This window comes from Sus scrofa, chromosome 9 (assembly GCF_000003025.6).
Source record: "Sus scrofa isolate TJ Tabasco breed Duroc chromosome 9, Sscrofa11.1, whole genome shotgun sequence".
NCBI lineage: Eukaryota > Metazoa > Chordata > Mammalia > Artiodactyla > Suidae > Sus > Sus scrofa.
Window position 1 is genome coordinate 115,514,230 of NC_010451.4, and position 573,367 is coordinate 116,087,596.

Here is a 573,367-nt window from a genome sequence, read left to right on the forward strand (position 1 = left end):
CTAGTGACAAATTGTCTCAGTTTGTTTATCTGAAAACATCTTAATTTCTCCATTTTTGAAGGTCAGTTTTGCTAGATATAGAACTTCTGGTTGAAAGTCTCTTTCTTTCAGTACTTTGAATATGTCATCTCACTCTCTTCTGGCTTCCATTGTTTCTGATGAGGATCCTGTGTATGTGATGAGTCACCTCCCTTGCTGCTTTCAAGATTCTTTGTCTTTGGCTTTCTACAGTTTCATTATGATGTGTCTTTGCATCGATCACTTAGAGTTTATCTCACAGTTTACTGAGCTTCTAGGATGTGTAGATGAATGCTTTTCATCAAATTTGGGGAGTTTGGAGCCATTATTTCTTCAAATATTCTTTCTGCCCCTTTATCTCTTCTCTTCGTCTGAGATAATTCATTTTACAGATGTTCATATGACTGTATCCGCAGGTCTCTGAGGTGCTATTCGTTTTTATTCTCCTTCTTCCTCTTCTCCTCCTCCTTCTTCTTCTTCTTCTTCTGTTCCTAGGACTAGATAATTTCAATTCGCCTATCTTCAAGTAGACTGATTCTTTCTTCTGCAAACTCAAATTGGTTTTTAGCACCTCTGGTACATTTTTCTTATTTTAGTAATTATGCTTCTCAACTCCAGAATGTTTAATGAATTTTTTAAAAAGCATTTCCTTCTTTTTATCAATATTCTCTAATGGGTATCATTGCCATGCTTTCCCTGAATTCTTTTGTTATTTTAACATATTTATAATAGTTGGTCTAAAGTCTTTGGCTACAAATTCACCATCCTCTCAGGAACATTTTCCTTGGCTTCTTTTTTCCTGTGTATATGTCATATTTTTATTTTTTCTTTGGTACTTTAGATAGTATGTTGCATATTATAACAACTATGGTATCAGGTCACCTCCCCTCCAAAATTTCTTATTGTTGTTGGTATTCTGCAATATGTGGCCAGTGAGTTTTCTACTCGGCTTTTGTAAGAGTTCCTATTTTTATTTATTTTTATTTTTTATCTTTTTGTATTTTTAGGGCCACACCAACAGTATATGGAGGTTACCAGGCTAGGGGTGTAGCTGCCAACCTACACCATAGCCACAGCAATGTGGGATCCAAGCCATTTCTGCAACCTATACCACAGCTCACAGCAATGCTGGATCCTTAACCCACTGAGCAAGGCCAGGGATCGAACCTGTGTCCTCATGGATACTAGTCAGGTTCATTTCCATTGAGCCATGACCAGGACAAAATCTTAAAGAAAGAGTTTTTAGATGCTAGTCAGGTTCGTTAACAGCTCAGCTATGACAGGAACTCCTTATTTTTATTTGTTTCTAGGAGTAATCCTTGAGTCAGTATTATTTAGTGGACAGCTAATGATCTACCAGATTTCCTTAAATGCTTTGTCTACATGTCTTTTACCCTTTGCCAAAGGGATCAAAGGCATGCCTTTGTACTTTAGGCAATTTACAAAGCAGTCTTAGCTTTAATTTCCTGCTTGTGCAGACCTTCATTGTCACCCCACAAGGACTGGAATGGCCTTCCCCTTTCCCAAGACAAGTCCTGCACACACACAGTGCCTTCTAGATCCCCAGAATATCTCAGAGCTTTTTGAAGTTCCCTAGTTGTAGTTACCTAGCTCCAGGACTTCCTTTAAAATATTTGGTCATACTCTTTTTTGCCTCAGCTAAAATCTCAGTCTTGTGATACCTATGATGTTGCCAGCAGATTAATTTTATTTTGGGTGGTATCCTATGAATAGAGCTTTTAGTTGTTGTTGAGCTATCTCTGAGTCAAAACAAAGAGCTACAACACGCTGGAAATGAAGTTTTCCAGGTAGCTGCAAATACAGACAAAATATCTAATGTACGATATAGATGGGACGTACAATCAAGTACCAGAAGTGCTCAGGCCTCTCTATTGGCAAGACTGCTGGCTTTTCATGAATTATCAGACTACCAGGCTGAAGTGGAAAGGGGAATGGGAATATCCCATATTAAAGTGACATAGATAACACTATCTTACAGAGGTTTAGTTTATCTTGTGTAGAAATTTTTCAGTTTGTTCTATGGTTTTGGTTAATTTCTAAAGTTCTAAAATGATTTATTTTAGTTGTTTCACCAGTATTTTCTGTTTTTGTGAGAAAAGAGTTTCACTGACTGTTTCACTCTGCCATTCCAGAACCCTTCTCTATTTTAAGTGTTACTTTTTTTAATCATGGCTGTACCATTTTAATTAGAATGATATGTGGTGGTTTAAACCAGTGTTCCTTTGTCCTATATCAAGAGCCAGACCTAGCCAACTGAGAGCTTGGTGTTTCTTCTCAAATTATCGTTTATCCCACAATATGGAAATATGTCTTCTTCTAGTAAGAAGAACGAGAATATTATTCAAGAGACGTGTATGCTAGAAGAAATAAATCAGTTGCCCTGTAGATCGTAGGAAAGAAAAGAGAATTGATTAAGTACTATGGAGAGATCTTTTATTTCTTCATTTTCCCTACTCAGGATGAACCCCAACAAAAGGGACCCCGTGGAAAGATCCATGTGCCTGAAGATCTTGGGGGAGGATGCCCAGAAAATTTTCTTTCCTTTTTCCCCAAGGCTTGTGCATGGTACTCAAACATGTGACCAGATGTTGAGGTGTTGATAGGAGCATTATACTGGCTAAGATTTAGGGTCTGAATGAAGTGGTTAACACATTTAAAATGTCATGTAAATGCCCTAAACTGTGAAATTATAGTCACATTTGCCTGCATGTCCTCCAAAAGATCAAACAAAACCAGCTATACCTGAAAGTTCACCCGTTCAGGGAGTGTACCTGAGTGGCTACCCCATGACAGGGTCCAGAAGAGAGCAATAAGGTTCTAGAGAATGAGTTCCAATCATTCGTCTTCCCTGTTGCCATGAGGTGATCCTTGAAAAGCAAGGGAGGGAGGCTAGAGTGGAGATGGGGAGAGGAACGCTGAAAACTGTTTATCTAAATAAGACTGAGTCACTGCTCAAACTAGAGTGTGATGCAAGAGATAGGAAATTGAAAGTCTCTGCCATTCCCTTCCAAGGGAAAGTGAGATTGTAAAGAAGATCATAAATATGGGTTGTATGTAACTGAAAATGTATAATTGAATCACTTTGCTGTTTAGCAGAAATTAACACAACATTGTAAATCAACTACACTTCAATAACTTTTTTTAAAAAAAATCAGACATGTAATAGAAAATAAAGAAGCTAATTTTTTGTGTGTGTGCACCTAAGTATAGTGCAAGTTCACTTGTGATCCAATTGCATTGTCTCACTTTTACCCAGTCAGACAGAAGTATGGGGCTCTCCCTTATAGTTGAACATGGGTTCAGCTGTTCTCAGAGGTGCTCTCCTCTCCTTTCTCTTTTCCTCTCTGGTACACCCCACAGAAGTGCTAGGGCTATGGTCAACCTGACAGGAGGAAACTTCTGTGCTTTTTCTCACCACTAGGAATCTCCATGCAACGTCAACCAACCATGTTTTCATTACAATAGAGGACTCTGATGCCTTTGTTTCCTCTGACTTGAATGCCCTCTACCTTTTCCCTTTCTCCATATGACTGACTACCTGTCCTGAATAAATCAGCTTGAATATCTGTCTCCTATTCCCCATTCTGAGTCAAAGACCAGTTCTCTGGCTCCCACTTTGTACTTTTTATTCACTCAAATTACTGAGCAGCTACCATAGGTCTAGTACTATATAAAACCCAACCCTTAAAGTTGAAGAGCTTATAATTCTATGGGGAAGATAAATACACTGAAATACCATGTGAGTATTTTAAGAAAAAAAAAGTGTGGGAGCAGAATAGACAAAAGCCTAACTTCCCTGAGAAATCAAGGTAGATTTCATAGTGAAGAATATGTTTTATTTGAATCTCAAAGAATGAGTCAAATTCTGCAAAAGCATAGGTGACATTGTTGGGAGGATGGTAGGTGAACAGCATAGGAAAAGCCGGGAAAGATAATTCAGCTTTACATGTTTAACATTTATTATTCCATCCAAGGGTTCAAAGGACAGATATAGGTTGACTAAAAGTATTAATTATATTTACTGTGTGGAATCTGAGGGATACTTAAATTATAACCTTATTCCTAGACCTGAGATTTCAGCGTCAACTTAATTTCTAAGTGAAACTACAGACTTAATTGTTACATTTAGATTGACAATCGTTTTCATTCACACATACCTCATAAAGTAGGAAAGGATTTTTAGTGTCATCTCTTCCAATTTGCTGACAATGTGGAATCCTTCCTGGAGTATCCATGTCAGGAGTTTATCCCATAGTCTGGCCCATATTCTGGCCATGTCTCCTCTTGAGTTAAATGCTAAAGAGAGAGTTCCTGTCGTGGCGCAGCGGAAACAAATCTGACTAGGAACCATGAGGTTGTAGTTTTGACCCCTGGCCTCGCTCAGTGGGTTAAGGATCTGGCGTTGACATGTGCTGTGGTGTAGGTCACAGACGCGGCTCGGATCTGGTGTTGCTGTGGCTGTGGCGTAGGCGGGCAGCTGTAGCTCTGATTATACCCTTAGCCTGGGAACCTCTATATGCCACAGGTGTGGCCCTAAAAAGACAAAAGACAAAAAAAAAAAAAAGCTAAAGAGGACATGTACTGCTTGTTACTAAATGTTCTCTCTACTTAAAACCTTAATCTCTACAAAGATGATGTCAGAAGCATAATCTGGATTTCCTAATACCTGCTCTGGCTTGAGGAAATGAATCACAGGAAAGAGAAAAATTATGATTTTCAGTGTGTGAAACTCTTGAATATTTATGTGCACTACACCAGAATAACGACTTGCACTCTCTTTATATAGACTATACTTGGTTCTTCCTCTTTCTCAGGTTGAGTAAATCTCTGCCTCTTGCATGGCTTTGATATGTCTGTCATTCAATTCATCAATAAATATTCACTGAGTATCTATAATGACACCTTAACTGTAAATACAAAACATAGATGATAGCAATAAAGAGTATAGACATCAGAAAGTCTATTTGAACAGATAAAGATGCCTATAGTGAGGGAAAAATATATAAACAATACAAAAGACTACCATAAATGTAACTTTATAAAATATAATACTTTATTTGAGATGCTATGGGTGACTAAAGGACAAATGAATGCTAAAGAAAATAGGTGCTTTAAGATCAGAAATAAAGGAAGTTATCAGAGGCCTATATGAGGTCCGAAGAAATAGCACAGAGGTGAGGTGGGGCTTAGGGATTGTGGCTTGAACTGAGAACAGGTGAATAGGGGGGAGAGAAATAGAACATGATTAGGAAATGGCATGGGGAGGGCTTTCAGGAAGTCAGCAATGTTCTGGTTTTTTAAGTCAAGTGGTAATTATATTTATGTTCATGTGTTTTATGAAGTTTTCTGTATGTGTTAAATTCTACAATAAAATTGTTTAGAGAAGAGACTGATGGATAGAAAAAGCTCTATTTATTAAGAATAAAGTGCTTCTGGAGTTCCCGTCGTGGCGCATTGGTTAACGAATCCGACTAGGAACCATGAGGTTGCGGGTTCGATCCCTGCCCTTGCTCAGTGGGTTAACGATCCAGCGTTGCCATGAGCTGTGGTGTAGGTCGCAGACGTGGCTCAGATCCCGCGTTGCTGTGGCTCTGGCATAGGCCGGTGGCTACAGCTCCGATTAGACCCCTAGCCTGGGAACCTCCATATGCCGCGGGAGCAGCCCAAGAAATAGCAAAAAAAGACAAAAAAAAAAAAAAAAAAAAAAGAATAAAGTGCTCCTAAAGCCTCCACTATGACACTGGGAAGTCAGGGTTGAGTAAGACATAGTCATGGCCCTCAGGAAGCTCCCATTCTGTACACAGGAAGGAAAGGTGGTAACTGGAGGTGAGTTCGGAAGAGTAGACGGGAACAAGATGGGAACAAGGTGAGTTCAGAAAAGTAGACGGGAAAGCACTTCAGATGTCTCCAGTAAGTAACCGAGAACAACAAAACGATTTTATCTGCAGATTTACATAATGAGATTTTCATTATAGAAAGCTAACTCTGGTCATGATACACAATATGGACTGGGGAAAGGAGATAAAACTCAGGGCCACTATCTCTGATAAAGTCATATTGTTTTAACTTTCTCAGATACATCTTTTCCTCCCCTAACAGTTCTGAACTTCTGAACAGTTGTGTCATAACCTTATAGTTGCCAGAATAATATATACAGTCCTTGTGAGTAAACATGATAAATACAATTTAGATGCTTTAATTCTTTCTGTTAGAGTGGAAAGAAGAAAATAGAACTATTAGTTGAATAAATGAATGGACAAATGAATTATCTTAATATCTTGAGCTTTCTAAAACCTACTGAGTTGTGTCCAATTTTATCAACATCATCTGGTTAGCTCCTAAATTTTCATTTTCTCCTGATTGCATTTATCCCATCTCCATCTCCTTAAATCCCCTTTACCATACCAGGAAAATTTAAAAGAACTACTCATTGCAAATAAGCCCCCAATTGAAATATATATACATATATCATTTTAAAATTTATATTTGTATTAGCATATTTAAATATACACTTATATTTAAATATTTTGCAAATATAAATATATTAATATAAATTTAATATATATAAATATATTAATATGTGATATATGAATATGAACTTTAATATACTTATATATTAACATATATTTGTGTTGGTAAATATATTTAAATATAACATAAGTTTAAAGGGGGCCATAGCTCTAAGAATAATATATACAATCCTTGTGGGCATTTGTGAGTGCTTGTTTGTAAGACTGCAAGATTTTATTGAAGGGTGACTGCCCAGAACCCAGATTTTAGAAACTATTGAGGGGAAAGAATGAGAAGAAGGGCCAAGGACCAGCAGTCACGTTATTGGTGTTAGCAGTTCCTCAAACTTGCATCATGTCTGTAGAATAATATGAGCTATTTTTAGAATTGTGTTTCCTATGTTTTGACAAGAACCCTTCCCTTTTTTATCAAGGTTTTTTTTTTTTGTTTTTTTTAGGTCAATGCTTCTGAGTGGAAAATGCCCTAGAGCAGTAAGAGGAGGAAGTAAGCTCCAGAAAACTTCAGTGATGAGAACAGAAGTTCCAGTTTTTACAGGAATCTTGTTCGGTTGTGTGCATGTGTGTGCATGCGTTTTTGAGGCTGAAGTGGAAAAAAGAGAGGGTGGAGTGCAGAGGACTTTATCCTCCTCTGCTAATTCTCAATACAGTCATTTAGGGGAAAATTTCTGGAAGGACCTCAGAAAACATGGAAGGTCAGACACAAGCTGAGGCCCAATTTGAAAAGCCACATAAGACCTCTTTGCCTTAAACCAGCAAGAAAGTAAAGGTCAGCTAATGGTTAGGTTTGAAAAGCTCTATCCAGTCAACTATACTCCAATAAAATTTTAAAAATAGAAATTAATTAATAAAAAGCAAAACTAACAATGACAACCAAAAAGTAAGTCTCTATCCACCTTAGACCCTGGACTTTATGATGGAAATCACTAGGCCTTTATCTGGAAAGAAGTACCCTAAGAAAACTGTATTTTAATTTAGGGTGAGTATATGTTCTCTGATTCAGCCTCAGATTTTACACTTGACCAGCAGATGATAACAGGAAACAGAGCTGAAAAGCTTGACCAGTTCAGACCACCAACTGAGGCAGCAGCCATCAGCTATTGGGGAAATATGTCCTTCTAGATCTCAGGGCTGGAGTTCTCTGAGACTTATCTTTGAGCACGAAATTATAGTTCATTTATTACTGATGGGAATTCAAAATGGTACAACCACTTTGGAAGATAGTTTGGCAATTTCTTCCAAAATTAAACATACTCTTGTCATATAACCTAGCAGTGGCCCGCCCTGGTGTTTACTTGTCAGAACTGAAAACATCTATCCACATAAAAACCTACACATACATATTTGTACCAGCTATCTTCATGACCGCAAAAATTTGGAAGCAAACAAGATGTCTTTCAGGAGAATGGATAAACTGTGGTACATTTAGACAATGGACTATTATTTAGTACTAACAAGAAAAGAGCTATCAAGCCATGAAAAGACACTGAGGAAACTTAAGCTGCACACTGTATGATCCCACCCGTGTAACATTTTGGAACAGTCAAAACTATAGAAACAGTAAACAGATCAGCGGTTGCCAGGGGCTAGTGAGGAGGGAGGGATAAACAGGTTGAGCACACAGCATTTTAGGGCAGTGAAACTACTCTGTATATTTCAGACATGACAACGAAGGATACATAAAATACACAACCCCAAGAGCAAACTCTAATATATATTATGATTTGGGGGATGATTATGATGTATCAATGTAAGTTCATCAACTATAACAAATGTATCATTCTGGTAGAGGGAAGGCTATGCATATACAGGGGTAGGGAGAATATAGGAGTATATAGAAATCTCCTTCCAATTATGCTACTAAGCTAAAACTGTTCTAAAACTATTTTTTTAAAAATCTAGACAAAACGGAAAACAAATAACAAAAAAACAACAAATTTTGATCATCCATGCCAGACAGAAGATTGAATTATCTTTCTATTCTCTCTCTAGAGTATTACCAATAATACCAGCGAGAGATGATAGAACAGGGATACCATCAATGTGATGGTACTAGGAGGTGAGGTCCTGGGAGATGATTCCTCACATGAATGGGATTAATGCCCTAACAAACGAAACCTCAGAAGGCTCCCTCACCCCTTCTGCCAGTGAGGACTCAGTGAGAAGACACCTGTCTGTGAACCAGAAGTCCACACCAGACACTGAATCTGCCAGTGTCTCAGTCTTGAACTTCCCAGCCTTCCAGAACTATGAGAAATAAATTTCTGTTGTTTATAAGCCACCAGTCTAATATGGTTTTCTGTTATAGGAGTCTGAACAGACTAAGGCAGAAATCCGGGGGCGGGGAGGGGGGGATAAAATAAAATCGAAACACAGTTTCTCACCCCCTCCTACAAGTTTCTGTATAATAATTAATAGTTTTTGAGTGGTCACTGTGTTCCATATACTAGTGTACCTGCTTTATATAGATTATCTCATGCAATCCTCTTTATCCCCATTTCAGAGACAGGGAAGAAAGAGGGTAAAAAACATGCTGGAAGACACACAGATAGTATTGATGGAGTCAGGATTTGAACCTAGGTGTCCGGTTCTTTAAAATACACTCTTAAGCACTGGGCCTCACTGTCTTCCTGGATGGAAAGAAAAAGCTGTACCATAGTCCCATTTACTAGTCCTGCAATCCTTGGTATTTAATCTCCATCCTCATTTGTAAAATAGAGGAAAAAATATATCTCTCTCCTAGGGTTCTCTTCTAAGAACTGGAGGAAATAAGATGTGAAAAATGCCTAGAGCAATGATAGCATAGTTAAGTATTCAGTAAGTGTTGGTTCCTCCCTTCCCTCTTTCCTTCTGTTGGGCTGCATCCTGCAGGCCTTGTAGACCTACACCTGCCCAGCTTTAAGGCTGAAGATAAAGCCCAGAGTCAGCAACAGAGACATCAGTGCTCAATGGATGGAGGAGCTTACCTGTCTGAAGCAAGGTCCTGGAGTGACGCCTCACTGTGTGTGGTGGATGGTGGGTGGAACATGGCAGCCGTCTTCACTCCTGGGGTAATTGCTGCTTAGAGGGAGAATTGATGTCAGCTTGGCTCATTGGTTACTAGGGAAACTAGCAGAGGGGCACGCCCCTCACCTGCCCCTGTGATAAGAATTATCACTAGCTGTGGCCTGGGACAGGTACGGAGGAAGCTCAGTCAGGTGAGGAGGGTGTTGTGAAACAGGCACTGGTCAAGCAGAGCACGTACAGAGAACAAGAGACCTGCCATCCTGAGTGGCCGGATCCTACAGTGTCCTTCCTGTTTTTGACCACTTGGCTATTTTCTTTGACTGCTCTCTTTTGGCTACTTGAATGTGCAATTCACTGAAATAATACTAATTTCCTTTTTGGCATGTTTACTAACCAAACATGTTCCTCTACCTGTCTTACCTTGTTTCTACGGTGATCACATGGATGCTGATTTTGTTTGCTTTTGTAATAAGCCACCGCAAGTTGGTTTTTTTTTTTTTTTTTTTTTTTTTTCAGAGGCAGGAAGACCGGATGTCATTTACAAATTAAGTAAATGAAAGTAGAGGCCCTGGGGGGCATCGTAATTCTGTCATCACTCCTGGAAATGATCTTGCAAAGTGTGCGTCCTTTTCGCAGAAGTCAGCAGTTCTGTTTTGACACAGAAGGACAGAGTAACCCCCTGAGGAAGTCTGTTCTTTAATTCCTGCATACAGTTTCAGTCCTGGCATGTATTTAGTCTGGGCTGCCTTCTACGTTCTGTAACTGTGAACCTCTTGAGAACTGCAGCTTCTTGATTTTTTCCAGGTGTATCACAAATAAGCTGTGTGAAATAAAGGTGCCAGCACAGATTTGGAGGATCAATTTCCTTTCCTGAGAAGAAGCTATTTTATCCTTTGCTTAAGGTGGTCAAAAGACCCTGCCATAGAGGAGGGTCTACTTAAAGTCTACTTAAAATCTACTTAAAATCAGAGAAGCACTAACACGGATTTCATACCCTGCAGCTACGTCTCCATTCAGTGGGTGGATTCAAGAAAGCAAAAGTCTGAGTTGCTTGCTCCTCCTACTGGGCAAGGACACCGGTTTTTTCCCTAAGGGAAGACTGTTCCACCCACGAGAGATTCCTCCTGGGCTGGTCCAAGCTATTTGCATCACAGCTGCACCCTCCCAGTCCCAGTTGCATCACTGAAGCAGAAGCCCTGGAGGGATCATATCTCTGCCAGTTTCTGAAAGTTGTTCATTACTTTAAAAAATGAAACCAAACATCTACTTCCTCTGCTTAGCACATTCCTGAGGAGCTGCAGCTACTTGCTGGATCAGCCTGGCAGAGGCAGAAGCTTTCGGCTCAGAAACAAGCCAGGCCTCCTCCTTCACGCTTCAGAGTCCCGTCCCACCCTCAAACCTTTGTTGACCTGCCTTTTTCCTCCCAGCTGCCAGATTCATCGTGGTTTTGTGGAGTCTGCCTCTCCAATACCCTAATAAGGGCTGGTTCCTGCTTTTGGAGAGACTAAAGGGCCTGGAGTAGACCCCTGGGGTTCGGTGCCAAGGTATTTCCAACACCCTGAGGACTTAGAATAATGATTCTTCTAGAAATCATGCAGCATATGCCAGTGGAACTCTGACTTGTGCCTAATTAAAGGAGGCTTCGCCGGTACCAATATTCCACCCCTTTCCCTTTTTTAAGCTCCTTGTTTTATATAAAGCCTGAGAAGGATTTTTTTTTTTTTTTTTAGTAAAGAAAGGCTAGAAAGGACAGCCTAGCATGTTCTCCTTAATCTTCAGCAACCTGTAGGTTGAGGGGGATTCCTGTTTGCAGCCCTCGGTATGAACCTCCTACTTTACTGATCCAGTGCCCCAGCTCCTCTCCTCTGCCTTTGCCCACTTCTCTCTTGGGTTTGGTTTTGTGGAACCAGTGGCCCCCTCTCATCTGCGGTCTGTGGATCCACATATAGATTTTCTGCCTGGGTTTGCTGGCCTCGTACAGACTCCCAGTCATGGCTCCCACCCTGAGGTGGGGAGGCTTGAGCCCAGTTCTTATGAATGAAAAGGAACGAGTCATCCCAGGGCACGCCTCACTGTACTTTTTCTCAACCAGCTTCCCAGGTACTGACTTGTGCTAACAATAAAAGGGAAATTTCATGGGTGTAAGTTTCCACACTTCAAACAACACGCACTTGCTCAATCCTGAAGCCTAAAAGAGATGCAGGTAATCAATGAATTCTAACTTAATTCCTTAGATTCTTTTATACATTCCAAACATTGCTAGCCTAGATGTGTACTTAAGGGGCAGTTTGTAGAGAGAAAAATAAGTATTTGACAACATGTGTGTTTTTCCATTGAATGCTCCAGCAGATTATCTTTTTCAAATTAAAGCTATCAGGTATTTTCATAAAGCTCAGGATCTTATCTTGAAGAATTAGCCTCAAAATGTTTTCTCACAAATAAATAAAAGAACATTTTTAAAAAAATATTCTTTGGCACTTTTTCTTTCAGCTTTTTTTTTTCTTTTTGCGTCAAAGGCAAAGCTGGGGGGTGGGTAGAGACAAAGCTAGAAATAACTAGATGTCTCCAGTCTTTCAGTTATATGCTACTTCAAGCTAGAAAGAGTGCTCCAGACAGCATTTTTTTTTTTAAATGGCACCCTCACTGGAGATCAGAAATTCATGTCCTTTTCCCTGTGAAGGAGTTATCCAGGTCAACAATGTAATAAAATCCAACTGGAACTGGGGGGGGGTCAATGCTACCAAGACTCTCCATCTCTTTCACATTTCTCTGCATATGGACCTCATCCTCTCTCACTGCTGAGTGTTTTTCTCCACACTTTTTCTCCCTCCCTCTCTCTTTCTCCCTCTCTTTCTCTTTCCCCCAACTCTCTCTCTCTCTTCTCAAACCCAAAAGTCCTTGGGCAGAGAATTCATTGATTCATCTTGGGAGACCCACGGCATGGTCCACTCTGACTAGACCCTTGGAACAATGAAATATGTTCACTTTGGTCATGAACAACCAAAGTGTTTTGAATGCCTGGAGTGGGGAAGCAACCAGTAGGTAAGATCATGGAGGGTTTTCTATAACAGATTTGGGGTTTACTTTGTAGGTAGTGAAGGAGTCACTGAAGGATTTTAAACTGGGTAGTGGCAGAACAGGAGTATATTTTAATGATCGAGCACACTAACATGGCAGAGACAGCTTGGCGGGAATTGAGTCAGTGCAGCCACACATCAGTGAACTACAACGTCTCTCTTCTAAGCATTTGTGCCTCATGCAAAATTCAGGCTGAGAGTAGCCTTGACCTGGGCCCCAGCATTAGCATGTAGCCAAATCAGCTGCCAGGATGCCTTGTCCCTTTAAGTGGTTGGATAGAATCTAGCAGAACACATGATCCCTTTAGGGGGAAAATATGGGTAGGTTCTGCTCCCAAGGAGGCTTTTGTCACCATGCCCTCTCTGCCCCTGCTGGCTGTGAGAGAATACATGTGAGGAGTTCAGGTAGTAGGGAGTAGCCTTCACTTCTTTTCCTGGTATCATTATGACCCTCAAATGAGGGGAAAAATTATTTTTAATTGCATGTTTGTGAACTGATGCAGGAGTGTCCCTACTTAAGTAGAGGGGAGGAGAAAGTATTTCTCAGCCCTCTTTGGGTCCCATACTGAGCCTGAAAAATAAACTGACAAAGACAGATTAACAGGAGAAAAGCATACAGATTTCTTTACTATAAGTTTTCATGTCTCTGAAGCCTTTATAAGGAAATGAAAACCTGAAGGAATAGTTACGCCTGAGTGTTTCTATACTGAGCTTGATGAAGAGTGGAAAGTCATGGGAAAACATGATAGGACAAAGGGATATGAGCAAAAGGTAGTAAACTGAGAAATTTAGCAAATCATGCTCCTTTGGGTTCCTCGCAGTGTCCTTCCATCCCGGGAAATAAGAATCCCTTTCCCTTTTAGGTGCAGGGAGAGGGTTCCTTCAGGGGAGAAGGGGAGTTTAGAGTCCTTCCTGCTTCTTCCAGTTCTTCCAGTTCTCAAATTCCTCCAGTTTCCAATACTGGATATGCCAAGGTACTGTATTTTGCAATAAGTAACATGTTCTGAACTCCATCAAGTAACCTCTATTGGAAACTGTTTTACACCTACTTCTTCCCTAACATGGCCTCTTGAGGAATGAAATTTTGTTATTTATATTGTCTAATAGCTGCAGGTCAGTTTGTTCATTGCTTCCTGCTCAGAAATATTACATGTTATTTCTAATTAAGAGTTCATGCCTAGCAACTCTAGGGAAAGGGCTCTGAGTCATCCATGCCACTGCAGAACCACAACGCTGACGGTGGTAGAAGCTGCCAAACATAAACCTGCTTCTCTCTCCTGTCACTAAGAACTGATATTCTATCATCAGCTTGCTACTTTCCTCTTTAATGAGAAATATGCTTTGACAGATGCCATAAATCAATTTGTCTAAGAAATCTGGCTTTAAGAGAAGACTGTTCAAAGGCATCCTTGCTGGCCCTGCCATTTATCTACAGCCAGCAAGTGTGGAGCAGCTCCAGGCCTCTTAAAAACTGTAAGACAGGCACATAACCTTACAGTCCCTCAGCTCCTGGCTTTTCTTTAATAAATTCCCTTTGATGAAGGTAGGGGTGAAGGGGAATAAAGCATGTGATAAAGATTTTATCTCAGGTCAATTTTTATTACTTTTGTTATTCAATAGTGTCCAAATTAAAGGTTGAAAACAACCTAATATTTTGAGTAATATTACTCTTCCTCCAAGAAGTAATTTACCCTTTTTTTGCTGGGGGGTGGGGGGGGAGTGACTCAATGGAGAGAAAGTAATGATGAATCTTCGAAGGCCAAAAACCAAGAGAAAGTGGTAACCCAGAGAAGTCAGGCAACATTTGAGTGCACACTGGCTGAAAATTTTCCAGAACCGATAAAAGATATCTACTTTCAGATTCAGGAAGCTCCAAACAAGGTCAATGAAAGGAACTACATCTAGATACATTGTGCTAAATATGATCATCAGCATTTGGCATTGGTTTCCAAACCCCTTCTGTGGTTTGGTTGTGTTTGGATTGATTGTTAATCTGAAGAACTATAGACTACATTTCCCAGGCTCTTGTTAGCTGAGGTCTTAGATGTGACTTAGCTTCTGCCTGTGCTCTCCTGTGAAACTTGGAGGGAAGAAGAGAGGTGAAGCTATCTTCCTGGGGCAGTTCTGTCTGGTGAGTATGGTTCTGAGACATGAGTGTTTCAAGGCAGTGGCAGCAACTGTGGCTCTACAAGCATTTGAGGCATTTGAGCTGATGGACACAGCGTCCTTCTGTTGGTCACTCACCTCGTGGAGCTTCCTGACTTCTACCTGAAGCTACAACACTGAGTCCTGGTCCCAGGAGTAAGGACAGTTCTTGCCTCCCACCTTGTTAGATAGTGTTCAATTCTTCCCTGTGTTGTTTCACTCTACCCACTAGACAGTACAGGTCTCCCATGATCTAGACAATCAACTACCAGAGAAGAAATGGAAAAGATACAGAAAAATCATCACTCCCAGATGTGCTGGGTTCACTCCAAGAAGCTGTTGCCACTCCTTCTCTGTCTCTGTCTCAGGTAGAGCGCCTCATTCCAGGCGCCTGCCTTAGAAGGGTCCCTAGTCTGCAAAAAGACCAGAAGCTCTGCTTCAGCTACCACCATCTGATTACTTGTGTCATCTCCCCTGCAGTACTGAGGTTCTGATACCATCCATTCAAAGGTTTCCTCTCTCTTGGTTCAGGAAACCTTCGCTAACAGTCTCTTCTATGATGTCGGTTTTTTCTGCTTTTCATTTTAATTTTTTTCTTCCTTAATAAATTCTGTAGTCTTTTAAATGTAATTATAGTACTTGAATTTGTTGGTTCTGCTTTTTTGGTAGTGGTGGTGGTCTGCTTTAATATTTTTTTTTTTTTTGCTTAACAATTTTTTTCAACTTTTGTGTTATTTCATTTCTGCTAATTTTCTTAGCACCTTTAAAGTATTTTTTTCTCTTACATAATCAGGTTAAATGCTGTGTTTGTTTACTTTCTCTTTTTTTTTTTTTTTTTTTTTGCTTTGAACCAAAGTTTATGGCATATCATTAATAGAAATTAGTGGAAATGGCTGCAAAAATAAAGTTAACGTGAATCATCTGAGCTTATCTGATCTGTTGAATCCAACACTACCTTCATCTTAAATCTCCTCACTAATAAATATAGTATATTGATAATAATTCTTTTATACTACCACTTAGCCGGTTAGTAAAAGCATGGTATTCCTGAGAAGGTAATCTCATTTAATGGGGTGGGCACAAGAGCTACAGAGTGGCATACGATTTCCATTCAGTTCTGCCAATATTCCCTAGCATCCATCTATGTCTTCTTTCCTCATAGACATGACCTTATTTTTGTTACTATCTCCAAAAGAGCTCATTCTAATGAAAAGGCCAAACTCCCCTGACCTTAAAAGAAAATGAAGCCCAGGCTCTATCCCCTCCTCCCCCCTCTGGGGTATAAGAATAGCATAAACCCACAGTGTAATAGTGTATTGCTTCACTGAGGGGGTGTGGTTGGAGGGGAGACACCATGGAGAGGAACGAATCAATTAAAATAATACAAGTTTAGGAAGCAGTGTTAAAATAGCAACACACCAAATGGATAACCACAATCATTAGAGGACTTGGCTCATGGAAGGAAAACTTTAACTGCTGTTGCAAAAACATCTGTATGAAGTAGAAATTGGTTCTGATAACATTAGTAGAGAGTATGTTCTAGAAAGTGGCGGCAAGGTGGATGTAAAATCCTGGCAGCAATTTTATAGAACAGTCCCAGATGGCTAGGCTGAGGCCAACACCTAATGAGGACGAAAGCCTTGCCTGTGGGGAATTTTGGATGAAACCTGGAGAAATACGACACTGTGAGTAAACCAAATTGAATTGTTTTCACAAGTGTTGTAAAGTTTCATACAGTAAAAGGTTTTTTCTACATGCACTTCAATTTCACAGCAGGAGTGGCATAGGATACCCAAACACAGAAGAGAGCATTCATGTAAGCTATCTAACTCCTTGATATAATAATGGATACAATTCAAAATGATTACACTATCATTACATCTAGGACTTTCTGCAACTATAAGGTGGTGGTTATGGAAAGCATGGCCCCTGGTATCAGTATCTAAAAAGCAGCCACCACCTTCTTCTATGTGTATTCTCTTTTTGCATTTTTTTCTTCCTTTTCTTAATCAACTTTGCAGTTGTTGCTGCTTCTTAGCAAAACCGGTAAAAACAAAATTGTAATCACTGAACGTAGCACTCTGGCAATCAAGACGTTTAAAACCTTCAATCTTCTGGGGTGAAGAAAGCACAGTGCAACATTTAGAACTCTGATTTACAAACAGGGTGGTCGCAAATTTTCCTGGCTTGAAGACTTCCACAACTTTCCTGATCAGGTCATCATAGGAGGTCTGACTTGTTTGTTTCAAAGCTAACATAAGAAAATTCTGGTTCTGGAGTGATGTGAATAGTGCAATAAGTTCCATCCGATTTCATTCCATTCATCGAATACCCACAAGGATTGAACAGTGTGGCATCAATGACAGAACCTGGTATCAGGTCACAAATTCCACTCTCACGAGTGACATCCTTTGCAGTATCACCATCTTTCATGTAGAACTGGTCCATAACTGCTGGGTCAAGCTCACTCATCAGAATTTCCAAGGTTTGATCTGGCTGATTGATTACTTGACTCTCTGGGAGATCCAAAGTATACAAGTACCAACAGTCAGAATTTATACGTCCCATACAATATGCTGCTCCATTTGGGAAAATTGCATTAAGAAACTCTATTTCTTCCTGGAAATTCTGGTGTGGGTACCCTTGGTGAGAAGGCTCTGTGAAATTCTTACGAGAATAAAAGAAGCTTTGAATTGAGTCAAACCCACTGTAATCCCTAGCAAGTTTCAACAGGGGAACCAGTGCTTTCATCAAGAGGGTGGTACCACACGTCTTCAAAATGAAACGTCTCTTGGAGACAAACATGCTACTCGCACTGAATACATAAGCTTCCTGCTTGTCAGTTTTTGTCACACTTATGATTGAACATTGCACATCCTTCATAAGTAGGTCCCATTTGGATCTTGGGGTGGCGCGAAGATCCTTGATTTGCGTCGGGCTGCTGCCTGGAGAACCAAACCTCCAGCAACTTCTCGGTCCCTTTGAAAAAAAATGTGCAACTTCCATCACCGTGAGACTAGCGAACAACCAACAACCACAGAAAATCAACTACATTAAATCTCTTCTCCCGCCGCTGCCGCCGCTGCTGCGGATTGTTCCAGCTGTTACTAAAGTTCAGGTTCCTTTTTTTGCTATAATTTTATATTAACTTTTTTTTTTTTTAAAAAAAAAAGGGCTAATAAAATTTTCCCAGCTTTTGTGTGTGTGTGTGTGTGTGTGTGTGAGCGAAAGTTGAACGTGAGTCTGTTGGAAATAGAGGCAGGTACAGCTCAGTCTCTTGTAGTCCCCTGTTTCCCGGTTAGAGAGAGTAGAGCGAGTGCCAGCTAATGTCGCTGGCCATACTGTGGGAGCCACACTCTCAATTTTTTCATCAGTGAAAGCATTGAAGACTGTGACTTGATATCTGAGTATTTCTATGACTCCACCCCCAAGGTTTTCTGTATTATGAAGAGTTCCAATTTTTGTTATTTACTCCAAGGCATGTTATTAACTAATTGGCTTATGTCTATTCTAATGTTTATGATGGAGAGTTTTAAATATTTTCCATATGGTTTTCTTATTATTTGAATTCTTACATCAATAAAATTAATAACAATAAAGTATTGCTGATAACCATTTCTTATCTTTTTACACTGTGACCAGAGAATATAACCTGGAGAATTTTTTTCTGTTGTTAATTTATTCAAATGCAAGGAAAATAATTCTACTCATTAAGAAATTCCTGATGTTTGTCTATTATTTTCCCTGAGAGAATTTTAAAGAAGCAAAAGTCTTGTTGGTATTCACTGATGTTCTCAATGAATGCTCTCAAATCTATGTAGATACCTAAAGCTGACAAAGTATGCAGACATCTGAAGCCATGAGCCTCCTAGATGTCACTTAGAGTATAAAATCTAAAACTTCTCTGCAGAAAATGGAAGGGAAACTCCCCCTTCAATAAGCCAAATTCCCAGCATAATCTTCTCTTTCAACTTCAAAGTTTCCCCTATTTTCCTGTCACATACATCCATTTTCCACTGAGTTCATTTGGCACACTTTCTTTATGTCATTACTCTTTTCTCAAGTATCTATTGCTTTGAATAAATCATCCCAGCAGAGTGATTTACATCACAATTTCTCCCTGGCATGTGCCATTTTGCAATTTCTTGTTTGCAGTTATAAATCTGCTACACAGGGAGGAGGAGCCTGTTTTATTTCTGCACCCCCATGGCCTAACTCATTACCCACAGCTCATATGTTTGCTGAGTTTATTTTATTTTTAAAGAATTTTGTCTTTACCGAAGTGCACAGCTGCCCTTTGTTTCTATAACAAGATGTCAGAAAGAGATGCCTGCCCCTTCATCACACTCACAGGAGAGGTGTGGGCTTCCATGGGCCTACTGAATGAGCTTAACATGGAACCACTATAGGTCATAGTGGTTTGCTGTCTAATGTCTATCCAGAGAATCTCAACTCAAAATATGAGCTAACTGCTCCTGTGGCAAGGATAGGGAAAGCACTGTTACATTGAGATTAGCCAACACCACTAGAATTTGTCAGGGCAAGGGGTGTTGACGGGAACCAGATGTGAGAGCTCATCCTGCATGCTTATCTTACACAGCCTCCTAGAGAGGCAGCAGAACCCCAGCAGCGAAAATCTGGTGGTGAAAATAGATTATCAGAAAATACAGGCAGCACAGGTAACTGTCTAGATTAAGGAAGTCTCTGCTCAGAATAAGGGAGCGGAAGTCTGAGAGAGACTTGATCTTAGCTACCAAAGTGCTTCATGAAAGACTCTGCTTTAAACATTTGCCATATTTAAATGGATTCTACTTGGTCAATTCAGTTGATGATTTTTCTTCTTTTTTTTTTTTTTCTTAGGGCTGCACTGGCAGCATATGGAGGTTCCCAGGCTAGGAGTCATATGGAAGTTTCTAGCTACACCACAGCCATAGCAATGCCAGATCCAAGCCACATCTGCTCATGGCAACACTAGATCCTTAAGCCACTGATCTGGGCCAGGGATCAAACCCATTTACTCATGGATGCTAGTGGATGTTAACCACTGGATGTTAACCTCATGGATGTTAACCACTGAGCAATGACAGGAACTCAAAGTTGATGCTTTTTCAATCCCCTTTTCACTCCCAGACCAGCAAGCTGGGGAAGAATGAGAAGACAGGGAGATGGAGAAGCAGCCAACCATGTAACCATGTTCCCCTTTCCCGCTAGAAACTGCCAGGCTGATCCAGGAATAGAAGGATATAGGCCATTAAATCACATTTTGATATATATTTAGTATCTTTTCCTGGATATACTAATTACTGACTTTAGACTGTGTTTGTTACTTAAAGTGACCATACCTCCCAAACAGAAAAGCCTTGGAATCTACCAGAGTTTTCACTGGAGAATAGGAAAAGGTTACCTCCTCTGAATAAATATTAGAGGGATGGAGGGAGACAATGAACTTGTACTCTACTTATATCCTGAGTTATACATGGTCACTCTACTGCTTAGACTTGATGTGATCCACTCAATCACCAGTGAAGGATGAAGTACAGTTCTAAAGCTAAGACCCACAAAGGCAACAGAGTGTCAGCTCTGTCTCTTAGCTTCAAAGAGAAACTTTAGTGACTATTTTAAGCAGAAAGGTAATTTATTATGGGATATTAGATAGCTCAAGGGGCTGGAGAAATAACTCTACAGTTGTTTCCAAAAACCCCTGCCTAAACATCACCTCAGAATAGCTCTTCCACCACCAGTCTCAGAATCAAGCCACTGCCGCCTGAACCGAGGCTTTCCCCTCACACTATTTACTCCAAAGTTGTATGTCTGATTACATGCAACACCATTCCATTCAACAAAGGTAGGAATCACAACGGGAGAGAAATCAAAGTACAGAGTCTATTTAAAAGACTTTGGACAGCCACAAATGAAAGATGTCCTTATTACGGTTTATTCTTTTTTCCATCTTGTTTATTGCACTGTGGAATAATTCTTGACTTTTTTCCAAGTCCAGAGAGATGTTTAAGTTTCAGAACTCTTTTTGGCAATAGAAGCTTTGTGCCTGTTTAATATCCACAAAAATTGCAAGTTGCAGGTCAAGCTTCCTAGTATTATTATTTTTTTCTGCTACTCAATCATAAATCTTAACATTCTGCTTTAGCTTACCACATTCATGAAGACTTCTCAGGGAGCTCCAGTTCACAGTACTTCTCTTGTCAATATAATAGCCATCCATGTCTGTCCCATTCATCTGCACTGGTAGCATCTTTCACGATGCTGTTGTTTACCTGTTGTCTTGTTTGTAAAAGCAACTGGAAGAGAGTGAAGAGAACTCCATTAGGGGTTATTTGCCACAGACATTCATACATACACCGCTCATGCTTGATACATGTTAAACGTTAGCAAATATTTCTATAATCATCACATTTAGAAGTTAGACCACCACTAGGTAGTAAGCTTCTGAAAAATAATCCAAAGTCATGTGATCAAAATTTTGTCACTACCTCAGCTTGCACCCATCCCCTACTTCATGGCTTGTCAGGAATCTGCCCACAGAATGTACCCGACTCAGTGTTTCCTTGCCACTCCCCAAGTCTCAGTGTCTCTGCTCACTCCAGTGTCAATTCCAGAAGCACCGCTGGATTCCAAGGTCCTTTTCACGATTCTCTGAAGAAAGTGTCTGTAGTACCAGGGTGTGAGGAATGAGGACATGACATAAGTAAGCTTGTGACGTAGGTTGTAGGTCAGTGGCTGCCAAAGTGTTTCGAATGCATACTCACAAACAACTACCTCTGGATCAGCATCAAATGTCCTACGCCCCTCTGAGAACTAGCCCCCCCCCAACCCTGAGAACCAGTCCCTTCTTCCTCATATGAGTTTCTTCGAACACTGTGTTTTCTAACCAGGGGGAATAGTTCTATTTGTTAGGTTTGTGCCTCTTTTTCACATTGTGTGCTTTCCTTAAGTTTTTGTTCAGCTTTGTATTGAGGGGCTTGGTTTGGAGCCTGCCTTTTCTGGTTACCCTCACCCACCTCTGGTCCACATGGGAGAGGAGAAGGGCATGTGGTTAGACCTTAGCCTTACCACCCTGCCTCCAGCGCAGACATACTACCTCCACTGCCTGCTTGGCACAACAGCCTAATTACTTCAAATAAGGTGACTCAATTCATCACCCTGATGAAGGCTCCAGGCTACCCTCCCAATTCTTTTATCTGCAGACTCTAGGCTAGGATGTCTCTCGACCACTCCTACCTCCACTGTTATTTTCCCCTGCTTATGATTTAATTTGAAAGATTGATTACTTTGTAGATTGGCTCTAGTGTGATTTTTATTCCTCCAACATTCTCAAAATTTTGCATCCATTGATGTAGTAAACACCTAGGTCTCTCTGGCTAGTGTTTAATACAAATCAATAGTCCCCTAATCCTAGGTTCTCATAACACTTTATAATTACAAAACTCTTTTGATTATCTCTAATTATCACAATACCATTGCCATGAAATGTTACAAATGATAGAGCAATTCAGAGAGGTTTAGTGCTTTATGCAGTCACATAGCCAAAAATGAAGAAGGGATTTATGCACTTTATGCCATTCAAGTAGGTTATAGGATGCTTAGCATCCCTGCACAGGGTCAAAAGCCCCCTCCATATCCTCAGTCCCCACTGGAACCACTATCCTACCTATAGTACTTAAAGTCCAACTCAATTAATCCCTCAACTATGCTGATAAAAACTCCTAATTTAAGATTTTTCGCTAAGTTTCAGGTACTTCCAATAATTAACATCCTTAATATTTTAGTTACAAAGAGCTCATCTTTACCTTACTAATGTCAATCAATTTTACCATCTGCCTGAAACACTGTGTTAACAAGAATCATGAGGCTAGGTCAGCAGAAGAGAATGTCAAAATCCTTTAGTAATGTCTGCTGTCCAGGAAAGGGGATGGTAACAGCCTCTGAGACATCTAAACTTCTAATTCCCTTACTCACTCTGCCTCCATCTATCTTCACATCACCTCCCTTGTCTGTTAGCCAAGTTTCCATTAGTGGATGTGAGACACAAGAGTATTAGTTATTTCTGGTTTTGTTGTTGTTGTTTTTTTAAAAGTAAAGCCTCTTTTTCAACTTGGCATTTCAAGAGTATCTACCTATTTGTTCCACAATATTTAAAAGCTTTGACTTTGCTGCAGTTCCAAAATGAATCCATATACACCCTGAATTTTATTTGCATTTCAGTCTATTTTAACTTTGACTAAGGAGGGAGGAGTAGGTGACCACTGATTAAAAAAAAAAAAAAGTCAATATGTGTACCTTAAGTAAACTTTAAACAAACACAAAGTTGGTACATAAGTCTCAGAAATGCACCGTCTCTGGTCCTCAGTCCCAAACCTGTTTTTTAGAATTTCCAAATTCCATCTGAGTTCTTTAAAAGGCAAAAGTACTCCTTTATTCAGTGACAGAACACAAAGGTAGAGAAATAAAGAACTGACTTTTCAGACTCAATTACTTTATTTAGTCAGTCTTTGAGGGTGAACATTTCATTTCTGGGCAAATCATAAGAATTATTGGAAACCCCAGGGGAGTCCTCTGTTCTAAGTAACAATTTGTGTTAATTATTTTAGACACAAAATTATTCAAGAAAATCATCATCAGTGTAATACATTCTTGTCAACAAATATTTTCAGCCAGGTTTCCAACTCTTGCTACACACAGACCCCCCCCCAAGGCAAGCTAACATTTGGAAAATTATTCTCTCTTCATCAGGGGAAGACAGACATGAAAGTGTGAGTAACAAAAACTGGGGAAAAAAAAGTCACACTTACTCAAAGAGTTTATGGTATCCAGTGTAGCATTTGGCACATAGTAACATTCTTCTCTAAACCCATTACTTAACCTCAAAAGAGCCAGACTGATTCCTTGGGTTTTGTTTGGTTTGAATTAGAGATGATATTTCCTCTGAAGAAATTTTCATTCTTTTCTTTTTTTTTTTTTTTTTTTTTTTTTTTTGTCTTTTTTAGGGCCAAACCCATGGCACATGGAGGTTACCAGGCTAGGGGTCAAATCAGAGCTATAGATGCTGGCCTACACCACAGCCACAGTAAAGCTGGATCCAGGCCAGTCTGCAACCTACACTACAGCTCACGGCAATGCCAGATCCTAATCTACTAAGTAAGGCCAGGGATCCAAACCCACATCCTCGTGGATACTAGGTGGGTTCGTTAACTGCTGAGCCATGATGAGAACTCTGAAATTTTCATTCTTAATTGAATTTTCCTCTAAGACATGCTGTGTGGGGAGGAAGAAGGAGGAGGAACAATGAGGAGTGCATATTGATAAAGGCAAGTCTTGGACAAAAGTAGGAATCTGCTATCTTCTCTTGCTTCTGTGGTACTAGATGCTGTATCTTATAATATCAGGGGAACTAAAAGGACCACCCACCTCCTTCATAGGAGCTACATTCTGACCTCTCCTTATAGGCAAAATAGCCCTCTTAGAATAAGCTTGTTCAGGTAAGTCCATAACTTTAACTTTGGTATAAATTCATTCATTTGCTCATTAATTACCACACATTTACTCACTGGCTTTAATGTGCCAGGCTTGCTACTAGATATTAGAGATAAAATTATGGACATGACACAGCTCTTGTACTCACTGACTGTAAGACCTAGTAAAGGAAGCAGACAAGCACGTAAATCAATTAAATTGATACTAGACAAGATAGAAAACACAGGATTTAATGGAAATAGATAGGAAGGATCATTGTCTAGCCTTAGAGAATAAAAAGGAATCTTTCCAAGTGTAAGTAATAATTAAGACTAGAAAGAATCTCTCAGGCAGAGAGATTAGAGAAACAAGCCTAAGGAACTGAAAGTAATTTATTCTGTTGGATGTATAGGTCTTTGAGGGTTGAGGGCAAAAGTGGGTAGAAGATGAGGCTGAAGAGATAGACACAAGACCTTAAGCCATGGATATCATTTAGAAATAACGTGTGGACATGAGAAATGGCAGTCACCAAAACAACAGTTTTAAATAAGATAGTGGGTTATTTTTCTCTCATGTAAAAACAAATCCACACATAGGCAGTCCAAACTATCTCCATGATGGAAGAACCATCAACGATTCCAGCTCATTCTTGCTTTCATTTCTGGCATCTTTAGGGCAGGGCTTCTCTCCATAAGACCATTGTAAGGTCTCAAGATGACCACTTCAGCTTGAGCTACTATTTCTTTCAGTCAAGGGGGCAGAAGGAAAGAAGAAAAAAAAAAAAAAAAAACAGGTTACAGTCCCCCTGAGTTAGTTCCCTTTTGGTGGAACTTTTCTAGATGCCACACTTGATATTCTGGCTTATATCTCACTGGCCAGAATTTTGTCATACACCCATTCCTATCTGTAAAGAGTGCTTAGAAATGTAGTTTCTTAGCTGAGCCAAATTTCTCTCCCTAACAAAATCAAGGTTCTGTTAGTAAGGGAGGAGAAAATGATATTAAAAGCAACTAGTAGTCTTTAATGGGTAATCTGAGGGCAATGGAGATTTGTTCAACAGTTTCAAGCCAAGAAGTGACAAGGTCAAATTTATATTTCCAAAAGGACCTCTTGTATTCAGGGTAGAGACAGGATTGAATGAGACTTGAATTGTGGCAAGGGGACCTGTTATGAGGATACTGAATAAAACCAGGTAATAAGTGATGGTGGCCAAAAAAAATCATAATTTGATAACAGAAGGTGAGACCAGAAGGAAATCAGGAGCTAAAGGAGTAAAGACGAGAATCTTTTGGCATAAAAGACAAATCTCACCCACTTATCACTGCATATGCTGTGGTTCATTCCCCCTCCAGCCCCATTTTCTGAGCAAAGCAAGACAACATTATATTTAACTCAGCTCTGGATTTCACTCTACAACTGAGATAATTAGATTTTTTAAATGTTGTAAATCTATTTTGCTGCATATGCACATTCATTGATATAATTTTATATAAATTCATAGATAGGATGTCACAACTCCTATTTGTTTGAAGAAGAAATATTTGGTGCACACAAAATATGTACGTTGTAGAACATAATAATAAAACACTCATTACCCATCATCCAATTTAAGAATCAGAATGTTAGCAATACTTCCTCATGTTTAAAAGCCATCACCTACATAGAATCAAAATATCCACACTTGCTTTTAGGTTATCTCTGACCTTGCTCCTTATGTACACATAGACGAGGAAAGATGACAGCAATATGAGACCTCAATGGCCTCATATTTTCCCCAGCATCATAACTTACCCTAAAACCATAACGATAATAGCTAATATATTAGTATTAGTACTTATGACATACCAGGCACTCTTCTAAATGTTTTACATACATGAAATAACTTAATCCACTCAATGATTCTGTGAAATAAATATTATCCTCACTCCTATTTTAGAGATGGACACACTGAGGTATGGAGTTGTCTAGTGTTTTGCCCAAGGTCACATGACTAATGAATGGTAAAACCAAGATTCAAATACTTCATCTGGCTTGGTGTCTGTTCCTGTCCACTAGATTACACCACGGCCTGTAAACTCAAGACGATGATGGTGCTGTTGGTAGTGCTGGTGGTACATTTTTCCTTTAAGTATGGCTGGTCCTCTAGCAGAATGTTAGACTCATGAGTTCTAGAGATTATACTGATAGATTTATCCATTTAATAGATTTCAAACTTCTTGACAGTAAGAATTAGGATGAAAAATTACAGATCTAAGGCCCAGGGTTGTGAGATGTATGGCTAACTTTATTCTAAAACTCAAGGGTCTTACCTTTAGTAAAATTCTCCTTCTAATACACCAGACCAGCTAGGTTTCAAAGGACATCTTAAATACTGACTTACAAATAAAGCATAGATAATGAATTAAACCATCCAAGTCAATGGCAAAGTTTTCATTTCTCTCTTTGATCACTACTGTAAGGAATCTAGATACTTTTATGTGTATAAAAACTCTAGGAGTTCCCGTCGTGGCGCAGTGGTTAACGAATCCGACTAGGAACCATGAGGTTGCGGGTTCGGTCCCTGCCCTTGCTCGGTGGGTTAAGGATCCGGCGTTGCCGTGAGCTGTGGTGTAGGTTGCAGACGCGGCTCGGATCCCGCGTTGCTGTGGCTCTGGCGTAGGCTGGTGGCTACAGCTCCGATTCAACCCCTAGCCTGGGAACCTCCATATGCCGCGGGAGCGGCCCAAGAAATAGCAACAACAACAAAAAGACAAAAAAAAAAAAAAAAAAAAACTCTAGTGACTTACTTCACTTAGTATGAGGTTCCTCTGTCTCAGCTGTAAATCAACTATAATAAAAAAATTAAAAAAAAAAACAAAGAAAAACTTCAGTGAGTCTTTTTAAATCACTTTTAAGTAGAGATGTGGAATCCCTGATCAATGTAGAGACTCAGATCTCTTTGGGATAGCAATGAATAGGGTTATATCAGGCATCTAAAACAATGCCTAGCAGAGTAAGCTCCATGAAAATTAGTTATCATCATAACTATTATTCTATGATTTTAAAGTAGGAAAAGTTCCTTGGAAAGTATTTGATTTGAAGATCCCACTGCTGTTCATAAGCAAGGCTTTATTTTAATTGTATTAAATGTTTAGACTTCTTAAGAATAATGTTTGAAGTTGTGCCACCTTGGTTGACTTAATCTATATAATGACATTAGAAAGTATAAAAAAGCAAGTGTCACCCAATTATGGAAGAGAATGTAAAGCTTACATTGACCACTCACATTTTTGTTACAAATATAAACATGATTATTCCCCACCAACATGTACTAACTTCAGCACAGTTGGGAACAAGACTAACACAATTTTACAAGTTTTAAGCTATATCTAAAGATACAGCAGGTATGAAAAATGATAAAGGTAGATTTATTATCTGATTCCTTTATGCTCTAAAATTTTAATCATGGCTCTAGGTTGTCCTGTATATAGTCAATTTCTTATTCTCTCCAAGTGTTTTAGTTGAGCAATCCTAGTTACTGTAAAAAAAAAAAAAAAAAAAAAAAATCCCAGACTCTCAATGACTTAAAACAGTGGAATGTTCTTGTGTATGTGGGCCAAAAAGTGTGTCTGATTGGTGACAGAATTCCCTTAGGAGAGGGAAAAGACATCAGTTACAGACCCAGGCTTAAGAAGGCTTCAAAGTTGCCAGGGAAATCAATATTCACTCAGTATAGAGGAGAAGAACACAGATGATTGCAAATGGGATGGGTTACATTCCATTGGTTAGAACTCAGTTACCTGGCCACTTCTACCTGCAAGAGAAGATGGGCATAGGAGAGAGAAAAGGAAAGAGTTTTGTCAATTAGCTAGTAGTCTCTGCTACTGTAAACCTCAGTTTTCTCATCTATAAAGTGATAGGTCTGCGCCTTTATTAAATTTTCTTAAACCCATAGAATTTTCAATACAAAACAAAAAGCAACAGGCCTACCACTTCATATAGATCATAGTCTTCACCATTTGGTAATATTGCAAAATATTCCGTTTATCTTATTCATCTTTCTTGCAAACCCACAAAGTTTTATCTTCTTCTACTTCTTGTAGAGGCTCTTGAGTCTTTGGTTTCTGTTAAATAAGATGCTACAGGGCAAGGGCCATGGTTTCTACAGGTAGTGACTACAGATTATTAAATTTCCTGAAAATGTCATGAACTGTATTTAATGCTTCATTTCATTCTCACAACAATCCAGTAAGAAAGGTTTTATTATCCCAATTTATACAACAGAGAAGGGTAGGCAATGAGTAGGGGACCTACAATTAAGGAATTAACCAAAGTACAAAGCTAAGTGATAGTAAAATCCCAACTTGAACTCAAGCCTCTATTGATTCCAAATCTTTAGTTTATACCAATTATATCATTCTTCTTCCTTTCTATCTCTCTTAGATTCTCTAGAACACCTGCAGTGTCAGGCGCCCAGTAACATAAATTGAACAAATACTTGTTAAAATCAATTGAATTGAAATAATAATAAACCTCTATTGTAAACCTCAAGTTTAATAAGCCTCCATTGTAAATCTACCTACTTGAAGGACATTTATATCATTCCTTTCGTGATTTTTTTGTCTTCTTCATGCCTGCCTTATTTTTTGCTTTTCCTTCATTGTATTCCCTCATTCCCTTCATGATGCTCTCAAGAGCCATCTCAGACCACCGAAGAAGGAAGATTATAACATGTATTATGCTGCCTTCCACTTAGCCACTTGAGAATTTCTGGCAAAAATCTTATGAAGAGCATGACTTATTATAATTTAAGAGAGCTTCCTGCCTTATTTAACTTTATGGGAAAACATTAATTCAATGGAATGTGACCCAACTAGACCCAACTGTCTGCTTGTCTAGACTTAGCTTGAGACATTATTTTTTCCTCTAGTCTCCTTAGCTAGATATGTATTCCTCTTCCAGCAAGACTCCTATTGCATGCTAAATGAGCTATGTCTTCAATTGACACTATATTAACAGGGAAGTCAGCCAAGCCAGAAGTCATGCTTTTTTCCTAGTCTAAGAGCAGCGGGAGGAAGCCTCCTCTTAAAAATATCTTCTGCTTGTAAGCATGTAGGTAGGCTACAGTCTCAGAATAAATGCTACAGTTACCTTATATTCTATATAAAGTTACCTGTTCTGCATACAAAGAAGTCATAGGTAGGAATTAGTAATGGTGTGATTGCTTTTTTGTGGGTAGTTAATTATGGTTTAGAGGCTTGTCTAACAAATTATATCCTGAAATATCTACCTTCAGAAACAGTAAAATTGTGGGTCCTTACGGAGTTATTTCCATACCACCAATCTAAACAAACAACAAATCATAAGGAGCAGGACCTAAGCTTACAGAAGGAAAAATTCACTCCTTAGTGAACAGACATTATTAATAAAGACACTCCATCCTTCAGATATTACATCACATTGGGAAGAATTACGGACCCAGTGTGAGAATCTTATTAACAATATCAATGTTTCATCTCTGTACCTGCTAAGTTTCTTCAAAATAAATCATTTATTTATTCACACAAAAATTATTCTCTGGCCAAATTAATATACTTAGCACTGTGCCAAGTATAAAAACTCATCATTATGGTGCTTGAGAAAAAACTTGTTCTAATCACCACAAAAAATTTTTTAATGTGACATAAAAGGATTAAGTAATGTATAATTGGAATTCAAAGAAAGGAAAAGATTTATTCTTCCTAGTGGAATTAAAGGATTTATAGAGCAGTTTTCTTTTAGCTAAGCCTTAAATGATGATTGTGCATTTATTTTATTCCACATTATACACAAGTTTTCAGAATAGCAATAATAATACAACTATCATCAAAACAATTAGTAAGAAGTTTTTAAAACACATTTTTATTATATCCTCCCCAATTTCCCCTATTCACTTTAAAGTTATGTTTTTAGAGGATGTAGCCATTATATACTATAATATCTTCCTTTTAAGTCTTATTTTTATGAAGTTTCATGATCACCACAAGTCCTTAGGTTAATGTCTATCTAGTTACTATAGCTCATTTTCTTTCTCTCTTTTTATGGCTGCACCCATAGCATATGGAAATTCCTGAGCCAGGGATCGAATCCAAGCCCCAGCTATCACCTAATCCACAGCTGCAACATCACTGGATCCTTCAACCCACTGAGCTGAGTGGGGGATTGAACCCACACCTTCACAGTGACCTAAGCCACTGCAGTCAGATTCTTAACCCACTGCACCCCAAAAGGAACTCCTTGTATAGCTCATTTTCTAATAGATTCTTCAGGAAGGGTTCATGGGAACAATATTTCCTGAGTTCTTAAAAGTTGAAAGCAATTTATCTATGCCTATTATACTTGAATGTTATTTTTGCCAGATATAAAATGTTTAGCTTATATTTTCTTTCCTTGATTATTTAAAATGTTTTCTGTTTTCCTCTAGCTGTTTTTGTTTGTAAGTATTTGAGGTAGGCTCCTTAATGCCTCCCCCTACTCAAAGATATTCATGTTCTAATATTTGGAACTTGTGTATGTTACCTTATATGGCACAAGGGACATTGCCAATGCTATTAAGAGTCTTGAGATAAGAAGTTTACCCTAATCATCCAGATGTAATCTCAATCATTCTTATGAGAGGGAGGCAGGAGCAGATTTGGCTACAGAAAAGAAAGCAATGTTAACTCTCTCACAAATAAGAAACCAAGTTTACTTACCGTCCTGGGATGATGTTCATTCCTCTTCCAGGTGAGTCACACTCCCTCTTTGATATTCTGTAACTTAAAATATAAGATGTAAAGTTAACTACTATAAACACATGTTATAGTAGATGGGAGTGGAATGGGAAAGTGGAAGGAACACAGTGATTAATATATGCATAAATATAGTCATTTCAAAATAAGGAAAAATACTTGTAACTATCATAGTTCTAATTTTAGTCACATGATCATAGATGGTATTTTTAACCTTCCTTTTTCCACTATCCACCCCCACCTCACTGGCCCCTGCCAACGTTTTTCTTCAAACTGGCTTCTTCATATTTTCAGATCTTGAGTTAAATGTCATATTCTCCAACAAGGTCTCTTCCCAATTTAAGATAAATAACTCAACTATTTTTTTCTCTCACAGCACTCTCATTTTTTCCCTTTTTTTTTGGTTTTTTTTTTTTGTTTTTTTTGCTTGTTGTTTCTTATTTCTCCATGACTCTCAAAACAACAGTATTTTTAATGAATGAACAAATGAATTCTTCTCTACTCACATCCTAAAAATCCCGTTAAGTTTTCTGCTCCTGGTATATTTTAGATCCATTCCTTTCTTTATAGTCATTGACACCAGTTTCTTACCTGATATTCTGATACCTGATATCTAGCTTTTCCTCACTCCAGTTAGTATTACACACTGTACCCAATACTTCGTATAAAGAAACAATTCCATATTTGTCTTTATATTTTGAATAGCTAGCAAAGTAGGCACACAGCAACACAACAGTAGGAATTCAATAATAAATAATTATCTGTGGGTGAATGATAAAATGTCAACAATTATATAAGGAATGTTGCACAAGAATTCTGCCAACTCTACCCCTGGTCCATTTATGGATTCAGTACTCTAAAAATGAAAATTCATAGACAAAATTATTTTGAACTTTCAAATATCTGCTCTTTCAAAAATGCTATTTGACCTCAATAAAATGATAATTTTTTATTATTTGCCTAAAAGAAGTGTGTTTGTGTCAATTTTCAAGATTTTAATATGTATGATTGTGATTAAGTACATAGAAATAGTACTAATGAATAATGTACAAGTAATATGGTACACTTTACCAATGTTTTCATTGGTTGAATACTATTCTGCGCATCTGGGTTATGCATGTGTGTTAGGGGAGGGCTGGACAATAGACATAATAGCAGCAAGTATTTGGGGTTTGAGAGTAAAAGAATATCAAGTATAACAGCCCATTTTCATTTCCCATGAGGAAAAAAATTATTACTATGTACCAAGTACAATGCCTGGCATATAGTAGGAGTAGAACATATGTATATTTATTGCTTATTACTTGATTTATAACAGTGGATGAGATTTTGATAAATTGAAAGTTTTGTGTTGCCTTAGGGAATGGTATAGGATTATAGGCTGTTAACTCTTAAAACTGATTATAAGAGGAGGATATAGAGTGTCATTATCTTAAAAATCACTAAGATGATATATGTCCTTACTAATAAATAGTACATCCTAAATAAAAATAAAGAGCTAGACTGAGATGACCTTTAGAAATTACTTCTTGCTTCTGTTTCTACAGTATAAGTTACATTATTTTATTACTGTTCTTCTTTTTACCTCAAATCTCAAAAACCAAAGAAGACTGGAGGAAAATGAAAGGCCTTTTATATCTATCAGTAATAAAGAGAATTATGTGAAAGTAAAATTGTTTTCTCATTCTTGGCATGCCTCTAGGAAATCCAAATGCTAAAAATCTGTTTCAGCTCCTAGCATTCTTCTGTTCCCACTCACAGTCTGACCACAGAAAGAGGAACAAAGCCAACCAGTTCCATTAACAAAATGCTGGTCAAGGCCCATGTTTAGCCACAACCCATGTACAGTGGCTCCAGATTTCTCAAAGGCTGTGGTAGAACGGAAGAATACTCTGGATGCTCAATGTTAACATCCTGCCTGCTTCTGGATTGAACACTACCCTAGTTGTCCCCAGGGCACCAGTCAGAACTAAAGGACCTTTTATCCCATGCCCTCAAGATTGGAATGAACCATCTTTTTGGAATGTCCAGCTTTTTGTTAGAGGGAAGTGCTGATGGTAAAGCCATAACAGGCTTCATGTGTCAGCTCTCCTAATATCTACATTTAAATTTTAATAATATCCTTTCGTGTCTTGATCTCAGGGATTATGGATTGAACGAGTCGCTATAACAGCTACCATGACCAGTTACTGAGGATGCTACTGGAGAAGGTTCAGGCTACCCACATGCTGTGTAAGGGAGGCTACTGCAGGGAAAAGAAAATGTAGATGATAGACAGGAAGATAGGAAGACAGACAGACAGACAGACAGACAGATGGATGTGTAATTCCAAAGCACTGCCAAAAACTTAATTTTAGAAACAGAATAAATTTAAATTATAAATAAATATGCACAGTGACTGAAATCTTCAGGGATTATTTTTTAACGTTGATAGCATCTCAGGCTGTGATTTGAAAATACTGCATTTTAAGAAGTATTTTAAAAACTACTCACTCTGGCCTTTATTAAACATACATTCTGAATTTAATTAGAATCTCTGTATATCTTTTGCCAAAAGAATGGAAAACCTAGCTTTTTACCACAATTTTTTTCATTTTTTCTTTTGGTAGAAGCCATTCAAATCTTTTGTTCGACAGAAAATAAGGTATTCACATGTATTGGGTCAAAATGAAAAGTGATACTGACAAGAACTTCGTCTCTGTTCCCAAATCATAAATTCTCTTTATTCAAAAACCTTGAATGTCTCCCTTTGGAGGACATGATCCAAAATTCTTATGTATGTCTTTAATGCCTCTAACATTTTATCCTCAAACTACACACTAATCCTTATGTCCAACTGTGGCCAAACACAAACTTCCATTCTGGAAAACAGAATGTGATCAAAGAAAGGAGTGAAAGAATGAATGTCATAACCACAGTGGAATCTCCTTGCCCCAGAAAACACCATGGGAATTCCTACCTCCAGGCCTTTGCCCACACTGTTCTTCTCCTGCTATGTTCTCCTTTCCTCTTGTCCAATTTCATTTCTGAAAGGCTCTTCCACTTGCTTCAGCGATCTTTCCATCCCTAAGCCAGATAAATTCTGATACTCATTTGGCACACACTTCAGGCTCGTGAAGTGACTTTTGTAAGTTATTATTGGAAATATTGAGACCAAATATGTTCTAGGCAATAAAATAACAGGTACCCTTATGCTCATAATAATCCATAAGGTATATATAAATATCCCCTCTCTAGAGAGAGGAAAAGTAAGATTTAGAGAGGTTTAATAAAGAGAAAAGAAAAAACTTGCCAAGGTCACCCAGCTAGTAGTGAAGAGCAGAATCAGGCTTTAAAACTAGGCTCCAAATATCATGAGCTTTCTTAGGGAGTTCCCATCATGGCTCAGTGGTAAGGAACGTGACTAAGATCCATGAGGATGTAGGTTCAATCCCTGGCCTCACTCAGTGTTAAGGATCTGGCATTGCCGTGAGCTGTGGTGTAGGTCGCAGATGTGGCTCGGATCCGGCATTGCTGTGGCTGTGGTGTAGGTCGGTGTCTATAGCTCCAATTGGACCCCTAGCCTGGGAACCTCTATGTGACACACCTGTAGCCCTAAAAACCAATAAATAAGTAAATAAACAAACAAACAAATAAATCATGAGCTTTCCACCATGGCACTCTGATTCATTTTGTCTATTCATTTTATTCATTTATTGAACTAGAGTGTATCATTTTCTTGATTCAGTGATAACACACTGAGGCCTGTAGGGCTGGTAAGAGGTTACCAAGATAGTCTAAGAGAGAGTTAATGTGAAGCCATAGTCCAAAGTCTCATGGGTGGGGACAGGGAAAAGGAGGAAAACAGGATGACACTGGGGCTTCTGCCTTCAGCAATGAATATGATACCTTTAACTAACATCATGAATCAGGAGGAGGGGTGGGTTTGGTGAGGAAGAGGACACTCTTTCATAAGCATCCTGAGTAGAATGCCCATTTCTTCCACATGGAGCTGCCTAGAGGCAGGGTAGCAGTGATCAAAAGCATGGTGTTTGGTGTCAACTATCCCTGGCCTTGAATCTGAGCTCCACCACTTATAAGCTGCATAGCTTTGGGCAAATTACTTTACCTCAGAGTTTCAGTTTCTCATATATAAAAACAGGAGAAACAATACCTATCACCAAGAGTTCCTACAAAGATAGAATTAAACAATTCATTCAAAATGGCCAGTATGATGCCTAGTATATAAGTACTCAATAGATGGCATTTATTACTAATTTACGCGGATGATTATATTAAGTGTGACTGTGGAGTAGAAGACATTGGATCAGCAGAATGATTTTGGATATCATTGGTCTATGAGCAGTAGTGGAAGGTATGAGGATCAATGAAATTGGCAAGTGTTTGGAGCACAGATCACAACTCTAATGCCCCATGGCCAGGCAGCAAGTGAGTGAAGTGAGTCGGTATAAGCACATTTGCACATTGTATGAAATGAGGGGACCTCTGGAAAAATGGAGAGTCTTTTTAAAAAGGAAAGCTGTAATCCTGCTTGAGATGATTGCTGTCATGTCAAAACTGGGCCCAGCATCACCAGATCTCCTATTTTGTTTTGTCAAAAGAAGCCGGAAATTTCCCCATGCTTAAGTGTTGGCAACTAAATTCAAACTTACAAGCAAAGTGAACACATACATAGGCCAGATTGTGGCTTGCTGGCTGCCAGAATGTGACCTCTGGGGTAGAAAAAGAGGAGGGCTGAGGATGGAGCTCTAGAGAGAGTGCATAAACGTTAAAGAGAGGGGCAGAGAAAGAGGAGAGGTAAAGGAGATCAAGACAGGCAAAAATCAGAGAGGGAAAGAGTAGACCAAAGAAGCCAGGGAAGAGAAGCTTTCAGGGAGGAGAGAGTTAACACCATCTCAGGGGGCACAGGGATCACTGTGGCCAGACTGTGTACACAATCTCATTAAGAGTTGGGAACTCTTCTTAAGACTTCAGATTTAATTACTGCCAAGGAGAGGGGGCGTAATACTCAAGGAGATCATCCCAGAGTTCTAAACAAGAAGTTCTAAGAGAAAGAAAAAGAGAGTGCATAGTAGAATTCTATTGAGCCATGAAGTCTCTTAAACCATGAAGAGGAGCCTTGGAGATGTCCAGTGAATGTCTTTTCAGAAGCAAAGATGGACTTTGGCAGCTCAATCATCTCTTGGACTTAATTCTGATGACTGAAATTGGAGGCAGCTAGGAAAACCGGAAAGTGTGCCCCGTCCTCCCCTCATCGGGGAATTAGCTGGTCAGGGCATGGAAAGAAGAGAAGGACAAATAAAAACTCCAACACTCTAAACAGTAGTGAATTCTGAGATATTTTATTTGTTTCCTTGTAAATATCAATATTATTATTAGCTATATTATTAATATTAATATTAATACTCTCTGAGAGCCAGGAGAGCACTAAATACAAAACCATTGTTTAAAACAGGGGACCTGCCCGGTATACTTAAGAACAAATAATGATTTAGACCAAAATTGGAATCTCTTAAGCCATTCACTAAACAGGAAGTCACCAAGTAGCAAATGGCACCTGCTCTCAAAGGAATCACCAAAAAAGGCTGAGGGAAAATGTTTGCTTGCCTGAGGAAAAAAAAATCCTATACAGTAAAAGATTGTAAATCTTGACTCATAGCAACCAGTACCTGTACATTCATAGTTAGCATTATGAGCGTAAGATTCTAAAATGATCATTCAACAAGAGAGGGAGAAAAGCGGGATCCAAAAATGGGAAATTAGTTGTCCAAGATCCCTTGGCTAGTTAGTGACTGAGTCAAAATTAGAATTCTAATCTCATGATTTTTCATTTCCACAAAACTCCACTGCTTTCAGAGAAAGGTAACTATCCTTTTGAAGGAATGGCTTAAAATGGACACACATATTTTGATGAGTGCAAGGTGAAGAGTGAGTCCAGTGCATAGCAGAAATGTCCCTGTGTGGCTGAAGGAAGCCAGCATGGAAAGAGCAAACCACGTGTACCCAAAGGGAGTGGGCACCTGGGAGGAGGGGCCATGACACACACCGAAGACAACCAACCCACAAAACGATTAAGCTTCGGCCTAGAACATGTATGTCCAGAAGAAGAATAGTCAAAAATTTCACACTTTAAAAAGTAAGCATAAGTTTTCTTACATATTATCTATAGTCATAAACATTTGCTTATTAGATACCACTAATTGGGTAACTTTGACTTTGCAGAACATAGCCAATAACAAAGAAGTACATACAGCCATGTGTATGGGCAGACATACACACACTTAAATCCTTTGAGTAATCAAGACAGGTATCACTGAACATCTTGTTCAAAACAACTCATGTAAAGCACTGAGTCCAATGCTTGGTCCACAGCAGGCCCTCCATAGTCATGAACCTATGATGATGCATATAAACACATGAGTGCCTGGGCAGCCACTGAGAGTTTGATTACTCTTACTTGATGCAGTTTCTTTAATTTAGCATTTTGTTCAGTTTGTGTCTGTAACAGATTAAGACAGAGTGGTGGAAATCTAGTTGGAGATAGGCACTTAATTGAAGATGGAAAATTGTGTCAAACAGACAAGAAAAAAATCCAAATGTAATCGAGGCCATTTAGTGTGGGGCCAAACTGCCTTCAACCTTTCTGGACATCCTGAAGATAATACTGTATTGCACCACAGTACAACTGCTGCGATGACCCAGAATCATCCTGAAATAGTCTATGATAGGTACACACTCTATTTAAAATTGCAGGGAAACATCTGCTACCATTAAAAAGCTTACATCAAAATTTTAAATCTGCAAAAGTTTTGACACAGAAAACTTACAAATCATCTAGAAATTTGACTTAAGAAAAACCACGTTTGTCCACAATGCCAGATATGTTAAGAGGGACATTTAAACTAAACATAAGGTGATCTTATTCCCTTGAAAGCCTTGGTACTGGCTGATTATTTGTCTTTCTAATCTCAGTTATCAGTGTGAGATCATATATTACGGTGTTTCTACACAGTGATAATTATTTTTCATAAGATGTAATAGCATCTCAGTGTCTTCCCACATAAGGCTGCAGTTGACAATATAATCACTCCATTTTTTTTTTTTTTTTTTTTAATTAGCAAGGTGGCATATGAGTTCAAGGTGTTGAGGGCAGCATGTATCTCGGTATGGAGAATAGGCATGTGTTACTTTGCCTCTCGGTGGCAAAGAATGTGATTTCCTCCCCAAACTATTTAAATTCCCAGACTTTTACCCTGAGAGGTTCAGTTTCACTGTTATCCTGTGTGGTAATGAAAATTCTCACAACAAATTATCTCACTCTCCCAGTTTAGAAAAATCTCTCCCAGTTTCCCTTAAATCCCTTACTAGATTTTTCACAGCATCACATCCTCAGGATGGTTCTTTGAAGGGAAATTTCTATCAAGAACATTTGGAGGCTGGGAAAGCAAAGTGGAAGGAAAACATCCAGAGCACAGAGTATCCCTTAACCGGCTCTCTTCATCAAGTCCTGACAGCGGTTCACAAGTTATTCTTCCTTCTGAACTCCACCACATGAGACGGGAATTTAGGCCATATGCAAACTGCAACTAGTTTTATCTTGGAGAGGCACTTTTGGCCGCCAAAAGTCAGTCCACGCCACCTTTGGCAGATTCATAACTTCCCTCCTTGGTCCTCTTCATTTTGACAACGCCAGTGTCAAAGATCCAGCAAATGGTAGTCAGGTGTCTTTTTCAATAAAGTTTACTATGATAATTTCCTGACCAACAGAAGCAACACGTCTTGAGGAAAAGGCACCTATTTTCTCATTCTCAATGGAGGTGCCCAACAGGCTCGAGGCAATCTTGAGAGATGAGGGATAGGTGATTTAGAAGGTATGAGGATAAATACATAAACTTAATTGGTATGTAAAGTAAGTTTTAAATATCCCTGAGTCAGGGAGGGAGTAATCTGCTTCTGGTCACATCCCATGTGGCCATATGTGAGAGGTGAGCTGGGATGACTCCTCCACTCCCAAGGAAGAACCAGTGTCCTGTCCACCCACAGTTTGGAGTTCATGCTGACGCTGGCCTAGGGGCTGCTATCAAGTCCTCAGTAGACACAGAATCCACCAGGATTTTGATGAATGAGAATCAATTCCCCACCATTCACCTGAATGTCTTCACAGGAGGCACTATGAGTGGTCACGTTCAGGAAGACCTTGTCCTTGAAAGCCAGATCGGCTACTGTGACAGAGTCCACAGACTTGACCTTGTTCAGGGAGAAGAGAGGTTTCCGACCCTTCCGGTACTGAAGCATGAGGCTGAGCTCCTGAGAAAAGTAACCCTTCAGGGAGATGAGATAAAACCCATCACAGTTGATGATGATTGAGTTGTTCTGCACTTTCATGGTTCCATCCTTGCTTGAGGGTGTGATGATGAAACCATTATCATTTTCACACTCTAAGGAAGGAAGGACGAAAGAAAATAAATATTCCTTAGCTCAGCATTAGACAATAACCTTCTAACACATCTAGAAACATACAAAGAGAAAGTGGTAGGGAGATATTCTGAAAAGCATGAAAGGAAGAAAGTACTGTGTTTCTACACTAGGGTTGGAATCTGCTTTCTCTGTGCAATGGAAGAAGAGGTAAAGCTAATTCTAGTACTCAAGAGATTTTCAGATGGGGCTGGGGTTCAACAGCTGAGAAATTATGGCAACTTACAGTTGTTTTAACACACCTGTGGCAGGAAATAGAGCTTCCATGTTCCCCTAATTTTTCAAAACCATGAAGGGCTGGCAACTTCAGTGTTTCCTTCCTCGCCCAATGGATAGATTAGGGAAAAGGGTAGTAGAAGTGTCCCTGCCCAGGGACTCTACATGCCCTCCACACAGAGCAATTGCTGTTAACTCTTCTCTATCCTCTCTCCACCTGACTATGATATGCAAATTTTTCACATGCTCTGGGCACTGGACTTACCAACAGCATGTACTATCAGCCCTGGTCAAAAGTCACTTAAGCTTAGTAATGTTGCAATGCATAGAATGTCCATGGGCTCAGGTTCTACTCAGTAGGATGTAGGTGGAAGGGTTTAGAACACAGACCTACTTCTCCCTTCTACCTTTTCATTGATAGTTTTTCCTGGAATGTGCCTTGGAAGAGTGGCTGCCACAGGAGAAAAAAAAGGAAGAATGGGAGGATGAAGAGTGATGGCTTTGGTAGCTTTGTGTATGGCCATTTCACGTGTAAATCAAAAAAACCCCTAGATTTCTGTTATTTCCATGGCAGCCTCAAAATTATCCTGGATGGTCAAGCAACCATATCCCAAACTCCCTACTTGGCCCATGTCCCTTGGTGATGGGAATGAACAGTTCCCACTGCTGGGCACAAGTCAGTAATTCTTGCTTTGTATCAAGTCCATAAGACTTTGAATTGAAAATGAGGATCACTTATAGAAGGCAAGATGTACTTCCCTTCAGCTCAGGAAAACTTAACAAATGAATATCCATACAGAAACTACTATATGAGTATTAATCATGCCCAGGTATTGATCATGGACCCAATTAGTACTCTCCTGGTAATTAAATTATCACCTTGCCTTTAAGACAAAGACTGACATCCCCCAACTCTTATTAGGGTAAAATCTCGTCTTATAATAGAATGACTGGGAAACGATAAGTCTTACAGCCATACTTTTTAAGAAGTTTAATTTTTCTTACCTAAAAAAATGAGAATAATCCCTACTTAAAGGGTTTCTAGGAAGATTAAGGGAGGAATATAAAGGAGCACATACAGTGACAAGCACATAATTACTCCCCTTTTCTTCTTTATGCACCTTCTTTGTCCCTAATGAAAATAATATGCAAGCTCCAACAATTCTAGGATTTAATGTTACCCTGAGGAAAGACAGAAGTCTTATGTTTTGAGGGAAATTAAGAGGCTGGAGATAAGATTCTTTTAAAAATATGAATCAAACTTTCATCAATACTCACTGGTAAATTGTACTTTGATACTCTGAATTGGAGGGTACTGAGATGGCACCTAAAGGAGGAAAAAGGATACATTTTTAGGGGAAAAAATAAACAAGTTGAAATGATGAGTCATATCCTATGAAGCAGAAATACAGTAGCCTGTAAAAGGAACAGCTTAGCAAGATTAGACCCAGCCTTCCTTCCTGCCCACCGCTCCCGCCCCCTTGCTTTTCTGTAACATCTCTTAAGACAAGTTAGGAGTCTTCTGCTCTTTCATGCAAGTAAGATCTGTCCTCATTTGCCAAATTCCTCCTTGGTATACTGTTTTGGCTCACTGAGCCCCAATTTCCCATTCTGGATAACAGCACTTAATAGTCATCTTGTCAAGAAACTCATTCAGTCACAGAGATCCTTCATGGATAAAGCTAGGACCAATTAATTTGAAATGGTCACAGACTCCCAGAATGCACTGAGAGTAAAATCTGGGAGCTTCCTGGCTACTGGGTCTTTTCCTATGAAACAGAAGTAACAGTGTCCTACTTTCAGGGCATAAAGGCAATAAAAACTATTCTAATCCTTCAGAGATCAATAGATTTGAGTGTAGCTTTTTTTTACTGTTGGGTCTTTTCCTACTTTTTAACTACGTAAAAAACCTTAAACCAATGAGTATTCAAAAGCAAGAAAGAGGCAAAACAATGAAGAAAGGAAGTTAAGAAATAAAATGTCTGGAAATTTTGTGGTTAAAAAAACAAAGAAGTTTGATAAGCAATGAGATCCTGCTGTGTAGCACTGGGAACTATATCTAGTCACTTATGAGGGAGCATGATAATGTGAGAAAAAAGAATGAAAACATGTATGTGTAACTGGGTCACCTTGCTATACAATAGAAAATTGACAGAACACTGTAAACCAGCTATAATGGAAAAAATAAAAAAACACTATAAAAATCACTTAAAAATAATAATAAATAATAAAAATTGAAGTATTAAAAAAAAGAAGTTCAATATGGAGCAAAGCCTAAAATAGCCTAAGTGAAAAAAGCAAAAGCAAAGGGCATAAAGTATATTACCACTTGTGTTAAAAAAAATAGTAATAATGTCTGTGCAGGCATTGAATTTATCTGAAAGAATATATGTTGCCTTTGGAAAAAGGAACTGGAAGTCTGGGGTCAGGGGTAGCAGGGACCCTTACTTTCCATGGTCTACTATTTTGTATTTTTAAAATTTTGTATTACATACTGAAAAAGGAAACAGAAAAACAAAAACAAAAACCTACCACCTATTGTGCCTGCCAAGAACACCCGCTCCTCCCACCAGGTTATTTTTGGCAAGATGTCCAGATCAAAGGTGTGGGGAAGGATTTGTTTTCATACTCGGGGGGCGGGAATCCCTGCTTCCCACTTTCCTGGCACACTTGCAGCAGCAAACGGATTCCACTGGGGCCTGCCCACACAGATGAAGAATCCCCTACTTCCCTTTAAGTAAAATCATAAGCCTCAAAGCAACTGAAACCAACAGGCAGTGCAGGAAGAAGGGATAGCCTTTCTGAGCCCTGCCAGCGGCCAGGCCCAGGAATGATATTAGTCAGTGGTGAGCACATGGAGAGGTGCTGACTTGGGAAGACTTGACAGTCTTTGGCTGTCTCTCCTGTGACCTTTTGTGAGGGTGGATTCCTGTTCTTTGTGCTTACAGCAACGTTCTGGAAGAAGGCCTCTCAAAAGGCATATTACCCAATCATCATAATCCCCTGGGTAAATGAATGCCCCTCAGGTTGGTCCCAGCCTGAAAGGCCACCTTACTAAAATCAGAAACAGTCTTTTCACACAAAGAGCATAGGGCTCAGCAATGAAGGAACCTGGTTCCAATGGCAATCAGGCAAGTACAGTGTCACCTTAGGCCAGTTTCATAATTTCCCTAGGTGTCAGTTTTCTCAACTTTAAAAATTATTCAAAGATCACAGGCATCCCTTCAGCACTGTCCACGATTTAAATTTTTAAAGTTGCAACTCTAAGTCAATTCTAATAAAGAGAAAAACAGGAAACCTCCTCATCCCAAATTTACTTCAAGCTCTCTGACCTAAAACCCCTCATGATTTGGGTATTTGAGTGATTTTGCAAAATCTCCAAAAGGTTCCTGCAAATCAAAGAAATTTCCCAATGTTCTAAAGTACTCTGATGAAGTAGGGGCGGTAGTGACCAAGAGGACATTGTAAGACCAAGATGCTGAGAGGCGGCAAGGAATACACACAACTCCCCTCTCAGGTTAGAAGCACTGCAACTCCAGGCTCAGGCTTCCTTCCTTCTCCTGAATATTATCCAGTATTAGAAATTGGCCTCTTCCTCAGAAGTTTTTCACTAGCATCAGCACGACCAAGTCTAGGCAATGTTGTGAAATAAGGTCGTTCTTCTTCTTGCTCCATGTCCCTCCACAAGTTTCCCCTGCATCCCCCATACTTGATTACCTCATGCTGACCACCCCACTGCCCAGAAACACCCCCACAGTACCCAATTCAAGGCCTTCCATGGCCTGGTGCCAACCTCCTTGTCAAGCATTATTATTATACTTATCCTTTCTGTGTCTTATGCTCCAGCCAGTCATTTCCTCTAAACTCTTTGCCCTTGAATAGAGCCTGGGAGGATAAAAGAGAGCGCATAGGCTTGGGAGTCAGATTCAATTCAAATTGTGACCTCTCTAGCTTTGTGAATTTGAAAACATTATATACCATTTCTGAGCTTTAGCTTTCATATCTGTGAAAGTAAGCCATAATAACATTCCAGGAGATGACTGTAAAGCTTAAATAAGTTAACATATGTGAAAGCACTGAGCAGTTTGTTTGGCACATGGTAAGCATTCAAAAAATATTTTCTTCTTTGGTTCTCTCCACCAAGAATGTCCCCCAATCTCTGTTTACCCATCAAAAATATCACTACTTACAAGGCCTAAATCAAATCCCTGATTTTTGGTTTCCCATAGCAAGTACTTAAAAACCACTCTATTCAAACAGATGTTTATGATGGTTTTAATATTGCCAAAACTTGACGAGCAAAAGCATCCAAGATGTTTTCAGTTGAATGGATAAATAAAGTGTGATACATCCAGACAATGGAATATCATTCAATGCTAAAAAGAAACGAGCTTTTAAACCATGGAAAAACATGGAAGCACTTCAAATGCATATTATGAAATGAAAGAAGCCAATCTAAAAAGACTACATACTGTATGATTCCAATGACGGACATTATGAAAATGGCAAAACTATAGAGACAGTTTAAGACCAGTGGTTGCCAGGGGTGAGGAAAGAGGTAGAGATAAACAAGTGAAGTGCAGAAGATTTTTAGAATAATGAAACTCTAACGGTGGGAATCTCATTGTTCATTTGTTAAAATCCACAAAATGTACAATACCAAGAGTGAACCCTAATGTAAACAGTTTTTTAAATCACTCTACTAACTTTCACTCTACCATCATTGGATATATGTCACATCTTCTCTACAAGACTACTCAGATGTGTGCTCTTGGGAAAATAGCATTATCTTGCTAATTTTTAGTTTCTTCATCTGTAAAATGGAAGTAGTAAAATCTGTGTCTCAGAGGGTTGTTGTGAAGATTGAATGAGATAATGCATGTGAATTTTTAGCGCTTGACCTGGAACTTTGTAAGGGGTTAATAAATGTCAGCTATTATTCTTGGATACCCATAGGAGACCAAATACATGCCATGTTCTTAATTTAGTCTGTATAACACTATTTCAGCTTTATATATGACATACATGACTACAGAAATGAGGAACTACAAAATAAAAATGAATACCAACAAAATCCCTAGAATATCAGCTCTCTGGCTCTTCTGCAGCCCAGAGAAACAATACAAAAGGATCTTGGCTTCATAAGAAAGTTACCAGAAAACATTCAGGAAACACTTCCTTTACCCACATGTACAAACATGGTCTTTTCTATATCAAGAAAATAAAAATCCTCATATCTAGTCTAGATACTAAAAGAAAATTGAATGTATCAAAGGTTCCAAAGGGCTTCCACGTAAAGACAAGCAATAGAATAAGGCTTCTTCAATCTAGAAAGTCTGAAGAGCCTGTACCATCCTCAAAGTGGGATAGAAACTCCTGTAACTCTGCATACCAGAATCAAAGTACAGCCCTGAGTCATGAATGAGATGGCCTCAGAAGCATGAGCATAAAAGAATTCATCATGACATATGAAGAAATTGAGGCCTACATAAGGGCAGATTCAACTCCTGCCCTCCACTCTGGACAATTTTCATTACACCAAAAACAAAAAACAAAAAAAAATTTCTCCCCATTCAAATTTGAAATTAAGAGAAACTTCCATGTGGATTTTATTAATATTCCATTCTTGTGCCTGCTTTGGTGCCAAGTGAGAGGAAAGAAGTTGCCACACACAGCAGATTGGCAGGGTGGTGATCTCACAATGACCTTAACATGAAAGTGCACAGGGAGAGCCCAGAATTTAGGCTTCCCTCCCGGTTTGAGGGCTGTCATAAATAGAGCCAAGAAAAGAGGAAGAGCAGAGTACTTGATATGGGCAGTTAATATGGCTCTTTGACCAACTGTCTGAATAATGCGAGCGTCACATCTAAAAGCAGCTGGTGATGCCACAAAAGGTCCACTCGCCCAGTGTCCTCAAACTCCAAAGTGCATTAGAATCACCTGGGAAACTTGTAAAATTGTGCAGATGGCCAGCTTATTCATAAAGATTCTTATTCAAAAGATCTAGGTGGACTTAGTAGCCTGCATTTTTATAAACATCCAAGGTTCAGGATTTGATTATTACTACATTAAACTGAGAACTCCTAAAAGCCTAAATCCAGAAAGAAGTATCTTCAACCGTGCCCTTGGCCTGTTCCAAAGCTGATGCTCAAGGACTGTCTGTGCTACAGTAAGTATTATTCAGTAATGGACTGAAGTTATATGATTGTCATATTATTTGGTGATTTGCAACAGCTTCAATAATTATTGAATGCTATGTGGCAGACATTACATTCAACTCTAAGAACACAAAGGGACAGAACACACGATCCTTATTTTTTGACAAACGTGTATGCCAACTGAGGAAATAATTCTTCTACCTAAAACCTTTGGTAAATGTCAAAAGGCAATGTACATCATAAGGTTCCAGAGAACAGAATAATTATTGTAGGCTTTGGCAGCCCAAAGAGGAGACTTCAGCTTAGGCATTGAAAGAGGATCCAGATAATCCAAAGGCATTTTAAGGAAGGAAGGTCTAGAAATGAGTCCATTCTTGGTATATTCAAAAAATAAAAATAACGACTTATTGAGAACTTATAACATGCCAAGCACTGCATTACTCTTTCTCAAATTAATTACCTTTTTTGCTATTAAAAACAATGCTACTAAGTACAAAAATTAATTACCCGTATTTTATGGACAGGAAAACTAAATCTGTTAAGAACTTGCTCAGGAATAAACAGGTATTAATTTGAGTTTGATTGAATCCCAAGTTCATGATAACATCCATTCTCTTTACCCTGCCCTATCTTAAGAGTAAAAATCCCCCATGAAAGAATTTGTCTGAGAATCCAAGATTAATCTGATTATTTTAATGGTCAATACATAATAAGAGTGAAACATTAGACTAGATGGTTGACAAAATAATCAGCTATATCTCAAAATAGCTAGACATTCTCCAGGAAAGAGCTCCTTAGCCAACCCTACAAGGTTATTTGTGGAGTACAGGTTGGCAAAGCCATTAAATGAGCTTTGATTAGATGCAACTGTCCTGATAAGGGGCAGCAGAGCAAGTACAAATAAGTAGCAAGCAGGTAATGCAAAGAAGAGTCAGAATTATGTCTTTTCCTGGCTTCCCTCAGGACCTGGAGCACTGATCTGAAAACACAGATGGAAAATGTCTGATATCTAGCATTTATCCAGCAGCCTGTACCATGTCCTCCAAAAGGTGATGCTTGCTTCAAGAGGTTATCTTTGGAATGTGTGAGTTTCTAATTCCGACTCACTGGGATGTGGCATGAAGCTCCCAATCTGATACTCATGTGGCATTTATCCTGGAGGGGGATGTATCTGTGGCAGGAGCGAGTGATACTCATCAAATATGAAAACAGGAAGTGGGCTCTGCATTCACTATGCGGGCCTTGCCCTTCCTCACTTGGTATTAGTCAAGATCCTAGGTGGGAGTGAGATGGGATGTGAGTCAGTGGAGGATGGTGGGGAAACAGATCTGTGATGGGGACTCCCCGGTTCACCACGCAACCTCCACTGGTATGTGAACCACTCCTCCCCCAATCTCGTGCTTCATGTCACTCAGAGGAGACCTGAATGATCATGAAAGCACATCCTCATAAGCTCTCAGGAGTATCTCAAGGAGCCTCTGAAGAAGATGATGGAATTTCCATATTAACCCATTACAATGGGCTGGGAAGGTCAACTCTTATCTGGTGGATTTAGTGTGTATTCAATGGAAACTCCCTTACAAAAGGAAGGGCCTGGAGAAGTTTAGAGAAAAGAAGAGGAAGAATGGGTAAAAACTAATTCTTTGACCAAAGAGTCTTTCTTTTTCAGAAAACTTTAATCCAAAAGTTACATTTTTTAGGGATGAAGATGTGTGATTTTGAAACACTTGTTGAGTAGAGTCTATTGAGATTTAATGAACACAAAGAAAAGCAATTTTAACTGTCATTCAAGTCCTTCTCTTTCTCCATCTCCACCCTTCACCATGGCTTTCAGCACCTTCTTGCTGTAATATCTTTCAGCTTTTACTCTCCTCTCTACTGCACAACCCATGTGATATCCTAATATAGTCTCCTCTCTCTAACCAAGTTGACTTAGTAATGGCTAGTCTCTATTTACTGACCCTCTTCTATTTCAGAGAACAAGAATTGTGGTTTCACTGTTTCAAATGCTTACCAATTACCAGATTCTTAAGAGGAATATCAAGTATTCACAACCAAATGAACCAAAAGCATCCATGTGACATGAATGCACTTTCATAATTTTGTGACTGACCTACTGCAACCAAGTTTTTATAGTCTCAAGGGGAAGATTTTCTAATATGTGGGTTTCCCTTTCCACATTAACTGGGAAAGTCCTTAAAGTACACTGACAGAGAGGTCTGCCAAAACATTTCTGGAACTCCCTTCTTGTCAGACAAAGATAAACACTGCATGATATCACTTATATGTGGAATCTAAAAAAATAAACTAGTGAATACAACAAAAAAGAAACAGACTCACAGATAATAGAGAACAAACTAGTGGTTACCAGTGGGGAGAGGGAAGGGGGATTAAAAGGTATAAACTACTATGCATAAAATAAACTATAAGCATATATTGTACAATACAGGGAACAGAGCCAATATTTCATTTATTTTTTTAAGACTTTTTATTTTTATTTTTTTGTCTTTTCTAGGGCTACACCCATTGCATATTGAGGTTCCCAGGCTAGGGGTCCTACCAGCCACAGCAACACAGGACCCAAGCCGAGTCTGTAACCTACACTACAGCTCATGGCAACGCTGGATCCTTAACCCACTGAGCAAGGCCTGGGATCGAACCTGCAACCTCCTGGTTCCTAGTTGGATTCGATAACCACTGAGCCACGATGGGAACTCCAAGCCAATATTTTAAAATAATTATAAATGGAATATAATCTTTAAAAATTATGGATTATGGGGTTCCTGCTGTGGTTCAGCAGTAACAAACCCAATTAGTATCCATGAGGACATGGGTTTGATCCCTGGCCTTCCTCAGTGGGTTAAGGATGTGGCATTGCCATGAGCCATGGTGTAGGTCACAGATACAGCATGAATTCCATGTTGCTATGGCTGTGGTGTACACTGGCAGCTACAGCTCTGAACCCTAGCCTGGGAACTTCCATATGCCGTGGGTGTGGCCCTAAAAAATGTAAAAAAAAAAAAAATAATGAATCGCTATGGTGTACACCTGAAACTTATATAATATTGTACATCAACTATACCTCAATTTTAAAAACTTAATTTAATTTAAAAAATAACTCCCTTCCTCACCTTGGTGATTCGGTAATTCACGACCAAAATATCCTGGTCTTTAAACAACTAGAAGGTTCAGTTTACAGGTACCCACTGCCTTATCATAAATCTTACAATTCCTTAAATTTTTGTTGAGCGGCTTAGTCTATGCCCTCACTTTGGCTACAGGCTGCATAATCACATAATATCCAACACTGACTCTATCCAACACGATACATTGCTCAAGGTTTTTTATATTACCCCATTCATCCTTGAGTACAAAGGAGGTAGCAGAATTACTACAATCAATATCTTTCTGTTTGAAATCACTCATTTTCCATTTTATTTGCTATATAAAAAGGAACATACAATTGCCTTGGGAAGGCAACCTAGTAAAATGGACAAGGAATTAGGCTGAGAATAGGAATGCCTAGATCAGAACAAGTCCTTTCCCTTCCTCAGTCTCTAATTTCCTCAATTTTATGTCCAATCTCAATGAAGACAGTGGAATACATGGTGTGAAATAAGGAGTGTCCAAGGAATGTTCTATACCAGAGATTAGGGAAATACCAAGTTATTGGGGGATAAGAAGATCTTTTGAACAGAAAATCTTTTCAACACAATAAACTCACCAGTGGAACAAAACCAAGTGGCTTTCTCCCCAAGTGGCTCCCTCTTAGGGTGAATGCACTATCTTCTGTGTTGGTTATGCAATGAAGTTTTTGGTCTTGTTTTCATAAGGCTAAATAATCCTCAACCTATATTCTAGCATGAACTAAGATTGGTTACTAGTAAAAATCATCACAAATAGCAGTGGGAGGATGATGTTGATGGTAACAATAATGAAAATGACATTTTAAACTAGTGAATTAATAGAAGAGAAACGAAAGCACTTAATGCAAAAATTAAAGTATGCTCACTTTATAATCTCAATCAAGAAACTGGGTGTTGAAGCTGGGTAGACAGCTCTCTGGAAAACATCCTACTGAAGAGTGGTACCCTACTTAGATATCCAGTACTTATTACACACTATGTTACTACCTGACCATCTTTCTCCACTAGGTACAAACTCCGAGAGGGGAAGGAAGATCAGGTCTTGCTCACCACTGTGTTTCTTCAATGTCTGACAGGTAGCATATTCTCCATAGATTTTGTTAAATAAGTAAATTAATAAATGATTTACAGTGAAGTGAATAGTGTCCCACAAAATTCACATCCACCTGGAACCTCAGTATGTGACTTGATTTGGAAATGGGATCTTTGCAGATTTAATTAGTTAACATGAGGTTAACTAGATTAGGATGAGTCCTTGGTCCAATATGACTTGGTGTTCTTAAAAGAAGAGGAAAAGACACAGATAAACACAGGGAAGATGGTCATGTGAACCTGGAGGCAGAACTTGGGATGATGCAACTACAACCCTGGGAACTCTAAGGATTGCTGGGAGCCAAAAAGAAGAGATAGAAAAAGGGAAGGAAGGATACTTGCCTAGAGCCTTCAGAGGGAGCATAGTCCAGATGACACTTAGATTTTAAATGTCTGTTCTCCAGAACTGTGAAGGATTGAATTTCTTTTCTTTTAAGGTACCCAATTTGTGGTAATTTGTTGTAGCAGCTCTAGGAAACTAATACATGGTTGAAAAGGTATTTGTATATAGTGTGAAACCACACTTACATACACTCTTCGAATCAGTCTGATAGAACTAGAAAAGCCCAAGAAGATTATATAGTCTAATCTTATTGTTTAAAAAAAAAAAAATCCAGCCCAGAGAGAATAAATGACAAAGTTAGTGCCCAAACTCAGGTCTCTTTTCTCTTCTATGAATGTATCATCCATAGCAATGATCTGCTTTATCACAATAACCCATGAGGTATTATGCTATTATGTGCTTGTTAAAGTTTCATTGACAGTATTATCTACATTTTTAGAAGAAGATTTAGATCCCTTTAAAAAAAGAATCTTTCTTCTCTTTATTTCAGGTTATAAATCTTTCCCCTAATTTTTCTTCCAAAGAAAATTAATGTTAAAAAAAAAAAAAGGAAACAAATTTTAAAATAGCCAGCCAGAATTCTTACAGCTTAGAACCTTGGAGTCTTGGCCCCATGTAATGGAAAGAGACAGGACTAGGATTTAAACCTTCTCCTAATTTCTAACCCTGACCTTTCTATATTGACCTAGACAATCCTTTGTGCCTCAAATTTCCTAATTGTAAAGCTGCACGCAAATATCTATCTTCCTCTAAGGTCATGGTGAAGAAGTGAGGACAAAAGTAGGGGAAAGATCGCAAAATCAGAGCTGGTTATAAGTAGCACCAGAAATGATGCCCCCCAAACTCCTCCCCAAAAGAGCTTTGAGTTCCCAGTCTTCACTGTACCACAGACAGGGCCAGATTAAGACTTTTGTGGACCCTGGAAGCTAAAAACATTAAGCACCCAAAACACGGGTAATTCAAAATATATTCTGCATTAGTGAGCAGTAAAATGCATTTTACAACCTATTTTACAATCCAACGAGGTTTTTCTATTTTCCTTTGATGAGTACTTTGATGCTTATTTATAATTTTTTGCCTTTTTTCTTTTTATGGTCGCACCTGCAACATACGGAAATTCACGGTCTAGGGGTCAAATCAGAGCTGTAGCTGAGGCCTATACCACAGCCATACCAGATCTGAGCCACATCTGTGACCTACACAATAGCTTATGACAACGTCAGATCCTTAACCCACTGAGCAAGGCCAGGGATCAAACCCACATCCTCACAGACACTATGTTGGGTTCTTAACCCACTGAGCCACAGTAGGGACTCCTTTTTCCCTAATATTATCGTTTTCATCATGATCTTTGCTTGACTGTCTCACTTGTTCTCTAAGTTCAAGCTTTGGGGACCTACAGGGCAGCCCAGCCTGAAGGTACATCGCGCACTCTCACTGGACCCGCAGCTCTCCACCCATATAACACCTTGGGAGTTAAGGTTTCTATCCATAAGCTCTTATACAATTAGTATTAGAAAAATTAAAGTTTGGGTCTACTAGTCCATGTTTCTGTCAGAGTGTGTTGTTACAACAGTATTTTCAATCTTATCAAAGCTAGACACATTTATACAAATTAATAATATTCCAAAATTGCATTTCAGAATGAAAGGAAAAATTGCTGAAAAGAAAAAAAAAAAAACATAATTATGCCAGTCATAGCTCCAATATTTCTAGTATTGTGACCCAGGCTACCCTTCCAAGTGTAACTTTCTGCTCTATTTGGCAACCAAGTCATTGGAGAATTGAATGAAATACATTAAAGTAGAGGAAATGGAACCAGCCAGGGCCATGTAGTCTAAGTGTGTCATTTTAGATCTCTGAACCATTTTCAGATACTAACCTATCAACACTAATTTTTTTTTTTTTATGGCCACTCTGCTCCCATGGCATTTGGAAGTTCCCAGGCCAGGGATCAAAGCCAAACCATAGCTGCGACCTACACCACAGCTGCTGCAACAATGTCAGATCCTTAACCCACTGTGCCTCAGTGGGAACTCTCAACCTAACACGACTTTATACCTTCATAAATTCTCCCCTTCATTCTTCCTTTGTTCACTAATACAGTCATGAGCTCTTAATTAGAAACCTATATTCAAAAATGCCATAATTACTCCAAGGAGTTTTTTTAGTCTTAAAAAGAACAGTAGGGAAGTAAAAGTCCATGAAATTAAGGATAACCTTACCTATGACATGATTTCTGAGATTTGAGTTATGGGAGTGTGTGTGTGTGTATACACATCTGTGTATGTGCTATAGGGCAAATATTTTGTGGTGGTATGCTTATTGAAGCATGTTCATGAATAATAATAATCTCAACATTTACAGAGCTCTATAACGCATTTGCTCCTCACAAAAGCCAAATTCCAATATTGGAAATGATTAAACTGACACTCAAAAAATTTCAAGGAACTTACCAGAGTCAAGAAGATAGAACATTGGACTGAACCAGAATCTTCTAGTTTCTGGTCCAGTGTACTCTCTTCTATAATATCTCATTGACTCTCCAAAAAGTCTGAGAAGATATGTTATATTTGTGTATAAGGAAGTATTTTAATTCTTTCACTTGAGAAGATATAGATATCCCAAGTACGGGTGGCTACAAACAAAATGCATGAGTCACCATAGGGTATTGGGGAATCCATTGTCATTCTAATATTATCATATATTTTATCTGTGGCTGTGAGGAATAACCTTTCTACTTTGTTACTCAGTTGTATATTTTCACTCCCTAAATACTAGTTAATAACACTGCACATGGCTCCTACAACCTAAATAACTCCAGAAAATTAATATTCCATGAATAGAGAAGCCCTGAAGTGGGTGGGAAGCTGTAAGTTCTCTGAGAGTAAAGGGCACAGAAGCAAATTCCATTGAAAGAAGAAGAAATGCAGGGTGGTTAGCCCCTAGGCAAGGCTGGGTCTGCTAAGGGTTAGTAGCTAGGAGTTGTGGTCAGAAAACAGAAATAAAGAAGTTATATTCCTAGGTCTATACCAAGAACCTTTATGCTTGCCTCCCGTCATTCCTCTGAGTATATATATTTGTTCCTCTGTATGTGTATATATGTGACATTTTCCAACATGATTCCTGTCTAAGCTATTCTGTCCTATTGTGAATACTTGATTCAGAATCTTTACCTAAATTTTTTAGACAATATCAGCAGCGTGTAAATAGTGAACAATATTATATTAGGCCCTCCTGATATTGTTCATCCTCTTACACATGGATGAGCACTTGGCTTCCTGAGAAAATTTTCTACTCTTAACTCCTCAGGGAAAAAAGAGTAGTTCTCTTAAAAAAAAAAAAAAAAAGAGAGAGAGAGATATCTAATAACTGTTAGTTTTACTGTAGTGCCCCCTAGTGCTATGTGAGATTAGATTCACTTTCTGTGTTTGCCAATACATAGACCACATAAGAGAAGTGAAATTTGGATAAGTGACAATTTGGGGAATTTTTCCTGTATTTTCTTTTGTATAGAATGGAATGAAGTGTGTTCCCTTAATATTCACAAGACCCTTTGTGTTCTTCTCCCCCTAGATTTTCAGCTTAATTTCCTGCTACTTTCCCCAATGAACCCTCAACCTCAACTCTTCTGAACAACTTGTCTTTTTTTTTTTTTTTAACATAGAAAGCCTTCTGCCCCATAGCCAACCACCACCATCCCTCTTGTCTATTTAAAGAATTCCAACTCCTTCTTCTAATATCAGCTGAAGCATTATCTGCTCCTCCAGCATTTATCTTCCCTGAGTTTCTGCTTTCTTATCTGTAAAAGGACTATGTCTAATGTCTGCTCAAAAATCCAACAATTCTATTATATGTTATTAATACTTCCTTTAAGAGCCTCAAAACATTTGGTAACAAATGAGTTCAATATTTCAGGTGCTTCTTTTTGATTTCCATAGAATTGCTTAGAGAATGCAAATTCAACTGCATTGAAAATTATTTATTTCCATGTCTGTCATAAAAAAAATTCTTAAAAAAAAACTTGTTAAATTACATGGGTTCACATTTAAGGTACACTAGTCTGAGACAAGATTTTTAAGTAAAAATGTCTTTTTCTTCCTAAAGGATACCAAAAGCTCAAATTGTAACCTGAAACTTCATTAATAAACTGTAAATTCTAATTCTGGACATCACTGACAGAGGACTGCTCAATTCATCTTCCATATACTTCCACTTCAGTCTTTCCCAGGAGTAAAAGTGATAAGAATGTAAACCTTTAATTGTAGGTGGGGTTTTCTCAAGAAAACAGCAAAAGCACATCTATAAAGTGCTCTGATAAAGATGATACAAATCTTAGAAGAGCCTGCTTCAACAGCTCAGACACATGGATATAATTTACAAAAGCTTCTCATCTTATAGGTTGGTTTTTTTCCTGCCATTGCTCCCATCTGAAGCTACAGCAAAGACTAGAAGCCTGATACTTTAAATGGCAGCCCCAATGAACATCCAAATAGCACATATTGTTTTTTGTGACAGAAACAACTCAATTTTATAACTTTTATCATGGATATTTTTCTACAGAATCAACCTCTTCCCCATTTCTAAATAAGCTATTCTGCTAACCCAGAATAAGCTATTTAGATATGTACATGGTATATAAATAAATACAAATTACAAATATATGTGCAAATTTGATTTCTCCCAGTCCCTTCTTCAGAACCAGGATATCCATAAGCTTAGACACAAAATCTGTTTACTTATATTTTGTGTTTCTCAGATCTTCATACCCATTTTATGAATATATATAAATTACATACTTACAAAATATTGAGCTGGGAGACACATTTCTGATCATTTGATTCAACTGCCTCACATTTCAGATGAGAAAAATCAAGGTCCAAAGAGGGAAGTGAATTATATAAGGAAGGAGTGGGTAAGGTTGTATTTTTTTCTGACACCTCAAAAATGAAAACTTCTGCTTTTCACAGAGTAAATAAAACTTAACCAAGTGGTGAGGAAACAAAGGTTACTAAATAAACTTGACTGAAGGGAAGGCTGCCTGCCAAATGGAGCTTAACAGCTATACATGTATTTTTTACAGACCCATTCATGCAGGCAACTATTTAATGAAGTTAAAAAGTAAATCTAAGAAAGAAGGAAAAATCATGATCATTCTCTAAGTATTTTTCTCCTACAATAAAAGAGATTCAATTTAACTGGGTAAATGAGCATTTCAGCTCTAGTTCACCCCCTGTACAAACAGATCACTGTAATATGTCTTATAAAAGTAGAGGTTTGACTGGCATCACCACCTACCCCATCCTTCAATCAGAATCCCAATCTTATCTATGAATTTGAAAGGCTACCAGTCTATGACCTTTATTCAACAGTTACTTTATACATTTCTCTATTTCTCTCCCTCTCTCTCTCACACACACACACACACACAGTGCCACCACCATCACTGATCAAGTTCTGGGGAGAACACACATGACCTATCTATGCTATATCTTCCCCTTAACAAAGTCTATGAAATTAAATTTAAGGAAACATCAGGCTGTCCTGGGTCCTATTAAGAAATTATGTTTCCTAAAACAGCATAGCTATAAATAAGAAGAAAAATAAAGTTAATGTCAAGTGAAGAATTTCAAATATCTGTATCCAGAATATATGAGAGCCTGTTTGTTGGGCAAACACAGCTCTAACGGACCTCTTCTACCTTTGCTTCCATTTCTGTACTAGGACCAGAGAAGACTAATTCTCTCCCAAAGATAAGCTCACCATGAATTCTAGTGTCCTGGAAACCAGCACTCAGCCTCCCTTCCAGTCTCTGGCATAGAACTGCTGAGTGACTTGCTAGAACGGATCCCTCTTCTCTGCGTCCCCTGGGTATTGACGGTCTGGGGCAGCCCCGCCACCAGCTGGCTACGCGTCTATGTCTGTTTTACCTTTTGCTCTCTCCTGCTCACAGCCCTAGTGCAATTAATTGTTGAGTCTTGACTCGGGCCATCTGCTCTGTCTTTTTATCATCCCACAGTGTAAGGAAATATGTAACACTGTGGTTGTTTGAAAAAGTACTCTCAGGGCTCCCGGACCTGGTGAACAAATACAGCTGTTCTATTTTGGGTTACTGCGTTTTCTTCTCGGAAGAGCCTAATTCCGGTCTATGTCTTGGGCATCCTGCCATGGACACTTTGCTCCTCCCCCACACCCTCTCCCCAGATCACCTACTCCATTTTTACCCAAAGGGTTGGTTCTGCACAGAGAAGGAAACGTGTGGCGTGATGAGGAGAGGATGGGTGTGTTGTGGTACCCGCTGATCTACAGACTTGAGCATGACATCGGCTACTCTTCTGGAATTGGGGACAGGAGTACTCTGCCGTACAGTGGTTATAACCATACTCTCACTAGCCTTTATGCACTGAAAACCTGTTTCCTGTAGGCAAAGATAAGCCCAGGCATTGACTAGGACTCTGTTCATCTTATTCTGATCTAACTTGAGGTCCCCAGTCTCTGACCTAGCCATCAGAAATAGAAGTTCCTACTGTCTGACCTTTACCAGGGAGAGACTTTTCTAACCCAGAGGAACCACAGGGGAAACAAGAATTATCAGACTAACCCCAACAAGGGAACATGGAGAGACTGACTATTCATTTATTTTCTTTGCAGTGGAATCTCCCACAGTCAAGAACATCCTTAAAGAGTTAATAATATTTGTAGATATGAGCAAGTAAATAAGAAAAATAATGTAAAAGAGACCAGGATAAAAAGAGGGGAATAGAAAGAATACCTTTATTTATGTGATGAAAGTACTAAAAAGATGATTACCTCCTACATAATGTATTGGACAAAGTGATGTCTATAAGTTGTGAATGGTAGAGAAAGACTGTGAGGAACAGTATTGGATTAAGTTGCCGAGGTAAACGGTTGGCCAATGTGCACATACAGATGTGAAAACACATATCTCTGCCCTTAAAATATACAGGTTAGCTACTTAAAAGAAATTAACAGTGAATACCTTCAGCATTGTTCAAAAAGCATATCTCCTCGAGTATCTATGGGGTTTATGAATATGATGGGAGAGCGGAAATGGTCTCTCTCTTATTTCCTTTTTAAATAAATTCCATGGTCAGATGCTCACTAGCAGAACAGGTAAACCAAGTAGGTATATCAGTGACTCAGAGCTTCAAAGTGACAGCTCATAAAGGAATACCAGAATTCTTATATTGCAAAGAAAAAAAAAAAAAAATCTTCAGAAGCAGTGCCCCTGCCACTGTGCCTCACCACTGCCATTGATGAAAAAAAGGAAGGAAAAGAGAGACAGGAGGGTGTTTGACCACACTTTACAATTGCTGAGGAGAAAAGGAGAAAAAGTGAACAATTCTGGAGTCAGATTATTTCCAAGTGACCATAAGCTGCCATCGGCATGACCTGGAGGAAAGGACATGCCAGTGGTGCATCTTACCTGAGCATAGAGGTGCAGGCAGATGTAGGTGAGACACAGGAGCAACCCCAGACCCTGAATTACGGAGGCCACCAACAATAGCTTGTTCCTCAAGAGTCTTCGTCCTGGTGCGTTTCCCACATTTTCATCTAGGGGTTGGACCCCTTCCATCTTCACAATCTGGATGCAAGGAAGATAAAAACTGTGACACACAGGAATCTGACAGAGGGAAGAATGATCTCTTTCCAGCAAAGAAGGAGATAAAGCCAAAAGAAGGCGTATCAATTAGAAAATACACAGAGCTCCCAGGACCAGAGATAAGAGGCAATTGAAAGAGCAGAGCGGACTCTCTCAGTTTTAATGCTGCAGCTTTTGCAGGCAGGCGGGGGAACTTCTTTGTGACTAATCTGAATTTCCCCTTTACTTTCTTTCTTTTTTTTCTCTGGGCTAACAGGGAGTTGTTTTTGTGGCATTCCAGTTCTGATTTGAGTGACTGTGAAATGACAGTCATAAAAGTGTGCTATTTTCTTAATTTCTCATTGCACCAGTAACCAAATTGTGGGTCACTTGATAAAGATAAAAATCATCATCCGTTGATGTAGGAACTCATCTATCCCTTCCCCAAGACGTCTTAATCTTAGAAGAGATTTAAGGGAAATGCTAGGCTTAAGTTCTTGTCCACACCCTATTGGGTAACTATAAGCATTGAACTTATTCTTCAGATTTGAGGGGAAAAAAAAAAAAAACGCACATACAGACCATTCTTGAAATGAAAAAAAAGAAAAAAAAAAGAAAAAGAGGAGTTCCCGTCGTGGCGCAGTGGTTAACGAATCCGACTAGGAACCATGAGGTTGCAGGTTCCGTCCCTGCCCTTGCTGGGTGGGTTAACGATCCGGCGTTGCCGTGAGCTGTGGTGTAGGTTGCAGACGCGGCTCGGATCCCGCGTTGCTGTGGCTCTGGCGTAGGCTGGTGGCTACAGCTCCGATTCGACCCCTAGCCTGGGAACCTCCATATGCCGCGGGAGCGGCCCAAGAAATAGCAACAACAACAACAAAAGACAAAAGACAAAAAAAAAAAAAAAAAAAAAAAAAAAGGAAAGAAAAAGAAAGGATGAAAATAGGACAATAGATCAGGCAGAAATAAAGGAGTAATATCTTCTAGTTTTGGACCATTGCATCGTAGTAAATAAATAAACTAGCATATACTGAGCATCTACTATGTGTCAGGCACTGTGCTTTCAACCTTACAATCTTATTTTCTCATTTAATTCTTTGAAACAAATTTAGTGAACACTTACATGATTAATTTTAAGCAGAGCAGGAAAGAAGCAGAAGAGTATCCTGACTTTTTCTCCTTCCCTCTCCTTTACATCTTCTCCATACATAATTTTTGCATGAATGAACAAATTAATAGTTTCAGATAAGCTTTGAGGTTGTTCCTTTGTTTTAGGTTAGGAGTAGACTCAGAATTTGGAAAGTAAGAATATTCTACCAAGAGAATCTACTTGCCCTTAATAAATGAAATAAATGATAAAATGAAATTAATCATAAAATTATTGATAATGTCAAGTTCAAATTAAATATTTACTGAGTACACAGTAAGCTCAGTACTTTATTGAATAGCATAGGCATGCTGCAGAGAGGCTTTTAAGACAGAACAACTCTTCTGTGGGCAAGCAAGTATGTCTCTCTGAGCTCCCTATCAGCCACTCAACAAATACTTAAGAAAAGGAAGGAAAACCATTTTGATATCAACAATATGAGCTGTTATATGCACCTTAATTTTATAGAAAATTGATATAAGGTATATTCAAAGGAGAAACAGCCTGTGGCAAATGGAAGGTATGTTTATTATTAGTGTTAACCAATTAATATATGAAATGATAGCCTCATTATGATCATTATATCTTGCATTTACAAAACATATCGGTCTTAGAAGTTCAAGTTTTTGTGTGAAATATAAGGTGACTGGGACACTACACCATATACTCCAAGCCAAAATTAAAAGTCAAGTTCCATGTAGTTTTAAATAGTTATTCCTACGAGAAAAGTATCGGTAACATACAGGGTGCAGAGGAAAAAAAAAAAAAAAAACTGAGGAAGTTCCCGTCGTGGCGCAGTGGTTAATGAATCCGACTAGGAACCATGAGGTTGCGGGTTGGATCCCTGCCCTTGCTCAGTGGGTTAAGGATGCAGCGTTGCCGTGAGCTGTGGCGTAGGTTGCAGATGCAGCTCAGATCCCGCGTTGCTGTGGCTCTGGCATAGGCCGGTGTCTACAGCTCTGATTCAACCCCTAGCCTGGGAACCTCCATATGCTACGGGAGCGGCTCAAGAAATGGCAAAAAGAAAAAAAAAAAAAACTGCAAGAAAAATCGGTGTGTAGAGCCTCATTCTTGAGTAATAATTAATAGTCATACATAAATATTGAAAGTAGTAACTACTTACTCATTTGTTTTCAAAAACTGACTAAAAGACCCACAGCAAAAAAATAATAATACTAAAATACTATTGGAAACTGTAGAGACCAGCTGAAAAAAGAAATGGTGAAAACTACTATTGCTCAAAATCATAGAAAAAATTTAAATGAAAAAAAATAAACACTTATAGAGCTCATCCTTGTGCCCTGAGCATTATCTCTTCTCACTGTTAACAGTATGGCTTTTATGAAGAAAAATTGACAATTGCTAGTTTTCTTTATAGACAAGACAATGAGAACTCTACAACAGAATGAATTTCCATTTTGGTGATATCAACTATACCAACACTTGGGCCTGCACATCTGAGACAGGCCTCTGATCTCCCCCGCCTCCATCTCCTATTGCCCTATTTTGCCTACTTGTAATTTTTTATTTAAGTTTGAACAGTGTTTTACATTTAATTGTTTCTTTTTTATATTGAACACTTTCTCACAGCTTCTTCACATTCTTTGTGGGAAGAGGGGGAATACATAGGGAAAACTAAATATCAATTGTGCTGGAAGTTATGAGCAAGACCTTTTGATAAGACTATGAGAGCATTTCAAAGTTCATCGAGTTGGTCTAGTGTTTGGAACAAATGAAACCATCAGAGACATCAATGTTGTTTAATCTTGAGCAGATGGACAGAGTCCTCCATCACCAAAGCTCACGTGTTTTTAAAGAGGTCAAGTATGTCACCTGAATCTATGTGTAATTTTGTTAAGACAACTCACAAAGATCATATACACAGATACACCAGAGCAAATCAGACTTGGAAGCCTCAGACTTCATTCTAAACAATTATCTTCCCATTGACCTTTAACTTCCAAATGAATAGCTACTTCAAAAGACTATAGAAAAGTATGGGAGGCGGGGGGAAGGCTATAACACGTGACAGAATACCTCATGTTTAGAAAGCAGCAAAAAAAAATAATAATATTTTTTTTTTTTTTTTTTGGTGGGAGAGATGGTATTTGTCTTTTTTTGTAGTTTTGTTTGCAGGGAAGTTTTTTTTTAAGGTTTTTTTTTTTTTTTTTAAAGTTGACCTACAATGTTGTGCCAACTTCTGTTGTACAGCAAAGTGATCCATTCATACATTCTTTTTCTCATGCTATTTTTTTAATGATTTTTATTTTTTCCATTATAGCTGGTTTACAGTGTTCTGTCAGTTTTCTACTGCACAGCAAGGTGACCCAGTCACACATACATGTATACATTTTTTTTTCTCACATTATCATGCTCCATCACAAGTGACCAGACACAGTTCCCTGTGCTTATACAGCTCATGTTATTTTTCATCATGTTTTATCCCCAGAGATTATATATAGTTCCCTGTGCTATACAGTAGGAGCTCATTGCTTATCCATTCTAAATGTAATAGTTTGCATCTACCAACCCCAAACTTTCAGTCCATCTTACTTCCTCTCAAAGACCCTCCCCCTTTGCGAGGGTCTGGGTTATAAAATTTACACTTTTCATTTGTTTCTACATCACTGGTTAATTTAATAAGCAAGAGCCAGGTGCTGAGGGAAAGAAATGAACAAAAAGGAGGTCCCAAAGAGGAAGGGAGAACAATCACAGCCAGCAAAGTATTGCAAGGTGGCTGTGCAGGAGGGAAGGGTGAACAGGGGTAAGTTAAGAACTTTGAACTTTACCTTGAAGGCACTGGGAAAACATAGAAAGCAAACGTGATATGATTACATTTGAGAAAAAAAAAATCACTCTGAGTGAAACAGAAATGTCAGGGTGGAATCAAGATGATCAGCTGGGAAAACTTTTCAGGGTACTCTGTGCCAGCTGAAGAGATGAGTAAGGTCTAAAACCCCACTCATGCACTCAGCTCTTCAAGCCCTCCAGCCTAGAGCAGGAGGTTTCACTTTACCCAAAGGAGAACTTGTATCTTCACACAAGGGTGTGTCCTGCTTCCTAAGTCCTTAAAAAGAGGCTGCATCCACCCAGATAAATGTACTTTTTTCTAATTCATAAACTCAGAGAGGGCACCTAGTTCTAATTCACACACAGACAGTGGTATGACATCACTAATTATCAGAGAAATGCAAATCAAAACTACAATAAGGTACCACTTCACACCCATAAGAATGGCAATCATTAGTAAGTCTACAAATAACAAATGCTGGAGAGGGTGTGGGGTAAAGGGAACCCTCCTACACTCTTGGTGGGAACGTGAACTGGTACAATCACTATGGAAAACAGTATGAAAGTACCTTAGAAAACTAAATACAGAACTACCATATGATCCAGCAATTCCACTCCTGGGCATACATCCAGACCATACTTTCATTCAAAAAGACACATGTACCCCTATGTTCACTGAAGCACTATTCACAAAAGCCAAGACATGGAAACAACCTAAATGTCCATCAACAGATGAATGGATTAAGAGGATGTGGTACATATATACAATGGACTACTTCTCAGCCATAAAAAAGAAAAAATAATGCCATTTGCAGCAACATGGATGGAACTAGAGATTCTAATATGAAGTGAAGTAAGTCAGAAAGAGAAAGACAAATACCATATGATATCATTTATATCTGGAATATAATATATGGCACAAATGAACCTATCTACAGAAAAGAAACAAACTCATGGACATAGAGAACAGACTTGTGGTTGCCCAGGTGAGGGAAAGGGATGGACTGGGAGTTTGGGGTTGATACAAACTATAGCATTTTGAGTGGATAGGCAATGAGATCCTGCTGCATAGCACAGGGAACTATATCTAATCACTTGTGATGAAACATGATGGAGGATAACATGACAGGATGTATATATATGTATGACTGGGTCGCTTTATGGCAGAAATTGAAAGAACACTGTAAATCAACTAAAATTTTAAAGAATTTTAAAAAAGACAGTGGTATGAGCTGGGGTGGTCCTCAAGCATGTAATTACTTAAGTGAAAAATAATAAAGCAGAGAGGATAAAGAAAGATATTCACAATGGATATTCATTCACCAATCATTTTGAGGGCCTACTTTGGGCCAACCTTCAGGTGTATAAAGTGTCATAACTAAGCTCTGCCCTGGGACATGTGACAAAGATAGGAGGTGACAGGAAAAAAAAATGCATTTCAAATATGAAACACCAGAATTGCCATTTGTCTTCTCAATCTTCTCTTGATCCCAGTGTTCCCATTCTTGTTAATGTTTTCAGAACTCCAAAATCTCAAAATCCCAGAATCAGGTTTGACTTTTCATTACCCCAATCAGTCAGACTTGAAGGGCTATCCCAGCAATACAGTTCACACTTTACTCCACTTTTCTATTTTGACTGCTTCTGCTCTGGTTCTTACTACTCCTCACTTGAACCCTTCAATTAAAGTTACAGCTCTTCTCCCTACTTCCATTCTCTTTGATCCCTAATCAATTCTGCTTTGGTAGGATCTTTAAACCCAGTGGTGACCAAGTTCTTACCAAGGAGTATCCATCTCATAGAAGATAAGGTTGAAATTCCCATGACAATCAAGTCACTCTAATGGAACCCTAAGTTTCCTTTCCAAATTTATCTTCCTCTATTTCCTAATTATTTCTGATATTCAGTTTGCCTTTAAAAATCCTTAGCCACCATCTCTGGTGATCAAAATCCTATACCCTACATAGTTTCCATGAAGGGCTAGCTGGCTTATGAAGTGAGCTGGCACTTTTCCAAAAGCAGCTAAACAAAAAACCTGAAGGTATACTGTCCAGAGAATTCTGAGTAGAGGATTTGTTGGATCAGTAGTTCACAAAACCTAGTTAATCATCAGAATCACTAGGAGAGCTTTTGGGGTATTTTTTAATTTTTTTATTACTCAATTAATTTATTACATGTATAGCTGTACAATGATCAGCTTTTGAAAGATTCAGAGTCCTAATCCCTTTACTCTAGAAATTCTGATTCAATAAGGAATAGTACCTTGTGAATCTGTATTTCTAGAAGCTTCAATTAAGATCCAGAATTGTGAATCTCTCCAAAGGACCATGTAAAATCTGTTTTACTGTTATATTTCTGTGACATGAAGCCTTGCCTGGGCCTCCCAGAAGGATGCAGTTGTTTCCGCCCCTGTGCTGACACTTTTCATGCTCTGCCTTGTGTTACAACTATTTAAATCTGTTTCCATCTCCCTCATGATGCTGCCTGATCCTAAGGTCACGAGTCCTGTATCGAACTCATGCACAAGGTCAGAACAGTCTTTTTACAATGATTTGCCAAATTAAACTGAATTTACTTCAGTAGATATGAAGTATGCTATTTTCAGGACCAACAAAGAATGAAAGTCTAAACAAAACTGAAAATAGCACCATTAAATACAGAAGTCTCCTGATAGTTGGACTTTGATCTTTTATGTGAAAGATAGCAAACCTGAAATGTATGCTTTTCATTGAAACCGGATGTACACCATTAGTACAAATGCAAATGTGAACTCGTATAACGATATTCCACTCGCGTTTCAGACTCATTAGCCCCTCACTTGTCAACTCCTTTTCTTCCAGTGCTGATTTTCCCTTTCATTCTTCATGTTTGCTACTTTTCTTTATCTTGAATTGACCACCAGAAGTTATTTTAGGGTATGATGATAGATTCTAAAACTGAGTGGCCCAAAACAGCTGCAGAATTTTTTCTCTTTATGGAAATATGCCCATAAAGTACTACAGACACCTTTATGGAAAGCAAATACATAGATTTTTGGCATTCACAAAGTTATATTTTAAATCATGTATTTAAAATATGTTGCAATGCCAAGAATATATAAAAAGTTGTAAGTATGAACTTTCAATTAATAATAGAACATAGATTTTTTTAAAAAATCAATTTATTGGAATATAATTACAGATAATAAACTGCATCTACTTAAACTGAACAATTAATGACAGTGTATACACTCATGAAATCGTCACCACACACAGAACATTCATTCCCCCAAAATAATTTTCTTTAAATTGTCATCACTCCAAAAGCAAATCTAACCTGAGTATATAAGAGATTCCCTCCTCTTTCCAAAAACACAGTTAATTGGGTATAAATTGGAATTGTCTGTAATCCCAGTAATTTTCAACTGGGGATGATTCTGCCCCCCAGGAGACATTTGGCGATATCTGGAGATTTGGTTGCCTGGATTTGGAGTGGGTGTTATTAATATCTAGTGGGTATAGGCCAGGAATGTTGCTAAACATCCCACAAGGCACAGGACAGCCCCTGCTACAACAGAGGATTATTGGCTTAAAATGTCAGCAATGCTGAGGTTGAGAAACCCTGGTATAAATGTCTATGTCCATAACTGCCCTTGAATGAGGCAATACAATATTCACTTTCTGGGTCTCCTATTTGATTATTGTCCTACCTGAAATACCTCTCCACTGCCCAACAACAAACCTATGAAGAGGCTACTATGTTTCTCCCCATTTTATAACTGAAAGAAACCGAGGCTTAGAGAGATGAACTAACTTGGCCAAAGTCACACGGTTACAATGTGGCAGAGCTGGGATCTGAATCCAAGGTCTCTAACTCTGGGGCTGTTCTTAAATTCCATGGGATACTATTGATTTTAACAATCCTCATATTTATTTAAATAAAAATATATCCTCTATGCCTGGCCTGGGACAAAGCAAACAGTTGATACATCTAAGCAGATATAAACATGCCAAACGTACACAGCCACTAATACAATAAGAGAAAATAACTTTTTTAGCAATTAGATATATTTTTCCAAATTACTGGTGAATGGGAACATATGTTATGTTCTTGTATGTCTTTGAACCAGGCTTGAAAGCTTCTTTCAACCTTCCTGGGAACATTGCACATGGTCATTACTAACCACATCTTTAACATGAGGAACCAGAATCTCAGAGTAAATTAACCACAACAGTGTTGGGATTCAAACCAAGATCATCTGGGTTTGTCTGTTCATTTAACTGCACCAAACTCTCAGTAGCTGATTATAGACTGAATGTTTGTGTCCCTCTAAAATTCATATGTTGAAGTGCTAACCCCAATTTGATGGTATTTGGAGGTGGGGCCTTTGAGAGGGAACTAGGTTATGAGGGCAGGGTCCTAATCAGATAGCATAATTGCTCTTATAAGAAGAGGCACCAGAAAGTTTGTGTTTTCTGTCTACCTGCCATTTAGGGATGCAGTGAGAAGGGAGCCATCTGCAAGCCAGCAGGAGAATCCTCACCAGAATGCGACCATGCTGGCTCTTGATCATGGTCCTCTAGCCTCCAAACTATGAAAAATACGAATTTTATTGTTTAAATACACAGTCTATGGTATTTTGTTATAGCAGCCTGAGCAGATTGAGACAGCTGAAAATTATAAAAACTGTACCAAGAGTATTATTTCTTAAACTCGCTCTCTTGTTTCTACCCTCAAACATAACCACTCTGAGATAATGAGTTTTACCCTGTTATCTTCAATGTCCTTCTAAGGAACTCTTTCTGAGTCCCCTTCCCCATACTGTAGCTAGAGTAAAATAGTCTATACAACAAGCAATGTGTCTAGAACAAGAAGGCCCTAAACAGTTATTTTGCTGTTTTTTTGGTTTGTTTTTTTTTTTTAAACCTGTAAGTGCTTTCCAGTGCTTTATTCTTTCACTGACATGTTACATTAACCATCTCTTAAAGCTTTTGGCAGGCCTAATCAACAGTCTATCTCTTTTTGAAGGTAGTATTCCCTTACGTTCCCTACCCTCAATACCACTGTATAGGGTTTGTTCACTCATTTCTCCCTCCCTAAGCTGTACTGATAAATCCTTAGAATATATCCTTTTGGCAAAAAAATCTCACACACACACACACACACACACACACACACACACACACACCCTACAGCTTTATGCAAACTGGCTTAGGGAATTTCTCTAGACCTCTCCTTCCTACTTTTTTCTGTGTTCCTTGGTGCTTTCTACAGTTCCTACCATTTTCCTTCCTGTATTAGCTCAAACATTTTAACTTATCTTGGTTAAACTTGGAAGCTAGATCTTAACCTCCTGTTTTGTCACTGACCCTGAGTCCCAAAGCATGCCCTGCTAGAAACTGCTCAAAGCTCTAGGTCTCCCAAATCCCCCTGTCCCTATAGAGGGTTCTTCACCATACTACCTTTCCTCTGCTCTAGATGGATTAGGCTCTTCTTTAAGCATATATCATAGTCTGCCCTGTTTCAGAGTTCTGCATGTATGTTCCTGTCTTCCCATGAAGAAGAGAGTCTGAGCTTCATTTATTCCATATGCTCCTGTTGCCCCAGCACCAGACCTTGGCTGTGCTCAAGACAAGAACTGAATTAGAGTGAACTGAGGCTACAATTTTATTCTAGTTCTTCAAAGTTTTGTATCCATCTTTTCTTTTAATCTTCTAGTTCCATAGTTCCCTGCCCTTCTTTGATTCCACTTTGCTTTCATTCCTGACACTTTGGGCAAAAGTCAGAAGATCTGTATGCAAATAAAACTCTGCTACTTTCCATTGGACAAATTATTTAACCTCATAGCTTTCATTCGGTCAACTACTATACATGACACATACTAGGAACATTTTATATAAATAGATAAAATTATACATGTGTATATATTTGTGTGTGTGTGTGTATATATATATATATATATATATATAGAGAGAGAGAGAGAGAGAGAGAGAGAAACAGTGCCTAATATATGGTAGCATTCAATAATTGTTAGTTGTCATTATTAGTCTCATTATTACAACTTGAAAATGGCGGTGGTAAGAGTATTTACACCACAGAAATTGGTAAATACTAAAAACTTGGATTTTATTTGAGAGCTGATTTACCAGCACAGCACTAGGCTATTATGGCACACTGAAATGATAACATATTTTATCTATTGGGTTAAATAAAACATCATTAAAAAAACTTGTTTCTTTTTACTTTTTTAATACAACTATTAGAGAATTTCAGATTACATTGTGATATTCTTATTGGATAGTGCTGAGATAGATAGACCCTAAACCCATATGGTAGGATGACCTCATCGCACCCCACAGTGTGGTTCCAGGCATCCCAGGGAGAGCTCAGATGCTCCACAAATTGTTCTGGGTTGATGCCTGTCACTTTGTCAGCAGTTTTTCTCTTTGAACCATTGCTATTCCTGAATCTTCAAGCCCCTTGCATGGTCTTTTTTAAATTGAAGTACAGTTAATTTACAAGGCTGTGATCATTTCTGCTGTACAACAAAATAATCCCAGTCATACATATACACATATCCATTCTCTCTGATTCTTTTCCCACATAGCATGGTCTTACCACCTTGACATTTCAGACTGATCTCTCTACATCTTTGTTCCTATTTGCTGTGGGTTAGGTCCTCTCCCCAGCTATTAGAAATATCTATTCACAGCACCCAAAAGTCCAATATCTCTATTTCAAGGGTCCCTACCCACTTCATCACAGAAGCCAAGTGACAAGGGAAGAGCCTGCCTAATCCCCACCAGTGGCTCCTGATACAGAAGCCCCCTCTTCTTTTACATGCTCTCTCCAGTTACTAAGACCTCATTTTCTATTCCTGGCTGAGAGAGAGAAGGAGAAAACTCTATGCAGGACAAAATTCCCCTAACATACAAAAAACTACCTTTGATGTTTCCTAGCTTCCCCCACTTCTAACCTTTACATTAAAGCTCCTTCATAATGTGTAAAATGTGAGATTCTGTTATTATAAGGTTTGTAAAAAATAACTTTTTTGTAGGTCTTTTAGTGACTGCTTAGACAAAATGGAGAAAGGTTTCTTTCCTTTCTTTTTTTTTTTTTTTTTTTTTGGCTTGTATAGGAGGTTGATTATTACTAACACCGACATAAGCAGTTAAGACCCAGGAGTCCAGATAAGGTGTGAAGTGGCTTGACTACTAGGGTCATAGCAATTGAGCGTGTGACAAATGACCAGATGTGGGATATGGGTTGGAAGTAGAGCAGTAAGACTTAACTGGATTAGATGTGGAGATGAAGGAAATCATAGACTCAAAGGTGACTTCTCGGTGATTTGGCTAATCAGCTGCGTAATCATGCTGTTAGCTCAGCCTGAGAGGAAGACTGCGGAAGAAGAGATGAGGGAGGCAGTTTCTAAGCCAAGAGCTCTGTTTTGGACAGCTCCCCATTTAAGCATCACAAAGGTGCTTAAAATGACTCCAAGAGTCATTTTATTTTCCCCATTTCACAGATGAGGAAACCAAAGCACAGGGAGGTTATGTAACTTGGCCAAGATCACCTGGCTAACTCACTCCATGTGATATTTTCCTTTACAGAGCAGTAAAGAGATTAAGATTTCTGTATTCAAATCCCAGGACCACCTTTAATTGCTCTAAGCCTTGACTTGTTCTCTTGAAAATAGACAGTTTTCTGCTCAGGATCTATGTGAGGGTTAATTTTTTCTCTTTTTTTTAAGATTTTATTTTTTCCATTATAGTTGATGTATAATGGTGAGGGTTAATTAAGTGCAACAAAATAGGTAATGTGCATCATATAATGTATAAGAAATGTTGACTAAATTTTAGCTAATATTGTATCTGGTCACCTCCAAAGCTAGGAATATTGTAGTAGTATGATCCCAGACTTAATCCAAATAAAAGAATCCATGTAGGAGGTATACTTTCTCCATCCAATTGTCCTTCAGTTCTGATTCTAGTTTTATCTCTTATTATGAAGACTACATACCAAAATGACAACTTGGTTGCCTATCATGGATATACTCTGACATTTAAAAATCAGAGGAGTGGGGGTAGGGCAGAGATGTACTAAGTGAAACCTGAAATAAAGCCTGACTAAGTAAAGGAAACATCAGAGACAAAAGAGAAGATACAAAAACTACACTGAAAGGGTCTGAAATGACCAAAGAGAAAAAGTCCCAACCTTAATCAGGGAAAGTTAGTTGCATCAGTGAAGAAGAAAAAAAAAAAAAAAACCACACACACGATACAATCAGGCAGTAGAGATCTTGATACTGGAAAACCAAAGGTGAGGAGTATTCAAGAGCATTTCCCCCATGCAGACCTCACAGGAAGAACTGGTTCAAAATTAGCAAGATTGAGATGTTTTAGCTTAAACGCTTGGAAAGTTCCTTCCCTGAACAACATCCTCTTCTAACATCCCAAAGGACACCCTAACATCAGAATGCCTTTGGTAATATCATCCCCTCTCCCTCACACGGTCAAAAAAACAGCAGTGAAAACCTAGTGACAACTGAAGGCAGGTATAGGAGACGGGAGTGGCTCACTAAACAGCCACCAAAATGGTGCTTTTTCAATAACTTTGAAAAGTAAAATGAAGATGTGATCATTATGACTGGTATGAAAAGCAATCAGAGGAAGCATGGCAAGGGTAAGACCACAGAGAGATAAATGTAATGCCTAACATGTCATGCCTCTTTTCAGGAGTGAAGGGTCCACCCCACCCCTAATTCAGTCCTATCCCAGGCAAACATCTTCCAGGTTGGATCCGGGCTACACCTCCAGGGTGGGGTCTCTGGCGTCTGCTCTGGGGAGAGTTGTCTGGAGAAAGGCTACCTGAGTCTGAATCCCAGCTTGCGTCAAGCTTTTCAGTCATAATGGAAGAATTATTGGAGTAATTGGGCAAGTTACTTAACCTTTTAAAGCTTTTGTTTTTCTCATTGATAGATGTGGGAAAGAGTATAGTGTTTTATCTAGTGTCCAACTCTGCAGGGTGGCTGTGAGATGTCAGTGAGATAATGTATGTAAAGTACCTGGCATGTAGCTTTTAATAAGCATTTACATTATTATATCATCATCTGGAGCTTCATTCTGGATTGAACCAGGATTTCTCACTAGGAATGAGCATTTTAAAAAAAAAAAAACTGTCAAGAACTTATTCCTTTTCATTCTACTTCTATGGCTTGCCACTCTAGAAAAGAATATTTATTGATGTCTCACTAAGTGTCCCCCCCAAAAAAAATGGCTAAAAAACTTAGCAGGAAACCATTACTTAAAGTTCTAAGAATAAAAAGCAGGAAGGTTAGATGAAGGTGGTTTTCAGAAGTCCGCCAAAAGAGATGAATCGGTGACGAGATCTAGAAAAGACCACCTTGCACATGACTGTGAAGGTTAGAATCATTTCTCATTGTGATTTCCTCTTGTACATTATTTTTATCCTTCTTTCTTTTCCAAACATATCATAGAAACCCAAGCAACTAGAAAAGCTGTGTGGCTGGAAGCAAACAAAAAGGGAGGGGAGAAACTGTGTGTCTGTATCTTGTTTCAAGAAGAGCTTCAGGAGGAGAGAAAACCCATGGGAAAGAATATGCGGTGGCCAAAAGCGAAGAGATGCCCAGTTAATCCTGGGGACCCCCAGACAATGAAGACACAAATGAGGGGGTTGCCTAGGGGATGCCTGCCAACTCTGAGCAGCAACTCTAGAGGGATATGCCCCAGCCCAAAGCCCCCAGGTGATTTCCTCCTCAGAAAAGGCAGCCTGGGATGATGGCTAGAATGCTATGCTAGAGGGCAGAGAACTGAAGGAAGTACTAGGGCAATGCATTGTCAAACCAGAACACTTTGTGAATGAAAAGGAAGACTACTCAAAATAATGTTGGGTCAACAGCTATACTAAGACTGCCCGGGCAAGCCAAGACATGACCACCCTAGCCAAAGTCTATTGCCCTACTCTTTCAACAACCACATAACTAGAAGACAAGAAGCTGAACGGTGGGAAACAAAAGGAAAAAAAGAGTAGATAAGTGATGGGGAAGGAAAAAGCACTGCTGGTGTGCCATGCCCTTGTGATGCACTTTATACTCATGATCACATGTAATCCCTGGGGCTAACAGGGGAGTGATGTTGCTAGAATGTGAACTCAGAACCATCTGAAGTTAAAACACTTCATCCTTTTTGTCCCATCCAACCACCCTTGTCCCAGCACTCATCACCCCATTGGTAGGCCATAATGATGACAACTACTCTTACTGAGTACTTTGAAAACTCTACTGGATAGTTTATGGTGGCTCTTTACAATCACCAAAACCCTGCAAGGCAGTAAGGAAACTGAGGTTGAGAGAGGTTAAGGGTCACACCCAGCAGTAAGGAGTGGAGCTAAAACTCAAACTCAGGTTTGTCTGGCTGTAGAGCCAGTACTCCCACTCACAGGCTACAGAGAAAAGTAGTAGGATTAGACTGAGTGTGGGCCAGTGGACCTGCAGGGCTGTGCAGTATGAGCAGATGGAGGGAGAGCACAGCCACAAAAGCAAACTTTCCCACCCAAAACCTTGGTCCCCGGCAGGTCTGTCCTGCCTGCCACCTAGACCCCTGTGCACATGGTCTTTGTCACCCTTTTGCAATTAATTGAACACACTGTTCCCCCATCTTATAACCATCCCTCCTCTCTGCCATCTACAAACTAGCCATCTTCATGGTTACACTTTATTTCCGCCGCAGTGTTTTATTAGTACCATTCTGTTTCCTGCCAGTCCCGACTGTTATTTTTCTTTGCAGAAAGACTCTAAACAACTTTCAGAACTATGATTCTTAGCCCCTTTGTTATCCCACAGTGACTAGAAGTTACAGTCATATGGTAAGAGGTGGGTTAAACCCTCCTGCATTAGGTTGAGTGTTTATAGCACTCTTCCTCCCCTGACCCCAACACTGAAAGAGGAATTCCCCAGGAGAAACACAAGCCACTTTTTCTCACACATCTCTAAGTCTCTTCTGACTTTTACATAGCACCAACTCTCCATTTTTATACACCATGGTGGAATGAAAAATTAAGAATAGAAAATCATAAACGGCCAAATGGTACTTGGCCATTAATTTTCTTCCTTCTCACTTTGAGCCAGTCTTTTATTTTGATTTTGATTTATTTATTTATTTTTTAGGGCCACACCTGCAGCATATTGAAGTTCCCAGGCTAGGGGTCAAATCAAATCTGCAGCTGCAGGCCTACCCAACAGTCACAGCACCAGATCCTAGCCATGTCTGTGACCTACACCACAACTCACAGCAACACTAGATCCTTAACCCACTGAGCAAGGCCAGGGATCAAACCCATATCTTCATGGGTAATAGTCAGGTTCATTACCATTGAGCCACAATGGAAACTCTCTGAGCCAATCTTTTAAATTGACTTCTCTAATACATGCACATGCTTGGCCTTGCACTTGGGCCAGAATTTTTTGCAGTGCACCAAAATTCACTAAATGATAGGTTCCATAAGAAAAGGGACTGAAGCGTTTTTTAAGTGCCTGGGCATGTGTAGGGGTTTTACATATTTTTTGAATAAATGAGTCCCAGATGGATGATGGCTGTCCCAGCAAAGGTTAGGTTAGACAGAGCCCCAATAATTTCTGTGTGCTATATGAGTCCCTAGAACTTAGGTACAATCTGAGTAAAAAGAGGAACCATGAATTGAAATTAAGTTGCCACGCTTGGGCCAAAATAAATGAAGGTTAAAAATAGAATAATAGAAATTAGGGTTGGTTACAATTCTTGAACACAGAGATTATGCATGAGGAAACACACCAACTATAGACGCAAAGGAGAAATAAGAATTTTCTAGTCATTTTACTAGAAAATGAAAGAACAAAACAAAGACTGGTAAGCACCTGGTAATCTAGTAAACCCTCAAAATGTTTACTCTGACTTAAAAAATGTGAGTAATAATAACAGGTATGATCTTTCTTAAATAATGAATCAGTATTGACTTGGATGGGCATAATTCATCCTATTTATAGGTACATCACCTTTTGCATCATGTTTTTACAGAGCATATGATGACAGAGTCAATTCTGCACAAATATTCCTGGGGCAGATTATTAGTTGCCCCCCTTTTATTCCTAGGCTTTTGGAGACTACATTTCCCAGCTTCACTAGCAGTTGTGATCATGTGAGTTGGTTTTCTCCAAAAGAATGTGAGAAGTGATAAATATACATTCTATATAACTTGCTTAAAAGGAAATTGTTTGCTTTAGGCTTACTCTCTGTCCTCCTCTTAACTGAAACACAGACACACCACATGATTTAGCTTTGTTATACAAAGGAGCATCACTCCATAGAAGAAAGAGTAACAAGGTGAAAAGAGCCTGGATCCCTGATCGACCTCTCAGAGCTAAACTGTTATATGAGAGAGACACGACTTCCATCTTTAAGTCACTGTATCTTGGGGTTCCGCTCCCCACATCTTAGCTTTTTCTATAATTAGTACAATTTGAAAGAGATTTATCTATTTTCTCAAGGGCTCTCTTAATCCTTGTATATCAAAATCACTCTTTGAATCATCTAATCATCTTATCATCATTACTGATTCTCTATTCTTCAGTTGTCAATTGATCTGAATCTGCCAGAGCCTCCTTTTTCTTTTTTTTCACTTTCTCATTTTTAAATAACATTCATATTTTCCAAGAATAGAATATACTGCATTTGAACACACTGAAATAATCAAAATGAATATAAACACAACTTGAAGAAATAACAAAAATAAGAACAAACTTTTAGACAATATGAAAAATTGATACATATAATTCATTAAGATTTATTAAATTTGGGGCTTGCAAACATTACACATCTTGATACTTGATTCTTGACTAACATGTTCAGCTGTCATATATAGAAAGAGCGATTATTTTTTAAATTTAATTAAATAGTGCCCAGAGGCAGTCTACAGAAAATCAACAAAGCCGAAGCTGGCTGTTCAGGGGAAAAAGAGCCTAACAAAATATAGATATATGGCAAAATGGATCAAAAGAAAACATACATAATATAATGAATTAAAAAAGGGACATAACCACAGATAAAGAAGAGACTAAAAATGTAATGAGAGAATATTACAGATTCCCATATGTCAGAGCCCCCGTTTTCAAAATCCTTGTGCTTCTCCAATGTACTTTCGAAGACTTCTTAGTATCATGACTCTCTTACAAGATTTCCAGTTTTACTCTCACTCAGTTCACTTTGCATTCAAATGTACACAAACATGGACTTAGAAAAAATGAGGAAGGATATTTACATGTGGACTAATTTCACTATTAGCCAACTCATTAGTGAATATTTTATGTTGTTCAAAATTTTGCTTCTCCTTATGACTTAACTGCAGGGCCTTAGATAATGCTGCTTATGTGCCAAATCATCACATCTGAAAAGAATTTCAAAAGGTATTTAGGAAAGGGAGAGACTGTTGTGTTTATTACTTTAATGGTTAATGCAGATTTTTTAACATGCAAATTTAACTTTGAATTTCATAAATATTCTTACCCTCTTCTCAAACACTATATGTATCTTATAATGTTTCAACCCTAATTACCATCACTCTCTGAATTTAAATGCTCTGGCTGTCCAGTATTTTGGTTCTATCTTGTTTTGATGTGTCCAACCAGTTAGACATTATTACTGTTATTGTATTATACAATGTTTCTCTTTATTTAACCACATATTTAATCACATATTTGCTCATTATTTCTTTTGCAACTCAGATTTTCCATTCAAGTTCAAACCCCAGAAGACTGTCCTGTGGCTGTAAATTCTTAATGGGAGATTATTTTTTCCCTCCACTCAAAATATGGTCAAACCAAACAAGTTTCCTTGTCCCATTCTACATGACAGATTCATTTTGAGCTTAACCTAAACTGAGGCCAGAGCTCTTTGGTGTCCCACCTTGGTATGTGGATCTCTTATGGGATTCCCCACCTTAGGCCAATCTCTTGCCTGCTGAATCCATCAAAATAAAACCTCAAGGTCACCAAAGTTTGCCAGATTAACCTCAAATAAAATTTGCTTTGATATTCATTTGCCCTCAAGTTTCCCACTTTTGCTTAGTTTTTAACCTCCGAGGATGTCTTCCTTTCTTGCTCAGAGATGTATTTTTAAAACATTCTTTACATTCTATCCATTTATTTTGGTTGTTTTCTCAACCAGAAAATAATTCAGGACACTCACCTTCTTGCTGTTGAAGTGGGAGTCTGCAATTCTTCATTTGAAACAATAAACATTTCCCTAAATAAAGTCTCTTCCACAGTGTAATGGCAGTAATAATAGTAATAAGAGCTAATATGGACTGAGCATGACTATTAGCTGGGCACCATTAAATGTGTTGTACTTTATTAAGTCATCTAATCCTCACAGTATCTCTACAAGATTAAACCCAGATAATCTGACTCCAAAACCCATGTTATTAACAATTACACATCCTATATCTAACAGCACAGATGATAATTTCATACACGTAGGAGGAAAATAAGCAAATCTGTCCTAATTAACGCAGCCAGTGAAAATTCCAGACATGCCCAGAGTTGTGTGCCTGGGACTAGGAATAAGTCATACAAAACGTCTTGATATTCTCTGTGTTTGAGATGGGGTTATAGGTACAACATAAAACTAGAATGGTAATAGGGTTTCATCAAATATGCCAAATCCTTTATGCAGAGTGACAGTGTGGGACCTAGCCTTGAGAAGTCTAAGGATGTCTCTAAGCTCAATGAGAAAGAGGGTTTTGACTAATCATCAATGTCTGCCATAGACCAAGATGAGGAAGTTCCATCTCTGAGTTATTCTTGACCTAAGATGTGGACCAGGACAAAATCTAGTCCTTTGGTCAATCTTCTTGTCACCTACCCTGGCTAACTGAGCCACCCTTCCTCAGACTCCCAAGTTCTGCCTTCTCTCCTTTTCCTTCTTAGCAGCAAGTGAAAAACCTCATACAGATAGGTCTAAAGTCATTCTCTCTCCACAGTTCCATTCTCTGCACTATATTTTATCTAACTTTATTAAATGCAACTTTGCAAAGAAACTGATCCATGTCTTTGGGGCTGAGAAGAAATTAGGATGAAAAGAATAAAAAGTGAGCACAGAAAATCCTGTTCTAAGTGAATGTATGTGTTCCAGGGGAAGGTGGAGGGAAGAGAAGAGACAACTGCCTTGAGTTTTCTGAGCTTTCTAAATCCAGAAATACGAAAAAAACACTTTCAGTGGTGATAAATGTAAGTTCTAGAGTCATTCTGCTGGACTTGGAATCTTCGCTTTACAAAAAGCTGTTTGACTTTGAGAAAGTTACTTAATACCTCTAAGCCTCAGTTCCATTCTCTGTAAAATGAGGATAATAATTATACCTATATCATAGAAATTCTCAAACTTTTTAAATCTCAGAACTCTTTATACTTCTAAAAATTATTTAGCATTCTGAAGAGCTTTTTTTTTTTTTTTAGAGCTGCACCTGCCCCATGTTGAAGTTCCCAGGCTAGAGGTTGAATCAGAGCTGCAGCCTATGCCACAGCCTCAGCAATGCTAGATCTGAGCAGAGTCTGCAACCTACACCAAAGCTCATGGCATTGCCCAACCCTTAACCCACTGAGCCAGGCCAGGAATCAAACCTGCATCTTTATGGATACTAGCTGGGTTTGTTACCACTGAGCCACAATGGGAACTCCCTGAAGAGTTCTTCTTTACGTGTCTTAATCTATTGATATTTACCACCACAAAAAAACCTAAAGAATTTTTAAATATTTATTTTTTATTCTTTTAGAAATTAACCCTATTACATAAACAAATTTTTATGAAAAATCTGTACCTTCAAAAATTAGTGAGAACAACTTTACACACTTTTAATAATATTTTAAATATCTGGCTTAATGGAAAGCAACTGGATTCATATATCTGTTGCATTCCATTTGTTATGACATGCTGCTTTGGTTGATGTATATGAAAAAAACTCTAACCGAATATTACACACCAAAACTCAACAAGCAGTAATTTCTCCATGGTTAGTGGCCATGTAGGACCAAAATCCCATCAATGGAAAAAAAAAAAAAAATGGAGTTCCCATTGTGGCTCAGTGGTTAACAAATCCGACTAGGGACCACGAGGTTTTGGGTTCAATCCCTGGCCTTGTTCAGTAGGTTAAGGATCTGGCATTGCCATGAGCTGTGGTGTAGGTCACAGATACAGCTCAGATCTGGCCACTGTGTTGTTGCTGTGGCTCTGGCATAGGCCGGCAGCTACAGCTCCAATTAGACACCTAGCCTGGGAACCTCCATATGCCACAGGTGTGGCCCTAGAAAAGACAAGAAAAAAAAAAAAATCCCATCAATGAACTTATTATACTGTTACTTGAAGCCCACTGGAATATCTTACATTTTGAAAAGACCTTTTTTGCATCATTATTTATAGATCATTTTAAAACATTTGTTCAATGAGTTACACAGATCTTTCCAACATTGTCTTATGCAATGTCAAATAAATAAACAAATCACATTCATTAATATCACAACTAAGATCACCAAAAAGTCTTTTAAGTAAGTATTAGAAAGTTGTTAAGAAGATCCTGTGTGGCTCAGCTGGTTCAGGACCCAATGCTGTCTCTGTGAGGATGCAGGTTCGATCCCTGGCCCCCCTCAGTGGGTTAAGGATCTGGCATTGCCACAAGCTGCAACACAGGTCACAGATGAGGCTCAGATCAGATGTTGATGTGGCTGTGGCATAGGCCACAGCTCTGATTTGACCCCTAGGCTGGGAACTTTCATATGTCACAGGTGCAGCCATAAAAAAGGAAAAGAAAAAGGAAGAAAAGGGAGGGAGGGAAGGAAGGGAAAAAGAAAAGAAGGAAGGAAAGGAGAAAGGAAGGGAGGACAGAAAGCTGATGTCAATGTCAAGGTGACAGATGCAAGCTTTCCAAAGTTAATTTTCACTTGAAAGTCTAATTTTATCATTGGCAAAAAATATCTCCCGTTGTTTTCTTAAAACAATGGGCTCACTTCTTCCTTGTTTAAGAAAATGTATGCCAAATACTCAAGGCTGAAAAATCAGAAAGACAAACTCTTTGTCAGTATTTTTTTACAGTAAAAATTGTGTTCCATAAAAAAAAAACAACAACAGTGAATTTAGCCCCCAATTCAGTCACACGAAGGCTTTCCCTTGAGATAAACATCATATTTCAGTGTGAAGCACAAATACTTTATGCACATGTCCCATTTCACCACCTAGAATAGTAAAAAGATATACACTAAGAGTAAAAATTTAATGAAATTAATTTTGCCGCTTCACAAGGACATCTGGAGTAAAACTGGCATTTCTGTGTATTGTGGGTACGTGAATACAGTGTGGTGTCAATAACTTAATTTACACTAAAGATTCAGCAACTGTATCTGTCATCAGGGCAAATGTCAACCCAGTAACAAAGGTAAGCATGTCTTTGTATTGTCATAAGAACAGTTCTGACCTCACAGACTCTTAGGCTTACTTATGTAGTTTTCCAAGAGATTGAGACCCTTGCTTATTTATGCAATTTGTCCAAGTTCACTTAGGCCAATAAAAGAAAAGAAAGGACAGGGAAAGGCAGTGAGATAATTATGGAGATGGGGAGGAACAGTTGCATGAGGAAGGGGATGTGAAGAAAGAGAAAGAAGGACAGGGAGGAAAGGGAGGGAGAGAAGGAGCTAGATGTGAGGGAGAAGGGAAAACTAAAGGAATGAGGAAGGGCTGTGAGAGGGAAATTAATGACTCAACTTGCTCTTGGTTACATTTTGCTTGTTCAAAATGTAACCTGAGGGCTTCCCGTCGTGGTGGCGCAGTGGTTAACGAATCCGACTAGGAACCATGAGGTTGCAGGTTCAATCCCTGGCCTTGCTCAGTGGGTTAAGGATCTGGCGTTGCCGTGAGCTGTGGTGTAGCTTGCAGAAGCGGCTCGGATCTCAAGTTGCTATGGCTCTGGCGTAGGCCGGCGGCTACAGCTCCAATTTGACCCCTAGCCTGGGAACCTCCATATGCCATGGGAAACGGCCCTAGAAAAGGCAAAAAAAGGGCAAAAAAAAAAAAAAAAGTAACCTGAACCAGCAAAGCCCATTAGAAAAAAAAAATTAAGCTCATTCTTAGGAACTAGGTTTTAAAAATATCTACTCTGATTCCACCCAGAATAAGCTGCATGGAAAATGTGATTGTCTAATACACATTTTATTTTTAATCTTTCTGTATAGCTGATTTAGCATAAAGCATGTCTAACTATTTTAAACTTGTAAACCTTTTAATACAGAACAAATCAAATTTCAGAGAAAATTATCCATGTCCAAAAAATTGAAAATGAGATTTTAAATCACACTTTTTAAAATTATTGAGCTTATTTTCTGCCACATTCACATCCTATTTATAGCTTTACCTCATCTTTTCACAACATTTAGTGATTGATGTTGGCACTTTCAGAGTACAAGTCTTTGACTTTTATATTAAGTTTGATTTTAAAGTGTTTCCAGCATTCTGTTCTGTTATTTCCATCTTGCATATGTTTCCCTTATTTTTATCAGCCTTCTTTATTACCTGTTTTCCACAACATAATTTTAGGCCTATAAAGAACATTTTGAAGAGGTCACATAATTTAGTAAGAGAAAAAAATATGTTTCCAAATCTTCATTTTTATTAAGGTGCTATTATGACAAAGGCTAAGACATGTTTATAACTAAAGAGTTAGAAAGCTGGAATCAGCCAAGAATCTGAAACCACATGATTAACATTTTCCAACTGTACAGCCTCTAAATTCTGAAACTAGTTTAAACCAATTCGTGTTTAGAGGCAACTGACGTGTAGGAGGCAAGAGCACAAACCAAGTCTCAAGTATCTATGTTCCAGCCCCAGCTCTGCTACTAATTACCTGAAAAGTGACCTCACCTCCCTCTATCAATCTCATCTTAATCATAATAGAAGGAAATCTGAAAACCAAAGACCACAAAGTTTTCTCCCAGCAGCCATGTCTTAAAACTTTCTTGGCAATTTTCATTGAGTTATTTTTCTCCCTGCTGCCAGATTACCCAATGAAAGCATTGAGATTTTTGCTTTGCTTTGTTTTTTTAATGATTTTGGCCTTTTGTTATCATCAGATACCAGCTTAATTATCTTTCAGTGATAGAGAGTTTCAAGCATCCATTAGATAAACATTGTAAAGGAACTGTCTATCATCAGGGAAAGAAAAGATAGTCCTAAATGCATTTGATGTGACAGGTACTGTACTAGGTGTTCTGTAGCATGTCATTTAATCTTTACTGCAATAAAGTAAAGTAGGATTTACTTACCCACGACTAATAGAAAAAAAGAAACTTAGGCTAAGTTGCTCTAAGTCACCAATTCACTCATTTGTTCATTTAATTAGGATTTAGTGAGTGTGTCCTCCATGGCAGATAATACTCTAGTAGAAGAACAGACAATAAAAGAGTGCCCAAACAAAATAACCAGTAAGACAAACAGTGTATTAAATATTGTAAGAACTAGGAAGAAACCTAAACAGGGTAGGAAGCTAGGGAATGAACAGATATGAAAGGGAAATCAGGAAAAGATTTGGAGAGAAGAAACAGCAAATATTACAACTTTAAGAGAGAAACATGGCCACTAAGCAGTGGAGCTAGAACTTAAAATCAGATCTGTCTGAGACGCAAAGTCCATGTCTTTCTTTTTTTCTTTTTAGGGGCACACCATATGGAAGTTCTCAGGCTAAGGGCTGAATCGGAGCTATAGCTGCTGGCCTATGCCCAGCCATAACAACAGCATATCTGAGTCACATCTGCAACCTACACCACAGCTAATGGCAATGCTGGATGCTTAACTCACTGAGCAAGGCCAAGAATCAAACCCGCATTCTCATGGATATGAGTCAGGTTCATAACCTGCTGAGCCCTGGCAGGAACTCCCGTGACTTTTTTCTATCATGTCAAAAAACAAAAGTGCATTTAATGGATTTCTTTGGAATAGGCTATGAGGATAAACTCTCAAAATACATTAAGAAAAAAAAATCCGTACAGAATGGCCATCATGAAGATGGGATTAAGGTGGCGGAAGAGAAGGGCTGGAGCTCAACTTCTCTCCTAAAAACAACAAAATTCACAACTAAAGGCTGAGTAATCTTCAACCAAATGGACCGGAAACCTTCAAAAAGATATCCTACTCCAGAAGACAAAGAGAAGGCCACATCAAGAGGTAGGAGTGGTGATTACATGATGTAAGCAACCCCATACCTCCTGGGTGGGAAGCCCCACAGACTGGAAAGTAACTGGTTCACAGAGACTCACCTACAGGAGTGAGAGTTCTGAGCCCCACATCAAACTCCCACGTGTGGGGATCTGGCACTGGGAGAAAGAGCCCCTGGAGCATCTGGCATTGAAGGCCAGTGGGGCTTGTGCGCAGCAGCTTCACAGGACTGGGTGAAATGGAGACCCCATTCTTAAAAGGCACACACAGACTTTCACATGCACTGCATCCCAGGGCAAAGCAAAGTCTCCATAGTAATCTGGGTCAAACCTGACTGCAGTTCTTGGAGAACATCCTGAGAAAACAGGGGTGAATGTGGCTTGTTGAAAGGGAAGGTCATTGGAAGCAAAGCTCTCAGGAATATTCAGCAGCATGCCATTCTCTGGAGGTGGCCATTTTTGGAAAATCTGGCCCCACCCATCAGGGCTGAGAAGCCCCAGGCCAAACAACAATCCAGGTGGGATCGCAGCCCTGCCCCTCAATAAACAGGCTGCCTAAAGACCCCCCCAGGCACACAGCTGCCGCTAATCCCATCCAGAGACAAAGTTCCACCCACCAGAGGGATTAGAATCAGCTCCACTGGGCAGGCATAAGTCCCTCCCATCAGGAAGCCTACAGCAAGCCCCTGTACCAACTTCAGCCACAAGGGGGGCAGACAGTACCAACTTCAGACGCAAGGGGGCAGACACCAAAAGTAAGAGAGGGTACAACTCTACCATCTGTAAAAAGGTCACCACACCAAAAACCTATAAAAATGAAAAGACAGAGAACTATAACTCAGATGAGGGAGAAAGAAAAAACCCCAGAAAATCAGCTAAGTGATCAGGAGATCCTCAGCCTCCAGGAAAAAGACTTTAGACTGTTGATGCTGAAGATGATGCAAGACTTTGGAAATAGACTGGAGGCAAAGATGGATAACTTACAGGAAACACTGAGCAAAGAGATACAAAATATAAAACTTAAACAAGAAGAGATGCAAAATACAATAACTGAAATAAAAAATTCACTAGAAGCAGCTAACAGCAGAATACAGGAGGCAGAAGAATGAATAAGTAAGGTGGAGGACAGACAGTTCTCAGAGAACTCTGGAACAATGTTAAATGCAACAACATCCATATTATAGGGGTGCCAGAAGGAGAAGAGAGGGAGAAGGGGACAGAAAAAGATATTCCAAGAGATAATAGCTGAAAACTTCCCTAACATGGGAAAGGAACCGCTCACTCAAATCCAGGAAGCCCAACGAGTACCATACAAAATAAACCCAAGGAGGAATACACCAAGACACATATTAATCAAACTGACCAAAATTAAAGACAAAGAGAAAATCTTGAAAGCAGCTAGGGAAAAGAAACAAATAACATACAAGGGAACCCCGATGAGGGTATCAGCAGATTTTTAAGCAGAGAAACTGCAGGCCAGAAGGGAGTGGCATGATATTCTTAACAGGATGAAAGGAAAAAAACCTCCAACCAAGATTACTTTACCCAGCAAGGCTCTCATTCAGATTTGAAGGAGAAATAAAAAGCTTCACAGATAAGCAAAAGCTAGGAGAATTCAGCAGCACTAAATCAGCTTGATAACAAATACTAAAAGAACTTCTCTAGGCAGAAAAGAAAAGGCCGCAACAGGAAACAAAAATACTACAAATGACAAGGCCCACCAGTAAAGGTATATATACAGTAAAGGTAAGAAATCATCCACACACAATTATGCCACCAAAATCAGAAATCCTGAGAAGAGGTGGGTACAAATGCAGGACACTGGAGATGCACTTGCAAATAAGAGACCAACAACTTAAAACAATCTCATATAAATATAGACTCATATCAAAACTTCAGAATAACTGCAAACCAAAAATCTACAATTGATACATAAACAAGTAAGAAAAATCAACTCAAATATAACACTAAAGATAGTCATCAAACCACAAGAGCATAGAACAAGAGAAGAAGGGAAGAAAAAAGAGCAACAAAAACAAATCCAAAGCAATTAATAAAATGGCAATAAGAACATACATATCAATAATTACCTTAAATGTTAATGGACTAAACGCCCCAACCAAAAGACACGGACTGGCTGAATGGATACAAAAACAAGATCCATATATATGCTGTCTTCAAGAGACCCACTTCACTTCCAGGGACACATACAAATGGAAAGTGAGAGGATGGAAGAAAATATTCCATGCAAACAGGAATCAAAAGAAAGCTGGAGTAGCAATACTCATATGAGACAAAATAGATTTTAAAATGAAGAATATTTTAAGGGACAAGGAAGGTCAGTACCTAATGATCAAAGGATCAATCCAAGAAGAAGATATAACAGTTTTAAACATCTACGCACCCAACGTAGGTTTACCACAATATATAAGGCAACTGCTAACAACCTTAAAAGGACAAATCAACAATAACACAATCAAAGTGGGGGATTTTAACACCCCACTTACAGCAATGAACAGATCATCCAGACAGAAAATCAATAAGGAAACACAGGCCCTGAATGAAGCATTAGACCAAATGGACTTAATAGATATTTATAGGACATTTCATCCAAAAGCAAAAGAATACACATTCTTCTCAAGTGCACATGGAACTTTCTCTAAGATTGATCACATCCTGGGCTACAAATCCAGAATGGCCATCAAAAGGTCTACAGACAATAAGTGCTGGAGAGGGTGTGGAGGAACCCCATTACACTGTTGGTGGGATTGTAAATTGGTGCAACCACTGTGGAAAACAGTATAGAGATGGCTCAGAAAACTAAAAATAGAACTACCATTTGATCCAGCAATCCCATTCCTGGGCAACTATCCAGAGAAATCCATGACTTGAAAAGACACATGCACTCCAACGTTCACTGCAGCACTCTTTGCAATATCCAAGACATGGAAACAACCTAAATGTCCATAGACAGAGGAGTGGATCAAGAAGATGTGGTATACATACACAATGGAATATTACTTATCCATTAAAAGGAATGAAATACCGGCATTTTTAGCAACATGGATGGACCTAGAAATTATCATACTAAGTGAAGTCAGTCAGACAATGAGACACCAACATCAAATGCTCTCACTAACATGTGGAATCTGAAAAAAGGGCACAATGAACTTCTTTGCAGAACAGATACTGACTCAGACTTTGAAAAACTTATGGTTTCCAAAGGAGACAGGTTGGGGGGGTGGGGAGATGTTCTGGGGGTTTGGGATGGAAATGCTATAAAATTGGGTTGTGATGATCATTGTACAACTATAAATGTAATAAATTCATTGAGTAATATAAAAATAAAATTAATAAAGAGAAAAAGAGAAAAAAATTGTAGTCCATCTTTACCAAAAACAGCAATTTAGAAAAAGGTGGCTTTAAGGGCTTTTCCAGAGTGGGCTGTAGAGAAAGCCTATAGAAGCACCTTTTATTGGAAGGAATCTCAAAGTATAATTCACATAAACTGTAGGTGTGTGATAGTGTGCTCCAGCCCTGTGGCTTTTGAGACTCATAATTTAGTGGCAAAATCTATCTTTTCCAGAAAGTATACTTTTGAAAAGAACTCAGAATGAATGTATTAGTGGGGGTAAGGTATTACAGAACAGAGCTGTCAGAAGGCCTCTGTATCCTTACTTGTTTTTAAACTTATACTTTTAGAATCAGAGAATCACATTCCAGGTTTAGAAAGAACTTTTTCCTATGACATATTCTATTGGAATTCAGCCAACATCCATCCATCACCATCCTACGCTTCACAAAGGGCCATTCAGACTCACATCATTTGTTCGATAATTTCAGAATTAATTTGTTAAATGCTAATGCATATTATAGACTTAACAGTGGGAAATCTGTGAGGTTGCTATCCAGCTCCCTGATGCAGAGGCTTAACAATGATCACCCTCCTCCCTGTTAAGTCACCCGTCCTGAATCTGTACAGTTGTCCCCATTCCATGTCCATTCCCATCAGGGCCTAGCACAGAACTGTCTATGTTGATCCTCCATCTGCAACCCTTTCACTCAGTTTACCTTGTTCTATAATGTTATCTTCCTTCCTAGAAATGTATGATTTGTCTCTACACCCTCTTTTCCCGACCATCCTCACAATCCCCTTTGCTCAAGAGCAACTTACACTCCCCAGGAACTTGTATCTCATCTATTTCCCCTGATTAGGGAGGCTTGTAGATTTTCACATAGGAACTAGAATCTCACATGACCCTTAAAGAAGAGCCTGGATTAGGAGGAAAAGGGAAAATAAGATGGTTAACTTCAGGCGTCCTCTAATATAGTGGAGTCTATAGCCAGGGAGCAAGAGGAACAGAACAAGCCCCTTTAAGGAAACAGGATTTATGTAAAATGCAGAATGGCTTGTTGGAACCTGTAATTTTCTGCTGAGGAGCCGTTTATGCTCAGACTAGAAACTAATTACAATCAGTCAATCACCTGATAAATATTCATCCCCTCAGTTCCTATTTACATTTGTGTCACCTTTGGATATTCCTACCAAGAGTCTCCCAGTTTCAGCTTCAACACTCAATGGTTAGGACTCATCACTTTTCTAGAGAATCAATGCCATCTGTGGATTGCTCTGTAAGAAATACCTTCCTTGCAGTACCTTCAAACCCAGCTACTGGCCCTTAGTTCTTTCATATTTCTACATGGAGTGCCTAGAAATTCCCAGCCACAAGTGTATCCTGTAGCTGTCTCTGTGCACCAACAGATATTTCCAAAAAAAGAGCACACTATAGGCTGTGGTGGTCAAACAGGCTGAAGAGCTGGAAAGACAGACATTAATAAGCATCTTCAAACAAAGAAAGTATCTGTTGATTTTTATGACCATGACTAGATTATGTATAATATAATTCTGTGACTATAGGAGCATAAAATTGTGGCAGATAGAGGAATTCAGAGCACTCAGGTACCAATTAAAATTCTGCCGTGAATTAGCACATGACCTACGACAGAGCAGATCTTCTCTGAGGACCTCTTTTTCACATCTGAAAAAGCAGGGAGGAGAGCTGGAGGAGGAGAAGGGTACCACATGTTACCCAATGCCCCACAGGGGTATAGAACAAAGTAATGGGCTTTGGCATCAATCAGAGGCAAACTTCAATTCTGTCACTTTGTGTGTGATACTATGTGTCACTGACCATACTTTAAACTTCCCCAAGACTGATATTTATCTCTAAGATGAGAACCATGATGCTTGCCTCACTAGACTAAAGTATAATTAAATGATGTCTCCAGTGGTGTTCAAGAAATATAACTTCTCCTTCCTTCCTTCTTTCAGGTGATCCTGCAACCCAACATGCTTGATCTGCTCAGGAGCCAAGCCTGCCCTCATGTGTCCCAGAAAAGAACTCCTCTGACTGACTGAAAGATCTAACTGCTGACACTCAATATTAACAGCACTAACCAAAAAGGAAGGAAGGAAGGAAGGAGGGATAATAAGGAGCCAGGATGGGAGGGTAGTTAAGAGAAACTCCCTTAGATTTGATTTTTTGTCCTCTCACTCTTTCTAAGTGACAAAGACCCAAGCAAGTCCAGGGCACATGAAACTTGGTTCTACTCTCCTTCTCCCAACTAGAATAATTTCTCTTCTATGCCCAGCCTTGCAATAGACACAATCATATGATATTTATGAAAAGCTTTCAGCATTTTGTCATAGTTTCCCCTGATTTCACCCCTACAAAGATCCTGCTGGGTACACAGAGCAGGTCCTATTATTCACCATCTAAGGAAAATGTCTGTGACCTACCAAAAGTCATTCAATCAGCTTTCAACCCAGCTCTAAGAAATGTGTATGTTTCTCACCTTCCACTCTAAGTTCCTTTCTGCTAAACCAGGATGTCTTCCTATTTGTCCTCATGAGAAGGAGCCCAAAGTGGCTACAAGAGAATTGCCTCAGCAGTTGAAAACCCAAGCCCCCAAAGTACAGTTTTTATAATCAGGCCCCCACATTATGCCCCTTTTTGCCCTCTTAATTTCTTTGGAATCAGGTGTACAGAATTGAGTTAATCCTAACTCCCATTTTGTGGTACACATCATCTCAGTTAGGATAAGGCCCCTCATTTGTTGTATCTTACTTTATTATTTTTATCTTCATGTCACATCCACAATTCCATTTCCCTCCCCGCTCCAATGACAAACATTCAATCCAATGGACTTTTCACACATTAACTTTGAGACGTGTGTTTTTAAAACATATGGCAGGCAAAACACTCTCTGACATCAACCTCATGAATATTTTCTCAGGTCAGTCTCCCAAGGCAACAGAAATAAGAGCAAAAATAAACCAATGTGACCTAATCAAACTAACAAGCTTTTGCACAGCAAAGGAAACCAAAAAGACAACTTACAGAATGGGAGAAAAATAGTTTCAAATGATGCAACCAACAAGGGCTTAATCTCTAGAATATACAAGCAACTTATACAACCTCAACAGCAAAAAAGCCAATCACCCAATGGAAAAATGGGCAAAAGACCTGAATAGACTGTTCTCCAAGGAAGATATACAGACAGCCAACAAGCACATGAAAAAATGCTTAACATCCCTGATTATAAGAGAAATGCAAATCAAAACTACCATGAGGTACCACCTCACACCAGTCAGAATGGCCATCATTCATAAGTCCACAAATAACATGTGCTGTAGGGGGTGTGGAGAAAAGGGAACCCTCCTGCACTGTTGGTGGGAATGTAAACTGCTACAGCCAATGGATTTCCAATGAATTCCTGCTGTGTAGCATTGATAACTATGTCTAGAAACTTATATAGCAACAGAACAAAGGGAGGAAAAAAAAATGTATACATGTAAGTGTAACTTGGTCCCCATGCTGTACAGCAGAAAAAATAAATAAAAATAAAATAAATAAAATAAAACATATGGCATGTTTCATGTTTAGGTTTTAATCGCCATAAAAGGAATTGTCTATAAGTGTCATCCTATTTTTGAGTTGTTTTTTGAGACCTATCAATGTTGCTAAATAGAAATTTAAATTACAATTTTTGTCTGATAAGGAGAATCTGATCTTTTCATCAAACTTTATTTAGCCATTGTCTTGGAAAACAAGTCATTTAGTTTGTTTCCAATTCTTTGCTGCCAAAAACACCACTTGATTGAACAACCTTATAAACATCTCCTTGAGGACTTCTCTGGAATCTATTCCCAAGAGCAGAAGTGCAAGTCATGCTTAATTTGTCTACCAATTGTGTCAGACCACGCTTTGAAAGAGCTACGCCAAGTTTACACTGTCCCCAGGAGTGCATGAGAAACCCAGTTTCCCCACATCTCCATCAACACTTGATATTATCTTTCTAATTTTGTCAAATGATGAGTGTAATGTCATATTCTTACTTTAATTTGCATTTCCTTGATCACTGGTGAGATTTCGCACCTCTCCAAATATTTATTGGCCATCAAGATTTTCCTGGTTGCCTATTGCCTAGACACATATTTGCCTATTTTTTCTATTCAATTTCTTGTCTTTTTCTTGTTGATCTGTAGGAGCTCCTTTTGCATTCTAGACATCAATCTCTTCTCAGCTCAAATCTTGCTATCACAACAAAAAGCTTTGTTGGGAAAGTGAGGTGGAATGGGGCTTCATCTTGCCAAGAACCAATGCCTCTTCTTCCAGTGTCTACTAATTAGTGTCTGAAAGATCAGCTTTAGACAGGACAGAAGAAACACAGATATTGCTGTTAACAATGAATTTTATAGGGAACAGAGAAAGAATAGAATTATTCTGGCTAGTATTACTGTCCCCATTTTGTTTTGATTAATGAGGACAGTAATTCTAGAGTAGGCCAGAGGAGAAATTATCCTGAAGTTAACCAAAATCAATGGCCTGTGAGAATGTTACTTTACAAAATGGCAAGAGGAATTTTTCAGCTGTGATTAAATTAGGGACCTTGAAAGACGATCATGGATTATTCTGGTGGGCCCAATTTAATCACGTGAGTTCTTAAAAGCAGAGGACCCTTCCAGAGGGAGATGTATCCATGGAAAAATAATCAGAGAGAGATGCAATGCTGCCTGCTTTGAAGATGGAGGATGAAGTCCACAAGCCAATGACTTCTAGAAGCTGGAGAAGTCAAGAACACGGATTCTTTCCTAGAGTCTCTAGAAGGACTACAGTTCTGCAGACACTTTGATCTTAGCCTAGTGAGACTCATGGCAGCAGAATTCTAATCTACAGAACTGTAAAATAATAAATTCGGGTTGTTTCATGCCACTGTGTTTGTGATAAGTTGTTATAGCAGCAACAGAAAACTAATATGCATCTCTAATTTTGGCAAGTCTGAAAATAATAGGCATCTAGCTATCCTCAAAACAGAACATGAAAAGTCAAAGATAAAAATCTTTCCATTTCCTTATGACTTCCCCTTTTCTATCACCGCCATTGCCTGCCCTCTCCCACTACATTCTCACACCTCACTAATCAACTCACAGTGGTGGCATCTTCATCTCTTCCAGTCCCCTCTTTTATGCCTCTGCTTTTAGGTCTGTCCCCTTCTACTCCACAACAATTTTAATCATCTCTCCTCCTTAGAGAAGATTGTGCAAAATTTGTCTTAATAAGTCATTGGGAGGAGTCTTTCAGAACCGGGAGCAGCCACTTGTAATTTCAAAATGATGTCAGTACACTAATGTCTTCCCCAGCCTTGTCAAAGCTGTTCCTTCTTCTCCTGATCATATAAATGTTCTTCATATATAAGGAATAAATATTAAACATTAAATCATAAAGCTCAAACTATAAAAATGATGCATTTAGCAGAATAAAACTGTCATTCCAGTAGTTTCAATAGTAGAATTAAAATAAAGACATTTCAAATGAAGTGGATTATTTGTTACGCCTTAGAACTGAGTTCCCACCTCTTTTGTGACACAGTAGAAAGAAGGGAAAGTATCAGCTCGACATTGTAACAGTTCATAAATCCAGCAAATCCCATTGAAGCAGGAGCTTTGAATCAGAGATGACTATGAAATTACAAGCCCTAGAACTAGTAAAAATCTTGAGGGGCACAAGGAACTTTCCAAAATGCCCAAGTGACACCTGGATATGTGTCCACAGTATGTTCATTACTTTGTACTACATAACACCACATAATATGAATATCTTTTTGCACAGGTGCCTATGTCATTGTGTGTGTCTGTGCATATGCCTATAATTAACACATGCTCACAGAATGTTTTACTTCTTAGTTCTATTCTTCTGTAATTAGGACTTCTCTTGCCTATGCTATTTTGGAAGGGCATCTAATATAATAATTCTGACATGATCCTAACTGTATATGCATGATAACGATGGGTTATAGTGGATTAGTAGTAAATTCCAAAGAGCCCTCAGTTCCTCCAGAGAAGGGGAGGAATAAACAAGTGGACAGAACTTAGAGGGTCCCACCCCAAATTCAATAAAAACAACTTTGCTTTGGAGTTCCCATTGTGGCTCAGTGGGTTAAGAACCTGACTAGTATCCACAAGGATGCAGGTTTGATCCCTGGCCCAGCTCAGTGGGTTAAGGATCCAACATTGCCAAAAGCTACAGCATAGGCCATGGATGTGGATCGGATCTGGCATTGCTGTGGTATAGGCCAGAGGCTATGGCTGTGATTCAACCCCTAGCCTGGGAACTTCTATGTTCCATGGATACAGCCCTAAAATGACAAAAAAAAAAAAAGTTGTTCTATTTGGTTTTGGCATGATATTTCATTTAGAAAACAAAAATAAAACAAATACCAGCTTTCTTTTAAAAAAGTTTTCGGAGTTCCTGTCATGGCACAGTGGTTAACAAATCTGAATAGGAACCATGAGGTTGCAGGCTCGATCCCTGGCCTTGCTCAGTGGGTTGAGGATCGAGCGTTGCTGTGAGCTGTGGTGTAGATTGCAGACGTGGCTTGGATCCTGCGTTGCTGTGGCTCTGGCGTAGGTTCAACAGTGGCTGCAGCTCCGACTGGACCCTTAGCCTGGAAACCTCCATATGCCACGGGAGCGGCCCTAGAAAAGGCAAAAAGACAAAAAAAATAAATAAATAAAAAATAAAAAAATAAAAAAGTTTTAAAGCCACTGGACTAAGGGATCAGTAAGGCTCTTATCCATGGTATTTAGATATAAATTTTTTTTGATGATTACTCTATTTCTTTATTATTTATACTTTTCATAATTTCCATTTCTCATAGGGACAATATTTGCTTTTGGAGATATTATTATGAGTTCCCTGCTTTCTTCATCATTTAGATGTTCAATGTATTACCAAAAAATGACAAATTCTTTTTTTTTTTTTTTGGCTGCCCCCACACATGGAAGTTCCTGGGCCAGGGATCAAATCCAAGCCACAGCTGCGGCAACGCTGGATCCTTAACCCACTGTGCTGGGACGAAGATCAAACCTGCACCTCAGCTTCAACAACACCAGATCCTTAACTCGCTGTGCCACAGCATGAACTCCAAAACGACGAATTTTTAAGAACTGCTTAGGAAAAGCTGAACATAAATTTGCTGACTATATCTAGCAATAATGTTGACAACAAGTAGTTTATTACACTTATGAACACACATGTTGAAGTATTAGTTGCAAAAATCTTTTTTTTTTCCTCTTAGAAACTAATCGCCACTTACAACAAAAGTGTGTGCTAATAATAATAATAATACAACTTTGCAACATCCATTCCCTCCTCCTCCGCCACCCTCCAAAACACATGCCACCACAACTATCATTGTTAGTCTCTCTGGGTCTTTGGTCTGGCAAGCACCTCTACCTTTTCAAGCATTCCCAAGTCTAAGAACCTGGTAAACTTGGCAGGGGCTCCCTCTTCCTAAATGTGACAAATCTTCATTTCTATACCCTTTTTCCTATTTGTCTAGTGCCTCCTTCTAATCTTCTTTTCCCAGGGAACCCAATGCCTTAAATGTTATCTTCTTTTATCCCCTACCAAATCTGGTCTCAGAAAAAGATAAACTCCCTCAAAGTTTACACTGGCAACGAGGTCAAAAGTCCCCTCCCTCCTAGGGGGTGCCCTTTCAACGGGGGCTTCTGACCAATTAGTAAGTACCATCTATACGGGCTGTCTCTGGAGGTAGGGAGTTCTGTGCCACAGGTGCTGAATAAGCTTTGACAGGAAAATTAAACAGTTAAAGTACAGGATGGCAAGTTCTACCAGATATTGTCTTAGGTTTCTTACGGAATCCTACCTGTCATTCAATGGTTCCATGATAAAGCAGAACAGAGGGTATGTTTTACAGGAGGAGAGAGGGAAAGGATACAGCTGAGATGACTTTTAATGAGAATTATTTACAGATTAGTAGAAAAAAATTCAAATTCTAGGGGTAGCTATACATACCAAGATTTTCGGTTGAGAGCATTGGGCAGAAGGGAGAGAAATCTTAACCTCAGCCACCTGCAACAGGGACTACTGAATTCATCTTTTCTCCATTTACAGTTTCACCTAGAAAGAAAACAAGATTACAGATACTTCTGACACAGTTTGGGATTTTTAAATTTTTGTCTTTTAAAGCCAATAAGAAAAGCAAAGGCTAGTAGAGATGAAAATGCTGTATACATGTTTTCAGTGACCTGAGACAGTACAAGATTATACAATACCTGTCTCTATTTAAGTTTTGTATTAAATTAATTACTTACCTCCATTTTGCCTCTACTATGTGCCAAGCCCTATTTATACATTTACGAACAACAGGATATGGTCTCTGATATCTCTGAGTTTACACTCTAGCAAACTTGAAAGATAATTAAACAAAAATATATTAATGAGGTGATTGTGTTCTGTTAGAGAAGTCTGAGACACTTGTAGCAAGCATCATATCTTCCTTCATGCAGAAGGATAGAAAGTTTCTCAGAGAAAATGATAATTAAGCTGATGTCAGAAGTCTAAGTAGGAATTGAGGGGAGAGTGTTTCAGATAGAGAATAGCATATAAACGGCCCAGATGGGAGAGAATGCATGGTCCTTTCAAGAAGCAAAAATACATTCAGAAGTATAAGTGGTCAGAGACAGACAGGAGAGGTAGATAGGGGCCAGTCATGGCGTGTCCTCTAAATCACAGTATGAAATTTAAAGCCTATACTGATAGCAATAGAAAGCTGTTAGAGGGTACTTAATAAGAATGTGAAGGAGTTCCCGTCGTGGTGCAGTGGTTAACGAATCCGACTAGGAACCATGAGGTTGTGGGTTCGGTCCCTGCCCTTGCTCAGTGGGTAACGATCTGGCGTTGCCGTGAGCTGTGGCGTAGGTTGCAGACGCGGCTCGGATCCCGAGTTGCTGTGGCTCTGGCATAGGCTGGCAGCTACAGTTCCAATTAGACCCCTAGCCTGGGAACCTCCATATGCCATGGGAGCGGTCCAAGAAATGGCAAAAAAAAAGAATGTGAAGTAACAATTAAAGTTTCAGAAGAATCACTTTCATGAGAGAGTCGCAAATAAGGAGAGAAAAGAAGAAGGGTAAATAAAGTGGGTTGGGAAAAGAATGGATAATCTTTTAGGAATCAAAGTTGACAAGACTTGATTAATTAGTTGTGGTGAGGGTAGGGAGGAAACCAGAATGGAGGATGGGTTTCTGGCTTGGATAACCGTGTGTGTGACAGGGCAACCTCAGAGGGGCCAGGTGCATGTTTACAGGCACCGGAGGATAGAAGTTATTTGGACATATCAAAACTGAGATTTTAAAGCAGCAGCCGGACTTGTGAGTGTTGAAAAGCTGATCTAGGTATCGAGAAAAGGTCTTTGTTAGTATCTGAGAACCTCCCTCACATTACCAAAATGCAAGGTTGAGGAAAAATCCAAAAATGAAATTGTCCATTTAATTTCTCCAAAATAGCCTGCCACGGGGGAACCATCCTTGGATGGATTATATGTCCTGTTCCTTGTGATGTCACTTTTGCAACAAGGCCACATCCTGCACACCAAGGATGGGAGAACACAAGAAAAGGGCAAAGCTCAATGGGGTGTAAAGTCAGTGAGAGGACTTGGGCAGAGCTCGTGTGACTGCTGGGAAGTAGCCTGAGTCTACCCACTCATTGCACAATATACACCCTTCCCCAAGTCAAAGTTTGTGCACCTGGACACCAAAGCTTCTTGCCCTTAGCAATAACACCAACACTTAGGGCTAAATCTTTTTAAGCTTCAGTTAAATAGAGATAATAGTACCTGCTTCACGTATTTTATGAAGAGTAAGAGATAATGCATAATAAGCACTAAATACACTGCTTGACATACAGTAAGCACTCAATAAATATTGGTGGTGGTGGCAGCTGTGGTGGTGGTCATATCGATCATTAGAGCCATCTAATTTTCAAGAATTTTTCTTAAAAAAAATACAGTCAGAGTATACTTAATTGCATTCTGAACATTTAGAAGTTGATCATCAATACAGATGATAAGTCATTCCATATCTAACTCTTCTATGTAAATGGCATCTAGTGGCTAATTTGCATGATTGGTATTTTCTATCTGTTTTATGAAAATTTTAATTTTGACCATTTTAGCACATTAACAAGATGTGGATAAATTTTTTGATTTTGATCATCTTGAAAGAAATTTTCAACATCAGGGAGAATATGCCCATTTAAAAAAATTAACGTTTTACACTGTAAGTTAATATGAAGACAGAGGTTAAAAGATAGAAATTTTTGTCTTATTTATACAAAACTTCCAGTCATAAGGTCTTATTCACTCCAGTTTCTTCATACAGGTCTCAATAAATATTTTTTTAAGGATGGAAAGGAGAGAAATAGAGTGAGATCTTAGGTGGCTACGATCAGATGTCTATGGAGAAACTAAACTCACTACGGATCCCATCAAAAAGAATTATTTCAGGAATTTCCATCATGGCTCAGCAGAAACAAATATGACTAGCATCCATGAGGTCTTGGGTTCAATCCCCAGCCTCACTCAGTGGGTCAAGGATCCATAGTTGCCATTGCCATGAGCTGTGGTGTAGGTTACAGATGCAGCTTGGATGTGATGTTGCTATGGCTGTGGTGTAGGTCAGCAGCTACAGCTCCAATTCGACCCCTAGCCTGGGAACCTCCATATGCCACAGGTGCAGCCCTAAAAAGACAAAAAAAAAAAATTATTTCATAACATAACTAGGAAGACTAAAATTAGCAGAGTGATCTAACAAAGGTTTTCAAAGTGTGATCCCTATATTAGCACATTTACATCACCAGGAAACTTTATAGATATGCAAATTCTAAGGCTCCACCTAAGATTCACTGAATCAGAAACTCTGGGGTGGAGCTGAGCGATCCACTTTAGCAAGTTCTCCAGGTGATTCTGACGTACATTCAGGTTTGGAAACACTAAGGAGCGAGGCACAATATGGATCTATAGACTTTATAGAGCTGCTGGGCATTTAAAACAGCAAATACTAGGCAGATATATAGATCTTGGTCAAATTCAAGTGACTCTGCTCTCAGAATTTTACATTTACCTGGAATATTTCAAAACCATTTAAAACTGCACATTTCATAGAGGCATCTGGTTAAATGCCTGTATTGCTATGAACTTCCCTCTGAGAACTGCTTTTGCAGCATCCCATAGATTTTGAGTGGATGTATCTTCTTTATCATTTGTCTCGAAGTATTTTTTAATTTCCTTCTTGATTTCCTCATTGACCCATCGGTTTTTTAGTAGCATGTTGTTTAGTCTCCATGAAGTAGGTTTTTTTCTCATTTCTTTTCCTGTGGTTGATTTCTAGTTTCATGCCACTACGGTCAGAGAAGAGACTTGAAATAATTTTTATACTCTTAAATTTGTTGAGGTTAGCTTTGTGCCCCAATATGTGATCAATTCTTGAGAATGTTCCATGTGCACTTGAGAAGAATGTATATTCTGGTTTTTTTGGATGTAATGTCCTAAAAATGTCAATTAAGTCTAACTTTTCTGTTGTTTCCTTTAGGATCTCTGTTGCTTTATTGATTTTCTATCTAGAGGATCTGTCCATTGATGTGAGTGGGGTGTTAAAGTCTCCTACTATGATTGTATTCCCATCAATTTCTCCTTTTATGTCTATTAGTATTTGTTGTAGATATCTAGGTGCTCCTATATTAGAGGTATATATATTGACGATTGTAATATCCTCTTCTTGAATGGATCCTTTTATCATTAAATAGTGTCCTTCTTTGTCTTTCTTTATGGTCTTTGTTTTAAAATCTGTTTTGTCTGATATGAGTATTGCCACTCCTGCTTTCCTGTCTTGTCCCTTGGCATGAAATATCTTTTCCCATCCCCTCACTTTCAATCTATATGTGTACTTTGCCCTAAGGTGAGTTTCTTGTAGACAGCAGATTGTAGGTTTTTGCTTTTTTATCCAATCTGCCATTCTTTGTCTTTTGATTGGAGCATTCAGTCCATTGACATTTAAGGTGATTATTGATAGAAGTTTATTCACTGCCTTTTTAAACCTTGTTTTCCAATTGACTCTATGTTTCTCTTTTTTTTTTTTTTTTGGTTGGATGGTTTCCATTTATTTTATGCTTGAGTACTTTTCTTTTCAGTTTTTGTGAGTGTAATGTTTGGTTTTGATTTGTGGTTGCCCTGTTTTTTAAGTATGTTAACCCTTCCTACATCTGCTTACTTTAGCCTGATAATCACATAGGCTCAAACACATCATTAAAATAAAAAAGGAATCCATTTTTTCCTACTTCCCTTGCCCACACTGTACGATTTTGATGTCTTTTTTTTTTTTTTTTAATTAACATCTCCATGTTTGAATCTGTATGCTGGCTTATTTAAGTGACTGCTTTCCAATTGTGGCTTCCTCCATCCTAGTTCTTCCTTTTTTTTTTTTTTTTTTTTTTTTTAACTTAAAGAAGCCCTTCAGTATTTCTTTTAGAATGGGTTTAGTATTGCTGTACTCTTTCAGCTTTTGTTTGTTGAAGAAATTCTTTATTTCCCCTTCTATTTTAAATGACATTCTTGCTGGATAGAGTACTCTAGGTTGCAGATTTTTTTTCCTTTTAGCACTTTAAATATATCTTTCCATTCCCTTCTGACCTGTAGTATTTCTGTAGAGAAATCGGCTGATAGCCTTATTGAGGTTCCCTTATAAGTAACACTTTGCTTTTCTCTTGCTGCCTTTAGAATAATCTCTTTAACTTTTACCATTTTTATTATAATATGTCTTGGTGTGGGCCTGTTTGGGTTCAACTTGTTTGGGGCCCTCTGTGCTTCCTGTATCTTGATATGACTATCCTTTAGATTTGGAAAGTTTTCAGCCATAATTTCTTCAAATTTCTTCAAACGGTATTTTCAATACCGTTTTCTTTTTCTTCTCCTTCTGGAATTCCTATTATGTGTAGATTGGTCTGCTTTATATTGTCCCATAGGTCTCTTATATTGCTTTCATGTTTTTTCATTTGGTTTTCTGTCTTCAGTCCTGTCTGGGTGATTTCTATTATTCTATCTTCCATGTCACTAATTCGTTCCTCTGCATTATTCATTCTGGTCTTTATTGACTTTAGCTTGGTTTGTACCTCTGCAAATGAGTTTTCTAGTTTTTCTTCGCTCCTCCTTATATTTTCTAGTTCCTTTGTGAGGGAATCTGCATTACTGTTCATATCCTCTCTTAATTCCTTCAGTATTTACACTATCTCCCTTTTGAACTCAAAGTCTGTCAGACTGCAGAGGTCTGTTTCATTGTTGATTGCTTTAGGTGAATTCTCCTGTTGCTTTAACAGGGTATGGTTTCTGAGCTTCTTCATTGTGCATATGTTTTTCTTTTTCCATGAATTTGGGGAAGCCAAACTGTAGTTTGGCATAGTCCAGGGTGGGCCAGTGGGGGCAGCTCCACATGGGTGGGGCGTCAGCGCCAGTCTTGCGAGGTGGGGCTGGAGGATGCAACTCCATGAGGATGGGGCGTGGGCACCAGAAGCGTGAAGTGAGGCCAGCAGGGGCTTGGGTGGGGGGTGGGTTGCGCCTGGAATGCTCTGCTCTCTGCAATCCTATGGGCAAGCATGCACACTGGGACACAAGGAGTTTTCTATGGCGGCCTTCCCCTCCTCCTCTCCCCTTCCCAACAATGGCACCTCATCTCTCCAAGTGGGTCCAGACCTTCTCTGGGGTTCCCTCTGCCATGGCTTTCCACTTTCCAGCCCTTAGTGTACCGCTCCCCCGACCAGCAGCACACCGCTCCCTAGGCCCTCAGGTTGAATCCACACCATCAACCCCAGCCCACTCCCTGGGACTGACCTCCAGAGCCTAAGTCTCAGCACCCAGCCCCCACCCAAGCATCTCAGTCTGTGGTGTCTGTGCCAGTAGTTCAGATGGTCTGTGCATCTCTCACTCTGCTTTTTGGTTCTCAGACCCGCTGGTGCACTTTCCTTGGTTTCTTGGAGTTCCCTCTGACTCGGCTGATCTTTCCATTGGTTAGGTGGCTTCCCAGGGTGTGGGTTCCCTTTCTCCTTCACAGCCCCCTCACAGGAGTGCTACTCCTGTCCTAATTCCTTTTCTCTCTCTCTTTTTCTATTGTTCTACCCAGTTATGTCAAGAGTTTCTTGCCCTTTTTGGAGGTTTAAGTTCTTCTGCCAGCATTCAGTTGATGTTCTGTGTAAATCGTTTTACATGTAGATGTGTTTTTTTGATGTGTTTGTTGGAGAGGGTGAGCACATCCTCTCACTCCTCCACCATCTTGCTGCCACCTCCTGGGCTTTCTTTTTAATTTGTTAGTTACTTTAATGCTCCTCAAAGATGTGAACAGACTTTGGGAGGATGACTGATGTCAGAACATATAATTATACAAGAAAGCAAAAGTCAGTTTATAATTTGACCTAATTTATGGGAATATTATTGCCAGCCTCTAGAGGGAGCTCCAGGTTCCTTCTCCCTACCTCCTTCCAGCCCCCACGGTGAAACACTGTTTAGGTTTAAGTTCAGGATTTTACTGGCTATTTGATATTGGATGGTCCCACATGGCCAGGGTAACAATTGATATAATCCTCTTTTGGATTCCCTTCTTCTTTGGAAACTGAAGTGTAAGATCTGCACTTGAGTTTTTGTTTGGGAGACAGTAGTTTATACTGAGCTAAATAGGTACATATCAGCAGAGCAAAAAAAGAATCCTTCAAGGGGTCCATTGAAACTTCTTGCATTAGGCTTAGGAGCTAAGATTTGCCTCATCTTACTGCACCTTCATTATCTGTCAGCCTTTAACGCTCCTCTCACCTTCCCTACCTTACCCTCAGCCAAAGAAACTCATAATGAGGGGAGAGTTGGTATATTTAGGTCATGATTCAGATAGTATCCTATCAAAATATCATTTTAATAACACCATTATTTATATTCAGGTGTTGTTAAAGAGATAAAAGCTGAGAAGAGAGGGTACTCCTTGCAATTCAGTCTTGAAAAAGTAAAGGAAATTAAGTCAAAAATACCAAGCCTGGAGTTTCCATTGTGGCTCAGTAGTAACGCACCTGACTAGTATCCATGAGGACTCAGGTTCGATCCCTGGCCTCACTCTGTGGGTTAAGGATCCAGTGTTGCTGTGAGCTGTGGTTAGGTTGCAGATGTGGCCTGGATCCTGCATAGCTGTCTGTGACTGTGGCATAGGCCAGCAGCTGAAGCTCTGATTCGACCCCTAGCCTGGGAACTTCTCTATGTTGCAGATGTGGCCCTAAAAAACAAACAAACAAACAAATACCAAGGCTGAACTTCTTAGTTTAAATAATAGAAAGATAGCAATGCCTGATTTTGTCTCAATTGTTTATCAATGCATCTATGAATACTGAAACAAGCACACAAATAGAAAAATACTCACACAGAATGTGCAATAAAATATTTACCAGATTCTGGGCCAAATTACCACAATTGACCTAGTCTCCTATAACAAAGTACACTAGACAGAGAAGTATAAACAAAAGAAATTTGCTCTGGAGGCTGAGGCGTTCAAGGTGCTAGCCAAGTGCATTCCTGGTGAGAGCCCTCTTTCTAGCTTGCTTACAGTGTCCTTCTCACTGTGAGAGAGAATACTGTGTGTTTCTTCCTATTAAGGGCACTGATTCCATCATGAGAGTCCCACTCACATTACCCCATCTAAACCTAGGGCCCCAAAAGGCCCCATTTCAAAATATCATATTAGGGGTTAGGGTTTCAACATACAAATTTGGAGGGGGGAAACAACCCATAGCAATCGGAAAAGAGAGAGGGTCAAGTTGAGACACTTTCATAGCCTGTCTATATTCTGACCTTGAAAACAAGAGTAAATTTGGATAGAATGAAGACAGGATGAAGCTTCCACCCAACTCTTACTCTATCACTTTTCCTTAGAAGGATGACTTGCAACAACCAAAACACAGATATTTCCCTTACCTTTAGGGGAAGACCCTTTGATGTGGATGGCCAGACCATTCTTCCTGCTATATTTTTAGCCACATTCTTACCTCTAAAGAACACTCAAGTGTTTAAACATATCTCCTACTCTTGTATCCATAGCCCTTCAAAGAAGATTCTGATATGTTTCAAATATAAAGAGACTCTAAAGACAATATGGGTTACATGGAAGCTTTTGGCCGATGAGGCAGAGATTAAAGTCATCTTTTTGAATGCCTGTTCTACTTTAGATCACTTCTCCACTTTGAACTCACTGCCCATGTGGCCTGTGTGATTAGATGAGGCAAGATCTTCCTCTCCCCTAGGAGAAGACACCATCTATCCCTTTAGACACCTGAGAATTTCTTTATCATCCATAGGTATTAACTCAGTCTAATTGCTTTAAATAACATCTAGGCACTAATGGCTTCACTTCAATTTCAGCATGAGTCACTTCACAAAATACCAAACACTGTATGGTTGGGATTTGAATGTTTGGATGTTAATCCAGTCCCTCTTGATTGACTCTCATTTCCAGTGTAATTGTGGCTTTAGACATACATCAGATCTATAGATAGTAATATATTTAAATAATACCTTATTGATATGCTTAGCCAGAACTAAATGGGGGTGGGGTAGTGCTGCAATGACTTCAACATCAACTACCTGGAGCTGGACCAAACTGTGAAGAGCACAGTCCTTCACAAGGCTGCCCTCATTTCAGATGCCAGCTCTAAGTGCAGAGGTCTCTAGGCCACCTTCACTTCTGACCAACTGTCTATAAATTTGGAGATTTCCACTACCCCCCAAGGTTTGATAATTCACTGGAACGATGCACAGAATTCAGAAAACTATTATGTTTATGATTAAAGCATAATTAAGGCAAAAGGATACAAACCAGCCAAAGAGGGGAGATGCATAGGGCAAGGTTTGGGGAGGTTCTATGAAATAAAATTCAAATTTTATGGTGAGATAAAAATTTAAACATAAAAATGTCTCTGTCTCTTTGGGCTTTTCTCTCTCCTCTACTGCACTTTGTGCACCTACATTAGGTATTAACTAAACCTTCTCTATCAGCAGAAATACCTGTTCAAATCTAAAGAGCAGCATTTTCCTAGCATCAACAAGACAACTCCTTAGAAGATAACATTCCTTCGTGATCTGTAAGGGGCCACAATGATGCTTAAATATGGATTATGTAAACTGTCAACAATACATCTTTAATGCACAGCCCTCTGTTTCAAAAAAGTTATATAACTGTGCCTTGACTTCTAATAGGCAGAATGATTCGCAAAGCTTTCTGAGATGCTGTTATCGAGTTATAATCCTCAATTTGGCTTGAATAAAATTTTCCTTTTCTTTCATAGATCGAATAATTAATTTTTTGTCGACATGGACGGTGTAGTCTGTAGGATATGAGAGATCCCCACCCACCAGAAGACACCTAGAGTCTACCCAGAACAAGTACTCAGTAGTAGTGTGGGTCCATTGATCCCCCCAGCTTCTACGTACTCCTCAGGTGTTCTGGTATCCAGATCTCATTGTTAGAGTGATGATCCTGAAAATTTTATTTGAGCTGTTTGGCTTCAGACTTGGAGTCTTAAGGGGCACCAGTGTATTTCTTAGACAGGACCTAGGGAGTCCAGGCAAGAGGCCGAAAACATAGGTGTCCAGGATTTTTTTGTTAAACGTGGCTTAAATTTTTAAAAGTGAGTTGATCTATGGTCTGAAGAAAATATCTGCTACTTGAAATGAGGGACTAAATTATTCAGCTCTGAAGAATAAAGGAGACCCATTACACCCGTAAAGTAAATACTGCTTCTCTGGGCAGCACCACAGAGGCTGATGACCTAGGGCTACAAACACCCATGATAGTCTTAGAGGGAGAAATAAAATATCACCTGCCAGATCACTAAACAAAAGATGTCACAGTCATCAGCAATTGCACACCAGTGAGCCCTGAGGGAACTCAGGAAGGAAACAAAGAATACCTGCCAGACAGCAGCCATCAGACTGCAGTCACTCCTAAAGTTAAGCCCTCAGTTTGTGAAAACACAGGATACAGGACCCAGAGAGCTGAGGTGCATTTCAATGGAACGATTTCAGTGAGACCAAACCCCTGCAGCCTACGTTCCCACACACAAAAAAGTGCTGAATTCCTTGAGGTATCTGTTTCTGTTACCAGCAGTAATCTTTTGTTCCTACTACCTGCCCATTGCTGCAAAACTCAATCTGAATGCAGGCCTCATCCCACCCCCCACCCAATTACCTGAGACAATTCTCATACTTCCACTAATCAAATAAGCCTGCCTTGATCTGATGGCTTTTTTGAGCAATTTATGACCTTAAGTGATCTCCCAAAGTCACTCCCAAAGTCTCTAGATTTCCCTCTCAATCTATGATCCTCTACTGGGACTTCTGTAATTACCTGTGCCTCTTCCATCCCTATCAGAACCACTTTAGGCTACAGGCAAGCCTCTCCAAATCAGAGGCTGAACCAAGGACCATACTGAAAGAATTTCTTAAACCGAGGGAGGATCCTCAAAAGTATTTTTAAATGGATTGCCAAAATGAGAGGCTACTGGTTTGACTAAACTGACCACAGCTGATATTCAAAGCATAACAGGAGTTTTTCGGAGGTGGACTTCTCCCCTAAGCTAGATGTGGGAAAGTAAAACATCCCAACATAGGTGACTGGGTGTATCAGTCATTTGCTAACATTGAAGGGGCCACCCAATTCTCTGAGAACTTTAAAGCAACTGTCCTTGTTTTATAAATCTAGTCTTTACAGGACCAGACGTATACGTAGCTCCAGAAATAATCCAAAACCCACCAATCCTTTTACCCAGGCCCCAAACCTCCCCTATTTATCTTTTCATTTATTTATTTATCTATTATCTTTTGCCTTTTTAGGGCCGCACCTGCAGCATATGGAGGTTCCTAGGCTAGGGGTCAAATCGAATCTGTAGCCGCCAGCCTACACCACATCAACACGGGATCCAAGCCATGTCTACGACCTACACCACAGCTCAAAGAAACACCAGATCCTTAACCCACTTAGTGAGGCCAGAGATCAAACCTGCGTCCTCATGGTTGCTAGTTGGCTTTGTTAACCACTGAGCCACAACGGGAACTCCGTCTTTTTTTTTTTTAAATGAAGAACATTTATTGAGCTTTTGCTGTGCTTTGACAATTATAAGGGCTTTATGTATTTTTTAAAAAATTTATTATAGTTGATTTACAATGTTCTGTCAATGTCTAGACTTGTATGTACTGAGAAAAAAAATTCTAGGGGAATCTTAAGGAAACAAAGTCATTCTAGCAGGAACTTGCATTTTTCTTCCTAAGCCTTTTGAGATGCAAATGTTCCACCTGTTCTTCTCCAGGAGCCCTTAATCTCTGCCATCTTTTTAAAATGCAAATATCAGGTAGGTAATTTGGAACCTGACTTGCCAAGGAGAACTAGAAATCTTCTCCATAAATATTAGTAAAAAAGATTTAGCTATCTAGCAAGGTGACCTGAATTTGTTCCACCTGCCAAAAACCCAACTGGAATTCAGCCTCTTTTGTAACTAATGGGTTTTATATTGTTGCACCTGATTTCTGGGTGAAATTTTGGAATCAGAACTATGAGGTTTCAGTGTCTGTGTGTTTGTGTGTATCTATATATGTGTGTTGCAGATGTACGGTAGTGCCCAAATTAATTTGTAAAAGAGCTCTACTTAATTGGCTTAAAGTAATTTAAGTGCTTATATAAATACTCAGAAATACAAAAGAAACTGGACAGAATGAATTTCCAGTTCACATGATCTGGGAAATATCCAATATTGATTAATATCTGGTATTAACAATAGCTTAAGCTTGTTGGCTTAATTAATACAAAATATCTTTAGAGTTATCAACATTATAATATTTTCACTATATCTAGATCTGCTAGAGATAAGGACTTCCTTTTTCCAGTTACAAAGTTTGTCAACAAGAAAAATTATAATATGATGAAACTTTTAATAAATAAAATGGAGGCAAATGACATAAGAGCATTTAGGTAAACTCTTTAGAGATAATTATGTTTTGGGAATGTCTACTTTAAGGGTAGTATCTCCAGATTTTGGTAACTTGAAACTAAGCTAAGCTAAATTACAAGAATTCATTAATTGTCCACATCGTTTCAAACAGGGTAAAGTACTGGAACAGTTATTGCTGGGAAGATATAAGTCTACCTACCTTTGTCTTATGAGAGGGAAGCTAAAAATGTTTGGGTTTATGAAACACACATCTTGTCCCACACTGAGTGAAGAAACTCTGGTCTGAGAAAATGTATGTTCTATAAGTTGTAGAATATGGACTTATGTGCCAATCAGGGAACACTGGTATGGCAAATACATAATAATTACTCACTTCTTGGTTTCACTAGAAAATAATATTTTATGGCTAAGAATTATAAGTAACTAAAGCTACTAAAATAATAAAAGAAACATTTTAGTATATAAGGAAAATGGGAGGCACATTTTCAGGGCAAGAGGGTATAAAGAATGGAAATGTATTTTGTTAAAGGAAAAAAGGTAGTTTTGTCCTAGACTTTGTTGTTTCTGAATGGAAAAGAACATGAAGGACAGATTAATATTGATACAGAAATCTGTGGAAAGTCTGTGGAGAAACACAGAGAGTTTTGCACATGTTCAGGATTGGCTAGGATAAGACTGAATTTAATTAAGAAAATGAATTTTGAAGGTAAAGTAGTAAAAAACCTTAACTTAGTTCTCTACAGAGGACAAAGTTTTCTTAAAATATTGATCTGCTTTTAGTAATAGATTGTGTGAGTTTCTTGGCATTTAAGTGATTTATTAGAATCTTTGAGATCTTCTACTATTACTTTGGTTAAATGAATGGATATTGTTTCATAGCAACCTATGATCCTATTTATCAGATGTTTAAAACTTTTTGATATGTTTGACAAACATTCTTTTTTTTTCCTTTTTATAGCCACACCCATGTCATATGTAAATTCCCAGGCTAGGGGTCAAATTGGAGCTGCAGTTGGGGCCTGTGCCACAGTGACACCAATCAAAGCAGTATCTATGATCTAGGCCACAGCTTGAAGCAACAACAGATCCTTAACCCATTAAGTCAGGCCAGGGATCGAACCCATGTACTCAGAGGAACAACTTCAGGTCCTTAACCTGCTGAGCCACAATAGGAACTCTGACCAACTTTGCAAACATCAAATTGTAAATGAAGTTCCATTGACCTCTATCTAACTTTGAGGTTTTCCAAAGGATCCCCAGAATACCTCAAAATATTTTTTTCCAATCTCAAAGAAAAACATTAAGCTAATTAGGCTTATGTGGCTTGTAGAATTACATGAGAAGCACTGTCAAATGCATCATGACAAAATTTCTAAGTTGTATCACATAGATAAGTATTTTTTTATTTCTGTGGAAAAAATGATATTTTCAAAAAATTTAAGGAGAAGAATGGTGTTCTTTTACATTATAGCTAACTTATTATTATCATTATTACTTTTTTAATACTTATTTCCCCAATACAATTTTTTTTTCTACTGTACAGCATGGTGACCCAGTTACCTATATATGTACACATTCTCTTTTCGTACATTATCATGCTCCATCATAAGTGACTAGACATAGTTCCCAGTGCTACATAGCAGTATCTCATTGTGAATCCATTCCAAAGGCAATAGGTTGTATCTATTAATCCCAAGCTCCCTAACCAACCCACTTTCTCCACCTCACCCTTGGCAACCCCAAGTCTATTCTACAAGTCCTAGATTTTCTTTTCTGTGGATATGTTCATTTGTACCATAGATTAGATTCCAGATATAAGTGATATCATATGGTATTTGTCTTTCTCTTCCTGACTTACTTCACTCAGTATGGGAGACTCTAGTTCCACCCATGTTGCTGCAAATGGCATTATTTTGTCATTTTTATGGCTGAGGAGTATTCCATTGTGTATACATACAACATTTTCCTAATCCAATCGTCTTTCAATGGACATTTGGGTTGTTTCCATGTCTTGGTTATTGTGCATAATGCTGCAGTGACCATGCTGGTGCATGTGTCATTTTTAAGGAAAGTTTTGTCCAGATATATGCCCAAGAGTGGGATTGCTGGGTCATATGTCAGTTCTATGTATAATTTTCTAAGGTACCTCCATACTGATCTCCATAGTGGTTGTACCAGCTTACAACCCCACCAACAGTGCAGGAGGGTACCCTTTTCTCCACACCTGTTCCAACACTTGTTATTTGTGGACTTATGAATGATGGCCATTCTGACTGGTGTGAGGTGGTATCTCATGGTAGTTTTGATTTGCATTTCTCTAATAATCAGAGATGTTGAACATTTTTTCATGTGCTTGTTAGCCATCTGTATACTTTCCATGGAGAACTGTCTATTCAAGTATTTTGCCCATTTTTCCATTGCGTTGCTGGCTTTTTTGCTGTTAAATTGTATCAGTTGTTTGCATATTTTAGAGATTAAGCCCTTGTCAGTTGCATCATTTGAAATGATTTTCTCCCATTCTGTAAGTTGTCTTTCTCTTTTCTTTTTGGCTTCCTTTGCTGTGCAAAAGCTTGTCAGATTGAGTAGGTCCCATTGGTTTATTTTTGCCTTTATTTCTGTTGCTCTGGGAGACTGATCTGAGAAAACATTTGTAAGGTTAATGTCAGAGAATGTTTTGCCTATATTCTCTTCCAGGAGTTTGATGGTGTCTTGTCTTACATTTAAGTCTTTCAGCCATTTTGAGTTTATTATGGTGCATGGTGTGAGGGTGTGTTCTGGCTTCACTGATTTGCACGTAGCTGCCCAGGTTTCCAAGCAATGCTTGCTGAAAAGACTGTCTTTTTCCCATTTTATGTTCTTGCCTCCTTTGTCAAAGATTAATTGACCATAGGTGTCTGGGTTTATTTCTGTGTTCTCTATTCTGTTCCATTGTTCTATATGTCTGTTTTGGTACTAGTACCACACTGTCTTGATGACTGTGGCTCTGTAATATTGCCTGAAGTCTAGGAGAGTGATACCTCCTATTTGGTTTTTGTTCCTCAGAATTGCTTTGGCAATTCTGGGTCTTTTGTGGTTCCATATACATTTTTGGATTGTTTGTTCTAGTTCTGTGAAAAATGCCATGGGTAATTTGATAGAGATTGCACTGCATTGAATCCATAGATTGCTTTGGGCAATACAGCCATTTTTTACAATACTAATTTTTCCAACCCAGGAGCATGGAATACCTTCCCATTTCTATATGTCTTCTTTAATTTCCTTGATTAATGTTTTATAGTTCTTGGCATATAAGTGCTTTACCTCCTTAGGTGCATTCCCAGGTATTTGATTTTTTGGGGTGCAATTTTAAAGGGTATTGTATTTCTGCATTCCTTTTCTAATATTTCATTGTTAGTATACAGAAATGTGACTGATTTCTGAATGTTAATCTTGTATCCTGCTACTTTGCTGAATGTGTTGATCAGTTCAAGTAGTTTTGGGATTGAGTCCTTAGGGTTTTCTATATATAGCATCATGTCATCTGCATGCAGTGACAGTTTTAACTTTTTTCTTCCTATCTGGATGCCTTTTATTTCTTTTGTTTGTCTGATGGCTGAGGCTTGGACTTCCAACACTATGTTGAATAACAGTGGTGAGAGTGGGCATCCTTGTCTTGTTCCAGATTTTAGTGGGAAGGCTTTCAGCTTTTCTCCATTGAGTATTATATTTGCTGTGGGTCTGTCATAAATGGCTTTGATTATGTTAAGGTATGTTCCCTCTATCCTGCTTTGGTAAGAGTTTTGATCATGAATGGATGTTGGACTTCGTCAAATGCTATCTCTGCATCTATTGAGATGATCATGTGGTTTTTGATTTCTCTTTTGTTAACGTGGTGTATGACATTGATTTGTGTATGTTGAAACATCCTTGTGAACCTGGGATGAATCCCACTTGGTCGTGGTATATGATCTTTTTTATATGTTGTTGGATTCAGTTGGCTAAAATTCTATTGAGAATTTTTGCGTTGATATTCATCAAAGCTATTGGCCTATAGTTTTCTTTTTTGGTAGTGTCTTTGTCTGGTTTTGGAATTAGGGTGATGGTGGCATCATAGAATGTCTTTGGGAGTGTTCCTTCTTCAACATTTTGAAAAAGTTTAAGGAGGATGGGTATAAGTTCCTCTTTGTATGTTTGGTAGAATTCACTTGTGAAGCCTTCTGCTCCTGGACTTTTATTTGTAGGGAGTGTTTTTACAACACAGTCAATTTCATTTCTAGTGATTGGTCTGTTCAGCTGATCTATTTCTTCTTGATTCAGTTTTGGCAGGCTGTAAGTCTCTAGGAAGTTGACCATTTCTTCTAGGTTGTCAAATTTGTTAGAATACAATTGTTGATAGTATTCTCTCATGGTGTTTTGTATTTCTGTAGTATCTGTTGTGACTTCTTTTTCATTTCTGATTTTGTTCATTTGGGTTTTTTCTCTCCTCTCCTTGGTGAGTCTAGCCAGAGGTTTGTCAATTTTGTTTACCTTTCAAAGAATCAGCTCTTGGTTTTATTGATTTTTCCCATTGTTTTTTGACTCTCTATTTTATTGATTTCTCCTTTGATCTTTATGATTTCCTTCCTTCTGCTGACTTTAGGTTTCGCTTGTTCTTCTTTTCCTAATTTATTTAGGTCATGCGTTAAGTTGTCAATTTGAGATTTTTCTTCTTTTTTGAGGAAGGCCTGTATTGCTATGAACTTCCCTCTGAGAACTGCTTTTGCGGCATCCCATAGATTTTGAGTGGATGTATCTTCTTTATCATTTGCCTCGAGGTATTTTTTAATTTCCTTCTTGATTTCCTCATTGACCCATCGGTTTTTTAGTAGCATGTTGTTTAGTCTCCATGAAGTAGGTTTTTTCACATTTTTTTTCCTGTGGTTGATTTCTAGTTTCATGACATTGTGGTCTAAATATTATTAATATAGCTATTCTAGAAATTGCATGGAACTTCTAAAATTCTGGTATGTTCTGGTAAATTATATCAGTCATTATTTTAGTAATTATCTTCAATTTTATGTCACAGCAGTAAACAAGTTTCTTTGTGAACTGCACTGTAATCCTGTTTTTAACTTTTTAAGTCTTTTGCCATTTACAGAAAATTATTGTTTTACTCTGATGTTTTTGCAAAAAAAAAATGCTTTGTCTTTAAGAAGATTTACAGAAAGGACTTTTTGACAATATAGGTTTCTGATAATTTTCAGAAATTAATGAACTGGGTGAGAAATTAAAGAATTCTAATGGAAAACCCAATGGCTTCATAATACTGTTAACAGAAGATTAAGATCAAGGATTATTCACATACGACTAAGTATACTTGTAGGTATGGCTACACTTTTAAGGTTTTGTCTGAAATGTTACTGGTTTTTCATCTGTGTTTTTCAGATATAAGGAAACATTTAAAATATACATATATGTATATACCCATATACATATATATATAATATATGTAGAATGTATATAAAAATAGAATTGAAACATTTATATTTTCTCTCTACCTGATCCCTCCAGAACTGGAAACTCAAGTAAACAGCAGCTTTCTCTGGTATATAATAAAGACCACCTCCTAGCAGGTCCAGAAGTCTCAAGGTATTTGGGAGACCTCAAGAAGAGAGGAATTTGTTCAATTCTATCAACCAAGACTATAGATATCATAGGTGAAATCTATGACATGCCTTCAGTGTGGCTTTCCTGGCCTTTGAGATTTTTTTTAAGTTCTATCTGAAATCCTTATGAAAAATTCTAGTACAACCAATTTAAAGAGTTTGTGTGCTCAATTAACCAGATATTTTGCAAAAAAAAACTAGTCTTAATTTGATTATATTTGGTAGAAATGAGAGTAATTTTACAGAGGAAAAGATTATGTTTCAGTGGATATTAAATTCTAGTTTTATTGATTGAGGTCTATATTTACTAAGACTTACTTCCCAGATAGCTCCTTGTAAACTTTAGCTATTAAGAGGACAATGAAGTTTGTTTCTGAAGCTTATTACATAAATCTATCTTTGGATGAAGACTGAATCCACCATGAACTGCAAGCAGAGATTATGCATGCTGGAGAAAATATCAGATAAAGGATTCTTTACAGTCATAACGGAAGGGACCATATAAGACCACTTCTAAATTAACTGCAATTCCTGTTTTTAACACTCGACTTCAACTAAGATTTAACAATACTAGACCAGGATGAGAAGAAGACATCTGAAGTAGACAACTGCCCCAAGATGCTAGACCAGACCTATATGCTGATTACTTTGAAAATTGCTCACATTTTTGCTTATGAACCAAATGCATTTTGGGGGCTCAATCATATGCAAGGTTCAAAATTCAATCCAGTTACTAGGTTTGTAGCCAATTACCTAAGTCCAGAACTCCCATGTTGCCATGGTGGACTTCTCTTCAAGGCTCTAATTAGATGGCCCTTAGAAATTTTTTTAATTAAATGAATTTTATCATATATATGTTACAACCATCATCACGACCTAATTTGAGAACATTTCCATCCCAATCCCCCAGTCCATCCTTTGTCCCAAACCTGTCCCCTTTGATAACCCTAAGTTTTTCAAAGTTTGTGAGTCTGTTTCTATTCTGAAAATAAGTTCATTTATATCCTTTTTTTTAGATTCAACATATGATAGCATATGATGTTTGTCTCACTGTCTAACTTCATTTAGTATGATAATTTCTAGGTCAATCCATGTTGCTACAAATGGCATTACTTCATTCTTTTTTATAGCTGAGTAATATTCCATTGCATATATGTACCACATCTTCTTGATCCACTCTTCTGTCAATGGACATTTAGGTTGCTCCATATCTTGGCTATTGCATATAGTGCTGCAAGGAACAATGGGGTGCATCTCTTTTCAAGTCATGGATTTCTCTGGATAGAAGCCCAGGAGTGGGATTTTTTGATCATATGGTAATTTTATTTTTAGTTTTACAAGAATACTCCATACTGTTCTCCATCATTGTTGCACAAATTTACATCCCTACCGACAGTGTAGGAGGGTTTTTTCTCCACACCCTTTCCAGCATTTACTCTTTGTAGACCTTTTTCTGATGGCCATTCTCACTGTTGAAAAGTGATGCCTCATTGTAGCTTTAATTTGCATTACTCTAATAAACAGCTAAGTTGAGCATCTTTTCGTGTGATTTCGGTCATTTATATGTCTTCTTTGGAGATATGTCTAATTAGGTCTTCTGTCCATTTTCTGATTGGGTTGTTTGTTTCTTGATATTGAGCTGCAGGAGGCGTTTGTATATTTTGGGGATTAATCCCTTATCAGTCACTTCATTTGCAAATATTTTCTCCCATTCTGTGGAAATGTCTTTCTGTTTTGTTTATGGTTTCCTTTGTTTTCCAACAGCTTTTAAGTGTAATAAGGTCCCATTTGTTTTTTTTTTTATTTTTATTGCTAGAGGAGGTGGATCAAGAAAGATTTTGCTGTGGTTTATGTCTAAGAGTATTCTGCCTACGTTTTCCTTTAAGAGTTTTATAGTATATCTTATTATGTTTAGGTCTGTAAAATTCATTTTGGGTTTATTGTTGTGCATGGTGTTAGAAAGTGTTCTAATTGCCTTCTCTTAGATGTAGCCATGGAGTTTTTCCAGCACCATTTATTGAAGAGGCTATTGTTTCTATGTCATATGTTCTTGTTTCCTTTATCATAAATTAGACCATACATGCATGGGTTTATCACTGGGCTTTCTGTGCTGTTCCACTGATCTATATCTCTTGTTTTTGTCCCAGTACCATATTGTTTTGATGACTGTAGCTTTGTTGTACAGTCTGAAGTCAAAGAGTTCTGTTTTTCAAGATAGCTTTGGCTAATCGGGATCTCTTGTGTTTCCATACTCATTTTAAATTTTTTTGTTCTATTTCTGCGAAAAATGCCATTGGTAGTTTGATAGAGATTGCACTGAACCTATAGATTGCTTTGGGTAGTGTAGTCATTTTGACATGTTGATTCCTCCAATCAAAGAGCATGGTTTATCTTTCCATATGATTGTGTCATCTTTAATTTCCTTCATCGGTGTCTTAAAGTTTTCAGAGTACAGGTATTTTGTGTCTTTAGGTAGGTTTATTCCTAGGTATTTTATTCTCTTTGATTAGATGGTAAATGGAATTGTTTCCTTAACTTCTCTTTCTGATACATTGTTGGTGTATAGGAAGGAATGCAAGAGAATTCTGTGTATTAAGCTTGTATCCTACACCTTTACCAAATTCATTGATGAGTTTTAGTAGTTTCCTAGTAGTATTTTTAAGACTTTCTATGTATAGTATCATGTCATGTGCAAACGATGACAGTTTTACTTCTTTTCCAGTTTGGATTACTTTTTTTTTCTTCTCTGATTGTCATGGCTAGGACTTCCAAAACTATGTTAAATAAAAGTGGTGAGAATGGATATCCTTCTTGGGTTCCTGATCTTAGTGAGAAAGCTTTCAGCTTTTCACCACTGAGAAGGATGTTAGCTGTAGGCTTGTCATATATGGCCTTCATTAAGTTGAGGTAGGTTCCCTCTATGTCCACCTTCTGGAGAATTTTTATCATAAGGGGGTGTTGAATTTTGTAAAAAGTTTTTTCTGTATCTATTGAGATGATCATACAATTTTTATTCTTCAGTTCATTGATGTGGTATATCACACTGACTGATTTAAAGACACTGAAGAATCCTTGCATCCCTGGGGTAAATCCCACTTGATCATGGTGTATGATACTTTTAATATGTTGCTGGATTTTGTTTGCTAATATTTTGTTGAGGATTTTTTGCATCTATGTTCATCAATGATACTCACCTGCAATTTTCTTTTTTTGTAGTGTCTTTGACTGGTTTTGGTGTAAGGGTGATAGTGGACTCATAGAATGAGCTTGGGAAGGTTCTCTCCTCTGCAATTTTTTGGAAGAGTATCACAAGGATAAGTGTTAACTTTTCTCTAAATGTTTGATAGAATTTGCCTGTGAAGACATATAGTCTTGCACTTGTGTGTGTGTTTTGTTTTGTTTTTTTGAAGTTTTCCAATCACAGTTTCAGTTTCAGAACTTATGATTGGTTTATTCACATTTTCTACTCCTTCAATCCTGGAGGATTATTACTGTTCTAAGAATTTGTCCATTTCTCTAGGTTCTCCATTTTATTGGCATATAGTTGCTTACAGTACTAACAATCCTTTTTATTTCTGTGCCATCAGTTGTAATTTCTCCTTTTTCATTTCTTTTTTTTTTTTCTTTTTCTTTTTAGAGCCACACCAGCAACATATGGAAGTTCACGGGATAAGGGCTGAATTGGAGCTGCAGCTGCCAGACTAGGCCACAGCCACAACAACACTGGATCTGAGCCACATCTGTGACCTACACAGCAGCTTGTGGCAATGCCCAATCCACAATTCACCAAGAAAGGCCAGGGATGAAACCTGCATCCTCATGGGCACTATGTCGAGTTCTTAACCTGTTAAGCTACAGCAAGAACTCCTCATTTCTAATTTTACTGGTTTCAGCCTTTAGTCTGGCTAAAGGTTTATCGATTTTGTTGATCTTTTTAAAGAACCAGCTTTCTGTTTCATTGAATTTTCCTGTTGTTTTCTTTGTCTCTATCTCATTTATTTCTGCTCTGATCTTTATGATTTCTTTCCTTTTACTGACTTTGGGTTTTGTTTGTTCCTCTTTCTCTAATTGCTTTGGTTGTAAGGTTAGGTTGTTTTTGGGGATTTTTCTTGTTTCCTGAGGTGAGATTGTATTGTTATAAACTTCCCTCTGAGAACTGCTTTTACTGCTTCCCATAGGTTTTGGACCATTGTCTCTTCATTGTTATTTATATCTAGGTGTTTTTTGATTTCCTCTTTGATTTCTTCAGTAATCCAATGGTTGTTTAGTAGCATATTATTTACCCTCCATGTGCTTCCTTTTTTTCATTGTTTTTTTCCCTGTGGTTGATTTCTAGTCTCATGGCATTGTGGTCAGAAAAAATGCTTGATATGAATTCACTTTTCTCAAATTTACTGAGGCTTGCTTTTGTGGCCCAAGATGGATCTATCCTAGAGAATATGCACTTGAGAAGAAGGTGTATTATTCTGCTTTCAGATGAAATGTTCCATTTAAAGCCTGTGTTTCTTTATCGATTTTCTGTCTGGATGATCTGGGGGGTTTTTAAGTCCCCCGCTATTATTATGTTATTGCTGATTTCTCCTTTTATGGCTGTTAGCAGGTGCCTTATCTACTGAGGTGCTCCTATGTTGGGTGCATATGTATTTACAATTGTTATATCTTCTTGGATTGACCCCTTGATTGTTAGGTAGTATCTTCCTTTTTCTGGTAACATTCTTTATTTTTAAGTTTATTTTGTCTGAGTAGTGCTACTCCAGCTTTCTTCTTATTTCCATTTTGATGGAATATCTTCTTCTGTCCCCCCCACTTTTAGTCTGTATGTGTCACAAGGTATCAAGTGGCTCTCTAGTATACAGAATATACATGGCTCTTATTTTTGCATATATTCAGCCTGTCTCTGTCTTTTGGTTGGAGCATTCAATCCATTTACATTCAAGGTAATTAGCTACATGTATGTACTTATTGCTATTTTCTTAATTGTTTTAGATTTATTATAGTTGGATGGGCTTTTTTTCTTCCCTTCCTCTTTTGCTCTCTTCTGATTTTTTTTAAGGCCACACTTGCAGCATATGGAAGTTCCCAGGCTAGGGGTCAAATCAGAGCTGCAGCTGTCAGCCTACGTCACAGCCACAGCAGCACCAGATCCAAGCCCCATCTCTGACCTAGGCCACAGCTCATGGCAACACCTGATCCTTAAGACACTGAGCAAAGCTGGGAATCAAACCTACATCTTCACAGAGACTATGTTGGATTCTTAACCTACTGAGGCACAATGGGAACTCCATTCTCTCATGAGTTGATTACTATATTTATTGTTGTATATGAATTGCTTTTTTTTTTTTAAATGAGTGTGCCAGTGGTAGTTTTTTGGCTTGTTGTTCCCATGAGGTTTAGATGTAGGATTCTATATATACACAAAATTGCTTTTAAATTGCTAGTCTTTTAATTTCAAGTGCTTTTTCAATATTCTGCATTTATCCTTTCCTCTTCTCACAATGGCTGGTTTTGATATCATATTTGTTTGTGGATGACTTCCTAATTTTTTATTTTATGTTTGCCTTTACTGGTGAGCTTTCCCATTTAAAATTTTCTTGTTTCTAGTTGTAGCCTTTCTTTACTTTTCAACCTAGAGAAGTTCCTCTAGCACTTGTTGAAAAGCTGGTTTGCTGGTGCTGAATTCTTTTAGCTTTTGTTTGTCTGTAAAGCTTTTGATTTCTCCATTGAATCTGAATGAGAGCCTTGCTGGGTAGAGCATTCGTGGTTGAAGGTTTTTTCCTTTCATCACTTTAAATGTACCTTGCCACTCCCTTTTGGCCTGTAGAGTTTCTGCTGAGAAACCAGCTGAAAACCTTATGACTGCTCCTTTACATGCTATTTGTTGCTTTTCCCATGTGACTTTTAATAATTTTTTCTTTGTATTTAGCTTTTTTCTTTTCTTTCTTTTTTTTTTTTAGGGCCGTACCCACAGCATATGGTAGTTCCCAGGCTAGAGTTCAAATCGGAGCTGTAGCTGCTGGCCTACCCCAGAGCCATAGCAATGTGGGATCCAAGCAATGTCTGTGACCTATACCACAGCTCACAGCAACACTGGATCCTTAACCCACTGAGTGAGGCCAGGGATCAAACCTGCATCCTCATGGATGCTAGTTGGGTTCACTAACCACTGACCCATGACGGGAACTCCAGTATTTAGCTTTTTTCCATTTGATTAATGTTTCTTGATGTATTTTTCCTTGAGTTTATCCTGTATCATACTCTCTGTGCTTCCTCTACTTGACTGTTTACTTTCTCATAATAGGGAAGTTTTTGGCTATAATCTCTTCAAATATTTTCTCAGGCCCTTTACTGTCTCTTCTCCTCCTAGGGTCCCTATGATGCAAATGTTTCCCCAGAGATCTATCAGACTGTCCTCATTTCTTTATTATTTTTCTTTACTTTTTTCCTGTGGCAGTAATTACTACTCTGTCTTCTACTTCACTAATTCATTTCTCTGCCTCAGTTATTCTGCTGTTGATTCCTTCTAGTGTATTTTTCATTTCAGATGTAGTATTATTTGTTTGCTTTTCTTTAAATTTTCCATTTCTTTATTAAACATATCTTGTAACTTCTTGATCTGTGCATCCATTCTTTTCCCAAGATCTTGGATTATCTTTACTATCATCACTTTGAACTCTTTTTCAGGTAGGTTGCCTATTTCCTCTTCATTTAGTAGTTTTTGTGGGTTTTTATCTTGTTCCTTGTCTGAAGTGTATTTCTCTTTCATTTCATCTAATTGTCTCTACTTGTGGTTTTCTTTCTGCAGGATGCATGGTTTTAGTTCTTCTTGTTTCTGTTTTCTGCCCTCTAGTGGGTAATGCTGACCCAGGGGCTTATGTAGGCTTCCTGGCTGGAGGGCTGGTGCCTTACCACTGGTGGTGGAGCTGGGTCTTGCCCCTCTGGTGGTTGGGAATGTGTCAAGGGGTGTGTTTAAAGGTGGATATTAGCTCAGTATGACTTTAGGCAGCCTGTCACTTCTTTTCTTTGCATTTACTGGCCTTTATACACTTGACAGGAGGTGCACTTGATATGGTGGTGACCCAAGCCTGTGATGGATATTGAGTGCGACTTCCTGTTTGGTCTGTGATTGTCACTGACCTGTAAGGGGCAGGGTCTGCTTTCTAGTTGTTGGAGTGGGAGCCCTCAGATCTGTTTCTGATCTGTGCTGCTGATCTGCAATGCAAGGAAGGTGGTTTTGCAGCTCTCCCACTTGGGGAGGAGCCTCTGAGTATTACTCTGCTGGAGTTGTTCATCTGTGTGCTCTGTTCTGTCACATTTTCCTCCTTGTGTGGGCTCACAGAGTACACTGTTACTGGCACTGCTCTTAGCCCCACCTTAACCATGGTACTGAGTAAGTCTGTAATTGGCCCTGGTGTCTCTCAGATGTTGTTTTCATTAGGTTATTAGTGCAAATCCACTGAGGTCAGGACTCACAATTGTAGTATTCATGCTGAAGGGCCCACTGTTGAATTTATGCAGGCAGTTCAGACTCTGGCCTGGCCCAACCTCTAAGTGCACATGCCCACAAAGCCCACAGCTGCTCAAGCCAGATCTGTCTCAGGTATGGGAGCACTCATTGTCCTTTCAGATGTTTCACCTGCGCTGAATTTATAAGGCCAGCAACAGAGGAGTAAATCCACAATTCACGCAATTGGGAGGAGAGATTTCAGCTCTTCCCCCTTAATAGCAGAGCTGTTTTTAGTATGTTTACGTCTCTTTGCTCAGAGTGTGCTGGCCATTATCCCTTGGTAGTAGGTGTGCATATGTGGCAGCTGGTGCCTGATCTTAAAGTTCTCCATAGTGGTAGCAGTTCTTTCACTCACCTAGAGCTGTGCTGAGACTAGGGATATAATCCATAGGGGAAGTGGCATTGGCTTATGTGACCCCTCCCTAGAACCTAACATGGGCCAGAGGTTGACATCTGGTCACAGGCCCTTTGGCGGCAGCTGTGGGCCATATGCACTCCCAAGGAAGCAAAGGCAGAGGTCAGCGCCTGGTTGCAGAACCCTCAATGGCAGTAGTGGGCCATACAAGCTCCCAGTGATTAAGAGGCAGTGGTAACTGATATAACTTCTAATTGGCAGAACAATTCTTAGAGCTTTCTGAGATGCTGTTCTTAAGTTATAGTCTCAATTTGGCTTGAAGAAAATTTTCCAATCCTTTCTTAGACCAAGTGATTAATTTTTTCATTAACAGGTCCAAACTCAAACTTTCCACTTTTCTCTCCCCATGGAGTTAAGATGCATTACCCTCATCCCACGCCATGTAAGATAATACTACAGAACATTGCCAACTATGGAAGCACACCCAAGCTTTGACGTCCAGCATTTATCAGAATTTTACCACAAGGCATCATTGTTGGAATCATCAGTTGAACTTAATTTTCATCCCCTCCCTCTCCCTTTGGAAGTCTGGCTAGTATTACTGTGGCTCAAATTCCCAAGCTCTTAGCACATGGTTGGTCTTTAGCACAAACTACGTAGGAGCCTACTGTGAGTCAGCCTATTAAAACTATTAGAGGCGACCATGCATAACAAAGACATTCTCCTGTAATCCAGGAAATTACAAGGCTATTTGCCAGGAACCAGGGACAAAGGCCAGCCATTGGCCATGGTTCTTCTTATACACCTAACATTTGGGGTAGATATAAAAGGCTTTTGACTCAGTGTCACAATACATTAACCCACCAATTAGTATTAGTATTAAAAAAAAAAATCTTAACCTAAATGTCCATCGGCAGAGTAGTGGATAAAGAAGATGTGGTACATATTCACAATGGAATATTACTCAGCCATTGTAAGGAAATAAACAACCGTTTTTGCAGCAACAAAGATGGACCTAGAAGTTATCATGCTAAGTGAAGTCAGTCAGACAGCGAGACACCAACATCATATGCTATCATTTACATGTGGAATCTAAAAAAAGGGATACAATGAACTTCTTTGCAGATCATATACTGACTCACAGACTTTGAAAAACTTATGGTTTCCAAATGAGACAGGTTGGGCGTGGGGGGATGTGCTGGGGGTTTGGTATGGAAATGCTATAATTTGGTTGTGCTGATCATTATACAACTATAAATGTAATAAAATTCACTGAGTAATAAAAAAAATCTTACAACAATGCCAGTGTTATACCCTAAGTGTGGTAGATATAACCAGAAGAAAGAAAGGGTGAAAGGTACTAGCACATTACTGAGTCCCACTCAATAGCTAGCATTTAGGCCAATCCATCATCCTATCATATAACCAAAATGTCTCTTTAGACAAAGGCATTCATGTCTGCAGGCTTCCATTCAATCCCATCAGGTTCAAAGAACAGAAGTTGCAGCAGTATGTCATCATCCTTTCAGGTATCTGGTTTAACGGAGCTAAAAAAACAGTATAATCTTTTACTCTGAGCTTCTTTTTTTTTTTTTTTTTTTTTTTTTTTGCTGCATTCCCAGCATGTGGAAGTTACCAGGCCAGGGATCAAATATGAGCTGTAGCTGCAAACCTACACCACAGCTCCAGCAACACAGGATCCCTAACTCATTGTGCCAGGCCAGGGATTGAACCTGCACCACCACAGAGATAACTCCAGATCCTTAATCTGCTATGCCATGGCAGGAATTCCTGAGCTTGTTGCTGAGAGTTAATATAATATATTGGAATTTTCTCATTGTGTAACCCATTTACTTTTCTTATCCCTTAAGCTATTATTCCTCCTCCTCTCAATTTAACACAAAATTTTCTATCTTAAAAAGAGTACTAAGTTCAGCTACTAGGCTGGTGGAGATTCCTATAGCAATACTAGTTTAGTAAGCACCACCCAACCTCAGTCTACTTCCATTCATATAGGATAAGATTACATAAGAACTAATGGGCTGTTTCTACCATTAAGCAAAATAGTTGCATTAACTGTCAATGCCAATTTTGCTAAATGGGTTGAAGGCACTCCACTGAGCCCTTAGGAATTCTGACCTAAAGGTTTAAAGATATAGTTACAGTTTCTTGCTTAGGAATCGTACCTGTTTCCAACACTTGCAGTTGTCACCCTCATCCTAAGACCACTACACCAATAGAAAATAATAAAGCAAGATAATGTGGAGAAGAAAGAAAAATTTGTAGTCACTGTCAGACTAGACCTTTCCCCACTTCCTCTTCCCAAGATATACCGGAAAAATAGAGGAGTATATCTAGTGGGAACCCTCCCATAAACACTGAGTATAAATGCACGTTTGTGAAGATATGTAAGCCATCTCTCCATGCCTATATCCTCCAATTTTAGACAAGCAATTCTTCAACTACCCATTCCAATTCTCTTTCAAAATAGAAGAGGCTTTCTTTCTGCTCATGGTTAAATATTACAAACTATAAAATATGCTCCTTAGTCTAAAGAAATGACTCAATGGTTGAAACTGGTGCAATATCTTCTGTCTTCGGGCTTCAATAAAGTTTTCTGGGGCTCAAAGGAGTCACAAAAAGAAGAGACAGAGTGATGTTTTTCTTGTCATGGATACCTGCTTATCTGCCTATTCCCACAAGGTTTTCACATCAGCAAGAAAGAACACTAGATTCTCTTGCACTGCCTAGATGCTGACATAACCAACAGTCAGACTGATTAGTTAGCATGGCCAGCATTTGGTAAACTGGCATAAGGTGGTGTTTGGTGTATGCTCAGCCTGTTGAAAAAGAGAGGGTAAGTAGGAGCAATGTACAGGTTAAAAAGAGCCCATTGTGAAAACTTAGGGAAAGCATAGTAAATAGGAATAAGCATTCTAGTCAGCCATTTAATGGATGATTAATAAATGCAGAAAAAGCATTCACTAATAAGATACAGTCTGGGGGGGGTCTACTGGTGGTGACTGTTCATCTGTTTGCTTGTGTTTTTTAATGTGTGTATAGGAAATCTTAAAAGCAGAAAGGGAGTAATAGGTGAAAGTGAGGTTTCTTAATCTGTGATCTCGGGAAAAGCTGTCTACTTCATCTTGTCAGTTGTTTTTTGGACCTGGGACTTGGCCCTGGAAACCCTCAGTTTAAGTCACCCATGATGGCAGTCTCCCAACTGTCTTGAGAGCAATAATCTGGGTCTATTTTGGTGTGGCTTACATGGATCCAGAAGGAACTTTTATTTTGATGGCAGTGTATATGGCCAGCAGTACCTTAGAAGGTCTTTCCTAACAAGGTGACACAGTGAATGTTTTCTTCTAAAGATCTTGATATACATTTGGTCTCCTAGTTGAAAGGAATATCAAACCCTGTCAGTTGGAGAAGATCATGCCTCTCTTACCTGTTGGCAATATACTTCAAGTGTACTAGCTGGTTCTTGTATATAGCTAGTCATAACATCAAATTGTTCACTTAAGACTCCATGATGTTTACTTAATCCAGGAATGAAAAGTCTGAAGATGCCAGTAGGTGTCCAAAAACTATTTCAAAAGGGCTCAAGCCACACCTATTTGGAGTATTCCAGATCATAATTAAGGGCCAAGGGGAAAGCTTCTGGCTACTAAAATCCATTTTCTTGACAAGTCTTCCACGAAATCCTCATGGCTAGATTTTTACATTCTATAGCCCTGATCATTAAAGATGTTATGGTGTATGAAATTTTAATGAATACACCAAAGTTTCTGCAAGCAAGTAGTTTATCTCTGAGTTCCCTGGTCTGATTCAATCCATAAAAGAATGCCAAAAGGAGAATAACCTCAGTTATTCATTTCTTTACCACTTGTGGCATCAACACACCTAGCCAGCATTCAGTCCATCCACTAAACATGCAGACAAAATCCAAACAGTGAGAATAGCCTCAAACTGGTGGCAAATCTATAAAATGCATTTGGGGTGCCACAAGTAAAAGTAAAAGCTTTGGAGAACTTCCTGAGCTGCACTGATTTGTCTCAGAAATTTGGTAAGATTTACAAGTAGTGCACTTAGAAATAATTTGGACAGAAATTTTGTGGCTGTCAGGACAAAACCAATTTTCTTTCAGTTCCTTAATTATTCCCCCTATCTACACATATGTCCCATTTGATGGGATTTAAGTGAGAGCTAAAAGGCTAAAAAGGAAAGTCCATTTGGCCAGATGTATAATCCATATGGTAACTGTTTGGCACTCTTTTGTATATCCATGTCTTTTTTAGACTGTGAAGCATTTCTCAGATAATTAATAATTATCAGCCAGGGATAAAGGCAGGCTTAAAAGTTAGGTGGAAAAAAAAGACAAAGGGGGTCCATTTTGAGCTGCATATTTAGCAGCTCTGTCAGCCCCATTATTTTCTAACGATACAGCATCTGTCTCCTTAGCATGGACTGAACAATAAACCACAGCAATTTTAGAAATGAAATAAGTAGCTTATAATAGGGAAGAAATTAGATGCCCATTAGAAATAGGAGTACCTGCAGAAGTTTAGAATCCACGGAATTTCCAAATTGTGCCAACAGGTCAGAAGAGTTCAGAAGCATATTTGGAGTTTATGTGAACATGGACAGTTTTCTCTTCTGCTAATGTGCAAGTACTATTAAGAGTTAGGAGTTTAACAACTTGGGCTGGTTTTTATACTAAACAAAGAATAAACTTCAAGGGTTTCATGAGAGGAAACTATGGCATAACCAATTATTGTATTTCCCAGAAATTTCACCTACAGAAGCCTTCACAAAATACAAGTCTTGGTTATATAAAATAATGTCTGAGAGATACTCTTAAAGATTAGAGATCATCTCTATGGGTTTCAAGGCAATCACATAGCAACAGAGTGGCAGGGAGTTATATCATGGGGGTGGTAATAAAGTAGCTGGATTCAAAGTGTCACAATGATTTAAGATGACAGAAAGATTAAAAGAGCCTTCCCATAAGTGGTCTATCACTGTGTATAGAGTTGCTGTGTCCTATGGACTTGTTATACAGCAGGCAGAGCACCAAGATCATAGAGATTAACGAGGATCCTAATGTAAGAGTACTGGCTTTATCAATAAAGATAGCTATTGCAGGCCCTACATGTAAGCATGGATGCCACACCTGATGCCACAGGATACAGTGTCATGCTGTGAATGTATCTGAGAGGCAAAAGACTGTCCCAGAATGCTTGCGACAATCCCATTATTTTCACAGCATTATAGTTAAAAAGATTTGTCAAAATTAGGTAAGCCAAGAGCCAGGGATGTGTATAAAGCTAACTTTAAGGCTTCAAAGGAGGTGAATGCCTCTGAAAGCCTCTGAAATAAGCTCTGAGATAATAACTGGGGGAAGGGGATGCAGAGATTTAATAAGGTATAAAATTAGGAATTCACTGGCAGCAGTAGCTAGCTGCTCCTAATATTTTACATATTGTTTTTTTCACTTAGGGGAGAGTAGTGGACCAAACTGACACAAGACATTTGGTGGTGAGCTTTCAAAAGCCTTGAAATATCTCAAGAAATTTAGCACATTTCTTCGTATGATAAGATGCAAGCATCCAACCCTATTGACTATGTTCTAGGAGGTAAAAGTCATTTGCACTCAGTGAAATTAGATTTGGAGGCTTTCTGGCCTCATTTAGTTAGTCCTTTTAGGATGATGAAAGAGTTTGTAAGACTTTCCTCCTTATTAGTTTGATTACAAAGCAAAAGGTCATAACATATTGAATAACCTTGGAGCCTTGGGTAAATGCTACAGAATCGAAGTCTGCCTTAAAGATCTGGGAAAAATATTGAGGAAGACTCACAGTATCCCTGAGGTCTGTGAGTTCAAATGAATTGTCTCACTTTCAAGAGAAATGCAAAAAGAAATTGTGAGTCAGGGTGCAATGGGATTAAGACAAAGGCTGAACAGAGGTCAATCACTAAATCAGACTGTGTCAGCAGGAACTGAGTAAGAATAACAGGAAGTTGAGGAATTACAAAAGAGTTTAGGCTCTTAGTTCTTGTACAAATCAATACAGTCAAAATTGCCTTCTTCTTACCAGTAAGACTGGGATGTTACAAGGTGAGGAAGTTAAGATTAGAATACCCTGCTTCAAAAGGGGCTCAGAGGAGAAGGATCAAGACAGTGGAGGAGTAAGACGTGGTGCTCAACTTCTCCCACAAGCACATCAAAAAAAAAAAAAAAAAACCTGCAGAACGATTCACACAGAACATCTACTGAATGCTGGCAGAAGACCTTAAACTTTTCTAAAGGGCAAGAAACCCTCCAAATAACTGAGTAGAACAAAAGAAAAAAAGGGAGAAAGAGAAAAGGAATCAGGATGGAAATAGCACTCCTGAGAGGAACTGTAAAAGAGGAAAGGAATCCGCACCCTGGGAAGCCACTTAACTGATGGGGAGATCAGCTGAGATGGAGAGACCTCAAAATCATGGAGAAAAGTGCAGCAGCTGGACTGAGTAGGGCAAAGCAGAGTGAGACCCACTCAGACCATCAATTAAATAAGCCAGAATACAGATCTAAAAGGAAAGAAAAAAAATTGTATAAGCAATGATAAACACAAGGAATAGAAAAAGGATGAATGTGTAGATGTTAAAAAAGGACTTAAAAATCATAAACTATGGAGAAGGAAAGTAAGAAAATCTAGATACTTTTTTTGAGAATATGTTTGAGCCTATATGACTATCAGGCAAGCAGATATAAGAAGGGGTTAACATACTTGAAAAACAGGCCAACCACATATCAAAACCAAACAGTACATTCACAAAAACTAAAAATAAGAGGACATGAGCATAAAATAAAAGGAAATCATCCAACCAAAACCAGAAAGGAACAAAGGAGAAACAGAATCAACTGGAAAACAAGGTTTAAAATGGAAATAAATACATATTTATCAATAATTACCTTAAATATCAATGGACTGAATTATCTGGTTAAAAGACATACAGTGGCAGACTGGATAATAAAACAAGACACCACAATATGCTGCCAATAAGAGACTCACCTTAGGGCAAAGGACACATATAAATTGAAAGTGAGGGGATTAAAAAAGATATTTGATGCAATTGGAAAAGAGAGGAAAGCAGGAGTTACAATACTCATATCAGACAAAATAGACTTTAAAGTGAAGGCCATAGAGAAAGACAAAGATGGGCACTATCTAACGATAAAAGGATCCAATAAAGAAGAGGATATTACGCTCGTCAATATATATGCCCCTAATTTAGGAGCACCCAAATACATACAAAAAATACTGACAGACATAAAAGGAGAAATTGATGGGAATATAATAATAGTAGGAGAATTTAACACCCCATTTATATCAATGGACAGATCCTCTAGACAGAAAATCAGTAAGCAATAGAGATCCCAAATGACACAATAGGAAAGTTGGATTTAATTCACATTTTCAGGACATTACATCCAAAAAAAATCAGAATATACATTCTTTTCAAGTGCACATGGAACATTCTCAAGGACTGACCACATATTGGGGCACAAAACTAACCTCAACCAAATTAAGAGTATAGAAATTATTTCAAGCATATTCTCTGACCACAATGGCATGAAACTAGACATCAACCACAGAGAAAGAAAGGAGAAAAAACTGACTACATGGAGAATGAACGACATGCTACTAAGAAACCAATGGGACAATGAGGAAATCAAAAGGGAAATTTAAAAATACCTCAAAGCAATGATAATGAAAACACAATCATTCAAAATCTATGAGATGCTTCAAAAGCATCCCTTTGCTTAGAGGGATTTTCACAGTGATACAGGCCTTCCTCAGGAAAGAAGAAAAATCTCAAATTGACAACTTAGTCCACTACCTAAAAGAATTAGAAAAAGAAGAACAAACAAAACCTAAAGTCAGCAGAAGGAAGGAAATCAAAAAGATCAGAGGAAATCAATCAAATAGAGATTCAAAAAACAATAGGAAAAATCAATAAAACCAAGAGTTCTTTCTTCGAAAGAGTAACCAAAATTGAAAAACCTCTGGCCAGATCACCCAAAAGAGGAGAGAAAGAACTCAAATAAACAAAATAAGAAATGAAAAAGGAGAAATCTCAATGCATACTGCAGAAATGCAAAAAACCATGAGAGAATACTGTGAACAATTATGTGCCAACAAATTTGACAATCTAGAAGAAATGGACAACTTCCCAGAGACTTAGAGCCCACCAAAACTGAATCAAGAATAAATAGATCAACTGAAAAGACAGAACACTAGAAATGAAATTGAATATGTCATAAAAACACTCCCTACAAATAAAAGTCCAGGACCAGATAACTTCACAGGCAAATTCTACCAAACATACAAAGAAGAACTTATACCCATCATCCTTAAACTTTTCTAAAAGGTTGAAGAAGAAACACTCCCAAAGACAGTCTATGAAGCCACCATCACCCTAATAACAAAACCAGACAAAGATACTACCAAAAAAGAAAATTATAGCCCAATATCTTTGATGAATATAGACACAAGATTCTCAACTAAATTTTAGCCCAATATCTTCGATGAATATAGACACAAAATTCTCAACTAAATTTTAGCCAACCAAATCCAACAACATATAAAAAAGATCATACACCACAACCAAGTGGGATTCATCCCAGGTTCACAAGAATGGTTCAACATACACAAATCAATCAAGGCGGAGTTCTCGTCATGGCTCAGTGGTTAAGGAACCCAACTAACATCCATGATGACATGGGTTTGATCCCTGGCTTCACTCAAAATTAAGGATCTGGCATTGCTGTGAGCTGTGGTTTAGGTCACAGGTGCAGCTCAGATCCTGTGTTGCTGTGGCTGTGGTGTAGGGCCAGAGGCTACAGCTCCAATTTGTCCCCTAGCCATGGAACATCCATACGCTGCAAGACCCCCCCCCCAAAAAAAAAAAAATTCAATGTCATATACCACATTAACAAAAGAAAAATCAAAAACCACATGATCATCTCAATGGATGCAGAAAACGCATTTGACAAAATTCAACATCCATTCATGATAAAAACTCTTAACAAAGTGAGTATAGAGGGAACATACTTTAACATAATAAAAGCCATTTATGACAAACCCACAGCAAACATAATATTCAACAGAAAAGCTGAAAGCCTTCCCACTAAAATCTGGAACAAGGTAAGGATGCCCACTCTCACCAAGTTCATTCAACATGGCATTGGAAGTCCTAGCCACAGCAGTCAGACAAAAAAAAGAAATAAAAGATATTCATACTGGAAGACAAGAGGTAAAATTGTCACTGTATGTAGATGACATATAATATATATAGAAAACCCTAAGAACTCCACACAAAAACTACTTAAACTGATCAATGAATTCAGCAAAGTAGCAGGATACAAGATTAACATTCAGAAATCAGTTGCATTTCTGTATACTAACAAGGAAATATTCGAAAAGGAGTATAAAAATAATAGTATTTATTTATTTATTTAGTCTTTTTAGAGCTGCATCTGCAGCATTTGGTGGTTCCCAGGCTAGGGGTTGAATCAGAGCTGTAGCCACTGGCCTATGCCACAGCCACACCAATGTCAGATCCAAGCCAGGTCTGCAACTTATACCACTGCTCACAGCATGCCGAATCCCTAATCCACTGAGTGAGGCAAAGGTATGAAACTGTGTCCTCATGAATACTAGTCAGATACATTTCCACTGAGCCACAACAGGAATTTCTACAATACCTTTAAAATCACACCCCAAAAAAATTAATACCTAGGAATAAACCTGTTTAATGAGGCAAAAGACATACATGTTGAAAACTATAAAACATGACTCAAGGAATTTAAAGAGGATTCAAAGAAATAGAAAGATATCCCATGCTCCTGGCTTGGAAGAATTAATATTGTTAAAATGGCCATACTACCCAAGGCAATCGGTAGATTCAATGCAATCCCTATTAAATTACTCATGACATTTTTCACAGAACTAGAACTAACAATCCAAAAATTTATATGGAACCATAAAAGACCCTGAATTGCAGAAGCAATGCTGAGGGAAAAAAACTAAGTAGGAGGCATAACTCTTCCAGACTTCAGACAATATTACAAAGCTAAAGTAATCAAGACAGTGTGGTACTGGTACCAAAACACACATACAGACCAATGGAATGGAACAGAGAACCCAGAAATAAACCCAGACACCCATGGTCATTTAATCTTCAACAAAGGAGGCAAGAATATAAAATAGGATAAAGACTGTCTCCTTCAGCAAGGGGTTCTGGGAAAACTGGACAGCTGCATATAAGTCAATGAAACTGGAACACACCCCTCACACCATGCACAAAAATAAACTCAAAACGGCTTAAAGACTTAAACATAGACAAGACATCAGAAAACTCCTAGAAGAGAAAATAGGCAAAACCTTCTCTGGCATCAACCATACAAATGTTTTCTTAGGCCAGTCTCCCAAGGCAACAGAAATAAAAACAAAATTGAACCAATGGGACCTAATCAAACTTACAAACTTTTACACAGCAAAGGAAACCATTTAAAAAAAAGGACAACCTACAGACTGGGAGAAAATAGTTTTAAAGGATGCAATTGACAAGGGCTTAATCTCTAAAATATGCAAATAACTTACACGACTCAAGAACAATAAAAACCAACAACCCAATCAAAAAATGGGCAAAATGAATAGATATTTCTCCAATGAAGATATACAGATGGCCAATAGGCACATGAAAAAATGTTCAACAGCAGTGGTTATTAGAGAAATGCAAATCAAAACTACAATGAGGTACCACCTCACACCCGTCTGAATGGCCATCATTAATAAGCCAATAAGAGGTTGTGAAGAAAAGGATACCCTTCTTCAGTTGATGGGAATGTAAACTGGTACAACCACTATGGAAAACAGTACGGAAGCACCTCAGAAAGGTAAATATAGAACCACCATATGACCCAGCAATCCCACTCCTGGGCATATATCTTGGCAAAACTTTCACTGAAAAAGATACATGCATGTGTATGTTCATTGCAGCACTACTCACAATAGCCAAGTCACAGAAACAGCCTAAATGTCCATCAACAGATGAATGAATGAAGAAGGTGTTACATATACACCATGGAATACTACTCAGCCGTAAAAAAGAACAAAATATGCCATTTCCAGCAACATGGATGGAACTAAAAACTCTCATATTAAGTGAAGTCAGTCAGAAAGACAAATACCATATGATATCACTTCTATCTAGAATTTAATATATGGCGCAAATGAACCCATCTACAGAAAAGAAATAAACTCATGGATATGGAGAACAGACTGGTGGTTGCCAGGGAGGAGGGAGTGGGATGGACTGGGACTTTGGGGTTAGTAGATGCAAACTACTGCATTTGGAGTGGATAAGCAATGAGATCCTGCTTCATAGCACAAGGAACTATATATAGTCACTCGTGATGGAACATGATGGAGGATGATGTGAGAAAAAGAATCTATCTATCTATCTATCTATCTATCTATCTATATATGACTGGGTCACTTTGTTGTACAGTAGAAATTGACAGAACATTGTAAATCAACTATAACAGAAAAAATAAAAATCTTAAAAAAGAAGGGACTCTCTTATAGATTCAATCCCTGAAAAGAGAACACTGGGCTACTATGTAAATGGTCTGTTCCTTTCCCAAGTAATGTGCATAGGTCCTGCACTCAGTAACAATCATTAACTTCATGTAATTAAATCAGTAACTTCATTTCCATGTGTAGCCCTGAGACAAACCGGGATATCTTTTAAGAACTCATCCTCTTCAGGAGACTTTAAATCAGAATGAGTTTCTAGTAAGGTAAGTATATTTAGGGTTTGGTGTAAGGGCAGGGAAATTCTTAAAATGACTTTCTCATAACAATTTACAATGGCATTAAATTTACATAAAGATCTGCTGGTTGACAGCTGGAATCTAGAAAGGCATGATGAGTGTTAAGAACCCTAGAGATATTTGGGTAGGCTAAGATACAGGCAATGAAACAGGCTGCCCAGAGACTCTGACAGCTCAAACAGAATCAGAGGTGACAGGTAAAGCTAAATCCTCTGAGCTGACAATAGAGAAAGTTGCCCCAGTGTCAATTACAATACCCAGTTCCTGGTTGGCTATGAGGTGGAAATGAGGATGGGCTGACCCCATCAGCTGAGGGGAAACTGTCTCTCGGGAGGAGCAAAACAAACCCTCTAGGTGTTGGGGGTTAGGAGTATTATTTCTTAAACTTTCTCTTCTCTAAAGTGCCAGGCAATTCCTCTTTCAATGTCCTAAGTTTCTATAACACTTTCAATTGTCTGAAGGCACACAAGGAGGGCTCTGTGTGAGCTTTAAATTATTCTAAGTCATGTTTTTGCTGTTGTAAAAATTCAAAGATGCAGAGCAAGAACTGTTGTTTTTAATTCCTTTTTCCTTCTGCTCTCCTGTGAATTGTTTACACAGAATTGTGTAGATGCAAACTACTGCATTTGGAGTAGTCTCCATTATTATGCTTAACAGTTGTCCTGACCAACCAACCATTCTATTTTTGAACTTGGACTTTTTGTTTAATATCAGGAAGATATTTTCCTTCTAAAGCAGAAATTTGGACGTTACTATGCTCTGGAGCTTCCAGGTTTAATGCACTGTCGACTGAAAAAATGCATAATTTAGAAGCTGAAAGTTATGTTTTATTCAACAGACTTTCTGAGGACTTCAACTCAGGAGACAGGACCCTCAGATCACTCTGAGGGATGACTCCAAAGAGACAAGGAGGGAGCTGGGATAGAAAGGAGTTTTTGCAACAAAATACCAGGTAGTTACTATTACTATTTATTAAAGAAAACCAAATATCTCAAGTTAAGGAATTTAGTGCTTTTCTGTATATGAGAAGATGCAAGAGTCAGGGCTTACTGAAACCATTCCTTTGATATGCACCTCAGCTATCTGGTGTCAATATCCTATGTTTTCTCACCCTGAATCTACTGAGGGTGCACCATCAGATGGGATGGTGACTGCTTCAGCAGCAGGCATTATTTCCATCCTCAGTTCCCTCAGGGGTCACTGTCCATACAGGGCAGTAGGCAACATCCTTTGCCTACTGATATGGCCATATGTTTCATTCACAACAGTGTGCCCTTGAAAAGCTTGTATAAAACATTCAAGAAGATTTTTGGATGCCATCCTTCCTTCTGAGTGCATAATTCAATCTTTGACCAATTAAATCTCGGAAGAAATAACTCTAAAATCACTCCTATTTAACCTTGAATATCACCTTCAGAAGAGCAAACCCTTGGTCATTTGCAGGAGATTGTGCGAGAGGGTGTGGTCACATATTTCCTTCGTGAGAAGGACTTTCTCCAGGGGGTTGTCTAGCATGTCCGATAGCTACATATAGTCATGAGCTGGAAGAATGTCTCTTTGTGGAGAAAAGAAATGTTGCCTGCCATTTCAGTAAACAAACACTGTTGCAGCCATAGTCAAGACCCATTGGGATTCACTAAAGAATTCTGGTTAAAACTCATCTAAAACTAGGAGCCCAGGTTTTCAAACCACTGTCAATTAATGCAGCTATTAGTTTCTGAAAGTAAAATAAAGGAGTAGGTAGAGATATTAGGATGGAGAAATCCCTTAATGATTTCAATTTACATTGCCTACAGGATCAAGCTGAATGAAAAGAATTAGCTCATAAATTACTTAGCCCTCCCAGAGTGTTTTTTCCAAAATAGAAGAAACTCTAGACTCAAGCAATGTAAAACTCAAGACTAAGCAATGTAAACAAAAACCAGATGAATCAATTCCAGATTATCATGAGAAGTTCAAGATAACTCTCAAATAATAATCTGGCAAGGCACCTGAATCACTCTTTAACCATCAAAATGATCCTTTGCTTTACTGCACCTTTTCGGAAAGCATAGAGGAAGAGTTGGCTACCCTATTTAAAGACACAATTTAGGTTGAGCCCTATAACGCCAACCAACTTTCCAAAACCATTAAAAGGAAGGAGAGAAATACATCTACAAAAGCTATGAACCCTCAATTTAGCCAACTAAGTAATCAAGGTTGGTCAATGGTTAACAAACCCCGTTCTATCCACCACTGATAAAGGAACCTAGCACTGTTCCTTTTTTACACTTTTACTATAAAAACTAGGTCATCAGAGAAGCGAGTGTAGAAAAATGAAAAAAAACTTTGAGGGCAAATTCTCTCAGGATTTCAGAGAATACTGACCTAAACAAGAATAGAGTTGCTCTAAGGAAACATGGGGAATCTTTCCTTTCTTAACATCCTGGGAGAAGTGGAAATAAAAATACTGGGAAAAACAATTAAAGCTTTAATAGATGCAGGGGCCACCTTTTCAGTTCCAAACTACCAAAAGTAAAGGCTCCCTCTTTTGGAGTAATACTTCAATGCAAATGATAGGAGTTTCCAAAGTACCTGTTAAGCTTCTTAAATCATTACACCTTTAGAATTTTACTTATAAGAACTTTAAGGAAGACTTTCCTTTTTCCAAGTAGAAAGTACCCTTATTTAACCTAATAGGTAGAGATTTATTAGAAACTTATGAAGCCCATATTTCTTGTATTCCTAAGGGGGAAATGTTTTTAGACTGGAAGGATCAAACAGATTTCCTTCATCATATTTTGTGATGTATGATGAAGGTGATGCAGAACAAGTAAAACTGCTAGGCTTAATACATGAATTATGGGAACTTGATCCAAATGACATAGGGAAAGCACATTCTGTATCACCCATTAAAATCACCAGAAGCCGCAACAACCCCCTTCCCAATATTTGTCAATACCAATTGAGGCAAAAAGCCATAGAAGGAAAAGAACACTTGATATAAGCTTACATGAAGAAAGGGCTTATTGTGCCTTGTACCAGCCCTTATAACACTACCATTGTGCAAGTTAAAAAACCTAATGGTGAAATAGGAGTGATTAAGAAGGTGGAGGAGTAGGATGTGGAGCTAACCTCCCCCCCCCAAATACATTAAAAATACATCTACAAGTGGAATGATTCTTACAGATATCTACTGAATGCCAGCAGAAGACCTCAGACTTCTAAAATGGCAAGAAAACCCCCATTAAACCAGGTAAGACAAAAGGAAAAAGAGAGAGAAAGGAATTGGGATGAGGCTTGTGCCAGGGAGGGAGCTGTTAAAGAAGAAAGGTTCCTGCACCCTGGGAAGTCTCCTCATAGGCAGGGAGATCAGCCTGTATAGAGGGGGAGCTTCAGAACATAGGAGGACAGCAAGTAGCCACTTTGCAGAAGGCAAAACAGAGAGTGGCAAAGAAAGTCAGCACCACTGCCCTGAGCTCCCCGGCCTGAGACACTTGCCCACCAATGAGGGTGGTGGCTGGGTGCTGAAGCTGAGGCTTGAGGTCAGACCAGGAAGAGAATAGGAGGTGGGAGTACAAAGACAGCCTGAAGAGGCTAGACTTGGGCAACTGAGAGTGTGCTCAAAGGAAGCCTGGGCCCACCAGAGAGGCAAGGCAACACTTTTGGGGAGGCATGTGAGGAGAGGCAACACTTTGGGGGAGGCATGTGAGGAGAGGGGCAGGACCACCATAAGAGTTCTTTCCCTATGATTAGGGAACAGGACACTCTCAGGCAACAGGACACTGTCTACAGGAGCTCTGGAGGTGGGTGCAAGCCACTGCCACCACTGTGGACTCCAGAGGCAGACATGGGCTACTGCCGCCTATGAGACCCATGAGGAGGCACCTGGCACTGCTCTCACTGTCCCAGTACTATGTAAAAACCACTACAACTGTAGATCCTATATCAAGGGGATAAGAGCCAGCACACAGCAAGGAAAAATACAGCAAACATCGAAACTAAAAGCAGTCCCTTGATCCCAGACAAGATAGGGGTGTAGAAGATATACTGTGTTCTTAGACTGGAAGAATCAATATCATCTAAATGACTATACTACCCAAGGCAATCTACAGATTCAACACAATCCCTATCAAACTAACAATGGCATTCTTCACAGAACTAGAACAAAAAGTTTTTAATATTTATATGGAAACTCAAAAGATCCCAGATAACCAAAGTAATATTGAAAAAGAAGAACAGAGCTGGAGGCATCATGCTGTCTATCTTCAGACTGTATTACAAAGCTATAGTAATCAAAATAGTATGGCACTGGCACAAAAAAAACAGACACACAGAAGAATGGAACAAGATGGAAAGCCCAGAAATAAACCCATGTTCCTATGGTCAATTAATCTACGACAAAGGAGGCAAGAACATACAATGGAGAAAAGATGGCCTCTTCAATGAGTGGTGCTGGGAAAACTGGACAGCTACTTGTGAAAGAAAGAAATCTGAACATTCTCTAACACCATATACAAAAATAAACTCAAAATGGATTAAATACCTAAATATAAGGGAGAAAACCTTTGCAAACAAAGTGACCAACAAGATTAATCTCCAAAATATACAAACTCACTCAACTATATATCAAAAAACAAACAACCCAATCAAGAAAATGGGCAGAATATCTAAACACACATTTCTCCAAATAAGACAGACAGATGGCCAAAAAGCACATGAAATGATGCTCAACATGGCTAATTTTTAAAGAAATTAAAACTACAATGAGGTTATCACCTCACACTAGTCAGAATGGCCATCATCAAAAAGTCTGTAAACAATAAATACTGAAGATGGTGGAAATAAAAGGGACACTACACTGTTGGTGGGAATTTAAATGTACAACCACTATGGAGGTTCCTTACAAAACCAAAAATTGAACTACTATATGATCCAACATTCCCACTCCTAGAAATACATCCAGAGGAAATCTTAATTTGAAAAGATGCATGCACTGCAATGTTCATTGCAGCACTATTTATAATAGCCAAGACATGGAAGCAACCTAAATGTCCATCAACAGATGAATGGAAAAAGAAGATGTGGTACATATATACAATGGAATACTGTATTCAGCTATAAAAAAAGAATGAAATAATGTTATTTGCAGCACCATGGATGGACCTAGAGATTACCATACTAAGTGAAGAAAATCAGACAAATATCATATACCACTTATATGTGGAATCTGATTCAAAAACTATACAAGTGAACTTATTTACAAAACAGAAACAGACTCAAAGACTTTGAAAACAAATATATGGTTACCAAAGGGGAAATGTGCTATTGAGGGAGGGATAGATTGAGGGTTTGGGATTGACATATACATATTACCAAATATAGACTAGATAATCAACAGGGACCTACTCCATAGCACAGGGAACTCTAATAAAAATTCTGTAATAATCTACATGGGAAAAATAACAATCATATGTGTGTATATATATAAGTGGATTACTTTGCCATACATCTGAAACTAAAACAACATTGCAAATACGCCTTACTCCAATGTAAAACAAAAATTAAAAAAGAAAAACTAATGGCAAGGGTTGGAGGTTTGTACAAGATGTGAGATCAATCTGTGGTATTCCTCACCATTCTATAGTGTCAACCCCCCATAAATTACTGTCCTATATTCCTAAAAACAGTGACTTGTTTTTTGTGATAAGTCTCTGCAGAGCTTTCTTTAGTACCCCTGTACATCCTGATGATTGGTATCTTTTTGCCATCACTTGGAATGAACAGCAATATATGTGGACTGTAACGCCACAAGGATATACTTAAAATCCCACTTACTTTCTCAGATGTCGAAGGTGGACTTAGATGATCTAAGTTTTTCCTCATAAGTCAGTTTTGATATACTATATAAATGATTTGCTGTCATATTCGAATTCTTCAGTAAACAGCAAGACACCCTTTACTTACTTCAGAAGCTATCTTAAAAGGAACATAAAGTGTCCAAGGAGAAATTAAAATTTTGCAAAGTTAATGTGAGATGATATTTAAATGATATTTAAAGAAAGGCTTTTAACTTATTTAGAGTAAAAGACATTTTGACTTTCCCCGCCCCTGAGACAAAAGAGCACTCAAGGGGATTCTTAGACCTTGTAGGTTACTGCAGGAATTGGACTCCAGATTTTTCTAATTGGTCCAAGAACTATATAATTTGCTTAAACAAGACCAACCTGAACCTCTTTATTGGGAAAGAGAACATTTTGAAGCCACATACATCCTAAAGAAATTCCTGGCAAAGGCTCCATCCAGCCTCAGGACATCCAAATTATGATTTACCCTCTTTTTTCTTTGTATATGAAAACAAGGGTGTCACTACACTAGGAGTATTAACCTAGCAACCTGGCAGCTACCACTGACCAATAGGTTGTTACTGGCAACAACCAGATTTGGTCCTAAGGGCCTTCTCCCTTATCTCTGAGCTGTCAGAGCAATAGCTGTGCTGTGTCGGGCCACAGAAGAGATAGTCATGGATCACCCTCTCACTGCCTTTATTCCCCACTCTGAGGAAGCTTTACGGAACTTTCATACAAACATTACTCAGCAAACTATTTAATTTCTCATGAGTCTGACTTGCTCTCACCAAACATAACTTTCCACACAGGTATAACAAATTTAATCCAGTCACCTTGCTCCCAGAAGAATCAGACATCAATAATGGAAAACATAATTGTATTGTTTTAACTGACAATCTTTTATTCCTATTATTCCTACAATTGATCTTCAAGAAATACCTATGGAGATTCCTGATTTTATATTATTCACTGAAGGTTCATATCTGCGAGAACCTCGTGGAAAGTACCAGGTTTATCATGCCATTGTTTCTCCAGGGTCTGTCTTTGAAAATGCTCCCTTGCCTAATGTAAAAGGCTGAAATAATAGCACTACCAAGTGCCTGCCAGTTTGCAAAAGGAAAATCTGCTAATATTTACACGCTATGCTTTTAGGGTGACATATGATTGTGGCATGCTTTGGAAATAGAGTATTTCAACATCCTTAGTACAGACTATCAAAAATGGAAAACAAGTAGCAGAACTATTAGATACAAATCTGCTTCCAAATACACTTGCTATTATTAAAGCATGGGGTCATTCAAAGTCTGACAATGCAGAAGTAAGAGGAAACTCTTTCAGATCAGGCTGCCAAAACAGTGGTTTTACAAAACAATTAACCACTGCCTTTCCCTTTGAGACTTCTAGTAACCTTACTGATATATTGTTAAAGATTCAGGGAACACTACCAGAAAAAGAAAAGGACATCTGGGCACAGAGGGAGGAATTCTCAACTCCAAGAGCATTCCTGGTGGGAATACAGATTCTGCAGCCCCCATGATCCAAAGGTCACTCCTCAAAATACTCTAAGAAAGTAAAGATCTTTGTGGCACAGGCAGTGTGGTATTATCTCTGGTATCCCACAAAAATGTGAGACACTTCCAGCCACAAACCCACTAACTTATGGCACCAGGAAGGTTGTACTGGAATGGACTTCTCCAGCACTAATAAGCAACGAAGACTAAGATGACAAAGGACCCTTATGGACTAAGTCCTCTAATGACGAACTCCCCTGAGACATTGTATAGCCGGACAAAGAGAGTGCTGTTTATGACTTCATGTCTCAGAACCCCAGTCTATTCAGCTGGCCAACAGATGCACCCCAGTAAATTCCAGGTATCAAATACCCAAAAGGATTTTCTCATTGGCTGAAACACCAAGCTCTTTGGAACACATAAAAAGAAAGAAGGAAAAACCTCATCTACACTTTTCTTTCTTATATATACATTAACAGCTTTAGGTAAGTTTTGGATTTCTTAGAGCCACACTAACACCTAAGAGGGATGACCTGAAGGGTTTGAGAGTATATGATGTTTTACAGAGGACCACACTGCACAGAAACTTTCTTGAGCTTGGCAGGTGACCTAGTGTCCATCCAACTGATTCCTTGACCAAATTATCCTTTCATGGGTTCCTTCTTGAGGTGACAAATACCTAATGGCTGTCAAATACATGATCCATGCCCACCAGGGATCTGGCTGTGGCTTCCAAGAAATCCCCTAGCATAGCTTTTACCTCATGTCCCTATTAATCCCCAGCAAAGTTTAAGCAGACACAAGTCTGGTGAGATCCACAAACTCACCAGACTCCAGGGCAGGTCCAGGCTTATAGGGCCTAAGCCTGTGTCTAACCCCACAGAATTTACTTCTTATGACAAATGACCCAGTAGACAGAGACAAAGAAAGACACTGGTTATCTCTGAGAAGAAAAGGATCAACAATCCAGAGTGCTCTACCAATTTTCCAAAGAGTAGGAGTCAAGGAACTAGCTGCACAAATATATTCACCTGCTAATTCAAATTTAGAGTGAAGGAAAAAAAAAAAAAGATTCTCATAACTTTCACTCCATCAGATCCTACAGACTGAAATTCTGGGAGGTTGACATGGTAAGAAATTTTACATTCTGCCACCCTTTGCCAGACGTCCCAGGATCTCTTCATCTTCAGGAGCCTTCAGGAGGAAGCAGCTTTTCATCCAGATTTTGTCAGCCTGTGAATTATCTTGATGACTCCATCAATTGGAGTTCTTAGTTCATTTGGCTGGCAATTAAAATGACATAAGGCATACTAATAGGAGAAAATCCAATTTATTACATACATATAGGTAATCCAAAAAAGCATGAAGATTTCCAAAGACAGAAAGGCAAGATGAAGTACATATACTATTCTGGAGCAAGGAGGTGGCAAGTGCCTGGGACTTCAAAGGGAAGTAAGGTGATTCACAGCAAGATAAAAAGAGTTAAAGTTTGGTAAAAAAATGTTTGCTGGCCAAGGAAGACAAAGGGACATAGTCAGGACTTGGATGAAACAGGCCTTGCTAGGTTCCTCCCTGTATACCATACCTAGTTCATATTTTGTTATCCATGGTGATAGTGATAGCTCATTCCTGGGATAGGCCACCTATCTTCAGTTCTTTTAGGCAGTAAAGGACAAGAAGCATTTGGACCTTTACTTATTTTCAGCATGAAATGATCCACATGCCAACAGGTACATCTTGAGGCAGCCTGCCCTGAACCCCATCATCTGGAGTTCAGGGCAGCTGAATGATGCCATATTATAATTCAGTGTAGACCATAGCATTCACTTGTGGCCAAAGCCAGGTCAGCCTTGGTGAGTGGAAGTTTATGTTAGTGAGTTAGGCATAACCTCCAATCCTGCACCAAGGCCACATTGTTCATGAGCTAACCAGGCAATTACAGGGGTGGCTGGGGAAAGCGGCTATTATTCACAGATGGGGCATCCTATCCACTTGATTATTAAAATCTTCCTTTGCTGAAGTCATCTTTTGATGAGCATTCACATGGACACAAATATCTTCATATCTTTTGCTTATTCAGACACATCTATCCACATACCTTTCTCCAAATTTCCTTGTCTTTAATTTTGTTCATCCCAAGTCCTTGACCATTCAGCCAAACCTCTGGTCACAGTCCATGAATCAGTATATAATTGCACATCTGGCCACTTCTCCTTCAGGTAAAGTGAACAACCAGATACACTACTCAAAGTTCTACTCACTGGAAGGATTTCTCTTCACCATTGTCTTTTCAGGATGTCCCAGAAAGAAGTCATACTGCTACAACTGTCCACTTTCAGATGCTTCCTGTATGTCATACAGAACCACCTGAAAACCAAGCCTAAGTCTTTTTTTCCTTTGTCAACTGACCACAGGAAACTCATGAGGCAATGCATGCAGGATGGGAGAGAGAAACCAATGTAGCTGGAGCGGGAACCATGGACACTGGGGCCACTTTCTCATCTAACGTGTGCCTTCAGGGCCTGTGCAGGCCCAATCACATGTATACCATTTCTACTCAATGCAGTGCTGCTGTCCATACCCTACTTCTGGGCTTAATGGATCAGATTCATGGTGGATAGCTCAGGTCATACAGTAACTTGATGGTCTATGCTTAAATGTTTAGTCTCTACTAAAGAGCAGTAGTAGACCAGAGCTACTTCTCAAAAGAAGAGTAGGTATCCTTATGGATGTTATCAGAAAATGGCACAGCTTTTCTCCAAAATCCCAAGGAACTAAAGAAGTAGCTGTGGTTTACCTGTAGGAGCCTGCTAAAGGCTCCAAACAGGATCCCTGTCTGCCACTTGACACTTTAAGCACCAATGAATCTGCTGGGCCATACGACCCAAGTGATAAAGCAGCTTACACAGAAGCCTGGACCTGTTGCAGAGCCTTCTCTTGTTCTGGACTCCTCTGAAAATTAGAAGTCTTTTGAGTCACTCAGTCAATGGGTCAGGGTAGCACATTCAAATGAGGAATATATTGACTTCGAAATCCAGAGAGGCTCTCTAAGAATTGTGCCTCTTTTTGGTTTTAGGATGGACCAGATTCAACAACTTATGTTGCACCTTAGAAGGAATATCTTGACATGCCCGACACCACTGTGCTCCCAGAATTTTCACTGAGGGCTGAGTGTCCATCAACTTTTATTGGATTTCCCATGGTCTGACATGCAAATATCTTACCATAGGTCTAGAGTAGTTGCTATTTCTTGCTCACTTGGTCCAATTAGCATAATGTCATCAATGTAATGGACCAGTATGAAATCTTATCAGGGTTTGTAAAAGCAATCAAGAACTAAATTACGATATAGAGCTAGAGAGTTGATATACCCTTAACAATAACTGCAGGATATCCTTCCCAGTACATCATGTATGATCATACATAGAGCACTGCCAACCAGAAGAGCCAAGCTGAGCTTCAGTATCTAGAGTTTTTAATCGGGATTTCATTACATATAAATGATTAATTAAATCATTTCCCATGTAGTTGAATTCAGTCTCCAGGTCCAACATTCTCTCCCTGAATGTCAGGCTGGTATCTCTGTGGCTCAAAGCCCCAATCTCTAATCATGTGGTTGGTCTTTCTGACATGGCCAGCTCCTCTTCTTGAGTCATCTCCCCAGCACAAACTATTAGGGCACACCATGAGTAACAAAGATAATCTTATCACTTGAGAAATTTCAAAGATTTAAAGGCTACTTCCAGAAATCAGGGATAAAAGCCAGCTAAATTTTTGTTCCATGAGTCTAGAGACTGCCTCCCAGTAATCAGAGACAAAGGCCAGCCAAATTATTTATTACATCAGCATATATAGCTGTGAGAGAGGTTTCTCCAAAACATGGGATTACACACTTTTTTTTTTTCATTCAGGAAAACTCTATGACAGATCAAACCAGAATCTAGACTGGCACTCTGACCTGGCTCCTTAATATTAAGTATTCTTTGATAACATAAGTTTTTAGAATATCCACAGTATTCCAACATGTGGATTACCATAATTCACATTTACCCATTCATCTACTGATGGCCATTTAAATTGTTTTCAGCTTTCTTCACTTTGAATAACGTTTTGATTCTTAAGGATACATATTATTGAGCTGCTCTATATCAGGCAACATAGAAGGCTCTGGAGATACAATGCTAAGCAAGGAGTTCTTGCCTTCAGATATTATAAACCACTGAACAAAACAAATTAATATCACATTATGATAAAATTCAATTGAGAGATTACAAATTTCCTATGGGAGCATAAAGCAGGAGCATCTTTATCTAGGGCAGCAACCAATTTTTATTGCTTACATATCCCCTAAAAGAAGTTTTAAAAAATTATGTTCTTTCCTCACATATATGTAAGCTGATATCTACAAGTTTTCTAATGTTTAAATAGTTAAAATTATATAATCCTTGCAATATTGTAAGTATTACAATTTTAAAACAACACTGAAACTCTTTAATATTTGTCCAAAGAGAAGAGGAGAAACTTCATACTTGCCATTATTTATTGTTTAAAATACACAAGTTGGTACTTCTTCAATGGTTAGAAATTTTATATCATTTCTTTTTCTCCTTGAAATGATACTTCCATTCTATTTCCCTCCACAGATTTTTATCCAAAAAAATTAACATTTAAAATTTTTAACTTTTAATTATTACCCTATTACATTTCCCTCAATAAAATAAATATATTAGTTGATATTTCTTTATTTTATTTCTTATTACTATAAGACTCTATTAAAAAATCTTCTCTGGATTAAATTACAACAAAAATTATTAGCAGTATACAACCTATCAAGTAATATGTAGAAGCAAAATTTTACTGGAAGTATAATTTAATGAGGTGAATGGCGCTTTAATTTGTTTATCCTTGGTTGAATAATACTTCAGGCTAAATGAGATAAGATCCAACATTATCTTTATTTTAGTTTTATAAATTAAACTGTGAAACCTTGTTTATATAAACATATGGGAACTGAAGGAGATTTACTGTAGGAAATTTACTCAATTCTTTGGATTTTTTCCAAGTTACATTCAGAAATCACTTAATAAGCTATCATCAGAAATTATACCTAATGTGCATTATCTGACAACCCAATCTGATCCTATTGCAATTTTGTTGAAAGCAAAAAATTTGAAACCACCTAACTCACTAAAGAATTTATTACCCAGCAATTACAGTTATTCGCTTTCTCAATCTCTGTAAAGTAAACTAGAAAAGGGCTTTTACCAATGCTTAACAAATGATTATTACTTTGTTGACCTGAAATAGACAGATATTTCCCTGCAAAGATGATTTATTTGGGATCAGCAGAGAAGTGCAATTCAGGATCTGCAACCCTGTGAGTCACATACAAATTCTCACACTGCAAGGCAAAGGAGAATGCTTTTATAGAGGGGAAAAGGAAATTAGGAGGGTTATAGTAAACAAAGAGTCCATGACTTTCATTGGCTGAAACCTTGTCAGGAAAAAAAGAGTTTTTCTTCTTCCTGTTGGGCTCTGCTATCACTTTTATCACAGAGTATGAAAGTTCCCCTTTTTGATCTCCCAACTCTATTTAATTGACGTTTCAGTTTATTAATTTTTTACAAGTTGTAGCTGTTACTCCTGTGGTGAGGCACTTCCTTTAGTTTGAGACCTAAAGCAGGAATGGCCCTATGGAGATGTTTCAAATGAAGGCAAGTGGTGGGGCCTTAATATGCCTACACTGAGCTAGTCACTACATGAAGGCTGACCCCAGGGAGGACTATAGCATTGAGAAGGGCAGATTTGTAAGCAGCCATCAAGTTGGAAACAGGGCTGTGAGAAGTCACCATTCCAAGCAGCCAGAGAAATCGGTATCTTGATTTTAAAGGGAGAATCTGGGATGTACACCACAGCAATCACTTTGTGATGGTTAATTTTATGTATGAACTTGACCTGCCATGGGGTGCTCAGATTAAACATTTCTGATTGTGTCTATAAAGGTATTTCTGAATGATGTTATTAGCTCTTGAATCCATGAACTCAATAATGTAGCCTCTACACCCACCCCACCCCCCACCCCCCAATCACCCTTGCACCATCTAATCTATAAAAGGTAGAGGAAGGAGAAAGTCGCCCCTTTTATTCCTGCCTCACTGTTTGAACTAGGACATTTCACCTTATTTCCTCTTGCCCTGGGACTAAGATTTACGCTGTCAGCTCCCTGGTTGTCAGGACTTCAGACCAGACTGAAGAACAACACTGGCTTTCCTGGGTCTCTAGACTGCAGACCACAGCTGATGAGACTTCTTAGCCTCTATCATCTCATAAGCCAATTTCTCATAATACATAAGTGAAGTAAATAAATACCTCTAACCTATTGGTTCTTTTTTTCTGGAGAACTTCGATTAATACACTACATATAATTTTTTTCGTGTTACTGTATTTAAATGTAAACATTTAATTTTTTGTAAATATTCGACTTAACTCTACATTTAAATATACTTTCTATCAAATCTTGAAGCTGACAATTTAGCAGAGGCTACTTAATACTCTTCTCTGTAACAACCTGCTCCCTTTTGAATTATAATTCTGAGAAAGACAAAGAGAGAGGAGGGACTGAAACTTACCCTAGATTTGTTAATGACGGCAATAAATTTGACCTTCGTCCAGGTTCTTTCTAAAATTCTGCTGTTGGCTTATGACACTCCCTTGGGATACCTCAGGGTTACAACATTCAGTGGCACTGGGGGAGGGACACGAAACAAACTGTTAAGTGAAAATTGCCATAATTTTACTGCCCCACTCTACAGCAAATGTGAATTCTGAATGTCACAACCCAAGGCAAAATATCTTGTTTCTGTGTATGCTTTGTCTTTCGTGGAAATATACGTAAGGCAAAGTAAGTAAAACAAAACAAACTAAAAACAACTTTATGGTACCTTGACCAAAGGTGATTTCTCCAATACCAATATTTCAAATGGTCCCGGTTCTTACTCCCAGAACAATGTAGCTTAGTAAAATTCAGAATGAGTGAGAAATAGGACTTTTTTTTCTAAAAGAGAGAGAGGCCAAATGTAAAAAGTAGCTGAGAAAGGAGTCCAGAAAACCGTCTGACCCAGGTGATGGAATGTCAGGTAAATTTTAAGGAATAGGAGATCCCGGTGTGGCTGACTAGTATTCATGAGGATGCAGATTCAATCCCTGGCCTTGCTCAGGGGGTTAAGGATCTGGCATTGCCATGAGCTGTGGTGTAGGTTGGAGAAGTAGTTCAGATCTGGCAGTGCTGTGGCTATGGCATAGGCCAGCAGCTATAGCTCTGATTCAACCCCTAGCCTAGGAACTTCCACATGCTGCACCAGTGGCCCTAAAAAGCAAAAAAAAAAAAAAAATTTAAGGAATATATTTGGAAGTTGAGGATCTAGAAATGATTTCTATCTTTTTTTAAAAAAAATGTCATTCATGACTTTAATTTGCTTTTGTGGTAATAGCCTCCTAATTGGCCTTACTGGCTCTTCTACTCCATCCTCTCTATTGCAAAAGTCATCTAGGGATGGTAAAATTAGTCACAAAATTCCCTTCCTATAAACCTTAACTCCTCCATGCTCTGGGGTTTAAGCTGTTTAAGCTGGTATACAAGGCTCTCACTTGTCAATCCCTTTAGCTTCATCTATGATGGGTGTTCCTCTTCTTTCACACTATCCACTGATATACTGAAACAACATTGCTTCCCCAAATGCCCAAATGGCTATTCACACCTTTGAACATAATGTTTATTTCAACTGAACCCGCTTTTTCCCTTGAGTAAATTCTTAATTATCTTTCAGGAAACAATTCAAGGGCTACTTCCTCTTAAAGTCTTCTGTGAGCCTCACAGTATTGATTAGGTTTTTTCTTGTGCTACTACAAAACTCTGTCATAATTCCTGTATCTCGTACTAGAATATATTGCATATTTATTTTTCTTGCTAAACTGCAGACTTCTGATGGCAGAAACCTTACTTAATCACTTCTTTATTCTCAGTGCACAGTAGTGCCTGGCATATAGGTCTTAATGATTGTTTGTTGGATTAATAAAAAAAGAATAATAATAAAGCCATCCTAATAGGACATAAAGTCTATATTCCAAAAGCTAAAACTATGCTGGAACACACACCAAAAAAATCATTAATGAATATAAAGAGCATGCAGGAGTAGGAAGAGAATGGAAGGATAATATCCAATTCAACGAGGAAAATGAGAAATCCTTCTAAGAGGAAGTGACATAGGATGAGTATTTAACAGATGGGTATGAATTAGTTTAATGGGTGATGCAGTAAAAGGTATTGAAGAGAGCAAAAAAAGCTTTTGCAAAAATACAATATGAGAGAACAAGGTAAGTTACTGGAAGTATGTATATATTTTTCAATATGCCCCAACTTTGTACAGAAGAGGGATGGCCTCCTACCAGGTGAGAGTCTTGGTCATCTCAAAATAGAATAGGCACCTCCTTGTCTGGTTTCTAAAGTATAGGGAGTACTTGAGCCAACCCTCAATCAACAGCCTCTATTATCACTCTTCTTTTACGATTCTGCTCAAATATCTTTCCTATGGGAAAGCTTTCTCAGCCCCCCATCCAAACTGAACTGGGTGTCCTTCTTTGTGTTTCCTGTGATTTTCCCCACCATCCCTTGACTTCCAAATGATCAGTTTATGTGCCTCGCCACCTTTTCTAGTTCTGTACTGAGCCTGACAGTCACATTTATTTTTATATTCCCTAATACCTAGCTATGTACGCTGTGTATTCTCAATCACAGCACAGAACATCTGGGGAGCTCTCAAAAAATGATATAACAATAACTGCCATTTATTGTCCACCATGTGTCTACCAAGTTTTTCTCAAGTTTTGAGGACCCAGGAACTACTGAATGGGAATTCAAACCATAAGGAATCAAATAAATGCTCATTACTGTCAATCTTATTACCAGTGATATTAAGAAATATTTTAAACTCAGTTGCTATTATAAAAACTCAAGTGAGAACCTTTAACTCTTGATATCTAGAGTTCCTAGTATGACAAAGGGCTAGTTTTATATTCACATGTTATCCAGTTCTTTACACAGCAATGAAGAGATACAGTCACTGACTATTTCCTTTAATATAAATTAGGATCAAGAGGCATATTATTAATAATTATCCTCCATATACACTTAAGTGTGGAACAGAACTTAGACTTAATCTCCTTTATTAGCAAGGCAACACCCATTCTTTCTGCAAACATAGTGGGTATCTTGGAATTATATATCCTGAGGCACCTTTAACAGGTTACATTACAGCTTATGAAATCATCAGTAGCAAAGAGAAATATATCTTCTCTATAACATGGGATTTCAGTGATGAATAAAAGAAAAAGCTGTTGTGCACTTTTCCCTCAAATGTGTACAGCACATGTGATAAATGCTGATTCTTATTCTGCATACCAGTAGGTCCATCAAATTATGAGGGGATAAGCAATGAGATCCTGCTGTACAGCACAGGGAACTATATCTAATCACATGAAGTGGAACATGATAGAGGATAATGTGAGAAAAGGAACGTGTGTGTGTGTGTGTGTGTGTGTGTGTGTGTGTGTGTCTGACTGGGTCACTTTACTGTACAGCAGAAATTGACAGAACACTGTAAATAACTATAATAATTTTTTTAAATTATGAAAACAAAATACCTGCTAGATTGTACATGTAAGAGCAACCGCTCATGCACATTATGGGAAATTAATCTATTGCTGCATAATAAATTACTATAAACTTAGTGACTTAAAATAATAAACTTATTACTTTAGTTTCTGTGAATCAAGAATTACTTAAATGGTTCTGAGTGACTGTCTCTCATAAGGGTGCATTTAAGCTGCCACCCAAGGCTACAGCCATCTAAAGGCTTGACTGGGGATGATCTGCTTCCAAGATAACTCACCAGTCACTTCCCCACCAGAATGCCAAAACGACAGAATCTAACTTTCAGAGAGTAGGCAGAGGAGAACGAAGACGGACAGGAAAAGGAAGGGGAAGGAGAGGAGGTGTTCCTGTAAAGGTACATCATTCAAACAATGGCAGATTTCTCATCTAAAACTATGGAGGCCAGGGGAAATAAAATGACACAATATTTTTCAAATGCTTAAAGAAAAGAATTGTTAATTTTGAATCTGTATCTGACAAAGCTACTCTCTAGAAACAAAAGGGAAACAAAGACATCCTCATTAAAATTAAGAGAAAATAAGAGAATTTATTGCTAGCAGATTTACCCTTAAAGAATTGCTTAAAAAAATCCACAAAGAAAGAAAATAGTAACATAAGAAGGCTGCCTGCCCCTGCTAAGAGGAAAGCAGACCAGTTGAATGAGCAAAAAAAATGAAAAATACAAATGCCCATCTTTCACTTCATGAGATTCTTTAATATTCTATGGTTGATACAAAGCTAAAATACCATCTGATGTGTTCAATGTATGCAGGGAAAACATTTAAGACAGTTGTACTTAAAAGATGAAGGGGTTAAGGAGATCTCAAATGAAAGTAAGGTTTCTAGACTCCATCAGAAGTGGTAAAAAAACAACACCAGTAGACTGTTATGTGTATATACAGAAATATCTAGATATATACAACATGATATAATTTTAAAATGCCATATAGAAATCAAAATGAAACTCTAAAAACGTTCAAGTTACCCACCAGATGGCAAGCAATGAAAAAGAACAAGAAAAAAAGGGAACTAGCAAAGACAAATAACAAAATGGCAGACTTACACCAGCTAAAAGAAAGAGGTTGGCAGAGATTTTTAAAACACAATCCAGCTATTGTCTACAAGAATTTCATTTCACACATAACATAGCAGGTTGAAGGTAAGAAAGTAGAAAAAGATATATCGTGTAAATAATCAAAAAGGAAAGCAAGAATGGCTTACTTAATACCAGAAAAAGTAGACTTAAGAGCAATGAAAATTACTAAGGACTAAAAGGGTTATAATATCATGACATTATGTAGCTACTATATTTGAAACCATGAGTGGTAGTAATAAAGGCAGCAGTCATAAACACATAGCTTTAAAATATGTGATAAGAAGTCATCTGCCATGTCACTGACGATATAGCCTTTAGCTCAGATGGTCAGAATACAACATTTACTCCCATGATTTTTTAAAAAATCCAGTTTTATATATGAAAATATATTACGTGCATGCAGCTTACTAAGTCAAATAAATTAACGATTACATATATTTACCATGTCTAGTCTAAAAAATGAATTTCCAAAAACAGACTATTTTGAAAGGGGTCTAGGACATAGGCGTAGCAGTAGATGAAATAATAATGACAGAATGGTGTGGTTTAATTAAAAGGATGACATGATCTGACTTATGTTTCACAGTGGCTGCCTGCTGAGGACAGACTGAAGGGGTTGTTAAGGGAAGAAGCAGAGAGACCAGCCAGGAGGCTACTGCAATAATCCAGTAATCCAATAGTATAATGTAATCCAGTAAAAACCCCGTAACCCAGTGGTACAACAGTGGTGCCTCAAACCTGATGATAGCAGAGGTGCTGAAAAACCGTCAGACTCTCGACATACTCTGAAAGTAAATGCAGCAAGATCTACTGACAGAACAGAGGTGTGGTATGCAAGGAAAAGAGAAGTCAAGGTTGTTTTGACTTGAGCCACTGGAAAAATTAGATTTGCCCTGTACTAAAATAGGGAAGACCAAGAGCAGCATCAGTTGAGGGGGGAATATTCAGGAGTTCAATTTTTGGTCCTGTTAAGTTGGAGAAGCCTGCTACACCTCAAAGTCAAGATGAGTACCAGCTAGATGCTAGATTCTGGAGTTCAGAGATGAGATCAGGACTGGGGTTGTAATCTGGGGAATTATTAGCATGCAGGTGACAGTTAAAGTCATGAGACTAGACAAGCTCATCCAGGGAATGACCACAAACACAGACATAGAGAGGTCCAACGACTGAGCCCTGGGGCTCCCGAATGCTTAGAAGATAGGGAGTTGAGGTGGAAGTAGAGTCTGCAACTGACAGTGAGGATAGGGGAAGAGAGATATGAAGATAAAAGATGGTACAAAATAATCATCTAGGAGAGCAGGAGAGTGAAGAGCCTAGGGAAATACACGGCGGGGCAGCATGATGGTTAAGGTAAATGATCACAAATTTAAAAAGTCAACATGGTTGTACTTTTTCCCAACCACAATGGGCTGTTCAGGGGCAGGCACAGATCAGACAGGATTAGGATTAAAGCAAGCAAATGAGAAAGCAGTGAGGGAATTAAAGGTATATAAAAGGAAGTAAAAAACAAAAACTGTTAGAAATGTTTAGGATCGGGAAGATTTCCATACAGGATATTACGGCATACTACAAAGCTATAATACATTTTTTAAATTCAGTGGCGGTGTCAGACTACACTTTTACTAGTGGAACAGAAAGGAATTTTCAGAAACACATGTAACAATTTAGTATATAATAAAAGTGGTAGGTCTAATCATTGGGGACAGCTATTTGATAAATGTTATAGGAACAAACAGCTTAACCAGCTGGAAAATACAGATAATGATTGATTCCATTAAGCACTGTCAACCAAAACAAATCACAGAGAAATTAAAGATTTAAATGTTTAAGGATTAAATAGCAGCCTTACAAGAAAATATTCATGAACATGTATAGAATGTAGGTAAGAATGTATTTTCATCTATGATATATGAATGAAAAAGATCAAGTTTCAATGTAATATTTATATTATGAATTTGGGTATATAAGTGCAAAGACTACAGCAAACTTTTAACAAGATATGTCTGGATGTTTCTATTTTGAGTAACTGTATTTGTTTCTACAAGCTTTACTGTGTTTTGCAAACTGTCTATAAGGAACACATATTACTTTTGTTTAGCTTTTATAATATTTATTATTTTTAATTAGAGAAGCAATATATAGTCGTAACAAATGAAATAATGAAGAGATGTATAAAGATAAAGTTACTAACATTTACCCCATCCTCCACCCCATCTAACTCTTTCCATTTCTAGCCACTTGAGGTAATCAAATTAACAGACTGGTGTCCATCCTTCTCCATGTTCACACTCACGCTCACACACACACACAGTTTCATAATTTTCTTTTCAAAGTATGATCATATTTATTGTTAAATACTTTGCTCAACTACTTGCTTTTTCACTATCCAAATCAATGAAAAAAAAATCTAAACTACTCACATTAAGATGCTACAGATAAACCATAATGTATACAAGCAGTCTCCTTTTGATGAAGAACTGATAACTCTAATTTGGAGTTACTGCAAAGAAAGCAATAAACACGCTTGGATTTGTATTCTTATATGTTGATGGACTAATATCTATAAAATGGAGTCCTAAAAGAATTAAAAGGTATATGTATGCTTAGTTGCAAAAGATACTGTCAGATTACTTTTTCCAATTATAGTAACTATGACAGGCAGAATTCTAAAATGACCTTCCCCTCTTCACCATGTATGCCCCTTGTAATAATCCACGGTACTATGAATGTTTCAGATCCCTCGATTATGTTATATGACCTTAAAAAAGGGAGATTTTTCCACATGGGCCTTACAGAATCACACAAGCTTTTTAAAAGCAGAGTTTCCTCCAGCTGACCATAAAAAGGGAAGTCACGGATTTGAAGCACAAGAAGACCTCAACTTGCCATTATTGGTTTGAAGATGGAGAGGGCCACATGTTAAGGAATTTGGTTACTTAAGATTGCTAAGAGTAGCCTGTGCCTGGAACCTAGCAAGGAAATAGGGACCTCAGTCCTAAAACTACAAGGAAATGAACTCTGCCAATAACCAGTGAGCTTGGAAGAACCCCAGGTAAGAACTGTGGCCCCAGCAAACACTATGATCCTGAGCAGGGAATCCAGCCATGCTATCCCTGGACTTCCAACCTACAGGCACTGTGAGATAACACGCTTGTTCCCACGCTATAGTGTGGGAACATTATAAAGCAATAGGAAATAACACAGTAAGATTCGCCCTCCTACTAGCAATGTACGAGGTGCTTATTTTCTTCATTGTCCAACCAGCATCAAAACTTAACTATATTTTTTTAATTGAGTTAATTTGTTAAGTTTTAAAAAAGATCTCATTTTTTTATGCATTTTGATAAAGAATATATTTATCTTACATCTATGTTTATTTAGATTTCCCCTTCTGTGAGTTGCCTATTAACATATTTTGACCACTATTCTGAGTCATTTGTCTAATTCTTGTCAAGGGTTTGAGCAATCCCTAAGCAGGAGTGTAGGTGTTAAACTGACTTGCTACACTTTCAAAATTTAATAGGTAAAGAAACAATAAGCTCAAATTGATTTAGAAAGTTTGTCATCAGAGTAGAGCAGGCAGCCTGAGCTCCATGTTCACATCTGTAACCTTGTCCCCAAATCCTTTGTGGGGAGAAAGGGGGCCTGTGTGGGTGCTGCACAAGAGGACCCTGTCCCAGATGATGAAGCCAGAGCTTAGGAAATTTTCAGTCTTTTCTGGGACTCCAAAAAGTCCTTTACAAACTCTGCCCCACAAACGGCTATCATCTTTATTATCCTAGTCAGGAAATAAATCTGCTTTCTGACCCAAAGGCAGACACTATCTCTAATTTCCAAAGCTATGTGCTATCTGATTTTTGAAAAGATAGTCAGGAACAAAAGCTGACATGAGATGTATAAAAACACCATGGAGAATTGCCTCATTCCATACTTTTATGAGTACATCACTCTGATGGCCCCTCCAATTAATACGATTGGTAGGATGAGACCAAATTCATTCCATTGTAAACATCTGCAGATCTCTTATGACCAGTGTTTTCTGGAAGAAGCAGGAATTACACACAAAAATTATAATCCCAAGGACACACATTATGTCCCTGGGAAGAGTGGTTTTGATTGTTAGAAAAAAAAATTTTCAATTGCTGTTCTTAAAAAACTAAATATAGAACTACCATATGATCTAGCAATCCCACCCCTGGGCATATATCCCAAGAAAACTCTAATTTGAAAAGATACATGCACCCAATGTGCACTGCAGTACTATTTACAACAGCCAAGACATGGAAGTAACCTAAGTGTCCATCAGCAGAAGGATGGATAAAGACGATGTGTGTGGTACATATATACAATGGGATCTTATTCAGCCATTAAAAAGAATGAAATAATGCCATTTACAGCAACATGAATAGACCGAGAGGTTACCATACTCAGTCAAGAAAGTCAGAGAAAAACAAATATCATATGATATTACTCATATGTAGCATCTAATAAAAATGATACAAAGGGCCTTATTTAAAAGACAGAAACAAATAGATTTCAAAACCAAGGAGGGGAGAACTGGGAGGGTGGGAATAACATATACACATACTGGATACAATAGATGATTAACAAGAACCTACTGTATAGCACAGGAAGATCTCTCTATGTAATAACATATATGGGAAAAAAAGAATGGATATATTTATATCTATGACTGACTCACTTTGCTATACACCTGAAACTAACTTAATCTAAGTCAACTATAGTCCAATAAAATTAAATTAAAAAAAATTTAAAAACAGGGGAAAAAAAAAAGGTAACTATGTTAACCTCTGCCAAAGAGAGAGCAACAAGAAAGAAGGCCAGTGACAACTGTTTTATGAAAAAACAAAACAAAAAAAAAAAAAAACCTCAATACTGGTTTACAGAAAGATTAATTAATTAATTAATCCAAATATCCCTGTCTCTGTAACTCTGCTGTCCAGTGAGTAAAACTTTTCCCTTGGAAGACACCCTTTAAAGGACAGGCTCCAGACTTCTCCCAATCATCCTATTCCTTCTCCTCTCCTCACCTCTCAACTAATATCCTCAGAGTGTATACAGTTCCTTCCAACTTGCCACGACTGGGAAAGACTCTCACACACTATGATAGCAGTCGACCCACCATAATCTTGCCCAGGAGAAAAGTACACCAAGCTGGAAAGAATGAAGGAGCAGAGAATATGTTTATGATTAGAGAGCAAAGAAGAATCACTGAATCAGAGCCTCCAGACCACAGAAAAGTAGCTGATGTCTAACCGTGTTGCATTCCTGGTTAGCTCCTGTGACCATTATTCATTTATTAAACTCAACTTGGCAAAAATTTCTTATTTTACATTTAAAATTTACCCCCAAAATTGACTATTATTGACAAGAAAACTGGCATTTACCTGAATTTTAGAAAGGGAGATTAAAACAGGCCATTGGGATAAAGGTGCAGAATCACAGAAAGAACTTGTTCACCTCTAACCTCTTTATTCCAAGAACCAGACTCCTGAGCCCCTCAGCCTCCACAGGGTACTCAGTACTGTTGCAAGAATTTTTGTAGCTGGATGTTAAGTGTGACATCTAACTGCGATGCTGTGAGAGAACACTGATTTCTAAAGGCAGCATTTCTCTCCCTTTCATACAAGGACACACAATTATAGTCCCTAAAATATGGGAAGAGCCCTACTTCTTCAGAACAAATCAGCTATCATAATAATACTTCAAATGTCCCAGATGTTTGTAAGTCCATCAGTTGGAACGAAACCTCCTCTTTGAACCTATTCAACCAGAGTGAAACTCTGCCTGCGGTAAAAAAGAAAGCAGCACATAGTTTCATGATATTCAACCTTCCACCTTCCACAGTGATGAGACAGAAACCTGTCTGGGGTGAAGAACATGGGGGAATTTGTGGCAGTTACCATCTGTCATAGATGTAACTGCACCAGAGGTGTTCTGTCCAACCAGTTTCTGATGTATCAACCATGAGAATAACCAGAAATAGGCCTAAATATAGAGCTGAAGGAAAGTGAGTCTTAAACCTAGTAGTCAGAGATTAGCATCCTACCATGACCATAATAGCTCTTCTGGCCTACTGACTCCAATTTTCAGGAGACGTTCTATTTCTAGGCCTTCTAGGAATTTCAACAGTAGAAACAAAAAATGAGGGGTAAAAGTAATAACAAGGAAGAGATACTATCAACTTACATGTAAGTTACTTAGCATAAAGCTGAAACATAGTAAGTACTTAATAAATGAACATATTAATTTCAATAATAATAGATACTAACTATGAATCAGACATTATGCTAAAACCTTTGGGGATTCATTTCATTTAACCTTCACAATCATCCTATGAAGTAAGTATTGTTATTGCCCCCATTCAACAGATCGGAAACTGAAACTCATGGACATAAAGCACCCTGACTAATGATATGTGGCTTATCAATGACAAAACTGACACTGGAGTTCCAGTCAGTCTTATTCCAAAACTCGTGTTCTTAATCATTTGGTTACATGACCAAGCTCTTAGAAAAGATTCCTAATAGAAATAGTATGATGACTATAAGAGGGACAATTACACCAAGGGAAGCATAACACCACCAAGAACCCCAGCAAGCATACAAATGTTAGCGTAGATCTGAATCCTTCTTGTATCAGACCTAAATTCTTTACCCAGTAAGATTTGCCATTGAAGAGAAATGTCATCCAAATCCTCTAAGATAACTAAAGTGGGAGACAGTAAGTCTCATTTTTATTTTCTATAGCATTCCTCAACAACCTGAAATTAACAATGTGTTCTTATGTTCTCCCACTACATGTGTCCGAAGATTTTGACTGCCTTGTTAATTAACTACTGTATCACCAGCACTTTGTACAAAGCTTGAATTGATGTTCAATTAGTTATTTAAACTAATGATTGAATGCATTTAAGTATCTCAATTCTCTTCTTCTTGATCCTTCAAAATGATGCATTTTTGGTTATCCCTAGCCTCCCTACTATTGGCAAAAAAAAAAATTTTGTTCTTCCTTTCATATTCTGGCTAGGATACAAGACTTTAATAGCACTTGTCTTTGTCTCTTTAAATAACACTATCACCATCATTTATGTCAGTACCATGATACAAAGGTGTGAAAAAACTGCACTTAACATCTTAAGAAATCAAATATAATGCTAGAGCACAGCTAGTATATAGTGACTGTATAAATATGGAGAAACCATCTCTCTATACAAGTGTGTTCCACTTCTAATGAGGAAATGGGAGGCACAGCAAGGAGAGAAGATTTCCAGGGCACATGTCCCAGGTACCAGAAACATTCTTGAAATAAACTGATATGATGATATAATTTGGCCAGTTCATCACTAGAAGCCTCCTAAGAATGTAAGACCTGTGAAGGGGGCTGCATACAAAATAGGTTTCCTGCCCAAGGTCTGCAGGAAACATCTTAAGTAAGATCATGTTTGTAATTCATTTATGTAAAACTAAGGTGCTGTATTTCAAGATAAATTCTTACTAACACACAAGAAACATAGCAGCTGCCTGCCTTGTCAAATGGACATAAGTTGTTATTGCCAGAAATTCTCTTTTGCCCTGCCCACTGACTCAATTATTATTTGATGACTTTCAAAGTTAGCTAGTTTCCAACAGCAAATTTTAGGTCAAAAAACACAACTTCCAGTTTTCATATAAAGACTTAATGGTGACCAAGGGCAGCAGTTAACTTAATATTTCAAAATTAAATGTCTATCTACATTTTTCATCTTTCTCTTAATCTCCTAGTGACATTCAATGATGTCAGTCATTCTTCCTTTATAAAATTCTGCCCTCATAGTTTGAGGCTGTACTTCTTTCTGGTTTTTCTTCTAGTTCCTCAGGCACTCTGTTTCTTGTTTTCAGTATAGAAGAATAAAGATATAGAAGGATATATTATACACTAAGTGGAAAAATCTCAAGCTTAACATCCTGGATGTTTTGGTATAGAATCCTAGGTTTTTAATTCTATGACCTTAGGCAAGTTATTCCATGTTCCTAAGGTTAAATATCCTCACCTTCAAAATAAGAACAAGAACAGGGGAATTTGGCAGAGTGGTATATACACACCACATTTTGTTTTTATGTCATTATCGGAAATTGAATAAACACGAATATATAACTGCATTTATCAGGCAGTTACTGTATGCCCTTTTAAACTAAAAATTTCATCATCATCATTATTTAAATCAGGTTACATAACAAAGCTAAGATGACTCTATTCGCTACCCTATTCTTAGTTAGATATTTTCTGGTCACTCGAGGTGATTAATATATATACGTCAGTGGTTCTCTTCTGTTTTGGCTTGGAGTGGCAGGTGGAGGGATGGGGTGATAATAACCTCTACAGGTGACATTTATTGAATCCATTATTCATGAGATATTTGCTAAATGATTTATATACCTTATCTCATTTAATACAACAATCCTATGATGGAGTTACTAAAATTATTCCAATTTCAGAAAACAGTAAACTATGGCACAAAAAGAATGAGAATTCACCCAGTCACATAACAAACACTAAGTTGCAGAGCCAAGTGTTGTCTGACTCCAAGTCTTCTCATGTTCACGCTTCACTCCAATCCTTTTATCAACAATCTGATTTTGAAGTTCCTGTCGTGGCACAGCAGAAACAAATCCAACTAGGAACCATGAGGTTGCGGGTTTGATCCCTGGCCTCGCTCAGTGGGTTAAGGATCCGGCGTTGCTGTGGCTGTGGTGTAGGCCAGCAGCTGTAGCTCCAATTAGACCTCTAGCCTGAGAACTTCCATATGTCGCAGGTGCGGCCCTAAAAAAAGGACAAAAAAAAAAAATCCAATTTTGCTTTGTTATTCTAGAGTTAATTTCAGGATCTTAGGGCAGACGTAAACTTCTGGTTATGAATAATATGTATATGTATAATATAAGTATTAAGTTCCATAAAGTCTTAAGATTTTTTTTAACTTGAACATGTGATGATTCTTTGATTTTATGCATATAATAAATCTTACTATGGTATTAAGTGATGTGATAAAAATTTTGATATTTCACCTGCAGTCACAAACTGAGCAGCATTTGCCATTATTAAGTGATAACTGCTTTCAGAAAAACGATTTTAAGAGAGAATTGCAGGCATCAACTATGGGCAAATGCAGAAAGATCATTCAGCAACAGATCTGTCCCAGATCTATCAAGACATACTATATTGATGACCACCTTCTCTATTTAAGTTAAAGATAAGTTATTCATCTAACAATGAGTTGTAACAGGCAGTGGGGTCAAGTGAACATACTCCACTTCTGCCTTTAAAACAAATTACTCAATCAAAATACTCTATAGGGCTCTCCTGCTATAAAATAACTAGATTCTGGATGAAAGAGACCCTTGAACACGTTTCTGGGATAGCTATGAAGGCCCCAACCAACAAATCCCCCACAACACAAAACCAAAAAAAAGAGTAAGCAGAAGCCAGAATGGGAATCTGTGAGTAATAAGCAACAGACAAGATTTTTCTACAGTTTGTTCTGAAAAGCACTGAAGTTAAGTGAGAGAAACTAAAACTCAAAGTTGGCAATCTAAATCAAAGATCCCCACAAAAAGAAACCTACAAAAAGATAAAAATGGTCCCCGTTTGGTAGTGCCTCCTGATTGGTAGCAGAAACAACTGGACAAAAGCACTCCCAATGTATGACCTCAGAATCCTCATAGATTAATTTCAGCCAACTAGGAACTTTAAAGGAAATTGCTGTGTTTCCCAATCACCAAAAAGCATTGTGACTGGGGAGAAAAACAGTAAATTTAGAGGGAAAATTACTTAAAATTCTGGAATTTGGCTGATTCAGAATACAGAATAACTATGTATGCTTCTAGAAATGGAGTCACAAAAACAGCAACAATCAGGAGTTCCCGTCATGGTGCAGGGGAAATGAATCTGACTAGGAACCATGAGGTTGCAGGCTCGATCCCTGGCCTCGCTCAGCGGGTTAAATATCTGGCGCTGCCTTGAGCTATAGTGTAGGTCACAGACGCAGTTTGGATCTGGCCTTGCTGTGCGTTTGGCATAGGCCAGCAGCTGCAGCTCCGATTGGACCCCTAGCCTGGGAACCTCCATATGCCATGGGTATGGCCCTAAAAAGCAAAAAATAAATAAATTAATTAAAATAAAAAATTTTTAAAGAGTAATAATCAAAAGATTATCAAAAATGTATAGAGAGGAGTTCCCACTGTGGTGCAGTGGGCTAAGAATCTGGCATTGCCACAACTGTGGCATAAGTCGCAGATGCCACTGAGATTCAAACAGGAAAAAAACTGGGTAGAAAGATGTGAAAAATAGTACTTTTAGAAACAAAAAGTTTAACTGTTGAGGAACTTTTTAAATTAGGGAGAGAATGCAGATCACCAAAAAAGAAATGAACATTAGATCAAACTGACACTGATTTTTCAACTATTTTAATGCATATAAATGACAAAGAATTATTATCCAAAATACATGTTTTAAATTCTATAAATAAAGAGAAAAGATGGATGACCCAATGGGAGAGAAATATAAGACACATTTTTTGTTGTGTATCATTTTTGCCAACATGGTTTTAAGAAGTATTTATTTTTTGTATATCAGTAGATTTAAAAATTGTTCTGAATAATTTATTCATAATATTATATAAATATTTCTTCATTCTATTATTGACAGTCATTTAGACTGTTTCCAGTTTGGAGCTCTAATGACTAATACTCTTATGAATACTCTTGCACCTGTCTTTGGTGGAGAGAGTAAGTATTCACATATAATGGCAAATGCCCAGGAGTAGAATCACTAAGTCCTAAGTAGAAGGGTAAGTACATGTTATGTACCATCAAACAGTTTTTGGAAATAATTACACGGATTTCTTCTCCTACCAGTACTGAATGAGAATTCCAGTTGTTGTACCACCTTGCAGACACTTAGTATTGTCTCTATTTTAATTTTGGAAATTCTGGTGGCTGCAAATTAGTATCTTATTGTGGTTTTAAATTTGCATTTCTCTGATGACTAATGGTGTGCACAGTTTCATATGTTTATTGGCCATTTGGATGTTTTTTTTTTTTCTTATTGAGCAACTTGTTTGGATTTCTTCTTACATATGCATGACACATTTATAAGACAATAATCCAGAGTTCTCCTCCTGACTCAGTGGTTAACGAATACGACTAGGAACCATGAGGTTGCGGGTTCGATCCCTGGCCTTGCTCAGCGTTGCCGTGAGCTGTGGTGTAGGTTGCAGACGCGGCTCGTATCCCGCATTGCTGTGGCTCTGGCGTAGGCCAGTGGCTACTGCTCTGATTGGACCCCTAGCCTGGGAACCTCCATATGCCGTGGGAGCGGCCGTAGAAATGGCAAAAAGACAACAACAAAAAAAAGACAATAATCCATATGTCAAATTCCAATAAATTTTAGATACCTATTCTTAGACGGAATACATTCTCAGGACACAATGCAAATAAATTTGAAATCAATAAAAAAATTAAAACTCGTAAATTTAAAAATAGAGCTGTTAATAATTCATAGGTTAAGGTAAACCATAATAGAAATCTTACAATGTTTAAAATTACACAACAATAAAAATACCACAGCTCAAAACTTCCACTTCTGCCATGATGTAATAAATAGAACCAAACTACAAACATTTGTAAAACTGGACAAAATATATGAAGCAATGTTTTAAGAAACTGTACAACAGGTACCACAGAACTGTGACCCCTCACAGAAAGGAAATAAACCAGGAAAACCTTAAGCTCACCCTGGATTTCTGCTGGAGGAATTTCCAGACTACAGTGCAGAGAGGGAGGACACAGTCAGGGACCACTTCCCTCAACAAGTTGAAGAGACGGAGAAAGGAGTTTTGGTAGTGGGTGCGGGTGCTAAGAAAACCATATTTTTTCAAAGCAGAATACTAGAGAAAAGGAACAGATGCATAGAAAAAAACTCTAGAAATATGTATAGTAATCGCTTTGAGTCCACTGCTGCAGAGTAAGCCATGTACATATAAGGTGAAATGTGTGACTGGGCAAAGAATTACAGGAGAGCCCCAAGATGAAAAAATGCCAGAGCTTTCATAAGGTGGAAGGATGTGTGAGTGAATGAAGGCTACTTTAAACTTTTCCAAATAAAGTTTAAAACAATTTGAAAATGAAAAAGCTTATCCACACATAACAACTGCTTGCCTGAATTTCTTCCACAGTCTTTTAAAAAATACAATCAAATCCAGACACTCAATAATGTAACAATAATGACTAGCACCTAACAAAAATTACTTTTTAAAATTACTAGACATACAAAAAGCAGGAATGTGTGACCCACACTACCAGAAAAATAAGTCAGTAAAAACAGACAAAAAAAAAAATGGCAGTAATGAAAACTTAGCAACCAAGCACATTAAAATAACAATTAAAAATATGCTTAAGGGTGTAAATGAGAACAGATATGGGAGATTTAAAAAGGAACCAACTAGAACTTCCAGAACTGCAAAAGCAATATTTAAATTGCAAAATTCACTGAATGTAATTACAGCAAATTAGACCATGCAGAAGAATCAATGACCTTGAATATAGGCAAAAGAAAGCATCCAAACTAAAGTCCGGAAAGAAAAAAGATGGAAAAAATTAACAAAGCCTCAAAAATATGAAGGACAACATTAAGCAATCTAACTGAAGTATAACTGGAGTCCCAGAGAGAAAGGAGAAAGATGTGAAGCCAAAAAAAAATTTTTGAAGAAATAATTTTCTGAAAATTATAAGCCCACAGACCCAAGAACCTCAATGAAACACAAGCAGGATAAAAGCAAAGAAAATCTTACCAGGCACATTATAATCAAATTGCTTTTTAAAAGTTTTCATGAAAAGTAAGTCTTAAAAGCAGCCAGAAAAAAAAAAAAATATGTTACAGCATGTGATATGATATGACATTACATTACAAATATAAGAATGACCGAAGATTATCAGAATAATGAACACCAGACTACAAAGGAATGATATCTTTATCATATCCTTTCCATGGTGGGGGGCAGTGACATGCAGAAGTTCCTGAGCCAGGGATGGAACTTAGGCCACAACGTGATGACATTGAATAAATGCTTGGCCGCCAGGGAAATCTGGGAATTACATCTTTAATGTGTTGAAAAATCTGTCAACATTAATTAGATCCATGAGAAATATTCTTTTGCAGACAAAAGCTGAAGGGCTGTGTCACTAGCAGATCTACATAAGAAGGAATATTAGAAGTTCTTCAGATTGAAAAAAAAAATTTATACCAGATGGAAAGTTGGACCTACACAAAAGGGTGAAGAGACTTAGAAATGATAGGTGGTAAATATTAAAAAAATCTCTTAATTTATCATTTTTTAAAAGCTAACTAGCAAGTGTTACAGCAAAAAATAATATGAAAGTAGAGCAGTTTTTACACACAGAGATCAAATGTATGACACAATACTGCAAACTACAAAAGAGTAAATGAATATATACTGTTGAAAGATTTTTACATTACATATGAAGAAATATAATATTATTTGGAGGTATATTGTGATAAGTTAAAAGATATAAATTGAAACCCTAGAGCAATCACTTAAAAGAGAGCTAAGAGGCCAGTAGTGGAGATAAATAAGAATATGAAAAAAATGCTTAATTAATCTAATGTATGGTAGGAAAGAAGAAAAAAGGAAGAGAGAGCAGAGGGTACAGGTAGAAAACAAATAGCAAGATGGTAGATTTATACCTAATCAAATTGCTTATTATAAAGAATGTAAATGTTTGCTAACATTCCACTTAAAAGGCAGAGATGGTCAGATGAAATAAAAAGGAAGGTTTACCTCACGCTGTGAGAAACAGTTTAGGTATAAAGATACAGACACGTTAAAAGCAAAAGGATGGAAAGATATTAAAAACTCTAACCATAAAAAACTAAAGTGGTTTTATTAGTATCATACAGACATAAAAATAAGGAAAGTGGGAGTTCTCTGATGGCCTAGTGGGTTGAGGCTCCACTTTGGCTCTGGTTGCTGCTGTATGGTATGGGTTGGATCCCTGGCCCAGGAACTGCCACATACTGCCCCTGTGGCAAAAAAGAAAAACACAAGAGAGAACCTGAAATTAACACTGCAACTCTCATTAAAAATAATAATAATAAGGAAAGTTATCAGGGACAAAGAGTGGCATTTCATAATGATAAAAAAGTCAAATCATTTCAGAAGATATCACAAAATACATGAAACAAAACTGACAGAACTTCAAAGAGAAATATATAAGTCCACGAATATAACTGGAAATTTCAATACTATTATCTTAATAAATGATGAACAAGTAAGCAGAAAATCAATATAGACATAGAAGGATTTAACAACACTAACTTAATCTAACTGGCATGTATAGAACATTACAACCCACAACAGCAGAACACACATTCTTTTGAGATACACATGTGACATTGACCAAAATAAACCATATGTTCCTCCAAAAAACAAATCTTGATAAATTTAGGGCTGAAACAACAAAAATTAAAGTTAGAAATAAACAAAGAATATAAATCAATACCTAAAGAAATCTGTAAAATATGGCATATTTGGACATTAAAAGATGCACTTCTAAACAACCCATGGATCAAAAATGAAATCACAAGGGAAACCACATATTTTTTAAATAAAAAATTAAAACACACCATAACGAAATCTGTGGCATAGAGATAAGGCAGTACCTAGATGGGATTTATAGCTCTAAATAAACTTACATTACAATAGAAGGGTAGCCAGTTCGCAGCTGCTGTCCTCCGTGGCAGAGGCCACAGGGCCTGACTCCTCAGGTGGCAGCTGCCTGCTCCCCGTAGCTATGGCCGGCCTGGTGGCTCTCGCAGCCTCAGGGTCCCTGAGGTCCACGAGGCCCGAATCTCCTTCCTCAACTTAGCGTTCTCTGGCTTCTGGTGCTGGAGTCTGAATAGATTCAGATCTTATTTCCTCTTTGTACACTCTTAGGAAGTTGCATCTGGGGTCACAGTAGTGGCCCCTGGGCAGAGCAACCATAGCCAGTGTCTGGAAACCTGTGCCTCCACAAGCTCAGCGGACTGCGAACACAGAGAGCTGCGGGCGGCGACCGAGGATGGCGTTCTTTCTCATGCCTGGTACCAGTTTCGGCTCCTTATGCTCAAGGCCTATGCTCTCCTCTTTGAACGGTTGCTATTGACTTTCTCTTCACCACCACTCACAAGGGGGTGGGACTTAACTTACGCACGCAGGTGGCTGGGGCGTGGCAAAAAAAAAAAAAAAAATAGGGGTATTCTGGGAAAGCAGCCGTCTGGTGGAATTCTGGCTCTGGCTTACAGTTCGGCTCACTGCTCTCCACCACAGCAGAGTGTGTGCTCTGAGGAAGGGGCTGTACTGAGTTTTGCAAGCTGATTTTGGAGGTATAGGGAGGGCAGGAGACCTGACACTATCTGCAAGAACCCTTGTGGAAAAGTTTGGAGACCAAACTTTTGGACTATTGTCCAACCTTGCCTATTTGGCAGCCTGCACAAGCCACGTGATAGTAATTAAGCTGAAATGACTGACTAGGTGCTGCTTGCTCTGTATTTCTGAAGAGCCCACCATGCTTCTAGGAGGAGCAGGATCTCCAGCTGGATTTGAAAAGCACCCTGAGTCAGATAAACTGCAAGAAACCCAATACACACCTTGAGAAAGTTAAAGCACTCAGGTTTTTAGTAATGAATCCACATAACAGAGCAAGCATAGCCTGCAGCCCAGAGCTTAGTGCATCTAAAACCGCTTGCATTGCACAGGTTCAGGACATTGAAGTAGAGTATGCATCCTCTTCTGTGCTCCACCCCAGCACTTCCAGTCGCAGGTGTTCTGCAAGAGCACAGCTGGTTCTATACCGGGCTTCTGCTGTGAACCCAGTTGTTTCCACCTTTCCCGTTCCCCCTCCCTTTCTCTAGAAATAGCATCCTGATCTCCTGCTCAGAAAAAAAATAAATTTTACCTATTGTCAAATAAGAGAGTCAGGCCAGATTGAGGACTCATGGGTCTCCCTTCAAGATGTGTTTTGTAGATGCTCTGGGAGGAGTTAATATCCAAAATATTGAAAATAGCTTCTCATAATGGGCCCTATCCTTGGTACCATACTTGATTTATCCTATTTTTGCCATCACAACCTCCACTGTCTTCAGCATCATTTTTGTGAAAGAAATTAAACCATTTTCATGAGATCATAGGATTTAGGCATCTTACCTACTGTGCCTAATGGATAAGTGCCCCCTGCCTCATGTTTCCGGAGGATGGTTAAGAAGTTAGCTAAAAGATGGTGATTAACCAATTTACTTTTAAAAAGATGTCAATGGATGGTAATCCCACTGGCCCTAACCAAGATAATTCTTCCTCAGACTGGCTCTTGCTGTTATGCAGGCCTCCCTATCTCTTGGCTAGATTCTCTGTTAGGAGTTTTCAGCCTTGGATCAATTACCACGAGAGACCTACAAGGGTTTTCCTTTAAAAAAAAAAAAAAAAAGAATTCTAACATCAATCTTCCAGGAAGCATCAGCCTTAAAAAATGAAAAGGAAGGAGTTCCCATCGTGGCACAGTGGTTAACAAATCCGACTAGGAACCATGAGGTTGCGGGTTCAATCCCTGCCCTTGCTCAGTGGGTTAAGGATCTGGCGTTGCCGTGAGCTGTGGTGTGGATCACAGATGCAGCTCAGATCTGGCATGGCTGTGGCTGTGGCGTAGGCCAGCGACTACAGTTCCAATTAGAACCCTAGCTTGGGAAGCTCCACGTGCCACAGGAGCGGCCCTAGAAAAGAAAAAAAAAAAAAAAATGAAAAGGAAGGGTAGATTAAGTCCAACATATATAAAAAAGCAAAATTTTATATATATATAAATAATATATATATCAATAACATAGAAATGGGACAAACAATTCAGAAAATTCAATGAAACCAAAAGCTGATTCTTTGAAAAAGGCAATACAATTGATAAATCTCTAACTAGGTGTGTAAGTAAAAAAATAAAAGACAAAAATTATCAGTATGAAAAATGAGTAGATTCAAGAGCCAACAGATAATTTAAAAATAAAAATATGTGCAACTTATACCATATTAGACAGAAAGGAAAAAAACTAGCAAACAACAAAAATAAAGAAAAAAACAGAAAGCCTTAATAACCCTATATAATCAATTAATTTTTAAAAACCCAAAAAACTAAAAACAAAAAAAAAAACCTTTTCCACAAAGAAAATTCCAAGTCCAGATGGCTACACTGATGGACTATATTAAATATTTTAAAAAGAAAAAAAAATACACTTTTTACACAAACCGTTTCCAAAAATAGAGAAGGGACTAATTCCCAACTCCTTTCATAAAGCCAGCATTAACCTAATACCAAAACCAAACAAACTTACTACAAAAATAAATAAATGCAAATAAATTTTCTGTGTGAAGAGAGATGCAAAAAAAAAAAATTTTTTTGTCTTTTTGCTATTTCTTGGGCCACTCCCGCGGCATATGGAGGTTCCCAGGCTAGGGGTCCAATCGGGAGCCATAGCCACCAGCCTACGCCAGAGCCACAGCAACGCGGGATACGAGCCGCATCTGCAACCTCCACCACAGCTCACGGCAACGCCGGATCGTTAACCCACTGAGCAAGGGCAGGGACCGAACCCGCAACCTCATGGTTCCTAGTCAGATTCGTTAACCACTGCGCCACTTCGGGAACTCCGAAAGATGCAAAAATTCTTAATAAAATACTAGCATATCAAATCCAGCCATATGTAAAAAAGGACAATACACCATAATAAACACCAAAGTGGAGTTTATCTCAGAAATTAAAGATTGGTCTAACAATCAAATATCAAGGTAATTAGCCATATTCACAGGTGAAGAAAACCTATATGATCATCTCAGTAGATGCAGAAAAGCCCCTTAACAAGATTCAAACATTCAATCACAATAATACCTCTCAGCAAACTAGGAATGAACTAACCCCATCAACCTAATAATAAGATCTTCAAGAAACCTATAGCTAGTACCAAAATTAATACTGAAAGATTAAATGTTTTCCCTAAGACTGAGAAGGTAATGTGAGTTCACACAATTTCTTTTCAATATTATACTAGAGGTTCCTTGCCCATACAACAGTGGAAGAAACACAATAAAATTATACATATTGGAAATTAAGTAGTAAAATTGTCTTCATTCTAAGTCAACTTTCTAGCAACTACAGAATATCCCAAGCACTCTATGTCTTAAAAAAGAATACTAGAAATAATAAGTGAATTTGGCAATACAGGATATAAAAGACTATAAGAAATTATGTTTAAATAACAATTTAAAATCAAATTTAAGAAAAAATAATAGAATGAAATACTATGAAATATTTAGGTATAATTTTAGCAAAATATGTGCAAGGTCTGTACACTAAAACTATAAAACATTATTCAGAAGGTTTTTAAGTGTCTAAAAAAATGGAGATATATTCCATGTTCAGGGATTAGAATTCTCAATCTTGTTAAAATGTCATTTCCCCCAAGCTCATCTTCAGATTCAATACAATTTCAAACAAAATTGGAAATTGACAAAACTAATTCTAAAATTTATATAGACATGTAAACGATCTAGATTAGACTTTTTTTTTTTGTCTTTTCTTTGTCTTTCTAGGGCCGCATTCGTGGCATATGGAGGTTCACAGGCTAGGGGTCTAATTGGAACTGTAGCCACTGGCCTATGACAGAGACACAGCAACACGGGATCTGAGCCGAGTCTGCGACTTACACCACAGCTCATAGCAATGCCAGATCCTTAACCTACTGAGTGAGGCCAGGGATTGAACCTACAACCTCATGGTTCCTTGTCAGATTGGTTAACCACTAAGCCACGATGGGAACGCCGACAATTTTTTTAAAAGAACATTAGAGGACTTCCACTATATGATTTCAAAATAATTCAAAACTACAGTAATCAAAACACAAAGTACACATATAGATTAACAAAACACAATAGACAATAAAGACCCATCACATTACCCACATAGGTGTTGTTAACTTAGTTTCAACAAAGGCGCCATGATAATTCATTGAGGAAAGGAAATCCAGCAAATTGTGCTGGAAGAACCGATGTCTGTTTGAAAAAAAAAAATAAACTTTGACCCTTTCACCTTACACAAGAAATAACTCAAAATGGATCACAGACTTATACTTTTATGTTTAAAACTAAAAAACTATAAAACTTTATGTTTAAAACTAAAACTATAAAACTTCTCGAGGAAAATACACAAGAAAATATCTTAGTGATCTTAGGGTAAACAACGTTTCCTCATAGAACACAGAAAACATAAACCATAAAAAAAGTTGATAAAATTAAATTAAAATTAAAATCCTTTGCCCTTAAAAGAGCAGATGGGGGAGGAAAGCCACAGACAAGGAGAAAATATTTGCAGTACATATAAATGACAAAAATCTTTGTATCCAAAATATATAAAGAATATTTACAACTGAATAACAAGAATATAATCAACTCAATTTTTTAAAACGGGCAAAATATTTGAATAAGCATATCACAAAAATTACACAATTATCTGATGAGTACATGAAAAGATGCTCAACATTATTAGTCATCAGGGAACTACAACATAAAACCACAGTAAGATACCACTACACACCCACTAGAAGAGCTAAGATTTAAAAGACTTATAATAACAAGTATCGATGAGGATATGGAGCAACTGAAACTTTCATGTATTACTGGTGGAAATTGAAAATGACAGAACTATGTTTTTAAAACACATGGGCCATTTCTTATAAAGTTAAACTTACAGTCATCATATGACCCAACAATTCCACACCTAAGTAATTACCAAGAAAAATGAAAATTTATGAAAATATAGATTAGATAGAAAATATATGAACATATGTAAAATGAAAATATATCTCTGCATAAAAACCTGTACATGTATGTTCAAAGCAGCTTTATTCATAATATCCCAAAACTGAAAACAACCCAAACATTCACCAAGAAATAAATAAGAAATTTGTGATCTATCCATCCCATGAAATATAAATCTGTAGTAGAAAGAAAGTACTTACTATTACATACAACACCACGGATAACTCTCAAAAACATTCTCCACTGAACTAAAGAAAAAGAGACAAAGAATGCATGCTAGTTCCATTTATATGAAATTCTACAAAAGGCCAAACTAATCTATATTGAAAGTAGATTAATGGGGTAGGGCATGATGGCAAAGGGGCACAAAGGTACATTTGGGGGTGACAGGAAAAGTCCATATTTTAATTGTGATAGTGGTAAAAAAGTTCATGTGTACATTTACTGAAATTCATCTACATGTTCTCTTTAAAAGGGTGCTCTTTAATGTATGTAAGTTAAATCTCAATAAAGTTGATTTAAAACAGTATAGATTAAATTTGTGGAATATAATAAAGTAACACTTTGAGGAAAATTTACATCTTTGAAGGCTTACATTAAAAGGAAAAAGTGTTAAAATCAATAAGCTTCCAAGTTAAGTTAGAAAAAGAATAAGAAGGAAGATAGGAAAGAAGGAAGGAAGGAAAATAAGAAGGAAAAATAAAGAGCAGAATTCATAGAAATAGTAAAGAAAGAAACAAAATCAAGAATCAACAAAGCCAAGTTTGTTCTTTGAATAGTAGAAATAGACAACTTCTAACTATGTGGTTCAATACCATAACCATTAGTCATATGCGGCTATTTAAATTTAAATACAGATATTAATTAAAATGAAATATGATTAATGTAGTTTCTCAGTCACACTTGCTATATTTCTAGTGTTCATAACCACATCTGGCTAGTGTCTGCCTCAATGAATAGAGAGGAATAGAGCATTTCTATCACTGCCAAAGATTCCCTTAAATAGCACCGTTAAAACAAGCCTGACCACAAAAAAGAGGGAGACGTACAAGGTCCCTGCTCTCAGGAAGTGTTTGTTGGAGTTCCCATTGTGGCTCAGTGGGTTAAGACCCTGATTAGCATCCATGAGTATGTGGGTCTATTCCCTGGCCTCATTCAGTGGATTAAGGATCCAGCATTGCCACAAGCTGTGGCATAGGTTGCAGATATGGCTTGGATCCGGCATTGCTGTGGCTGTGGTGTAGGTCAGCAGCTGTAGCTCTGATTTGACCCCTGGCCTGAGAACTGCTATATGACACAGTGTGGTCCTAAAAAGAAAAAAAAAAAGTTTGTTCTCATGAGTGAAAAAGACAAATTATACAAGAAAATACACTCCAATGATATGAGGTATCTCAGAGCAGAGAGCCCAAAATTACATCACCTCAAAGAGCTTCTTAGAGGACAATATTTTTAAGATGAGTTGGCCAGAAAAATTGCTAAAAAGAGAATGCACTTAGCTAGAAGCCCCACCTCTTGGAGATAAAAGGTGATAGTATCAAGCACATCTGCCCAACACAACCTGGGTGTCTAACCACCTAAATTTCAATTCTACCCAACAAACATTGATTTGATATCTGAAGAAAAAAAAAATGGAGGTTCGGAAAAGATCTTGGCAGCATGCATACACTGCTAAAAACACACCTCCTTATCATGTTCATGAACATTGGTAGATAGGAAGAAAACACTGTGTTTATCAGCAGCTTGCTCTTTCCTGCTGACCACCTGTACCCATCACCAATCATGCTTCCACCATGGATAAGACTGTGCTTGACAAGTCGTTGGTACAGCAAGGAGGATCTGTCATAGTCTAAAAAAAGTCAGATTCCCCAGGCATTGAAGTGGTCTCCTTCTAGGGAACCTTAGAAATAAAAATAAATAATGTTGTTGACAAAGGCAGAGGTTGAGTGTAAGATTCATTCAACCCACAGATCTTGAAACAACAGGAAGCACAAGGCAGGCCAGACCCTGCTGCTTTGCTGAAATTTTTAATCACCAGTTCCCAGAGACGGAGGTCAAGCCAAAAAAAGGGGGCCCCAGGAGCACAGCATTGAAATTGCAAACAGAGTTCATCCACATCTGGCCCATGCAAGGAGGCTGCAGGAGGGAATATGAAATGTGCAATGCAACCCAATCTGGCTTCTTAACCAGAAAGACTGGAGGGAGATGGATGAATGGATGGATTACTAGAAAGAAGAGCAGAGGGAGAAGAGCAGAACCTGCAACAGAAAACCTCTGAGGTAGAAGAGAAAACTAGCCTCGTGTGGGCAAAGGGTTGGGAAATGCCTCTGGTTAGAAATAAGCCAAGTGCACCTCCCTGGAGTTGACCACATGACATTTATCTCCAGTTTTCAACTAAAACCAAGGTCATGCCATCAAGGTTGAAAAAGCTTAAAATTCAAAGGAAACATTTCCGCTACTGTGGGGAAGTCCATGCTAACTTTACCCTGACCTGAAGGATGATCACTTACTTTCAGGACAGGGACTAAGAAAGGGCTATCATGGGGAAAGATCAAAAATGAGACCAAAGCAACCACGACCACAACAAAAAGAGAGAGAGATAAACAGAGACTTAGAAATGAACACCCACTTGCTTTCGGATGAACAGGTTGAGTCAAAGTGGTGTTGAGGTGATAGATCCTATATTATAGCCAAGAACCCCTAAAACTAAACAAATACAGTGGTTTTCCTTTCCTCCCAACAATATGATTGCTGCAGCCTCTACCTGGTAGGGAGGGGGTGAGAAACACGTTTTTAAAATACTAAAAGATTTAGTTAATGTATATGATTCAATTCTCTTTTGTTTGGTTCTGTTTAATTTTGCATTTACTTCACTTGAGCAGGCCTGAGTTACACTGGTGAAGTAAAAAGAGATGGTTTTTGGCACCTCACAAAAACTTTCACCTCTTTTCCTCATCACTTCCCTTTGTGATCTCTTCCCGTTCCTCATGCTAACAGAAGGCTCCCACCACCCTTCTCCATCAGTCGTTTACATTTACAAAGGGCTTTGACAAGGATTCTTCCTGTTACTTGTACTACAACCTTGTGAAAGACTCACCCAAAATATCATTTTTGCCATTTTACAGATGAGAAAACTGAAAAAAAGAGGTAACATGAGTCAGAGAGTAAGTGCCAGAGTTCTAATAAGAACCCAGGTCTTTTAACTCAAGTCTCAGAGCTTCTTCCAGCAGATCACACTGGATAAATAAAATAAATTTTATGCCAAATAAAATTTGTTCTGAAACCATACAGCTATGTAACAAGTACCTAAAAGCGATGTTCCTAAACTAACAACTATGCAAGATACATCCTCGGTTAATTAAAATATTCCACTTACATATGTGAAGTCAAAAACACCAGTCACTTGGATAAATGGCTGAACTCTGTCACTTATTTAATATTTTTTGAGTACTGTAGTGGGTGTTGTAGCATGCCACTCAGACCCCTGAATTCATGATTGGAGCATACTCATTATTTCCCCAGTTTCTGGGAATACTGGCAGTAGCTGAGTCATTCCCTGGAAACTGCCCTTGGTGAAGGTAGAAAGTTGCCTTGCCTGAGGTCTTGCCCCACTGGGAGAGCCAGCCTACATCCACTGCCTTATTCCCTTGCTCCAAGGTGAGAGGATTCTGAAAGGGTCATTCCAGCTTTAGAGTCACCCAAAGATCTTCTACGGCTTTTGTTGTGATGGTTTCACATTTCAACTCTTCCCTCTGCCCAGTCTTACTTCCTTCATTCCCCTATAGGTGTTGCTTTGGAAAATATCCCTGCACACAAATTCCAGTCTCTGGTGGAAGTTTTCCAGTGGAAGCATGACTAAGGTAAGCACAGTGAGACAGGCCCTCACTGCCTTTAAAGGATTAGGCCTAATGAAGGAGGAGTTAAAGAAGCAAAGGGGTAATTGCAGTATATGGCGGTAATTCTACAATGAAGCAATATATCCTGAGGTTAGAGCTGGGATGGGGAGTTGTAAATTTTAGTCACAGAGAATAGCATTATCCCCTGATGTTTTTAGTTATAAAATATAGACATCTTTGTTCTTGTCTCATTATACTAGTTTTGATGACTGAAGAAGGTGACGGTAATCCATTTTGGAGAGTAATGTCATGCAGATACGAGAAAATGCCCAAGGACTAGCTGGCAAGATCAAGGCTTGACATTTACATGATTTCAGGGAAGTAAGGTTTTTTTCTTTTTTTTCTATTTCCTTGAAAAAAAATTTTTTTCTGGTTTATAACAGCCTAGCCTCTAAATTTCACCAGGTTTTATCAAAAGATTCACAGCAAGTAACTCACAAGGCTTTTTATATTGACAGTTGGATTTATGATTCTAGAATTAAAGCTTTTGGGGGTGATGTATAACAATGATTTTGCAGAAATAATCTAAATTTGTCATCACAAATACAGAGTTTATATGTTTCTCAGACTTTGATGACTACATAAACTGGGATCTCACCATGCCCCTAAAGCAGGGTGGAGAAGTGGGGTGGGAGTACGGAGTTGGCAGTAAGTGGCTACTCAATCGTAAAGACTAAGTGATGTTTAAATCCATCCTCAAAACTCTCATATGGCTAACATTACTTTTAGGCTGATTTCTCCCAGTCTCTGGAAGGATATTTTACTGATTTGGTTTATGAGCTCAGTAAGTCACTAGGTCTCTGATTTTTTTTTTTTTTTTTTTTTTTGTCTTTTGCCATTTCTTGGGCTGCTCCCGCGGCATATGGAGGTTCCCAGGCTAGGGGTCTAATTGGAGCTGTAGCTGCCAGCCTATGCCAGAGCCACAGCAACACGGGATCCGAGCTGCGTCTGCAACCTACACCACGCTCACGGCAGCGCCAGATCCTCAACCCACTGAGCAAGGGCAGGGACTGAACCCGCAACCTCATGGCTCCAAGTCGGATTCGTTAACCACTGCGCCACGACGGGAACTCCTACTGATTTTTTTATGGCTGTTCATTATAATTCCTTACCTCCTCCAAGAATGATGGTGAAGATGATAGATAAATAGAAAATAAGGTAGATAATAGGTAGATGATAGATAGATAGATAGATAGATAGATAGATAGATAGATAGATAGAGGTAGAGACAGATGATAGATTAGATAGATAGATAGATAGATAGATAGATAGATAAAATAAAAATTGATGTTGATCTTTAAAGTCTCTGGAAAAGACCAAGCAACCCCAGAGTCCTTTATCTTTAGCCTACCTATACTGGGGGTTTCTCCAGCCAGAAACTTCCTATGAGAAAGAAGAGGGGGGAAGAATATAAGAGTCAGAAATCCTTAGTCATTCAGAGAAGACATGAAAGATAGTATCTGCCACCGGTGTTAAGATAGCACTTGATCAGCCCTTAGAGAACTCAAAGGCCCCTGGGGCACTTTGTTGTCATGGAGGGATTTTCTTAGGGTAGGGACTTCCCCAAGAGTCTCTATCAAGTTTCCTTCTCTGCATTTGCCAAAAGCCAACTGTCATACCATACAAATGAATTGTATTTTTTGATCCTTGGATGTGTGATGCTACATGCATTAATTCAAATATAAGCAGAATTTTTTTATAGCCCTTACTTTCAGGTGGGGGAAAATTGGCCCCCCTCAAAAAAAACCCAAAATCAACATAATTTCTAGCATCCTGGAATGAATAAACAGTCAATCCAAACTGCCCTAACTTCTGTGATCAATTTCTAATTTTTTACTATGAATTGATCCTGTTTTGGAAGAAGCAGCATGGTGTACTGGATTCTGACTATGAATATGAGGTCTACCATTTATGGTCAATGTGACCCTGAGCCTCAGATACTTTTATCAGCAAGATGGAGATTCTAATGTCCATGTCATTTCAGACCTTTTGAACAGCAAATGAACTGTTTTTGAAACACATGATTCATATGCTTAACAAATGACAGCCAATTTTGTTATTATAGTTTTAAATACTCACTGCAAAAATTCAGTCATTAATTAAAAAATTGAAAATGGTCTTGGAGTTCCCGTCGTGGCGCAGCGGTTAACGAATCCGACTAGGAACCATGAGGTTGCGGGTTCGGTCCCTGCCCTTGCTCAGTGGGTTAACGATCCGGCGTTGCCGTGAGCTGTGGTGTAGGTCGTAGACGCGGCTCGGATCCCGCGTTGCTGTGGCTCTGGCGTAGGCCGGTGGCTACAGCTCCGATTCAACTCCTAGCCTGGGAACCTCCATATGCCGCGGGAGCGGCCCAAGAAATAGCAACAACAACAACAACAACAAAAGACAAAAAAAAAAAAAAAAAAAAAAAATGGTCTTGAGGAATTCCCATTGTAGCTCATCAAGTTAAGGACCTAACATTGTCACTGGGAGGATGCAGGTTCGATCCCAGCCTGGTTCAGTGGGTTAAGCCTGTGGCATAGGCTGCAGCTCTGATGGGACACCTAGCCCAGGAATTCCATATGCCACAGGTGCAGCCATAGAAAAGAAAAAGAAAGAAAAGGTTCTGATACGTAAGTCCCATTATATATAAAACAGTACTGTTGGACAAGTTGAATTTTATAGTTGCTTTCAATTCAGAATTTCTGTGATTCAGTTTTAACTAGCACATGAATGAAGCAGATAGAGAAACTATTATTTTTATACAAAAAACTTAAACAAATATGCTTTAATAGGAAAGTAGGTGAATCAGAACACTTTCCCCAGCATTTTGACTAATTAAAATGTGACCAAATGTTGGTCTTAAAGTGTCTGAGATCAAAAAGTAACACGAGAATTCAAAATTTTTAAATATAAAATTCCACTCCCTTTACCACAAATGTAACTATAGCCCTTATCTGAAACATGGGGTAATAATGTAATTGAGTCTTTGGGCTATCGTGAGGATTTCACTTTTAAATAAATGCAAATCATTAAGCCTAATGTAATATGAGCAAAATCAAAGGCAGCTGTTAGTATTAGCCATTGTAGCAAAAGCATTTCCAAGTACTCCTTGATCTTTGCATGAAGGGCTCCTTCGTTCATTGGTTAATTCACTCACCAATATCTATTGAACACATGTTGTCTTCCGGGTACTGCCTGAGTCACTGGGAACAGGGACACAATAGTGGAGGCAAAGTCCCTGCTCTCCTTGAAGTCTCAACTCCACTGTCATCTCCTTCCAGAGCCCTTCTCTATCACTAGACTAGGTCACACCTCCTCGTCTACCACTACCACACTGTCACCCTGTCAGGTCCCTAGGTTTTATTTGATTCAAAAATGCTTTATTAGTTTTATTTGATTCAAAAATGCTTTATCACTACCCAAAACTCTCTTGTTAATTTATTTGCTTATTCACTTCTTTCTTTTTTTTTTTTTTTTTTTTTTTTCTTTTTACAGCCACATCTGCAGCATATGAAATTCCCGGGCTAGGGGGCAAATAGGACCTGCAGCTGTAGGCCTACACCACAGCCACAGCAACACCAGACCCCTGCTGCATCTATGACCTATGCCACGGCCTACAGCAATGCCGGATCCTTAACCCACTGATCAAGGCCAGGGATTGAAACTGCATCCTCACGGACACTGTGTAGGGTTCTTAACCAGCTGAGCCACAAAGGAACTCCCTCCCTATCTACTCACTCCACCGCAACCCCAACTCCATAAAGGCAGGGACCATGACTTCTCACTTGCCACTGTTTTCCCTGCACAATGCTGGCTAATACTCAGTGCCGGCTAACACTCAGTGCTCACATAATTCCACCGAACTTTAACAGCACCACTCCAGAGAAGAAAATCATTTGAACGATTCATTAGCTTTTCTTTGTGGATTAGGTTGATGTGTGGAATTTATGAAGAAAAGCTAGAAGAGTTGGGATCCTTTAACTCACAGAAGAGAAATACACTTTTAAAATATTCTCTGACAGTCTAGAGACCTGGGTTCTAGTGCTGTGAGATCCTATGGAAGTCACAGCTTCTTTAATTATGTTCTTGTCTATAAAATAGGAAGGATGATGTCCACTCGGACAAACCTACTTCTAGGGCTGTCATGTGGCAGGATACAAACACAGCTAGCATTAGTACTCTAGCCTTTACAACATGCTTTAACATGCAGCTGCCCAGCTGAGTCTTACAAAATTGACCCTTTGAAGTACAGAAGGGAAGGATTATTTTCATTCTGTTTTACAGGAGAGGATGCTAATAGTAGAGCGTTCTTCTGACTCTAGTAAGAAAAGAAGCAAGAAAAAGAGAGAAGTGGGGGTGGGGTGGGGGCAGGAGGAAAAGAAGGGTCAAACAGTCTCTATAAGGTGTTCATCACACTCCACGTTCGTTATCTCCTGTGATCTTCTCAGTCACTCACCTCATTTTATAGGCGCGGAAACTGAGGTGTGGAGAGTTAAGGGAGTGGTTTAGCCACAAGTAGCCTACCCGCACATGAAGACGGCAGGCTGTGAGGCCAGTTTCTCTGCTTCAAACCCCACACTCTTCATTTTTACCCTCTTGCTTCCAAAAAAGATCGAAAGCAAGAAATTTGGCAAAAGAGAAAAAATGATACGAAGTGAAAATTAAAATCACTCAATCATTTTTAAACAAAGGAGAATTATCAACTCTTTGGGTTTTTTCCCCAGATTTAACCAAACTCTGGGGGTGAATGTATACAGAGTAACATGAGGATTAGCTAGGACAAAGAATTTAATAACAGTAGAGTGTTTTAGCCACCAGTGAGATTATGAGGGATACCTTTGGAACATGGCTTTAAGGTATAATTAAATTCTGATGTCATTCCAGGAAAATCTGAGTGAGAGAATCTGGGTGAAGACAAAGGGATAGATGTTAAAGTTCCTAGTTGTTACCCTTGATCCCTATAAAATGGAACTATCTTTTAAATTATAAAGGATATGCTTTTACACATTTTTTAAAATTCAAAAGTGAATAACATAGGAAGTAGTCCACAAACTCCCTTCCTAAGCCCCGTCCTCAGAGACAATCATCATTAACAATTTGATATTGTACCTTCTACTCTGTATTTATTTATGCATATATAACTTCTTATGTGATCATTCGCTGCATACTGTTCTCTAACGATTTTTTCCACTCCATGTGATAGACAACGTCCCAGCTCAAAAGATAAATCTACCTTTTTCTTTTCAATAGTGGACATACTATAATTATTATTTTCTTCTTCTTTGAGATTCTAATACAGTAATATTTTCAGAAGAAAGATGGATTGCTTCACCAATTTCTTTTCATTCTCCTGTCCAGTTTCAACCACCCACAGCGTTTTAGTCCTTCCTACTTTATAGGTGTGAAAACAGTCATTTCCTGCTTTCCCAGAAGCTTTGGTCACTTGGTCCACTAATTCTGTGTCTGTTAAGAAATACTGACATGAAATAAGTATTCATTTCTAGAACAAAAAATTCTCCAAGTAATGGTTATAGTATCTTCTGCTTCACACGGAACTTGTGAAAAAGAAAATCTTGGAGTTCCCATCGTGGCTCAGTGGTTAACGAATCCGACTAGGAACCATGAGGTTGCAGATTCAATCCCTGGCCTTGCTCAGTGGGTTAAGGATCCAGCGTTTGCTGTGAAGTGTGGTGTAGGTCGCAGACATGGCTCGGATCCCGTGTTGCTGTGGCTCTGGTGTAGGCCGGCGGCTACAGCTCCGATTCGACCCCTAGCCTGGGAACCTACGTATGCCGTGGGAGCGGCCCAAGAAATGGCAAAAAGACAAAAAAAAAAAATCTTTATTGCATGAAATTCAAAATAAATATCCCACGGTCAGAGAAGTGACTACTATCTCACATCCTGGCAGTACCTAAGAGTTCTTATAAGCCAAGTAAAGGAGCTGAGATTTTACTCTGATGACACTGGGAGTCGGTGGGGTATGACTGCACTTGTTAACTAGGGAATAGCATGATCAGATAAATGATATAGGAAGGTCTCACTGGCTAAAGATAGCGGTTTAGGATAGGGGAAAATCCGGGGGCAAGGAGACCCAGTTGCTCATGAGGGAGAAGTCTTTTATTAAGGTAGTGTAACCAAAAAAGCAGCCCAAACTGGCCCTATCCCGTTCCAGATACAGATGTTTTTCCGAGACAGCAGAGCAAAGCTATAAACATGCAGCCAATGCACGCACAGAGGAGAAAACTTTGTCATCAAATTACACTGATAGCTGAAGTTTCTCCCCTACTGTGGAACCAAAAGACCAGGACATGACCAGAACCTGAATGCCTGAACCTTTTCAGAAGCAACAGGTCCATTGCCCAGGAAGATCTGGTGCTGAAGTCCCCTCTACCATACCTTACCATAAATGGCCAAATTCCAAAGCCCTCCAATCACCTGCCCCACCAGTGCTTCCACATACCAGCCCACTCTCCTCTAACTTACAAAAATTTGACTGAATCCCAGATGAGCGAAACAGATTGAGAGTTTGGCCTCCTGGCAAAACTGGTTGTCCTCTCACTAAAGCTTTTTCTTTTCTCAAAAGTTGGTGCCATAGTATTGGTTTCTGTGTGCATTGGGCAGAGAGCCCCTTGTTCAGCCACTGTACTAAATGTTACACCTTCTTCATACTTTACCTTTATTTTATTCTTTAATATTGATTTATTTACTTTATTATGATATTAAGTATTATTGGGGCAAGTTGATTCTGAGCCTTGATATAATCACTGCTGAGAGAAGTACCGTAGGGGAGCAAGGCTTGCCACCCTAAAACGTCTCTCTGGTTAACTGCCTGAAAATAGTAGATAGAGGACTTGTTCCAGGAAGGGAGCTATTACCACAGATAACCATAGTATGAACGAGGCTGGTAAACAGGGATGAACCTAGCAAAGTCTCTTTGTTAAAATTCCACTCTGTGTCCCAGTCTTTGCATGATCCAGCAAACATTTATTACCGAACATTCGCTTTTCCATCTCCCTGTCAATTGCCTTCCTCCCCTTTGAAGTCCCAAACCTCTACCCACAACATCCTCTTTTGTCCTTAGCTTATGATGATATTTAAGGGGAGGTATCAACCATTTTGGCAACTTACTCAGTTTTTCTGGATCTCTCCCATGTATACATGTTTTTAAACTTTTGTGTGATTTTGTCCTGGTAATATGTCTCATGCCAATTTAATTCTTAGACCAACCAGAAGAACTTAGAAGGGCAGAGGAAAATTTCTTCCTCCCAAAGAGTATAAGCCCAAACTCTACATCTCCTAAAATGTCCCTTGCCCTCAGTAAGTTGCCAAAGAGACCAACCTCCACTTCCAAGATGACTTAGTTACGTGGCTGTAGGCTGGAAACCTGTTTCTTAGCACACGAATCTCTCTCTCAAGAAGGCTGCTTGGGTGTCCTTATGACACAGAAGCAAGCTTCCTCCAGAGCAAGCAGTCCAAGAGGGAGGGCCGGAAAGAAACCATGTGCGTTATCACCTCATCTCAGAAGTCACCCAGTGTCTCATATACCTTATTCATTTCCTTCAATGTAAATCAGTCCATCCCATACTCAGTGGAAGAGGAAGTAAGTCCATCTCTTAAAGAGAGGAATGTCAAAGAATTTTTTAACACATTTCAAAACCACCACGGGAGTCTAGTTTCAAATCCAGATTGAATGAGAGCCAGAGGCTTAGGGGACTGTGAGACATAATTCTCCAGGAATTCACAAAAGCAAATGGGAGTTCTTCAGACTTTCACAGTCCATGGAATTGGGAGGAATCAATTGAGTTTATCTAAACATTTAAGCAGCAGGGAGGACATATGATATTTCAGTTATACAATTAACCTTCCCATGTAATTAAATGTGTTACTTACAGCCTATCTAATTCTTTCCTGTCGGTCCTAGTAAATTATGAAAATATACCAATTATTTCATTATTTCCATGTATCCCAATTTTTTTTTTTTTTTATCTTTTTGCTATTTCTAGGGCTGCTCCCACGGCATATGGAGGTTGCCGGGCTAGGGGTCGAATCTGGGCTGTAGCCACCGGCCTATACCAGAGCCACAGCAACACAGGATCCGAGCCACATCTATGACCTACACCACAGCTCACAGCAACGCTGGAATCTAAACCCACTGAGTGAGGCCAGGGAACGAACCTGCAACCTTATGGTTCCCAGTCAGATTCGTTAACCACTGAGCCACTATGGGAACTCCATCCCAATTTTTAATTCCAACCAAACTCTAACATCTACGTTACCACTCAGGGAGTGTGTTCTGCTCTTTCTGGGCAGAATTAGATATACGTAAGTTGGAGAAGGTGAAACTTAAAATGAGCCTTCCAGTATCTGGACCCCCTTTTCTCTTCAGGCTTTTTTCAGAGGCAGATCTAGCTTGTGTGTGTGTGTTTCCTTGAAATTAGACTGAGTAATTACATTGTTTGACCAGTTTACTGTACCAGTTGGACACCACAGAATACAGGCAGAATAAGTTTCATTTTTTATTACCACTGCCCCCCTTTAAATGCTCTATAATTAATTCATTTACCCTCCCTTCAAGGAACTCTCAATCAGATCTAATAGCTTTTCCAATCACCCTCAGCTTTTCCAATCACTCTAAGATGAACATATTTTTCCATTTTAATATCTCATCTCTGAATCTGTCATCTTTTAATCATAATTGAAAAGGTTTTCTTCTCCCAAGTGTTATATAAAATAATAGAACATCTAATAATCAAAAGCATTTTGGACTCAATGAAATTTAAAAATCTCTTTTTCCAGGTACTAAAAAAAAAAAAAAAAAAAAAAAAACTAGTCAAGTATAGTAATCAAAACCCTACACTCCTTCTTGTTGTGGCTCAGCAGGTTAAGAACCTGACTAGCATCTATGAGGATGCAGATTCAATCTCTGGCCTCTCTCAATGGGTTAAGGATCCAGTGTAGCTGCAAGCTGCAGCGTGGGTCACAGATGCAGCTTGGATCCCACATTGCTGTGGTTGTGGCATAGGCAGGCAGCTGCAGCTCCAAGTCGACCCGTAGCCTGGGAACTTCCATATGCTGCAGGTGCAACCCTAAAAAAAAAAAAAAAAAAAAAAAAAAAGCTAACAAAAAAACACTATTCTCATCAAATTTCTCCCTTTTTTGATCTCTGGCCTGCTTCAGACTTGGAAACCTATAAGCAAAGAAGATGGGGGCAGGCAGGGTCATCTCCAGCTCTTCCTCTACCTGTCCTTGACTCCCTGGCTTATGCTTTGGGACCTTTCAATAACTGATCTCAGAAAGATCACAGCGAATGATGGCATGAAGCGAGATCTTAATTCCTTCCTTGTTCAGGAATTGAACCTGGGCAGCTCACTAGACCACCTTGAGGCTAAAAGCAGAATTGCCCTGATTTCTTGCACCAGTTGAAAGCAAGAATGAATGCTTCAAGGAGGCAAAGACTAAAAACAGTATAGTACAACATGTGGAAAAGCATACAGGGAAGCAATTTAGAAGCAAAACACCACACCCAAGAGGAATGTGGATGCTCCTGCTAGTGGGAAGCATGCCAAAGAGGTTACTGAAGGCATTTATATAGGGGCAACTTTGGGGGGTCTTTTTTTTCCTTTGGCCAATTATCTTGCTTTGTTTCTCACACCTGATTGAACCTAGGGCTCTCCCCAATATGCATGCACATCTTTTAACCAAGATGGATTCAAGAGAAAGGGCCTATGGGAAAGTTAGCAGGAGTTATTATGGCCTGGTGACCACTCCCTTTCTGACCCCAAGAGGTATTTCTGTGTATGTGTGGTTGGGGCCTCCTTGACCCCAAGGATGGGAAGTATGTGATCTCTTGATCTTTTGCCCCAGTGGGGCTTAGACCCTCTCTGCCCCTGCCATTACCAGTGTTTAAACTGTCCACAGAAAGCAAAGCCCAGTTATTTACTTTGTCCTGTTGTAATTTCTATCTTGACATATAAACAGGTGGCTGGTTTTAAGCCTCTATCATGTAGCCTATCTATCTCCTGCCTCAGAGTGAGATGATTGAAAAGAAGTAAAAGTAGGAGTTCCCTGGTGGCCTAGAAGTTAAGGATTTGGCATTGTCACTGCTGTGGCATGGGTTCAATCCCTGGTCTCAGAACCTCTGCATGCTGTGAGTGTGGCAAAAAATAATAATAATAATAAAAGTAAATAAAATATTACTTCACTGTACAGTTAGACTCTAATATAGCAATTTTCTCTGCAAGGGATGTTCTAAATGTCAATTCTTTCTGTCTTGGAGTGGTTTTGTGGCTTTGTTCAGCATCGGAGATCTCTCACCTGCAGTTCCTTTGACGTACACTATGCCTCCTCCAGCTGGCCGCTTACAACTTCCCCTCAAGCCACTGGTTATTTTGTGGCCCACTTCCCCATTGGGTTTAGTCCTCTTGTGTAGAGTCCCATTTGGAACAACCCAATACAGTTCTCACTTGGGAGCCTCGTGGGTTCATGGGAAATTTGAACATCCTTTGTCACGCCAGATGCTAGAGATTGTGGTAGATTCCAACCTGGCCCTTTTCCCTCACAGTGCTCCAAGTCAATAGCTCTCTGGCCACAAACTCTCACTTTTATTTTTTTTTTTTTAATTTTAAACTGCATTTATGTAAAGCTTTTATAACTAAGTAAAATTAAAACCTTAAATTCGAAAAGCCTTTGAATGGGAGAATCCTGCAAAGTGGTAACATCATAGAAGACCCAAAGTAAGAGCTGAAAACATATTTTTGAAAACAAAAAGGTAACGTGATGGACTAGTGGTAGTAAATATTCTAATACTGAGAAAAAAAAAAATAACTCTCAACATGACCCAAATGAGTTGTTTTGTTTTGTTTTTTGTTTTTTTTTATTATAGTTGATTTACAGTGTTGTACCAATTTCTGCTGTACAGCAAAGTGACCCAGTTATACATGTATATACACTTTTTTTCTCATTATACCTTCTGTCATGTTCTGTCACAAGTGATTAGATATAGTTCCCTGTGCTGTACAACAGGACCTTACTGCTTATTTACTCCAAATTCAATAGTTTGCATCATAACAAAAATATTGAGTTGAACCTAGACCACTTTGGTATCTTGAATTAATTATTAATTAAAAGAAAAAAAGAAATAGGTGGTTATGGGATGAAATGTATTTCTTAAAAGAGAAAAATTACACAGATATAGTTAGGCCACAGACTCTCATCTGTAGTCTTTGTAACTTTGTAACGAGTCAGATGCCAGGCCCTACATCCCTCCAAAGTCAGGGAACATGTGAAAAACTCTCTAAATGGTCCTCTAGAACCATCACTGGGTCTGAGAACACGATCTTGTGAATTGCCTCTTGGAATGATCAATCTTAAGCAACTTCACTCTGTTTCAGGTTTCATCCTGAACTTTAAGACAAACCCACTTACATATAAAATGCTAAAAAAAAAAATAAAAAAAAAAGTTTAAATTCCTTCTCTAACTTCCCAAGATGCTGAGAAATAGCTCACAGTAAAAGATAAAACAATATGTGAGATATAGTGATGATGTGCTTTATGCTGGATCCTTTATGTCACTGTGGATGTACTGAGAAGGACAAAACATCACTAACGTAGTATACCTGCCAAGAACACATAATCTGAATTTAATCCTGAGGAAACAGCAGACAAAGATTCAGAATATAGACATCAGGTCAAACTATCAGCTTTCTTACTAACAAAAATAATTTGAGGAATGCAGAGGCCAAATGCTAATACTTCCTAAAACTTGGATCCTGAATCAATCAGACTTAACACCAGTCCCTTCCACCAGGATGTGCATAAACCATACTTCTCTTAATTCAGGAGACAGTGTCTCCCCCCATTAAGCTTGTCCAGTGGAGGAACGAGAGTAGGATACCCTGGCTCTGGGGTAGGCAGATCCAAAAGAGGAAAGAACCCAGAAGAGGCTAATGCACATCCTCACAGGGCCACAGATTGCAGAAATGGAAACTCTATAGGCAGGGGTACCTTCTTTAGATGGATCCAGACCCTCTGGCACGGGGCTGAGACTCCATAACATGTTTGTTGGAACTATCCTTCCTAATCACAAGGCCTGAAAGGTCAGCTAAGTTTCAGCCCCCTACTCAGTGCCAGCACAGATGGGCAGCCCTGTGCAGGTAGCTGCCCTGCATGCTTCATTCTTTCTCTCAATCCCACTAAAGGTTTGAGAAAGACAGAATGTAGGGTGGAAATTCCTTTCCTTTTTCTAATACATAGATGAAAATTCTGTTTTAGTGGTCTATATAGGATTCTGAGAGGAGAAAACAGTCCCCTCTATATAAGAGACATTGATGCATTAAAGATATCAATTCATTGCCCATGATATAGTTTATTTTTTTCTTCTGGTTTACCATTTTGTTCTAATTTTTAATGTGATTTTTAAAAGATGTTTTAGATACCTAGCATTTTAATACAAAATTCAAAAGCAATAAAGAATTCATTGTGAACACAAGATGAAATCTATTAATACTTTAGCTTAATAAGGCAACTCGGTTTTGTTTTAAATAAACTACAGGCCCACTTAGCTTCAGAATTATTTTGGAACATCAAATTTACACAGAAACAGATACCTCTAATTGTATTGTATCCTAAGCAGTAACGTGTTTAATTATAACAGTATATTCTATCATCTTTCATATATTATTGTAGCTCTATGTTTTCTAAGAAGGAAAAAGACTGACACAATTTTCAACACGTTCTCCCAATGCTCCTGATCTTCTCCGGGTTTTTCTTCTGAAGGAGGTACTCCCTTTAAATCATCTCTTGTAGGATTCAGCATATTTTTATACAGTATCAGTACTTCACTTAAAGACTTGTCAGTTTTCATTATCCATGGAAAATCTATCTTCCCTCTTCACACGTTACACACACTTTGATAAAAAATGTCAATCTCATCCCCTCATTCTGAACTCTCTAGGCATTTAGGTTTAGGTATATCTGTTATTTGTAAATAGCAATATTTAGATTTTTAAATTAGGGCCTAGCCCAGGAATCTTATATCAAGGATTTTTGCAGCATTCACATTAATTATACTAAGTGATTTGTGTGATATGACTTACTATCATTTTGTATGCTTTCTATTTTTATACTTCTTGCTAATTCCCTTTTCCATAATTCTTTCTTTTGCTGTATTGACTTTTACTAGCTTTTTCCTAGTGATTAATTACTCATACATCCTATTTATTCTGTTGTCATCTTTACATATTCTATTGTCATCTTATAAACTTTAACTTAATTTTTTGATACAAATTATTCTATTGTTGCTTACCTTATGTAGCATATCTTCTAAGAACTATTGCTTAAATTTGTATTGTTTTAAATCTTAGTAAAATTTACTGGCCTGCTTACTGATTTTTGTTTTACACCCTTCTTCCTTTCCTTGAGCTCTTAACTTTGATTCATTTCTCAGCCTACTGAACCAAAGAATATTTTCTAATTCTCAAGAAGGCTATATATTGTTGGGGCTCAGGGCAGGTCACTCCAAAATATGCTTTAATGGTATATTGATTATTTTGAATTAAAGTTACTTAAGAAACAACTGATGCAAGCGGGACAATTTCGCCCTCCTCTCTATATTTCCCTGAAAGCAGGAAATAAATCTTCCATGCAAAAGGTTCCATCCTTATACCAAGAGATAGAAAGACATCCTAGTTACCAGAGACAGGGAAATCAGGACTAAGAAGGCTACATAAACAAACCTTGTTACTTCTTTAGTAATTTACTACTCAAGCCCAAACTTTGCTTAAATTCCTTACTAATTAAGCACCCAAACCTAAGTTTCTTTGTCCAGTCAATTTCTATCAAATTTCTTCTTTCTTTTAAAAAAATATATAAAACTGCCTGCTTTGGCCACTTCTCAGGTCCCATTTCTTTGTGAGCTTTGTGCTCACAAATTAAAATTTGTTTCTTTTTCTCCCACTAATCTGTCTTGTGTTAATATCAGTATTAGTCCAGCCACAGGAACTCAAGAGGAGTAGAGGAGGAAATTCCCTCCCACCCTTGCTAATGTATTATTGCCTCTACTCACATCATTTTCTCAGCCTTCAGTGTCCCCCACCCAAAGACAGCCATCTTCCTACTCTGTGTTTCCATAGCACATCTATCACACATACTTCTATTATGGAACTTATTTCATTCAGTGCATTTATTACTGGGATTTAAGCTCCTTGAGAGCAGTTTCTTTTTCTACGATTTCTTTCCAGTATGCTGCAAGGGGCTCAAAATAGAGACTCAGTCACTATTGAAAGAAGTAATCATTAGCTGAATTATTTAATAGTTGATCACTGAGAAAACATCGCAGTACTTCTGTGTGCCGTGCTGTAAGGCTGAATTTGTGGACAGAAACACAGAGAAAAAAGGGCTTAATGACATCAGAGCTGGAGATACCAACCCCTTCAAAGAGCCATTCATATGACATTTAAAGCTACACTCTCCCAAGTGAGGTAAAATCAAGAAGGTTGAGCACCAATCATGAGTTATGCCCACAGTTAAATGGTAGGAGAACTGAGGGTGGAAGCGATGAGGAGGAGAAGTAGGCAGCAGGGTGAATCAACGCCATGGAAACGTAAGTGAGAGACAGTCCAAGATGCAGAAGTGGTCAACAGTAACTAATAATGAAGAGTAAGGAAGGATGAAAGATGAGCTGAGAGGAAAGGTCATTAGAAGCTGACGATCTTGTTTCCCACTTTTCATACATGGTTAAGTCTTTTCTATGCTCCTCAGTTATGGTTTAAAACTATGACTACTTAGATAAACAGAAAGCCTAGCCAGCCTAGATACTTGCTGAAATAGGTCAATTAGCATATTTGAAAATTCAGTACAGTTAAATGTATGATAAAAGGATTTTTTTAATTAATCCGGCACTTCAATCCTTCTATTTCAATCACCTAAAAGTTGCTTTAACAGATTAAACATTCCATTCATACCTCTTACAGGGTAAAGCCTCCATCATCTTTAAAGGTAAACAGTCTAGTCATCAAGAGCAAAAGAATACCAGATCAATATCACAGGGGAGATCTTCACCTCTTTGACTTTAACCACAGCCTACTGCTTCAGAAAAGGACTACTGGGGATTTAGAAAACTCCATGAAATTGTGTGTGTGTGTGTGTGTGTGTGTGTGTGTGTGTGTATAAAATATATAATATATACTATATATATATATTTCTCAAGTATATTCTAAATTATAGAAGCACATGAGGAAAGGAAGTCTACTTGTGATGCAAAAACTGATTCTTTGGCAAATTTTCAAGGGCAATAAGACACTTATGACTTTCTACAATGAAATAGTAGAAATGAAATTAAAAAATGAAATCCCACATGATGATTAGATTACTTATTTGTTGAAACAAACAAATATAAAGAACTTACTATGTTAAAGTGTAGTGTGTGGCATGGTTTCTTGAGGCATCTACAGTAAAGGACCATTTTCCCCACAGTTTATCATGATTAAATACCTTTGAAAAAATATAATAAGAATAAATTACTAGGAGTTCCCACTGTGGCTCAGTGGGTTAAGAACCCTACACAATATCCACAAGAATGTAGATTTGATCCCTGGCCTTGCTCAGTGGGTTGATGATCCAGCATTGCCACAAGCTGTGGCACCAGTCACAGACACAGCTCAGATCTGGCATTGGTGTGGCTGTGACTGGCAGCTGCAACTCTGATTCGACACCTAGCCTGGGAACTGCCATATGCTGATGGTATGGCCCTAAAAAGCAAAAAGAAAAAAAACTCAAAAACACTCCTTCCATTGGCAAAACCAAGAGCACACCAATTGCAGAAAAGAACAAATACATAGAAAGAAAACGCGTATAGAAAGACTAAACAATCAGGCTCCTTTTATGCACTATAATTATCACAGGATCAGTGAAAAAAGGATTCAGTCTTTTCCAAGATTAATTAAAATTTTCAAGAGCTAAAATATATTTATTGGTTCCAAAAAATAAACATTGAGAAAGTAAAATGAACAAATGTTAAAGTCGAAAAATATAGCATTGACTATTAAAGATTATCAGTTAATTCATAGATTATTTTAATAATAATTAAACTTAGTTGTGATAAAATATCATTATATTTGAAAACTACTTTTCATCACTGTAAGCTGTGGCGTAGGTTGCAGACGAGGCTTGTATCCCACATTGCTGTGGCTGTTATGTAGTTTGGCAGCTACAGCTCTGATTCAACCCCTAGCCTGAGAACCTCCAGATGCCCTGGGTGTGGCCCTAAAGAGACAAAAATAAAAAAGACGTTGTGCAAATCTAATTCCCAGAACTTTACATGTCAAAAGGGACACTGGAAGGATGGAGGTCTAAGATGGTGGAGGAGCAGGACATAAGTCTCCTCTACTCCCACAAATACATTGAAAATACAACTATATCTGGAACTATTCGCACAGAAAATTTGCAAAAAAAAACTTCAAGATTCGGATAGAACATGAAAAACATTACAAAACCAGACAGGACATAAAGAAAGAAGAAGAAGAGAAAAAGAAGCAAAAGGAAATGAGAAGGGACCTGCTCTCCCAGGAGGGAGCTGGAAAGAGGAATATGCTCCTGCACCCCAGGATGTTCCCCCACCAGCGATGAGATCAGCTGAAAATGGAGGAAAAACTCTAGACAAACGGTCTGAAGCAGTTAAGAAGGAGACAGTTCTCCAGAAATGGTTAGTGCTATGGGCAATGGACAACTGTAGGCTGGTGCCAGCAAGTGTTGGGAACTAAAACTTTGGCCTTAGAGATCAGACCCAAAGAGGGAGCTGGGACCAGCTATCTGGGGAAAAAAACAGGGTTGGTTGTGCAGAAACAGCCTGGAGGGACTAGAGTATAGGGTGACCACAATGGAGAGCATCTAAGCAGAGACAGCCTAGTTGGGCTTAGAGACTAGATGCCATTGTTTGGGGTGCTGGAAGGAAGAGGCGGGATCCAGCACTACAGCCTTGTTCCCTACACCAGCTTTCTCAAGCCATGGACACTGCCTGCCTCAGCTCAGGAACCCTTCAGCCTAACAGCTGCCTACCAATGGCTGAGAAGTAGTCCTGCTCTTAGGGCAGAGACTTCTTGGAGCAGGTGGAGTAACCACCTGGGAGAATAACACAAGTTCCCTGTTCCTGCCAGCATCCCCCCTCCTGCACTAGTGGAGCCCAAGCAGTTCCAGAAAAGCTGCCAGTGATGGCAGCGCTCATCCCCCAAGAAATCAGGGAAAACACAGGTGCTTTGGCAGAGAATCTGCAAAGGCTCTGACCAGCAGGGAGCACCAAAAAAGCTGCTGAGGGCAGCACCAAAAAAGCTGCTGGTGGCAGCACCCACTTCCTGTAAAAGCAACAACCTGCTTGAGCAGGAAAACACAGGCATCTCAGATCCGCCCAGAGAGGCAGTGCCCATTCCCATGAGGGCCTTGGGAGTCTGCTCCCTGCCAATCAGGGAAAACAGAGGCACCTTGGCTCTACCCAGAGATTCTACAGAGGCTCAAGCCCGCAAAGCACCACCAGAAAAACTGCTGGTGGCAGCGCCCACTTCTTGCAAAAGCAGTGATCTGCTTGAGCATGGAAAACACAGGTAAACACAGGTGTCTCAGCTCTGCTCAGAGAATCTGCAAAGGCTTTTGCAAGTGTGGCAGTGCCCATTCCCATGAGAGGGCTGCCAGTGCCTGCTCTCTGATGGAGCTATGGGCTGCCCAACCAGTGAAAAGCACAGGATACAGGACCCCTGCCAGTGGTTCTGTGAATCCTCACATCGGTAGCACTATTTCCACACCAAGAGAGCCAGTGGAGGCCCATTAACTCACATTCCAATCTGCAGGGCTACAGAGAGCACTCCTACAAGCAGAAAGGAAGGGGGAGGGGCCACCAGAAACATACATCCTGAAGCTACAGAGAGAGCCTGTGAGCAACAAGTAGGGAAAAGCCCCCAACCCCTGATGCTTTAGAGAGAGATCCCTAGTGTGGCCAAGAAAGGAGAGTGCCAGCAGAACAGCAGCACCTGCTCCCATATCTACATAAAGCAATCCGTAGCGCCTACCCAGCAAAGAGGTATACATGAAAAACTACCACTCCTGAGAACTCCAAGACGGGGCACCTGCTTCAACATCTACATATCAACTATCAAGAGGACAATAAGCAGAAAGGTAGACACTGTGAGACAACAAAGAAGCAGCTTTCAGACAAAGAAACAAGACAAAAGCACACAAAAACCACTAAATAATGAGGAGATAGACAGTTTACCTGAAAAAGAATCCAGAGTGATAACAGTAAAAATGATCCAAGATCTTGGAAAAAGAATGGAAACACAGATTGAGAACTTAAAAAAAATGTTTAACAAAGAGCTAGAGGATTTGAAGAGTAAAATGTATAGTGCAATAGCTGAAATGAAAAATACCCTAAAAGGAACCAGCAGCAAGTTAATGGAGGCAGAAGAACGGATAAGTGAAGTGGAAGACAGTGGTGGAAATCACTGCTACAGAAAAGAATAAAGAAAAAAGAATGAAAAAAACTTAGGGGAGTATAAGATACATCTGGGACAACATTAAATGTACCAACATTCACATCATAGGGGTTCCAGAAGGAGAAGAGAGAAAAAAGGGCCAGAGAAAATATTTGAAGAGATTATAACTGAAAATTTCCCAAATATGGGAAAGGAAACACTCATTCAAATGGAAGAAGCCCAGAAAATTCCATACAAAATAAACCCCAGAAAAAATACAGCAAGACACGTATTAATCAAACTGACAAAAATTAAGTTCAAAGAAAAAATATTAAGAGCCACAAGGGAAAAACAACAAATCACATATAAGGGAATTCCCATAAGGATAATAGCTAATTTCTCAAAAGAAACTCTATAAGCAGAAGGGAGTGGCAAAATATATTTGAGGTGATGAAGAAGAGGAACATAGAACCAAGAATACTCTACCCAACAAAGCTCTCATTCAGATTTGATGGAGAAATCAAAAGCTTCACAGACAAGCAAAAGCTAAGAGAATTCAGCTCTATATCAACTACTAAAGGAACTTCTCTAAGCAGAAAAGGAAAAGCCACAATTAGAAACAAGAATATTGAAAATGAAGAAGCTCACTGGTAAAGACACAGATAATTTAAAAGCAGGAAATCATCCATTGACAAATACAATATCTAAACTACCAAGCAAGAGAAAAGGAGAGGACAAATGCAGAACATTGAAAATGCATTTGAAATTAAAAAGACCAGCAAGACAAAACAATGCTGCACACATATAGATGGATATATCAAAATATAAGGATAACCACTAGCCAAATGACTATAATGGTCACACACATAAAAAAGAAAAACCAAGCCAAACATAACACTAAACATGGTCAGAAAATCACAAGACAAAAAAAAAAAAAAAAGAGGAAGGGAAGAAAAAGGACCCAAAATAGCAATCCCCCAAAAAAAAAATTTAAGTGAATGACAATAAATACATACTTATTCATAATTACACTGAATGTAAATGGATTAAATGCTCCACATAAAAGAAAAGGACTAGCTGAAGAATTCAAAAGCAAGAACCATATAAGATGTCTGCAGGAGACCCACTTCAGATCTAAGGACACAAACAGACTTAAAGTGAGGAGATGGAAGCAAATGTTACATGCGAATGGAAATTATAGAAAAGCAGGAGTAGCAACACTCATATCAGACAAAATAGATTTTAAGATAAAGACGGTCACAAGAGACAAAGAAGGACATTACATAATGGTCAAAGGATTAATACAAGAAGAAATAACAATTTTAAATATACACGCTCCCAACATAGGAGCAGCACAATATATAAGGCAACTACTAACAGCCATAAAATGGGAAATTGACAGTAACACAATAATAGTGGGGGACTTTAACACCCCACTTACAGCAATTGACAGATCATCCAGACAGATAATCAGCAAGGAAACACAGACCTTAAATGATACATTAGACCAAAGAGACTTAACTGATATCTCTAGAAATTTTCACCCTAAGGTAGCAGAATATACTTTCTTCTCAAGTATGCATGGAACATTCTCCAGGACAGATCACATCTTGGGCCACAGATCAAGCCTTTATAAATTTTTTTAAATTGAAATTATTTCAAGCATTTTCTCTGATCACAATGCTATAAGGCTAGAAATAAACTACAAGAAAAAAAAACAGCAAAAAAACACTATCTCTAGCTAAACAATATGCTACTAAACAACCAATGGATAATTGAAGAAATCAAAGAGGAAGTTAAAAGATACATAGAGACAAATGACAATGAAGACACAATCCAAAACCTATAGGACACAGCAAAAGCAGTTCTGAGAGGGGAGTTTAGAGCAACATAGTCTTATCTCAGGAAAGAAGAAAAAAAATGCAAATAAGCAACCTATTTACCCTTAAACATCTAGAGAAGGAAGAAAAGACAAAGCCCAAAATGAGTAGAAGGAAAGAAACCATAAAGATCAGAGCAGGAATTAATAACATAGAGACAAAGAAGATAATTGAGAAGATCAATAAAACCAAAAGTTGGTTCTTGGAAAAGATGAACAAAATTGATAAAGCATAGCCAAACTCATCAAGAAAAAAAGGGAGAGGGTTAAAATCAATAAAATTAGAAATGAAAAAGGGGAAGTTACAACTGACACTGCAGAAATATAAAGTATCAAAGTATCATAAGATGGACTTCCCGTCATGGCACATTGGAAATGAATACAACTAGAAACCATGAGGTTGTGGGTTCAATCCCTGGCCTTGCTCAGTGGGTTAAGGGTGCAGTGTTGCCATGAGCTATGGTGTAGGTCGCAGATGCAGCTTGGATCTGGCTTTGCTGTGGCTCTGGCGTAGGCTGGCAGCTGTTAACTCCGATTAGACCCCTAGCCTGGGAACCACCATACACCATAAGGGTACGGCCCTCAGAAGACAAAAAGACCAAAAAAAATACAAAGTATCATAAAAGACTACTATGAGCAACTGTATGCCAATAAAATGGGCAACCTAGAAGAAATGGACAGATTCTTACAAAGGTACAACCTACAAAGACAGAACCAGGAAGAAATAGAAAATATGAATAGACCAACCACAAGTACTGAAATTGAAAATGTGATTTAAAAACTTCAATAAAACAAAAGTCCAGGACCTGATGGCTTCACAGCTGAGTTCTACCAAACATTCAGAGAAGAACTAACAACTCTTCTTCTGAAACTTTTTTAGAAAATTGCAGAGGAAGGAACGCTCTCAAGCTCATTCTATGAAGTCACAATTACCCTGATACCAAAACCAAAGATACCACCAAAAAAGAAAATTACAGGCCAATATCACTGATGAACATAGATGCAAAAATCCTCAACACAACACTAGAAGACTGCATACAAATATACATTAAAAAGATCACACACCATGATCAAGTAGGATCTATCCCAAGGATGCAAGGATTCTTCAATATCTGCAAATCTATCAATGTGATACACTACATCAATAAACTGAAGAATAAAAACCATATGATCATCTCAAAAGATGCCAAAAAAGCTTTTAAAAAAATTCAACACCCATTCCTGACAAAAACTCTCTAGAGAGTGGGCCTAGAGGGAAACTACCTCAATATAATTGAAGCCATTTATGACAAGCCCACAGCTAACATCATCATTCTCAATGATAAAAACTGAAGGCATTACCGCTAAGATCAGGAACAAGACAAGGATGTCCTCTTTTAACAATGTTCTTCAACATAGTCTTGGAGGTCTTAGCCATGGAAATCAGACAAGAAAAAGAAATAAAAGGAATCCAGATTGGAAAAGAAGAAGTAAAACTATCACCGTTTGCAGACGACATGACTCTACGTCTAGAAAATCCTAAAGACACTATCAGAAAACAGAGTTCATCGATGAACTTGGTAAAGTCACAGGATACAAAATTAATACACAGAAATCAGTTGCATTTCTATATACTATCAATGAAAGATCAGACAGAGAAATTAGGTAAATAACCCCATTTACCATTGAAACAAAAAGAATAAAATACCTAGGATAAACCTACCTAAAGAGACAAAAGACCTGTACTCTGAAAACTATAAGATGCTGATGAAAGAAATCAAAGAAGACACAAATAGATAGAAAAATATATCGTGCTCTTGGATTAGAAGAATCAATGTAGTCAAAATGACAATACTACCTAAGGCAATCTATAAATTCAATGCAATCCCTATCAAATTACCAATGACATTCTTTACAGAACTAGAACAAAATATTTTAAAATTTGTGTGGAAGTACAAAGGACCTCGAATAGCCAAAGCAACACTGAAAAGAGAAAAATAGAACTGGAGGAATCAGGCTCCCAGACTTCAGATTATACTACAAAGCTAGAGTCATGAAAATAGTATGATACTGGCACAAAAACAGAAATATAGATCAATGGAATGGGATAGAAAGCCCAGAAATAAACACAAACACCTATGGTCAATTGATCTATGACAAAGGTGGCAAGAACATACACTGGAGGACAGATAGTTTCTTCAATAAGTGGTGGTGGGAAAACTGGACAACTCCATGTCAGAGAATGAAATTAGAACATTGTCTATACACCATACACAAAAATAAACTCAAAATGGATTAAAGACCTAAATTTAAGGCCAAACACTGTAAAATTCCTACAGGAAAACACAGGCAGAACACTCTGACATAAATCACAGCAACATCTTGTTTGATCCACCTCCTATAATAAAGAAAATAAAGACATAATTAAACCAATGGGACCTAATTAAACTCAAAGGCTTCTGCACAGCAAAGGAAACCATAGAAAGAAAAAAAAAAAAAAGACAACCCACAGAATGGGAGAAAATTTTTGCAAATGACTCAACCGACAAAGGTTAATCTCCAAAAAATACAAATGACTCATACAACTCAACAACAAAAAAACAAACCCAACTGAAAAAAATCGGCATTAGACCTAAATAGACATTTCACCAAAGAAGACATACAGATGGCCAGCAGGCACATGAAAAAATGCTCAACATCACTAATTATTAGAGAAATGCAAATCAAAAGTACAGTGAGGCAGCACTTCACACCACTTAGAGTGGCCATCATTAACAAGTCACCAAATAAATGCTGGAGAGGATGTGGAGAAGACAACCCTTCAAAACTGTTGGTGAGAATGTAAATTGGTACAACCACTATGGAAAATACCTCAGAAAACTAAATATAGAACTACCGTTTGACCCAACAATCCCACTGCTTGGCACATATCCAGACAAAACTTTCAGTGATAAAGATACATGCACCCCTATGTTTGTTGCAGCACTATTCACCATAGCCAAGACATGGAAACAACCTAAATGTCCATCAATGGATGAATGGATTAGGAAGATGTGGAACATATATACAATGGCATACTACTCAGCCATAAAAAAGAACAAAATAATGCCATTTGCAGCAACATGGATGGAGTTAGAAACTCATACTGAGTGAAGCAAGTCATAAAAATAAAGACACCATATGATATCACTTATATGTGGAGTCTAAAAATGGCAAAAATGATCTATCTACAAAAAGAAAAGATCATGGACATGTAGGACAGACTTGTGTTTGCCAGGGATGGAGCGGGGAGGTAGTGGGATGGATTGGGAGTCTGGGGTCAAAAGATGAAAACTCTTACATTTGGAGAGGATGGACAATGAGATCCTACTGTATGGCACAGGGAACTATGTATCTAATCACTTGTGCTGGAACATGATGGAGGATAACGTGAGAAAAAGAATGTATATATATATATGTATGACTGGATCCCTTTGCTGCATAGCAGAAAAATGACAGAACATTGTAAATCAATCATAATAAAAATTTTTAAAAAGAAAACTACTTTAAAGTTACATTTTATCACCTTCAAATATTAGCAAGAAACCACAGCTATTTTAAGGGCATGACTTGAAGCTAAGTTATTGAAAAAGAAAAAAAAAATCCTTCAAAAACTTTAAAGCTAAAGGGGAAAAAGTTTATATGGTTTATGAAGACATTTTTATAAATCTGAAGTGACAAAGGACCTCCAAAATCTTTAAAATCCCTGTGCACAAAGTGCAAACACATTGACTTTGTTAAGTGAGTAAGTGAATTCAGAAAGTACAGTGTGGGGAGTTCCCTTCGTGGTGCAGTGGTTAATGAATCTGACTAGGAACCATGAGGTTGTGGGTTCGATCCCTACCTTTGCTCAGTGGGTTAACAATCCGATGTTGCCATGAGCTGTGGTGTAGGTTGCAGGCGCGGCTCGGATCCTGCGTTGCTGTGGCTCTGGGCATAGGCCGGTGGCAACAGCTCTGATTCGAACCCTAGCCTGGGAACCTCCATATGCCGAGGGAGTGGCCCTAGAAAAAGCAAAAAGACAAAAAAAGAAAGAAAAAGAAAAGAAAAGAAAGTACAGTGTGGAAAGACTAGAGAAGCAATAGGACATCTATTTCCAGGTTGACATGTAGTGGAAACAGCTGCACTGTAGAGGGCTTATTGTAGGGAGCAACATGTATAAGCAAAGACTGGCGATATGGCTGGAACACAAGAAATCAGACATCCACGGCGTCCGTAGTAGAAAGCAATTAAAACATGATAGGAAAATGGCACTAGAGGACTCCAAACGAGGCAAGGAAAAAAGGGAAACAGATTAGATCAGACCAGGCTGGAAGTTATTCCCCTAACCACACTGAAGTCAGTTCCTCCCAGACATTCAAGAGGGAAAACTGGGAGTTTCTATCAAATTTCATGAATAATCCTTAGTGTTGTTAACTTTACTTATTAAGGTACTAGTGAATATACATAATTTTTAAATTTATTTTTTTTTCCATCTGGCATGGCTGTGGCTGTAGCATAGGCCGAACCTGCAGCATATGGGAAGTTCCCAGGCTAGGGATCAAATTGGAGTAGCAGTTGCTGGCCTATGACACAGCCACAGCCACAGCCACAGCCATGCCAGATCCAGTGACATCTGCAACCTACATTGCAGTTTGCAGTAACACTGGATCCTTAACCCACTGAGTGAGGCCAGGAATCGAACCTGCAATCTCAAGGATATTAGTTGGGTTCCTAATGCACTGAGCCACAACAGGAACTTCCCATAACTTTTAGTTTTCATACTGTGAATCCAATTTTTCAGACAAATCCTTATTTATTTTTCTAAGATACAGTTAATGAGCCTGTCCAGGTATGGTTATCATCTCAGTTTGTTTGGGCTGCTAAAACAAAATACCATAGACTGGGCAGCTTATAAACAACAGAAATTTGTTGCTCATAGTGCTGGAGACTTAAAGCCTGAGATCAGGGTTCCAGCATGGTCAGATAATGGCCCACTTCCAGGTCACAGATGTATCTTTGTATCCTCACATGGTAGGAGGGGCAAGCTAGCTCTCCAGAGCCTCTTTTATAAGGGCACTAAACCCATTTATGAGGCCTCTTCCCTCATAACCTAATCAACTCCCAAAGGCACCCCATCTCTGATTCTGAACACTGTCATTTTGGGCATTAGTTTCCTCAATTAATTTGGCGTGGGGCGGGGGGACAAAAACATTCAATTCAGACCACAGCAGTTATAAATAAATATATAGACTTCGTGGAAATATCCTGCACCTTAGAGCATTTAATGCTTTCTTACTTTCCTTCTTTCTTTCTTAAGTTAAGCATTACTTTTACTTGAATTTTATTTTTTCTTTTTCTTAAGGTATATATGTAAGGAGCACAAATTTCAATTGAGTAATTCAACATGAGTACTCACCAACAGAACATAGCATAGATAGTTACACCACTTTATATGGCTCCCTCCTAGTCAATATATCCCCAAAGAAAATCACTATTCTAACTTCTATCATCATTGATTGCCTTTGCCTTTATTGACCTTAACATATATGAAAACACAAAGTGTGTATTTTTTTGTTCCTGGCCTCTCTTCCTCAACATTATGCTTATAGTATTTATCTGTCTTGTCACGTGGTAGCTATTCAGGTTTTCTCCACTACCAAAAGCAGAGTGTTCTCTGTGGTGGCTAAAACCCTAAACAGCATCTAAACTGGGAGGGGCGTATCCATTATTGGCAATAGCATAGGCTGCCCATCAGAAGTAGACCAGATCTCTGATGGCAACCAGACTACCATACCTCATCCCCCAATCCTCACTGAACACCTATGCCAGCCCCTCATGCTCCAGCACTATTGGGGAAAAGGATGCCAGCACTGGGAGGGGAAAGAATGCACATTTAAAGGGACTTAAGCCAGTTTGGACCCCACCCTCAGGCTTCCATTCCAGCAACTTGGAATAGGGCAGTGACAGCCACTGAGCAGAGAGGAATCCCCACTTCACAACTGATTGCAGTTCTAGCCCTTCCTTCTCCAGCCTCACTTCCTATCAAGTGAATGGCTGCCAGCACTCCTGAGGAAAGATGACTGTGTTCACATCATCTCACCAAAACCACTGGGATCATGTAGATTGCATAGGTACATTCCAATATAAGGACACCATTTCAAGGCCACTAAAGGTAACTATTTCACCTAATTTTTAAGAGAGAGAGGAAGATAAACAAAATGAGGAGATAGAAGAATTTCTCTTAAATGAGATGGCAAGAGAAAAACATTGAAAAAACCTAATGAAATAGAAATGATTTACTAAAGAATTCAAAGCATTAATAAAAGAATGCTAACTAAATTATGGAAAGAATAGACAAAACAGTGAGAATTTTAACAAGGAACTAGAAAATTTAAAAAGAACTGGTGATAGCCGAGAAATATACTGAAATAAAAAACATACAAGAGTAAATCAACAGCACACTGTAACAGATGAAAGCATAAGTAATCTGGAAGATAGAATAATGGAACACATTCAACTGAAATAGCAAAAATAAAAACAAAGTAGTTTAAGGGATCTTTGGGATAACATCAATCATACCAACAGTCACATTATAGATGTCCCAAAAGGAGACATGAGAAAGAAGATGGTTGAAAACATATATGATGAAATTATGACTGAAAAATTCCCAAACCTGAAGAAACAAATATTCAGATACAGGAAGCAGAGATTCCCAAATAAGATGAACCCAAACAGACTCACACAAAGACATATCATCATTAAAATGGCAGAAATTAAAGATAAAGAAAGAATCCTAAGGGCAGCAAGAGAAAAACAAATAGTCACATACAAGGGAATCCTCATTTCTCTGCAGAAATTTTGCAGATAAGAAAGGAGTGGATTACTCCTAAGTATTTTATGCTTTTGGATGCGATGGTAAATGGGATTGCTTCCCTAATTTCTCTTTCTGATCTTTCATTATTAGTATATAGAAATGCAGTCGACTTCTGTGTATTAATTTTGTATCCTGGGGCTTTGCCAAATTCATAGATGAGCTCTAACAGTTTTCTGGTAGAGTCTTTAGGATTCTCTAGCTATAGTATCATGTCATCTGCAAATAGTGATAGTTTTACTTCTCCCTTTCCAGTTTGGATTCCTTTTATTTCTTTTACTTCTCTGATTGCTGTGGCTAGGACTTCCAAAACCATGTCGAACAGTAGTGGTGAGAGTGGACATCCTTGTCTTGTTCCTGATCTCAGCAGGAATTCTTTCAGCTTTTCACCATTGAGAACGACGTTAGCTGTGGGTTTGTCATATGGCCTTTATTATGCTGAGGTAGGTTACCTCTATGCCCACTTTCTGAAGGGTTTTTATCAGAAATGGATGTCAGATTTTGTCAAAGGCTTTTTCTGTGTCTATTGAAAGGATCATATGGTTTTTATTCTTCAGTTTGTTAATGTGCTGTATCACACTGATTGAATTGTGGATATTGAAGAATCTTTGCATCACTGGGATAAATCGCACTTGATCATGATGTTCAATCCTTTTAATGTATTGTTGGATTCAGTTTGCCAGCATTTTTTTGAGGATTTTTGCATCTATGTGCATCAGTGAAATTGGCCTGTAATTTTCTGTTTTTGTGGAACCTTTGTCTGGTTTTGGTATCAGGGTGATGGTGGCCTCATAGAATGAGTTTGAGAGTGTCCCTTTCTCTGTGGTTTTTTGGAATAAAGAGACAAAAGACCTGTACTCTATCAACTATAAGACACTGATGAAAGAAATAAAAGATGACACAAATAGGTGGAAAGACATTCCATGCTCTTAGATTAGAAGAGTCAATATGATCAAAATGACCATACTACCCAAGGCAATCTATAAATTTAATGCAATCCCTATCAAATTACCAAGGACTTTTTCAAAGAACTTGAGCAAAACATTTTTAAGTTTGTTTGGAAGCACGAAAGACCCAGAATAGCCAAAGACATCCTGAAAAGGAAAAATGGAGCTGGAGGAATCAGGCTCCCTGGCTTCAGACTATAGTACAAAGCAACAGTCATCAAAAACCATATGGTACTGGCACAAAGACAGAAATACAGATCAGTAGAACAGGATAGTAAGCCCAGAATTAAGCCCACACACCTACAGCCAACTCATCTATGACAAAGGAGGCAAGAACATACAATGGAGAAAAGATAGCCTGTTCAATAAGTGGTGCTGGGAAAACTGGATGGCCACATGTAAAAGAATGAAATTAGAACACTTCTTAACACCATACACAAAAATAAACTCAAAATGGATTAAAGACCTAGATGTAAGACCTAATACTATAAAACTCTTAGAGGAAAACATAGGCCAAACACTCTCTGACAAAAAGGACAGCAACATCTTCTCAGATCCACCTCTTAGAGTAATGACAGTAAAAATAAAAACAATCAAATGGAACCTACTCAAACTTAAAAGTTTCTGCACGGCAAAGCAAACCCTAAACAAAATGAAAAGACAACCCACTGAATGGGAGAACATATTTTCAAATGAATCGACTGACAAGGAATTAATCTCCAAAATTTATAAACACCTCCTACCACTCAATACCAAAGAAACAAACAACCCCATAGAAAAATAGGCAGAAGATCTAAACAGACAGTTCTCCAAGGAAGACATACAGATGGCCAAAAAACACATGAAAAGATGTTCAACATCACTCATTATTAGAGAAATGCAAATCAAAATCACTGTGAAGTACCGCTTTATACTGGCCAGAATGGCCATCATCAAAAAGTCAACAAATAATAAGTGCTGGATAGGGTGTGAAGAAAAAGGAACCCTATTACACTGTTGGTGGGATTGTAAATTGGTGCAATCACTGTGGAAAGCAGTATGGAGATGCCTCAGAAAACTAAAAATAGAACTATGATTTGATCCAGCAATCCCATTCCTGGGCATTGATCCAGAGAAAGCTGTGACGTGAAAAGACTCATATACTCCAATGTTCATTGCAGCACTATTTGCAATATCCAAGACATGGAAACAACCTAAATGTCCATCGACAGAGGAGTGGATCAAGAAGATGTGGTACATATACACAATGCAATATTACTTAGCCATTAAGAGGAAATAAATAACAGCATTTTTAGCAACATAGATGGACCTGGAGATTGTCATGCTAAGTGACGTCAGTCAGACAATGAGACACCAACATCAAATGCTCTCACTGACATGTGGAATCTGGAAAAAAGACACAATGAACTTATTTGCAAAGCAGGTACTGACTCACAGACTTTGAAAACACAGGAAAGAGCTTGGGGGGGTGGGGGATGCTGGGGGGTTGGGATCGAAATGTTATAAAATTGGATTGTGATAATCACTGTACAACCATCAATGTAATAAATTCATTGGGTAATATAAAAAATAAAAATAATAAAATTACTCTCATTTTTATCAAAAGAAAAAGAAAAAAGAAGGAAGTGGAATGTTACATTGAAAGTGCTGAAAGGGAAAAACCTATGACCTAGGAGACTCTACCCAGCAAAGTTACCATTCAGAGTTAAGGAGAATTAAAGAATTTCTCAGACAAGCAAAACTAGAAGAGTTCATCAGTACAAAACCAAACATACAGGCAGCATTAAAGGGCCTTCTCTAAGTGGAAAAGAAAATGCTATAATGAGAGTAAGAATTTATAGGAGAGGAAAAATTCCACTAGTAAAGGCTAATCTGTAATAAAGACTGTGAAGCTTGAATAAGCCAGTACAAAGATTAAAAGACCATGATACACAGTTTAGGGATAGATATGAAGATGTAAAATATGTCATCAGAAACATAAAATGTGGGGAAGAGAAGTTTAAAAAGTATATCTTTTAGAATGATTTTGAACTTAAAAGATTATCAGTTTAAAACAAATAGATATAACACATAAGACCCACAAATCCAAAATCTACAATAGATACACAAAAACTAGAGAAAACAAGTGTACCACCAAAGAAAATCATTAAACTACAAGGGAAGAAACTAAAAGATGATGAGAAGAGAGAAGTACAAAAACAGCCAGAAAACAAGTAACAAAATGTCAATAAGTACATGTCTATTAATGATCACTTTAAATGTTAATGGGAAAAAATGCTCCAATCAAAAGATATAAGGTGGTTAAACATATAAAAAAGAGACTCTTCTATATGCTGCCTACAAGAGACCCACTTGGGAGCTAAAGACAAAGAGACTGAAAGTGAGAAGAAGAAAAAAGATATTTCATGCAAGTGAAATGGAAAGAAAATTGTGGAAGCAATACTTATATCAAAGGAGACTTTAAATGTCTATAATAAAAGACAAAGAAAGGCATTAATAATGATAAAGGGATTAATCCAAGAAGATATAACATTCACTAACATATGTACACACAAAATAGGAGCACCTAAATATATGAAGCAAATATTAACAGATATAAAGGATGAAACTGACAATAACACAGTTACTAGTAGGAGACTAACAATAACTTACATCAACATACTGATCATCAAGAGAGAAAGTCAATAAGGAAACAGTGACACATTAAACCAGTTGAAATAAATAAATATCTACAGGACATTCCAATCAACAACATGAGAATACACATTATTTAAAGTGCACATAAAATGTTTTCCAGGATAGATCACCTGCTGGGGCAGGGGACGGGGAGGGCTCAAGTCTCACAAACCTAAGAGGATAAAATTATATCAAGTATTTTTTTCTGATCTCAAAAGTATGAAACTAGAAATCAATTACAGGAAGAAAAATAAGGAAAGCAAAAACATGGAGACTGAACAATATGCTACTAAAAAAAAACAGATCTTAGAAAAAAACGCTTTTAGTTTTCCACTTGAAGATGATGTTAGCTGTGGGTTTGCCCATAAATAGCCACTGTTATATTAAGGTGTGAACTCACTATACTCACTTCCTGGAGAGTATTTATCAGGAAGGGAGGTTGAATTTTGTCAAGTGCTTCTTCTGTATCTATTGAGATCACCATGTGATTTTTATTTCTGTGGTATTGATTTGTAAATATTGAGCCATCCTTGAGCTTCTCTAAATATTGGTAGAATTCCCCTGTGAAGCTGCCTGGTCCTGGACTTTGGTTTGTTGGGAGGTTTTGTGGGTTTTTTTAAATTACCGATTCAATTTCATTCCAAGCAATCAGTCTGTTCAGATTTTCTGTTTCTTCCTGATTGTCTTGGAAGATGCTCTATTTCTAGGAATTTATCCATTTCCTCTAGGTGGTGCAATTTGTTGGTGTATAACTGTTCTTTGTACTCCTGTATAATCATTTGTGTCTCTCTGATGTTGGTTGTAACTTCTCCTCTTTTATTTCAAATTTTATTCACTCGGGCACCCTCTCATTTTCGTCTTGTGCATCACCATTTCTTTTCCTTTGTTTCTATTGTTTCCATAGTAGTTCTTGATATGTGGCATACTGCGTGTTCCCACAGATGAACCTGCCGTATCTCTTAGCAGAATTATTCAGTGACTTCCCTCCCCACCCCTGATAAGAGCCAAACTAATCACAGCAGCTGAGAAAACTACCGTGAGTGGCGTCTGTGAGCCCTCTAGCCTCTTCCCTTCCTGTTTATCTCCTTAGTCACTCCACTTCAGCCGCACTGGGCTCCTTGTTGTTCCTTGAAGGCATCAGGCTGCTTCCTCCCTTATGGCCTTTGCACTCGCTTTTCCCTCTGCTCATGACACCCTCATTTCTTCAGCACTTACTCACATGATCAGACAGGCCTTGCTTGACTCCCCTCGTTCTAATTCCGTCACCTCCCCTCCCACCCATCCAGAATTCCCCATTCCCCTTTTATTGCCTAGCAGAGATCACCTGTTATCATAACCTTCATTTATTAATTTATTTCATTTACTCCCTGAAGACTATAAGCTCCATGGAAACAGAGATTTTTTTTTTTTTTTTTTTGATTCTCTTAAAAGTCACATAGAAAGTCTCAATAAGTAGTGGTCAAGTGAATGAATGAAAGGCTGGAAAACAGGAAACGCAAAGGCAAAGCTGTAAGAAATTTTAAGGAAGTGCTAAAACTCTAATTTGGACTGATTCCTTCTGAGATCCCAGATTGCACTGCTCCAGCATTGTGGATACAGCAGTGTGGCACCGCCTCCCTTAGACTCTTGCTGAGGGCTGATTTTGCTAAAAGGAAGAAAACATTCCATTTCGCTTGGTGATGATGACTAACTTTCCCTCTCTCCCCCAGATACTGTTGTTTTGAGCCTTCACCTCTACCAATTTTTATTTTATATCATTTACTGTTAATACTAAATATCATTTAATTATAATATGTTATTAATATATAATTGTATGTGATATTATCAATAAATTATTGATATTAAATACTAATTTAATATTAAGCTTTCACATAATTTTTTTCATTTAATCTTTACCACATAGGTTGGACATTATGACTGCATATATTACAAGTGAGAAAGCTGAGGTTCAAAGAGGCTACATACTTGACATAAGACCAAATGTCTAGAAAAGGCCAAGACATTTTTAAACATGTAGAAAAGGCAGATATTGACAACTCTCTAGGCCATGCCCCTAGATGCCTCTGCCAACTGAAGCTCTTGGAACATACGGGCACAAAGTAGGCCCTCATTTGATATTAATTATCATTAATTTTCATGTACTTTCAAAATGATGAATTTAAAGCCTGATACCTAAGCATAGTTGGCTTGTATTTCAAAGGCAAAGAAATATGACCTGAGAAAAAGAAATGCTTTAATTAAAATTTCAAGTTTAAGTATTTCCTCACCCTCCTTAGCAAGTTTTAGTTCTTTCCCTTTAGACACCAGATTGAAACAGCACACTACCTTTTTATTTTTCAAAACACAGAAAATAAAATTTTGTATTCTTAGAAACTTTGTGCCTTTTGGACACTTATTTCAGTACTTCCAGTTTTATGAGGTAGTCTCAATAACAGTTACTGCAAACTTCTGTTTTTGAGGGTGTATTGTATTTCGGTTTTCTTGGAAAACACCACTGGATACACACTGTTATCACAATGACACATCCCCAAGAGGAAGTGAACAAGTTTTATTAGGACCTTCCTCCTCCTCTTAAAAGGTTCGAAAGGTTTTGAAACCCTAGAGGTCAAAAGTAAAACTAGCCACTTAAGAAAGGAAATTTAAACTCTTTCCCTTTCAGAATGCTGAAATGAAAGGTGTTCAAAACAAAATTAAGAAGCAAAGTCTGCAAATATCAAAGTTGTTAAATAGTATCCTCTGTCAAACCTTGTTATTTAACAAGGATTTTATTCTTTAACTCGGAACTTGACATTCTCATCAGGATGGGGTCAAGTTACTGTCTCTTTTAATCAGTCATCCTGAGGCAATCTTTCCTACCTTGACTTGGGAGATATATAAGAAATAGCTGTAAAGTTAAATTCAGCTGTGAGTTCTGTTTTTTTTCCCTGTCTCTTGACCAGCTGTAATAGAGAAAAGAATAGGTTCCTACCTGATTCTCAGAGTTACAGTGACTCGCAGATGTGCTAACACATGTGGAACTCCTTGGTAAGGAACAACGTACAAGAACAAAACATCTTCAATGCTTTTCTTCCCTAGGAGACATTTGCCAATATCTGGAGACATTTCTTTCTTCTTCGTCTTCTTCGTCGCTGTCTCCTTCTTCTTTCTTCTTCTTCTCTTTTTTTTTTTTTTGTCTTCTTAGGGCTGCACCCATGGCACATGGAAGTTCCCAGGCTAGGGGTTGAATTGGAACTGTAGCCACTGGCCTATACCACAGCCACAGCAATGCCAGATCCAAGCAGTGTCTGTGACCTACACCACAGCTCACAGCAATGCTGGATCCTTAGCCCACTGAGCAAGGCCAGGGACCGAACCTGAATCCTCATGATAATAGCAGCATTCGTTACTGCTGAGCCATGATGGGAACTCCTCTGGAGACATTTCTGATGTGACTGGGGGTGCAGGTTCTTCTTGGTATCTAGAAGGTTGAGACCACTACATACATTGCCAAACATCTGATGATGTATAGGACAGCCCTTCACAACAAAGAATTATCCAGCCCAAATGGGAATAGTGATGAAGTTGAAAATCCCTGCTCTAGACAAATTTCAGCTACCCTCAGCTTCCCCAACCAATGTTTGAGACCCAGAAATCTAGGTGTGAGAATGACTGTGACCCTGAAAGGGAGCTTCTCATATCCACCTCTTCTCAGCCAGCAAGAGTGAAGCAAACCAGTCCTTCCCTTTCTGCCCTAGCCCAGAGCCCCAGGGTGAGGACCTGCACAGGCCTGAGGGAAGATGTGAGAATCACTTGTCAGTCCCAAGCTTCCTATCACTCACTTCTGTCACTGCTTTCCTGGGAAGCCATGTGGTCAGAAAACACACTCTCCAATTAGTTGGAATGTATAGCACTAAGCAGTCCGTATTTATTAAGTACCCACTGCTTGCCATTAAGAAGGATACAGATAATATAATAGACCTATACAGCTCTCATTTAACAAAAATCCTTGCCATCACCATTTAGAAGTGTAGGATTTTGTAGATGAGATGACAGAAGTAACCAGTGAAGAATGCCAGAAATTTTGTCCTTTTATATTGACATGTGATTATCATGGAATGGGTAGAATATGGACATGGATCAGAAGCAGTAGAAAGGTCTTCAGGGCATAGGGGGTAACAAAGTAAAATGACAAGAGTAGAGGTAATGGATAATTTTTATGTGTCAGCTTGACCGGTCCACAGGATGTCCAGATGGTCAAACATTTTGGGTGTTTCTATGAGGGTGTGTATTAGATGGGATTACCATTTGAACTGGTAGACTGTGTAAAGCAAACTTCCTTCCATAACGTGGATGGGCCCTATTCAATCGAAGACATGAATACAACAAAAAGGCTGATCCTCCCTAGAATAAGAGGGAATTCTCTCTGCCTCTCTGCCTTTGAGTTGAGATAATAGGTTTTCCTCCCTTCACATTTAAACTGAAACACCCACTCTTCCTAGTTCTGAGCCTGCTGGCTTTTGGACTGGAACTATGCCATTGGTTCTTCCCACTCCCTAGTTTGCCAACCACAGATCTTGGACTTCTCGGTCTCCATAATAATATGAGCTAATTGTTACTGCTATATGTAGCATATTGGTTCTGCTTCTCTGGAGTACCCTGCCTAACACAGCAGGGAAGGAGAAAGGGCGGAGCAGAAACAAAATGCAGCTAGAGCTAAGCTGCACTAAGAGTGGCCTTTTTGAAACTGTGAGATTGACCCTTTTGAAGAAGGTTAGACAATTTAATGGGGGAGGACATTTGTTTTCAGAGACCTATAACCCTCAGCAGATCCCCAGAGCAGGTAAGTTCTCAAGGGTAAAATGGGGTGAGGTAAGGGCAGAGTTCAGGAAATCTAGAGTCTTCAGAAAACACTTAAAGAAGCAGACACAGGAAGGAAGCTTTCACTTCTCTGGAGGTCTCTCTCCCCAGCCTGGCCTGAGAGTGGCAAAGAGGGATGTGGAGTAGGGAGTGGAGGAAGAGATGCAATAGAGAGATAGACCTTCTTTCTCTACTCTCTTCCTTTTTCTCCATTCTCAAGCTTTGCTAGCAGAGAGATACCAGGTCTGTTAGTGCTGCATAGCCTGGAAGACAGAGGTAAGATCCTTCCTTCTTAGCCTTATGGGGAATATAGGGCCCACAGCACTGGGGAAGGCCAACTGTGGTGCAAATGCACTATGAAAGAGGATACAAGGAGGCTCAGAGCAATAAGTAGAATCCAGAAACTTAAAACCAAGCGGTAGAGCTTTGTATCTGTTCATTAGCAGACATTTAACAAGTGTATATAGTACAGACTCCTATGACTAAAGTCTTGTCACCCAGTAGCTTGGCTGCTATAATCCTCTGCCCAAGTGGGATGAGCTGAAAGCTTTGAATGTGGAGTCAGGAGACTGAGGATAAATAGCAACTTGGCTGCTTATGAGCATGTACCCCTGAACAACTTACTCTGCTCTTCTAGGCCTCAGTTTTGTCATTTGCAGAGTTGAGGCATTACAGGACTTCTATAGAACTATTATCAGACGTACATGATATGTGTTACTGTTATGTGACAAGTACTAGACAAATCCCAGGTATATACTTGGTACCCTGCAAGTGTTACTTTTCCCTCCTTTTGGTATGGGCTCCAGTTTGTTCCTTATGGCAGAAAATGTTTTCATAGTCCCCTGTGGAAGTCCCTAACCATTCCCTGCCCCCAAATTCCCATCCTACACCCTAGCACCTGGATCTTGTCCATGTCTCCTCACCTCTCCTGGAAGTCTCAGTGGCTCTAGGCTTACCCCTGAAATTCCTGCTCCTTCCCCGCCTGATTCCTCTATACCTATTCTGCTTCTCTACAGTATGATCATAGCACACTTGGGGACACTCTGCTAACCCAAGTTTCTGTTCTGAAAAATAACTCTCATTGTTGATCTTACAGGGAATTGAATTAAGGTATGAACCAGGACATTTGGTCTCCAACGGCCTCTCTTACTTCCATAGGGAAGGGCCTGTCTGATGTTCTGAGTGTGGATGTTCCTCTCAAAAGCTTTGTGTGATAACAGGCACAGCTCCCACAAGAAACACTTGGAAAGTCACAGTCCCAGTGAAAATCTCTCTAGGACTGCCTGACTTCTGGAAGGCAGGGTGCCTATGCCCCTTCTTATGTATTTGCTGGATGTCTGATCATTTCATATGTGCTATTGATTACCTGGTCTTATGGGTTCTTCCACCTTTAGCAGCACCTATAATTTGAGAGCAACAGGGATCTCCAAGGTAAATTACACCATGTTATTGCTTCCAGTTGTTTTGTTGTCTTATTAGGAAGAGGAGTGAATCCAATTCATTCTTCTTCCTAACAAAACCACAGCACAAATGACACATTATGCAACATCTATATCAAACATCTTACATGCTATATATCTCCCAAACACTTCATTCTGCACAACTACTCTGTTTTCTCTTGTTAGCCTCCTTCCCAATCTCATCAGTGGCAGTTAAATTTCATCATCTCTATCCTACTTCCTCCCTCTTTCAACTGATGATCTTGTCTCCTACACACCAAGGCAAAAGAATCCAGTAACCTAAAACTCCAACTTCTCTTTTTTTCCACCTCTAATTTCTATAATGTGACCATGAACAGTAACCAGGAAATTCATACCACCACAGGAGAATAATCACATGTCTTGGTCAAAGGGAAGAGCCCGCTCAGAAGTCTAGTAGGGATTCTGTGGTGGTGGTTAAGGTTCAAAATAAAGTATCTGGGGGAGAGAGGGAAAGTTAGTCATCATCACCAAGCGAAATGGAATGTTTTCTTCCTTTTAGCAAAATCAGCCCTCAGCAAGAGTCTAAGGGAGGCGGTGCCACACTGCTGTATCCACAATGCTGGAGCAGTGCAATCTGGGATCTCAGAAGGAATCAGTCCAAATTAGAGTTTTAGCACTTCCTTAAAATTTCTTACAGCTTTGCCTTTGCATTTCCTGTTTTCCAGCCTTTCATTCATTCATTTGACCACTACTTATTGAGACTTTCCATGTGACTTTTAAGAGAATCAAAAAAAAAAAAAAAAAAAATCTCTGTTTCCAGGGAGCTTATAGTCTTCAGGGAGTAAATGAAATAAATTAATAAATGAAGGTTATGATAACAGGTGATCTCTGCTAGGCAATAAAAGGGGAATGGGGAATTCTGGATGGGTGGAGGGGAAGTGACAGAATTAGAACGAGGGGAGTCAAGCAAGGCCTGTCTGATCATGTGAGTAAGTGCTGAAGAAATGAGGGTGTCATGAGCAGAGGGAAAAGCGAGTGCAAAGGCCATAAGGGAGGAAGCAGCCTGATGCCTTCAAGGAACAACAAGGAGCCCAGTGCGGCTGAAGTGGAGTGACTAAGGAGATAAACAGGAAGGGAAGAGGCTAGAGGGCTCACAGACGCCACTCACGGTAGTTTTCTCAGCTGCTGTGATTAGTTTGGCTCTTATTAGGGGTGGGGAGGGAAGTCACTGAATAATTCTGCTAAGAGATACGGCAGGTTCATCTGTGGGAACACGCAGTATGCCACATATCAAGAACTACTATGGAAACAATAGAAACAAAGGAAAAGAAATGGTGATGCACAAGACGAAAAAGAGAGGGTGCCCGAGTGAATAAAATTTGAAATAAAAGAGGAGAAGTTACAACCAACATCAGAGAGACACAAATGATTATACAGGAGTACAAAGAACAGTTATACACCAACAAATTGCACCACCTAGAGGAAATGGATAAATTCCTAGAAATAGAGCATCTTCCAAGACAATCAGGAAGAAATAGAAAATCTGAACAGACTGATTGCTTGGAATGAAATTGAATCGGTAATTTAAAAAAACCCACAAAACCTCCCAACAAACCAAAGTCCAGGACCAGGCAGCTTCACAGGGGAATTCTACCAATATTTAGAGAAGAACTAATATGGAGGAAATGCCTCCCAATTGATTATATGAGGCCAGCATTACCCTGATACCAAAACTGAAGACACACACATGCAAAATTATAGCCAGATATTCCTAATGAACCTGGTTGCAAATGTCCTTAACAAAATGTTAGCAATCAAATTTAACAATGCATTCAAAGAATCATGTGTCATGATCAAGTGGAAATTTTCTCAGGGATACAAGGATGGCTCAATATTTACAAATCAATACCATGTAATATTAATAAAAAATCACATGATCTCAATAGATACAGAAAAAGCACTTGACAAAATTCAACCTCCCTTCCTAATAAGTACTCTCCAGGAAGTGAGTATAGGTAACATACCTCAACATAATAAAGGCCACTTATGACAAATTCACAGCTTCTCAATGGTAAAAAACTGAAAGCATTGCCTCTATGATCAGGAACAAGACAAGAATGCCCACTCTCACCACTTTTATTCAGCATGGTTTAAAGCCCTTGTCACAGCAATCAGACAAGAAAAAGAGATAAAAGTCATACAAATTTAGAAAGAAAAAAGTAAAATATAACTATTTACAAATGACATACTGTATATAGGACACCCTAAAGATTCCACACCCAAAAAGAAAATTATTAGAAATAATACATATATTCAGTAAAGTTGCAGGATACAAAATTAATATGCAGAAATCTGTTCCATTTCTATATACCAAAAATGCACTATCAGAAAAAGAAAACAATCACATCAAAAAAGAATAAAATACCTTGGAATAAATTTAACCAAGGAAGTGAAATACTTATACTCTTAAAAGTATAAGACAGTCATAAAAGAAACTGAAGAGAATGTAAATAAATAGAAAGATATAACATACTCACAAATTGGAAGAATTAATGTTGTCAAAATGTTCATACTGCTCAAAGCAATCTGCACATTCGATGCATTCCTTATCATAATATATATGTCATTTTTAAAGAACTAGAACAAATAATCAAAAAATGTGTATAGAACCACAAAAGACACTGAATAACTAAATCAATCTTGAGAAAGAAGCTGGAAGTATTGTGCTACCTGGCTTCAAACTATACTACAAAACTATAGTAAACAAAACAGTACGGTATGGCATAAAAACAGACACATGGATCAATAGAACAGAACAGAAAGCCCAGAAATAAACACAAATAGATACAATCAACTATCTATGACAGAGGAGGCAACAATATACAATGAGGAAAAGAGAAACTTCAATAAGTGGTGCTAGGAAATCCAGACACCTATATATAAGGGAATGAAAACAGATCACTTTCTCACATCATGGACAAAAATAAACAAAATGGAAGGAAGGATAAAGATGGTGGAAGAGTAAGACGTGGCACTTACCTTCTCCCACAAACACATCAAAAAACATCCACATGTAGAACAACTTGCACAAAACATCTACTGAACACTGGCAGAACAACTTAAACCTCCAAAAAGGGCAAGACACCCTCCACATAACTGGATAGAAAAAAAGAAAAGAGAGAGAGAGAAAGAGAGAAAAGGAATCAGGACTGAACTAGCATTCATGAGAGGGAGCTGTGAAAAAAAAAAAGAACCCACACCCTGGGAAGCCACCTAACTGACAGTGAGATGACCCAAGACAGAGGGACCTCAAAGTCACTGAGAAAAGCATAGTAGCTGGACTGAGGAGGGCAAAGCAGAGTGAAAGACACACAGATCATCAGAACCACTGCCCTGGACACCACAGCCTGAGACTCCCAGGCAGGGGCTGGGCACTGAGACTCAGGATCCAGAGGTCAGTTCCAGGGAGAGGACTAGGATTGGCTGTGTGGAGACAGCCTGAGGGGCTAAGGAGTAGTGTGTCATGGGCTGGGAAGCAGAATGCCACAGCAGAGGGAACCCAGGAGGAGGTCTGGGCCCTCAGGAGAGGCAAGGCGCCATTGCTGGGGAGGTCAAAAGGAGGAGGGGTGGGCCACCATGGGAATCTCCTGGGCTTGTGCAGGTTCTCAGAGGGCAGGATGCCTCTGGCACAGGCTACAGATGGTGAGAGGCCACTTGCTCAAGCTACAGGAGACCAGGTGCTTCTTGTGTGGGCTACAGGTGTCCAGCCACCTATTGTGTGGTTACCTAAGGGCAATGGGGGGCTAAGTGTGACATACAGCAGGGACAAACTATAGCAGTCATTTCAGAATCCAGAGGGAGGGGTGGCCTGCCACCACTAGGGGTCTGTGAATAGGCTCCACCTGTGGACCCAGTCACCTCAGAGGTCAGCAAAAAGGAGGGCACTGCAACCAAACACAACTGTTGTTGCTCTAACACCCTTGGGAACACACCTGCCCTGCTGCTGCCACTGCCAGACACTCAGGGCAGCACCCAGACACTTGATCACTATCCCTTCCCAGGACCCTACAATTAGGAGCAGCTCATGCAGCACCTCCTGTGTGGGTTAAGAGGGATGGTCTTGCATGGTCTACAGGTGGCAGAGGCAAACCATGGCAGTTCTCTCTGACTCCAAAGGCGAGCGTGGCCCACCAGCAATAAGGGTCTGTGAACGGGCACCACTTGTGGCCTCGATAACCTTGGAGGGCACCACAGAGGAGGGCATTGTGACCGAACACCACCTGTTGTTGCTCTCACTCTGCTGGGAACTCACACACTGCCAAATGCTCTGGGCACCTCCTAAATCCGCCACTGCCAAATGCTCTGGGCACCTCCTAAATCCACCACTGCCAAATGCTCTGGGCACCTCCTAAATCCGCCTAAGGCTCATTACCACTTCCAAGGATCCTGAAACTAGGAGTAGCCTATGCCACCTTCCAGCAAGTCCTTGCTACTGTCAACAGCCCAGCAACCAGGCACTGACTACTAGCCATACCCAATGCCTCCTTCTCCCTCGAAACACACTCAGCACCTTGGGGATAACGGCCTGCTCGCATCAAAGAAAGAGACAGCAAATATCCAAACTCCTACAACAAAAATAAATAATAACCCCTCACAAAATACAAAAGGGTGTTCTTGCACAGAAATAGCCCTCCAAGATGACAGTTTGGCTTCCCTAAACTAACAGAAAAAGAAAAACATAAGAAAGATGAAGAAACTCAGGAACCATTCCCAATTAAAAGAATAGGAGAATTCACCTGAAGCAGCAAACAATGACACAGACCTCTGCAGCCTGACAGACACTGAGTTCAAAAGGGAGATAGTGAAAATACTGAAGGAATTAAAAGTAAATATGAAGGAACTAAGAGTGGATATAAATACTAATGAAGACTACTTTAGAAAGGAACTAGAAAATATAAAGAGGAACCAAGAAAAATTTGAAAATGCATTTGCAGAGATGCAAACTGAGCTAAAGGCACTAAAGAGCAGAATGAATAATGCAGAGGAATGAAATAGAGACATAGAAGATAGACAATGGAAATCACTCAATCAGGATAGCAGACAGAAAACCAAACGAAAAAACACAAAAAGCAATATAAGAGATCTATGGGATGATATAAAGCTGGTCAACCTATGCATAATAGTAATTCCAGAAGGAGAAGAAAAAGAAAAGGGGATTTAAAATATACTTGAAAAAATTATGGCTGAAAACTTTCCAAGTCTAAAGAAAACAGATATCAAGATACAGGAAGCACAGAGGTCCCCAAACAAGTTTAACCCAAACAGGCCCACACCAAGACATATTCTAATAAAAATGGCAAAAGTTAAAGATAAAGAGAGGATTCTAAAGGCAGTAGAGAAAGACAAATCGTTAATTATAAGGGAAAAATTTGCAGCCTAGAATACACTACCCAGCAAAAATATCATTTAAAATAGAAGGGGAAATGAAAAATTTCTCCAACAAACAAAAGCTAAAAGGGTACACCAATAATAAACACACTCTAAAAGAAATACTGAAAGGGCTTCTCTAAATAAAAAAGAAGTAAGAAGAAAAAAGGATGAAGGAAATCAAAACTGGAAACTAATCACTTAAATAAGCCAGTATACAGATGTAAAAGGGGAAAAAAAAAAAAAAACCTACTATAAAAGTGGTGATAAACACAAGGAACAGGAAAAGGACAAACATGAAGGTGTTAAAAAATGACTTCAAAATCATAGAATGTGGGGAAGGAAAGTTAGAAAATATAGACTCTTTTTTTTAATAATATATTTGAACCTATATAAGTATCAGACTAAAGCAAGCAGATATAAGGTGTTAACATACTTAAAAAACAGGGCAACCACAAATCAAAACCAAACATTACATTCACAAAAACTAAAAAGAAAAGTACTCAAGCATAAAATACATGGAAATCATCCAACCAAAAAAAAGAAAGGAACAAAGGAGAAACATAGTATCTACTGGAAAACAAGGTTTAAAACAGCAATAAATACTTATTTATCAATAATCACTTAAATGTCAATGGCCTGAATGCTCCAATCAAAAGACACAGAATGGCAAACTGGATAAAAAAGCAAAAACCTACAATCTGCTGTCTACAAGAGACTCACCTTACAGCAAAGGACACATATAGATTGAAAGTGAGGGAAAAGATATTTCATGCCAAGGGACAAGACAGGAAAACAGGAGTGGCAATACTCATATCAGACAAAATAGACTTTAAAATGAAGACCATAAAGAAAGACAAAGAAGGATACTATTTAATGATAAAAGAATCTATTCAAGAAGAGGATATTACAATCATCAATATATATGCCCCTAACATAGGAGCACCCAGATACATACAAGAAATACTAATAGACATAAAAGGAGAAATTGATGGGAATACTAACAGCAGGAGAATTTAACATCCCACTCACATCGATGGACAGATCCTCTAGATAGAAAATTAATAAGGCAACAAAGATCCTAAAGGACACAATAGAAAAGTTAGATTTAATCAACATTTTCAGGACATTACACCCAAAAAAACCAGAATATACATTCTTCTCAGGTGCACATGGAACATTCTCAAGAATTGATTGCATATTGGGGCACAAAGCTAACCTCAACAAATTTAAGAGTATAGAAATTATTTCAAGTCTCTTCTCTGACCACAATGGCATGAAACTAGAAATCAACCACAGGAAAAGAAATGAGGAAAAAACCTACTTCATGGAGACTAAACAACATGCTACCAATGGGTTAATAAGGAAATCAAAATGCCTCAAGACAAATGATAATGAAGACACAACCATTCAAAATCCATAGGATGATGCAAAAGCAGTGCTGAAAGGGACATTCATAACGATACAGGCCTTCTTCAAAAAAGAAGAAAAATCTTGGAGTTCCATCATGGCTCAGTGGAAACAAATCTGACGACTAGCATCCATGAGGATGCAGGTTCAATCCCTGGCCTTTCTCAGTGGGTTAAGGATCCAGTGTTGTCGTGAGCTGTGGTGTAGGTCACAGACGCAGCTCAGTTCCCACATTGCTGTGGCTGTGGTGAAGGCAAGCAGCTACAGCTCCAATTTGACCCCTAGCCTGGGAACCTCCATTTGCAGTCCTAAAAAAAAAGTGTCAAACCAACAACTTAACACACCATCTAAAAGAATTAGAAAAAGAAGAACAAACAAAACCTAAAAGCAGCAGAAGGAAGAAATCATAAAGATCAGAGAGGAAAACAATAAAAAGAGATTCAAAAAACAATAGAAAAAAATCAATAAAACCAAGAGCTGGTTCTTTGAAAAGGGAAATAAAATTGACAAACCTCTGGCCAGACTCACCAAGAAGAGGAGAGAAAGAACCCAAATAAACAAAATAAGAAATGAAAAAGTAGAAATCTCAACAGTTATAGCAGAAATACAAAAAATATGAGAGAATACTATGAACAATTATATGCTAACAAATTTGACAATCCAGAAGAAATGGACAACTTTCTAGAGACTTATAACCTGCCAAAACTGAATCAAGAAGAAATAGATCAATTGAACAGATGGATCACTAGAAATGAAACTGAATATGTAATAAAAGCACTCCTTACAAACAAAAGCCCAATACCAGATGGCTTCACAGGTGAATTCTACCTAACATACAAAGAGGAACTTATATCCATCCTCCTTTACCCAAACCTTTACCTATCCTATACCCAAACTTTTCCAAAAAGGTGAAGAAGAAGGAATACTCCCAAAGATATTTTATAATGTCATCATCACCCTAATACCAAAACCAGACAAAGATACTACCAAAAAAGAAAATTACAGGCCAATAGCTTTGATGAATATCAACGCAAAAATTCTCAACAAAATTTTAGTCAATTGAATCCAGCAACATATAAAAAAGATCATATATCACGACCAAGAGGGATTCATCCCAGGTTCACAAGGATAGTTCAACATAAAGAAATCAATCAACGTCATATACCACATTAACAAAAGAAAAGTCAAAATCCACAGATCATCTCAACAGATGCAGAAAAAGCATCTGACAAAGTTCAACATGCATTCATGATAAAAACTCTTACCAAAGTGGGATAGAGAGAACATACCTTAACATAATAAAAGCCATTTACAACAAACCCACAGCAAATATAATACTCAAAATAGAGAAAATCTGAAAGCCTTCCCACTAAAATCTGGAACAAGACAAGGATGCCCATTCTCACCAATTTTATTCAATATAGTATTGGAAGTCCTAGCCACAGCAATCAGACAAATGAAAGAAATAATAGATATCCAAATTGGAAGAAAAGAGGTAAGGTGTCACTGTATGCAGATGACATGATGCTATATATAGAAAACCCTAAGGACTCTAAACAAAAACTACTAGAACTAATCAATGAATTCAGCAAAGTAGAAGAATACAAGATTAATATTAAAAAATCTGTTGAATTTCTGTATATTAACAATGAACTATTAGAAAGGGGGTACAAAAATACAATACCTTTTAAAATCACACCCCCCAAAAATTAAATAACTGAGAATAAACCTGACCAAGAAGGTGAAAGATTTATATGCTGAGAACTATAAAACATTAATCAAGGAAATTAAGAGGATTCAAAGGGATGGAAAGACATTCTGTGCTCCTAGGTTGGAAAAAATACCATACAAATGGCCATACTACCCAAAGAAATCTACAAATTCAATGCAATTCCTATCAAATTACCCAAGACATTTTTCAAAGAACTACAACAAACAATCCAAAAATATATATGGAACCATAAAAGACCAAAAATTGCCAAAGCAATTCTGAGGAACAAAAACCAAGCAGGAAGCATAACTCTCCCAGACTTCAGACAAAACTATAAAGCTACAGTAATCAAGACACTGTGGTACTTGTACTAAAACAGTCACACAGACTAATAGCACAGAATAGAGAATGCAGAAATAAACCTAGACACCTACAGTCAATTAATCTTTGACAAAAGAGGCAAGAATATAAACTGGGAAAAAGCAGTCTTTTTGGCAACTAGTGCTAGAAAAACTGGACAGCTGCATGTAAATCAATGAAACTAGAACACACCCTCACACCATGCACAAAAATAAACTCAAAATGGCTGCAAGACTAAAACATAAGACAAGACACCATAAAACTCCTGGAAGAGAACATAGGCAAAACATTCTCTGACATCAACTGTACAAATGTTTTCTCAAGTCAGTCTCCCAAGGCAACATAAATAAAAGCAAAAATAAACCTATGGGACCTAATCAAACTGACAAGTTTTTGCACAACAAAGGAAACCATAAGAAAAAAAAAAAAAGCAAAAAACTTACAGAATGGGAGAAAATAGTTTCAAATGACGCAACTGACAAGGCTTAATCTCTTAAATACACAAACAACTTATACAACTAAACAGCAAAAAAGCCAACAACCCAATTGAAAAATGGGCAAAAGATCTGAATAGACATTTCTCCAAAGAAGACATACAGATGGCCAACAGGCACATGAAAAATTGCTCAACATTACTAACTACTAGAAAAATGCAAATAAAAACTACAATGAGGTACCCCTCACATTGGTTAGAATGGCCATCATTAATAAGTTCACAAATAGAAAATGCTCAAAAGGGTGTGGAGAAAAGGGTACCCTGCTACTCTGTTGGTGGGAATGTAAATTGGTGTGACCTTTGTGGAAAACAATATGGGGGTACCTCAGAAAAATAAATATAGAGCTATCTTATGACCCAGCAATCCCACTCTTGGGCATATATCCAGACAAAACTTTCACTGAAGAAGATACATGCACCCCTATGTTCACTGTAGCACTATTTACAACAGCCAAGACATGGAAACAACCTAAGTGTCCAGTGACAGATGAATGCATTAAGAAGATGTGGTATATATACATGATGGAATACTACTCAGCCTCAAAAAAGAACAAAATAATGCCATCTGCAGCAACATTGTTGGAACTAGAAACTCTCATACTAAGTGAAATGTCAGAAAAAGACAAATACCATGTGATATCACCTATATCTGGAATATAATATACAGCACAAACGAACCTATCTCCAGAAAAGTACCAAAGTTATGAACTTGGAGAACAGACTTGCGGTTGCCAAGGTGGAGAGGGAGGGAGTAGGATGGACTTGGAATCTGGGGTTAATAGATGCAAACTATTGCATTTGGAGTGGATAAGTGATGACATCCTGCTGCATAGCACAGGGTACTATAGCTAGTCTCTTGCAATGGAACATGATGGAAGATAATGTGAGAAAAAAAATGTATATATATATCTATGACTGGGTCACTTTGCATATAGCAGAAATTGACAGAAAATTGTAAATCAACTATAACAGAAAAAAATAAAAATCTTATTTAAAAAAGATATTTGCAAGTGATACATCTGATAAGGGGTTAATATTCAAAATCTATAAAGAACTCACACAACTTAGTATCAAAATATAAACAGTCTAATTAAAAAATGGGCAGAGTACCTGAATAGACATTTTTCCAAAGAAGACATACAGATGGCCAACAGATACATGGAAGATTTTCAGCATCACTAACCATTAGGAAAATGCAAATGAAAACCACAATAATATATCACCTCACACCTGTCAGAATAGCTATCATAAAAAAAGACAAGAAATGACAATTGTTGGTGAGGATGTGGAGAGAAGGGAATTCTTGTGCATTGTTAGTAGGAATGTAAATTGGTGCAGCTACTATGAAAAATAATATAAAGATCCCTCAAAAGTTAAAAATAGAACTACCACAAAATCCAGCAATTCCACTGCTGGGTATTTATCCAAAGAAAATGAAAACACGAATTTGAAAAATATATATATACTCCAATGTCCACTACAGCATTATTTTCAATAGCCAGGATATGCATGCAATCTAAGTGTCCATCTACATATGAATGGATAAAAAAGATGTGGGATATATATATATATATATCCCAGAGAAAACTACTCTCCAAACTTGACTTTCTTGATTTAAAGAGAGGAAGAGGGAAGAGAGGAGGGAGGCAGGGAAAGAAACAGAGAGAGAGAGAATAAAACCTATTTTGTAAGGTTGTTAAGAAAAAGTAATAGGATAATATATGGGAAATATCTACATACCTTGAAATACTAGGAGCATTAACAATATATCGTTTGGCTTCCTTCTCTCTTAGTCCAAAGTTCAAAATATGATAGAGATTTAAAGTTTGTCTCAGCCTCATTTTTAGACATATGTCAGTATTTTCCATATTATGATGCACAGTGATAGTTTCATTTTCCATAGAAAATATTTCTAACTTAAACATCCGGAGACCGAATGTATTATGAGAAGATGGAAAGGAATAAGAGTAGATACAAATTACTTTTTATATTCAGCTCACTCACAAAAAAACTAAAAATTATTTTGAAAGTGTTATGCAAATCCTCAATATTCACTTAGGACCCATCACAATCACTGACATCTTTCCAATGAATTACTGTCAAAGACATATATAGAAATAAAGATAGCTCTTCAAAGAGATGATGCAAACTCATTGGAACATCCTCTGCCATTTATGGCTACAAGTACATCTTTCAATACTAAATATTTGTGTGATGGTAGTACTGAAATTTCAACCACATTTGTCACAGGAGAAATTTGGGGGTCAGAGAGAAAGAAACTATTTGAATATGGAGCCCTTTGATCCAAAAAGCTATTCAGAGACAGTATGATTTAATCCAGTAACCCTTTATAATGAAAATTAGGTGAGAACAAAGGAAAGTATCCTAAGCATAACAAACCAGGGTGTGTTTGTTGTTGTTGTTTGTTTTCCTAAGTAGTTGGACAAAAGATAAGAGGAATACACATGCCTCATACAGAATGGACTAAGAAGTTTTCTGGAAAAAATTAATTATTCCAGTGGAAAAATATGTCTGTCATTAAGTATTTTAGATGAAAAACCGGCTTTAGCATTGCCAGCACAAAGAGATGGAACTGAAGTTAAAGCAACTACCATTCCCTGTGTCCTTCCCCAGTGGAAGTCAGGGGAAGTCTGAGCTGGGTTTAGGGTGGGTCTGAACCTGCTATTTCATTATCCTGAAGGAAGGGCAAGAGTGACAAAGTGAGGGTGAGCGCAGGGACTCTGGGTAGAGAGGAATTCAAGGGAGGACTAAAGAAAGAACATGATAAAAGAGAAGAGAAAAAAAGAGTGAAGGAATGAGGAAGCATATTGTGGTTCACCTTCTTGAGGCGCTGAGATGAGGCATTGTCTAACCCCTGATTCCTCAGTCCCCCACACGCATACCCCATGAGTAAGTGAATTCAAACAAAAGTGATAATCCCTTCAATTTCATCTCAACTCTACACAGCAGTAGGACACCTGCTCAAGCCCCTCAGGACAAGAGTTTATTAAACATCTTAAATCAGAAAAGAGATGCATCTTCTGTGACTGTAGAAAAGTACACCTTACCGAACTGCTAGACCAGAGTACAAATCAATGACAACCATATTGGCTAAAAAAATTAAAATCCCTCTGATTTCTGTGTCCACTCTCACAAAGGATTTATCTAAAACATATCTACTGAAAGACCAAAAGAAGAGTCCATTTGTGCATAACTGTTACTTGTTTCCTACCTTGCAGTTGAGTTTGCTTAGCACTTTACATACAATTGTGAAAGGATCCCTAGATAACATGGGAGAAAGAAACTGATGAATGTAGAATCTCCCTAAACTTCAGAAGCACTGATATTCCTCAAACAGCTCCCAAGAAAGAAAGAAAGAAAAATAAGGAGAAGGCTATTTGTTTCAACAAGAAAAACATGCAATGGAGCATCTTTTAAATTATAAACCCACCTCCCTGGCATGGCCAGCAACTATTGTTGGGGAAACCAAATAAAAATGAAAGATCTTGCCAAATCAGAAAACCTGTCCACAAAAGCAGAAGAGGAACAAAACAGTTTTATTGTTGTATATATATTAAAACAGAATGTGATATGTCACATGTGATCTGGTAAAAAGATGTATCATCTTCCTGTGGTAAATAAATGAGAATTTTATTTTCCCTTTGGATGAAGGCAATTAGTAAATATGTTGTCTATCCCAATTACCAGGCAATTTTAGGAAGAACTATGTGTGACAAACGGTGCTAATCAAGTGCTCTTATTTGAGGACTACTTATTATCTTAAGAACCTGTATAAAATGGGTTGCATCTGCTTGACTTTTATTTCATAAAAGATGAAATAAAATCCAGGGTTCCTATGATACTGTATGAGAATGTCTAGTCCTTTTTTCTTTTTCGGGCATGCCACAGTGTATGGAATTCCCAGACCAGGGATCAGATCCAAGCCACAGTTGTGACCTATGCTGCAGCAGCAGCAATGCCAGATCCTTTAACCCACTGAACCAGGCCAGAGATCAAACCTACCTCCTGGTGCTGCAGAGATGCAACAATCCCACTGCACCACAGCACGAAATCCAAAATGTCTAATTTTTAATAAAACATTATATGACATGCAAAGAAACAGAAATATGTGATCTGGATTCAAATAGAAGATAGATAGATAGATAGATATAGATAGATAGATAGATAGATAGATAGATAAAGAGAGAAAGAGAGAAAAAGAGAGAGAAAGAAAGCAAGAAAGAAAGAAAGGAGGAAGGGCCAATATAAACTGGCTCCACCTGGGCACACATTTTTAGACTCACCAAATACAGATTTCAAAGCAGATATGATAGATAAGATCAGAGTAAAAGAAAACTACATTCAGTGAATTAAAATTTTTTGAAAATTACTCAACAAATACAGAATTTCAATAAAGTAAAACTACCAAATGAAACAAATGATAATTTTAGAGATGAAAAGCAAAATAACAAAATGAAAATTTACTAGTTTTATTTAACATCAGATTGGAAAGGGCAAACAAAGAACCAGTGAACTTGAAAGTAGATTGAGGAGTTCCCAGGTAGTGAAGTAGATTAAGGATCCACTGTTGTCACTGTTGTGACTCAGGTCACTGCTGTGGTTCAGCTTTGATCCGTGGCTTGGGAACTTCCACATGCATAGGTACAGCAAATGAATGAAAGAAGGAAAGAAGGAAGGAAGGAAGGAGAAAGGGAAAGAATAAAGAAAAGAAAAGAAAAGGAAGGAAGGAAAGAAAGAAAAGAAAAGAAAAGAAAAGAAAAGAAAAGGAAGGAAAAAAAGAAAAGAAAAGAAAAGAAAGAAAGAAAGAAAGAAAGAAAGAAAGAAAGAAAGAAAGAAAGAAAGAAAGAAAGAAAGAAAGAAAGAGAAAGAAAGAAAGAAAGAAAGAAGGAAGGAAGGAAGGATGGAAGGAAGAAAGGAAGGAAGGAAGGAAAGAAAGAAAGGAAAGAAAGAAAAGAAAGAAAGAAAAAACTTGTATTCTATAGAAGAGAGAAAAAAAAACTGAAAAAAAGGATATCAGAGATCTCTTGAATAAGACCAAGTATACTGACCTATGTATAATGTCAGTCCTGGTAGATAGGAGTAGAAAGTATATTTGAAGAAATGAGTGAAAACTTCCAAAATTATATGAAAAATATTCATCCACAGGTTCAAGAAACTCAAAAAAAATGCAAGTAAAATAAACATAAAGACATCCACATCAAGACCTATTACAGCCAAACTTCTGGAAAACAAAGAAAAGAGAAAATCTCCCAAAATATTAAAAGGAAAACAACTCATCAGCAAAATGATTGATGGCTGATTTCTCATCAGAAATTATGGAGGCCAGCAATGGAATTAAATATTTAAAGAGCTAAGAAAACTGTCCCCAGGAGTTCCCATCATGGCGCAGTGGTTAACGAATCCGACTAGGAACCATGAGGTTGCAGGTTCAATCCCTGGCCTTGCTCAATGGGTTAAGGATCTGGCGTTGCCATGAGCTGTGGTGTAGCTCACAGATGCGCTCAGATCCCATGTTGCTGTGGCTCTGGTATAGGCCGGCAGCAACAGCTCTGATTAGACCCCTAGCCTGGGAACCTCCATATGCTGTGGGAGTGGCCCTAGAAAAGGCAAAAAGACAAAAAAAGAAAAAGAAAAGAAAACTGTCCCCAAAAGAATTTTAAATCCAGCAAACTACTAGTCAAAAATAAATAGAAGAAAAGACATTCATGAGTAAAAGAAACAGAGGGAAATCATTGTTAGCAGACTCAACCTACAAGAAATAATAGGAATAGTCCTTCAAGCTGAAAGAAAATGACAATGCAAATGAAAAAGGAAGAAAAATCACCAGATATTTTATTTTTTTAATTACCAGATATTTTTAATGTGTGAGTAAATATATGATTATATATATTTTTCTTTTTTTCTTTCCTTTTTCTTCTATTTCCCAATTTTTAAAAAAGTATTAAGGGAGTTCCCATTGTGGCTCAATGGGTTAAGAACCCGACGAGTATTTCTGAGGATGCGGGTTTGATCCCTGGCTTTGCTCAGTGGGTTAAGGATCTGTTGTTGCCACAAGCTGTGGCATAGGTCACAGATGTGCTCAGATCCAGAGTTGCTGTGGCTGTGGTATAGGCCTGCAGATGCAGCTCCTATTGGACACCTATGCTAGGAACTTCTATATGCCACAGGTGCAACCATAAAAAGCGGAAAAAGCATTATAAAACAGATTACTTAAAACAGTAATTGTAAAGATGTATGGTTATATTTTTATATCTAACCCAAAAGATGAAGTATATTTGACAATAACAACACAAAGGAGAGAGAATGGAATAGACCTATAATGGAATAAAGTCGCTATAATTTACTGGAGTTAAATCAGTAGTAACTTGAATTAGACTGGGAAAATTTAAATATGCATGTTATAATCTCTAGTTTAACCACTAAGAAATAATTCAAAATGGCTTTACAAATCATCAAAGGAATTAAAATAGTGTACCTAAAAACATAAACTAGAACAAAATAAGGTAGTAAAGAAGGAATACAGGACCCTGAAAGATATGAAACTTAGAAAACAAGAAGCAAAATGTTAGACATAAATCCAACCATATCAATAATAACATTACATGTAATTGACTATTAATCAAAAGGCAGAGAGTGTCAATTACAAATGGCCAAAAGTCACATGAAAAGATGTTCAACATCACTAAGTATTAGAGAAATACAAATCAAAACTATAATTGAGGTATCACCTCACACCAGTCAGAATAGCTATCATTGAAAAGTCTACAAATAATAAATGTTGGAGAGGGTGTGGAGAAAAAGGAACCCTCCTACACTGCTGGTGGACTGTAAATTGGCATAACCACTGTGGAAAACAGTATGGAGATTCTTTAAAAAACTAAATATAGAACTATCATATGATCCAGCAATCTCACTCATGGGCATATATCCAGAAAAACCATAATTCAAAAAGAGAGATGCAACCCAATGTTCACTGCAGCACTATTTATAATAGCTAAGACATGGAAACACTCTCCAAGTGTCCATCAGCAGAGGAATGGATTAACATGTGGTACATATATACAATGGAATACTACTCAATCATAAAAAAGAATGAGATAATGCCATTTGCTGCAGATCATACTGAGTGAAGTTAAGTCAAAGTCAAATATCATATGATATCACTCATATATGGAATCTAATAAAAAGATACAAAATAATTTATTCACAAAACAGAAACAGACTCAAAGATTTTGGAACCAAACTATAGTTACCAAAGGGGAAACACTGGGGGATGGGATAAATTCGGAGGTTGAGATTAGCATCTACTCAGTACTGTGTAACAACCTACATGGGAAAATAATGTGAAAGGGAATGGATATTTGTATACGTATAACTGATTCACTTTGCTGTGCACTTGAAACCAACACAACATTAAAGGTCAACTGTAGTCCAATAAAATTGTAAAAAGAGTCTACTGTAGTTACCTTTTCAATTTACTTTTATCGGCTTCACTCATGAAACCACTTAGTGATTTAATTTTCTTTTTGCCAGCTACCTGTGTAAATTTCTTCTATTAATCATGGTTCTCTATCATTGCTCTTTCCTCTTATTCAGAGCACTTATTAATATTTATGACAGCATTATTTTTGTCTCCCTCCAAAACTTCAAAAAGGCCAAGATAATGTCTGTTTTGTTCAGCAACAAAGATGCTTGTAAGCACATCTTTGTTGAATAAATTAATACATGAAGAAAAGAATGATGAATAACAGAGGGATCCCAAAGAGGGGAAGCATTTAGGGTGGAGATTTCTAGTGCTCACCACTTTTCAGTCCTCTTCTCTCTGAAATCCAGATTTATACTTTCCATCTTTTTGCTGTTAGACAGGGCATATGTCCAGTTCTGACTAATGTTTCATGAGTGGAAATGGCATTCACTTTCAGGCCAGCATGTTTAAATGCCAGTGTGAGACCCACAAGTACTTCCTTCCCTGTTACAGTGGCCACAAAGCCATGTTTTCCATATGGTGCCACTATGAGAGGATGGAGCCTCTACTGGTCCAGGTACTCAGGTCTATATGGAGCAGAGTAAACCCTCTGCTGATCCACTTTGGACATATGCCATGAGTGATAAATAAACCTGTATTGTGTCAAGCCACTGAGATTTAGAGTTATTTGTTATCCTAACACAACCTAGCCTCCCCAGCTGACAAAGTATTTTTCTCAGTAGGGATCTGAACAAAGGTGAGCGATGAAGAATCTTTCCAACTCTGTATTCTAAGTTCCCCTCATTTGCTTTTGGTTGGTTGTTTGGTGTTTTGCAAGAGAACTCCACCTGATATTTAATTGGAAATCTAGTGAATCTCTAAACATGTTCAATGGACTTTTTAAACTATATTATAAACATAACATAAATATACTATAAATATGCCATAAATCTCTTCTTCCATAATGTATGTGGAACACAGCTGTACAGTAAGCCTAAAGTATATGAGCTATAATACTGGCTCTGTCTCCAGTTGACAAAGTGGCCTCCGGCTGTCACTTAATTTCCCCAGTCTCACTTTTCTCATAGTGTGAAATACCCAGATTAAACTTGAAAGACAATATAGGTCACAATTATAAACTTTGGGAATAGTACTTAAAATCTTTCAAATACCAGACTGATTATTCTTTCCTCAATAAGATAAGTGGGTGTTTCAGGGGGAAATATTTATATTCCAGATCCTTAGGAATATAAAAAAAACTATGAGCATGGAGCAATGGGCAAAAGCTTTTCTTAAAATTCAAATTCAAAATACAAATACATGCATGCATGTAAGCATTTAAAAATAAATCAGCTACAACTACTGCTGTATTTGATATGAAAAAACAAGATACTTACCAAGATTTTCAAGAGATTCCCACTCCTTCCTGGGATATTCATTCAACATTGAATTCAGAGTTTCTGTGCAAGCTTTCCTTGGAATGTAAACTTCAGCCTAGAAGCATGAACAGTACACTTATTATGCAAGATATATTTATTATAGAAACTGGCATCTATTTACCTAAGTGATAAGTGAACTATGTGAATCAGACTTATCACCATGTAACTCATGTAGTTCTTCTCTTAATTGGAAATATCTCCATCCTTGAATTAAGTTCCTCTCTTTGCAAACTGCATAAAATAAAGGTCCTGCCCATGAAGATGGACAAAAACACATGAAAGAGTGTTCAACATCACTAATTATTATTAGAAAAACGCAAGTCAAAACTACAATAAGGTATCACCTTATACGAGCCAGAATGGCCATCATCAAAAAGTCTGCAAACAATAAACACTGAGAGGGCGGAAAGAGAGGGAAACTCAACTACACTGCTGATGGGAACATAAATTGGTACAACCACTATGGAGAACAGTATGGAGGTTCCTTATAAAACTAAAAATTGAACTATTATATGGTCTAACAATCCCATCTCTGGGCATATATCCTGAGAAAACTCTATTTTGAAAAGATACATGCACCAATAGCCAAGACACGGAAGCAACCTAAATGTCCATCAACAAAAGAATGGATAAAGAAGATGTGGTACATATATAAAATGGAATATTACTCAGCATTAAAAAGAATGAAATAATTCCGTTTGCAGCAACTTGGATAGACCTGGAGATTATCACACTGAGTCAGAGAAAATATCATATGATATCACTTACATAAAGAATCTAATAAAAATGATAGCAAAGAACTTATTTATAAAACAAACTCACAGATTTCAAAAATCAGTCTTACAGTTACCATTAGGTGAAATCACTGTGGGGAAGGAAGAATTGGGAGGGTGGGAATAACATAAACACACTGGTGTATAAAATTGATGATTAACAAGAACCTACTATGTAGCACAGGAAGATACACTTAATACTGTGTAATAACCTATATGGGACAAAGGAATTAATATATTTATATGTATAACCAATTCACTTTGCTGTATACTTTAAACTAATGCAACATTGTAAATTAACTATATAGTCCAGTAAAATTAAATTTTAAAAAATAAAGTATTTGACTCAAAAAAAATAACATAGGGAGTTCTCATTGTGGCTCAGCAGGTTAAGAACCCAACACAGTATCCCTGAGGATGTGGGTTCAATCCCTGGCCTCGCTCAGTGGGTCAAGGGTCCCACATTACTGAAAGCTGCAGTATAGGTTGCAGATGCAGCTCAGATCTGGTGCTGCTGCAGCTGTGGACATGAGGAGAAAATGCCATCCACAAACCAAGGAGAGAGGCCTAAGAGGAAACTAACACCTTGATCCTGGACTTCCAGCCTGCAGAACCTTTGAGAAAATAAATGTCTGTTGTGTAAGCCACCCAGTCTGTGGTACTTTGGTTCAGTAGCTGTAGCAAATTAATACATCACGTTTCTCTGACATTCCTAAATATATTGTTATCTCAAAAGACGACCGAGGATCCCCAAGACAACTGACATTAAAGTGTTTTCTTTCTTTTTTTGAATAACATACACTATCCATAAGGGAAGCCAACACAATTCAACCCACATGCCTAGTTCTGGTAATCCTGGCTAAAAAGAGACTAGTAGAATCACTAGGTTCTACTATGAAACATACCAATAAATTTCCCAGCTTTGTCTAAGGCCCGTATCAGAACAAGGTGGGTGGGCACACAAAATTCTATTTCAACTGTTTCCCAAGTTCACTCCGATGATCAAGGAGTCACCATATTCAATTACTGAATTAATCAAAAAACACTAGGCTATGCATTAAAAACACCAAAACATCAAGAGCTTAACACAACAGAGGCTTTTTTCTAACTCAAACTTGCTATAAGTGCAGGAGACTTTGAAGAAACTCCTCCATCTAGCAGCTCAGAGGTCCAAGATTCTTGGTGTCTCCACTGTCCTCCAGCTGCAACAGTTAACACTTGTACCCACCCTGGTAGGCTCAACAGAGAGAAAGAATGATGGAGGGCTGCATGTTGGCAATTAAAGGTATCAACCTAGTAAATTCACTTCTGACATCCTGTGAGCCCATTGGAAAAACACACACTCTAGGCACTTCCTATGATTTTATAAAACAAAGCCCAAAATCTTAACATGAGCTTAATGTGCTCATCAAACCCATGTTATCTGGACCTGTCTAGCTTCCCAGTCTCATCTCCTACCCTTCTTCCCCAAGTCCTGAGTATGGCAATTACACTGAGTTTCCTTCTCCTTGAACACATCCTGTTCACTCTGGGCCTTCGCCACTCTGGTCCCTCTGCCTAGACTCTTGCCTGGTCTCTTACAGCTAATTACTACTCATCATTTGGATGTCAACCTAAGTAGCTCTGTGTGTGTTTGTGTGTTTAAAATACATGTTTTTATTTAGGTATATTTGTTTTTTCAATAAATTTTGGTAATTGCACAAAATCTGTGTAACCACTCCCAAAACAAGACACAGTCATTTCTTTCACCAGAGACAACCATTATTCTGGTATCTATCATCATGTTAGTATTTTTTCTGTTCTTAGATTTCATATAAATGGAAGGGTAGAACATATACTCTTTCATGCCCATCTTTCTTCTCTCAACATAGTACTTTTTAAGATTAATCCACATTTTTGCTTGTATCAGTAGTTCATTTTTAAAAACTGCTGAGTATAAGAATTTCATTTTATGAAATATCATTTGTTTATAATTTTCCTATTGAATATTTGGCTAGTGTTTAATTTTTTGGCATTATGAATAAGGCAACTATAAATACTTAATTATGAAAAAGCATATAACAAAATCAGATTTTTACATGTACGGTTCAGCAGTGTTTGCATTATTGTGAAACACATCTCTAGAACTTTCTCATCTTGCAAATACATAATTCTATATCCATTAAACAGCAACCTATTTTTCCCCTTCCCCCTACTCCTGGTTAACAAACACTCTAATTTCTATTTATATGAATTTGACTATTTTAGACATCTTACATAATTAGGAAAACAGTATTTTTCTTTTTGTGACTGGTGTATTTTGCTTAGCATGATGTCTTCAAGATTCATCCACGTTATAGCTTGTGTCAGAATTTCTTTTCTTTTTTTATTAAAGTGTAGTTGATTTACAACATTGTGCCAATTTCTGCTGTACAGCAAAGTGACCCAGTCACATTCATTTTTTCGTATTATTTTCCATCATGTTCTATCCCAAGAGATTGGATATAGTTCCCTGTGCTATACAGGAGCTCATTGCTTATCTATTCTAAATGCAATGATTTTCATCTACTAGGCCCAAACTCCCCGTTCATCCCACTCCCTCCTCCCTCCCCCTTGGCAATCACAAGTCTGTTCTCCACGTCTGTGAGTCTGTTTCTGTTCTGTAAGTAGGTTCACCTTGCCATATTTTAGACTCCCATGTAAGTGATATCATGTGGTATTTGCCTTTCTCTTTCTCACTTACTTCACTTAGTATGAGAATCTCTTGTTGCATTCCCCAGGTATTACTTTAGAATCACCTCAATCAAGGTTATGTTTCTCTTTGTTTTAGAGTCTCATAGCATTCTGAATTTCTCTGTTGCATCATTTTTCACACCTCTAAGTATTCAACTATTATTTATAAGTGTTTGTTTGATGTTTCCCTTCCCTGAAAAAGTACAGTTTAGGGAGCATGTATCTTTTATTCTGAGAATGTAACACAGTTCATGGCTTACAACAGAAGCTCAATAAATATTGATTCACTGTCTCTGTTTCCTAATGCTGCCGTAGCAAATTACCACAAACTTAGTTTCTTAGAGCAGCGCAAATGTATTATCTTACAGTTCTGAAGGTCAGAAGTCTGACATGAGTCTCACTACCTAGGTGCAGGGAGGGTTACGTCCCTACCAGAAGCTTTAGGAGAGAATCTGTTCATTGTTTTTTCCATTTCTAGTAACCTGCTATATTCCTCAGCTTATGGCCCTCTTCCAGCAGGGGCTTTACTGTGACCTCTGCTTTTATCATCACATAGCCTTCTCTGACTCTGACTCTTCTGCATCCCCCTTTTCTATATAAAGGACACTGTGATTATATCGGACCTTCCTGGGTGGATAATCCAGGATAATCTCCCCATGTTAAAGACCCTAAATTAACCACATCTGCAAAGTTCTTTTGCCATGTAAGGTAACATATTCACAGGTTTTAGGGATTAGGACTTGGACATCTTTGGAGGTGGGGGAGCGTTATTCTGCCTGCCATGCCGACTGGCTCTTCATTACCTCATCTATCATAGAGGGGGCTTACTACAATGAGACTGTGAACTTTTTTTTCTTTTGAGGGCTGCACCTGTGGCATATAGAAATTCCCAGGCTAGGGTTCAAATCAGAGCTGTAACTGCCAGCCTAGACTACAGTCATAGCAACTCCAGATCTGAGCCATGTTGCAACCTATACTGCAGCTCAAGGCAACTCCAGGTCCTTAACCCAATGAGCCAGGCCAGGGATCGAACCCACATCTTCATGGATACTAGTCGGGTTCTTAACTGGCTGAGCCTCAACAGGAACTCCCACAATGAGACTGTAAACTTTTGTCCCCCATCAAAGGAGGCAGTTCACTTCTCTGCAAAGATTACTTAGAAGGCATTCCTTGGAGTTCCCATCATGGCGCAGTGGTTAACGAATGCGACTAGGAACCATGAGGTTGTGGGTTCGATCCCTGGCCTTGCTCAGTGGGTTAAGGATTCGGCATTGCCGTGAGCTGAGGAGTAGGTCACAGATGCGGCTCGGATCCCACGTTGCTGTGGCTCTGGCGTAGGCCAGTGACTACAGCTCCGATTCGACCCCTAGCCTGGGAACCTCCATATGCCGCAGGAAGTGGCCCTAGAAAAGGCAAAAAGACCAAAAAAAAAAAAAAAAAAAAAAAAAAGGCATTCCTCATGTCTGGAGAGTATTAATTCTCTAAAAATTTTTAACAGGGCCTCTACCTATTCCTTTTGGATTCCTATACATTGCACTATTTAATAATCTACCTACAGGTAAGAAAGTAAAAATATGAAAAGGGTAAAACGTCCTCTCCCTGACCCACAACAAGTTAGAAGGAGCCAGAAATAAAGCCTCCTAGTTTGTACCCCCATGAATGCTTACCATTATACATGCTAGGGTATAGATGAGGCCCCACTCCGTAGCATTATAGGAGATGCCACTCTGTGGCATCACAGGCCCAGGAGACCTGTGACATGGAAGCAATAGTTCCCACAATCGAATGCCTTACCGCACCAGGTAGAGAACTAAGATATGTGAAGAAGCAAGGGGAGACTATAGGAATGGTGATTATTATGCTGAGCTGGCGAGTTTCTATATGCCTAAAGATATTCATATTCAAAACTGAAATAGATCTATGCTGGCCAAAGAAAACAAACCTGTAACTTTGTTCAGTACTCCCACTCATCATGCACAGGGTTGCCACACTCAAAGGAAACAAAGAAAATAATTTCAGACATCCATAAGTTTTGTAAGGATAATAAAACAGGCTTATATGGTGGCAAATACATAATTAGGGAGAGGGATGCTTTAGGGAAGACCCACTCCTGAGCACCACACCTCGGCATCTCTACCAAGAATTTCCAGTGCAGAACTCACATCTCAGAAGTGGCATCTTCTCTGACCTGTGGTTATGAGACGAAGCAATCTAAAGTTCTACTTCGATAAGAAGGGCTATTAGAATAAACAGAAAGATCATCTCTTCTTTGGAAAATCTTACAAATCAAAAACAGAGGTTGAAAGAGTCAGGTTTCAGTAAGTCTGGACAGAATCAGATAAGAGACAATTGTCTTAATAGAAAATTGCCCTTTCATTTTTCATAATGCATTCCAGAAACCACATATTATAGACAGTTTGATCATTTGACTCTTCTGAGGTTTGTCTAGAACCTGACCTTGCTCCTTGTGAGCAACTTAAGTCTAGCTTTGTGTTGTCTTTTTTTTTTTTTTTTTTTGTAATGTTACGCTCCTTTCAATAGAAGTGAGTTTACATCCTGTCTCACAGTTTTTTCCATGACCTAAGCTATTTAATGTTTTGCACCTACCCTCAGTGAGATCTTTCACATGTCTGGTCATGTCTGGTTGTCATTTGCTTTTGAAAGAGTTATGTCTAGCTTTGGGGTCTGGCAATGAAAGTATAGTCTGTAGTTGTGTTCTCTGTATATTAGGAAGAGGCAAGCTCCAACTAGGTATATAAAAAAACGACATTTACTTTTAAGTGTAAGTGCAGGTATAGGTATATGCGTAAATGTAAGTGTAAAGTTCAAGCCCCAAGCTAAAGCACAGTCTGCTTCAGGACATGGGGTCTTGAGTATGACAGCAAGGCAGGGTTGCCATATGGGCAACTCCCATTGATACCTGATTGATAAGACAGGTAGGATACCATTCAGACCTTTTATTTCCCTTTTTGTTCCTAACTGCTCTCTTCAGAGGAAAAGTAGGGAGATAATATAATACTGATAAGCCAAGTTAATAGGTCTAGAGGAAATTTAAAGGAGAAAATATTTTGGAGTTCCCATTATGGCACACTGGAAACAAATTCGACTAGGAACCATGAGGTTGCGGGTACCATCCCTGGTCTCCCTCAATGGGTTAAGGATCTGGTGTTGCCATGAGCTGTGGTGTAGGTCACAGACATGGCTCAGATTTGGCATTGCTGTGGCTCTGGTGTAGGCCAGCAGCTGTAGTTCTGATTAGACCCCTAGCCTGGGAATCACCATATGCCATGGGTACAGCCCTGAAAAGACAAAAGAAAAAAAAAAGAGAAAAAGAAAATATTTTGAAAAGAAAGGGAATCAAAGGATTTTGGGGCACTCAATGATCCATGATGAGGCAAGTTGAGTTTTAGCTGTGTATGTGTTTTAACAGCTTAGGTCACAGGCCCTAGAGATGATCCTATTCAGGGAAAGAAAACAGATTTGCTGTCCGTATTGACCACCTGGCAATGGCTGTTTGGAAACCTGGGAATAGGGTCACAAGAGAAAGGGCCTTGAGCAAGCAGTCATCTCTGTTATGGTTATAGGAGGAAGGGTTGACACCAGGCATGTCTCCCAGATCTAGTCAAATACTCTCATTTCACTAATTAAAAAATAAGGGCCAAGAGAGTTTAAATGATTTGTCTAAGACTTCACAGCTCCTTAGAAGCAGCTCTGGGACTCTTAATTATGGAAACTCCAAACCATATTCCTTCCATCTCACTATTCTTCTCAGAACCTTACCCATATAAATAGGAGTAACTCACAGTAGAGATAAGGTGGGACCATAACATGACTATGGTAAGCTGAATAAGAGCCCCTGATCCCTGGAATTTGTGAATATGTTTTTTTTTTGCAGGTGTGATTAAGTTAAGGGTCTTGAAATTAGAAGATTATCCTGGATTATCCAGGTGGGCTCAACATAATTACAAGGGTCCTTATGACAGGGAGGTAGAGGGGTAGATGAATATGTGATGATAAAAGCAAAGGTTGGAGGGATGTGTAGTCATGAGCCAAAGAATGAAGACTCTCATTGGCCTTCCTTTCTCAAGCACCCTTTCTGATCCTCCCCAAGAGCCTTCTACCAGCTAGTTTGCCTGATGACACACAGTGCATCTTCCAAAACCTGCTCAACTACCATGTGATTGGCCACCAGAATGGTTGAAATGAAAAGAGCAAAAATATCAAGGGTTTACAAGGAATAGAGTAACCAAACCCTCATATTGCTGCTGGGAGTACAAATAAGTACAATCACTTTGGAAAACTGTTTGAAGGGCCTGCTGAGGTTGAATATACCATAAGAAGCAGAAAGTGCACCCTAGATATATGCTCAACAGAAATGTATTAATCTTTTCACTAAAGCGTATGTACTGGAATTTCACAACAAATTATTTGTAGCAAACTATTTGTCCACCAAGCAATACGAAAGATATATTGATGAAATAATTGTCATCATGGGATATTACACAACAATGAGACTGAATGATCCTTACCTATACTTCAAAATATAGATGAATCTCACAGACATATTTGGTGAAAGAAACAAGACACACAAAAGAACACATGTATGATTCCTGTTACTTAAGGCACTAGTTGCAGGCATAAATACTCCAACCTGTTTGAAGTCATAGAGGTGTTAATTTGTGGGGTTAGTAGCTAGGAGGGAAAGTGAGCGATGCTTCTAGGATATTGGTTTACATGGTGTATTCAATTTGCCAAAATTCGTTAAGCTGTACATTTACTATACATGCATATTATGTATATGTTATATTTTGATGAACTTTTAAAAAAAACAGTTAAAGCATCACCTCTGGTTTCCTAACCACTCCCCAGGATAAAATTGATCATTCCCTTCTTGGTGTTTAATTTTCTCTTGTTCAGCCTCTATTATGCCATCTATAATAATGTAGCACCTCTCTGTCTCCTCCTCTAAACTGTGAACTCCTTGAAGATTGTGGCATTTCTAACTCATCTGAATGCCCAGAGCTAGCATGTAATAAGTGGCTCCAAAATGTTTGTTGAGTTATACAAATGAATGAATTTCTTTTTTTATAATTAGTTTGTGCCTGATCATTTTTGACAAGCATTTATTTATTAAATGGCATTGTGTTAGGTGTTTGAAATAAAAAGATAAAAAACATAGAGCCTATTCTCAAGAAGTCCATAGTGGAGTTCCCATCATGGCACAGCGGAAACAAATCCGACCAGGAACATGAGATTGTGGGTTCGATCCCTGGCCTCACTCAGTGGGCTAAGGATCCGGCATTGCCCTGAGGTGTGGTGTAAGTCTCAGACGCAGCTCAGATCGGGCATTGCTGTGGCCCTAGAGTAGGCCGGCTACAGCTCTGATTCGACCCCTAGCCTGAGAACCTCTATATGCCGTGGGTGCGGCTGTAAAAAGAAAAAAAAAAATAAAGAAGTCCATAGTGAAGTGGAACAGGTAAGCAAAGGCAAACAAATGCCATTCAGAGTCTAGGAGGTATTTATTTTTCTTGATAAAATCCAATATACTTTATTTTTCAAAATAATTAATTCCTAGTTATCTACTTGCTTTCTTAGAAAACCTATATTACTGTAGGGTCTGCCAAGTACTAATTATGAGTTCCAGTAAGTTCACTGAAAACTGACATATCTCAAGGATGAAGATAAAGGCAACTGAGTTGATAGCTGTTTTGTTATATCACCTTGTGCACATATGTATAACTCTATTAGGAGTTATTTTTTGATGTTCAGCATCACTCATTATTAGAGAAATGCAAATCAAAACCACTGTGAAGTACCGCTTTATACTGGCCAGAATGGCCATCATCGAAAAGCCTACAAACAATAAGTGCTGGAGAGGGTGTGGAGAAAAAGGAAGCCTATTACACTGTTGGTAGGATTGTAAATTGGTGCAACCACTGTGGAAAACAGTATGGAGATGCCTCAGAAAACTAAAAATAGAACTACCATTTGATCCAGCAATCCCACTCTTGGGCATCTATCCAGAGAAATCCATGACTTGAAAAGACATGTACTCCAATGTTCACTGCAGCACTATTTGCAATAGCCAAGACATGGAAACAACCTAAATGTCCATCGACAGAGGAGTGGATCAAGAAGATGTGGTACATGTACACAATGGAATATTACTCATCCATTAAAAGGAGTGAAATACTGGCATTTTTAGCAACATGGATGGACCTAGAAATTATCATGCTAAGTGAAGTCAGTCAGACAATGAGACACCAACATCAAATGCTCTCACTGACATGTAGAATCCGAAAAAAGACAAATTGAACTTCTTTGCAGAGCAGATACTGACTCACAGACTTTAAAAAACTTACGGTTTCCAAATGAGACAGTTTGGGGGGTAGGGGGAATGCGCTGGGGTTGTGGGAATGGAAATCCTATAAAATTGGATTGTGATGATCATTGTACAACTATAAATTTAATAAAATCATTGAGTAATAAAAAAAAGGAGTTTTTTTTTAAAAGGAAAATTCAAGGACTTTCTTCTTTCCCCAATGCCAAAACAATAACAACAAATCACGATATCTGCTCTCATCCTCAATGATCCAATGGCAGTCGCCTTTCTCTACCAGCTCTTTTCACATTAGTGTAGTGCGCTATTCTGGGCTCATTTTCTTTAACGTTTCCTTCTCGTGCTCCATTTCCATCCATCTCCAACCCCATAGTTTCCTTAACTGCTAAAATTTAAGGATAGGTTTATCAAGGCCAAGGTAATTTTCCAGTCCTTCCACTTCAAGACACGCAGAGAAAAGTATGCTATTTGTAACACACACTTAAATGAGAGAAGGTACTCGAGGCCAGAGCTGAGAAATTCAGGTGCTCTTGATGTTCAAGGTCCTATCAGGTCCTAGCTGGAGCATCAGAAGGGGAGGAGGTCAACATCTTGGCATTCTTATAACTCATTCTCTGCACACCAGTACCCATCGCACACTGGACATTGGTCAGACCATTTAACCACAGGGTCAATGATTCACTTATCATACTGTTAACTCTGGCTATGATGATCACACAGGTAGCAACCATACTACCAATAGTAATCTTGGCTTCTCCCCAGTCTGACTAACCTGGCTGGTAACACAGATTCAGTTCTGATTCCACCCTTAAAAACAGCTATATGTCTATCTCCTTTGCTTGGAGGCTTTTTTTAAAATTAGCTATTGCCAGATGAAGACCCGAATGGCCATGAAATAGACACCTCTCTCTAAAGTCTTTCCTGGTTTTTCATTTCAAAGCCTGTGAAGGTTGTCAAGATCAAAGCTGCACCTCGGAAGTTGTTTGCCTGACAAGTCGCTGCCAACTCTGGCAGAAAAGCCTTTCAAGCGGTTAAAACTTAAACTTTCCTCCCACTACACGTGGGCTGCAATAGCTCAACATGGTGATAAAATAAATATGGCAATTTTGAAGATCAAAGATTACCTTCAAAAAGAATATGGTTAATTCTACCTATCATGCTTGATCTATATTTTCCAAACTCACAGGGAGGCCAGGAACCCAGTTGTGAGAAATTAGGTGGTAAGGGGAAGTAATAACCACAAAAATTATTAAAGTCATCACAAGAGCAAGAACAAGGCTGTAAAGAAAGCTGTGAGACAACATAGGCCTACACTTGACATTGCTAGGATAGGACACTGACAGGACAAAGGACATTGCTAGGACTAGGCATTGATAGGACAAAGGAGGTGTTGCCGTGAGCTGTGGTATAGGTTGCAGATGCAGCTCGGATCCCGCGTTGCTGTGGCTCTGGTGTAGGCCGGTGGCTACAGCTCCGATTCGACCCCTAGCCTGGGAACCTCCATATGCTGCGGGAGCGGCCCAAGAAATAGCAAAAAAAAAAAGTTGCAAGAGTGAGCATCCTTGTCTTATTCCTAATCTTAGGGGAACTAAGGACTTGTCATATATACTTGGCTTTATTATGTTGAGGTATGTTCCCTCTACATGTTGAGAGCTTTATCATAACTGGATGTTGATTTTGTCAAATGCTTTTTCTGCATCTATTGAGCTGATTATATTTTGTCCTTTATTTTGTTAATGTGGCTTATCATACTAATTGATTCACAATTGTTGAGCTATCCTTACATCCCTGGAATAAATCCCACTTGATCATGGTGTATGATCCTTTTAAAGTATTGCTGAATTTGGTATAGAGTTTTTTCATCTATATTCATCAGAGATATTGAGCTTTAATTTTTCTCTACTGGTGGTGTTCTTGTCTGATTTTGGTATTAGGGTAATCCTGGACTTGTAAAAACAATTTGAAAGTATTCCATCCTCTTCAACTCTTTAGAAGAGTTTGAGAAGAATTGACATTAATTCTTTAAATGTTTGGAACAACTCACCACTGAGGCATCTAGTCCTGGTCTTTTCTTTGTTGGGAGATTGTTGATTACTGATTCAACCTCCTTACTAAATTTGTCTATTCAAATTTTCTATTTCTTCATGATATAGTCTTATATATATGTATGTTTCTAGGAATTTAAATATTTCTTCTAGGTTGTCCAATTTATTGGCACAAAATTGTAGTCTCATAATTTTTGTACTTTGGTGGTATCTGCTGTAAAATCTCTTCTTTCATTTCTCAAGTTATTTGGGTCCTTTCTCTTTTTCTTTTTTTTCTTTTTTTTTTTTTAGGAGACAAGAATAGGACTTTAATTTCCTATATATACATTTGTGCAATTTGATCTTTTTTACAGTGAAAGTGTATTGCCTTTTTTTATTGGCTTATAGTTGATTTACAATGTTATATTCTTTCTCTTTTTCTTTATGAGTCTAGCTAAAGTTTTGTATATTTTGTTTATCTTTTCAAAAAAAAAAAAACCAACAAAACTCTTCATTTCATTGGCCTTTTCTAGTTTTTATTTCATTTATTTCTGCTTTGATCTTGGCTAATCCCTTCCTTCTACCAAATCTGGGGTTCATTTCTTCTCCTTTTTCCAGTTCTTTGAAGTATAAAATTGGGTGGTTTATTTGAAATCATTCTTATTTCTTCATGTAGGCATTTATCGCTCAGAATTTCCCTTTAGAAATGCTTTTGCTGCATTCCATAAGTTTTGGTATGTTGTATTTCCATTTTCATTTTCTCAAGGTACTTTTTTATTTCTCTTTTGATTTCTTCTTTGACCCAATGGTTGTTCAGTAGCAGTTGTTTATCTCTACATATTTGTGAATTTTCCAGTTTTCTTCTTGTAATTGTTTTCACATCACTGTGGTCAGAAAAGATACTTGATATGATTCAGTCGTTTTAAGTTTATTAAAGCTTGTTTTATAGCTTAGCAAATGATTTATCTGGGAAAACACTCCACAGGTGCTTAAGAAGAATGTGTATTCTGTTGCTTTTGGACAGAATGTTCTGTATATTCCGTTAAGTCTATCTTTTCTAATGTGTAGCTTAAGGCCAATATTCCCTTATTGATTTTCTTTTTCTTTTTTTTTAGGTGGCCGCATGTGTGACATATAGAAGTTCCCAGGCTAGGGGTCAAACTGGAGCTGCAGCTGTGGCCTAAACCAGAGCCAGGGCAACACAGATCCAAGCCACATCTACGAGCTATCCTGCAACTTGCAGCAACACCAGATCCTTAGCCCTCTGGGCTAGGCCAGGGATCAAACCTGCATCCTCACAGAGTCAACACTGGGTCCTTAACCCACTAAACCCCAACTGGAATTGCTCCCTTACTGATGTTCCGTCCAAAACAATCAAAACACTATGGTACTGGCATAAAAGCAAATGCATAGTTCAATGGAACAGAATGGAAATCCCAGACATAAACCCACCTATGTATGGCCAATTAATTTACAACAAAGGAATCAAAGAATATCCAATAAGGAAATGATAGTCTCTTCAATAAATGTATTACTCAAATAAACAACTCTTTGGTAATGTCAATAATTTTAAAAAGTTAAAGGAGTCCTCAGACTAAAAATCTTGAGAATTACTGATAGAAATAAGCCTCTCTCCCATACCTATTTATTCCGCTAGACACCCAGTTTCCCTCATCAGAGGCAACCTCCCTTCCCAATTTCCTATGTATTACATGCATATGTAAGTAAATGCATCCCATATTTTTCTTTTTATAAATGGGTGTATATTATGCACAGAGACTGATTTTGAAATAAAAAAAAGTCATTTCATCATATTTTCAAACTCTTCCTTCTCCAAGTCCTTGGAAACACATTGTGTGTTTTCTCTTTCAGAAACTGAGTCATTCAAGGACTCCAACTTCCCTTTTGATGCCTATCTGTCAATGACAGGGTAAGAAAAATCTACATCAGGTCTATGACTATAAGAAAATTTGTTTTTATTTATTTTTTCAATCACCTTATCCTTGAGCTAATAGGATTGTTCTGAATAATTAGAGCACTAATGCATTGTCTTTTCCTTAGGGGTGTAGTAACAGCTCCTGTGCCAATATAACTAGAATATAAACCAAAAGGATGTATGTAATCTACCCAGAGAAAATATTCCTCTTTAACTAACTCTGGTTAGTTAAATTATTAGAAATAATTAAGAAATAATTCTTAATTATTTCTGCATTTCTAACTTACAGATTCTGGAATCTTTCTTATTAGTTGTATATAATCTACAATTAAACTATTCCATTAGATATTCCATTCTAGTATCAATTACTAGATATTGTTCCAAAAATTCTATTTGATTCTTTTTTTCAAATACCTAATCTCTTCTATTTGTAAGGTGTTGTTTCTCTTTCATAGTTTTATTCTTTCATAGATTTATTTACTCAGTTGGACATATTTATTTATTTAGTCTTTTTAGGGCCACACCCCATACATATGGAAGTTTCCAAGCTAGGGGTCAAATTAGAGCTGCAGCTGCCAGTCTATGACACAGCCATAGCAATTCGGGATCTGAGCTGCATCTGCAACCTAAACTGCAGCTTACAGAAACACCCAATCCTTAACCCACTGAACAAGGCCAGGGATCAAAACCTGTGTGCTCATGGATACCAGTCGGGTTCATTACCACTGAGTCACAATGGGAACTCCTGAACATATTTATTTTAGAAACTTGAATAATTCTAATATCTGAAGTTCCTGGGAATTAACTCTGCAGTTTGCTTTGTAGTACCTGGAGATTGAGGGTATGTCCTTCCAGTCAGATTTTGCACTTGCTACTACCAAGTATCCAAGGATTCACTTTTATAGTGATTTATTGGTTTGGTTATTACTAGAGTATATGGATAATATAAATTTGAACCCCTAAACCATGTTAGAATAGTTCTGAGGTTAACATTTATCATGAAACACTTTTTTTCAGTCAGTGCTCAGACAAAAATCATTATTTTCTAGTCCACCCTGTTCACTGTTGTTGCCACTGTAGGTCTCTGCTTTGTGCACAGAGATCTAAATGTCATCTCCAAGAGACATAAGGCTTTGCCTCCTGTCCTTGATGCCATTAAAACCCAAGCACACCAGTTACTGAGACCTACCTACAAACGCTTCCAAGTTTTCATTTTACTCTCAAGTTTTGGCCCTGGGAATTTCCCTCCCTTTGTTGTAAATTCTTGTAAGTATCTGTTGAAAAGAATAACTGCTGTATTTTGTCCAGCATCTCTAGATGTTTTGCACTAGAAAAGGTAACAGATAATCTAGTCCACTATATTGCTAGAAACAGAAGTCTTTATCATTATTGCTCAACCTTAGGTCACCTAAAGACAAAACCAAATTTATCCTCCAAATTATTTCTCTTCTCAAATCTAAATCATTGTATTCCTCCAGCTTTGTAAGACAGTGGAAAGGCACAATCTCTTGTCAATGTTATTATCAACCTAATCTCAACATTCTTTTTTTATGAAAAACTGTACATTACAGAACTGGTCATGTTTTCCCTCTTGCCTTGACTACTAAAGGGTATACAACCATAGCAAACGTGAAAAATCTATATTCAACATTTCTATTCTCAGCCTTCCAGGCAGTCTTGCCTTCAGAGGATTCTCGTTCTGGCCTTCCCCTATGCAGCACCTGGGCTCACAAGCCTCTTTTTCTCCCTCCTTGCTTTTGCATCCACATCCTCAGTTCAAGTCTATCTGTCTCTCTGTTTGCCTTGTCTCCCTCTCCCTTCCCCTTTCTAACCCAACTCTTCTCTCTCTCCTTCCTTCCCCCTCTCTCTCCCTCTCCTCCTCCATCCCTCCAGTGCTCTCCAGATCAGGCATCTCTCTGGCTACTTTGCAAATGGACATACACAAATTCATTTAGATTGTTTGATATATCTAAGGCTTTCCCACTAGCATAGTCCATTTTCCTTACAAAGTAAATTTTTAAAAAAGTCTCCCATACTATTGAGCTCTGTATCCCCCGAACTGCTTCCCACACTCTTAAATCTCTTAGGGGATTTTAGACCAAGATTAAATCTACTATAGTCTTGTTCATTCTTGAACTTGAGCTCATGTTTATCTTCCTCCCTCTCCACTACTCCTGAAATCCACAGTTTTATCTCCCTCTCCCTAAAATTCTGACAGTTTCTGCTCTTCAGTCTATCCCAGTCTACCCCATTCCATCCTGATAACAGCTGGACCTTTTAAACCAACTCCTAAATGAAGTGAGGATGACTAATAATTACCATCAAATACATATAGTAATCAGTGGCCTGATGCTCAGAGATGCCTAACTCTGACTTATAGACCATGCAGGTTCCAAAGATAAAATTTAGAGTTTTGAGTGACTTTTATTACAAAAATAGAAATAAAAAGAACTTGCAAACAAATACTTTATATAAGCCAGAATGCATAAGCATAAAGACTTTTAAATTTCATGATTTTGCCCAAATAGGCCTGAAGCTATCCACCCATAAAATATCTTCAAATCTAATTCCTTATGACTCATAATACCATTGTAGAATATATCAGTCTGAGCAGGGGTTTATATAGGAGTTAGGTGATAAATGGAGTTCTAACTCAATGTCAGGTCACAGTATTTCCAAGGGAGTTCACATATTGTGTGAGCTTCTTCAGTTTAAGAGAATAAAATTAGAGTGAATATCATAGCAGAATGTCCTCACTGGCCCTGACCTATAAAATAAGAGCTATCTTTGCAGGAAGCACCCTAATACCTTAGGGCAGGAATTCCTTCCAAGCCAAATAATAGAAATGAGGGCAGAACCTCATGCAATATTAACTTGCATGAGAAATAATGCCTATTGTCTCTTCATTTTATTCCTCTATCTTAGCCAATACCTGAGACCAAGGGGGCCTGGAAAATAAGAATGGATTTCCGTAACTGCAACCCACTACAATTGATATTATAGCCATGACCTCAATAGATCAGATTCATAAGAACCCTGAAATTCTGTATACCTCTCTTGATTTTGTTAATAGTTTTTTTTTCCCTTTGTTCCTGCCTATACTGATAGATCCTAGAAGATAGGATACAGGATGCAATAAACATCATAAATGTTTCACTAAGATGTCCTGGTAAGAGGAAAAGGTAATAAATCCTGAGTACTGCTTAGCATTGAAATAAATGATTAATCTAGCACATAGGTAAACACAGAGCAGTGGAAAAAGAGCCAGTCTTTTTTTTTTTTTTTTTTTTTTTTTGTCCTTTCTAGGGCCGCGTCCGCGGCATATGGAGATTCCCAGGCTAGGGGTCTAATCAGAGTCGTAGCCACCAGCCTACACCAGAGCCACAGCAACTCGGGATCAGAGCCGCATCTGCAACCTACACCACAGCTCACGGCAACGCCGGATCCTTAACCCACTGTGCAAGGCTAGGGATCGAACCTGCAACCTCATGGTTCCTAGTCGGAGTCGTTAATCACTGCGCCACAGCAGGAACTCCAGAAGAGCCAGTCTTGGAATCACAAAGCCTGGTAGCAGCTCTGTGGCTAAATTGTTTGCCCAATGGGTCTCAGTTTCCTCATCTATAAAATGAAGATTACTATCTATATGATAGGATTGTCTTGATTATTACATATTTTACATGAAAATATTTCCAAGAGGAGATGGAGATGGTGGAATAGGAGGCCACTGAGCTTACTTCCTCCAATGAATACATCAAAAATACATCTACATGAGAGCAACTCTCACTAAAAACAAACTGGAGACTGGCAGAAAGTCTCTTCTACAAATAATGCATAAAGAAAGATCCACAAGGAGCTGGGTAGGAAGCAGGGAGAAACATCAGGTCAGGATCTGTGCCCATAGCAAGGGACACAGAAGAGGAAGGGGATATCATGAGCTCAGAGATCCTCCATGAGGAGCTGGAGCCACATACTGGGAACCCTGAAATCTGACACTGGGAAGATGAATCCCATTAGCTGTTTTGAAAACCAGTGGGATTTACTAGAGGACTGTCTACCATGAAGAATATGCCCACATACATGCTTACTCCCAGGAACAAGGCAGAGGAAGTTGGTTCAAACTGCCCTGGGGCACTGGCTTCTTTCCCGTAATCACCTCAGCACATGACTCTGCCTGTACTGGGTATCTGCTCTAGCCTCTCTTGCTCCAGTACAGCTCCCCAGTAGGGTTGAGGCTGCTGTTGCCAAGGAGAGTGTGTACCTGGGAGAGATGGAGCCAGTATGGATCCAGGACTGCATCTGAATGGGGTAAGGGCAGCCAGTGCCAGTGCTCACAGTAGTAGCAGATTAGATGTTTGGAGCTCTGACTGGCATGCTAGGGTCATCCCAGTGTACACCCTGACCTACACTGGGGACCCGCTCCAGCTCCTCTTGCTCTAGCACTGCTCCCCACTTAGTGAAAGTCCCATTTCTGGGAGAAGGGAGAGATAACACTTAGAAGGAACAGAACCAGCTTGGACCCAACTCTCAGGGCTTCTGCTCTAGCACCTTGGGACCTGCCCCTGCACCTGACAGGGCAGTGATGGCCACTGAACCGAAGGGAAGCCCCAACTAATACCTGGTTCTGGCTCAAGCCCCTCCATCTTAGCTCCACCTCCCACCAAGTTAACAGCTATCAGCACACCCTGGGGGAAGACGTGACCCATACTCACTTTAGACTCAGCCCTTCTACAAAAGCCACTAGGCACACACAAATGGCATAGGAACACTACTACACAAGGGCACCACTTCAAGACTGGGATGGGAAACTGTTTCACCTAATCCATAGAGATAGAGAAAGTTAAATAAGAAGATAGAGGAATTTATTTCCAACAAAAGAATAAGGAACCACACCCCCCCAAAAAAAAACTAATGAAAGAGAGAGAAATAATTTACAAGCTAAAGAGTTCAAAGCATTAGAAATAAGAAAGCTAACTGAACTTGAGGGGAAAAAAATAGACGAACAAGGTAAGAATTTTAAGAAGGAATTAGAAAATATTTTTTAAAAGAACTAAAACTGAAGCATATAAGGAATTGACAGCAGACTAGGTGATACAGAAGAGTGCATAAGTGATATGGAATTGAGAATAATGGAAATCACTCAATCAGAACAGCATAAAGAGATTTTTTTTTAATGAGAAAAATTTAAAGGACCTCTGAGACAAAATCAAGCATACTGGCATTAACATCACCACGGTCCCAGAAAGAGAAGAGAAAGAGAAAAGGGTGGAAAATATATTTCACAGAATTATGACTGAAAACTTCCCAATGCTGAAGAAGAAACAGGTTTCCAGGTACAGGAATTAAGAGAGTCCCAAACAAGCCCAAACACACCCACACCAAAACATATCATAATTAAAATGACAAAAGTTAAAGTGAGAATATTAAAGGCAGCAAGAGAAAAACAAAGAATCACATACCAGGGAAAGTCCATGAGGCTATTAGATGATTTTTTTTCCACAGAAACTTTGCAGGCCAGAAGGGACTGGCATGATATATTTAAAGTGCTGAAAGAGAAAAACCTATGATCTAGGATACTCTACCCAGTAAGGTTATTTTTCAGAATTGAAGGAGAAATAAAGAACTTCTCAGACAAGCAAAACTAGAAGAGTTTATCAATACCAAAGCAACCACACAAGTGTTAAGCGTCTTCTCTAAGTGAAAAAGAAATGGCTACAAGAAGTAAGAATTTACAGGAAAGGGAAAATTCCACCAGTAAAGAAAAAATATGTTGCAAATGCAGTGCTTCAATCACCTAAAAGAGTTAGTATACAGATTAAAAGACAAAAATTGTAAAATTAAGTATAACTATCATAAACAGTTCAGGGATAGACATGAAGATGTAAAATATGATGTCAAAAAACAGAACATGGCAGAGAAGAGAAAAACATGTAGATCTTTTAAAAAGAGTTTGAACTTAAAATGACTATCAGCTGAAAACAAGTAGGTATAGTTGTCACGATATATGAACTCCATGATAACCACAAGTCAAAAACTTATATTAGATGCACAAAAACTAGAAAGAAAGGAAAATAAGCATACCGTTAAAGAAAATCATCAGACCACAAGAGAAAAAAACTAAAAAATGAAGGTAAGAACAGAGAAGAACTACAACATAACCAGAAAACAAGTAATAAAATGGCAGTAAGTACATGCCTATCAATAATCACTTTAAATGTCAATGGACTTAAGGCTTCAATCAAAAGACATTAAGGTAGCTGATTGGATAAAAAAGAGACACATCTATATGCCTACAAGAGACACCCACTTCAGAGCTAAAAACATAAAGAGCCTGAAAGTGAGAAGATAGAAAAAAGATATTTCATGCCAATAAAAATGGAAAGAAAATTATCATAGCAATGATTACATCAGACAAAGTAGACTTTAAACAATGTCTATAACAAAAGACAAAGGCCATTATATAATGATAAAGGGATCAACAGAAGGATAGGGTATAATATTCATTAATACATATGTGCCTAATATAGACACACCTAAATATATGAAGTAAATATTAACAGATAAAAAGGAAGAAATTGACAATAACACATAATAGTAGGAGACCTTACCACCCCACTTACATCAATGGACTGATTATCTAGACAAAAAGTAAATAAGGAAACAGTGGCCTTCATTTTTTTTATTGGAGTATACTTGACTTATAATGTTGTGTTAGTTTCAGGTGTACAGTATATGTACATATACATATATCCATTCCTCTTCAGATTCTTTTCCCATATAGGTTATTACAGAATACTGAGCAGAGCTCCCTGTGCTATACAGCAGGTCCTTTTTGGCTATTTTACATACAGTAAGAATATGTTAACCCAAAACTCTTAATTTATCCCTCCCTCCCACACTTCCCCTTTGGTAATCATAAGTTTGTTTTCAAAATCTGTTAAGTATATTTGTTTTGTAATGAAATTCATTTGTATCATTTTTATTAAATTCTACATATTAGTAATTTCACATGAAATTGTCTTTCTCTATATGACTCGCTTCACTTAGTATGATAATCTCTAGGTCCATCCATGTTGCTCACAAATGGCATTATTTCATTCTTTTTTATGGCTGAGTAATACTGAGTAATATCCATTGTATATGTGTACCACAACTTCTTTATTCATTTCTCTATTGATGGACATTTAGGCTGCTTCTATGTCTTGGCTATTGTCAAGAGTGCTTCAATGAACATTGTGGTGCATGTATCTTTTTCAAATAATGATTTTTCTCCAGATATATGCCCCGGTGTGGGATTGCAGGATCATATGGTAGTTCTATTTTTAGTTTTTTAAGGGATCTCCATACTATTCTCCAGAGTAGCTGCACCAATTTACATTTCCACCAACAGTGTAGGAGGCTTTCCTTTGCTCCACACCTTCTCAAGTATTTATTGTTTGTATTTTTGTTGTTTTGATGATGGCTATTACGACAGGTGTGAAGTCATATCTCATTGTAGTTTTGATTTGCATTTCTCTAATAACTGGTGATGTTGAGCATGTTTTCTTGTGCTTGTTGGCCATCTGTCTGTCTTCTTTGGAGCAATTTAGATCTTATGCCCATTTTTTTTATTGGGTTTTTAAAGGTTTTTCTATATAAGGCTCCATGAGTTGTTTGTATATTTTGGAGATGAACCCTTTGTTGATCTCTTCACTTGCAAATGTTTTCTCCCTTTTTGCAGGTTGTCTTTTCATTTTGCTTATAATTTCCTTTGCTTGCAAAAACTTCTAAGTTTAATTAGGTCCTATCTCTATTTTTGTTTTTATTTTCATAACTCTAGGAGATGGATCAAAAAGATTGCTGCAATATATGTTCTGCCTATGGTTTCCTCTAAGAGTTTAAGAGTGTCCGGCCTTACATTTAGGTCTTTAATCCATTTTGAGTTTATTTTTAAGTATAGTGTTAGAGAATTTCTAATTTCATTGTTTACATGGAGCTGTCAAGTTTTCCCAACACTACTTATTGAAAAAACTATCTTTTTCCATTATATATTCTTGCCTTCTTTGACATAGATTAATTGACCATAGGTGCATCAGTTTATTTCTACCTTTCTATATTTTTCCTTTGATAAATGTGTCTGTTTTTGTGCCATGTGTGTGTTTTCCTGACTCTAGCTTAGTAGCATAGTCTGAAGTCAGGGAGCCTGATTCCTCCATCTCCATTTTTCATTCTCATGATCACTTTGGCTATTCAAGGTCTTTTGTATTTCCATATAAATATTTAAAACTTTTGTTCTAGTTCTATGAAGAATGCCATTGGTAATTTTTTTTTTCTTTTTATGGCCACACCTGAGGCATATGGAAGTTCCTGGGCTAGCAGCTGAATCAAAGCTGTAGCTGCTGGCCTACCCCACCGCTGCAGAAATGCTGGTCCAAGCCACATCCTGTGACCTGTGCTGCAGCTTGTGGCAATGCCAGATTCTTAACCCACTGAGCAAGGCCAGGGGTCAAATCCACATCCTCATAAACACTATGTCAGCTTCTGAACCCAGTGAGCCACAAATGGAACTCCACCATTGGTAATCTGATAGGGAATGCATTGAATCCGTAGATCGCCTTGGGTGGTATAGTCACATTCACAATATTGATTCATTCAATCCAAGAACAGGGTATATCTTTCTGTTTGTGTCATCTTCAATTTCTTTCTTCAGTGAGTTTTCAGAGTATAGGCCTTTTTGCCTCTTTAGGTAGGTTTATTCCTAGGTATTTTATTCTCTTTGTTGTGATGGCAAATGGGCTTGTTTCCTTAATTTCCCTTTCTGATCTTTCATTGTTAGTGCATAGGAATACAAGAGGCTTCTACATGTTAATTTTATATCCTGCAACTTTACCAAATCTGTTGATGAGCTCTAATAGTTCTACTAGTTTTCTAGTAGCATCTTAAGGGTTTTCTATGTATAGTGTCATGGGACAGTTTTACTTCTTTTCTTATTTGGATTCCTTTTATTTCTTTTTCTTCTCTGATGCTGTGTCTAGGACTTTCAAAGCTATGTTGAATCAAAGTGCTGAGCATGGACATCCTTGTCAGGCTCCTGATGGAGGAAATGCTTTCAGCTTTTTACCATTAAGAATGAAAATGGCAGAAGTTCCTGTCGTGGTGCACTGGAAAAGAATCCAACTAGGAACCAAGGGGTTGTGGGTTCGATCCCTGGCCTTGCTCAGTGGATTAAGGATCTGGCATTGCTGTGAGCTGTGGCATAGTTTACAGACACAGCTCAGATCCTGTGTTGCTGCGGCTGTGGCGTAGGCCAGCAGCTGTATCTCCAATTGGATCCCTAGCCTGGGAACCTCCATATGCCACAGTGCAGCCCTAAAAAGTTTAAAAAAAAAAAAAAAAGAGGTCGGCTGTGGTTTTGTCATACACGGCCTTTATTATGTTGAGTTAGGTTCCCTATAAGCCCACTTTCTGGAGAGTATTTATCACAAAGGGGTGCTGCATTTTGTAAAAAGCTTTTTCTGCATCTATTGAGATGCTCATATGGTTTTTATTCTTCAGTTTGTTAACATGATGTATCACATTGTTTGATATGCACATATTGAAGAATCCTTACATCCCTGGGATAAATCCCACTTGGTTGTGGTGTATGATCCTTTCAATATATCATTGGAATTGGTTTGCCAGTATTTTGTTGAGGACTTCTGCATATATGTTCATCAGTGATATTGGCCTGTAATTTCCTTTTTTGTGGTATCTTTGGTTTTGATATAGGGGTATTGTGGCCTCATAAAAAAAATGAGCTTGCAAATATCCCTCCCTCTGCAACATTAGGAAGAGCTTCAAAAGGATAGGTGTTAACTCTTCTCTAAATGTTTGATTGACCTCATCTGTGAAGCCGTCTGGTCCTAGACTTTTTTTGTTGTTCTTGGAAATTTTTAAATCACTATTTCAATTTCAGTACTTATGATTAGTCTATTCATATTTTCTATTTCTTCCTGGTTCAGTCTTGGAAGATTGTACCTTTCTAAGAATTTGTCTGGGTGGTACATTTTATTGGCATATAGCTGTTTGCAATAGTCTCTTATGACCTTTTGTATCTCTGTGATGTCAGCTATAACTTCTCATTTTTCTTTTTTTCTTTTTTCTTCTGTGGCTAAGACTTAAAATACTACATTAAATAGAAGTATCAAGAATTGGCATTCTTGTTTTTGTTCCTGATTTTAGAGCAAAACCTGTCTGCTTTTCACCATGGATTATGTTAATTATGGGTTTGTCATAAAGGGCCTTTATTATGCTGAGACGTGTTCTCTCTATACCCAATTTGGTCAGAGTTTTTATCTAGATGTCTATTACATTCAGAATGGATAAGCAATGAGGGCCTACTGTATAGCACAAGGAATTATATCCAATCTCTTGGGATAGAACACGAAAGAAGACAGTGTGAGAAAAAGAATGTATATGTGTGTGTGTGTAACTTGGTCACTATGCTGTACAGCAGAAATTGACACAACACTGTAAATCAACTATACACTAATAAAAATAAAATAAAAAATTAAAAGTACTATCAAGATGACAGAGGAGAGTAAGATGTGATGCTCACTTTCTCCCATGAACACATCAAAAAAAAAAAAAAAAGAAAGAAAAGATCTACATGTAGAACAATTGGCACAGAACATCTACTGAACACTAGCAGAAGACCTTAAACCTCCAAAAATGGCAAGGAACCCTCCACATAAATGGGTAGAACAAAAGGGGAAAAAGAGAAAGAAAGAAGATGGGGGGGTGGAATCAGGACAGGACCAGCTTTCCTGAGAGGGAGCTGTGAAACAGGAAAGGAACCCACACCCTCAGAGGCCACAGTCCCTGAGGTTGAACCTCAAGCTCAGAGAAAACTGCAGCAGCCAGATTGAGGAGGGCAAAACAGAAAGAGAGCCTCACAGACCATAAGTACCACCGCCCACAGACACCACAGCCTGAGACACTCAGGTGGAGGCTGGGCAGTGACACTCAAGCTTTAGAGGTCAGATCCAGCAAGAGGACTAGGGTTGATCATGTGGAGAGAGTCTAAGGGGCTAGACAGTGCTGCACCTGGTCTGGGAGTGGAGGGCCAGGAGTGTGGGAGGAGGCTTGGGCCTGCAGGGGAAGTAAGGCACTGTTGTTGGAGAGGGCAAGAGGAGGAGGTAGAGGGACCACCATAAGAATATCTTTCTCTGCACATGTGCAGGCATTCAAGTGGCAGGGTGTCTCTTTCACAGGCTATGGGCAGCAGAGGCAAACTGCCACAGGCATCCCAGACTCCAGAGGTGAGCATGACATGCCACCACTAGGGGTCCCTGAACAGGCACCACCTACAGCCCTAGTCACCACTGGGTTTGCTGTAGAGGAGGGCACTACAACCGAGAGCCGCCCATTACCCTCACTTCCCTGAGAACAAACAGGTCCTGCTATTGTCACTGCCAAAGGCTCTGGGTGCTGCCTACACCTCCCTGAGGGTCACTGCCATTTCCCAGGGCCCTGCAACCAGGAGCAGCCTGTACCACCTACCTGTGGGTCCTTGCCACTGTCAAGGGTCTAGCAACAAGGCATGAGCTACTGGCCTTTCCCATTGCCTCATCTTCCTAGAAGCAAGCCGAGGCCTTACACTGGCATGCCCTCTATCAAGGGGATAACAGTTCTGACACACTGAGGAAAGAGACAGCAAGCACACAAACCAAAAGCAGCTTCCATGCAAAAAAATAAAATAAAATAAAAAAATTAAAGCACTCACAAGCTACTAAGGGGCACTCTCACATATAAATAGCCCTCCAAGACTACAGTAATTCTTTTCTCTAAATTCATAGAATAAGAAAAAATATAACCAAAATGAAGCTCAGGAACCATTCCCAGTTAAAAGAAAAGGAGAATTCCCCTGAAGGAACAAACAATGAAACAGACCTCTGCAATCTAACAGACACTGAGTTCAAAAAGGAGAGAGCGAAAATACTGAAAGAATTAAGAGTGGATATGAACAGTAATGCAGATTACTTTAGAAAGGAACTAGAAAATGTAAGGAGGTGCCAAGAAAATTAAAAAACTCATTTGCAGAGACAAAAGCTGAGTTAAAGTCATTGAAGGGCAGAATGAATAATGCAGAGGAATGAATAAGTGATTTGGAAGATAGAACAATGGAAATCACCCAAACAGGACAGCAGACAGAAAACCAAATGAAAAACCACAGAAGCAATATAAAGATGTATGGGAAAATATGCAATTTATGCATAACAGGGATTGAAGAAGATGAAGAAAAAGAAAATGGGGTTGAAGAAATTATGGCTGAAAACTTTCCAAATCCAAAGGAAACAAATATCAAGATACAGGAAGCACAGAGAGCCCCAAATAAGCTGAACCCAAACAGAGCCATACCAATACTTACTATAATAAAAATGGCAAACATTAAAGATAATGAGAGGATTCTAAAGGCAGCAAGAGAAAAACGAAGAGTTAAGGGAAACCCCATAAAGCTACCAGCTAACTGACTTCTCTACAGAAACATTACAGGCCAGAAGGGAGTAGCAAGATGTACTCAAAGTTCTAAAAGGGCAAAATCTGTAGCCTAGAATATTCTACCCAGCAAGATTATCATTGAAAAGAGCAGAAATAAAGAATCTCTCCAACAAACAAAAACTAAAAGAATATCACAATACTAAACTCATTCTAAAAGAAATACTGAAAGATCTCCTCTAAATAGGAAAGATGAAAGAAGACATAGGATGGAAGAAATCAAAATTGGAAACTAATCACTTAAGCCAGTATATAGACCTAAAAGGAAAAAAAAAAAAAAAACTATTTGTGAAAGCAATGAAAAACACAAGGAACAGCAAAAGGATAAACATGAAGATGTAAAAAAAAGACATCAGAATCATAAAAGGTGGAGAAGGAGAGTAAGAAAAATCTGGTTTGTAATGTATTTGAGTCTATATGACTATCAAGCTAAAGCAAGAAGGGGTTAACATATGTAAAAAAGAGAGCAATCACACACACACCAAAAAAAACACACAATATATTCACAAAGACTAAAAAGAAAAGGACATGAGCATAAAATCAATGGAAATCATCCAACCAAAAAAAGAAAGAAAGCGAGGAGAAACAGAATCAAATAGAAAACAAGGTTTAAAAAGTCAACAAATGCATATTTAGCAATAAATGCCTTATATGTCAATGGACTGGATGCTCTGGTCAAAATACTTAGAGTGGCAGACTGGATAAGAAAACAAGACACCACAATATGCTGCCTACAAGAGACTCACTTTAGGGCAAAGTACACATATAAATTGAGTGAGGGAATTGAAAAAGAAATTTCATGTGAATGGAAAAGACGGAAAAGCAGGAGTCACAATACTCATATCAAACAAAACAGATGTTAAAGGCCATAAAGACAAAGAAGGACACTATTTAATGATAAAAGATCCATTTAAGAAGAGGATATTACATTGTCAATATACATGCCCCGACTAGAGGAGCACCCAAAAATATACAAAAAATACTAAAAGACATAAAAGGAGAAATTGATGGAACTACAACAATAGTAGGAGATTTTAACACCCCACTCACATCAATGAACAGATCCTCTAGACAATCAATAAGGCAACAGGGATCCTAAATGACACAAGAGAAAAGTTGACTTAATTAACATTTTCAGGACATTATATCCAAAAAAATCAGAATATATTTTCTTTTCACAGGCACATGGAACATTCTCAAGAATTGACCACATACTGGGGCACAAAACTAACCTCAACAAATTTAAGAGTATAGAAATTATTTCAAGTATCTTCTCTGACCACAATGGCATGAAACTAGAAATCAAGCACAGGAAAAGAAATTAGAAAAAAACTGACTACATGGAAACTAAACAACATGCTACTAAAAAACCAATGGGTCAATGAGTAAATCAAAAAGGACATTGAAAAATACCTCAAGACAAATGAATGTGAAGACACAACCATTCAAAATCTTTGGGATTCTGTTACAGACATTGAAAAACTTATGGTCTCCGGAGGAGCCAGTTTGGGGGGTGGGGGGATGTGCTTGAGCTGTGGGATGGAAATCCTGTGAAATCAGATTGTTACGATCATTATACAACTACAGATGTGATAAATTCATTTGAATAATAAAAAAAGAAAATTAAAAAAAGAAAAAAAAAACAAAAACAAAATCTTTGCGATTCTGCAAAAGCAGTGTTTACAGGGACTTCATAGCAATACAGGCCTTCCTCAAAAAGGAAGAAAAATCTCAAATCAACAACTTAACCAAACACCTAAATGAATTAGAAAAAGAAGGACAAACAAAACTTAGAGTCAGCAGAAGGAAGGAAATTATAAAGATCAGAGAGGAAATCAATAAAATAGAAATTAAAAAATAGAAAAAAAAACAATAAAATAAAAACCCAGTTCTTTGAAAGGGTAAATAAAACTGATGAACCTCTGGCCAGACTCACAAGAGAGAGAGATTCAAACAAAATAAGAAATGAAAAAGGAGAAATCACAATGGATAATGCAGAAATACAAAATACCATAAGAGAATATTATGAACAGTTATATACCAACAAATTTGACAACCTAGATGAAATGGACAATTTTCTAGAGACTTACAGCCTCCTAAAACTGAATGAAAAAGAAATAGATCAACGGAACAGATGGATCACTAGAAATGAAACTGAATGTGTAATAAAAACACTCCCTACAAAAAAAAGCCCAATACCAGATGGCTTCACAGGTGAATTCTACCAAAAATACAAAGAAGAACTTATACCCATCCTTCTTAAACTTTTCCAAAAGACTGAAGAAGGAAGAACTCTCCCAAAGACATTCTGGAGCCATCATCACCCTAATACCAAAACCAAAGACACTACCAAAAAAGAAAATTACAGTCCAATAACTCTGATGAACATAGATGCAAAAATTCTCAACAAAATTTTAGCCAACTGCATCCAACCACACAAAAACGAGATCATACAGCACGACCAAGGGGGTTTTATCCTAAGTTCACAAGAATAGTTCAATATACACAAATCAATCAACATCATAGACCACATTAACAAAAGATAAGTCCAAAACCACAGATCATCTCAATAGACGCAGAAAAAGCATTTGACAAGATCCAACATCCACTTATGATAAAAACTCTTACCAAAGAAGGATAGAGGGAACATACCTTAACATAATGAAAGCCATTTATGACAAACTCATGGCAAATATAATACTCAACAGAGAAAACCTGAGAGCCTTCCCACTGAAATCTGCTACAAGACAAGGATGCCCATTCTCACCAATTTTATTCAACATTGTACTGGATGTCCTAGCCACAGCAATCAGATAAACAAAAGAAATAAAAGGTATCTAAAGTGGAAGAAAAGAGGTAAAATTGTCACAATATGCAGATGACATGATGCTTTATATAGAAAACCCTAAGGATTATACACAAAAACTACTCAAATTGATAACAAATTCAGCAAAGTAGCAGGATACAAGATTAACATTCAGAAATAAGTTGCATTTCTGTATACTAACCATGAACTATTAGAAAAGGAATACGAAAAATACAAAACCTTTTTAAATTGCACCCAAAAAAATTTAAAAACCTAGGAATAAACCTGACCAAGGAGGTAAAGGAGTTACAGGCTGAAAACTATAAAACATTAATCAAGGAAACTAAAGAGGAGTCAAAGGAATGGAAAGATATCCCATGCTCCTGGATTTGAAGAACTAGTATCATTAAAATGGCCATACTACCAAAAGCAATCTACAGATTCAATGCAATCCCTATCAAATTACCCAAGACATTTTTCAAAGAACTACAACAAACAATCCAAAGTTTATACAGAACCATAAAAGACCCAGAATTGCCAAAGCAATCCTGAGGAACAAAAACCAAGCAGGAGGCATAACTCTCCCAGACTTCAGACAAAACTACAAAGGTACAATAATCAAGACAGTGTAGTACCGGTACAAGTCAGACATACAGAGTAACAAAACAGAACAGAGAACCCAGAAAGAAACCCAGATACCTACATTCAATTAATCATCGACAAAGGAGGCAAGAATATAAACTGGGAAAAAAGACAGTCTTTTCAGTAAGTGGTGCTGGGAAAACTGGACAGCTGCATGTAGATCAAAGAAAGTGGAACACACCCTCACACCATGCACAAAAATGAACTCAAAATGGTTTAAAGACTTAACATAAGACAAGACACCATAAAACTCCTGGAAGAGAACATAGGCAAAACATTCTCTGATGTCAACTGCACAAATGTTTTCTCAGGTCAGTCTCCCAAGGAAATAAACATAAAAACAAAAATAAACCAATGGTACCTAATTAAACATAAAAGCTCTTGCACAGCAAAGGAAACCATAAAAAACCTAAAAGACAACCTACAGAAAGGGAGAAAATAGTCACAAATGATGCAACCAACAAGGGCTTAATGTCCAAAATATACAAACAACTCATACAACTCAATGGCAAAAAACAAACGACCCAATTGTAAAGTGGGCAGAAGACCTAAATAGACATTGCTCCAAGGAAGACATGGATGGCCAATGGGCACATGAAAAAATACTGAACATCACTAATTATCAGAGAAATGCAAATCAAAACTACAATGAGGTACGACCTCACACTGGTCAGAATGGTGATCATTAATAAAATGACAAATAACAAATGCTAGACAGAGTATGGAGAAAAGGGACCCTCCCACACTGTTGGTGGGAATGTAAATTGGTACAACCACCATGGAAAACAGTATGGAGGTTCCTCAGAAAACTAAATACAGAACTACCATATGATCCAGCAATTCCACTCCTGGGCATATATCCAGACCATACTTACATGCAAAAAGATACATGTATCCCTATGTTCACTGCAGCACTATTCACAATAGCCAAGACATGGAAACAACCTAAATGTCCAAGGATAAATGGATTAAGAAGATGTGGTACACATACACAATACAATACTATCCATGTATAAAAAGGAACAAAATAATGCCATTTGCGGCAACATGGATGGAATTAGAAATTCTCATACTAAGTGAAGTAAGTCAGAAAGAGAAAGATACCATATGATATCACATATGTGGAATCCAAAATATGGCACAGATGAACCTATCTACAGAACAGAAACAGACTCACAGATATGGACAGCAGACAGAGGAATGTATATCAAGTATAATTTAAAAATTTTTTTTAAATATTCACTAAAAATAATAAAAGAAAAAAGAAAAAAAAAAAAAAAGAAAAGGCATCCAAATTGGAAGGGAAAAAGTAAGGAGTTCCCTTCATGGCTTAGTGGTTAATGAATCCAACTAGGATCCTTGAGGATGTGGGTTTGATCCCTGACTTCACTTAGTGGATTAAGGATCTGGCATTGCTGTGAGCTGTGGTGAGGTCGCAGACATGGCTCAGATCCTGCGTTGCTGTGGCTGTGGTGTAGACCAGCAGCTACAGCTCTGATTCGACCCCTAGCCTGGGAAACTCCATATGCCCCAAGTGCAGTCCTAAAAGGAGAGGAAAGAAAAAAAAAAAAGTAAAACTGTCATTATTTACAGATGAAATGATGCTATTTATAGGAAATAAAAAAACTATTAGAATAAATACTTTCAATAAAGTTGCAGGATAATATACAGAAATCTATTGCTTATTCTATAGAATAATAATTAACTATCAGAAAGTGAAAGCAAGAAAACAATTCCATTTAAAACTTCATCAAAAAGAATAAAATATGTAGGAGTAAAGTTAATCAAAGAGTTGAAAGACCCATACTCTGAAAACTATAAAACACTGATGACAGAAACTCAGGAGGATACAAAGAATTGGAAAAAATATTCCATGTTCATGGATTAGAAGAAATAAAACTGTTAAAATGTCCATCCTACCCAAAACAATATACAGACTTAATGCAATTCCTATCAAAACACTCATGACATTTCACAGAACCGGAATAAATAATCCTAAAATTTATATAAAACCACATACGATGCCCAACCAGCCAAAAAAATCTTGAGAAAAAAAAGCAAAGCTAGAGATATCATGCTCTCTGGCTTCAGACTATACTACAAAGATAAAGTAATGAAAAGAGTGTGATACTGGCACAAAAACAGACACATAGATTAATGGAACAGAATAATGCATCCAGAAATAAACTCATACACTTGACCATAATCTATGACAAAGGAGGCAAAAATATGCAATGGAGGAAAGATAGTCTCTTCAATAAGTTTTGTTGGGAATACCAACAGCTCATGCTAAAACAATAAAATAAGAACATTTTCTCACACAATAGTAAAAAACAAAGTCAAAATGAGTTAAAGACCTAAATGTAAAATTAGTAAACCATAAAACTCCTAGAACAAAACAAGGTAGAACTCTCTTTTACACATCAACATTTTCTTGGATCTATCTCCTCAGGTAAAGGAAACAAAAGCAAAAATAAACAAATGGGAGCTAGTTAAACTTAAAAGCTTTTGCATAGCAATGAAAACTATTGATAATACAAAAAGACAACCTACTGAATGAAAGAAAATATTTGCAAATGATTTGACATTTAAAAGGTTGATATCCAAAATATACACAGTGCATAAAACTCAACGTCAAAAAAAAAAAAAAAAAAAAAAGCTAACAACCCAATTAAAAGATGATCAGGGGGTTCCCATTGTGGCTCATCAGGTTAAGAACCCGACCCATGTCCATGAGGATGTGGTTCACTCCCTGGCCTCGCTCAGTGGTTTGGGGATCTAGCATTGCTACAAGCCATGGCATAGGTCGCAGATGCAGCTTGGATCTGGCGTTGCTGTGGCTGTGGTGTAGGTCAATAGCAGCAGCTCCAATTGAACCCCTACCCAGGAACTTCCATATGCCACAGGGGTGGCCATGGGAGAAAAAAAATAAAATGATCAGAAGACGTGAATAGACACTTTTCCAAAGAAGACATACAGACGACCAAGAAGCAAATGAAAAGCTGCTCAACATGGCTAATCATGAGAGAAATGCAAATCCAAACCACGATGAGATATCACCTCACATCTGTTAGAGTGGCTATCATCAAAAAGACCACAAATAACAAATGTTGGCAAGAATGTGTAGAAAAAGGAACCCTTGTACACTGTTGGTAATTTAAATTGTTGCAGCTACTGTGGAAAGTAGTATGGTAGTTCCTCAAAAAACTAAAAATAGAACTACCATATGATCCAGCAATTCCACTCCTGGGGACATATCTTAAGAAAATAAAAACACTAATTCAAAAAGATACATGAGGAGTTCCCGTCTTGGCTCAGTGGTTAACGAATCCGACTAGGAATCATGAGGTTGCGGGTTCGATCCCTGGCCTTGATCGGGCGTTGCCCTGAGCTGTGGTGTAGTTTGCAGATGCAGCTCGGATCCCACATTGCTGTGGCTCTGGCATAGGCCAGTGCCTACAGCTCCAATTCGACCCCTAGCCTGGGAACCTCCATAGGCTGAGGGAGTGGCCCAAGAAATGGCAAAAAAAAAATTTTTAATTTAAAAAAAAAAAGATACATGAACCTCAATGTCCACAGTAGTAGTATTTACAATAGACAAGACTTGGACACAATCTAAATGTCAACAGTTGAATGGATAAAGAACATGTTCTATATATAAATATATCATACATACAAATAATTAAGTATTACTCAGCCACAACAGAGAATGAAATTTTGTCATCTGCATCAACACAGATGGACCTGGAGGGTATTATGTTTGGTGAAATAAGTCAGACAAAGGAGTACAAATACTGTGTGTTATCACTTATATGTAAAAACCTAAAAAATAAAATGAATGAATATAACAAACCAGAAACAGACTCATGGATACAGAGAACAAACTAGCGGCTACCAGTGGGGAGAGGGAAGTTGGGAAGGGCAAGATAAGATTAGGGATTTAAGAGGTACAAACTACTAGGTATAAAATAAGTAAGATACAAGAATGTGATTACAGCACAGGGATTACAGTCAATATTTTATAGTAACTTTAAGTGAAGTATAACTTTAAAAATATTGAGTCACCATATTTTATATCTGAAACTAGTATAATATAGTAAATCAATTCTACTTCAGTAAAAGGAGTTCCCATTGTGGCAGAGCAGAAACAAATCCAACTAGCATTCGTGAGGATGCAGGTTCGATTCCTGGCCCCACTCAGTGGGTTAAGGATAGAGCACTGCTGTGAGCTGTGGTGTAGGTTGCAGACATGGCCCGGATCCTGCATTGCGGTGGCTGTGGCCAGCAGCTATAGCTCCAATTCTACCCCTAGCCTGGAATCTTCCATATGCTGCAGGTACAGCACTAAAAAGCAAAAAGAAAGAAGGCAGAGGAGGAAGAAAGGAAGGGAGGGAAGGAGGAAGGAAGGAAGAAAGAAAGAAAATTCTACTTCAGTAAAAAAAGAAAGAAAACATTTCTAAACTTGAGAAAATGTTAATAAACACAGCATGGTTGTTGTGCAACCAAAGATTTACTTCGAAGAAATTGAAAGAACGAAACTTGGAAAGGGAATTAAAAAACACAATTTGTAAACCTCATCTCCACCCTCCAAGCCATTGTCTCCATCAGGATAAGAAATAATAATTTTAAATTATAGTATACTACTTGACATTCACCAACTGGTAATTTTTATTTGTGTTATTATTAAAGTCCCAAGAGCCTATTCATTCAGTCATTGTCATTTATTAAACACATATTTACTGAGAGATGCTGCTAAAATATTTAGACAGAAAAACATCTTTCTCAAGAAACTTATTCTTAGACCAAAAAAAAAAAAAAAGGGCAAAAAAATCAGATTTTCCTCATATTGGACAAGCAATATAACAAACCCCGTTCAGGAATTCCCATTGTGAAATTCCCAAGTAATCCAACTAGAATCCATGAGAATGCGAGTTCAATCCCTGGCCCGGCTCAGTGGGTTAAGGATCCAGTGTTGCCATGATGAGCTGTGGCATAGGTCTCAGACGCAGCTCAGATCCAGCATTGCTGTGGCTGTGGCACAGGCTGGCAGCTGCAGCTCTGATTTGACCCCTAGCCTGGGAACTTACACATACCTCAGGTGGGGGCCTAAAAAAAAAAAGAAAGAAAGAAAGCCCATTCATAATGCCTAAATCAGATAACTTGGATATGAAATAGTTGGGGCAAAAATAGAAGAAAAAGCCTTATACTTAGCATAATATCTAAAATTATAACCATACCATCCACAATTCTTGGCTATAAATAAATGTTTCACAAAAGTGCTATGAATCACCATTAAAACTACTTAAAGAAAGGGATTTCACCCCAAATACAACAGTTGAAATGGAATCACATGGCCATAAATTTGAAGTTTTATTTCCTAACCCAGAGCTGGGAAGGAATGACAGTTTGGTAGGTAGAGTGAGGAAGGTCATGAGACAGACAGGAGCACTAGAGGAATTAAGGCTAGAGGTTGGGTGGAAAGGGGGGTCTGGAGAGCCAGAAATGGGCATGAGGGTACCAACCTCAGAATGTGCGTCCTGATGTACTGAATCCCAGAGGCTATCCAGATGAGGTACCAGAGGCAAGCCCTAAATGCAGGACATGTGCCCCACACCTAAAATTCCACTGAAAGCTCAGCCTGCCTCCTGTGCCTATTCCCAGAACTCTATCCAGATGTCCTCTCTATATAACTCACTGGCAGAAGCGTGGGAGCCATTCCTGACATTCTCTCACCCTCACTCAACATCCTGCATTATTCATCATGTCCCTAGTTCAGGCGCCTTTAAGTGTCTTCCTGATCATCTTTCCTTCTTCCCACCTGTCCCTGTCTCCAACTTCCCCCTTCCAGGTCTTTTGCCACCTCCAGCCTATGAGTATCCCAAATAATAAACCTGAACCATGTACCACTAGGATCATGTTCAAAACCCTTAACAGAGCACGGAATCCCACTCTTTTTTGTCTTGTAATGTAGCTAGTGTAAAGCTTGTGTGGCTAGAGCTTGCTCAATCACTTGTACTTCCTTTGTTAATATTGTCCAAAAATCCCTGGCTTCTTTACAATGATATTTTTAATCATTTGTCTCAAATTCTTTAAGATTTTTATTTTTTCTCTTATAGTTGATTTACAATCATTTGTCTCAACTTCTAAGCCTCATTTTTTGTGCTCAGAAATTTTATATAGGAGGAAGGGGTATATTTGTCAGTATATTTTTTCGTAGGTCAAAGATGCGTTCCTAGGTTATTCTTCTCATACCTCAGCCAAAGACACACCATATTTGCAATCCCACAAGGTTGGAATTATTAATACCCGTAATTCCTACAGACTGATTTGCCCTGAGACTCTGGAGAGGCAGTTTATCTATTATTAATTGGCCTTCTGGGAGTTCCTGTCGTGGCGCAGTGGTTAACGAATCCGACTAGGAACCATGAGGTTGCGGGTTCGGTCCCTGCCCTTGCTCAGTGGGTTAACGATCCGGCGTTGCCGTGAGCTGTGATGTAGGTTGCAGACGCGGCTCGGATCCCGCGTTGCTGTGGCCCTGGCGTAGGTCAGTGGCTACAGCTCCGATTAGACCCCTAGCCTGGGAACCTCCATATGCCACAGGAGCGGCCCAAGAAATAGCAAAAAAGACAAAAAAAAAAAAAAGAATAATTGCCCTTCTGCACTTTGCAAGAGGACTTTTCAAATAGAACATCCAAACCAGAGCAGAGCTTCTGTGACTCCACACCATCTTGTAAAAGTCCAGCTGGTATATATGTTTAGCCACAACCAAAGCCCAGCCAGAGGCAATATAAGATTTTTAAAGCTCCTTTTATTTCAATATCTGACCTAAGTATGTAATGCCCTCAGCTTTCATTACAATGTGTATCAATCTTCATGAGTCAGAGAGAAAATGTTGAGACAATTGGAAAAGTGGTATAATCTCAATCCCTAGAGGGCTTTTCCTGCTTCAAGGTCATCCCCAAGGTCTACAAAAGAAGCTCCTTGCTCACCCAACACATAGCTTAGGCATTTGGCAGGGCAAGGTGAGTCCTGGCTATAAATACATAGAGACAGAAGAGTGGCCATGAGTTTCAAACTTTAGTGTGCCTCAAAGTCACCCAGACAGCTTGTTCTAACACAGATTGCTGGGCCCCAGACCCAGAGTTTCAGTGTCAGTGAGTCTGAGGTGAGGGCTGAGAATTTGCATTTCTAACAAATTTTCAGGTGATGCTGATCGTTGACCACTTATTCACTAATTTCCCAACCATTTACTGAGTTCATACTATGTTCCAGAAACTCTCCAAGGAACTGGGCATACAAAGCTAAGTATTACACAGTGGGGCTGCGTTACAACTTTCATGGGCTCTAGGCACTTTTTTCATGGGTCCCTTTCTCTGTTAAAAAAAAAAAAAATTAAAAGTTTTATTTTGTATTAATGTAAGAACAAATATCCTCAAGCTGGATTATTATATTTATCGTTATTATTATATTCATTATTTCTTCTGAATTTAAAAAAGAAATTAAAAGTACCACATTGGGGTATACAAACAATGGTGGGCCCTGGGTACTGTGTCTCCTGTGACTTATGGCAAAGTCTACCCTGAGACAGTCTCTGCCTTCCTGCCTTCTCTCCTGGATAATTCAGTCTGAAAAGTATTCGAAAGGGCTAAGCAAGATAGGTGGGGTTGATAGGCAGAATTCCAGGGTGTGGGGGCCCTGAATGGTAATTATGGAGAGCTTCCAAGTGGGGGGCCTATGGTGATGGGGTGAGGAAGGCATCTGTGCAGAGGGGCAGTGACAGCAGTGAAAGGTATTAGCATCTAAGCAGAGTGAGGGGGGATCAAGGGTCAGGGATACGGTAATGAGAGCAAGGCAGGATAGTTGACAGTTGAGCAGATCGCACGAGGAGGATGATCCCACCACTCAGGGTAGGCTGTCGAAGCCAGAGTGGAGTAAGGCAGATGTTCACGCAAAGGAGCAAAGGTGGTGGCAGTGGCTTTACCCAAAGCCAACGAGGGTGAGGAGAGCAGCAGAAGAAACAGGCTGGTTCGAGGCATCAGGGCCCAAGTAGGATGAGGAGGATGTCAGCACAGCCCAGTGTAGGATGTCAGAGCCTGAGCAGCATGGATCAAGGGAAGCACTGCCAACCTGCGAACAACGTGCTAACAGATTTGATAAATAATGATAACAGATGACAACCCAATAAATAAAGCTAGGAATCCATGAGGCCATATTTGATATAAATAAATTCATTAACTGATTAATAAGAAGAGCTTTTCCTTACAGCAGTATGCCAACTAATAAATGTAGAATGAATAAGTTAAATTAGAAAACCACTACCTGGCAATCATCATCATAATACTGATTCAGACAAGAATAACCAATGGATGGTAAAACTGATGAGTGAATGTTTGATGCTGAATGGGTATTTACACAGTCTCAAAGTACCTCTCACTAGTTATAAAGGGAAAAAGAATACCTTTACAAGAAGGAAGTCTGGCAGATACTCTTAAGTGATCAAAGGGAACATCACCATTAATTAACTGAAATTGTACACCACCTATTGGAGGCAATGACAAGACCATCATTTCTGTGATATTCCTCCCAAAAATGAAATTTTGAAAGCATGACCTAGGAATTCCCATTGTGGTGCAGCGGAAATGAATCAGACTAGTATCCATGAGGTTTTGGGTTAGATCCCTGGCCTCGTTGCTGTGAGCTGTGTGTAGGGAAGCAGCTGTAGCTCTGATTCAAACCCTAGCCTGGGAACGCCATGTGCTATGGGTGCGGCCCTAAAAAGAAAAAAAAGAAGAAAAAGCGTGACCTAAATCTAATTATGAGGAAACATCAGAATCAAACTGAGGTACACGCCACAAAAATGCCTACTCTGTAATTTAATAAACTGTGAGAGCCCTGAAAGTCAAGGAAAGACTCCTCTACTTTGAAGAAGACTAAAGAGACATGACAACTAAATGCAACACGTAATCCTGGACTGGTGCTTGAAACTTGAATGTGTCTGCAGATTATGTGGCAATAATGCAGCAACGTTATTTTCCTGATTTTGATGGTTGTGTGACTGTTATATTGTAGGATATCCCTGTAGGAACACAGTAAAATATTGGAGGGGAGGAGGTGACAGGGTATTTATGCCAGCTACTTCCTCTACAGTGGATCAGGGGAAAAAAGGTTACTACACTATTCTTAAGTTTGAAATTATTTCAAAATAAGAAAAATTAAATTAAAAATCTTTCAACATTTATAGGTAAAGCCAAGGACGACAGAATTTGTAACTGAACTGTGTATTCCCTGAAAGACATTTGCTTTTACTGATTTACAGTATTTTTAACTCAATTTTTTTTTCAGGGCCACACCCAGAGCATATGGAAGTTCCCAGGCTAGGGATCGAATTGGAGCTACAGCTGCCGGCCTACACCACAGCCACAGCAACACAGTATCTGAGCAGCATCTGCGACCTACACCACAGCTCTCTGCACCTCCAGATCCCTAACCTACTGAGCGAGGCCAAGGATCAAATTGGAATCCTCATGGATACTAGCAGGGTTCATTACCACTGAGCCATGACAGGAACACCAAGTATTTTTTTTCTGATATAAAAATATGGCTCCCATGTGCAAAATTAATCTACAGTATCAGAAGTGAGGATTTGATTACCCTGATGGGAGGATAATGGGGAAATAGTGACTAGAAGAGAGTGGTGAGGAGTTTCTGCAGTTCTGGTATTGTTTCCTGATCTGGGCTCCGGCTAGACGTCCTTTATGTACTCCCTCATGCTGTACACTTAAGATTTGTGCTCTTTTCTATATGCGTGTTATACTTCAATAAAATGTGAATTGAAATGAAAAAAAGACATAGTCCCTAATATTTAAAAATCCACAATCCACTATAAACATGAGATGATGACAACATTGTCAGAACTGCATATATAACACTCACAAATTAATAGTGAACCATAAAACTAACCCAAAAAACTCCAAATTTGTAGTTAAACAGGCATTCAAGGGAGAAGGTCACTTGAGCCCAGAATAGTCAAAAAATACATTCACTGATTCTGCAGGTCATCTTCTCATGCAAAAAATGGTAGATAGATATCAAGATCCAATTTTACAAAGTTCCTGCTGTTGCACAACGGGATTGGCAGGGACTCCGGAGTGCCAGGATGCAGGTTTGATCCCTGGCCCAGCACAGTGGGTTAAGGATCTGGCATTGCTGCAGCTGCAGCATAGGTTGCAACTGTGACTCAGATCTGATTCCTGGCCTATGAACTCCATATGCAGTGGGGTTGCCAAAAAAGAAAGGGGAAAAAAGATCCAATTTTGCGGCCCCACTGTTACTGCTGTCCTCCAGTAATGTGAGGCAACATTCAAAGATTTTTATTATAAAGGGGCTTAGCCAATATGCTTTAACAGTTATGAGCATGTCTAAGTGAGCCCTCATGGTGCTGGTGTCTAAACAATAATGACAGCAGAATTCCAAAGGATGGGGGTAAAAATTCGGAGCCCTTCTACTCCTGTATGATGGATGTAGCAGGGATGAACTTCCTATGCAAATACCATTCTAAGCGTAACAGCCCTTTCCTCCTCACCAAGGAGGAGTAATTTCCACCTAGAAATTCAAACTCCCAAGCACATGGACCCTTGCTGCATAGACCAGGCTCTTTACTCCACACAACAGTTCTGCCTCCTCTTAGCACTCCTCAGACTTTAACCTGGGGACCTTGCTAAAATGCAGCTTCAGACTGTGAGAGGGGGTGATTCAACTTTCTAACATGGTTGTGCCAGAACTGCTGGCCAGCGGCTTCACCTGGTCAGCCAGGTGTTGGAGACCAGCCCTCATTTATTCATCCACTTGCTTCCCCTTGGTGGAAAAGGGTTCAGCCTCATAGCATCACCAGCTCACCATGTCTCTGGCCTCCAGTTCATCCATCAATACCAAGGCATCCAAATGTCCATCCGCTCCCATCTACTGCCAATGGGGAAGACCCTGGTGCTCTTCGGAACTGAGCATCGGCCTAAGACTTGCTTGAAGTGGAACCCTGCTTCAAATCCCAGATTCCTGGAGCTGAGGGATGAAGCCCAGTGTCCTGGAATAAAACCCAAAGGGTAACAGCTGCATTAGTGAGACATTTAACCCAGTCTGGAATAGTCCTTGAGATTTTTTTTTTTCCCCCTTCATGAAGGTCTCTAATGCTTCTTTCTTGACAGGAAGAACTTTGGGGAAGTCCCCCTGATTTCCCCCTGCTGACACTGGTCTGCTTTAGTCCCTTGACCTGTGTGGGCTTTCTGAAGTCTCCGCCACTGCAGACCAGAGAGGATCTCACTTTCTATTTGCCCAGGGTGAAAGGAAGAGAGGAAAACCTCCACCCACTTGAGATAGGCTTAGTCTACCTTAAGCCTGAGTCAAAGGGGATGTCATTCATGATCATCACTTCTCAGCTTTCTTTGCCAGACTAGTGTTAGGAGGAGGGGCTAGGGGAGAGTTTAACCCAGGAGACCTGGATTTCAGCTGTGGCCCTGCTTTAGCAGTGGTTCTGCCCTAGCTATGACGACAAATTACTTATCGTGTCCTCACCTGGGTTCTCTAATCTGTACTATGAGAGTTTTTAAGTAATTTCTATTCCTCTAGAATATAAGCTCCACGAGAGTGTCACACTGCAGAATAAACATTCAGTCAATACTTTATCAAAGAATAAACTAAATGAACCTGTTCAGAGATCAACTTCCCTGCCACATCCTCTCAGCCTGTTTCTTGATCTCAGCCACAACCAGTGGACAGTTTTGGCCTAGTTCTGACAGTGCTCCACCTCAAGACCAGCCCTGCAAGTCTTTTTGCTTTCCGCTTTCATGTCTGACTCAGCCTCACCTCCTCATGACCTCAAATTCATCAAAAAAGAAGGAACTATTTACCTCAACCTCCCTCAAAAGTTGCTAAATGGTCCATGACCTCAGAGTGAGCCAACAGAGCACGTTAATAAACATTAACCATAGAAAAGATTAACAAATTGAACTTGTGTTTGTTAACTGATGATAAAAAGACATCATCAAGGGAGTAAAAATGTTAGCCACGGGTTAGGCGAGTGCATTTGCAGTATATGCATAAAGTAAATATTTGTATCTGGACTCATATCAAGAATACATAAAGAACTACAAGAAATCAGTAATAAAAAAAGACCAACAACTATTCAATGCTTTTTTAGAAATGGGCAAAAGCTTAAACAGCCATTTGACAAAACAGGATATCCGAAGGCCAATGAGTATATCAAAGTGTTCAGCACCCGTTAGTCATCATGAAAATACAAATTAAAACTACAATATGATACAATGATACCCATTCAAAATGGCTATAATTTATAAGGCTGACAGTGAGTATAGGCAAGCATATAGAGCAACTGTAAGTCTCATATACTACTGGTAGATGTATGAATTGGTACAATCACTTGGGAAAACTATTTGGTCATACCTACTAAAGATATGCATTTTTTCTCTCTGACCTGGAAATTCTACTCGGATACATACCCAAAGAAATGAGTGTTTATATTCACCAAGATACACACAATAAAGTACGTAGCAACTAGTCACAAACCAGAAACAACCCAAAAGTCCATATGGTAGAATGGATAAAAAATTGTGGTATGGAGTTCCCATTATGGCACAGTGGTTAACGAATCCGACTAGGAACCATGAGGTTGCAGGTTCGGTCCCTGCCCTTGCTCAGTGGGTTAATGATCCGGCGTTGCCGTGAGCTGTGGTGTAGGTTGCAGACGCGGCTCGGATCCCGCGTTGCTGTGGCTCTGGCATAGGCAGGTGGCTACAGCTCCGATTGGACCCCTAGCCTGGGAACCTCCATATGCCGCGGGAGCGGCCCAAGAAATAGCACAAAAAAAAAAAGAACAAAAAAAAAATTAAATTAAAAAAAATTGTGGTATGATTCATCTAATAGAATACCATAAAGATATAGAAAGAAATGAACAAATACTATAAAAAAAATGAATGAATCTCACAGATGTAATCTCAATCAAAGACAAATACCAAAGATTATATACTGTATGATGCCATGTAAATGGAGTTCAAAAAAGGTAAGATTTCTATTTATGGTAACAGAAGTCAGAGTAGGGTTACCTTTGGATGGTGTGTTGACAGGGAGCCTTCTGGGCTGCTAGAAATATTTGACAGCTTTATCTTGGTCATGGTTCCATAGACGTATAAATATATAAAATCCATTGAGCTGTACACTTAAGATCTATACACTTTACAAGATGTAAGTTATAATTCAATTTTTATAGAACTGCCAGGCTGTCTTAGACCACATGCTCACCCCTGGATCAATCACTGTGGCCAGAAGTACAATAACTGGCTTGGGCCTGGGTCCTATGGCTCATTCCTAGGGCTGGGGATGGAGCCCACCCAGACCAAGAATGGATAGAGAAGGAAATCTGGTGGCGTTTCTAGAAGATAGGAATATAGATATTCTCAGAGAGACAGGCAACTAATTTCCAATAGTCAGGATGGAGGTGAGCAAGGGGACTGGGGAAACGCTGTCTTCAAGAGGAGAGAGAGAAAGAGTACAGACTGGTACACTCCGAGGAACCTAGCCACTGACTTTCCAATTCCAGTTTCCAATTCCAATTCCTCTTGGTCCTATGAGTGAAGCTATACTTTCCATTTTGGGAGTCTGTAAGATTCCCCTGTATCTCTAGGGAACTTTTTATTCTTTTTGGTCATCTGGTACTTTGTACCTCCTTCTCTTGTTTGGGGAACACTAGTCAGATTCATTTCCACTGAGCCACAATGGGAACTTCAAATGCTGTTAACATCTTAAACCTAGCCCTATAGTTCTTTCATAGAGGGAGACCCATTTTGTTCAGGAAAACACCATGATAAATCACTTGGAGGAGAAGGCAGAGATGAGACTCTGAAGTTTTAAGACAGCGATAACCAAGACTAAAACCTGGAAGGTGAGGTTGGAGGAACCAGAGTCCCTTAATGGCTGATTTCTTACCCAGGCTGGCATCATCGCAAAGAGCGTGAGGACCAGGGACAAGTCTCCCCTAGCGTCTTCGCCTCCCTCCTTCAGGCACTACTCCACCCCCTCACACCTGCACATGTGCTCACACTCACACACACAGACACACACAAAACTCCTTTTCAGGAGGAAAGCCCCAAGCTTCAAATGAGTAGAAATCCTACGAAGCAAGTTTTCTTTCTTCCACTTCATCCCCTGAACTAGTTTCTAAAGGAACCTATTTCTATAAGGTTTAAGTTATTTGCAATGAGATATATTACCTTTGTAACTGGATTTTAAAAAAATTCTTTGAAAAATGTTGAAGAATCTGCTCCGTCATTCGAGCTCCAGAAAGCCATCCCTAAACAGCCTTAAATTAGGTGCCCCTCTTCTGAGCTCCCAGAACACCCCCTCCATACCTATGCTACCAGCTGAAGTTATCCAAGCGTTCCTGTGCATTGCCTTAAGCAGGCATCAAGCTCCAGGCAGGGAGGTGCCCTAACTTCCTCAGCCAGGTATCCCCAGCATCTCAATTTATAGCTGGCAGACAGTACCCTGCCACTGATGGATCTATGACTAAATCTGGACATCTCCCCAGAAGAAGGGCCCTCAGCAAGGGAGGGGTGGGACCTGAAATGCTAACCCCCCCCGCCAAAGAATGGGTTCTCAGACAGTGCCCCTTCCAAGGCCCAGAACAGTGTTCTTACTTATTACATCCCGGAAATCCCCTGGTCGGGGGCTTTTGGGGTGACATCCAGTATGTAAATACGCAGGGTTGGGTCCTGGTGAGTAGCAGCGACAATGCCCTGTGTGAAAGTTCCACTGGCAGCAGAGGGCTCTTTCATTAGTCATTTCAATGCACACAGCTGTTAGGAATCTGGCGAAGTTTGATTTGGCTGGGGGGAGTGCATTTTCCACTCGTGGGCGTCTTGAAAACTTTCACAAAGAAAGAAAAGAAACAAAAAAAGAGTCAAGAAAATCATCATAGTTCAAAACGGGAAGCCAGAAATTGAAGGCAGAGATGCTAGGGCAGCAAATACAAGGGAGAGGGGCCTGACCATCAACCAAAGACCCAGGTTTGCCAGGCCCTGCCACTTCCAGGTTTGCAATGGCCTCTGGCATGTCAGCCTCTGCTCTCAGGACCCTCTTTGGTAAAGAGAGATATTAAGGCCTCCCTGGGAGGTGAGAAAGGTTCACTGATTCAGTGAGTGTGAAAGCAGCCTGGGCCGACTGCCAGGCAGCATTCAAAGGTTAGCATTATTTGCAGCCCCAGAGGCAGAAGACAGAGTTCACAGAAAAGAGGAGATGAATGCTGGGTAAGAGGCCCTGATTGAACCAACTTCCATGCCTCCCTGCAGCACCTGCAAAACACCCATGGGGAGAAGAGAGAACAAGAAGAAGCAGCTCTTCTTGCCATGGTCAGGATGAGGCCAGGAGTAGACACCACTCATGTCTCTGCTATCATGGACTGAATGGATCTTTTAAAATATGTTTTAAAAATAGATACATTTCTGACTCCACTGATAACATTTTCCTGGACTCAAGCCTCCCTGATTTTGACCTAAATTTGTTCATATTTAAGGTGAAAAGCTGGATCCAAACACAATTCAGCATTCCTGAGCTTCCTTTCCCCTGCTTTGGAAACCTGTTTATTGAAATGAGCTGCATGCAATAGAATATAAGTGAAAAACATATTTTTTTTTCTTTTTCCTTTGTCTTTTCAGTTCACTGTTTGGATTTGTGTTTTCCCTGCCATTGTGATAAAAGCTGAGCAATACCATGGATTTTCTAGCCACTCTTAGGCATAAAACAAAGAGGAGCTTTCCTTTGTCTTGGCCTTTATACAACCAGTCCAAAGTAATAATCAGTACCCTACTCCATGCAAAGCTGCCCTCTCTGGCTTTTTTCTTCAGTTTTGGAAACTCACTGTACAGAGGAGGAGAGCATGGACTTCACCATTTTCCCATCTTTACTTCCCCTAGTCAGCTGCTAATTCTCAACCTCAAGTCTTGGGTGAAGGGGAATTACAGGAAAAGGCACAGTTGTTCATGGCTTTTACCATCAGGACACAGCCTTAGGGTCCTCTGGATTCTGCAAATTTCAAAGATGCACTTTCCTCTGTGGCAGCTCTAAGGCATGTTGCAGTAAGATTATATGGCCATCAGGTGGCAGTAAAGGTCTTTTTTTTCTAGTCAGAAGTGCCTAACACGTTGAATATGACCACACAATCTCCTCAAAATGCTAAAGTTCCTGAAGAAAAGTTAAATACACTTTCCTTCCATTTAAAAATGAAGCAAATGAAAAATACCTGAAACTTCAAACATCAGACCAGTATACACTAAATATATTAAATGATATTGACACTCAAAAATTCAGTCAGACTCCTGAAACTTCTCCTAAGCCCATCTGCACATGTCCCTGTAAAATCTAGCTTTAGCAAAAAAAAAAAAAAAAAAAACCTTGCTAGGTCAGCATAACCAGAAACACCGCCCTCAATATCTGATCAGGTTCCTCATCCTTCAGAATTCTGAGGTAATGTCTGATCATCCTGGCTTACTTTTAGCAAGACTCCTTTCGGTCAACTTAGCCAGATTCCTCCTGACCCCTGGTGTTGCCTCTTAGTAATTTTCCATACACTGACCCCTATCTGCTCTTTGGCTGTAAATTCCCACTTGCCCATGTTGTATTTGGGGTTGAGCCCAATCTCTTTCCTCTACCACAAAATCCCACTGCAGTGATCTGTACACCTAACATAATTGTCCTGAATAAAGTGGTAAAGATGCTTTACCATCTTTAACAAGTGTCAGTGAATATCTTTTTCTTTAATAATACCCTAAGGAACAAAGTTTTAAAGAAAATCTCTCGAGTAATTTAAAAAAATGATATAATTTTATAATTTTCTTCCTCTCCCAAGGAACACAGCACATAATTCTCAATCTGATTCCCAGACTTTGCTTATAATTTACAATACCCTAAGGAACAAAGTTTTAAAGAAAATCTCTCAAGTAATTTAAAAAAATGATATAATTTTATAATTTTCTTCCTCTCCCAAGGAACACACCACATAATTCTCAATCTGATTCCCAGACTTTGCTTATAATTTACCTTCCCTAAATTAGAGTCAGTAACTTTCATTAAGGGCTCTCTGTAAGACATACTGCCATTAAAAGGCCTTTTGGGGTGCTGGAGCTCCTTACTGGGCTGTGGCTCTGCTGAGAGGAAAATAATTCTCAAGGACCTGACTCTAAAAGCAGTATACTAAAAAATTATTGTTTATCTGAAATTCAAATTTAACTAGGCAACCTGTATTTTTATTTGGTAAAACTGGCAACCCAAACTCTATTTTCATGGATAAGAAAACTAAGCCTCCAGGAAGATAAGTAATTTGACCAAAGCTAACACCTGGTTAGCAGTGTCACTGAGCTCTGAATCTGAGACTCACTGAACCCTATTCCCTCCATATTATATTGTCCCCTCCTTGTCTGCCCAGGAAGCTCTCCTCATCAGCCAACTGCCTCCACCTTCTGGTAAAATAATCCTTGTTACCACTCCCATCTAACTAGAAGAAAACTTTCCTTCCCAGCCAAGAAGGATTCACTGAAAGATGAATCCCCATGACTAATTTTCCCATATCTATCTTCCTTGTAAATTTACCTCTTTTAGAAAAACAATGAAAACCTCCCTCATTTTTTTCATGCCGATATTTATGTTTCCGTAACTCTAGACTGCCTCAGGAAACTGAAATGTAAATACAACAACCCATCCTGACTTGTGCTTCTGGTTTAAATTACCTGAAACATAATACAGTAATTTAAATCTAAAGAGAACCAAAAAACTGTAGTGTCACTGCATTATAAGGATACCACATGTTCGGTACTTCCTTCTGTTGTTGTTTTTTCTAGTCATATCTTTCTTTGCTTTTTAGGGCCACAACCTCAGCATATGGAAGGTCTCAGGCTAGAGGTCAAATCAGAGCTACAGCAGCCAGCCTATGCCACAGCCACAGCAACGTGGGATCTAAGCTGCATCTGTGACTTACACTGTAGTTCATGGCAACACCAGATCCCTGACCCACAGACAGAGGCCAGGGATTGAACCCACATCCTCACAGATACTAGTCAGATTTGTTTCTACTGCGCCACCATGGGAGCTTCCTAGTCATGTCTTTCAGTACTTAATAAGTCTAACCATCTTGTGTTTTACTGAAGGATTTGTTGTGCTATGGTGAGACTCTAACAGGATAGAATACCTTCACAAAGTCAAGGTTAACCTCTAGCAGAAAACTTTGGCAACAAAGGGACATTTAAAGGAATTTATGCCTGTCAAGTTCTTGAAACAGTGCCAGACAAACAGTAAGTGATCAGTAGATGTGAGCTAGTGTTATCTTTTTTTTTCCTTTTTTTGTGGTCACACGTATGACATATGGAAGCTCCCAAGCTAGGGGTTGAACCAGAGCCACAGCTGTAGGCCTATGCCACAGCCATGGCAACACCAGATCTGAGTCACATCTGCAATCTACACCACCATTGCAGCAATGCCAGATACTTAACCCACTGAACAAGGCCAGGGATCAAACCTGCATCCTCACAGACATTAAGCAGAGTTCTTAACCCACTGAGCTACAACAGGAACTCTGAATATTATCATTTTTAACACCTGGGGACAATACTGATGATCAGATCAGGAAGTAGTTTTATAACTAATACGTCATAAACAATGCAAAAAGAGGTAGGAATAATAGTGGTTCTAGAAGCAAAAAGATAAGAATGGAGAAAAGTCTATTCACTCATTCAACGTTTAGTAAATGAGTGTCATGTGCTAATTCTGAAAGGCTGAAGAGTTTGGAAAGAGAGGCAGGTCTTTATAGTATGATAACTGTGCAATGAGAGAGTGATATCCCGTGCAAGCATGGAAGCACAGACAAAGGGAACCAAGGCCAGTCAAGTGGGTCAAACAAGGGTCAGAAAAATGGGCTACAGTCCTCAGCTGCCTTCTACTGGGGCAGTAAAGCTGGCCAGGCTAAGGCTGGGAAAATGGTTCATTTCACACTGAAGAAGAACACTAAGTAAAACACAGACTTAAAGCAGCAGAGTATGTGCAGGGGGCTGAGAACAATGCAGTTTCCCTCTCCCTTGGGAAATCAGCCAATACTAACCAATACATAGTTACTAGAACCATATACAACCAACCATGGTCCCCTGTAGAAGGAAGACCAGATAAAAGGCTTTTCCCAACTTCAGCCAACCTGAGCAAGAGGGCAGACACCACCAGATGAGAGATTTGGTGATTTGGAGAAAGGAGTTTTGTCTGCTTCATATACTGACCACTGAAAATGTTGTTATATATTATATCTTAATTAACTATATAAATATCCCTGGCCACCAAAAGAGATCTAACCAGTACTTAAGTCTTCCACATTAATCCTCATAACCATCGTAACAAATTTTATTATTCCCATCTTACAAATGAGGAAACGGATTCCAAAAGAGATTTAATGATTTTTCTCAAGATCACAACCAGCAACGGAAAGAGCAGGATTTGAACTTCAGTAGTCTGCATAATTTTATTTCCCTTTCTTTCCACCTCTTGAATTAAAACACAGGCTTCTAGACCCTGCTTGTCACTATCCACAATAGCCAAGACATGGAAACAACCTAAAGTCCATCAATAGATAAATAGATTAAGAAGATGTGGTACATAAACACAATGAAATACTATTCAGCCATAAAAAAGAACAAAATAATGCCATTTGCAACAACATGGATGGAACTAGAGATTCTCACGCTAAGTGAAGTCAGAAAGAGAAAGACAAATACCATATGATATCACTTATATCTGGAATATAGTATACAGCACAAATGAACATTTCCACAGAAAAGAAACTCATGGAGAACAGACTTGTGGTTGCCAAGGGGGAGGGAGAGGGAGTGGGAGGACTGGGAGTTTGGGGTTAATAGATGCAAACTATTGCATTTGGAATGGATAAGCAATGAGATCCTGCTATACAGATAGCACTGGGAACTGTGTCTGGTTAATTGTGATGGAGCTTGATGGAGGATAATGTGAGAAAAAGAATGTGTGTGTGGGGGTGTGTGTGTGTGACTGGATCGCTTTGCTGTACAGTAGAAAATTGACAGAACACTGTAAACCAACTATGATGGAAAAAATAAAAATCATTTTTAAAAAAACCCTGCTAGTATCCCACCTCCTTGTAAGCTTTCTCTGACCTCCATCATAGCCCACGGTGTAGCCTTTCATATGCCACGTACTTGATAATAGTTTGATGTTTTATGATGATAATGACTTGATGATTTTTAGCAATGGTTGATCTGTGTGGGTGCCTTGTAACCACTAGGAACAGAGCAACCATGGTGTCCTGGACTCAGGAGAGAAGTCTTGCAGGCACAGCTAGGCTTTGAGGCCGATCTTTTTTTTCTTTCAATAAATTTTATTATATTTATAATTGTACATCCATCATCACAACCCATTGAGGCAGGTCTTGAAGAAAGTGGAAGCTATGAATTGGCAAAAGCATGTGGGATAGGAAGGGGAGTATCCCACGCAATGGAGAAGAAGTAATTTGTACAAAGGCACAGAATCAAAGTAAAACAAAATTACATCCACCTTCCAGGTCTCTGGCTCTAACACTGTGTTTTGCCAAATCGTTGATAATTGGAAATAGACAATTCTGACAGAAGCATCTTTGCACCACTCCTTTACGCCATACATATTTGGGGGTGTCTTTTATAGGCAAGGCTCTGTGGGAGGCACCACGATGAATTAGACACAGACCTGCCCTCACAGACAATGTGTTCACTAGGAAAGACCTATACATAAATATCTGTAATAAAATGTATAAAGTAGAAACAACCATAAGCATGGTATGGACTGTTATGATTCATTAGAAAAACCTGCAACTTCCAGGTGGGGATCTTTCTGATGGCTTCCTAGAAACAATGATGTTGCTGCTAGCCTTGCAAGGATAGGATTTGCAAAGACGAAGATGGGTTCTAGGCCATTCCAGGAGGCAGAGGAAACCAGACACAAAAAGATAGCAAGTTAATCACTGGAGTTCCCGTCGTGGCACAGCAGAAATGAATCCGACTAGGAACCACGAGGTTGTGGGTTCCATCCCTGGCCTTGCTCAGTGGGTTAAGGATCTGGTGTTGCCAGAAGCTGTGGTGTAGGCCGCAGATGTGGCTGGGATCCCGAGTTGCTGTCGCTCTGGCATAGGCCGGCGGCTACAGCTCTGATTAGACCCCTAGCCTGGTAACCTCCATATGCCACAGGGGCAGCCCTAAAAAGGACAAAGGACCAAAAAAAAAAAGATAGAAAGCTGAGAAAGTTCAAGGTCCAGCAAAGAAGAATGAGGAGTTTGGTTTTACTGCAACATTGGAGATAAAAAGAAAAGAGGGAGAAATTAAGTTGCAAACATAGTGAGACCTTATGGTAGAGTGAAAAGAACATGAAAGTTAAGAGTCCTAGGATAAAATTCCCATTCTGCCATTTCCTGCCTGTGTGACCTTGGGCAAGTTATTTAAATCTCCTGAACCTCATCAGTAGCCACATCTGTAAAAACGGGCCAGACAGGTAGGTCCCCAGCCATGCAATAATTTGATGTCCCTTCTATCTGATATTCTTTAACTATTGATTCCGCTTTTTTCCTTGCTTTGTAGGGCCGCACTCGAGTCATATGGAAGTTCCCAGGCCAGGGGTCGAATCATAGCTACAGCTGCCAGCCTACACCACAGCCACAGCAACGCAGGATCCAAGCCAACGTCTGCGACCTACACCACAGCTCAGAGCAACACCACATCCCCAACCCACTGAGCAAAGCCAGGGATTGAACCCACATCCTCATGGATACTAGTCAGATTCATTTTCACTGCATCACAATGGGAACTCCCCCACTTTTTTTTTTAAAAGAGGCTGAGCACTAGGTCAGATGGAGACCCTTGCCTTTCCTCTGAGCAATTTCCCCTGCCTCCAAGCAATTTTAGTGTTCTAGCCAGCCAGCCAAACAACACCTTGTAGTAAATCTGAGTCTGCTCACTTTGAATGTGTTCAGACCTTCAGTGGGAGTTCCTGGTGAATTTGATAACCTGTATAGGCTGTAACTTTGAACTTCTGCTCTTCTGCCCTGACCCTTGGCTCAAATCTGCTCAACTCTGCTCACAGAATAGCTGGCTATAAGTATTAAGAATAGCTATTATTATCCTTGATGGAAAAACTGAAAGAGGAGAAACTGAAGTCGTGGAGGCTGCTTAGGAGGTAATTTAGGAGGACGACTGCATAATCCAAGAAAAGACTCTGAAGACCTGAAGTAAAAGAACAGTGCTGGGAATAGGGAAGAAAGGATATGTTTAAAAGCTCTCATGGAAATGGGATCCCTAGGACTTAGCAAATAATTGACGTGTGAGATGAAGTAAAGGAAGAGATTGAAAGTTGGGCTCTAGGAGGATGTTAGTGTCATAATCCAACTAGTGAAGAGGGGAAAAGGAGCAGATTTGGAAGAGAAGTCAATGAATCTATTTGGAACACATCCAGTTAGAGGCCAGTAATAGCACAACCAGACAGGAAAACATCACGACAAAGATTCTCTTCTTGACCAAACTCTACTCAGATGCCCCTGAAGTCTCTTCTCATGTCCAATTCTCTGCATGGTCCGATTTTAGCAACAAACCTGCTCAGTCGGTTTAGCCAGAATCCCCCATCCTCCATAGGGGATCACCCTCAATATCTAATCAGGTTCTTTGTCCTCCATAATCAGTAGGTGACATCTGGTCACCCTGGTCTGCCTTCGGCAAGAATCCCAGTAGGTCAGTTTAGTTAGGACCCCTCTTACCCTTGATGTTTCCTCTTAGTAATTTCACATCCACTAACCAACCTGCTCCTCCCCACTTGTCCTTCTATTTGGAAATGAGCCCAGCTTTATACTCAGATCTCTTTTCTCTTATTGCAACAGTTTTTTCTAAATAAAATCTGTTTTTACCACTTCATGTCCAGGTCTGGTTTTTCTTAGCAGTAGTTAGGAATTCAGCCTTTTCAAAGGAGAAATCAGAGGTGATAAAGTATTAATGCACATATGGCATTTTGTGTCTCCACACCACCAGCAGAGAAGTTGAGCCAGGTGCTGTGGCTAAATCATGGACTGTTTCTACATTCTACACACTTCTGTTCTCTTTTCTGTTAATATCATTCTTTGTAAATCTCCCGGTGAATTTTCCACTCTTTCTGACTCTCATTATGGGGGTGTGATAGGCAGAATAACAGCTCCCAAAAGACATTCATGTCCCAATCCTTGGAACCTGTGAATATATTACCTTATGTGCCAAAAGGGTCTTGGCAATGGTGAGTAAGTTAAATTTTTTTAAATGAGGGCTTTTTCTGGATTATTCCAGAGGGCCCAGTATAATCTCAAGGGCTCCTACAAAAAGGATAAAAGACAATCAGTGAGAGAGAGAAGTTGGAAGATGCTAACAGCCTGCTAGCTTTGAAGATGGAGGAAGGGACATGAGCCAATGAATGAAGGCAGCCTCTAGAAGCTGGACAAAGCAAGGGAGAAGATTCAGTCCTCAATGCTCCAGAAGGAATACAGCTCTGCTGACATTCATGCTAGCAAAACCCAGTTCAGATTTCTGGCCTTTGGAACTATAAGATAATACATTTTTATTGTTTTAAGCCACTTCTTTTGTAGTAACTTTTCATAGCAGCTATAGGCAACCAATAAAACAGATGTAGGGAATGGGCTAGTCCTCATTAGCACGTGAGCAATGAAAGGTTGTGGGCAGATAACTTTTAAGCACAATTGATGGGTGGTTGGTCTACAGTAGTTCTCAGTAAGAATGAGAATGCCTTGCCCTCTCTAGGGAATATGGGGAAAGTTTGGAAATGTTTTTGTCACAACTGCAGGATGTTACTGGATATTACTGTCACGACTGGATATTACTGTCAACTAGAGACCAGGATGCTATTCAACATTCTACAATGCATAGGAAAGCCCCCCCATAACAAAGAATTGTCCAGTCCAAAATTTCAATAGTGTCAAGATTAAGGAAAAAATTGAATCTGATTCTGACCAAACCTCTAGATCAAACTATTAATGTATTAATTTACAGGAAAGAGAAGGTTCAGGATCCTGTTAAATAGCACCCCATGGATCCAATTAGAGAAATCTATTGGAAAAAGTTATGTTTTTCAACAGATTGTAAGAGTAATAAAAGACAAAGGGATATGGAACAGGGGAATCTACGGGATAAGAGACAAAATAACCAAGTGGAATACATAGACATAATTTGGATCCTAATTCAAATTTATTATAAAAAATGCACACACGCATTTATGAGACAACTCTAAATATTAGCTAGACGATTATGGCATGAAAGAATTATTGCTAACTCAGGTGAATTATTTGTGTCAAGGTAACTTTTTTTTAAAGGAGTCTGTATCTATTAGAACTACATGTTGAAATGTTTACAGATGAAACAATGTATCAAATTTCCTTCAAAATAATACAGGAGAGGGGCTGTGTGTGAAACCAGATTAGGCCATGAGTTGATCATTGTTGAAGTTGGTGAAGGGCACATGGGAGTTTATGATGCTATTCTTTCTACATTTATATGCTCAAAATTTTCCATATTAAAACAGTTTAAAAAGATTACGAAAATGTTTCTATTTTAAAATGTCTATTTTTCAGAGAGAGAATGGTCCCTCTCCCTTTCCTATACGCCCTCATCTCTCCAAATGATCTGTCACATTTGCCATGCTCAGAAATGTGCGCCTAAGCAAAATCAAAAAGAAAACATGGAGTTCCCGTCATGCCGCAGTGGTTAACGAATCCGACTAGGAACCATGAGGTGGCGGGTTCGATCCCTGCCCTTTCTCAGTGTGTTGAGGATGCACCGTTGCCCTGAGCTGTGGTGTAGGTTGCAGACGCGGCTTGGACCCCATGTTGCTGTGGCTCTGGCATAGGCTGGCGGCTACAGCTCCGATTCGATGCCTAGCCTGGGAACATCCATATGCCCCGGGAGCGGCCCAAGAAATGGCAAAAAGACAAAAAAAAAAAAAAAAAGAAAGAAAGAAAACATATGCAGAGTTCACTCACCATTTGTCAGGTGCCGAACAGAAAATATCCCAGTTTAGAATGTGCGGCATTCACTTGTAAAGAGAGAGAAGCTGGGAGGGGTGCTGTTGTTTACTAGATTCCCCTAGTTTTCTGTGGCTCTTGGAAGGAGGAATCCGTACTCAAAAGGCTGAAACCCAGTGCTTAAGCACAAGCTGGGCCGCCACCTCCACCTCCTGTGGGGAAAAAGACCTCCTGGCTCATCCACCTTTAAACCCCCACCACCGAGCACTGTGCAGCACTTGGTGGGCACTCTGCAAATGTTTGAGGAGGGAGGAGGAGGATTTAGCAGGCTTTGTTTTTAAGCAAGCATAAATAAATGTTTTGTGGAGTGTTAGCAACATCCTTCAGTCCTAATCAGAGAGTTTCCTTTTAGAATCACCACAACTGCAAAGTGACCTCACCAGCACAGACGCAGGGCTCCCCATCTTAGCAAGAAGTTTCAGGGAGGTGCTGGGCTGAGGCTGTCAGCTGCTGCTTTGTCAAATAAATCCTATACCTAAAATAACTACTCACACAGGCCCACTCAAGTGCTACAATTTTATTTTTAACCTTTATCATAGTCCTCAAGACAGGTGTGGAGGGCCTTGCCCACAGCCGTTGAGTCACACCTGAGCTCACTCCACCCACCCCTCCTGCTCTCCGGCTAGGGATCTACTCCCATAGAGCACAACCGCTGCACAGCAGAGAGGTGATAACACTGCATGATATACTTAAAAACTTGCTAAAAAGGTAGATTTGATGTCACGTGTTCTTATTACAAAAATAAGCAAACATATTACATAACTAAGTAGGGTGGGAGGAAACTTTTGGGAGGCAATGGGTATGTTTATGGCACATATGGTAATGGTTTCACAGGTGTACAGTTACCTCCAAACTCATTAAGTTGTGTTCATTAAAAACACTTGACCCTTGGGAATTGTTGTTGTGGCGCAGCGGAAACGAATCTGACTAGTATCCATGAGGATGCAGGTGTGATCCCTGGCCTCATCAGTGAGTCGGGGATCCAGCATTGCTGTGAGATGTGGTAATAGGCCATAGGCCGACATCTGCAGCTCTGGCTCGAGCCCTAGCCTGGAACTTCCACATGCTGCGCGTGCAGCCCTGAAAAGAAAAAACAAAAAATAAATAAACACTTGACCCTTGAACACAGGTTTGAACTGCCCAGGTCCCCTTGTATGCAGATTTTTTTCAATAACATACACTACAGTACCACATGATCAGTACCACACCATCAGTGGCTGAGTGAATCCACCAACACAGAGTTACAGATAAGAAGAAACCAAGGATTCAGAAGAACCACCGATACGGAGGGCCAACTACAAGTTATCCCCTGGGATTTTCAGCTTCCCAGGGGGTCAGTGTCTCAACCCCTGAGTTGTTGAAGGATCACTGTAGTTTTTTGCCTATCAATCATACCTCAATAAAGAAGGGTTGCTGAGCTTGCTATTCAAAGGAACCTGGGGTCAAAGAAAACAGAAGGTCTCCAGAGAACTCACTACTCAGGTAGCATTGAAAAAGGACAGCCGGCCAATCTGAATGGTCTTCATTTACCCAGCTGGATATCTATCTATTGTATACAAATATATCTCTTTTTTACTGAGGGTGCAGGATTCACAACTGCTTTCTTAGCATACTTCTGCCAGTCACCAATCTTTTTTACATTTTTATGTTTAATGTAAATAACTTTTTAAAAGTTTTCCACTTTGCCTGTGTCAAGAGCAGATGTTTTGAAAGAGCACAGTTGTGAAAACAAACATGTGATGGCCTAAGGAGTTAGGAGAGAGAATGCCAAAGAAAACACTTCGCAATGAGAGGGGAAAGTATCACGGGGAAGAGGACAGAACAGGGGTTTCGCTGCCTTCCTTACGTTGCTTGTTATGAGAACAATTAACCTGGCACTCACATTCCCTAAGGGATTCTTTTAAAAAGTGGACGCAGAGTAAATAGGACTCCATAGTTACAATAAAGAGCTGATGGAAGTGTTCGCAGCAGGAACCGATATCATACTCTATGAATAATTTTACAACATATGCAATCTCAACATTTATGTATTCTGTCACTTCGGTCAGAGGTAACTCAGGCAGTGTATTTAATCCTAAAAAAAATTCTCCAGACAAGAAACTCTTTCCCTAGAGCCCAAAGAGCCCACAAAGTCCTACCTTCTCAGATTCTCAAAGCTCAGCTGGGGTAAGGATAATTGACAGGCAAGCTTAGACCTACTTTGAAATCTTTTGCAAAATGAAGAATCCATTTATAATGCACATACCAGCCCTAAAGGGATGTTTGAAATCTTGCCATTCATCTTAATAAGATTTCTTAAAATGCTATTTAGCCAGTAATTATTTTTAAGTTTTCCCCACTTGAAGAGCTAAGAGCTAAAGAGCATATTTTACATATATATATAGTCAAATGAATATTTCTTATTTACAGACAAAGTGGATGAATTAAAATAGTTGTTTTGAACTTTCTTTAGAGAATACTTTTATTATATTCTGAATATCTTCCAATTCAGTCTTTTTTTTTTTTTTTTTTTTTTAAGAAAATGTTGAGTTCCTTAAATAGCAACCTTCAAATTAGGTTTGAAATTCAGAAATACCGTGGTGCCTTCCAGGTTGAGGTTCTTAAAGGTCTTTACCTTCCTTCTTGAGTAAGATGCTGGGTAATGGAGGGTGCTTTCAGCATCCTGAGGCAGGGATTGTTACAAATGCAATGGAAGAGAAGCCTTGCTCTGGGCCCTGCTGGGGCCTCTGACCAGCAAAGAGAAACACTGTCTTCTTGTGACATTATCGGCCCTTAGCTACAAAGGGCCAATTCATCTATCTTGAGTGAACCAACTTCAGCTGAGCTTTCTCCCCAGGGGGAAAATTGGCTGCTAAAAAATTCTTTTTGCCAATGCTCGCTTTCTGAATAAAGTACTCACAGTTGACAGATTGCTTTCACATGCATTACCTTGTTTGCTGTCCTCCACTGAGAGTATGCCATGGCCTCAGGATGCCTGGCATACAAAGAGCATTCGGGACCATATCCAGATTTTGACATTTGGTGAAGTTTGGAGTTGAGTTTAGATCCTGGCCAAATGCTTACTTGCAGGTGACCTGGGGACATAACCTAACCTTTGAGCACCTCTAACCCTCACAGTAGAAAAGGCTATATGAGAAATATAAGGTAAGGTAATGTATAAAAACATACACTCAAGGGTGGTTGCTCAGAAAAATGTTAGCTTCCTTGTATACAAGGGCCTCCAGGTGAGGACATACAAGAGCTAGAAAAGCTGGGAATCTTTCCATGGGAGGCAAATTTGAAAAGGAAGACTTCTCAACAAAAAACAAATGCTGGAGAGGGTAAGGAGAAAAGAGCACCCTCCTACACTGTTGGTGGGAATGTAAATTGGTACAACCACTATGGAAAACAGTATGAAGGTACCTCAGAAAACTAAACATAGAACTACCATATGACCCAGCAATCCCACTCTTGAGCACTTTCCTTGGAAAAAGATACATGCACCTTTAAGTTCATTGCAGCACTATTCACAATAGCCAAGACATGGAAACAACCTAAATGTCCATCAACAGATGAATGGATCAAGAGGATATGGTACATATATACAATGGAATACTACTCAGTCATAAAAAAGAACAAAATATTGCCATTGGCAGCAACACGGATGGAACTAGAGACTCTCATACTAAGTGATGTAAGTCAAAAAGAAAAAAAAAATGCCCACATGACATCATATATCTGGAATCTAATATACGATACAAATGAACTTTTCCACAGAAAAGAAACTCATGGACTTGGAGAACAGACTTGTGGTTGCCAAGAAGGAATGGGATAGACAGGGAGACTGGGGTTAACAGATACAAACTATTGCATTCGGAGTGTATAAGCAGTGAGGTCCTGCTGTATAGCACAGGAACCTATATCTAGTCACTTATGATGGAATGTGATGGAGGATAATGTAAAGAAGAATGTGTATATATATGCATGTGACTGGGTCACTATGCTGTACAGTGAAAACTGACAGAACACTGTAAACCACTTATAATGGAAAAAATAAAAATTAAAAAAAAAGAAAAGGGAAGCCTGATAAAGGAATCTCTCTCCAGCTTCCTACAACCTGTGATCAAGGTCATGGAGACACATAAGAGGGAACTGGAAAAGAGCCTGGCCCTTGCTCTGTGCTGGCCATGGAGAGGCCTTCCTGGACGAAGAAGAATATCAAGGTGCCATCATTTTGTGCTCATTTCCCTGGCCGACTTGTTCTCCTCAAGCTTCACTTGTGACCAAAGATGTCTCATGAACATAGGGTTGGCATTGAGCTCAGTATGGAGCTCTGGGGTCAGATAATGTATGTGACAAGAGCCGCAGAGAGAAACAAGAGGAAGGTGGCAATGCCTTAATAGGGCCTGCAGGAAGTGGGTGAAAGGAAGCCATGCGGATTGATAGCTAACACCTAACAAGGTAAAGGAAGACAAGGCCTGCACAATGATACACTTGCTGTATAATCAATGTAAAACAAAACACATTTTTAGAGGTGATAGGGGTTGTTTCCCAGTGAAGAACCCAGTCCAAATTGAGAGACCAACTCTCTCTCAGATGCTCTGCCGAGTTCAAGGCAATTGGATCTATATTAGAAAACTGAAGTTGGAACCAGTATTAGAGATTGAGTTGTGTCCTCCCCAAATTCATATGTTGAATCCCTAACCCCTCAACGTGACCGTATTTGGAGACAGGACCTCTAAGTGGGTAATTAAGGTGAAAGGTGGTCAGTCTAGAGAATTGGGGGTGGGGACTTAATCCTATAGGGCAGGTGTCTTACAAGAAGAGAAAGAGAGACCAGAGAGTTCCCTCTGTACAGAGAAAAGGCCATGACAGGACATGGCGAGAAGGTGGCCATCTGCAAAGCAGGAAGAGAGACTCACCAGAAACCAACTCTGCTGACATCTTGATCTCAGACTTCTAGTGTTCAGAACTCCAAGACAATGATTTCTGCTGTTTAAGCTACCTTTTTTGTGGTGTTCAGTTATGGCAGCCCTAGAAAAGTAATATACAGGAAATTTTAATGACATTAGCTTTCCTTATATTTTCTTGTGTCTAATTATGACATTATGTGCTCATTATAAATGTTACTGTTAGATCTAGTTGCCTTTTTTTTTTTTTTTTTTTGGTCGTCTTTTTGCCATTTCTTAGGCCGCTCCCGCGGCATATGGAGGTTCTCAGGCTAGGGGTCGAATCAGGGCTGTAGCTGCCAGCCTACGCCAGAGCAACAGCAATGCGGGATCCAAGCCGCGTCTGCGACCTACACCACAGCTCACCGCAACGCCGGATCGTTAACCCACTGACCAAGGCCAGGGATCGAACCCTCGACCTCATGGTTCCTCGTTGGATTCTTTAACCACTGTGCCACGACTGGAACTCCAGATCTAGTTGCTTTTTAGTTCCTGCTGAGCCTCATAAATTACCTTGCAACATTTTCTCTTCTTTTTGTACAAAAGATCACTTAGGAGACCTGGTGGAATAATAGGCGAGTAAGCAAATAATAGATGTGCTGCAACAAAAACAGGGTATTTCAATGCAGCCAAGTTGATCATTAACCTTTCACCTTCTTTTATCACCAAGTGTGGAATCAGTAGAAGATGCTAATGAGGCTCAGCATAGGAGTGGGAGTGAAAGATGGGTGTGGGTAGAGACAGGGTGAAAGACCAGGAGGGTGCTGGGAGGGGTGGGGTGGGAGTCTTCACACTACTTATTAGTTTTCTAAAAGTTACAATTTAATATTTATTCATGTATGCTGTGGACTGAGTTGTATTCTTGCAAAATTCTTAGTTGAAGCCCTCACCCCCAGTGTGGCCGTAATTGGAGTGAAGAAACAATTATGATTAAATGATGTCATAAGGGTGGAGGCTTGATCCAGTAAGATTAGGGAACTTATTAGTGGAGACATCAGAACTCAATTCTCTCTCCCCACCAGGTGAGAACACAGCAAGAAGGCAGCCACCTACAAGCCAAGAAGAGAGCCCACACCAGAAATGGAATCCACTGGCACTTTTTTCTTGTGCTTGGCTGCTGATAGGTGATCTCAAGGCCCCAGGAAGGCTCTGACTGACAACAGTGTCTTTGTTTGCCTGAGATAGAGTCTAACCTGATCAATTTACGTTGGGGCTTTGAGCCATGCCATACCAGTTTTGACCTCTGGAGGAACCAGAGACTAAAAGCTAGTCTTTAGTCTCTAGTCTGTTTCTGGAGGGGATGGAAACAAAGCCAGCCATCAAGCTCTAATTAAAACTCTGGATACCGAAGGCCCTGGTGATCTCCCAATAGGCAATATTTTGTGAGTATCATCACGTCACGCATCAAGGCCAGAAGACAATGCCATGCATGACTCCGTGGGGTGAGGACAACCAGAACCCATGTTTGGGCCCCTGCCAGACACTGGCCTATGCATCTCTTTCTTCTGCTGATTTTAGTCTATTTCCTTTCACTACAGTAACACTTTAATTATAAATATAGTACTTTCCTGAGTTCTGTAATCACCCTTGTGAATGATCAAACCTAAGGGTGGTCATGAACAAGCTCTTTAGGTTTTTTCTTTTTTAAAGATTTTAACTTTGGTTTTTTTGGTTTTTTGTTTTTTTGGTTTTTTTTTTTTTTTTGGCTTTTTGGCTTTTAGAGCCTCACCCACGGCCTATGGATGTTCCCAGGCTAGGGGTCCATTTGGAGCTGTAGCTGCCAGCCTATACTACAGCTAGAGCAACGTGAGATCTGAGCTGCGTCTGCGACCTACACCACAGCTCATGGCAATGCCGGATCCTTAACCCACTGAGTGAGGCCAGGGCTCGAAGCCGCGTCCTCATGGATGCTAGTCAGGTTCATTACCCACTGATCCATGACAGGAACTCCTGTATTGTTTTTCGTTGTAAGTAATAATTTACCTATTTAACTTGTGGTAATTTTAAATGATTGTGTAATCAGCTCTATCAATCTTTCCCTTTACAGCTTTTGTTTACTTTCTCACTAGAAAAACATATAGGCATTCATCTTTATTTTCTAGTTTTTTACAGTGTCATTGCTCTTTATTTAACTAATTCCATTTGGGATTTGTTATATGCTACCAGGTAAAAATCTATTGCTACTTTCTTCCAAATAGTTTATTAATTGACCAGTACCATTTTTTGAATAGTTATATTTTTTTACCCTGTTATCACATGCTAAATTCCCACATATACTAGGGTTTATATGTGCTCACTCTATTCTGCTGGATCTATAGCACTGTCTTTTCTTGCAGAACCCTGCCTTTGCTTTATTGTCTTTATAACACATATTAATATCCCACTGAAGATATCTTTCCTGTTTATCATTCCTATTTAAAATCTTCTTGGCTTACTTTCCTCTTTATTCTTCCATAAGAAAATCTTCTGTGCCCCAAGAAAATGATTTACTCAGAACATAAAAGACAGGAGTTCCTGTCGTGACTCAGTGGTTAACAAATCCGACTAGGAACCATGAGGTTGCGGGTTTGGTCCCTGCCCTTGCTCAATGGGTAGGATCTGGCGTTGCCGTGAGTTGTGGTGTAGGCCACAGACACAGCTCAGATCTCACGTTGCCTTGGCTCTGGCATAGACCAGTGGCCACAGCTCTGATTAGACCCCTAGCCTGGGAACCTCCATATGCCATGGGAGCAGCCCTAGAAAAGGCAAAAAGACCAAAAAAAAAAAAAAAAAAAAAAAAAAAAAATTAAAAAAAGAACATAAAAGACAAATTAAAATCATTTTGTCAATTTCCATCAACCTCCCCAAATAAAATACTAATGGAGCTTTTTACTAGAATTGCATTAAACTTAAAACTGGGGGGGAAATTGGTATACATATTTACAAAACTGAATCTTTCCATGTAGAAACATGGTATGTCCCACAGTAAAAATAAAAAATTTTTTAAAAATTTAAGTTGATTTTCTTCATACAAGTCCAGCGAATTTCTTGTTAACCTCGAAGAAATGAGAATTTTTATGGCTCTTAATGCACATTGCTGTATTATCTCCAGAAGTATTCACAAAATGTAAGATTGAAAATGTCCCCCTGCCAGTCTGAGCAGGTAAAAAAAAAGTATCTCGCTGTAGATTTAATGTGCACTTCTTCGACTTTTCATGCGGTTGAATGATGTCACATATATTTATTTATTGTATTTCTTTGTGAACTCTTAGCTTTTGCCTATTTTCTATATTAAGAATAATACTTTGACCTAGCAGGTGGAAGTATTTTTCCCAGCACATCATTTGCCTCCTCTTAATTTTGCATATTACAGTTTCTGACACACATAATTAAAATTTTTCCATCTACGCAAATCTATTCTTTATGGTTTCTTCATTTATACTCAGGAAGTCCTCCAATTCAAAAATCATAAAAGTATTTGTGTATATGTTCTTCAAGTCATTTATATGTTCTTCTGTTTGTTTAAATTTTAGGGAGTTCCTGCTGGGGCTCAGCAGGTTACAAACCCAACTAGTATCCATGAAGATGTGGGTTCGAGCCCTAGCCTTGCTCAGTGGGTTAAGGATCTGGTGTTGCCATGACCTGTAGTATAGTTCACACACGCGGCTTGGATCTGACATAGCTGTGGCGTAGGCCAGCAGCTGCAGCTCCAATTTGACCCCTAGCCTAGGAGTCAAACTTCCACCCTTCAATCCTTGGCATTAAGCCTAAAAAATTAAATAAATAAAATTTTAGTTCCCAAATCCACACTGGATTTATAGAAGCCTATGATATAAATGGAATAAAGGTTGGGTTTCATTTTGAGTTTTAAGGATTGGTTTGTTTAAGTCTGCATACTGAACCATGTTCTTTTTTTTTTTTTTTTTTTTTGGAAGTTATTCTGTGTCAAAGCTTTTTGGTTTACTTAATTTTTAAGTACAGAATTTCTTGGCACATACTCTTCACTGCAGTAATAAAATGTTCTCATTATTAAAGGACTTTAAGCAGTTACAGCTGAAGCCTTCTTACTAGTGTGTTTAATAAGGTACCTTTTAGTTAAAAAATGTTGAATATCACTCAACTGCCAGCCGCTGTCCCTCTGGGGCTTCTGCGAGTCTTCTGAATGGCTGCAATAGTTAAAGGGGTTCTTTTACCAGCGCCATCTGTAAAAATGTGTTGCTACAATTCACTTGCGTACACAATCCCCCAAGGGTACAAAGAATTAATTTACAATCACAAGTCTGGCATTCTTAGAAGAAAGCTGTTCAACCAAAGGAAAACATAACCCTCTGAGAAATCAAATGGGTCTGGCAGACTGAACTAAGATTTCCAGCAAAGTACTATTTACACAGCAAAGCTAAGGCACAGGAGAAATCTCTAACATCAAATATCGTACAGTATAGAAAACATTAAATTGAATGTCTGAAAACCTCGAGTCCTTGTTCCAACAACAATGATTTGACCTTGGGCAGATCACTTTAATGAATTCCAATTTCCTCTTATAAAATGGGTGACCTCATAGGATTACTGCCAACACTAAATGAGAAAATTTATGTGAACGTAATGTATACACTGTAAAGCAATGGTCAAAATATTAGTAGTTATTAATTAACCTGGGATTGAACTTAGGCTACTTCTCTAACTGAAGAGATGGCAGCGCCTGCCGTCCTTGGCCTATTCAGCCAGTCTTGGGACGCACTGTCTACATGCCCACTGCCTCCATTCAAGGCATGCCCCAGTTCTGAACCATGCACACTTCCTGCCCACAGCACTCCCCAGGGCAGACATATACATTAGCTTAAGTCTAGGCACCTTCAAGAAGGTAGGAAGGTACTATGTCTAGGCAGGAAAAAGAAGAATAGCATTTACTGAGCCCCTATCACATGTTGAGTACTGAAAGATACACTAGCAAAATAGAGGTGAGTGAGGACAGTTCTCTCACTTTTTGCCTTAATTTTCTGGCTGTACCAGACTCATAAGGTCTACAACGATCTAACACACACCACTACCAGCCAAAGGGTGTTCACACACATGAACTACATTTCTATCCCTGGGCAGTGTTAGGACTGGGAAAGGGAGAGAATTTACATGCAAGCTGTGTGGAGTCAAAGGAATACTTTTAAAATGATTTATAAGTTTAGCTGGCTCAAAGATGTATTTGTGCATCTGTAAGACTGAGGTCCAAAATTCTTCACAAGAACTCAGGATCAAGTCTAGGCTCTTCTTCCAAGAGGACTCTGCCCAAGTCACAATAAAGTCAAAACACAGTGGGAAGGCATTGAGGAGGGAAAGGGCATGGTCAGATCTGTGCTTTAAAAAGAGTACTCTGAAAAAAATTAAAAAATAAAAGCGTATTCTTGTTACAACGAGGTATCACTTTATACTAGTCAGAATGGCCATCATCAAAAAGTCTACAAATAATAAATGCTGGAGAGGGTATAGAGAAAAGAGAATCCTCCTACACTCTTGGTGGGAATATAAATTGATGTGAACAGTAAGGAAGTTCCTTAAAAAACTAAATATAGAGTTACCATATGATCCAGAAATCCCATTCCTGGACATACATCCAGAAAAAAAACTCTAATTCAAAAAGATATGTGGGAGTTCCCGTAATGGCTCAGTGGTTAACGAATCCGATGAGAAACCACGAGGTTCAGGGTCAATCCCTGGCCTTGCTCAGGGGGTTAACAATACAGCGTTGCCGTGAGCTGTGGTACAGGTCACAGATGTGGCTCGGATCTGGCATTGCTGTGGCTGTGGTGTAGGCTGGCAACTACAGCTCCGATTAGACCCCTAGCCTGAGAACTTCCACATGCCATGTGTGCGGCCCTAGAAAAGACAGAAAGACAAAAAAAAAAAAAAAAAAAAAAAGAGAGATACGTGCACCCAAAGTTCGTAACAACACTATCTACAACAGTCAAGACATGGACACAACCCAAATGCCCATCAACAGAGGAATGGATAAAGAAGATGTGGTATACGTGTGTGTGTGTGTGTGTGTGTGTGTATACATATATATACAGAGAGAGAGAGAGAACAGAGTATTAGTCAGTCATAAAAAAGAATGGAAGACAAATATCATATGAGTATCACTTACATGTGGAATCTAAAAAAAGATACCAAAGAACTTATTTACAAAACAGAAATAGTCTCAAAAACAGAAAACAAGCTTATGGTTACCAAAGGGGAAAGTGTGGGAGGGGGGTAGGGATAAATTAGGAGTTTGCAATTAACAAATACACACTACTATATATAAAATAAATAACAAGGACCTGCTGTATAGCACAGGGACCTATATTCGATACCTTGTAATAATCTGTAATGGAACAGAACCTGAAAAAGAATGTGTATCACTTTTCTGTACACCTGACACTAACACAACATTGTAAATCAACTACACTTCAATTAAAAAAAAAAGAGTACTCTAGTTGCTATATGGACAACAGAGGGGAACACCTCAAGAAGGGAGCAGGAAGGCTTACACGGTGGTAGGTGGCTGATGGCTTGCTCTAGTTCAAGAAAGTTAACTGTGTCCATATCTTCCCAAGGTCACATCTAGTGCCATCAGGTTAACAGACTGAAATACAGAGTCCTGTTGTGGCTCAGCAGAAATGAACCCAACTAGTATCCGTGAGGATGCGGTTTTGATCCCTGGCCTTACTCAATAGGTTAAGGATCCAGACCCAGCATTGCCATGAACTGCAGTGTAGGTCTCAGATGCAGCTCGGATCTGGCATTGCTGTGGCTGTGGTATAGGCTAGCAGCTGAAGCTCCAATTTGACCCCTAGCCTGGGAACTTCTATATGCTGCAGGTATGGCCCTAAAAAGCAAAAAAAAAAAAGACTGAAATAGGTGAGTATTTATACCAAGTAATCTTGCAAATGCTACAAATCCACGTTTCCCTACCTCTCTGCACTCAAGAGCCAGTTTATCAGCACAGTATTGCCTAGAAGGCTTCTACAGGCCATCAGACAAGAGGGGCAGTGGCTTTGAGTTTGATGCATCCTGTTCCCTCAGGCCAGAATGTTCTTATCACAGCTCTCAGCATGGCTAGCTTGTTTTCTCCCTCAGGTCCCTGTTAATAGAGGACACCTCTAACTGCTCAAAGTCTGTCTCCCTCCAACTATGTCCTCACTGTTAGTTTCCTTCCTGGCACCTACCACAATTTATAATCACATATTTTTATGTCTGCTTGTTTGTGTTCTATCTCCCTCACTGGACTGTAAGCTTTTTTAAAAAATTGATCTCTGATTTTTCAGCCTCTAACACAATTCACCAATAAGAAAAATAGCCTGCCTGCAGCCTACAGACAACAGAGACCAATACTGTACCACCTCTGCAGGGTAGATATCTAAGCACCTGCAATAAAAATATACACTTGGGAAAACAGTTGAGACTCTGCAAATAACTCACACACAGGGCAGTGTGTGACAGGCAAGGGCAAGTCCAGGCTTGGAGCCAGTCACTTCCCCAAGTCTAGATCCGGCTAAAGAACCAGGAAGTTCTCACAGTGAAGGTAAGAGTTGAATAAAGACCTAAATGAGGAGTTCCCGTCGTGGCGCAGTGGTTAACGAACCTGATTAGGAACCATGAGGTTGCGGGTTTGGTCCCTGCCCTTGCTCAGTGGGTTAACGATCCGGCGTTGCCCTGAGCTGTGGTGTAGGTTGCAGACGCGGCTCGGATCCCGCGTTGCTGTGGCTCTGGCGTAGACTGGCGGCTACAGCTCCGATTCGACCCCTAGCCTGGGAACCTCCATATGCCTCGGAAGGCCCAAAGAAATAGCAAAAAAAAAAAAAAAAAAAAAAAAAAAACCTAAATGATGGGTGTATTACATTTCTATAGTAGTTCCAAGCTCACAAAAGGAGATTCTTATTTGTCAGAGAAGGTCATTAGGAAGGTATGACTAGAGGTTGACCCTAGAGCTAGACCCTAGGCAATCAGAGGCTCCCCACCTGCTCCCCCTGGCCTTAGAAAGTACATCCATGCACCACCCCTACTTGAGAGTAATTTTCATAGATGCTGCCCTGAGGGAGCAAGGTGTTGTTGAGACCATCTGGACAGTGTACATGATCAAAGCCAGCTATATTAAACTTTTCAGATTCTGCTGAGCAGATACCAAGATCTACTCGTCTTGTGGCCACCCAAGGCAAGCCTTGCACGTAAGTTTCCTTGCTTATTAAAACCATCACCTACCTACCCATCTAGAATGGTATGCGTCTTTTCTCTTCTCCCTGGAATAGTCTCTGCCCTTCATGTACATGGGTCAGTTTGTGAACCAACAGCATTTTTCATGAATTCTTATATCAACCCAGTGAAGAAAGCAGAAAAGCATAAAACCAAATTAGGAGTTCCCATCGTGGCTTAGAAGGTTAAGAACTCAACATAGTGTCTGTGAGGATGTGGGTTTCACCCTGGCCTTGCTCAGTGGGTTATGTATCCAGCATTGCCACGAGGTGTGGTGTAGTTGCAGATGGAGCTTGGATCTGGCATTGCTGTCGCATAAGCCAGCAGGTGCAGCTCCAATTTGACTCCTAGACTGGGAATTTCCATACGTCCCAGGTACAACCATAAAAAGAAAAAAAAAAAAAAAAAAAAAAAACGAATTAAAGTCCAGATCATCTGCCTCCAAGTTCAGAACTCTTTACACCATCTATTTCCAATTAGAATGTATTTTTTGTACTCCTACTATGGGACAAATAAATGAGGGTATGAGGTAAAACAAAACATAATCCCTGACCTAGCTAAGTTAAAAACTTGCAAAACAATTTGAGACTGCTCCCACCATCAACCACCACTTCATGCTAAACTTGAGGCTGTGGGAACTCAGAGACAGAGAAAAGTGTGTAGGCTGAGAGCCAGGAGAAGCTGTTACAGAAAGTAAGTTTGAGTTCTGCAGACCAGTCCCAAGGCCCCTTCAATGCAGAGGAGTAGACTTGCATTCACTGTGTCCCTGCTGAACTCATCTCCTTCACTTTCACTGATGAAGACATTTCAGAACAAGGAGGTTCTTTTCTAATCAACAACGTGCTGTACCTGCAAATATCTGACACTGTTACGGCCAGTGGGAGTCTTTTCACTCAGATAATTCCCTGATCAGTCTTGCATCCTCTTGTTTCTTTCTTCTGCTCTGCCATTTTCTACCTACCCAAAATAAGACTGCCATTGCTGATCACAGCTGCATCCCTTTTGATCGCCAACTGCCTATAGCACGTGCAAAAGGGGGCACTAGCAGCCTCCATCTACCAGGTCTCCTCAGAAAATGTCATGCTGTCCCTGAGCATTACTCTCCTGTGCCCTAAGTGTCAGCTGCTGGTCATGATCCTGCTACCCCTCACAGAAGTCAAGGAGAGAAAGAGCAAGAGAAGAGAGGAAGAGGGGAATGTTGTCTCTGATGAGAAGTTAAAGGCCACCAGTTATTGCTATAGGTGACAGTCCATGACACTAGGACACAGGCTAAGTCTGCCAGTAAAGCTGCTGAATGATTCTACAGACTTGCTTGTGCCCAAGAAGAAAGCGTGACCCTTTGCCCCTACCACTGCCACCCAGAACACAACTCGTAAGTAATTACTCAAATCTATCCACCTCATGGGTGGGAAACCCAGTTCTATATGTTCTATGTTCTCAATTGCACCTGCTGGAAGATGATCCTGTTCTTCCACGCTTCCCAACTTCTGCTGAAGTTTCAATCAGAATCTGATTTTCTTCCTGGAGGATGACTGGGCCTTTTTCACTTTCTCATTCAAGTAAGAAACAAGAATTTCATTCCATGCTGTTAAATAAATAAACCAGTGAAGCCTCCTGTTAAAATATCTTCTCTCAAGTGTATTTGCTTGCATTGTATGCTTTTCATACCAAGTCCTAAATAGACCAAAAACAGATTTACTTTTAAATAAACATTGTTTCCAGATGTAATCTATGGACACTGTGAGATGAGGCATTTTAAACCTGTCAGTTTAAAATCCATCAAAGCAAAATACCAGCTATACTTATATAATATAAAATAAACTGCTAAAATTTTTTTTTTTTTTGTCTTTTTGCTATTTCTTAGGCCGCTCCCACGGCATATGGAGGTTCCCAGGCTAGGGGTCCAATCGGAGCTGTAACCACCGGCTTACACCAGAGCCACAGCAACACGGGATCCGAGCCGCGTCTGCAATCTACACCACAGCTCATGGCAATGCCGGATCGTTAACCCACTGAGCAAGGGCAGGGACCGAACCCGCAACCTCATGGTTCCTAGTCGGATTCGTTAACCACTGCACCACAATGGGAACTCCCTAAAATTTTAAATTCTAAATAATTTTTCCACAAGGTGAAAATGTCCAAAATTCCATGAGAAAAATACTCTCATTGTCAAAATTAAACAATAAAATGGCAAATCAGACTAAAGCTTCTATCAACAGGTGAAGAAGATGTCAAAGGGGAAATGTTAAAGGCAGGGATCAATTGGGAGGTTGGGATTCCCAGAGGCACACTATACACAATCAATAACAAGAAGCACAGGGACACCTACTCAATATCCTGTAATGGCCTATATGGGAAAAGAATCTGAAAAAGAATGGATATATGTATAACTCATTCACTTTGCTGTACACCTGAATCTAACACAACATTGTAAGTCAACTATACTTCGATAATTTTTTTTTTCTTTAGGGCTGCACGTGCAACATGTGGAAGTTCCCAGGCTAGGGGTCAAATTGGAGCTACAGCTGCTGATGTAGGTCAGCCACAACCACAGCCACATGGGATCTGAGCCACATCTGTGACCTACACTGCAACCTATGGCAACGTCGGATCCTTAACCCCATTGAGTGAGGCCAGGGATCAAACCTGCATCCTCATGGATACTAGTTAGATTCATTTCCACCGTGTCCACAATGGGAACTCCTATACTTCAATAAAATTTTTTTAAAATATTCAGGAATTCTCTCTGTGGTGCAGCGGGTTAAAAATTCAACTGTAGTAGCTCTGGTTGCTGTTAAGGACTGGGTTCAATCTGCCTGGCCCAGTGGATTAAAGTATCCGGCATTGCCACAGCTGTGATGTAGGTCACAGTTGTGGCTGGGATTCAATCCCTGGCCTGGGAACATACATATTCTATGAGTGCAGCCATAAAAAAAATTCAAATAAAATTTTAAAACAAAGATAGAGCTGTCATACACACACACACATAATAATAAAGTAGAATATTACTTGCCATAAAAAAGGCATAAAATGTTGCGATTTGCAACAATATGAGTGGACCTGAAGGGTATCATGCTAAGTGAAATAATCCAGAGAAAGACAAATACTGTATGTCATCACTCATATGTATAATATAAAAATAAACAAATGAATATAATAATATCAAGGCCTTAGTCAACGAAATGCAGAAATAAAGGCATCTTTAAATCTAGTCCACTGAAGGCAGATATAAACTTTAAGTTCTATTGGCATATAAATTGAGGCTCCAACCTCCCACAAAGTATTTCTTTCCAAAAGAGGAGTTGAACTCCCTGGAATAATCAGAAAGGCATTGAGAGAAGAAAACGGATTCCCAGTCACAACTCAAAAAGGTGTAAAAAAATTTTGTAACCAGCTTGCCAGAAACAAGAATGTGGCAGATTTATGAAGAAGGGGCCCAGGATTGGAGAGGAGGACAGAAAAGTGGCTCCCATATTCAAGACGAAGTCAATAGGCTGTCTTCCTACATTTAGAGTCACCCAGGGCTCCTGAATGGTGATAATGAAAGGAGCCATTATGGAAATGTCCCATCAGTCTTGATCCTGGACCTGAGGGGTCAACCACAGAGACCTTCGTCTTCAGGGGCAGTCCCTCTCCCAGTGATCTCTAGGAAAGAGGCTCCAATCATAGGTCTCTGCCTTAGCCCTTGCACCTTGGGAACTCCCAGGTTGACTCATTAGAGCCTCAGCCTTTTCTCTATCTCTCTTCTTGTGCTCTTTTCATTCTTCCTGGCCCCGACTGTAACATATTTGAGTTGTTATTCTGGGGGGGGTGCTCCAGGTCCTGAGCAGGGCCAAAAGCCAATTTTGGGGGGCTTTCTCCATATATCTGGCACCAATTAAGCTATGAATTTATCCTTAACACTATTTGGCCCTTCATAGTTTCTGCGTTCCTTGGTTTATGTTTTCTCAACACCTTTCTGAGTCCTTCTCTTAATAGATTTTCAGCCTCTCTGGTTAGATGTTTGAAGTGGGAAGATGAGCCCTTATCATTATCATTTGGGATCTGGAGTCAAGGAATGCTCTGCAGACTCACTCATGATATGGTTTGATTCTTCTTGATGGAATCCAAATAGGTTGTGGTTGTAATCCATGACCTGGTGAAATACAAGCATATCCCCTACCCCACGTAGTAAGTTTTCCAGGGGACCAGAAGTTTGTTAATGGATCCTGCCACCAAATCAAGGGCTGTTCAGCCTGAGGGAAGTTAATCTTTTTTCGTTCCGTATTAAAATGTCTCTCTGCAGCCGCTTTTTTTTCCATCAGGGGCCAAATTTTAAAAATTTAAAGTGAATAAAGTTTTATTCAAAAGTGTCTGTTGTGACTTAACTATTACTGTGTCTCCCCCTTTTTGTTTTTGAAGAGCCTGTTTTACATGTAAATTGGCTCGTTCCACAATAGCCTGTCCTTGGGGGTTGTAAGGGAGACCAGTGGAGTGAGCAATATGCCATGTATCCAGGAATGTTTTAAATTGAGAACTGATATAAACTGGACCATCATCACTTTTAATTGCTTGTGGCAGGCCCATGACTGCCAAACAGGCGTATAAATGACACATAACGTGTTTAGCAGATTCACCAGATTGAGCAGTAGCCCAAATAAATTTAGAGCAAATGTCAATACATACATGAATAAATGATAATTTCCCAAAAGATGAATAATGAGTAACATCCATTTGCCAGAGTGCATTTGGGACAAGTCCCCTAGGGTTAACTCCAGGCTCAGATTGAGAAGGATTGTTAATAGTTTGACATGCACAACATTGACGGACAATTGTCTTAGCTTTAGCCCATGTTATTCCAAATCTCTTTAAGGCCTTGAACATTTACATGTGTTAAATCATGAAAATGTTGAGCTTCTTGTAACACAGGTGTTACCAAGCAATCAATTTCTTTATTACCTTCAACTAGAGGTCCCGGTAAGTTAGTAAGTGCTCTGATATGAGTGATATAAAATGAGTATCTTCTTTCCCAACAGTCTGTAATTCTGTAAATAGATCTAATAACAAGATAGGTAAATTTTGTTTAATGGTAGCGGTTTCAATCATTTTGGCAGCATGAACTACATATGCTGAGTCAGAAAGAATATTGATTGGCTCAGGATAGTCCCTCAAGGCATGGATTACAGCAGTTAATTCAGCCTGTTGAGCAGAAAGCTCCAGGCATTTCTATAATCTTTGATTAGCCACATAACCGGCCATCCCTTTACTACTCCCATCAGTAAAGATCACAGATGCTTCAATGATGGGTGAATCCTTCACCTTTTTTGGAAGAATCCATTGAGTTCGCTTTATAAATTGTCGAACAGGGTTTTTTGGATAATGATTATCTATTGATCCTACATAATCTGCAAAAGCAATTTGCCAACCTATATGGTTTTGAAAACAATTTTGGATTTCCTTAACAGTTAAACTAACAATTACATGATTCAAATCTTTTCCAGACATTTGTACACAACGAGTACAACCTTTGAGAATAAGTTGTGTCATCAAGTCCAGGCACGGAGACAAAGATTTCATGACATTATTGGGAAGAAAAAGCCATTCAAGAATATTTTCTAATTGCATCAATATTCCCATGGGAGAATGAGGAGAAGGCATAATTACTAACTGAATGAGCTGTTTTAGATTGACCCGACTTAGTTGGGAATTTTGTATTTTATTTTCAATCTTTTTTAGTTCCTTTTCCGCTTCTGCAGTTTGAGAGTGGGGGCTGTGTAATTTAGAATCTCCCCTAAGTAAGGAGAATAGATTTGACAATTCATATGTAGGAATCCCCAAATACAGTCAGAGCCAATTACTATCTCCTAACAGTTTTTGTAAATCATTTAATGTGATCTCTTCTTAATTCTACCTTTTGAGGGTGAACAGTGCTATGTTCCACCACAGTTCCCAAATATTGATATGGACTTTTCATTTGAATCTTATTGGTAGCAATAATCAATCCTGCTCCTTTTAGACAGGATTGCAAGCACTGAAAAACTTCAAGCAGCTGCTCCCGAGAGGGTGCAGCACAAAGTCTATCATCTATGTAATGAATAATATAGCATTTAGGAAATTGTTGTTGAACTGGCTCAGTAACTGAAGCCACATAATATTGACACAAGGTAGGCTGTTTAACATACTTTGAGGCAGGACCTTCCATTGATAGTTTTCTAGTGGCTATATTGTTTATCACTGGGACTGAAAAGGCAAATTTTTCCCTATCTTCTGGGTGTAAAGGAATTGTGAAAAAAAAGTCTTTTAAATCCAGTATGATTAACAGCCAGCCTGCTGGTCTCATACTAGTAGATGGGAAGCCTGGCTGAAGGGCACCCATAGGCTGAATTACAGCATTTACTCCTCTTAAATCTGTTAACAATCTCCATTTTCCTGATTTTTTCTGTATAACAAACACTGGCGAATTCCAAGGAGTAAAGGATTGTTCTATATGGCCCCTCTCTAACTGTTCTTGGACAAGATTATTTAAAACTTATAATTTTTCTGAAGAAAGAGGCCACTGCTCAACCCAAACTGGTTTTTCTGTAGTCCATTTTAATCGAATAGGTTCAGGAGAAGTATAACGGTTTTTACCAGCAGTGGCCATTAATGAAAAGGCCGATGTCCCACACCAGTTTTTTCCACTTTAATCTCAGATTCGACAGGTTTGCAGCCCTGTTTCACTAACTTTTTTTGGCTTTGATGACTATATTGATCTACTGGTGCTAGGTAAATTTCTGCATGCCATTATTGTAATAAATCTCTCCCCCAGAGATTAATAGCGAGTTGAGCAACATAAGGTTTCAATTTAGCTGGCTGCCCATCCGGTCCTTCACAATTAAGCCATTGGACACTCCTTTTGAGACCTTCTGTTCTTCCTAACCCAGTGACTTCAATATCAGCTGGCTGAAGAGGCCAGGTGTCTGACCAATGTAAATGGCTAATGATTGAAACAACAGCCCCAGTATCAATTAGTCCTCTAAAAGATTTCCCATTTATGATAACTTGACAAGTGGGTCGTTCCTCTAGGACCTTTTCGGATAAGAACACTCCTGCCCCTCTTGTGGTATTAAATCGCTTCTGTCTAAAATTATTCCTTTTTTTTTTCTTCTGTACTCTAGGTAAAATTAAGATTTGAGTAATCCAATCCCCTTTATTAACCTTCCAAGGGATTGCAATGGAAACCATCACCTGTACTTTATCATCCCCTATATTATCCAATGTACCGGTATGAACTCGAACTCCTTGTTCCGTTAGCCCTGCCCTTCCTATTATCAATCCTACCCTATCAGTTGGTAATAGTTTTTCTAATTTGGTTGTAATAGGAGTTTCACTGGGAAATAGAATTAAATCCTGTAAACTAAGGGGATCTACTGTGATGTTAAATGCTTGTACAGGTGTAGTCCCAGGGAACCTCGCTTCAGTTGAGAGTTTGGCTTTTGTTCTGAACAGGGAAAGCTTCCTTGGTTGACGGGGCTGGAAGCTTGCCCCAAGGAGAGTTTCCCAACAAGGGGGTTCCATCTTTATGAAAGATGGACCGGCACTGACTAGCCCAGTGGTATCCTTTATTACATCTTGGGCATAGTCTGGGCTGTTTATTATTGTAACTAGAAGGTGCTGAAACTCCGAGAAAGGAAGGTCGGGCTCATGGAGGAGCACGACATTGTTTTTCAGTATGTCCTGTCTTGCCGCAATTAAAACATTTTTCTAAAAATTTGTCTTTTAAATTAGCCATCGCTTGAGCTAGCATTGAGGCCTTAAAGGACTCCATCTCTACTCCCTGACAGGCTTTAATATATTCAGCAATGTTAGCCTTTCCCTTTAAAAATTCTATGGCCTTTTTGCAATCAGTATTCACATTTTCATATGCTAATAATTGAAAAATAGTATCAGACACCTCAAAATTAGTCATTTGTCGTTTTAACGCCTCTTGTAAACGAGCTAAAAATTCAGTATAAGGGTCCTTAGGACCTTGTAGGATCTCTTGAAAAGAAGTATTTATTTGGCCCTTAGATTCAATTTTATCCCATGCTGTTAAGCAACATTGTTTGATTTGTTCAATGGCCAAATCATTCATCCTCATTTGATCCTGAAGATTACTCCAAGGACCAATCCCTAATAACTGTTCCATTGTAATCGGAAGATTTTGAGCCTGATTACGAGTAGCAGCAATTTGGGCATGATCTTGCCACCAAGACTTAAATTCTAAGTATTCACTAGAAGATAGCACAGCACAGGTTAAGCTATGACAATCAGCAGGAATCATATGGTTTCCTTCAGCTACTCCCTGCATGATTCCTTTTGTAAAGGGAGAATTAACACCATAATTTTGAACAGCGTGTTTTAATTCTTTAAGAATTTTAAAAGGAAAGCGCTCATGAATGAACTCATAAACTCCATCAGGATTGGCAGGATCGATGCCTGGAGTCATCGTCTCCCTGACAGTTACTGGAAAGGCTAAACGTATGGCATCCAAATCGCCTTCCCTTCAAGCCTGTAAAATTCCCTGTTGAATGGATGATAGATGGCATTCAGGAAGAGCACTCATTTCCTTTGCAACCCTAGAAGTAGAGGCTTAATGAGTCCTCATCACCTTACTCCTAATAGGAGGCAATTGAGGAATATCAGTATCCAAAATTGGAGCCGAAGGCTCAGGAGCCAAACATTCTCTATGATAGTTTTGCTCAGGGACTACATATTTAGGTTCCTCCAACAAAGGCGCAAACTCCCCTTCTTCATCCTCCTCTAACTTCCCTGAAGTCTGTAGAGGTTCTAAAACTGATTTGATTAAGCTCCAAGTATTCCAAATAGAGGAATTGAAACACCCTTATCATGCAATGTCCTAAGCTCCATTCCTACGTTTTCCCATATGTTTAAATCTAACGTTTCTAAGGTAAGAAACCAATCACAGTGTTTCTCAATAGTCTTAAAAAGTTCTGAGAGCTTATTTTCAATTATTTTTATGCCCCCCTTTTTAAGGAGTTGTGTTAACAAACAAATATAAGAATTACGGTTTCCTGCAATTACCTTATTTCCCATTTAATCCCGTAAATACCTGAGAGAGAGAACTTATCCGCAGGATTTTTTTTTTTTTTTGAGTGTGGCCACGCAAAATTCCTCCCTTCTTCTCAGGGCTCCATAGCACTTCCACGAAATACCGCTGTACTCACGGCCCTTCGTTCCTCATGCCTACCTGTTTACCCGCCCCACATTGGGCGCCACTTGCCGAGGCCAGCTCAGCAGGATGGGGCTGAAGAACAGATACTACAGAACTTAAGGAATAAATAACAAAACAGCAAGACAAAAATATCAAGACACAGAGAGAGAGTAAAGGTGGGATCCCTGGAGACTCAAGGTCTCAGGAACCAAAAGCCCCGCCTCCAGAAACCACACTGCTTTTATTGTGTTTCTTAAATGAGATCACGTGAGGAGGGGCTATTGGAGGGTAATCAAGGAAAATCAGAGAAACATGTCTCTCAACAATCAAGGCAGAAAATTAGGGAAACATGTCTCGCAACAGATACAGACTTACACAGACAGAGAACAAACCGGTGGCTACCAGTGGAGAGGGAAAAGGTGCAGGGCTCAAAAGAGGAAGGGGATTAAGAGGTACAAAATACTATGTATAAAATAAATAAGCTACAAGAATATATTGTACAATACAGTGAATAGAGCCAATATTTTATAACTTTAAATGGAGTATCATCTATAAAGTCTTGAATCACTGTTGTATGCTTGAAATTAATATAATATTGTACATCAACTATATTTCATTTTTAAAAACCTACTTCTCTGATTGTCACTAACCCCTAGAGTGCTGGCCAGAGTAGGAATAACACCACTCTTGTCCTTTCGTTTAAGTGAAACCAGAGCAGTTTAACTCTAACCACCACCCAGCAGGCTCCTCATTCTTCATCCCATGAACCACTTTCTCTCCTACCTGTCCTTTCCATATTTTCCCTCTCTACACATTTTTTTCTTCTCATCATTTTCCTCTTTTTCTGCCCCTTTCCTTTCCTTCTCTTTTCTTTTTTTCTTTTCTTTGCTTTTTAGGGCCACACCCACAGCATATGGAGAATCCCAGACTAGGGGTCAAATCAGAGCTACAGCCACTGGCCTACACCACAGCCACAGCAACGCAGGATCCAAGCCGATCTTCAACCTACACCACAGCTCAAGGTAACACCGGATCTTTAACCCACTTAGTGAGGCCAGGGACTGAACCGCCACCTTCATGGTTACTAGTCAGATTTGTTTCCACTACATCACAACGGGAACTCCTCCTTTCTCTTTTCTCATTCTCTACCTCAGTCTCATTTCCTGCCCCCCCTAACTCCTCCCATCCCTTGCCATTCAGAGGCTATAAAATCAAGTCCAAAGATAAATTGTTATTGCTTGCTTTGAGAACTCTGTTTTACTGTTTAAAGTGGGTGCTTTGGACATTTTCTATTTTTACTCTAAAATATAAATTTATTTTTCTATGTGTGGGTGTACATGGATGTGTGTCTGTGCCTACGTTGTGTTCATGGTGTTCTCCACGGGGATTAGCAAACCTTGAAAGAGAAAAGGGATGCCCACTTTAGAGTTTTACTTTGGACAAGCCCTTTCAAGTCTCCTTGAACTCAATTATCTCTTCTGGTTGTACAGAGAGCTGTAGATAGAGTCCTGAGGAGGGGGCTGATGAATTCTTACAATGTTCACTAAAACCAGTCCTGTCCACATTAAGCAGCCCCAAAAGACAGATCAAGATGCTGGAGTTCCCAATTGCTCCAAAGTGGGACCGGGGAGTGAACTGTGTGTGGCAGCCTGGCAATGAGGAGTGAGAAGAAACTAGTGGTATGCTGATAATATTTAACAACTGGGCTGGGGAAAGTGGAAGGAGAGGAGTAAAAATCTCTGAGTTGTAGCATCTGATGATTTCTATGGTGTAGATGCTCCTGTCATAACCAATTTCAAGCTGCTACCATGGAATCACTGAACACTGAGTTGGCAGTCAATGCACAGTAAGTAAGCCCACTGCGAAATGATATTTCCACTGTGTAAATACAGTAGATTCAAATAACCTCAAAAGATAGATAATATTAAATGTTGCTAAAACAATTAGAAGGTGAAGAGTTTTTAGTATTTTTAACTTTGTTAACAGCACGACTTACTTAAGTGCAAGTATACGTAATTTAATTTTTAATAATGGCTATATTTGACAACCAGCTTGCAAAATTCCTAAAAATGTTAACACTCTACTCTTACAATCTGGTATAAGCCAACACCCCTTCAGGAAAGTCAACGCTTGTCATCCAGTTATATGGAAAACGGCTGGCTATTCAGATCAAATGGGATTTTAAAGGCTGCAGAAATAATAGAAGAAGGCCTTCTTACAAGTATGAAGGAAAACTAGCATGAAGGGAAATTCCCATTGTCGTTGGCATTTGTGCATAAAGATTGCACTTCATTGGCCAGAAGAATATTGTTTCAGGGCCTGTGATGCACCAGACACAGCCTCTACCACCAGCTCAGCTCCTTCAATCATCACTTTCATCAAAGCCCTCCACACTGTGCCTCTCCAACTTATCTCCAGTAACTTTTACTTTGCCCAAACTGACTTAAGCATTGTTTCCCTGAGCACATATCTCCTTAGCTTCATTCAACCTGGCTTTTGTTCCCTGCTGAGAAGCCCTTTGCCCTCCTCTCTTTCCAAGTGTTGCCCACATTTCGGGAACTAGCTTGGATCCTATCTCCAGCTTCTCAGCCTCAGGACCCATGCTCCTGCGGCTCTGGTTAACTGCATGTCTCTTAATCTGTACTCTGTGTGTACATACCCACCATGTATTTAATTCCCAACCAAATTTTTAGTTCCAGGAGTTCCCACTGTGGCTTAGCAGAAAGGAATCTGACTAGTATCCATGAAGACAGCAGGTTTGATCCCTGGCCTCACTCAGTGGGTTAAGGATGTGGCATTGCTGTTGAGCTGTGGTATAGGTCACAGATGAGGCTCAGATCCTGTGCTGCTGTGGTTGTGGTACAGACCAGCAGCTACAGCTCCATTTCAATCCCTAGCCTAGGAACTTCCATAAGTCATGGGCGTAGCCCTAAAAAGACAAAAATAGAAATAAAAATTTAGTTCCTGGAGAAGAGGAACCAACATTCATACCCCCCTTTATTGGCTTTTCATCAGCACCTAGTTCTAGCTGCTTCTATCATGGTTTTGGAAACTTACTAAGAGCTCTCCTCTTCTGAGGAGACTGGATGGGCTTAAAGGATGCAGTCTTTTCTCTAAAAAGGGCAGTCTGACAAGATAAGAAAGTCTTGGCAAGTTGTACTCCCAGCTTTACTCCTAATTAATTATCAGACACAGCTGTGTCACCACTCAATGAAGGATTATACTCAGGGCTGATTTTCCAGTCACAATTTACTGTATCCCTACCAGACGTAACTCTCTGGCACCCCAAGTCCCCTACCCAATGCCTCCACCTCCCCATCCCAACCACTCAAACCTGCCCCTCGTGTGCCTTAGACCTTTCTACCACCCAGCAACTAAAGGTGTTTTAAAATGTGCCCAGGATTTTGTTTTTTTAGGTATGATGAGGACAAGAGATCAGGGGACGCTTATCACAAAAAAGATAGTTGGTTACTCACACTCTGAAGATTGGGAGCATGCCACACCACACAGGGCCACACAGGGAAGCACCAGAGTTAGCCAGGTGGCAGATGGAGTGAGGGGAAAGCATAGCCAAAAGCCTTTGTAATGGTTTTCACAGGAAGGAATGAGCAAGGCAGGGTAAGCAGCTGAGCAGGCTTAGGAATGGACAGTTAAGTGATAGAGGGCTCTGGGCTGTAGAGGTGGTCCCTAGTTTTCTGGTACCTGGCCCTGAGGTGATTTAGGACAGAGGTCATGTCCCAGACTTTAGGAGCCTGATAAAGAGGGTAATTCAGGGCTATGCACTTGGGATTGGTATGCATATCAAAGGCATGCCTGCAGGCAAGTTGTTTGTTATCTCTAGGAATTAGCTAACCCTAAGAGGGACAGACTCCCCCCAGTCAGCAACACCTCCAAATGTCAAAGCACACAAAATACAGAAAATAAAAAATATAATTAAAACAAAAGAGTCAATGCCTAGCACAACATGAGGAGTCTCCCATAGGTTGCCCTAACATTTGTTGAGCACCAGGCCAAAATACTTAGTGAGGCTCACATACCAAATGTACAAATTCCCTGAACTTATAAATCAAGCTCACTGTTAAATAAATAAAATATTTTCAATCCACTGTCCTTGACAATTGTATCAATCATATTCTTGGCAATCAGTATGCAATCCCAAATGTAATCATGAGAATCTCTGACTCAAATCCCACAGTATAAAATGTCTAACCGAAATTATTTTACTTACTATAAAGTTACAGGGATTAATGAAATATCAGGTTTCTTTGTTCGAAGTTGAAATTCAATCTGGTTTGATGACACTAGTTATTGTATACTGAGCAGCACTTGGATCAGCAGCTATGCCATTGTTTAATTAAACATTGAAAAAAACAGGTTAAGGGATTAGAAAAAAATTAGTGATGAATTTAAAAAGCTGCTATTTTGAAAAGAAAAGCAAAATAGATATCTGGAAAATCTGACCTTCTCCAAAAAGAGAGAAATATATACCTAATGTTGCACTTAGAAAGGGGACATAAGCACAATCTGGAGAGAATTTTTAAAGCACTTCAAGATACAAATGCAATGCAAAATTTTATTAAATTTGACAATGATAGATTATTTAGTATGTACCAAAATTAACAAAAGAAATTTTTTTAAAAAATCAATAACTATAGAAGAAACTTTTAAAGTTGCCCCCAAAATTCTAGACTCAAATGGTAACTCCTAAGTTATATAACTCAGCACATATAATAATAAAAGAAACAAGGGACCTGTGGTCCAGGAATTGGATCTGCTGCTGCTGCTGCTGCTGCTGCTGCTACTGCTGCTATGGGCAGGCCTCATGCCATCTCCTACCCCTCAGCCCCCAGAGTAAGCCCAGCCTCCCTCAAGGAAAGACAGGAAAATGCCTTAAAAAAAAAAAAAAAGACCAGTGAGAGGAAGAAGGCAGAGAACCGCCGGAATATGAAAAACAACTAAGAGCATCAAGAAGCACTATTGACTTAGCTAAACACCTATGTAATGTTTCAATGGAATGTGATGAGTGTCAGAGGCAGCAAAAAAAATAGAACATTTTGCTATTTTTGTAATTCTGTATGGAGGTTCTGCACAGTGTGGGAAAATAAAGTGCACGATGAAGTCTTCAGACTATGTCATAAAATATGCTGGTGTCTACGGTACTGGCCTTGCAATATGGGCGCAATCTGTGACTTTCTCTGAAGCTTGGGTTTGTCATGGTAGGAAGTGTCTCAGGACACATGCCTGTGCCTGCCCACTTCCTGATGCTGAGTATGTGGAATGTGAATGGGGTATCTGGGACCATGGAGGGAGGATCTTCGGTTGTTCTTTTTGACATAACTTTCTCTGTGAAGATGATCAGTTTGAACATCAAGACAGCTGCCAAGTTTTAGAGGTGGAAACATTTAGATGTGTTTCATGCAATCAGCTTGGTCAGCACTCCTGTCTCCGTTGTAAGGCTTGTTTCTGTGATGATCACACAAGGAGCAAGGTGTTTAAACAAGAAAAAGGAAAACAGCCTCCCTGCCCGAAATATGGACATGAAACTCAGGAAACCTTAGCATGTCAATGTGCTCCCTGAAGTTTGGCTGGTAGACTGGAGGTGAAGAGAGAGATGGAGCTTCTGGGTATGATGCCTTTTGGAAGAACCTTGCCTCTGATAACTATGGTGATACCGACTAGCACAATGAGGGAGAAGATGACTATGAAGCAGAGGATGATGAAGAGGAAGAAGAAGGTGAGAAGGATTCAGATGCTGAGTCATCAGATTTGTTTACTAACTTGAATTTAGGAAGGACCTGTGCCAGTGGTTATGCTCGCTATGAGTAACAAGGGAAATAGGAGAGCTGTTTGCTTGTTGGTGACCTTGTCTGAGGAACTGGAATGTGTGTGCCCGACAAATTGTGTGTGGGTGTTCAAAAGTATGTGCTGCCACTTAGCCTTGTGTGAAAGACAGGTCACATTTACTGGGGCAAGGAGTAGGGTGTAGCATTTTAATAGAAACTGTTAAGTTGCCATTTTTATTTTAAAAGACACTGCTTATAAAAACATTCTGTCTGATTCTGTAAAATGTAATGGGTAAAATGAATTATTATATTTTTCCATGTTTGTCTACAGGATAAAAGTCAGATGTTATTTGCTAAATTTTCATTAAACATTCACGTTATCTTAAGTAGCTAAAAAAATAAGAGAAAAAATTCCTCATTCATTTTGCAAATTGAGGGTAACGCTTATGCCAAAACTTTAAAAAATAAACCATAAACCACTTGTACTTATAAATAGTGATGTAAAGGTCCCACAAAAATGTCCATAAACCAAAATTAGTGGTGTATTTCAAGGTTGAATACACCATGACAAACAGATTATTTTTAGGATTGAAAATGTGGTTCAACATAAGGAAACCTATTAATATACTTCATTTCACTAATAGAGTAACAATGAAAAAGCATATTATCAGCTCAATAGATTCTAAAAATATATTTGTTAAAATCCAGTATCCAGGAGTTCCCTCATGGCTCAGCAGGTTAAGGATCTGGCTTTTTCACTGCTGTAGCTCTGGTTACAGCTGTGATGCAAGTTCCATCCCTGGCCCAGGAACAAACTTCCACATGCCATGGGCACGGACCCCAAAAATAAAAAAATTTTTTTAAAAAAAGACACAAACTAAAAACAGGTCTCGGTTTTGGAAGAAACTTAGTATAAGGCAAAAGCAGCATTTAAATTAGAGTAATTAAATTAATGTTGTAAAAATTTTCTCTACCAGTCAGCAAAGATTAAAAAGATTGATAACACTGTTTGTTGGCAAAGGAATAAGGAGATAAACAGGCTTTCTGATACAAAGATATTGGTAATATAAATTTGATATTGGTAATCAAACTTCCCAGAGCAACTAAGTAATAGAATGCCTTAGTCTACAGTATAGGTGAGCTCTTTGGGAAAGCAGAAGAAAAAGGCACATAGCACACACTACCAAATTCTTTCATGCCCTAAATTTTCCTAACCAAGAAATCCCATCTCAAGCCTTGCCCAAATACCAAAATCGAAAAATTCTTTATGTAAACCAACCTTTGCAAATCAATACCTGCTCCACCCAACACTTTCCTCCAACAAAGCAAGGCTATAGAATCAGTTCAGGCTCAACCAATTCCCTAGCCTTCTAACCAACTAACTATTGTGCTCTAGTGCATTTTAAGGGAAAACATGTTTGTATACAAACAGTGAACTAGAAAACAGTATTTACCTTTGGGATACTTTTGGGTTTCTTTGATTATTTACATTTTCTATTTTTTTCTACAAAGAATATGGATAATTTGTAAGTTTTTTTTAACTTAAATTTTTAAATTACACTCAAGGCCACAGACATAATATTAACCAACTTTCTCTTGGGAGATGCTACAGACCTATGTTGACATCTTCCACTCTGAATATGGTACCCTATGTCAGCATGAAGAAGTTACGGAGAAAGAAACCTCATCCCCAATTCCCAAGGAGCGTCTTGAATGTGAAGTCTCTCAGAGGGTAGTTATTAGGGAACTGTTGACCGAAACCACTCACTCTGGCCAGGTATGAAAATAACCATTTGCATAAGTTGTCTCACAATAGGAGATCCCTATAAGGAACACAGAACTAACAAGCTGCCTCCAAAACCAACCAAAAAATTCATAAGGGACAAAAAGAGTAAAAGAGACACCAGCTCATAATATGTTCTGCCAACCTCCCAGAAACCCTCACGATGTATATACCACCAAGAAGGGCCCTGAGTGGGACAAAAAATGAGCATGAGCACGAGGACTGACCAGAGACAACTCAGAAAACTAACCCCACCACCATAAAACCTGAAATTGTGATCCACAAGGCAGAGCAGTCCTCCTGAGTCCCCTTAGCCTGCTGCTTTCTGTTCAAGCACCCCTTTACAACAAAGGGGTTTGTTTTATCAGTACATGTGTCTCCTCAGACAATTCATTTCCAAGTGTTAGAAGGCCTCATTTTGAGATCCTAGAAGAGGGTCTTCTCCCAAAAACAGAAAGAAAGCATAGGGTAGGTGTCAGTCATTGTATTGTGGCAGAAGCAGTTGAAATAAAAGTGAAAAAAAGAATGCAAAAGAAAACGCAGTCAAGAATAAGTTCACCAAAGCCTACTTCTTTTGCTGATGGCAATGAAAAACATGGGACAAGATACAGAAAAGAACTACCAAAGGACTCTGAAAAAATAAAGAAAACGAGTCACAAATTAAGAGCAATTTGTGCAGGAGTAGGGCCCTCTTATATTTCTTCTCTTATCTCAGAGTTTGGCAGTCACATGGTAGAGTTGCAGTGGTGGTAATGCAGATAGCTAAGACTTCAAGAAAAATTCCTATCTGGAAAGACGAGTAGAAAAAAGGGACAGGGACTTCTTGAGCTAAGACTATGGGAGAGCATCTCTCTTTCTCCCTGTCTCTTGCTCTCTCTGTCTCAGTTCCCTCAGAATTTGCCAAGGGTGGTACCCTAGCCAAGCCAATCAGGGTGGAAAGTGGCATTGTCAGCTAACATCTCAACAGAAACCTTATTTTTCTGGTCAAACAGAGGAAAAGACTCTTGTGCCCCCCCTCAAAATTGAAGTAAATCACTGGGTAAATTTTCTCTTTTTTCTCTCTCCACTTAGCAACAAAAGTGGTCCTAATTACAAGAACTGTATAGCAGCACAGGCAGCAAGATTTCAAGAGACTCCTCATCTGACCAGAGGACCAAGAATAGGGAACCCTGCAGGTGGATGAATGAGGGGAAATCCTGGAGAGAAAGAGCACTCCTAATTCTGTGTATAAACAGGCACAAGATCCAGGCTTACCCCTAAACTGCACAAGCATGTATTCGTATTCAAAGCGGCCTAGCAAATGTTCCAAAAACTGAGATGATGTTGGAACTATCACTCCCAGAATATAGTCAGAGTATCTGAAATAAACCAAGTGGATGGCCTGTTAAAACAATCAAACAGTTCAACATTGTGTGGAGGATTTTAATGGCAACCATTCAAATTCAATATTTAAAATGTCCAGGATATAATCCAAAATTACTCAACACACAAAGAACCAAATAAAGATGACAAATTATCAAGGAAAATTCAGTCAACAAATGTAACCCACCAAGACGACCAGGGTATTAGAATAATCAGGCAAAAACTTTAAAGCAGCTATTATAACTATACTACATGAGTAAAGATTAACACTCTTGAAAAAAAGGAAAAAACAAAATATGGGCAGAGAAAAAGGAAATGTTAAAAAAAAAACTTACAAAACCAAACATACACTTAACACATAATTGATCATTTGCGCTCTTTGACATTACCCAAATGAACTGAAAATTCTGTGCATACAAAAACCCACCCAAGAATTTTTACAGCAGCTTTCCTCATAATTGCCAAATTAAAAGCCACCAAAATGTCTTTTGGTAGGTGAATGGATAAACTGTTACATCCACACAATAAACTATTTTCAGCACTTAAAAGAAATAACCTATCGAGCCATGAAAAGACATAGGAGTAACTTAAATGCATATATCTACATGGAAGAAACTAATCTGAAAAGGCTACATACTGTATGATTCTAACAATAAAACATTCTGGAAAGTCAAAACTATGGAGACAGTAAAAAAAAAAAATCAGTGGTTACTAGGGTTTAGAGGAGAGGAAGGAATGAATAATGGGGCATATAGGACTTTCAAGGCAATGAAATTATTCTATATGAAACCATAATAGCTATACTTGTCATTATAATTTGTCAAAAGCCATGGAATGTACAACACAAGAGTGAACCCTAATGTAAACTATGGATTTTGGGTGATAATGATGTCTCACTGTAGGCTCATCAATTGTAACAAAAGTTCCACTCTGGTGCCAGATGGGTCAAGGAGATTAGGCATGTACAGGGGAAAGCAGATGTATGTAGAAAATCTCTGTACTCTCTGCTCATTTGAGCTATGAACCTAAAAAATGCTCTAAAAAGTGAAGACTATTTTTCAAAAATTTTACAGAATGAAATGGAAACTTTAGAAGTGAAAAAATACAATGTTTGAAATGCAAGTGATGGGCTCAATAGCAAAGTGAAGAAGAAAGAAAAGAGTCAATGAACATAATGAAAGATCAATAGAAAGGGGAAACAGGGAACAAAAGACAAAGAAGACAAATAGAAAATTAATAATTAAATAAACTCAAGCATATCAGTAGTTACATTAAATGTAAATGGTCTAAGTTTACTAATTTAACAGAGAATTTGTCAGATTGGATTAAAAATTAACACTACTGGGAGTTACCGTAGTGGCTCAGTGGAAATGACTATGACTAGTATCCATGAGGATGCAGGTTTGATCCCTGGCCTCACTCAATGGGTTAAGGATCCGACATTGCTGTGAGCTGTGGTGTAGGTCATAGACATGGCCTGGATCCCATGTTGCTGTGGTTGTGGTGTAGGTCAGCAGCTACAGCTCCGATTCAACCCCTAGGTAGAAACTTCCACATGCTCCAGGTGTGGATCTAAAAAATAAAAATAAAAAAATAAGCATTATGGGGAGTTCCCGTCGTGGTGCAGTGGTTAACGAATCCGACTAGGAACCATGAGGTTGCGGGTTTGGTCCCTGTCCTTGCTCAGTGGGTTAACGATCCGGCGTTGCCGTGAGCTGTGGTGTAGGTTGCAGACGCGGCTCAGATCCCGCATTGCTGTGGCTCTGGCGTAGGCCGGTGGCTACAGCTCCGATTCAACCCCTAGCCTGGGAACCTCCATATGCCACGGGAGCGGCCCAAGAAATAGCAACAACAACAACAACAACAAAACACAAAAGACAAAAAAAAAAAAAAAAAAAAAAAAACCATTATGGAAATATATGCTATATAAAAGAAACCTAATTTTAAAATGAGACATCAATGTGTTAAATGTAAAAGAATGGAAGAATAGAATGCAAACAATAATCAAAAGAAAAATGGGGTATGGTGACAAAATGGACTTCAAGGACTATTACCAGGACACTTAAAAAAAGATATTACATTGTTCCCTTGTGGTACAGTGGATTAAGGATTTGGCATTATTATTGCAGCAATCCAGGTCACTACTGTGGTGTAGGTTCAATTCCTGGCCTGGGAACTTCCACATGCCATGGGTGTGGCAAAAAAGAGAGAGAGAGAGAAAGAGAAAGATACTATGTAATAAGAAAAGAGTGAATTCACCAGAAAAACATAAAAATCTTAAATGTGTATGTGTCTATTATGAAAACTTTCAAAAACTTAAAACAGATACAGATAGAATTGAAAAGAGGAGATAAATAAATCCAAAAATTATCTTAGACTTCAGCATTTCTCTCATAGTAGTTGACAGAAGTAGACAAAAAAATCAGTACCAAGATAGAAAACCTGAACACCATTATAAACCAGTTGACCTAATTCACCTTTATAGCATACTCTACCCAAAAACAGTACAAAACAATTTTTTAAAGTACACATGGGATATTCACCATGACACACTACATTCTGGGCTATTTAACAAATCTTAACACGTTTAGTATAATTCAAACCATACAAAATATCTTTTTGGAACATAATATGATTAAATTAGAAATTTACAAAAGAGGAGTTCCTGTCAGTGGTTAAGGACTTCAACTAGGAACCATGAGGTTGCAGGTTCAATCCCTGGCCTTGCTCAGTGGGTTAAGGATCCAGCATTGCTGTGAGCTGTGGTGTAGGTCACAGATGCAGCTGGGATCCTGTGTTGCTGTGACTCTGGCATAGGCCGGCAGCTACAGCTCCGATTGGACCCCTAGCCTGGGAACCTCCATATGCTGTGGGTACAGCCCTTGAAAAGACAAAAAGACCAAAAAAAAAAAAAAAAAAGAAAGAAAAAGAAATTTATGAAAGAAAGACATCTAGTAAATCTCTAAATATTTTGAAATGAAACAACACACTTCTAAGTTAACCACAGGTCAAAGAAAAAGCCACAAATGAAATTCAGGGGAAAATGAAACTACAGTATATCAAAATTTGTGGGAGACACTTAGAGCAGTAATTCAAACTTGATTTATAGCATTAAATGCTTATAATGGAAAAGAAGAATGTATCAAATCAATGTTATAGTCTTGCACCTTAAAAAAATAGAAAAAGAGCAAAATAAACCCAAAGCAAGTAGAATAAATGGAATAATTAAGATAAAAGCTGAAACCAATTAAAATTGGAAATTAAAAAAAAAATACCACACTCAATAGTAAAAAACTGAAAGCTTTTTCTCTAAGATCAGGAATAAGACAAGGATGCCCACTCTTGCCACTTTTATTCAGCATAATATTGGAAGTCTTAGCCAGGGCAATCTTCAACTCACAACCTATCTTGCAACTTTCTCATCCTCTCCTCCTACCCCTCCCATGTAGCCTGATGCTAACCTTGACCCAGGTTACTTCAGCCACAAGCCTATATAAAACATACTTCCCACCCACCCTAACCCCCCAATGCTAAGGAGCCTGAGCCTTTTCTTATTGCTCTTGGCCATTTGCTGGTCAGTAAACCTACTTGAAGCCTCAATGCTCTGGACTCTCTTCCTTTATTTACTTCACCTCCGAACACATAGCCCTTTCTCACTTTAACACCATCGACGATAGTACCAAAAATAAGTGAAGTACTTAGGCATAAACCTAACAATATATGAAAAGACTCTACATGCTAAAAACTACTAAAAAGATTGAAAAGAGAAACCGAAGAAGATCCAAATAAATGCAGAGACATACAGTATTCATGAATTGGAAGATTCAGTATTGTTAAGAAGTCAATTCTCCCCAAACTAACCTATAGAGTCAAGACAATCCCAATCAAAATTCCAGCAGGACTTTCATTTAGATGCAGACAAGCTGATGCAAAATTTTATGTAGAAAGCCAAAGGAATCAGAATAGTTAAAATACAGACACACACACACACACACACACACACACACACACACACATACACACACAAGAAAATCATAAAATAAGAACAGAGTTGGAGACCTCATACTATCTAATTTCAAGATTTCTAGACAGTGTGATAGTGTTAAAAAGGACAGAAGTATAGATCCATGAAAGAGAAGTGACAGTACAGAAATAAACCCTTATATTTATGGTCAGTTGATTTTTGACAAAACTATGAAAGAAGTTCAGTGAAGCGATTATAGTATTTTTAACAAATGGTGCTGAAACACTTAGACATTTAGAAACAATACATGATACACACACACACACACACACACACACACACACATAAGAAAGATGGACCTTGGAGTTCCCATTGTAGCTCAGCAGGTTAAGAATCCAACAGTTTCTGAAGATTCAGGTTCAATCTCTGGCCTTGCTCAGTGGGTTTAGGATCTGGTGGCATAGGTCGCAGATGTGGCTCAGTTCCTGCGTTGCCATGGCTATGGCATTGGCCAGCATCTGTAGCTCCCATTTGACCCCTGGACCAGGAACTTCCATATACCACAGGTTCAGCCATTAAATAAATAAATAAATAAATTTCTTTAAAAAAAAAAAAAGATAGACCTTGACCTTATACAAAATCAACTCATAGACCTAAATGTAAAATATAAAACTAAGAAAATTCTAGAAAAAAAGGTAGCTTGCATTCTCATCACAAGAAAAAAAAATTCTATATGTCCATTGAAGATGTTGACAAGACTTATTGCAGTGACCATTTTGCAATATATACAATTATCAAATCATTTTGCTGTATACCTGAAACTAATATAATGTTGTGAATCAATTCTATCTTTTTTTAAAAAGTAGTTTGCTCTTCTGTATCTGAGAATCCTCCCCTAACAGACAAACGCTTACAATTATCTCACTTGGAGTGGATACCTCACAAAAGAGAAGACGCCCATCCTCCTTAAAACCTATCCCGAACACCTCCTATTTCAATTAGACCCATAACAAGGGTTAAATTTCAGAATGTTCTGATGGCCTGGATGTGGTAGCAGATTCTGAGTAAAATTGGTGCTGAGTCCAGGTTCCCAGATTTGCCCCTCCTTACAGGCAATCACTACTTGCTCTTTAGAGTATGGACCAAGATAATCTATATATTATGTCTTCACTAAACACCTATTATAAAACAGGCTGAGGTATACATAGCTCCCATCTCTGCCCTTGTTTATTTTCAGTAGTTGAAAATGTAATCCTTTGACCCAGCTTCTGGCTTCAATTTAGGATGCAAGGCCAAAGTACAAATACAAACTCCAGCTTGGAAGGGAAGGTGGATAAGTTTGTTCTCAAAGAATCTGTCTCCTTGACAAACACGCAGCCCAGCTTCTCAGTTTTTATTCACTGCTATCAGGAAATATTTATTAAGTAATCACAGCAGATTTACTGGGCAAGAAAAGCAGATCATATGTTACGCAACCACAAGAAAATACAAAGCCAGAGTCCCCAGCATTACAGTCTAGATGAAAAGTAATCAAACACCTTAACGTTTTCACAAATCGTGTTTACTGGAGCAATTCTAAACTCTATTCATTGGGTGACATATCTCTGTGTGACTAAATTTTCTAGGCTCCAAATTGGCAAGGTAGCCAGACAGAGAGCATCCCCTAAAATTCAGATTGTTTCTGAGGGAAGTAGGTGTTGTACTTATGCTGGAGGAAGACAAAATGGACTTTGAAAGAGCAGATGATTAGTTTAGAGTCGATCATCTAGCAACCGATCTCGGTAAAGTAGTAAGCATAGCTGGCACTACCTCAAGTCTCCACCTGTCCCACTGGCAGGTATTGTTGGTGACAAAGGTAAAATGCAGGAGTGTGGCCCATCATTGCTATAAAAAGTACTCAAACCTTCCTGATTTGAGTTAGTTGTTTCTTAATAGGTAAAAAATTATTTTTATCATATGCTTGAATAATAATGTAAACAAAAAAAGGAATGGGAAAGAAGAAATGTCTAGGGGAACGAGGATAGCAAAGGGATGAAAAAATAGAGAGGAGGCAGGAAAGAGAACATTACACTATAAGCTTATTGAGGCTTTAGAGCAATGCCTTGCATAGTGCCTTGCAATTAGAGGGAAATGCTTACTGAATGGATGAATGAATAATACACAAACAGGAAAAAGAGGAGAGAAATAAGATATAACAATAAATCAACTTTTTAAATAGCTTTAACTCTTTAAATACTAACGAATCTTGGAGTTCCCACTGTCATACAATGGGATCAGAGGCATTTCTGCAGCACCAGGATGCAGGTCCAATTCCCTGCCCAGCACAGTGAGTTAAAAAATCCAGCATTGCCACTGCTGCAGCTCAGAAATCCTCCCTGCCCAGGAACTCCATATGCCATGGGGCAGCCAAAAAAAAAAAGCAAATTTGCTTTTATATAAAAATATAACACTAGTGATGTTCCTTCCCAGATCCTCCAATCAGAAAAGCTTACTTTCTTTTTTTTTTTTTTTGTCTTTTTTGTTGTTGTTGTTGTTGTTGCTATTTCTTGGGCCGCTCCCGCAGCATATGGAGGTTCCCAGGCTAGGGGTTGAATCGGAGCTGTAGCCACCGGCCTACGCCAGAGCCACAGCAACGCGGGATCCGAGCCGCGTCTGCAACCTACACCACAGCTCACGGCAACGCCAGATCGTTAACCCACTGAGCAAGGGCAGGGACCGAACCTGAAACCTCATGGTTCCTAGTCGGATTCGTTAACCACTGCGCCACGACGGGAACTCCAGAAATGCTTACTTTCTATTGTTTATCCTCTATTAGCTATGAACCAGCCACACATTGGACCCAGCTCCCTTCATGACCAGGGTATTTATCCCAGAGGTGGGGCCATGGAACAGAATAAGGTTAACAGGTGCCATTAGCCCCAAACCCATGGTTTGGATTTCAGTGGAATTGTACTCTCAAATAATATGAGATGGAAATGAAGGCTGAATGCTTATCAACAAGAACTGACTACATACCTTGGTGGGCAGATACCCAGAAAAATAAACCAAAGGTATAAGATTAAATTCTGGCTTCTAATCCACATATCTAAATTTTATAAAATGTTTTGATTACCTATCTGCCCATGGGGACTCCTGGGGAAGAATATCACTGACTGGATAATACATGTAAATACTTTGTTTATATAACCTTAATTGTCTACCTCTCTGAAAAATGAAAGAATTTAGAGACACTGGAGCTCAGCATCAAAGGACTACGACAATCCTCTTAGAACATAAAGATCCTTCATTTCAACAGCTAAACCCCAGCCACTGCTAAAGAAAGTGCTCAGAAAGTTTATGAGAACAAATCTCAAATAAAGAGGAACTGCCTCTGCCAAATGCCCCATTTCTCCCACCAATATTTAGATGCTACCTAAGCATCACCCATGTAGTCCAAAGGCTATCTGAGACAATGCTGGCAGAAATGAACAACAGTTACCATAGATATGTTAAGAAGAATTCTTCTATTGAAGAGTCTGAAAATTATCTCTCGAATTTAGTTTTTGAAACTGTAGTGATGAAAAACAGTGGTTGAGAATCTGGAGCCTAATGTTTATTGAAGTTATCTTGGCCCATACTCTTTCTGAAGCAAGCAGTAATTCCCTAGAAGAAGGGGCAAAACTGGGCACGTGAACTCAGCATTAGTTATACTCAGAGACCTACTATCATGTCCAGGCCATCATAACATGCTGAAATTTAACCCTAGTTATGCGTCTAATGGCAGCAGACGTGTCTGGGGTATATTTTTAAGAAGGATGGGTATTCTCTCTTTGTGAAGTGTCTACCCCAGGTGAAGTAACCGCTGCGTTTTCAAGGGAGAAAAAGGCTCCTCAAATACAGAGGTGCAGGAAAGGGAGACTGAATGACTCAAGATTCTCAGTTTCATTTGAGTCCAACCAAAACACCTCATTTCAAGTTTGGGGATCTCATTCCTTTCTGATCAATAACATAACTTTCACATGGAACCTTGGCAAGGCTATGAATTCAACTGATGTAATTCTGCGACCCGCACAATTAAATTTTGCATTTGAGCTTTAACAATATTAGCCCTGTAGCTACAGGAAATAAAAGGTCACTTTAGGACTGCCACTGAAGCTCTCTCTCAAACCAAGAATCGAACCAAGAGCTCAGGGTCTGAGGTTTTCACTTTCTTTCTGCAAGTACTCCACTATACTCAGAAATATCCAACATGCAGCAAGTGATCATTACTTTTGGTGATCACTACAGCCCTATCAGTGAGGCGCAGCAGCCACTTGGGCCTCCAAAGCACATGCATTTCATCGCAATCAGCCATATGTGATGATTTGATTGTGACGCCACTGAATGTCATATATAACTAGCATCGCATCTCCCCTTGGCAAGGGACTCAGACCAAACCAACCACAAAAATCAATCCTTAAGAGTCTTTTTCCTAGGACTACTCCTAGTGCCAATTTCTATTTCAGTCAGGGTCCAATCAAGACACAGAAACCACACAGCAACTCAAACAGGGTAAGTGTAATATAAAGAATTGTTCTCTTGGTAAAAAAGGTGGTTAGCTTCTAAAAGAGTGGAAAAGAGTTTTAGGGTAAGAGAGATGGGCACACACAGACTATGGCTAATCACTCTTATGGCTGAGGGAAAGGAAAGCAAAGCAAAGAGGAAACATCAAAACATAGAGAAAGGCTGCACCAGGCTAAGATTCAGGCCTCTAGGGGGATGGTTCAGCTATTGCAGAAGCATATCACCCACCGCTAAGATAAAGAAGAAACCTTCTGGAAGACATTCACTAGTTAGAGCCATGGGAACAATTCACCACCACAAAGAATATGGCCAGAGCCAGCTATATACTGATTCATTTGCTATCATGTGGAGAGAAAAAAAATTTAGATAAAAAATTTAGATTAAAAAAAGAAAAAAAATTTAGATTAAAAAAAAAAGATAAGTCCCTCCTTCTCCAGCCTTGTGAATCCCTTTAGCACACTCTTCACCTTCAACTGGCTGAAACAAACATAAACCTATCTGGCAGAGATTAAAAAAAAAAAAGGTAGTTTGCAGAGTACAGCTCCAGAACTATAAACTAGGGCAAAGAAAAGTAGATTCAGAACTAAGGGAAAATAAATTAATAACTGACACATCTGAATACAGAGGCTGGGAGTAAGGATGCAGAAAGGTGAACAATTACAAGATATAGTGGGTGGCAGAATCACTTGTGCTTGATGACAAATGTTTTTTTGGAGCTGAGTAAAAGGTGGAATCAAGATGACTTTCTCCTAAGAGAAAAGGAGAAAACTGGGGATACTCAGTCTTGTATCAAATGAGTTTGTTTTGGTGGAGAAGGTAAGGAAGCAAGAATTACATTTTGGGAGTTCCCGTCGTGGCGCAGTGGTTAACGAATCCGACTAGGAACCATGAGGTTGCGGGTTCGGTCCCTGCCCTTGCTCAGTGGGTTAACGATCCGGCGTTGCCGTGAGCTGTGGTGTAGGTTGCAAACGCGGCTCGGATCCTGCGTTGCTGTGGCTCTGGCATAGGCCGGTGGCTACAGCTCCGATTCGACCCCTAGCCTGGGAACCTCCATATGCCGAGGGAGCGGCCCAAGAAATAGCAACAACGACAAAAGACAAAAAAAAAAAAAAAAAAAAATTACATTTTGGACATATTTCATATGTCCAGGACAGAGGTCAAGACATCAAGTGGCAGATAGATGGCAATGCAAATCTTGACTTTGTGTGAAGATAAAAATAAGCATCATTAGCATATGGATGCTATTTAAGGTCACAGAACTAGATGACATCACTTAACAGAGAAAACATCATTAGATAAAAGAATCAAGGAATGTGCCCTGAGAAGCTCCAACACTTAGAAATCAGAGAAGGGGGAGTTCCCTTCATGGCTCAGCGGTTGAGGAACCCAACTAAGATCCATGAGGATGCAGGTTCGATCCCTGGCCTCACTCAGTGGGTTAAGGATCTGGCATTGCCAAGAGCTCTGGTGTAGGTCACAGAGGCAGCTCAGATCCCACATTGCTGTGGCTGTGATGTAGGCTGGCTGCTGTAGCTCCGATTCGACCCCTAGCCTGGGAACCTCCATATGCTGTGGCCCTAAAAAGCAAAAAAAAAAAAAAAAAAAAGAAAAGAAAGAAAAGAAAAAGCAAAAAGAAATCAGAGAAGGGATGAGGAGCCAGTAAAGGAGACAGAGCAGCCAGTGAGCGAGGGAAAAAAAAAAAAACAATCCGTAGAGTTTGGTGTTATGGAAGCAGAGTAAGAAGTGTTTCCCCCCAAAGTAGTCAATTCTGTCAAATACAACCTCCATTGGATTGAACAATATGATTTTTAATGGGCAGAGGAAGAGAAAAAGAGAAAGGAACAGAGAAGCAAGTTGTAGCAGGAAGAAATGTTGGCTCAAGGTAGGACTTTTAAACTACACTGTCCAATATGGGAGCCACTAGTCACAGTTAGTCATCAAACACTTGAAATATGACTAGTGCAAATTGAGATGTGTTATAGGTGTACATTACACACCAGATTTTTAAAACTTACTACAAAAAAGTATAAAATATCTCGTTAATTTTTATATTGATTGTCTAGTAAAATGATAACATTTTCTACATATTGGGATAAATAAAATACAATTTTTACCTCTTCCTTTTCATTCTTTTAACATGGCTATCAAAGAATTTTAAATTATATACGTGGCTCCCTTTATATTCCTGTTAAAGAGAACTATATACTAGAGCATGTTTCTATACTAATAGAATGAGCAGTGGAGATGCAGGGACTGATGTTGTCAAAAGAAAAAGAGTCAACAGAACAGGGAAGACTTTAATAATCCTTGGTAGATGGGAAGGGGTGGGGAAACAATCCTAGGTGGATGGATACTCAGAATGAAAGACAGATGCATGTGGGTGAATATTTGTTATAGCCTTTAAACAGAGACTATTTGGGGGTTTTGTTTGTTTTTTTTTTTTTTTTTTTTCTTTTTTTTTTTTTTTTTGGCCATGCCTGTAGCATGTAGAAGTTCCCAGGCCAGGGATTGAACCCAAGCCACAGAAGTAACCAGAGTCACAGCAGTGACAACACCAGATCTTTAACCCACTGAGCCAGGGAACTCCTCCTAGTCATTCTTTTTAAATGGCCATGAGGCATTTATATCAAGATCTAGGTGACAAATAAAACCTCAATATGCTTCCAAAGAACAGATCATAGTGCAGTAAAACAAGAAATTTTTATAGAAAAAGGCAGCAAACCCAATCTAATCCCATAAACATTATGAAACAGTTTTCTAAATATCTCTTGGGTTAAGAGGAAATCAATGATAAAATACAGAATGTTTAGAAATAACACTACATTTCAAAACTTAAGGGATACCACCAAAGCCTTAACTATAAGAAAAATTCAGAAGTAAATTATTTAAGCATTCAAGAAACTAAAAAATAGAACATCATAGTAAACCAACAGGGAATAGGAGAAAAAAATTAAGTAAAGTAGAAATTAATGAACTAGAAAGCATAGCAAACTGCATAGACCTGATAAATAAAATAGCTTTGTTTTCATTGTTTTGTTTTTGAATACCACAACACAAAAATCATTAGTAAGTTGAACCAAGAAAAATGGGAAGAGAAATGAACGTATATATAATAAGAAAGGGAATGTAACCAAAAATAGATTTAAATTCTAAAATTTCCAACATATGCCAATAAATTAGAAAATCTACATAAAATAGACACATTTTAGGAAGATATAAATTACTAATATTAGCCCAATAATCAGAGAAGAACTTGAAAATGTATCAAAATATCTAACTTCAAAAAAGCACTAGTTCCAGGTTTTTTACCAGAAAGTCCTACATATCTTAAAGAACAGATAATTCCTGAGTTATTTAAATTATTCAGATAATAAAAATTATGACATACTTCCCAGTTTACTAACAAGAAGTTTGTCCTAACACTAAAAACTAACAATACTAGCAAAAATGAAATAAAATAAACCTTGGGTTGTTTTCACTAAGGAATATAAATTTTAAAATCCAAACTAATATATTAGCAAGTCTAATATACTAGACTATAGGATATTTTTGAACAGAAACCCTAGATCAAATTATCTTTAACAGTATAGGTGTTGGAGTTCCTGTAGTGGCTCAGTGGTTAACGAATCTGACTAGGAACCATGAGGTTGTAGGTTCGATCCCTGGCCTTGCTCAGTGGGTTAAGGATCCGGCATTGCCGTGAGCTGTGGTGTAGGCTGCACACCTGGCTAGGATCCCCCCGAGTTGCTGTGGCTCTGGCATAGGCTGGTGGCTGCAGCTCCAATTCGACCCCTAGCCTGGGAACCTCCACAGCCTTAGAAATGGTAAAAAGACAAAAAACAAAAACAAAATGGTATAGGTATTATTTAAGCATTAAGGTATTTCTTGACTCAGCAGGAAGTCTAGAGGTAGCATAAGTTTCAGGACAGGTTATAGTTCAATGACATTACTAAGAATCCAGATTTTTTGCCACCTTCATGCTCTGCCACACTTGAGTATTATGTCATTCCTTGTTTTGTAGTAGCATGACTGCAATACTTCCAATCATCCAGGCATAATTTTCAAAAGATAAAAAACTGATTCCTTTTGATTTTCATTTAGGAGCAAGGACGTTTTCCCCAGAAGTTCCCCTAGTGGGTATCATGCCTCACTAGTAAGAGTTAAATCAAATGCCCATCTCTGAACCAATCCCAGTAAGTGGTATGGTATTGTTTTAGTCTGGAGCATCAGAAACTCCTGGAAGACTTATTAGAACACATATCACAGGGCCCCATCCCGTTTCTGATTCAGTAGGTGTGGTATGGAGCCTGGTAATCTGCATTTCTATTACGTTCTCAGGTAATGCTGATACTGATTATCTTGGACCAATAAGGACTACCTCTGGAGTTAGACCAATGAGGACTATCTCTGTCACCTTCCTCCAGACACCTGGCTGCCCAAAGATAGACACCTGCTTAGAACTTGACTTACACAGCATCTTCAACAAGGAATAATAAATTTGTACAGAAATGGCAGGACAGAGGAAAGTGCTGTTTGAGGCTTCTAAGAGTAATAAGCTGTGGGAAGGTGTATATATATATATATATACATATATATATATATATGCAAGGAAACGAATGAAATAAAGTTTGCTTGCAGATTTCTCTGGTGCCACTTCTGAGCTGCTAAGAGTCTGTCTCCAACAAAAGAATTTAGTTATTGCCTTTAAGAAGAAAGAATGAGCTTTTTCTGGCTTTGATGCTTCTTAATTGCCTTCAGCCCAAAATAATTTTTATGTCAAAGAGACATATTTTGGAGTGACATTCTAGTTTCCTTCGGTTCCACATTTGAAACTTTCTCTTCAGAAAATTTCACATATTAAAAGCTGAGTTGATCACTGCAGAGAGACTTGAGTTGGATGTTGTGAGATATGAGATCAAGCCAAGGGGGAAAAAACATAAATTGGAAGAAGGAGAAAAGAACCAATCTAATTACATTGTTCCATATCTTACTGACTCAATCTCTTAGTCTTAGGAATAGGTCAGTCCAGTTAAATGGCTGTGTTTCATTTAAGGAGGCAGTACTACAGGTGGGCTTCCACCTAAATTTGGTTTCTGTGTAGTCCAAGCAATTGGGTATTTAATAAGGGGTATTCCTGTGGAAATTTAAAAAAAAAAAAAAGTTTAATGGTAGAAAGAAAGTTTAATGGTAGGAGAAACCAGTAGAGAGTAATTCTAGATATGGGGCTTCCTTTGTTAGTGGAGTGGGGATGGCAGTGGCAGTCTTTGATGAATCTCCAGGTTTGCAGTTTGAATGGCTATGATGTTGGGGTTGGATGTCCTGGTGAACTTCCTGAGTGGCGCACATAGCAATGGACATGAAGGATGTCCATATACCACATTGGCTGTGGTGATTTTTCTGAAGTTCATGTCAATTTTTCCAGCTGCAGCTTGCAGTGCTTAGATAAAAGGGCATTTTAGTTCTAGGTGATTCTAAGTCAGAAGCTTGGGAGAAAAATTGATAACAAAAATTTGGTTGCATTTGAAATTAAGAGACTAGCAGCTTAAAACCACCTGCTATGTATGTAGACTGCTGTATCGAAACCTCGTGGGAACATCAAACCAAAAATATACAATAGATACATACACAAAAAAGAAAAAGCAAGTCCAAACATAACACTAAAGATGGTCATCAAATCACAAAAAAAAAAGAGAGAACAAAATAGGGAAGGAAGAAAACAATAATTTGGAGAGCAGCAGCCAGGTTTCAGAGGAAACCTAAAAAAGTTAGGATCCAATACAGTTTATAGACAGATAAAATCTCAAAGTCAAAGAACAGGGCTAGAATCTAATATCCACAAGGACGTACCACTTTATATGGCTCTGATAATATTTCTATCTACAGTAAAAAAAAAAAAAAAAAAAAAAAAAGTTTGCAAAATAAGTCTAATCTCATTAAATTTGGCCTGATTATTTATATATGTACAGCAAGAATTGTGACTGACCATGGATCTTTTGAGTTTGCTTTGCTGGAATTCCTCATAAGGAATACAAGATTGGACTTTTAAAAGCCTCTCAAGGCTAGGAAGCCAAGCTACGGAGTCACCACAAGACTTGCCTGTTGGGAGTTCCCGTCGTGGCGCAGTGGTTAACGAATCCGACTAGGAACCATGAGGTTGCGGGTTCGGTCCCTGCCCTTGCTCAGTGGGTTAATGATCTGGCGTTGCCATGAGCTGTGGTGTAGGTTGCAGACATGGCTCGGATCCCGCGTTGCTGTGGCTCTGGCGTAGGCCAGTAGCTACAGCTCCGATTAGACCCCTAGCCTGGGAACCTCCATATGCCGCGGAAGAGGCCCAAAGAAATAGCAAAAAGACAAAAAAAAAAAAAGACTTGCCTGTAATAGCTATAGATTTGGGTGAATTCCTCTATTCTTAAGGTCCCCAAAATATCCTGAGATTTCTGGGGCTGCAAGATAGTGGCCTCCCTTACTCACTGTGAGTTAGGAACCCTAAAAGCAAAATATTTGCTGGTTTTTCAAAGTGGTCTTTATTGGCTCAACAAAGAAAACCTTACTTCCTTAAATCTGTCTGGTCATATCTGATTCCAGGCATATCATTCTGAAAGATTACATTCCAGTCAAACCTTAGTAATATAATGTATGTGTCCAATTGTGTCCTGTTATAAGGATAACAGATTTTTATTGAATTTTTAAAATTAATTATATTGTCATGAAAATAAGAATATTCAGTAAGATTTTCTAAATTCTGGAGGAATCAAGTAGGGATAAAAATTCTTTCACCTTTGTCTATGAAGGTATACTTTATCAAGATGCTGTAAGCTGGAGGAGTTCCTGCTGTGGCACAGCAGGTTAAGGATCCAGCATTGTCTCTGTGGTGGCCTGGACTGCTGCTGAGGCATGGTTTCAATCCCTGGCCCAGTGCAGTGGGTTAAGGATTCATTGTTGCTGCAGCTATGGTGTAGGTCACAGCTGTGACTTGGATTCTACTCCTGGCCTGCTGGCCTAGGAACTTTCATATGCTGCAGGTGTGTGTGTGGGGGGGAAGATGCTATAAGTTAGAGACAGCTAAGAGAAGTGGGAAAGGTTTTCTTAAATCTGAAAAGCAAAATATTAAAGAACAAGCTATGTTTCAAACAAGAACTCATAAAAATTATAATTATCCTTGTCAGTTCATTCGGTGCCATGTAATTGTTTTTATGTTTTATTTTGGGTTTTCAGTTTTATTAATCCATTCATTTTTCCATTAGAGTTCTTGAAATTCATACCCAATTCAATGGTATGACCTTAAAAGTTATCAGAATTTGTATTCTAGAGTATTTGTCAAAGTCCTTTCCATTAATCTCTTTGAGGACAAGCAATTTTGGATCATAGTTGCTTACAAAAGCTTTCATGAACGTATCAGAGTAAATCAGTAACTGTGAACAACAATACTTAAAAATAGCCATGATTAAGGATCTAATGAGAGTTTATTTAGACATAATTGACAAGAAAATTTGATTTGCTGTGACTGGAATTTTACTGATAACATTATACCAGGACATATCAGATTTCCAGGAATTTCACAAAATTTCTGGAACACTTATATTAATAATACATATCCACACAAATTCCACAAAAATATAACCCAAAAAGGTCAAACATCACTTCTTACTTGACTATGCTTACCATGTAATTTAACATATCAAATACACCTAATTAGTTTTATATCTGTTTATAAGGAGAACAAATCTCTTAAGATATTGTGCCTTCTAAAAAATCCCCAAAGTAGTTAGCTCGAGGTCAAAAGATTTCATTTAAATAGACTCGCAGACTTTGAAAACACACTTATAGTTACCAAAGAAGACAGGTGGGGGGAAGGGATGAACTGGGGCTTTGGGATCAGCATATGCACACTGAGGCCTATAGCCTGACTGGCCAATGGGGACCTGCTGTATAGTACAGAGAACTCTACCCAATATTCTGCGTTAATCTATGTGGGAAAAGAATCTGAAAGAGAGCGTCTTCGCCTGCTTGCTTGTATCTCTCATAAGCATCCTACCTTAATAAATTTGTTTCTTGCCTATCAAAAAAAAAATTGAAAGAGAATGGATGTGTGCACATGAATAACTGAATCACTTTGTTATACAGCAGAAATTAGCACAACATTGTACAACTACACTTCAATAAAACTTTTAAAAAATTTTAAAAGACTTCATTTAGCATTTGATTTTGGGAAGTTTGTCAGAAATGTCAAAGATTTTTTTTTTCTTTTTTTTTTTTTTTTTAGATACATAGACCTTTGTTTTATTCATTTTATCTTTTGTCTTTTTTGTTGTTGTTGTTGCTGTTGTTGTTGCTATTTCTTGGGCCGCTCCCGCGGCATATGGAGGTTCCCAGGCTAGGGGTTGAATCGGAGCTGTAGCCACCGGCCTACGCCAGAGCCACAGCAATGCGGGATCCGAGCCGCGTCTGCAACCTACACCACAGCTCACGGCAACGCCGGATCGTTAACCCACTGAGCGAGGGCAGGGACCGAACCCGTAACCTCATGGTTCCTAGTCGGATTCCTTAACCACTGCGCCACGACGGGAACTCCAGAAATGTCAAAGATTTAAAACACATGATTAAATAGGATCGCAGGTCTTTTGTGAAATGATTCTTAGTTACCAATCTAACCAAAGTGACAAAGATTTTGAAGGCAAAGTTATACAGCTGTTAAACAAAAAACCCTCAGCTCTTTTAATATTGAGAAAACTCATTCTTGTTATGTAATCAAAACCCTGTTAGAGACAACATGAAGCACAAGAAATAATTAGATAAGACCAAAAGCTAGGATTACTTAAAAGGTAAAAAGAAGTTTTTATAATCTCTTAGTGAGAGCAGACCAACAAAAGAAAACTTTGTCATTTTAACAGAGAAATAAAATTAAATTTTAGTTTTGTATAGGTACACTACTGATATTGAAGTTTATTATTTAAACCCTTATAATAAACTCATTTAATTTTAGCCAGTATGATTACATAAGATTTTTCTCTTTCCTTCTTTCTCTTTTTCCCAACATTCCATATATCCATTTAGTTTTTGTCCTTCATCCTGTTTTTTTTTTTGTTTTTGTTTTTTTTAATTCTGAACCAACTTTAAATAACCTTTAAACCAGGACAAAATTTCTTTCCATTTTTCCTTAACAAAAACACATCTTGGAGTTCCTGTCATGGCTCAGTGGTTAACAAATCCGACTAGGAACCATGAGGTTGCGGGTTTGGTCGCTGCCCTTGCTCAGTGAGTTAAGGATCCAGTGTTGCCCTGAGTTGTCATGTAGGTTGCAGACCGGGCTTGGATCCCGCACTGCTGTGGTACCTCATATCTTTTTTTAAACCAAAATCACATCCCTCTTTACTTGAATACTTACCTCATATCTTTTTTTAAACTAAAATCACATCCTTCTTTACTTGAAAACCTTGCATACGGTTTTTTTTTTCAGTATGGCAAGAAGAATATGTTATTAACAAACCTAAATATCTTTTGTCTCTCCTATAATAAGAAGCCAAAAATAGCTAAACAAATTTATGTTTAGCATGTAATATTTCAGTATTTTATCTTATTTGGAAATGATCTAGATATTCAATAACTATCCATCATTCAATTTAATTTAATTTAGACTAACTTTAAGTAGTCAAATTACCAAAAAGATTTTGGAAACTACGTTTAAGCAGATCTATTTAATAAACAATCATTGTTAAAAGGTTTATTTATAAACTTTTATTCCACTTACATTTATTTAATACACTTGTTCAATATAATAATGATCAGGTGACAATTTTTGGTTTTGTATATGTATTTATATAAAACACCAAAATCATAGAAACAAAGCATCTAAAAAGTTAAATATGCAGCTTTTCTCTTTCTTTTCACTTCTCTGCTTGACATACACTAAGCAATTTATTTTATTGTATTTTGGTTCTTAGAGCATGAATTCATAATTTTATAACTTCAAATATCTAACAGACAACATAAGCTCATTTGACTAGTCTTAATTTATATAAGCATTTTTAAGCCAATTTCATACAGCTATTTTACAAGTTGCTTTTGGTAATACCATATGAACATAGAAAAGTATCACATATACATAACATACATAATACAAATGCAAACAAAAATCTTACCATTGTCATTTGAAAATTTTAGCCATAAGGCATGTATAATAACACAAACTCACTAGTTTACAAAAGAAAAGTTGGATACAAATTGTGTTTCTGGCAAAGGGAGCAAGTTAAGGTTAACCACTCAAACTACTTAAGATTTTTTACTAATATTTGTGCAGAAGATTTTAACATTTGTACTTGCCCTTGATAGGTAATTTTATGGAGGCTGTGGAATAGATTTTGGCCAAGGGAGCTTTCATAATAGTTCATTTGGTTTTCATAAGCTTTTCCCCCACCCTTTTTTTTCCCTGTACATGATGTAAAAGTCCAGCTTCATTCCTTTGCATGTGGAGGTCCAGTCTTCCCTACACTACTTGTTGAAGAGACCATCTTTCCTCATCAAGTGCCCTTGGCACGCTTGCCAAAGATTATTTGACAATATATGTAAGGGTTTATTCTGGCTATCTATTCTATTCCATTGGTCTATATGTCTATCTTTGCCAGTACCATACTATTCTGATAACTGTAGCTTTATAATATGTTTTGAAATCAGAAAACATAAGATCTCCAATTTTGTTCCTATTTTTCAAGATTATTTAATCTATTCAGCATCCTTTAGTATTCCATATGAATTTAAGAATGATTTCTTCACTTCTGAAAAAAATAACTTTGGGTTTTGATAGGAATTGCACTGAATCTGTAAATTGCTTTGGGTAGTACTGACATCTGCATATTAAGTCTTCCAACACATGGACATGGGATGTCTTTCTATTAATCTGTATCTTCTTTAATTTCTTCCAGTAATGTTTTATAGTTTTCAGTGTACACATTTTAAATTTTTTTGAATTTTTTTATACAGTTTTTAAAGTTTACTTCCCATTTACAGTTATGAAAATATTGGCTATATTCCCCATGTTGTATAATACATCCCTGAGCCTATCTTCACCTTGTACCTCCTCCATCCCTGTTATAGCACCCCACCCCAAAAGTTCACTGAATTTTTCAGATGTCACATATAAGTGATATCACACAGTATTTGTCTTTGGTTTATTTCACTTAGCATAATGCCCTCCAAGTCCATCCATGTCACTACAAATGGCAAAATTTCATTCCTTTTTATGGCTTGTTAGTATTCCATTGCATCTTCTTTATCTGCTCATCTGTTGGTGGACAGTTAGGTGGCTTCCAAATCTTGGCAACTATAAATAATACTGCTGTGAACATTGAGGTGCATGTATCTTTTAGAATTAGTTTTGTTTTTTTTTTTTTTTTTTTTTTTTTTAATATATACCCAGGAGTGGAATTGCTGGATCATATAGTAGTTCTAATTTTTTTTTTTTTTTTTTTGAGAAAACTCCACACTGTTTTCCACAGTGGCTACACCAATTTACATTCTCATCAACTGTAATTCAGGGTTCTCTTTTCTCCATATCCTCAACAACATTAGTGGGTTCTTTCAATGATGGCCATTCTGAGAGGTGTGAGTTAATTGTTCATTGTAGTTTGATGTCTTTTTTTTTTTTTTTTTTTTTTTTTGTCTTTTTGCTATTTCTTTGGGCCACTCCCACGGCATATGGAGGTTCCCAGGCTAGGGGTTGAATCGGAGCTGTAGCCACCGGCCTACGCCAGAGCCACAGCAACTCGGGATCCGAGCCGCGTCTGCAACCTACACCACAGCTCACGGCAACGCCAGATCGTTAACCCACTGAGCAAGGGCAGGGACCGAACCCGCAACCTCATGGTTCCTAGTCGGATTCGTTAACCACTGCGCCACGACGGGAACTACGTGGTTTGATTTCAAATTCTCTAATAATCAGCAATATTGAACATCTTTTCATGTGCCTGTTGGCCACCTGTATGTCTTCTTTGGATAAATGTCTATTTAGGTCTTCTATGATTTTTTTGATTGTTTAGGGGTTTTTTGTTTTGTTTTTGTTTGTTTGTTTGTTGGCTAGAGCACACAACCACTTGATGTGGGATCTCAATCCCCAGACCAGGGACTGACTGAACCTGGGCCAAAGCAGTGAAAGCACTGGGTTCTAACCACTAGACCACCAGGGAACTTCCAAGTTGTTTTTTGTTTGTTTGTTTTTTATTAAGCTGTATGAGCTATATGTATTTTGGAAACAATCCCTTGTTGGTAGCATTGTTTACAAATATTTTTTCCCAGTCTGTATGTTGTTGTTTTGTTTACGGTTTCCTTTGCTGTGCAAAAGGCTTTTAAGTTTAATTAGGTCCCATTTGTTATTTTTGCTTTTATTTCCTTTACTTTAGGAGATGGATCCAAAAAAGTAGTGTTGTAATTTATGTCAGAGTGTTCTACCCACGTTTTCTCCTAGGAGTTTTATAGTTTTTTTAATGGTTTCCTTTGCTGTGCAAAAGCTTTTGATTTTGACTAGGTCCCATTGGTTTATTTGTGGTTTTATTGTCATTATTCTAGGAGGTGGATCAAACAAGATGTTGCTGTGATTTATGTCAAAGAGAGTTCTAGGAGTTTTATAGTATCAGGTCTTATACTTAGATCTTTAATCCATTTTGAGTTTATTTTTGTATATGGTGTTACAAAATGTTCTAATTTCATCATTTCACATACCTGTTCAGTTTTCTTAGCACCACTTATTAAGGAGACTTACTTTTCTCCATTAAATATTCTTGTCTCCTTTGTTGTAGATTAACTAACCATAAGTGTGTGAGTTTATTTCTGAGCTCTCTATTCCGTTCCACTGACCTATGTGTTTGGTTTTGTGGCAGTACCATCCTATTTGATTACTGAAGCTTTGTAGCATAGTCTGAAGTAAGGGAATGAGATTCCTCCAGCTCTGGTCTTCTTGCTCAAGATTGTTTTGGCTATCTGGGGTCTTTTCCATTTCCACATAATTTTTTTTTTTTTTTGGTCTTTTTGCGTTTTCTAGGGCCGCACCCACGGCATATGGAGGTTCCCAGGCTAGGGGTCTAATTGGAGCTGTAGCCTCCGGCCTATGCCACAGCCACAGCAATGCCAGATCCGAGCCACATCTGCAACCTACACCACAGCTCATGGCAATGCCGGATCCTTAACCCACGGAGGAGGCCAAGAATTGAACCCACAACCTCATGGTTCCTAGTCAGATTCGTTAACCACTGAGCCACGACAGGAACTTCTCCATATAAATTTTAAAATTATTTGTTCTAGTTCTACGAAAAATACCATTGGTAATTTGATAGGGATTGCAATGAATCTGTAGACTGACTTCGTATATCTTTCTACCTATTTGTGTCATCCTCAATTTCTTTCAACAGCATCTTATAGTTTTCAGACTATAGGTCTTTTGCCTTCTTAAGAGGTTTATTTCTATGTATTTTATTCTTTTTGATGTAATGGTAAATGGGACTATTTCCTTAATTCCTCTTTCTGATAGTCTGCTGTTAGTATATAGAAATACAACAGATTTCTATATATTAATTTTCCACCCTGCAACTTTACCAAATTCATTGATGAGCTCTAGTAGTTCTCTGGTGGTGTCTTTAGGATTTTCTTTATTTATTTCTATATTTATTTATTAAATAAATATTTTATTTCTTTATGTTAAAAGACCATATACCATGATCAAGTGGCATTTATCCCAGGGATGCAAGGATTTTTCAAAATCCACAAAGCAGTGTGATATAGCACATTAACAAATTGAGGAATCAAAATTATATGATCATCTTAATAGATGCAGAAAAAGCTTTTAAAAAAATTCAACACCCATTTATGATTTAAAAAAAAAACACTCTCCTGAAAGTGGGCATGGAGAGAACACACCCCAACATAATAAAGGCAATATATGACAAACCCACTGCTAACATCATACTCAACAATGAAAAGCTAAAAGCATCTCCCCTAAAATCTGGAATAAGACAAGGATGCCCACTCTCACATTTTTTTTTCAACATAGTTTTGGAAGTCCTAGCCATAGCAATCAGAGAAGAAAAAGAAATAAATGAATCCAAATATGAAAACAAGTAAAACTGTCATGGTTTGCATATAATATGATACCATACACATTTTAAATTTAAAAACAAAAAGTCTAAGTGGTCATTCACAATAAATAACTTAAGCTCTGTTACTTTTACTTTATAATGATTGAGCTATTGTTGCTCACTTCAAATCTAGTATTCATGCACAAAAATAAACTCAAAATGGCTTAAAGAGTTAAACGTAAGACAAGACACCATAAAACTAGAAGAGAACACAGGCAAAACATTCCCCGACATCAACCATACAAATGTTTTCTTAGGTCAGTCTCCCAAGGCAATAGAAATAAAAAGAAAAATAAACAAATGTGACCTAATCAAAATTACAAGCTTTTGCACAGCAAAGGAAACCATAAAAAAAAAAAAAGAAAAGAAAGAAAAGAAAACCTGTAGAATAGGAGAAAATAGTTGCAAATGATGCAACTGACAAGGGCTTAATCTCCAAAATATACAAACAACTCATACAACTCAACAACAAAAAAACAAACAATCCAATTGAAAAATGGGAAGAAGACCTAAATAGACATTCCTCCAAAGAAGACATACAAATGGCCAATAGGCACATGAAAAAATGCTTAACATCATTAATTATTAGAGAAATGTGAATCAAAACTACAATGAGGTACCACCTCGCACTGGTCAGAATTGCTATTATTAATAAGACCACAAATATCAAATGGCTGTAGATGGTGTAGAGAAAAGGGAACCCCCTATACTCTTGGTGGGAATGTAAATTTGGTACAACCTCTGAAAAACAGTATGGAGGTTCCTCCTGGGCATATATGCAGACAAAACTATAATTCAAAAAGACACATGCACCCATATGTTCAGAGCAGTATTATTCACAACAGCCAAGACATGGAAACAACCTACATGTCCATCCACAGATGAACAGATTAAGAAGATGCAGTAAATACACAAACTAGAATACTACTCAGCCATAGAACAAAATAATGCCATTTGCAGCAATAAGAGAACTAGAGATTCTCATACTAAGTCAGAAAGAGAAAGATAAATACCATATTATCATGTCACTTATATGTGGAATCTAAAATGTGGTACCGATGAACCTATCTTCAGAACAGAAACAGACTCACAGACATGGAGAACAGACTCGTGGTTGCCAAGGGGAAGGAGGAAGAAGTGGGATGGACTGGGAGTTTGGGGTTAGTAGATGCAAACTATTACATTTAGAATGGATAAGCAGTGAGGCCCATTGTATAGCACAGGGAACTATATCCAATCTTTTGGGCGAGAACATGATGGAAGATAACATGTATACATATGTGTGCATGTGTGTGTGTGTGTGTGTGTGTGTATGACTGGGTCACTTTGCTATGCAGCAGAAATTAGCACAACATTGTCAATCAACTATTCTTTAATTAAAAAATACTTTAAATCTGGTGTTTAAATGCAGGAATTATTACCTCAGGAATTGGAGACAGAAACTGTGCTGGAAGATAGCTTGAACCACAATCAATTCACTCTGGAAATAAATAAGGTCTACACATAAGGAGCTCTGACTATATAATGGAAAATTCTCCAAACTAATTTCTATGTAGAAGACTTTTTAAATATAAAGGATAAGTAATTTAAATGTGCTAATCCAGAACTAATGTACATTACAAAAATTTGACAGCGACTATAGCTATTGCTTACAATTTAAACCAACATGAAGATTTTTCTGAAAGGAGCATTTTATCACTAACATTGCTTAGAAGTACCAGATCTTGGATGATAATAACAAGCAGACTGATACCATCATCATCATCATCACCATGGTTAAATTTTCAGAAAATGCATAGCTTGACTGACTGTACCCGAGATGCCTTCTCTCACCACCCAGCTTTAGTTTACCCTGGCATTAGGCCTTAAAGAGTTTAAGTTTGGAAGCTAGCAGGCTATTAGAATCCTGTGTAAGGTATCCTTTAGCGACCCTTTATCTTGCACCCTTCGGCAGCATCAGTCCTCTCTGCTCTGCTTCTAGAGTTCCTGCCACTCTCCACTCTTGTCCTGGCTGTCTCATGGCTTCTGCTTACTATCTTACCTGACCGTCTTTGAGCTTCTATCTATACTTACCTGACCTGCTGACTGAATCCATTGTCTTGCAATTCAGTCACCAAAAGAGGATCCAATAATAAAGTATTTTGTACTGGGCCCCCATAGGCTGTTAGCCAGTCTGTAGGTTGATTGCCTTTGAGCCAGACACCTAGTTCTGTGCAATCACTGATGGCCAAAGCATCAACACCATGTGGTCTGCTTTCCTTGGGAGGGAGCCTGGGCAAGGCAGGCATTAAAATTGGTTCCTCTTCAAAACACTTATTTTTCTTCTCTTTTCCTTTCTTCTTCCCTTTCCCAGCTCTTATGACTTCTTTGCTATCTGCATTCTCTTTCTCTCCCTCTTTACCCTTTCCCTCCTTCCTCTCTATTACAATCTCTGTATATACAGATATGAAGCTTCACAAGTTGATGTTCAGTGACCACTCTGTAAAAACCACAATTTCTTTCCTTTATAGCATCAGCACACTTATGCTTAACTAAAAGCCAATGAGAAAATTGGTTAACTCACCATCCTTTAAGCAATTCCAAGTTTTGTCTTTATTATGTCATGTGTTAAAATCTAATCCTTTAACCATTTATGACTAAATATTTCCCCCCCAAAAAAAATCATGACTTGTGAAACTAACTAAATAGTCTCAGTATAAGCACCTTTAGGAAGGGTGCTTTATTTGGGAAAAGAAGTGCCAGAATTTAACCACTCCAAAGACCCTCTGAGAGCTATTCATCACTCTGGCATTTTAGAAGCTGTTGTCTTTTCATTTTTGTAGCCACATATCCTACTCTGATCTCTTTCCAAATTGCATATGTCCTATACTAGATATGATAGGGAGGATTAAACACATTAAACATGATAAAGAAGAGCAGTGGAAAGATTATCAGCCCTACTCACATAGCAGGTTGATAGCACCTGATCAGCGGGTACAGTTTCCAGCCCTCAATTTTTTTTCCTGAAAAAAATTTAACAAGAAAGCTTCATAAGAATTGCTTTTAAAAACATCATTACCCCCTTGGATTATAAAAATGTAGCCCACCTAATTCTCAGGGCAGAGCCTCCTTGCCAGCCCGCCTGCATCTCTCACAAGCATCTAAATAGTAAATCTATTTCTTACCAATCAAAAACAAAAAAAATCATTCCACCTTCCTAACATTAATTTCAAGTTTTACATATCACTTCACACATGCATAAGAATTTTTACATAGCTACAATTATAGGGAAACATTGCTCTTTTATATCCAGCAGAAGGTGGAGGAGAAATTTTGCTGTTGTGGCTGCAGGAAGATGGCGAAACACTCCTCCAATACTTTGTTTGATCTAGCTCCGCATCCACTATGTCTAACAGGTCACAAATATTTATCAGTAAAATACGGTCTAAACTTAGGAGTGTAAAACTTTGTGAGACATCCTAATATACTGTTGTTCTTCCAAATAGGCATTGCCAATCCCTTCATCTCCTCCTCCAGTCTGTCCAAAGCAGTTAGGAACAGAAAAGACTATCAATCAGCCAAGAGTCACATCCCTCTGAAAAATCCCTGCAGTCCCTGCCTTTCTGTCACTCAGGAGTTAATTCTAAGGACTTCAAGTTTCCCCCAAACCTGAGATCTGCCTGAAGACATTTTTTCTTTTTTTCTTTTCTTTCTTTGTTTTTTGTTTTTTTTGTTTTTGGCCACACCCACAGCATGCAGAAGTTCCCAGGCCAGGAATGGAACCTGCACCACAGCAGTGACAGGGGTTGCAGCAGTGACAACGCTGGATCCTTAATCCACTGAGCTGCATGGAAACTCCAAGACACTTTTTTTCTGATATCAAGGCCTCCACTCTCTCTGCAAAGTAAATCCTTCTTTTAGCCTAGCCCTCTCACTTCCACATTCTGCTCTCCCTGGAATGTCTGGAATGTCTCTCTGGCTGCTTCTCTCCCAGGGCACACCTAGCTATTCCTTCAAGAATGGGGGCTGGCCCACACAACACCTTCCTTCAGTAGCACAAAGGTCAAACTCAACTACCTACATGGGTCAGGTAGGACTGCAGGTGTTCTTTGACTTTGTTTGCATATCAAGAATATGGGAACAAGGAAAATACGCTCTATTTTGTTCTTCCTAGAAACATATAGCCCTTAGGCAACATTTGAGTTTTTACATCTTTGACAGAGATAGGATACATTAGGATAGAATTCATTTTCCTCCTAATTCTAATCTAAGAAAAATAACCAGGTAAGAATGGGGTAGAAGTCAGCAGACCATGTCAGTAAGCAGCAAGGAGCCTTCTGAAAAAATAAGGAATATACGCACTGGTAGAAGCTACTCTCCAGTCACTGTTTGCCAAGTGGAACATAAGCCCAGTGTGGCCAGCTCTTGGGACTTTTTAGGAAACAGAAATCCAGATATTTTTGTGAAAATTTTTAAAAATTAAAAAAATTTTAAATGTTGACAGCTAATTCAAAAGAATTTAAAATGCTGAAAAGGCTAAAGCAAACAAGTCTGCAATGTACAAGAGGACTGCCAGTGTGCGATCTCTGGAATTGTAAATTCTAACAGACATTTATCTTATTTTATTATTAAATTATTGCTTAATATATAACAGTTTTACAATTATGCCTTTTATAGAGATCTATAATGTTTCTGTGTTCTTTCTCCATAATTTTGGCATATCTGCATTTTCTAGCCTATCTCCACAACATTGTTAATAGCCTTAAATTCAAATTACCTTCCTTTTCCTCTTCTCTTTCACCCCTACAAAAGGAATTAAAGCATAGAGCTTTTAAAACCAAAGCTTGGAGTCAAACTGGTTTACAGATTAAATTATAGTAGCTTCACAGAGTTTTCTAAAATGGCTAAGAAATTTTACCAGTAATCTTACAAGTCCTTGTACAGGAGAACTGAGCAAATATGATTGGCACGCATACACACGAAAACATCACTCCACTGAAAACTGAAATCTTAGTATGTGAGTCATTTTTCTTCACACTGCCATGTGCCTTCTCTAAGTCTGGGGACCACCATCCAGAGAATTTTTGGTAATTTTGGTCCATCTTCTCCACCCAAACTCCATCAGCATTTACGCTAGGTTTTTATCATAACTGTACATACCTCTGCCTTCCTTGTAAAACCATATCTCTCCTCTGTTATCAGCAGGCCTAGCACAATGCCTAGCACATAGTCGGCAACGCAAGGGTTATTGCATAAACTACTATCATCATCCAAATAATAGCTACTGTTGCCAGAGAACTTACTATGTAAATTAAGATGATTGTGGAAACGGATGCAGCTGACAATGGTAACCACTTATAGTTTACCTACATTAACCCAGAGGCTTTCTCAGACCAGACTATCCAATTCAAGATGCACCCCAGTCACCCTGTGGCACATAACCTTACTTTCTCTGAATAGGATTTACTACTGTTTAACATATTCTTGTTTAATTACGCCTCCCTCACTATAATGAAAGCTCCAAGAATACAGTCATTTTGTCTACCTTGTGCTTGGCACACAGAAAGCAAAGAAATGAATCTAAACTTCCCACTTTCTTGGGTGGAAGAGTTGACTTGCACACAATAGACCACAACAAATATGTTTTTAAATTTAGATTTAGATTTCAGGATAACTGTGTTGAATAGCTTATGATTCATAGTGAACTCTGGGAGTGGAATAAAAATAAAACTTTGTTCTCATTCCCCCAAGCACTTACTGACATAGGTGCTGGCATTTTTGCTGCAACAAGAAAGCCACTTCCTCTGACGTAAGGTGCCCCACATGTCTGGGTCTTGCCACATTCTCAGATACAGAAATCAGGATGGCTAGGCTGGCTGGGGCGGTCAGGATTCCAGACGCTCACACTAAGAGAGCAGGGAGTGGAGGGGTCGCGGGACCCCTCTGCTGGGAGTCGACCGTGAATGGGTGTCAGGAGGGTCTCCGCGGATTCTTGCGGCTCCGCAGGGCCGCTCTCAGCCTTGGGGCTCCCCTTCCTATTGCGTTCCGCTTCCTTTACCTCCAATGCCCAGAACGCACCCCCAAGATTCCAGAGGGCGACGTCATTGAGTCCCCTGTCACGTGAGGGATCCTGGCAGGTTAGAGGCCTGGCGAGGTGTTGGACCGCGCCCAGGGCTGTTCTGTCCCAGCCCTGCTTCAGACTACCGCCAGTTCCGGCCTCTCCTACCGCGCCCGCCAGCGTGGGCCCCGCCCACCCCGCCAAGGCCTGGCCCCGCCCCTCCCGCCCGCCGCGGCCCCGCCCATCTTGGCTGTGCTTTGGTCCCGCCCACCTTGCTCCCTCCTGTCCCGTCCCGCCCCGCCCCTTGAAGCCCCATTTATTCCTCCCCGCAACACCTACAAGGCTAGAACCAGCCATCCGTTAGCTGTCGCTGCTGGGCTTCTTCATCTTCCCGCGTCACTGCTGCCGCCATGCCCGGAGGTCTGCTTCTCGGGGACGAGGCTCCCAACTTCGAAGCCAATACTACCATCGGCCGCATCCGTTTCCACGACTTTCTGGGAGACTCGTAAGTGGCCAGTTTGTCGCCCTGCCCTGGGTTACGCCCGGACTCGGAGGTGCCTTCCCCTTTTTCTCCCTTCCGTCCTCCACCGCTTGCCGCCCGCCTCCTCCCGGCACCGGTTCCTGCACGTGCCTTTCCTATGTGCCCTGCCCCGCGGCGACAGATCGCCGCTGAGAGGAGGCGACCCTCTGGTCAGCCATGCGCCCGCCACTTGATCCTCTCCAGCCTCCCGGCCCCCGCATGGCTGGGCTGGCTTTAGAGAGGGGGAGGGGAACAAAATCAGGTCCTGGGAACTGCAGGCCAGTGCAGAGGAGGGTTTGTTGTCTATTTAATTCTGTCTTCTAAACTCTGCAAGTAGCGTGGTTCAGCCGAAACAGGGAGGAGGCAGGAGCCGAGCCTCATCTGCGGTCAGTTCCTGGGACTTGTGCCCAGGGTCTCACCTCCCTCCTTCGGTTCTGGAATTTGCTCCCTGGGGAAAGTGGGTGTCCAAGGCCAAAGTCAGAGGACACTGCTGCTGGCTGAAGGTTCAGGAAGGGCCCAGCGTGTTATCTGAGGGTTCTGCTTGCTGCAGTGGTATTTGCACAAAAAATTTGAAACCACTAGCTTGCCAAGTAAGTAGCTGAAAGACTTTTTACCCTGATCCTGCTCCAGTGGCCACAATATGATTTGATAACAGCTTTGGGAGGATCCCAGAACACTCTGTGTGTGGGTGTGTCCTTCACTCCAGAACCTGCAACACCTTGAGGCAAGGGCTTCCTGAGGTCGTTCAGTTGCAGTGATCCATGGCAGGCACCGGAGCACCCCACCTCCCCAGTTGTAGACCCTTTTGTTTCATAGCTGCGTGCCTCTCACTGCCCCCTCCCCCATCTGCCATGCTTCCAGCAGCACGTAGCCTTGCCGAATCGCTGACCCATGATCTAGCCTGGCAATCATACCACTATGACTTGGAGTACATGGGTGTAACCGTGGTTTTACAGCTCCTGAATAAGCAAACTTTAAGTTTATTACATTTAACATGAAACGGCCCAGATGTGTCTAGTTATGTTTCTGGAGTTCCAGTGGCCCCACTACACTGTGGTCCAAGGCTTTATGACCTTTGCTTTGTACCCTTTTTATATAGTGTCCAGGTATATGTAGTATATACAGAGGGCAAAGTTTATGAGATTAATCAGTGCTTGGACAGACCCATGCAGAGCACCTGGGAGAGATTCTTAAACTTAGTCCTAACCACCCCCCTTTTAAATTCCTTAAATCCATTTTCCAGCCACTGATTAAGGGAAAAGCTAAGTTTTTTGAAAGAGAACTAGGCTAGAAAAAGGATGAGAAATGGAACATTCAGACCTTAAAGACAGGGAAGGGCTTCGGAAATACAGACTATGTCCAGTCTCATACTTGAAATCTAGGTATTAGTATTTCTCCAAGACTCCAAAGGATTTTCAGAGAATGTTTCTTCCCACTCCAATCTACAGCCCTCACCTCCCATAAAACAAAATCTTATCAGAACTCTTGAGTTAAATATATTAAAGATAACTATTAATATAAAGCATATTTACTGTAGCAATATTTATAAATGATGTAGCTATTTAAACTAACCCACTTGGTGGGGGTTAGGGGGAGTATTGTGTATTGGCCTTGACCTTGATTTGATTAATAGCGTGCCTTCTCAGGGAGTCACCAGTAAGAAGAGAAAAATATCTGCATTTATAAACAAATAATATACAAGTCAGTCTCAAACCAGGCAGGGGATAGTACTATTTCCTGCCCTACCCTAAAAATAAGTTTGAGCCTTTTATATCATTATAATGGATTTTTTTTTTCCTAATATAATTTTTCCAAACTCCATTCTTAAGGTGATCTCAATCCAGGTGATCCATTTTTGATCCAGTTGTGTTTTGGAGTAAAAAATTAAAATAATTTCGAACACTCTTGGTATCTACCCTGCCCTCGGCAACTGGAAACAACTAAGGGGTTTGTTTGGGGCTGCATTTGGTGAGTTTATTGAGCCTAATCACTCTTTCTGTATGCATGTAGTAGAAGCAGCTTCTTCACAGTGCATCTCCACCAAACAAAACATATATTTTCCTTAGGGTGATGAGGAGGGACCCTCCCTTAAAGGAGGAAACATTCTGTCTTTTGAAAATGAGGAAGGAAGGAAATAGGATAGTGTAATTGTATTACTCTGAAGAGCAGCAGTAGGGAGTTTTAGAGGGAGACAGGCCTTACACAGTAGGACATTCCCAGAGTTCCTATTCCCAGCCTTGTGGTAAGCTACAGAGTTTGGTTCTGAGGTGGCTTCAAAGGAGTTCCTTAACATGATTCAGCAAAACCGTCTCTTGACTCAGCAATGGAAAGAGAATGCCTAACAATACAGGAGGAAATGCCCTGTTGTTGTTTTTTTTTTTATTCTACTTCTGAAGACTTTCCTTAAGTCTCATCTGATCTGTAAACAGATCCTTTACCACAGGCTCTTAAGGCCTAGTTTTTACTCATAGTTTATTTAAAAACATATATATCTCTTACTGCCCTTCATAAAAAGTAAACATACCACATCCCTCCATAATCTTAAAAATATTACTTCTCTCATCCCCATCCCAGTCTTGCCATAGGGCCATCCACCCATTTGTAAGGAAGTCTTTTCCTTTCCTGAAGACTTGGGAGTTGAGTGGCAGATGTAGGTGGGATTTAAGTATCTTGTCTCTGTTCTGTTCTTTGTGCTTCAGGAAACTTGGCAAACTTTGGAGAGGTCAGCTTGGCATCTAGGCTAGATTTAGTAATCTAGTAGTTTAGGATCCTGCTTTAATGTTGTCAAGTCGATGGGAGGGTGGAAACTGAGTGTTAGATTTTCTTAGTTGAAAGAGTAGTTTCTGTTGCCAGGGAGAAGGAAACAGTACTCCAAAGGTTCTTGGTGACTTAGCTTGCAATGTACTTAAAATCTGTACAAGTTTAACCATAGGTAATGATGATTTAGATATTAGTAATTACTCAGCATCTATAGTTATAGAAATCAACATTGTAGGCTGTCATTTTTCCTACCCACTTGGTCTAAAGCAAGAAGAAAATGCAAATGAAGGGATAGGTAAAACTCTTAAAAGTGCTGTTGCTTTGTCCGGGTACAAATATTGGGCAGTGCCCCGTTTGGCAGGTTAGAGCAGTAAACTAGTTTTAGAAAAGTTTTTATATCTGTTCACTTCAAAGAAGCCAAGTGTCAGCTTTAATTTTACAAATAGAGGATAGAAGCCTATTTATTTCTGATTACATAATCTGTTTATTATTGTAAGTCAGGGGTTGGTCTAGATTCAGGGCATATTGGGACATCTGTTAAAGTCTTTTTAAGTATCTATCATGTTGAATTTCATATCTTTGATTGAATTGGACTTTTAAACATAGGCTCTTCTAGAGGTAAGAAGATCCAAAAGCATTCTTCAACAGAAAAGTTTGAAAGTAATTGTCCTCATAGGCATTCATTTAAAAAGTTAGGGGAGTTCTCTGGTGCTCTCATAGTTAGGATTCGCACTGCAGCCCAAGTTCAGTCCCTAGTCTGGGAACTTAGATTCTACATCAAGCCACTGCACTGCTGTGCCAAAAAAGAAAGAAAGTCATTTTCGATCTAGCATTTGTGATTTATCATTGTACACGTTGTTGGCAAGAATCTCTCTATTCATTTGTGGCCTTCTCTTCCTTCATTCAGATGGGGCATTCTTTTCTCCCACCCTCGGGACTTCACCCCAGTGTGCACCACAGAGCTTGGCAGAGCGGCCAAGCTGGCACCAGAATTTGCCAAGAGGAATGTTAAGATGATTGCCCTTTCAATAGACAGTGTCGAAGACCATCTTGCCTGGAGCAAGGTACAGTACCCATTGGCACATGCTTTAAGGTTATAGATTAAGTTAAAAATGTTATGGAGTAGCTTGGTTTTTTTTGAGGTAAGGGTACAAGTAACTTTAGATTCAGACTTCACTGATTATTTGAAAATCTGACTTGGACTACACAGTATGTCCACCTTGCTAAATCCAGTGGTTTGTTCTCAGACCCATTTTTCTTGGCTTCCAGGACACCACCTCTCTAGCTGTGCCTGCTCATCCTTGGAGTGAATGTCATCTCCCAGCTGCTAATATATGCTGGAGTTGCCCTGACTCATTTCTTGGACCTCTTCTCTTTTTATCTACACTCTTTCCATTGGTGAACTCATCTACCCACATTGCTGTGCTCTGCTTCCCAAATTTCTATCTCTAGGCCAGATTCTCCTGGCTTCCAGATTGTTGTAACCACTGCTTACTCAGCATCTCCCTTGATATGTCCTATCATCTCAAATATAGTATGTCAAAAACCAGGCTCCTATTCCTAATCCCAGGGTCTTAGTCATCTCAGCTAATGACATCTGCATTTGGTATTTGCTCAGGCCAAAAATCTAGGATTCACCCCAATTCCTCTGTTTTTTTGTTTGTTTGTTTTTCCACACTACCTGTCTGAGTCATTGGCTAACTTAATTTGCTCAACCTTCAAAATATATCCAGAATCCTATTTGGAAGATTCTTTCCCCAGGTATCTTTATGGCTTGCCCTTACCTATTCAGGTCTCAACTCAAATGACACCCATTAAGGCTATCCTTGCCCTCTTTATCTAAAATTATAACCCCTCCTCCTCCCCCAGTCAATTTTTCTCCTTAGCGCTTGTCACCATCTCAAATACTCTGTACATTGCTGATTTGTTTGTTTCTCCCCACCAAAGTGGAGGCTCAGCAGGGCAGACTCCTGTTTTGTGCACTCTTGGAACAGTGCTCAGGACTCAGTACATCCCAGGCAGCAGTCTTTATTTGTTGAATGAATGAACAGAAGCAACTATCTACTTTCAACAAAAGCATTTACTTGGATAATAAATGTGGTCTAGACTTGACAACATTTTAATGACTTTGCTACAATGTCTACAAAATGATGCTAGGGAACTTTTGAAGAATGCTTCCCGTGCACTAGGCACAATGTCAAGCCCTTCATGTGTAGCTGAATAGAAGATGTAGCATGGACTTGTGAGCTGGTCACTTGGGGCTCCATTCCATGGCCACTGTATACCAGTTAATTCTAAGTGTCTGATATTAGAAGAATCATGTACAGGAAGAAAGAAAACGCATTTCTCTTTCTTGAGGTGGATTTTTTCATTCTTTACACTTGGCTGTGAATGGCCGCTGACATTTCCACAGTATTCTCACAGGCAGTTTCTCATCAGTTTCTCTAAGTGTAGCCCTTTAAGGGAGGTATATGGTTCCTGCTCCCAGTTTTTCAAATGAGAATACTCTTTTTACCTAGGGAGTTGGAGGGACAAGCTCAAGATTTACCTGCCAGAAAATGGTGCCAATGGGATTTGAATCTCAAACAGTGTTCTCTTTAATACTAGATGATAAAAAGTAGTAATTAGCTTGATTTGGGATAGAATAAAGCGAAGGCATATGGCTCTTTGGTGTTCAAAGGGTAGAATGTAATGCCTATTGTGAAAATGGAAGGGTTGAGTATTACTGCATAGTAATAATGAAAATTACAGTTGGCTGAAGGAGTTCATAGCCCATTATATAATCCCTTTTAAAGTACAGGAACACACCCAGGTTCATTTCCACTGGTGAGTTTGTGCCTTAGAATTTTCAAAACTGTGATTGCATTAAATAGAAAACAAGTCCCAATTTTCAAAATAGTGTCCAAACTTTGAACAAACTGGTTACATAGGGAACCTCAAGGTGCCTCTAGCATGAAATCATACTGATTATTACTTAGGTCTGGTGACTTGATAGACAGCCTATGTCAGCAGAAGGAAAGTTAAGCTAATAAAATTAAGAAACGTGTTAAAATTTCTTGTGATCCATTTCAAAGTTCACCAATGTCTTTTATCCTATGGCGTCTCTATTAAGAAATATACAAAGGATCTGTCTGCTGTGACATCAACTCCTGTTTTTCCTGTTTTACTGGCAAGGCTCCACATAATAAATAGACCTTTTTGTGGTGGGGTTTTTTTGTTGTTTTGTTTTGTTTTTTTGGCCACACAGGTGTCATGCAAACATTCCTGGGCCAGGGATGGAACCTGTGCCACATCAACAGCCCATGTCACTATAGTGACACCAAATCCTTAACCCACTGAACCACAAGATAAATTCCTCATTCTCCAATCAGTAGTTTATGCCTATATGTTTCATTAATATTGCTCCCACTCCCTAGAATGCCTTCCTTTGCCTTGTGAAAATCTTATCTATTCTTCAAGGCCCAGGTAGAAGCTTTTTTTTTTTTTTTTTTTTTTTTGTCTTTTCTTTTTAGGGCCATACCTGTGGCATATGGAGGTTCCCAGGCTAGGGGTCCAATCAGACTGTAGCTGCTGGCCTACACCACAGTCACAGCAACGGTGGATCAGAGCCGCATCTTCAACCTACACCACAGCTCATGGCAACCCTGGATCCTTAACCCAGTGAGTGAGGCCCGCAACTTCATAGTTCCTAGTCGGATTTGTTTCCACTGCGCCACAGGATCTCCCCTAGAAGGCTTTTCGAAGGCTTTCCCAACACAGCAGTCCTACCAATGAGGAGGCTGGTATACTTCAGCATTTTCAACCTGTCATTTACATATTATCATCTTGCATTTGCTGCTATTTATGGGAATTATCCAACCAAATTAGAAATTCCTTTGAAGGCAGGAACTGTGTCTTACTCATCTGTATCCTACATGTACTTACCATAATGCTTAACCCACCTTATGTGCAATATCAGCACTAGATCAAATGATGAAGCTAGATTTTTTTTTTCCCCAAAAAAACTTCCAGGGATAGGAAAATAAGTGAAGTTTTACTAGAAGAACAAGGGATACAGAGAGAAAGGGAGTACATAATGGTCCTTTAGTTCAGACTTGAAATGCTTGGTTTTCTATGTGGATTTCACCCTAGTATAAAGTTACCTTTGCCTTTTTACCCATCATTTAAATCGTCCTTGAAGTATATATTCAACTCTGTTCTTATATTTGCTTTAAGTTTCGTGTTTCTTTATCTTTATTAATATCTGTCTTAACAGTAGTTTAATGTCTGAGTCAGAGTGCTTTTGAGGCAAAGACCAGATCTACTGAATTATTTCTGCATGTGGTATAATTTCTAAATGTGAACTTATTGTTTCTGAAGGTTTTTTTGGTATTTGGGTACCCAGAAGTACCTTGGACTGGGGTGTAACTCTATATTATTCAACTCTTAAAGAGTTTAATGCTGCTTTCTCAAAGCAGTAAAAGCATGCTAAATTTTAAGAGACTTGGACATGAAAAGGCTTATAACCTAAGTACTATACCTAGTGCTATTCCTGTCAATGAATAATTGGGATGAGGAGTGTTTACTCATTAATTTTCTTATTAAAATTACTTAGAGAAAGTTTTATTATTATGGCCCTCCTCCCTGTCTTATAATAAAGACGATGGCTGTTAACTGATTAAATTCACAGGTTGAAATTCCTCTTTCCCCTTTCACCTGCATTTCAGGATATCAATGCTTACAATGGTGAGGAGCCCAAGGAAACGTTACCTTTTCCCATCATTGATGATAAGAGTCGGGACCTTGCCATCCAGTTGGGTATGCTAGACCCAGCAGAAAAGGACGAACAGGGCATGCCTGTGACAGCTCGTGTGGTGAGTTGTAAACATCCATTATATAATCATCATGACTGACCAGGCTATATATGTCCAAGGAAATGCTTGGACCAACTAAAGGAAATGGGAGAATTATCTCCAATTAGGGTATGTCTTGGTGGCACTCTTCACTTATTATCTAAACGCTGGGACAAATAAAAAATTTTCAGCTAAATTTTTTAACTGTTTATTTCACAGCTTTTGGAAATCTACATAAAAGTTATCCTTAGATGTCATCTAGAACTGAGAAATATTTTTCTGTAGTACTCCTGACAACCCTTTCTTTAAAGCAGTGGGTCACAGCCTTCATAAGGCACTCTGGCTTTGAATTCTTATTTGTTCTGTCCTTACCCACCAAACTTAGTCCCTCATCTGCACAAATGTACAACAAACTGAGGACCAGTCTCAACTCCCATTAGTGCTATATTTTTATGACAATCATCTGTCGTAAACATAGTTCTTCCTGAGGCCATTCCTAGGTACAGTTTGCAAATCAGTTTTTCTTGCTGAGACAGCCGGAACCAAATATAATTCTCTTCAAGTTTAGAAAAATAACATGGAAAAGAAAATCATCTGTATTGCAGCCATTCAGATTGAGTGGCATATCCTTCTAGATATCTGGGGATTTTTGTTGGTGTTGTTTTGTTTTGTCATACCCTTGAAAATTTTTAATGACGTAAAAGCTTTCTAAGAGACTTCAATATCAAAAACACTCAAAGAGCTCTTCCTGTTTGTGTGTCTGTGTACTTTGCAGGTATTTATTTTTGGTCCCGATAAAAAGCTGAAACTGTCCATCCTCTACCCAGCTACCACTGGCAGAAACTTTGATGAGATTCTCAGAGTAATTATCTCTCTCCAGCTGACAGCAGAAAAGAGGGTTGCCACTCCGGTTGACTGGAAGGTAAAGATGTTAAAAGGGCAGACTCTCAACTTGCCAGGAAGGCCTGTGGGGGCCAATCTCTAAATGGCCACCTTCAAGTTCTGTGTTACCTGGGGCTGTGTTTCTGGCATGCAGGTACACTGGGAAGAGTTTTTCTCCTGGCTGAGTTTAAGAAGATTTGCTGAGAGGCCATTTTCAGGCTCTTACCACATTTTATACAAAACACAAACTCCCTATATTTTGTTTAGATTATTTGGATAAATAATTGGTCAGAATGATTCCTTTTCCTAAGAAAAGGACATAAAAGGGCATCAAAGTACCTGGTGTATTAATACCCTGAAGCATTTCGTTTCTCCTAAGTTTCAGCCTTTTAGACCCATGTAGAATTCTCTGAAACTTGTTCATGAACTTTGAATATCTAAGATTTCTGCCACAGGTAGGGCATGGAGAATATCACAGGAATGTTTTAACCTACATTTTTTTAATATGCTAACCTGAATACCTGGTTTGGTTATTTTGTTTCTTCTGACAAGCAAGTCATTTAAATTCTGTATCCATGCATTAAGCATACATGCACAGAGCCCAGACAGCAGGCACTGGGAGAGAGCAGTGAACAGTCAATATCAAGTCCCTACCCTCACAGAATTTACACTCCAGTGGGTAGAGGCAGACAATAAGCAAGTTTATAGGCTATGAGGTGACAGTGTGATAGAGAGTGAGCAAGCGGAGGTGGAGAGAAGGAGAGCAGTGGTGAAAGGCTTGGTTTTGTATCTGCCTGTCAAGGAAGGCCTTTCTCTGAAGGGACCTTTGGGAAGGCTCTAAAGAAAACAAGGGACCAAGTCACACATATTTGGGAGGGAAACACACTGCAGACTTGAAGGAACAACAGCTAAGGAGCTTGCCTAACAGTGAGCTTAGCATATTCAAGGAAGAGAAGAGCCAGCATGCCTGGAAAAGCAGCAGCAGGAGGTGGGATGAAGGGAAGGGGATGAGAGAGGAAGCCAGATTCAGTCAAGCAGGACACTAATAACTTAGAATTAAAATTTTAGGAGTTCCCGTTGTGGCTCGGTGGGTCATGAACCCGACTAGTATCCACGAGGATGCGGGTTCCACCCCTGGCCTCACCCAGTGGCTTAAGGATCCAGCCTTGCCATGAGCCGTGGTGTAGGTTGAAGATGCAGCTCAGGTCCTGCGTTGCTGTGGCTGTGGCATAGGCCGGCAGCTGCAACTCTTATTCAGCCCCTAGCCTGAGAACTGTCATATGCCACAAGTGCAGCCCTAAAAAGCAAAAAAGAAAAGGAAAAATAAGAGAGAAATGTCAAAGTGTGGTGGCGAGCCATTACTGGGTTAAAATAGGACTATTTCTTGTTAAGATGGGGAAATACTTCCCCAAAGTGTCAAAACCAAAATTCCTCAGGGGAGGGAGCAAAGGAGACTTAATCAAGCAAAGGAGAATAATCATTCTCATCAGTACCTGTAGCTACTTTTCTAAAATTAATTCTTGCCTTTAGGCTTTAGGATAAGACTCACCATTGTCAATGTCTTTCCATAGAATGGAGACAGCGTGATGGTCCTTCCAAATATCCCTGAAGAGGAAGCCAAAAAACTTTTCCCTAAAGGAGTCTTCACCAAAGAGCTCCCATCTGGCAAGAAATACCTCCGTTACACACCCCAGCCATAGGCTCTCCAAGGAGTTGGTGCTGGAGCTGCTCACTTAGCACCATGAGCCAGAGGATGCCAGCAGCCCCTCTCATTTTCCTGCAGCAGTTCCATAAAAACATCCTGGTGTGATCTCAGCCAAGGTCTTTAGGTTGCTATACTACTAGCTTATTAAATGAAAATGGCACTAAAAATTCCTTGGGATTCTTTGCTCTGTGCCTTCAGCAGCATTCTCTTCTCTTCACCTATCAGCTCTCTGCCAACTCTCTGAAATGTGAGGCTCATCTTGTTGGATCTCTGCAGGGTCAATAAGATGGTATCAGTTTATGGTTGAAAGAAATCGGCTTTGCTCCATCAGAGATTGACTATCAGGCTTTTTTGTTTTGTTTTGTTTTGTTTTTTAGCTATTCTAATCAAATCCTCTCTTCTGTTACCCATTTTGGAAAGCAATAGAACGTGGGGTTCAACTTCCCTGTACACATCTAAGTACAGAACCTAAGGATGTAGAGTACTCCAGATGTTCTTCAGTATTCCATGTTTTGATCACAGCTGGGAAAAACTTTTTCAATTCTGTACTTTTCCAGTTGATGACTGAAGCTGGGGGAGGGATCTTTAAATACTTTGCTATCAAGAAATTTTTTCATTGAATTTCTGTTGAAAGGGGGCAACTACAGAAAAGGTTCCCCTTCCCTGCCAGGGAGGTGTACCAGAAGGCATGAGCAGTACAACCAGTGCCAGGTGCCTTTCAAAGTATCTCTGGATGTCGGTCTGCTCTATGATGAAGTGCCCATGAAAGTGCACACCTTGGCAAGAGAGGACAATTGGAAATGTTCTACTATAGAATTAGTCATAAGTGGGGGAGGGGGGCTATTTTCTGAATTTTGCTTTTTAGGAATCAGCAAATAAACCCTTTGTTAAAATGCAATCAGAGAATTCTGTTGTCATGTTTTGAACTACTACTTTAGATGTGTGCCCTGGGGGCAGATGTTTCCTTTTTAGTGGGATTGACCCTGGTGCTTTTCTCTGAAGACAGGGAGATAAAATTTCACATAATGAAAAGGGTGGGGCAACCGATGAACACGTGATTTCACCACCTACTTTGCTTCTTTGGGTTACTTGCCTAGATCCTGTGGACTGTGCGACGCTTGCTGTAAAGAGCTCTCCTTAACCTAACGTTTTTGTGGGACTGTTGGGTTTAAGAATATGAACCTTGAGAATAATGGGACATCTGTGCTCTTCTGGAAAGGGTATTAAGTACTCTGACTTAGAGTCTCTCAGACTTATACTGTTCTAATTAGTCCTGGGTTTAGAAAGAAGTGTCCCATACCTGTTCAAATCTTTTTCATGTAACCCTCTATATTTTTTTGAGTAGAATTGTGTAAAACATGGTCCCTGGTACCATGTTTTATAGAAGTCGCTTTGAGAAATCAAGTTATTCTTAAGTCCTCGTCTGGCTTCGACTTTCTTTCATGGTAACAGTTCAAAGTCTAAATCTCCAACACTAATTATTCAAACTTGAGTCTTATCTTTACTGATCAATGGAACACTGGCCATTGAATTTTATAAATTCAAAATCAAATTCATCAATTTTCCCCCAATAAATATTTTGCCCCTCTTATCACTCTCTCAGGCACCCAAACCTTGGTGTTTTGTTTGGCTGTATCTATCTACCCATATAGATGATGTCAGCATAAAAATGCTGAAAAGCTCAAGGAAAAAGGAGGTCATGAACCCTCAAATTGAGCTCTGACTCTGACACTAAGCAGGATGAAGCCCTGAGACTAAAAGCATTCTTTTCCAAATATAAAATGTTAATCAATGAACATGCATTGCCAGGGTAGAGGTGATGACACGTACATTTTTTAATACACTATTGGGCATGGGGAGGAGAGTCTGCCTTTCTAGAATTATTGCTCTCAATTTCCACGGGGAGAACAGATTTAATAAATCCAAAGACGTATTAACAGAAAGTGAATTATATGGCCCTTGTGGCTATGAGAAAAGTATAAGAATTTGAGAGGCAGCGTACCATATGACTTCTCAAGGAATCATCAAATGCTTAGGCTAATTTAGATAGATTAGTAAAGTGATAAATTTGAGTCCCATGTGTGGTCTTGTTTAAAGTCTGACCTCACCTCCAACCTCTACCCTAAGGGTAGGAATCTGCATTGAAAAGCTCAAGATGGGGTAAGAAGCCAGAACAGCTGTTTCTAAAGGGCCAAGTCAAGATGTCAATTATTGGATGCAGTGAACTGACAGTGATTACTCCATTTGACCCCATCCCTTCAGGACAACACAAATTGAGGAAATACAACTTTGACTCAAAGGGTGCATTAACTAATTAAAAGGTCATTGCCACCTTCTTGTCAGTGATTAGCTCAGAAATGGACATGTGATTCAGTTCTTGGGATTGAGACACAAATAGAGGATTATCAGAGTTTCTAAAGAATTCTTGACTCGAGAGCAACTGGAAGCCTCTTTTTCTCTCACACTGAATATGAACAAGAAAACATGAAGCACGGATTGCTGCTGGCAGTTGACTTACAGCCTGGGAGCTGGAGTCCAGCCATAGGATGAGGCTGTAAAGGTCAACAGCCAAGTGGAGAGAAAGAAAAAAACCTTGATCCTCCGTCATCACCAATCTACCTACCAACTGTGAACCCCTCCTACTTCTGGACTTCTATTAAGTAAAATAATAAATTACCTTAGTGTTCAAGCCTTTTGAATTGGGTTTTCTGCTGCCTGAGGCCAAAAGCATCCTGATGTAGCTGGAGTGAAGTATTGTCCTCTAGTTGTTTCAAATACTTGGCAATATGCCTCATAAGCAAGATGGTAGAGCAGACATTTGTTTTCTGCTTCTTCTTCATCCCCTACCCTGTGGATCTCAAGCCTCGATATGTATTAAATCACATGAAGAGCATGTTAAAATGCAGAGGTCAGGGGCCTACCCCCAGAGATTGAGTCTACAGGTGACCAGAAGTTCATCTGGAGCACAGGTAATTGCGATAAGAGTGCACAGCAGACACTGCAGCTGACCCAATACCCATTTCCCTTTATTCTTTACTAAAAGACCTAGATTGTATTAAGGGTGACAAAGTGAGTTGCCAGTTAAAATTCATCTTACAGTGACAAATAGGTATAGTCATGTGACGGTGCTGCCCCCAGGGTGGGGGTCCCTTCCTACTAAAAGCAAAGCTCAGTAATGAGAAAGGAACTTGCCTTACTGAAAAGCAAATGGGATGCCTGAGTGACAGATGTTGTTTTGCCACCCTAAGGATGAAAGCACAGGCCAAGAATGGAGAGGAGCCTAAAAAGAGCCTGGGTCTGTGATAACTTCCTTTAGCAACCAGTCCTGTGGTTTCTGTAATGTGCAGCCACATCTGACATTTGTTGAGACACAGGTGCCCTACAGGCCACTCTGAGAAATACTGCCCTATTCTAGCTATCCGAAAAGTTCTTAATAGTTAGGCTTGACTTTTTTCTCATGTTTCCTTCTATTCTTCCATTACGGTTTACCCTGGAGTAGAGAATCATGTGTTCTTTTAAAATCTTAAGATGAAAAGGAATTATGGATTCTAAATAATCAGACCATAAAATTTAATTTTATTTGACTTTAAAATAAAATGAAAAGTGATATCAAAAATAGTATGCAATGTAAGCTTGTTAATTTCTCTTAAGCTTTGCTTTCAGAAACTGAGATTATGGAATAGAGTTCCATTTTCCAATATTTACTAAACTGGGAATGGGGGAAATAGCTTTGAAAAAATGTTAGGGAGATACTTACTATAGCAATATCACAAATCAAAATTATACATCATATGCTTTAGATAGTAATATGTTAATTTACGCTTGTGATAACTTGTACTCTATTATAACTTGCCCTCAGCTGGATACAGGATTTCATTTGCTAGGCCATAAATTTTAGGATATATTATCCTGAAGAATTTTGAACATCTCAAGTATAATGTAACAACTTAAAATCAGAGCTTTTGGAGCAGTCCATCAATCACCTGTAAAATAAATGCAGCAGTAAATTGTTTTAGCAATTTCTAAATAAACTCCTTGCCAGATCATCGTTCGGCACTTGAGTCAGGATATTAGCTTGGTCTTTAACCTGACTCCACATATCACATTAGTGCCATTAATATCCTTTTCTAAAATGGGTTCCAGCTTCCAACTATAAAAGAAAGTCAGAATTAAAAGTGTTAGACTATGAACATTCCAGAAAAAAAAAACTTAAATCATAAAATCAGAAAACTTACTGAAAAGTTTTCATTTTATTATCTGGAACACCCCCTTTTTAAAAGACCTGACATATTAAGGACTTCGAGTAAGTATGTGTGCATCTATCTCTATGCCATCTAAACACCATCTTGTAAAGAGATACATTAATTCAATTAGAGTAGTCTATCAAAGGTACACTTAAATGTTAGGAGAGTAAAATTCCAGTTAACTTTGTGACTGGTTTCAAGGTGAACTGGAAACTTTTCCTAAATTGGAATGAGAATTTTTTAAATAATGGACCCCAGAAAAGAGTGGCAAATGAGGAGTCAAATCACTAGATTTTCCCATTTGTGCAAAAGGGTCCCATTTAGATGAGGAGAGGATAACCTAGGAAGACTGCCTACAGAGAATGAAGTTGCTTTGTTTAAAGGAATCAATAACTGTAAGTTTGGTCAATGCAGCTTTCTTTCCCCCAACACACTGCAAACCACCCTGACTGTCATAAATGATGGTGGCAGGACAAGCATTTCCATTAGAGGGGTTTTAGGGTAGCTATCTGGTTGGGGTTGTGATGGGCCAAGGGACGTCTCATGAAGCTGCACCTACACAGCCATCATTTTTCTTTAGAGGACATGCTGATTGGAAGTGACTTGGCAACTGGTGCAGCCCATTCTTGGCACCATGACTGCTACGTGGCCCACTTCCACATTTGCCTGGTGCCCTGTTGCTCTGTCTTTTCCTCCACTCCACTCAGCAGTGGGCTTTGGCCCAAATGAGAGCTGATATGGGCCCTCACTGAGTAATGAGCTTTGCAGGCTACACTTCTTCCCACCAGACTTGTCTCTACTCTGTCCTGGCCCAACGTGACCAGCCCTCTCCTCGTCACCTCTAGGCACAGTTTCTGGCACTTCCCAAACTTTTCTAAATTAGCCCTGATTGCTGAGGAAACTAGGAAAAGGTGTCAGACAAAAACCTAAGTGACTCTCCATAATAAAATGTTTTGCGTTATCTTGTTTTATCTTAGACTCATACAAATTTGTCATCCTACTCCATGGTATGTTTGTTTCAATATAAAACGTAATAACCTAACAGTAAAACGAATTCAATTCTCCCTTTGAAAGATCATCAAGTAAAACTGATATCGAGGGAAGATGCCTATGATCAAGCTCTGCTCCACAAACCCTCACCAGGGACACACACATCCACGGGAAGTCATGCTCCAAAGAGAAGGATCCATATTCAAACCCTAATGTCTAACCATATGCATGATGAATGGTCCTCCCACTCCCTAATCTCAGAGATCCCTGCTTTTGATTAAATGTTGGGGGAAGGAGTTGGGAGTTGGGGGAATGGGAGAGCGAGAACTGGGGCAAAATTATTATATTTTTCAAAAATATTCTATGATTTAATTTTTCAGTAGTTCAGGTAAGCCCTGATCCCAATGTTTCCATATTAATAAGCTTCCGCTAAGAGTCTCTTTTCACACCACCTACATGTCACTACCTGACTTCATAATCTACTTTTGCTCTGCGGTTTAATATTCACAATGAGAAAAATCTAATCAAGGTGTCAAGTTTATTACCTCATCTTTTCGCTTCCAGTTATAGTCTCTCTTGGTCATTTCAAAACTGGTGTGGGCTGAGCCAATCCAAATAAATGTGTGAAACAGAAAAATTCAATTAGGAACTTAAGAGTATAGATAGCAGGAGAATATTCAAAATCTCAATTTACTTTCTCCTTGTAAGTCTCCCCTTTCCCTTCTCTCCTTTCAAAGAGGCTTTTTTACTTTCTTCCCCCTCAAGCAGGTTTGTTACTAGGCTCCCCAAAGTCCAATACAACACAAGAGGGAGTGGCTTGGACTGCAACAAACTGTAAAGTATCTGCTTCCCCTACAGGAGCCAGCGCTTCTCAGCTCTATCAGATTATTGCCACATATGAGGGCTGAGGGTTGGCAGACTTTATGCAAATGAGAAATAATGAGACATACACTATTGATAAAATGTTACTTTGTGCAAACAAGTTGAAATCATAGAACACCCCCCCCACACACACAAATTAACAATTCATTTAGAATGTCTAAGCTAGCAGAGAACACAAATTGCAAGCACCAGGATGGTGCTCATGAGAGGAGCAAATCAAAGATTACCATGTTTTCAAGCTGGGTAGCTGCAAAAATGGTCACTTGGTAAATGCTGAGCACTGAATGAAAGATCTTGAATGTATTTTCCCTAGAGCAAGGCCTTCCTATTTAGTCTTCTTTTAGAATGAATACAAATGAGTGCTAAGCCCATTTAGTGACAATAATTACTTAGTGACTATCAAAGGGCACCTCAAAGTAAGTCAGTTGAGCTGTGGCTGGGATCATGGTTTGGAATATTCAGTGAACATGGGTCAGGTTCCATATTCCATTGGGTTGTTAGAGAACCCTGGCTTCCCACACCTGGGCCTGCTATGTGAGTCTACACCCCCCTACTCCTGCTCTGCTCTGCAAAGGACTATGAGGCTCCAGCCTGCAGGACCAGATTACAAGGTGCCATCCCCCCACAAGGGTATAGGGAGAGAAACATGAGAAAGAGCCATCAGAATTTCAGTGTTTAGAAGTTTCTCACATGTGACCTCCCAGAAGCAATGTGGCAGCTGGGGTGGACCTAAGAATGGAGATGGTGATAAACATACACAATGCCCTGGAATCATTTTCTTAGAATGAAATGAATCTTAAACATATCAGAAGTCCTTCTCAACGGTTTTCCTACCAGTGAAGGGCTACTCCTCACCCATAGCCTTGGTGTTGCTATTTTTAACAGGCTCAGATGCTTGGATAATCAGCAGCTTGCTTAAATCTGAAGTTCCCTGCACCTAAAGGAAAAAAGTCAAAATTAGTCAAACGGGCATTTTTTTTAAATCTCTAACTAGCTCCCTTGTTAACCTTTCCAAAGAATATAAGAAATAAGCCAAAACCTAGAACTGGGCCTCCAACCTAAGCTCTATTTTTTTCACTTCAAATCCTCTTCAACGTTGTTTCAAGAAGTTGGACCAGCAAATTATCTTTTGTATGTTTATTGACATCAGAAAGGAAATTTCTTGTAACCAGTTTGGAAAATGGAATCCCCAGCATCCACTGAGTTACTTTTACTCCAATACTGACACGCAAGGGCCCAGGGCGCAGATGGAAATAAAGCACTTTCCTAGAGTTTTGCCCCATGCACCACAAAATCTGTCCTCCCAGGAGTTCCCATTGTGGCGCAGTGGTTAACGAATCCAACTAGGAACCATGAGGTTGCGGGTTCGATCCCTGGCCTTGCTCAACGGGTTAAGGAACTGGCTTTGCTGTGACTGTAGTGTAGGTTGCAGACGCGGCTCAGAACCTGTGTTGCTGTGGCTCTGGCGTAGGCCGGTGGCTACAGCTCCAATTTGACCCCTAGCCTGGGAATCTCCATATGCCACGGGAGCAGCCCAAGAAATGGCAAAAAGCCAAAAAAAAAACTGTCCTCCCAGAACACAAGGAGCACACAAGTAACAATTTTAACTGTCATTTCTAGATATTATCTAGATATTATTACATAACATCTCATTTAATCCTCACAAGAACCTTATGAGATAGCTGCCTCTTTTATTCTCATTTACTAATAGGAAGCTGAAGGCACCTTTCCGAGCTCACGCAGCTAGTGGGCACAGGGATCAGGTTTTAAATCCATGTAGGCTTGACCCCAAACCAAAGTGTCTTAACAAACTAAACAGTGGGGATTGTTCCCATTTGCCCCATCACTTGTTTCAAAGCTCAAGTGATTTTCATTTTCTATTAGAAAACATTTCAACTACCTCCATCCCCCGAATTGTTGAGAGGTTGATGAAATGAGAATGTTATGAAAGGGGTAAATACACTTTTTAGGAGTATCAACTTTTCCAGGACATAAATTATCATTCAATTCATGACCTTTCCCAGCCTGAACAAGAAGAAAGGGTCTCTCCCAAAGAGGAGAAACTTGTTAGCAGATTAAAGAGATGTCAGCTCTTCTCACCACCTCTTGGTTCTCCCATTCCTGAGCTCTGTCCTCCCATCCCCTCTGGAGTGCAATGGCAGGTGGTTTGGCGAATTAGAGACCATGCTTCTACTCTTCCCATCCCTGTTATGTTCTAGATGTTCACATTTCCTTCTTCCATACAGAGGTATGGAATGATGAGACCCAGGGCCCTGTCAAGTTGAGGGCCCATAGCCCCTAAAGTGGCAACAAGTGACATGGTCCCTACTCATCTTCCCTCTTATCAACCAGTGCAGATACTTCCAGGGCCATGCTAGCATGTGGTGCTGATGCCTTGTTGTGATCTAGGAAAGAACATACCCTATCCTTCTTCTGGGGAGGCACAGCCCATGTCAGGGCAAACAGCTTGGCAAGCAGAGAGCAGGCAAATTCCTGCCCCATCTGTCCCTCAGTGACACCCATGTACAAGGCACAACTTGCACAACAGTACACAGAAGCCCTGTTTACATTTTGATTATTTTGTAATGGGCAGGTGAAAACTGTAGGGTCTTTCTAGGTTAAATTTCTTTTACTTTTTATTTTTATTTTTTAGGGCCACAGCTACAGTACATGGAAGTTTCCGGGCTGGGGGTCAAATTTAGAACTGCAGCTACCAGCCTACACTACAGCCACAGCAACACCAGGTCTGAGCCGCAGCTGTAAGCTACACCACAGCTCACAGCAACACTGGATCCTTTACCTCACTGAGCAAGGTCAGGGATCGAGCCCACATCCTCATGCATACTAGTCGGGTCTGTTACTGCTGAGCCACAATGGGAACTCCATAGGTTAGATTTCTTTTTAAGGTGGTCAGTTGAGTTTTAAAGTCACTTATGGGGCACCATGAACAGAAAATGACTCTATAAATGCTCTTCCTTACCTGTTCACAGGTTTTAGGTAAAATGCAAGGTGCAAGATATGGTATCTCTGTCTTAGTATCAATAACACTGCCGTACACAACAATAACGAATTTCATGTTCACATTATCAATAGTCACTTCGTTATAGCTCGATAAAGTCTCCACATATGCATGATTGAGCACCACGCATTTCTGAAACGTTAAGTCCTAAAATAAAATAAAATAAAATCAGATTTTTTTCCCTATAACTCATACAAAATCACTCATGGTATCAAGAAGAAAGAAAATTCCAATGAAAAGATGCTCAACATCATTTAATCATCAAGGAAATAAAAACCAGCTCACATTTATCAGAATGGCTATCATAAAAAAAACAACAAATAACAAGCACTGGCAAGAATGTGGAGAAAGCCTTCATGCAGTGTGGGTGGGATTGTAAACTGGTGTAACCACTATGGGAAACAGCATGGAGGGTCCTCAAAAAATTAAAAATAAAACTACCATATGATCCAGCAATGCCACCCCCGGGTACTTACCTGAAGAAAATGAAGTTTTGGCAATTAGGAATAAAGCCACTAAGAACATCAGTGTGTAGGTTTTTGTGTGGACATACGTTTTGAACTTCTTTGGGTAAATATCAAGGAGTGATTGCTAGATCATATGGCAAGAGTATGTTAGTTTTGTAAGAAATCTCCAAACTGCCTTCTGAAGTGGCTAAACCACTTCACAGTCTCACCAACAATGAATGAGAGTGCCTGTTGTTCTACACCCTGGCAAGCATGTGGTGCCCTCAGTGTTCCAAATATGGGCCAATTAATATGTGTGTGGTGGTAACATGTTGTTTTAATTTGCGTTTCCCTGATGATATATGATGTGAACCATATTTTCCTGTTTATTTGCCATTCATGTAACATTGGTGAGGTGTCTGTTATGATCTTTGGCCCATTTTTTAAATCAGGCTTTTTGTTTTCCTATTGTTGAGTTTTTAAAGCTCTTTGTATATTTTGGATAATAGTTCTTTATGTGATATGTCTTTTGCAAATATTTTATTCCAGTCTGTGGCTTGTATTCCCATTCTCTTGAGACATGCTAATTTTTTAACCCAATATTTATATCCAGTCTCACAATTCAATGTATATTGCTGAAATTCAAATCTATCACTTCCTCAGTTACTGACTCACAGTAGGTGCTCAAATAATTATCAAATGAGATGTAAACATACAATTGTATATTATGCCAGTCCAAGAACAAACTTGAACTACCTTTTGGACAGAAAGTTCATAGACAAGGCTCAGTAAACTCAATCAAGATTTGAAAAGCCAGATTAATATATATTAACGCAGATACAGTAGACTATAATCAACACCAGGCTGAGTGTTCATTAACCCATTCTAACTAATGCTATGTTTGATTTCTGGGGCTCTACCTATTAAGATTTGCTGAATCTACTTTATTATTTTTAAGGAATGACTGCAGGTAGCCTTAGAAAATTAGCCATCACAGGGGACTGACAACCCACAAGAAGTCAGGATAAGAGAGTAGTGAAAATCCTGGAATCTTTAAAAGATCAGACACAATGGAGTTCCCATCGTGGCTCAGTGGTTAACGAATCCTACTAGGAACCATGAGGTTTCGGGTTTGATCCCTGGCGTTGTTTAGTGGGTTAAGGATCCGGCATTGCCGTGAGCTGTGGTGTAGGTCTCAGACGTGGCTCAGATCCTGTGTTGCTGTGGCTCTGGTGTAGGCCAGTGGCTACAGCTCCGATTAGACCCCTAGCCTGGGAACCTCCATAGAAAAGACAAAAAATAAAATAAAATAAAAAATAAAAACAGCAGACACAACCTTCCTTTCTGTCTTTGTCTCCAAAATATGAAATCCATTTTGTAAAAAATACAGCAAATAAAATTTCATTCATATTTTAATCATGTGACTTACCTCATCAACAAGACTTGATTCAAAATACTGATAGGCAATACTGAGAGCAAGCTTTAGCCATATTTTATATTCCAGGGATGGCCAGAAGACATCAAAACCTTCATATAAATCCTCCAGGGAGATAAAGCAGGCCTGAAACAACAAGGTATCAAGCAATAAGCTTGATTCAAAACTAAATCACAAGACAATCAAAAAAAAAGATGCCTATAGATTTCATCTTCACCTTCTAGAAAAACTATCAACTCTGGCACAGTAATTATGATACACTGCCATTTAAGATGATAAAAATGTACAGTCCAATTAAAGCTATAGACTTAATATTAGGCCAGGAAATTTTATACCAATCAATAGCTATGATAAAGGACACTGCTCATGAGCCCAAGATTAAGGAACTAAGCCACATAAACTTGCCTATTTTTATTGCCATAGTAGATAAAGTGGGCTCATTCACGGTATTTGTTTCTATAGCAAAGTGCCAGTCTGAATAAGGAGGGTGACTCAGAATTCAAGGTACCAGAACGTTAGTGAATTCAGTTCAGCCCTGTGAATACATTTATGCCTTCTATCCTCATCCAAAAATGAAACATATGAAACTGATGAGGCAACATTCCCTTCTGGGTTTGTCACCCTCCTCAAACTCTGGACCCTGATCTACTGCATCTAACGGTCCCTAAAACTTAAGAATTCTTTGCAAATTGGAAAATTTCTATTTGAATCCCCCACAGCTAGCGGAACATCAGGTCACTGATTTGCTAAATAAACTTCTTACTTAGCAAGTGAAAAATGGAGGAAAGAGCAGTGAAAAACCAGAACTCTTTTTTTATTTTTTGTCTTTCTGACATTTCTTGGGCCACTCCCATGGCATAAGGAGGTTCCCAGGCTAGGGGTCGAATCGGAGCTGTAGCCGCCAGCCTGCACCACAGCCACAGCAACACGGGATCTGAGCCGCGTCTGCAACCTACACCACAGCTCACAACAAGGCCAGATCCTCAACCCACTGAGCAAGGCCAGGGACGAAACCCGAAACCTCATGGTTCCTAGTCAGATTCATTAACCACTGAGCCATGACGGGAACTCCAACCAGAACACTTTTTAAAAGTGCTCTCATCATGGGGGCCATTTATTGAGCACCTAAATATGCCAAGCACCTTACGTATGTACTTTCCTTATCTTCATAACACCGTAAGTTAGGTATATTATCTTTTAATTAAAAAAAAAAAAAAAGTGGAGTTCCCATCTTGGAGCAGCAGAAATGAATCCGACTAGGAACCATGAGGTTACAGGTTCGCTCTCTGGCCTCACTCAGTGGGTTAAGGATCCGGTGTTGCTTGTGAGCAACAAGTGGTCATAGATGCGGCTTGGAACTGGTGTTGCTTCAGCTGTGGTGTAGGCCAGCAGCAACAGCTCCAATTGGACCCCTAGCCTGGGAACCTCCATATGCCACGTGAACAGTATGTCAGGGTGTGACATACAAACTATTGAATGTAAAATAGGCACTAGGATGTATTGTACCACTTGGGGGAATATAGACAATATTTTGTAATAAGTGTAAATGGAAAGTAACCTTTAAAAGTTGCATAAAAAATTTTTAAATGATCATAAAACACTCTCCCCACCCCCAGATCCCATGGCAGCTGTGAGACATTAAATTGGCATTCTCTCAGCTAGTCTACACTGCTTCACAATAGCTGGATGGGTGACTGACTAAAGATATCAAAATCCAGAGGAAGAGAAGACACTGGCCCTCTTTGAGGAATAATTAACTAGCAACCCATAATACAGATAGAACCAGTTTCTTACCTGTAAAATAGTTTCACAGATGGCAGTATATTCAAACTCACGCTTAAGCAGACAGCACAGCTCTCCAATTATGTCCCCGCTAGTACAGTACTCTGTAAACCTGGATGTGGACTCTCTTTCAGCCCTTAGGCTCCTCTCTATTCCAAAGGTTGGAGGTGAACTCTGCAGCTGCAAATGGAAACAAAATTAAAAGCCCTTGACCAAAACCTAGGAGCTCCCTCTGGTTCCTACAATTATTATGACAGCAGGAAAAGCCTTTATGAATCCTTTCAGGTGTGAAGGAGGAATAAGTCTTTGTAAAAATCATGGTTTCCAATCCTTTCAATAAGTGGTGCTGGGAAAACTGGAAAGCTACATGTAAAATATAAATTAGAATACTTCCTAATACCATACACAAAAATAAACTCAAAATGGATTAAAGACCTAAATATGAGATTGGATACTATAAAACTCCTAAAGGAAAACTTAGGCTGAACACTCTCTGACATAAACCATAGCAATATCTTCTCAGATCCACCTCCTAGAGTAATGACAATAAAATTAAAAATAAACAAATGGCTTCTAATTAGACTTAAAAGTTTCTGCACAGCAAAGGAAACCCTAAAGAAAATGAAAAGAAAATGCACTGAATGGGAGAAAATATTCACAAATGAAGCAACTGACAAGGGATTAATCTCCAAAATGTATAAACACTCTGCAGCCCAATACCAAGAAAAAACAAACAACCCCATGAAAAAAATGGGCAGAAGATCTAAACAGACAGTTCCCCAAAGAAGACATAGATGGCCAAAAAACACATGAAAAGATGTTTGACATCACTAATTATTAGAAAAATGCAAATCAAAACTACTATGAGGGGAGTTCCCGTTGTGGCTCAGTGGTTAACGAATCCGACTAGGAACCATGAGGTTACGGGTTTGATCCCTGCCCTTGCTCAGTGGGTTAACGATCCGGCGTTGCCGTGAGCTGTGGTGTAGGTTGCAGACGCGGCTCGGATCCCGCGTTGCTGTGGCTCTGGCGTAGGCCGGTGGCTACAGCTCCGATTCAACCCCTAGCCTGGAAACCTCCATATGCTGCGGGAACGGCCCAAGAAATAGCAACAATAACAACAACAACAACAAAAAAAAAAAAAGACAAAAGACAAAAAAAAAAAAAAAAAAACTACTATGAGGTACCACCTCACACCAGCCAGAATAACCATCGTCAAAAAGTCCACAAATGATAAATGCTGGAGAGGGTGTGGAGAAAAGGGAACCCTCTTACACTATTGATGGGAATGTAAATTGGTGCAACCACCATGGAAAACAGTATGGAGATTCCTCAAAAAACTAAAAATAGAATTACCATTTGATCCAGCAAGCCCATTCCTGGGCATCTCTCCAGAGAAAACCATGACTCAAAAAGATATATGTACTCCAATGTTCATTGCAGCACTATATACAATAGCCAAGACATGGAAGCAACCTAAATGTCCATCAACAGAGGAGTGGATAAAGAAGATGTGGTACATACACACAATGGAATATTATTCAGCCATAAAAAAGAATGAAATAATGGCATTTGCAGCAATATGGATGGACCTAGAAATTATCATGCTAAGTGAAGTCAGACAGTGTGACACCAAAGCCATATGCTATCATTTATATGTGGAATCTAAAAAAAGGACACAATGAACTTCTTTGTGGAACAGATACTGACTCACAGACATGGAAAAGTTATGATTACCAACTGGATTGTGGTGATTGTTGCACAACTATAAACATAATAAAATTTTTTGAGTTTTAAAAAAATAACAAACATTTCAACATCGAAAAAAAAAAAAATCACAGTTTCTTTCACATTTCAACTCTCCAAGGCAAAGACTGTTCCTAATCTTTAGCTTTACAGATAGATGACCGCTATTTACCTGCCTTACATTAAAATCCCACCAAAAGTAGTCATTGCAGGAGTTTCCACCATGGCACAGTGGTTTAGGAATCTGACTGCTGTGGCTTGGGTCACTGTGGAGGTGTGTGCTCATTCTCGGCCTGGCATGGTGGATTAAAGGATCCAGCATTGCCACAGCTGTGGCATAGGTCACAGCTGTTGCTGATTCAGTTCCTGGCCCAGGAAATTCCACATGCTGTGGGTGCGGCCATACAAATAAAATTTAAAAAAAAAAAGTCATTGCAGTCTGTCACTAATGCAGGCACACACTCTGAGTGTCCTAGATATTCTTAGCATAATAGGCTAGTGATTGAGGTGGAAAAAACTTTTGATTGCATGGATGCATAAATCAGGTATCATGAATTAATATGCCTCCAAACAAAATCATGATTTCAGTAGAAGCCTTGCCTCCCTTAAGATGCTTAAGAATAATTACCATGAGACATTAATAGAAAAAGGTCCTAGGATAACACAGGTTGGTTGGTTATTTCATGAAAAGAACTGGTAGGCCCATTATAGGTAAAAGAAAGGTATCAGATTTCAGGAAGAAGATGCAGGAATCAACCAGAGGGATTACAGAACTTCCAGGAAGTTTTTAGCTGTGAATTTCAGAGCAAGGCTATTACTGTTCAAGACACAAGAAACAGGGGAGGGAGGGAATGGTATTCAGTAAAGGAGTTGCTATGAAAACTGCACTCTCTACTAGTGATTACCATTCAAACTTTTAGAGGCATTCATGCTTCCAAACAACTTTGACATTTTTCAATCTATTTTTTTAAGGTAATAACTTTATTTTGTTTGTTTGTTTTGGCACAACATGCAGTGGCTTCATGTGGGATGTCAGTTCCCAGACTAGGGATTGAACCTGGGCCTCAGCGGTGAAAATGCCCAGTCTCAACCACTAGTCCACAAAGGAAGTCCCTTAATTTAATTGTGAATGCAGTTTAAAGACCCTTTGATAAAGACTATCTCTGCTTTTTACAAAGCAACAAAGAGGATAGTACCTGTGGGAAGCAGAATTCTAAAGAAATCTTTCCAAGATTCCTATCTCTTTGTTATTCAATCCGACATTAATCTATGAAGTGCTATGGGGGGGGGGTTTGCAGATAGAATTAAGGTTACTAATAAACTAAACTTAAAGAGATGATCCTGGATTATCCTGTTCGCCCAACATAATCACATGAGCCATTCAAATGTAAAAAAGGAAGTGGTCATCAAAGGAGGGATGCATGCAAATGAACTGATTTCTCTGTCCATCAGTTTTCTCATAGGGCTGATACAAGGATTAAATGTCATAACATACTGCCATTCTCGACCATCCTTTTTAATGTCACAACTAGCCTCCTCATCTCTCCTTCACTGTTAGCATACTATATATTTAACTGACATGTTTTGTTCATTGTCCCATCTCCTTCTATGACTCTACTAGAAATTAAACTCTAAGAAGTCAGGGATTTTTGTTTGTCAATACTATACTTAGAATAAACAGTACCCGCTGCATGAAAGTAGTGAAGTAAATATTTGTTGAATGAATGAATTGAAAATACCACTTAATGCTATACATGTTAGCATTACATTTACTATAGCCATTTATTTCCATGACTAATTTTGATATTTTAAGGTCTGAAACAGCCATCCCAAAAAGAGAAAGCCAATTATCTGTACTATAATAAGGGTTTGTCACTTGTAACTGTCATCTAGGATATAGGAATTATTTAGGTCTAGCAAGGGTTTATCATGGATTTAGCTACTAGTATTCAGTCTCTAAAGGATTCTTGTCCCTAGCACTATACTGACACCAAAATCCTTCTATAGCTAAAAGTTGTATGATCTTCCTCTTGTTTGATCTCTGTTAAGAATTTGATATTGTGGTCTATTATTATTATTGTTGTTGTTGTTGTTGTTTTGCTTTTTGCCTTTTAGCGCCACACTGGAAGCATATGGAAGTTCCCAGGCTAGGGGCTGAATTGGAGCTGCAGCTGCTGGCCTACACCACAGCCACAGCAATGCCAGATCCAAGCCGCATCTGCAACACTACACCACAGCTCACAGCAACACCAGATCCCTAACTCACTGAGCAAGGCTGGGGATTGAACCCATATCCTCATGGATACTAGCAGGGTTCATTTCTACTCAGCCACAATGGGAACACACCCTATTATTCTTCCATTCTTGACTGTGGTTTCCTTTTAAGTAACCCTCCTTAAGTAGGGTTAAGAATCAGGTTCCTGGAGTTCCCGTCGTGGCGCAGTGGTTAACGAATCCGACTAGGAACCATGAGGTTGCGGGTTCGGTCCCTGCCCTTGCTCAGTGGGTTGACGATCCGGCGTTGCCGTGAGCTGTGGTGTAGGTTGCAGACGAGGCTCGGATCCTGCGTTGCTGTGGCTCTGGCGTAGGCCGGTGGCTACAGCTCCGATTCAACCCCTGGCCTGGGAATCTCCATATGCCGCGGGAGCGGCCCAAGAAATAGCAACAACAAAAGACAAAAAGACAAAAAAAAATAAAAAAATAAATAAATAAAAAAAAGAATCAGGTTCCTTATCTGAATATTGTATAAAATACTGTTCCTCACAGAATTGTTGTAAGGAATAAGTAATAAATACGAAAGCATTTTTTAAAATAGGAAGCACCTTTCAGATGGTGGGTATTATCATTATATCTTAGCTGCAATGTTCACTCTGAATAGAAACAGTTTCATTTGGAAAAGAAATTATTTAAAACTTTGTAAACGTCTTGGTTCCTAAGTTTCTTCTTATGTGATTAATTACATATTAGAAAATATATTTTCAATAAAGAATAAATGGTCCCTTACAATTGCCATTCCTGAAATAATTAAGTAGATTCCTTGTGGCATTTCACCTTCTTTACAAATGATATCTCCATAGTCAAAATAGGCAAGTTTGGCTCTATCCTGAGAGAAAAAAAGAAGAAAAGAAAACAAAAGAAAAAGAATCAACATAAATCTTCATAATCTCCTTTTCCAAATAGAAATATGATTTTTTTTTCCCACTGTACAGCAAGGGGGTCAGGTTATCCTTACATGTATACATTGCAATTACAGTTTTTCCCCCACCCTTTCTTCTGCTGCAACATGAGTATCTAGACATAGTTCTCAATGCTATTCAGCAGGATCTCCTTGTAAATCTATTCAGAAATATGATTTTAAAGCAAAAATACTTAAATAAGATTTTCAAGCTAAAAAGTAGCATAAACTCCAGCTGTATTCTTTGGTTTCTTAATGAATTATAATGTTCTGACATACCTCAGTAACTCCTAGGAAAAAAGGAACAAGCCAGAAAACCGCAGGCTTTGTGATTAGGAACCTACAAGAGTGACTGGTAGAAACACCCAGTAAATGCTAGGTTGGACAAACGTCTACAATAATAATTCTGATCAAGTTAACAAGGGTAAGACACTCTGGGGAAAAAAAAAAAACTCAGAAAGGCCACAGGACCCTGTCGTGGGTGTCCAGGGAGCCTTCACAGAGGAAAGAATAGCTACGTGGAAACCTGAAGGAAGAGGTGTCCGTCCTTCATGAAGGTCATCCTTCATCTAGGATAAGATGAGTTGAAGATCATTCGGGGCAGAGGATTCCATTTCTGCAAAGACTCAGAAGTAAATAGAACATCTGCACTGCAGGTAACAAGCTAAGCCAGTTAGATTTCTTTCTTGAGAAATTGAACTAAGGGACAAAGAGCTTGGGAGTTAAGAGTCACCATAGCCACGTGCTAGAGGAAGGGTCCACAAATTCCTGACACCGACACGCTGAGCTGGCCTGATTCCCACTCTGCTCAGGGTTAGTTGGTCAACTGTTTCTTAGCCTCTGTACACCACTGATGCCGGAAAGATGGTGGCGGAATCTGGGTTCTTGTTCACCGTGGTCGAAGAACGAACTCCACAAACACATAGGCAAAGTTTTTACTAAAGGAAAGCAGATAGCTCCCAGGGTTACTGGGAGGAGGAAGAAGAGCCCCCTTTTCTCTATTGTCCTATAGGGGTTTTTACTCCTTAAAGGTGGGGGGGGGGTACCAACGTGAGGTTCAGAGAGATGTGGTCTTCTCCCATTGGCCTTATTCAATTACCCATATCAGTCCTTGTCCAATAGGGTTTAAGGTGTGGAAATGTTCCTAAGTCTCTTAGTTTCCTTGTCCTTTTCTTCCCCTAAACTGAGTCACAGGGGATTAGGGATTCAAGTCCATCTGGGTGTAGGTACACTCCCTATAGTAAACAGGGCCTGTGGGGATGTTACTCCCTGGAGCCCATAAGCCACAAATGTTAATCAGTGGCCGTATCAAAGAAGGCATCAAAGCCCATGCTCCTACCTGAGACCTGAGTTAATATTCTGCCTCACCACCACAGTATCTTTTCAGTAAGCTCCCCTTCTGCTTAAACTAGTTCAAGCAGGTTTTTGTTATTTCCAACCAAAGGAGCCTTAATTTAACTAAATTTGAAATCAACTTCAAAAGAAAATTGTACAAGTTTCTGACATGAAGAAAACACTAGGACAGCCTAAAAGAAGTCAGATATTCAAAGCTCAGTAGGAACCCCATTATGATTGCTGTCTTGCTAGAAAACAAGGAAAATGTCCTCGTTGTGGACAGATTCCTTATATATCTCGATGCCTAGATCACTAGGGATAGCATAACCAAATTTGCAGTAAAGCAAGAACCATTATTTGTCAGAGTTTTCCTAATTCCAAAAACCTAACAGGTTTGAACAAGTTGATGAAAAGTTATTATCCCTATAATTCATACAATAGCCATAAAAGCTAAAGCTACAAACTGGTGGTCCATGGGTCACAACCAGTCCACAGATGTATTTGGCTTAGCCTACACAGCATTTTTTTTTTTTTTTGCTTTGTAGGGCCACATAGTGGCATATGGATGTTCCCAGGCCAGGGGTCGAATTGGAGCTACAGCTGTCAGCCTACACCACAGCCACAACAACGACAGATCCAGGCCATGTCTGAGACCTACACCACAGCTCATGGCAACACTGGATCCTTAACCCACTGAGCGAGGCCAGGGATCAAACCCGAAACCATCATGGTTCCTGGTCAGATTCGTTTCCACTGTGCCACAACAGGAACTCCCACAGTATTTTTTAAACTCTGAATGGGTTGCCAAATTCTTAAAATTTGGAATTTTCATATAAAATTCATATCTATGGATTTTCTTTTTTTAAAAAAGGTCTAGCCTCTACATTCTTAAATCTAATAGTCAACTTTCAGTCTTATTTGCTCTCTTAGCCTCATCTGACATAGTTGATCACTTTCTCCTTTTTGAAATAATTTCACACTTGGCCTCTGGGACATCATTTTTTCTTTTCGTCCTACCTGATGGATAACTCTTCGATTCTTTCCTCCCCAGTTTTATTGAGCTATAATTGACACGCAGCGCTATATAAATTTAAGGTGTGCAGCATAATGACTTAACACACATGTATGGCAAAATGATTACCACAATAACACAATCACCTCACATAGTTATAAAAAGTTTTTTTCTTTGTGATAAGAACTATCAGAATCTACTCTCTTAGAAACTTTCAAATACTCCATACAATATAACTATAAAAATACAGTCATCATGCTGTATATTACAACCTCAGGATTTACTTTTACCTTTGAAGTCTGTACCCTTTAACCTACTTCTACCTCCTACCTCTGGTAACCATAAATCTGATCTCTTTTTCTAGCATCAATTCTTTTTGCTAATTCTTCCTCATCTCCTCACCTTTATTTTATTTATTTTATTTTATTTTTTTTTTTTGCTATTTCTTGGGCCGCTCCCTCGGTATATGGAGGTTCCCAGGATAGGGGTCCAATCGGAGCTATAGCCACCAGCCTACGCCAGAGCCACAGCAACGCGGGATCCGAGCCACATCTGCAACCTACACCACAGCTCACAGCAACGCCGAATCCTTAACCCACTGAGCAAGGGCAGGGACCGAACCCGCAACCTCATGGTTCCTAGTCAGATTCGTTAACCACTGTGCCACGACGGGAACTCCCGTCTCCTCACCTTTAAATGGTGGGTATCTCAGGATTAAATCCTTGGATTCCATAATAATTCCTTAAGTTATCTCTTCAAGTCTTAAGACCTTAAATATTATCTCTCTGCTGACAACTCCAAAATTTCTTTCTCCAGTTTAGCCTCCCACCTGCATTCCAGTCTGCTTACACAACATTGCCACCTAAATGTCTCATAGCTTTCTCAAATTTAACATTTTCAGAAACAAACTCATCCCCCATATACATCTTCTCTTCCCCATATAAATGGTTACTCCATTTTCAGACCATTTTCTATTTTCAGACTGAAATCCTAGAAGTCATCATTTCTCTAATTCCATCAGCACCTATAAGTTTTCTCTTCATAACATATCAAGTCTGACCACTTCTCACCACTTTCACTTATCCAGGCCACTATCATCTCCTGGCTACATTATTGTAATCGCTTCCTAACTGGAATCCCCAACTCGCCCTTGACCCCATACAGTCTATTCTCAATACATCAGCAGGTGGTCATTTTTAAGTGTATATTAGATTATGTCACTTCTCCGTTCAAAACCTTCCGGCCCACTTCACATTTCATTCAGAGAAAAGCCAAAGTTCTTACAATGACCTACAAAGTTCCACAAACTCAAGTTCTCTGCAACTGCTCTGGCTTCATCTCCTCCCTCCATCGCTTGTCCTGCCACACAGGCCTTTGCAATGTTCTTTGAACACAGCAAGCACACGCCACCTTAGGGTACTGCACTTGTCTTCTCCCAGGTATCTGTACAGCTTGCTCCTTTACTTATTTCAGATCTCTTTCCAAATGATACTTATTAGGACAGGCTTTCCTAACCACCCATATAAAATAGCTGCCCAACCATATTCCCTTTTCTCCATAGCATCTGTCACCATCTGACTACTATGTTTACGTGTTTGTGTGTTTATTGTGCATCTCCATACGTATCATATAAAGTCATAAAAGCAGGGACTTATTTATTTTGTTCACTGCCATATCCCCAAACTTACAACAGTCTCTGGCACATAGAGGATAGTCAATACACAGTTGCTGAAAGAATACAAATTCCTATAGCAACACTCGGCTGACTTAAGGCAGAGCATGAACTCTTGAATACACCACAGTCCTCACTGTTCTCTCTTTATACTACACACTGATGGTTTTACTTTTATATTATCTGCCTCACCTGTACAGTAATTTAAATATGAAACCCTTGCTCTGGAAAACTCTTTTCCAGACTGTGCATCTGGAAGCCCAGGGCTCTATGATAGAAAATAAGATGGGATTGGTAATAATCAGGTAACACAGATTACTCATCCTAATAAGCAAGTAAGCAATTATTTAAAAAAAAATATCTTCACCCTTTAGGCTCAAAATGAAATCCACTTTCTGGGTTTTGATTTGCCCACTTCAGTGGCAATTACTGGATTCTTGCTTTGGATAAGTTCTTGTTAATCTTGCATCAGAGAGTGGAAAAAATGAAATATAACTATCATTGAACTTGATCCAGAATAGAAGAGAAAATCTTTACCTTGAAGAACTCAATAAGAGCATCTTTATTTTCCAGCCAAACGATGTTATGAAGATATTTGTCAGGAGTAGGGGGAGGGATTGCCATTGGAATGTTATTCAGTGATTTTATTTTTGTAAGAAGTACCTAAAACAAATAATCAAAATATGGTGATCAGATCCTGTCACAGAAAAGGGAAATTAAGGAAATCTAAATAAAATACTGTTATGCAAACGTAACCATGTTTTTGATTCAGAGCTTCTCTTACCTGTTTAAAGGGTCCTCTAACCTTTTTTTGTCCCTATTCTCCCCTTATTATTATTTTCAGATATATTAACTCATATTGAATTTATCATCTTTATAATCCAGTTAACAGTTGTATTCTACCCTGTTAATCTCAAATTATTTAAATTTTGTTATTACTGTACGAATTAATGCCACATTCTCTCAAATTTTTTTTTCATGCATATGATTTGCTTCTCTAAATTCTTATAATTTAGAAGGATAAAGTTCTAGTTCTATGGGCCCTGAGAAGCCTTCTCTGGCTTCCCAAAGCTGGTAAGAGATAATCACTCATCTGCCTTATTGCCATGGTAGTTCTTACAACTCCCCTTTATGGAACTCATTATATTGTAGTAGTAGTACTTTTGCTTATATGTAACTTTTGTTGATTGGCTGAATAAATGACTAAATGAAAGAATGAAGAAGAGCCCGTGGGCTTTGGGGTCAGTGCTGTACTCCTGTGCACCCCCAGGCTCCTCTGAAGAGTCCACGGCATATAGTAGGCATTGGAAATATACTGAATTAAACTGGCTAAGTTTACCTGGCCCCCTATGACCTGAGAGTAATAATTATATCTCTTTGGTTGACAATATGGGCAACCAGTAGGCATTCAATAAATAACTGTTGAATGACTGATTTACCTGTTACCTTTCTAAACAAACCTATAGGAAAAAAAATCAGTCTCTTCTCATAATGGCTATTATTTATTTGTTTAACAAATGGGTATCAACATTCAATTAAATATTATAGTCTATCTATCTATCTATCTATCTATCTATATAGCCTATATAGTCTTCAAAGTGATAAATGAAAAAATATACAAAAAATACAAACACAAAATGCATAGAGGTATAACATGAAGAATACAGTAAAGTGACACTTTCGTCCCTCTGACAGACCCTAAGGAGAAATCATATTATCCATTTAGTCCTTTGCCATGATGCTGTAGAGACTAAAGAAGTGGGGCTGGCTATAGAGCAGAAAGCTGGCCTGTCCCACACCCACTTTCCTTCAGAGGCCGTGGAGAGGGGACTATGTTCACGGAACATCCAGAAGTGCAATCCATGGTGGCCTGTGGCTAAAAGGTGTCAGTGACAAGCAAAAGCGTGTGACACTGTGGAGCAGCTTATCATTGGGGACACAGAAAAATGTGGGACCAGAACTTCTAGGAAACAGATGGACACTTGTACTGGATAGAAAGAATATTCCTATTTGCCCTCTGTGTTCTAGATGATGGGTGTGATAATGTGGTAGGATTAAAGATTAAATATTTTTGGAGTTCCGATTGTGGCTCAGTAGAAATGAATCTGACTAGTATCCATGAGAATGCAGGTTCCATCTCTGGCCCTGCTCAGTGGTTAAGGATCTGGTATTGCCATGAGCTGTGGTATAGGTTGCAGATGTGGGTTGGACCTTGCACCGCTGTGGCTGTGGTGTAGGCCGTCAGCTACAGCTCCAATTTGACCCCTAGCCTGGGAACTTCCATATGTTGTAAGTGCAGTCATAAAAAAAAAAAAAAATTACATATGTTTTTCCTCTATCTTGTGTTCCTTTTTGCAAATTTATAATTTTTCAGAAGTCCATTTATCAGCTAATCAATTAAGGTGTCTTCCCTGTTCCTCTCACAGTGGTTCCCTCTCTGATCCCCACCAACACACACACACACACAGGTTGGTCCCCTTCCAACTATGTCAACATTATGTGATGACCACCTCCCTTGCCATAGCTGGTAGGACTGGGTAATACGTATTCCACCAGTGGACAGAAAGGCAGAAAAATCTAATGAATCTGTAAAAGGAGCCAAAAGAAGATGTCATAGAGGGCAACCCTGATAGGAAATGGAGACTCTGGAACGCTTTCCAGGTTATTCTTCAAGACCCTTCCTGAGGTCTGGCCATCACCAGTTCTGTAAGGCACCCTGTGTTCTTATAATAAATCCTTCAACCACATCTCTTTGCTAAACCTAGCTCAGGTTGGTTCTGTTACTTGCAACCAAGTGGTGGTTTTTGTTTTGTTTTTTGTTTGTTTGTGTTTTGTGTTTTGTTCGCTTTTTAGGGCCACACTTGTAGCATGTGGAAGTTCCCAGGCTAGGGGCTAGGGCTTGAATCAGAGCTGTAGCTGCTGTCCTACACCACAGCCATAGCAACGCAAGATCCAAGCCACATCTGTGACCTACACTGCAGCTCGCAGCAATGCCAGAACCTTAACCCACTGAGCAGGGCCAGGGATCAAACCTGCATCTCATGGATACTAAATCAGGTTCATTTCTGCTTAGCCACAATGGGAACTCCAGTGGTTTTGGGTTTTTGTTTTTCCTTTAGGACCTCATGTGCAGCATACTGAAGTTCCCAGGCTAGAGTTCATATCAGAGCTGGAGCTGCCAGCCTACAGCAACACCGGATACTTAACCTACTGAGCAAGGCCAAGAAATGAATCCAACTAGGAACCCTGAGGTTCCAGGTTTGATCCCTGGCCTCGCTCAGTGGGTTAAGGATCGGCATTGCCGTGAGCTGTGGTGTAGGTAGCAGACTCGGCTTGGATCTGGTGTTGCTGTGGCTGTGGTATAGGCCAGCAGCTACAGCTCCAATTAGACCTCTGGCTGGGAACCTGCATATGCTGCAGGTGTGGCCCTAGAAGACAAAAAAAAAAAAAAAAAAAAAGACAAACCCACATCCTCATCGATACCAGTTGGATTAGTTACTGCTGAGCCACAAGAAAAACTCCAGGAACTCCGAAACCAAGTGGTTTTGACATGGAGTGTATCAGATAAAGTAAGTAACAAAGGCTTAGGCAATTATAGAGTTATACCTGACATGACTCACTCTTTTTTTTTAATTTAAAAACTTTTTTTTTATTTCCCCAATACATTTTTTTTTCCTACTGTACAGCATGACTCACTCTTTATTCAATCTCCCTCACTCATTACACTCTGCTAAAGTAACACTGGGCAGGCTTGGCTGTTGGGCTCATGGAATCAAGCTATATAGAAAACTGCTTTATTACCTTATTCATCTCAACGCCCTCATGTTTATCAATAATGCCTCTTGACCAAAGGAAGGTGAGGTTTTTCAGAGCTTTAGCAATCACGTTCCGGATTGCCTGCTTAGTTTTCAAAGCAATGACAACATCACGACCCTCATGCTCTATAAGTCCTGAGGCAAATAAAATTATCAGTAAGCAAACTCAATAACCACAATAATAACTAATACTGGCATAACAGCTTATAATTTTCATAGTATATAAACAGTATATTTTCATTTCTGTTTCATACAGAACTTATGAGGTAGATAAGACTAAAGTAATTTTCATCTCCATTTTATGGATGAAAACATTGAAAAAAGCCTTCCTATACCAACTAAGAAAAAAAAAAAAATCACTCCATCTTATTCCCATGGCATTGCCTACATATCTTCATTATGGAACTCATTACATTGTAGCCGTATTATTTTTCTTATTTGTTTCAACCTCCATAGTGTATAATTTTGTTGAGTGAATGAATAAATGTCTGAATGAAGGAGCCCCTGGACTTTGGCTGCTGGGTCTTTTGGCAGTCAAATTGCATATTTTTTCCTCTTTAACAAATATGAGGGTCACAGAACAGCCTAGGAGTCAAGGATAAAACTGCATTTGTTTCATGCTTGTAATCCTAACCTGGAGCACCATGCCTGACATCTGGAATGTATTCAATCATTTTTTTTTTTTTTTGCTGAAATGAGCTGAGCAGTGAAATGAAGGACACCGTGGTCATGAGTGTAGTTTCTAGTGTCAGATACACCTGGGCTTGAGGTCGAGCTCACCGCTTAACCAGCTGTAAAACCACAAGCAGGTTAACCTTTCGAAGCCTCAGTCTCATTATCTATAAAATGAAGATGATAATAGTATTTGCCTCATGGAGTAATTATAAGGATTAAATGAAAAAATGCAATATAAAGCCACTAACACAATTCCTGACATAATTAGCATTCAACAATAGGTTGCAGTAACCATACAGGAACAGGCACTCCCTTTTGCATGTACGAATCCAGAAAACTTTGCAATATTCCTATTGATCTAAAACATAAGACAGCAACTCCTAGGCCCCTAGTGTTTAAAAGCACAGAAATAAAAAGCTGCCTAATACATAAATGGAAACAATGGGTAATGGATTTCCTGAGACAGTGCCATATATTCTGATTTGTTGTCTCCAAACTTACAATTTCATTCATTGGACCATGTTCTTTCAGTTTTGATGTGAAAAGTAGGATCCTTGTAAATCCATATGGCATCTTACAACCGGGTTATGAACATAAAGTGGTTTTGCTTTATTTCTTTTGTAATAATGTCCATGTATTAAGGGCCTACCATACACCTGACTCTACCCCAGGTAACTTTGCACACACTGAGAGCCTGGCCCACAGCCCCCTTATGAGGAAAGCAGAGGCAAGAAGCTTTGTATAAAATCCTAGGGCTCCACTGTGTGTTTCACCTCAAGCAGAGTGATGGCAGATGCTCAAGAAATGACATCCCTGGCAACCCCACATTCCTGAGTGTCCTTGCCAACAAAGTAAAACAAAACAGCACCCTCTGCCAAAGGTAACCACTGTGAGTCTTTTACTTCCAACTCTAAAGAATGTGATCTTGCCACCTTCATACACTTTCTGCATTCCTCATTCTTACTTTATGTTCCCACCCATAGCAAATACTAGAACTACTCGTTCTTCAATTATCCACTGATACGCTCACACCTCCCACCAGGATCTGCACTTTTTGCACACCTGGCCCATTACATGTGTTCTACAGATGTTTACAGAATGAATAAATGAATGAAATGAAATTGAATGAAAGTATGAACTTGTCTCTTCCTTTGGTTAAATTACGGGATAATAAGGCAATCAGATATTCCAACTACCTACCTAGTTCTTTGACAGCATCTCGTTTGTTGGTTTCCAAAATTTCGTATAATTTCTGTGAGAAGTTAAGAAAAAATATTAATTTCTATTTATACCAAGTGCATTACTGGCTTAAAATCTGAGAAAAAGAGATATGGTAGAAGAAATCTCATTTAGTTTATCATTTGGGGGAGATAACATGGCTCAATTCTTCCCTCTATGTCATTCTTCTGCTTTCCCAGTTTCCTATTGGGAAGTTCAGTGATTATGGTGCAGTCAGGAGCTTGTGTAACTACTGCACCTGATATTTCTCAGAAAAGATTCGTGTGTATGCCACTGTGCCTCAAGAGAATTCTCATAGATTGAGCCCCACTAGAGGGTGGTCAACTGAGCAGCTGTTTAGGGAAGGGGCCAATCATCAGGAGCACAAAAAGTGGAATAAGGAGAAAAATAATGGTGACAAGTCATTCATGTTTCCTACAAATAAGTCCTGACATAACTGAAGAAATACCTCTCCTCTGGGCTAACCAATCACTGGTCAGTCATACAATAGGTATTGGCCCAATGCCCACCATGTCCTAGGCATGGCTCTTCACAGAGTTTACCCTCTAGCTTTGAGTCTGGAGCTTGCACATGGCCATACCAATAGCCTAGGACTAGCCCTAGGACTGAACAACTGACAGTTCCCTAGGATGGTCAGGTACATACAATGGAAATTCTGCACCCGGGTAATGCATGGCATAGTGCTATTTACAGGGAACAGCTGGTTTGTTATATACAGTTTAAGTTAGGTGTGCACTGTTATTTTTGGTTTGGGAAAATCACATGTAATAATAAATCCCCCATCTTGAATATAGGAATGAGATGTACAATTTTAATTAAGTTGTTTCTTTTCCCTTGATAACACTGAACCAACACTGGGTTAGGTGCCAAGCTATTAGCCTGCACTCACACACCATGCTCCAACCTTGTTTGCAAAGGTGCATAGACAGCAGCTAAGCCCCCTTCATATCAGACTGGACCTATAGCAACTCTGTAAAACTGCCACTGAATGACCTGGCATAAAGGAACTAAAGGAACATAGAAACTGACTCCAGCCCACAAAGAGAAAATAATCCTGAAAGCCAGATATATGTGTGACTTCTCTAAAGCTGAGCTGTCACTGACCAGTTTCTTGAATCATGTCACTTTCTGAAGAAACACCAGTTTGATACCTAAACATATCCCAAGATGCCGCTTAAATCTTTACTGGTTTCCTTTAAAAATGCAAAAGGAATATTCATTTCATCTCTTACACTTCCAGATAACTGCCCCCAAATCTCTACATCTTCATCCAAACTCCTCAAAACACATTCTTTTTTTTGTTTTGTTTTGTTTTGTTTTGTTTTGTTTTGTTTTTTTTGGTCTTTTTGCCTTTTCTAGGGCCACTCCCACGGCACATGGAGGTTCCCAGGCTAGGGGTCGAATCGGAGCTGTAGCCGCCGGCCTACACCAGAGCCATAGCAACGCGGGATCCAAGCCGCCTCTGCAACCTACACCACAGCTCACGGCAATGCTGGATCCTTAACCCCACTGAGCAAGGCCAGGGATCGAACCCGCAACCTATGGTTCCTAGTCGGATTCGTTAACTACTGCGCCACAACGGGAACTCCTCAAAACACATTCTTAAATCCTCTCACTGGTTCTCATTTTTCTTCTCTCTTCTTCCTGTTTCTGAAATCTTTTCTCTTATGAATAGTTTTATATTCTAATATAGATCAACCTAGACTTTCAGTAGTTCTTTTAACTTTCTTCTCCAATATTCCAAGTAAATCAACAGGACAGAATTCTGTTGCAAATTAATATTTAATGCAACAATCAACACTCCTTTGACAAATCTAGGTAATATTTCTCTATCCTTTCTATAAGGATATCATAAAAGATGTCAAATGCCTTCCTAAAATTCACGTATATGCTTCCTATAGTGGTCCCTGATTATAAAAAAGAAATCTTAAATGCAAAAGATATTTAACAATATACTTTATGTATTTTAGAAATTCAAAATAAAAATATTAAATTAGGTGTCTTCGAGCTTTTCCCTCTCCTGAATTTAATAGGGAAATACCCTCTCTTTCTTAGATGAGAACCTGAGATAACCAACAATCATCACGAAAAACACGCATAACAACCAGAAGACATAACCCTCATTCCACCCCTGATTTTATGTATTTTCACACAATTATAAGTTCTAGGGCTTTAGTAATTAGTCTTTAAATTCATTATTGGACTAAAAATCAGGAGTCTCACTTGGGCTGAGAAAACACTCTTCAGCTATTGCTACTATTCTATGTAGACTTTGATCTACATGTATGAAACTGGAACCACAAATCAATAAACACTGGGAGGAAACCAGAATGAAAGACAAGAACCAAACACAATAAATAGAAGAATGAACTTCAAAAAAAGCATAAATAGTACAAGAAACAGAAATTTTTTAAATAAAGACATTCAAGATAATATCAGATTCATTAAAAACAAAAGAAAGAACTATTAGGAAAAAGAAGTAATAGAAGTTCTTAGAGATCAAAAAGTATTTGTCAAAAAAGAAAAGGTAATAGATGGGCTTAAGAGCGGAAGAGACAGAGCTAAAGATCGGCTCAGGAACCTAGAAAATTAAACTGGGGGTTCTCAATGCAAAGAAGGAAGAGTTGAAAGTTATGAGAAAAGGTGAAAGAAGGACTACACACAGATACTCAAAATTCTTTTTTAAGGAATGCCAAAAGGAAAAAATAGAAACCACCAAGGGGAGAAAATAATCAAAGAAGTAATGAAAGATAGATAGCAATTCTGAGACTATAAAGGCTCTACCAAGTGCTGCATGGCATTAAAAAAAATTAAATAACATATCTTGTGAGATTTCAGAATTTTGAAGGATAAAAAGAAAGTCTCCAAAGTCTCTTAATAAGAGAGGAAAAAAGTCACCTTCAAAAGCAAAAGTACAATCAGTCTTATATCTGAAGACAGAGAGGCAAGGACTTCAAGAAAATACTTCTGGAGAGTCAAACTAAAAAATAAACAGCAAAACAAAAAGAATTTTGGACTTATGGAAAAAAATTTGGGGAGGTATGGAAAAAGTTACTTATGGGCATAATCTGGCATAATAAAAGAAATTAAAAAGGAAGCTTGCGTTAGACTACAGAAAGAGTGGATGAGAAATAGAACAAAAGGAAGAAAAGAAAGATAGTTTTTAAAAGTACTAATTCAAATTTGACTGTGTCACCTAGAAGAGTATCTTTTAAATACTAAATGTTTAGTGACATTGTATCATATCTCCTTTGCTATGGAGTGAATCAAATGATAGATCAACAGTGAATAATATATATACAACCATAATGAAGTAAAGGTTTTTTTGGTTTTCCATGTATAGAATTATTGAAAAGAATAAAGGCTTAATTATATTTATAGCATAAAATGTAAATTTTATAAATGTTATAAACCATTTCCCTGTAAAAATAATAACATTGTGGAGTTACCTTGTGGTACAGCAGGTTAAGGATTTGGATCTGGTGTTGTTGCTGGAGTGGCTTAGGTCACTGCTGTGGTGTGGGTTTGCTCCCTGGCCCAGGAACTTCCACATGCTGCAGATGCAGCCCCCCCCCAAAAAAATAAACAATAGCTCCAAAAATTTAAGATGAGGAGAAAAAGAAAAGGTTAAAGGAATGTTCTAATCTCCTTATATATATTTAATGGCAGAGTAAATAAAGGCGGTTTAGAACTAATAAATTGGAGTTCCCGTTGTTGCATAGCAGAAACAAATCTGACTAGTATCCATGAGGATACAGGTTCAATCCCCGGCCTTGCCCAGTGGGTTAAGGATCCTGAATTGCCATGAGCTATGGAGTAGGTCACAGACGCGGCTCGGATCTGGCGTTGCTGTGGCTATGGCTTAGGCCGGCAGCTACAACTCAGATTGGACCCCTAGCCTGGGAACCTCCATACGCTGCAGGTGCGGCCCTAAAAAGACCAAAAAAATAATACTAATGAATCAATAATTAAATATTTATGCATATTATTAAAATTATTATTGGCAAATAGTAGGGGAATTTAACCCAAGATGGTTACTATGGGCCTGTCTCTTAGAAGTAGTAGGGTAGGAGGCAGGGAGGGATATTTTACTTCTTTTATTATGTTACTTTCAAGTTGTAAAATTATGCATGATTATTTTTTACTATCCCTGTCCTCTTCTCTTTGTGTACATACAACCACACACACACATACACATACGGCTTCCAGGACATTTAGGCCATGCATAGACATGAATACTCTTAAGCAGAAAAATCACTAATGAAACTTAAAATAGCCCCTTTAGGGACGTTTCTCTACTAAACTGCAGAGTAGCCTGTAAAGGACAGCCTGGCATGAGGGAACTTGGTTAGGAGGTGATCCATTCCATCTATGAGTTCCTAATGTATTTATGTCCTCACCTTCCATTTGGTACTTGCCTTATGCTGCCTGAAAATAAGGAGGGTCTTGAAAAATAACATTTATAATTATATATACTACCCCTCATCCACTCCTCAGTACCAGCATTTTCACTGTTAAATCTTTGTTTTCTTTCTCTCTTTCTTCCTACCACTTCAGACCTAGCCTTTCTTTAAAGCTTGTTCATATCTCAACTCCTATATGAAGCCTTTTTCAAGTATCCTACCTTTCAGAGAGTGTTACACAAAGACAGGTGGAATCTCTACTCTGCACTCAGAAAATAAAAACAAACAGATTGTCTTCAATGAAGATCATAAATGAGTTCGATGACAGCTGAAAATTTAAAGAGCAGAGACTGTCTCCTGCAGCACCTCATATGACATAATAAACAAATGACTCCCCTTCACTTGCTGTAATTTATCTATGGGGTCAAAAACATGCAGACACGACCTTAAAAGAAATTAATACACCTTCAAGTGATGTTTTTCCCAAATGACCAGTGCTTGTCACAACTCACCTGATTTATTGATTCTCGGCTAGAAATCTGTCTTATTAAAAATTTGGTATCCTCTTGGCTTTTGACATAACCTTTTGTAATACTATACATCAAGCTCAGGCGCTTTTTGATCTGCACATCTACAATATTTATTAGCAGTGGTATTATTATCTGGAATAATGGAGAGAGAAAAAAATACTTGACAATTTGATGAGGAAAAGCACCCTCTAAGGCAAACGTTCTCAAAGTATCATTTCTGGACCAGCAACAGCATCACCTTAGAAACACAAATTCTCAGGCCCCACCCCAGACTTGCTGAGCCAGAAATTCTAGGGATGGAAGCAGAATTCCGTGCTTTAACAAGTCCTCCCCGTGACTCAAGTTTGAGAGCCACTCTCTAAGGAATGAAAGCTCAATGAATAACTGGTTTTGCAGTTTTAAGTGGAGGTCCCTACCAAGGCCTCTTCCCCCATTCTCCATACACTCAGATTTCAGGAGACCCGAGAGATCACCCCATAACCTTAGTGACATTTGCCATCCAAATAAATTGCTCTACACCTCAGTTTCTTTACTTGTGAGATAAGGAAGTTAGGGTATCCAAGATCCTCCTTAGCTTTAAATTTCTCAAATCATAAGCTGAGGTAGGAGAGTGCATGACTGAAGAGAATGGGATTTTAAAAACAAACCCCTAGGGGTTCCCGTAGTGGCTCAGTAGTTAACGAATCCGACTAGGAACCACGAGGTTGCGGGTTCCATCCCTGGCCTTGTTCAGTGGGTTAAGAATCTGGCGTTGCCGTGAGCTGTGGTGTAGGTTGAAGACGCAACTTGGATCATGTGTTGCTGTGGCTCTGGCGTAGGCCGGCAGCTACAGCTCCGATTTGACCCCTAGCCTGGGAACCTCCATATGCCACCGGTGCGGCCCTAGAAAAAGACAAAAAGACAAAAAAAAAAATCTCTCTGGGTTCAAATATCAGCTCTATGACACTGAGCAAGTTATTAGTGATTCCACGGATACAGTGTCTTCATCTGCCCAATGAGGATAATAATATCTAAGAACAAAGATAGCAGCAGTGGAGCAAAATAGTCAAACAGAGAGACAGAGGCACAGCACAGGGATGATGGTGAGGGACCAGGTAACACAAGGGGAAGATGTGACCAGGAAAAGAACATCATAGCAAAGGAAGCACAAGAGCAGAGAGGGGAAAGATTTTTCTTAAAAAAAAAAAAATCTTATTTTGGTTGTGAAATTTTGGGCAGAGGGAGAGATTTTATTAAAGAGGATTTTTATAAAGCTTTATTCCATGATGTACTGGCACCTTCTGAGCTGTTTCTAAGAGGATCTAAAGTAATGATCTCCAGTATTCTTCCAAGGTTACCAAAACTTGGAGAACCTATTTCTGGGTTATCCTGCTTCAAGTGGCACCATCAAAAAAAAATTTTTTTTTTTTTTTTGATGGCGCACCTGGGGCATATGGAAGTTCCAGGCTAGGGATTGAATCTGAGCCTTGCAGCAACACCAGTTCCTTTAACCCACTGTGCCAGGCTGGGAATCGAACCCTCACCTCTGCAGTGACCTGAGCTGCTACTGTCAGATTTTTAACCCATGGCACTACAGAGAGAACTCCCACCATCATTTTCATTTATTTATTCAATAAATAATTTATTAAGTACTCACTAGATACTAGGTAGCATTCTAAAGCCACAGGTTATATTAATGACCAAAACAAAGATCCCTATCTCATGGAAAGTACTTACAGCACAGAGTAAAAAGGTGGTAAGTACTATAGAGAACAATTAAAACTTTAACAGGTGGAGGGGAGCCAGGAAGATGGAGCAGAAAATTGGGACCGTGGAGGGCAGGTTGCCATTTTCCATAGTATAGTCAGGGAAGCCCTTCGCTGTGAAGGGGTGAGATTTGAGCAATGACTCCAAGAAAGTGAGAGTTAACCAAACAGATTATCTATAGAGAGAGGGAGCACTCCAGGAAAAAAGACAGCTCTTTCCCTATTTCTTTCGAAACAATGAGGTTTCTTAATTCATTTGACAAATAGCGTAGAAAAAAATATTTTAAAATTGTAAAGTTTTACCTTGATAAGAGGAAAAAATCTAATTATTCTGAAATAACCCATTATTACTGTAAATTGAATAAGAACCAAGTTGTCTGGTCTCAGCTTGACAAAGTATATACAAAATATATCAATGATTCCAATAATCACGATAAAAAACTCCAAAGTATTCCAGTGCTGATGAAAGTATTTCCTTTTCAAAATTATTATCTGTTTAGAAAACATATAGAATGTACATCATTTTATAGCACTATACAATGATATGGGGGGGAGACTCTAAAAAATTGAGTTAAATCCTCAAGTACAAATGAGTTATATACCAAGAGGTGGGTTTTAAGTCATTTACTTGAAATTCAAAAAAATCCTTTTAAATGTCCTACATCAAAAATTATAATTTCATTCAAACTACATATAATCTATCACGAAGCTGGAATGCCAAAGACAAGCAATGAAAACCAGTGAATAGCTTCACTGCAATGCTATTAATAATAATTAAAGTATGAAAACAGTAATGCTGATAAATCATCTTTGAAGCATTTATCCTAAAAGGTAGCTCTCATATTATGACAAAGACCTAGCAAACCAATTTGGTTTTATTTACTTATTTATTTTGTGCATCATTACAGAGACTGCTGGAGGGAAATTCCCATGCCTAAATTTTCAGTTCTCTTTAACCTGATTGTTGAGTTCTCTCTACTTTTACAATACTTCTCTTATCTGACATCCAAGATTGTGACTGTTATGCTGATTTCATTATTAAGTTTAGAAAATTCAAAAAGATTACTAAAATTCCAGGATCGTCTCAACTATTACGGCAATGTCTTCTAGTATCAATTATTTCAAAAAGTAACAAAAATACATTTAATTGTGTAAACTGTTCTTTTTATAGGATACTTTTCTATTTTAAACAGTACCTTCAATGTCGACTCTAATAGATATAAGAACACAAAATAGTAGTTTACTAATATCAGTGCTGATACATTTAATTCTCTTGCCATTGGCCATAGATGCATTATCATAGGGTAAATGTATATTATTGCTATAATATATCCTGCATATTCAAATTCTTCTGAAAATACAATGTGATATATAAAAGTCAAAAATTTATTATTCCTGAAAAAAAGAGATCAAGTAATACATCAGATTAAAAGTAAAACAATTAAAATCTAAAGTTCAACATTTATTCAAACAAATATTAAACTAATTTGAAGATTACAAATAATTTAAAATAATAGTTAAGCAAAAATATAAAACATACTTTCTATACATAAAAATCATAAAGGAAAAAGATTAAAATATGGCTGTTGTTCATCTATATCAGGACTGAGGAATTTTTATTCTAAGTATCATTTATTTTTCACCCCCTACATATTAGTTTGGGGTTTTTTTTGGGGGGGAGGGGCTCCTCCAGTTAAGTATGCATAATGAAATGATTGCCGGAATAAGTTTAGTGAACATCTATCATTTTATACAGATACATAATTATTTCAAAAATTTTGAAATTGAGAAGAAAAATTTTTTCCATATAATAAGAACTCTTATGATTTACTCTCTTAACAACTTTCACATATAAATACAGCAGTGTTAATTATATTATCATGTTGTATATTACATTCCTAGTACCTATTTATCTTATAACCGGAAGTTTGTACATTTTGACCGTTTTCATCTAATACCACCTCCTCCACACCTCACCTCTGGTAATCATAAATCTGATCTTTTTTTCTATGAGTTTGTTTGGTTGGTTTTGAAATATAAATGAGTTACAAGATTATGTTAGTTTCTGTTACCCAACAAAAGTGATTCAGTATTTCTAGATATTTCAAAACGATAATCACAATAAGCCTAGTTATGCTGTTACCACACAAAGATATTCTTTTTTTTTTTTTTTTTTTTGTCTTTTTGCCGTTTCTTGGGCCGCTCCCGCGGCATATGGAGGTTCCCAGGCTAGGGGTCCAATCGGAGCTGTAGCCCCCGGCCTACGCCAGAGCCACAGCAACGCGGGATCCGAGCCATGTCTACAACCTACACCACAGCTCACGGCAACGCCGGATCGTTAACCCACTGAGCAAGGGCAGGGACCGAACCCGCGACCTCATGGTTCCTAGTCGGATTCGTTAACCACTGCGCCACGACGGGAACTCCATATTTTTTAATTAGTGTTTTCATTTTCTTCAGATAATAAACCCAGAAGTGGAACTACTAGATCGTGTGGTAGTTTTATTTTTAAATTTTTTTTAGGAATTGCCATACTGTTTTCCATGGTGTCTGCACTAATGCACATTCTAATCAATAGTGAATGAGGGTTCTCTTTTTTCCACATCCTCACCAAAACTTGTTATTTGTTGTATTTTGATAATAGCCATTCTGACAGGTGTGAAGTGATATCTCACTGTGGTTTTGATTTGCATTTCCCTGATGATTAAGGATGTTGAGCATCTTTTCATGTACCTGTAGGCCATCTGTATGTCTTCTTTAGAAAAATATCTATTCAGGAGTTCCCATAGTGGTGCAGTGGAAACGAATCCGACTAGGAACCATGAGGTTGTGGGTTTGATCCCTGGCCTCACTCAGTGGGTTAAGGATCTGGTGTTGCTGTGAGCTGTGCATAGGCCCATAGCCACAGCTCCAATTAGACCCCTAGCCTGGGAACCTCCATGTGCCACAGGAGTGGCCCCAGAAAAGGCAAAAAGACAAAAAAAAAAAAAAAAAGAAAAGAAAAAAAAAAAAAGAAAGCTATCTATTCAGATCCTCCGGCTTTTTTTGGATTATTGTGTTTTTTTTTTTTTAATGTTGAGTTATTTGAGTCCTTTGTATAATTTGGATATTAATCTCTTCCTGAATATACTGCTTGCAAATATCTTCTCCCATTCAGGAGTAGCCTTTTTTTTTGCTGATACTTTCTTTTTAGTTTGATGTAGTCCCATTTGTTTATTTTTGCTTTTGTTTTCCCTGCCTTAGGAGACACATACCAAAAAACTACTAAGACCAATGTCAGAGCTTACTGCTTATGTTTTCTTCTAGAATGCTTATAGTGTTGGGTCTTACATTTAAGTCTTTAAACTATTTTGAATTTATTTTTGTGAATAGTTTGAAAGAGTACTCCAGTCTGATTTTTTTTTTTTTTTTTTTTTTTTTTTTTTTTTTTTTTTGCTTGTAGCTATCCAGTTTTACCAAAACCATTTATTGGAAAAACTGTACTTTTCCCATTGTATATTCTTGCCTGCTTTGTTATCAATTAATTGCCAATGTAAGTGTGTGTGTGTTCATTTCTGGGCTCTCTGTTCTTCCTAAGTTTTGACTGTTCTTTTTCAGGCTCCTTCAGGTGTAAGGTGGGTAATTTGCTTGAAATTTGTTTGGAGGTTTCTTTTTTAAATCAATGCTAATAGCACATGGAAAATGCAACGATTCATACATCAAAAATAAGAAACAAATACATTTAGAGGAAAACATTATCACTACTTAAAATTGGGAATAGAAAAAAATATTCTATTCAATAGTTACTATGACATATTTAAAATTTTTTTTTCTATTCATCTAAAATAGAGGTTGGGGAGTTCCCGTCGTGACGCAGTGGTTAACAAATCCGACTAGGAACCATGAGGTTGCAGGTTCGGTCCCTGTCCTTGCTCAGTGGGTTAACGATCCGGCGTTGCCGTGAGCTGTGGTGTAGGTTGTAGACATGGCTCGGATCCCGCGTTGCTGTGGCTCTGGCGTAGGCCGGGGGCTACAGCTCCGATTGGACCCCTAGCCTGGGAACCTCCATATGCCGCGGGAGCGACCCAAGAAATGGCAAAAAGACAAAAAAGATAAAAATAAAATAGAGGTTGGCACAAAGAGGTTACCTGGGTATATGCCAAGATCCCAGGGTTTTAATTTTTTATTTTATTTATTTATATTTTTGCTTTTTTAGGGCCGCACCCAGGGCACATGGAGGTTCCCAGGCTAGGGGTCTAACCGGAGCTGTAGCTGCGGCCTATGCCACAGTCACAGCAATGCCAGATCTGAGCCGTGTCTGCAACCTACACCACAGCTCACAGCAACACCGGATCCTTAACCCACTGAGCAAGGCCAGGGATCAAACCCAGGACCTCATGGTTCCTAGTCAGATTTGTTTCCACTGCGCCACAATGGGAACTCCCAGATCCCAGGGTTTTAATTTTTTATATTTTACTTAAAAATTAATAAATGGAAGAAAGCTAAAAATTATCATTATTTGTTATAAAAAGGATGTTAACACTCACTTTTAAACTTAACATTAATGGCCCCAGTATCTTGCCATTTTATATCTTTTGTTAGTAGAAAAAGTATATAAAAAGTATGTAAGTATACTCTAAAGTATGCTCTAAAAAGTATGTAAATATATAAGAGTCTACACATGTAAAATCTCAGATCTTACTATCTTGTGATATTTTGGAAATTAGTTATAGCCATTAAGGACATGCTGTGTTTATCCTAATTACAGACTTCAACAGAACAATCCCATGGCATAGATGATGTTAAGTTGAGAACTACATCTAGTCTTTGAGTTTGCTATTTTTTACCCCTGCTCACCCTGAGAAGAATATTATAAGAATATGAAAGAAGTCCAACATGTAATGTGAATCCAAGACATGGCATTAAAACTTGAAGAATCTAAATATGACCACCTTTCTCTTCTTTTTTCTACCCACTCTCTAATAGAGGTGTCAATGAAATTGCTACAACAGAATGGAGAAACATAAGCAAGCAAGCACTCTGGTCCTTCCTCACTCAATCAATATGAGTTGACTATAATATTACTTGTGGTTTTTTTTTTGGGAAAATCAAGTTAATCTATTCTGACAATGCAGACAAGGTCATATATTCAAGAACATTGCTATTAAAGATTCACAGTACTTACTCATATAAAAAGGGAGATATGTTATCTTTATGATATTCCAAAAAAGTTAACAGGTTTTTAAACTTCATAAGCCAACTTCTAGCTCTTACATAAGTTGAAACATCATAAATACTCACGAATCTAATAGAGAAAATATATGTACATGTTATAATGAAAAGCAAGTGCTATATCTTTGGGTAATATAAATCAGAAAGTTACACTAAATATAAATATAAATATAATGTAGGTTTATTAAATACACCTCTATATCCATCCACATGGTCATTTTCAGTGTGAGACTCCTGCTTTCCATGTTCCTGGAACTACTCCTGACCTGAAGTAAAATATAATCAAAATTTCTTCTGACAAATTATTTGGGGTTCAGAATCAAGCTTCCTTTTGTCATGCATTGCCCAGCCCAAGATTCTCCATGGCCCTGAAGTCCCTATCCTTCCCAAAGTTTATTTAGGAACTGATACTGTATCTCCCAGATGTATTACCAAGCTGCTGAAATGTTAACTATCCTATCATTGTTGTCCCCCAATGTTGCCCTAAACTATTATCTAATGTTTCCCAGGACTGTAACCAGATAGCAACATATCTCCAAGATACTGAGCTTTCCCCAGCACATTTAATTACACCTATCAATCCCATAGGTTGGGTCAATTCCTCCAGAGCCTGTTCCAACCCAGAGGGCAGTTTAATGGCAGGCTCCAGGCTTCCCCACTTTCCCTATGCAGTAATTTAGTAAACGTGATATAAAGACAAAATAATTGAAATCACAACTAAATCTATATGAGTTTTTTTATGGCTCCCCTTGTCTCTTATATAATTGCTCTATAGTCAGATCTTCCTCCAAAAACTCCTCATAATCAAAATTATGAAGTTTTGAGAAAAAAATCTGAGAGAAAAAAGTATAAACAAGTGAAAATGGAAATAAATGGGTAGATGGATGGATAGATAGATGAGATAAAAGGAATGACCAATCTGTACACCTGACTTTCAGTTTGGTCATTCATTACCACATTCCCATTCAATTTTGGAAATATCAAATAAAGAAGTATTACACTTACTTTCCTTGAACGTGGCAATAGCTTTTGATTGCACCAATTAATGTCCGGGCTGCCTCTACACCAAGGACTCCATCGTTACACTGTTTTTCAAAGCTACTCTAAACATAATTTTAAATAAAAATTACAAAGGACCAAAGCATTAAAGTAATGTACTCTGCTTGACCTTTACATAGCTCTCACTTTTAGTATTATTATTGAACTCAATATATAAAAATATAATTTTCAAAAACTTCTATAGCAGGAAATAAACTTCATTAAATTTAAATAGTTACAGACTATTCAATTTTTGCAAAGTATTCTCCTGGATGTTATAAAAGATAAAAAGATTTCTAGCTTCAGAAAACTCAAAATCTATACAATGCAAAGAGTTTACTTCAGGTTTTCAACATCACTAATCATTACAGAAATGCGAATTAAAGCTACAACGAGATATCACCTCATACAGGTCAGAATGGCTACCATCAAAAAGTCTACAAATAATAAATGCTGGAGAGTATGTGGAGAAAAGGGCACCCTTTTACACTATTGGTGGAAATGAAAACTTGTGCAGCCACTATTGAAAACAGTATGCGGGTTCCTTAAAAAACTAAAAATAGAGCTAGCATATGATCTAGTAACTCTACTCACTTCTGCATGTAAATTAAAAAAATATATATTCTAATTCGAAAAGATACATGCACCCCAATGTTCATAGCAGCACTGTTTACAACAGCCAACACACAGAAACAACCCAAGTGCCCATCAACAGACAATTTGCTTATGAAGATGTGGTATGTGTATATATATATATAATGAAATACTACTCAGCCATAAAAAATGTGAAACACTGCCATTTATAGCAACATGGATGGATCTAGAGAATATTATGCTTACTGAAATAAGTCAGAGAAAAACAAATACATGGAATGTTAAAAATAACACAAATAAATCTATATAAAATAGAAATAGACTCAGAGACATAGAAAACAAACTTATGGTTACCAAAGGGGAGAAGGATTTGAGAGGGACAAATTAGGAGTATGGAATTAACATGTATAAACTACCACACACAAAAGGATAAGAGTTTACTATATAGTACAAAGACTTATATCCACTATCTTATAATAACCCATAATGGAATATAATCTGAAAAAACCTGAATATCTATGCTGTACACCTGAAACAAACACAATACCATATATCAAATATAGTTCCAATTTTTTAAAAAAAGGTAACATGGAGTAGGTCACTACATAGGATTTTCGGTTTTATTTTATCTTATTTTACTATTTTATTTTATTTTATTATTTTTGGCTGAAACCATGTGGACATTCCCAGGCTAGGGACTGAACCTGTGCCTCAGTTGTGACCTATGCCTCGACTGCGGCAACACTGGATCCTTAACCCACTGTGCCACAAGGGAACTTCCAGATTGATGGTTTAAAAAGTACATGTGGCAGGTCATTATAACAATGGTCCCAATGCAACATGTCTGTGCCCATGCCTCTTTGGAGCTAACACTGCTGCTCCTCCAATCCTTCACTAATTGAATCTGGACTAGCTTTGTGACTTACTTTAACTGATAGAATGGAGGTAAAAGTGATGTTATTCAACTTGCAGAGCCTAGGAGTTCTTGCAGCTTTTCCTTCACCCTGTTGGAACCCAGAGACCACCCTGCTGTGAAGAAGCCCAATCCACTCTACTGGAAGATAGGAGGCCATATGGAAGAGAACCAAAGTGTCCTAAAAGACAACCAGAGTCAATTGCCAACTCTATGAATGAGGACATGCTAGACCCTCCACCTCCAGTTGAACTATGATGGCAGCAGACACATGGCAAGACCAACCACAAAATCATCCAGATTGCCAAACCACAGAACTATGAGAAATACCAAACTATTGTTTTCTGCCAATAAATTTTGCAATACTCCAAAGGCTAACCAAAACAGAAGTCAGCACTGAGAGCTTACATAACAAAAAGCTAAAACATGCGTCATTAGCTTTGGGGCCAGGTGGTGAGCAGAGGCTAGAAGGGCAAAAAGGAGATTGTTAGTGGAAGCTGGAAGAGCAGTGAGAAACTGATGCAGTAGACTAGAGCAAGGCAGATATGCTACAAAGAAGGCTCACAACTGGCAATACTGTCACCTAAGTGAACATGGAAGGTGGAAGATGTACCTAATAAATTTATGTACCTGGCTAAGGAGACTTCTGGATTTCTCATAGTCTAGAAATAGTAAAGTGTCAACTTTTTCAGCTGCATACAATAAAGTATGGGATGATAATGATAAACTGAAGGGCAGCAGTTCAATCTGCAAGCAGAAATTACAGAAACTATAAAGAGACCATGATTTGCCAAGTTGAAAACCAAAGCAATTTCTCATCTGCCATCTCTCCAGGTGACCAAAGTTTGAGGAGTAAAAACCAAATCTAGAGTTCTGCCAGTAAAATATGGCCTCAAGTACAGTCCCAAAGTCATTTCGTTACTTTTTTTTTTTTTTTTTTTTTTTTTTTGGTCAAAACAAGTCATGAAAATAGACTGATTTCAATGGTGGGGAGGAATACAGACACCACCTCTTAATAGGAGATTCTACAAAGAATTCATGATCATACTTTATGTCTTTGGGCAAGAGCCTTTCAAATTCTGAGAATGTTTTAAATTAAGCATAGAAATGTTTTTAAAAATTAAAATATAGTGTTAATATTTTTGTATTAAGAAATATGTTCTTCCACAGAAAAAATAAAAGAGAAGGAATTTATGGATTAAAAGAGACTTAGAGTACATATTCCTTAATTGCAATATGTGAATTTTATTGAAATCCAATTTTGAAATATAAATTGATCACATTTTTGAGATAACTGGAAATTTGATCATTGACCCAATATGTGGTTTTTTAAGGAATTATTAATTTTTAGGTGCAATATGAGTATTTTACTATGTTTTCTAAGAGACTTGAAAATTTAGAAAGACATATTGAAATAGTAACAGATGAAAAGATATGATATATGGGATTTGTTTCAAGATAATATGGAAGATGGGTGAGTGAACGAAGGCAGAGATGGGGCAGGGTTGGTCAAGTGTGAATGGTTTTTAAGGCTGGGTGATGGGTACCTGAGGATTCATTATACTACTGTATTTACATTTGTATATGTCAGAAATTCCTCACAATAATAAGTTTTAAAATCTAAGCAAAAAAGAAAGACTCTGGGCATAGTGAGTCTTTTATATGTTTGTAAAACTGAATGACATATGAACTATTATACTAAAACCCCAATTTTAAGTGTGCAATTGGATAAGGTGATTTTACCTAGTACTCTTTCTGTGTTTTACAGCATTTAAATATTACATTTTAAATATTTTAAGAGAATTTTGATTCAATAGATTTATTTTAACTTCTTGGATTTACAAGAGTTAAACAAGCACTTCAGAGAATTTTGTATAAAAGGAACTCAAATACATTAAATTTATAAAGGCAGTTTTAAATCTTTGAAGCTGTTTAATTAACTAAGTATGTAAGTGGCACCAAACATTATTCAAAGAATCCTCAAAAGTAAACGTAAATCTGCTAGACTTAGAACAAGAAGATTTGTGACTTGAATTTAAAGCCTAAGAGGTTTATTTTTTATTTCTTAATTTCCATACACCAAACATAAATGTTAACAACCAATCAAAGGTGAAAAAAAATTCTAGTCACTTGAAAAGCATATGCAAAAAAAAATTTTTTTTTTAAAGCAGATTATATGAGGGGTACCAACCATTTGTATTATAGCTATATGCAATCTGGCTTCTTCTATTAAAACCTCATCGGTTGGGCACTCCTCCTTTGCTTTTTTATCATATGAAGTGTGGGCAAACTGAACAGTATCAGACTAGGTTTAAAAAAAAATAGAGACAAAGTTAAAAATAAGTTAAAATGATTAGGAGCTGTCAAATACACTCAGAAAAGATTCCAACAACTCAAACGAGAGTCAGTAAAATGAAAGGTTGTGAATAAATGAACAACACTCTCCCTATAAGAAACGTGGCTTTCAATTGTGGTGAAGCAACTATTTGTTTGGAGAGATTTAGAAGCCAAATTCCTCCCCAAATAAGTCTACCCTTAACTGCTCTCTGAAGCAGCCGTTGTTTTCTGCTTTTGATTGTACTTACACAGGGTCAGCTCTCTCACTTCATCCACCAACTGGAAAAGTCGCCCTGGCAGAGGTCATTCATAGTTACTCAGCCAGCCACTGTGTAACAACACCAATTCTGCTGTGTTTGGCAGATAAGGCTGGATCACCAAGACCTCCTCTTTGGAGACAGAATTCAAAGAAGTATTTTTGCCAATACAGCAAAGCTACTAAATATGTCCCCCGTTAGTATCCTGACATATAACTAGCAAAATTAAGTTTTTTTATAATAAACTAAAGAAAGAGAGGCAGATCCAGGAAGGAAAACGACTATTTTTTTTTTTTTTGGCCAGGAATCGACTCACAGGAATGATGTATTCAATTCTTGTTTTTTCTTCTACTAAGGTCCAATTAACATTTGTCAAAATTTTTTCAGTTTTAAATAAAGTTATTTTGTTCTGTATTATCTCCTGGATGTGCTTAATGGCATTTTGCATGGCCATTTGTCTTGGAAGAGAGATGGCACACAAACCTGTGACAAAGAAAAGCAAGGACCTTAAAAAAATACAGTGAAGATGACACAGGGAAGCAAAATGCTGCATGATGTAGTGAAATCTTGGCATCACCTGCATAGTCAAACCAGAGTGCTCAAGGCGGGAACAACTTTCGTCCAAAATTTTCCAGTAAATTACCCAACCATCCATTTTCTCTTGGCTGTACAGCCCAACTTTATCTGACTCCATTACTGAAGAATGCTTTTTTAGTTTCTTTCTTGTTCCCTATAGCTAGAGACATGAATACCTCAAGGCACCTAGTCAGCATTTCTCAAAGTATGGAAAACCACCTACATCTTCTAGAGGTGAAGGGGCTGATTATTAAACTATGCAAACTCTTGGGCTCTATCCCATGTCTGGAGACTCAGACTGGCCTAGGGATTAGCATTTTAACAATTTTTCCAACCGATTCTTTTCTTTCCCCAACTGATTCTTATACATAATAAAATTTAAAGGCCACTTCAATAGAGATCCCTCAAATTTAACATGTCCAAAACTTGCAGTAGTTTGTATCATCTTGAAATATGAATCTGGAGTTATAACTATGAGGCTTGCTTGCAATTGGTGAATGCAACCGGTGAATGAGCTTAGCCTACTCTCTCAGAATTCACCTCAGTAAAACCATTCTCTTTGTAATTGTGTATGGGATGACTCATAAAGAGTTTAAAATGTTTCTAAATGTTTCAGTTTAACTTGACTGCATTCTTCACAGGACACTGTGGTATGCAACAGTAGTAGCTGAAATTTCAGGGATTGGAAAAGGTCTGGAGTCAGTTCTCTACAGCCCAGAGCAAAGATGCATTTGACTTCATGCTAAACAATTAGAATGTATCAGATTTGGATTTAAAATTCCTATGGCTGAAAGCACACAAAGAGGAAGTTCATTCATTTGCCTAATTACATCCTACTCATCATGATGGAGCAATAGCCACTCTCCAGTTGCTCAAGGGAAACAAATACATGTGGACCACTTGATGGCAACAGTACATTTGAAAGAACTCCTGTTTGAGATGATCCTGGAAAAGAATAAGGAGGGATCTCTTAAAAAGCATTAGGCCAAATGGAATAGGATGGTTTGAAACTCTTACTGCTAAAACTCAAGTTTGTCACTTATATACTAACATGCATGTATTTCTAGAACTGATGAGCACTGATTCTGAGGATAAAATACTTGTAATATATTTTTATTTCATAGTGGAAATCCTGAGGTTTATTTATTTTAATACAATAAAATTTGTAAGGGAAGAAAAGGAGAAGAAAAAAAAATCATCCCCATAATAGCAAAACACTTTGATCTTGCCTTTGAATATCAAAGTAAGAGCAATCCCAAGAAAGCAAGCATAGGAGAAACTCAGATGTTATGTCTTAAGCAAGAGATCAGAGTGGTCTAGATCCCTAAAAGTCAAAGGAAACGGGTGAGAAGGGAGGTGCAAGCAAATTTTCAGGGATCAAATTAACTTCACTCATGCTCCAGGGTAGATTTTTGCTGGTCCAGCAGCAACTTTCCTCTGCAAACAAGAACAAACCCAAAACTGGGGAAGAAGGAGAACTACCAAAAATCTACCCCAGTTACTATCCCTGTTCACATATTGGAGCCCTTGACTTTGAGATAAGCTATCACAGGAAGTTCTGCAGTAGTGTCGATGGGGCACAGTTTCAGGAGTGGGTAGGGCTGTGAAGACAAAAGCAGACAGGCTAAATTCACCAGGCTAGTTCCCTGTTACAGGAACTCTCCTTCAATATTACCCTTCCATTGATCTCATTAGTTTGATGCTTTCCAAGAAATCTTCTGATCAGTAATTTGATTTATCAAGAAAACTGGCATGTAGAGGTGAATACCCTGAATAAAGGTCACAATCACTTCAGGCAGAAAGAAATCATCCTCATTATAAACTAATAAATTTATTTTCTTCTTTACATTTTCCTGTGAGTGCAGCATATATAAATTTCCAGGAGGCTGGTCAATTCTAGACACACTGAGAGAGTCAGTTCTTTGCACCAGCCAAGCTGAGGACTAGGCCATGGGATACTGGATGACACTAAGGCCCTACTCTAAGACTTCATGTAATCCCATCCCACCCTCTCTCCCCACCCTTGACTCCACTGCCACTGATTATTTTATTGTTGATTTCTCTATCGATCATTGGTCTATTTGTGATTTTATTATGTCTACATATTTTATTATCAACAACCTCAAATTTTTTTCTATAAAGAGGCAACTCTGGCCAAGCCTACTGATTGTTCCCAACATCCATTCTCCCCTTCCTCCTTCCCCAATAGAATCTCTAACTTTTGACTGAACACATGGCCAGTTGGTTAAAATAATATTCCCCAGCTTCCCTTGCCCATGTGTGCCCATGTGACTAGGTTGTGGCCAGTGGAATGTGAGGGTTAAACATACACACAACTTCTGGATTGTGCCCTTAAAAGGATGCTGCTTACCCTCCAGTGCCCATCACCACCACCATCACACGCACCCCCATTTTCTCTTTCTAGTTGGTTGGACTGAAGATAATAGCGGCAGTGAGCCAGCCTCTACACTGCAGACAAGAGCAACACCCCAGGAAGCAGAGGAGCAACAAAAGAGAAGGATCAGAGATCTCTGGACCTTGTGGAGCAAAACCATCCCACCCTTCTGGATCTTTTTTTTTTTTTTTTCCCACCCTCATAGCATGTGGAAATTCCCAGGCCAAAGACAGAATCAGAGCTGAAGCTGCAACCTACAGTGCCACAGAGACGACCTGTATCATCAACCCACTGTGCCACAGTGGGAACTCCCCCTTCTGGACTTTTGATGGAGGGAAAAAACAAAAACCAAAGCCTTCTTTAAACCACTAGTAATGTGATTTCTGTTAAATGGGCTGAACCAAGAACCCAATTAATGTGTCATCTATAAGTAGTGAGTGAATGAAAATGAATGATTTCATAATCAATTTCTTGAGCTCCATAAGAAATATCTCCACCACCCCCAACAGTAATCTATTTGTGTTATCCTCCCCAAGTAATTAATGAAGAATAGCTATACTTTACCTAATGTCCTGGCTGAATGAGTCATCATGTATGAATTTATCCCCATAGTCATTAATGATATTACTTGTATATACAATATAAACTGAAAAACAAACCACACAAATAGAACCAAAACATTAATAAGTTCTCCAAAAGGAATCACTGTGCAATTAACCACTAACAAGATTCTCCTTTAATCCACACCTTTTAACCTGTCTCTGATAAGTAAGTAAAGGTAAAAAAGTTGTCATGTGGACACCTTCATATTATGTGAATATAATCAACCTACTGGCATGGAAATTAGTTTTCAATCAGAGTGAGAAAAAAATAGATTGCATAGTTTCTGGGAGGTGCAAGGGCCCAGAGAAGAGCTCTCCACAGCTGCTGCCATCAGCAGTAGCCATGCAAAGTCAGCACAGTGGATGCATCTCAGACTTGGCTGAGGCTGCAGAACCTGCAGGGGTGGGGAAGAACCCCAGCAACAGCAGAGGCAGAGGTGACCACAGGGGACAGGGAAGTACCCCTGCCACAAACATTTACTATAGCCCCACAATAAGCTCTAAAGAAGCAGTTAGGGACTGTGATGGGTCAAGAGAGGCTCCATGCAGCAGCAGAAGCAGAAGCATAACCACAATTGTAGGTCATGGCTCTGCCATTTACTAGCCGTATAATTAGAGGCTAGTTAACTTAACCCCTCTGAGTCTCAGTGTCCTTCACTGAAAATGGAGTTAGCATTATGTTCTTCAGAGAGTATTTCCCAAACTTGACTGATCACCATAAGCACCTGAAGGGCTTCCTAAGGATATCGAGTCCCAGGCTTCTTCCCTGCAGATTCTGATTCTGTAGGTCTGGGGTGGTATCACAGGGATTCTTAATATTAGACAGATCTGAGAAACACTGTAAAATGACACTCAAATGTTACTTAACGTATCATTGACTTGGTTTCGGGCCAATTCCTTGCACAACAGAAAGCTGAAGGAGCTCAGATATTGGTTATTATTCTTTTCCTCTGGAACATGGAAGGACCCAAAGTCACCGCAAAACTATAGGTGTGTTCAAACTCCAAATTAATTCCCAGTTATGAAGTGCAAATCCTCAGGAAAGACGGTGAGGACTGTGATACTTCATTTTTTCTAAGCACCATTCAAAATAAGCTCTTCCTGGAAGTTCCCTTGTAGCACAGCAGATTAAGGATCCAGCATTACTGAAGTTGTGGCACAGGTTGCACCTGCAGCAGGGGTTCAATCCCTGACCTAGGAACTTCTACATGCCCTGGTACAGCCAAAACAAAACAAAACAAAAACTCTTTGGGGAGTCAGGGTATCTGAGTTCTTTCACTAACATGCTGTTCTCTGTTTTAGTTTCCCCACATGCAAGATGGAGAGGGTGATAGTTGATCCTCTCAAAAAAGACATTTGTGAAATACTGCACTCCTAGGGGCTTCTGGGACAGGAGCAAAAGAGCAAAGCAGAGAAAATTCTGAACTTGAAGTTGGAATAATATCAAGAAATTCTGCACATCTATCTCCAGATTAAAATTTCTTGGGAGGTGGGTAGTGCTCTTTTTTTTTTATTTTTTTTTTTAATTTTTTTGTCTTTTGTCTTTTTGTTGTTGCTATTTCTTGGGCCGCTCCCGCGGCATATGGAGGTTCCCAGGCTAGGGGTCAAATCGGAGCTGTAACCACCGGCCTACGCCAGAGCCACAGCAACGCGGGATCCGAGCCGCGTCTGCAACCTACACCACAGCTCACGGCAATGCCGGATCGTTAACCCACTGAGCAAGGGCAGGGACCGAACCCGCAACCTCATGGTTCCTAGTCAGATTCGTTAACCACTGTGCCATGACGGGAACTCCCAGGGTAGTGCTCTTAATTCCCATTATTCAAGGCTTTTCTCCCTCTTGGGAGCAGTGTGGGATTCATTTGACTGGGAGATGATTGAGGGGCACTGGGGTTTTTAGAAACTTCTAACAACTTAACCAGCTAGTTCACAGAGTGCTGTTACAAATGATGAGGTGCCCAAAGGCTGTCAGCAGATGCTCTGGGCTCTGTGGACCTTCCCTGAAGTCTCAGTCTCACTGATGTTGCTACTACCAGATTGCCCAGAAACCCACAGGTGAACCCATGGGCAAGACGCTTTGAGGGAGAGGTGAAAGGAAACTGAACTTTGTCTTTCAATACGGATAACATAGTAATTGGCTAAATTTTTTCAAGAAACTAATATTTTTAATTAGTCCTAAAAGAAATAAATATAACTAGATCCTTAATTCCAAAATGTACAAAGTCTTTCTTTCCTTGGTGTATTTAATGAGCACTTCAGTTTTTGCTCTGAGAGCTATAGGGATTGGAATGTTCTGGACGAGGCATTATTTTCTTCGTTCTTTTTGACAGCTATTGAAAAACAACATTTATCGGTTCAGTAACATCTATTGAGCATTTACTAAGTGTCAGGTGTTCCACAAGTCTGGAGAACTCAGCCTGTGAGAGCTGAAGCCAGGATTCGATCCCATCTGACTCCCATGTCCAAAACCATGACTTTGATTTTCAGTCCCTTTTATACTGTTAATATAAATAAACTTTGCTCCAAAAGTTTCTTTCTACTTAAGGCATTCTTCAAATCTAATTTTTAAAACAGCTAGCTTTATTACTGGGTACTGTGACACATGCTACAAAATAAAAATGAATATATATGAATAGTCATGGGACATGATTTTTCTTACCAGCTGTGGTGACTCTACTTTTTGTTCAGCCAGATTATGAATATCAGGAGCCAAGAGTAAGCTAAAAACTCCTTTAATTCCAGACCATGCTATAACAACTGCCCATCTCCAATTGTACTCATAACTTGAATGCCTCAGAATTGGGCTCACTAATACAATAGTAACTAACCTATGGAGAGAAAAACACTTATTTTTACAATCACACCTTATGTATTAATATTACTTTTGGTTTAAATGCTGTAGTAAGCACTAAATTTCATGTGAAATTTTTCAGAAAAGAGAAGACAATGTAGTTTATTGATAAGATGTTCAAAATTTCTGGGACTAACCAAATCTACTACCTAAATTTTGCCTATCATAGTCAAATCTTGAAAAATAATGCTGTAAGTTCCATACAAATACAAGAAATTATCATTAACACCGGTGTTTACTGTCGGTAGTAAATTGTTACAGGGAAACACCAAATAACACTGTCAAGTTCCCTGGAAGGCCATTACTAGATTCAGAAGTTTGTCCAGAAGGACCTTCAGATCATGACCAAAAAGTAAAATTATTATAGACACATGCATAAATTTAGCTTAACCAAATTTTTCTTGAGCTCCCACAGAATCATACTCAAAATACCATGTAAATAATTTCAATTTGGGCCTCCTTTCTTTACAGATCATTTTTCTATATGACCCTGTGCCAAAATTTACATTCCGTTTTTAGCAGATATGCACTAAAAGAGTATCAGTACCGTCCTTCAAATGAAATTTAAGCAGAAATAAAACTGACATGTTCTCAGCCTCAAAAAAGATACTGTGTTGTGTATCAATTGCTTAGCTGGGAAATTTATAAGACAATTTAGAGAATTCCTGTCATTGAGAAACAGAAAATCTACAATTTGCCATCTGTAATATTTATAATTAATTTGGGCAAACCCCTCTGCCTTGCATTTAAGCCTTTTGCAAAGTAATTCTCTTTTTTTTTTTTTTTTTTTTCTGTCTTTCTGCCTTTTCTAGGGCCGCTCCTGCCGCATATAGAGGTTCCCAGGCTAGGGGTCTAATCGGAGCTGTAGCCACTGGCCTACACCAGAGCCACAGCAACACGGGATCCAAGCCACATCTGCAACCTACTCCACAGCTCACGGCAACACCGGATCCTTAACCCACTGAGCAAGGCCAGGGATTGAACCCGTAACCTCATGGTTCCTAGTCAGATTCATTAACCACTGTGCCAGGACAGGAACTCCGCAAAGTAATTCTTACCAAACTTTTCTGCCTTACTGAATGATCTTTCTCTAAAATACCATTAAGTCCAGCCAAAATAGAATAATTTTATGTCATTTCCTGACATCAAAAACAGAGAGGCAGTATAGCAAAACCTCAGGAGTCAGCTAGCTGGGTTCAAATTTAAACTTCTTTTACTAACTTAACTTCTCTAAGTCTTGATTTTTTTTTTTCATATGTAAGATGAAGATAATAATGGTAATTGCACTTGCCTCAAAGGACTTTTATAAAGATTTAATTAAATAATGCAATGTTCATAGGGCTAAGAATGATGTTTTGAATGTGGTCAGCTCTTAATACCTGCTAGCAATGATTATTAGAGCCAGGCCTGTGTTTGGCTCGTCTTCTCAGAAATGTTTTCTCAACAAGTGTCTTATGGAAAGTCCATCCATACTTTGAGGGCCCCTCAGGATGACTCGCTCCACTAAAGTCTTTCTTTCCAGTGATGTGGAACCACAAGTTTACACAAGATCCCTGGCACTCATCAGCCATTTGACCTTGAGCAAAGTACTTCACTTTTCTTGGACATTTTTATCTACAAAATGGCGATGATAATTCTTATTTCCCAATGTCCATATGCAGATAAAATGAGAAAACAGATGTGTAGCTGAGTCAAACAATGTGCAAAAAGCCATGTATACTTGTTCAAACACTGTGACAAATCTCAGCTTGCACTTGTGCTCCTGTGGTGGAAATAAACATAAATTGAACACACCTCCTTCTGTGTGAGAGTGCCTGTCTGGGTTGCCTGCAGGGCCCTCAGAATCAGCAGAAGTAACATTTCATCAGACCATCTTATAAAGGAAGCGCTCTCAGCCAGCCCTGTCCTCAGGGGAAATGACAGTGTTGTCAGAGACACCGTCATGTATTCTTATGGACGACACAGCTGCCATGCATGGGCAATGCCATTTTAGAAAACGCAAGCTCATGGGAGTTGAGTTTATATTTCAACTCTGTCCTTACAATTTGGTGACTCTAGTCAAGTTTTTAACTTTCTCTCTGGGGCTTCATCTGTTAAGTCTGATGCAATAACACCTACCTTAAAGGGTTGTATAATATTAATGGCATAATGTATATAGTTAGTGCTTAATAAATGGCCTTATCATAGTTATGATGATAACAAATGATAATGAAAGTCAAAAAATGTTAGAAGCCATTAATCTGGTCCACTGGCGCTCTTTAACAAGCATCCTTTCTTTCTTTAACATTTTTGTTCTTTGTATGCTCCATCAATTCTGATTGACAAAGGGCAGCAGAAACATTTTTAAAACAAAAGGATTGGTGGGAAATGAACACAAATAATCCAAAGCACAAGGATGCTCTGAATGTCCTAATGATGAGTTCTATGGCTGAAATTAGAAGCAAAAAGCAAATGATTCAGGAACCCTAATAAGAATCCAGGAATTGTAAGTCTTTCATTAAAAGAGATCCACTCTTTAACATGCATCTTTTTTTTTTTTTTTTTTGTCTTTTGTCTTTTTTGTTGTTGTTTTGTTGTTGTTGTTGTTGTTGCTATTTCTTGGGCCGCTCCCGCGGCATATGGAGGTTCCCAGGCTAGGGGTCTAATCGGAGCTGTAGCCACCAGCCTACGCCAGAGCCACAGCAACACGGGATCCGAGCCGCGTCTGCAACCTACACCACAGCTCACGGCAACGCCGGATCCTTAACCCACTGAGCAAGGGCAGGGATCGAACCCGCAACCTCATGGTTCCTAGTCGGATTCGTTAACCACTGCGCCACGACGGGAACTCCCCACATGCATCTTGAACTAGGTTCCTGGATCTCATCTCCAGAGATTCAGTTCAGTGAAATGGGATGGGCCCGTGAATATGCATTTCTACCAAGCTCCTAAGTTATGCTGATGCTGCTGTTCTGCCCCTTCTCATTTTACAGATGAAAACTTGAAGAATAAACAGGCTTTCCCTCAGTTGCACAGAAAGCTATTATCATGACCATGATAACAATACAGGTTTTCTGATGGCATGTTCAGAGCTCTTTTTGCTATAACCCACTTCTTCCCAATTCTAATTCTGAGCTTGAAAACCTAAGTCCACTAGGTAAACTTTAAACTGTAATTCTTACCTTGCAAGACAAACTGTGACAAATAAGACGAACATGAAAACTATGGTTTGAAACTGAATATACTTGATTTCAGCACATCCAATCACAATGCCAAAGAAAGTATATATTAAATGTTGGAACACATATGAAAACATTATTAGAAACCTAGGATAGATGGAAAGGAGATCACAATTTAAGGAATGTGTTTTTTAAATAGTTTCCTTTTCACATAAAAGCATCTATCACAGATGTGCCATTCCTGTCTCAGTAGAGGTCCTTGCCTCCATCACTGTTATAAACAACATTTTAAAGTATCTTATTGGAATCAGAAACAGACTCACAGACATAGAGAACAAACTAATGGTTACTAGTAGAGAGGTGGAAAAATAAGATGGGGTAGGGGATTGAGGTACAAACTACTACGTATAAAATAAATAAGCAACAAGGATATATTGCATAGCATAGGGAAATATAGCTATTATTTTGGATTTAAATGGAGTATAATCTATAAAAATATTCAATCACTATGTTGTATAACTGAAGCTAATATGTTATACATAAACTATACCTAAATAAAAATTAATTTAATTAAAATAAAAGTATATTTGTTGGCACTAAAATACATCTGGTTCCATTTTTATCATTACTCTCATCATACCAGTACCAGTGGGCTGCCTCTCACCACAGAATAGCAAGGGCAAGGCAGAAAAATATGGATTCCCAACCTCCCAGGTTGGTGACAGGGCAGTTTTGCTGAGATAAGTTGGCAGCATGTCAACTGTCAGGCCCACAGCTGAAGCCACAGCTGAGGCTGCCACAAGGAACCTCATGGGTAACATTGGCTTTGTGAAAGCTTACTCTGTGATGCCCTCTGCACACTTTTTTCTGAATTGCATGAAAGTCCCTTATCCTGAAAGTGTCTTCTGTCTGCTTCCTCATCCCCTGAATTCCTAAAAATCTTGTAAGGCTCACTCTAATCCCATATTCCTCAGGAAAATATCCTCAACTCTCTCACTGGAGGTTAGCCTCCTCTGAATCCCTACAGCAGCTGTCACCTACACGATCCAGATTCTTAAGCAGAGAAGAGCATTAGAATCACCCAGATTGTTTTGACAATTCTATATATCTAGCCCCACCCCCAAATGTTATTAATGAGAGACCAAAGCACAGCATTTAGGGCATGGGGCTGTTCTGGTTCCATGTGGTAACACACCCAGGTTAGGGGCAGGTCTGCTTTCCATAGGCAGATTTCAAGTCCTGCCTTTTCTTGGTCCCCCCCACATGCCCCATTTCAGACTTTCCCTTTCAGATGGCTGGGTAACTGTTGTCTGTCCCACCAACCAGTCTTCCTATAGGTAGGTCTCAAGATCTATACTAGGAAAGAGGTATTCTGTAGCCTTATTTTAGCTTCAGATATAAACCATGTTTCCTGATACAGCATTACTCCAGTCAAGCAGGTAGTTTGATCCTCTCTCTTTGATCCCCATCTCTTGATTCAATAGATTCAGAACTTCTAGAACAAAAGGGTATGAGTGGGAACTCAAACCCCAAAGCTTAGTTTTATAAAAATTCAGAAACTATGGAACAATTGAGTAGAATAACTTTTTAAATGTCTTCAGAGGACCTTAAAAAATGCTTTTCATATAGTAAGATCCTGATAAATATATACCTATTTACACAAATTATCAGTTTCTTACATAAACATGTCTACCACTTAATAATGGGCATCTTCTGAGAAGGGACTTATCAGCCTCAAACCTAGGCTACAATGTCCAGGTCACAGTAGATATTAAGAAAGGACTCGGGGGTGGGATAAAGATGGTAGAGGAATAGGACATGGTGCTTGCCTTCCCCCACAAACACATCAAAAAAATCTACATGTAAAATGATTCATATAGAAAATCTACTGAACACTGGCAGAAGATCTAGTATTTCCAAAAAAGGGCAAGAAACCCTCCACATAATTGGGTAGAACAAAAGGAAAAAAGAAAAGAGAGAGGGAGAGAGAGAAGAGAAAAAAAAAAAAAAAAGAATTAGGACAGGACCTGAGAGGAAGCTGTGAGGAAAGGAATCCACACCTGGGAAGGCCACCTAACTGACATGGAGATCAGCCAGGTCAGAGAGACTCAAAGCCTCCAAAAAAAATCACAATAGCTGATCCAAGGAAGGCAAATCAGAGAGAGAGCCACATAGACAATCGGTACCACCACCTGGTCCACCACAGTCTAAGATACTCAGGTGGGGGCTAGGCACTGAGACTCAGGCTTCAGAGAAACACTAAAGGCCAAAAGAGAGTGGCAGGATACATTCAAAGTTCTAAAAGGGAAAAATTCACAATCTAGAATACTCTGTCCAGCAACATTATCATTTAAAATAGAAGGGGAAATAAATAACTTCGCAGAAGACAAAAAGTAAAAGACTATAGCAATACTAAACCTATCATAAAAGACATACTGAAAATTCTCCTCTAAAAAGGAAAGAAGTAAGAAGATATAGAATGGAGGAAATCAATACTGGAAAGTAATCACTTAAATAAGCCAGTATATAGATCAAAAAGAAAAAAAAAAAAACCCTATTTGTGAAAGTGACAAAAAACACAAGGAACAGCAAAAGGATAAAGAAGAGATGTAAAAAGGGACATCAAAATCATAAAATGTTGGGAAGGAGAGTAAGAATACATAGACTTTTTTAAAAAATGTATTTGAGGAGTTCCCGTCGTGGCGCAGTGGTTAACGAATCCGACTAGGAACCATGAGGTTGCAGGTTCGATCCCTGCCCTTGCTCAGTGGGTTAACGATCCGGCGTTGCCGTGAGCTGTGGTGTAGGTTGCAGACGCGGCTCGGATCCCGCGTTGCTGTGGCTCTGACGTAGGCTGGTGGCTACAGCTCCGATTTGACCCCTAGCCTGGGAACCTCCATATGCCGCGGGAGCGGCCCAAGAAATAGCAACAACAACAACAACAACAACAACAAAAAAGACAAAAGACAAAAAAAAAAAAAAAAAAAAATGTATTTGAGCCTATCAGTAAAAGCAAGCAGATATAGGAATGATTAAACACACTTGAAAAACAGGGCAACCACAAATCAACAAATAATACATTTACAAAAAACAAACAGAAGAGGACACAAGTATAAAATAAAGGAAATCATCCAACCAAAAAAAAAAAAAAAAAAAGAAAGAAAGAAAAAGAAAGGAATAAAGGAGAAACATACAATCAACTGGAAAACAAGGTTTAAAATTGCAATAAATACCTATTTACCATAAAAGTCAATGTGAATACTCCAGTCAAAACACACAGAGTGGCAGATGGGATAAAAATATAAAACCCTATAATATGCTGTTTACAAGAGACCTACCTTAGGGCAAAGAACACATATAAATTGAAAATGAGGGGATGAAAAAAGGTATTTCATGCAAATGGAAATAACAGGAAAGCAAGAGTCACAATACTCAGACAAAAGAGGCTTTAAAACAAGGCTATAAAGAAAAAGGACACTATTTAATGATAAAAGGATCAATTCAACAAAAGGATATTACATTTGTCAATATATATTCCCGTAATATAGGAGCACCCAAAATCATAAAACAAATACTAACAGACATAAAAGGAGAAATTGATGAGAATACAATAATAGTAGGAGACTTTAACACCACACTCACACCAATGGACAGATCCTCTGGACAGAAAATCAACAAGGCAGCATAGATCCTAAATGATACAATGGAACAGTTGGACTTAATTGGTATTTTCAGGACATTACATCCAAAAAATAAAAATAATAATAACCCACAGAATATACATTCTTTTCAATTGCATATGAAACATTCTCTAGGATTGACCACATTCTGGGGCACAAAACTAACCTCAACAAATTTAAAGGTATAGAAATTACCTCAAGCATCTTTTCTGACCACAATGGCATGAAACTAGAAATCAACCACAGGAAAGGAAATGAGAAAAAAACTGGCTACATGGAGACTAAACAGCATGCTACTAAAAAATCAATGGGTCAATGAGGAAATGAAAAAGAAAGTTTTTCAAAAAGGAAACTTTTTCATTTCCTTGAGAATACCTTGAGAAAAATGACAATGAAAACATAACCATACAAAATCTATGGAATTACAGTAGAAAATTGACAGATCACTATAAACCAGCTATAATGGAAAAAAAATCATTCAAAAAAAAAAAAACCACAATACACCAAAATCTATGGGATGCCAAAAAAGCAGAACTAGTTATTTCCAAGCTCTGGGTTTTAAAAATCAGTACATTGTCAGAGTTCCCATTATGGCTCAGTGGTAACGAATCCAACTAGTATCCATGGGGTCGCGGGTTCAATCCCTGGCCTTTCTCAGTAGGTTAAGGATCTGGCATTGCTGTGAGCAGCAGTGTAGATCACAAACGTGGCTCGGATCTGGTGTTGCTATGGCTGTGGCATAGGCCAGCAGCTACAGCTCCAATTGGACCCCTAGCCAGGGAACTTCCAAATGCTGTGGGTGTTGCCCTAAAAAAAAAAAGAAAAGAAAAAAAAATCAATAAAATCTCATTCATATACATACAAAACTAGTATAAGTTACAGGTGCCAATTTCTTATTTTGCTACTTAGAATTATTTTAAAAAAAAGAATTATTTTTTAAAAAGTTTGATCTTCTATGACTAGAACTTCATAAGAGAAATGACACTTTACACATCAAAAAAGTAGGAAACATAATTTCAGAAAAATGAACCCTTTATATTGAAGCAATAAATCTTCATGGGAAAATTCAGAATAATGAATTCTCATTTCAATGTTTACTTTCATCCAATGTGAGAATTTCTATGCTAGACTATGATTAGGTGTGAAATAATTCTACAGCAATTCTGTATTTTAGCATAGTCCCTCAGAGAATAGCTAACTCATTTTCCTGAGAAGATAGGCAAATGGCTTTTCCTCTATCCACAGATGTCCATACGACAGCAGATGTGAAAGCTAAATAAGAGTTTGCTGGTGTTGCATCTTTCTGCTACTTTACTTTTGCAGTTCTTCCCATACTCAGATATTGTCATTCAGGCACATTATGAAAGAAACAAAGGAATAAAGTATTTTTAAACTTCCCACAATTCAATGTAAATTTTTATCAAAGAATTATATGTATTAAAAAGCACTGTGATCTCTGTGTCACTGATTCTTTATTCATAATAGGAATACCAACTGATGTCAGGAATTGTTGGAAGCTTAAGTTCTTTTCAAATATAACTAGTAGTTAAAAGTAAAAGTAGAAAAAAGTTATAAAAAGGGAATTTTATTAATATTAATGAAGGCAGGACCACTCAAACTCTAAAATTCTATGAGATCTATACTAAGTACACAATAGGAGACTTACTTAGTAATTATTAACTCGATCCTCGGTTTAAAGCTTAAGGAATCTAAATTCAGTCCTACAGTGACTAAAGCAACCATACCTGACATTCCCAAAAATTCCACTGGGGAGAAAAAAAATGAATAAAATTAGTTATATATTCAAATCTACACACTGAGCTACCTTATCTCAAGTGAAGAATTATTGGGACACTTAAAAGAGTAGTAGTAGTTCCTGGAAAGTTGCTTAAAGGGATTGGCCTAATCCTTAGATCAGCAGTCAACACAAATTGTTTGTGAAGGATCCCATGGTAAATATTTAGTTTTTGTGAGCCGTACGGTCTCAGTTACAGCAAATCAATTCAGCTGTTCCAGTGTATAAGCAGTCATAGATAATATATAAACAAATGACTGCTCCATAAATAATACTGAAATTTGAACTGTACATTTTTTATGCTGCAAAATATTCTTCTTTTTTTTTAACCATTTTAAAATGTAAAAACCATTCTCAGCTTGTGGGATATACAAAAAATAGGCATATTTGGCCCACAGGCTGTAGTCTGCCAAGCCCTGCCATTGGCCATCCTTGAGGAAAGAGCTAATGAAAATAAGTTTAACAGTCTCTGCCCAGCACTTCAGGGATACTGTGCTGCATGTCCGGGGCGCTGTGGTCCAGGCTCAGTACTGCCTTGGTGACCGCAGGTCCTGAGGCCTGCTGTCCTGAAACCTGAGGTAGACTCTCCTACGACTGTAATTCTTGGGGATCTAAACAAATTTGTAAATGTATTCTGAGGCAGGAAAACCAAATATGAAAAATGGCTGTATATCGTAAATACCAACAGTTCTAGGCGGCAGAACCTTCAGATAGCACATTTTCAATGTCAGACAGAAGGAAAGAAAAAAACATGCAAGGCAGGAGGGGAAGCCCTTTGGAGCAGGGCAGAGCTGGTTCTTAGAATGTCATCTCCTCTTGCTCCATTAGTGTCCTTACGTTTGTAAAATGGGTATAAAAGCATACTGCCTCATAGAGTTGTTGTGAAGATGAAACTAGATAACATGAAAAGGTGCTTGGTATACTTTTAAAACAAGGAATAATTATTAATCATTAGTCTTATGCTATAAATTATTTTAAATGTTCAGTTTAACTGCCCAGTAAATTTATACTGTTAATTAATTTGAAGAGGATTTTATTATTTCTTGGTTTAACGAATCACTTCACTCCATTTTAGATTTCTTTTTACCTTCTTATTTAACTGAATTTAATGTAAATAACCAATGATGCTAAAACCAGTAGTATTGGGAACTGTGATGATAGGGCAATTTTCTGTTTCTCGGAATCTTGTTTCTGCAACTCATACTATGGGATTTTTAAAGCTCATTGGTCTTTTTCAGTAACAGTTACTACTTAGCGATAAAATCTGCTGTGAGATAAACACTAAATAACTTTATTTTAAAACTAATATCACTTAATATAATCCCAATATTATAAGAATATATGGTGGGAATGCATACATCAATACATGTATGTACACTTATAGATATTTTTTTAAAGTTTGAGTATATATACCAAAATGCATCAGTCACTAAACTTATGACATGGATTTGTAGGTGATTTCTTTTTTTTTTTTCTTGTCTTTTTTTTTTTAGGGCCGCACCCGTGGGCGTATGGAGGTTTCCAGGCCAGGGGTCTAATTGGAGCTTGTAGCCACTGGCCTACACCACAGCCACAGCAGCGTCAGATCTGAACCGCATCTATGACCTACACCACAGCTCACAAGCAACACCGGATCCTTAACCCACTGATCAAGGCCAGGGATGGAACCCACAACCTCATGGCTCCTAGTTGGATTCGTTTCCGCTGCGCCATCATGGGAACTCCTGATTTCTTTTTTGACTTTTCAGAAATTTTCCAAAATTCTACAATGAATATGTATTACTTTTATAATTAGAAAAACAAAATCTTTTAAATCATGGACTTGGAGAAGAGACTTGTGGCTGCCTGATGGGAGGGGGAGGGAGTGGGAGGGATCGGGAGCTTGGGCTTATCAGACACAACTTAGAATAGATTTACAAGGAGATCCTGCTGAATAGCATTGAGAACTTTGTCTAGATACTCATGTTGCAACAGAAGAAAGGGTGGGGGAAAAATATAATTGTAATGTATACATGTAAGGATAACCTGACCTCCTTGCTGTACAGTGGGAAAATAAAAAAAAAATTACAAATGCTATTTAATGGCATTTAATATATGTTCAAGAAGGGGGGGAAACTCATGGAACATGCAATAAAAGAAGTAATTTTCATCAGCATAAACCCAAGTATTCAAAAACAGAGTTGGAAAATTTTTCTGATTCAATGGAAAGAAATCATCACAGAAAACTGATGCCACAGGAAAGTGGTTCTCTCAATCCCACTCTCTCTCCCTGGTTCAGGAAAAGTGAAGGTCCTCCTAATGGGAGAACCAAAGGGATTTGTTCCCTAAAAGTAGCAGGATTCAGGAATGGATCTTTCCTAACTAGAAAAATATTAGGATGATGATTGAAGTCCTTTGACATTGATAACCTGGACCAATGATACAACAAAAAAGAGACAGCAGGAAAAGTCAGCCTGGGCCTAGGCAAGAAGGGAATGCACTGTCTGTAGAGTATTTTAAGGCAATAAAATGACTAAAGCCCATCTGCTTTTTATTATCTCCATTCCCCAGAAATTCTGACCAATGTCACTTGATAAAATATTCCTTCTGCCAGGACAAATCCCTCACACCACCTCTGTTGCTGTATCTCCGGCCTAGACTTTGATATAACCCACCATCTTTCATGAATTATACATTGACTCTCTTAGAGTGACTTTTATATACTAAAGGCAAATTTTCCTCCATGGGCTGATATAGCAGTATTTCTAACTACACTATCTGTCAGCGGAGAATGTTCCAATATGTCTTTGGTCTGTGTGGCAATGTCTGCACAATTTTTTGACTATGAATGATTGTCTGGAAACAAGTGATTTCTAAAAGTTCAGGTGTTGTGAATTTCACCCGACAGAGACAAAAATGGAGATCGCTGCCTGTGCTCAAAGAGGTGACTCTCTAACCCCAATCAGACACTTCCTGGATGTAAGCCCGTTAACACTGTATTCATTGGTGACGGGAAAAAATAAAATTAGATAACAGGACAGAAATGTAACACTAGAGAATATGTAAACAAAAATTTTACCTGTGTTTAGCTTTCTGGAAATCAAACCTCTTATAACTATCTGTCACTGACTTTTGCTGTCAGGATCTGATTAAGTATAAGAGTAAAAAACTCCCCAAAATTGTTTTTAATTCCTAAAGCAGAGGAAATTGTAAAGGAAGAAGGAGGATTACTGGCTACCTGGGACTGCTGTAACAGAGTACCACAGACTAAGTGTCTTAACAGGAATTTATTGTCTCATAGTCTGGAGGCTAGAGGTCCAAGATCAAGGCTTTGCAGCAGTGTTTTCTTCTGAAAGCTGAGAGGGTGAATCTATTCCTGGCCTCTCAAGCACTGACTGGAAACACCTCCATGAGTTAGAAGGAAAGGGAACCAACTTTTATTGGCTGCCCTACATTGAGTCCACTGATGTACTGGACTGATGTGTTTAAAACCAGCAAACTGGGTTTAAAAAAAAAAATTACGGGGCGGGGGGTCCTGTAGTGGATCAGCAGAAATGAATCTGACTAGATTCATGAGGATTCAGGTTTAATCTCTGGCCTCACTCAGTGGGTTAAGGATCCATGGTGTAGGTCATAGACGCGGCTCAGATCCTGCGTTGCTGTGGTGTAGACCGGCTGTTACAGCTCCGATTTGACTCCTAGCCTGGGAAACTCCATATGCTACGGGTGTGGCCCTAAAAAGACAAAAAAAAAAAAAAAAAAAAAAAATTGGTAGTGCCTGACAATTTCCATAGTGCCACTATGGCCAATTTCAAGCTACCAACATCATGTCACTCATATACAGCCTTGGGAAGAGAAGTGCAAAATCAGCTCTTGCAAGCTGGTAAGAGACACTAGTGAGTCACACAATATACTGTTTCATTAATGCCAGCAACGCCCCTCTAAATTAGGTTAGATTGTATCACTTTTATAGGTCAGGAAACTAACTAAAGCTTAGAGAGTTTAGGTAATATTTCAATGTCACCAAGCTAGTAAATTGTGAACATGGGATTTGAATTCAAGTCTTCCTAATACCAAAGATCTTTAAGCACTAGTAATTTATTTAACTACCATGTGTTAAATTACTATTGGGCACATGGCAAGCGCTGGGCTTGCCTGGGGGAACAGAAAACAGAATAAATAAAAAGATGAATTTGAGACAACCTCCACCTCCACCTCATGGTTTAATGAGAACAAAAAGAAACATTAAACTTTTTTCTTCAGACATCTAAGGCATTCATAATAGGTATACAAGGGAGGTAAAAAATGAAGGAAGTTGAAAGAAATGACCCTACAGTGAATGTTTTTTATAATTTTACTGATTTGGGGTAATGCGCAACATCAGGTGGCAATTTATCTACAGTGGAAGCAGAGCTGTTTGGTAACTGGAGGTGAAAAAAGGAGTAATTAACCTCTTGATAACTGATATCTTTCATGGACGAAAGTTGTTCTACTGTGCATGGTAAGAGCAGAAATAGAATTTGGCCATGTTTTTGCCATGCCTTTGGGGAACTGGTTCCCTCAGTCAAGGGAGTAAAAAATTTAATCCCCAATCTCACTGGACTAAACTAGCAAATGATTGCTGAAGGTCTACCAGTGCCAGGCACTGACTCCTGCGATTATTCCACTCACCTGCTTCTCTTCCAGATATGGACATACCTAAGTTCTCCCTCTCCTTTCCTGCCTCTTTGCCTCAGGTAAGGGCCACCGTTTTCTACACCATTTTCTCCCCTCGGGTTGGTACCCACTGAATGGGTACTGCTGAGCCAGAAAATATCTCAGGAGCATCTCTCCCAACTTTCTCATTTTGGAGACAGCTTGCTAAGGGTCATGGCAGAAATTAGCTCAGTTCCGATTCCCCTTCCAGGAGACTGCCAGTGACTAAATGTAAGGTGAAAGGGTGGAGTTAAAAAAGAGTAAGAAAAAAACCATACGGAAGAGGAATGCAAAGGAATTAAAATTAAGGGCATATTAAGAGAGACCAGGAGAAGGTCATTCTGTAGTGCAGTGGGTTAAGGATCCAGCATTGTCTCTATGGTGGTGAGGGTTCAATCCCTGGCCTGGAGCAGTGGGTTAAATGATCTGGCATTGCCACGGCTGGGGCTTGGGTAACAGCTATGGCTCGGATTCAATCCCTGGCCCAGGAATTTCCATATGGCATGGGTAGAGCCATTAAAAAAAAGAGAGAGAGAGAGACCAGGAAAGAGCTAGAGGTGGCAGAAAGATAATATGACAAGACATACAGAGGAGACACATTAAGGGGAAGCAACTCAGAAGAAACAACTGGATTCAAGAACAAGGGAAAATTAAAATGCATGTAGTTCACTTAAGGACAGCACTTTGAGTATCTGTTTCTGCCTTACCAATGTAGAAAGTCATGTACACCATTGAAATACAAAGAACGATATTGGTCAGCGTATTGCTAAAAAGGTCAGTCAATATAAACTGAATGATCCTTGCACACCAATATCCACATACTGTGCTTCCAAAAATGTCCAAGCAGAGGCATATGATTATATGTAACTCTAGAAAGGAAAATAAGAAAAAAGAAAGTTAAAGCGTTAACTTTTGTTTCTTTCATTGATGGCATTTGGGTCTCTGCACTTTGGTGTGCTCTGAGATTTTGAGGGGGGACCTTGTTCTTCAGCAAATGGAAGTTTCCCATGAAAGCCTGGCAAAAGAGGCTTTCGGGGGATATATTTCCCTCAGAGTCTGTGGCTTGGGTTTGCTTATCTGGAGACAGCAGATTCAAATGCCCTCAGGACACAGACAAGGAGCATAAATGTGAAAAATCTATAACAAACTGGAAAGTGGATGATCAACCAAAAGACATTCAAGTACAAATATTTTTGCAAACGATGTCAGGGCCAAGAACACCATGTCCAGGATACCCACCAACCTGTAGTCTCTTTGTGACCCCTGCCCCCATCCCAGGGGACATTTGGGAAATGAAAAAGAAAGAGTTTCCTTAGTCACAATATCTGAGGAGCAATAGTAGCAATTAGTGAGCGATATAAGACAACACTAAGTATAGTCCTAAATAACAAAGATTGTTCCAGCCCAAATGCCATCAGCTCCCCTACTGAGAAGCACTGCAAATCTGTCACAAAAATTTCTTTCTCCTTTTAGCACCTCTTTCTTCCTACAACTATGTCATAAACATACTAGGAGGGTACCTTTTCCCTCTTCATGCTGAGGTTCCTCCCCACCCTGTCTTCCTTCCTAGCAGCACATCTAAAAACCTAGCACGTCAGCATGCTCCATATCCCAGTGCACATGAGCCTCACTAGATCACTTCCAGCTCCTGACTTTTCAGTACTGCTTGAACTGTTCACTAGATCACTTCCAGCTCCTGACTTTTCAGTACTGCTTGAACTGTTCTGCTTTCACCCTCAGACTCAAATCCAGGACCAAGCCAATTCTTAACATTCACTCAATGAAATCCAGACTGATCCAGGAAAGAAGCACATCTGGGCTAGAAGACACGATTGTGTGGTGTGTACACACACACACACACACACACACACACACACACACACGCACACACACACATGTGCACATGCACATTAAGGGAGATGAAATAATTTCCTTAACATTCTTTTCCCCTTTAGCTCCAAGTTAATACATAGGTGATAATTATTTTCTCATTACCTGATACACTATTTAAATTGGTCCATGAGTAAAGTATAGGGAAAGTAGTAAAGATATCTTGAATATATTTTCAGTATGAATTGATATGTACCATATAAGAATGATTTCAGAAAATACATAGACAAAAAAAAGCCTTTACCCTTAAAACTGGAAATGCTAAGTAACTTGCTCCGTAAAATTCCAAAAAAAATGGATGTGAAGCCACAGATAATCATTGATTCTCCTCTAATGATATCAGTATACATTTTAGAAATGCCTGTAAAAGGAAATATAAAATACAATTTAATATAGTACATGAAGATGATGCTCTTTCTCAAGAAACACAAAAATAGAAGGAATATGATAGGAAAAAAAAAAAAAGGCAAGAAGGCAGCCGTAACTGGGATGGGTCTAAAATCACTGCTTTTAACTTTCTCCATTGTGACTTCTTTAACTACAATGCCAAAGGAACAAGGCAGTAGCACTCTTTGAAGTGTCCACTGCCTCAAACCATGCTAGAGCTTCACAATGAGATTCTTAGGCCACTACATTTAGCTCGAATAAATATGAACTGTCAGACTCCAAAAGAATTGCATTTAGAAATACGTACAAAATACGACCTAACAATTCTACTCCTAGACATATACCCAAGAGAATTGAAAACATTTGTCTACATAAAAATTTATACGTGAATGTTCATAGCATTTTCATAACAGTGAAAAAGTAGAAACAATCCATAGTCCATCAGCTGATGAAAAGATAAACAGGAGTTCCCATCGTGGCTCAGTGGTGAATCCAACTAGGAACCATGAGATTGCGGGTTCGATCCCTGGCCTTGCTCAGTGGGTTGGGAATCCAGTGTTGCCATGAGCTGTGGTGTGGATCGCAGACGTGGCTCGGATCCCACGTTGCTGTGGCTCTGATGTAGGCTGGCAGCTACAGCTCCGATTGGACCCTTAGCCTGTGAACCTCTATCTGCAGCGGGAGCGGCCCTACAAAAGGCAAAAAGACAAAAAAGAAAAAGAAAGAAAGAAAAGATAAACATATGTGGTCTATCCCTACAATAGAATATTAGCCACAAAAAAGGAATGAAGTACTGAATGACATAAGGATGAACCTTGAAAACATTATACAAAGTGAAAGAAGCCAGACACAAAAATCAGAGTGTACAGTTTGTTTTATATGAAATGTCCAGAATAGGCAAATCCATAAAATGAAAATAGATTACTGGTTGCCAGGAACTTGGGGATGAGGGAATAAGGATGAGCAACTGCTAATAGGTATGAGATTTCTTTAGAGGTTGATTTAAAAGTTCTAAAATTAGATAGTGATGATGGCTGCATAACTCTGTAAATATATGAAAGACCACTGAATTGTACACTTTAAAAGGGTGAATTTTATGATATGTGGATTATATCTCAATAAAGCTGGTGTTTAAAAATTAAGTACTGGAGTTCCCATCGTGGCTCAGTGGTTAGTGAACACGATTAGGATCCATGAGGACGCAGGTTTGATTCCTGGCCTCGATCAGTGGGTTAAAGATCCGGCTTTACCATGAGCTGTGGTGTAGGTCACAGACACATCTCGGATCCAGTGTTGCTGTGGCTGTGGCATAGGTCAGTGGCTACAGTTCTGACTGTACCCCTAGCCTGGGAACTTCCATATACCATAGGTGCAGCCCTAAAAACGTCCCAAAAATAAAAAATAAGTACAAAATCTTATTGGCACTTAACATTCATTAACAGTTTAGTTTAATGGAAAATATATCAAGTCAATTGCCTAGTGTTATACAACTTATAAGTAGGGGGATAGTGATTGGTAACTGCCCATCCAGACTATCTGCTGATCTTGAAACAAATCCGACTGGGAACCATGAGGTTGCAGGTTCGATCCCTGGCCTCGCTCAGTGGGTTAAGGATCCGGCGTTGCCGTGAGCTGTGGTGTAGGTCACAGACTCGGCTCGGATCTGGTGTGGCTGTGGCTGTAACCTAGGCCGGCAGCTGTAGCTCTGATTGGACCCTAGCCTGGGAACCTCCATATGCCATGGGTGTGGCCCTAAAAAGGCAAAAAGACAAAAAAAAAAAAAAAAGAACACATTTTTTTTTTTGCCTTTATTGGGATCATTGATTGTCCTGCACAACCTGATGTCCACTATCTAAGAACTGTTTTCTTATTTTCATAAATCTTATCTATTTAGTCATTTCAGGCAAAAAGGTAAATCTAGTCCCTGTCATTCCATCTTAACCATAGGCGTGTATAGAGGGACCCAGTGTCCCTGAGGAGTTCATAGAGATGCAGGCCAGCCTGAACTTCTTTTACTTAAGAGCATAAACCCCAAATTAAGAACATATCACATACAGGAATTCCCACTGTGGTGCAGCAGAAATGAATCTGACTAGTATCCATAAGGATGAGGGTTTGATCCCTTGGCTCACTCAGTGGGTCAAGGAACTGGGGTTGCCCCGAGCTGTGGTGTAGGTCACAGACACAGCTTAGATCCTGCATTGCTGTAGTTCTGATTTGACCCTTAGCCTGAGAACTTCCACATGCCATGGGTGTGGCCCTAAAAAGCAAAAAAAAAAAAAATCACATGCTATGGTACGTTATGCAACCTAGTATAACTACAGATTGATATAGAAAGAAGTATATGGAGTTCCCATTGCGGCGCCACAGAAACAAATCCGACTAATTTCCACAGGACATGGGTTCAATCCCTGGCCTCAGTGGCTTGGGGATCTGGCGTTTCTATGACCTGTGGTGTAGGTCACAGATGTGGCTTGGATCCCACATTGCTATGGCTGTGGTGTAGGTCAGCAGCTGTAGCTCCAATTCAACCCCTAGCCTGGGAACCTTTATATGCCACGGGGGCGGCCCTAAAAAGACAAAAGACAAAAGACAAAAAAAAAAAAAAAAATTACTGTGAACTTACTTAACACTGCAAAATCTGGAAAAGGAAAGAATAAAGCATAAATCATCTCTAATTCCATGACCTAGATAGAATCATTGGAATGTTGAAGACTTTTCCTAAGCATATAATTAATTTTACTTGAGACTGGCCCACAGCTCCATGAACTCAAAGCCTCAAGTTATTATTTTTACTAAGACTTCGTATTTTATCTTTTACAAGCTCCCATTCCAGATCTGTTTTCAAGTGAAAAACTGCTCAAGTCCTGTGCACTCTCTTTAAACAGGTAATGAATAGACAAGTCCCTTTTAACTTGCATGTGAACATCTTTTTTCAGTGCGTTAGTCCACCTCAGACTTAGGTAGTGCAAGGGCGCTACATGAAACAAAGCACCATTTACACTGTAGGAATTGCAGTTCTGTGTATTATGATAATTTTAGGCATATGGAAAAATATTTTTCCTTTAAAAAGCAATGTTTTTGACAATTAGATAGAAAGGATCATTTATATCAGTCACAAAAAGGACACATGTGGTGGCTCTGTCAATAGCATAAATAAGTGAGAGTGATTTTTTTCCCCATAAAAACAAGACACATTTGTCCTATTAGGTAAAAATGCCACTGAATCCAGAACCATGTACCCCCTGAGTATTACTGACGTAAAGAAAATATCAACTAAGAGGGAGATAATTTTACTAGTTTTATTTTAAAGAAATAGAAGCCTTTCTACTCCATTCCCTTTTTTGAAAAAAATTTTGAATATGGAAACTGCAATAAATATTTAAAGTTTATAGTTAGACCCTCTTACAGTCAGAGATTGCAGAAAAGGGAGCAGAAAAAAGAATTCAGTGAATAAAACAAGTGGCAACACAAATGCCTAAAAGAGAAAAACAGGTGAAAGAAAAACAGAAAAAATTACATTTAGAGGAAAAAGGGGGAAAAAAGAGAAGAGGATCAAACTCTTAGAGAAATATCTGGTGAAAATTTACAATATCACCACTAAAAGCATTTTAAAACCTACTATGTTTTCTCAACTGTAAGTAAAAATGGGAGTTTCACCTGCCAGAAAGGTTGGAGGTGTCCCACTCCAATCATAAGGCAATGTATTTCCACTAAATATAACTGACACCTTAAAACTGATTAAATATTTCTGAGTCAAAAACTGAACTCATAGCATCTAACCATTTTAGTTTTCACCGCTGTGTTAAAAAAACATGACAACAGGGGGATGGTTCAGAGTGAAATTACCTTTTACCAAATAAGATGGATAGTAGTACAGAACATCTAACCCTCTTAAGAATACGCTTTTATTGGATAACCTATTTACCAGACTATAATTTCGCCCTATTTCTTTCATATAAACTACAATTTCCCCTACCCTCTGCCCAATTTAACTGCTCCAAAATAAAGGCAGTTCTAACAAGAGGTATGGAGGCCTTGAAAAAGTTCCATTAGGGGTGGGTAGAGCCTCTCTTTTGGCTTAGAATTCAATGGGATGGAATAGAATGGTAATTTTTATCACTTTGGAGAAAGATCACATTTTCTTCTTGAAAATATTATTTGAGATTATAATTTTTGTTATTTATCCCAGATCCCAGACTGTCTTATTGACTTTGCATACCTCAAGTCAGTCAATGCTCCATCTCCAAGAAAAAAAAAAAAAAAAAAAAAAACAGCACAAATATCTACTCGGGTGGATGAACAACTTGTCCAAGAAAAATATTATCAAAATAAAATAATATATCTTCTTATCTTCAAAATAAGGGAAACGAATCTGACATACCAATAGTTTTCAGTGAATTCACAGAATGAACAGGATCTGTAATGCCAAGAGTCATGCTAAAGAGTAGGCAAGACTGCAAATCCCAGGAATCTTTGTTGAATTTCAGAACCACATATCCAATTATGATGAATGCTGTAGAAAAGCTAATTAATCCAGTTAACAAGACCTGTGAAACCAATTCATAACACAGAATTAGACTTAACAGCTAACAAGTCACGACTGCGTTTACTTATGTAAGAAGCAGACCCTGGAGTTCCCATCTCGTGGCTCAGTGGTTAACAAATCCAACTAGGAACCATGAGGTTGCAGGTTCGATCCCTGGCCTTGCTCAGTGGGTGGGGGATCCGGCGTTTCGGTGAGCTGTGGTGTAGGTTGCAGATGCAGCTCAGATCCCACACTGCTATGGCTCTGGTGTAGGCCAACGGCTACAGCTCTGATTCGACCCCTAGCCTGGGAACCTCCATATGCCGAGAGAGTGGCCCAAGAAATGGCAAAAAGCCAGAAAAAAAAAAAAAAAAAAAAAAAAAAGCAGACCCTGGTTATATATTTTAAGCAATTACCCTGGACGATATTAAAAGGTATTTGAGTTTACCTGCCTCAAAGAAACCATCTCTTCCAAGCAAATGAGATTCTACCTTATTGTGAAAAGACCAGTAAACCAATCTTTCCTGTTTTTCCAGCTTAACAGTTCTTGACATCAAAATGTTCTAAAATAAAATGCAAATTTCTCTTGCTTCTGTGTAAAACATTTCCTGGTTTCCTCAGTGATGATCTGCAAGGCTTCAGGCAGAAAGAGAGGTAAAACAATGGGCAAAAAAGCACACGCCAGTTAATTTGGCACCTTCCTAAAAGTTTTCTAGAAGAAGCCATTCTCAGCAAATTTTTGTATTATTCCATTGCCCAACAGTTTTCTGATACTACCATCACAAATTAACTTAAAAATAAAAGCCTTACTTGGGACAAAGGGTAGCTAAATAATGAGGGAAAAAATTAATTAGCAAAATAATAAACTCCTACACAAATCAAAGAGTTGATATACAAAGCATATTCTCTGATCACAATGTGATATGAGAACTGATCATTAAAAAGCCATATTTGGGCAGTTCCCTCGTGGCTCAATGGGTTAAGAATCTGACCTCGTCACTGCTGTGACTCTGGCTACAGCTATAGTGTAGGTTCAATCCCTGGTCCCTGACTCTGGCCCCTGCATGCCAGAGGAGAGGTCCAAAAAAAAAAAAAAAAAAAAATAGCCATATTTGGATATTTAAAAACAACTTCTAGGTAATTAATGGGTCAAAGAAAAGGTTATAATAAAATTTAAATAGGAAGTATGATAATGAAAGCACTAAAAATCTAAACATGTGGGATGAAGCTGAAAAGTAGTTACAGGAAAATTTAAAACCTTAAATGCACAAAATACAAAAAATGAAAAAGCTAAAAGTCAATTAGCTAATATTTAACTCAAGATGTCAGAAAAAGTACAGAACAAAATCAAAGAAAATAAAACATTTTTAAAAGAAAAATAAAATAGTCTGGCAAGCATGATTAAGAGAAAGAGAGAAGACATAAAGAAAACAACCAAAGCAGTGAAAGTAGACAAATCTAGAGACAGTTGACAGGATCTGGGTTCTGCCATTTTTCAGTCCTGTGACCTTTGAACTACACCCTGCTTATGTGTGAAAGGGAGATGACATTAACTCAGTGCCTCGTCACAGTGGTCACTCAGCAAATATTCATTCCTTCTCCCTCCCCTCAACTCTCTTTAAGTAGTGGTTCTGCAGAATGAGGAGGATAAAGCAACTGAAAGTGTGATTTGTGAATTATTATTAGACAGATTCTCATCAACATGAATAAGCAAGAATGGACCATAATTAGTGTTAAGATGTGTTCTTACCTGCCAAAACACATTCTTGAGTATATAAAAATCCACATCCAATGCAGCCATAAATATAATTAAAGGTGAAAAATAACAATAGAGTGAAAAACTTGGTGTTCTTAGAAGAGGGTAGATGATTCGGTGCACCTAAACTAACAAAGGCAAGCAAGAAATTAGTTTGCTGACATTTTGAAGTATTAGAAATTAGGTTGATGCTCTGCCAATCAATACAATTTGTACAACATTCCAATTTGTAACTAATGAGAGATTATCTGCAAGGCCAGTCCTGGGGGTCTTATGGTAGATTTCTTGACCTAACTGTCCAGATGAGTTAAATCCATAGTCCTCCACTCACTGGAAAATTGGATGAGTTCAGGCTACAAGAACATAGTTTGTGGCAAGTAATCAGTGACCCCTGAGATCATTCTGAGTGGTTCACAGATAATTATTTTTTATTTGACTCTAAGATATTTACTCTACTTTGCATAAGAAGGAAAAAAGAACTTCACATGGATACTGGTGACTTCACGGTCAGCTTAGGATTTTAAAATCTTTCAATGGGTCAAATATAGAAAAATAATACATAGACAATAATACAGATTGTATTGTATATTGTATATGTAGGACATAAATCATGAAGTTCTACACAAATGAATGGAAAACACAGCAATAATGACTGAAGTGCTGTAAATATTCCCTCCTAAAGTCTCTTGCCCAATTAAAAGCTTAAGATTCCTTATTTAACATCTCTGTGCCTCAGTTTCCTTATCAGTAAAAAGGGAATAGAGTACCTACTTACATTGATGTAAGGATGAATGAATTAACTCAAGAGTTAATAAGTTAAATTAATTTAAATGAAACAAAGCACTAAAAAGTGAGCCTGGCACATAGTAAACACTCAAGAGATGTTAGCTGGTAGTGGTGGTGGTGTTTCAGAAGAGTAACAAGAGGCGTTTACAATTTTAGAAAGGTACAAGCTCTGTCTCCAGGTTTTTTTTTTAAATAATAGAATGAGTGAAGAAATGGTTGTTGATTACACCACTATGTATTTGAAATCAAGTTTTAAGAAACTAATGAAAATTTTCTTGGATCTACATTATGTTTTATATGATGCCAGTTTTGCATTCAATCTGGCAGTTAGACAAGAGCAACCATTCATCCTGACTGTGACTGCTGCCTTCTGTCACTAGAGTCTCCACGAGTGTTGAAGACAACAGCACAGAAGAATCCAGTATGTGTACAGGGGAAGGAAACAGCAAAGACTGCAGGCAGATGGTGAAGAACCCAAGAATGCAGTCACATTTTACTTCCAAATTATTGCTTTATTTTAAGCCTAACTTATGTCTCTTTTCTTGGATGGTTTTCCATTTTCAAAATGTTTAACACCAGATGAGTTTTTCTCAGTAGCTATTCACATTAAAAAAAAATTCCACTCATTCAGGGATAGGATGGGAGTTGATCTTGTTTTGGTCTTTGTTTTTTATTCTCTAATGTATCCTAGAGACATTACCTGAATTGAACTGTAGGCCAGTTGTCCTACCAAAAATCCAAATAGAGAAAGAATCATCAAGACAATGACTTCAGAATTCTTTAAAAATGCTCTCAGAAGTCCTAAAAAATAATACATACATGGGTTATTTAGACATAAAGTATACAGATCTAGCAATCCCACTCCTCGGCATCGAAAAGACACATGTACTCCAATATTCATTGCAGCACTATTTGCAATAGCTAAGAGATGGAAACAACCTAAATGTCCATCGACAGAGGAGTGGATCAAGAAGATGCGGTACATATACACAGTGGACTATTACTCAGCCATTAAAAGGAACGAAATACCAGCATTTTTAGCAACATGGATGGACCTAGAAACTATCATGCTAAGTGAAGTCAGTCAGACAATGAGGCACCAACATCAAATGCTTTCACTGACATGTGGAATCTGAAAAAAGGACACAATGAACTTCTTTGCAGAATAGATACTCACAGACTTTGAAAAACTTACGGTTTCCAAAGGAGACAGGTTGGGGGGTGGGGGGAATGCGCTGGGGGTATGGGATGGAAATACCTTAAAACTGGATTGTGATGATCATTATACAACTATAAATGTAATAAATTCATTGAGTAATAAAAAATAAGAAAATTAAAAGCTGACTAAAAAATTTAAAAAATAAAAATTGAAAACAATATTCCATCTCTCTATGTATTTAATTTTAAACTTCCTCTGAGTGTCCTATTATTATGAATAAAAACTGACATCTGTTACAAATGCTGTCTCAAGTACAAGACACATAATGAGGCATCACTCATAGGTCAATGTGGAAACTGTTGAAGTTCTCTAAGCTACAGCAACATTATTCTATAGTTTTCCTAAAAGCCAAATATACTTTTAACTATCTAATCCTAGCGAAAAATTTTCACCTGCCAAGTGTCAAAAGACACTAGTTATTCTGTCACATATTAGACAAAATAGACTTTAAAACGAAGGCCATAAAGAAAGACAAAGAATAACATTTTCTTACTTTAAAACTCCCTACTCTATTCAGCTCATTCCCTCCAAAGGCAATATATAGACTATAATGCAATTAGTTTATGCCTCAGACAAGACCCACTGGCATCTCAAATTCTGCATTTCCTGCCTTCCAGCTATAGGTCATGACAAATCAGTAAATCAGTAAATATTTTCTGTATACTTGTTATGCATAAGGCTAGATAAAGAAATGTTTCTCTTATTATTTCTACAATCCATTTACTGCTGGAGAACTTGTCTCTATGTAATCAAAAAGGATCCAAAGCTAGTGAAATGCATGGTCAACAGCATCTATAGTACCTAAAGGGACCAAGCTCATTAATGAGTATCTTAAAGACCCCAGAGAAAGCAATTTCATCTCCTGACACGAGTAAAATTGAAGAAGTTCTTTACATGTGTTTGCATCATTGCTTCTTTATAATCTGCCTAGTTCTGGAAAGGATTTCCAAGCACCTGACATTTTTCCCCAAATAAAAACAATTTTAAGGGAACTAGAAAATTTTCTCTAATCACTAGCATTGAAATGTGGAATAAAGGTCTGTGTTTTTTAATATGTTACCTACATGAGTATCACTCAGCACTCCTATTAACCTATTAAATTCTTAAATTTTTTAAGAGACACTTGCAAGTGAAGTTTTCCTAATTCCCTACTAGGGGGTGGGGTGGGTGGTACACCTTCTCTAAAGAAGCACTTCAAAAGCTATACTAGAATGGACAAAATTAATGACATCAACTAAGAAAATTGTGAACAATATATCTGGATTCTATTTGCCCCATCTACCTTGCCCTCACCTCAGATACTTTGATCAGGTTAAGACTGGCAGACCAGACAGTGTAAGCCAGGCAGTGCAAGGCGCTCCCTCTCCCTTGTTACCAGAGATTCTAGACCAAATCTTTTATAGTTACACTACTGATATTCCATTGTAATTATTTGTTTGCCTGTCTCCCCTGTGAGAAGACTCCTTGCAGTGAAGGACTGTGTTATTCTCCACCCTGTTGTACCCAGAAAATGAAGTCACTGAATGAAGGCAAGTAGTGTAGATCATACTTATAATTAAATGAAACAAGACAGATAGCATTCACTCACATCTTATAATCTCATTGGTCCCCTACTTTTGTTGCACTTGTGAGGAGATTTAAAAACAAAAACAAAAAACAAAAAAATTTAAAAAAAACCACCTACCTCCCAAAACAATAGTAGAACATACAAGAACTGGGAAATACACCTTTTCGATAGTATAGTCAGCTGACCTTCCACAGAGTAAATCAGGTCTGTTACCTTCTTCTTGTGCCCAGAAGGACAGGTTTGGGTTTTGCATTGTTTTTTCAGTCTCAATTGATGAACCTGGATGAGTTACTGTTGACACTTTGACTAGTACAGACTCACCTGTTATGATACACAGAAAGGAAGAAAATAAGACTTGCTAAGACCTAAGCCATCCGCATTCTTCCTACCCTAGATTACACTACTCTCAGATCTGAGCACGTTTCTTCTTGCCACAAGTACACATCAATATCTCCTGATACACTTTTGCTCTAAGAACATTTTTTAGGAACACTAGTAGCAGTGACAGCGCTTCTTCCTCATGCTGCTACATGTGTATGGGGAACGATTGTGCCGATTTTTCCATTTACTATTTATTGTACAACATGGTAATGGTTGCCTTCCCTATTGGACAGTGAGTTTCTCAAGGACCAAGACTGACTACTAATTTCCCTTAAGGCTGTGCACACAATATATAGCACATAATAGGCTCTCCATAAATATTTGATGAACTGAACTTCTAGAATTTTCTCATACTGTTGCAATCCCTTGTCCCCTTTTTCCACCCTCAGGCCCCTTCAAATCCAAAATGGCAGATGTGGAAACAAGGTCAAAGTTAAGTCACATCACTTAAAGGTTAGGAATGGGGAGGATGTAAATAACCAAAAAACAAAGGAAAAGTCTTAAGCTGAGGTTTGATCATATGGTACATTTGAGTGAATTAGAAAAAGTCCCCCTTCCTCACAACACAGCACATGGCTTGGCATGTAAATAACAGGCTAGATTTCAGCCCAAATACCCATCCCACCCCTCGGCTGCTGCTCCTCTGTGGGACATACACTGCACAAATATAGGTGAGGGTCCTGAGATGTACTCACTCTCTTTTTTTTTTACAGTCTTACCTGCAGCATATGGAAGTTCCCAGGCTAGGTGTTGAATCAGAGATGTAAGTGCTGGCCTACACCACAGCCAAAGCAACAACGGATCCGAACCACATCGGTGAACTACACTGCAGCCTGCGGCAACTCCAGATCCTTAACTACTGAGCAAGGCCTCGGATCGAATCCATATCCTCATGGAGACTATGTTGGATTCTTAACACTCTGAGCCACAGCAGGAACACCTCTTTCACTTTTCCTTGCAGCTAGCTTTAACCTAAAATTCCTAGAGGTTCCTAAAGTATCCTTAATAATATTTGGAGCTCATCTTTGCATCTTTGTTCTGTACTTGTTTTATCTACAAGCCACAATGATTCTGCTGTGAAGTAGATGGTGGGCCAGAAAGGAGATTCAAAATGTTTTATCTTCAAATTGCCTTACCTCTCCCTCAAGCAGCTCTTCAGTTCCTCGGCACTTTCAGAGCCTATTATCCCCTCTTGTCAGGACAGCATCACTCTCAAATCAAGTTCTCCCAACCACCAACACCAGCAATACCTTCTGCCAAAACTAAGCTGGTTTAGAGTTGAAATCAAGGTGAAATTACTCGAAAATCACAAACAGTGCTCAGCTGGGCATCTGTTTGCCAGAGACAGTACTGCCAACTGAAATCACACCAAAAGCTATTTCCATGCCTAATTCCTATTGGTTTCTTGCTGACTTACTTTTATTCTGATTGGCTCAAGCTGTGTCTGTATTCACAACAGTTTTAACTGATTTTCTTTGACTGACAGTGGTTGAAATGGTCATTGATCATACAGACAGAACCTCCTCCTATATATTTTTTAAATATATACTGTTTTTCTTTTTTCAACCTTAACCCTTTTCCATACTGCCCTGTCTCCCGACTTTTTCATTCATCCCTTTCTATTTTCTCTTTTTTTTTCTTTCCTTTTTCTTCAATGGAGTCTCTCACTCCCGTTTTCCTCCTTAACTCCTACTTGTCATAGGCTTTTTGTCCTTAATTTGAAGGAACAATACCACCCATACTTCACAGGAGGACAAAGTTCCATGATACCAAACATGCTATTTTTGCCTCAAATCTAATCATTAAAAACAAATACAGTATAAAATTAAGCAAATGAACTATTTATTAATCAATTTGTAGTTTAGTTTCAAGAAAGTTATTTTGTGACAATGAAATTCAAGGAAACTTTGATAAATAAAAGTCCCAATTCCTACTTGAGATTAAATGGTTTCAGTCAACAGCTCTATGTCTGCCCCTGACTGCAACAACTACCCTTAGCACTCTTGCACCATTCCCCCTAAATGTTTGCTTTATATCATTTTGTTGCTGTTATCTGGTATGGTTCTTTTAAACCACTTGACCCATCCCATAAATCCCAAGGACCAAGGTTTCTTTTTAAGTTGTCTTATTCACAGACTGTCTTCTGAGAGACCCATTCCTTACTCATTCCCTTTCTCCCAATTTCATCTTAACCTTATCCATACTGCTTGTCACCTTGATTTCTCTCCTCCACAGCAATGCCTCAGATCGATTTCAATAATGCCTGAGTTCTAGCTAGTTCCTATCCTACTGCTGTCCCCTCAGGCTCATTTGGTTCATCTAGACCCTATAGGTAAGACTCATGCAGTTTTACATTTCAAAAGTCAGACTGTCCATGACTTTTGGAAAAATCCTCAGACCTCAAGAAAACTTGGACTAAATTCATAGAGTTGGCTCTAGGTTATATATAGTTCTGAGAGGTAGAGATAGCACATAACTAAAACACAGAGATAATCAGATTTTCCTCCATAACAATATTTGCCATAGAGCTAAAATAGAAAGCAATAAATGCATATTGCACCATTTTTGGTGGAGCCATGTGAGTAGACTTAAGTAGCCCTGAGAGAGCTTCCCAGTATGTCTCCATCCAACCTCTATTCTGATGATAGGCACGGAACAGGTTGGTTGGTCATAGCTCCCATTGCCTTGAGATTATACATATCATTACTGGGAGAGAAGTGTTCTCTTTCCATTTGAGCTTAGCTGTGGTAATGACTGCCTACAGCAACTAGAGGTTGTCTTCCCAGCTGCACTGAGAAGTCTGAGGCTGAGGAAAACCTTTTCAAGGAGAGACACTTCCATGACATACCATGCGGATATCTCTGAGGTCTTAAAAAAATGACCTCACAATTCTGCCTGAGATTTCAGAAGCCATTTCTTAGTTTGAGAGCTTCTGCCATGTAGAAAGGCTAGGAATGAGACATAATTTTATTTTCAAACCCAGCAAGTACTGGATCTTTTATATTTCTTTTAAATTTTATTTGAAAACTGAACTGTTCCTTTTTGGCTCGAACCTCTGCTCTCATATTTTAGCAGGGGAAGTCAGGTGGAACAAGAACACTGTCTGGAAAAGCCCCTAGCAGGATCACTGAGTTCCTTACTTAGACAACAGTGTGGCTAAACTTATCACTGTCACATAACAAGGGTCCCTTTCCTGCAACTTCTAATAAAAATTTCCTCTCTTTTCTATAAATCCCCACTAATAGTCTCTTAGATTGCCTTAAAGATTCTGCTAATAATCTATTCAAGGTCATTCAGGCTTTCACTAACACTCTCCTCTGGCCCCTTTCAGTTTCTAGCCACCGCCCAATCCCAAAAATGCAATGCCACATGTTTTATAGTTTATTACGCCAATTTTTCACTTTCACACGCCAAAATTTATATATTATATATCACTGTGTAACAAACAGACCAAACTTAGTAGTTTAAAACAACAACAATCATTTATTTAGCTGAAATCTACAATTCTGGCAGGGCTCAACAGAGGCTTGTCTCTGTTCCATACAGCATCAGCTGTGATAGCTCAACTGGAGGACCGCTTCCAAGATGACCACTCCTATCACTGATGACTGCTGTCTGGAGCTCAGCCAGGCCTCCTGTCCATATGAGTCTCTCCACAGGCTGGTTTCCAAGGAGCATCTCAAGAGAACTAGGTGGAAACTGTATCACCTTTTATCTTACACGATCTATGGAAATCACACAGTTATCACTTCCACTGTGGTCACAGGCCTGCACAGGTTCAAGAGGAGAGAACAGAGACCCACCTCTCACACGAGAAGGTCATGACCACATTGTAAGAAGAGTATGTGGGATGGGAGGTGTGGCCATCTTGGAAAATACAATCTATCACAAATTCCATTAAACATGGGGGGCGGGATTGTCAGCCCTTTACGTTGGGGTGTCATGTTAGCAGTCTGCCTGCTTTAGCTTAGTCTAAAGCAGTAGTTCTCAAAGGATGAACTATAGGCCAGTTGTGATCCATGACAGAAGTTCCATCATATACGGCAAAATGAAAACAAAAAAGTCTATGGTAAAATTTATTCAACTTAAAGGGTAGAACCTTATACTGAGGTAACATCCTCCCTTCTTACAGTGTTAGAATGTCTTTTCTTTCATTAAATAATAGTGATAGCAGAGAGTAGTTGTTTTCTTAATGACGTCATACCAACCTCCTTTTTTTTTTTTTTTTTACATTTTTTCAATGAAGAAATAAAAAAGCCTAAGGAACTACTGTCTAGAAGTTATCAGAAACCGAACACAGCCTTTGCTTTACTACCTCTCAAATACTGTGATTTAATTTACCTGTATGCACTTTGAAATAGTAACTAATTACTCTGAGTGTTCAGAAAAAGCCATGCAGCTGCCTGAGTAACAGCTCAGACTCAGAGCATAAGGGCATTTCATACTCCTGTGACTACAACTATAGTTCAATGCAACAATATGTCACAAGACATACTGTGTATCTCTCAAAACATACTAAAGCCATAGACACAAATGTATATTCAGATCCTCATATCAATAAAATCTTTGAAGTGAAATCCAGAAGTCCCTAGGTTCACATGCCTAAAAAGTAGTACAGCATGGGAGTTCCCACTGTGGCTCAGTGGTTAACGAATCCGACAGGAACCATGAGGTTGCAGGTTCGATCCCTGACCTTGCTTAGTGGGTTAGGGATCCGGCGTTGCCCTGAGCTGTGGTGTAGGCCGCAGATGCAGCTCGTTGCCCTGAGCTGTAGTGTAGGCTGCAGATGCAGCTCGGATCCTGCATTGCTGTGCTCTGGCGTAGGCTGGCGGCTACAACTCTGATTACACCCCTAGCCTGGGAACCTCCATATGCCATGGGTGTGGCCCTAGAAAAGACAAAAAAGACCAAAAAAAAAAAAAAAAAAAAAAGGAGTACAGCATGCAAGACAAAGGTTAAAAAAGAGATTAGAGAAGAAACTAGATACACCATCAGAAGGCTGGATGCTTTTGTGTCTTGTCTTCTAGAGGAGCAGGAGTTGAAATGGGGTTCTGACACAAGAAAAATATGGAGATAAGGATTCAGGAGTCATTTTTTATACAAGTGAACAAGCTCTATAAGTGAATAAAGACTACAGAGTTCTGTGAATAAGGTGGCACTGAAAGAATTCATTCACAACTATTACTTACTAATTTACTATGTTATAGGCTCTTTAGGAATGAAGAAAAACAGGACAAAGCCCCCACTCTCAAAGAGTTCATAGTTCACATGGGAAGACAAACATGTGAACAATTAAATAGACTAGAGTATGAGGCTGTTAATGAGGTGCCCCAATGAGGGAGGGATTAGTTCTTCCTAACAACAGGGGTAGAGGTCACGGGGAAGAGAATTACAGACGCTGAAGGATCAGGATTAACTTTTTTTTCAACCTTACTGAGTTATAACTGACATATACAATTGCAAGGATTAATTTTTGAAAAGTTTCTGTAGCTGGAGGCAGATGAAGAAGAGGAGTTGGTGTCTTAGTCCGGTCAGGATGCTATAACACCACCATAAACTTGGTACCTTATAAAAAACAAATTTATTTTCTTATACTTCTGGAGGCTGGCAAGTCCAAGACCATGATGCCAGCAGATGCTCTGTCTAGTGATGGATGTCTTTTTGCTCTAACCTCATATGGTACAAGGAGCAAAGGAGCTATCTAGGGCCTCTTTCATGAGGGCTTAATTCCATTCCTGAGAGCTCAGCCTCACCACCTAATCACCTCCCAAGGTCTCCACCTCCTAATACTCGTACATTGGGCACTAGATCTCAAACTGGGGGGGTGGGGGCACAAACATATTCATAGCAGCTGCTGAAAACAGAAAAGTAGTTTGTAAGAAAGTAAAGGAACCATAATAACATAAAGGTGCCAATATGAGTTTCAAGGAGAAAATATTAGTGACTACACCAAAAGCTACAAAAAAATTAAGAATAAAAGACTTAAATATTAATAAAGGAGAGAGAGGTTTATTTTCTACTCAAAGTCTCTAGAAATGCCTTGGTCTTATCTAGGAATCTTTGAAGTGAGATTGAGAAATCCTTCCCTAATCACCAGGACTGGAAAGCAATGTCATATTCAAGATAAAAGTTCAGGAAATGTAGAATTAGAACAGAAATGACAAAAATGGCACCTAGCATTTTTCCAAATTATCCCAGTGCTTAAAGATAATGTATTTCTTACAATCTACAATATCAAGAGAATGGCACAAACACAGGTCTCTTTCTTTTCATTACACCACCAACACCCACTGGATCTACCAGAGAGGGGAGTGAGAGTTATTGCTCTGTTCTTCTGTTTAAGGCAACTGAAATGGAATTGCTCATACATAAACAAAGATCTCAAAACCTTAAAATTTGTGAGATGAATTTAAAACAGTGTTCCTCAAAACTACGGCTGAGAAAATGTCAACCGGAGTTCCCATCATGGCTCAGTGGAAATAAATCTGACTTGTATCCATGAGGATGCAGGTTTGATCCCTGGCCTTGCTCAGTGGGTTAAAGATCTGGAGTTGCCGTGAGCTGTGGTGTAGGTCACAGATATGGATCTGGCGTTGCTGTGACTGTGGCATAGGCTGGCAGCTACTGCTCTGATTCAGCCCCTGGCCGGAACCTCCATATGCTACGGGTGGGGCCCTAAAAAAAGAAAAAAAAAGAAAGAAAGAAAGAAAATGTCAACCAATAAGGAATTACTGAATTGCCCATTTCTTTTCCTTCCTCTCTACAGTGAAAAACTAGCTTTCAGGGCAGGACAAAGAAGGGAATAATTTTCTCTCTGTAAAACTTTTCCAGAAAATCAGAGTCATAGAAGGTTCAGGGGCTCTCAGACAAACAAGAACAAAGGACATTCCAAATCACTGATATGAAACCATCAATGACAGTTAAAACCTACATAATATAAAACAGAAGGGAAAATAGCATCCATTTATAATAACTATATCACCAAATGGAATCCATTTATAATAAATGTATTGCCAAAACTACAGAATAGGGGAAATCTAAGTATAAAAAGAGATCTGTGTTTATTAAATTTAGAAGGAGATTAAAGATAAAGAAACGAGATTTACTAAGAGACTGTATCCTACCTTAAAGGTGAATTTTAATTTGGACATAGGAAATAAATAGCTGTTTAATTTGAGGTCTGATCCAAACCATTCTTAACATTTCATTGCTCTAGAATGTTATCCCATAGCTTTCCATTTGAGAGAAGAAAAAATTTTTCCTCTGCAAATAGAAAATACGTCTTTTTTAAAAAGCAGAATTCCTCAGTGAAAGAGAAATTTCCTGCCTCAATTACACAGAAAATTGTTAGATTCTCCAAGCAGCTTTTAGAGCTTCATATGGTCTTTGAGAGGGAGTCATACACTGGTGCTCTCCGGAAGGAGCACGTGGAACTCACATGAGGCTGACTTGCAGGGGCAGAGGCAGGGCCAGAGAGTCTGTACATAAGCATGCTGAATGGAGTAAAACAAAACAAAGGTGATTTAATTTCATACTTGAACATTTTTATAAAACCCCACATCTATTTTCTTAACTTCAGTTGGCATGAATAGGTTTGCCTCTATAGACACTAGAAGAAAATGTGGCCTTTCTAAAAATGTATGTTCAGTAGAAGGTATGATCTTGGCTTCTTTTCTGATCATGGCTTAGAATACAGATTTGGCACTTTTCACTTGACCTGAAAGGAAGCAGATTTTTAAATAATTTCATTAGCTTGCAACAGAAAACAAAAATGAAGCCAATTTTTAAAACAATGGACATGAAATAAATCAGTATATCCAAGCCTGAACCAGTCATTAATGAAAACTTGGTGAGTCAATGCAAGCCTTTCCCCCTCCACCTTTTTTTATTTTTTTTAATATTTAAAGCTGTGAGGTCACAATTCTCATATAATCAGTACTACTGTTCCAAATTCTGCCATTAAACAGGGTGAATCTGAATAAACTGCTTAACCTCACGTGCCCGTACTTTCTTCGTTGTAAAGTAAGGAGGTCATTTCAGAGGTTCCATCAAGATTGAACACTTCTATAATATGAAGGTGTAAGACACCGGGTGCTTGGAGGGGATAGAGGGGACCTGAGGAGACATTTAACCCTTCCTGAGGGGTGAGAAGGGGAGGGAGGGTAGCTGGGCCAGACTAACAATACTGGTGGTCCAGCGGGGGAAGGTGGGAATTGAACCACATAACCAACAATTCAGGTCTCAACCTTCTTACTCCTGGACTATACTGGTCTCACTCCCTCTAGTCTCTTCTCCCTCCATTCCATTTTGCAAGGAAAACCAGATTATTTTCCACTACTTAATCCCTCTTCTCTTCTACTTCAAATAAAGCCTTTAATGCAACCCCCTGCTCTGAAAATAAATTACAAACTTCTAGCTTACAATCCAGTTCCTTTTTTTTTGGCTGCATCCACAGCATATGGAAGTAACTACGACAGGGATCCAACCCATGCCACAGCAGTGAACTGAACCACTGCAGTGACCACACTAGACCCTTAAATCACTGTGCCACACGAGAACTCCACAATACTGTACATTTAATCAAATGATTACAAGCTCACTTTCCAACTTTTTCTACTGTTCCTTAACTCCAACTCAACTACAATCAGCCAGATGGATCCTGACCACTTTTGTATTCCCACATCTTAAACTGTTATCGTCATATTGTGCTTTCATCCAGAATTCCCTTCCTATTCTACCACGGCTACCTATCTTTTCAGGCAATTCCTCTTCGTGATGCTTTCTCTTTATGCTTAGGCTTTTCGGAATATATACAGTACTTAGTTTATCTTTTCAAATACACATGTTTACTCACAAACTTGCTGGTGGAATCCTTAAAGACAAGAATAGTGCAAAGGCATCTGAGGGAACCTAAGAGAATGCTATGTGTATGTTCATTAGATGTTAGGTATCAGTGGCAAGGGATATTCTGTCATACTACCTAAAACAGATTAAGTGTCTCAACCTTTAAGAAAACACACACACACCTCTTTTTGATAAACACATATATCTTAGGTACTGGAACATCCACATTAGAAAGAATGAAGCTGAAATCCTACTTCACACCACATAAAAAATAACTTAAAATTGATCTCAGAACAAAATATAAGACCTAAAACTAGAAAACTCTTACAAAAAACCATAAATCTTGGTGACCTTGAATAAGGCAGTGTTTCTTAGACATGACACTTAAAGTACAATCAAAAGGGGGGAAAAAGGAAAAACAGATGAATTAGACTTCATCAAATTAAAGCCTTTTGTGCAAAGGACACAATTAAGAAAATGAAAAGATAATCTGCATAATGGGAGAAAATATGTGCAAATCACATATGCGATAAGGAGCTTGTGCCCAAGATACACAAAGAACTTTTATAATTCAACAATAAAAAGAAAAATGCAAACATGTGGAAATGATACAACATGCTACTGAAGTAAATCAAGGAAGAAAACAGAAAATGCCTCAAATCAGGTGAAAATGGAAACACAACTTTCCAAAATCTATGGGATGCAGCAAAGGTAATTCTAAGAGGAAAGGTTATATCAATTCAGACCTCCTCAAGACACAAGGAAAATCTCAAATAAACAACCTAACCTACCATATAAAAGAATTAGAAAAAGAAGAACAAAGCCCAAAGTCAGCAGAAGGAAGGGAATAATAAACACCAGAAAAGAAACAAATAAGAGAACCAAAAAAAAAAAAAAAAGAAGAAAAGATCAATGAAACCAAGAGCTGGTTGGTTGGTTGTTTGTTTTTTGTCTTTTTGCCTTTTTTAGGGCTGATTCCAGCGGCATATGGAGGTTCCCAGGCTAGGGGTCGAATCGGAGCTGTATCTGCAAGCCCACACCAGAGCCACAGCAACGCGGGATCCAAGCCACATCTGTGACCCACAGCACAGCTCACAGAAAGACTGGATTCCCAACCCACTGAGCAAGGCCAGGGATTGAACCCGCAAGCTCATGGTTCTTAGTCGGATTCGTTAACCACTGCGCCATGACAGGAACTCCAAGAGCTGTTTTTTTGAAAAGATAAATTTATAAACTCTTAGCCAGGCTCATCAGGAAAAAAAAGGAGAGGACTCAAATAAACAAAGTAAGAAATGAAGAGAAGAAATAACAACTAATATCACAAAGATACAAAATAAATCATAAAAAATACTATAGTTACATGCCAACAAAATTGGGCCACCTAGAAGAAATGGTCAAATTTCTTTAGACATACAACCATCAAAGACTGAATCAAAAAGAAGTAGACTATCTAAGCAAATCAATACCTAGTCATAAGATTGAATTGTAATAATAATAACAATAATAAAACTCCCAGAAAAACAAAAGACAGGACCAAATGGCTTCACAGGGGAATTCTACCAAACATATAAAGAGGAGTTAATATGGGCTATCTTTCCTTTTCTTCTCAAACTATTTCAAAACACTGAAGATGAGGGGACACTCCCAAATTCATTCTATGAGCCCATCATTACCATAATACCCAAACTAAAGATACTACAATAGGAGTTCCCGTCGTGGCGCAGTGGTTAACGAATCCGACTAGGAACCATGAGGTTGCGGGTTCCGTCCCTGCCCTTGCTCAGTGGGTTAACGATCCGGCGTTGCCGTGAGCTGTGGTGTAGGTTGCAGACGCGGCTCAGGTCCCGTGTTGATGTGGCTCTGGCATAGGCCAGTGGCTACAGCTCCGATTAGACCCCTAGCCTGGGAACCTCCATATGCCGTGGGAGCGGCCCAAAGAAATAGCAAAAAGACAAAAAAAAAAGATACTACAATAAAAGAAAATTACAAGCCAATACTTCTAATGACTATATATAAAAAATTCTCAATAAAATTTAGCATGCAAAATTTAAAAATTCATTAGAAGGATCATAGACCATGATCCAGCAGGATTTATTCCAGGAATGCAAGGATGGTTCAATACATGCAAATCAATCAATGTGATACACCACATTAACAAAAAGGATAAAATCGCACAATCATCTCAAAAGACACATAAAAAGCATATGCAGAACTCAACATCTATTCATGATAAAAATTCTCATCAAAATCCATAAAAAGGAATATATTCTGGACATAATAAAGGCCATTTATGACAAACCCACAATCAACATTATATTCAATGGTGAAAATCTAAAAGCTTTTCCTCTAAAATCAAGAATAAGACAAGGATACCTGCTCTCACCACTTCTATCTAACATAGCATTGGAAGTCCAAATTGCAGAAATCAGACAAGAAAAAGAAGTAAAATGCATGCAAATTGGGGGAAAAAAGTAAAATTGTCACTATTTGAAGATGACATGATACTATATACAGAAAACCCTAAAGTCTCCACCAAAAAACTATTAGAACTAACAAATGAATTCAGTAAAGCTGCAGGATACAAGATTTATATCCCCAAAATCTGTTTCTTCTCTGTACGTTAATAATGAACTATGATAAAGAGAAAGGAAGAAAATAGTCCTGTTTAAAATCACATCAAAAAGAATAAAATACTTAAGAATACATGTAACCATGAAGGTGAATGACCTATATTCTGAAAACTACAAAGCATTAATGTAGGAAACTGATGATATAAGAAAATGGAGAGATAGCCCATGTTCCTGGATGAGAAGAAATAATATTGTTAAAATGGCCATACTACTCAAAGTAATATACAGATTTAATGCAATCCCTATCAAAATACCAATGGCATTTTCCATGGAACTAGGAAAAAAAAAATCACACTTATATTTATACAAAACCACAAAAGACCCAAAATTGCCAAAACAATCTTGAGAAAAAGAGCAAAGCACACTCCCTGACTTTCGACCATACTACAAGGCTACAATAATCAAAACACCATGGTACTGGAACAAAAACAGACACATGGATCAATGGAACAGGATGCAGAATGCCCAGAAATAAACCCACAAACTTACAGTCAATTAATTTATAACAAAGGAGGCAAGAATATACAATGGAAAAAAGACAGTCTCTTCAATAAGTGATACTGGCAAAACTGGGCAACTATATGTAAAAGAATGAAATTAAAACATTTCCTCACACCACATACAAAAATGAACTTGAAATGGATAAAAATTTAATGCAAGACATGAAAGCATAAAACTACTAGAAAAGAGCATAGGGAGAAGACTCTTGGACATAAAATGTGGCAATATTTTTTGGTTCTGTTTCCAAAAGCAAAACAAATGCAAAAATAAACAGATAGACCTAATTGAAAGCTTCTGCAAAGGAAAGCATCAACAAAACGAAAAGACAACCTATAGAATGGGGAAAAAAAACTTGCAAATGATGTAAATAACCAGGTATTAATATCCAAAACATATAAACAGCTTACAGAACTCAACATCAATAAAAAAAATTTGATTAAGAGATTGGCAGAAGACCTGATGACATTTTTCCACAGAAGACATACAGATGGCATATGAATAAATGCTCAACATTGCTAACCATCAGAGAAATGCAAATCAAAACCACAATGAGTTATCACCACACTCTTATCAGAATGGCTATCTTGAAAAGTCTATAAATAACAAATGTTGGTGAGAATGTAGAGAAGAGGGAACCTTAGTACACTGTTGGTAAAATGTAAATTGGTGCAGCCACTGTAGAAAATAGTATGGAGGTTCCTCAAAAAAACTAAAAAGAGAACTACCATATGATCCAGCAATTTCTTTTCTTTTTTTTTTTGTCTTTTTAGGGCCGCACCTGCGGCACATGGAGGTTCCTAGGCTAGGGGCCGAATCGGAGCTGTAGCTGCCGGCCTACAGCCATAGTAAGGCCAGATCTGAGCTGTGTCTATGACCTACACCACAGCCCACTGCAATGCTGGATCCTTGACCCACTGAGCAAGGCCAGAGATCAAACTCATGTCCTTATGGATACTAACCAGTTGGGTTTATTAACCACTGAGCCACAACAGGAACTCCCTGATCCAGCAATTCTACTTCTGAGTATGTATCTAAAGAAAATGAAAACACTAATTGGGAAAGATACATGCACTCCAATGTTCACAGCGGCATAATTTACAATAGCTAAGATACAGAAGCAACTTAAGTATTCATCAAAAGATAAATGGATAAAGAAGATGTGGTATACACACACAATGGACTATTACTCAACCGTCAAAAAAAATGAAATTCTGCCATTTACAACAACGTGGTGGACCTAAAGGCCATTATGCTTAGTGAAACAGGTGAGATGAGAAAGACAAATATTCTAGGTTATCACTTATATGTGGAATCTAAAAAATAAAAAAATGAATGAATATAACAAAACAGAAAGATACTCACAGATTTAGAGAATAAACTATTGGTTATCAGTGGGAGAGGGAAGAGGGGAGGGGAAAGATAAGGGTATAAATAAGCAACAGGAATGTAAGTTGGTATAGCCACTACAGAAAACATTATGGAGGCTCCGCAAAAACTAAAAATAGAATTACCATGTGATTCAGCATTTGCACTCCTGTGTATATATCTGGACAAAACCATAATTCAAAAAGATACATGAGTGCCTGTGTTTATAGCCGCACTATTCACAATAGCCAAGACATGGAAGCAACCCAAATGTCTACTCACAGATGAACAGATAAAGAAGAGGTGGTACACATATATAATAGAATATTACTCAACCATAAAAGGAATGAAGCAATGACATTTGCAGCAACATGGATGAAAACAGAGATTATCATACTAACTGAAGTAAGTCAGAAAAAGAAAGACAGGGAGTTCCTAGCAGGTGGCTTAGCGGGTTACAAACCCAACTGGTATCCATGAGGAGAAGGGTTTGATCCCTGGCCTCGATAGGTGGGTTAAGGATCCAGTGTTGCTATGAGCTGTGGTGTAGGTTGCAGATGCAGCTTGAATCCCACATTGCTGTGGCTGTGACATAGTCTGGCTGCTGCAGCTCCAATTTGACCCCTAGTCTGGGAACTTCCATATGTCACAGGGGCAGCCCTAAAAAAATTTTTCTTTAAACCCCCACAAATATCATACAACTTATATGTAGGATCTAAAATATGACGTAAATGAACTTATATACAAAACAGAAACAGACTCACAGACATAGAGAACAGACTTGTGGTTGCCAAGGGGGAAAAGGGGTGAGGGAGGATAGACTGGGAGACTAGGGTTAGCAGAGGCAAACTATCACACAGAGGATGGATAAAGAACAAGGTCCTACTGTATGGCACAGGGAACTGTATTCATTATCTGAGATAAACCATAACAGAAAACAACATTTAAAAGAATTAATAGGAAGCTCTACTGTGACATGGGTTTGATCCCTGGCCTGGAAACTTTCACATGCCACAGGTGGAGCAAAAATAAATAAATAAATAGATAAATAAAATTTTAAAATAACAAGAATGTATATATATTCTTTTTATTTCTTAAATAATATATTATTTTAAAATATTACTTAATATATTTAATATATATTTGCATTATATACATATTTGTGTTATTTAATATATTATTAATATATGTATGCATAACTGAAACATTTTGCCTTATAGCAGAAATTAACACAATATTATAAATCAACTATACTTCAATTTTTATAAAAAGCAACAAGTATAACAAGCATATACTGTATATAAGGAAAATATAGCCATTATTTGTAATAACTTTAAATTCTATTAAAATATTGAATTACTATGTAGCACATCTGAAACTAATACCATATTGCAAATCCACAATATTTCAATAAAAAAAAAAACAAGTTGTTCCCATGTGGCTCAGTAGATTAAGAACCCAACTAGTATCCATGAGGATGCGAGTTTGATTCCTGGCCTCGTTCAGTGGGTTAAAGATCTGGTGTTGCTGCAAGCTGTGGTGTAGGCTGCAGATGCAGTTCAGATCTGGAGATTTGCTGTGGTTGTGGCATAGGCCTGCAACTGTAGCTGCAATTCAACCCCTAGCCTTGGAACGTCCATATGCCACAGGTAGGGCCCTAAAAAGACAAAAACAAACAAGCAAAAAATATGAAAATTCAACTTAGAAATGGGTAAAGGATGCAAATAGACATTTCTCCAAAGAAAATATGCAAATGTTCCTTAAGCACATGAGAAATGCTTAACATCATCAATAATTAAGGACATGCAAATCAGAACTACATTAAGATACTTCATATTCACCAGAATGGCTAAAAAATTTTTAAAGACAATAGCAAACATTGAAAACAATGTGGAGTTGGAATTCTCATACACATTGCTTATGGAAATGGAAAATTGGAAACAGTTTTGTAGTTTCTCGAAAGGTTAGATATAGAGTTATCATATGACCCAGCAATTTCATTGCCAAATATATACCCAAGAGAAATGAAAACATGTGGCCACAAAAAATGTGCACAAAAAACTTAATAGTATAATTATTTTAATAGTCAAAAGAGTGGAAACTCAAATGTCCATCAACTTAATGTATGGATAAATTTGAATCCATCCCATGTACTATTATTCAGTGATTAAAAAGGAATACTGACACATATTACAACACAGATGAACCTTAAAAATATTGTGCAAAGTGAAAGAAGCCAGACACAAAAGGTGACACACTGTATGATTCTACCTATGAAATGTTCAGAACAGTAATCCACAGAGTAATAAATTAGCGGTTGCCCAGGGTTTAAGAGAGGGAGGAATGGGTTGTGACTGCTAACAGGCATGGTGTTGCTTTGGGGGGGTATTAAAATATTCTAAAATTAGGAGTTCCCGTCGTGGCACAGTGGTTAACGTTTCCGACTAGAAACCATGAGGTTGCGGGTTCGATCCCTGGCCTCACTCAGTGGGTTAAGGATCTGGCGTTGCCCGTGAGCTGTGATGTAGGTCGCAGACGCGGCTCGGATCCCGCGTTGCTGTGGCTCTAGCATAGGCTGGCAGCTACAGCTCTGATTCGACCCCTGGCCTGGGAACCTCCACATGCCAAGGGTGCGGTCCAAGAAATGGCAAAAAGACAAAAAAAAAAAAAAAAGTTCTAAAATTAGACAGTGGTGATAATTATACAACTCTGTGACTATACTGAAAACCACTGAATTGTACACATTTTAAGTGCTGAATTTAATGGTTTGAGAATTCCATCTCAAAGAACTGATATTTTAAAAATCTTAGGCACATATGTCATCGAGATTCTGATGGTGCACCTTCTCTACAGACAGGGTAGTGTTCCCACAACAGGTTTTTCAAGCTATAGAGTTCTAACTCTGAAAATATTTTTTTCAAATTTTGTACCTTTATCTCCTTGGAGGACAGGCCTTCTTAGTTGAAAATCATGGGTCAGAACCATAGTAAATTACGTAAAACTAAATGATTAATGATGGTAATAAGATTACTATTAGACATTCTCTACAGCTATCACTCAGTCATTACTTTTAGCTATTGATCATATTGAAACTACTAATGAAACTGAGTTATAGATTAGTGCTTGGAACAAGGTTAATGACTACTTAATGACAACTGTTGAAATCAGAGTACATCAGAAATAACACTGAACTTAATTTTCATCTTTTCTGACAATCAAACCATTTTTCCCAAAACTTACGTGGTGTAGCCATTTTTGTGAAGATAGGAGTCACAATATCTTCCAATTGCTGTTTCTGCTCAAAAAGCTCATTAATGGAAGCTTCCAAATGGGTTTCCAACCACTCATTTTTTATACGGCATGCACTGAGGATGGTATTCTAGAGACAGAAACAAAGAATTTACCACTTATTTATTAAAAAATAAAAATCTCGGAGTTCCCGTCGAGGCGCAGTGGTTAACGAATCTGACTAGGGACCATGACGTTGCGGGTTCAGTCCCTACCCTTGCTCAGTGGGTTAAACGATCCGGCGTTGCCGTGAGCTGCGATGTAGGTTGCAGACGTGGCTCAGATCCCACGTTGCTGTGGCTCTGGCGTAGGCGCGTGGCTACAGCTCCGATTCGACCCCTAGCCTGGGAACCTCCATATGCCATGGGAGCGGCCCAAGAAATAGCAAAAAATAAAAAAATTAATTAATTAATTAATTAAAAAATAAAAATCTCTACTATCTCCAAACCAGCACTGTGCAACATAACTTTCTGTGATGATGGACATGCTCTTTACCTGCTTTGTTCAACAGAGTCGCCATTAGACATAGCCAGTGAGCACTGGAAAAGTGGCTAGCGTGGCTAACAAACTAAATTTTTAAATAGTTTAATTAATTCTAATTTAAATAGCCACATGTGGCTAGGGGTTACTATAGTGGGCAGTGCAGCTCTAACATTAGTAGAATGTGAGAATAATGAAACTCTTAATCTAGACTCATGAAGCCCTGAGCCAGTCTACCCCCTCTCCCTAATTCTTTATTTTCATTGAGCCCTCTGATAAAGAAGTGTTTGCAAAGGTTGGAAAAGAGGGAGTTCCCGTCGTGGCGCAGTGGTTAACGAATCTGACTAGCAACCATGAGGTTGCGGGTTCGATCCCTGCCCTTGCTCAGCGGATTAAGGATCTGGCGTTGCCATGAGCTGTTGTGTAGATTGCAGACATGGCTCGGATCCCACGTTGCTGTGGCTCTGGCGTAGGCCGGCTGCTACAGCTCCGATTCGACCCCTAGCCTGGGAACCTCCATATGCTGCGGGAGCGGCCCTAGAGAAGGCAAAAAGACAAAAAAAAGGTTGGAAAAGAATAAGTGGATGATATGACCTGTATGCCACTCAACAAACAATGCTGGTATTTTATTCTTTCTCAGGTTTACAGGAGGAAGAAGTACAAGAAATACAAAAAGGTCTCCATCTCACTGAAAGCCTCTAAATTCGCATCGTAAAACCACCTCTTTGCACAGCAAACTGCTGGTGTCTGATTTAAGATGTTCATGTTCTATGGTTTGTAACAAAAGAGACATGAATAAATTTACTATGTGTCCTATCCATATTATTAAATAAGCAGTGGTATATGCAGAAGTATACAGAATGAATGGATGTGGAAAGATGTTCATAATATATTCTTGAAAGGAACAAAAGCAAATTAAAGAATAATTTGTATCGTATGAACCCATTTTTATTTTTTTCCTTTTTCAGCCATGCCCCATGCATATATGGAAATTCCCAGGCCAGGGATCAAATCCAAGCTGCATCTGCAAACTATGCCACAGCTGGGGCAATGCTGGATCCTTAACTCAAGGCACTGAGCTGGGGATCAAACTGTCAAAGCCACAGAGATGAGCTGGATCATTAACCTATTGTGCCACAGCAGGAACTCCCTTAACCCATTTTTATATATATAAAAAAAACTTACAAAAATATATATATGCATACATGTGTTTATATAAGTGAAAGGAAAAGTATGATGAGATTAACACAGAAGTGTTACTAGAACCATAGGATAATAAGACTAGAAAGGGAAAAGAGAAAACTATTAAGTTTGCTTTATATGTTTCACTTTTATTCTAATTATTACTATATATACATAATATTTTCTAATTCAAATAACCAAATATTTAAAAGTTGAAATTAAAAGGCGTTTATAGTAACCAGTTTGACAAAGCACTGTTTGTGCCAGAAGGATTGTTTTGCAGATCTAAAAGATGCAATAGCTATTCTAATAGAATTTTGCCTATATTTTGTTTCACACAGAACATTTTTGCATAGGAAAAAAATTAAAACCAAAACACATTTCTGATATCTTGAGCCTATCTCTTTTGTGTGTACATCCAAAGTAAAAACTAATTCAGAAGCAGTACTTAGTATATAGTAAATGTGGCAAGCTGGTTTTACAATTAGCTCTCTTTACATCTCTGTATCTTTATACCATTGTGTAAAATTCGACATACTAAAAAATATGTAATGTGCATATATATAAGACATATGCTGTGTATCAACGTTTTAAAACATAAAATGAAATAAGTATCAGTGGATCCCGCTAATCAACATAAAGAACAAGAACACTGCCAATACCATTAATGCTGCTTCTGTGCCCCTCTCCCACTTCATCCCCTTGCCCACCTCCAAGAGATAACCATGATCTGCACTTATACCTTTGCTTTCCTTCTTTAAATACTTTTACCCCATACTCAGGCATCCCCAAACAATAGAGTTTAGTTTGGCTTGGGTTTGAGCTTTATAAAAATCTATGTATTCTTTGGAGATTTTTTTTTTCACTCAACATTACATTTCTAAGATCCATTCATGGTGTTGGCTGTGATACTTAGTATATCTCCATGTCACTCTGTAATATTATTTCATTTAATTATTATCAGACTATCTCTAATCAGTAGTTTATTAAGAAAGGAAAAAAGGAAGGAAGGGAGGGAGAAGAGAGCAGTGAGGACCTAAGGACCACCACCTACTTCTAGTGCATTAGTGTAGAAATTAAAAGATACAAGCCAAAAATCACAAAAGACTTCAGAACAAACTATAAGCACAACGTAGTACCTTGTCTTCCTTAAAAAGCTTCCCTGGGCCCTTTTCTGGGTCTGTAACAGTTGCAGAGACCTTCGCAATATATTTTTTCAGTGCCAGCCTTGCATCTGAAAGAACAGGACAGTAAAATGCACAAAAATAAGACAAAGACAAAAAATATGCTCAACAGTTTGTAATGTACTATTATATATCTAGAGTTTTATAAAGACTGTGTGGGAGATCTGTTATGGTTATTCTCCTTGCGGAATTTCAAGGCAAAACACTCAACTAGCAGAGCACTTTGAGACATTTGCTGTAGTCCCAGAACTGCATTAAAATTTTTGAAGAACAAATAAATATAAAATGTGATACCTGCTGTTAAAATTTTTTTAAAAAAATAAAAAAGGGGTTCCCACCGCAGCTCAGCAAGTTGAGAACCTGATGTTGTCTCTGTGACGATGTGGGTTTGATCCCTGGCCTTGATCAGTGGGTTAAAGATCTGGTATTGCTGTGACTGTGGCATAAGCTGCATCTGCAACTCTGATTCAACCCCTGGCCCAAGAATTTCCATATGCTGTGGGTGTGGCTGTAAAAAATAATAAAAAATAAAATGTGATACCTGATCCCAGGGAGACCATATTCTTTTAAAATATCTACTCTGGAGTAAAGAACAAAAATATTTCCAATAGAAAAACTGTCGATCACTTGCTTCTCAATCCTTCAAAATAAATTCAAAATAGCTGCCCTCCTTAAAAAAAAAAGTGTTTAAAGTAATTCCGACGAGGAACCATGAGGTTGCAGGTTCGATCCCTGGCCTCGCTGAGTGGGTTACGGATCCAGCATTGCCGTGAGCTGTGGTGTAGGTCACAGACATGGCTCAGATCTGGCATTGCTGTGGCTGTGGCATAGGCCGGCAGCTGTAGCTCCAATTAGACCCCTAGCCTAGGAACCTCCACATGCCGTGGGTACAGCCCTAAAAATACAAAAGACAAAAAAAAAAAAAAATCCATTGTCTATAGCACTCATCCCAAAATTTCCAAGACCCATTTAAATAAAATTACAATACTCTAAGAGAAATAAAAGACTCAAATAAATGGAAAAATTTACCATATTCTTAGATGGAACAACTGAATATAGGAAATGGTAGATTAGCCTCCTATTAATGACTGATTCATTTCTGGTGGCTATAACAAATTGCCACAAATTTAGTGACTTGAAACAATGTAAGTTAATCCTCTTTCAACTCTAGAGGCCAAAAGTCTTGAATGAGTTTTGCTGAGCTACAGTCAAGGTGTTGGCAGGGAAGATTCATTCGGGAGGCTCTGAGAGGAGAATCTATTCTCTTGCCATTTTTCAGCCTCAATCTCTAGTGGAGGCCTATATTCCTTGGCTGATGACTCCTCCTTTCACCTTCAAAGGATATCACTCCAGCCTCCCATCATCAACTCACCTTCTCTGCTGTGTCAGATCTCCTTCTTCCTCTCACTTATAATAGAGACACTTGTGATTACATATTAGGTCCTAGCTGGATAATGCAGGATAATCTCCATATCTCAAGATCCTTAATTTAAGGGTCTGCAAAATCCCGCATGAGGTAACATTCACAGGTTCCAGGGATTAGGACCTAAATACCTTCGGTAGACAGCTTTCAGCCTACCACAGTCTACCCTCTGGCCTCACAAAATTACATCTATCCCATGTGCAAAATAAATTTACCCCATGCCAAAAGCCAAGTCTCAGCACAAATGCTTATCTAAAATATCACCAGCTCAAAAGTCTAAGATCTTATCATCTAAATAAGGTATGGGTGAGACATCCACCCCAGGGTAAAATTCCTCTCCATCTGCAGACCTGTGAAACTAGAAAACAAGTTATCTACTTCCAACGTACAATGCACAGAGCAATAGTTACAGATATTTCCATTCTGAAAAGTGAGAAAATAGAAGGAAAAAAAGGAATCACCAAAGTCCCAAGCAATTTTGAAATCCCAGGCAAATTTTATTAGGAATAAAAACCTGGGACTAATCCTCTGTGGTGTAAGACTCCAACCTCTTGGCCTGCAACTCCAGCCTGAGTCATCCTTCCTTTTGCATAAAAGATAGAAAGTTTTTGTAGCTGAAGGTTTTGTCAGTCCATTTCCTGCCAATATAGTTTTAGGCACCTGGCATTCTTTTCTCATTTGGTCGTCTCTCTGTCCATCGGTCCGCATTGGCAATGTTTCTACTGGTATAACATTCTCAAAAACCTCTTTAGTCTCCCTGCATATCAGAAAGATTCATTCTATTATCCAAGAGGTTCCTCCACAGGTCTTTCTTAGATAATCTCATTTCCATTCCTATGATGCCTGCAGAGATGTATGAGGGGAATCCATGAGTAACACACCTAATCTCTTCAGCACTAGTAAAAAACACTGTCCCACCACATCCTTGCTTCACTCCAGAGTACATTTTCCTGGCTGTGAATCTCCTAATTTTAGCATTTTTACCACCTAAGTAGGCTGAGAATTTCCCAAATCATCAGGTTCTATTTCTCTTGTACTTTTTTTTTTTTTTTTTTTTTTTTTTTTTGCTTTTTTAGGACCGGACCCACAGCGTATGGAGGTTCCCAGTCTAGGGGTCGAATTGGAGCTATAGTTGCCCACCTAAGCCACATCCACAACAATGTGGGATCCGAGCCTGGACAGACACAGGTCACAGGACCTACACCACAGCTCACAGCAACGCCAGATCCCTGACCTACTGAGTGAGGCCAGGGATCGAACCTGTGTCCTCATAGATACTAGTCAGATTCATTTCCACTGAGCCATGATGGGAACTCCCTGTTTCCCTTTTGTATAACAGTTCTTTCCTCAATTTATCTCTCCCCTCTCCCATTTTACTATAAGCAACACGAGGAACCAGGTCATGCCTTGCACACCTCCTTTGGAAGTATCTTCCAGTAAATATCCAAGGGCAGCACTTATAAGTTCTGCTTTCCACACAAGGGCAGGACACACTTCAGTTAAGCTTTCTGCTATTATGTAACAAGACTGCTTTTCCTCCAGTTTCCAATAATATGTTCCACATTTCCTTCTGAACCCTCACCAGCGGCACTTTAGGGTCCATATTTCTACCAACAGTCTGCTCAGGGCAATCGAGGCTTTTTCTATCATGGACCTCAAAATTCTTCCATCCACCCAATACCCAATTCCAAAGCCACTTCCACATTTTTCAGTATTTGTTACAGTCACACCACACTTCCAGGTACAAACATCTGTATTAATTTCCCATGGCTGCTGTAACAAATTACTACAGATTTGATGGTTTAAAACAGCACTAGCTTATTCTTTACAGTTCTGGAGACCAGAAATCTCCAGTTCACTGGACTAAAGGCAAGGCATTGGCAGGGCTTATTCCTTCTCAAGGCTCTGTGAGAAAAACCCACTCCTCGCCTTTCTCAGCTTCTAGCAACATCTATGTTCTTCAGCTTGTGGCCCTCCCTGACATTTCAAAGTGCATCACACCAATCTCTGCTTCTGACAGCACATCATTTTCTCCTCATGTCAAACATCCCTCTATTTTCCATAAGGACACCCGTGATTACATATAGGGTCCACCTAGACAATCCGGGATAATTTCCCTACCTCATTATCCTTAATTTAATCATATCTGCCCTATAACATTCACAGGTTCCAGTGATTAGGACCTGGATATCTTTGGAGGCCACGATCAAGCCTCAGTAGAGACAATTTCATAAAACTCCAAAGTGGCATTTTTTTAAAGATGTAATGAAATCAGTCTGAAGTTCAATTATGTCATCTGTAGTATCCAACCATCTTGATGAGCCTCTTTTGCCTATTTGTAAAGTGGACAAGAGTACTTTCCATAGTCAAACTGAGAGCCACATCTGGAAGAGTATTAATGTATATGGACCAGTCAATTGGTCTTCTTCCTGCCAGCTCTTAACAGCTTCAAAGTATCAATCATGTTGCAAGCAGAATTAACTCCCTAAACTGGAATCCAAGGTTTAGGTTTTGCTCCACCAGCTGGATGACCTGGAGTCAGTAGTGGTTCCAGAACTGCAATACAGGACTGGAACCACTACTGTGGTGGCGCAGTGGTTAACGAATCCAACTAGGAACCATGAGGTTGCAGGTTCGATCCCTGGCCTTGCTCAGTGGGTTAAGGATCCGGCGTTGCAGTGAGCTGTAGTGTGGAGGTCACAGGCACGGCTCGGATCCTGCATTGCTGTGGCTGTGGTGTAGGCTGGTGGCCACAGCTCCAATTTGACCCCTAGCCTAGGAAAATCCATATGCCGCAGGAGCAGCCCAAGAAATGGAAAAAACAAAACAAAACAAAACAAAAAAACCCTGCAATACAGGATGGAGAATAGTGGAGGAATTAGTTAGAAGAGGGGCCTAAGGAACTTGCCATAAAAGAGCATTTGTTGTAAGCATGCTGATTTTACTGAGAATGTTTATTTATTTTGGGTGGCTTGGTAGAGAAAGGAGCTTACTGCAAGCATCCTCTTAATGCTACCATACCTGTCTTAGTGCATTCGGAGTAGAAAACACCAGACTGGGTAGCTTATAAACGGCAGGAACTTATTTTTCACAGTTACAGAGGCTGGGCAGTCTACGATCAAGGCACCACGGTGGCTGCAGTCTAGTGAGAGCCCTCTTCCTTCATTCCCAGCATTTTCTCCCTGTGTCCTCACTCAATGGATGGGACTAGGGAACTCTGTGGGGACTCTTTCATAGGAACACTAATTCCATTCATGACAGCTCTAGCTTCATGTCCTAAGTATCTCCCTAAGGCCCCGCTTCTTAATACCATCACACTGGGCACCAGGATTTCAATATATGAATTTGGTGGGACACAAACATCCAGACCATAGCAATATCTTAACCCCTTTTAACCTCAGTTTCTCCATCTATAAAATGGAAGTATTAGAGTACAGTCCCCATAGCGTTGTTGTAAGAATTAAGCAAAATATAGTATAATGCATGCAAATGTCTTAACACATTGCCTGGCACACTCAATAAGTTTACTATTATATTACTCCTCTCCTCAAAATCCTATGAATGACTCCATATTGACTATTGAGTAAAATGCACGGCCCTCTGAGGCCTATCTAGCCACACACTATCTTCCCAGTTTTATTCCTCCCAACATTCATCCAGAGTCTATCCATAATTTGCTTCCTGTTCCCTCTGCCCATAGATGTCGACAGGGCTCCCTTCTTTACTTCCTCAGGTCTCTGCTTGAACATCACCTTACCAAAGAGGTGTCTCCTGACTCAGCCCTCCAAAAAGTAACATACACTCACTCATTCACTTACTAGCAACTTCATAATTTCCTTGCCACTCTATTTTTCTCCATAGCACTCCACAGATGCATCAATTTAGATAGACTTTATTTTCTGTGCCTCCCCACTAGAAAGTAAACTCCATAGAGATTGCTTTGTGGGTGTTGTGTACATATGCTGATCTCCTAGAACAGTATTTAGCACATAAGAGGTTCTCAATAAATATTTATTGTATAAATGTTTACACAGAATTTCTTTGCTTATTATGTTTCATCAACCTAAGATGCCCTTTCTGCACTGCCACCCACAAAAATTCTATTCATTCTTCAACGCTTACTTAAAATGCACTTCTGTGAAACTCCTAATTCCCCCAAGCAGAACTCATTGTTCTATCTGCTGCAACACGATTATAATTTGGTTTAGCTTGGGTTTAGTCTGTCTTGTAATTTTTTATTATCTTGCTTTTCTACCTCTAGCCTGTAAACTCCTTAAAGTCAGAGTCTGTCTCACCTTATTGTATACCATGCTACCTCACCTTCTCTTTCTCACATACCATGCCAATTCCCCACCCCTACCTGCTACCTGATAGTTCCGCATTGCTACCAAAAATACATAGGTCAAAAGAGGGAGACTCTCAGTATTTGCTTAACTATTTGAAGGGAATGACATTCCAGAATGAAAGAAACAGAAGCAGGTGCTAGTTTGTATGAAATGGTATAACTATAGCTATTTTTTAAGCAGATATGAATGTGCCATACTTTAAAAGAGTTGGAAGGAATATATGTAAATTGTTTCCATGAAATTCTATTCATATAGTTATAATTTAAATGTATTATCTAGCAAAATATTAGGAAAGTCTTTATCAGAAAACTGAAGAGGTTCAAACCATTCTGGTAAAAAAGCAAGAAAAAGTCTCCCTAAGAAACCCAAGGTGATTGGCTAAGTGGCACCTTTTAGTTCCAATGTGGTTCTTTATGATGTCACTGAGCTTATCCCTGAATCACTATGACTGATGATGTTACCATGGTCATCAGTATATATTTTGCTGACTAGGAAAATTACCTCAAGTGCTTTCTGGAGCACCGCATTAACTAATACTCAGGGTGTTTTTGCTCTGTCTCTAACCAATTTTTTGACTATAATTTTTTTTTCCCGATTAAGAAAGAAAAATGTCCACTCAAGGACTATCCCTGATTTTTTCTCTGTTGGTTATCTGCTTCTTCAGGGGGAGCCTCTGCATTTGTGATGGCACTACCTGGACAAAGGTTGGATGGGAGATTTTTCCAGAAGAAATGCATTATCTGAAAGTTAAGCCTCCTCCATCCCACTGTTTACCTTACCCTCTGGACAAACTATGCTGCAGTTTTGCTAATACGGACATATTTCAGGGTTGTTTACATCTTACTTATATTTTAGCACAAGCTCTACTTTTAATCTTGTTTGTTTTGTCTGCACATTACCTGTGGATGAAATGGAAGAAACACAAAAAAAAGGTAAATTAGTGATGCAAATAGTGATAGTTATAGAATGTCAAAGAGTTTAAAAGATAAGATATAAGAGTATGAGCTTCTCTGAGAGAATAAACACTGTTTTTTTTTTTTTTCTCCGCTCTTTGGCATATGGAGTTCCCAGGCCAGGGATCAGATCCAAGCCACAGTTGTAACCAATGCTGCAGCTGGTAGCAATGCCAGATCCTTACTCGCTGTACCTGGCTGGGGATCGAACCTATGTCCCAGCGTTCCAGAGATGTTGCTGAACCCATTGCACAACAGCAGGGGTGCCTTTTTCTTTTTTGTAACCTTCCCCACTCCCACCATTCACCACAAGCATCTAGCACAGTATCTTGCACATACTAGGTGCTCAACAAATGTGTATTGAATTAAAAGGTCCATAAGATAATCTATTATTTTAGATAGATTATTTCAAGTTACAAAACACAGCAATAAAGTAGTGAGCTACAATGAGTAGAATGTGTAGGAAATGACATTATCTGTCTGGGTCCTTAGGTAAGTCACTGTATCTTTCTCAGCTGCCTGATCCATAAAAAGAAGGATCTGGAACAACAGATCTTGTTAGATCCCTTTCTGATCGATCAAAGAAAGCTAAGTCTACAAAAGTTGGCATGTACTTTTTTAATGGACTGTAAACTCATTTCTAATTTTAGGATAACTTTCTGGAAAACAGTACTCAAACTAATTTCCCACTTTGCTAATGACACCGTATTTTGAGGCAATCTTAAAAGCTCATTGATCTTCACAACAGTCAGATGTTTATGACTATGATTTCATCACATTACACCTGAAGGTTGTTTAGTAAAGAAAAATATTTTACTAATATTTATATAATTTCTCCTAGCAGAATGTTGTAATCATAAAAAGTGTGTATTAAATATTTGCTGATGATATAGATCACTATAATCTTATACAGGGGCATATACAAAAGAGCATTTCTTCTGCATTTAAACCTTTCTTCTACAGTAACTTTTCCTTTGTCTAAATAAGTCATTTAATTAATTAATTCATTCATTCATTGTGTTTAGAGCTGAAGTGCGTTCATCCAGAAAACAAATTTGTAATTTGAACTACAGTCAGAGAAAAATCTTTAATATTATTTGTTTTCCTCCTTTTAGCTGAAGAAACAAGCCTCCTTAGACACATCTGGTAATGATATAGAAAACCAGTCCGTTTATGACATTGACCAAATACTCTTCAAACTGGTGGCCACAACATCAATGATGACCAAGTACCTGAATCAGGTGTCCCACCACCCTCCAGCTAAGAAAGTCAAGCACCGAAAACTAAAGAGGAAGAAGAGTGAAGGAGGAGAAGGACTCAGGAGATACTAGAAAGATCCATGTGCAAATATAGCTCAGTCCAATATGGACACTGCACAAGAAATTTATTGAAAGAACTTGTAAGGATAAAAATGGTTCTTTGGGAACCTTTGTAATTTTTTGCCACATTCTTTACTGAAACTTTCCAAGGAAGCCTGAGTTGAAAAGCTACTCTTCAGCTAAAACAGCATCCATACTTACTAAAAGTACTGGGGAAAAGACTGTATACACTCACTTCTTCATGTTTAGGTGTTTTGTTCTTTTTAATGTGTTAAATTACTAATCATTAGGCAATCTGTAGAATAGAATCTTGATTTAATGTTTCAATAAATCTCTGATTTAAATACTGTTTGTGATTTTTCTGTCAGCTGAGCAAATTTTATGTCCACGAGGAGACTTTTAATTTTCCATCTCAGATTGTTAAAAATAGTATGGAAATATGAAGGAATAGATTAATTTTTAAAGTATAGATGTTTCTATTTTCAGTAGAATAAGTGAAGAATTAAATATTAACACTTTCTAATTTCAAACTTTTGTTGATAAGATGCCTCAGTTTTTATTCCACACTTTTATGGATCTGCCACCTCAATTTTTTCAAAAAAAATTCCCTATTTTCCAAACAAAAACTGAGAGACTTGGTCTGAGACTAGGACAGATTTTATTCACATGTTGAAAAATCCTAGAAAAATATGCCAAATCTATAACACATCTCCCATCAATATAAGGGGGAAAGCTTAAAAAAAAAAAAAACAATCATTTGCACAGTAATAGTGCTATGGTCTTCACAAGTAACAGAAAGAAGCCTGCCTTGGGTTATTGTAAATTACTAAGAGCTGTTTTATGGTTCCACTTTCTAGACCCTCCTTGCTTCCACTCTTCCACAGCACAGCCCTGCTCCCACATGTCCATGAATACTTGTTCCATCCCTTTACGGTTCTTAACTGTCAACTAATCCCTTCTAAGAGAACACTGATAATATATTTCTTTTAATGGAGGACACTTGAGTACTTAAAAAGTCTACAAACTTCAAAAACCCAAAGACATTTCTCTCTAATAGTGGAATCTTCAGTAGTATAGACAACTCTCTGGGGTAGGGAGTCCTCAATCTTGTAACCTCTCCAGATGATTCCCACTCCAGATGTTCTTGTTTACTAGAACAAGAAATGGGAGTGGTTTGTACTCTTAAGTCTGAATTAAACAAATGTAATATTTTATGTTAAGTAGTTTGTATTTCTGACATTCTACAGCTACATTACCATGAAGTTCCAATTCTGACAATTCCATTCTGACCTGGAAACGGAACAATTATAGTACTATAGTCTTCTTTTATCTTCACTGATAGGAAATAGTAGGTATAATTCCCCCAAGATTGTAAGGATGCAAACTAGGATGTGATGGCGATCTGGCTGCGACATCTGTCACCCCACTGATTTCCAGGGTTGATTCGGCTGATCTGGCTGGCTAGGCAGGTGTCCCCTTCCTCCCTCACCGCTCCATGTGCGCCCCTCCCGAAGCTGCAGGCTGGGTGGAAGAGGACAACCATCCCCGAAAGAGGAGGACTGTTCTTTGGTCAAGGGTATGCGAGTAGCTGCGCTCCCCTACTAGAACCTCCAAACAAGCACTCAAGGATGCAAACTAAACAGGTGGACATTAGGGAGAAGGAAACAAATGAAACTCAATACCCACTAAGTCCCAAACTTTAAGTTACAGAAAAATTTGTTCCTGGATTGTGTTTTTTAAGTACCATGGGTCATTCTTCAAAAAATGAATTTTAAGGGAGTTCCCATTGTGGCTCAGTGGAAATGAATCTGACTAGTATTCATGAGGACAAAGGTTTGATCTGGCCTTGCTCAGTGGGTTAAGGATCCATTGCTATGAGCCGTGGTATAGGTCGCGGATACAGCTCGGATCTGGCATTGCTGTGGCTATGGTGTAGGCAGGCAGCTGTAGCTCCAATTCGACCCCTGGCCTGGGAACTTACATATGCCATGGGTATGGCCCTAAAAAGCAAAAAAATAAATAAATAAAAAATAAAAGATTAAAAAATGAATTTTAGGAGTTTCCGTTGTGGCTCAGTGGTTAACGAATCTGACTAGGAGCCATGAGGTTACAGGTTCGATCCCTGGCCTTGTTCAGTGGGTTAAGGATCCGGCGTTGCCGTGAGCTGTGGTGTAGGTTGCAGACACAGCTCAGATCCTGCATTGCTGTGGCTCTGGTGTAGTCCGGCAGCTGCAGCTCGGATTAGAACCCTAGCCTGGGAACCTCCATGTGCCATGGGAGAGGCCCTAGAAAAGGCAAAAAAATAAAAAATAAAATAAAAAATTTAAATTATATAATGTGAGTTTCGCTTACAATATCTATTCATGGGGATCAATTAAATTCTTTGCTATCTTCATTTTGCTTGTATAACTAATCATAAAATTGAAGGTATTGACAGAAATATTGACTCAGAAAACATTTAGTACAAGAGGACAATCATGTATAAAATAATCTACAAAGTATAACATTTTTTTCTTCTCAAATATGTTACCGTCCCTCAATTTCCTTATTTCTATTAATTCTCCCAGTTCCCTTCTCATTTTACTGATAAGCAAGCTCCTTTGGGCTGCCATATGAATCTTCCTAGATATATCACTTTCACCCTCTTCTTCATCCACATAAAAATTGTCAATGGCTCCCAATGACTACATAAATGAAATGAAATGAAAGCACCTTAGCTTGATAGTTGAAGGTGTAATCTGACTGTAATAATAGCAGCAGCATTTTTCAAGTGTTGTTCACATACTAGGCATTGTGCTAAGTGCTTTATATCATTTCATCTAATTCTCACAACAACCCCCTTCCAAGAGGTAAGAACTATTATTGGCCCGCCTTTTCTAGAAATAAAGACTGAAGCATAAAAGATTTAAGTATATTGTCCAAGGTCACACAGGTTTCCAGTGGAGACACCAGTACCTAAACTCAAGCAATCTGATTCAAGAACCCATGTACTTTCTCTCATTATTCTACCTGTGCTGTAGTCTACCAGTGTAAGCTACGCCTTGCTGTTCTAGCAAAGAAATCTCACCATTTCCCCAACATGTCACTTTCATTCGCAGTTGTAAGATTTTGCTCACACCCTTTCCCCTTATACTGTGTATTTAAATTCCACCCTTTCCTCAAGGCCCACTTCAACTCTCACGTGTTCTGAATTCATGTTCTTTGACCATCACATAACATATACCACCAGCTCTGCTGTTTTAACCTTTAATTATAGTCTTTCTGATACTGTTATTTAACTATAGGATGTGTCTCTAGCTAATCATACCCCACCTAACACATATCCAAAGGGCAAGAACAATCAATTGTACCACAACAATGCTATGCTCACAGTAGGCATTTAAAAAATGCTTGCTAAAAACACAAATACGGATAACTATGTAAAATAAATGTCTTGAAATTCCTTAGTACTAGTTTTTTAACCAATGTTCGTATGCATACATAATTACACAGGTGTATCCTTCTGAAATCTCTTAAGCTCTATTCTGGAGGGTTGTGGAAATAAATAAGTAGTAGTAAAACTCAAAATAGTACACTTTTTGACTTCTGATTGAAGTATAACATACAAAAAAAGTGCAAAGTTTATAGTGCACAGCTCAATGATTTTCACAAATGAGCACACCATGTAAAGAGCAACCAAATTAAGAAGAATATTATGCCCTATAAGTTCCCCTCATGTCATAAAGATACCTGCTATTTCAACTTCTAAAACCATAGATTAATTTTGCCCAGCAAGCCATTTTAAATTATTACAATTGTTTCTACCTAGGGAATCAAATGCATTACTCAAATATCTGTTGTTTTTAAAAAAACACTTAAGGAATGGTCCACTCTACCTAGGTCTCTCAGAAAATGGCCTTGAACTTACATTACATATATATTCTTATGGAAAATTATTGGTGAAATTGTTAGAAGCTGGTAAATCAACCAGTTTCCAATACAGTTTCTATTAAGTACAATGTTTTAGGCCAAAAGAAAATTAGCAAAAAAAAAAAAAAAAAGAAGAAGAAAAAAAGCAAGATTTCACATATTATCAACAGTGACTATGATTATGTCTACAAATACAACATCTTGATAGAAGGTGAAAATGCTAATCACCTCTTTGCTTTGTTAAAGACACAGCATATAAATGGACAACTTCTGGGAGGAAAATCCATGACTCAGGCAGTTTGCTCTCTTGTGAGCTTCCTTACCTGCCCAGTCCAAGAATTCAACACACTCAGTCTGGGAATACCGAGCAGCAACATCTCGAGCTTTTTCTTCCCGGAAGTTCAGAGCTTCTATATCAACATCCAATTCCACCAGGGTTTTCAAAGTTTCCAAACGACCCCAAGCTGCAGCACAGTGTAAGAGTGTGTAACCTGACAAACAATCCAGATGGGCAGGTCAGGAAGGCTACATTGTTTATGGAGTAGAGGTTCATAATGGCAATCAAGAATTGAATAATTACAGGGGGCCAGGCATTATTCTAAATGCTTTACATACCGTGAACTCCTTTAGTTCATTTAAAAAACCTATGAGGTCAAAACCATTATAATTCTTATTTTACAGATAAGGAAACTGGCCCAAGGAACACAGCCAGTAAATTATGGGTGCAAGACACCCACATCTTGTCTTTCTGATCTGCACTTTGCTCTGGCTCCTTAATGGAGCGAATCATACGTACTTCATGTGCTTTTATTCATTTACTCTTTCAATATAGTCCATTACACTAATATTGTTTCTAATGTTAAAAACAACCCTTGCATTAATGGAATAACCCAACCTAGTCCAATAAATGTTTTAACACACAATCACAGATTCAACTTGTGAATATTTTATTTAAGATGTTTAAATCTGTGTTATTAAATGAGATCAACCCATAGTTTTCCTTTCTAGTACTGTCCTTAACCAGTTGTGCTAGTTATATCTCTCATATATAAATTAAGCAGTTTTCCAACTCTCTTTATATTCTCTGGAAACTTTGTCCAAGCTAGAGATTACTTTTTCCTTACAAGTGTAGTAAACTTTATCTTTTAGAACATTTGAGTCTGGCATTAGGTCAGGGTGGGAAAATGAGGCACGTTCTGATGACTTATTCAGAACTATTATCAAATAACTATTGAACCGGTCAAGTTTCTATTTTTTTTCAATCAATTTTGGTAATTTATATTTTATTAGAAAATCATCCATTTCATCCGAGTTGTCAAATGTATTGTTATGAAGTTGTTTACAATATTTTCTAATGATTTTTTAAAACTTAGTTTTTCCTGAGTGAATGCTTCATTTTTAAAATTCCAAATATTATTTATTATATCTCTTCTGATATTGTCAAATATCAAAAATTATCAATATCATCACAGGTTTTTCAAGTCTTTCTTTTTCATTAAGCCAGATTTTAGGAGTTCCCGTCATGGCGCAGTGGTTAACGAATCCGACTAGGAACCATGAGGTTGCAGGTTCGGTCCCTGCCCTTGCTCAGTGGGTTAATGATCCAGCATTGCCGTGAGCTGTGGTGTAGGTTGCAGACGCGGCTCGGATCCCGCGTTGCTGTAGGTCTGGCATAGGCCGGGGCTACAGCTCCGATTGGACCCCTAGCCTGGGAACCTCCATATGCCGCGGGAGCGGCCCAAAGAAATAGCAAAAAGACGAAAAAAAAAAGCAAAAAACAGATTTTAGTTTTGTGGATCCTCTCTATTGTTCCTTTATTTCAATGTCACTGATTTACTCTATTATTTCTTTTATTCTTTTGGGGGGATTTTTTAGTTGTTCTTTTTCTAACACCTTGAGTTAAATACTTTGCTTTATAATTTTCAATATTTCTTATATTCTAGTATGAGCATTAGAATTTTAATTTTAGTTTTATTCCACAGGTTCTGATATACTGATCCTGCTGCTATTTAAATATTTCATAATTTCTATTATATCTTCTCTTACCAACAGATAAGCATGTTTTTGTTTCCAAAATTATAGGGATTTTCAGGTATCTTTTTGTTAGCTATTTTCTAACTTTATTTTATTGTGGTCAGAGGCCACAGACTGCATGCTACAGATTCTTTGATATTTGCTGATGTGTCCTTTATGGCCTGACATATGATCTATTTTAAAAATTGTTTCATGTCAGCATGAAGAAAATGTATAGCCTCTATTTGCAAAAGATCATTGTTTTCTTTTATTATCTATAATGACCATGTTTTATATTTGCAATCTAGACAAAAACAAGTGGGAGTTCCCACCGCGGCTCAGTGGTTAACGAATCCAACTAGTAACCACGAAGTTGGGCGTTCAATCCCTGGCCTTGCTCAGTGGGTTAAGGATCCGGCGTTGCTGTGAGCTGTGGTGTAGGTCACAGACACGGCTTGTACCCCTCATTGTTGTGGCTCTGGTGTAGGCGGCAACTGCAGCTCTGATTAGACCCCTAGCCTGGGAACCTCCATATGCCACAGGTGCCGCCAAAGAAATGACAAAAAGACAAAAAAAAACCAAGTGACTGAATTTAAAGAGCTAATTGGATAATGACTGCAAAAACTAATAAATCTTCAAAGGAAAGAGACAAAAATATTATTGGGTGGTTACTATATACCAACATATATGTGCCAAGTACTGTGATAAGATATTTATATTTATTATCTTATTTGATCTTCATAACCTATAAGGAAAATACAATTATCCTCTCATTTAGCAGATGAAGAAACAGATACACAAAAAAGATTAGGTAATTCACCCAAATCACAAAGCTAATAAATAGTGAATTCCATGTTCTTAACTACAATCTATACCACATCAACATGCACCACACACACATTCATATATATACATACATAACATATGCAAATATAACGCAGCCACATCAAATGTATCCAAATTTTAAAGATAATACAGAGCATCTTTAGGTAATCGTAAGTAATACTGATGAAAGAAAAATACCTCTGGTTGTTTTTTCATTCAGATTCACACCGTATTTGGCCAAAGCTCTAATCACATCACTTTGCCCAGCCATGCAAGCTGCATATAACAAATTTCTCCCAACCATGTCTTCTTCCAAGAGTAGCTGCATGGCCTGTTCATGGTGAGGGTTCCCAGGATCCTCAAATATCTCCTGCAGACCTTCTACATCCCCTGTGAGTGCAGGCTGTAAGAGGGGATTAATGGTGGCAGTTTCCTCTGCTTCTTTGGCTTCTTCTTTTTCTTCTTCTTCTTTGGCTTCTTCTTCTTCTTCATCTTCCTGTTCTTCGTGCTGTGAGAAAAACAGTGATTTTTCTGAACACTCTGGCTCTGGGGGTCCTTCTGACTCCATTAACTCCAAAAATACCTGAAACCCAAAAAAAGTCACAGAAATTACTCAAACAAATCAATATTTATTTATCAGTCAACAGACAACATGGACGGGATGAAAATACTTAACCGGTTCAAAATAATTTTAAAACAAGATACTTCATTCAATCAATAATGTGTACTGTGCACCAACACACTGCCTGAATATATACTAAAATGCTTAACTGTGATGTGAACATTAAATGCAATAGGAACAGAAGAAAGAGATCAACGTGAGTGAGATTCATGAGGAAAAGACTGAAAGAGATTGTTAAAGAGACTTCGCATGCCTAAAGAAGGGTCCATCTTGGGCAGAAGTGAGACATTCAGTTGGATCACTGAAGCCAGATCTTAAAAATCAGGCACATGGAGTTTCCCTCTGTGGCTCAGCGGGTTACACACCCAACATCGTGTCCCTGAGGATGCAGGTTCAATCCCTGACCTCCATCATAGTGTTAAGGTTCTGTCGTTGGCACAAGTGTGGAATACGTCGCAGATGTGGCTTGCATCCTGAGTTGCTATGGCTGCAGCATAGGTCTACAGCCTACTAATATACTAAGTGCTGTGTAGGCACTATGTAAACTACAAAGAAGAATCAAATTTATTTCCTGCCCTCAACAAGTTACAATTGTAAAGGAGAAAATATGACATGCACAAAACAAGTGTAATAAAGGATGACAACTAGGAATCACAAGACATGAAGCGCTATGGGAGTTCGGAGGGGACAAGATTATTCCAGGTAGAATTAATCAAAGAATGAGTACCTAACAGTATTTATTCTGGCAGAACACATATTAAATTGGGAATTATTCAGAGAAGAGTATCAAAGTCCCCTCATGTGCATAAAAATGTTTATAGCATCAAAGTTCATAACAGCTAAAATCACGGGTAGGAAAAAAAAACCCAGTGTCCATGAACAGGAGCATAAACTATGACATATTCACATAAAATAGTACAGGATTGTTAAAATGAAGAAATTACAATGATATAGCATGTGGTACAGCTTCTGACATGACCCCCATAGCCCTACCCCACACCTCCTAGTAGTCACACCCTTGTGTAATTCTCTCCCCTTGAATGGAGGCTAAACAAAGTGACTTTATTCTAATGAAGAGAATACAGCAATGGTGATGTGGTGTCACTTCCATAATTCACTTACAACAGGCTGTGATTTTTGCCTTGTTGGTATCCTCTCTCTGGCTCTTCTCAAGTGCTAGGATGGAGAGGGCCACCTTTCAAGGAACAAGGGGAAACCTCCGGCCAACAGCAGTAAGGAACGGAGGCCCTTGGTGCAATAGCCCATGAGTAACTTAATTCTGTCACCAGCCCCTGAGTGAGTTTGGAAGTAGATCTGCTCCAGCTGAACTCTGAAATGACAGTGGCCCCAGGCCATGCCTCAATCCCAGCCTCATAAGAGACCCTGAGTAAAAGACCCAACTAAACTGTGCCCTGATTCTCTTAACCCAGAGAAACTGTGAGATAATGAATGTGCTATTTTAAGCTACCAAGGTTGGGAATAATTTGTTATATAGCTATTAATAACCAAGGCACAAAACAATATGAATGAATCTTAGCAATATATTAGCTGAAAAAAGTAAATCCAAAAGATTATAGCTATCAAGATATATTTTTGTAAAGTTCAAAGCAATTAAAATTAAAATAGACTTTTCAGAAATATAAGTAGCACAATAACATTATTTTAAAAAAAAGAAAAGCAAGATTGAACACAAGATTCAGCATAGTGTTGAGGGGATGGGGAAGGATTCAGGAAGTGGGATAAAGGGAATCATACTTCCCTTGCTTCTGACTTCTGACTGACCAATCTTGCCCATTCTTTATGGCCCAACTTAAATGCCATATTCTTTACTAAACAAAATCTTTCCTAATAAGATCTAACAAACTTCCATTTATATTTCAAAGGCCAGATTGTGCCTTTTCTTTAAAAGAAGCAAAAAAGAGTTCCCCCTATGGCACAGTGGGTAAAGAATCCAACTGCAGCATCTCGGGTTGCACCAGAGACCCAGGTTCGATCCTTGGCCCAGTGCAGTGGGTTAAAGGATCCAGCATTGCCACAGCTGTAGTGTAGGCCACAGATGTGGTCTGGATTCAATCCCTGGCCCAGGAACTTCCATATGCCACAGGTGCAGTCATTTAAAAAAGTAAATAAATAGGAGCTCCCTAACAGTTAAGGATTTGACATTGTCACTGCTGTGGCTTGGGTTCGATCCCCAGCCTGGGAATTTCCACATGCCACGGCACGGCCTAAAAATAAATAAATAGGAGTTCCCGTCATGGCTCAGCGGTAACGAATCCAACTAGTATTCATGAGGATGCAGGTTCAATCCCTGGCCTTGCTCAGCTGGTTAAGGATCTGGCGTTGCTGTGAGCTATGGTGTAGGTCACAGATTTGGCTTGGATGCCACGTTGCTATAGATGTGGGATAAGCTGGCAGCTATAGCTCCAATTCAACCCCTAGCCTGGGAACTTCCATATACCATAAGTGCAGCCCTAAGAAGATAATAAATAAATAAATAAATAAATAAATAAGAGAGAAGCAAAACAAAAATTTTTTAAAAAGCAAGTTTCTCAGAGTTCCCACTGTGGCTCAGCAGTTATCAAACTCAACTAGTATCCATGAGGATGCAGGTTTGATCCTTGGCTTCCCTCAGTGGGTTAAAGATCTGGCACTGCTGTGGCTGTGGTGCAGGCCAGCAGCTGTAGCTGTGATTTGACCCCTAGCCTGGCAACCTCCATATGCTGCGAGCTTCGCCCTAAAAAGAAGAAAAAAAAAAAAAGCAAGTTTTGTAATTTTCCTGCCTCTATGGGCATTGACTTAGCCAAGGAACCATGACTCCTCTCTAAGATTTGATCCATACCTTATCTGAGATTGTTTAATTCAATTTCTTCATTGTACAGAATAAATATAGAGGAAAATATAATCCTTTTCAGTGCCTGGCATCGAACTCTCCACACTCCCAAGACACATCCCCATACACATACTTCCATTTTAGAGAGGAAAAAATTTTAATTTCCATTTTAGAGAATTATTCTAATGGAAGATAAAGCCAACTTCCCACTACAGAAGCCAGAGAGGCAAGATCCTCCTTCTCTGCATATCAGCACAAGCTTGTGAGCAGACACATAAGTTAGGCTCAGGCAATCAGTCCCAGGGGTCTTGACACTATTTGCTGTTGTTGTTAATCATTGCACTACTTTTTTTTTTTTACTGACATATAACACTGCATTAGTTCAGGTGATTTGATATATGAATATATTGGGAAATGATTATTAGTACAATAAGTTTAGTTATATCTATCACCCTGTATAATTACAAAAAAATTTTTCCTGTGATAAAAACTTTTAAAAATTGGAGTTCCTGTCATGGCGCAGCGGAAACGAATCTGACTAGGAACCATGAGATTGCAGGTTCAATCCCTGGCCTCGCTCTGTGGGTTAAGGATCTGGCATTGCCGTGAGCTGTGGTGTAGGTCACAGACACAGCTCAGATCCTGTGTTGCTGTGGCTATGGTTAGGCCAGGAGATGTAGCTCCAATTTGACCCCTAGCCTGAAATCTCCATATCCTGTGGGTGTGGCCCTAAAAAGCAAAAAAGCGGAAAAAAAAAAAAAAAAGAAAGAAAGAATAAAACACTTTAAAAAATCTAATCTCTTAGCAGCTTTAAAATACAATATAGTATGTATTCAATTCAATACAACACAACATTGCTAACCACAGTCACCATGCTGTACAGTACATTCTGGAATGTATTTATCTTATAAGTGGAAGTTTGTACCTTTTGACCACCTTCACTTATTCCACCCACACCTACCCCCTGCTTCTGGCAGTTACCAATCTGTTCTCTGTATCTTTGAGTTTGTTTGTTTTTTTTTTTTTAGCTTCCACAAATATGAAACCAGGATCCTGGAGTTCCCTGGTGGCCTAGCAGTTAAGGACTCAGCATTGTCACTGCTGTGGCTCGGGTCACTGCTGGGGTGCGGATTTGATCCTTGGCTCAGAAACTGCCACATGCCATGGGTGCGGGCCAAAAAAAGACGAAAGAAAGAAACCAGGACCTTGACTCTTGAACATGGGACTCGAAGACATGAGGCCACTTGAAGGTCCTTATTCATAAGGGACAGCAAGAACATACTGATCAAATATCCCACTAAAAGAACATGCTGCAGTTGTTCTTGTGATCTGACCCTCCAGAGCTCCATTGGTTCCTGCTTACCCAGCCTCCCTGATCTTACAGGCCCCTGGTAAGTATAGTACTTAGACATAGTTCTTTCCCAAAATCTAATCTCCCCTTCTTTACGAATAGAATCCCACCCTCTATTCTTTAAGCCACATTTTTTAAACCAACATTTACACTGGAATAAAATTATTTCCCGATCTCTCTTGCAATATGGTGCCCAAGTAGTAGACAATCAGATGTAAGCAGATATGTGGTATGCCACTTCTAGAAAAGCGCAATTCCTTCCCACTGGATTGCAAGCATAACTACAGCTTGCAGAGCTAATTTAGCCCATGAGGTGGATGTCCTGTCCAAATACATATACATTACTTCTCTTATAACATACACTATATAGTAGTTTGTGATATCTTGTTTTAATCACGTAGGTAAACATTTAAATCAGATGATGCATGCACTAAACACACGGTGAGCACTTGGTATGCAGAACCTTACATCATCAATCCTAGAGCAAAAGCATCCATGAAGCAAAAGATGGTAATTCCATTCTTTTTTTAATACACAGTTTTCCTGTGTAGGGTCTGAGTAATTGATTTTCTACTCTATGACCACCAAACACTTAATTACAGGCAGATGATTGTGCATCCAGAGATCAGTTTAATCCCAGGTTAATTCATAAATTTGGGACCAAACCAGATCTAATATGGGCCCATGATTAAGGCCCGAATAGCCAAAGCTACCCTTGATACAACCTTTCTTCCATTTATCAATATTCTAGATAGTTAATTCAACTTCGTACTACTTTTACTTTAGAAAATAGTTTTTCCCATGAGAAATATGTAATTTATGTTTAACATATAGTGGGTTTTGAGTTGTTGTTAAAAGAATAAACTTTTTTTAATTCTCAATTTTAATTGCTAATTCTTACTGTATTTATAATAGTTACTGTATGAACAGATACTTTCTTTGCCCAGAAAAGTTATAACATGAATCAAAATTGCAGCTCCCACTACATATACCAAAACTTCATATAGAATATGAGCATGGAGAGGGGAGAAGGAGGGCTGGAACTCTGAAAGGTGGAACTGTGAGTCAGAGGGCCCTGATTTAGTCCTGATTCTCATCTTTATTAATTATGTAACTTTTTTGAACTCAGTCTCCTCATTTGCGAAATGAGAACAACACCTACTCTGCCTTACTGAATTAGTGTAGGAAAATAAGGCTATAAACTTTTCCTTTTAACTGTAAAGTGTGAACTTCTTTTGAGGCTGCTAAGGTACTAACAATAGAAATCAAATAGGTCCGAACCCCACAGGCATCAGCCTGGTGAGAAAGTCAGAACTAAATCAGCTTCAACTAATCTACCACAAAGGGGGCAAGAACACAATGGAGAAAAAAAGTCTCTTAATTAGTGGTGCTGGGAAAACTCAACAGCTACATGCAATAGAATGAAATTAGAACATTCTCTAACATCATGCACAAAAATAAACTCAAAATGATTAAAGACCTAAATATAAGACCAGATACTATAAAACTCTTAAAGGAAAACATGGGCAGAACACTCTGACATAAACCTCAGCAGTATCTTCTCAGATCCATTGCCTAGAGCAAAGAAAATAAAAATAAAAATAAACAAAGAGAACTAAAGAAACTTAAAAGGCTTTGCAGAGCAAAGGAAACCATAAATAACACAAAGACAACCCAAAGAACAGGAGAAACTATGTGCAAATGAACCAACTGACAAGGGATTAATCTTCAAAATATATAAACATCTTTTGCAGCTCAATATAAAAAAAAAAAACTCCAACCAAAAAAATGGGCAAAAGATCTATCAGATATTTCTCCAAAGAAGACATACAGATGGCCAAAAAATACATGAAATGATGCTTAACACTGCTCATTATTAGAGAAATGCAAATCAAAACTACTATGAGGTACCACATTATACCAGTCAGAATGGTCATCATCAAAAAGTTTACAAACAATAAATGCTGGAGAGGATGCAGAGAAAAGCAAACCCTCTTAGACTGTTTGTGGAAGTGTAAATTGGTACAACCACTATGGAAAACAGTATGGAGGTTCCTCAAAAAACCAAAAATAGAACTACCATATGATCCAGCAATCCCACACCTGGGCATCTACCCCGAGATAACCATAATTCGAAAAGATACATGCACTCCAACGTTCATTGTAGTACTGTTTCCAACAGCCAAGACATGGACACAACCTAAAAGTCCATGAACAGAGGAATGGATAAAGCAGATGTGGTACATAAAAAGAAGGAATATTACTCAGCCATTAAAAAAGAATGAAATAATGCCATTTGCAGCAACATGGATCGACCTAGAAATTATCATACTAAGGCAGACATTGAAAGACAAACATCATATGGTATCACTTATATGTGGGACCTAAAAAATGATACAAAAAAAAAAAAAAAGAGTCCCCGTCGTGGCTCAGCGGTTAGCAAACCTGACTATCATCCATGAGGACTCAGGTTACATCTCTGGCCTCCCTCAGTGTGTTAAGGAACCGGCGTTGCGGTGAGCTGTGGCTCAGATCCAGCGTTGCTGTGGCTGTGGCTTAGGCTGGTGGCTACAGCTCCTATTGGACCCCTAGCCTGGGAACCTCCATATGCCGCAACTTCGGCCCTAAAAGACAAAAAGACCAAAAATAAATAAATAAAAATTAAAAAGGATATAAATGAACGTATTTGCAGAACAGAAACAGACTCAAAGAGTTTGAAAACAAACTCCAGGGATGGACTGGAGGTTTGGGATTAGCATATGCACACTGAGGTACATAGAATGACTGGTCAGTGGGGACGTGCTGTATAACACAGGGAAATCGACCCAATATTCTGTGATAATCTATCTGTGGGGAAAGGGAATCTAAAAGAGAATGAATGTGTGTACAAGTATAACTAAATCACTTTGTTGCACAGCAGAAATTATCACAACCTTGTGAATCAACTATACTGCAATAAAACTTTTAAAAATGAAAAAAAAAAAGAAGTATATCAGCAATGACAGAGTGAGATAAGTGACATTGTGGAGATAAGCAAAGAGAGTTTTGAGAGTAAAGAGGCTGAACCTCTCAATTAGAGGTCCAGTGGAGAGGTCGCAGAAAGGCTTCCCAGAAGAGGTGATACTTCAGCATAGAAAATCGAGAGTCTTAAAAGGAGAAATGGGTAATCCAAGGAATGGGTTTTAGCATAAACAAAGGGCAAGGAGGCAGACAAGACAGTCTGAAATTGTGGTAGATGAATAACTCTTAAGAGCCTTTTAAGCCAACTGACTATTTCCTTCCAAAAAAAAAAAAAAAAAAAGTAGTCCCTGGCTGCAGGTTAAGAATCTAGTGTTGCCACAGCTGTGGCTCGTATAAGATCCTTGGCTTAGGAATTTCCATGGGCCGCACCTGCAGCGGAAAACGAGGGGGAGAAAAACCAAAAAACAAAACCGTAGTCCCTTGAGGAGTTTAAATCCCAGCTCTACAAGAAGGCCTTAAAGGGCAGTCCTGGGCGCGAGGGTTAAACAAAGCGAAAGCCAGACGAGGATGCATAGAGTGGCAGCCTCAAGGAGAGAATAGGGAGGTCCGGAGGAGGGGGCACTGGTCCCCTCTGGGCACCAAAGTTCGCCTTTCGGCCTGAGGCCCCAGGACTGCCCGCGGGGCGGGGCCCGCTACGCAAAGCTCGGGGCAGAGGCAAAGCCTGAGGAGGCAGCGGTGGAAGCCCATGTTCCTCCAGCACCAGCCGCGCAGCTTCGCTGGGGGAGATACCCAGCTACCCATGCCCACCCGAGCGCCCACCCCCGGCCCTGGGTCTGGAGACCCCCGACTCACCGCTTCCTAGGCCGAGGGCTAGCAAGGTTACCATGGCGACGGCGCACACGGCGCGGCAGCACCGCCCCCCTGCCGCTGCGCGTGGAGGTCTTGGTGGCAGGTGTAGGAAGCAAGGGACGAAAGATGTAGGGGAATTCATGAAAACAATTAAAATCGTTGTGTTCGGACAGCGGCGTGCAGGTTTGTTTGTTTTTAATTTCGTAAGTTTTCTTTAATAGGGCCTATATTTATTTTGCAATTTTAAAAATAAAATTTAAATACAAGGTGTGAGCATTGTGGCCAGTCTGTTTTAGCCTTCTCTATGGCATTTAAACGAAAGAATTTTCGGAAAATATGAGGATGCATTTTAAAACCAGGAAAGATTGTAATTAAAATGGACAACTTGCTTAATTTTCTTGTCTTTTTAGGGCTGCACTCATAGCAAATGGAGGTTCCCACACTAGGGGTTGAAGCCGCTGGCCTACGCCACAACCACAGCAACACAGGATCTGAGCCACATCCGCGACTTTCACCACAGCTCACGGCAAGCCAGATCCTTAACCCCCTGAAGGAGGCTAGGGATCATGGATGCTAGTCAGATTTGTTTCTGCTGAGCCACAAGGGGAACTCCTTAATTTTCTAGTCTACTGAGGATATATCACCTATGGTTTATCGTTACTGTCACAAGAAGAAGCGTTTCCTCGTACCTCCCAAGTGCCAACTATGGCAGCAGCAGAAGCAGCTTGGAAACCATATCTCTTTTTAAATTTAAGATCTGAAACAATCCACTTTTTAAACAGGAGGAAAGTGGAACAAGAACATCGAAAGAAACCAGAAGAGAAGGTCTGAGCTTACCTGGAAATTATATAAATATTCACATTCATCACAGAGCAAAGACCAGGAAGTTTGTGCTGAAGACAAGTGTGAAGGGAAACATTCATTTCTTTACTATTTTTACAAGGAAATCATTAAGGAGCAGGTAATATTTTAGAGGAACTCTAAACATTTAAGCTGAAGGCTGAATAGCCTAGTTTTAAAATGAATACTTGGCCTAAGGTCCAAGAAAAATATCACTATCATAGACCTGAATTTCTGGAATGCATTAATAATTTTGAAAAAATCTAAACTGTAATTATTAACGCTTCTTATTTTCATAAGTTGTGGTAGTCAGAATTGTAGAGTTTGACATTGTAGACAGAAACAATAGTCCAAAAGCTTTGTCAACTGCTAGCTTACTCCTGTAATCACAATACACCATATTTGCTCTACTAAATACTCACTTCCTACTGAAGTTCATGAAAAAAGACATTTTAGGCTTTTAACTTTTATATGTTGTTTTTCATAGTCTTTAGTTTGGGGAGAGAGTTTTTTAATGTCTGGTTGGAAGATGACTTATGATGCATCATTGTGCATGATTCTGTTTTTAATTAATCATCACTGGATGTGAAGGATTCTCAAATACAATTGTGTCTTGGAAGTCTTAAATTGAATTAAATAACTTAGAGTTATTAAAAGTATACTTTTAGTTCTCTGAATGTTAGAAAGGGTGGGAAAGCGCTAAATAGGTCTGAGAAACCTAAAAGCAAGAGGGCCTTCTCTTCCTACGTCCATGTCAGAAACAGCTACGTGATTCATTTGAGCTATAGGTTAGAAAGAGCCTTAGGAGAGAGAGATCCCTGCCTCAAGGGTGGCCCAGATGCAGCAGAGACATTTCTGTAATCAACTTGAACTCCCATCCCCCACCCCAAAACTTGGAATGAGAATACTAAGAAGCGCCATTGGGGAAGTTTGCTTGTGGTGCAGCGGGTTAAGGATCCCAAGTTGCCACAGTTGTGGCACAGGTTGCAACTGTGGAGTTGGTTTGATCCCTGGCCCAGGATGCCAAGGGTGCAGCCAAAAAAAAAAAAAAAAAATCCATTGGATCTGAAGGAGACAAATGAATGTACAGAGACATGTCAAGGATACCTGAAGGTACTAATGATGGGAGTCCTGATAAAACTTGAGGGCCTGGTGTACAAATGACTTCAGGAGCAGATGAGATAAGAACTATTCAAGCCCCCGCCCCCCCTGAAATCAGGTCAGCTGCAAAAAATTATGGTAGAGTGGTTTCCAAATTGATTGAAATTAATTTTTTCTCTCTAGGAGAATGGATCATCCAAATAGAATTTAAATCATTTCAATGTTATTATATTTCCTAAATTCCATAGTTTATAGACTAGTAATCATGTTCTTTATACAATTTAATTTCTGATGAAACAACAGGATAAACTACCTAGATGAGAAAGTTACTCCAAGGTAACTTAGTGTACTATATTAATATTTATATTTCATTGGCTGAAGGCCTATCGTATACTGAGTATATGTATTTAATCCTCAGAGCAACTCTGTGAAGGTAGTAGTATTCTTCTACAAACTGACGCTTGGAAAATTTGAGTCACCTACCTAAGACCACACAGCTAGGAAAGGGCTGAACCAGGATATGAACCTAGGTCAGTCTAGTTTAAATCACAACGGCATTGCCACTGGTTAGCTATAAACTAATTACATATTAGAGGATGCCCATCCAAAATGATAATTTTAAAATAATCTATCTTGGAGTTCCCTGGTGGCCTAGAGGTTAAGGATTTAGCATTGTCACTGCTGTGGCTCAGGTTTGATCCCTGGCCCAGGAATTTCCACATGCTGTGGGTGCAGCCAAAAAGAAAAAAAAAAAAAAACTCTATTGAGCCATTATTTTAGCAGTAATTATGTAATATTAATGCCCCTCCTGATGTATGACTAAAGGACTATTTTAGTATATAGCTAATCTCCACAACTGAAACATGAAGGAGGAGGTACTGAACATCTATTGTTTCTGCCTGTGCACATTTCCTCTTCTGCTTGCAGCACAGTTTTCTAGTAGGGAACTCCTTGGGCACACTCTCAGCCTATGTGGTTTGGGTGGGACTGATTCCACTCCAGATTAAGTATTGGCCAAGCCCTAGGCACAGTGATTAGGGCAGGGAAAAGCATGGAACAGAGACCAGTGTAACCAAAGCTAATTCTGAATTTTTGCTAGAGCAGTAAGTAAATAGGTTTGGTTGGTTAGTTGGTTGGTTTTAGTAGGGGTGATAAGAGGAGGTCAACCTGAGTTGCCAGTAACCATCTTGCCATCAAGTGGAGAGAGCTTGACAGAGCAACGAAAGAGCCAAGAAGTGTTCATGAAGTGAGCATGAGATTGAATCCTGAGATCATCACTTGAGTCCCAGGACTAGACATGTCTGAAGTCATATTTTACCCTTGTGTAAGTCAGTAAATCACATAAGTCAATAAATTATTTTTTTCTAATTAATCCAAAAAGATTGAATTTTCATTACCTGTAACATCAATGTTTCATAATATGGAGGGGGAAAATATAGTACAAGTTTATTTTAGAAACATGCCATCCCTAGGGATAAATACATGAAATTTGGGAAGGATGATTTTACAGTTATGTGTTTCACTTGTGGATAAACAACTATGCTTGAATATTATTGGTTAGTCAATCAATGTTAACCTGGAGGCAGGTTTCTAGTAAAATGCCCTAGTGTTCTCTCACCCTCTCCATTTCACCATCTTTGTGTCAGTAACTTAAAATATAACTCTACAAGGCGTACTTATCAGATAGCCCAAGGTTTGGAATAATAAGTAATAGAGGATAGCAGAGTGAAAATCCAGAACCAAGAGATAACTAGAAATTCAACAGGCAAAGAAATGGGAAAAGGCATTCCAGAAGAAATGTGTGAAAGTACATGGAGACACAAAATAAATAGCAAAGTGCACTAGTAAATACCTAAGTAGGTTGAAATAGCAAGAGAGTATGTGGTTGGGAGAGAGATAAGAGATGCAGTCAGAGGGATTGGAAGAGGTCAAACAGCAATGTGGAGAATGGTTTGGAGAGGACAAGACCGCGGAACAAAGAGGAGCCGACAAAGCTGACCCCCTAGTTTCTGTCTTGTGTGATCAGGTGGCTTGTGGTTGCGTAAACAGAAGAGATTTTGAAGGGCAGGTTAAGTATCAAGATGATGAATTCAGTCTTAGAAAGGAAAAGGTAGAAATATCAGTGTGCCTCCAACTAACATATATTTGAAACCAAAGCTTAGTAGACAAGACTAGGATATAAATATAGATTTGGGAGCCATAGGCATATAAAAGTTAACAAAAACCTACAAAGAAGACGAAGTCATCCAAGGTAAATAAACAAAAGAACAGAGGGCTTAGGACAGCCCAGGAGAATGATTCCAAATTAACTAAACTCCCTTAATTCAACTCTATATTCTGCCCCTTTAATCCAGCACTCTCAGAGTTCAATCCCATATGTACTTAGGTTCTGAACTCCTAGGATATATTCCCTTTTACTCTATTATTATGTGTTGCTTCCTGGATCCTGAACTCATTAAGGTAAAATCTCTTTCCTTCGTTATCAGGTCCACACATCCCCAGCCAGGTTAGTTAGTGAGGTAACTCTAGTTATTAGCCTAATGGTAAGCCTAGCTAAGGAAAAGCAGAACTGACCATGAAAGGGCTCAATTGTCCTGCAAGAAGGGAGGAGCCCTAGGGAGGTGGGAGTCCTTTCTTTGGCTCATGGACCTGACCTTTTCGAATTAAATATTTTTAGGGGCATGAACCCCAATTCCATATGTCAGGGTCCCACGCTTTCCCAGTTAACATCATATCCTTGGCCTACCAGACTTGCCAGTATTGGGAGTTTGACCTTCTTCGAGGCCCTGCTACTCTTATGATTAAGCCCTGGACCTGATCCTCAGCTTTTTCTGCTCTTCAGTTGCAAAAAAAGAGAACTTCTACATTTTTTTACCTAGGAAATCCTTTAGCATTCATGTTTAGTTTTTACTAGCCAATTAATCACTCCCTATATTTCTTTAGAGAGCATCAAATGAGCTTAGCAACAGCCCACCCATATTTCTTCCTTCTATCTGTAACACCTGATACACTGCACCCACTAGAGTATTTCCTCCCCAACAGTTTGCTAATACTGAAAATTTTTAACAAACGTGCTGCAATTGTGTCAGGGATCATTTGCACTCTTTCCACCACCAGTAATAATATCTTCTGCCAGCTTGGCAGCAAGTGCTCCAATAGCACCATCTTAGACTGCTTCTTGACCCACTCCTGGCCTTCCTGGCACAACTGTCAAATTGGGTGCCTCAGGAAGCATATTTTGAGGTGGTATTTAGCCTGCAAGCAATTTATTAGGGAGTGCTCTTGGAATCAACAGCTGGAAAGAAAGGTAGGGAAATCGGGCAGAGAGAGAATCTGGGCTGTGATATGCAGACCCTCTGGGAAGCTCTCAAGTTGGGTGGCCCTTCAGAGCTGTCCCAAGATGGGGCAAAGGAGATGTACCTTGTACCCCTGCATAAACCAGTGAGTGGCTGCAAGCTACCCCAGGAAGGAAGCGAGCCCTTGCACAGGAAGCCCCTCTCTTCCCACAAGGTGCTTCCCAGAAAGGGTTGACAATTGAGATCTCTCTGTCAGTAGCTCTTCTAGTGGCTGATGGATTATGTCCCTCATTCCTGAAAGATGTCTGACTGGTATATTATTGGATTCACCCTATGCTACCAATTTGACATACAGTAGGCCCATTTGTTTTTCAATATTCAGGCATTGATTTCTTTTTTTGATTACAGTTGTTTAAAAATTCTTAAAGATATTTAAATAAAATGCCCTAAATTTTATTGAAATAATAAAGTTTATTTAATAAGTATAATAATAAACTAATAATAAATAAATAAAACAAGATAAATGCCTTTAATTTTATTGAGATAAAAATAAATGTTATTTAGTAATTAATAAAAATAACAAAATTTTATTTAAGTAAAAATGGAATTTGCTAGAAAAAGTGAATTGTTTTAGTCATTAAGAACATTTAATAAATAAAAATTTAAAATTCAGTACTTTCAGAGAAATCTGACTTCAGTCCCTAGTGCCTCTACTCTTCCCACCTTGCTCCTCTAGCTAGCCATTTGTATTAATTCTCAGTTTATCCTTCCTTTGCTCTAAAAATAATAAGTAAATGCACTTAGAATAGATAAACAATGAGTCTTACTGAACAGCCCAGGAAACTACCAATTTCCTAGGATAAAGCATAGTGGAAAAGAATATTAAAATGAAAGTATATATGCGTATAACTGAGTCACTTTGCTGTACAGCAGAAATTAGCACAACATTGTAAATCAACTATAATTTTAAAAAAAGAAAAAAGTGAATATACATATTATACCCATGCATATTTCTATCCCTTTTATTTATTTATTTATTTATTTTTTATCTTTTTTGTTGTTGTTGTTGTTGCTATTTCTTGGGCCGCTCCCGCGGCATATGGAGTTCCCAGGCTAGGGGTTGAATCGGAGCTGTAGCCACCGGCCTACGCCAGAGCCACAGCAACGCGGGATCCAAGCCGCGTCTGCAACCTACACCACAGCTCACGGCACTGCCGGATCGTTAACCCACTGAGCAAGGGCAGGGACCGAACCCGAAACCTCATGGTTCCTAGTCGGATTCGTTAACCACTGCGCCACGACGGGAACTCCTCTATCCCTTTTAATATCAAAGTTAGCATGCTGTTAACATTGTTTGCTTAGGTTTTGTTACTTCACAGTATAGCCAAAGAACATGCTATGTGAGTAAACAGGGATGCTCTCTGTTCCTCATTTCCTTTTTTAGCTGCATGATCCTCATTATGGGGATAGCCTATTGCTTATTCAATCAGTCCCCTATTGAGATGCTTTGGGGTTGTTTCCATTCTTTTGCTCCCACAAAGAATCTTGCAGTTAATAACCTGGTGTATAATTTAAAAAAAATTTTTGCAAGTGTTTCCTTGGGATCATGAGATTGCTGTGTCAGAAAGTAGATGCAAATGTAATTTTGCTAAATCTTGCCAAATTCCTCTCCATAGAAGTTTTATCATTTTATTAGCCATGAATGAGAATGCTTCCGTCCCCACAGTCATGCCAACAAAGTAAGTTGTCCAATTCTGGATTTTTGCCTACCTGATAGGTCTTAATATAGCTGTAATTTGCATTTATGTTTATTATGGGCAAGACTGAATATATTTTCTTTTCTTTTCTTTTTTTTTTTTTTTTTTTTTTGCTTTTTTAGGGCCACACTCATGGCATATGGAAGCTCCCAGATTAGGATTAAATCAGAGCTACAGCTGCCACCCTACACCACAGCCACAGCAGCTTGGGATCCGAGCCACGTGTGTGACTTACGCCACAGCCACAGCAACACCAGCTCCTTAATCTGCTGAGTGAGACCAGGGATGGAAGCCACATCCTCATAGATATTAGTCAGGTTTCTTTCTGCTGAGCCACAACAAGAACTCCTTTTTTTTTTTTTTTTTTTTTAATGGGTATACTCACAGCATATGGAAGTTCCCAGGCCAGGAGTTGAATCCCAGCCACAGCTGTGGCAACACTGGATCTTTTAACCCACTGAGTTGGGCTAGGGATTGAACCTACACCTCCACAGTGACCCAAGCTGCTGCCTTAGGATTCTTAATCCACTGCACCACCGTGGGAACTCCCCATATTTTCTTTTTTTGTTAGTTTGTTTGTTTAATGTTTTTATTGTTTGTTTTGGCCACTCCTGTGGCACAAGGAAGTTCCCAGGCTAGGGATCAAGCCCATACCTTAGCTGTAACCACAGCCACAGCAGTGAAAACTCCAGATCCTTAATCCTCAGAGCCACAAGAGAACACCCTGAATATGTTTTCAAGTATTAAAGGGTCATCTATAGTATTTCTTTTTCGCCATTTTTAGAGTCATGGATATAGTACATTATGAATCCCATATTGCAAATCTATTTTTCCTAATGGTCATTTTTCACTTTATTTGTAATATTTTTGCAAGGAACTTGTTTTTACACAAATTTGCCTCTAGATTTTGAGTCATACTCAGGGAAGTTTTCCTCCATTGATGCTTAATAAAAAAATTCATTCATGTCTTACACTATATTTACACTTTCATTATTTATGTTTAAACTTATGACACATTCAGTTGTTATGTGGTATAAAGACCCAGTTCCTTGATTCCAACTTGTGACAACTCCCTGCTTCTGAGATTTTCATAGGGTCCTCAGTGGCCTTCGCTGAGGTTACAGTAGGGTCCAACTCCTTATATGAAATGCATCGAAATTTATCTTTTAACATAGTTTATCAGCATTATTTATGCAATAGTCCATATATTCCCCACTGATTTGAGATATCATCTTTATCACCAACTTATTTCCATGTGTCCTTAGGTTCTATTTCTGGATTTTCTATCCCATTCCGTTTATCTATCTATTGATACACCAAAATCACAGATTTAATTGTAGAGATTTTAAAACATGTTGTAATAATATCCGTAGGGTTAGCCCTCCCCTTTGCTGCTTCTATTTTTAGGCTATTTCTGAGTATTCTTATTTGTCTATTCTTCCATATGAACTTTATAATCAACTTATCTCTTTCAAAACTCTGATATTGGAGTGTTCCCTGTTGGTTGGGACTCGGCCACTTTCACTGCCATGGTCCAGGTTCAATCCCACATCAAGCAGCTGCATACTACAGCCAAACAAAACAAAACAAAACAAATGAAAGTAAAACTCTGATCATGGTTTACTTGGATTGCATTAAATTTATAAATTAACTTACAGAGCACTGTCATCCCTATGAAACTGAGTCTTTTTCTCCAGTAATATGGGATGTTTTTGTCTCTGCTCAAGCCTATCTTTGTTTCTTTCAGGAGTGTCTTATCATTTTCCACGTATAGATTTCATATAACTATAACGCTTGACTGGGAGTTGTCAAGAATTCAGATTCCATCTTATAGATGAGAAAACTGAGGGCCAGGAAGACCAAGTGATTGACTGAGATCACAGAGTTTGCAGTGGGACTCAGGTCTCCTGGAATCTATCCTGATGTTCTCCACTCTACCATCCTGTAATTCTATACATGCATCTAGGGAACTAGGAAAGTACTCTGTCATTGTCTGATTTGTGCTCATTCCTCCTGTCATGTTCCTGAATTTTCCAATGCACTATCTCACTTCACCAGCTTTTTCTCATGCTGCCCTCTCCACTGCACTCTTGCCAAGCTGTCCTTGCCTCGTAGGCTTTAGTGTCTTTGCCTAAAACCATCCTCCCTCCCCTCCAATTTTTTCACCTAATAACTCTCATCATCTTCATAACCCTACCTAGAGTCACTCCCTCAAGGAAGTCTTTTGTGCTAGTTATCTGTTGTTCATAACAAGTTACCCAAAGCTTTATGACTAAAAACATAAACATGTATTATCTCACAGGGTTTGTGCATCAGGAATCCAGGCATGGCTTAGCTGGATGCTTCTGCCTTCAGGTCTCTCATGAAGTTGCAATCAGGCTACAAGCAGAGTCTTCAATCTCACCTGAAGTCTCAAGTGGGAAAAAATTTGCTTCCAAGCTCACTCATGTTGCTGAGGGCAGAATTCGTTCCTCCTGGGCTCTCGGACTGAGGGCTTCTGTTCCTCACTGCCTGCTGACCACAGGCCTCTGTCCATTCATTGCCATGAGGATTTCTCCTTAGGGCACATCACAGTACGGTAGCTGACTCCCTCAAAACAAGCAAATGAGAGATGACATCCACAGTGGAAGCCACAGTCCTTTTGTAGCCTAATCTCAAAAGTAACATCCCACCACTTTTATTATATTCTATTTATTAGTTACTAGATACGGGGCCACACTCAAAGCAGGGAATTATACAAGGGCATGAATACCATGTGGCAGAGAACATTGTGGGCTATTATGGACTAAATTATGCCACCACCACCCCCAATTCACATGTCGAAGCTCCAACTCTCCATGTGACTGTGTTTGGAGATAAGGCCTATAGGAGCTAATAAGGGTGGGGCCTAGAAACCAAATCAGATGGCACCTTGATCTTGGACTTTCAGCTTCCAGAACTGTTGTTTAAGCCACCCAGTCTGTGGTATTTTGTTATGGCAGCCTGAACTAAGGCAGGGGCCATCTTAGAGCCTGCCCACTCCTCCTCTCCTGACCCTCCAGACTCTCTGAGCTCCCTACTGTTTATCTTCTTTAGTATCTTAGAGGTCTCTTTCAGGCAGTTATCCCATTTGTGATTAAACAATTATTTGTGTAATTCATGGTTTAATTTTAGAACACCTGTCTCAAGAATGAAATTCCATAAAACAAGGAAACCTGTCGGTCTTATTTACTGCTGAACCTTGGGTCCAAGCACGATATTCTGTACACAGCAAGAAAAAAAATAAAAGTGGATTTCCCGTTGTGGCTCAGTGGTTAACGAATCCGACTAGGAACCATGAGGTTGCGGGTTCGATCCCTGGCCTCGATCAGTGGGTTAAGGATCCGGCGTTGCCATGAACTGTGGTTGCAGACCCGACTCAGATCTGGTGTTGCTGTGGCTGTGGTGTAGGCTGGCAGCAGTAGCTCTGATTCAACCCCTAGCCTGGAAACCTCCGTATGCCTCAGGTGCGGCCCTAGAAAAGACAAAAAGACAAAAAAAAAAAAAGTAAAAAATGTAATTTCCAGTTGAAATTAAGGTGACCGTAGCAGCCCCTGATGAATGGTTTGGCTGTTGTTACTGCCTCACACCCAATCCAGGTAAAATCTATTTCAGGGATATTTTCAACTGGAAAAGAAGATTTCCTAAGGGCAAAGTCTTACTAGGGGTGACAAAAATCCTCTAGTTTCTGCAAATGTCAGGTTTACTGTATTCATATTTCTAAATGGAGGTCTGTAGGTCTTGACGTAAATAGAAAGGATTGGTTTACATTTAATGCTCCACTTTAAAAAGAAACATAGTGAGCAGAAGCACAAACCAGATTGCAGTGGGATGGAAAATGAATAGCTTTACAAAAATAGAAGGGACTGCTCTTATCCTGGCCAAGGTTTTTTGTTTGTTTGTTTTTTGTTTTTTTTTTTTTTCCTTCTAAGGGCCACACCCACAGCATATGGAGGTTCCCAGGCTAGAGGTTGAATCAGAGCTACAGGTACCAGCCTACACCACAGCTCACAGAAACACCGGATCCTTAACCCACTGAGCGAGGCCAGGGATCAAACCTGTGTCCTCATGGATGCTATTCAGATTCTTTTCCGGTGTGCCACAACTGGAACTCCTTGGCCAATGGTTTAAAAACTCAGTCATTGGTAAGCAACAATCCTTAACATTTTGATACCTTCCTCATCATACTTTTCTCATATTGTAAGAGAAGCTAAGGGTCACTTTGAAGATACGTTCCTGTGACAGGAAATTTATAGAAGAGAATGAATGCTGACTACATGTGAAAAGATGCACTGACTGTACTAGTAATCAGAAAAATAGATGTCTAAACCACAGTGGATTACCATTTTATACTCATCAGATTGTTAAAACAAATTTAAAGTTGGGAAACAGCAAGTGTAATGAAAATGTAGACCAACAAAAACCCTTGTACTGCTGCTAGTGGGAGAGGCAGCATAGGACTACAGCTGAAAGCACAGACTCTAGAGCCTTTCGCATGGTTTTCCATCCTGGCTCTGCTTCTTTGGCTTAACTCAACTTTGAGCAAGTTAGTTAATGTCTTAGTGTCACCTGTATAATTGGAATAACAATAATAATAGCCTCTACCTCAAGAGGACTGCTGTGAGTATTGCTGAGTTAATATAAGAAAAGCAGTTAGAACAATGTCTGGAATCTTTTGTAAGTATTTGCTGGTAGCAGCAGCAGCAACAGCAGCAGCAGCAGCAGTAGTAGTTGTTCCTGTTGTTCTCATTGTAACATAAAATAGCTACATTGGAGAGCAATTTGGCTAGTGCTAGTCAAGTTGAAGATATGCATAGCATAGAACCTAGCGATATTACTCCTACTTCATATCCCAGAGACACTGTTACAGGTGTAGACAAGACACATACAAGATTTTACATTTTAACATTGTAAAAGGGAAAACTGGAAACAGTCAAAATATCCATCTGCAGGATTATAGTATTTTTTTAATCTGTGATAATATTTGCACAATGGAATACAATATAGAAGTGAAAATAAATAAATTAGAATAGCGGTTCTCAAATTTTAACATACATAATAATTACCTGGAGGTCTTATTAAAACACAGATTACAGAATTCCCGTTGTGGCTCAGTGGTTAACGAATCCGACTAGGAACCATGAGGTTGCGGATTCGATCCCTGGCCTCACTCAGTGAGTTAAGGATCCGGCGTTGCCCTGAGCTGTGGTGTGGGTTGCAGACTCGGCTCAGATCCCGCATTGCTGTGGCTCTGGCGTAGGCCAGTGGCTACAGCTCTGATTAGACTCCTAGCCTGGGAACCTCCATATGCCTCAGGATCGGCCAAGAAATGGCAAAAAGACAAAAAAATACAAATACAAATAAATAAATAAATAAAACACAGATTACCATCCTTCACCTCCAGAGTTTCTGATTAACAAGGTCAGTGTCTCAATAATTTCCATTTTCCAAGCAATGCCAATGCTACTGATACAGCACCACATTTACAAACTGCTATATATATACAAAGTTTTATATGTCAATTATATCTCAATAAAGTGGGGAAAACAAAGATTCAACAGAAATCCTCTAAAACCATTTGGAACTCTCCATGTAGCTCTTTTCTCTTTGGTACACTTCTCTGAAAACTCTAGTTGCCTGATCTTCCCAAACTCCTAACTTTTGTCTCATCAGTTAAAGGAGGTTGTCAGGCTCTGCCTGCATCTTCCCTGTTCTTTAGCCAAATCTCCAAGCAATAAGATGGGGAAATTGTTTGTGTCCACCAGCGTTCATGTTCTATGCTGCCTGAAAACCATCACTTCATACATTTTATCCAGTTTTGATTGTTCCCAGTGGGATGGGGAATTCAGTCCCTGTTACCCCATCTTCCTTTTTTTAACAAAAATTTTACATATTAATTGTCTCATAGTCATTTCTTCCTCTTCTATGGCCTGAATCACTGGGTTTTCCCTTAAATTTTTTTCATTTAAAAATCTAGGTAATTGCATTTGTTGAGCATCTGTGATGTGCCAGGGACCTCTTAAGTACTTTATATGCATTACAACATTTAATTTCCATGAGTCAAGAGATAACACGTCATCATTAACTTTCTTCTTGGGCTAGGACAAGCTATGACCTTGACTAGGTATCATTTGGGGCATGTATATTTCTGGTGTTTTAAGTGTATTTTTTGATAGCATTGAAAGGATTCTACCTGGCAGAAGTTTGAGCACACTATAAACACTTATTAGGTGTATGTCCTAAGTAGATGCTCCAATGATTGTTGTGATTTTTCTTTGTGGCTGACACTTGTACCTTTTGTGTAACCACTGTGTAAAATCGTATGGAGATTCCTCAGAAAACCAAAAGTAGAAATACCATTTGATCCAGCAATCCCATTCCTGGGCATTTATCCAGAGAAAACCATGACTCGAAAAGACACATGCACCCGCATGTTCATTGCAGCACTATTTACAAGAGCCAAGACATGGAAACAACCTAAGTGTCCATCGACAGAGGAGTGGATCAAGGAGATGTACTACATATACACGATGGGATATTACTCAGCCATTAAAAGGAAAGAAATAATGGCATTTGCAACAACACGGATGGACTTAGAAATTATCATGCTATGTGAAATCAGTCAGACAATGAGACACCAACATCAAATGCTCTCACTGACATGTGGAATCTGAAAAAAGAACAGAATGAACTTCTTTGCAGAATAGATACTAACTCACAGACTTTGAAAAACTTATAGTTTCCAAATGAGACAGGTTGGGGGGGGGGTGAGGGAATGCCCTGAGGGTTGGAAATGCTATAAAATTTGGTGGTGGTGGCCATTGTACAACTGTAAATGTAATAAAAATTCATTGAGTAATTTAAAAAAAATAGAAGCTTATACCTTTTGACCTTCTGCATCCATTTCACCCATCTCCTGCCTTGTGCTTTTGCAACGATCAATCTGTTCTCTGAGTCTATGAGCTTGTTTTTTGTTTGCTTGTTAGATTCCATATGTAAATGAAATCATATGGTATTTGTCTTTCTCTGACTTATTTCACTTAGCATAATGCCCTCAGGGTCCATCCACGCTGTCATAAATGGTAAGATTTCATTATATTTTATAGCTTAATAACATTCCTATATATATTTCACATTTTCTTTATCCATGCATCCATTGATGAACATACTTGGGCTGTTGTAAACAATGCTGCAATGAACTTGGGGGTTCCTATACCTTTTGAGTTAGTGTTTCTATTTTCTTTGGATAAATACCCAGAAGTGGAATTGCTGGATGATATGGTAGTTCCATTTTTAATTTTTTGGGGAATCGCCATACTGTTTTCCACAATGGCTGCACTAGTTTACATTTCCACCAATGGTATACTAAAGTTTCTTTTCCCCCACCTCCTTACCAACACTTGTTATTTCTTGTCTTTTTGATAATAGCCATTCCAAAACATGTGAGGTGATATCTCATTATGGTTTTGATTTGCATTTCTCTGATGATTATTGATGCTGAACAGCTTTTCATGTGCCTATTGGCTATCTATATGTCTTCTTTGGAAAAATACCTGTCAGATTGCTCAGTTTTTGATTACTTTTTGTTTGTTTTTTGCTATTAAGATGTTTAAGTTCTTTATGTATTTTGGATATTAACCCCTTATCAGATATATGTGTTGCAAATATTCAGTAGGAGAATGACTCAAAACTTTCCTCAACTCAAAACTCACTGCTTTCCTTCTCATCTTGTTGATATTTCTCTTTTCTGTGCAGTTTCCTACAATTCATAGCGATAATTTTTAAAACTTTTCCGGTGAGGGGGAGTGGCAATGGATTGATTTTGTTTTCAATCTATATTTTATCACTTTTTTGTTTAAAGTTAACTAGCTGCAGGATCTTAAGTCAGTCATTTAATATACATATGCCTCATCATCCTCATCTGTAGAGTGGGAATAATTTCTCTCTCCTGGTGTTTTTATTTTTAAGATTAGAGTATGTCAGTAAAGACATCTGGTTACTTTTATAGAATTTGTGGTGATTATTATCCAATACTTCCTAAGGCACCATGGATATTGTAATGTTTTTTTTCCATTTTACAGAGTTTATATAAACACAATTTGGGTCAGTTGCTTACATAAGATATCCAAGTTTATGGATCCAATTTAAATTAAATCTACTTAAAATCACATCATACATGCACTCATCCTGATCTTTTTCCTTCCATCAACTCAAAACTCACTGCTTTCTAGCTTAGTCTTGTTACTTTGCACAACTCAAAACTCACTGCTTTCTAGCTTAGTCTTGTTACTTTGCACCTGAAATTTACCTTAAATTCTCAGATGAGAAAGTAAGAACTGAGGGCATCTTAGTGCCTCCATCTTGTTTCTTTACAAGTCATTCTGGGACTAATGATTAGCCATGGAAGGCAGCTATTTTCGATGATAACCCTTAATTAATTGTATGATTGAATTCTACCAAGGAAAAATTTCTTTCTTTTCTTTTTTTTTTTTTTTTTTTTTTTTTTTTTTTTTTTTTTTTTTTTAAGGCTGCACTGGTGGCATATGGAGGTTCTCAGGCTAGGAGTCGAATCAGAGATACAGCCGCTGGCCTACACCACAGCCACAGCAATGCCAGATCCTTAACCCACTGAGCAAGGCCAGGGATCGAACCCTCAACCTCATGGTTCCTAGTTGGAATCATTTCCACTGCACCACAACGGGAACTCCAAAAAATTTCTTTATTGAAGTACCCAATTAAAAAAAAATAAAATCAGCCTTCATTTACCATCAGCCATACCAAGAATGTTTCTGGAAATAATGATCTGTATTCTTTCTCACATGTGACAGTTAACTATATTCCTATAGTTAATATGGAACATCCACATTTTCCTCTTCTAATTTTCAAGGTTTTGAATTTGGGATCAACTATCAAAACTAAATTGAACTGAAATATCTCCGTTTATACAGAGCCTTCCCATAGAATTTAAAATAAAATCTGAATTTTGTACAATAGCCAACAAGACAATATATAACCTTGCTCTTGCCTATCTCTCTTATATCTCATATTATTTCTAGTCATACTGGCCTTCTTAATGTTCCTTGAACAGGACAAGCTTATTTATGTCTCTGGTCCCTTCCCTGTGCTAGCCACTATACTTGAAACACTCTTCTCTCAGCTTTCCATCTGGATTGCTCTCCCTCACCCTTCAGATCTCAACCCATCTTTTCAGAGAGCACTTTCCTGATCACGCTTTTTACAGTAGCCTCTTCTTTCCCCAACTAGTCACTCTCTATAACATTACCTTCTTAGATAGCATTTGCCACTGACTGAAGTTATTTTGCTTATTTTTGTACCTTTTATTGTCTATATCCTTTTACATGATTTAGAATACTTCTGGAGTTCCTGGCCTTGCTAAGTGGGTTAAGGACCCATGTTGCACCAAGCTGCAGCACAGGTCGCAGATGTGGCTCAGATTCCACATTGTTGTAGCTGTGGTGTAGACCAGCAGCCGCAGCTCTGATTCAACCCCTAGCCTGGGAACTTTCGTATGCTGTGGGTGTGGCCCTAAAATGGAAAAAAAAAAATGTTGACAGTCAACCTTCATAACTACATAAATGATCACTAGCACTTCAGGGTGGTGTCCATCTCATTCACAACTGTATTTCCAAGGTCTAGCATGGTACTTGGTATACAGTAAGTGTTGAGTCCATTTAAAGGAGAGGAGGAAAAACTGACATTTGTTGAGTGCCTACGAAGTGCCAGATATACAACATGATATTTCTTCCTTTTTTTTTTTTTCTTTCTTTTTAGGGTCACACCTGCAGCATATGGAGGTTCCCAGGCTAGGGATTGAATCTGAGCTGTAATCACAGGCCTACACCACAACCACAGCAACCCTGGATTCGAGCCATATCTGCAACCTATACCACAAATCATGGCAACACCGGATCCTTAACCCACTAAGCGACGCCAGTAATTGAACCCGCAACCTCATAGTTCCTAGTCAGATTTGTTTCCACTGTGCCACAACAGGAACTCCCGGATATACAACATGATCTTAAAGCTAGTCAGTCACAGGCCTGGGATTTGAAACTATGAATACCTGGATCTAAATACCATGCATTTCCCACTACAAGCTAATTAACAAAAGGTATACTTTCCCGTTCAGAAACAACTAGACAATCCTATGTAGATCCCATGAAAATCTGGTTAAGTTCATGCTTAGCCTATATAGTCAACAAGAAACCAACAACAGTCTTTCACTGATATTACTGATAATTGCATCCCCCACACTGTCACCTGTTTGTTTCCTAAACATAGAGTGAAAATTTTGTGACTGTGTGCTGTAGGAAAATGGGCCAAATGACAAATTGAAAAATATATTTTTTCCTACCTAATGCTAAAGTGGGTACACAGAAGTGTTTTGTTAAATGTCTGTTGGTGAATGCTAAGTGAAAGGGCAAGCTAACATAGCCATCCTGAATAAAACCCTGGTGTTTTGAAACCTAAACAGTGGAAAATCTAGGAGGTTGCCTCTGTTTATGATTTGTCTGTGGATCCTCAGCAGCTTGCACATAGTAGGGACCTAATTTGTGTAAACCCCATACATGCATGTGTCAATCATTCGGTCCACAATTAGAGGAAAGATTGTGCTAATAGGAGACCACCAGCTACAAATAAATCAAAATTCCTGGCTTTCCATGACTCCTATCATCTTTCTATTGGCTTCTGCTGGGGAAAACGAAGAGAGGAGGAGACTTCAGTATTCGGATACTGCCAGTTCAGTGATGAACTCGCACAGTGGTCACTCTCGGGGTGCAAGGAACTGGATAACTGCACATGCAGTCTTTGAGAGTACCCAAGCCCCCAGCAGGGCAAGGCTACTTCCTGATCTGCTCCGGAACCCTTTGTCGGAGTATGTGGGTTCCAGAGGGAAGTATTTAGGAACAGGACAACTTCCTGCTGGTGCAGTGGAGCGAGGGTGGGGAGGAAATCGCTCCGGGAGCCGCATCCTGCTTGCGCTAGCGTCTGCAGAGAAAAGGGTGGAGGTGCCGAAAGGAGGAAGCAGAAGAGGCTACGGAAGACAAGAAAGTGTTGGAGCCGGTAGGTTAGCCGCCTTAGAGCTGGGGCAGTGGGAAGCAAGTGGTTTGCAATATCTGCGGTTCTAAATTGCTGGGCTGCCCAGGTGGGTAGGGGCCGTGCTTTGCACGCTGCTTGTCAGTAGGCACCAAGAAGGGGCTGTTCGGGGCACTGGGGCTGGGCCTTGCGGGGCACCTGACTGCGCTCGAGCTGGCTGGCAACCCTACCCCGGAGCCCGTGGCGGCGCTGGGCTGTTCTGCCTTAGGGCGTGGGGTTCCGCACCCTGGACAGCTTCCCTAGACCGGGGGCGGAATTTAGGGGAAAGAAAGTGGATACGGTGCGTCCCGCTTAACCCTCAAGACTTTGCCAAGTGGGTGATGAACATTGTTTCGGGAACTGAGGGGAAGGGCTTGTAGAGGGACTGTTAGTCTGAAGCCATAGTTTGTCTACTCTGTTCTAGGAGCCCGGGCTATCGCAAGGGAAGTTGGTTTGTTTTTATGGCAAGTGCCTATTCCTGCTTCTTGTCACTTCTGGGCAAGCTAAGAGCTTTCATATCCCTCGTTAAGCCCGTGTGTTCTCTATCTGATTGATCGTATTTGTACTGCTGGGGGTATCTGGTAAATACTCTGTCAAAGTTAAATGTCTCCAAGCACTTTTTGAAGAGAGAAGACTAACCTAGCAGTCGGGGGACTATTTAGCGCACCTTTTCTCACCTTCCCATATAATCGTTTTAGCGTTCAGAGTGAGGGTGGTCATCTTAAAGGTGCTAGCTAAGGGTTGTGATTGTGCATCTGCAAAAGGCCTTTCGTATGGTAGGATATAAAATTCTTTATCACTGAACAAGATGAATGTGTAGAGATTGTTACTGGAGAAATCAGAAATAGTTTTTATTAAGTTACTGCTTTTCTGTTGTCTTAGGTTCGGCTTTAGAGTGTGGTGAAGGGTACTTTTCATGGTGCATGGAAGGAAAGCCAATGCGCAGGTAGGCATTTAGGAAGAAAATCTTCTGTTTCAATAAATGAAATTTACGTAATAATCTAGGGCTTCATTTAAATCTTTTTAAAAGATTGTCAAATCTTACCAAATTCTGTTTAGAATTAAAAATTCTTGTAAAATAAAGGTAATATTAGGAATTAATAGCTTTTTAAATAAAATAAAATGTAGAACTTAAATTTCTAAAGAGTGCTTTGAGCTTTATGTAGTTAACACTTCAATTTTCTTTTTTGCGTTGTAATTTTTTTGTGATAATATTATGCGTACTGTGATACTATACAGATTAGTTATAGTCTTCAATTCCCTGTAGAATACAGAGGGTTCTGTTGCCATATAAGAATAATGATTTTTTATAATACGCTGTACTGAATGTCTAATTATGGTTTTGGTTATGTCACTCATGTTCATTAATACATTTGTTCTTTGAATTAAAATAGCTGCATTGCAGGGAAGATTGTTAGAAGACTAAAAAAGGTATTTGACATAATAACTTAGTCCATAGAAAAATAGAACAGTGTGTGGGAAAATATAGACACTTATAGACCTTCTCAACCCTAGAATTTAGTAATGCTTTTTCTCAATCTGTTTTAACAAATAGGACTCAAATCGTTATTGAAATAAAGTCAGCCCAGTTCTATTTCTTCATTTTTAAACTCATTTCACTCTTATTGAACTGTATTTAATTATTTTTTGTTTAACATCAAAGATAAACAGCTCTGGCAGACCCTTTCAAGAAAAGAAGCATACCATGATGGGGATATGACTTAGAACTAAGGAACAAGAACCAGAATATGAATATTTTTCCAAATCTATTACTGAGTTTTTTTGATTGCCCTTGAGTTATTCATCTTCTCTGTGCCCCAATTTTCTTCTCTAATATATCTGACCAGGATATTGAGAGTAATGAATGTTTGCAAATGCTTTGAGATCTCCAAATGGAGAGTTATTGTAGATATAATAAATGCCATTATAGACCTTCTTATTTGTCTTATTCTATAGTAGGAATAATGTTTGAAAGTACATGAAGAAATTAACACATATATTAAGTGCTTTGTTATTTCAACTTCTAACATGATTTCAAAAAGCCACTGATTGTTTCTCATCCTCAGCTCCCAGGAATGTCATATCTTATGTAATTATTAAAATAAGAGCTTATTAATTTTAAAAAATTAATTTTTAATTTTTAAAATGTGGGAATGTTTTTGGTTTATCAATAATTTCCATATAAAATATTTGCTTAATCACTCATATCTACCCTTTTTTTCTTGTTTTATTATATAACATTGCCAGTTAATCAAAATGATGTTGGAGAATTTTGGCGCCATTAATTGTTAAGTTCCTGGTTTTTTTTTTCATCACCATCACTTGGGCAGAGCCTGGCCTACTATTGCTCTCTGGTTTCACTTCTACCTGCTACGTGTGTTAGGTCACAGTCACACTTCCCTGCTCTTTCCTTATTGGGCTGTCATTCTTGCTGCTGCAACATAAAAAGCATTTGGGTTTATACTTACCTGCTATTGGAGAAGCTTTGAATGAGAAATAACTATTTAGGAGTTCCTTGTTGGCCTATTGGTTAAGGATTTGGCATTGTCTCTGCTGTATCAAGGGTTCAGTCCCTGGCCCAGGAACTTCCATGTGTCATGGGCACGGCCAAAAAAAAAAAAAAAGAAAAGAAAAAAGAAATAACTGTTTATATTGAGATTATTTGAATATATGTTTATTCTCCCTGCGGGAGTGTGAGCTTTTTGAGTCTCATGTGTCTTCTATATCTTTGCATCCCTGGCACCTAATGATCACTGAATGATTGCTTGAACCACTCAACAATTGAACAGTACCTGCAGATTTTTCCCAAGGCAGGGGGGTGGCGCACCATGACCAAGAAAAGATTGAAAATTGTTTTTAAGAGTATTCTAATGCCTTATCATAAGGTTTTATGAAACTGACTGGCATATTATTAGTAAAACTTCATTGCATTCATTTATTTAACTAGCTATTATGTGTAAATACTACAAAACTTAAAAGATAAAATAGGCTCTTCAGTGAAAAGTCAGCTAATACTGACCCTAGCTCCCAAGCTCCCAGTTTTCCTCTCCAGAAGAATCACTTGAAAGCAGTTTCTTATTCATTCTTTTCACGGTATTATAATGCATTTACAAGCATATATAGATTATCCCCTTTTTAAAAAACATGTATGTTTGCATATCATACACATTCTTCTGTATCTTTTTTCACTTCATATATTATTTTGTAGATTATGGCAAATACCTATAGACCCATCTTATTCATTTTAATAGTTACATAGTGTTCTATTATCTGTAGGCACAAAGTTAACTAGTCTCATTGAGAGACATTTAAGTTATTTCAGATGGTTTGCTGTTATATCCAGCTCTGCAATGAATATCCATGTATGTATAAGTATAGAATAAATTCTTGTAAGTATAGAATAAATTCTTCGATGTAAAATTGCCCAAAGAGGAGTTCCCATCGTGGTGCAGCAGAAATGAATTCGACCAGGAACCATGAGGTTGCAGGTTTGATCCCTGGCCTCGTTCAGTGGGTTAAGGATCCTGCATTGCTGTGAGCTGTGGTATAGGTCACAGATGTGGCTCAGATCTGGCATTGCTGTGGCTCTGGCATAGGCCAGCAGCTATAGCTCCGATTAGACCCCTAGCCTGGGAACCTCCATGTGCCGCAGGTGCGGCCCTAAAAAAAAAAAAAAAAAACAACTAAAATTGCCCAAAGAGTACATGCATTTAAAATTTTTGGTTAATTTTAACAAACTTCCCTCCTTAGAGATTATACCAATCTGTGGTCTCATCAACAGTGTGCCTATTTCCCAAAATATTATTTTTTAATCATTTATTTAATTTAGAGACAGTAAAACGTTTTGCAGTATAATTCTTCCATCTTTCCTTAAATATACAAATAGTAAACTAAGCTTGGCTTTAACAGGAATTGGTTTATTCACTCACCAAATGTTCATAATACTTGTTCTATGCCTGTATACTGCATATATACAGATGAAGTGATGGAAAGACATGTAAACAGATACCATAATACAACATGAACAGTTTTCTATTTTATTTATTATTATTATTTTTTTTTTGGCTGCACTCATGGCATATGGAAATTCCCAGACCAGGGATCAAACCTATGCCACAGCAGTGATCCAAGCCCCTGCAGTGACAATGCTGGATCCTTAACCCACTGCACCACAGGGGAACTCCAAATAGGATTTTAACAGAGATGTAAACCTCTCCTCTGTGGAGATGGGGAAAGCTTCACAGATATGGTGATATTTGAGCTGGATCTTCTAGAAAGAATAAGAATTTGCTTTAAAGTAAAGAGTGCACTTTAAAGGGTAAGAATTTAAAAAGGGAGATAATAAAAGACACCATAAACAGAAGGAACAGCTATGCAGAAAAAAAAAAAAAGAAGAAGACCCCAAGACCTGGACGGGTATAACATGTATGGAATATAAGTATAACCCAAGTATAGGATATGTGACGAGGAGTTCCCGTCATGGTGCAGTGGTTGACGAGTCCGACTAGGAACCATGAGGTTGCAGGTTCAGTCCCTGCCCTTGCTCGGTGGGTTAACGATCCGGCATTGCCATGAGCTGTGGTGTAGGTTGCAGATGTGGCTCGGATCCAGCGTTGCTGTGGCTCTGGCCTAGGCCGGTGGCTACAGCTCCGATTCAACCTCTAGCCTGGGAACCTCCATATGCGCGGGAGCGGCCCAAGAAATAGCAAAAAAAAAGACCAAAAAAAAAAAAAAATAGAATATGTGACGAGGGAAAGGGGAAAAACATGGAAAACAAGGCTGCAACCATGGGAAAGAGTTTTGACTTTAACCTTTAAGAGCAAATGAATATTGTTATACAAATCAGATTTGTTCTTTGGACGGAGCTAGAAAATAGAATGTGGACTGGAAAGAGAGAAGAAATGATGCCCCCCAAAATAAAAGATAAAAATAAAACTAATTTAAAGGAGTTGTGGTAGATTAGATGAAAGATCATGAGAACATGAAGTAGGTCTGTGGAAAGGGAGACTGGGAAAAGTGGATGGAATTGGGAGTTTGTTTAATAGTAAAATCAAAAGGATTTGATGATATAAAGTAAGGAAAAGATAACAATGTAAATGATGCCAAAAATTCCAAATTGGGAAACTAGGTGCTACCTAATCATAAGATAATGAGATTGAAAAATACAGGAAGAAGAATAGGTTTCAGTAAGTCAAGAATAGATTCTCTTTCATATACTTTAAGATTATTATGTCTGGGAAACAGCCAGATAGAGATAGCCAGCATGTAATTGAAATATAGGTCTGTGGCTGAAGAGTGATTTGGGCTGGAGGCGGGGGGACATGAGTCATCAGTATGCAGAATATTCTTGAAGTTGTAAGTATGAATGAGGGTAGAACAGAAAAGGAGGATGCCCAAAACAGAATCCTAGAGAGTACTAGAGGTGTCTAAGGTGGGGCCTAAGGCAAAAATCCAGTGAAGATTCATAAATGGGTAAAAAGCTTTAGTTTCTCTGCATCTGTTTTCTTAATTGTATCTAGAGTTTATATTGATAATGTTCACTAATGATGAAGATCAGGTGAGCTCCTTGAGTTCAACATCAAAAGACAAATCCCATTCAGATCACTTGACTGTAGAATTTCCTCTTTATCTTTTGCCAGTTTAAAATGTGTACTTAAGATAGTATAAGATAATACCTGCTTGATTTGGCTCTTTCTTGATGTGGCTGTACATTGTACATTGGCTTACTCAACACCTTTCCTTCCTTTCTTCCTAATATATACACTCAAGAAAAGTGAATATTATACTTGATATCTTTAGTACTCTTTGCATTTTGGGATGGCATTGTAATACAGTGCTGCCAATGAGATGTCAGATAGGAGGTTGCTGTCCAGGAAGACTTGCTTTCCTAACATGTAGGGAGATCAGCTTGCTTGCATGGCCCTTCCTCCATCTTACCTTGATTGCTGAGCCGGGGCATGCAATGCTGACCTTTATTTCATCCAGCAAACAATGATGAGATGTCTTAGAGCTGAAGCATTTTTGACCTGTTTTCACATGAAGGGATTAACAACCTGGCTTTCTGGTCTGGAATCAGATATGGAATGTATGCCTGGTGGGTGCTCTTCTAATAAGCAGAACAGGCACTATAAGATGTTATTTCTGTTTTAAGGATGTATATACTCAAATCTCTAGCTCTCCCTATTCAAATGTGCTTAGGACTTTGAGGGTCAACTCAACAGATTTTTTTTTTTTTTGAAGAGGAGGCTGTTAATTTCTAAATTAAAACAAAAATTTTGAAGTATAAAGGGAGAGATGCTCATCTAGGAGATAGCACAATTCCAAGCTAAGGAAAAATTCTGTAGCTCTTTGGACTAATAGATAAAACTTGATTATAAATGCTTTAGAAGACTATGGTTTTTTCAAACTTTTTATTGTACTTGATTTCAAATAGTCATAGCCACTTACATAAAATTATTCTTTTCTCAGTAGAGTCTGTTATTTTTGAAGGAGTCCTGAGGAATAAGTGACATGATAGCTCTCAAATTTAAGTTGACTTACACATTTTGGGTGGGTGGAAGTGTTATTAAGTGTACTTAGGGAGGTACCAAAAATTCTAACATTTCTTTAGTAAACATGAAGAATATTTAAGATACTTGATTTATTCTTTGGTCTTTGCTTCCTATATGCACATAATTTGATTCTTCCGTCATTTAAGGAGATTCAGTATTCATGGGAACAACCCCTCTATTCACCTAGCCTACATTTCCTTGACCTTCTAAAATTCTTGTGACTTTTACCTTTATTCACTTCAAAAATTGATTCCTATCAATCAGAAAAATGTTGTCTGAAGTCATAAAACCTAATGTTTTCTGACCATAGCATTTTGAACACCCACTCCAGCTGTTCTTTGACCTAGTCATAATGAACCTGCTTATGCCTCTTGTGTTTCAATGTATTCTTCTTGTAAAAACCAGCTTATACTAGGAAAGAAATATTATTTGTTAAATTTATTAACCAGTTATTAGTCAGACTTTAATTTGTGTTTAAATAACTTGCTTGCTAAATGTAGCAAGCCACATATCGCAAGATTTTGATTTGTCTAGCTCCTCTTAAGAAGAATCTGCATTTTTACCAAGCACCCCCACATAGGTGGTGTTAGAGAAACACAGTATTTTAAGACTTAATATAACAGCCTAATAGGAGTTGGGCAGTCAGCCAGGGAAGAAAGAGTATCTAGTCTTTATCCCACCTTTTTCTTCATTTGAAAGAAAAGGCGTAAATTCAAACCATAATTCTTAATCTATCAATATCATATTTAGAAAATCTGATAATAATGGAGGAAGAAACTCTATATACAGGAGTAGGTGGCCAGTCAAAGCAAGGGTAATTTTCTATATTCAGCTTGGTTGTAACTTAGACTATGTGGCTAATTTTACTCTTTAACATTTTAACTACTCTGTTTTTGGTATCAGAATATTTTGAGCTGAAAGCTCAATTTCCTGAGTCAAATGACTTAATCAATATGGAAATCTTTTGTTTACATAACAAGAAATCTAGATGTGGGGTGGACTCCAGGGTTGCCTGGCTTGATAATATCAACTGGGACCCAGGTTCTCTCTGTCTCCAATAGAGCCTCTGCAATATCAGCTTCATCCCAACTTGAAATTGCTTTTCCACCCCCCTACCACCCTTACCAATGTAGAATGCTACACTCTTCCTTATTAACGCCTTGCATAAGAAATTCTCCTTAAATTATGGAACATAAGTCTGTTCCTACAGTTTGGTGACCAGCTTAGGTAAGAGAATTCCATCAGCTAATTGATTTAAGAGGATTCAGGAGTCATTCTTAAAGTTGGAGACATTGTCAGCTTCCCTTGAAGGATATAGCTAGTAGAAGAACAAAATCAAGATTATGTTAAAGTTTGAGAGAATTGATGGTAAAATAGGCCATTAATAGAATTTATCTTGAAGTTGTGCTTTTCATAAATGCTAACAGAATACAAAATCTGCCAGACGTATCATTAGCAGATTTTATATCCTTTTGGTTTTAGAAAGACTGACTCTTTCCTAGAATTGGCGGAGTCATTTCGTAGGAGAAGGTAAAAGCTCTATTTGGCCTCCCTAGTTTGTTAACAGTAGATAGAGTCTGCAGTAATCCCTCCACTTGCCTCCTTCAACCTTAAAACATGTGTAGTTTAGTCTTGTAAATTAAGTTATTCCAAATATTATTTGAGTTCAGTTTCTTTTTTTATATATTTGTAATTTAATTCAGTATTGTGATAGAAATCCACAGGTTAGAAAGCAAATAATTTCTGGAATTCCAGTCTTGGCACAGTGGAAACGAATCCAACTAGGAACCATGAGGTTGTGGGTTCAATCCCTGGCCTCACTCAGGGGGTTAAGGATCCGGCGTTGCCATGAGCTGTGGTGTAGGTCGCAGATGCAGCTCAGATCCTCTGTTGCTGTGGCTGTGGTGTAGGCCAGCAGCTGTAGCTCTGATTGGACTCCTAGCCTGGGAACCTCTACATGCTGTGAGTGTGGCCCTAAAAAGCAAAAGAAAATAGAAAAAATAAAAAAATAAACAAGCGAATAATTTCAGATCCTCTAGTTTCTCTAGATGAATTTTCTTTTGTTGGTGTTGTTGGGTGTTTTTTGTCGTTGTTGGTTTTCTTTTTTAGGGCTGCACCTGTGACATATGGAAGTTCCCAGACTAAAGGTCAAATTTAGAGCTACAGCTGCTCGCCTATGCCACAGCCACGACAACACCAGATCCTTAACCCACTGATTGAGGCCAGGGATTGAACCTGCATCCTCATGAATACTAGTCAGGTTTGTAACCCGCTGAGCTATGATGGGAACTCCTCTCTAGATGAATTTTCCCTTGGACAATCAGACTTGCTTTCCTAAGGCTCTGTGCTGTTCTGGAAAGCAATTCATACTTCACTTTACAACCCCACCCCTTAAGCCCTTAGAGTGCTTAATCCATCAGACTCCAAACAAAATAGTTGTGAATATAGATGTGACAAAGTGTGAAAACAGTCTATTTCTAGATTACTTATTATAATCTCTCTTCAGTTTTGCCCAGAAAAATGTATGGGGCGGGGGTGACCTTTTCTGTCTCTGGGTGTGATAGGAATGATGGAGAATATAGGATTTTTTTAAAGTAAACATTTAGAAAAACAAAGAGAACAACTGTAGAAGTTTAATTTATTTAATGGATAGAAATAAATTTTACTTCAAGGATTAAATTACTAGAATTAAATACAACTTCTCAGAAGATTTAAAATGAGGTACCGCTTAAAAGTCTCAGCCCACCAGTGATCCCTGTTCTTGCTCCTTCTCACTCTCCTAAAAGAGTGCTGTAGTCCAGTCAGATAGCAGCATGCTTGCTCTTTCTTCCCTCTAAGGATAACTACCACATAAACCAGATTGCCAGGGTCATTTTCATTTCAAATGCTTGATCCATTTGACCAAGACAGTTTGGGATAAAGCACTGATTGGAGTCTGAGGACCTACATTCAAACAGATCCCAAAACTGTCACTCTTCTTGTGAGGTAATTGTAATTATCCTCACATTACAAATGATGAACTCAAGGATCAGAGAAATTAAGTAATTTGCCCAGGACTATACCTAGTAAATGATGGAGCTAAGGTGTGAGCCTATGTTTGCCTGGCTACAAACCTGGCAAATTTTTTCAAGAGAACTAGACGAGAAAGTTTGGAGGATGATATAGCTTAATTTGGCAGGAAGAAAAGTTGAGTGCATTTGACAACTATGTAATGAGCACTGCATCCAGCTTTGAAGTATAGCATTGAGCAAAAGAGAACAGAAGCCTTGTTTTCATGGAGTTTATGTTCTAGTTGGGGGAGAAAGCCAGTATTTCATAACAGGAGATAATTATTTATAAAGAAACATTATGCAAAATAAAGGGTATAGGGTAGTAAATGTAAAAAAATGCTGTTTTGTGCAAGGTCTGATAGGTTGAGAGTTAAACAGAAATCCGAAAGAAATAAGGAAATGAGCTCTGCACATATTTGGGGAAGAACCTTTCAAGAAGAAGGATTAAGGTTCTGAAGGAAGAGAGGCCTTGCCATGGCCCCAAAATAGCAACAAAGTCTGTGTGAGTAGAGAACTGTGAGCAAGAGGAGTAGTAGGAGGAGGGGGAGGAGTCATTTAGAGGTTCTGTAACCCAACAGGCTTCGTTTTTATTGTGAGTGTTTAAAGGATTTTGAGCAGAGAAGTGGCATAATCTGACTTTTCTAAAGGATCATTCTGGTTATTTAGAGAAGAAAATGCAAATCAGCAAAAGTGTAAATAAGCAGACCACTTACAAGGCTATTACAATAAGGGTGAGCCCAGCCTGAATTAGGGTGGGACTAGTGGAAATATAGAGAAGTGTTGGATTCTAAGTATTATTTGGAGGGAAAATGACAAGATTTATTGATGGGTTGGGTTTGAGGGTGTATGAAAGGGAAGGGGCTCCAAGATTTTTGGCCTGAGCAACTGGAAGAATGAATTGCTTTTTATTGATCCAGGGAAGACTGGAGGAGAGGCACCTGCCTGGGGGAAGGTAGAGAGTCAAGGAATCAGTTATAGGTAATGTCCTTGATAAATATCGAGTTTAAGTGATGTGGGACATTCGCATGGATCTGAATTCAGAACTTGTCCAGGTAGGAGTTAGGAATCCTTTAGCCATTCACATACAGGTGATAGAAACCATGAATTAAATGCACTTCCCCGGAGTTCCTGTCGTGGCTCAGTGGTTAACGAATCTGACTAGAAACCATGAGATTGTGGGTTTGGTCCCTGGCCTTGCTCAGTGGGTTAAGGATCTGGTGTTGGCCGTGATCTGCGATCTGCGGTGTAGGTCACAGACGCGGCTCGGATCACACGTTGCTGTGGCTCTGGCGTAGGCCGGTGGCTACAGCTCCGATTTGTCCCCTAGCCTGGGAACCTCCATATGCCGCGGGAGCGGCCCTAGAAAAAGGCAAAAAAAAAAAAGATAAATGCACTTCCTCAAGAATGTGTATACAGAGTAGAAAGAACAGAACTTTTAGAGAATGACCACATTTAAGAAAACTCCTTCTGAGTTTGTAAACCAGACAATTGATTAAAGTATAGAAACTACCCATTATTGAAAGTCGAGCCTTTGCTAATGTAATAATAACAGCAGTTTTTTTTTTGCTATGGCATGAGTAGATATGTATAAATTAGCATCCATATTGCACTTAGATGAAATTTAAAAATTGTTTATATCTGAACTTAACAGTACCATCTTTATGTACATAATTAAGGTTACAACAAAAACATTTAATTTCAACATACAGTGTCACTATTACAATAGGAATTTTTAAATTGGTCTTGTCTTTAATGGGATTTTTTTTTAAAGCTTGACTATACCACTAGTAACCAACATGATCTGTTCTTTCAGCATCTGCTACAAACAAGGCACTATTAAGCACTGTGGTTAAAAGCCTTCTTGATTGTTTATGTGGATGGTAAAAATGATCCTTTAACTTGCCCAGCTTTGTTTCAGTTTACAGTGTCAGGCATGAACAGTGCTGTTTCTACCAGATGTCAGGAGTTATGAACAGTTTGTACTCTGGAACACTGTCACCTGGTAGGCTGAGGCCAAGCATAGAAAGACTGAATTTATAAATACTTTGGAAAGACAGGTTGTTTTTAGAGAAAGGAAAAAATCTGTTCTTTGTTTTCAAGTTATGTCTTTGTAATGTAAATGTAGGTTCTTCTTCCCAAACTGTCCTTTGAGATTCTCCTCTCCCTTCCAGGGTACTCTGTCGGACCCTCCAGTGTTTTATTAGACTGTAGGTCTTGTCAGTGCTACAGCTTTAGCGGTACCTTGCAGGCCTGGTATTAGACTATCTTAATATAGTCACAGATGATTAGTTTCTGAGATTCACATGAGGCTGGCCTAAAACCCAGCGATCGGGACACTGGAGTCACCTACCCTTCTTTTAAATAACATGTTACTTGTGAAAGAATTGTATGTCAGAAGACTGCTTAGTAAGTATAGAATCAGAATAGAAATAAACAGTCTAAAGCATGTGTGTTGGATATTTCACCTATGCTCTGGAAAAATCCAATGTGATGGTCCTACTTCACAAAAAAATATATACCCTTGTAGTAACCTGATATCTTATGCCAGTCAGGTCTTCATTCCAGTATAAACAAGTAGTTTGTAGGTTTTGCTTTTGTGAACCACATTTTTTATCCTGGTTGCCCTCTTTCTGGCTCTTCATGTATCTCTCCTAGATAATTATGTTCCCTGATTGCCTCTTTATATTCCTTTGAATTTTTTTCTATCCATAGGAAAATGCTTTGTAAATTTTAAGAACTGGTATATGTTTGTTAAAAGAATAGTTACTGTCTTAACTGAGAGGCATAGGCCCTTTTTCCTGCCTATTGATAGATACAGTATGATGATTATGAAAATGCAAATATCTTAGTTCTACTTATTTATCAATAATTTAAGTTTATAGCATTTGCCTAGTAAGTTAACACCTGAATTTCTACATATGAAATGATATATATGAAATGTAAGAATGTACTTCTAAGAATACTGCCATCTTCTCTTCCACCCCCATTCCCGTAGGTGTACCAACATTCGACCAGGAGAGACTGGAATGGATGTAACAAGCCGCTGCACCCTTGGAGACCCCAACAAACTGCCAGAAGGGGTTCCCCAACCTGCCCGCATGCCCTATATTTCGGACAAACACCCTCGACAAACCTTGGAAGTGATTAACCTTCTGAGAAAGCACCGGGAGTTATGTGATGTGGTGCTAGTTGTGGGCGCTAAGAAGATATATGCCCATCGAGTCATTTTGTCAGCCTGTAGTCCCTACTTCCGAGCGATGTTTACAGGAGAATTGGCAGAGAGCCGTCAGACAGAAGTAGTGATCCGAGACATAGATGAGAGGGCTATGGAACTACTGATAGACTTCGCATATACCTCCCAGATAACTGTGGAAGAGGGCAATGTTCAGACCCTTCTGCCAGCTGCTTGCCTCCTCCAACTGGCAGAAATACAGGAAGCCTGTTGTGAATTCTTAAAGAGACAATTAGATCCTTCTAACTGCCTGGGCATTCGGGCATTTGCTGACACACATTCATGTCGTGAGTTGCTAAGGATAGCTGACAAGTTCACTCAGCATAACTTTCAAGAGGTGAGTTGTACTTGGTTTGCATGCATTCACAATGTATTTGTCAGGAGAGCAATATGGGCTCATATTGTGCTAACTAACACATACCTGCTTAAGTGTTTATTGTTGATTCTAACTCATAATATCAGAGAAATAGGTTATAAATTCTAAGCCTTGTTTTTATATTGGAAAACAATTTTGTATTCCCTTAGCAAAAACTAAAGTTTAAGGATTGATTTCCCCCAGCCACATTCATAAAAGGCTAATTTTCAAGTCAGAATATGGTTTATTAATTTATAAGGAGATTTGTGTCTGATAAGATATTTGGTACTGGTCATTTGCATGAAGCATTTCCTTCCTGATTTTATGGATTGTTCAGCAAAATAAATTGTACATCAGAGATTATTTGGTGAACTAATAATCAGAAAAGTGAAATTAGATGTTATCAAAATAATTATTAAACCTATTTTTCATTCATTCATTTAATCAATATTTGTAAAGCTACTGTGCTTTAGCCACTGCACTTGGGAACAAGATACCTAGGTGTCTCTTCTAGTGGAGTTTATAATCTAGCAGGAAAGACAGCAGTTGAATGCTTAATTATACAAATAATTAATTATAGTTAATAGGTGCTACAAAGAAGAGTCCCTGGATGATTTAACAGTGTATTACAGAGAGATTTACTTTTGGTTCTGGAACAGTGCATACAAAATTCTGAGACATGCAGAAATGTTAACAAGTTTGAGGAACCTTTGAAATCCAGAGAGCAAAGGGGAGGGTGTTAGATAATGCTTTTACAGAAAGAACAGAGCCAGATCACATTGGAGTTAATAGACCATGTTAAGAATTTGAGATTTAATCTTAAGACCAATAGAACACCATTAAAACATTTTAAGCAAAGGAAAGATGTGATCCTTTTCATATTTTAATGTCACTCTTATGTCCACCAGAATAACCTCCAATGAATCAAAGGTTTAAAAATACAAAGCGAAACCATGAAACTAGTAGAAAATGATATGAAGCAATTCCTTTATAATCTTGAAAAGAAGAAGACCTTTCTAATTGACTAACCCAAAAGGCATGGAGGAAAAAATTGATAGATTTGACCATATAAAAATTAAAAATTTCTGCATAATGAAGCAAAACAATAACAAGGCAAAAGTCAAAGACAAATGGAGGGGAAATATTTGCAACTCATATCACAAATGCTATCTCCTTAGTATATCAAGAGCTCCTGTTGGTCAGTAACCTAGACCAGTGACCTAGTAGAAAAATGGGCAGTAAACAAGGAATTCAGATTGTCCTTAAACATATGAAAATCTTTTCAAACTTGTTCATAATAACTGAAACACAAAACTACACCAGAGTACTATTTTTTAATGTATCAGATTACAAAGTTTGATTTACACACCCCGTTGACAAGACCAAGGAGAATTAGCTACATTGCTAGTGTACATATAAATTGATACAACCCCTCTGAAAGGAAATTTGGCAGTAACTATCAAAATTACACACTTTTTTCTCACGCTTTTTGACTCAGCAACCCCATTTCTGGGAATCTGTACTACAGATGTTATGGAGAGGCAAACAGTTTGAGGAGTTAAGAGCATGGATTCCATCTTAGACATTCAGTTTGAGATGCCTATGAGATACCGAAATAGAGAATTTGAGCAGGTCACTGTTTATATGAGTCTGTATCTTAGAAAAGAGGTTAGGCTGAGATTAAAATTTAGGAATCATCAACATAGTAATTAAGTCATTAATTAAACTATGGCTTAATCCTTTTTAGGCAGGATATAACTAACCCTGAAGCCATAAAAGAAGTTTGGTTGAAAATGAATTTAAAACTTTTTAAAAACAAAAAAGCACCATAAACAAGGTTAAAAAAAAAATATCAATGTCAGTGCTATCATATAGTAGAAAGAAAGGGGAAAAACCCTAAAATTTTTCCAATATTGGAGGCTGATTAGTGAAAGAGCAACTGGCAAAGGACACTGGGAATAACTAGAGTAGAGAGAAGAGGAAAATCAGCAGTGTGGGGGTCATGAAATGCAAAGGAAGGGATTGTTTTAAGAAGGAGGAAATAACCAGATATAGATAATATATTCACCGGTTCTGCATTCACAGATTCAACCAACCATGGATCAAAAATATGAAAAAAAATTCCATTGAGTTCCCAAAGGTGACGCTTGAATTTGTCAAGTGCCAACAACTATTTATGTAATGTTAACATTGTATTAGGTATTATAAGTAATTTAGAGGTGAGTTAAAATATATGGGAATAAAATTGGTTAAAATATGTAATTAGGAAAACCGGTGATTTGGGGGAAAAATAAACTCTTTAAACAGATGGAATTCCCAATGAATAAATAAATTATACCTAAAAATTTTTTTAAATTCTAGAAGAAAGCATTAGCAGGCCAGGGGTAAAAATGGCCATTCTAAGCAGGATATAACACCGAAGCCATAAAGAAAGATTGATAAATTTGGTTGCATAAAAATTGTTGTTGTGTATAACAACAATAACAAATGAAAAAGCACCGTAAACTAAATTAAATTATACCAAACTCAGAAAACCTATTTGAACATACATGACAGAGCTGTGGCTCTGGTGTAGGCCGGTGGCTACAGCTCCGATTGGACCCCTAGCCTAGGAATCTTCATATGCTGCAGGAGTGGCCCTAGAAAAGGCAAAAAGACAAAAAAAAGAAAAATAGGCAAAGGATATGAATAAACAATGTGTAAAAAAGAAACATTCTGGGAGTTCCCGTCGTGACTCAGTGGTTAACGAATCCGACTAAGAACCATGAGGTTGCGGGTTCAATCCCTGGCCTGCTCAGTGGGTTAGGATCTGGCGTTGCCTTGAACTGTGGTCTAGGTCACAGACACGACTCTGATCCCGCATTGCTGTGGCTCTGGTGTAGACGGCGGCTACAGCACCGCTTAGACCCCTAGTCTGGGAACCTCCATATACTGAGGGAACGGCCCTGGAAAAGGCAAAAAGAAGACAAAAAAGAAAAAAAGAAAAAAGAAACATTCTGCAGTTCCCGTTGTAGCTCAGTGGTTAACTAACCCGACTAGCATTCATGAGGATGTGGGTTTGATCCCTGGCCTTCCTCAGTGGGTTAGGGATCCGGTATTGTGAGCTGTGGTGTAGGTTGCAGACGCAGTTCAGATCCTGCATTGCTGTGGCTCTGACATAGGCTGGTGGCTGCAGCTCTGATTCAGCCCCTAACCTGGGAACCTCCATATGCCGAGGGTGTGGCCCTAAAAAAAAAAAAAAGAAAGAAAAAAGAAACATTCAAGTGTAAAGCATGAAGGGATACTCACTCTTAGACATGGTTGAACGTACACCAAAACAACACATTTTAACCTATAAGATTAGGAAAAAAAATTTTATTTATTTGCTTTTTAGGGCTGCACCTACAGCATATGGAAGTTCCCAGGCTAGGGGTCAAATTGGAGCTACAGCTGCCAGCCACAGCCACAGCAACTTGGGATCTAAGCTGTGTCTGTAACCAACACCACAGCACACAGTAATGCCAGATCCCCTACCCACTGAGCGAGGCCATGGATTGAACCTGCATCCTCATGGATACTAGCCAGATTCATTTCCACTGTGCCACAATGGGAACTCCCATAGAAAAATAATTTTTAAACTTTATTTGAAAAAAATTCAAAAAGAAAATTAAAGTTCATAAGAAATGCAGGAAAAAGAAAAAACTTCCAAATACCCTTTACCCAGATGAAGTAGTTGTTACCATTTTGCCATATTTTCTTTATCATTTTTCTTATTATATATAAAATATATTAAAATATCTATATAATAAAAGGCTTTAAAGTCTTTCTTTGCCCCAGTGATTTGAGATAACATCTTTACTATAAACTGACTTTGTGTGTGTGCTTGGTTCTAGACCTTCTGTTTTAGGCCATGCACCAGTACTGCACTGTTCGCTGTGTTTAAATTATTTAGGCTCTGTAGAGTATACAGAAGAATATGGTACGAGAGCTAGCACTCCCACCATATAACTTTTTTTCAGTGTTTTCCTTCTTTCTTGCACAATTATTTTTCCAAATAAACTTAGCATCACATTATCCAGCTCTGAGAAGAAAAACTTCTTCCTGTATTTATTGAAATCATATTAATTTATGAGTTAACTTAAGAAGAAATCATTTTTGCACATTGAGTTGTCGTATCCAAAAACAATGGATGTCTTTGTATTTCTTCAATTCTATTTCTGTGTCTCTTAGGAATGTTGTATAGTTTTCTTCAGTTAGGTTTTGTGTAGTTTTTAAGCTTATTTTAAGTATATTTTTTTCCTAACAGTGATTTGCTTATTTGAATCTGTTTCCAATTTGTTTTCTTTTTTTTAATTAAAGAAAAATTTGGAGTTCCCGTCGTGGCTCAGTGGTTAACAAAGCTGACTAAGAACCACGAGGTTGCAGGTTTGATCCCTGCCCTTGCTCAGTGGGTTAAGGATCCGGCGTTGCCGTGAGCTGTGGTGTAGGTCACAGATGTGGCTTGGATCCCGAGTGGCTGTGGCTTTTAAAATATGGCTTTTAAAATTTACTTTCCATTAACAGTAATAAAATATTCTCTGTACTCGTCTTGTGCAATACATCCTTGAGCCCTATCTTACACCCAGTAGTTTGTACCTCCCCCGTCTCCCACCTCTGTATAACATTACCCCATCCCCATTGGTAACCATTAGTTTGTTCTCTGTCTCTGTGAGTCTGCTGCTTTTTTTGCTATATTCACTAGTTTGCATTTTTTAGATTGCACATGTAAGCGATATATAATTTTTGTCTTTCTCTGTCTGACTTATTTCACTTAACATATTGCCCTCCAAGTCCATCCATGTTGCTGCAGATGACTAAATTTCATTCCTTTTTGTTGTGGTTTTTTGTTTTTTGTTTTTTTGCCACACCCACAGCATGTGGAAGTTCCCAGACCAGGGATCGAACCCAAGCCACTGCAGTGACCACACAAGATCTTTAACCTGCTGCGCCACAGGAGTATTCCATTGTGTGTGTGCACGTGTGTGTGCGTGTGTGTGTGTGTGTGTGTAAAATCACATGCTGTATCTTTATCCACTCATCTGATACACTTGTGTTTCTTGGCAATTATAAATAATGCTGCTATGAACATTAGGGTGCATGTATGTTTTTGAATTAGTGTTTTTGTTTCTTTTGGATATATACCCAGGAGTGGAATTGCTGGGTCATATGGTAGATCTATTTTTAGTTTTTTGAATAATCTCCATACTGTTTTCCACAGTGACTGTATTAGTTTACATTCTTGCCAAGACTATTCTAGGGTTCCCTTTTATCCACATTGTTGCCAGCATTTGTTATTTCTGTTCTTTTTGATGGTAGCCATTTTTACAGGTGATTGGTGATATCTCATTATGGTTTTGGTTTGCATTTCCCTCATGATTAGCAATGTTGAGCATCTTTTCAGGTGTCTGGTGGCCATCTGCATTTACTATTTGGAAAAATATCTCTTCTTCTGATGTTGGATTGTATGAGCTGTATATATATGTTGCATACTAATTTCTTATCATCGTATCATTTGCAGATATTTTCTCCCATTCAGTAAGGTGCTTTTTCATTTTGTTGATGGTCTCTTTTGCTGTGCAAAAACCTTTTTTTTTGCTTTTTTTTCTTTTTTTAGGGCTGCAGGTGTGGCATATGGAAGTTCCCAGGCTAGGGGTCGAATCAGAGCTACGGCTGCCAGCCTACACCACAGCCACAGCAACATGGGATCCAAGCCACATCTGTGACCTACACCACAGCTCATGGCAATACCAGATTCTTAACCCACTCACCAAGGCTGGGGATCAAACCTGCATCCTTATGGATACTAGTCAGGTTTGTTTCCACTGAGCCACAACAGGAACTCCCAACTTTTAAGTTTAATTGAGTTCCATTTGTTTATTTTTGCTTTTATTTCCTTCATGGTAGGAGACAGATAAAAAAATATATATATTGCTGTGTTTCAAGGAGTATTCCGCCTATGTTTTCCTTTAAGAGTTTTATAGTATCTGGCCTTACATTTAAGTCTTTAATCCATTTTGAGTTTGTTTTTTGTGTATTATGTTAGAGAAGGTTCTAATTTCATTCTTTTACATGTAGCTGTCTAGTCTTCCCAGCACTTAATGAAAAAGATACTGTCTTTTCTTCATAGTATATTCTTGCCTCCTTAATGGTAGATTAATTGATCATAAGTGTGTGGCATACCTTCGATCATAATAGTCTCTTAAGATCCTTTGTATTTCTGTGGTGTTGGTGGTTACTTCTTTTTTATTTCCGATTTTATTGATTTAAGCCCCCTCATCTTCCTTCTTGATGAGTCTGGCTAAAGGTTTATCAATTTTGTTTATTTTTTCAAAGAACCAGGTTTTAATTTCATTGATCTTTTCTGTTGTTTTCTTAGTCTCCTTTCATTTTTCTGCTCTGATCTTTATGATTTCTTTACTTCTTCTAACTTTGGGTTTTATTTGTTCTCTCCCTAGTTGCTTTAAGCATAAGGTTAGGTTGCTGATTTGAGATTTTTCTTATTTCCTGCAGTACATTTGTATTGTTATAAACTTCCCTCTTAAAACTTCTTTTGCTGCATCTCATAGTTTTTTGATTGTCATATTTTTATTTTGATTTGTCTCTAGGTATTTTTTGATTTCTTCAGTGATCCATTGGTTGTTGAGTAGCATATTGTTTAGTCTCCCCACTATGCTTGTGGGTTTTGTGGGGATTTTGTCTTTTTCTTTTTGGCTACACCCACAGCACGTGTAAGTTCCCTGGCCAGGGATCGAATCCAAGCCAGAGCTGGGACATATGCACAGTACCAGCAATGCCAGATCCTTAACCCACTATGCCAAGCCAGGGATTGAACTGGCACCTCCACAGAGACAAGCTGGATCATTAACCCACGGCACCACAGTAGGAACTTAGTGGGGTTTTTTTCTTGTAGTTGTTTTCTAGTCTCATAACATGTTGGTCAAAATGGATGCTTGATATGATTTCAGTTTTCTTAAATTACCAAAGCTTGCTTTGTGCCCTAGCATGTGACCTATCCTGGAGAATGATCCATGTGCAGTTAAAAGAGTGTGTATTCTGCTGTTTTCAGATGGAATGCTCTATATATATCATTTTCACCCATTTGGTCTAATTTGTTATTTAAGGCCTGTGTTTTCTTATTGATTTTTCTGTCTGGATGATTTGCCATTGATGTAAGTAGGGTATTAAAGTCCCCTACTATAGTTTTAGGGTATTAAAGTCCCCTACTATAGTTTTCTGTTTTTCTCTCTGTTAATATCTCCCTTATATATTGAGGTGCTCCTATGTTCAGTGCATATATATTTACAGTTGTTATACCTTATTCTTGGATTTTTCTCTTATTATGTAGTGTTCTCCTTTGTCTCTTCTATTACTCTTTATTTTATTTTTTTAATTTATTTTTTTTCCCACTGTACAGAAAGGGGATCAAGTTATCCTTACATGTATACATTTTCCCCCCACCCTCACTCTTTATTTTAAAGTCTGATGTAAACATTGCTACTCTGCCTACAATTTTCACTCACGTGAAGTACCTTTTTCCATCCTCTCACTTTCAGAGTGTATGTGTCTCTAGATCTGAAGTGAGTCTTTTATAGGCAGCATATATACAGATCTTGTTTTTGTATCTACTCAGCCACTCCTATTTCTTTTGGTTAGAGCATTTAGTCCCTTTACATTTAATGTAATTTTCAATATATATATTCTTATTACTGTTTGTTAATTGTTTGTGGTTTGCTCTTGTAGGTCTTTTTTTCCCCTTTCTTCTCTTTTCTCATGATTTGATGACTATCTTTAGTGTTAGATTCCTATTCTTTTTTTCTTTTTTCTCTGTAAATCTATTAAAGATTTTTCTTTTGCAGTTACCATGAGGCTTTTGTATAGCAATAATATGTATATGCACACATGCATATGTAGATATATGTGATTGTTTTAAGTTGCTGGTTTCTTATTTTCAAATGTAATTTAAAATCCTGCAGTTGTACTCTCCTCCCCTCATGAGTACTGTTTTTGATATTGTATTTTACATCTAATTGTTTTGTGTATCCCTAATAGCTTACTGTATATATAGATGATTTTACTACTTTTGTCTTTTAACCTCCCTGCCAGCTTTATGTGTGGATGATTTCCTACCTTTACTGCCTGTTTGTCTTTACCAGGGAGCTAATTTTCTTGTTTCTAGTTGGTGGCCTTTTCTGTTTCTCCTAAAGAAGTTCCTTTAGCATTTGTTGTAAAGATTATTTGGTGATGCTGAATTCTTATAGCTTTTGGTTGTCAGTAAGGCTTTTGATTTCTCTGTCAAATCTGAACAAGAGCCTTGCTGGGTAGAGTAGTCTTGGTTGTAGGTTTTATCATTTCATCACTTTGAAAAATATCATTCCATTCCCTTCTGGCCTGCAGAGTTTCTGCTGAAAAACCAACTGATAGCCTTATGAGAGTTTCCTTGTGTGTTACTTGTTGCCTTTCCCTTGCTGCTTTTAACATTCATTTTTGATTTTTGTTGTTTTAATTACAATATATATTGGTGTGTTCCTCTTTGGGTTTATCCTGTATGGGACCCAGTACTTTCCAGACTTGGGTGACTATTTCCTTTCAGCTATTATGTCTTCAAATATGTCCTCAGGTTTTTCTCTCTTCTTCTGGGACCCATATAATGCAAATATTAGTATGCTTGATGTCCCAGAGCTTTCACAAACTGTCATTTCTTTTCATTCTTTTTTCTATTCAGTGGCAGTGATTTACACTGCTCTCTTTTGGCTTACTGGTCTATTCCTCTGTATCATTTAGTCTGCCATTCATCCCTTATAGTGTATTTTTCTTTTCATTCATTGTATTCTTCATCTCTATTCACTAGTTCTTTATATTTTCTAACTCTTTGTTAAAAACTTTTAGCTTCTCACTCTGTGCCTCCACTCTCCTCCCAGGTTCTTTGATCATCTTTACAGTCATTACTCTGAACTCTTTTCTTGGGTAGATTGCCTATCTGCATGCCATTTAGTTGTTCTTCTGGGGTTTTATCTTGTTCTTTCATCTGAAACATGTACCTCTGCTGCTCCCGTTTGTCTAAGTTGCTATTTGTATTTTTATGTAAATGGTAGGTTAGTTACATTTCTCATACCTTGGAGAAGTAGCCTTCTATAGGAGAAGTCCTGCGTGTCCCAATGATGCACTTCCTTCTCAATCACCCAGGCTTTATGCTCTTGGAGTTCTCCCTAAGAGAGCTATGTAAATCTTTCTATTGTAGCAGGATGACTGTGGGTGGTTGGTAGGTTTGGTTAGCCCCTAACTCAGTTGGTTGCCAGGTCCTGTCTTGTGCATATGTTACTTCCTGGCTGCTGTTTCGCAAGACCTGCTCACAAGGTGGCTGCCTGCAACAGGGGCCTTGGGGTTAGTGCTGGCTCACTGGTAGGGGGAGTCAGGGTCCCAAAGACTCCAGGGCTGTTGTCTACCCACTGGCAGATGACATTAGTTCCTGAGGTTAGTACTGGACTGCTGCCAGCAGAGCCATTCCTGGAGTCTGGTTGCATGGCCCAGGGATTCCAGAGCTTGTTTCAGATCACTGGGGGTTGGGGATGGGGACGCTGGGGTTGGATATGGAGTCCAGGGTATCCCAAAGCTTGTGTTGGCCTTCTTGTGGTTATCTGGTCCCAGAGTAAGGCCTGGCCTCCTGTGGGTGGACTGGGTCCACAGGCTGTGGGATCCATTTTCTTGAATATGGTGTCTGTTCCTGGTGAGTGAAGCTGGTCCAGAGGCTAGTGCAGACTTCCTGGAGGGAAGGGCTTGTGTCTCCCCACTGGTAGGTGGAGCTGAGTCTTGACCCTCTGCAGGGCTGTGTCTGGAGGCTGCTGCGGCCTGAGGAGGTCTTCAGCTATCCTGTCTGCTGATGAATGGGGCTTTGTCCACACCCGGTTAGTTGTTTGGTCTGAGGCATCTCAGCACTGGAGTCTATAGGCTCTTGGGTGGGACCAAGTCTTGGTACTAATGAGCCAAGATGGCAGCCACCAGTAGCAGTGTTCACAAGGTAGAATGTCCCCAAATATGTCTGCCACCAATGTCTCTGTCCCCAGGGCAAGCGGCAGCTGCCCTCCCCAACACCTGTCCAGGAGACACTCTAAGACCAGCAAATACCTCTGGCCCAGATGCCTATCAGTTTACTGCTTTTGGCCTGGGTCCCAGTGAGCATGAGATTTTGTGTGCACTCTTTAAGAGTGAAGTCTTTATTTCCTCTAGTCTTGTGGGGCTCCTAGAATTAAGCCCCACTGGTCTTCAAAACCAAATGCTTTAGGGGATTGTTTTCCCAGTACAGGACTCCCAGGCTAGGGAGCCTGACACAGGGCTCAGAACTCTCACTCCTGGGGGAGGATCCCTCCAATATAATTATTCTCCAGTTTGTGGGTCATCCACCCTGGGAATATGGGATTTGATTATATCATGAGTCCGCCTTTCCTACCTGTCTTGTTGTGATTCCTTCTTTATGTCTTTAGTTGTAGATCTTTCCCAGTCTTTTTTTATCAATGGTGTTCTGCAGATACTTGTGATTTTGGTATGCTCCTGAGAGGAGGTGAGCTCAGAGTCTTCCTTCTCTGCCATCTTGGTCAGTCTCCTCCTAAGTGTATCTTTTGCTGGTATTGTAAATAGATTTTTCTCTTCCATTAGAATTTCTAGCCTCTTATCGTTAATATATATGAAAGCTACCTTACTGAATTTTTTAGTTCTTTTAGCTTCTTTTTCCATTGATTCTTTAGAGTTTTCTGAGCATTCCATCATGTCATCTGTATGTCAATAGTTTTATTTCTTCTTTTCCAATTGTTCATACCTCCAGTTGTTATCTTTCTATAGTTGCTTGGTTTAATATTTCTAGTAAAATGTTAAATAATATTGGAAATATTGGACATACTTTCTTTGTTTCTATTGATAGTAGGAATGCCTTTGGTGTCTTCCCATAATAGACTGGCTTTGGGATTGAGATGTGAGCATTTTATCATATTAAAGAAATATCCATGTCCAACAATTCCTATTTTCTTGGATGGTTTTTATTAGAAATGGTGTTGAATTTTTGTCAAGGGCTTTTTCAGTATTTTTGGAGGTAATCATATGAGTTTTTCTCCTTAAATGCACTAAAATGAATGACGTTAATGGAATTCTAAAATTAGAGTATTTTTATGGTCTTGCTTTACACATTTTGGTTGTGGTATACTATTATTGTGATGTTGGAATCTATTCACTACTATTTTCTTTAATTTTTATATCAATATTCATACGTGATATTAGTCTTTTTCCTGTGCTGTCTTTATCAGGTTAGATATAAAGTTATACTTCATAAAAATGAGTTAGAAGTTTTTCATCATGTTTTGTGCTTTGAAATTGTAAAACATTGGGACTATGTAGCCTCTGAAAGTTTGTAGAATTTCTCTGTGAAACTATCTAGAGTTGGTGTTTTTTTTATGAAGTAGTTTATTGATAATTTTCTCTCTTTTCTACAAAATTTTCTTTCTCTACTAGCATCAATTTTGGTAAAATATATCTCCTTAGAAAATAATCGGTTTCGGGAGTTCCCATCATGGCACAGTGGTTAACGGATCTGACTAGGAACCATGAGGTTGCAGGTTCAATCCCTGGCCTCGTTCAGTGGGTTAAGGATCCGGTGTTGCTGTGAGCTGTGGTGTAGGTCGCAGACACAGCTCGGATCCCGTGTTGCTGTGGCTCTGGTGTAGGCTGGTGGCTGCAGCTCCAATTAGACCCCTAGCTTGGGAACCTCCATATGCCATGAGTGTAGCCCTAGAAAAGACGGAAAGACAAAAAATAATAATAAAAATAAAGTTTAAAAAAAAGAAAAAAGAAAATAATCAGTTTCATCTTGGCTTTCAAATTTATCTGTATAAAGGGATACAAGGAGTTCCCGTCGTGGCGCAGTGGTTAACGAATCCGACTAGGAACCATGAGGTTGTGGGTTCGGTCCCTGCCCTTGCTTAGTGGGTTAACGATCCGGCGTTGCCATGAGCTGTGATGTAGGTTGCAGACGTGGCTCGGATCCCGCGTTGCTGTGGCTCTGGCGTAGGCCGGTGGCTACAGCTCCGATTAGACCCCTAGCCTGGGAACCTCCATATGCCGCGGGAGCGGTCCAAGAAATAGCAAAAAGGCAAAAAAATAAAATAAAATAAAGGGATACAAAGTATTCTCTGTTAATTTTTTGGCTTCTGCATCAATGGTTATTTACCCCTTGGTATTTAGTATTTTGTATATGTGTGCTTTCAATGTTTTTTCCTTGGATAAAGTAGCTAGTGCTATTCATTTTTTTCCCAAAGATTCAGTACTTTGACTTATTAATTAGATCAACAACTTTTTTACTCTGTTTCATTATGTTCTGGTTTTACCTTTCTTAGTTCCTTTCTTGTGCTCTCTTTTGGCTTCCTGAGTTCTTTTTTTAGCTCTTTTTTTCTTTACCAAGAACAATTATAGAAAAAAGTTTAATTTCCAAAAAGAAGGGATTTGAGGGGAATTTGTATTTTATTTTCAATTTCTAGTTTTAGTGCATTGTGTATTTAATTTTAGTGCATTGTGCATTCAGTGTATTGCATTTGTGTTGTTTATAATATTTCTATTTCATGAAATTTACTAACATTTTTCTTAGTAACCTAATATATGATCAGTTTTTCTATTATATGTGTGTATGAGAAGGAGGTGTATTTTCTAATCTGTATTCTCATAAAATAGTTTTAGATTCATAAGGTCTATCTTTTTAATTGTTGCTTAGGTCTTTTATATTCTTTTTAAAGTATAGTTGCTTTACAATGTTTCTTCAATTTCTGTTGCACAGCAAAGTGACCCAATCACACACATTTCCCTGTGCTATACAGTAGAGTCCCTTTGCCCATCCATTCCAAATATAACATTTGCATCCAAAACCCCTGAGCTGCATGTCCATCCCACTCCCTTCCCCCTCCCCCTGGGAACCACAAGTCTGCTCTCCTCGGCTGTGATCTGTTCTGTTTTGTAGATAGGATCATCTGTGCCATATTTTAGATTCCACAAATAAGTGCTATCATATGGTATTTATCTTTTTCTTTCTGGCTTACTTCACTTAGTATGAGAATCCCTATATATTCTCATTTTTTGTCCACAGTCTTATATATTATAAGTCTCTTATTTGTGTGTTTCTATTACTCCTTGCATCATCTGTGTTTATATTGGTTGTTGTTATGTTGCTTGATTTATATATGCAGTCATCTTGTGTCTTACAGATTGTAACTTTTAGCTTTATAAAGTGTCCTCCTTTGTCAGATTTAATTCTTTTGTTCTCTGAATTCTACTTTATCTGATATCTGGCTTTCAGTTACTATTGTTTTCACTCACCTGATATATCTTTGCTCATCCCTTTACTTTTAGTCTTTTTGCATCATGATATTGTAAGTATTTTTCTTGAATTCAAGTAGAATTGGGTTACACTTTATAAACCAGTTTGAAAATCTTTTTTCTTTAAATAAGAAATTAAAGCCTGATTGTATCTATTACTATGACTGATATGTTTGTTCTCAACTCGGTCATAATATTTTTGTAAATAGTATCCAATTTAATTGTTTTTATTTTACTTCTTTATGTAGTATTTTTGCTTTTGTGTGTGTGTGTGTGTGTGTGATTTTTTTGGGAGGAGCAGGGGGTGATGCCACACCTGCAGCATATAGAAGTTCCCAGGTTAGGAGTTCCCATCATGGCTCATGGAAACAAACCTGACAAGCATCCATGAGGACACACGGTTCAATCTCTGGCCTCACTCAGTGGGTTAAGGATCCAGCATTGCCGTGAGCTGTAGCATAGTTCGCAGACTCAGCTCAGATCTGGTGTTGCTGTGGCTGTGGTGTGGGCCAGCAGCTGTAGCTCCAGTTCAGCCCCTAGCCCAGGAACTTCCATATGCTGAGGGTGCAGCCCTAAAAAAGACTAAATAAATAATTAAAATGGAAGTTCCCAGGCTAGGGGTTGAATCAGAGCTATAGCTGCTAGCCTATGCCACAGCAATACCAGATCTGAGCCGTGTCTTTGACCTACACCACAGCTCACGGCAACCCACTGAGTGGGCCAGGGATCGAACCCACGTCCTCAAGGATACTAGTCAGTTTCGTTACCACCGATCCACAATGGGAACTCCTTCTTTGTTTTTTGTTTTAATTTCTTCTGATATGTGGGAAGGTTTTTTGTTCTCATGGTTAATTTTGAGAACTAGAAAAAAGAAGAGCAAAGTAAACCCAAAGAATAAAGGTTAGAGCAAAAACCAGTGGTACTTGAAAAAGACAAATTCCAAAAACTAACTCAGGAAAGAGAAAACCAGGAGTTCCCATTGTGGCTGAGTATCCATGAGGATGTGGGTTCAGTTCCTGGCCTCGCTCAGTGGGGTAAAGATCCTGTGTTGCCATGAGCTGTGGTATAGGTCACAGACACGACTCAGATCCCATGTTCCTGTGGCTGTGGCATAGGCCTACAGCTGCAGCTCTGATTTGACTCTAGCCTGGGAACTGCCATATGCAGCACCTCCCCCCACCAAAGGAAAAAAAAAAAAGAAAAAGAAAGAGAAAACCAGAATAACCCTGTATCTTTGAAAGAAAGTGAATTCATAATTTTAAAACCCTCCCACAAAGAAAACACCAGTCCCAGATGGTGAATTGTACTGAACATTTAAGAAAGAAATAATACTAATCTTATTCAAAATCTTTCAAAAAAAGGTAGAGGAGATTGCTAAATAAGGAAAAATAAACCTGATGTCAAAACTACTGACCGTAAAGGAAAATTACAGATCAGTATCTCATGAATTTAGATGGGAAAACTCTTGGTAAATATTAGTAAATCGATTCTAACAAAGTATAGAAAGAGGAGTACACCATGACTAAATGGAGTTTACACCTTACTAAATTAAATAAAAAGTCGGTATTTTATAGTCACACTTACTTTTTCATTCAAAATAGTTTAACTTCTTCCCACAACTTTTTAAAAAGATTTGACCCTTGACTTCATTCCACTATTTTCAGATATCAAATGCACCTTCTAAAAAAGAAAGATTTGTCATCACTGAGAATTTCCCAAAGTCATTGGACCCCAGATTAAAAACTCCCTGCTTTAGGACCTTTGGGGATGACGGTAATGTCCTCTATATTGATTGTGGGCATGGTTACATGAGCATATACATTTATCAAAACTTATTGAACTATACATTTAAAATAAGTAAATAGGGAGTTCCCATCGTGGCACAGTGGTTAACGAATCCGACTAGGAACCATGAGGTTGCGGGTTCGGTCCCTGCCCTTGCTCAGTGGGTTAACGAACCGGCGTTGCCGTGAGCTGTGGTGTAGGTCGCAGATGCAGCTCGGATCCCGCGTTGCTATGGCTCTGGCGTAGACCGGTGGCTACAGCTCCGATTCAACCCCTAGCCTGGGAACCTCCATATGCTGCGGGAGCAGCCCAAGAAATAGCTAAAAAGACAAAAAAATAAAGCGTATTTTTAAAAATTTCCTGTTTTAACAATAGTTTATTTTTTTGATCTGAGGTAGTTAATAAATATCTGAAGAATATATATATGTATTTTTTCGGGCCGCACCCACAGCATATTGGAAGTTCCCAGGCTAGGGGTCAAATCGGAGTTGGAACGGCTGGCCTACACCACAGCCACACCAACATCAAATCCGAGCCATGTCTGTGACCTCCATCGAAGCTTATAGCAACACCAGATCTGTAACCCATTGAGCAGGGCCAGGGATTGAACCCGTGTCTTCATGGATACTAGTCAGGTTTTGTTACCACTGAGCCACAGCAGGAACTCCTGAAGAATATTCTTAATAGTAAAGAAAGTTTTAGAATCTTTTGTAGTTCTAACCCTGTCTTCTAAGTGAACCCAATATATAATGAAATCCCACTGAGGAGACTACCTTTGTTCATGGTCTAGAATGGTTCTGTGTAGATGTAAAAAAAAAAAAAAAGTTACCATTTGAGGCTTAACACTTGTGACTCATCTAAATTATTTTCAAACAAATCTATGTTTAATTTCCTTCTATGTTATTTAATCCATACAGCATTACTCTTGCTTGTAAACATAAACTTAAAATTTTTCTTTCAACTCAACAACACTGAGTTCACCATTCACTTCTGTTACAACACCTCTAGAATACTCTCTTTGTTCATTCTTGTTTTCATTCAGTTTTATTCATTCTTCAGATTGCATCTGCATTTATCTGAAGAAACAAACTAAAAGTAAGTTCATTACTATAAGATTATGGGAGTTAAAACTTAGATCTCTTACAAACTCTTATTTAGGAAATGGGTTTTGTTTTTGTTTTTTTGTCTTTGTCTTTTCTAGGGCCCCACCCGCGGCATATGGAGGTTCCCAGGCTAGGGGTCTGATGGAGCTGTAGCTGCCAGCCTACGCCAGACCCACAGCAACTCGGGATCCGAGCCAAGTCTGCGACCTACACCACAGCTCCCCACAACGCCAGATCCTTAACCCACTGAGCGAAGCCAGGGATCAAACCCGCAAGCTCATGTTTCCTATTCGGATTCGTTAATCTCTGTGCCATGACAGGAACTCCGAGGAAGTGGGTATTTTAAAGCATTATTTTCTTAACCTGTTTTTTTTGGTTCAAGGATAGACTTCAGTGTTAGATTTGTCCTAATGATACATCATTAATATCTTTTTATTGTTGATGGAAAAAAGTGATGTTTTTATCAGACTTTGTTCATCAAAAATGTTATTTTTGCTCTTTGCTCTTTTAGTGCCAAAAAAATTTTCTCACGCTAGTGTTCATGTCTTCTTGCCATCTAAGATTTCCAATAAGTGACCTTTTAATATCGTAGTGGTTTTTTCATAAACTTTAAACTTGGTGAGCCTTCATATTTATATAATATTTGGTTTATAATTACTAAATTAGGGGGAAATTATATACTTTGACAAGATCCTAAAAGAATGTTAAGGACTTCAGAGAGATATGCAGTATCATACTTGTACTTAAGAAATCAGAGTGAAAAGAAGAGGAAAGTAAGATACAGCCATGGCTAAAATTTTGCGTGCTGTAAAGGCCAGCATACTTCATTTGGAGCTAGGCCCCAAATTTGGCTCTTGACTTTATAGCCCCCTGACATAAAGCTGCCAGGTAAAATACAGGGTGCCCAGTTAAATTTCAGATAAACAACAAATAGTTTTTAGTATAAGTATGCTCTGTATTTTTATTTGCTAAATCTGATAGCCCTGCCACAAAGAATACAATGCAGCCTTTTTTTTTTTTTTTGCTATTTCTTGGGCCGCTCCCGCGGCATATGGAGTTGCCTGGAGTCCAGGCTAAGGGTTGAATCGGAGCTGCAGCCACCGGCCTATGCCAGAGAGCTGGATCCGAGCCACATCTGCAACCTACACCACAGCTCATAGCAATGCCGGATCGTTAACCCACTGAGCGAGGGCAGGGACCGAACCCGCAACCTCATGGTTCCTAGTCAGATTCATTAACCACTGTGCCACGACGGGAACTCCAAGCCATTCTAACTACTAAGTGATCTGGCTAAGCAATTTCACCTAAAATCCCAAGATTTCCTATTTAATTTCCTGAACCCCAGAAGACTTGTGCCAAAGAAATCGAAGTGCTCATTAGTATTTTTTACCCTAAGTACAGCTTATGGCCCTTAACTGTTTTGAGATTTGCAATTTTTTTCTAATGTAGCTTGGGGAAGAATTCTCAAACAAATATTCAAATTGTTTGGCTTATCTCATATCCTGCCAAACATTTTGACTTTTTGATGAGCATGAAAATAACCCTGTCCTGAGAGAATATATCATTTGCATCAGAGGTTGCATGGTGGGAATTTGAGCTCTTAAACCATATCCTCACTACACTTGTAGACATCACGTATAGCACGCTGTTCTGTCTAAATGAAAGAGCAAACCTCATGGAGTGTAGCAGTGACTGTTACCTTCCTCTGCATTGCACCCTGTTCTTTTCCTCTATGTACTGATGACAAGATTCACATGATTTGGGGATATGTGGCTGGATTGTACAACGAGGTAATATCCTTGTTGCCATTTCATCTGTACTTTTTTTTGTCCCATGTGTGCAACAGCTTGATGTGGGATCTCAGTTCCCAGACTAGGGATTGAACCCAGGCTGCAATGTGAAAGAGCCAAATCCTAACCACTAGACCACCAGGGAACTCCCATTTCATCTGCATTCTAACAATGGTCTAAGCCTTGGATAAAGATAAATTACTGGTGTGTTTGAAGTTTCATACACATATGAATATACCAGAGTTGCTTGGTCTTCAAAAGTTTTCATGGGAATTCATTGTATTCATTCTTACTTGTAGAATTGCTGACACCCTCATTCTTTTTTCAAACTGGCTCCTTGGTGTTCTTCCCCCTAGATATTGCTCTTTGGGCAGCTCATCTTCCTCTGAAAGCTTTTCCTGATTTTTTTATATGCCTCTTATATTTCTTTTTCTTTTTTTTTTTCTTTTTAGGGCCACACCCACTGCATATGGAAGTTCCCAGGCTAGGGGTCTAATCGGAGCTAGACTTAATAGCCGCTGGCCTACACCACAGCTCATGGCTACGCCAGATCCTTGACCCACTAAGCAAGGCCAGGGATCGAACCTGCAACCTCATGGTTCCTAGTCAGATTTGTTTCTGCTGAGCCACAACAGGAACTCCATGACTCTTGTATTTCTAGAATTATAATTTGGTATAGTTTAGTTTATTTTGAATATAAATTTTTGATACTTCACTTTTGGGGAAAAGTATCATTTTTCTTAAATTGCTTGATCACAAATTGTTTTTCCTGAATTTTAATTGTACTTTCTGTATTGTCCTTTGAGCCCCCCCCAAAAAAAACTAATACACTTTATTTTTTAGAGCAATTTTAGGTTGAGAGCAAAATCAAGCAGATAGAAGTTTCCATATGCCCTGTCTCCATACACAACATAACCACTCCCAATATCAGCATCCTGCACCAGAGAAGTATATTTGTTATGACAAATGAGCCTACGTTGGCATGTTATGATCACCCAAAGTCCATAATTTACATTAGGATTCACTCTTGGTGTTGTACATTCTATGAATTTTGACAAATGTATGATAACATGCACTCACCATTGTAGTATTAACAGTGTAGTTTCATTGTCCTAAAAATCTTATGTACTCTGTTTTCTTTTTAAACTTTTCTTGTCCTTTGGTACTATTTTGAACTTCAGCTCCATTGTAAAATAGAGGTTCGCCCTACAACTGTAAAGAAAAATATTGAAATAAATCTGATCCTAGCGTTGTTGTTTTTTTTTTCTTTTTCTTTTATTCTGACCTAACTTCAAACAGGTGATGGAAAGTGAAGAATTCATGTTGCTTCCAGCCAATCAACTCATTGATATAATATCTAGTGATGAACTTAATGTTCGCAGTGAAGAACAGGTGTTCAATGCAGTGATGGCCTGGGTCAAATACAGTATTCAAGAAAGACGTCCTCAGTTACCCCAGGTATGATAGAAATGCTTCTTGAAGTGACTGCTTTGTACTGGATGAAACAATATGTAGCTGACTTGCAAAAAATAAACCATTATCCTTTTTGTTAGACTGTAAGAAAGACCATCTCTTTCCCAATAATGGAGATAAGTGTTAAGCATTTTGTGTTTATCATTATGAACTTTTTGCTCCTTTGCTTCCTTCCTCTTTATTTTGTATCAACTCTAGGTTTGTGCTGTAGCACAAATCAGAACCTAAATGGCACAAAAAATGAGCAAAAGAAAACAAGGATGGCAATCATCATGCTTCCCTCCCCTATGGCTTAGAAATCCCACCACTATATGAAGATTAAAGTAATGAATGGGTCATTAAGTCTCACTAAATGAAATGGTTAATATTCTTATTCTGACCATAGCCCTTAGCAATTTAATAGGATATTTTTTTGAATTTAGAGTCCAGTCATATACGCTAATTATAGAAGAGCTTATAACATACTGTTGAAAGCATGTACTAGCATTCTAAAGTGATACTGGTGTGCTTTCAATTTTCTGATTATTCTAATTACTGAATTGGTAGTTAGAATAAATTTAGTATTTATGCCTTTCTTCTGTCTTCCTTATTTATTTGTTAGATCAATTGATTAATTCATTTAGATTCAGAACAATTGGAAACACAATATGTGAGCATGAGTTATGTATTCTCTTAAATATCTTGCAGATGGAAGTCTGTGCCTTTAATACTGTTTATTATCTCATAGGTGCTGCAGCATGTTCGTTTGCCATTGCTTAGTCCCAAATTCCTGGTGGGCACTGTAGGCTCTGATCCCCTCATCAAAAGTGATGAAGAATGCAGGTATAAATGACCCTGGATGGTAAAAATTAACTAAACATTCCTGTTTTCTCCTAATTTCCTTATTTGTACTGTTTTGTAAATACTGTATTTTTCAGTGATGAAGTCAGGGCAGTGTTTAACAGGTTTTTCTTCTGGGTAAGGGTCAAGAAGAGATGGAAGAAGAGGAGGACTGAACTGCTAGTATTCCATTCCATTAGTTTTTTATGTGTAGTGTTTATTGGTATAGACATGGCAACAAAGAGGTGGACTTCTAAGATTTTAATGCAAGCCACAGTAGAAACAACTCCAGATCCTTAACCTGCTGAGCCACAAGAGAACTCCTCATAATGTTTTTGTTTTTATTTTATTTTATTTTATTTTATTTTACTTTATTTTACTTTATTTTATTTTTAGGGCTACACCTGTAGCATATGGAAGTTTTCAGACTAGGGGTCAAATGGGAGCTACAGCTGCCAGTCTATGCCATAGCCACAGCAACACCGGATCTGATCTGGGTCTGCGACCTACATTATAGCTCACGGCATTGCCAGATCCTTAACCAACTGAGGGGGACTAGGGATTGAACCTGCATCCTCATGGATACTAGTTGGGTTTGTTTCTGCTTAGCCACAAGGGGAACTCCATTATGTTTTTTTGATCAAAAGAAATTCTGAATGCTTTTACAAGACAAATGGACAAATAGGACACCTATTTTATTGGGCTATCTTTATAATATATATAGAATTAATAAACTAACTAATCATTTTTTCCCCAGCATGTTCCATGTATTAAAATGAAAGAGTGAGTCAGTACTCAGAATTCTCCTTAAACTATATCAATCTTGGGATCTTCCTTAGTGACTAAACAAACTTGTTCTAGAATTGGAAATCCCTAGGACAGAGATAGAATATATATATTCACTTGCATTTTTCTGTAATCTGAAGCCTGTCCCTTTAACAGGAGATTTTACAGGGGGTTTTAGATGTTTATCTTTTAAACATAAAAAAAAGATAAATAGCAATTAATTCCCCCCAATATTGATAACAGCAGAAGGAAAACCATATGAATTGTGGATCCTGAAATCTGAAGAAACAATACAAAGGTGCCCCCTCTTATAAAATATAAATCAGATTGTACTGATTCCAATGCAGAACGTAAAGATACTTATGTGTAAGTCCCTTTTGAATTATTGTTTACTAGCCGTGTGACCTTAGTCAAGTTATTTAGACCTCTTTCTGCTGCAGTTCCTTCATCTATAAAATAGGGATAGTGATAGTATCTATTCCATTGGGCTGTGGTGGAGATTAAATGAGGTAATATGTTAAGACTTTGTTGTTGTTGTTACTGTTAATTTTGTGTTGGCTGCTAAGTATTCATTCTATTGCACTCTTTCTAGGAACCCCTAAGCAATTTAATTACAAACCACCTATTAAAAGATCATAGTCTTTGTTTTTAGCTGAGGAAGCTAGAAAGAATTCTTGGTCATCAACTTGGAGTTTTGGAGAGTTTTGTTTGTTTTTGTTTTTAGCATGAATAAACTCAGAAGGGGCCTTAGCAAAGTCGCATAACTGGGACATGCCTGGGACTGGTCCAACAGTAATAAATTACTCGTTGTAACATAAAATAATTAGAGAAATAATTAAAGTAATAGTGTAGTTTAGGAAACACTTTCAGAGTTGAGAGAAAACAGAGTTAAAAGATTGCATTTGCATTAGTCACTGAATCACTCAAAAGACTCAAGTGAAATAAGTCCATAAATAGTTTGAATTAGGATATTGTATCTAACAAGTATGATTACTAGGTTCTTTACATAAAGTACCTTAATAGAAAAAAAAACTGTCCATCCTAGTAGACTTGTTGAGAGTAAACTATTCATACACAACCTGATAGCAAGTTAATATTAAAGGACAGTAGAGTTTCTAGCAATCCAATCTTTTGACCTAGTTCTATTATTTTAATCAATCTAGCAGATCTCTAATGCCTTGACTGATGTGCTACTTTGTCAGTATCCTGCAAAATCTAATAAATTTGTTAGAAAGCAGTAACTATGCAGGCTGGTAATTAAGTTATAATCTTTAGTTTCTCATAAGTTATTGTTAGCCTCAGGCATATTGAGTTTTAGACTAAATTTGCAGTGAGATATGAAGTCATGATGGAAATACCAATCATTTCACAGCTAATAGTATGACTGGCATTGTTGCTGTCATGTTTGTGACCTTTTTAATATTGGCTGGCATTTGTGATTTGGTTTGATTTAATACTTGCTCCTTTTTACCATCTTATATATTCCTAAACCATATTGGGATTTGACTAACAGCATTATTTAAACATCTGGAATAAAAGCAGAATTTTTTCCACAGGGACTTGGTAGATGAGGCTAAAAACTATCTTCTGTTGCCTCAAGAACGACCGCTAATGCAAGGACCGAGGACAAGACCACGGAAACCTATCAGATGTGGAGAAGTACTGTTCGCAGGTTTGGATCTTAGTGTGACTAAACCGAATATTTTCCCACATGAGAAATTGTCATTTGAATAGTCCCTTGGACAGTTGTGACATCCACTTTCATAAGAGAAATACATAATAACATATGATGTATCTTGACTCTTAACTCATGATCCAACACTGGTACCCTCCAAAAGAGATTTATATAAATCTAAAAATGTCATACAGTGGATGTTTTGTTTCAATGAATACCACGCATTAATTTTTATTCCAGTGTGCGAGCCACCTCATAATTACACAGAACTGTCAAAAAAAAAAAATCTTAAACACAGAGTTCCTATTGTGGCTCAGTGGTTAACGAATCCGACTAGGAACCATGAGGTTGTGGGTTCGATCCCTGGCCTTGCTCAGTGGGTTAAGGATCTGGTGTTGCTGTGAGCTGTGGTGTAGGTCGCAGACATGGCTCAGATCTGGTGTTGCTGTGGCTCTGGCATAGGCCAGTGGCTACAGCTCCAATTAGACCCCTAGCCTGGGAACCTCCATATGCCACAGGAGCAGCCCTAGAAAAGGCACACACACACAACACACACAGAAAAATCTTAAAACAGTTTACACTCTTTCCTAGCTCTACTGTCCACCCTTAAAATCTCATGAAAACTTTCAATCTTAAATGGTTCACTTCTGTCCATGTAAATTCAGCTCCCTTACTCACTTGAATGACAACTTTCTCACTGTTTGGTAAAACTTCTCACTAATTCTATTTTAGTCCATTCAGACTGCTGTAACAAAAAACCATAGACTTGGGTGGCTTATAAACAACAGAAACTTATTTCTCTTAGTTTCGGAGGCTGAGACGTCCAAGATCAAGTTGCTGGCAGACTTTGGTGTCTGGTGAAGGCCCCCTTCCTCTCTCTTCACAGACTGACATCTCATGTTCTTGCTATGTTCCCAGGTGGAGGAAGAACATGGGATCTTTCCAAAGTCTGAATTCTCTTTTATAAGAGGGCTCTGCCCTCATGAACTAATAAGCACATCCGTCTAAGTCCCCACCTCCTGATACCATTGATGATTAGATTTCAGTATATGAATTTGGAAGGGACACAAACATCAGTCCATAGCAAGTTCTTTCACTTTAATTTTTTTCAAATCCTGATTCATGAAGCTAGCTGGAACCTATTATAGTCTTTGTATTTACACTTCGAAGTTCCAGTAATTCCATGGCTCTTAAATGTAGGCATCTTCAGATTCTCTTTTCCCATTTTGACATGTGAAGTGTTCTATTCCTTTTTGTCAGGGAGTTCTCTGCAATCACTGGAGCATAGTATGCTTTCCTATCAGCCTATCCACTTGCCTATCTTTTCCCCTCCAATTTTGTCTTCTCTTGGCATGTGAGAAGGTATTTTTCCCTACATTTTTTGAAGGAAAAATTGATAATTTATGTTTAAATTCTCCTTTGTAAATTTTTCCATGTGTTTCTTCACACAGACAGTTGCAACATTTCTTCAAAAAGAAAATTGTTGCCAAGTTTTCTTTTTCTCTAATCATCATTTTTTAAAAATTTTTCCTTCTTTCATTTTTTAAAAATTTTTATTGTAGTTGATTTACAATATTGTCAGTTTCTGCTATGCAGCAGTGACCCAGTTATACATGTATATACATTCTTTTTCTCACATTATTCTCCATCATGTTCCATCACAAGTGATTGGATTTTGGAGTTCCCATCGTGGCGTAGCGGAAACGAATCCAACTAGGAACCATGAGGTTGCGGGTTCAATCCCTGGCCTGGCTCAGTGGGTTAAGGATCTGGCGTTGCCATGAGCTATGGCATAGGTCGCAGACACAGCTCAGATCCCGCGTTGCTGTGGCTCTGGCCGTAGGCTGTCAGTAACAGCTCCGATTAGACCCTAGCCTGGGAACCTCCATATACTGCAGGTGTGGCCCTAAAAAGACAAAAGACCAAAAAAGAAAAAAAAGTAATTGGATATAGTTGCCTGTGCTATACAGCAGGAGCTCACTGCTTATCCACTCCAAATACAATAGTTTCAGTCTATTGACCACAAATTCCCAGTCCCTCCCAGTCCCTCGCCCTCCCCCTTGGCAACCACAAGTCTGTTTTTTGGTGTGGCTTTTTTTTTTTTTTTTTGTCTTTTAGGGCTACACCCACGGCATATGGAGGTTCACAGGCTAGGGGTCCAATTGGAGCTGTAGCTACTGGCCTATACCACAGCCACAGAAACACCAGATCTGAGCCATGTCTGTGACCTACACCACAGCTCACGGCAACACTGGATCCTTAACCCACTGAGCGAGGCCAGGGATCAAACCTGCATCCTCATGGATCCTAGTTGGGTTCATTAACTCCTGAATCCTGATGAGAACTCCCCCCACAAGTCTGTTTTCCATGTCCATGAGTTTGTTTCCTTTCTGTAGATAAGTTCATTTGTGCTGTATATCATATAGTATTTGTCTTTCTCTGACTTACTTCATTTAATATGATAATGTTTAGTTCCATCCATGTTGGTGCAAATGGCATCATTTTGTTCTTTTTTATGGCTGAGTTCCTTCCCTTTTATTTTTTATTTTTATTTGTCTTTTCTAGGGCTGCACTGGCAGCATATGGAGGTTCCCAGGCTAGGGGTCTAATCAGAGCTGTAGCCGCCAGCCTACACCAGAGCCACAGCAACACTAGATCCGAGCCGCGTCTGCAACCTACACCACAGCTCAGGGCAATACTGGATCCTCAACCCCCTGAGCGAGGCCAGGGATCGAAGCCATAACCTCATGGTTCCTAGTCGGAATCGTTAATCACTGAACCATAACGGGAACTCCATGAGTTCCTTCTCTTTTAAAGAATTCCTTCATTCTTGTTTTAGATTTCAGGCAATTATTAAACTTTATTATTATTAATTCATCATGTACTTAACTCTTCTATACCCCCAGTATCCTAATGTTTCTGTTCATTGTTATTAACAGGTTTATTTCTATTATTCTTATTTACTACTGTGACTTTCATTCCTATGTATGCATGTGCCAGTACACATTCATGTATTCATGTGAGTTTGCCCAGACACTTGTTTGCATGCTCATAGTTCTGTACATCTGCCTCCTCACTCCCACATAGCATCTATAATTGCCATAAATTGGTGAATAAATTCATTGCCAAATCTGGTTAAGTTCCCAGGGAAGCTTTTATGACATTTGTTTAGCTTTGTTGGTTAAACTAGATAAATTATGTTTTTTGGGTCTTTTATTTATAGAAGTGGTTTGTTGTGCCAGCTACCTATTCATACAAGAATGCTGTAAGTTACATCAGAGTTTCTCTTTCCCCATTTTGAAAGTCAATTGTCTGTATTTTTTCATTAGAAGGATGTAAGATCTAATTACTTGATACCTGTAGTTTAGTTTCATGATGTCATGTTAGTTTCAGGAATTCTAGCAGTAGGGTCATCTTTGTGGAGGTAGATACATTGTTACCAAGATCTATTAACTATTTTATTTTGCTGTTAGTTATAGTGCCTGCAGTAGTGTACCTGATGGTACACTATTGTCCGTCTCAGCCTCAGGATATCTGGCAATGATTAAGAACTAGATTAAGGAAGAGGGGAGGATAATGGGAATTCAGGGGAAAATGGAACAGAAGAGAACCTCCCTGTGATCAAAAGCTAAAGACTAAGCCAAATAGATATATGAAAATTACATTTCAGAGAGTTCCCATCAGGGCTCAGAAGTAACGAACCCAGCTGATATCCACGAGGATGCGGGTTTGATCCCTGGCCTAGTTTAGTGTGTTGCGGTGAGCTGTGATCTAGGTCATAGGTATGGCTCAGATCCCACATTGCTGTGATTGTGCTGTAGGCCTGCAGCTACAGCTCCAGTTTGACCCCTAGCCTGGAAACTTCTATATGCTGCGGGTGCAGCCCTAAAAAAAGACCAAAAAAAAAAAAAAAGAAAGAAAGAAGGTACATTTCAGGCCCAGGGTTCCTTCTCAATTCAGTGGAGGGTACCAATCTAGTGGAACTAGTCAAAGTATACCTGTGGAAATGCTTACTGCTCTTAAGACAGTAATGTAACTCTATTAAATAGAAATTTAAACTTGACTTCATTTGAATTATTCAACAACCGGCATTTCTATCTTACTAGTTCTCACCATATTCTTTCAATGTGACATGATAATAAATTGTCAGGTGCCAAGTTTTCAGTGTTTCACTAAAATCTCATTTGTCCCTTTTGAGCAAATAATGGTTTATGAAATTGCACTTTGCCAGTTAAATTGGATCATTTTCATGATCTCAACTCTTGCTAATAATCTTATAATTTTATATTGCTGATTTGGTATCTATTCCTCTACTCTGTTGTTAACTACTTTAGAGCAAGGACCATTTCTGATTTATCTTTGTAGTTTCCAGACTGTGTAGCAATCTTGAAAGAGCAGGCACTCAATAAAGATTAATTGCATGCTGTTGATCCTGAGGAGCACTAGTGAGAAATTAGTGTAGACTCATCATGATTAATGGAAAAGGAAATTTAGAAAGCATTAATGGATACTAAAGCCACTTTGTATATGAAATTTTTTTCTTTTTCTATTTTTTAAGGGCTGCATCTGCCATCTGCCACATATGGAAGTTCCTAGGCTACGGGATGAATTGGAGCTGCAGCTGCCAGCCTATGCCATGGCCACAGCAATGCCAGATCCTTAACCCATGGAATGGGGCCAGGGATCAAATCTGAGTCCTTATGGATGCCAGTCAGGTTTGTTACTATTACTGCTGAGCCACAATGGGAATTCATGTTTTTCTAATTATAGAAGTGCCTACACAGGTAGTGTAGAATATTGATTAACAGAAAAACTCAAAGAAAAGTTAAATCATCTGTCACTATTAAGGTTTCTATTTTCATTTGTAGAGAAAAGCCATTGAGTCGTTTTCTTTATAGCTAGTATTGGTTGTCCCTGCTTTCTCAGTCTTTTTATGTTATCCCGATCTGAACTCTATTCTTGAGTGAATAGAGTTCCAATGTTCACAGACATTGTTTTAGATTTTGATCCATCTGTTTCTGTTTAAAACTTGATCCTTGATTTGCTTTGGTTTTTACTGGTATTTTGTTTTCATTATCTTTGGAATGCCATATTATCAATTCTTACTTAACTTTGGAAAATTGAATCTTCCTTTCCTCATCCCGGATGCCTAAGTTCAAATCTGTAATCTTAGTAGCTTTTTACTTGGGAGCATTTTACTCCTGCTGATGTCTTCTGGCTTGTCCTCTCATGCTTCTCAATTCTGTATTTGAGATTTTTAGTTTTCACAGACAGCAATTCTTAATCTAGATATTTTTATGAAGATTGCCTAATTTAAGGTAACAGTTTTTGACCAAGTCTACCTTTGAAGTAACTCTTTTTAGAGTCAACAGATGAAACTATATGTCCGCTTTTCAGCAATATTTTTCCTTCCATACATCACTCAACACAAATTGAGAGTTTCCACGGCAAAAACTAGTGCATACACTTTATTTTGCTAAGTACAGTATACTTGGTTTATAATAATAACTTGCTAGTTCTATCCCAGTTATGCCATCATCTGCTGCCTTGGAAATGATAATACACATAAAATTGCCATGAGGCAGTGTAACTGAACAGCCATTTCTTTTTCTTGTTTCCCCATGTCACAGCAAAGATTTAAATTTTACTTCCTGACAACTTATTTTTTTCTTTAGTATCAAAGAACACATTTTATGAAGTGATATTAATTTGATTTGGAGCCATGTAATCCAGTAAAAAGCTGATTTTAATGGTTTCCATTATAAAATTGTGTGTGAAGTTTAATGATTAGGCTATTTAATTTTTTCTCAAATACTTATATCCCTCACTTTTATAGCTAAATTTTGGAAGTTGTTTTCTCTGATATTGAGATTTCTAACATATATCCCAGAACAGAATTAAAATTTAAGCAAGTTGATATATACAAAACTTAATGTGATTTAGTATTAGTTGTATAACCCTAATTTAAATGAAATATTATAAAATAAAATGTATACAGCACATTGAGTTTTTTTTAATTGAGTATAGTTCATTTATAAGTACAGTTGTGTTTTGGGTGTACAGCAGATGACATATATATATATATATATATAATCTTTTTCAGATTCTTTTCCATTATAGTTTATTACAAGATACTGAATATAGTTCCCTGGGCTATACATATAGTAGGACCTTGTTATTTATCTGTTTTACATATAGCAGTGTATATGTGTTAATCCCAGCTCCTAATTTATCCTTCCTCCCCATTGCCTTTTTGGTAACCATAACTTTGTTTTCTATGCCTGTGAATCTCTTCCAGTTTTATAAATAAATTCATTTGTATCTTTTTTCAGATTCCATATATAAGTAATAGCATATGGTAATTGTCTTTCTCTAACTTCATTTAGTATGATCTCTCTAGTTGCATCCATGTTGCAGCAAATGGCATTATTTCATTTTTTATGACTGAGTAGTATTCCATTGTATATATGTACCCCATCTTCTTAATCCATTCATCTGTCCATAGATATTTAGATTTTTTTCATGTCTTGGCTATTGTAAATAGTGCAACAGTGAACATAGTGGTGCATGTATCTTTTTGAATTATAGTTTTGTGCAAATATATGCCCAGGAGTGAGACTGCTGGATCATATGGTAGTTCTATATTTAGTTTTCTGAAGAACCTCCAAACTGTTTTCTATAGCAGTTGTACTAGTTTATGTTGCCACCAGTAGTGTAGGAGGATTCCCTTTTCTCTATACCCTCTCCAGCATTTACTGTTTGTAAACTTTTTGATGATTGCCATTCTGACCAGTGTGGGGTGATCCCTCATTGTAGTTTTGATTTGCATTTCTCTGATAGTTAGTGATATTGAACATCTTTTCAGATGCCTGTTGGCCATCTGTGTGTCTTCTTTGGAGAAATGTCTATTTGGGTCATCTGTATGTCTTCTTTGGAAAACATATCATTTAGGTCTTATGCCCATTTTTTGATTGGGTTGTTTTTTTGGTGGTTGTTTGTTTATTTCCTTTTGGCTTTTTAGGGCCACCCACAGCATATAGAGGTTCCCAGGCTAGGGATCCAATCACAGCTACAGCTGCCAGCCTCCACCACAGCCACAGCAATGCCAGATCTGAGCTGAATCTGCAACCTACATCACAGCCTATGGCAACACCAGACCCTTAACCCACGAAGCAAGGCCAGGGTTCCTAGTCAGATTGTTTCCCCTGAACTACGATGGGAACTCCTGTTTTTATTTTTCAAATTGAGCTGTATAAGCTGTTTGTATATTTCAGAAAGTAAGACCTTGTCATTCACATCATTTGTAAATATTTTCTCCATTCTGTAAGCTTTTTGTTTTGTTTATGGTTTCCTTTGCTATGCAAAAGTTTATAAGTTTGATTGGGTAACATTTGTTCATTTTTGTTTTTGTTTCTCTTGCCTTTTAATACTGACCTAAAAAAACATTGGTACATTTTGTGGCAGAGAATGTTTTGCCTATGTTCTCTTCTAGTTTTATGGTATAATGTCCTATATTAAAGTATTTGAGTCATTTTGAGTTTATTTTTGTGTATGCTTTGAGAGTATATTCTCACTTCATTGATTTGCATGCAGCTGTCCAGCTTTCCCAATACCCCTTGCTGAAGAGCCTTTTTCCACTGTATATTCTTGCCTCCTGTGGTGAAGATTAATTGATCCTGGGTGTGTGGGTTTATTTCTGGGCTCTCTATTCTGTTCCATTGATCCATATGTCTATTTTTATGCCAGTACCACACCCTTTTGATTCCTGTAGTTTTATGTGAAGTCTGGGAGGGTTATATCTCCTGCTTGGTTCTTTTTTCTCAGGATTGCTTTGGCAATTCTGGGTCTTTTATGGTTCCATATAAATTTTATGATTATTTGTTCTAGTTCTGTGGAAAATGTCACAGGTAATTTGATAGGGACCACATTAAATCTAGCTTTGGCTATATGGCCATTTTAAAAATATTAAGTTTCCCAATCCCAGATCATGGGATAGCTTCCCATTTCTTTGAATTATCTTCAGTTTCCTTTATTTATGTTTTGTTGTTCTCAAGCATATAAATCTTTCACCTCCTTGGTGAGGTTTCTTACTATTTTTTGGTGCAGTTTTAAAAGGAATTATTTATGTTCCCTTTCTGATATTTCACTGTTAGTGCAAAGAAATGCAACAGATTTCTATATGTTAATCTTGTATCCTACTACCTTGCTGAATTTGTTTATGCATTCTAGTAGTTTTTGTGTGGAGTCTTTAGGGTTTTCTATATGTAGTATTATGTCATCTGCATTTAATAACAATTTTATCTCTTCCTTACCAGTTTGAATGCATTTCTTTTTTCCTCTTTTTGTCTGATTGATGTGGTTTGGACTTCCAATACTAAGTTGAATAGAAGTGGTGAGAGTGGGCCTCCTTGTCTTAATCCAGATTTTAGCAGGAAGGCTTTCAGCTTTTCACCATTGAGTATTACACTGGCTGTGGTTTTGTCATAAATAACTTTTATTATATTCAGATATGTTCCCTTTCTACCCAATTTTGTAAGAGTTTTTATCATAAATGGATATTGGACTTTGTCAGATGCTTTTTCTGCATCTATTGAGATGATCCTGTGGTTTTTGTCTTTTCTTTTGTTGATGTGGTATCACATTGATTTATATATGTTGGACCATCCTTGTGACCCTGAAGATGAATCCAGTATGGTCATAGTATATGATTTTTTTAATGTGTTGTTGGATTCAGCTTGATAATATTTTGTTGAGAATTTTTACATCTATATTTATAAAAAATAATGGCCTATAATTTTCTTTTTTGGTAGTGTTTTTGCCTAGTTTGGTATTAGGGTGATGGTGGCTCCATAGATTGTCTTTGGGAGTATTCCTTCCTCTTCAGTCTTTTGCAAGAGTTTGAGAAGGATCAGTATAAGTTCTTATCTGTGTGTTTGGTAGAATTCAACTTGTGAAGCCATATGGTCCTGGACTTTTGTTTGTAAAGAGTTTTTCATTTTTTACTTTTTCTTAATTAAACTATAGTTGATTTATAATGTTTTGCCAATTTTTCCTGTACAGCATAATGACTCAGTCTTACTTATATGCACTCTTTTTCTCATACTATCTTCCATCATGTTCTTTCCCAAGAGATTGGATATAGTTACCTGTCCTGTACAGCAGGACCTCACTGCTTAACCATTCTAAATGTAATAGTTTTTAAATTACAGATTCTGTTTCACTTCTAGTGATTGTTCTGTTTAAGTTATTTATTTCTTCTTGATTCAGTTTTGGTAGGCTGTTTCTAGAAATTTGTCCATTTCTTGTAGGTTGTCATATTTGTTGGCATGTAATATATTGTTCATAATATTCTTTTATGGTTCTTTGTATTTCTGTGGTGTCAGTTGTAATTTCTCCTCTTTCATTTCTTATTTTATTTGATTCTTCTCTCTTTTCTTCTTGGTGAGACTGGCCAGAGATTTGTCAATTTTATTTACACATTCTAACAACCAGCTCTTGATTTTATTGATTTTTTTCTGTTGTTTTTTTTTTTCAATCTATTTATTTCCTCTTGATTTCTATTATTTCATTCCTTTTGCTGACTTTAGGTTTTGTTTGTTCTTCTTTTTCTAATTCATTTGATGGTGGGTTGGGTTGAGATTTTTCTTGCTTCTTGAAGGCGGCCTGTATCTCTATAAACTTTCGATAAGAACTGCTTTTACTGCATCCCATAGATTTTGTAGAGTTTTGTTGCCATTATCATTTGTCTCAAGGTAAATTTGTTGAGGCCTGTTTTGTGTCCTAGTGTGTGGTTAGTCCTAGAGAATGTTCCATGTGCACTTGAAAAGAATGTATATTCTCCTTTTTTGGAAAGTCCTGAAAATATCAGTTAAATCTAACTGTTCTATTGTCTCATTTAGGATTTCTGTTGCCTTAGTGATTTTCTGTCGTGAAGATCTATCCATTGATGTCAGTGGAGTGTTAAAAGTCTCCTACTGGAGTTCCCGTCATGGCACAGTGGTTAACGAATCCGACTAGGAACCATGAGGTTGCGGGTTTGATCCCTGGCCTCGCTCAGTGGGTTGGGGATTCGGCATTGCTGTGAGCTGTGGTGTAGGTCGCAGACGTGGCTCGGATCCTGCGTGGCTGTGGCTCTGGTGTAGGCCAGTGGCTACAGCTCCAATTCGACCCCTAGCCTGGGAACCTCCACATGCTGCAGGAGCGGCCCTAGAAAAAGAAAAAAAAGGCAAAAAGACAAAAAAAAAAAAAAAAAAAAAAGTCTCCTACTATTATTGTATTCCCATCAGTTTCTTCCTTTGTCTGTTTGTATTTGTTTTATGTATCTGGGGGCTCCTATTTTGGGTGCATATATGTTGACAAGAGTAATATCCTTTTCTTGTCTTAATCCTTCTATCATTATATAGTGACCTCCTTTATCTTTTTTTAGAAGCTTTGTTTTAATTATGACCCCCACCTTCTTGTCATTTTCATTTATATGAAATGTCTTTTTCCATCCCCTCCCTTTCAATCTATGTGTATGCTTTGCTCTAAAGTGAGTTTCTTGTAGGCAGCATATTATAGGCTCTTGTTTTGTTTTTTATAAATCCAATCTGTCATTCTATATCTTTTGATTGGAGTATTGAAGGTATTTATTGATATATACTTATTGCCATTTTAAACCTGTTTTCATGCTGATTTTATATTTCTTCTTAACCCTTTCTTATTTTTCCTTTTGTGGTTTCATAATCTTCTTTTGCATTATGCTTGTGTTCTCTTCTTTTTGGTTTCTGTTTATCTCTTGTATGTTTTTGATTTGTAGTTGCCCTGTTTTTCAAGTATGTTAACCTTTTCCTATAACTACTTGCTTTAAACTGGTTGTCATATAGGCTCAAACACATTCTGGGGGAAAAAAATCTATTTTCTTACTCTCCACTCACACATTTGATTTTGATGTCCTTTTTTACCATCTTCATGTTCATCCTTTTGCTATTTATTGTGGTTTTCATTGATTTCAAAGAAATTTTTTATTTTGTTTTTAATCTGTGCACTGGCTTATTTAAGTGCTTTACATTTGTGATTTTTCTCTTTCCTATAGATTCTTCTTTTCTACCTAGAGAAGACCTTTCACTGTTTCTTTTAGGATATGTTTGTTATTGCTCTATTCTTTTAGTTTTTGCTTGTCTGAGAAATTCTTTATCTCTCCTTCTATTCTAAATGATAATCTTGCTGGGTAGAGTATCCCAGGTTGCATATTTTTCCCTTTCTGGGCTTTGAATATATCTTGCCACACCCTTCTGTCCTGCAGCATTTCTGTAGAGATATCAGCTGATGGTCTTGTGGGGATTCCTTGTAAATAACTCTTTGTTTTTCTCTTACTGCCTTTAAATTCTATTTTACCTTTAACTTATGCCATTTTTATTATAATATGTCTTGAGGTCTATTTGGGTTCATCACGTTTTGGAACCTCTCTTCTTCCTATACTGGATATCAGAATCCTTTAGGTTTGGGGAACTTTCACCCATAATTTCTTCAAATACATTTTCAATCCCTTTTTCTCTTTCTTCTCCTTCTGGAATCCCTATTATGTGTAGATTGGCACACTTTATATTATCCTATAGGTCTCTTATATTGCCTTCATTTTGTTTCATTTGACTTTCTGTCTGCTGCTCTGATTGGGTGATTTCCATTATTCTATCATTAAGATCACTTTTGCATTGTTCTACATTATTCATTCTGTTCATTGCCTTTAAGCTCAGCTTTCATCTTGGTGAATGAGTTTTCTAATTTTTCTTTCTTCCTTTACAGTTTCTAGTTTCTTTTTCAGTAATCTGCATTTTTATCAATAGCCTTTCTTAATTCCTTCAGTATTTTCATATCTCCTTTTTGAACTCCTTCAGTCTTTTAGACTGAAGAACTTTGTTTCATTGTTTGTCCTTTCAGGAGAATTCTCTTTATCTTTTAATTGGGAATAGTTCCTCTGCTTCTTCATTTTACTTGTATTTCTCTTGCTCTATTAGCTTAGGAGAAACAATAATCTACTCTAGTATTGGAGGGCTATTTTTATATGGGAGTATTCCTTTGTAGCCTGCATGGTTTTAATATTTTTGGTATGGGGGCTGTTTTTAGTAACAGGATGTCTGCTGCCTGTTTCCTCAGTGTGTACTGGTCATTATCCCCCTGATAGGGCGTGTGGCTAGTGTTGTGGTGACCAGAGCCTTTGCTGGATATTGAGTGGTCTGCCTCTTTGTTCTGTGGTTCTCAGTGCTCTCGGGCAAGGTCTGTTCCATAGTTGTTGGAATAGAAGGCCCCAGATCCATTTCTGAGCTGCAGTGTGAGGTAGGCAAGAATGGAGCATTCCTGCTGGGAGAGAAGCCAATAAGTATTCCTTGGGCAGAGCTATTTACCAGGGAGTGTGCTCTGTGGTGTTGCCTGTGTGGGCTCACAACTACACTGTTAGCTCTGCCATCAGCTTTGGGAATGCTGGCATCCTGAGATGCTATGTTCACAAAGCTTCCAGCAGAGATCCTTAGGCCCTAATCCACCAAAGTCATGGGCCAGGGCCACAGTAGTCACACACATGGACCTACCATGGGAGCTATTAAAGTAGCTCAGAATCTGACCCTGCCTCGATATATACACACCCAGAAAGGCAGAGGTCACAATTTAAAGGGTAGAAATGAGTGATATATTCTATACTTTAGGAAAGGTATTCTCCTTACCATTTCTATTACTTCCCCAGTTGGTGGTTGGTGCAGTGGAGATGCCATTTCCAGTGTTGAACGATATGATCCACAGACCAATGAATGGCGAATGGTAGCTTCAATGAGCAAAAGGAGATGTGGAGTTGGGGTCAGTGTTCTTGATGACCTGTTATATGCAGTAGGAGGCCATGATGGATCTTCTTATCTCAATAGTGTTGAAAGGTAAGTAAGGCCAATTTGAAATTTCTCTATTCATATTGTTTTGTTTGAGATATTAATTAGATATATGACTTGGAGTTCTTGCTGTGGCACAGTAGATTAAGAATCCAACTGTGGAGGGGGAGGAAGATGGCAGAGCAGTAGGACATGAAGCTCACCCACTCCCACAGATATACTGAGAATGCATCTACATGTGGAACTCTTTGCACAGAAAATTTGCTAAACACTGACAAAAAGACCTCAGGATTATGATAGAGCAAGAAAAACTTCATGAAACCGAACAAGACAAAAGAAAGAAGAAAAAAGAGAGAAAAGAAGCAAGACAGGACCTGCACCCCTAAAAGGGAGCTGGAAAAAAGAAAAGCTTCTGTACCCTGAGAAGTTCCCCCACCGGTGAGGAGATCAGCTGGACAGAGGAGGAACTTTAGAGTATTGGAGGAGAACAAAGCAGAAGGTGTGGAGCAGTGAAAATGGAAACAATCCTCCACTAGTGGTCAGTGCTATGGCAGCCGTATGCTGGTGCAAGCAGGTATTGGGAACTAAAACTGGCTTTAGAGATTACACGCAAAGAGAGAGCTGAGGTTAGCTATGTGGGGAAAAACTGGGGTTGGCAGGGCAGAAACAGCCTGGAGAGTCTAGAGTATAGGGGAGTGACATTTGAGGGTGTAAGCTGAGGCAACCCATTCAGGCTTAGAGACTAGGCGCCACTGTTTGGGGGTGCTGGAGGGAAGGGGCGGGATCCGCTAATACAGCCTTGTCCCTGCAGGTGCTCTGAGTCTGAAGGACCCTGTCTGCTTCATCTGTGGGAGCCACCCAGCAGCAGATGCTGCCTAGCAACAGCTGGGGAGCATCCCAACTTATGGCAGCAGGCAGAGTAACCACCCGGGCAAATAACACAAGTTCCAGAGCTCCTGCCAGTGGCCTTGCAGCAGCCCATGCCAAAGGAGCCTCGAGAGGCCCCCTGGTACAAGTTCCCTGTGGGAGCCTCAAACTGGCCTACCAGGAAAAGCTGGCTGTACTAATTCTACACCAAGGGAGCTGCAAGAAGCCCATTGGTCTACATTCTGATCTGTGGCAGCTACAGAGAGCATTCCTGCCAGCAGCCAAGCTGGGATAGTGACTGCCAGAAGTAAAAGTCCTGCAGCTATAGAGAAAGCCATTTAGCAACAGTTAGGGAGCAGTCCCTGCCACTGGGGCTGCAGAGAGAGATACCTAGAGTGGCCAAAAAGGAGAGTAACTTCAGAGCAGCACCTGCCCCTCCAGCTGCAGAGAGCAGTCCCCAGAGCCTCCCTGGCTAAGAGAAGGGACCACAAGAGGTACTGCTGATGTTGCCAACTACAGGAAATAGTTCAGAGAGCTACCTAGTAGCAAGAGTGGTCTCAGGAACCACTGCTGCCCCCACATGCTACAAAAGCAATCCTGTGAACTTAGAGTACTGCCGCTTTCCTCACATACTCCCTAGCAGCCACTCAGCTCCAGGAGAGGTAGTGTGATACTGCTGCTCATATCATGTGCTCCAGGTACATGTGAACCACTACCATCCCTTAGAACTCCAGGACTGGACACCTGCTACATCTACATACCCGTTCTCAAGGGGACAGTAAACAGAAAGGTAGCCATTATGAGATGACAGGAAGTAACTTTCAGACAAAGGAACAAGACAAAACACACAAAAACAACTAAATGATGAGGAGATAGGCAATCTACCTGAAAAAGAATTCAGAGTGATAGTAAAGGTGATTCAGGATATTTCAAAATTAATTGAGACACAGATTGAGAAGTTAAAAGAAATATTTAACAAAGAGCTAGTGGATTTAAAGAGCAAGCAAACTAAGATGAATAGTACAATATCTGAAATGGAAAATACACTAGAAGGAATAGCAGGATAACAGAGGCAGAAGAATGAATAAGTGAGGTGGAAGACAGAGTGGGTGGAAATCACTGCCACAGAAAAGAATAAAGAAAAAGAATGAAAAGAACTGAGGAGAGCCTAAGAGACCTCTGGGACAACAATAAATGCACCAACGTTTGCATCAGGGATTCCAGAAGTAGAAGAGAGAGCGAGCCAGAGAAAATATTTGAAGAGATTATAGCCAAAAACTTCCCTGTTATGGGAAAGAAAACACTCAAGTTAAGGAAGCAGAGAGAATCCCATACAGTATAAACCCAAGGAAGAACACAGCAAGACACACTAATTGTAACTGACAAAAATTAAACACAAAGAAAAAATATTAAAAGCCACAAGGGAGAAGCAACAAATCACATACAAGGGAACCCCCGTAAGAATTAACAGCTGATTTTTCAGCAGAAACCTACGAGTCAGAAGGGAGTGGCAAGATATATTTAAAGTGATGAAGAGGAGGAACCTAGAACCAAGAATACTCTATCCAGCAAGGCTCTCATTCAGATTTGATGGAAAAATCAAAAGCTCTTCAGACAAGCAAAAGCTAAGAGAATTCAGCACCTCCAAACCAGCTCTCCAACAACTACTACAGGAACTTCTCTAAGCAGAAAAGGAAAAGCCACAATTAGAAATAGGAATATTACAAATGAAAAAGCTCACTGGTAAAGGCAAAGATAATATAAAAGTAGGAAGTAACCCATTGATAAATGTATCAAAATTAGCAAGCATGAGAAGTGGAGAGGACAAATGCAGAACATTGAAAATACGTTTGAAATTAATAAACCAGCAATCGGAAATAATTCTGTACACATATAGATGCTTATATCAAAATATATGGGAACCAGAAATCAAAAAACTATAATGGACGCACACACAAAAAGAGAAAAATCAGGAGTTCCCTTTGTGGCTCAGTGCTAATGACCCCCAACTAGTATCCATGAGGATGCAGTTTCCATCCCTGGCCTTGTTCAGTGGGTTAAGGATCTGGTGTTGCTGTTGAGCTGTAGTATAGGTCACAGAAATGGTTTGGATCTGGCATTGCTGTGGCTGTGGTATAGGCCAGCAGTTGCATCTCTGATTCAACCCCAGCCTGGGAACTTCCACATACCACAGGTGTGGCTCTAAAAACACAAAGGAAAAAGCAATCCAAACATAACATTCAGCAAATCACAAGAGAAGACAATAAAAGAGGAAGGGAAGAAAAAAGACCCAAAATAACCATCCAGAAAAATTAAGAAATTGGCAATAAGTACATATTTATCCATGATTGCATTGAGTGTAAATGGAATAAATGCTCCAACTAAAAGACACAGACTGAATGGATACAAAAACAAGACCCGTATGTTTACAAGAGACTCACTTGAGATCTAAGGACACATACAGACTTAAAGCTAAGGGATGTAAAAAGGTCTTTCATGCAAATGGAAAAGCAGGAGTGGCAATACACCTATCAGACAAAATAGATTTTTTTTTGGGGGGGTCTTTTTTTGCTATTTCTTGGGCCGCTCCCGCGGCATATGGAGGTTCCCAGGCTAGGGGTTGAATTGGAGCTGTAGCCACCAGCCTACACCAGAGCCACAGCAACGCAGGATCCAAGCCGCGTCTGCGACCTACACCACAGCTCATGGCAACGCCGGATCATTAACCCACTGAGCAAGGGCAGGGACCGAACCCGCAACCTCATGGTTCCTAGTCGGATTCGTTATCCACTGCGCCACGACGGGAACTCCCCAAAATAGATTTTAAAATAAAGAAGGTCACAAGAGACAAAGAAGGGCATTATGTAATGATCAAAGGACCAATCCAAGAAGATATATCAATTGTAAATATAATCACCCAACACTGGAGCACCACAGTATATAAGGCAGCTGTTAACAGTCATAAAAGAAGAAATCAACAGCAACACAGTAATATTGGGGGACTTTAATAACACCCCACTTACATCAATGGACAGGTCATCCAGACCGAAAATCAACAAGGAAACATAGGCTTAAATGACATGCTAAACCAGACAGACTTAACTGATATATATAGAACATTCCATCCCAAAGCAGCAGAACATACATTCTTCTCAGGTATACATATATACATGTAACATTCTCCAGGATAGATCACATCTTGAGCCACAGATCAAGCCTTGGTAAATTTTTAAAAATTGATATTATTTCAAGGATTTTCTCTGACAACAATGCTATGAGACTAGAAATCAACTACAAGAAAAAAAAAAAAAAACAGCAAAAACCACAAACTCCTGGAAGCTAAGCAATATGCTACTAAACAACCAATGGATCATTGAAGAAATCATAGAGGAAATCAGAAGATACTTAGAGACAAATGACAGTGAAGATACAACAATCTAAAACCTATGGGACACAGCACATGAAGTTGTGAGAGGGAGTTTATAGCAATACAATCTTATCTCAGAAAGAAGAAAAAAATCAAATAAACAACCTAACCTTACACCTAAAACATCTAGAAAAGGAAGAACAGACAAAGCCCCAAATTAGTAGAAGATATCATAAAGATTAGAGCAGAAATTAATGACACACAAACAATAGGAAGATCAATCAAACCAAAAGTTGGCTCCTTGAAAAGTCAACAAAATTGATAAACCTTTAGTCAGACTCATCAAGTTAAAAAAAGGAGAGGGTTCAAATCAATAAAATTAGAAATGAAAAGGGAGAAGTTACAACTGACACTGCAGAAATACAAAGGATCATGAGAGACTACTATGAGCAACTACATGCCAATAAAATGGACAACCTAAAAGAAACAGATTCTTACAAAGGTACAATCTACCAAGACTGAACCAAAAAGAAATAGAAAATATGAATAGACCAATCATAAGCACTGAAATTGAAAATGTGATTTAAAAACTTGCAAAAAACAAAAGTCCATAGACCTGATAGTTTCACAGGTGAATTCTCTCAAACATTCACAGATTTAACACCTATTCTTATGAAACTCTTCCCAAAAAATAGCAGAGGAAGGAACACTCTCAAGCTCATTCTATGAAGCCGCTATAACCCAGATACCAAAACCTGACAGAGGTACCACAAAAAAAGATTACAGGCCAATATCACTAATGAACATAAATGCAAAAATCCTCAACAAAATATTCACAAACAGCATCCAAATATATATGAAAAAGATCATACACCATGATCAAGTGGAATTTATCCCAGGGATGCAAGGGTTCTTCAATATCTACAAATCAATCAGTATGATACACCACATCGACAAACTGAAAAAAACCATATGATCATTTCAGTAGATGAAGAAAAAGCTTTTGACAAAATTCAACATCCACTCCTGATAAAAACTCTCCAGAGAGTGGGCATAAAGGGGAACTACCTCAATATAATAAAAACCATATATGGCAAACCCACAGCTAACATTCTCAATGTGAAAAACTGAAAGCATTTCTGCTAAGATCAGGACACACCAAGGATGTCCACTTTCACCGCTGTTATTCAACATAGTTTTGGAAGTCCTAGCCATAGCAATCAAAGAAGGAAAAAATAAATAAATAAAAGGAATCCAAATTAGAAAAGAAGGAATTCCCATTGTGGCTCAGTGGTAACAAACCCAACAAGAATCCATGAGGATGCAGGTTTGATCCTTGGCCTCACTCAGTGGGTTAAGGATCTGGTGTTGCCGTCAGCTGTGGTGTAGGTCACAGACATGGCTCAGATCTGGTGTTGCTGTGGCTGTGGTATAGGCCAGCAGCTACAGCTCTGATTCAACCCCTAGCCTGGGAACTTCCATATGCCCCGGGTGTGGCTCTAAAAAGGAAAAAAAAAAAATGTGTGTGTGTGTGTGTATGAAAAGAAGTAGAACTATCCCTGTTTGGAGATGACATGATACTAGCTAGAAAGTCCTAAACGGTCTACCAGAAAATGGTTAGAGCTCATCAATGAATATGGCAAAGTAACAGGATACAAAAGTAATGCACAGAAATTGATTGTATCTCTATAAACTAACAATGAGAGATCATGAAGAGAAATTAAAATTAGGGAAACCATCCCTTTTACCATTGCATCAAAAAGAATAAAATACCTAGGAAGAAAACCTACCCAAACAGACAAAAGATCTGTACTCTGAAAACTATAAGATGCTGATGAAAGAAGTCAAAGATGACACAGATGGAAAGATATACCATGCTTTTGGATTGAAGAATCAATATTATCGAAATGACTATACTAGCCAAAGCAATCTATAGATTCAGTGCCATCCCTATCAAACTACCAATGACATTCTTCACAGAACTAGAACAAAGTATTTTAAAATTTGTTTGGAAACACAAAAGACCCTGAATAGCCAAAGCTATATTGAAAAAACAGAACTGGAAGAATCAGACTCCCTAACTTCAGATTGTAATACAAAGCTGAAATCTTCAAAACAGTATGGTGTCAGCATAAAAACAGAAATATACATCAATGGAATAGGATAGAAAGGTTAGAAATAAATCCAAGCATCTATGGTCAACTAATCTATGACTAAAGGAGGGAAGAACATACAGTGGAGGAAATATAGTCTCTTCAATAAGCAGTGCTAGGATAACTGAACAGCTACATGTAAAAGAATGAAATTAGAACTTCTTTAACACCATACACAAAAATAAACTCAAAATGGTTTAAAGACTTAAATGTAAGGAGTTCCCGTCGTGGCGCAGTGGTTAACGAATCCGACTAGGAACCATGAGGTTGCGGGTTCGGTCCCTGCCCTTGCCCAGTGGGTTAACGATCCGGCGTTGCCGTGAGCTGTGGTGTAGGCCAGCAGCTATAGCTCCGATTCGACCCCTAGCCTGGAAATCTCCATATGCCACCAGTGTGACCCTAAAAAGCAAAACTAAAAAACATAAAAATAAAAATAAAAAACCATTGGAACCTAATTAACCTCAAAAGCTTTTGTACAGCAAAGGAAACCATTTTTAAAAAAGCAAACCATGTAACCAACAAGGGCTTAGTCTCCAAAATATACAAACTGCTCATATAGCTCAAAAGCAAAAAAAATAAAACAGGACAAAACAAAACAAAAAAACAACCCAATCAAACAATGGGCAGAAGACCTGAATAAAAAAAAACTCAATTGAAAAATGGACAGAAGACCTAAACAGACATTGCTCTAAAAAAGTCATACAGATGGCCAAGAGGCACATGAAAAAAATGCTCAATATCACTAATTATTAGATAAATGCAAAACAAAACTATAATGAGGTACCACCTCACATCAGTCAGAATAGCCATCATTAACAGGTCAACAAATAACAAAGGCTACAGAGGGTGTGGAGAAAAGGGAACCCTCCTATACTTTTGTTGAGAACATAAATTTGGTAACAACCACTATGGAAAACAGTATGGAGGTTCCTCAGAAAACTAAATATAGAACTACCATATGATCCAGCAATCCCACTCCTGGGCATATATCTGGACGAAACTTTCATTTAACAAGATGCATGCATCCCTATGTTCATTGCAGCACTATTCACAATAGCCCAGACATGGAACAACCCAAATGTCCACTGACAGATGAATGGATTAAGAAGATTTGGTACATATATACAATGGAATACTACTCAGCCATAAAAAGGACAAGATAATGCCATTTGCAACAACATGGATGGAACTAAAGATTCTCATACTAAGTGAAGTAAGTCAGAAAGAGGAAGACAAATACCATACAATACCACTTATATGTGGAATCTAAAATATGGTACAAATGACCCTATCTACAAAACAGAAACATCATGGACATGGAGAGCAGACTTATATTTGCCAGGGTGGAGTGGGGAGAGAGTTGGATGGACTGGGAGTTTGGAGTTGGTAGATGCAAACTATTACATTTAGAATGGATAAGTATTGGGGTCCCACTGTACGGCACAGAGAACTGTGTCAAGTCTCTTGGGTTGAACATAATGGAAAATAGTATAAAAAAAAAGAGAATGTATATCTATGTGTGGCTGGGTCACTTTGCTATACAGCAGAAATTGAAGGAACATTGTAAATCAACTATACTTAAAATTTTTTTTAAGTATAGTTGGCTCAGGTTGCTGTGGAGGGGAGGGTTCAATCCCTGGACCAGCACAGTGGGTCAAGGATCCAGCATAGCCACAGCTGTGGTGTAGGTTGCTGGTACAGCCATAAGTTTAAAAAAAAAAAAAAAAAAAAAGTGAAAAAGAAACAGGGAGTTCCCATTCGTGGCTCAGCACTAACGAACTCAACTAGTATACATGAGGATGCGGGTTTGATCCCTGGCCTCAATCAGTGGGTTAAGGATCTGGTGTTGCTGTAAGCTGTGGTGTAGGTCACAGATGCAGCTCAGATCCTGCGTTGCTGTTGCTGTGGCATAGACCAGGAGCTACAGCTCTGATTCACCCCCTAGCCTGGGAACTCCCATATGCCATGGGTGGGACCCCAAAAAAAAAAGAAACATAAAATTTAAAAATTGTTCACAAAGAAAAAGAAACAGATGTGATTTGTTGCTTTAGTATTGTTCTGTAGCATTAGTTGGCAGCCTAGACCACTTGGTGTGACATAAGAGTCTTTACACTCTGACCTCTACCTAATTTTCCAGCCTGGCTCCCCTGGCACACGACTATTGCCTAAAAATGCTAGGGCAGACCCACCAAACTTCTTGCAGTTCCTTGGACATGCTATCCTTTTTCTTGCCTCTTTGCCTACGTTTATGAAAGTTATTCTGTGCTGGAATATCTCTTCAAGACTCAAATGTTACTTCTTATATAAAGCCTTATCTGGCACCTTACAGACAAGTTAGTTACTCTTTCCTCTGCTTTGAAAAGTATTTTGAACATACTTGTACATATTACATTGGCTATAATTGTTGAAACGTCTTTTCCCATATCTATCACAATGCCTGGCACATTGGATACCTACAGTCATTGATTTTTTTGAATAACTTGGTAGTTTCTTGCTTTCACGCACCCTTTTTCATTCTGCTGCATTGATTTACAATAATTCTTGATACTTCCCAAACATATCTGCCAAACCCTGCAGCATATCAGGATCTAGAGAAATAGACTGTATAACTGAAAAAAAAAGAAAAACAGAAGGATCAGCTATATAGAAGTTTACAAAAAAAAAAAAAAAGGCACAAGTTAAAAACAAATTGTTGAGTTAAATAAGAGTGGAAATGATTAAATATTTACTACTTAGTAACACTTAAGCCCATATATATCAAAATATGGGGAATGCAACAAAAGTAATATTCAGAAGCAAATTTATATACATTATAACATATGCATTCATTTGAAAATTAGATGGGAAAATAAATCATGCTTTTAAATCAAGAAGTTATAAAAAGAGTAACAAAACCCAAGAAAATAGGAAGAAAAACTAATGAAATTAAAAACACATAAAATTGATAAAGCTACAAAAAGAGCAATTTGATGGTATTTTTTTTTTTTTTTTTTTTGTCTTTTTGCTATTTCTTTGGGCCGCTCCCACGGCATATGGAGGTTCCCAGGCTAGGGGTCGAATCGGAGCTGTAGCCACTGGCCTACACCAGAGCGACAGCAACGCAGGATCCGAGCCGCGTCTGCAACCTCCACCACAGCTCACGGCAACACCGGATCGTTAACCCACTGAGCAAGGGCAGGGACCGAACCCACAATCTCATGGTTCCTAGTCGGATTCGTTAACCACTGCGCCACGACAGGAACTCCTGATGGTATTTTTTAAAATTAAAAATGAGTATACTCTGGAGTTCCCATGTGGCTCAGTAGGTTAAGGATATGGTATTGTCATTGCAGTGGCTCATGTCACTGCTGTGGCACAGGTTCAATCCCTGGCCCAGAAAATTCCTCATGCCATGGGTGTGGCCAAAAAACAAATGGGAAAAAAAGTGAATATACTCTTTGCCCCATGATTTTGCTTCTTATCATCTGTTTGCACAAGGAGAAATATACAAGGATAATCACTGTATTTAATAATAAAATGTCAGGAGTTCCCGTCGTGGCGCAGTGGTTAACGAATCCGACTAGGAACCATGAGATTGTGGGTTCGGTCCCTGCCCTTGCTCAGTGGGTTAACGATCCGGCGTTGCTGTGAGCTGTGGTGTAGGTTGCAGGCGCGGCTCGGATCCCGCGTTGCTGTGGCTCTGGCGTAGGCCGGTGGCTACAGCTCCGATTCAACCCCTGGCCTGGGAACCTCCATATGCCGTGGGAGCGGCCCAAGAAATAGCAACAACAACAACAACAACAAAAGACAAAAGACAAAAAAAATAAATAAATAAAATAAAATAAAATAAAATGTCAGAAACAGTGTAAGGATACATCAATAAGAATATGATTTAGCTAATATATGGCATACAATATAATGAAAGTTCAAAGGAAAATCTAGAGCTATATCTGTTATCATGAATAGATCTCAGAAATATGTTGAGTGAAAAAGCAGAGCCTAATGTGTGATATTACTTATGTAAGGAAAACATGTTTGCATGTAAAGAAATAGACAAATGATAGATACATTAGATAGATAGATAGATAACCTATTTAAAATTATTTTACTGAAAGTCTTGAAAGAGGTACACCAGATCAAAAGGAGAAGAGACCAGGAATTGGGTGGAACTCAAATTTATATTTATAAATATAAAAATATATTTATAACATTCTGAAAAAATTATAAAGAAAATATATTCATATATAAGTTTAAGTAAAATAATTTCAGAAAATAAAAACATAAATTAGATTTCCATATGTTTATTTATTAATCAGCCTATTTAGGAAAAGAATAGATATCATGTTATATATCATTGAATATGTAAATATCGCTAGACTTTCTTTGTGTAATATAAACTGTTCTTGTGTTTTCTGCAGATATGATCCCAAAACAAACCAATGGAGCAGTGATGTGGCTCCTACAAGCACCTGCAGGACAAGTGTCGGTGTGGCAGTGCTTGGAGGCTTTCTCTATGCTGTGGGTGGCCAGGATGGCGTGTCTTGCCTCAACATTGTTGAGAGGTGATTTTTAAGTCATTTTCATTTTTTTAAAAGAATATAGAGGGCCCTAAAAAAAAAAAAAAAAAAAAAAAACGAAAAACAATTTAGGACAATAGGGGATACAGTATTCAGGAGATTTCCCCTGGGCTTTAAGGGAAAGTTTTCAGTTAACCTGAAAGTCTACGAAGATGAAAGATAAAACCCAGTTTTTTAAATTATGTGTTATACTGATTGAGCCTAACATTGAAGTGCTGGAATTACATTTTATAAATTATATCAGGGCATACCACTTCTGAAATCTGTTGGAGTTTTTTTTCTACTAGTACTTGGAATGACTTTGCTTAGACTTCCTCCAGAAGATGATTAAAGAAATACCTTCTCTAGCACATCTTATGAAAACTCTGAAGTATTTTTTATATGGGTTCTCATTTATTTATTTATTTATTTATTTTTTCTTTAGGGCTACACCTGTGGCATATGGAAGTTCCTAGGCTACAGGTCAAATCAGAGCTGCAGCTGCCAGCCTATACCACAGCCACAGCAACACTAGATCCAAGCTGCATCTGTGACCTACACTATAGCTCATAGCAACGCCATATCCTTAACCCACCAAGTGGGGCTAGGGATTGATCCTGCATCTTAGTGGATACTAGTTGGGTTCGTTACCACTGAGCCACAATGGGAATTTCTCTTCATTTATTCTTGAAGTGTACTTAGAGAAATCTTGGTGGGATACCATGGTTTACTTTATACTTTTATTAATCAGTTAATTTTGGTGTAGATTCTGTTCTTCATTTCTTACCCCATCTTATTTTGATCATTCTTAGAGATTAAATTTTGGAGCCTCATGTGCTATGATTACTGGCAAGAACATACTATACCTCACCCTCACTTCTTTTTTTTTTTTGCTTTTTAGGGCCACACCTGCGGCATATGGAGGTTCCCAGACTAGGGGTCCAATCGGAGCTATAGCTGCCAGCCTACACCACAGTCACAGCAATGCAGGATCCAAGCCGCATCTGTGACATACATTATGGATCACAGCAACGCCAGATCCTAACCTACTGAATGAAGCCAGGGATCGAACCTGCAACCTCATGGTTCCTAGTCGGATTCATTTCTGCTGCACCATGACAGGAACTCCCATCCTCACTTCTTTTGTCTTTTTGCCTCTTCTAGGGCCGCACCCTTGGCATGTGGAGGTTCCCAGGCCAGGGGTCTAATTGGAGCTGTAGCTGCCAGCCAGCCTATGCCAGAGCCACAGCAACGGGGGATCCGAGCCGTGTCTGCAACCTACACCACAGCTCATGGCAACGCCGGATCCTTAACCCACTGAGTGAGGCCAGGGATCAAACCCACAACCTCATGGTTACAAGTCGGATTCGTTAACCACTGCGCCACGATGGGAACTCCCCCATTCTTACTTCTTAAAAAGAAATGAATTTTTTTTTAAGTAGCATTTACTAGTTGTGTGCCATTGTTTAAATTCAAGAGTTTAACTTTCTCTTAAACAGAGATAAAGTTGTAAGTAATAACTCTTGAAAGCAATGCCATTTCCCTTTTATATATCAAGAAACTTATTCTTCACTTTCAAAATCATGTATAATTTTTTCATCTCTCCAATTCCCATATAAAAACAGAGCAATAAACAGAAAAGCTAAAAACCTACAGGCAAGTTATGGACTTAGTTGTATGACTCTTTGAATATATTTAACACTACTGAACCATACACTTAAAAGTGGGTATAATGGCAAATTTTATGGATATTTTGCCACAATTAAAAAAAAAAAAACAACCCTATGTACAACATTTTAAATGAACTAGGGGAAAGGGCATCCGCATAAACATTAAAACACAAATCGGCAAAGACAAAATCCCAGTAGCCAGGAGACCTACATGACATCATTGTACAAGAGAAACAGCAAGAAGCAATCAGAAGTCTGAGAGAGGTAAGAACAGAACAACCCCCCTCCCAAAGTAGCCAATATATATTTATTAGAAAGTATGAAAGGAAAATTTATGAACAACAGCTAAAATTCAAAAAGGTTTAGCTCATTCCCAATATGGAGTAAGTGCAGGGGACCTGCAGTAAGATTTGAAGGATTTATTAGAGTTTCTCAACCTCAGTGCTACTGAAATTTTGGATAATTTCAAAAGATAATTCTTTCAGGGGTTTTTTTTTTGGCGGGGGGGAAGGTTTGGGGGCATCCTCTGCATTATGGAATGTTTAACAGAATCCTTGGCCTCTGTCCACTAAGTGCCAGTAGCACATACCTGGTGGTAACAACCAAAAATGTCCTGGGGTTGAGGGGGTGGCTGGAATTGGAGGCCCAATCACCGCAGTTGAGAACCAGCGGGGCTAAAGCCACCTAGTCTCTAGGAATCCTCAAGACTGACCAGCTAGGACGGCCTTTGGGGAATAGGGCCCACACTTTGGGGAGTAGAGTCAAAATTGAGCAGGACAAGGATAACAGATACAATAAAAAGAGAAGGCCAAGCTAAAACTAGAAGCAATGAAGAAAGCCAATAAATTTCAGGAGGCAAACCACTATTTTATATTAATGTGAAAAAAATAAGAGGATGCTCCATGAAGTTGGAAATATTACCACAATCCATTCCTCCTTCTAAAAGTTAAGGAAAACTCATTCCATGTAAAAATGAGCAACAGCAATGTATTGAGGTTAGGTCTTATACAAAGCTGATATATGTAGAGAGAATATACAGAATAACATATCTGTAGAGAATAAAAGCACACCACAAAGACATACCTACTGAACAGATCAAAACTATAACTATGTGCTAAAATAATTAGGAAAACAATGCAAGATATGAAAACATACAAAATTAGAAAAGATCAGAAATAAAATGATGAAACTCTGAAAAATACTAGCAATGTAAAAAAAACCCTCCTATCAGAAGTTTAAACTAGAATAAATAAGCATAACAGATAAGCATACCAAAAGAAAAGGAGAAGGTGAAAACAAGGAAAGTTTTTTTGTTGTTTTTTTAGGGCCTCACCAGTGGCATATGGAGGTTCCTAGGCTAGGGGTCGAATCAGAGCTGCAGCTGCCAGCCTGTGCCACAGCCACAGCCATATCAGATCCAAGCCTTGGCTGCAACCTACACCACAGCTCACAGCAATGCCAGATCCTTAATCCACTGAGCAAGGCCAGGAATCAAACCTATGTCCTCATGGATGCTAGTCAGATTCATTTCCACTGAGCCATGATGGGAACTCCGAAAGTTTTAAAGATAAAAAGAAATAAAGAGGTAAAAAGGATTTGAGAGATTGCAACAAATATTGAAGGCAGGTGAAAAATCCAATATGCAGATTATAGAAGTCCATGAGGAAAAAAAAAAAAAAAGGAAGAGAACAGAACAGATGCTTCAAAACTATTTCATTCATTTTCCTGGTTTTCTTTTTTTTTCAAATTGAAATGGTTTGTTGAAAGAATACACTATATCTTCTGAATACTGACCAAGAACAATGAAGACATATTCTATAAAATTACTGAACCTTGAAGAAAAAGGAAAAAAATCCTTTAGTCATCAACAAATTTTTGATGTATTTTATATGTTCCTTATTTATCATCAGATTTTTTAAAAGTAATACTTTATGCCAGTAGAAAATGAAGTAGCATTGTTAAAATAGTCAAAGAAAAATGTAACCCAAGGATTTTATACCTAGAGAAACTGATGAAATATAAAAGAATTCTTTTGAGGATTCTACTAAGAGAACAAGCCTCAGCCAGATTCCTGGAGAGATACTAACAGAATGATAGTGAACATTCAACCTAAAGTAAACTGGAAAACTATGACTAAAGGAGAGGATGTAGCATGCACTGACTGTATGCTCAGTCAGTGTAAATTAGTTTAACTATTTTTTTTTTAAGTGGGAGGAGAATGGAAAGAGACATGCAACAAGAAAGTCTATTGTTCTTGGGGATATCTGCGTAATAATATTACTGTTTTAAGACTGTTATGTGTATAATGCGAAATAAAAGAAATGAGTATGGGTTATGATTCTGTCATCTTCCTATGTCCTTGAAAACCAGGTCTTTTGATATGAAAAAATATGGATGTAGACTAGAAGAGGTTAAGTAAAACACCTTGTGGTCCTAATTTGAATTTGAATTAAATTTCTCTTTTAAAAAATTATATTGTAGCTCTGTCAACTAGAAATAATAACCAACCAAGTCTAGAAATAATGACTAACCAAGTCAGTGAACATCTCCACTCCCTCACTGGGTCCTGAAATGGTATTTCCCACTAAAAGAAACCAGAGCTTCTTGGAGAAATGCCTGATTCCAGATTTAGGATAGTGATGTACAGATGAGCCTGAACCATCTTATCATACCAGACTGTAAGCAAGCTATCAAGGATTACTAGATATCAAAAAGACTCAAGAGCCAACTTGAAGATGTTCCCATTAACCAAAGATGAGACCATTTTAAGTTTAAAAGAGATAATAATTGTAATTGATTAAAATCCAATAAATATATTTAAATCTATGAGTCCCTAATTGGTTACTTTTGGAAGATCGTAAGGAATAAATTTGTTATCGTGAAAACTAGTAAATAAAGTGAAGGAAGCAAGCATAAATCCAGGCTTTCTTATACGAACTGTATCACATATGAATTGGGTAACAAAATAGTAGATAAGATTGTTTCTCTCTTTTTTGTTTTTTCCTCTTTTTCTTTTTAGGGCTGTGAAGTTCCCGGCTAGGGGTCAAATCAGAGCTGCAGCTGCTGGCCTACACCACAGCCATAGCAATGCCAAGTCTGAGCCCTTTATGACCTACACCATAGCTTAGCAAGGTCAGGGATCAAATCTGCATCCTCATGGATATTAGTCTGGTTCTTAACCTGCTGAGCCATAACAGAAATTCTGTTTCTTTTTAAAAAGTATTCCAGAGTTCCTGCTGTGGCACAACAGGATCTACAGCATCTTTGGAATGAGAGGATGCAGGTTTGATCCCCTGCATGGCTCAGCAGGATCCGGCATTGCTGCAAATGGGCATAGATTGCAGTTATGGCTTGGATCTGATCCCTAGCCCAGCATCTCTGGAGAGGCCAAAAAAGAAAAAAAAAAAAGTATTCCAGTAAAAGAAAATAAATGATAGGATTTTACCATAATGCAACTTCAGTAAGTTAATGAACCTACACATTAATAATTAATAGCTGCAAACACATCACCTTCTGTAGTGTAGAGTCAGTCAAATCCATATTGTGGAGGAAACTGCACGTCAAATGCCTCAGATTCTAAAACCTAAATTCCAGCAGTAGGAGAAGAAGAGAGAGAATGGAGGGGAAACCTATAGATAAAAAGAGACTTTAAAAAAATACAAGAAACAGGGAGTTCCCGTCGTGGCGCAGTGGTTAACGAATCCGACTAGGAACCATGAGGTTGCCGGTTTGGTCCCTGCCCTTGCTCAGTGGGTTAACGATCCGGCATTGCCGTGAGCTGTGGTGTAGGTTGCAGACGCAGCTCGGATCCTGCGCTGCTGTGGCTCTGGCGTAGGCCGGTGGCTACAGCTCCAATTGGACTCCTAGCCTGGGAACCTCCATATGCCGCGGGAGCGGCCCAAAGAAATAGCAACAACAACAACAACAAAAGACAAAAGACAAAAAAAAAAAAAAAATACAAGAAACATGTAATAAGTAAGTGTCTAGGGATGCACACTTGGGTGATAAACTCTAAAGAAAAGCAAGGGGAGTTCCTGTTGTGCGACAGCAGAAACAAATCTGACTAGGAACCATGAGGTTGCAGGTTCGATCCCTAGCCTGGCTCAGTGGGTTAAGCATCAGGCCTTGCTGTGAGCTGTGGTGTAGGTGGCAGACGTGGCTTGGATCTGGCATTGCTGTAGCTGTGGCATAGGCCTTCGGCAACAGCTCCAATTAGACCCCTAGCCTGGAAACCAGTATGCCTCAGGCGCAGCCCTAAAAAAAAAAAAAAAAAAAAAAAAAAAAGACAAAAGACCAAAAAAAAAGAAAGAAAAACAAGGAAGTGATTACTGTATAAAGTCAGGACAATGGTTACCCTAAGGGGAGGAAGGCTTCGAGATTAGAAGGGGACACATGGAAGGGCTTCCAGTGTGGCAGGCAAAGTTAACTTTCTTGGCCTCGATGGTAGTTACACGTGGACTTGCCTAATATTAACTCATTATAAACTTTAGATTCATTTTGAAGGTCCTTCTGTATCCATGTTTTACTTTACAATAAAATGGTTTTAAAAGTTAAGCAAAGGCTTCTGCTTCCAAGTAGAAGAAAAAAATGACAAAGTACAAATATATCCTTTAAAACACCAGAGTCGTATGGAATAACAAAGACTAGATGAATTAAAATGCCATTGAAGAAAGAGCCCACCTTATGTGAGCTGAGATCATCAAATGTTTTCTTCACTGGGCACATTTGCCAAGTCTTAATATGGGTTGACTTTTGGACTTGGTCTAGGCAGAGGGATTCTCCCGAGGAGAGAGAAATCAGTGGAACTCTTGCCAGTCATGTAGGCTGGCGTGCCAGATTGGAATCTAGAGCATACTGCTGTTTTTCCCCATGGTATGTTTGCTGAGTGTTAGGGTAGCACAGGAAAGTAGAGGACCAGGATAAATGAAATCTCATGCAGTCTTACAGTGCCTAGAAAATAAAGTCGAGGAGTGCCCGTCGTGGTGCAGTGGTTAATGAATCCTACTAGGAACCATGAGGTTGCAGGTTCGGTCCCTGCCCTTGCTCAGTGGGTTGACGATCCGGCGTTGCCGTGAGCTGTGGTGTAGGTTGCAGACGCGGCTCGGATCCTGCGTTGCTGTCGCTCTGGTGTAGGCCAGGGGCTACAGCTCCAATTCAACCCCTAGCCTGGGAACCTCCATATGCCGTGGGAGCGGCCCAAAGAAATAGCAAAAAGACAAAAAAAAAAAAAAAAAAAAAAAAAAAAAAAGAAAGAAAGAAAGAAAATAAAGTCTACTAGAGGGGCCTGCAACAAATACAAGACAGATGTCATCCTTGAGATCTTTGAAAACAGAGGTGGACTGAGTCTAACTAAAGCTCAATTCCTGATCTGCCTAATACAATTGAAAGAGTGAGTCCATTGGTACGGGTTGGGGTTTGCTAAGGAGTAGGATAATGTCAACTTTATTTTCTAGGATTCTGTTCTTTTATGATAATGTCCAGCATACAATAAAAAAGTATTATCATACATATAAAGAAACAGGAAAATGTGGCCAATAATTGAGAGAAAAAGTAGACAACAGAAGCAGACTTACAGATAATCCACATTTAGAATTAGAGAAAGATTTTAAAGTATAATAAATGCATTAAATAAAATAGAGGAAAAGATCAACAGATGAGTAAAGAGATGGAGAATTTTAATATAAAACTGGAATCTAAAAATAAAATGTACATTCTACAACTGGAAAATATAGTATCTAAAATGAACTAATTGAATGAGATTAACTAGACACAGTGGAAGTAGATTGGACACACAGCAGAAGAAAGAGTTAGTAAACTCAAAGCCAGATTAATAGAAAATATCCTGGGAGTTACCATTGTGGATTAAGAACCCCACTAGCATCTGTGAGGACTCAGGTTCAATCCCTGGCCTTGCTCAGTGGGTTAAGGATCTGGCATTGTTGCAAGCTGCAGCATAGGTTGCAGATGCAGCTCAGATCTGGTGTTGCTGTGGCTGTGGAATAGGCCGTCAGCTACAGCTCCGATCAGACCCCTAGCCTGGGAACTTCCAAATGTCCAGGGTGTGGCCCTAAAAAGAAAAAAGAAAAGAAAATATTCAAATAGAAAAACAGAAAACAGAATGGAAGGAACAGACCATAAGCAACTCATGGAAAACAAATAGTATAGCACACATGTAATTTGAGTTCGAGAAGGAAAATAAGAGCAGAAGCAATATTTGGAGATAGAATTTTTGGCTGAGAATTTTCCAAAAGTGATGAAAGATAAACATTATTCAAAGTACATGAACCTGAAGATACTTTCACTGACTAACAATAACCAGGGCCTGCATTCTGCAGCATTTATATCCCTGCTTCTTTCATCTGTATGAGTTACCACATTCTCAGTTTTTGTTTGGAGGTGGTGTTTTGTTTTGTTTTGTTTTATTTTGTTTTGTTTTGTTTTGCCAGGCTCATGGCAGGTGGAAGTTCCAAGGCCAGGGATCAAACCCCAACCAGAGCAGTGACCCAAGCCACTGCAGTAACAATGCTGGATCCTTAATCTGCTGAGCCACTTCTAAAGAATGTGCTCTGTCTCCCTCATGTGATTCTTAAGAACAAGGTCTTTTTTTTTTCCAGTATTGATTTATTTTATATCCTATAATAGTGGTATAGTTTGCTATATAATACTTAATAAGCTAACAGAATTTTTCACAAAATAAAATGTCGGAACTATTCCAAGTGGTTTTTTTATATCTATTTATTTTTTTCTTTTCCCTTCCTTCCTTCCTTTTTTTTTTTTTTTGGTCTTTTTCAGGGCCACACCCTCAGCATGTAGAAGTTCCCAGGCTAAGGGGCTGAAACCAAGCTGTAGCTACTGGCCTACACCACAGCTGCAGCCTCAGCAACATGAGATTTGAAGCTGCGTCTGCAGCCTACACTACATCACAGCAATGCCAGAGCGAGGCCAGGGATCAAACCTGCATCCTCATGGATACTAGTCAACTTTGTTACCACTGAGCCACAATGGGAACTCCATCATATCTATTTCTGAATGCTAGTAGTTTATCAATCAGGCAAGGCTCAGGTTTTTAAATAAAATAGAAACGATACCAGTTATTTTAGTAAAGAGAGTTTTATATTTTAAAAAATGGTTAGCAGATATTGAAGGGCTGAAAAAAAAATGGACACTGAAGTAACTGTAAGAACCCTAGGGCCCGGAAAACAAAGAAAAGAGATTCGGGTTATTAGAGCCTAGAAGTTAAGAGGAGAGTTTCCACAGAACTAGGGCCTTCAGCACCTGATAGCTATTAACAGCACCAAATAGCTGTTAAGTCACACCTCACTCACCTTTGAACCCTTGAGCTGTCAGAGGTTGCCATGCTAAGAGGAAGCCCAACTAGACTACATGGAGAAACCCTGAGGCTACATGGAGACATGCCCACCCAGCCCCCAGCTGCTTCAGCCCCCTGCCATTCCAGCTTCAGCTACAATGTGACAGCAACCACATGAGACATCTGAACTTGAACATCCCTAATTCCCTTTCCCTTCCGAAATTCCTGAGCTGTGGAAACATGAGAGTTAATAAATGATTAGTATGTAAAGTCACTGAGCTTTGTTACACAGCAGTAGATAACTGGAACACTGATACTCTATCTTAGGAGCTCAGAGTAGGTCCCTCACAGAGCAGTGACTAAGATCTTTAAGAAGTACAACAAGGATGGCTTTGGAAGTGGCAGAAAAAGGCTAGAAACTGAAATTAACTAGTACAGCCAGAGTAAAGGGCCATTGCTAAGACAACATTGATAGCGTTGGCAAACAAACAGAAAGTGTCTAGTCCTTCCTGTTGGCAGAATCTAAAAGAGAGCCAGCTTGGCAAAGGAGAGATGTAGTTTTCAGAGTTCTAGCCCCAGCATCATAAATCAGCATATAGAAGATAGCTTAATAAGTGATGCAGACACTAATTCTTTTTTTTTCTAATAAAGTAAAATATGTTAGATTCTCACTGTCCATTTGACCATAGCAAGTCTATGTATCTAACATATCCTTAGCATGATTTCATACCTTATGGAAAAGGCTTCACTTAATAAAAACATGCACATATATAGTCTTTGGTTTCTCTCACCACAGGTACGATCCAAAGGAGAACAAGTGGACTCGGGTGGCTTCAATGAGTACCAGAAGACTGGGTGTGGCCGTGGCTGTGTTAGGAGGTTTCTTATATGCTGTAGGTGGCTCTGATGGGACATCTCCACTCAACACAGGTTAGTCTCTTCTAAGGTCAGTCTGGTTCCCCCAAAGCAAGTTTTCTTAGGAGAGTCCTCCTATAAAAAGTATAACAAGTCCAAGTTATCCTATAATTTAAGACCGTTATTTTCCCTTTAGAGTGCATCTCTTAACTCTTCCTCAGCTCCTTCTGCAGCCATAGACTACTAGTATATTCCAAAAGCATTTCTTTATCCCTTCCTTTTACAAGTTGGTGGGAATTTATAATGAATAAAAGAACTATTTTCTTAATATGATTATTCCCCTCCTTTCAACTATCTTTCTTTAAAAACAAACCCCAAAACCCTCTATGTTATAATCTAAAAATAAGTAAAAACACAGCTATAAACTGGTTTATAGCTATAAACTGGTATTCTTTAAAGAAATTTTTGCCTGAGGACATTGTCAGTGTGGCACTGACATCAGACTGTCACATATCTTGTTTCCTTGGTGGCTTGGGATATAGTAGGAATTTAAGGCAGTGGGGAACAAGAATAAAGCTGTCTGCTGGAGTTCCCGTCGTGGCTCAGCGGTTAACGAACCCAACTAACACCCATGAGGACACAAGTTTGATCCCTGGCCTCACTCAGTGGGTTAAGGATCCGGCATTGCTGTGAGCTGTGGTGTAGGCTGCAGACACAACTTGGATCGTGTGTTGCTGTGGCTCTGGCATAGGCTGGGGACTACAGCTCCAATTCGACCCCTAGCCTGGGAACCTCCATATGCGTGGGTGTAGCCCTGAAGAGACAAAAAGACAAAAAAAAAAATTGTCTGCTTATAACAAGTTATCAGTATGGAATGGTACTTACAGATCATATAGTCTAACATTCTAAGATGAGGAGAGAGGCCACGAGTCAGTGAGCTAATGAGTTATATAGCCAGAACTAGAACAAGGTACCATGATTCCAACATTTGCCCTTTCCACCAACCATACCTAAAAGAAACCAGTCCCTGACAAGAGTATAGTGGTATTATTCAAAGGTGGGTAAGTCCTTCTCAGAAGCAAATATGAGATTGCTTATTGAAAATATGTTATCACAAAGCAAAGTGGCTATAAAGAAAACTAGAGGAGTTCCTGTCATGGCTCAGCAGAAATTAATCTGACTAGCATCCATGAGGACACAAGTTCAATCCCTGGCCTCGTTCAGAGGGTTAAGGATACAGTGTTGCTAGAGGTGAGAGGAAATGATTGAATAGTCACTTACTGGTTTTTCTTTTCCTTGCAGTGGAGCGTTATAACCCTCAGGAAAACAGATGGCACACCATAGCCCCTATGGGGACCCGGAGGAAACACCTAGGCTGTGCGGTGTATCAGGACATGATCTATGCCGTAGGAGGTAGAGATGACACTACAGAGCTTAGCAGTGCTGAGAGATATAACCCCAGAACTAACCAGTGGTCTCCAGTGGTGGCTATGACATCCCGCCGTAGTGGAGTAAGTGCCAACTACTGAAAACTGAAAAACAAGAACCAGGAGAGGGCTGTGCAGAAGGGGAAGTCTGATCTGTAAAATATAATACACTGAGTCAGTGAGGAGATGCACTGAATAGGCACTACAATTCCTGCTACTTTTCTACTGGGAAAAAAGTTAACTTCTTTTGATTACTGTTATCTCAAGTCATTAAATATCTTATAGCCAATCATATATTTAATTAGAGAATGATTTTTTTATGATTTATCTTGTAACAGTTGCTTCTCTGAAAGGCATCTCTCTGTCTTAGCTACTACCATATCTAACTCTACTCATATTCATTGATATCTATTAGGTATATGGATTCATCCAAATCTCTTAGAGTTAATTCCTCCTACCTAATGTTTTTAGGTAATATTCTAAGTAGCTGGCCTAGCAATTCAAAGCAGAAACCTATCTGACCCCACCACTAGTCTCCACAAACTGGTTTGCATCTATCCCATTTATAGTATAGGCTAGAGCAGGCTGACCTATGTCATATTCTAGACCATCAATGACCTGTGACTGCAAGAGACTTCGAGAGTGGACTATAGAATTTATACATCCTAAGACATTTGGCTCAGAGTGAAGTGCAAGCCATAAACCACTGATCATATCATGAGCCCATCAATGTAGGATAATAGGTGGGAGAACTCAGCTGCAGCTAAAGACTCCATAACCTGAGAATAAAAGGGAGTAAATTCTGGTTTTCACACAGCAGGAACACCACCAGTAGGCATCAGCAAGTCAAAGCATTCACATATCTATGGCTCTTTATTACTGGTAAATAACAGCTTCTTAGTCACATTCCTGTTGTTTTCACTGCTACACTGTGTTGATTATATTTTCACTCATTTAGCAAATATTAAGTGCCTACTGTGTGCTGGGAAGGCAAACATAAGCATGACCTGATTCCTCTCCTCAAGGAGCTCCCAATTTGTTGAGGGAAATTGAAGTGTTTCTTTCTAACTATAGAAAACACATTCTGTTGTAGCGGCATGTGCATTATAGGAGAACATGGAATAGTACATTCAATGCTTTTGGAACAGTGGAGAGACTTACCAGGGTAAGTTACATGTAAGCTAGACCATGAAGGAAGAATACAGTTTTCTAGAAGAGGGAAAGAAAACACCAGCCAGAAAATAACATGTGCAAAATATGTAGGTATAAAAACATAGGGTATTTTCTGGGACTAGCAATTAACCAGCATTACTGCAGCATAGAGTGCATTAGAAGTCTGGAGGAACTGAATGACATAAGGATTTTACACTTACCTTTAGGCATTAGGGAGGTAGAAAATTTTTAGCAGAAAGTGACAGCATTGTTAGATCTCTATTTTAAAGAGAATTTCAGTGGAAATTTACATAGTAGACTAGAACAGGCAAATACCAAAACAATTAAGAGCAGTTTGGAGGTTCTTGCTTACTCCCAGTAATTGCTTCACCTAAAATTTAAGAAATAAATGTTTTTGACTCTGTGTAAATATTCTAATTGAATATATAATATTATAGTTCCCATAGTTAAATAGATTTTTGTGACTACTTTTTCCCTCTGTGTTCAAGTAAACCAGAATGTAAGGCCCTAAAGGACTATCTTTTATTAAAGAGATTAACCTAGAAACCAGTCTAAATTTTCCTAGTGATTCTCTAGTTTCTTCAGCAGCCACTGTGTTCTGGTCCCATAGGTTGGCCTGGCAGTCGTGAATGGACAGCTCATGGCTGTTGGAGGTTTTGATGGCACAACGTACTTGAAGACCATTGAAGTTTTTGATCCTGATGCCAATACGTGGAGGTAACCTTTAGGCAGTGTTGCAAATCACCTTACTGCTAACTTGAAAATTATGGGCTTGAGATAGTCCATGACCATCAAAACCAAGATGGACAGTACACTGAATTAACCTCTTGCGGTACTTTGAAAAGGGCTCAAAGTTACCCAGGTTTGATGGCTTATTTTGACTTTACTGCTCTAAAGTGGCTGACATCTTACACAATTTTCTTCTCCAACTGTCCAGTTTCATAATCAGAGACAGCAAAAACAAATAATCTCTCTCCAGCCCCATCATGTTCAGCTGAGGAGACTAAGGCACCATGAGATATAATGACTTATCTAAGCAATTAGGGTCAGAACCTTTGGTTCTCAATCTGTCATTGTAATTTTTATACCCAGAAAAAAGAAACTGCAGTTACTTTTTTTCTTTTTCCTGCTTTTTAGGGCTGCATCTGCAGCATATGGAGGTTCCCAGGTCAAATCAAAGCTGCAGCTGCTAGCTTACACCACAGCCAGCAACAAGGGATCTGAGCCGCTTCTGCAACCTACACCAAAGCTCATGACAATGCCATATCCTTAACCCATTGAGTGAGGATAGGTATCAAACCCCCATCTTCATGGATACTAGTCGGGTTCATTACCACTGAGCCACAATGGGAACTCCTACAGTTACTTTTTTTAAAATAATATTTTAGGAGTTCCCATCGTGGCTCAGTGGTTAACGAATCCGACTAGGAACCATGATGTTGCAGGATCGATCCCTGGCCTTGCTCAGTGGGTTAAGGATCTGGCGTTGCCATGACCTGTGGTGTAGGTCGCAGACATGGCTTGGATCCTGAGTTGCCGTGGCTCTGGTGTAGGCCGGTGGCTACAGCTCCAGTTAGACCCCTAGCCTGGGAACCTCCATATGCCGCGGGTGCGGCCCTAGAAAGACAAAAAAAAAAAAAAATAATAATAATATTTTAAAACCAGGTTTTTTTCTTTGAACTTTTAAAATCTTCTTAAATACATTATTATTCTATTTTAAAGTCCAATAAATTTTAACTCCCTAAAGTCACTTTTAGGGAGAAGGCTACATCTTTCTTAAGAGTTTGACTATATTAAACTATGTAGACTTAATTTTACTTTGCTTTTAAACCTTGTCTAACAAATCCTTCCTAAGTACTTAAGTATTCTTATATATTCACATAAATCAGGTGACTCGTGAATTTATTTTAAACATTCAAAAACTTTAACAAATTTAGCACAATTCTCTTGAAACTTTCAACCTAAACTCTTCAGTCTAAATCTTTGCTCAATCACATATTTTATACCTAATTCGCAAAACTAATCTATAGATGCTCTAATATACTGAAATCTCTTAAACACTATAGGAACTTAAAATGTCAAATATATAGTTAATTCTCACATTTAATATAAAATATTAATACTATTTTATAGATGGTATAGATACCTATGCTAATATCTATTCTAAATACTAACTTTGTAAGAAAACACTTTCATCTTCCAAGCAATTGCAGGTTTCTCTGTCAATTAGTTAGACTTATTTGCCTAAATAAATCTGGAGTAACCATCTCAGTGGTTGAGGTTACACATTAACCACAGATACCCATCTAGACATGAGATATGAAGCAGCAGATATTCTGAAAGATTTTTCTCATGACCAGGTAAAATAAACTGAAGTCTACTTTATAGTCACTGTTCCAAAAGGGGCAGTCTTGTAGTCCATTCCTGCTGCATTTTCTAATTTTGAGCCTATAACTACTCCCCCCCCCATATTTTTTCATTAGTCTATAAGATTCAACTAATTAATTTACTGGTTTATTTTTATAGTCTTCATCTCTGAGGAAGCCACAACTTTGATAGATACCTAAATGACATTCTATGGATTCTGCATTTCTCTCATACTCTTTATGGCTCAGTGGTCACAACACTAAAGGCAGACTATGACATTGTAGCACTTTTTGCTTCTACATCACATTTTCACAGCCTTGTGAAGAAAGCAAAATTCCCTGCCCTCCCAGAGCTGACGTTACAACGAGGAAGATAAACAGTGCCATACCATAGCAAAGGTGGAGAGTGCGAGAGGAGAGCCCATTTTAAAAGGTGGCCCAGGAAGGCCTCACTGAAAAGGCAACATTTTAGCAAAACCTAATAGAGGTAGAGGAGAGAGAATGGCAGGTTTTCATGATTAGGACCCGCTCACTTGTGGTGTATTTTCGTCTATATATAGCTCTCTATTTTGAGTGGGAATTTTGAGGAAACATCATTTGGGAAGATAACCAAATGCATTCCTGCCACTTAATGACTATGATCCTATATAAGGACTTGTTTCTCAGTAGCTATTATTAATATATGTTAGTATTATTTGACCAAGTAATATTCATGGAATTCTTAAGGATCATCTATTGAGACATTACTATCTAAATTTCTCTAGTTACGTATCTCAAAATTAAACCAATTTAAAATCAACACCTTACAGGTGACAGAAGATCTAATATTCTTTTCCATGAAAATCCTTAATTTTGAAGATGCTCTTGTTCACATGTCACAAGCTATATGCTGACTTTATTTAATCATACCCAGTTTTGTTCCATAAAGGGTTTGAGAAGATTTCTCAGACTACAGACAAAAGAAGAGGATAAAAATAAAGTTTAGGCAAAAGGAAAATGTAGGTGGAGAAATACAGCCAGGGTCAAATTAGGCACAAAAATGTAGAATATGTGGTTCCATATAATTTTTAAAATCAGTCTAAGTGTAGAGTTATAAAGTTACAATGCAAAAAGTGGATATGGTACTCTCTTAAAGCAGTATCCCAGGAGTTCCTGTTGTGGCTCAGTGGTAATGAACCCGACCAGTATCCATGAGGATGAAGGTTTGATCCCTGGCCTCGCTCAGTGGGTTAAAGGTCTGGTGTTGCCATGAGCTGTGGCTTAGGTTGCAGATGCAATTCGCATTAGGCCAGCAGTTACAGCTCCGATTCGACGACTAGCCTGAGAACTTCCATATGCCACACATGTGGCGCTAAAAAAGAAAAAAGAAAAAAATAAAAATAAAACAGTATCCCATAAGTCAGACCATTTCGGTCAGTATCTGAAATAATTATGATTCTGCTACTTGCCAGTGCTCAATTCAAGCTCGTAATCTTTGGAAGAGATGTATGAAGCTGAAAATATTAGTTGTGATATAAAACTTAGAAATGTGTTTTATTAACATCTATGTTATAGAAGAAAGAGTGCTTTTTCCATTTATAAATCTAATTGTGTTTCTTTCTTTGCAGGTTATATGGTGGGATGAATTACCGTCGGCTTGGGGGTGGTGTAGGAGTTATAAAAATGACACATTGTGAATCCCATATATGGTGAACATAAAGAAGAGAGTCATGTATATGCACTTCTGTGTTCTGGAGAGCTTTGACTTTGGAGCTTTGTACAGCTCTAGAAAACACTAAAAATTGTATTCTTTGCCGGTGCCTCAACATGTGGAAATACAAACACAAGGAAAGTACTTCACCTGCAAGATGCCATCTTTGCACAATAATTTTCAGTTTTCTGCAGAATAATATTTATTTTTGGTTTTAATTTATCATGGATTTTTTGTTGTTGGGTTTTTGTTTTTTTTTAATTTAGCCTTCCCTCCACCAAAAAAGAAAAAAAAAAAAGACAAAAAGGACAAAAATTTTAAGCAGGAAAACCCTTTAGTAGTTTGAAAATGCTAATAAGAGAAGAGGAGGCTATATATAACCTAACTGTTCATTCTGAGCACTCCATCACTACTTACAGGAACTGCCAGTGACAAGGATAGTGTAAGTGACTCCACTACTTACAGGAACTACCAGTGACAAAGATAGTGTATTAGTTGGCCATCAGTCTTGCACTAAGCACCAGAAGACTTGAAAATCTATAAAACAAAACAAAGGAAACATTTAACTAGAACAAGTCAAAAGGAATATTAAACTGATAAAACCAGGACTCTGATGCTAAAGTTTTTATCAGTGGAAGTGTACATCTTGTATCCTTCCATATTAACTTGTTTTCCACTATATTTAAAATCTTTTTTTTTTTTTTTTGTATTTTCATAGAGTTTTTGCTAGATCTAGAGCTCTACTCAGTACCTCTACAAAAACAGTATACACTTCTCAAATACTGTCTTGAGAATCCCCCAAGTAGAATCATGTGCAACTCGGCAAGAGTTTTTGCTCAAAACATTACTGACTGAAGCAAATTTCCTTTCTGTTTCCTCTTGCTACTAAGGACCAGCAGGGAGAAATGTCTTCTCCCCAGCAGTGAACACTGTTATGCAATTTACACTTGATGCTCAGGCCTGCTGATGCTGAGGCTTACCTGTAATCACCACCTCCAAAGGGAATGAATTCTTCAGTTCATGTAATAGTATGCTAATGAGTGTAAAATCAATGGAGGCATTTTATTAATAAAATCTTGGTTCCTTTATAAAAACTGTAAATCATTATCCTCATTCTATAAAGCCACTATTACTACTACTCTCAAATTGCACTTTCTGGTAAAAAAAATTAACATTTTTAAGAAAAAAAAGATACAAATTTCAGTGGTTGAGGTTTTTTTGTTATGTTCATAGACCATTTTTTTTCAATGTATTTTGCAGGAAAATCTTTGAATAAGACTTTAACCACAACCAAAACAAATAACCTTCTTCTCCCTCCCTCCTACTACAAAAATGTTTGGCAACTTCTGTGTTTACATTTAAAGATCATTTGCACCTTTACAAGGAAAAAAACAAGTATTTGGTAAACAGTTGTTTACATGTATCATTTATGCTTTTTTCTAGCATGTATAACTTTTATAAATAAAGGTAGTACTTACCATGAAAAAAATTAGTTAATCCTTTTTAATGCTTGTGCTTTGTTATTTCTTTAAACTTTCTGTTTCTATATCGTTTATATTTCTTATATGTAAAGTTACAAGTACTTTCAACCTGAAGAAATACAGGGATTATCAGCTAGAATAATGAATTTTTATTTTGTATGTATATAAAATAGTATTTTATTACCAAACCTTTAAACCATTTAGAATCATGTGGTTTGAGCTGGAAGGACTTTTTATAATCATCTGATCCAAACCCATTTATTTCTGTGATCTAAGTCTATAAACCAAAGAAGTCCTACCTAAGAGTAAACAGTTTAATGATAGAACCAGCATTTAAAATCAGTTCCCCAAACTCCTACTCCATTCTCTCTCTTTGCCACACAGCCACTGCAGACATGCCTGGAACTAAATATACTAATAGACCTTAATTTTAAGTAAGTCTGGTATGCAACATTGAAAAAGTATAAAAAAATTTATGGGATCCTACAGTACTGCATTATTAACAGTCACTCTTCAAAACAAAGTCACATATTTCCCAAGACTATATATTGCATATATTTGAAGAAAAGGAGAGGAAGATAATAGGAACAAAATTCTAGGGATTGGACTCTCCATAAGCAGAAAAAAGTTCCCAGTGAGAGCATTTTATAGTAGCAGTTGATGACTAGAGACTCAGGAACTATAGCAGTGGCCAGATTGTTCAATGGAGCTTAAAAGGTTTTTTTTTTTTTTTTCCTTCCACTGAAGGTGCTCCAGTTTTATTACTGAGTGAAATATACTTACTCTATAAACGAGGTTGGTGTAAAATACAGTATTTATTAACCTATTTGTATAGTGAGTTCTACAACTCTAAGTTACTTACTTCATAGAATTGGTTTGGGTTGGTAGTCATCTTTATTTTTTAAGTGAGTAAACTGAAGCTTAGAAAAGTTAAAATGACGTGGTAGAATCGGAACCTCAAATCCACATTCCCTGATTCCAAATCCATTCTTCTCTATACTACTCTGCACATCCCCATTCTGTCATCATTTTCCTCCAGTTTTCTTGTTGTCATTTGATTTGTTTTAGGGCCGCACCCGTGGCATAAGAAGGTTCCCAGGCTAGGAGTCAAATCGGAGCTGAAGCCACCGGCCTACACTACAGCCACAGCAACATGGGATCTGAGCAGAGTCTGTGACCTACACCACAGCTCAAGGCAACGCCAGATCCTTAACCCACTGAGGAAGGGCAGGGATCGAACCTGCGTCCTTGTGGATGCTAGTTGGGTCCATTAACCACTGAACCACAACGGGAACTCCCATTTTCCCCCAGTTTTGTTCTCCAATATTTTACCTGCAAATATCCACACTGAAGAGACTAGTTCTTGACAACTGTGAAGTAGAAAAGTTCCCTCACAAACAATATTTGTGTAAAAAGCCTTTTAAATGTTATATTAACTTACGAAACAGATAGGAAAAGGAAGAAGAGGCATGGAGAAAGATGTACAGGACAGAAGAAGGAAGAGGCAAATATAGCTCAGTAAACCTGAATATCACTGGCTGTTTGTCTAAGTAGTTTGTGACAACTGGCTCTAAATTGCTTCGAGGTCCCTGTTCTGGAAGTGATTGATAAGAATAGTTCCTAGAAATGACAAAGCTCTGCAACAGAGTTGTCTTTAAGGTCATTAGCAACAGTAATCTTTCAGTCCCTTATAGTTAAGAATTTACATTCTTTTAAATGTAGAAGATGAATGGTATTTATTGCACTAATATTAAATATTTGGGGTTATTCCAGAGTTCCCGTCGTGGCTCAGTGGTTAACGAATCTGACTAGGAACCATGTGGTTGTGGGTTCGATCCCTGGCCTTGCTCAGTGGGTTAAGGATCTGGCGTTGCCGTGAGCTGTGGTGTAGGTCGCAGACGTGGCTTGGACCTCGCGTTGCTGTGGCTCTGGCGTAGGCCAGTGGCTACAGCTCCGATTCGACCCCTAGCCTGGGAACCTCCATATGCCTCGAGAGTGGCCCTAGAAAATGCAAAAAGACAAAAAAGAAAAAGAAAAAAATTGGGGGTTATTCCAATAACGGTAACCTATTAAAACCCCTCTCCTAGAAAGTTAGAATATTTACGTATTGGATTCTGAATTCCTAGGGAAAGGGGACAGTTTTATCTACCAGTGTGAATTTAGATCAGTGAACATTGGAACTGCTACTAAACAGGAAGAGTCCCTGCCTTCAAAAAGCTTACAGTTTTAGGAAGTTCCTATGTGGCACAGCAGGTTAAGAATCGGAGGTTGCTGCAGCTGTAGCGGAGGTTGCAACTGCAGGACAGGTTTGATCCCTGGCCAAGGAACTTTCACATGCAGCAGGGGAGGCAAAACAAACAAACAAAAAACCCCTTAGTTTCAAACCTGAATTTGATCAAGCCTATATATTTGTGGTTCTCAAAGCGTTGTCTCTGGACCTGACGTCCTCAAGATTCTTTCAAAGTATCCATCGGTCAGAGCTTTTTTTGTTTGTAATCCTAGGAAGTTTTTTGCTTTTTTTTTTTTTTTTTTTTAACTGTGATACTATTTGCACGGATAATGCAAAAGTAATGGTAGATAAAACTGCTGACACTTTAGCACAATTCAAGGCAGTGGCACCAAATTATACCTATACCGCAAGTTATAATATTCACTACCATCTACTCACAGTTCAAAAAATATCTATTTCATTTAAGAAATCTCAATGCTCAGATATATGAAATATTTCTGCTGCATACCAAAACACAGTGATTGTCACAAGAAAAATCTTGCGTGACTGTTCTGAGTTGTAAGCTGAACAAGCCACTTTCTGTAAGAATGACAAATTAAGGTTATTCAGACTTGGGTGTCCAGTGGACATTTTCTGGAAAATGCACAAAGGGAGGCTGTTACTGCAAGGAAAACAGTTGACTGCACTTATCATCAATGATAAAATTCAAGCTTTCACAAGAAAATTAGAATTTTGGTAAAGTTGTATGGACCACTGTGGTGGTTAATTTTATGCGTCAAATTGAGTAGGCTAAGGGATACCCAGATAGCTGGTAAAACATTTCTTCTTGGTTTGTCTGTGAGGATGTTTCTGGAAGAGATTAGCATTTGATTCAGTCAACTGAGTAGAGACCCACACTCACCAATGTGGGTGGGCATCATCCAATCCGTTGTGGGCTACACGGAACAAAAATGCAAAAGGGGAAATTCTCTCTCTCTTCTTGAGCTGGGACGTTCATCTTTTGCCCTTGAACATCAGAGCTCCCGAGTCTCAGGCCTTCACACTTAGACTGAAGTATTATAGCAGTGGGTTTTCTGGTTCTCCAGTTTGCGTAAGTGGACTGTGGGACTTCTCGCCCTCTAGAACTGCATACACCATTTCCTTAGAGAGAGAGATCCTATTGGTTCTATTTTTCTGGAGAACCTTGATTGATACAATTACTATCAGCTTGGATTCCATCAACTTCAAACAATAGGGCACTATAGTACTTACTACTGAAAATTATCCACATATAAGTAGACCCACAGTACAAACCCAAGTTGTTCAAGGGTTGACTGCACCTAGCCCAGCAGCAGTGATTCAATAGTCTGGCCTGATATGCACTGGAAAAGTGATTAGAAAAGGAGCTGTGGCTGAGAAAGGTTTGACAGTGGAGTTTTGCCAAGTAGGCAAGAGTGGAAAGTCATTCCAGATAAGAGTAGCATGTGCAAAATACACAGAATAAAGGCAATGAGACAAAATGGAGTGTTTGGGGCTATCTCAGCAGTTTGGTTTATCAGGAGAATAAAATGCAAAAGGGCAAGCCTCAAGAAGTAAGGCAAGACAAGGCATCAGGACAGGTACTATCATAAAGGATGCCGGTAGTTTCCTCTCATTGCTTTCTTTTCTGTTTATTCCTATAAGTCTTTTCTTCTATGTGGGTGGGGAGGGTAGTCCCCAAGATGCCTGCAGTGATCCCTGCCTTCTGGTATTCAAGCCCTATGTAATCCCCTCGGCACTGCACAAAGATTGGTCCGGTCTGTGAGTCTAATTATATGCTAAAAAGTGATGTTATGTCACTTCCTAATTAAGTTATAAAAGAATCTGCTTTCCTTTCACTTCTCTCTCTTCCTCTCTTCTCTCACTCTGGGAGAAGCAAATGCATGGGGCGGGGGG

The 573,367-nt window shown here is 38.7% G+C and overlaps 6 protein-coding genes and 1 pseudogene across 22 annotated transcripts; 4 read left to right on the top strand and 3 right to left on the bottom strand.

The window, feature by feature from the left end:
• On the bottom strand, positions 11,302-21,067 carry LOC100516636 (S-adenosylmethionine decarboxylase proenzyme-like). Its single transcript, XM_013979886.2, is given in 3 exon segments — positions 11,302-17,032; positions 17,034-17,773; positions 20,945-21,067. Coding segments are annotated over 3 exon segments (978 nt in total). The 5' UTR covers positions 20,954-21,067; the 3' UTR covers positions 11,302-16,803.
• TNFSF4 (TNF superfamily member 4) lies at positions 20,956-343,228 on the bottom strand. 16 transcript variants are annotated; one of them, XR_002346951.1, is made up of 14 exons: positions 342,770-343,228; positions 339,977-340,034; positions 292,172-292,249; positions 288,078-288,189; positions 272,738-272,966; positions 268,929-269,112; positions 228,245-228,341; positions 144,919-145,034; positions 93,578-93,682; positions 57,889-58,047; positions 40,981-41,029; positions 38,377-39,449; positions 30,976-31,038; positions 27,815-28,055 (listed from the first exon to the last, which is right to left on the bottom strand). XR_002346951.1 is itself a non-coding variant. In XM_021102256.1 (12 exons), the coding sequence occupies exons 10-12, from the start codon at positions 58,036-58,038 to the stop codon at positions 39,100-39,102; spliced, it is 549 nt and encodes a 182-aa protein (XP_020957915.1). In that variant the 5' UTR covers positions 58,039-58,047; positions 93,578-93,682; positions 144,919-145,034; positions 228,245-228,341; positions 268,929-269,112; positions 272,738-272,966; positions 288,078-288,189; positions 292,172-292,249; positions 339,977-340,034; positions 342,770-343,228; the 3' UTR covers positions 31,059-39,099.
• On the top strand, positions 308,317-311,304 carry LOC100623192 (annotated as a pseudogene).
• PRDX6 (peroxiredoxin 6) lies at positions 343,400-354,669 on the top strand. Its single transcript, NM_214408.1, is given in 5 exon segments — positions 343,400-343,574; positions 347,257-347,413; positions 351,056-351,202; positions 351,957-352,103; positions 353,635-354,669. Coding segments are annotated over 5 exon segments (675 nt in total). The 5' UTR covers positions 343,400-343,479; the 3' UTR covers positions 353,764-354,669.
• On the bottom strand, positions 354,116-473,481 carry LOC100624136 (ankyrin repeat domain-containing protein 45). 2 transcript variants are annotated; one of them, XM_021063653.1, is made up of 32 exons: positions 473,387-473,475; positions 464,969-465,353; positions 462,256-462,423; positions 449,938-450,032; positions 447,089-447,227; positions 430,245-430,448; positions 428,042-428,142; positions 426,550-426,678; positions 424,656-424,821; positions 420,129-420,245; positions 418,702-418,863; positions 413,192-413,291; positions 407,849-407,992; positions 404,496-404,664; positions 401,799-401,880; positions 398,580-398,746; positions 397,861-397,974; positions 394,130-394,227; positions 393,078-393,197; positions 389,110-389,308; positions 388,217-388,405; positions 386,151-386,300; positions 381,197-381,248; positions 379,308-379,456; positions 376,044-376,169; positions 371,317-371,415; positions 366,579-366,746; positions 364,779-364,910; positions 362,865-363,050; positions 360,740-360,821; positions 359,548-359,603; positions 354,116-357,918 (listed from the first exon to the last, which is right to left on the bottom strand). In XM_021063653.1, exons 2-32 carry the CDS (start codon positions 465,336-465,338, stop codon positions 357,883-357,885), a joined length of 4,269 nt encoding a protein of 1,422 aa, XP_020919312.1. In that variant the 5' UTR covers positions 465,339-465,353; positions 473,387-473,475; the 3' UTR covers positions 354,116-357,882. The 2 variants fall into 2 exon arrangements, with proteins under 2 accessions (XP_020919312.1, XP_013845064.1); XM_013989610.2 differs by lacking the exons at positions 354,116-357,918; positions 359,548-359,603; positions 360,740-360,821; ... (22 more) ...; positions 428,042-428,142; positions 430,245-430,448 and adding an exon at positions 433,968-438,225 and having other exon boundaries at positions 473,387-473,481.
• TEX50 (testis expressed 50) lies at positions 454,180-459,889 on the top strand. The gene is made up of 2 exons (XM_003130309.4): positions 454,180-456,683; positions 457,820-459,889. The coding sequence occupies exons 1-2, from the start codon at positions 456,360-456,362 to the stop codon at positions 458,033-458,035; spliced, it is 540 nt and encodes a 179-aa protein (XP_003130357.1). The 5' UTR covers positions 454,180-456,359; the 3' UTR covers positions 458,036-459,889.
• KLHL20 (kelch like family member 20) lies at positions 491,333-569,249 on the top strand. The gene is made up of 12 exons (XM_005656716.3): positions 491,333-491,480; positions 492,375-492,438; positions 504,089-504,662; positions 524,023-524,181; positions 524,924-525,018; positions 527,358-527,473; positions 540,195-540,378; positions 551,115-551,258; positions 561,028-561,161; positions 562,389-562,597; positions 564,297-564,403; positions 567,660-569,249. The coding sequence occupies exons 2-12, from the start codon at positions 492,416-492,418 to the stop codon at positions 567,742-567,744; spliced, it is 1,830 nt and encodes a 609-aa protein (XP_005656773.1). The 5' UTR covers positions 491,333-491,480; positions 492,375-492,415; the 3' UTR covers positions 567,745-569,249.

Excerpts from the sequence above, each read along its gene's own strand:
- TNFSF4 (XM_021102255.1), bottom strand. The coding sequence starts at position 342,854 with ATGTGGCAAGACCCAGACATGTGGGGCACCTTACGTCAGAGGAAGTGG. Across the intron at positions 272,967-288,077 it reads GTCAGCAGAGTTGGTTTCTG|TTTTCAAGACGCCCACGAGT; the intron begins GTGAGTCTCTCT and ends TCTTTGTGAAAG. Across the intron at positions 269,113-272,737 it reads GGATTTCCGGGATGTAATAA|GACACTGGGCTTCATCCCTC; the intron begins GTAAGAACACTG and ends GTTTTATTCCAG.
- LOC100624136 (XM_021063653.1), bottom strand. The coding sequence starts at position 465,338 with ATGGAGTCAGAAGGACCCCCAGAGCCAGAGTGTTCAGAAAAATCACTG. Across the intron at positions 420,246-424,655 it reads GAATTCACTGAAAACTATTG|GCATTTCTAAAATGTATACT; the intron begins GTATGTCAGATT and ends TTCCTTTTACAG. Across the intron at positions 418,864-420,128 it reads TAGCATTTCCAGTTTTAAGG|AGTTACATATAATCATATGC; the intron begins GTAAAGGCTTTT and ends TTTCCTTTCTAG.
- TEX50 (XM_003130309.4), top strand. The coding sequence starts at position 456,360 with ATGTCCACTCAAGGACTATCCCTGATTTTTTCTCTGTTGGTTATCTGC. Across the intron at positions 456,684-457,819 it reads GGAAGAAACACAAAAAAAAG|CTGAAGAAACAAGCCTCCTT; the intron begins GTAAATTAGTGA and ends TCCTCCTTTTAG.
- KLHL20 (XM_005656716.3), top strand. The coding sequence starts at position 492,416 with ATGGAAGGAAAGCCAATGCGCAG. Across the intron at positions 561,162-562,388 it reads GACATCTCCACTCAACACAG|TGGAGCGTTATAACCCTCAG; the intron begins GTTAGTCTCTTC and ends TTTTCCTTGCAG. Across the intron at positions 562,598-564,296 it reads TGACATCCCGCCGTAGTGGA|GTTGGCCTGGCAGTCGTGAA; the intron begins GTAAGTGCCAAC and ends CTGGTCCCATAG.